At 35.6% G+C, this 576,716-nt stretch overlaps 9 protein-coding genes, 6 long non-coding RNA genes and 20 other non-coding genes across 44 annotated transcripts; 25 read left to right on the top strand and 10 right to left on the bottom strand.

Annotated features, from left to right (window-relative positions):
- Positions 1-70,691: 70,691 nt before the first annotated feature.
- Positions 70,692-82,353, bottom strand: LOC139991571 (glucose dehydrogenase [FAD, quinone]-like). 5 transcript variants are annotated; one of them, XM_072011778.1, is made up of 6 exons: positions 82,229-82,353; positions 81,471-81,725; positions 75,193-75,411; positions 74,721-74,891; positions 71,104-73,381; positions 70,693-71,056 (listed from the first exon to the last, which is right to left on the bottom strand). In XM_072011778.1, the coding sequence occupies exons 3-5, from the start codon at positions 75,374-75,376 to the stop codon at positions 71,886-71,888; spliced, it is 1,851 nt and encodes a 616-aa protein (XP_071867879.1). In that variant the 5' UTR covers positions 75,377-75,411; positions 81,471-81,725; positions 82,229-82,353; the 3' UTR covers positions 70,693-71,056; positions 71,104-71,885. The 5 variants fall into 5 exon arrangements, with proteins under 5 accessions (XP_071867884.1, XP_071867879.1, XP_071867882.1 ...); XM_072011781.1 differs by lacking the exon at positions 81,471-81,725 and having other exon boundaries at positions 82,229-82,328; XM_072011779.1 differs by lacking the exon at positions 81,471-81,725 and having other exon boundaries at positions 82,080-82,324.
- An 18,913-nt stretch (positions 82,354-101,266) lies between these two features.
- On the top strand, positions 101,267-432,577 carry LOC139991573 (uncharacterized). Of its 3 annotated transcripts, XM_072011786.1 has the most exons (5): positions 101,267-101,280; positions 409,669-410,085; positions 420,592-420,851; positions 425,181-425,300; positions 429,989-432,577. In XM_072011786.1, the coding sequence occupies exons 2-5, from the start codon at positions 410,047-410,049 to the stop codon at positions 430,545-430,547; spliced, it is 978 nt and encodes a 325-aa protein (XP_071867887.1). In that variant the 5' UTR covers positions 101,267-101,280; positions 409,669-410,046; the 3' UTR covers positions 430,548-432,577. The 3 variants fall into 3 exon arrangements, with proteins under 3 accessions (XP_071867887.1, XP_071867888.1, XP_071867886.1); XM_072011787.1 differs by lacking the exons at positions 101,267-101,280; positions 409,669-410,085 and adding an exon at positions 404,968-405,123; XM_072011785.1 differs by lacking the exon at positions 101,267-101,280 and having other exon boundaries at positions 409,466-410,085.
- Positions 189,657-338,565, bottom strand: LOC139991572 (uncharacterized). Its single transcript, XM_072011784.1, has 5 exons — positions 338,377-338,565; positions 239,034-239,135; positions 235,907-236,020; positions 208,429-208,622; positions 189,657-191,229 (listed from the first exon to the last, which is right to left on the bottom strand). Exons 3-5 carry the CDS (start codon positions 235,971-235,973, stop codon positions 190,360-190,362), a joined length of 1,131 nt encoding a protein of 376 aa, XP_071867885.1. The 5' UTR covers positions 235,974-236,020; positions 239,034-239,135; positions 338,377-338,565; the 3' UTR covers positions 189,657-190,359.
- LOC139991795 (5S ribosomal RNA) lies at positions 246,147-246,265 on the top strand. Its single transcript, XR_011800918.1, has one exon. It is a non-coding gene; the product is annotated as a 5S ribosomal RNA (ribosomal RNA).
- LOC139991794 (5S ribosomal RNA) lies at positions 246,465-246,583 on the top strand. The gene has a single exon (XR_011800917.1). It is a non-coding gene; the product is annotated as a 5S ribosomal RNA (ribosomal RNA).
- Positions 246,798-246,916, top strand: LOC139991792 (5S ribosomal RNA). Its single transcript, XR_011800915.1, has one exon. It is a non-coding gene; the product is annotated as a 5S ribosomal RNA (ribosomal RNA).
- LOC139991827 (5S ribosomal RNA) lies at positions 247,133-247,251 on the top strand. The gene has a single exon (XR_011800948.1). It is a non-coding gene; the product is annotated as a 5S ribosomal RNA (ribosomal RNA).
- Positions 247,466-247,584, top strand: LOC139991791 (5S ribosomal RNA). The gene has a single exon (XR_011800914.1). It is a non-coding gene; the product is annotated as a 5S ribosomal RNA (ribosomal RNA).
- Positions 247,800-247,918, top strand: LOC139991826 (5S ribosomal RNA). Its single transcript, XR_011800947.1, has one exon. It is a non-coding gene; the product is annotated as a 5S ribosomal RNA (ribosomal RNA).
- Positions 248,133-248,251, top strand: LOC139991790 (5S ribosomal RNA). The gene has a single exon (XR_011800913.1). It is a non-coding gene; the product is annotated as a 5S ribosomal RNA (ribosomal RNA).
- LOC139991789 (5S ribosomal RNA) lies at positions 248,451-248,569 on the top strand. Its single transcript, XR_011800912.1, has one exon. It is a non-coding gene; the product is annotated as a 5S ribosomal RNA (ribosomal RNA).
- LOC139991788 (5S ribosomal RNA) lies at positions 248,769-248,887 on the top strand. The gene has a single exon (XR_011800911.1). It is a non-coding gene; the product is annotated as a 5S ribosomal RNA (ribosomal RNA).
- On the top strand, positions 249,101-249,219 carry LOC139991787 (5S ribosomal RNA). The gene has a single exon (XR_011800910.1). It is a non-coding gene; the product is annotated as a 5S ribosomal RNA (ribosomal RNA).
- On the top strand, positions 249,433-249,551 carry LOC139991786 (5S ribosomal RNA). Its single transcript, XR_011800909.1, has one exon. It is a non-coding gene; the product is annotated as a 5S ribosomal RNA (ribosomal RNA).
- On the top strand, positions 249,767-249,885 carry LOC139991825 (5S ribosomal RNA). Its single transcript, XR_011800946.1, has one exon. It is a non-coding gene; the product is annotated as a 5S ribosomal RNA (ribosomal RNA).
- Positions 250,100-250,218, top strand: LOC139991785 (5S ribosomal RNA). Its single transcript, XR_011800908.1, has one exon. It is a non-coding gene; the product is annotated as a 5S ribosomal RNA (ribosomal RNA).
- LOC139991784 (5S ribosomal RNA) lies at positions 250,418-250,536 on the top strand. Its single transcript, XR_011800907.1, has one exon. It is a non-coding gene; the product is annotated as a 5S ribosomal RNA (ribosomal RNA).
- Positions 250,736-250,854, top strand: LOC139991783 (5S ribosomal RNA). The gene has a single exon (XR_011800906.1). It is a non-coding gene; the product is annotated as a 5S ribosomal RNA (ribosomal RNA).
- Positions 251,054-251,172, top strand: LOC139991828 (5S ribosomal RNA). Its single transcript, XR_011800949.1, has one exon. It is a non-coding gene; the product is annotated as a 5S ribosomal RNA (ribosomal RNA).
- On the top strand, positions 251,386-251,504 carry LOC139991816 (5S ribosomal RNA). The gene has a single exon (XR_011800938.1). It is a non-coding gene; the product is annotated as a 5S ribosomal RNA (ribosomal RNA).
- Positions 251,719-251,837, top strand: LOC139991805 (5S ribosomal RNA). Its single transcript, XR_011800927.1, has one exon. It is a non-coding gene; the product is annotated as a 5S ribosomal RNA (ribosomal RNA).
- LOC139991311 (uncharacterized) lies at positions 273,012-276,080 on the top strand. Its single transcript, XR_011800787.1, has 3 exons — positions 273,012-273,810; positions 273,974-274,294; positions 275,939-276,080. It is a non-coding gene; the product is annotated as an uncharacterized lncRNA (long non-coding RNA).
- On the bottom strand, positions 306,033-306,151 carry LOC139991793 (5S ribosomal RNA). Its single transcript, XR_011800916.1, has one exon. It is a non-coding gene; the product is annotated as a 5S ribosomal RNA (ribosomal RNA).
- Positions 312,424-312,542, top strand: LOC139991780 (5S ribosomal RNA). The gene has a single exon (XR_011800903.1). It is a non-coding gene; the product is annotated as a 5S ribosomal RNA (ribosomal RNA).
- Positions 358,801-362,852, bottom strand: LOC139991575 (uncharacterized). Its single transcript, XR_011800871.1, has 3 exons — positions 362,545-362,852; positions 360,794-361,770; positions 358,801-360,724 (listed from the first exon to the last, which is right to left on the bottom strand). It is a non-coding gene; the product is annotated as an uncharacterized lncRNA (long non-coding RNA).
- Positions 395,890-397,532, bottom strand: LOC139991287 (uncharacterized). Its single transcript, XR_011800779.1, has 4 exons — positions 397,347-397,532; positions 396,558-396,843; positions 396,216-396,435; positions 395,890-396,110 (listed from the first exon to the last, which is right to left on the bottom strand). It is a non-coding gene; the product is annotated as an uncharacterized lncRNA (long non-coding RNA).
- LOC139991421 (uncharacterized) lies at positions 398,483-399,988 on the top strand. 2 transcript variants are annotated; one of them, XR_011800841.1, is made up of 3 exons: positions 398,483-398,565; positions 398,668-399,084; positions 399,825-399,988. It is a non-coding gene; the product is annotated as an uncharacterized lncRNA (long non-coding RNA). The 2 variants fall into 2 exon arrangements; XR_011800840.1 differs by having other exon boundaries at positions 398,650-399,084.
- A 4,312-nt stretch (positions 432,578-436,889) lies between the features above and the next one.
- Positions 436,890-440,505, bottom strand: Cpr49ah (cuticular protein 49Ah). Its single transcript, XM_072011788.1, has 4 exons — positions 440,368-440,505; positions 439,404-439,585; positions 437,851-438,112; positions 436,890-437,101 (listed from the first exon to the last, which is right to left on the bottom strand). Exons 1-4 carry the CDS (start codon positions 440,377-440,379, stop codon positions 437,003-437,005), a joined length of 555 nt encoding a protein of 184 aa, XP_071867889.1. The 5' UTR covers positions 440,380-440,505; the 3' UTR covers positions 436,890-437,002.
- A 10,697-nt stretch (positions 440,506-451,202) lies between these two features.
- LOC139991458 (uncharacterized) lies at positions 451,203-452,543 on the bottom strand. Its single transcript, XR_011800848.1, has 2 exons — positions 452,466-452,543; positions 451,203-452,394 (listed from the first exon to the last, which is right to left on the bottom strand). It is a non-coding gene; the product is annotated as an uncharacterized lncRNA (long non-coding RNA).
- Positions 452,544-475,611: 23,068 nt separating this feature from the next.
- LOC139991347 (putative fatty acyl-CoA reductase CG5065) lies at positions 475,612-502,223 on the top strand. The gene is made up of 8 exons (XM_072011328.1): positions 475,612-475,903; positions 478,772-479,035; positions 479,253-479,569; positions 481,329-481,576; positions 486,981-487,164; positions 501,121-501,306; positions 501,375-501,635; positions 501,725-502,223. The coding sequence occupies exons 2-8, from the start codon at positions 478,814-478,816 to the stop codon at positions 501,801-501,803; spliced, it is 1,497 nt and encodes a 498-aa protein (XP_071867429.1). The 5' UTR covers positions 475,612-475,903; positions 478,772-478,813; the 3' UTR covers positions 501,804-502,223.
- Positions 502,224-510,383: 8,160 nt separating this feature from the next.
- Positions 510,384-516,226, bottom strand: LOC139991317 (uncharacterized). Of its 3 annotated transcripts, XR_011800789.1 has the most exons (7): positions 513,329-513,651; positions 513,073-513,241; positions 511,981-512,171; positions 511,434-511,638; positions 511,133-511,359; positions 510,678-511,025; positions 510,388-510,580 (listed from the first exon to the last, which is right to left on the bottom strand). It is a non-coding gene; the product is annotated as an uncharacterized lncRNA (long non-coding RNA). The 3 variants fall into 3 exon arrangements; XR_011800790.1 differs by lacking the exon at positions 513,329-513,651 and adding an exon at positions 516,087-516,226 and having other exon boundaries at positions 510,384-511,025; XR_011800788.1 differs by having other exon boundaries at positions 510,385-511,025.
- Positions 516,227-526,734: 10,508 nt separating this feature from the next.
- On the top strand, positions 526,735-529,171 carry LOC139991316 (uncharacterized). Its single transcript, XM_072011276.1, has 2 exons — positions 526,735-527,356; positions 527,801-529,171. The coding sequence occupies exons 1-2, from the start codon at positions 527,108-527,110 to the stop codon at positions 529,085-529,087; spliced, it is 1,536 nt and encodes a 511-aa protein (XP_071867377.1). The 5' UTR covers positions 526,735-527,107; the 3' UTR covers positions 529,088-529,171.
- Positions 529,172-529,840: 669 nt separating this feature from the next.
- On the bottom strand, positions 529,841-530,955 carry L(1)10bb (BUD31-like protein). The gene is made up of 3 exons (XM_072011275.1): positions 530,754-530,955; positions 530,257-530,379; positions 529,841-530,180 (listed from the first exon to the last, which is right to left on the bottom strand). Exons 1-3 carry the CDS (start codon positions 530,845-530,847, stop codon positions 529,963-529,965), a joined length of 435 nt encoding a protein of 144 aa, XP_071867376.1. The 5' UTR covers positions 530,848-530,955; the 3' UTR covers positions 529,841-529,962.
- A 3,705-nt stretch (positions 530,956-534,660) lies between these two features.
- LOC139991650 (uncharacterized) lies at positions 534,661-560,206 on the bottom strand. The gene is made up of 6 exons (XM_072011896.1): positions 560,198-560,206; positions 559,741-559,800; positions 543,936-544,029; positions 543,201-543,317; positions 539,100-539,296; positions 534,661-536,276 (listed from the first exon to the last, which is right to left on the bottom strand). Exons 1-6 carry the CDS (start codon positions 560,204-560,206, stop codon positions 535,392-535,394), a joined length of 1,362 nt encoding a protein of 453 aa, XP_071867997.1. The 3' UTR covers positions 534,661-535,391.
- A 13,301-nt stretch (positions 560,207-573,507) lies between these two features.
- Positions 573,508-574,852, top strand: LOC139991379 (larval cuticle protein LCP-17). The gene is made up of 2 exons (XM_072011377.1): positions 573,508-573,654; positions 574,379-574,852. The coding sequence occupies exons 1-2, from the start codon at positions 573,643-573,645 to the stop codon at positions 574,751-574,753; spliced, it is 387 nt and encodes a 128-aa protein (XP_071867478.1). The 5' UTR covers positions 573,508-573,642; the 3' UTR covers positions 574,754-574,852.
- Positions 574,853-576,716: the final 1,864 nt, after the last annotated feature.

Below are 576,716 nucleotides of genomic sequence, written 5' to 3'. Positions count from 1 at the left end.
TAATAAAAAATGTATATCAAATTTTGCAGCGGAAGAAAGCAATTAGGAAAATCATTTCTCTGCAAAAGTAAAATATCGGGAACAAACAAATACAGATTGCGCTATAAAATACTATATAAATAAAGTAAATAAATAAAAGACTACAATGTATATCAACTACGGAGGATTCAGGAATACTGGAAACAAAGTACGCGTTATGATAAAATGCGCAAGAAATAAAATCGAAAAGCAGCAGGTAAGAGAGAAAAGAGAAAAATAGTAGTCATGAACCAGAACTTCGTAAAACACAGTTAACTCTTTGTCCTACCCGCTAACTCTCGGTCATGCGTCGAGCCATTCAGATGTTTAGACGTGTGCTCGAACCTGCGCAAAATATATGCGTCTTATGATATATGTATTTCGGCGAAACGAAAAGAATTGTGAAACAATAAACACGTTTAGGCACAACTAATACTTTTAAGATGTTTGGGAAGTAATTATGATCGGTTAATCAGCGAAGAAGAATGATTTATTATTCGAAAGTGGATAATGCATTAGTAACAATTTATAAATTAATACTTAGTTTAAATTAATAATATGTGGTGGACGGTGAAACGTGTAAATTTAAATAATGGCGAGACAAGTTGATCTCGTCAAATGTATTCACAAGTATTTTTAGATGTAGAATACAGAGCGCTAGTCGTAAGCGTTGCTCGCTCGGTGCTACCATATACGTTACAAGGATACTCGATACCGATACCAATTGCTATACTGATTCGCTCGACCGATGATGTCTGGAGAGTGTCACGTAAACACGAGACTTAGATTGTAAAAAAAGAAGGTTGAGCCGTAACCCAACTCTTAACTTTCTTTTATCAAACTGTATTATAAATTCAATGATTACTTGCTGCTTGCTGAAGTCTCGGCTAATATATGTTTTGTTTTGGTGATGATTGAGGGGCTCGATGTAGGTTATAACGATAAGGTGGTGACGCGTGTGAAAGAGCCCTAAGGTCGGGGAGGAAGTCTTACCTCTTATGTAGATTAAGATGTGGTCGATGTCACAAAAGCATGGCCGTCTATTTATACTGGTCAAGTAGTACCGGAAGGTTTGAACCTGACTCCGGCTGACGGTTGCACGTAGCGGGGATATTGCTTTATCCAGAGTTTGTTTATTACATTTCATGCGTCGTAACTGTGTTAATCCTCCGTGGAAAACAACTACACGAGGCACCCTCGATTCGAATTGTCCTGTAACGCACGTGCCACTACAAATGTTTTGAAACACTCGTAGAAAATTAGTAATCTTCAACTGTGTGATATTCTTCGAAACAATGAAACACAATAGGAAAACACAATATCGCTACCATCACTATCATTACCAGAAGAACGTACCGAATCATTATCCGCAATAACATACTTCTCACTACTATCATCGATATTAGATTTTCTTTTTACTAACGTGATAGGTATAAGGGTTGTTTAATTCTTTTAGGCAATTGTGACCTAAACGTGTGAACGTAACGAAGAATTACACGTAACTAAAGTAAGAAAATATCGAAAACAAGTAAACCAAGAAAGCCTTACAAACGGTGCGTGAGAATTTTATTTTCAAGCAGAATTTTCGATTCTTCGACAACATATAGTCGCTATAATAATTCCTATATTAATAAATATTCAAAAACTGAAAACATTAATTTTAAAGCGCAAAGCATAAGTCTAACAAAATATTACACTAATATAAGAAAATAGTAAATTCCAATTTTTTCATAAAATATTAGAAAGAAATAAAAATGGGACGCCGATCACGGCTTTACGCGTATTTCTAAAGTCAAGATCTTTATCGGCCAAATATTCATAAAGATGTGCTGCTAAAATCATCATTTCCATGAAGAATGATTTCATTTTTGGTCCAAAATATTTCCAGAAAGATATATTCAGACCAAAAATTTTGCAGTTTTAGAAGGCAGCTCAGATATTATACTGAATCCTACATTAATTAATATTAATTTCTTTTCTATAAAAGATAACTTACATAATTTTAAGTAAATTATCACAAAATTTTTTAACCAAACTAATCTTTTCCGAAAATTATAAAATACAACTTCTGATTTCAATTGAATCGTTAATAATCGTTTATTATTATAAATAACCAATTAAAAAACGAATTATGATCGTGTCAGTTAGGTTCTTTTTTATTTGTTATATCAAAATTGGAAGCTTTATACACGTTATAAGATAGGTTGTTAGCTTTGTAAAGTACAACGAATATAACATAGCTGCTGACTTAGCACTAAGTTTAATTTCCAAGGACTCCATAAAGATTATACGCTGAAACGGTCGAGCGTTCTGCGCATCTTTACAGGAAATACTCCCTCGTAAAGAGAAGCTAAAAATGATGTGGCAGAACAAAAGAGACAGAACAAGATAGAGGAAATGACAATGATAAGGAACAAATAGATACGACTACATACATAGGTACGGAATGTTACTTGAACGAAGCATTCTGCAAATAAATGATAACCCTCGGTCGTGAAGTAAAATGAATTTTACGGAGAATAGGCGATTTCTCCTTTTCATTCAAATACACGAACTTAACATTCTCTTATCTAACGAATAATTTCGAATTGTATAAAAAAACATCGTAAGATGTAAACACACATTATATAGATATAAAAAGAGAATAGTATAAATGTTATATTTTGTGAATAAATGTGTTTAGAACACACATAATTTTTATTCTTGTATGTTTTTCATCGTCCTTAGCCCTTTTCTTTAAAAACAAGTATGCCATTTGTTTCATGTCAACAGTTTTCAACTATTAGTGTGCTGAAGGCAGATGAGTAATATGTATATAGATAATTCGTGCAGTATATGCATACTACAAAAATTGTATCATACGAAAATTTGTTTTCAATATTAATTGATGTGCGGTCGCTTAAATTCTGAATAATTCTATTAGGGATTCGTTCAATTGTTCGATTGTTTTATTAGGAACGAAATAGAAACACGTAACAGTAACTTAATTAAATCTTAAATTTAAACTCCTTTTTCCGTGGTGATACTGAAATCTTTAAATTTTGGTTTTAGTGGTACGGACTTTAGTGTACGGAAGAAGTGCTTTTCTCTAATTATATTGCTCAGTGGCTTGATAGTGAGGGCTAAGCGAACATCATATTTTGCGGATTACAGTAGAGCATTTGACACGACTAATCATAATTAATTTTGAGCGGTGACTTTGGCGTGACTAGTTCCATGCTCCTGTGACATCGACTACACCTTAATCCACGTCAGAGATAAGACTTCCTCCCCGACCTTCGGACTCTTTTGCACACGTCATCACCTTGTGGCGGCACTCGACACTAAAAATACCACCACTTGACACTAACTAATATCGGACAACGGCAGCGCAGTGGTTAGCGCCTTAGGTTACTATCGTTTGGAACCTGGGTTCAAATTTCGACGACCGCAGTCCAAGTTTTCTCCCGCGGCATCAAAAATGTTGGAATACAACGATATTATACGCATAGGCACAAATACTCTTACACAGGCACCCACACAGGCATTTGAACAGGACACTTACACAGGTCATACTCATTATTACTGTATAGAGAGTAGGGTTCAAAATATTTAAGGGATCATGGGTCACTACTTACGTCTAGTCTGTGAGAGTAACTGGCCAACTGTCAACAATCTCCATACGTTGTTAATTATATCACATTTGGTTCTGTAGTTCTGTTTAATAAATATCACTGAATATTATTTTAACATAAATATTGTGTCTTCCACAGATTATTATTCTTAACTTTAAAATTAAATTCTAACAAAAAATGAGGAGAAAAAATGCAGCAAACCCCAGCAACAACATTGGCGACCCGCAGCAGAACCTGTCTCACCCTACACACTAGCAGTAGCGCACTATCACTAACTACCACAACTAACACTAGCAAGCGACAACTACACACTACAAATACTACCACCACACCTCAACCTTATCATCCCTAAACCAGTAAGCTCAGGCAGTTATTATACTACCTCTGTAAGACTATTGTAATTGAATTTATAATAAAGTTTAATAAAAGAAAGTTCAGAGTTGGGTTACGGCTCAACCTTCTTTTTTTTTACAATCTAAGTCACAAGTTTACAAGACACTCTCCTGGTTGCCATGTTATCTAAGAGGTGGCCCAGGATCGCGGGTGGTACGAAACACAGCGACTCGCGGAGACCGCCGTGGCATGCGCAGTGCGCGCCATCCGGAGATTGGGCCTGAACGTGTCGCCGACCAAGTCAGAGGCACTGGGGTTCTTCAACCATCGCACTAGAGGAGCCCCCTCTCCTGAACTCTGAAGTCCCGGTGAGATCCCAGATGAGGTATCTCCCATATGGGCCGGAGATCTAATGGCCAACCGCCGCAGCCTGACCTTGCTGCGAAGGCTACACAGGACGACCACTATCCGCATAGCGAGGGGATATAGAACGATATCCCATGCGTCGGCATCCGTGCTAGCTGCGTCACCTCCGTTCGAACTACAAGCCCTCGCATTCCAACAGGTGTATGATCACCTGAGGGATCTGGGCTCGGGCGACGGAGGAACGTAGCCCACCAACTGTGACCGGCCGGTCCAAGACGTCTGGAGGAAGGCAGAGCGAAGGATATGGGAAAGGTGGCGCTCCCAATTGCTGGCATTCTTCCCAATTGGGAAGCCTGGAGGGACCGCGGAGGAGTCCCACTCACATTCAGGATGACGCAAGTACTCACCGGCCACGGCGTGTTCGGGGAGTACCTGCTAAAAATTCAAAGGAAGGTGACGTCCATCTGTCACCACTGCCAAGAGGAGGAAGACACGGCACAGCACACACTGGAGCGCTGCCCAGCGTGGGAAGAACCGCGCCACGTACTACGCCTCACCATCGGCGATAGGCTAGCCCCTGAAGCGGTCATAGAGGACATGACGAGGGGCCAACAGGAGTTAGCCGCCGTCCGCAACTACTGCGAGCAAGTAATGCTAGCGAAGGAGCGGGCGGAGAAGAACAGAAAGAAGAGAGGCGACCCCGTCGGAGTGGTTCACCGAAGAGAACCGATACGACGCCGCGAGACCGCGGCACCACCACCATCGCCGTTATAAGAGCGCGGCGAAGGAGCCGTCAGACTGAGGAGGGTCTGGGCTCCCCCTCAGACTCTCACGACGGCCCAGGCAATGCGGCATTAGGGGGGGAGTGGTCCCCCCCTTGCTGCCAACCTCAACCAGGATGCTTCCCACAACAACAAAGGGAGACGACGACAAAGGAGTATTGCGGTAGCAAATCTAAAGAAAGGAACCGGGACTCTCCTGACAAGCGTCATGAAGACCACCGTGAGGTTTTAGTCGGTAAGAGTCCGACACTACCCGCCGCCCCCCAGAGGGCGGCCAGGCGTCCATGAGGATTTCCCGACGGTACACACAAAAAAAAAAAAAAAATGTTATCTAAGAGGTCGTACTCAAGCAGTTAGATGTGTCAATACATTCTTTAGACAGATAGAAGTTTCCTTCGGAATACTGCAAGACCCTAACATTGGTCCTCTTTTATTCAACTTATTTATCAACGACGTTGAATCCATAATTACACACTGTCATTAAAATCCATAAGCAATATTCCGAAAACTTGCTATAAGCAAGTTTATGATATGATTCTAAGCTCGCTTGGAAAAATTTCATTTTGTTATTAGGTTTTATCCGTTATTCTATCTATCTCCACATCGGACTAACGTTGCTGCTAACAATTGCATTAATGAGCAGGAAGATTCGTACACTCACTATCTCGACTTTTTTGGCTGTTCTTTTCCCTTATTTTTAAGTCGTACAAAGTCTTTGTTACGTAATTTTTCTTAGCTCTGTGTGTATTATATTCACTTGTTTCTTTCTTGATCTTCTCAAAAAGTGTAATAAATAAATAAAAATTCATTAGCATAATTTCAACAACTGTAAGTCTTAGTTCCGCTAAAATGTAGTATTAATCAATATTCTTCGTAATATTGTCAAAATATAATACTAACGTATAGTAAGATCGGTCGGTTAATTTTCCCAAAAACGAAGCAGCGAATTGAAGATCGTTATATATTTTATATTTTCGTATCGAAATGGTGTTTGGCGTACGGTGTACAAGAAATACTCTCGGTGTTCCATAATATAATTTATTTAACAATCAACAATCCTCGATTATTTTCTCGCTTCTCGACTATATTTGACTCTTTGCACTTCGCTGTTCAAAAACCTATGAATTTTTAAACAGATTGTATTTTTCATAAGGAATTCACCCATAGTCGCTTGCAAATTGTAGTTCATATTTTAACATTTATACATTGCCTTGAATCTCATAAGTACCATAACACTGCAATTAGTGGATGAAAATTTTGATTGGAAATTTTTAATGTTGCGCATTATACCAACGCATTTGATAAAAATGTAAAGCCCATCTCGTACTCGCGGTTTCAAAGTGCACTGGAAGTGGTGTCTTTGATATTGTGGAAAATCTCCCAAAAGAAAAATTCCAAGTGATCGCGATTCCCTTTCCGATTTTCGACTTACGAACTCTCGTTTCCGTTTTACCGTTTTCTGCGGTGATCGCAACACGGCTTTCCCGATGAAGCCCAGTCCTTTCGTATGAAACGCCCTTTAACTTCTACCGCTTCGAGCGTAAAACTCGAATATCGTTACTCACGATACATCCTAATACCAGCAGCTCACAGTTCTACTTCGAGGAAACTTTATGCACGCTCACAGACACGCCGACACATATGCGCATCGAGAGAAGAACTCGGCTAGCTGCAGCCCCGGCGCGATTGTATTCGTATTGGATGGCGTTCTACCAACTGCCAAGCTTTTACGACTTACGTGCTACGTTGCTCGCTTTACGTTTATGTTCTATACGTAACGTTATGTCCTCGTAACTTCGTCCAAGCGTGTCGATTGCACCGTCGAAACTTCCAGTTTCGAAGCATCGACGATATCCAGAGGGAATGGGAGAGCGGCTTACACAATAGACAAAAGCAAGGGACAATGACCGGAAAGAAATAAGAATTAAGGGACCGGTAAAGACATCGATGAAAATACACTGATGGCAATGTAGATTCGGATACTTGTAATATGAAAGCCATAAATGAAAAATATGATCTGCCACATGTTCCATTTATGATGAAAAAGCACTTTTTAAATTTCATATGCACCTGAGTCTTTTATTACGCGGCACATTTTTTATACCATACAATTTTACACGGTTTTATTTACTTCTACACAGTTTTCTCACAGTGTTTATTTATTATTTACCTTTTACATGATTTATTTAACACGTTTTGGTTACAGATACTTTTTTTAACACGTTCGTATTTGCACGATTTTCTTAATATGTTTTACTCAATTTTCTCTTCAAATCCAGGAAATCAAGATCCTTAATAGATGCAGCTTGGTACGTTACCAACGAAACAATACATCGCGACCTTAAGATACCCACAGTTAAAGAAGAAATATCCAAGTTCAGAAACAGATATAACATAAGAGTTAACAACCACCAAAACCCATTAGTTACCCAATTACTTGACACGATGACTAAAGACTAAAAAGACAATACCCCTTAGATTCAACTAGAATCAAACATACTACAAACTTTTATAATCCAAATTACAATACCACGCCAAAAAAATTTATTTAAAATTCTGTATGAAAATTGATTGTGAGTAATCTACTAAAAAAAAAAAAAAAAAAAAAAAAAGAAATCCAGGAAATCGACAAACGCTTTCGTCAAGATACAAATCATATTTTGTTATCGCTGTGATATAGACAAACAGGTGTTTTAGAATTAGAGTAGGAGTATACGTTCGATAAGCATCAGTTTGAACGTTCAGTACTTGAACAAGTAAAGCGCATTTGATTTGATTTGATTTGAAGACAATTGAGATTATATTCTTTTAAATTTCTTAAATCTGTATAAGATACAAAATATAGTAAGGAGCGACGATGAATAAAATTTCGACTTTTGGAAAAAAATATCTTTCTTATTTACCTGAACACGCTGCCATTTCTCTCGTGTATTTATCGAATAAAATGTTATCGAATGCATTTCTGTATGTTAAATTGCTTTTTTCACTGTTTGCTATAGTTTAGCACGAGTTTTATGCTTTGTTACAAATCAATTGTTTCACGACCTTTTCTACACGATTTTTCTTACACGATACACGTCCATCCTGTAAAAAGAGTCCTTGGTTTTTGGAACATTAAAAAGATGTTAATAATAATTGCACTAAAAGTAATTAATAATAGTAATAATTGTAAAGCTAAACTAATATAACAACTGAAATAATGATAATTAATATAGCTTTATTACAAAACATGGCAAATGTATCATTTGTTCTCAAAAAATGTATATTTCATATTAAAATATACATAGTACTTTCTTTTAGCCACCAAGCGACATAAAAGGAATTCAATAAAAATGGTCTTTTCATATATTTCTGGTATGGCCTTCGTGTGGTGGAAATATGGTGCGTGAAAATAAGATTTTAAGAACAATTCAAATAATGTTTCTGATAAAATTCCAATAATTATTGTAGTTGTAAGTTCCAATAATTCAACATATAAAATAAACGTTGTGAATTGTTTTAAGTTGGTTTCCATAACCATTTAATTTATTAGAATTGCAAAATGAAACTTGGAACTTAAAAGAAAGAATTGTAAACTGATGAATTATCAAAAATATTCCAATGATACAAAAAATAATTTATTCATTTAATATAGTACGAATATTTGATTACTCTGATAAATGAAAATCTAAAAATCTAAAAATCAATAAATATCTGCAAAAAATAAATTTCTTCGAATACTATGAATACTCAATACTATGAATAATATAAATGTTATATTACAGAAACTTTACGGAAATTTGATAGAAGAAAGGAATTAGATATAAAAAAGATTCTGAAAATTCAAAAAGACTCAATGATAGAATACTTACCATTGTTCCATAATACAATAGTATATAAGCTTTTAATATAATTGACAATATCTAAGAGCAAGCTTTGAATGTTTTAACACTAGAACTACCCGTTCGACCTGAGATGAGTGACAGTCCCTGCAGGCCTAATACAGGTAACAAGGTACTGGGTACCTTGCGCGCTGGTTGGGCGCAACCACAACCCCTATGGTCCTAGGGGACTCGGGTTCAGTATGGCGAAAAATTAAACAGCCCATAAAACATAAGACACACTAGTTTTTTGCCTAATATTATGAGGTTAAGTATCTCGTCTAACTGAAAGTGTAAAATTTGCATTGCGGTGTCGAGTTTCATGAACATTTTAAGCATAAATCTATCGATATTTACCTGCTGTTGTTATTTTAACACTAGAACTACCGACGTTTGAGAGGTAACCATCTCTACCAAAACCAGCCAAAATGACCGATCTCTAAAAAATACGTAATAATGGAACATTTTTATACTTATTGATTTATTATTATCTTAGAAAAGGAACTATATGTTCTGAGATCATAAAAACTATATAATAACAACTATAATAATAACAATAAGTACAATATTGAAGAATATTTAGTACCCAAATCTTTGGTAACAAGAATATTAAAATAAATTTCCATTGGTAAATATAAGAAGTATAATATAATAATATAATAATATAATAATATAATAATATAATAATAAACGTAATAAGCATAATAAAATAAATAAAATACAAATATAACTTAAAGTATTAGGTACAAAAGTTAGCATTCGTAACATTTCTCACAAACGTTAACTTTCTTCTGCGTGCATTTTCCGCATACATATTTTTTACAAACATTGCAAATGATGGTGGTCCTATTATTATTACAATACCCTATCTGACAACATTTGCGTGAATAAGGTGAGTTCTTTGACGTACATTGGATCTCATATGCTCTTTGTTCTAGTCGTGATTTTTCATTGTCAGCGTCGAGCTTATAAACATAAACTCTTTTCTGGATATCTGCTCACCTGTGATTTCCTTATATAAAATCCAGGCATTTATGCCAGCTAAATCTAAAATATTAAAAAATACTTGAAGTGGCCATCTTCTTGATCCCGATTTCACGCTATATTTTTTAGCCATTTGGTCTGCTATATCTACTCCAAATTTTGTCTTGTTATAAAATTCGACCGTTTCAGGTAGGCCCTTTTAGCTTTTTCCTAAATAAGGAAATCCATTTACAACATACTTTGTTTGAACATCAGATGCCAGCCAAAATTTAATTCCGACTTTGTCGGGTTTATTCGGTAAATATTGCGTAAACCTGCATCTGGCTTTGGTTGGGAAAAGTAACTCGTCTATCGTAATGTTTGCGCCAGGTTTATAGCAATTCTGGCTGTTTTCAATAAACTTGTCCCATACGGATGATATTAGTGCGAATCTGTCATTTTTCAAACGTTGACTTCTATCATCTTTTTTGTCAAATCGAATAAACTTCAATATTTCAAGAAACTCATTCCGACTCATTGTGCTGGAAAAGAAGCTTGGTCCCCATTTTGTATTCCACAAATATGAAAGTTTCAAATCTTTCGCTTCGTATGCCCCCCGTGCGTACAATATTCCAAAGAATGCTTTCAATTTTGTTTCTGTAACTGTCCGTTTTTTACCCAAAACTCGAGAGGCTTCTGATTCGGTGCAAGATATTATACGTTGCAACATATGGCTGTCAATTAGTAGGGGAAATGTGTTAACTACTTTATCTTTCATGATTTTTTTTTTTTGCATATCCTGTGAGGCCGAATGTGTCTTTGAATATATTGTGCAAGGGTAATCTCCCAGAAACTGACCCTTCTTGAATTCTTTCCCACTTGGTTCCGTTTACGGCAATTTCATTTGTACTAGCCTGTACATTTTCAGTTTCACTTTCAGAACTTGAAAGTACTCGAGCGCGTCTTCTTTTGCGTATATTCAAAATGTTCTCTGACTCACTTTCTGAGGACTCATTTTCTTTGTCACGAATGTCACTATTTCTGTTATCACTACAAATTTCAATTTCTTTTTCCTCTGGTTCACTTCCTTAACACTCAGAGAATTCACTATCCTCGATATCAAAGCATTCCATTGGTATCCTTCTCAGTTTTTGCAACAATTTGGATGCTTCCAATTGTTTACATGTTCAAGGCTTGTAAAATATTGCTTTATAAAACGAGAAATCAGGTCTTATACCAGCGACTGTGCTTTACAGAATGATCAGTCATTTGACCGGTACTGGTATAAGTAGTCATGATGCAAAATTACTTTCATTCTAAATGAATAAAACAAAATTAAAGTTTATTATATTATTCCTTTAGTTATCCCCGAAAAAGTCATTACATCATTGCGGAGAAAAAATGTAACATGAAGTAGGAATTTTAAAATAAAATTGTCAAGCCAATCATTTTGACTGGCGTGGTAGTTCTAGTGTTAAACATGTATATACAAGGATATAAAAACGCATCAAGGATCAAATAAAAATACGACGAAGTAGAATTGGATGATAAAATTGAGTAATAAAAAAGGAATTGGCACTAGACCAAAAGCAATAAAATGTACAATGATGCTAAAGAAAGTAAAAACAGCCCAAGAAACTATTTGAAACAGTTAGGAAATTTAAAGTATAAAGAAATATAGGAAACAAACTTTCAAAAAGGAGAGTTATTTATAATTAGGCAAAGTCACATTGTCGATGTTATGTCACGTCTGTCTTCGTTAATTATTTGATATACAGTGGTTGTAGAAAATATTCGTACACTCTCTAAAATAGGATAACATTTTTAAAATTAGGCCAAACAACTTGAGTTATTTTAGATGTTAGAGCAATTTGATTATTAGATGACGTGTAATATTGGAAGAATTGCAATTGGTCGGAATGGTAAAGAAAATAGTGAAGGTCAGTTTCTACAATTTCTTTATCTCAGTATGTAATGAAAAATTAAAAAGTACATTTCGTAGATTTATGTTAAATATACATCAGGATGGCAATTTCATCAAAATCTGTTAACGTTGCTATGAGCTATAAACGATTAAAAATGGTAAAAATCGCAGTTTTTCGTTTATAACTTTTGGCTTATATTCGTAACAAACCTAAAGACGCTTACATCTTTCGACACCTATCGCTTGTTTCCGCATCAACCGATTTCGATAAAATTCTCAGCATATAGTATACAGTATGTTCGTTTTATCTAGAAACATACAAACATCTCGAAAATTATGGATGACACGAAAAAATGTTTGAAACAAGTGTTACACGATTTTGGGAGCGACGTATCATTCTGATATCGATTTTACTTTGTACTGGCCTTGAAAAGGGATGTAATATTTAAAATATTCTCGCTCCATATTCAAGATTTATTTATCGGTTATATTCAAAGTGCCCTAACTGTCAATTTTCATACAATTTTTACAATTGTAAGAAATTGAAGCGCTCTGATCATCAATGACCACCGTGGCGTCACAGGAGAAACCGTGGCTGGTCATATATGACCAACGTGGCAGTCAAAGTGCTTTTTTTTTATTTAGTAGATTATTTACAATCAATTCTTATACAGGATTTTAAGTAAATTATTTTGGCGTGGTACTATAATTTAGATTATAAAAGTTTATAGTATGTGTTACGCCGTATGAAGCGGCCAACAAGTCAGCCCTTATTACCTGACTGTCAACGGCCCTCATACCGTTATTTTGACTTTCTACAGACCCAAGGACCCACCATATACTCTAACGATAGTTTAATGTGTAACTTATATAGATGGGTCAATCGGTCTACACTAAAATTACGGGACGTAGAGTCCCAAAAAAGTACTTTATGTTTACAGCGGGCTATTCACCACTACCTAAAATTTATTACGTGCTGGTAACAATCGCGAATAAAACAGGTATCTGCCATACGGAAAGAGCGGATGTGTATACAAAGAAAAAAGGGACTTCATCCCAAAAGACAATATCATCCACTATCTAAGATGGTAGAAAGTCTCCTACTCCTGAGATGGCGAAAGAACGAACTGTGAGTCGAGTCTAGGCCAGTCTGTGCCACACATCTCCTGGGTTCCTTTGGCTTTTCAAGCCCTCGCGACAGTCAAGTCAACTGTTCGTACGACAATCGGGCATTCATACTAACTCCACGTTCCGTGTTAATAATCGAATTCACCGACTTCGCTTGTGTATGAGAGTGTGTATCCGTGCAAAATAGAAATAAATATATATATTAATAAAACTGTAGACTACAGTTTTATTCCAACTGAACTACCCCTATTATCTCAAAAGAAATACAGGGATCGACCTGCTCGTGGTGTCGATTGATACAATCGTAACGGGAATTTACGACTCCCGTTGACGCGCCTCCTCGCGAACGCGTTTCCCCGCGACTGGCCGAATTTACAGTATGTTTGATTCTAGTTGACTCTAATGCTTCGATCTAAAGGATATTGTCTTTTCAGTCTGCGTATCTGATCCGTCGTGTCAAGTAATTGGGTAACTAACGGGTTTTGGTGGTTGTTAACTCTTGTATTATATCTGTTACTGAACTTGGATTCTTCTTCTTTGACTGTGGATATCTTAAAGTCGCGGTGTATCGTTTCGTTGGTAACGTACCAAGGTGCATCTATTAAGGATCTTAGAGTTTTTGATTAGAATCGTTGGAGAATTTCTATGTTGGAATTATTCTCCGCAGGGAGGGCTCACTTATGTGAGTCTATGGGGGCTGGCAAACCCACGTTCCCGCAGCCAGTGAGGACCATCAGGACAAGCGTCTGGCTTACATGATTCCTCTATGTACACCGCAGGGAAGATCGCCGGGAGTGAAATGCGCTTGACCGCGGTTATAATCTCTTTACGTGGCCTTGGGTAGTAGCGCACCCACGATCCTGATGACCGTCGAGATAAATCCCGGGTACAAAAGTACTTTCAGACCCCCGCTTACGTGAGTCCTATCTGGGTCTGCCGAGCAAGGCTAGCAGGTCACCGAGCCGGCAGTGGCGTGGCCGTACATCCACACGATAGTCCGACCAATGACTTAGAATGGTACCACGGGGGCCGAGTGTGATCCCGGAGGGAGTAGCGACCCCTCTGCTCGACCAGTTCGAGTTTGGATTCGTGATGGCAGTGGTTGATGCCAAGATGCTGGCAGGACGACCCCCGGCCACTCCTGAACGGTTCGACGGCGAGTGAGCTGCGTACCAACTGGTCCGGAACCATCCTGGAGAGATGGTGGGGCTTAGAAAACGCCCCGTTTGACCTAAGATGAGTGACAGCCCCTGCAGGCCTAACTAATACAGATAGCAAGGTACTGGGTACCTTGTGCGCTGTTTGGGCGTAACCCCAACCCATATGGTCCTAGGGGACTCGGGTTCAGTATAGCAAAAAGTTAACGCTGAGGAATGAGCCGGTAAAACACAAGACACATTAGTTGGAATGTTCCCTATAGTTGGATTCCATAGGTCCAAACAGGTTTTAATATGGCTTTGTATAGCATTATTTTACTCTGCATGTTTAAGTTGGAGCGTTTGCCAATGAGCCAGTAGAATTTTTTTAGTTTTGTTTTCAGTTCTTTGGATTTATCTACGATGTACCGCTTCCATGTCATTCTTCTGTCTAGAATCATGCCAAGATATCTGACTGAATCTTTGTTTGATATTGGAATATTATTTATGGTCACCTGTGGGCAGGATTGTTTTCGCAGTGTGAAAATTATATGACTGGATTTATTTTCACTTATTTTGAAGCGCCATTTGTGGAACCATTCTTCCATAGAGTCGAGACCTCGCTGGAGAGTTGAGGAAGCAATTATCGGGTCTGAGTGAAAGTCAAAGTGTTAATCGATGTGTTAATCAATCTGTCATCACGTTCTCTATAAAATGTTATTAATATATGTATTTTTGTCGAGAATCTATTAGTACCAAACACACAAACTTTTTGGTAAAGTTGGAAAACGTAAATAAAGTCGTTAAGTTCCGTTAACAGGTTTCCATTGAATATCAACAGCCAAACATACAGGTAGTATTTCATAGTAGAAATTTTTTTCATCGTTTTAATATCAATTATTTATATTTATATGATATTCGATTCTAGTAGTGCACGTATGTATTTATTATTTAAAAGTCGGAATTTGAAAAGTTTAAAGTATTCTTCTTTATACTTGAGAAGGTTCATTATATCGGTTTGGTGATGGTCACATTTCTGCAAAGACAGATTTCAACAATCTGTTCCATCTCGAACAAGTCCTCAACTCATCGACGCTGAGATATAACTGAGTACATTTGTAGTAAACGACATTGCTTAAAACAATGTAGATACGTCTTTGGCGAGTGTCGATGAACGATGTATACATACAATATCCGTCAATATAGACGAGGCTTTGGTGAACTGTTTTCAAATTCTAGTGCGGATAGGTTGCAACTTCTATCAATGAACAATTTACGAACAGCTTACGAATTATTCACAAACAATTCGCAAACGATTCTGACCAGTATGAATGCAGCATAACACTATGTCGAAAGCCATTTGCAGTTGCTAGAAAATAGATATGTGTACATGTGTATTGTACGAGCGTGGAATGAAAGAGAGGAAGACAAAAGGAAAACGCCATGAGACAAGCGCATCGCGTATGTGTTGAATGGATGAATGTGCAATAAAACAAATTCATTCTTATTTGAGATCATTGATCATTGAGATCAATGAGTATCAGAGAATAGGACTGTGTTTGTTAATACTTTAAGTTATTATGTTATATATAAAATAGTTATTTTGTTTTAAGTAAATTTTGTATTTAATAAAACGTTATATATTTTAGTATTACTTTAATAGTAATAGAAATCTTAACTTTGTCACAATGTTGTTTCTTAAAACTACTGATGAACATAATGAATTTTTAAGAAATCGGTGCCCATATACACAGGATGTTACAAAATACGTACATATTTGCAGAGTCGGGGAGGTAAATTCATGTATAAAAATTGTTGAAGTGGTCATCACTTCTAAGAAAACTCTACATCTGGTCTTTAGTTTTCTCAAGCACTGAAGCCATCGACAGCGTATAGACAAAAGACTGGATCGAAGGCAAACCATAAACAGTACACAGGCAACGTTGGTTTTGTAACATCAACCACACCTCAGTCCGGATCGGGGACTAGGCTGCGCTTCGGAATCGATGGGCTAATGATGGAAATAAAGATATGGCGGCACTCGGCTACAATGTATGTCGCCGAAGCGAGATGCCTAACGAATATGAGATGCCTCAATATCCCAACGGTCATTTTGCCGAATGTTCGAGAACGCCTAACAAACGCATGGATAGTGGGGATATAGAGGGATAACAAAGGAAAAGAATCGGATTCCGCCGAAAGTCGTAAGAGCTTCAGTCTTGAAAAGTCGCGTCTGGAGTTCAGAAGTGAATTTCTTTATTTTTATCTTTTATTTTTCGTCTTCGATATCTCTTTTTTATTTTACGTGACAGCTTCAGGGTTTTCAGTCATAGGGTAACACTGCTAGCGTGCGAATCTGGATCAGCTCAATTATATTCCGATTTGTATTTAGACTTCTGCATTTAAAATATATTTTCTACCTTACAATTTATCCGCGCGTTTCTTTGTATTCACATACATCTGATAACCTCAAGAAAAATTATTCAGGCTCATTTTTCGAGTTATAAACGATTACATTTTACGCTAAACATTTACTAGCGTCAGCTGACAATCTCCTTTTCATGTTTCTTACTTTAAGACTCACAAACTAACAAACAAATGACACAAGACACAGGAGATTTCGATTGTTATATTGCGGCTCCTCCTTCTGCATTCCTGATAAGTTCACCGCCTATTCCTATCCTTTCCTCAAAGACGTTCTCTAGGGAACCTACTCTATCTCTTTGAAACGCGTATCTGAATTACGAAAGTGTGCGAATCTTTGACTGTCTTGTGGCAAATACCTGGGGAAATCGACACAGATAAGATGACGAAGTAGCGATGGCTACGTGTGAAAGAACAGAATATACACAAATTTTTTTCAAACTATACCCGGTATTTGAGGATAAGTTTTAACGAAAACTGATACGCCCGCGTATTTCATTCACGATAGCAATGTTTGTAAAAGCAAAAACTTTTATATCAATACGAAAGATCGAGTGATTAAAATACTTTGTAGCGACACTAGACAGTAAGCTTTCCAACGGTTTCTGTCCTGTGGCTCGCTACACAAAAACCCTCACAGTATATTTTCAACTAACCTAAGGATAAATCTTAGGATTTATTTAGCTAAGGTTTTTCTAACGAACAAAAGGTCTTTGCCCTAAATCCGTGATTTCCTACGGGAAGATACGAGAAATCTGCTTTTCTCACGTACAATGCTTCCCGCTAGTAACTCTCTCTCAAGGGAGGTTAGCATCCTTCTTCGACACCAACATAGAAATTAACCAGTTAACAGCAACGTCTATTTCCCTCACTTTCCGAACGTAGGCTTTCCTCAACGAATCCAATGATCTCGTGCCCTTAGACACACCCCATCATAGTTTTCCTCTGCAGCATCATCGTGACGGAAAGTCAATCGTTAGACGTCAGTCCGAGTCGATAGTTGGTAGTTAGCAGTAATAACTGATCCGAGTTTCTCGACATCTTAAGCAATCATCATTTGAACTTGTAATCGGGAATCGCGAACCGCTAATAGTAATCGCGAGTTCTACGCAAAGTGTGCTTATAGAGTATATATTAATAAATATATATTGTTAAATACACTCAAGTGTTTCTTCCGCACCTATCACGACCTATTCACCTCAACTTCTTTGTCATAAAACCTTAAATAGGATCTGAAAAATACGATCAATGAATACAATTAATTGATAAAGAATATATTTAGTTACTGACGGGGCATTAAAATTATAAAAAAAAAATGTTTAACAAAAGTTGTTTCGCTTAAAGGGAACATCATATAGCGTAAGTGACTTTTCTGCAGATCCAGCAGTGGGAGAGATTTAAACGTCAACTTCACTTTTTTAAATCGAACCTGTTGAAATGGTCATCACTTCTGGTCTTTAGTTTTCTCAAACACTGAAGCCATCGACAGCGTATAGACAAAAGACCGCGTCGAAGGCAAACTATAAACAGTAGATAAGCGACGATGGTGTAACGCCAACCACATGAGAGATTAAGCCGCGCTTCGGAACCGATGGGGTGATGACGGAAATAAACATGTGTCGCCGAAGCGAAGTGCCTAATGAAACCTCGATATCCCAACGGTCCTTTCGCCGAATGTTCGAGAACGCCTAACAAACGCGTGGATAGTGAGGATATCGAGGGATGACAAAGAAAAAGAATCAGATTTTGCCGAAAGTCAAGTTATAAGAGCTTCAGTCTTGAAAAGTCGCGCCTAGAGTTCAGAAATAAATTGTAGCTAGTGAAAAGCAAGTGTTAAGAAATAAATTCTCTTTTTTTATTTTTTTATTTTTATCTTTTATTTACATTTTCGATTTCCCTTTTTTATTTTACGTGACAATGGCTTCAGAGTTTTTCAGTCATAAGGTAACACTACTAGCGTGCACTTTACACATTAGTTTTAAAATATATATTTTCTACCTTACAATTTATCCACGCGTTCCTTTGTATTCACATACATCTGATAACCTCAACAGAACCATATATTTTTTAATACATTAACCTATGCATTTTGGCATTTCCTATAAAAAAAGTATTAATCTATTCAAGTCAGGAAACTATTATTAGTTTATATAGATATTTTAATTTTAATTTGTGAAATTTAATGTATTAAAGAATATATGGTTCCATACAAAAAGACCTTAAAATCTCCCTCGTTACTAGTAGCAAAAAAATAATTTACACCATATGATGTCCTAAAGATAAAGAAATATTTTTGATAACTTTAATCGTTCCTACTTAAGCACTTTGTATATTCATCATCTTATTTTTTAAAGTTCAAGTAATTATGCTAAAAGTTGTCTCGACAACTGTAAGGTAATTCTCTAAAATTATTCCTCAAAATGTCACATAATTATCTAGTAAATAGATACATACACTATCTTTAATTCACATTATTTTTAATCACTAGAAACAAAAATTTACACATATAAAGTGTTTGAAAGAAGAACGTTTAGCTGCACACCCATTGCTTCTTTAGAAAATATTAAACGCAGTAAAACATATAAAAACGATTGGGGAAAGCATGTAGATTCCGTGGAAATTAATTATTAATATAACGACTTCATTCTTTAGATATATTAAAGATATATTATGTAGCGAACCTACATAATATTACTATCGATATTTACAACAGCTATTAAAACTGTCAGACATTATTCAATAAATTAATATTATAACTATAAAAGATCTGATAAACTGATATTTGACAGTGATTTGACAATTAATGATCGTTAAACATATGATGAATTTTACTTTACAATTTCTTATATATCGTTTCGATTCTGCCAACTAATCGATTTATTTTTGACGAAAGGACACGATTGCGCAACACAAATCAACAAAGAGAGTTATTTAGTGGAAACCTCCGTCAATGTTGTTATCCTGTGAAATGGGCGCGCAATTCCGCGTCACCTTGCTCGACGAGAGTATCCCACCTCCACAGAGGATCCCGAGGGAATCAGAAGGACTCCGATCGTTAAAGAGACACTGTGAATCCCCTCCTGGCCGCCTGATACGGTAGCTCCGGATTTTCGGGCAAAACGGAAGTTTTTCTAGCTTCTAGTTAAGCCGAACAGGCGTATTTTCCGATATCTTCGAATAGCAGCGTCGACAGTCGATTCGGATTTAAGATTCTGTAAGATGCAAGAATTTCTTAGAGAAGGATGATATCTTATCGATGAAAAACCGTTTCGTATTCAGAAACGATTTAAAGGGGTCGTCGAGTGATCGCGCGAGCGAGTCCGTCGATTTCCAACGTCAATTTCCCTTTACCTTTCTACCGAATTGTCCTTCCATATTCTTGTCTTTCACAGTATCAATTATGCTAGTCCGTTGGGTCAAAAGCATTTTCATCGGTCTCCGCATACGTCGTTATAAACAGGAAGACATGTAACGAGTGGAGCACCCTTAACCCACATCGATACTGCACTAACACAGAAACATTCATCGACGCCGCGCCACCGCGACACAATTTCACTGCGCATTGGTACTAACATCCTTTTCCTAATAACGACACGAATTCGCTTTGAACAAGACTTTCCACATTTTCTTTTTTTCTTTTTTTTTATTTAGTAGATTATTTACGTTCTATGTTTCAGACTTACTCCTATATCTTAAGATTTTATAACTGTATTTAACATAAATCATATTTATTTTTACAAAATTTCGTCACTTTTAATGAAATCCGAAATATTTAACCGAAATCACACACATATAAAACTAAATGTCGGTTCAAAAAGTTTGCAATAACTGGGTTAAACAGGAAAAAACTTATTACATGTTCCTTACAATTGTTATGTCTCTGCAAGACGATTGTGATTTGTATGTAATTCATAAATTACAAAGAAATTGATCTCTGCGAACAATAAGATAGAAAGTAAATTTGTAGCATGTACGTACATTGCAAATATTTATTTCCCTAAATATAAAGTGACATTGAAAAAGACATCTAGATGATGGTATTCAAGAAAGATATTAATTTAAGAGTAAGAAGTATTAATATCCATAAATCGTTTTCAAATATTTGGACGTAATTAGAAACATTTAAACTTGCTATGATCTTCGGATTTTTATATATTAATCTTGTTCTCATTTTAGCAAACAAAATAGATTTCTGATATTTTAGGATGTTTAATGCAAAATTGGAACGAAAAATCCTACATTCATATTTTGTTCAAACTCCAGATACTTTTTAGTGTTGACAAGAGAAATAGAAATTGGATCGAAAATAATTAAAAGAATATAGCAGAATTAAAACTGTAACTAGACATTATACAATCACAATTCATATGTGGCAAATTCCTTTTAGTTCCTCGGCTTTTGTGTTAAATGACAAGACGTAGAAAGAGAACAGGAATTTAAACTAATTGTGAATCGACAAGATAATTACAATACCAAATGCAAGTACCATACTGTTGAATATAAAGGTTTCTGATTTGTGGTTAGTTCCGAATTGTATTTGTACTTACGTGGAAAAATCACATCAAGATTGAAATGAAAATACTGTGTTGGGTTTTAGGATATAAATCTCCTCTCTCGTTACAAAACAAATGGCTGCTATATAAAGTTACGATCACCCCAATATGAATGTATGGTATCTAATTGGACTGTGTTAAGAAAAAATAATTTGAATCTTATACAGAGATTTTAAAAACAAAGCCTTAAAGTATAATAATAGCCACCTTATGGTATGTCAGCGGAGAAATTCTCCATAAAGATCCAAGAATAAAATACGTAAAAAAAGAGATTTAAAAATTTGTAGCAACACACAATAACAAATATACGTCCTAACGAACTGGCTAAAAACTTAACACAAACTTCAAGAGTCAAAAGACTGAAAAACTAAGTCGTACGATTTATTGCAATGGAAGATAAGAGTGGAAAACCATTGAGTGTTATCCACACGCACACGACATCCACACTATCAATTCGCAGAGCCACTCGTAAATGCAATATAAATATTAAAAGAAAAAAATTGTATTTGTAACATTTATTTCAAAGCTTCTTTATTTTTTCGCATACATTTATTACGTGCATATTTATTTTCAATTATTTGATTTCAAGAAATTTAAAATATTTCATAAATCGAAGATACTGATAAAAATGTACAATATATAAAATGATACAATAAATTTAAAAATATTTAAAAAATTAAAAATTTAGTTTGACAAAATGTTTAATTTCCTTGTTTCACCGTAAAAATTTTTCCTATGGATATAATATAAAAGAAAATAAAAATGTCTCATAAACTGAAATGCGACGATTAATTCCTAGAAATACCTATGCGATTGAAGCATGGAGAAAGAGTCGATACTTTTACAAAGATTAGGGGAGTATGAACACAGGGAACGAGGATATGTTTTCCCACGGGAAAGTTACTCGACGAAATAAAGTAAATGGAAAAGGATAAAAAGTGTGAAGGGAAATGTTCGGCCGGTCTGAAGTAATGAAAAGCGTTTGCCAAGGTTCCAAATGCAGTTTATTCTATCGATTTGAAAGTTTCTCCAAACGGGTTGCTGCCATTTGTGTTATATCTAATGGTAATTAAGTATTGCTTAATAATAAACATGGAACAGTTACTTGACATTATCTCATTTTATTTCATTCGCACGTAAATTCGCGTTCTAATTCCATTGTTGACATAGTGTAAGTAGCGTAGTCTAACATAGTAGCGTATAGAGTATACGTTAAGGTGGTTCTTACTTTTTGACTTTTAATTTCTTTTTCTCGTAGCTTCTAAAATTATGACACTTGGTGAGAAAGTGATATACTATACTGATAAACTGTGTCGTAATTGGATTAAAATTACATTAATTTTGGGCAAAACACGATATTGTTCGATAAATTTGGTACATCTGCGATTTTTCTAAAAAAAAAAGACCCGTTGGTCTGGGCAAATGAAACATCACAGATAGCAGAATTACAAATAACAACTAATTTTCAAGTAATAAATGATACTGCAGAACGAAGTACAAAGTTAACGACCGACTACAATCATTTATTAATAACTAATTGAAGTGAAAGCAACATTTTATTAGAAGAGTATAACGCTATTCTAGTGCAACCAAATCTGATTTCATAGAATAACATTGTTCACTCATATATTAAGAACTATTCCCATTTTTTCGAATCTTTCTATCCTACTTTATTTATAAGTCAAATCTTTACAGTCTATTTATTACTATGTAAATAGCTATGCATTTTGCTAAAGAATGATAAACGATATTTTTCTAGAATATTAATAATAATATATAAATGTAATATAGTAGTCCCTGATTCTCATAATCACATACTGTGACTAAAAGACCTCATTATTTACTTTTGACGATTTTGCACGAATAAGCCCGAAATCAACGTGAGTTTCCTTTGCCCAATCACTCTGAAATCGTGCACGTATCATGTTCTCAAGTACCATAATTTTAAAGGGAACGATAAAGAAAGATGACAAAAGCTTAACTCCTATAGCTAAGGACGCAAGTACCTATATATATATTTTTCTTTGATTCTAGTTATGTATAGTATATTGAAAAAAGATTGCAGAGATTTCGAATCAGTGGCATAACTTTTTAATATGTCCTTCAATGAAAAGGTAGAGATTGATAAGAAGAAGCAATGATTTCAAGCAAAGAGGAGTATTTCAATTCACATTTGTATAAATTTTCGATTTGATGTAGAACAAGTTGGAAGGCGCTGAATCATAGTATTAATTTCTGGATCAAACTAAAAGAAAATCTCGTTACGTAGAAAATATCCCACAGGCAAAGTTCCTCCTGTGAACATGGCCTCCTAATCGCGAGGGAAATTCACCGCTCTGGTAGCAGGAATTTTCTCGTTTGCAAGCAGCTTTGCTCTCTACATCGCTAGGTTACTTTAAGTTAGGGAAAGCAGATATAGAACTCTGTTCTTTACTTTCCGAGATGTTAACTTTTCGTCCGAAAGATGTTTCCCGTGCGGAAAACCTACACTCATCTAAATACGTATCCTTCGGTATTACCTGTAACGAAACCTCCTAACCTACCTACTTTCCTGACACTGGCGTGTTTGAGTTTTTCGACAAAAGTCGGATTTTGAAAAAATTATTATCACGAGCCTACTACAAAATAAATCATCTACTATCTCATCATCGAGCTCGTCAACACAAAGCGTGTTATCTCAACTTAGAGAGAAACATATTTTGTGATAATAAATGAAATTAAACATACGAATGTGTGTATAAAAGATATTTAAACTCTAGCAAATGAATGGTGGTCATTGATTTTTATTAAAATTCGTCTACAACTATTTTGGAAAAGGATTAATTTTGCCCAATTTGATGTCTTGATACGATGTCGGAGTCACGATTCTGAATATTTTTTAGAATAACTTTTCCGTACATATAATCCTCGCACGGTCCTAGTGTCCAAGATATTTGCAACAACTGACGATACCACCACAGTGAATCTACCTACAATTGTGTGTCCATAACAGCATACGCGTCAGTATCATATACGGGCATGATTGTATTATATCCTCGTGCTACAATGTGTTTATATTGTAATATCGTGGACAAAAAGGCCTAAAAATATCGGGTAAACCATAAACGTTGTCGCGAGCCGAGGTGCTGACAGGCTCATCAATATGTCGTCAGTCCTTCGATTGAAGAGTTTCGTAAAAAAGGCCTGCGTTACCCTGGCCACGAGCGGTTGCGACACACGTGCGTAGTGAGACTAAGACAAAGGGACAAAAGGGATGCTAAGGCAGAGAGACAAATTCACAGTCAGTGTCAGTGGAGAAGTCAGAGAGTGTGAATCGAGAAGCTAGAGAGTGCGAGTTGCATTATCGAGAGAGTATGGTCCGTGTGAGAGAGGGAGAGAGCGTTCGATCCGTTGTGACGAGAGTTGCAAATTAATTATCGAGTTGTCTAAAGTATAGTACGTTATTGTGATTAGTTCGTGTTAAATAACCATCGTTTCCCGTCTAATCAACATCTGTATCAATCCATATGTTCTTAAATAAACCATCAATTTAATTAATTAATAATTAAGTAGTATATTCCCGATACTACAATATAAACCATTTATTCCTATCTTGTTTAATCACATCTCAAAAGCGTAAGTTGTTTTATGCAGAAGCTGTGTAAGTATATCTTTATTAATGTCCTGGTGGATAGCGGAATAAGTAGCAATCGTTCACTCGATTCCTTATAAGATTTTTACTTTATCCCCCATTATCAAGTAAGTTAACTTTTTTGATTTACACTACTTTTGTATTAAGCGGCTCATATGTCTAACGTTTCAATCTGGAAACACAAGGGGATGAAGAAGAAATGCAGCTGCTTTGTAAGTGATACAATGTTTGCTTACCCTACGAGACGTACGACTTGGTGATGCAAACCTGGACACTGTCGATTTTTCAGCTACTACGTTAAACTACCGTCCATCCTTCAGCAATCGTCAATGGACACCCCGTATATATTATGAACAAAATGTAAGAGTTCCGGCTGCTCCGTGCTCATAAGGCGCCCAGCAACTAATATTGCACTCATGTTGCCGCGGACACACTCTATAGTGGTATCAACGATTTTCTGCTAATATCTCGGAAGTTAGGACCGTCCATGGATTGTATGTAAGAAAGAAGTTGTTCGGGACTCGTCCAACAATATATTAAAAAATCAGCAAAATCATTATATGTTGGTATATCACATATCACCCTTAATTTTATTATACGTTATAGTTATACCTTTAACATGTGTTACAATTTATAATTATTGTATATTCTCTTGTGCTTTAGCTTCATCAGCTTGATATTCGACTAAAATAAACGCTTAATGAAGTAATTTCTGGGAAAAAGGTTGTATAAGAAGAGGCACTCTTTTAATCAGTATTTCATAATAATAAAATTACTTAATAAAAAATAGTGTAGTATAATTAAAAATAGCTTGTATAGTCGTAAATATTAATATAAAAAATTACTATAATGCTTAGGTGTAACATAATTTCCTAGAAAACATAATTGCTATAAACAAATGTGAAATAACATTCACGCGATACTAAAATTTATACTGAATAAAATGACTTAAATGATTGAAGTACGATATATTAATAATTTTAAATAAGATATTATAACTAAATTAACAAATACGTATTGAATTGTGTATCATTATCATTCGCAAAAAATAATTCATCTTTCTTAGGTTAGTATTTTCTGCCAAACATACATATGTATATAGAAGGACTTTAAAACGTCAAGGTCAAAGAAAAGGGAGTTAATAAAGACATCAATAAATATTAGAGACTTGTTAAGATATATCTCAATGTTCTTATTGATATCTCATATATTAATAAAATATGTTTTAAAAATGTTTATTTGTATAATATTTACTAGTACGTTATTGTTTCGTTATATCACAATATTTTCATATTATTTATTACAATTGATGTATTGTGTCTGTATAATTTATTGCCTATTGTTTAGATAAAATAAGAAGAAATTATTAATAATAGTACAATCCAGAGATATAAAAAGTATATTACATAGTTTCAATAAAATAGCGTTAATAAATTGATAGATGAAAGTAGGCGCAAGAAGAAGCCAATGGGCTTCCTAAACGTACGAATATGATGAAACTACCATAGCTTGATTTAATAAAAATAATTAAATAAAATAAGATGATCAATATCAACTCGTGTTTAAACCTATATTTTTGTGCTGGATACTATACGTAACGTCGGTGTAGGTTGTAGGTTACAACACAGCTATGCATGTTACAACGTACGCTTCTAATCGTCCTGAAATCCTGATAACATTGCTATAGAATTTTGAACTTTATTTTCTTATTTTCTAGCTTTTTCGATTTTTCCAGAAGCTACACTTTTCCTTTCACTGCAAATCAAGTACACTACAAACTCCAACATTACAGATTATCTTATTTCCTGTCACCTGATGTAACCTCACCGGGCATGTAACGTAAGTATTTATCAACAGTTCGTATTATGATAAATACCAACCGTGTATCATTTATCACTATACCGCAGGTCTTTGCAAATTAAATGCAAGCGTGACGTAGTGAGGTCGTACAAGGCAAGCAATCTCGCTGACACACATACTTCTTCGTGAAGGAAGGATATATGTATATTAATTGCAGCAACAAACTAATGAAATTTTTCGCTGTGTTCACTAGTAAAAATAATTAAATATTTTTACAATAAAAATGGACACTATATGGTGAGTATACAGGGTGTGAAATGTGGGAACTGCTTACAGGATTGATTCTAGATTGCAAGGTAATAGTAAGAGTTCACGATATACTTATATACATGATATCTTGGATTATGCTCACCTAAAATGCAATTACAACGTAATATTTTTTTAATTTACTTTTGTACTTTTTTTCCAATTGAAAATCTCATTCAACAATCAGAGTTATTAGCGAATTGCAGTGTAATTATTCGCATTCTAACAAACATTGTGGACTTTTTTCCTTTGCTAATTTTCATTTTTAAGGTACATCTTTGCACTTCACGGTTTAACCCTTTCGCTCAAAAACGAATTGCTCTGTGGGCAGCCGGCGTGATAGTGGGAGATCGGTCGTACGGATGGCACAATGCCCGTGTCACGTAGCAGACATAAGAAATCACGAAAATGATAGATCGCCGGTGATCTCCTCGCGTCGCAATTCGAATGTATCACAAATAAGGTGAAGAAATTAAACTTTGTATATGGTAATAGAATTTATTATGAAAATCAAACAAAGTGATGGTTCGAAGTGTTACAACGGAAAAAAGTGTTGTGGGCTAATTTGAGAGGGTTTTTATACTGAAATTTTATATAGTATTACGTTACAACGTATAACGTTATTATAGTATTACGTTATAACGTATAACTTTATATAGTATTGCGGTATAACGTATTACGTTATATAGTATTACGTTGAGTAGTATTACGTTATAACGTGTAACGCTATATACTATTACGTTATAACGTATAACAATACGTAGTATTATGTTATAACGTATAACGTTATATAGTATTGCGGTATAACGTATAACGTTATATAGTATTACGGTATAACCCGAAGGTCATGGTGTTGAGCCGATAGGTTTCGATCTCGCCTTTGGAATTGCTCCACAGAATGTGCTGATACTTTCGATCCTCTGGTCTCACTAGGATTTGACGATACATTTTTTCAATATCGCCAGTTAGGACATACTGATGAGAGCGAAATCTCAACAGAATGCTAACTAGATCTTCTTGTAGCTTTGGACCGATATGAAGAGTGTCGTTGAGTGAAACTCCGGTAGTGCTGGATGCAGATCCGTCGAACACAACCCGAAGTTTAGTGGTATCGCTCGATTCCTTGACCACGCCGTGATGCGGTAAATAATATACGTTATCTGAGGGATAAGTGGATGTGATTTTGTTCATGTGTTCCAGGTCCAGATACCCTTGAATTACCGCACGATATGCTGTTTCGAATTGCTTATCGCGTTGGAATCGACGATGAAGTGAGGTGAGCCTATTCATGGCTACGGCCTTCGACGTTCCCAGTGAAGGAAGTCTCTCATTGAATGGTAGGGCGACAATGTATCGTCCTTCTTTCGTGCGTCGAACATGGTCTCGGAAATGCTCCTCACATGTTCTTTCTGATTCCGACAAATGTGTGGTGGAGGGTCCTTCATCGAGTTCCCAGAAACGCGCTAGATCGGCTTGCAAATCAGTTGTGTTTACGTGAAAAGAACGTGTAGCTATTTGTGCGTTTGGACTCCCCCCGATGACCCAACCGAATCGAGTCTTTTGTAAGCATAACTCGGAATGGTTTCCTTGATTTAACTTGATTTGCCCGATGCATAATGATGCTAAAGTTGGTCCTGCGCTTAATAATACTTCGATCGGGCGTGACTGGTGGAATTCTGGATCAGCTAATCGTAGATTCTTAGGTAGCTTGATTAGCGATCGATCGATGGGTTGGTCTGGAACTGCCGGCGATATCGTGGGTATTATCAAAAAGGTTACCGTACGTGTATATGTGCCATCTATAGAAGTAAGGGTGGCCGTGATTTGTCGCTTAGCAGTGGTGGTCAAGTTGTCTAGAGCTCCGATCGGCACCGAACATCTCCTTTGTTTGAGGTACAGTGAGGGGGCGAATTTTTCAATCATGAAATTCATGCTAGATCCGGTGTCTAGCAACGCTCTAGCTCGGATAGGCTGTGCCCTGTTATTTAAAATGTTTATCTGCGTGGTGACTAACAGATCGTGATTTAGTGGAGCCTGTGGAGATATATCTGGTGCCTCGGTCACCTTTTCTATTGTCGTGTTCAGTCATTTCTTCTTGGATCGCTGTTCTTTGGCTGATCCGTGCGATTCGATCGAGTTAGGTCGCGGTGAACGTGGTTCGTGGCGATGAGTAGATGTTCGTTTAGATTCGGTAGTACGTCTTGATCGGTGGGTATAACGAGGTGTCGGTGATCCAGTTGGAGATCGGCTTTTATTGAAACGGCCGTTCGATGAATGACTTCTAGAGGATCGATCGCTCGACGACCGACCGCTTGATGATCGTTTGCTTAATGATCGATTGCTCGGTGACCTACTGCAGGATGATCGCGAGTTCAAAACCTTATCACTGACCTTAATGTCATCTCGATGAAGAAGAGTATGGTGTCGTCGTCGACATATGCGACATGATCCGACGGAGCATTGGGTAATGGTGTATCCCTTGCCTAGGCAATTTGTGCATAATGATGCCTCCTTTATTAATTCAACGCGTGTCTCTGCGGGCTTTGTTCTGAAGAATTGGCAATTCTTTATGTCATGAGGTCCTCGGCATATGTGACATTTCCACGTCCTCTTTGTGGTAGTGAAAGTTTGTCCTCGTGACGAGTTATGTCAATGACTGGGACGTTGATAAGACGACTCTTTTGTCTCCTTCGATCTAGTATTGGGTTGGTCGCCGTTTGCCCGTGCCGTCAGAAAATCTATTAGATGCGTATACGAGGGCATCCTTTTATCGGGCAATGTATGATGCCACTTGCGTATAGTTGATGAGGGTAACTTAGATGTGAATAAATCGATCAAGATGACATTCGACGTGACCGGCTCCCCTAATTTCTCTAATGCTTTAAGATTCAATTTTATCGTCTCAAGAAAATCATCTATGGCATCTGGTGTTTCTTTCGATATCTTGGGATAGTCACGTATCAGATGCCAATGGCGCATGCATACTTGACGATGACAATCAAATTTTTCTCTTAGCACATTAATTGCGATGGAATAATTGGACTCGGTGATATCTAACGACTGTATGCTTCTCGCGGCTTTGCCAGTCACGGACGATCGCAGGTAGTGATATTTTTGAACCGGCGTCAGTTTCTTATTGCGATCGATGGTGGACACAAATGTATCGTAGAAGGAATTCCATTCTTCAATAGTGCCGTCGAAAGTGGGCAAATGGATTTCTGGAAGTTTAATGGCGATCACTTCGGAATTGGTTTCTGATTCGGATTTTGATGGTGTCGGAAGGGTTGATGACCGATTTCTATCCGCGAGGGTCGTGAGTCGCGCGTTCAGGGAACTGTAATTCTTCAGGGCCTCCGTTTCCTGCACGAGATCCTCATCGTCGAGATCATCTAACTCGTCTTGGAGGAGTTTAAATCGTTTCCACCCATCCTGAAGCTGGGATTGATATGAACTCAAAAGCGCGATTTGTGGTGCGGTGGACTGCTCATATTCGTCAATGCTCTCCCTTAGGTACTTGAGGGTATTTTCAAATAATTTATCGCATTTTTTTCTTATGAGATTTCTCTTTGCCGTAGTCGGCATGATTAGCGACATAGTCGATATTCACGTTATTTAAACTTTCAATTGGTTCATTCTCTAGTTATGTCGGGACGCTGTCTGGTTGCGTTCCTCGATCAACGAGTTCTATTTATTTTATAATGACGATGCTGAAGTTACTTACTTTTGCTGTTTTCCGACGTCCACGCGTGTTATTGAATGGCGGTGTTTTCACGTGGCACTGTGTGGTCACTGTTAGGTACACTTTTCACTGGCACGTGAATCCGGCTCGAAGGACCATGTATTTTCGTCTAGTCGCGGGGAGACGCGGTCGCGTTGTAGCGCGTCAACGGGAGTCGTAAATTCCCGTTACGATTGCACGAATCGACACCACGAGCAGGGCGATCCCCTTATTTCTTTTGGGATAATAGGGGTGATTGGTTTTTAATATAACTGGAATACACAGTTATGTAATGTATATCTATTTATTTTAACCAGCCTACAATACTTATTGCGTCGACCGATAGTGTTGGACTTCGTCATGTCGGAAAGTACAATAATTGATTAATCCGAAGATTGATCGAGTTGATAAATAGAGCACCGAGAACTTGACTTTTGATATTTTTCGATATTCTAAGCGATTTTGTTCGTCAGGGTTTAAGATGTATGCGGTATGATTTCTGAAGAAAGACTAACTGCCCTAGCATAAATTTCTTGTCCTCTCGGGGAGACGACCCCCTCCGCGCTCGGATCACGCCACCGATCCATATCAAGCCTCGCGACGTAACATAACGGAAAAATTTTATTTTACATTTTTGACTTGTTCTCGCGTGTCTATAATAACCTCCTGCTGACTGTTAACATTCTTATTAAATCGATACCTAGACAAATTTTCAAACTGGAATTTGTCAGAAACGGAACATCGTATGAAAAAATCGTGTTCTATATTTCCTACTTGTTTTTTCACACAGGATCATCCTCTGTTCGGTTATACTACGATTATTGCATCACCCTGTATATGCAAGTGATACTATATTCAGTTGAATACTTTTCCATCTTTTCTATTAGTTGTTTAATATATAAGTTATTTGTTTTTTAATTTTGTACGTCTGTAGCAAACACGTTATTGAATATTTTGATAGTTAAATGACAGTATGTGTTGTCTGATTAGTGGTTTAAGATAAGCTAGAAATATAAAAAATTAGTTTCTCAAAGAGCGAAAAATTATGCACCAATGCATAAAAATTCATAGAATTAATATTATAACAGAAAGTGTTACGTCGCGAAGCTTGATATGGATCGTGTTTCTAACCGTCTCTCGCGGTCCTCTAGCGTCATACACGAATCGTCTCATCTTCCCGACGGGGCATACAATGTATCGACGAGCGTGTAACATCAACTACACCTCGATCTACATCAGACACCGGGCCGCGCTTCGGAACCGATAGGCTGATGATAGAAATAAAGATGCGGCCGCACTCGGCGACAGTGTATGTCGGCGAGGCGAAGTGCTCAATGAACCCTCAATATCCCAACGGTCCTTTCGCCGAATGTTCGAGAACGGCTAACAAACGCGTGGATAGTGGGGATATTGAGGGGGAAAAAGTCGCTCCTAGAGTTCGGAAGTCAAGTGTAAACCAAGTGTGAAGAAATAAATTCTGTCTTTGTATTTCTTTATTTTCGTTTTTTATCTTTTATTTTACGTCTTCGATTTTTCCTTCCTTTTTTTAATTATTTTACGTGACAAGCACATGGTTGCTGCCCGGCCGCGAGTTCCAGAAACGTCGATTCGATCCGTTCTTTAATTACACAAAGAAGTCGGCATACGTGATTATCGGCGCGAGTGGTGGCGTGATCCGAACGCGTAGGGGGTCGTCTCCCCGAGAGGACAAGAAATTTATCCTAGGGCAGTTAGTCTTTCTTCAGAAATCCTACCGCATACATCTTAAATAAACTCTAACGGATAAAATCGCGAATTCAACGAACATCGATACATATCAAAAGTCAAGCTCTCGGCGTTCTATCCATCAAATCGATCAATCTTCGGATTAATCAATTACTGTGCTTTCCGACACGACGAAGTCAAACAATTTCTGTCGACGCAATAATTATTGTAGGCTAGTGTAAATAAATAAATAAATAAATAAATAAATAAATAAATAAATATATATATATATATATATATGTCGGAGATGAAAGGACAACGGGGCCACCCGTTGGAATTGCTTGGAAAAGCCTCAATAGCATTCACGAAATAACCCAGACACAGTCATTCGAAACTTGAGACAATGAGCTTGGGATCGAGGCGACGTCCGGTCGCCGAGTGTAGCCACGGTCACGGGATGAACGTTACACCTAACAGAGATACGAAGTTACATAGCTTTCCTTTAAAGAATTGGCCGTAACGGCACTTGACAATGAGACATTCCAGCAGCCACGCACAGACCCCATTCTTTGGGTGAGATGGTCGCCAGATGCCGACGCATAACTAAAGTCCTTTAGATTGGCAAACAGTCTTTGTTATATCAGCCCATGTGTCTGTCGCCTGTTGCGGCAGGATACGTGAGGTCTGCTTTCCTTAAGTACGACGTTTCCCGCTAGGAACTCTCTCTCTCGAGAGCGGCTAGCATCCTTTTCTAATCGCCAACATGGAGATTAACCAATTAACAGCAACGTCTATTTCCCTCACCCTCCGGGCGGAGGTTTTCTTTGACGAATCCTATGACCTCGTGCCCTTAGGCACATCCCACCATAGTTTTCCTCTGCAGCGTCGTCGCGACGGAGAGGCATTCCTTTTCTTACAGTTGCACTGGTTAGATACCTATTGTGTTTGTACGATCAGTGAATACTCTACGTCTTAGTAAAGAGTTAATCAAGCGATCCTTGCATTACAAGGAGTAAGTCGAGTTCGACTTAGAAGTAAAGTAGATCAGTTATCCCGTGGGCCGTGGATTCGCTATATCGAATCTAAGGTCATTGTCATCAGCGTCTAGTTACCATTGTTATTGTTCAGACTTATTTCTTCTGTATTTGTGTTAATAAACGTTATCTTGATTGTGAAATTACAATGAACAATCCAGGCGAAGATTCTTTACACGCCCATAATCAAAACTCAAACAATTCTACTCCGACATATATATATATATATATATATATATATATATTATATAACTGTGGATTCCAGTTATATTAAAAACTAATCACCCCTATTATCCCAAAAGAAATAAGGGCATCGCCCTGCTCGTGGTGTCGATTCGTGCAATCGTAACGGGAATTTACTCCCGTTGACGCGCTACATCAAACGATCGCATATCCCCGCGACTGGATGAAATTACAGAAAGCATCCTACTTTCTTTTCTTTTATGACATTTTTTCCACCTCTAATTGTCTGATATAGTATTAATTACATAGATGCAGCCTGATCATGCTAATTAAGAAATACATACACATGTATGCATAACTGACAATGAGATTATTCCTTATAAAAGACTAAGAAAGTGTTATGGCATAAGATTTTTGCGTTCAAGGCATAGTTTTAGGAAATATCGGGTTTTAACATACAAACATATACAAACGTACATATATACGTATGCATATATTCTACATGCGCATTTTTATGTGACTTCAATTTGTAACTGTTAAAATGTTAATGTACATACGTAAATAAAATATTTGTGAAGCTATATAATTTATAATATTAAAACAATGTTAAATTATATTTCCTGTATAGGGTGTACCAAATGTACGGATGTAACTTCAGGAATCTGAATTCAATGCATATCTCTGTATAAACTGGTTTATGATTTCACTCGAGTGTTAGTTATGTCTACAGTCTCCTTTTCTAACCCTCCATTATCCATATAACGTTCTTACGGTCCTGTTTAACGCATTACAGTGGAAGAATATCTGGTCTCGCATACCCGGAAAGCGATCAAAGTTATTCCTATATTTTAGATTCTAGATTGCGAATGTTTGCTCATTTATAGAAAATTTAAATACATGTACATCTATTATAATATTTAGAGCATAAAGAACAAATCTCCATATAAATTCCATTTCTTTAGTTCTATTCATAAAAATATGAATGTATATAAGCATTCACAGTTTATTTATGTTCATACATTTTAGAACATCCTGTGTATTTCATTCTGGCATTCTCTTATATTCTTGTATTATGTAACATTTATTGCGAACAGGAAATAACATAACAAAAGTAGTTTATATTATATTATATTATATTATATTATATTATATTATATTTGTGGCGGCACTCGACAGTAAAATACCACCACTCGACACTAACTAGTAGTGGACGACGGCAGCGCAGTGCTTAGCGCCTTACGTTACGAACGTTCGAAACCCGGGTTCTCAAATCTCGGCGACCGGATTCCGATTTTTCTTCCACAACCCAAGAAATTTTTTTTTTTTTTTTTTATTTGTTTTATTGAATTTTTACAATTTGTCCAGAAGGACATTTGGTAAAATGTTATAGCTTAGAGAATAAAAGAATAAAAAATAAAAAAATAAAAATAAATAGAAATAAATAAAATATAGCATGTGGATGGTTACCCCCAGCGGGGTTCCATCTTCTAGGTTTCCTATTGCATCTCTATTTCGAGGTCTGCGGGATGCTTCCTCTTCAGTCTTCTTTCTATTTTGGTTTTATTTGTTTCAGCAGCCAGCTGGTTTGGGTGTGCTGCAAGTCTTTCTTTGTACTTTTTTGCGTGTCTAGCGATTTCCTCTTTGACTGTTGGAATTTTTAGATCTTTTCGTAGGTCTTCATTTCTGACGTACCATGGAGCGTTAACTATTGTCCTTAAGATTTTTGCTTGCTCTATTTCTATTTTGCTTATGTGACTCATTTAGTTTATTCATTCATAAAATTCATTTATATATTTAGTTTATTCATTGTGCTTAATTTAGATTTTCTATTGATTAACCAGTACATCTGCTTCCTTTTTGCACTTATTCTGTTTATTATTGATTTTATATGGTGCTTCCATGTAAGGCGTGTGTCTAAATTTATTCCCAGATATTTGACTTGCTTTGTTTGTGCTATGTGGGCGCCGTTCAGTTGAATATCTGGTGTTTTTCCTTTTCTAAGTGTAAATGTTATGTGGTTGCACTTGCTGGTGTTCACTTTTATTTGTTTGTTTTGCAGCCATTTTTCTATTTTTGTAGTGTGTTCTTGTAGTAGTGCGGCGGCCGTTTCTAGATTTGCATGCCTCACTAGTATGGCCGTATCGTCCGCAAACGTCAGTGTTTTACTGTTGACAGTTGTTGGTATATCTGCCGTGTATAGTGTGTATAATATTGGTCCTAAGACACTTCCTTGCGGTACTCCTGCCTTGATGTCCTTAATTTCAGAGTATGCATCATTTATTTTTACTACAAAGGTTCTGTTGTTTAAGTAGGATTTGAGTAGTTTGTAGATTTGTTCTGGAAATTGCTTTTTGATTGTTTGAAGAAGTTTTTCATGGTTAACTTTGTCGAATGCTTTTTCGATATCCATAAAGAGTGCTGTGCAGTATTGTTTTGTTTCAAGCGACTGTAAGATTTCATTGACGAGTCTATGCATTTGTTCTATTGTGGAGTGTTTATTCCTGAATCCAAATTGATGGTTCGGTATTAGTTTTTCTTTTTCTATTGTTGGTTTTAAGCGGTTATATATTATTTTCTCTAATAATTTGGAAAACGCAGGTAGTAATGATATCGGCCTGTAGGATGCAGTTAAATGTGGGTTTTTGTTTGGTTTGGGTAACATCACTATCTGTGCTATTTTCCATAGTGTAGGAAAGTACTGTATTCTTAGAATTGCGTTAAATATTATCGTTGTTAGTCTTATTGCCTTTGGGGGAAGGTTTTTTAAGATTTTCCCATTGATCAAGTCAAATCCTGGTGCTTTACTTGTCTTTGTTGCCTCAATTAAGTTTGTAACTTCTTGCGCTGTTGTGCTGAGTATGGTACAGCGTTTATCAGTTGTGTTGCTGGCATTTTCCACTTCTTCATTTGTTTGCCATCCAGGGATGCTGTTATTAATTTCATACGGCGAAAATATATTTTGTAGGTGCTTTGAGAATTCTTCTGCCTGTTCTTCGTTGGTTCTGGCCCATGTGTTGTCCATTTTTCTGATTGCTGAGATTGTTTTTACTGTTTTCTTAATTTTGTTAGTGACTTTCCATAGGGAGTAGTCGGTATTCTCATGCGCGGATAGTGATTCGATGAATTTTGAGAATTCGTTATTATGATGTTCCCTTATTTTATTCTTTAGTTCCTTTGCAAGTTTATTTAGGTTTTTCTTGTTTTCTCGTGTTCTCTGTTTTTGCCATTTTGCTTTCGCTTTTCTTTTTTCCCTGATTTTGTCTAGGATGTCCTGCGGAATAATTTTTGTTTGCCTGCTATTTGTTTCATAGGTGGTGGTTGCCCACGCTGCTTCCTGTATTATTTCTGTCAAAGTTGCTACTGCCTGCTCAATGTGTTCAGGTGTTTTCAACGGAATATTGCAGTTGATTTTGTTTTCGATCAGCTCTTTGAAAGTTTGCCAGTTGGTGGTTTTATTGCAAAGCGACTCTGACTTGTTATAGAGTAGTGGTTTGCTTGTATATTCTATTATAATTGGTGTATGGTCGGAGTTAAGCTCGAGGCTGGTTGCTATTTTTAATTTGCTTACATTTAGCCCTTTTGTTACTGCAAAATCCAACAGGTCAGGTATTTTATTGGGGTCTGTCGGCCAGTACGTTGGTTTTCCCGTAGATAGTACGTTGAGGTTGCTGCTTCTGATGTATTTTTCCAATGTTCTACCTTTCGGCGTGCTAATTCTCGAACCCCATAATGTGTGCTTTGCATTAAAGTCTCCTGCCGCTATATATTTGTCGCCTAAGGATTGGAAGTACTCTTCCCATTTTTTAAATGTCATTTTGTGTCTCGGAGGTACATATACTGCTGACATCTGGAAGTAATTGTCATTGGTTTGTATCGTGACAGTGGTTGCTTGTAGGTGTTCTTGATTTGTTTGACTATGTAAGTGATGCTTGATGTCATTTTTTATTATTACTGCAGTTCCTCCATGTGCTTTACCTGAGGGATGTTTGGTATCGTATATGGTGTAGTACGGTATTTTCATGTAGTTTTTTAGGGTGAAATGTGTTTCTGAGACAAGTAGTATATCAATATTATTTTTATACAAAAATATTTTAGTTTCGTGGGCTCGCTGTTGCAAGCCATTGGAGTTCCAGACTGCTATTTTCAAAATGTCCATCTCTATTTTTTACTTAGCAAGTTAGTGAGTAGTTGTAACATGATTGTTGTTTGTTGTGCTTGTTGTCTTAGTATTGTGTTTAGATCACTTACCATTTTTCCTAACATTTCCATACCTTTAATGGATTGTTTGAGCATTTCTTTGATGTCTGTAACGTCTTCGATGTTATTGTTTTCATTCTGATTGTTTCGTTTACCTTGGGGATCTATGTTTCTGCTTATAGCGTTTAGTTCGTGTTGTGCTTTCAATGTTGTTTCGTTATCCGTTATACTTTGTTGTGGTTGATGGTCATTGTGTGATCTGTTGCAAAGTGGAGGAAACAGTTTACGTTGTATTTGTTTCCTTATTTCACATCCTTTGTAGCTGGCTGGGTGGTTTCCGTTACAATTATAGCATTTAACTTGTTCTATTTTTCCTGTGTATGGGCAGTGTATTGTTAGGTGATTTTTTGCACATTTAACACATGCCGGGCTTCTGTTGCAATAATTTTTTGTGTGTCCGTATTGTTGACACCGCATGCATTGTGGTATATCTTTTTTGTAGCGTGGTGGTTCCACTGTTACAATTGTATTTAGTATTTTTTTGATTTCATAGATTTCCTTGTTATTGGTTCTGGGTTCCAGTTCTATTAAGAATAGTGGCAATGGTTGCTTCGTATCGTATCTTGTCATATTGTTTATTGCTCTTGTTTCATGGCCAATTTTTCCTAATTCTTCACTTAATTTTTTTGTGTTAGTTTTTGGATGTAAACCTCTTATAACTATTTTATAGCTCCTTTCTGTTTTGAGTTGGTACGTGTGGTATATAGCATTTTTTTCCTTTAGTTCATTTATCACTTTCCTATAAACTTCTGGGGTGTTTGTTTGAATTTTTACTTGTTCTAATTTTGTTTGTTTTATTGTGTAGTTATCCTTCCCGACTACATTGTTTAGTCGATCAATAAGCGGGTCTATTATTTGGGCCTCAACAAATATTGAAGGTGGTTTTGATATGTAAGGTGTTTTAGTTGTGGTTTTGCTTGTCGGGTCATTGTCTATTTCTTCCGTTAGTGAGCTGAAGGAGTTTCTTAAAGGTAATTCTTGCAGCCATCGCTGCTTTCCTGTATCTGGGTTTCCTGCAGCATTTGTGCCTGGAATTATTTTACGTTTTTTGCTAGTCTTTGCTAGCTTCCAGTTTTCGTCCTGGTAACTTATTTTGTTGTCGTGTCTGCACTCCTCCTGTCTCCGCTGCTCTTCCATTTCTTCTATTTCCATATCATTTTGGTTGTTATTATTTTGCTGTTGTTGCTGTAAGCCTGGTAAATCTGATGACCCTTTTATGTAATATTTTTCTCCATTGGTTGCAATCTTGATCGTTGATATCTGCTGTTGCATTGTTTGTCACTATCACTATTCGTAGCACTTCTCTGAATCACTTGACTGGAGCACACGTTTGCTTACGCACATCTGTTCGCCTCGGTTGCCCGAGCGAGACTGCGAACCCAAGAAATGAGAAGAAAAATACAGCAGCAACACCCCGGGACTCTCGCAGCAGAACCTGTTGTCTCACTACTACTTATGCACCTCTCATATTTATATTACGTCTTCATATGGTATAGGTTACAGTAAGCATGACAAAAATGAAAGTAATAAAACGTAATCCGTTGTTTCTTAATCGTACTATGAACGATCGAAGCGATTTACCGCAAAGAGCATAGTTAACATATATATACATTCTTATCTTTCTCTTCTAAGACCTGATCCTTGTGAGAAAAAAAAACAGTGTACAGGTTGAAATGCCAACATATTCGCATTTATAAACTCTGCATGAATAGGTGGCCCACGGTTTACCCCTGTGCCACATAATGTGGCGCAATTGTATATGAATATACAAATACCTTTTTTTTTTTTTTATTTAGTAGATAATTTACAATCAATTCTCAAATAGAATTTTAAGTAAATTTTTTGATGTGGTACTGTAACTTGGCTTATAAGAGTTTATAGTATGTTTGATTCTAGTTGAATCTAGTGCAAGTAATTCGGTAACTAATGGGTTTTGGTGATTGTTAACTCTTATATTATATCTGTTTCTGAACTTGGCTATTTCTTCTTGAACTGTGGGTATCTTAAGGTTGCGATGTATTGTATTCAAATATTTGCAGTTATTCACGTCACTGTATCTGTAAATTCGACCAGTCGCGGGGAGACGCGTTCGCGAGGAGGCGCGTCAACGGGAGTCGTAAATTCCCGTTACGATTGTATCAATCGACACCACGAGCAGGTCGATCCCCGTATTTCTTTTGGGATAATAGGGGTAGTTCAGTTGGAGTAAAACTGTAGTCTACAGTTTTATTAATATATATATTTATTTCAATTTTATACGAATACACACTCACACACAAGCGAAGTCGGTGAATTCGATTATTAACACGGAACGTAGAGTTAGTATGAATGCCCGATTGTCGTACGAACAGTTGACTTGACTGTCGCGAGGGCTTGAAGAGCCAAAGGAACCCGGGAGATGTGTGGCACAGACTGGCCTAGACTCGACTCCCAGTTCGTTCTTTCGCCATCACAGGAGTAGGAGACTTTCTACCGTCTTAGGTAGTTGACGATATTGTTTTTTGGGATGAAGTCCCCTTTTTCTTTGTATGCACATCCGCTCTTTCCGTATGGCAGATACCTGTTTTATTCGCGATTGTTACCAGCACGTAATAAATTCCAGGTAGTGGTGAATAGCCCGCTGTAAACATAAAGTACTTTTTTGGGACTCTACGTCCCGTAATTTTAGTGTAGACCGATTGACCCATCTATATAAGTTAGACATTAAACTATCGTTAGAGTATATGGTGAGTCCTTGGGTCTGTAGAAGGTCAGAATAACGGTATGAGGGCCGTTGACAGTCAGGTGATAAGGGCTGACTTGTTGGCCGCTTCATACGGCGTAACAGTATCTATGCTATACTTTGTGGCTTCTACTTTCATTTTAATAGAAGATACATAGACTCCACGCCGAGCCGCGCATATACGCACTCTGTATTTTGCTTCTATGAAAAGTGATTCTTATAAATGGTCGATTGAGCTTTCTTCAAAATTGAAAGAGGTACGAGAAAATCGGACGAAAAGTGCTCTCTTTCAAGAAGGAAATCTGTAGAGGATTGTTGGTTGAGTTGTTTTTAAATGGCGAGGTAACTCGCTGTTGCAATCGTCAAATATATTTTAAAATGCTAAATAAATTAATACAGACAATAATCGCTCGTACTAACGGATTCGTTAGAGACAGTGTATTATCGCTAATATAATCGCTGATAACTCGTTGTTAACTGACATATTGATTCGCGCGACTAACTGATAACTGAAAGATAACTGAAATCCTTACGATCGCGTCCGTAGATTATCTCGGGTACATTGTTGAAAGTGGACAATTCGACCGTCGCGGCAGAAGACATTAGCAGTATCAAGATTCCCGGAACCCACGACGATCAAACAGAGTTTTCAGGGTTTAACGGGATATTTCCGTAAATTCACAGAATCGTGTACCGTGATTGCGCAATCGTTATCGCAATTGTTGAGAAACGACGTTGAATTTGAGTTTGGATCGTCAGAGAAAGAATCATTCGGAAAATTAAAGGAGCCTTTAATTGAGAATCCGGTACTTAAATTACATCAAGTGGAAGCCGAGACCGAGCTCCATACTGATGCTTGCAAAGAAGGGTAGAGCGCTGTACTGCGCTGCATTTGCAAAAAAATGCCAGTGACGAGAAGTTTTACTCCATATACTATGCTAGCTGAAATACGTCTCCTACAGAGGAAAAATATACCAACTACAAAAGCATTAAAAAGATTCCCTGTCTACTTACTGAATATACCGTTTAAAATAGTGCCCGACTGCAGTGCGTTTATTTAGACATCGAAAAAGAAAGATTTATGTTTGCGAGTGTTACATTGGGCACTTTTAATTGAACAGTTTGACTACACAATTGAACATAGGCCAGGCACGGTGATGCGACATGCGGATGCTCTCAGTCGGAGTGCAGTAAAAGTGTTGTTAGCGCAGGAAGGCCGAATCGGCTTGATCTATCGAGTGCGCAAGACCCAAGAAGAAGATCAGGAGGTAAAAAGGATAATCGATGCAGTGTATGCCGAGAAGAAAATGAACTTTACATTAACGAAAAGTGGGTGTTATATCGCGAAGTCGATGCAGTGAGACATGACTGCGTAGTGTAGTGGTACTAGGAATCTTCAGAAAAATATAAAATCACGAACCAATAAAGATAATGACGAATAATGAAAATATAGAAAATATAGTTTGCCTGTCTTATAAAATACGTAAGAAACTTTTTATATGTAGGAACAGTGCGAAACAGCTCTTCATTCAGGCGAATGTTATTATTCATACAATTTAAAAACGAAATATTGACTTTATTCCGTAATACATATAGTTTTACTTTTTGTCCAATTAAGTACTGTTATTGTTAAGTACTATACATGTTTGTATTTGTGGAAACACGTAAAAAGATGTAGAATAACTGTTTCGTTCGTGCTTGAATTGTCTATATTTACAACACAAGATATCGAGAATTACTGATAATTAGGTACGGTTTAAAAAGAACAAATTAATTAACAGATTACCAACTGATTATATAATCACGACGCTTTTTGTCAAACATAATTTTTTCCCATAATTCATTAATATAATAAATTTCATTTCAAATTAATTATATATTTCAAATATTGTGCGTTTCTACCTGAAAAATAAATTTTGCAAGACTAATACTATAATTGCATTCATATAAGAAATTTTAACGGTTAGAATTTCTTATCATATGTATCATGTGAAAAGATTTGATATATTTTTCTATTGTGTATATTTTTAATACCGGACTTGGATCTTCTAATAGTAGCTTGAAATATTTTTAATCAGAAAAATTTAGCTTTATTTCGCAACAATCAGTTTCGTTTGTGTCAGTATGTATGTGTGTCCTTGAAGCTGTAAGATGAGTTTCAAGAGATCTCTTGAAAAGTATGTTACGAAAATAGTTTTCTATATGCTTAGAAATAAAGTATTAATCGTTCAAATTGGTATACGCATCCGACTTATAAATTGCATTTCTATTTAACTTGCGTTTTGTTTCACTCGTATTTGTCTTGTCGTATTTCACTTGGTTGCATTCTTTTTTTCATTGTTTATTATTATCAGTTATATCTCGTTCACTCCTTTCCTTCTTCTTTGACATTTTTCTGTCTACCTGCATACATACACACATCTTTCGTCTTCAATTTGTCCCTTCTTTCTGTCTACAACTTAATTTTCTCTCTCTGGTATCATTCATTAATTCGCTTAGTCTTTATCCTTCGTCTTTGTTACTTTCTGTTTCTCTCTCTTTCTTACTTTCCTTCTATCATTTATTTACGTACATAATGCTTTTAGCGAGAGATTAGAAACGTGTGCGATGAAGCGAATAAAAAATTTTAAATAAATTTAAAGCTAAGCTGTCACGTCCCACGCCCCGCGCGATCCGTAGCGCGAAAGTAAAATTGGTAATTTCTTTCGAATCAAGGTAATTTAAAACGTTTATTTGAAACCGTGTTTACAGTATTTGAAGTAAAAAGCATTTAAAGCCACTAAAAGCTATATCTTGCGAAAACTCATCTAACTATGTTTTTATATTTACCTAATTATGTTTCTATAACGATATGAAGACAATTTAAATTGTAAACAAAGTTGGCAGTTTGAACAAACATTGGGAATCTTCCCAAAAACATTTTCAAAAAAAAGACCCCGACGTTTTTTCATCTCCGACAGATATAAATAAATGTAACGACTCAGAGAAGTCAGTAACAATAATTACCATTCGTCTATCGAATTAATTAATTATTACCATTCGTCAACCGAATAATTACCATTGTCTATCGAACAGTTAGTTATCATTTTGTCTATCGAAGAATCATCATTTTGTCAACCGAATAATTTTATATCCGTCAGTCTGTCAGTCAATTGTCAATATCAAAATTGAGTAAGATTTGAATAAATCATTACATATTGTTAATTTACTTTCGAACAACTTTAATCCTTTGCCGTGCCAGTATTCCCGCACATAGCAGGTTAACCAAAAGTGGAGCTTATTGCCAGTTGCATTAAACGTCAGTTAACGCTACCGAACGCGGCAATTAAATAGAACGTAACAGAAGCTGCTGTCACACACTCAAGGAATCATCTGATTAGTAAATAAATAGACCGAACACTCTGAAGGCCACACCCGTTGAAACAATGGATTAACGAGACCCCCTCCAAAGGGACTAGATCCTCGGTAGAGCGACCTTCCTAAACGAGCGCAAATACAGTCTATTGTGATACTTCGAATCTATCCGTTGTAACCGTTACTCAGTTGGATTTTCTATAATAAATTTGATCTTTGCGTATCAAATTCTATTTTCTTCACCCTGTTTGTGAAAGAATCGTTTCATTCGTGCCGCGGCGCGAGGATATCACCTGCGATTTGTTAATTTCGCGATCTTTTGTGCCTCCGACGTGACACTGCATAAGAAATCGTTTGTTATTAATATATCTAGTATAATTAATTCGTTGAAGCGAATAATTAAAATATTTAACGTTATTCGTCTCGTATCAGTTACCGTTTGCTAGTTGTCTTAAACGACAGAAATTTCTATAAATAAATCACAAATTAATTATTGTGACACTAAAATCATATTGGTTGCGTAGTACATATTCAAAAATATTTTAGAATTTATATATTATTTACATATTAATGTATGTATATTAATAATAATTGTAAGCATAAAAGAAGACAGTAATTGTAAATAATATTGAGACATTCACATAACCTATAAAAATAATAAAATATCCATATAAAAATAATGCATCACAGAGATAATAAGATTTTAAGTAAAAATAAAAACAATGCATAAAACATTTTGATAGCAACCACGTATTTTGATAGCATGAATACAATTTAAATTTACGACGGTAATCCATTGGGAGAAGACCATACGCGCATAGTTGCTGCACAAGTTATTCCCTTTCCCCAATTTGAAGTTCTTCTTAGCTCATTCTCTTAATAGTTCGAGCCACGTTCATAGAGACGGGTCTCGATACTCGCAGGGAAAAACCGTCCGAAAATTGAATCGTGAAAAATCAAAATAGAAGACAACAAAGTTTTCGTTCTTGCGAGACAGATAGAGATGAGTAGACCGACTCTGTCTCTGTCTGCAACATTCATAGCATATCACGCATACGCAGGACGAGAAGCTTCTTCTCTTTCATGTTGATTTTTCACGACTTAATCTTCAGACGGTTTCTTCTATGCTTTCGGTATATAACTGTATATTCGATATATAAATCTTTGTGATAGTTATGCGTTTGTCAAGTACGAAGTATTACTTAATTCTTCAATGCTTCGGAAATGCAATATTTACTATCAATTACTGCCGATATTTACTATCAATTAATTCTATAAACCTTACATTCATTCATTTTTATATTTACACAATATTGAAAATAATTATATCTCTCATCAACGAGCCAAGTTTAAATTGGACCATATAAAAATGCGACCGCCTCTCGACAATGAAGTGTAATCGTAATATAAATTGTACTGAAGCTTCTGCATATATCTCGGAAGACCCAGTAGCGGTAACATGTATAGGAAAAAATGCCGATTGACAAGTTAATGAAGTTAATTATACAAGATATTCGATTATAGGCGTAAATAAATTTAAGGGGTGAATCTTCAAGCTAAAATAAAATGAAAATCAAGAACAAAATATTGCATTTTCGGCTTTGCTTTTTAGTTATTTACAATTCAAAATCAGCCGAAATACCACTGTACGCGAGCAAATCTCCTTACACGAACGAAAGTAGATCTGCCTAAGCAGCGGTATGCATAGGGATTCTCAAATCGTACGGTACATGGGCAGCAGCTTACCTCGTAAAAGTTGTAGAGAAGAAGATTGACATTTGAAGACGTAAACCATCCTGTGCGACGTTTTGTAAGAAAAATCGTAGATTAAACATTATACCTGCCTATTAGATAAACTCCATAACAGCATATCGAAAACCACTTCATAGAATTTCCAAGTAAAAAGGTTAATGTTTTTTCTAATCCTTTGCCTCCATAAATAATCAATAAGTAATAGCACATATAAACAATGTTTATACAGATTTCATACACTCACTGCGACCGTCCCGTTCGCGAGTGTCCAGACTGTTAACAGAAAAATCGTAACGAAAATAGCAATCGTTTTATATTACAGCAAATGTTCAGCATAGCCTCTGTTTTTTTGTAAACAAAGTACATAATAATCAAGATAAATACAACGCGCACTATACACACTATACACGCTACATACCCAAATCACTTGCGTTGGAACTAAATAAAAAAGATTTAGAAAATAACAGAAAATGCAAAAATACAGGAAATAATTTGTATATACTAGAGTTGAACCAGAGCAACAGTTGGCCGCTAGAGGCAGCACTTTGACGGAGACCAATGCAATATACAGGCGTGAGCATTCTCATATACTCTTTGATATAAGTTGTATATACTCCTTGATCATGTACAGGATAGATCTATTGTATCACCACAGGCAAGGAACAGGATAAACCTATCACCCAATGTCTTTTTATGTTCTAGGATAACTGGAATATAGAGTCCCTTACCATTGCAGTGTCATTCCAAACGTTATCGGTTGAGCATAGAATAAGATTACAGGGTTTGTAATGGTCGGAATTAGAATTAAATTTTAATATGAAATTACAATTGAAGTATAGGTCAGAACATCGTATTATTGATTAAGGATAGAATAAACCGTACATGCACTGCGAAAAAGGTGCCCCACGGCTCAGCAGCTACTTAATCTCCCATACAATTTTAGTATTGCATGCGACATTATCGATTCAGTATAGAATAAAATACCAGCGTTGTTGGAATGGTAGGAATTATAATTAAGTCAGTGATCGATCTTTTAGGTTGTTTCAAAAGTTTCTTTTGTTTTATAAGGAAATTGTGGCGGATGATGAGAGGAGATTGAATTAAAATTATAACACCGAAAAGATTGCTATTGCAACCGTCAAGTGTATTTAGAATAGATATTATCATAAATGTTATAAGTACCGTCGATAGACGTTCGTACAATTGTAGTCACTAAGATAGACAACGAAATGCTCGAGGATAACTCGTATACTCAGCTAATTCGTAAATAATGATTCGGTAAAATTCGATGATACTAATTGTCCGCTCGTGATCGTGTCTGTTTATTTATTCTGGTCGAGGGGGAGTCGGAAGATTCAAATTAGTCTTGGAACGACGGTTGCCCTCCCGGCGACATTGCTTTTGCCTTTTCTTTTTTTTTTTTTTTTTTTGTGGAGGAAATCCGCACGGACACCCGTGGCATCTAGAGGGGAAAGCGGCGTGGTAGTGTCGGACTCCAACCGACTAAAACCTCCACGATGACCGTCCCTCTTGCGATCGAGGGGTGCCCGGGAACCGCTAGGGCGATACACCAGGCTACCCCACGCACGATAACTTGTCCGCAAATGGCGCGGTGTGCTGCCATGTCACATAGCGTTCCATCCGCGGGGGCCATCCGGATCCTAATCGGACTACTTGGTGGCTCCCGGACGCTGGATAGTCTAGCACCTAAGTTTAACCCCCATCGGAGGTCGCGGTAGTCCTAGTGCGCCCCGTGTAGACGCGTCCACGGGCACCGCTGCGCCCTCGTCGGCCGATCCTCTCGGGATGGGAGTCCCGCTCCCTCACTCGTTCCGTTGCCACCTTCCGCAGCATAACTAATTCGCAGAAGGAGGTTACGGCCTTCCTGCCCCACATTGTTTTTGCCTTTTCTTTTTTTTTTTTACGTGGAGAAATCCTCATGGACACTCGGTGTTGCTTTCGCAACAGCCGAATAGTGTCGGACTCTTACCGACTAAAACTCCACGGTGGTCATCCTCACGTTTGGTAGAGGAGCCCGGGCTCTCTTGCGAATTACTACCAGGGGGCACCCCTCGTCGTATTCTCCCTGCAGTTCTTGATTGAGGGAGGCGTCCTTATATATGTTGGACGCTAGGGGGGACCACACCCCCTAGCGCCGAGATCCTTGTCACGTCGCTCTTGCTGGATCGCGTGATCTTTCCCTGTCTCTCTCCGCTCGTTCTTTCGCGAGCATCAAGTGCTCGCAGAAGGTGCGGACGGCGGTGTATTGCTGACGCCCTCCGAGTGTGGCCTTCACGACTGCTTCCGGGGCTACGCTCTCGCCGATGACAAGCTGTAGGACGCGTCCCGGTTCCGCCCACGCCCGACAAAACTCCAACGTGTGCTGCGCCGTGTCTTCCTCTTCCTCGCAGTACATTGTTTTTGCCTAGAGGTAGTCTAACGCTATTTTCGTGTGTCGAGGTGGTGTCCTTGTTGCGAGGCACAAAAACAATATGAGACGCCCTCGCTTAGCCTCGTCCTATGACTCATATGTCGCTGCATCACACCCCCCCCCCGCCCATATCAGTAATAACGTTATGATTAGGTCGTATTTGATAAAAGAAAAAGTATTTATGTCGTTTGTTGCCGCGTTTTGTACCGGTGGCTCAGTAACAGTAGTTATCTTGTTAGCGCGCTGGCTATTCTGAGAAAACGCATCCTCTATCTTATCAGCTGCCCGCGTTAGCTTTTCTACATTAGTATCATCAACCACAGCCAGGACTTCCCTGAGGCGATACAGCAGACGATTCCTCCACAGGGTGAGGATGAACTCATTGGACACGAATGAACTGGCGAGTTTCTTTAAATCATGGTAGAATTGGGATGGCTTCCAGTCGCTCATCACCTCGCCTTCTACCAACCTCTGTATTCGGTCGCTGTCTGATTCGGCCAGGTTGCGAATTAGCTCGCCCTTCAGTTTACCATATCGACCCGTGGCCGGAGGATTCATCACTATGTCTTCAATTCGCTACAGGTACTGAGGCTCGAGGCATGCTATAAGAGCCGCGGATTTTTCTTCATCGTCCTGTCTCTCTAGTATTTTTTTTTTTATTATTTATTTATTTGAATTTTACAATTTGTCCGGAAGGACATTTGGTAAAATTTTATAACTTAGTGAATAAGAAAAAAATAATAAAAAAAAAAAAATAAAATATAGCATGTAGGTGGCTACCCCCAAAGGGGTACCATCTTCGCGTTTGTTATATCCTTTATGAGATCTGTTGGGTGTTTCCTATTTAGTCTTCTTTCAATGCTTGTTGTGTTGATCGTTTCCGCTGCCAGCCGGTTCGGGTGCGCTGCTATTCTTTCTCTGTACCTACTTGCAAGTCTGTTAATCTCTTCCTTGACCGTTGGTATTCCCAGATTTTTCCGAATGTTCTCGTTTCTAACATACCATGGGGCGTTTACTATGGTTCTGAGTATTTTTGCTTGCATTGTTTCAATTTTTGTTATATGGCTCATTGCTGCTGTTCCCCATAGCGGGATTCCGTAGGTTCAGATTGGTTTTCGTCCGCGAATATCAGTATTTTGCTATTTGTAGTTGTTGGTATGTTGGCCGTGTAGAGTGTGTATAGTATTGGTCCTAAGACGCTTCCTTGCGGGACCCCTGCCTTGATGTCTTTGACTTCTGAGTATGCGTCTTTGATTTTTATTACGAAGGTTCTGCTGCTTAGATATGATTTTATTAATTGGTATATTGGCTTCGGGAATTGTTTCTTGATTGTTTGTAGTAGTCTTTCGTAGTTTACTTTATCGAAAGCTTTTTCTATGTCCATGAAGAGGGCTGTGCAATATTGTTTGTTTTCAAGTGTTGTTATTATTTCATTGACAAGCCTGTGCATTTGCTCTATAGTGGAATGTTTGTTTCTCAATCCGAATTGGTGGTCTGGTATTAGTTTTTCCTTATCTATTATTGTTTTAAGTCGGGCGTATATTACTTTTTCTAGTATTTTGGAGAGCACGGGAAATAGTGAAATTGATTTATAGGATGATGTTTGGTGTGGGTCTTTGCCTGGTTTAGGTAACATTATGATCTGGACTATTTTCCATGGTTTAGGAAAGTAGCCGATTCTTATTATTGCGTTGTAAATTATTGTTATAAGTCCTATCGCTTTTGGAGGAAGGTTTTTCAAGATTTTACCATTGATTAGATCAATTCCTGGTGTTTTGTTGTTTTTTGTTTTTTCGATTATGTTTCTAATTTCTTGTGCTGTTGTTTTAGGTATGGTGTATTGCTTGTCAGTTGCGGAACTAGTGGTTGGCGCATACTCGTCCGTGTGACAATTGAGGTTGCTGTTATTGATGTTATGTGGTGTAAATGTGTTGCATAGGTGGTTGGAAAATTCTTCAGCTCGCTCTTCGTTGCTTCTTGCCCATGTGTTGTCTGCTTTTTTGATTTCTGGGACTAGTTTTATTGTCTTCTTTATTTTTTTTGTGACTTTCCATAGTGAGTAGTTGTAGTTTTCGTGTGCAGATAGTGACTCTATGAACTTTGTGAACTCGTTGCTGTTGTGTTCTTTTACTTTGTTTTTTATTTCCTTTGCAAGTTTGTTTAGGTATTTTTCGTTTTCTCTTGTTCTATGTTTTTGCCATTTTGTTTTCGCTTTCCTTTTTTCCCTAATTTTTTCGAGGATGTCTGGTGGAATTATTTTTGTTTATCTAATGGTTGATTCAGGTAAAGTGGTTGCCCTTGCTGTTTCTTGTCTAGTTTCTGTGAGTGTTGTTACTGCTTGTTCGATGTGTTCAGATGTTTTCAGTGGAATGTTGCAGTTGATTTTGCTCTCGATTATTTCTTTGAATGTTTGCCATTTGGTGGATTTATTGTCCATTTTTTATTTTTTGCTTAACATGTTTGTAAGAAGTTGTAACATGGTTCTGATTTGTTGCGTTTGCTGCCTGAGGACTGCATTTTGTTCGCTTATCATTTTTGTTAGCATTTCAGTGTTTTTGATGGATTGCCTTAATAGTTCCTTGATTTCTGTAGCGTCGTTGGTGTTATTGTTCTGGTTTTGGGTGTCTAGGGATGTTGTTTGTTTGGTTACTTGCGCGTAGCTTCGGCTATCGGAGGTATTGGTATTATTGTGGTTGATATTCATTACGCGCTGTACGTTTGTTGATGTCTCGGTTTCTGCGCTATCCTGTTGTGTGTGATAGTTATTGTATGTCCTGCTTCGAAGTGGTGGGAAGAGTTTGCGTTGAAGTTGTTTTCTGACTGTACAGCCTTTATAGCTAGCTGGGTGGTTTTCATTGCAGTTGTAGCACTTTACGTCGTTTATTTTTCCTATGTATGGGCAGTTCATTGTTAAATGCTTTTCTGCGCATTTAACGCACGCCGGGTTTCTGTTGCAGTAGTTCTTTGTATGTCCGTATTGTTGGCACCGCATGCATTGCGGTGCGTCTTTTTTGTGTCTGGGTGGTTCGACTGTGATTATTGTGCTTAGTATTTTTTTGATATCAAATATTTCCTTGTTGTTGCTTTTAGGTTCTAGCTCTACTAGAAATAGCGGTAGTGGTTGTTTAGTGTCGTGTCTAGGTATATTATTTATCACTTTTACTTGATGTCCGATTTTGGCTAGTTCCTCGCATACATTTTTTGTGTTTGTCATTGGGCGTAATCCTCTGATTACTGCTTTGTAACTTTTATCAGTTTTAAGCTGGTAAGTATGGTACCCGGCTTTTTTTTCTTTTAGCACTTTTACCACCCTTCTGTAGGTTTCTGGGGTGTTGGTTTGCACTATGACTTGGTCAAGCTTTAGTTGTTTAATGCTGTAGTTCTCATTGCCTGCCGTGATGTTTAGCAGTTCGATGAGGGGGTCTATTATGTGTGCATCTATGTGGATTGGTGGTGGTTTGGCGTTGTGTATTTTTGGTATTACTGTTTGGTCTGATTCCTTTTCCTGTGGCAGTACGCTGAAGGAGTTTTGGAGTGGAATTCCTTGGAGCCATTGTTGCCTTTCTGTTTCCGCAGCCCTCCTAGCATTTGTGTTTGTTGTTATCTTTTGTTTTTTATTGGGAGTTACGACCTTCCAGCTTTCGTTCTGGTGTGATAGGTCGATGTTGGTGTTATTCCTCACGTCATTCGTTTCTGTGAATTCCATTTCTGATTCGTTTATATCTGAGCAATCATGCTATTCGTTTGTTGGTAGGATTGGGTTTGTTGTATCTACAGCTCTGTTTATAACATATGTTTCGCCGTTGTTTAGTATCTTAATTGGTGGTATTTGCATTATTTCCTCACTTGTCGCACTTGTGGAGGCACTGCTTCACACGTCCGCTCAGCTCGGCTGCTCGGGCAGAACTGTCTCTCTTGTATGGAGAACCATAGCCCGATCTTCATGGGCATTAAGGACGGTATGCGAAGTGCTTGTGACCGGCTGTACTTCTTTTGTTGTTGTAATTAGTACATATTAATCACGTATAATTGGTACATATTATATGTAGCTATGCAATTAGTGCATATAATTATATTTACTAGTGTAATGTACTAGTGCAATGTACTAATTGCCTAGCTACATATAATATGTACTAATTATACCTGATTATATTGTGCATTCGAAGAACGGAAGAAAAGTTTTCTAAGTAATCAATATTGACGCGCGATGTCATTAGAAATGTAATTCTTTCTTCTTTTAAATCGTTGCACAGTTGCAGAATTAATTTCCATCCTAATCCTACATTAGTTTAATTGCCACCTAAGAAGATGTTTTATTTATAAAACAGTTCTAATAATAGAAATTGTATGCTTGATGACGATGCGGCATTAGCAGCGTAAGATAAGAAGCAAACAAGCGTCATTATGTCATTAGTGTAGTATCGTGAAATAATTGTGTAGGTTGACGATTAACTTGTACGAAGTACGAACTACATAGTGAAAGTACAAGTGAAAATGCCGGCGGGCCAAAAGGTATGGCATATCCCCATAACACATCGGGCCCAGCGACGCGTCCGTGGCCCTTCCGGAAGAGGGAGTGCCTGAGAAGGCGAACATAACCATATTTGATCATGGGCGAGTACAAAAAAAATACTTAACACTTAGCCGACCGAATATAGAGATCTCCCTTTTTTACTTTAGCAGCGTCTTTTCTTTTCTTTTTTTTTTTTTTTTTATTTTCAGTTATTGTTTACCTGGAATTGTTCCCAATTAATTGCGCCACGTTTTCTGCTTTTATAAAGTACAATATATAATAAAATACTTCAATTTAGTGATGTTAAAATTAATTAAGATGTTACATTATCAGTTATGATTAAATAAAGTTATAATCAAACGATACCACACTGTAAAAAAATATTAAAATGCATTATGAATTTTTAATTTATATATTTTTTATATACTTATATTAATTATACTTTTAATATGTACTTTTAATTTCATGTTTTGTATAAACAATATGTGAAGTCGTTTAATAAAATCATTACCGCAAAATATAATTGACTTATATTTTATAAAGATAACTGTATGAATAATTTTTAGACTTCTTTGTGTTTTAAGTCGCGAATATTAGTCCTCGATACTTGGAAAAATGAGCGATGGTCAGCGTATAGGTAGCTTAAGTGTTAAAAAGGGACGCCTTGGGGAAACAGGAGGGAGGGGAGAATCGTTAGTTGTCACGAGATTTTTTTTTTTTTTTTATTTGTTTTATTACATTTTCACAATTTGTCCAGAAGGACATTTGGTAAAATGTTATAGCTTAGAGAATAAAAGAATAAAAAAAATAAAAAATAAAAATAAATAGAAATAAATAAAATATAGCATGTGGATGGTTACCCCCAGCGGGGTTCCATCTTCTAGGTTTCCTATTGTATCTCTATTTCGAGGTCTGCGGGATGCTTCCTCTTCAGTCTTCTTTCTATTTTGGTTTTATTTGTTTCAGCAGCCAGCTGGTTTGGGTGTGCTGCAAGTCTTTCTTTGTACTTTTTTGCGTATCTAACGATTTCCTCTTTGACTGTTGGAATTTTTAGATCTTTTCGTAGGTCTTCATTTCTGACGTACCATGGAGCGTTAACTATTGTCCTTAAAATTTTTGCTTGCTCTATTTCTATTTTGCTTATGTGACTCATTGCTGCCGTCCCCCATAATGGGACTCCGTATGTCCAGATTGGTTTGATTATTGTTTTGTATATATTTAGTTTATTCATTGTGCTTAATTTAGATTTTCTATTGATTAACCAGTACATCTGCTTCCTTTTTGCACTTATTCTGTTTATTATTGATTTTATATGGTGCTTCCATGTAAGGCGTGTGTCTAAATTTATTCCTAGATATTTGACTTGCTTTGTTTGTGCTATGTGGGCGCCGTTCAGTTGAATATCTGGTGTTTTTCCTTTTCTAAGTGTAAATGTTATGTGGTTGCACTTGCTGGTGTTCACTTTTATTTGTTTGTTTTGCAGCCATTTTTCTATTTTTGTAGTGTGTTCTTGTAGTAGTGCGGCGGCCGTTTCTAGATTTGCATGCCTCACTAGTATGGCCGTATCGTCCGCAAACGTCAGTGTTTTACTGTTGACAGTTGTTGGTATATCTGCCGTGTATAGTGTGTATAATATTGGTCCTAAGACACTTCCTTGCGGTACTCCTGCCTTGATGTCCTTAATTTCAGAGTATGCATCATTTATTTTTACTACAAAGGTTCTGTTGTTTAAGTAGGATTTGAGTAGTTTGTAGATTTGTTCTGGAAATTGCTTTTTGATTGTTTGAAGAAGTTTTTCATGGTTAACTTTGTCGAATGCTTTTTCGATATCCATAAAGAGTGCTGTGCAGTATTGTTTTGTTTCAAGCGACTGTAAGATTTCATTGACGAGTCTATGCATTTGTTCTATTGTGGAGTGTTTATTCCTGAATCCAAATTGATGGTTCGGTATTAGTTTTTCTTTTTCTATTGTTGGTTTTAAGCGGTTATATATTATTTTCTCTAATAATTTGGAAAACGCAGGTAGTAATGATATCGGCCTGTAGGATGCAGTTAGATGTGGGTTTTTGTTTGGTTTGGGTAACATCACTATCTGTGCTATTTTCCATAGTGTAGGAAAGTACTGTATTCTTAGAATTGCGTTAAATATTATCGTTGTTAGTCTTATTGCCTTTGGGGGAAGGTTTTTTAAGATTTTCCCATTGATCGAGTCAAATCCTGGTGCTTTACTTGTCTTTGTTGCCTCAATTAATTTTGTAACTTCTTGCGCTGTTGTGCTGAGTATGGTGCAGCGTTTATCAGTTGTGTTGCTGGCATTTTCCACTTCTTCATTTGTTTGCCATCCAGGGATGCTGTTATTAATTTCATACGGCGAAAATATATTTTGTAGGTGCTTTGAGAATTCTTCTGCCTGTTCTTCGTTGGTTCTGGCCCATGTGTTGTCCATTTTTCTGATTGCTGGGATTGTTTTTACTGTTTTCTTAATTTTGTTAGTGACTTTCCATAGGGAGTAGTCGGTATTCTCATGCGCGGATAGTGATTCGATGAATTTTGAGATTTCGTTATTATGATGTTCCCTTATTTTATTCTTTAGTTCCTTTGCAAGTTTATTTAGGTTTTTCTTGTTTTCTCGTGTTCTCTGTTTTTGCCATTTTGCTTTCGCTTTTCTTTTTTCCCTGATTTTGTCTAGGATGTCCTGCGGAATAATTTTTGTTTGCCTGCTATTTGTTTCATAGGTGGTGGTTGCCCACGCTGCTTCCTGTATTATTTCTGTCAAAGTTGCTACTGCCTGCTCAATGTGTTCAGGTGTTTTCAACGGAATATTGCAGTTGATTTTGTTTTCGATCAGCTCTTTGAAAGTTTGCCAGTTGGTGGTTTTATTGCAAAGCGACTCTGACTTGTTATAGAGTAGTGGTTTGCTTGTATATTCTATTATAATTGGTGTATGGTCGGAGTTAAGCTCGAGGCTGGTTGCTATTTTTAATTTGCTTACATTTAGCCCTTTTGTTACTGCAAAATCCAACAGGTCAGGTATTTTATTGGGGTCTGTCGGCCAGTACGTTGGTTTTCCCGTAGATAGTACGTTGAGGTTGCTGCTTCTGATGTATTTTTCCAATGTTCTACCTTTCGGCGTGCTAATTCTCGAACCCCATAATGTGTGCTTTGCATTAAAGTCTCCTGCCGCTATATATTTGTCGCCTAAGGATTGGAAGTACTCTTCCCATTTTTTAAATGTCATTTTGTGTCTCGGAGGTACATATACTGCTGACATCTGGAAGTAATTGTCATTGGTTTGTATCGTGACAGTGGTTGCTTGTAGGTGTTCTTGATTTGTTTGACTATGTAAGTGATGCTTGATGTCATTTTTTATTATTACTGCAGTTCCTCCATGTGCTTTACCTGAGGGATGTTTGGTATCGTATATGGTGTAGTACGGTATTTTCATGTAGTTTTTTAGGGTGAAATGTGTTTCTGAGACAAGTAGTATATCAATATTATTTTTATACAAAAATATTTTAGTTTCGTGGGCTCGCTGTTGCAAGCCATTGGAGTTCCAGACTGCTATTTTCAAAATGTCCATCTCTATTTTTTACTTAGCAAGTTAGTGAGTAGTTGTAACATGATTGTTGTTTGTTGTGCTTGTTGTCTTAGTATTGTGTTTAGATCACTTACCATTTTTCCTAACATTTCCATACCTTTAATGGATTGTTTGAGCATTTCTTTGATGTCTGTAACGTCTTCGATGTTATTGTTTTCATTCTGATTGTTTCGTTTACCTTGGGGATCTATGTTTCTGCTTATAGCGTTTAGTTCGTGTTGTGCTTTCAATGTTGTTTCGTTATCCGTTATACTTTGTTGTGGTTGATGGTCATTGTGTGATCTGTTGCAAAGTGGAGGAAACAGTTTACGTTGTATTTGTTTCCTTATTTCACATCCTTTGTAGCTGGCTGGGTGGTTTCCGTTACAATTATAGCATTTAACTTCTTCTATTTTTCCTGTGTATGGGCAGTGTATTGTTAGGTGATTTTTTGCACATTTAACACATGCCGGGCTTCTGTTGCAATAATTTTTTGTGTGTCCGTATTGTTGACACCGCATGCATTGTGGTATATCTTTTTTGTAGCGTGGTGGTTCCACTGTTACAATTGTATTTAGTATTTTTTTGATTTCATAAATTTCCTTGTTATTGGTTCTGGGTTCAAGTTCTATTAAGAATAGTGGCAATGGTTGCTTCGTATCGTATCTTGTCATATTGTTTATTGCTCTTGTTTCATGGCCAACTTTTCCTAATTCTTCACTTAATTTTTTTGTGTTAGTTTTTGGATGTAAACCTCTTATAACTATTTTATAGCTCCTTTCTGTTTTGAGTTGGTACGTGTGGTATATAGCATTTTTTTCCTTTAGTTCATTTATCACTTTCCTATAAACTTCTGGGGTGTTTGTTTGAATTTTTACTTGTTCTAATTTTGTTTGTTTTATTGTGCAGTTATCCTTCCCGACTATATTGTTTAGTAGATCAATAAGCGGGTCTATTATTTGGGCCTCAACAAATATTGGTGGTGGTTTTGATATGTAAGGTGATTTAGTTGTGGTTTTGCTTGTCGGGTCATTGTCTATTTCTTCCGTTAATGAGCTGAAGGAGTTTCTTAAAGGTAATTCTTGCAGCCATCGCCGCTTTTCTGTATCTAGGTTTTCTGCAGCACTTGTGCCTGGAATTATTTTACGTTTTTTGCTAGTCTTTGCTAGCTTCCAGTTTTCGTCCTGGTAACTTATTTTGTTGTCGTGTCTGCACTCCTGTCTCCGCTGCTCTTCCATTTCTTCTATTTCCATATCATTTTGGTTGTTATTATTTTGCTGTTGTTGCTGTAAGCCTGGTAAATCTGACGACCCTTTTATGTAATATTTTTCTCCATTGGTTGCAATCTTGATCGTTGATATCTGCTGTTGCATTGTTTGTCACTATCACTATTCGTAGCACTTCTCTGAATCACTTGACTGGAGCACACGTTTGCTTACACACATCTGTTCGCCTCGGTTGCCCGAGCGAGACTGGAAAAAAAAAAAAAAAAATTAAGTGAAGAATTAGGAAAAGTTGGCCATGAAACAAGAGCAATAAACAATATGACAAGATACGATACGAAGCAACCATTGCCACTATTCTTAATAGAACTTGAACCCAGAACCAATAACAAGGAAATTTATGAAATCAAAAAAATACTAAATACAATTGTAACAGTGGAACCACCACGCTACAAAAAAGATATACCACAATGCATGCGGTGTCAACAATACGGACACACAAAAAATTATTGCAACAGAAGCCCGGCATGTGTTAAATGTGCAAAAAATCACCTAACAATACACTGCCCATACACAGGAAAAATAGAAGAAGTTAAATGCTATAATTGTAACGGAAACCACCCAGCCAGCTACAAAGGATGTGAAATAAGGAAACAAATACAACGTAAACTGTTTCCTCCACTTTGCAACAGATCACACAATGACCATCAACCACAACAAAGTATAACGGATAACGAAACAACATTGAAAGCACAACACGAACTAAACGCTATAAGCAGAAACATAGATCCCCAAGGTAAACGAAACAATCAGAATGAAAACAATAACATCGAAGACGTTACAGACATCAAAGAAATGCTCAAACAATCCATTAAAGGTATGGAAATGTTAGGAAAAATGGTAAGTGATCTAAACACAATACTAAGACAACAAGCACAACAAACAACAATCATGTTACAACTACTCACTAACTTGCTAAGTAAAAAATAGAGATGGACATTTTGAAAATAGCAGTCTGGAACTCCAATGGCTTGCAACAGCGAGCCCACGAAACTAAAATATTTTTGTATAAAAATAATATTGATATACTACTTGTCTCAGAAACACATTTCACCCTAAAAAACTACATGAAAATACCGTACTACACCATATACGATACCAAACATCCCTCAGGTAAAGCACATGGAGGAACTGCAGTAATAATAAAAAATGACATCAAGCATCACTTACATAGTCAAACAAATCAAGAACACCTACAAGCAACCACTGTCACGATACAAACCAATGACAATTACTTCCAGATGTCAGCAGTATATGTACCTCCGAGACACAAAATGACATTTAAAAAATGGGAAGAGTACTTCCAATCCTTAGGCGACAAATATATAGCGGCAGGAGACTTTAATGCAAAGCACACATTATGGGGTTCGAGAATTAGCACGCCGAAAGGTAGAACATTGGAAAAATACATCAGAAGCAGCAACCTCAACGTACTATCTACGGGAAAACCAACGTACTGGCCGACAGACCCCAATAAAATACCTGACCTGTTGGATTTTGCAGTAACAAAAGGGCTAAATGTAAGCAAATTAAAAATAGCAACCAGCCTCGAGCTTAACTCCGACCATACACCAATTATAATAGAATATACAAGCAAACCACTACTCTATAACAAGTCAGAGTCGCTTTGCAATAAAACCACCAACTGGCAAACTTTCAAAGAGCTGATCGAAAACAAAATCAACTGCAATATTCCGTTGAAAACACCTGAACACATTGAGCAGGCAGTAGCAACTTTGACAGAAATAATACAGGAAGCAGCGTGGGCAACCACCACCTATGAAACAAATAGCAGGCAAACAAAAATTATTCCGCAGGACATCCTAGACAAAATCAGGGAAAAAAGAAAAGCGAAAGCAAAATGGCAAAAACAGAGAACACGAGAAAACAAGAAAAACCTAAATAAACTTGCAAAGGAACTAAAGAATAAAATAAGGGAACATCATAATAACGAAATCTCAAAATTCATCGAATCACTATCCGCGCATGAGAATACCGACTACTCCCTATGGAAAGTCACTAACAAAATTAAGAAAACAGTAAAAACAATCCCAGCAATCAGAAAAATGGACAACACATGGGCCAGAACCAACGAAGAACAGGCAGAAGAATTCTCAAAGCACCTACAAAATATATTTTCGCCGTATGAAATTAATAACAGCATCCCTGGATGGCAAACAAATGAAGAAGTGGAAAATGCCAGCAACACAACTGATAAACGCTGCACCATACTCAGCACAACAGCGCAAGAAGTTACAAAATTAATTGAGGCAACAAAGACAAGTAAAGCACCAGGATTTGACTCGATCAATGGGAAAATCTTAAAAAACCTTCCCCCAAAGGCAATAAGACTAACAACGATAATATTTAACGCAATTCTAAGAATACAGTACTTTCCTACACTATGGAAAATAGCACAGATAGTGATGTTACCCAAACCAAACAAAAACCCACATCTAACTGCATCCTACAGGCCGATATCATTACTACCTGCGTTTTCCAAATTATTAGAGAAAATAATATATAACCGCTTAAAACCAACAATAGAAAAAGAAAAACTAATACCGAACCATCAATTTGGATTCAGGAATAAACACTCCACAATAGAACAAATGCATAGACTCGTCAATGAAATCTTACAGTCGCTTGAAACAAAACAATACTGCACAGCACTCTTTATGGATATCGAAAAAGCATTCGACAAAGTTAACCATGAAAAACTTCTTCAAACAATCAAAAAGCAATTTCCAGAACAAATCTACAAACTACTCAAATCCTACTTAAACAACAGAACCTTTGTAGTAAAAATAAATGATGCATACTCTGAAATTAAGGACATCAAGGCAGGAGTACCGCAAGGAAGTGTCTTAGGACCAATATTATACACACTATACACGGCAGATATACCAACAACTGTCAACAGTAAAACACTGACGTTTGCGGACGATACGGCCATACTAGTGAGGCATGCAAATCTAGAAACGGCCGCCGCACTACTACAAGAACACACTACAAAAATAGAAAAATGGCTGCAAAACAAACAAATAAAAGTGAACACCAGCAAGTGCAACCACATAACATTTACACTTAGAAAAGGAAAAACACCAGATATTCAACTGAACGGCGCCCACATAGCACAAACAAAGCAAGTCAAATATCTAGGAATAAATTTAGACACACGCCTTACATGGAAGCACCATATAAAATCAATAATAAACAGAATAAGTGCAAAAAGGAAGCAGATGTACTGGTTAATCAATAGAAAATCTAAATTAAGCACAATGAATAAACTAAATATATACAAAACAATAATCAAACCAATCTGGACATACGGAGTCCCATTATGGGGGACGGCAGCAATGAGTCACATAAGCAAAATAGAAATAGAGCAAGCAAAAATTTTAAGGACAATAGTTAACGCTCCATGGTACGTCAGAAATGAAGACCTACGAAAAGATCTAAAAATTCCAACAGTCAAAGAGGAAATCGTTAGATACGCAAAAAAGTACAAAGAAAGACTTGCAGCACACCCAAACCAGCTGGCTGCTGAAACAAATAAAACCAAAATAGAAAGAAGACTGAAGAGGAAGCATCCCGCAGACCTCGAAATAGAGATACAATAGGAAACCTAGAAGATGGAACCCCGCTGGGGGTAACCATCCACATGCTATATTTTATTTATTTCTATTTATTTTTATTTTTTATTTTTTTTATTCTTTTATTCTCTAAGCTATAACATTTTACCAAATGTCCTTCTGGACAAATTGTGAAAATGTAATAAAACAAATAAAAAAAAAAAAAAAATCTCGTGACAACTAACGATTCTCCCCTCCCTCCTGTTTCCCCAAGGCGTCCCTTTTTAACACTTAAGCTACCTATACGCTGACCATCGCTCATTTTTCCAAGTATCGAGGACTAATATTCGCGACTTAAAACACAAAGAAGTCTAAAAATTATTCATACAGTTATCTTTATAAAATATAAGTCAATTATATTTTGCGGTAATGATTTTATTAAACGACTTCACATATTGTTTATACAAAACATGAAATTAAAAGTACATATTAAAAGTATAATTAATATAAGTATATAAAAAATATATAAATTAAAAATTCATAATGCATTTTAATATTTTTTTACAGTGTGGTATCGTTTGATTATAACTTTATTTAATCATAACTGATAATGTAACATCTTAATTAATTTTAACATCACTAAATTGAAGTATTTTATTATATATTGTACTTTATAAAAGCAGAAAACGTGGCGCAATTAATTGGGAACAATTCCAGGTAAACAATAACTGAAAATAAAAAAAAAAAAAAAAAGAAAAGAAAAGACGCTGCTAAAGTAAAAAAGGGAGATCTCTATATTCGGTCGGCTAAGTGTTAAGTATTTTTTTTGTACTCGCCCATGATCAAATATGGTTATGTTCGCCTTCTCAGGCACTCCCTCTTCCGGAAGGGCCACGGACGCGTCGCTGGGCCCGATGTGTTATGGGGATATGCCATACCTTTTGGCCCGCCGGCATTTTCACTTGTACTTTCACTATGTAGTTCGTACTTCGTACAAGTTAATCGTCAACCTACACAATTATTTCACGATACTACACTAATGACATAATGACGCTTGTTTGCTTCTTATCTTACGCTGCTAATGCCGCATCGTCATCAAGCATACAATTTCTATTATTAGAACTGTTTTATAAATAAAACATCTTCTTAGGTGGCAATTAAACTAATGTAGGATTAGGATGGAAATTAATTCTGCAACTGTGCAACGATTTAAAAGAAGAAAGAATTACATTTCTAATGACATCGCGCGTCAATATTGATTACTTAGAAAACTTTTCTTCCGTTCTTCGAATGCACAATATAATCAGGTATAATTAGTACATATTATATGTAGCTAGGCAATTAGTACATTGCACTAGTACATTACACTAGTAAATATAATTATATGCACTAATTGCATAGCTACATATAATATGTACCAATTATACGTGATTAATATGTACTAATTACAACAACAAAAGAAGTACAGCCGGTCACAAGCACTTCGCATACCGTCCTTAATGCCCATGAAGATCGGGCTATGGTTCTCCATACAAGAGAGACAGTTCTGCCCGAGCAGCCGAGCTGAGCGGACGTGTGAAGCAGTGCCTCCACAAGTGCGACAAGTGAGGAAATAATGCAAATACCACCAATTAAGATACTAAACAACGGCGAAACATATGTTATAAACAGAGCTGTAGATACAACAAACCCAATCCTACCAACAAACGAATAGCATGATTGCTCAGATATAAACGAATCAGAAATGGAATTCACAGAAACGAATGACGTGAGGAATAACACCAACATCGACCTATCACACCAGAACGAAAGCTGGAAGGTCGTAACTCCCAATAAAAAACAAAAGATAACAACAAACACAAATGCTAGGAGGGCTGCGGAAACAGAAAGGCAACAATGGCTCCAAGGAATTCCACTCCAAAACTCCTTCAGCGTACTGCCACAGGAAAAGGAATCAGACCAAACAGTAATACCAAAAATACACAACGCCAAACCACCACCAATCCACATAGATGCACACATAATAGACCCCCTCATCGAACTGCTAAACATCACGGCAGGCAATGAGAACTACAGCATTAAACAACTAAAGCTTGACCAAGTCATAGTGCAAACCAACACCCCAGAAACCTACAGAAGGGTGGTAAAAGTGCTAAAAGAAAAAAAAGCCGGGTACCATACTTACCAGCTTAAAACTGATAAAAGTTACAAAGCAGTAATCAGAGGATTACGCCCAATGACAAACACAAAAAATGTATGCGAGGAACTAGCCAAAATCGGACATCAAGTAAAAGTGATAAATAATATACCTAGACACGACACTAAACAACCACTACCGCTATTTCTAGTAGAGCTAGAACCTAAAAGCAACAACAAGGAAATATTTGATATCAAAAAAATACTAAGCACAATAATCACAGTCGAACCACCCAGACACAAAAAAGACGCACCGCAATGCATGCGGTGCCAACAATACGGACATACAAAGAACTACTGCAACAGAAACCCGGCGTGCGTTAAATGCGCAGAAAAGCATTTAACAATGAACTGCCCATACATAGGAAAAATAAACGACGTAAAGTGCTACAACTGCAATGAAAACCACCCAGCTAGCTATAAAGGCTGTACAGTCAGAAAACAACTTCAACGCAAACTCTTCCCACCACTTCGAAGCAGGACATACAATAACTATCACACACAACAGGATAGCGCAGAAACCGAGACATCAACAAACGTACAGCGCGTAATGAATATCAACCACAATAATACCAATACCTCCGATAGCCGAAGCTACGCGCAAGTAACCAAACAAACAACATCCCTAGACACCCAAAACCAGAACAATAACACCAACGACGCTACAGAAATCAAGGAACTATTAAGGCAATCCATCAAAAACACTGAAATGCTAACAAAAATGATAAGCGAACAAAATGCAGTCCTCAGGCAGCAAACGCAACAAATCAGAACCATGTTACAACTTCTTACAAACATGTTAAGCAAAAAATAAAAAATGGACAATAAATCCACCAAATGGCAAACATTCAAAGAAATAATCGAGAGCAAAATCAACTGCAACATTCCACTGAAAACATCTGAACACATCGAACAAGCAGTAACAACACTCACAGAAACTAGACAAGAAACAGCAAGGGCAACCACTTTACCTGAATCAACCATTAGATAAACAAAAATAATTCCACCAGACATCCTCGAAAAAATTAGGGAAAAAAGGAAAGCGAAAACAAAATGGCAAAAACATAGAACAAGAGAAAACGAAAAATACCTAAACAAACTTGCAAAGGAAATAAAAAACAAAGTAAAAGAACACAACAGCAACGAGTTCACAAAGTTCATAGAGTCACTATCTGCACACGAAAACTACAACTACTCACTATGGAAAGTCACAAAAAAAATAAAGAAGACAATAAAACTAGTCCCAGAAATCAAAAAAGCAGACAACACATGGGCAAGAAGCAACGAAGAGCGAGCTGAAGAATTTTCCAACCACCTATGCAACACATTTACACCACATAACATCAATAACAGCAACCTCAATTGTCACACGGACGAGTATGCGCCAACCACTAGTTCCGCAACTGACAAGCAATACACCATACCTAAAACAACAGCACAAGAAATTAGAAACATAATCGAAAAAACAAAAAACAACAAAACACCAGGAATTGATCTAATCAATGGTAAAATCTTGAAAAACCTTCCTCCAAAAGCGATAGGACTTATAACAATAATTTACAACGCAATAATAAGAATCGGCTACTTTCCTAAACCATGGAAAATAGTCCAGATCATAATGTTACCTAAACCAGGCAAAGACCCACACCAAACATCATCCTATAAATCAATTTCACTATTTCCCGTGCTCTCCAAAATACTAGAAAAAGTAATATACGCCCGACTTAAAACAATAATAGATAAGGAAAAACTAATACCAGACCACCAATTCGGATTGAGAAACAAACATTCCACTATAGAGCAAATGCACAGGCTTGTCAATGAAATAATAACAACACTTGAAAACAAACAATATTGCACAGCCCTCTTCATGGACATAGAAAAAGCTTTCGATAAAGTAAACTACGAAAGACTACTACAAACAATCAAGAAACAATTCCCGAAGCCAATATACCAATTAATAAAATCATATCTAAGCAGCAGAACCTTCGTAATAAAAATCAAAGACGCATACTCAGAAGTCAAAGACATCAAGGCAGGGGTCCCGCAAGGAAGCGTCTTAGGACCAATACTATACACACTCTACACGGCCAACATACCAACAACTACAAATAGCAAAATACTGATATTCGCGGACGAAAACCAATCTGAACCTACGGAATCCCGCTATGGGGAACAGCAGCAATGAGCCATATAACAAAAATTGAAACAATGCAAGCAAAAATACTCAGAACCATAGTAAACGCCCCATGGTATGTTAGAAACGAGAACATTCGGAAAAATCTGGGAATACCAACGGTCAAGGAAGAGATTAACAGACTTGCAAGTAGGTACAGAGAAAGAATAGCAGCGCACCCGAACCGGCTGGCAGCGGAAACGATCAACACAACAAGCATTGAAAGAAGACTAAATAGGAAACACCCAACAGATCTCATAAAGGATATAACAAACGCGAAGATGGTACCCCTTTGGGGGTAGCCACCTACATGCTATATTTTATTTTTTTTTTTTTATTATTTTTTTCTTATTCACTAAGTTATAAAATTTTACCAAATGTCCTTCCGGACAAATTGTAAAATTCAAATAAATAAATAATAAAAAAAAAAATACTAGAGAGACAGGACGATGAAGAAAAATCCGCGGCTCTTATAGCATGCCTCGAGCCTCAGTACCTGTAGCGAATTGAATACATAGTGATGAATCCTCCGGCCACGGGTCGATATGGTAAACTGAAGGGCGAGCTAATTCGCAACCTGGCCGAATCAGACAGCGACCGAATACAGAGGTTGGTAGAAGGCGAGGTGATGAGCGACTGGAAGCCATCCCAATTCTACCATGATTTAAAGAAACTCGCCAGTTCATTCGTGTCCAATGAGTTCATCCTCACCCTGTGGAGGAATCGTCTGCTGTATCGCTTCAGGGAAGTCCTGGCTGTGGTTGATGACACTAATGTAGAAAAGCTAACGCGGGCAGCTGATAAGATAGAGGATGCGTTTTCTCGAGAATCGATTTTCAACGTCCTGAGCTACCGATCTTTCTCCGTCAATCTTCAATATTTTAAATAATTATTCTGTGATCTTGTCTATCTCTGATGTTGCTCTCTGTCCATCCGTTTGGAAAATGAGTGTCTCTCAAAATGGTTGTCCGTATATTCGACTATATGACTCGCTATAATAACTCGCTATACTGATTCGCTATACTGATTCCCTATACTAACTCGCTATAACGATTGTCTATTTGTATCGACCGGTGGTATTACAAAACGTTCAAGGTTGACGATTACAAATGACGGCGATAATATTTTATCCTGAGTTCGTTTATCCTTGAACTTAGCAAGCCAAAAGAACGTTGACACTGCAAGGTCACAACGTACACGTGTGTAGCGGCACATGAGTCACCGGACGATTCGAATGGAGAATGGTTCATGTTCTTGTTTTGCCTCGAAATATCAACGCCGTTTCGATGTACGAGATTTAAAAATAAACGAACTCCGGACAAAACAATATTGCTGCCACGTGTAACCGTCAACCGGAGTCGAATTCAAAGGCCTTCTTTCACGCCTTCACGAGCCCCATTCTGTTGATGCTATTACTCTGCTAACCAAAACTTTTCCAAAATTTAATGAATTGATTACAAAGGTAACAGTGGAACTAAGGTAAAGGAAAGTTATATACAACCGCATGTACAAAAAGTACATTAAAGTACGTTAAAAATATTAGTAAAAATTAATTCTCATATCCTAACGTATGGAGATATTCAATACAAATTTTTTTTCTTTACCTTTTTCTCATTTAACATCATGTTGCATGTACAGGTTCGTATGGGAGCACATAGGAGTATGCAAATCAAGAAAGGAGAAAATCAAAACTGCACAAAATGAAAAAATGTATTTTTGTTATGCATTATATATTAGTTTACAATAAATAAGTAGATAATTAAGTTTCTCATTTCGGATAATTTTTAGCAACGCATTTAAACAAACCCAGTTGAAGAATTATTAAAACTTCAACCTTTCCTTCCGGGAAATGAGTCCGTTTTCGATCCAAAGTTACCTGGCAACTTTTGTTCCTCGTGATGAGTGACATAAGTTGCAAAAAAGAAAAAAAAGGAATTGGCCTTGAAAATCATGCTCAAGATCAATTTTGCCTGAACTTCTTTTTACATATCTTTGCTAATTCAGTGGTGTAGAATCATAGTGGTTTTCAAACACACTTTTTATGTACTCGTGTACATATGTACAGGGTGTTAAGAAATGTTTTGTAATGGATATCGTAGATGTGCTCTATATCTTTGGATCGGAGGAGATTTGTTAAAAAAGTTGATCGCAAAATTGACTTTGAGCATGATCTGTAGAATCAGATTGTTTTTAATCGAATCGTATAGTGTCCATCACGAAAAACAAAAATTATCTTCCTTTTTTTACCTTGTAATTTATTTATAATATAAATATAAATATATGTCGGAAATGAAAGGACACCGGGAACCCCCCTCCCCTACCCGTTGGAATTCTTCAGAAAACCCCTAATACTTTACAAAATAACCCAAACACAATTGTTCAAGACTTGAGATAATGAGCTTGGGCTCGAGGCGACAACTAGTCGCCGAACGTAGCCGCGGTCACGGGATGAACGTTTCACCTAACACAGGTATAGAATTGCATAGGTCTCCTTTAAAGATATAGCTGTACCGACACTTAACAGTAAACATTCCAACGGCCTTTGCCACGTGGCTCACCACACACAGACCCTATTCTTCGGGCAAGATGATCACCAGATGTCGATGCATCATTCACAGTATATGTTCAGTTAGCTTGCGGACCCGCTATAAATCTTAGGATTTAGTTAACTAAGGTCCTTCAAATTGACAAACAGTCTTTATTCTATCAGCCTGTAAATCTGTCACCTGCTACGGGAAGATACGGGAGATCTGCTTTCCTCACGTGCGACGCTTTCCGCTAGGAACTCTCTCTCAAGGGCGGCTAGCATCCTTCTCTAACCACTAACATAGAAATTAACCAATTAACAGCAACGTCCATTTCCCTCACCTTCTGAGCGGAGGCTTTCCTCGACGAATCCGATGATCTCGTGCCCTTAGGCACACCCCATCATAGTTTTCCTCTGCAGCGTCATCGTGACGGAATGTCATTCCCTTTCTTGCAGTCTCATTAGCCAATTATCTAGTGTATGTGCGATCGGTGAATAATCCACGTTTCAATAAAGAGTTAGTCAAGTAATTCTTGTATCGCGAGAAGCAAGTCGAGTCCGACTTAGACTTTGGAGCAAAGTACATCTGTTATCCCGTTGACCGGTTCGTTATCGAACCTAAGGTCATTGTCATTAGTGTCTAATTACCGTGGCCACTTGCCAATCTTGTAACATCCATACTTGTGTTAATAAACGTTACCTCGATTGTGTGACAACGATGAATAATTCCGGTGAATATTCATTACATGCCCCTAACCCTAATCTTAACGATAACCCGACATATAATTCTTCTTATATAACGACGTAACGTTACTTTGTAACGATACTTCGTTAGCGTCCATGCTGTTGCACTGCAACTAGCTGTTGCTCGGAATGTTCATATCGAGTCTTGATAATATTGCAAGAATATATAAATATGTAGCAAGTGCTTCGTGCAATTATGCTCTGGCATAAAGTGACACGTATAAAGCGTGGCTTATACGACGCCGAGATCATCCAAGAGAACTTCCAGATCAGCGATATTTTCTATGCTTGGACGAACGCTTTGGAGAAAGAGGATCTGTGTTGAATGTTATCAGCAGTTATCGTGAAGCAGTTTGAGAACGCGATAGTATACATTGGAGTGTGGAAGAACAAATAATTGCTCTAGCAATTGCTAGTGCCCCCTCTTGTTAACCCATTAATGAGTCTAGGTTACGTAATTACGTATTACACATAATGGTATGTCACATGTGACAACGCATTATATGTTTCGTGAGGAGGGACTCCGGTCGTGCCGTAATCAACAGGTGCAGATACTCGTAAACAGTAATTACGTTCACAGAGGAAGTTATCGTCGCTGGATGCTTAGGAAGTTGCGATGGAATCGAACTTTTTCAAAAAAATGTCCTGTTTACTGACGAGAGCAATTTCTCAAGTCTTGCGTTAAAAAAACAGATAAAATACTAGAATTTGGTAATGCAACATGTTAATCATGGACGCTTGTCATATTACGGCAGACAATATAATTGAACTTTTTCGTTGATCAAATTGTCTAGCTAGTTCCATCTATCTTTGATTTTTACGTTGACGCGTATGGAACGAACTGCGACTTATTATACCTACATAGGGTGATACAATATTTACTTTATAGACGGTGGTGCTCCACCACATTTTGGTTTATTGGTTCGATGGTTCTGAAATTTTATGTTCGGGTAACGATGGATAGGTCGGAAGCTCATTTTTTTTTTGTAGCGAGCTAATAAGATAATAACTGAAAGCACGAACGGAAGAAGAAGCTCTCGGCTACTTGCAAAATCTTCGAAATCTACTGCAACGAATTCGAAATATATAGAAACCAGATTGCGAGTGTGTCTATAAAATAATGGTAATAAAGATGGTACTATTCATTGGCTCGGAAAAAGGAGCACATTTTGCTCATCAGGAGTATGAAACGCACCGAAATGCTTGATACTGTTATAATTGTAGCATCAGTGTACGTCAAAAAACAAACAAATAAAAAACTCGTTACATACTTCGGAGAAAATGTAAAACTTACGTAATTAAAATCGTTTTAATCCTGTGCCACACCATTTAACTCGGAAGAATCCGGGCCGAAATGTTGCGCCCGAATGGTCAAGAAAAGAGCCGAAGCGCGACTGAGTGCGTAGATAGCCGCGCCCGTGTTTAAGAAAAAGATACCATTCGATACAATCGTACTTGGCCCGAGATTAAGACCACGAACGAGACTCATGATATTCATGTTTGACATGAAACTAGACCACGAGCCTGATTCGTGATATTCAAGTTTGGCTCAAAATTCTCATCACGACTCAGATTCGTCAAAGTATGATAAGGGGTTAATGACCACGAAGACCATGAAAATCGATTCTAAGTGTTTTTTCTTGTTGTTACTATCGGTTATTGTTTACCTAAAATTGTTCCCAATTAATTGCGCCGCTTTTTCTTCTTTTATAAAGTACAGTACACGAACCTAATGATGTTAAAATTAATTCAAAAGTTACACTTTCAGTTATGACTAAATAAAGTTATAATCGAACGATACCACATTGTATAAAGATATTAAAATGCATTATGAATTTTTAATTTCACGTTCAAGTCGTGTTATTTATCTTTAGCCATCTTTGATGTTTTTAATTTTACCTATATATTTTTATACTTTTAATATATACTTTTAATTTCATGTTTTGCATAAACTGTTTAATTGACCATTCACGGAGAGACGCGATCGCGAGAAAGCACGTCAACGGGAGTCGTAAATTCCCGTAACGATTAGACAATCGACGCCACGAACTGATCGATCCCTTTATTTCTATTAGGATAATAAGGGTGGTTCAATTGAGTTTATACTGAATTAACACGTATAAAATAACATTTATTTCAACAACTTTGTAACGATGGATAGTTACGCTGATGCGTATGTACAAGTTAAGTAAGTGATTGATTTAAGGGTAGAGACCCGTTACAGATATGTCTTGACTATTCTAACGATGAAGAATAAGTGAAGTTTAGTGACGATGCTGTGTCGGAGAAAAGCTAGTGATGGGTGTGTCTAGCGCACGGGACCATCGGATTTGTTGATGACATTTTTGGTTAGGAAAGTGAGGGCAATAAACATTATTTCTGATTGGACAATAAGAAGGTTGGTGGACTAGGAAGGGTCTTAACCGCCCTCGATAGAAAGTTGATAATGAGAAGCATCGTACGTGAGAAAAACTAACTTTTCCGTGTCTTCTCGTAATAAACAATAAACCTTAGAAAACGCTTTAGTAAAAAGATCTTTGTTCGGTCTGAAGGACTTTAGCTAGAAAATTCCTGAGATTTATGATCGGTCCTTAAGATTATCGAGGGTACGTAATAAGGATGTGTGGACATCTGGATGCCATTTTGCCCGCGGTGAGTGACCTGAGTTAGGTAGAGAGTCAGCCGACTCTCATAACATAAACAATGTGTGAAATCGTTAAATAAAGTCATTACCGCAAAATATGATTAATCACTTAAATAATTTCTAGGCTTCTTTGTGTTTTAAGTAGTGAATATTAGTCCTTGATACTTAGAAAATTGCGCGTTGGAAACGTATAGCTCGCTGTTGCACGCGCGGTTGGCTAAGTGTTAAAAAACATGAAGGCACTTTTTGTACTATTTTCTATGACAGTGATTCATTTGCGATTCATATTTCCATTCAAGCTTATTCCTCGTAATAAATTCTACAAGATGCAATAAGAATACTTTTTCTTGGAAATCACGGTCAAGATCAATGTTGCGGTCAACTTTTTTGCTGGGTCAAAGCTGTAGACTGCACTTATGATAGCCGCGTCAAAACATTTCTTAACAGCCTATAGCATAACGATATGTTTAACATTTACATCATGTAATATTTATTTTATAAAAAAGTTGCCTACGTCCTGGTTTGTATGTTAAGCACTGTATTACGTAATAGAAATTAGTAATGAAAACTTATGTTGTATTGAAGACTATAAGATTCTAGTATTTAATGCACTACCAGTACTCGCTTCAAATTAATTTACGAAAAGAACTATTGATATCAGACCTTATTCTTCAACCATTCCTCTTTTATCATATCCGAACCTTTCTCTGCGATCATTATAATCGGTGCATTGGTATTACCACTAATTATATTTGGCATAATTGAGCCATCTATGACTCGGAGTCGAGCAACTCCGTAAACTCGAAGCCGGGGATCCACCACAGCTTCTGGGTCCCAATTGGGCCCCATTTTACAGGTACCCGTGGGATGATATAGAGTCATGGAGTACTCTCTAATCATGCATTCCCAGTATGGGTCGGTATACATGGAAATATTTTTGCAACCAGGGAATGGTTTAGGATTCATTTTGCTGCCGTAACGTTGAAACGCGCTAGTTTTACTCATTTCGACCACAAATTTGACTCCTTCGACCAGCGTCGCCATATCTTCCGGTTGCTCGAAGTAGTTTGGATAAATCAACGGATAATCGAAAGGATTGCTGCTTCGAAGTGCGATAAAACCTTTACTCTTTGGTCTTAGAAGTATAGGAAGCACGGTCCATAAGTCTTTATTATTAATTTCCCCATACACGGCATCGTAGAATTTATTGGTGAGGCCATGAGCCTTCCAAATACCTCTACCGCCATCGGAGCTCGTCGCTCCTGCCGCCAAAATCAGTTCTATGTCTGGGAAATCGTCAGAAACGTTCACGAATTTGCTATTGATAAAAGCTACTCCTTCGATACCTCCTGGCAATGTCAAAGGACCGTCTCCGAAAATCGCATATCCTAACATATCCTGAATATTATATATCCTGCTCTCCACCAACGCAATTTCTTTGTCCACCAAGAACGAAACACCTCCCACACTTATGTGATCTTGAAGATTATGACCCACTCTTAAATCCTGAATCACTGGTATGCCGTGTTTCGATAATTGTTTTTTAGGTCCGATTCCCGACAGCATCAGCAATTGAGGGCTATTGATAGATCCCGCGGAAACGATCACCTCCTTTTCCGCACGAACGCGCAACGCTTTTCCGTCTCTAACAAACTCTACGCCATAAGCACTTTTCGACGACGGATCTATTAAAATTTTCGTAACATGTGCTTCCATGGCGACGTGTAAATTTTTCCGCGTCCTGATTGGTTGTAGAAAAGCCTTCGCCGTGGAATACCGACTGCCACGCTTGAGCGTCCCTTGAGCAACCATGAATCCAGTGTGTCGTTTTCCATTAATATCTGTGTTTTCGTAACCCATTTCTAGACCTGCCTCGAGCCACGCAGTGACCAAGGGAGTGTGCCATGGCGTTTCTTCAACGGATAGGTAACCTCCGGACGAATGATACGGCGTCTCGGCGTGGAGAGGATTTTGATTGTCTTCAGATTTTTTGAAATATTGTAACACATCGTCGTAGGACCATCCGGTATTGCCTAGCTGTTCCCACATGTCGTAGTCTTTTTTGTTACCACGAACGTAGAGCATGTAGTTTAGCATGCTGGTCCCCCCGATGACTTTGCCACGTGGCCAGTTGCATTGACCTCCTTCCATCGCTGTGGGCATAATTTAAGGTGAAATAGAGCGAAGACATTGCCACTAGATTTATTTTCCGATTGGAATCGATTTACTTGCATTCTACATATACACTTATTTCAGTTAAAACGCGCATATTCTGGCAGAGAAAAGAAAAAAGCAGGATGAGAAAGAAACGCCCGCAGGAAGGCAATCGTGCGAAGACATTTTCTTCGAACCTACAAAAGAATTACGGCAAGATGTTTGAAAAATGAGCAGACTCGCCACCAGCGAGCGCAGCAAATACCACCACTTGACACTAACTAGAGTCGGACATTTCTTCCACGACCCAAGAAATGAGAAGAAAAATCCAGCAGTACCAAAGCAGCGACATATACACTAGCAACTACAACTAACACGGCCCATATCACCTCAAATCAAAGTCCAGTACCCAAAAGATTTCGAAAAGACAAAAAGGGGGGAGTATGAGCGAACAGATATATAGGCAATTTGTGAATGGTAACTGACAAAAGGGGAACCCAAAAATAGAAAGCAACTTTTGTGTCGACAAGATACAAGGAAATGGACGAGGAAATAGATTGCATATTGAATAATGAGAGAAATCCTGAGTTGTAGAAGAGGAGGAGGAAGGAAGCGAAAAGAGTTGCTCGATATTTCAAGAGAGCAACAAATGGAAAATAATTACATGGACGATAAAATGAAACCTCGACGTTAATTGGATTTGTAGACGTAGAATGAACAGAGGACAAAAACAATAGAAAATCTAATAGTGGATATGTTTTGCAGTTTTTCATAGGTTCCGTGATCTGGAGCTTTAGAAGACAACTTTATATTGTCTTGTCATTACCAACGATCATGTACGAGAACAATCAGAGTTGTTTAAAAATGATTTGCAGTAAAACGTTCATTCACCGCACGAAACATACAGAGTATCGCTAATGTCTATCATATCAGTGTTATCGTTCAGCAGGGATGTCAAATAGTTTCAGCGATTCCACGCCTATGGTTTTTGTGTGTGTCGCGTCCGTCTCAATGTTCGTCCTTTGTTTTTTTCTCTTATCGTCAGTCTAACTGAAACTTTATACATTTACTGTAAAAATTAATTACCTCCTCGTTGAATGTATTAATTTATATAATTGGGACAGTCGCTTAATCGGATCAAAGGATGCTAGTTCCAGTGTGTCCCAAATAATCGAAATCCACTATAATGCGTTCCAAGCGTGACAACATTATGTATCTCGTGTCATTTTAATTTACTTACTTCGACATAAAATGTAAAACATTGTTTTTAACTATTTCTTCTATAGTTAGATAAATGCTTATTATCGTGATAACAAGGCATTATTAAATGTTATTTACCTCGACAGAAATTCTTATTAGGTTCCGTCTTGTATTTCCAATCGATTTGGGTTAACTGCAGATTAGCAGCAAGAACAGGAATGTCATAGATTTCTGATCCATCACCACCTGCTTCCAGAAGGAGCACGTTCCAATCTTCTATCTCGGACAAGCGATTCGCTAGGACGGATCCTATAGCCGTGTAAATTGCCATTATTAATACGCGTAGCACACAAAAACTTACAAATACTTTGAAATCAAAAATTTGAAGATTTATTTCGAAAAGGTCAAGGAAGAGATGAAATTTGTTGAAATTACATAATTTGTCACAAACCTAATATACGTTTCATCGACAGATTTGTCGAAAGAAAGAAATTGTCAAATTTTTGTGATAATCGATCATACGAGCAACAACACGCTCATTCTCGTTCGTAAATAACGCACAGATACACTCGTCTTCGTTATATTTTTATTAGATTTATCGAAAACGTACCTGCAGAACCACCGCCCACAATTATGAAATCGTAAGACGATATTAGTACTTCGGAAGGAACATTCGTCGCAGCGTAATTGTCAACCGTATACTTGATATATAGAAACGTAGTTAGAATTATCCAGAACACCGATCGGATCAGTCCTGATGTCATCCCCCCCAAAGCAATGCTTGCTATATCCATTTTACTTCTATTCTTGCGATTTCTTTTTCATCGATCTGTAATAACATGTTTTACCATCTTATTTTATATGATATCTTAGTTTGCAATCTTATTCGCAAGATAAAATCAAGTAACAAACAGTTTTTAATAAACATATTTATCTGACGCTAATGTAACTGTAATCGTCTTTTGTCTACATTTAATATATATATGTAAACTCCCTAGAGTTCACGTGGGATAGGGACTCTTTTTGTTTTACGGGTAGTACGACGTTCTTTGTTTCACGAACAGAGCGACCCTCTTATGTTTTACGGACAACCATTTTTGAGAAGCACGCATTTTCCCAAACGGACGAACAGAAACATTAGAGGCAGACAAGATCACAGAATAGTTATTTAAAATTTTGAAGACTGACGGAGAAAGATCGGTAGCTCAGGACGTTGAAAATCGAGAATCGATTTTCAGGTAAGCATTGTACAAAACTTGTTATTTCTCGTTTATGTAATTTATTGTTATTTATTGTTATAGACGAATATCAATTGTTGTTTATTTTTGTATTTTATCTAATTACGTTCATAATAAAAAAAACTCGATTTTCAGACTTCAGAATCGATCCCTGAATTATCCCAAGATTAACGATATTACATATATATCCAAAATCGATGTTGTGAACAACTTTCTCCGTACATATAAACGCAGTCTTTAACTGCTGGCTTTAGTTTCCGAGATATTTGCAAAAATATATTCGACACTCTACATGTGGTATTTTGCTGTTTATAACATGTACGTTATTAGTCTGAGGTATTCTACAGTACGCACCATACAGCTCTAACATTGTTTAATAACGATAATATAATATAGAGTTTAACATTGTCTTATTATTTATCATCTACATTTATTTCACGCTGGCGTTATCAACATATGTGGTAATTATGACAAGTTGTTAAATTTCTTTGTTCGATTCTGGCATATACGGCTGCTTTACGGAAGTCGCAATTTCAACACTTAACGCTCCAAGTGTATAACCACCGATGTCCGGCGATCTACTCCCAGTGTGCCTCTCAAATACTGTAGATAAAGCCGATCAATATGCATCAACATATTGTTTCCTGAGAAAATCGTTGAAATGGTGGCGGAAATTGTTCTTTTGAAGACTAGAAACAAGCGTAATAAATGCTTATATACTTTACAAGATTTCTCAGGAAAGGAAAGGAGAAGGCGCTTTGTCACACTAGAAGTTTGTCAAATTATTAGTAAGTTAGCTCGTAACTTTCGGAACAACAATATGTATGGCAGGCCTTCCGGAACAGATAAGGAAAGACGTTTAGATGGGAAACTCTATATAATAAATCATTTTCCAAAAGGGCAAAAAAGAAAGTGTCTTGTTTGTTCACCAAAAGGAACTAACGCGGTAAAAAAACAGTTTTCTACTGTGAGACCTGTGAATGCAACAAAAAAATTCAACACATTACACAATTATAATTAATATAAATATTGTAATCAAAATTATATTACTTCTCGGATGAATGAAGATTGTTTTGAATCACTTTAATAATATTATTTGCATTGTAGCATTTAAAATTTGATACTTAAAAACTTGCAAGTCGAAGTACGGCGAGAATAAGTTGGAGTTGTCGATCGATATTCACAATTAAAAGCGGGAGCGTTAAGGGTTGATCTACCCTAACCAACACCGATTTACTAAAAAGATGATCCAAGATCTAGATTGAAATTTTCTGTTTCGCCTTTGCATAGATTAGTGTTGGTTAGGTAGCTGATGCTACAGACAAACAAAGAAATCTAATAATTTGTTATAATGTACATACAACAACACGGGCGTAAATAACTCTGTGTGTGTGTATTGCGTAATACCTTCTGTCAGTAGTAGAAAACAGTATATTATGGGATATATTTTCGCTGATATATATTTCGGAAACTTAAACCGAGTGGTGATTATACAGGGTAGAGCGGTAAATGTAGTAGAACCGAACAGGTGATGATTTGACAGGAAAAAATAAGAAAAAGAATCGTATGCAAAGATTAAAAGCGAAAGCAATTTGGTAGAAATTCAAAACACTGGCAAATAAAAAAGTACTGAACAAAATAACAAAAGACGTGAAAAAAAATGCTATGAAAGATAACAATGATATGGAATTTTCGAAATATTTAGCCCTTTCAGTTCTACCCGAGCAGCCGAGCTGAGCGGACGTGTGAATCAATGCCTCCACAAGTGCGACAAGTAAGGAAATAATGCAAATACCATCAATTAAGCTGTTAAACAACGGCGAAACATACGTTATAAACAGAGCTGTAAATACAGCAAACCCAACACAACAAACAAACGAAGAGCATGATTGCTCAGATATAAACGAATCAGAAATGGAATTCACAGAAACGAATGACGTGAGGAATAACACCAACATCGACCTATCACACCAGAACGAAAGCTGGAAGGTCGTAACTCCCAATAAAAAACGAAAGATAACAACAAACACAAATGCTAGGAGGGCTGCGGAAACAGAAAGGCAACAATGGCTCCAAGGAATTCCACTCCAAAACTCCTTCAGCGTACTGCCACAGGAAAAGGAATCAGACCAAACAGTAATACCAAAAATACACAACGCCAAACCACCACCAATCCACATAGATGCACACATAATAGACCCCCTCATCGAACTGCTAAACATCACGGCAGGCAATGAGAACTACAGCATTAAACAACTAAAGCTTGACCAAGTCATAGTGCAAACCAACACCCCAGAAACCTACAGAAGGGTGGTAAAAGTGTTAAAAGAAAAAAACGCCGGGTACCATACTTACCAGCTTAAAACTGATAAAAGTTACAAAGCAGTAATCAGAGGATTACGCCCAATGACAAACACAAAAAATGTATGCGAGGAACTAGCCAAAATCGGACATCAAGTAAAAGTGATAAATAATATACCTAGACACGGCACTAAACAACCACTACCGCTATTTCTAGTAGAGCTAGAACCTAAAAGCAACAACAAGGAAATATTTGATATCAAAAAAATACTAAGCACAATAATCACAGTCGAACCACCCAGACACAAAAAAGACACACCGCAATGCATGCGGTGCCAACAATACGGACATACAAAGAACTACTGCAACAGAAACCCGGCGTGCGTTAAATGCGCAGAAAAGCATTTAACAATGAACTGCCCATACACAGGAAAAATAAACGACGTAAAGTGCTACAACTGCAATGGAAACCACCCAGCTAGCTACAAAGGCTGTACAGTCAGAAAACAACTTCAATGCAAACTCTTTCCGCCACTCCGAAGTAGGACATACAATAACTATCACACACTACAGGATAGCGCAGAAACTGAGACACCAACAAACGTACAGCACGTAATGAATATCAACCACAATAATACCAATACCTCTGGTAGCCGAAGCTACGCGCAAGTAACCAAACAACATCCCTAGACACCCAAAACCAGAACAATAACACCAACGACACTACAGAAATCAAAGAACTACTAAAGCAATCCATCACAAAACACTGAAATGCTAACAAAAATGATAAGCGAACAAAATGCAGTCCTCAGGCAGCAAACGCAACAAATCAGAACCATGTTACAACTTCTTACAAACATGTTAAGCAAAAAATAAAAAATGGACAATAAATCCACCAAATGGCAAACATTCAAAGAAATAATCGAGAGCAAAATCAACTGCAACATTCCACTGAAAACATCTGAACACATCGAACAAGCAGTAACAACACTCACAGAAACTATACAAGAAACAGCAAGGGCAACCACTTTACCTGAATCAACCATTAGATAAACAAAAATAATTCCGCCAGACATCCTCGAAAAAATTAGGGAAAAAAGGAAAGCGAAAACAAAATGGCAAAAACATAGAACAAGAGAAAACAAAAAATACCTAAACAAACTTGCAAAGGAAATAAAAAACAAAATAAAAGAACACAACAGCAACGAGTTCACAAAGTTCATAGAGTCACTATCTGCACACGAGAACTACAACTACTCACTATGGAAAGTCACAAAAAAAATAAAGAAGACAATAAAACTAGTCCCAGAAATCAAAAAAGCAGACAACACATGGGCAAGAAGCAACGAAGAGCGAGCTGAAGAATTTTCCAACCACCTATGCAACACATTTACACCACATAACATCAATAACAGCAACCTCAATTGTCACACGGACGAGTATGCGCCAACCACTAGTTCAGCAACTGACAAGCAATACACCATACCTAAAACAACAGCACAAGAAATTAGAAACATAATCGAAAAAACAAAAAACAACAAAACACCAGGAATTGATCTAATCAATGGTAAAATCTTGAAAAACCTTCCTCCGATAGGACTTATAACAATAATTTACAACGCAATAATAAGAATCGGTTAGTTTCCTAAACCATGGAAAATAGTCCAGATCATAATGTTACCTAAACCAGGCAAAGACCCACACCAAACATCATCCTATAAACCAATTTCACTATTTCCCGTGCTCTCCAAAATACTAGAAAAAGTAATATACGCCCGACTTAAAACAATAATAGATAAGGAAAAACTAATACCAGACCACCAATTCGGATTGAGAAACAAACATTCCACTATAGAGCAAATGCACAGGCTTGTCAATGAAATAATAACAACACTTGAAAACAAACAATATTGCACAGCCCTCTTCATGGACATAGAAAAAGCTTTCGATAAAGTAAACCACGAAAGACTACTACAAACAATCAAGAAACAATTCCCGGAGCAAATATACCAATTAATAAAATCATATCTAAGCAGCAGAACCTTCGTAATAAAAATCAAAGACGCATACTCAGAAGTCAAAGACATCAAGGCAGGGGTACCGCAAGGAAGCGTCTTAGGACCAATACTATACACACTCTGCACGGCCAACATACCAACAACTACAAATAGCAAAATACTGATATTCGCGGACGAAAACCAATCTGGACCTACGGAATCCCGCTATGGAGAACAGCAGCAATGAGCCATATAACAAAAATTGAAACAATGCAAGCAACAATTCTCAGAACCATAGTAAACGCCCCGTGGTACGTTAGAAACGAGGACATTCGGAAAGACCTGGAAATACCAACGGTCAAGGACGAGATCAACAGACTCGCAAGTAGATACAGAGAAAGAATAGCAACTCACCCAAACCGGCTGGCAGCAGAAACGATCAACGCAACAAACATTGAAAGAATGCTAAAAAGGAAACACCCAACAGACCTCACAAAGGATATAACCTAGCAAACACGACGATGGTACCCCGCTGGGTAGACCCACATGCTATATTTTATTTTTTTTTTTTTTCTATTCACTTCCACCTAGATATAATACTTTACCAAATGTCCTTCTGGACAAATTGTAGAAAATCCAAATAAATAAATAAAAAATCACTCATACGGAATATTCTTCTCATATAGAGATAATAAACATGATTCAGAGAGACAATCAAACGAACACAGATAACACTGTCACAGCCGATAATAGTTATTCTGTGCTACGTACAGTCACAAAAGTAGTTAGAGGTATTATCCCTATATGTAAAAAGATCACATGGTGTTCACCTTATTAATGGGAAAATCCTAAAAGTATTATAAACAAAAGTGATCATAGAACGCAGTGCTAATATCCAAGCAGGGTAACGATCTGCAGGCAACGTCTTACAGATCAAACTCGCTTCTTCCAGTAATAGCAAAAATCATGAAGAAAGTAATTTACAATCGTCTGAAATCTATCATGGAAGATAAGAAACTAATAGTATAATAACAGATAATTAATAGTAATAATAACAGATCATCAGTATGGATTGAAGAACGAACATGTAAGCATTGGACAAACACACAGAATAATCAATGAAATATATATAAATATATAGAAAATAAATTGTTTACGAATATAGAAAAAGCCTTTGACAAAGTGTACTATATTGGACAGTTACAAACTATTAAGGCTCAATTCTTCGCAACCTGCGCTCACGAAAATGGAAATATTCTAACATAAACACTTGCTACTACATAACTCATGTTTTAACTCTTTTGTTTTTTTTTCTTTTTTTTTTAATAACTAATATCTTGGATTATTCTTACCTGAAATTTAATTAGTAATGCAATTCTTCTTTATTGAGAATACAGTCAACTGCCAGAATTATTAGCGAATTGCAGTGAAATTGTTCACGTTCTTCCAAACATGGAGGCCTCTTTTTCTATTCCATTCGATAATTTTCATTTTTAACGTATTGAACGTTTCTTCTATGTCATACTACAAAATCTATTAACAAACACTTTCTGCAAATTGATCGCTATTGTCTGATTTTGGATCGCTCTGTTGTGAATATGTCGAATCTAAGAACAAGGAGAGCAATTGAGATATAACAAGACACTTCACAAAATTCATTTAGATAGACCAGTTTACAAAATAGAAATTAATATGACCCTCGCAGCAATGCTTGTATATGTGAACATATGTTATAGCATTCTAGAGAATAGCCACATATCATAGATGAAGTCACGACAAGTGAGACGATATAGGTGAAACTATAAACAGAAACGAAGAAATTCGGGAAACCTGGAAGTTGCAACAATGTAGACGTGCAGAAGACGTGCAACGTTATAGAAAGATACGGAAATAGAAGATCGGAAAGATTAGAATCGCAATACGATTCAGCTAGCAGCAAAAGAAAAAGAACCAAAAGTTACTTGAAATAGTAACATGTAGATTAACTTTTTATTTATGTAATAGACTACATGGTCACAATAATTTCGTCTCAAGATGAAAACGATTGAAACTGATGAAAATTCAAATATTAGCGAAAATATGACAATTTAAAGAATACAAGACTACACACGCGTAAACGATGATATGATCACGCGCGATAACATTAAATGCGGTGTAAAGTAAAGCGGTAGATGCTTCTTTGGCGATAATCGTTTGAATACTGAATTAGAACTAGCTAGTTGTAACAGAGTATTAAATACGTAAAACACACTTATATATATATATATTTGTCTATGATTCAAGTTCGCTACGTAAAATTCCTCCATGTTGTGTTTATATAATCATTTACGTCGCTAAGGACGTTACTTATGCATTTTGATCTAATTGCTGACTAATTAGTCAATGTAATTACATATTTTGTGAAGAAGCTTCTCTCCAGCTATGACACCTCTGTTATTCAGAACGGGAGAAGAAGACAGAAGACTTTGTACAGAAATTATTTCGACACATTTGGTGTAGAGTATGAATTTTGCGTACCACAGATACGTTTAAAAAAAAAACTCTAATTGAAAAAGTGGCGAAGGTGAACGACAACAGCAAAGATATAACTTGTTATTCACGGAAATGTGATTTTGTAACAACAAATGTAGTTTTGACAATAACGATAAGTGAAGAAGAAGACCAACAAGATTTTGTGTTTATTCTCAGCCTCTAAATTTTCTCGAACAAGAAAGTAGATTTTGCCAATCGTTTCCGTGTTTTTTTCATGTAGTCCCAAATTACAAATAAAAGAGTTTTTTTTAAGTGCTATTTTAATTAAATACGTTACATAAGTTTTATCGCGCGGTCGAGCCTACACGCTGTCTGCATGCGAATGCGCTGAATGCAAAAATTGTACAATTCTGTAATCGTTCTTCCATCTTACATGAGCATCCACACATAACACAGGTGATAAACTGTAAAACGACGACTGTTGAACCTCTGAATATTTAATAGTTTATCGTTGGCAATTTTTGACGAAGAAATCCATCTTAGAGTGAATTGGTTCTAGAGAAGCATTTTCTCTTTTTAAATTTCCTGATTGATTCCTGAAATTAATTGAAACTTAAGTTCCACTTTTGCATTTCATTGCATTTTATAGAATTTTGCATTTTACAGTTAAGCAAAATGATTACTGCTGTATTTCAACCAAGCGTCTAAATGAATAATTTTTTTCACTTCAAGATCAAAATCTAGATCTTTCAAAAATCGTACAAGTTCGGAGGATAAGTTGAGATATTCATAAGTTGATAAATTGATCGTGCGAAAATTAAGCGGATTAATTCAAGATTGGCACATTATTTTGGGATGTATAACCAAAGTTATACACAAAAAACGGACTTTTTTGCACTTTTTACTAATTCGCAATCTAACAATTGGGCTTATCGTAACATCTTAGGGACGGTACATAATTATTATGTATAATTTCTTACGTATCTTCTAAAAATCAATTCTAGACGTACAAAGTCCAATAAAGGCATTCTCGTAGACGCTTCTGTAAATACAAATAATGTTTCGTATGTGGAACTCGTAAAAACATGAATTAGAAATATATGCAAAGATAGGAATAACGAGGAGTGTATACGTCATAAAACAAGATGTTAATTTACTACCGACACTTGCAACTTTTTTTTCACACTGAATCACCTTTTACGCTTATCACTGCTTATATTTTAACTACCTGGGTGCATCCTAGATGATAATACTGTGTATTCAATCTTTAAACTTGAGCAAATATGGATAATAAATGTTGCACTTAACAGAGACTTAATATTCTTGAAAAAGAATGTACATAAGTATAACATTCTTTTATTTATTTTCACAATATTGTGTTACATAATATTGTTATGTAACTAATCCCTATAGCGCAGACACTGCTTGAAATATCGCAAGAACTCGATTATTCGAACTGCGAGTTACAAACATGAATTTAAATATTACTCATTTGAATGTATTAACATTTTGATTAGTCGACTATGACATTATGTATTAATATATCTTCTGTTGAGGTTATTAAATGTATGTGAATATAAAGGAACACGTGGATAAATTGTAAGTTAGAAAAAATATATTTTAAATACTAAAGTGTAAATACAGATCCGCACGTTAGCAGTGTTATCCTATGACTGAAAACTCTGAAGCCAACATCGCCTATCTACTGTTCATGGTTTGCCTTCGATCCAGTCTTTTGTCTATACGCTGTCGATGGCTTCAGTGCTTGAGAAAACTAAAAAACTAAAAGTAGAATTTTCTTACAAGTGGTGACCACTTCAACATCTTCAAATCGTAACATATAGCCTTATCTATTCGAATAAAACGTGGAATAATTAATCAATTAGAAAATGATGAAACCGTAACTGAAGTACCAATATCTTAGGCTATTGGAAAATCAACTGTTTGTGATACAAAGAAAAGAAAGTGCGAAATTGTGAATCATAGCGAGAGTTCATGTAAGATGTACACAAAAACGTATGAAAACTGCTAATAATAAAATTCTTGATATGGCAATGTATGAATGGTTTTGTTAAAAGCGTGACAATGGAAAGCCTATATCTGGCCCTACATCAAGCGAGGAGGTTTTATAGTGTAATGCAAGATTAAATGGCGATTCTAACTTTAAAGTATCGTCGGGCTGAATTTTAAAACACGTAACGGTGTTGGTTGGATCGAATAAATTGAGCGAAAAATTATCGTCAAATAAATTTGCGGCTGAAATTTGAAAAAAATGATTTACAGAATTATCAAAAATTATTTCTGCGAAAGACTTTACTTTGTCAATATGAACACTCAGCACAGGCTCAATAAAGTCAGTAAAGATAGAATTACGACTGTTGTATGTGCGAATGCCTCCGGAAGTCACGAGCTTCCTATATTGGTAATTGGAAAGAATAATAAACCTCGGTGCTTGAAACATATGAATTTAAATGCTATGCCTGTTGTGTATTTATCTCAGAGAAATTCTTGGATGGATACGAACATTTTTATGAAATGCTTTTTAACGATATTTGTACCAGCAGTCAAAGTACGACAATTAAGTACAAGCAGGCTAGAGAAAACGCGGAAAACATGAATTCAGAAAATGTCATCATTGAGTGCTTTTAACGATGCTATAAAAAGCACTTATTACGTAAGTTCATTCCGAGATGTTATAAAACTGAGAAGAATGTTTTAATGACATGCATACAGTTAAATACGAAAGAATGCGTATATCTTGTTGCCAATACGCGGAATGACATATCAAGTTTTACTTTGAAAAACGTTTGGAATCAGTTATCAAACATTGAAGATAACGACGAAATGTCTCAAATATCGTTAGTAACGTTAATGATGATGTTATCGCGTCGCTTCGAGATTATTTCACAATTATGATAGTTATTTCAAAATTTATTATAAAACTGACAGAGTAACGATACAGAATGTCACATTAACAGAACAGAATAGGAATGGAATGTCGAGTACTGACTTGGAAGGATTTTTATATCAAGGGTTTGGTTCCTGTGGAGAGGTTATCGCTGGATGCCATCACACAGGTATGCTGTTACTGCTTAATTGTAGTTTTGATGGTTATGGTATGCGAACTGGTATGTAAAATATGTTTATCCTATATTCCGAGATCACTGTGACATATCCCCCCTCCTTAGCTTCGCTTTGCTCCGCTAAAGCGTAAGGCTCTGGTGGGGCTTTTAAGTTGAATGATCCCGTTATCTTCATTTTCTGTAATGTTTTGGAAAGTGACCTTTCCATGGGCTGATGGAAGAATTGGTGCTGCTGGTACTTGATGCATATTATTTACGTGAGCAGTAGGGCAAAGTATTCTGATACATACATTTTCAGGAATTACTCGACTTACAATGATTTTCAGTCTGTAAAGGTACGAACGTCAATTCTTCCAATTTGAATACAGCAGTTGGGCAAGTTTTGACTGACTGTTGATTATTAATTAATTTGATTTTACATTCAGGTGAATTGATTCTATTCTGACTTGGTTGTGTTCTTTTACAAATATGGATGATTGCCGTTCGTTTACAATATTTGTTTAAGTAGTGGCTATCGACAAAGGTGTATTTTTCTGAGTTAGTTAGTAGTCCGCGTTTACTTCTATAATGTAATAACAATTTCAGTCGATGCGTTAGGTTTTGGGGGTTTCTATACTTGATTTTTAGATTGTTTATCTCTGGTATGTAAGCGCAAGGTGGTTTGCGTTGGCGTATTAGCTCGATTACATGTTGTAATTTAATGGTTTGATCGATTGGGTCGCTAAGGTCTACTATAAGAGTGATATCTACTTGTTCGTTGTACAAATAGCAATCATCTATGTGTTCTAAGAAAACGTTGACATAATTCAGTGGTCTTACTACTAGATCGCTTTGAATGTGTTCGAAAGTTAGAATTATTCAGGTTATGGTCGCCTTCCTGAAAAATAAGGTTTTAATCTGTTACCGTGGATTCTATGCGTTTGACCGTTGGAATATTCAATAAGTGGGTGAATTGGATGAGAGGATTTCAGCCGGTCCTAGCCATTCGTGGTCTAGTGTTTTGGTTTTGTGATCGTTATGTACCCATACTTTATCTTTTACTTGGAATATAGTTTGCGTTTTGATAATTTTTCGAATCTGATCTCTTTGATATTGCCTTTCGTTTGATTCAGTGATTTCTCTTGTTTTTGCTATGTAGGCGTTATGTCGATTTTTCCAGAGTTTATTTGGTGAAATCCTGACGAGAGGTCCAGGGCTGAGAAAAATTTAGCTTTGCCTAAGTGGTCGAGTATTTCGTCCGAATTCGGTAAAGGATACGCGTCTTGATCTGTTTGCTCGTTTAATTTTCTAAAGTCTATAACAATCCATTTTTGTTTACCTGATGCGGCTAATTTCTTTGGAACTACCCAAATTGGTGCGTTATATGGACTGTCCGATGGTTCTATGATGCGTTTGTCTAGCATGTCGTTGATTCGAAACTCAATTTCTTTTTTATGACATTCGGGCGGTCTATAAGATTTGATTTTTATAGGTTTGTCTGTTTTGAGTGTGATCGTATGTTCGGTTAAGTTAGTGCATGGTAGTTAGTCTGTTTCCATGTTAAAAACGTCTAGGTAGTTGATAAGGATTTTCCCAAGAGGTTCTCGAAGTTCTGGATCAATATGTTTAGTACGTATTACTCGTGCAAATTTATTAATTTGTCTTAGTCTATCGGGTTTTTCTATTTCGTTTGTAATATGACAGATTTGCTTACCAGTGTTGGTAAAGCATACTGTGGTGGACTTTCCTTCGATGTATTGGGTTGAAGTTAAAGTTTCGCCTGGTCCTATCTCGTTATCGGTGTTCTGGAATGGTAATATAATTTCGTCTAAAGTTAGTTTATTGTTAGTGACGTTATATCGGTACTTTGTAAGAAATGGGAGGCCGATTATTCCGTCTTCGATTAGGGGGATGTTGTTAGGAACTACGTAGAATTGATGATTTTTCTTGAGCATGGATAAATTGCAAATTTTGTTAGTGGTATGTTTATCACTTCCCATTAGGAAGGTCTTTGGATTAGAGGTTTGAACGTTTAGTGAGGCTTTTTCTTTTATAAGGTTGATTCCTGCTCCGGTATCGATGAGGAATCTGGCTCTTCCTTCGTCTCTTCGTTGCACTACGATTGATAGTAATCTTCCTGTGATGGTGCAGTTGACTCTAGGTAACCTTCCTCTTGGATTCTCCGTTGTTTGGTTTACTCGGGGTGGAATCTTCCCTTGGTTGGCGAATGCAAAATTTCGAGAGTAGCAGTTTTCACACTTGGGACACTTCGGTTTCATGCGGTCGTCTAATGATCGGCTAGGTGACTGAGCAAAAGTTTGTGGTCGTGAATCGGTAATATTTCGCTTGGATACTAATATAGTGTTGTGAGATAGGTTCTTTGGGCGGTTGGCAACACGATTTACTCCTCGTCACCATTGCTCTCTATTAGCTGCTAGTTGTTGGGCAAGGTTCAGGTTCTTCGGATCGCTAGCTACTACCATCCGTCCTATTTCGTATCGTAAGTTAAGCAAATATGTTTTAAGTGCTTCGCGTTCTTCAATATCTATAGCTACGCGTCGTTCAATTGGTATGCAGTTTTCGTTTTGAACTGCGTAATTTAATTCGTTGAGCTGTTGTCGGAACCTAGAATTGAAAGATTGTACACTTTCTGTTGCCCCTTGTTTTAAATTCTTTAATTTGTCCTTACAATTGCTGATAGTCGTTGGTGTTAATACGTGTTGTCTCAAGCATGAATACAAGTTGTTACGTCGCGAAGCTTGATATGGATCGTGTTTCTAACCGTCTCTCGCGGTCTTCTAGCGTCATACACGAATCGTCTCATCTTCCCGACGGGGCATAAAATGTATCGACGAGCGTGTAACATCAACTACACCTCGATCTACATCAGACACCGGGCCGCGCTTCGGAACCGATGGGCTGATGATAGAAATAAAGATGCGGCCGCACTCGGCGACAGTGTATGTCGGCGAGGCGAAGTGCTCAATGAACCCTCAATATCCCAACGGTCCTTTCGCCGAATGTTCGAGAACGGCTAACAAACGCGTGGATAGTGGGGATATTGAGGGGGAAAAAGTCGCTCCTAGAGTTCGGAAGTCAAGTGTAAACCAAGTGTGAAGAAATAAATTCTGTCTTTGTATTTCTTTATTTTCGTTTTTTATCTTTTATTTTACGTCTTCGATTTTTCCTTCCTTTTTTTTATTATTTTACGTGACAAGCACATGGTTGCCGCCCGGCCGCGAGTTCTAGAAACGTCGATTCGATCCGTTCTTTAATTACACAAAGAAGTCGGCATACGTGATTATCGGCGCGAGCGGTGGCGTGATCCGAGCGCGTAGGGGGTCGTCTCCCCGAGAGGATAAGAAATTTATCCTAGGGCAGTTAGTCTTTCTTCAGAAATCCTACCGCATGCATCTTAAACCCTAACGGATATAATCGCGAATTCATATATATATATATTTATTTATTTACACTAGTATATATATATATATATATATACTGTGGATTCCAGTTATATTAAAAACCAATCACCCCTATTATCCCAAAAGAAATAAGGGGATCGCCCTGCTCGTAGTGTCGATTCGTGCAATCGTAACGGGAATTTACGACTCCCGTTGACGTGCTACATCAAGCGATCGCGTCTCCCCGCGACTGTACGAAAATACACAAGTCTTCGAACGAATTAATTTTTAGATATCGTATGTTTCGTTTCGCGTTGTCGGTAATCTTTTCGATCAGTATGAGATCTAATAGTAGCTCTCTGTCACTTGACTTCAGTCTCGCTCGGGCAATCGAGGCGAACAGATATGTGTAAGCGAACGTGTGCTCCAGTCAAGTGATTCAGAGAAGTGCTACGAATAGTGATAGTGACAAACAATGCAACAGCAGATATCAACGATCAAGATTGCAACCAATGGAGAAAAATATTACATAAAAGGGTCGTCAGATTTACCAGGCTTACAGCAACAACAGCAAAATAATAACAACCAAAATGATATGGAAATAGAAGAAATGGAAGAGCAGCGGAGACAGGAGGAGTGCAGACACGACAACAAAATAAGTTACCAGGACGAAAACTGGAAGCTAGCAAAGACTAGCAAAAAACGTAAAATAATTCCAGGCACAAATGCTGCAGGAAACCCAGATACAGGAAAGCAGCGATGGCTGCAAGAATTACCTTTAAGAAACTCCTTCAGCTCACTAACGGAAGAAATAGACAATGACCCGACAAGCAAAACCACAACTAAAACACCTTACATATCAAAACCACCACCAATATTTGTTGAGGCCCAAATAATAGACCCGCTTATTGATCGACTAAACAATGTAGTCGGGAAGGATAACTACACAATAAAACAAACAAAATTAGAACAAGTAAAAATTCAAACAAACACCCCAGAAGTTTATAGGAAAGTGATAAATGAACTAAAGGAAAAAAATGCTATATACCACACGTACCAACTCAAAACAGAAAGGAGCTATAAAATAGTTATAAGAGGTTTACATCCAAAAACTAACACAAAAAAATTAAGTGAAGAATTAGGAAAAATTGGCCATCAAACAAGAGCAATAAACAATATGACAAGATACGATACGAAGCAACCATTGCCACTATTCTTAATAGAACTGGAACCCAGAACCAATAACAAGGAAATCTATGAAATCAAAAAAATACTAAATACAATTGTAACAGTGGAACCACCACGCTACAAAAAAGATATACCACAATGCATGCGGTGTCAACAATACGGACACACAAAAAATTATTGCAACAGAAGCCCGGCATGTGTTAAATGTGCAAAAAATCACCTAACAATACACTGCCCATACACAGGAAAAATAGAAGAAGTTAAATGCTATAATTGTAACGGAAACCACCCAGCCAGCTACAAAGGATGTGAAATAAGGAAACAAATACAACGTAAACTGTTTCCTCCACTTCGCAACAGATCATACAATAACCACCAACCGCAACAAAGTATAACGGATAATGAAACAACATTGAAAGCACAATACGAACTAAACACTAGAAACAGAAACATAGATCCCCAAGGTAACCGAAGCTACGCACAAGTAACCAAAAACATTAGCAAAGCAACGCTTGCAAACAATCAGAATCAAAACAATAACATCGAAGACGTTACAGACATCAAAGAAATGCTCAAACAATCCATTAAAGGTATGGAAATGTTAGGAAAAATGGTAAGTGAGCTAAACACAATACTAAGACAACAAGCACAACAAACAACAATCATGTTACAACTACTCACTAAGTAAAAAATAGAGATGGACATTTTGAAAATAGCAGTCTGGAACTCCAATGGCTTGCAACAGCGAGCCCACGAAACTAAAATATTTTTGTATAAAAATAATATTGATATACTACTTGTCTCAGAAACACATTTCACCCTGAAAAACTACATGAAAATACCGTACTACACCATATACGATACCAAACATCCCTCAGGTAAAGCACATGGAGGAACTGCAATAATAATAAAAAATGACATCAAGCATCACTTACATAGTCAAACAAATCAAGAACACCTACAAGCAACCACTGTCACAATACAAACCAATGACAATTACTTCCAGATGTCAGCAGTATATGTACCTCCGAGACACAAAATGACACTAAAAAAATGGGAAGAGTACTTCCAATCCTTAGGCGACAAATATATAGCGGCAGGAGACTTTAATGCAAAGCACACATTATGGGGTTCGAGAATTAACACGCCGAGAGGTAGAACATTAGAAAAATACATTAGAAGCAGCAACCTCAACGTACTATCTACGGGAAAACCAACGTACTGGCCGACAGACCCCAATAAAATACCTGACCTGTTGGATTTTGCAGTAACAAAAGGGCTAAATGTAAGCAAATTAAAAATAGCAACCAGCCTCGAGCTTAACTCCGACCATACACCAATTATAATAGAATATACAAGCAAACCACTACTCTATAACAAGTTAGAGTCGCTTTGCAATAAAACCACCAACTGGCAAACTTTCAAAGAGCTGATCGAAAACAAAATCAACTGCAATATCCCGTTGAAAACACCTGAACACATTGAGCAGGCAGTAGCAACTTTGACAGAAATAATACAGGAAGCAGCGTGGGCAACCACCACCTATGAAACAAATAGCAGGCAAACAAAAATTATTCCGCAGGACATCCTAGACAAAATCAGGGAAAAAAGAAAAGCGAAAGCAAAATGGCAAAAACAGAGAACACGAGAAAACAAGAAAAACCTAAATAAACTTGCAAAGGAACTAAAGAATAAAATAAGGGAACATCATAATAACGAAATCTCAAAATTCATCGAATCACTATCCGCGCATGAGAATACCGACTACTCCCTATGGAAAGTCACTAACAAAATTAAGAAAACAGTAAAAACAATCCCAGCAATCAGAAAAATGGACAACACATGGGCCAGAACCAACGAAGAACAGGCAGAAGAATTCTCAAAGCACCTACAAAATATATTTTCGCCGTATGAAATTAATAACAGCATCCCTGGATGGCAAACAAATGAAGAAGTGGAAAATGCCAGCAACACAACTGATAAACGCTGCACCATACTCAGCACAACAGCGCAAGAAGTTACAAAATTAATTGAGGCAACAAAGACAAGTAAAGCACCAGGATTTGACTCGATCAATGGGAAAATCTTAAAAAACCTTCCCCCAAAGGCAATAAGACTAACAACGATAATATTTAACGCAATTCTAAGAATACAGTACTTTCCTACACTATGGAAAATAGCACAGATAGTGATGTTACCCAAACCAAACAAAAACCCACATCTAACTGCATCCTACAGGCCGATATCATTACTACCTGCGTTTTCCAAATTATTAGAGAAAATAATATATAACCGCTTAAAACCAACAATAGAAAAAGAAAAACTAATACCGAACCATCAATTTGGATTCAGGAATAAACACTCCACAATAGAACAAATGCATAGACTCGTCAATGAAATCTTACAGTCGCTTGAAACAAAACAATACTGCACAGCACTCTTTATGGATATCGAAAAAGCATTCGACAAAGTTAACCATGAAAAACTTCTTCAAACAATCAAAAAGCAATTTCCAGAACAAATCTACAAACTACTCAAATCTTACTTAAACAACAGAACCTTTGTAGTAAAAATAAATGATGCATACTCTGAAATTAAGGACATCAAGGCAGGAGTACCGCAAGGAAGTGTCTTAGGACCAATATTATACACACTATACACGGCAGATATACCAACAACTGTCAACAGTAAAACACTGACGTTTGCGGACGATACGGCCATACTAGTGAGGCATGCAAATCTAGAAACGGCCGCCGCACTACTACAAGAACACACTACAAAAATAGAAAAATGGCTGCAAAACAAACAAATAAAAGTGAACACCAGCAAGTGCAACCACATAACATTTACACTTAGAAAAGGAAAAACACCAGATATTCAACTGAACGGCGCCCACATAGCACAAACAAAGCAAGTCAAATATCTAGGAATAAATTTAGACACACGCCTTACATGGAAGCACCATATAAAATCAATAATAAACAGAATAAGTGCAAAAAGGAAGCAGATGTACTGGTTAATCAATAGATAATCTAAATTAAGCATAACGAATAAACTAAATATATACAAAACAATAATCAAACCAATCTGGACATACGGAGTCCCACTATAGGGGACGGCAGCAATGAGTCACATAAGCAAAATAGAAATAGAGCAAGCAAAAATTTTAAGGACAATAGTTAATGCTTCATGGTACGTCAGAAATGAAGACCTACGAAAAGATCTAAAAATTCCAACAGTCAAAGAGGAAATCGCTAGATACGCAAAAAAGTACAAAGAAAGATTTGCAGCACACCCAAACCAGCTGGTTGCTGAAACAAATAAAACCAAAATAGAAAGAAGACAGAAGAGGAAGCATCCCGCAGACCTCGCAATAGAGATGCAATAGGAAACCTAGAAGATGGAACCGCGCTGGGGGTAACCATCCACATGCTATATTTTTATTCTTTAAGCTATAATATTGTACCAAATGTGCTTCTGGACAAATTGTAAAAATTTTAACAAATAATCAATAAAAAAAAAAAAACTTTAAAAATTACGTGACACAGTCAACGTGCTAAGAAAACTCTACATCTGGTCTTTTAGTTTTCTCAAGCACTGAAGCCTTCGACAGCGTATAGACAAAAGACTGGGACGAAAGCAGACTATAAACAGTAGACAGGTGACGATGGCTTCAGGACTTTCAGCTCAATTATATTCCGATTTGTATTTACACTTCTGTATTAAAATATATTTTCTACCTTACAATTTATCCACGCGTTTCTTTGTTCATAGGTCAAATAACCTCAACATATACGATAACTAAAACAATTTATGAAAGATGTTTATCACCCTTAACGATGCTCGATACAACTGAAAACTTTATGAACAAGAAGGGTGAATTCACGTTTCCTAAACAAAAGACGATGATTTATACTTCTTGTTGACACTTCATAACAAAAAGACGACGATTCACAACCGCGGACATTCACGTTTGGTAAACACAAGCGGACATTCAGGTCTTTTGTCCAAAAAATGATAATGCGTTAATGATTAATCGATGCGGCTCGACGTCCTCTATAAATAATGATTAGTCTACTTCTGTATGTCGGAAAACTATTAGTTTGATAGGCACTTTAACTTTTATTTCATTCAGCTTATCGCATGAAAGACAGGGAAAGATGTAAGGCACTACCTGTGTATCTGTTTTAGCGTAAACGAACATTAATTTGGATTTGGTAACTTGTAATAGTATACAACATTTAGTCTAAATTTATCGTGTTTGATACGTAGTAGGAGATTGCTGATTTCACGACTCTCATTATTAAAGTCATTATTTTTAATACTACTTTATTGTTGCAATAATTTAAGTTATTATTTACATATATAATTGTAAAATAAAAAAGATGGTATCCCGCTGGGGATAGCTATCCACATGTTATTTAGCAATTAAACTAGAAAAATTTACCGAATGTCCAGCTGGACAAATTGTAAAGTACAAATTAAATAATAATAAATGTATATTAAGAAAAATGGGACAGATTGGATTGCTGCAACGTTTGAATCGTTTTTAGCATAATCATCCTCGCTTTACAATTATTATAATTTCAGGACAAAGAAACAAAAGATGGAAGAGGAAAAAAAGACAATTTTTGAGATTTTGAAGCAATTTAATCCGAAACCTTCTTTAAAAAAACAGAATTATTTTTCATCTTATTTAACTAATTAATTTTGAAGAAAAAAATTAAATATGTACTTTGATTTTCCGACTCTTTTGTTATATAGTACATTTTATTGTTTTTGATTACTTGATTTATCGAATGATTAATAAAATGTAATTTCCTATGAATGGAATGTTGCAACAAACTAAGCATTAAACATTTGTTTTATTATATTCTAACACAAGTTTCTAACTCAAGTACCTTTATATTTCACAGCACGTGTAGAGCTTAAAATATCTGAGACATAGATTAATAAGCCTGAATTCGTGTTTCTGACAGATAAGATTGAACGGGCGATTCTTCTCTTTCTTTATTCCTCCCTTGTTTTAGCGCATAGGTACATTTCTCTTTTATTCAAACTTAATCCAAGCTGTATCCATTGCAAGATTACGAAGGAAATTGTAACAAACATTCTTAATGTTTAAAATTTGTAAAAATTTAACAAACCAAAAAAAAAAAAAAAAAAAAAAAAAACTTGACTTGCACCCGGCTCTTGCTTTGCGGACCGAAAAGATGAAATCTTCAACGCCTACGTCATCTTGACCCCGTAGTTTCTAGACTGTTCGTATGGCCTTATCTGCTTCGAGGCCTTGATCTTTGTTGTAGTTGTTCCCTTGTCTAGTCGCAACGTGACTAATTCGTTGTATATGTGAAGTGTTTGGTCCGTCGGTTTCGTCATCTGTCGCGTTATCAGCACCAGTGTCTAAATGGGTGCTCGTGTGTGATTGGTCAGTTTCAATGTCGTATTTCACTTCTATAGCTTTCGTAAGGTCCGGTATTTCTTTGACCCAATTTCTATCACTAGTTGCCATGAATTCTTTTATATTTTTAATGTTTTGATCGGTGCTATTTTTAAAGTTTTAAACTCGTGAGTTAGGCTTTGAAATTGTTCAATCAGGGTAGCGATTAGCTCGTTTTGTTTAGCGGTACTCTTGTCAGTTGGGTTCATGCTGAGAAATATGACACTTTCAGCTGAGGAAGAGTCACTATCTTCAGGTCATATTTCGGTTTTACTGTTTGGATAATGTAAGAAAGCCAGCTTACCGAAGTTCTTTGTGGATCCTTCTTTTGATCAAGGAGCTGACCGTGGTCCTTCGCCGTGGTCCTTTCCCCCTGATGCGATGAATGGATCCTGGCAAGAATCGCCAATTTTGTCGCGTCGGTTCGAGATTATTTCACGTTCCACACGTAAGGTGAGAGATTCGTACTTCAATTATGATAGTTATTTTAAAATTTATTATAAAACTGACAGAGTAACGATGCAGAATGTCACATTAACAGAACAGAATAGGAATGGAATGTCGAGTGCTGACTTGGTTTTGGATTTGGTTCCTGTGGAGGGGTTAGCGCTGGATGTCGTCACACAGATATGATGTAACTGCTTAATTGTAGGTTTGATGGCTATGGTATGCGAACTGATATGTAAAATATGATTATCCTATATTCCGAGATCACCGTGACAATGTCAATGCAGGTCTAGTAGCTTTAAATAACGTATAATCATGTAGAAATTGTACAGGAAACGATGTAATAGAATGGTTCGAAAATAATAATATGAATAACATAAATTATTTAAATTATTGGAAGGATTCAAAAGATTTCTAACGAAGGGAGCAATAAAAACAAAGATAGCTTCATTCTGAAGCTTTTACGGCGTCGGAGAAAGTCCTGAGATGGTATGAATCACAAGAAGAAAGTACCCCAGCGGAATTATTAACTTTGAAAGAAATATGAAATTTGGCAGCACAGGAAGACTGGCAGCACAAAGATGAGTAAACAATATTTATATAATGCATATAATGTATAACTAGTTATAACTTTTCCTGTGTAATATGTTACTATATATGCATACTTGTCCAGGTCGTTATTAAAGCCGTATATTGATAAAATGTAGACGAAAATGTGAAACCTGAATAGACTTTTATCATTAAAAGATCTTGAAAACGTGTTTCGTACTGTACATAAATTCTACATTGCATATATTTTGCTCATTCATGTTACAAAATATGTACAAACATATTGCATATTTCATGCATATGTAACTTAATTCTTATCTTCCGCAATTATATCAAAAGTCTCATTCGAAGAAATTACACATGTAATATTTCTTCGCTTACTAAAAATCAAAGTGCTTGAGAGCGACACAAAACAAGAATATTTGCTGATGACACAACTTTATTAGCATCCCACTCAGGTTTCACAAATGACGCTTCAAAGTAAATGAAAATAAATCCAGTTGTATAACCTTCGCGCTGCGAAATCAACTCTGCCCACAGGTGACCATCAATAATATTCCAATTCCAAGTAAAGATACAATCAAATATCTGAGCGTGATCCTGAACAGAAGAATGATATGGAAATGGCACATCGTAAATAAATCCAAACAACTGAAATCAAAACTAAAAAAAATTCTACTGGCTCATTGGCAGACGCTCTAACTTGAACATGCAAAGTAAAATAATGCTATATAAAGCCATATTAAAACCTGTTTGGACCTATGGGATTCAACTATGGAGAACAGCGAGTAATTTCAACATAGAAATTCTCCAACGATTCCAATCAAAAACTCTAATAGACTCATCTTGGTATGTTATTAACGAAACGATGAACGACTTTGAGATAACCACAGTCAAAGAAGAAATATCAAAGTTCAGAAACAAATATAATACAAGAGTTAAGAACCAAAATCCATTAGTGTTACCCAATTACTTAACACGATGGATCAGATCCGCATACTAAAAAGGCAATACCTCTTAAATTGAAGCACTAGATTTAACTAGAATCAAACATACTATAAACTTTTATAATCCAAGTTACAGTACCACGCCAAAATAATTTACCTAAAATTCTGTATGAGAATTGATTGTAAATAATCTACTAAATAAAAAAAAAAATATATATATTTTACAATTGCAGTAGATTAATTTATAAAGTAGAGGGATACCGTTGTTTGGAAGGGCTGTAATCTCTTCGAACGAGGTTCTACATATAATTGCGATCGTATTTCAGTTACAGGTAAGTTCGTTTGATCGTTCAATCAATTTCGCGCCCTTTGTCCGAGATTGCACGCTTATTTGTATGAAACGCAGGATTTTTAACACGCGTTGGTTTAGAACGAGTTAACTATTTTATTCTGAGTGACAAATAATAATAATGAAAATAAGATACTTAATGAACATCGTTATGAGTGAATACTGATTAAAACTAATAGCCTAGATAGCTGCACCTTTAAGTAAATTTAAATCTGCTTTTTCAGCCAAAGTTAATGACGTAGAGTCTGGTTTGTAAAAAAACACGGATATATTACGGTTATTACGAACTGACCATTTACATATTTTAAATTTTTTGTTGCCTAATTACAATAACATTCGATATTTGCATGTATGTATTGCATAATCGTAATCCGAAGAACAGAGGTTTCTCTGACGTAACACGGAAGTTGATAATTTGCCGCAATCGAGTCGAAGATAATGTATCGAGGTACTATATTAATCCTCTGTGCTCAAGGACTTTTCAGTCGGCCGAAGAAGCAACTTGAGATGATTTAGCGCATATGTGTCTTAAATTAACTTACCCCCGCTGGGGGTAGCCACCCACATGCTATATTTTATTTTTGTTTTTTTTTCTTTTACCATCTAGATATAATACTTTACCAAATGTCCCTCTGGACAAATTGTAAAAATTCAAATAAATAAATTAAAAAAAAAAAAAAAAAGTACAGAATACAGAGTTAGTATATTACATCGTAATCGTCGCTCGCTCAATGCTACTCGCTATAATAATACTGGTTAATAATCGTCCTAGAGAGCATGTTCGTCTATTTATACTGGTCGAAGGTATCGGAAAGTTTGAATTCGATACCTGTTGATAGTTACACGTAGCAGCGATATTGTTTTATCCGATGTTTGTTTACTTTTAAATCTCGTACATCGAAACGGCGTTGATACTCCGAGGCTAAACAACAATCGTCCTATGACTTATTTTCAACAAAAATCTTGAACAAAATTACAATTTTCAAGTCAAATAATTTATATTTGACGCGTATGTTGGAAAGTAACACTCTTTTATGTTTCCTCTGATCCCTTAAAAAATTGAGTAACTATTAACACTATCTATAATGTATATAAATAACATCATATCCAAAGTATTATTCATGATTGAAACATTTCAGTGTTATTAAATTTTTTATTGGAAAAGTAAAATAGTAGGATAATTTTAGAGTTTACAAAGCTTCTTAATAATGAAAAAATTATTTATATTATATAACATTTATTAGACATCAGTTACATACAAAATAATAATAATAATAATAATAATATGATCGTAATAATCATATAAGTAAAACAAAAATTGGTCTATCGCGTCCTGAGTTAAGTAAGAAGAGAAAGAAGCAGAGACAAATGGTTTTGGTTATTTTTACACGATGGCGCTATACAAGGAATCCTAACTTTCCAATTGAAGCGTGTTACTACGAACAAATTGACCAACATCGTTAGGTCATTAAGTCCTTACCCCCACTATAGAAATTTGCAAACCTGTATATACTAGCGTGCGATAACTGAAGCTTTGTTTACGGTTATACAATGTTTTGTCCTATACTCTGTAATTATATTAATCTCATTGTACGCTGCATCGGTAACATTGAGAATGGCACTTACATGATAAAGAGCCTTAGAACTTCCCACCTGTGACAAACTAAGTTCTTGTCTGCGCTACGGTGAAACTAGGTTCTTGTCTATGCTAGGATGGAACTAGGTTTTTGTCTATGCTAGTGTGGTACAAAACAGGGTAAATTTCCTTCTTTTGCAACACGGAGCCGCTTGGTGCAGCTCTTGTACCATAGTACAACTCAACCTACGAACGTGAGTATTGTCGTTTCTTCTCTGGTATTGCCATTCGCGAAAAGGCATTTCTGCAGCGCCACACCGGAAAAGCCGTTTGCCGGGTTAAACAGTGAAACAGACAAATTTTCGTGCTAGGTGAGAGATAAAGCGGTGGCAGAAAGAGTTGGGGTGGATATTAAGCGTGTTATTTTAAATGACGAAACAAGTGAATACTTGTGATAGTCAGATATATTTAAAATCGTTCTAAGTACAAAATACCGAGTTAGTATAATACGTCGCTCGTTCAATGCTACTCAATATAAGGATACTATAGATAGTGATTATCCTAGAGAGCGTATTCGTTTATTTATACTGGTCGGGGGAGTACTAGAAAGTTTGAATTTGACACCGACTGACGGTTGCACGTAACGGTGATATTGTTTTGTCCGGAGTTTGTTTACTTTCAAATCTCGTACATCGTAACGGTGTCAATACTACGAGGCAAAACAATAACATGAATCATTCTCGATTCGAATCGTCCTATAACTCATATGCCGCTACAGAGTGAAAACTCCGGATGCTAAAATTTGGTTTACATATTGTTTAAATATTTAGAAATAAATATGCAATATAGCAATCATGAAGCGGCGAATAGAAGCTTGACAGAAGTGGATAGAGAACTAATAAATGAGCGGCCATAGTGTTTAATGCCGCTGTGTTAATTTATTAATTCGAATTGATCGGATACGTATAAGTGAAAAACAAATTTTTCCATTACTTCAGATACTGCATTTTTATCGCTTGGCACATCTTCTAGATCTGAAAATGCTTTTTAGAATTCTTGAGATTCCAATAACAGTTTTAATGGGTGCTTCTTCTCCTTTTCGATAAAATGCTGGATTGTAATGTCGCCAGCAAAGGGGTGCAATCCTTTACAGAGCAGATCTTCTTGTGATTCATAGAGTTTATTCACATTAATAAATCTTTGATCATTTCGATTCAAATTTTACATTTACTTTTGAGATTGGTCATGCTGTTCAACATTATAACAAAAATGCCAGTATCTAAGCACTTAATGATAGTGCATTGTAATCCATGTTGCTGGTATGATACACAATTTTCATATCAGCTTCTTCGTAATTTTGACAAGTAAATTCCGTATTGATTGTACATGTAACATTTCGATTTTCAATTTTACATTCATAAATTGATCAGTTATTTCGATAATCAAGTGATTAATTATTTAATTAATGTAATTAAGAATTATTTTAAAAAATTAAATAATAATAATAATAATAATTAAAGAATAAGTATTATTCTTCAAGTTAAGTATTTATATAATTAATAGTTTTAATCAATTAAAATAAATAAATATAATTAATTAATTCCGATACTTTAACAATTAATAATAATTATAAATTTAAAATATTCCCAGTTTCTTTTTTTACAGTTCCTGCATACCATCGTATTGTTGAAAATCGGATGATAAACAAAAAATAGCGATTTAAAGTATAAAGTATATTTCCACTATTTAGAATTTACAACGCCGGATACATTTTACAGTTTAATAAGGTTTAACTTCGCAAGAGGTAGTTACAAATCGTATCACGAATGATAGCGACACTCACTACGGCCTCTTGTCAAAAAGCTCTGAATTCCGCCTAGTTGCAAAAATTCTGGGCAAATATATATGTAGCGGCACATGAGTCATAGGACGAGGCGAAGCGAAAGCGATTCATGTCGTTGTTGTGCCTCGGAACACACCATCCGGGCAAAAACAATGTCACCGTTGAGGGTGTCACGGATCGAGTTCTGCTTGCCACGTATTACGCCAAATGCAATGGTCCTTGCGAGGTTCCTCACGGTCTGGCCACCAAGACCTACACATTGTTACACTGACCCGCAACAAACCTAAGGAAATACCATAAACCGAATCTGTTTAGTTTCATTTCTATTTATATAAGTATTTTCGGTTTACGGATGGTCCTTATGTTTTTGCACGCTCTTACCAATTACGGAGAAAGCGGGTGTCTAGCGAAATAGCAGGCTTTCCCCATGAACAAGGATGCCCATGAGCCACGTCTGCTTTTCTTTGTCTTCATAGTTTCATTTATTAACCAATGGGCATCGCGGATCGTTACCCTCACTTTTCTACCGAAAAGTGTGAACAACGAATCCGCGTTCTTAGTTCAAAAGGGCACACCCACACCGAGCTTTTCTCCTTAATGGTACGAGTCTGCGACAGTTCATGTAATCTTTTTTGTACGAAAAACTTAACTGTGTTACCAATAAAGGCAGCCATTTACCGAATTAATTGGTTATCATTTAAAATTACGCGACACTATCGCATAAATTAATTGCTTGCAGACTAGCGTGGTTTGGTCGTAACGTATTCGGGTTCGAACGGACCCAAACATTGCAGTACGAGGAATAAATCAATTTCTATAATTTTCAACTGGCCTTCCTAAATATGAACTCTGTGTGGTGGTGTCTTGCTGCTTCTCAATTTTTTTCCGTGCTCGTTATTTTTATATTTAACGCATTCACGACAAAGCGATCCGGAATCAGACAACAGCGGTCAATTCGTAGAAAGCAAACGTTAACAAATTTGAAATTGCGACGTCGAAGGAAATGTTTAATACGTTCAAAGTGAAAATTACCGAACGAAATAGAAAGAGGAGACGATGTTTATAAAAATGCGAATAATTACATGGTAATTACATTTGATGTAAGCACTCCAATAATCGATTAATAACAAAAAGATTAAGCTACACGAGGGAGTGCACAGAAGCGGGCGCTCTTGCTTGCTTCGAAACTGCGTGAGGATGCAGTATTATGAAATCGTCGGATGGAATATCATACAGGAAACAGTGCTCATCTTCTCTTTAAAGCCATATTAAAACCTGTTTGGAATCTATGGGATCCAACTATGGGGAACAGCGAGTAATTCCAACATAGAAATCCTCCAACAATTCCAATCAAAAACTCTAAGATCCTTAATAGATGCACCTTGGTACGTTACCAACGAAACGATACACCGCGACCTTAAGGTACCCACCACAGTTAAAGAAGTAATATCCAAATTCAGTAACAGATATAATATAAGGAGTTAACAACCATCAAAACTCATTTTTTAGTTACCCAATTACTTGATACGACGGATCAGATCCGCAAACTAAAAAGACCCTTTAGATTGAAGCATGGGATTCAACTAGAATCAAGCATACTGAGGTGGATAGTAGGTAGTGATAGTTGTCGCTTGCCGGTATTAGTTGTGGTGATAGTACGTTCTACTGCTCGTGTGTAGAGTGCGCTGCTGGGGTTCTGCTGGATTTTTCTTCTAATTTAGATGCGTGGAAGAAAAATTGGACTCCGGTCGCCGAGATTTGAATCCGGGGTTCCGAAGAACGTTCGTAACCTAAGGCGCTAACCACTACGCTGCTGTCACGTAATAAATGACGAGGTGTTATAAAAAGGCGAATGAGCAATAGCCTATTCGTATGCTTTATTAACTGCAGAATACAGACTGACTTACTGACTAAAGGACTGGTGTTTTTATCTCTTCATTATGATTCACATATCTTATGGGTGGGAGTCCGGCTATTGTCTTTTCTTATCGCTATCGCATGACTAAGTGATATTGACATATCCGACGTCCCCAGATGCCTGGCTTTTGGGTGGCGTCACACTGCCATCGTCCGACACTAGTTAGTGTCGAGTAGTGGTATTTTGCTGTCGAATGCCGCCACAATACCATAAATTCTTATAATCCAAGTTACAGTACCACGCCAAAATAATTTACTTATAATTCTCTATGAGAATTGATTATAAATAGTCTACCAAAGAAAATAAAAAATCTCTTTATTATGACGCCAAAAAGCTCTTTGGCGACAACCAAGCCGCTCTGTGTTCTTGTCTAATTATACTTCTATCAAGAATATGCAATTGCCGAAAATCACGGGACTCCCTAATTTCGGTTCCTGTCGATATAAACCAAGCAGGATCTGGCGGGCCTCCGGAAATGTAACATGTGTCGGGATCCCGAAAGTGTCGTAGTGTATACGGCCGAATGTATCGAGTTGCATACTATCTAAGCATTTTTCTAGCAATAGTTATCGTGAAGAGCGATGTGTCATTGTCTCTTTCGCTCGTTTGCCTGGTACATCGCGATCGGTATTGGCGGCGAAGATACCTCGTTTGTCATCCTTATCATACACGATACAGGGAAAATTGGTTGTAAATTTTATAAAGTATAATTTTAATTTTATAAGAGTATATATACACTGACCGATTTGTTACCATTGGCTAGGTAACAGATTGCGGTAACGAGGCAAGCTGTGGTAACAACTTTGTTCTCGGCTTAAGTAAATTGTCTCTGCATAGAACTGCGTTACCAGGAACTACTACGTACTAAAGACAGTGCCACGTCAGAGACACAGGAAATCACAAAACCGATAGATCGCTGGTGATCTCCTCGCGTCACAGTTCGAATGTTTCACGAATAAGATGAAGAAATTGAACTTTGTATATGATAATAGAATTTATTATGCAAATCTAACCGAGTGACAGTTCAAAGTGTTACAGAATGATTCAAAGTATTACAAGAGACTGATTCAAGATTGTTGCAGTGGTCACCACTTCTAAGAAAACTCTACATCTGATCTTTTTAGTTTTCTCAAGCACTGAAACCATTGACAGCGTATAGACAAAAGACTGGGACGAAGGCAGACCATAAACAGTACACAGGCGACTATGGCTTTGTCGCGTAATTTTAAATGATAACCAATTAATTCAGTAAATGGCTGCCTTTATTGGTAACACAGTTAAGTTTTTCGTACAAAAAGATTACATGAACTGTCGCAGACCCGTCTCGTACCATTAAGGAGAAAAGCTCGGTGTGGGTGTGCCCTTTTGAACTAAGAACGCGGATTCGTTGTTCACACTTTTCGGTAGAAAAGTGAGGGTAACGATCCGCGATGCCCATTGGTTAATAAATGAAACTATGAAGACAAAGAAAAGCAGACGTGGCTCATGGGCATCCTTGTTCATGGGAAAAGCCTGCTATTTCGCTAGACACCCGCTTTCTCCGTAATTGGTAAGAGCGTGCAAAAACATAAGGACCATCCGTAAACCGAAAATACTTATATAAATAGAAATGAAACTAAACAGATTCGGTTTATGGTATTTTCTTAGGTTTGTTGCGGGTTAGTGTAACAATGTGTAGATCTTGGCGGCCAGACCGTGAGGAACCTCGCAAGGAGCATCGCATTTGGCGTAACACGTGGCAAGCAGAACTCGATCCATGACAGCTTCAGGGCTTTCAGCTCAATTATATTCCGATTTGTATTTACACTTCTGTATTAAAATATATTTTCTACCTTACAATTTATCCACGCATTCCTTTGTTCACACATCTAATAACCTCAACAAAGATGTTTTAACAGACTAGGGCGAGCGCTTATTTTGGAGGGTTTTTATACTGAGGTTTTAGTCCCACTGGAGGAGTTGTCATCTGGTGTATCTCAGAGGCGCCTATTCCGTTACTATTTGGTTATTGTTTCGATGGCTGTGGTATACAGGATGTCTAGTCTATCCTATTACTGTTTCTGAGTGGGTGATCTTCTTGAGCGTGTGACAAGAGCAGCGAGTGTCCGTAACAAGATTAAGTAACAAGTGTGTACCCGGCTTAAGAATGGCAACAGTGTAACATGAACGCTTACTGCTAGAACCAAATGTTGCGAGTCATCTATGAGCTGAATACTGATTACTCATGTTAAATCCGTCGTTTAGTTTGGAAATACGTTCGGCTTCTTATCGTTCTAGCATAAATAACATCCGCTGTTTGCCAAGTAGTACGAACGAACCCAAACATTGCAGTACAAGAGTTAAATTTTGTTTTCTTTTTTTTTTTATTATTTAATTTGTACTTTACAATTTGTCCAGCTGGACATTTGGTAAATTTTTCTAACTCAATTGCTAAATAACATGTGGGTAATTACCCCCAGCGGGATACCATCTTCGAGTTTGACTATTTTATTTCTTTAGTGAGGTCAGTGGGGTGTTTTCTTTTTAGTCTTCCTTCTATGAGAGTTTAGCTCGTGTGACGCCACCCAAAATCCAGACATCTGGAGACATCGGACATGTCAATAACACTTAGTCATGCGATAGTGATAAGAAAAGACAATAGCCGGACTCCCACCCAAAAGATATGTGAATCGTAATGAATAGATAAAAACCCCAGTCCTTTAGTCAGTAGGTCAGTCTGTATTCTGCAGTTAATAAAGTATACGAATGGGCTATTGCTCATTCGCCTTTTTATAGCACTTCGTTATTTATTACGTGACACTCGCTTCAGCAGCCAGCTGGTTTGGTCTAAATATAAATTTTGTTAAGTACCTTCTTGTTTTTTAATTGCTTTCTTTGCTCCTTATTCTTATATTCGACGTGTTCACAGCAGAACGATCTAAAATCAGATACTAGCTAACAACAACTACAATTTCTAGAAAGTGATCGTTAGCAAATTTTAAAGTACGGCGTGGAAGAAAGTATTTAAAAAGAGCCTCGATGTGTGTAAAAACCTGAACAATTTCATTATAATTCGCTGATAACTTTGGTAGTTGAATGCGATTTTAAATATAAAAAAGTTTCTTTGTAATTACATTTCAGGTAAGTATAATCCAAGATACGAGTTATTAAAACAAAAAAAAAAAAAAAAAAAAAAAAAAATTGAGCTACATGTGAGACCAGAATCGGGAGCGTTTGCTTGCTTCGAAGTTTCAGGAACACGCAGCGACATGAAGTCGTCGGATGAAAACACGAGGTTCGCTGTCTCAGGGATCCTCGATTGTGGTGTCAAATTTAAAGTGTTTCGGCGACAATCAAACCGTTCTGAGGTATAGAACGTTCTTTTTTTTATTTAGTAGATTATTTACAATCAATTCTCATACAGAATTTTAAGTAAATTTCTTTGGCGTGGTACTGTAACTTGGATTATAAAGGTTTATAGTATGTTTGATTCTAGTTGAATCTAATGCATCAATCCAAGGGGTATTGCCTTTTTAGTCTGCGGATTTGATCCGTCGTGTCAAGTAATTGGGTGACTAATGGATTTTGGTGGTTGTTAACTCTTGTATTATATCTGTTTCTGAACTTGGATATTTCTTCTTTGACTGTGGGTATCTTCAGGTCACGATGTATTGTTTCATTGGTAACATACCAAGGTGCATCTATTAAGGATCTTAGAGTTTTTGATTGGAATCGTTGGAGAATTTCTACGTTGGAGTTGCTCACTGTTCCCCATAGTTGAATCCCATAAGTCCAAACAGGTTTTAATATGGCTTTGTATAGCATTATTTTACTCTGCAAGTTTAAGTTGTAAGTAGAATTTTTTTAATTTTGTTTTCAGTTCTTTGGATTTATCTACGATGTGTCGTTTCTATGTCATTCTTCCGTCTAGAATCATGCCCAGATATCTGACTGAATCTTTGTTTGGTATTGGAATATTATTTATTAGGTATAGAACGTGAAAGGTGCCAAATGAATACTCGGTGTTTTATTCAACAGTTTGTTTATTAACTTGTGATTCCTACTGACGACTGCTTGCTGACAAATCACCTGTTAATCCACTTTCTTCCCTTTGTCAGTTTTCGATATCCCCACTCGCACGTGTTCGTTACCATCTGCGATCGTAGTCACGTACGCCTTCTTTCGAGTATTTGATGGAAGGACGAAAGGGATATCGATGACCCATTAGGCCTGTCGACATATACGCTTTATCACGACATTGTATATGTTCCGTCAATCTTTCATAAACAGTCTTCCAGCGATGGTATACTGTGTACCGAAGAAACCGTTGAAAAGAGAATTGCTTCTTGCGGCCTAGTGCCGCTATAGCTCTATGTTCTCGCTTAATTATACTTCTATCAACGATTCATATATGGTTTGCAACATTTGACTGCAATAGCAAACATATATGTTACATTGTTGCCATTCCCAATGTTGGTGCGAGCACAGTTCCAAGTTAACACTAAACCTACCAGCGGGGGTCAAATTCGAACTTATATACAAATTTAACCATATTTAAACTTTATCATATCGCTTCATAATTTCTGACTTTTACTATTTACTTTTTACTTTTAGTTTGCTCTTTTATTTTCTAAGAAATATTTGTATTCTGCCTTACCTACCGCGAGCTGCTAATTTAACCGCCCGACAAAATATTTTCGTTATTCTTAAAATAAATGCAATCAGTACAAAGAACAGGATATCTCAAAGTCAGATGATAAACAAAATAATAATAGCTGTTACATTCGTGATCTAGTCATAAAACATAACCCATCCCTCGATCAAGATCAAGCTGTCAAGACATATCAACTCAGGCCCATAATAACCCTAAGGAACCACCATAAAATTTAGCATTTTTTACAGCCCATTGTTGCAAACATTTTAAAAATCGAGAAGTTTCTTAGGGTTATTGCTCATTGCGATAAAATACAGGGAAAGCTTTCCCAACTCCACCCTCGAATAATCGTTGGTGGAGAACGGCCAATACTCATCAATATTTTCGTGTAAACATCGCCGTCACAGGCCATATTCTTACTTGCTATTGTCCTTTCGACTAGAATACATCACAGTTTGTTAGTCATTCAGTCGACATCTAAACTTGTTATCTCTAAAACTCAGGTAGAAAGCATCTCAGAGCGTTTTGTATAAAGTTGTTATAAAAGGAAAAGTAAAACATCAAATTTGATAATAATTTTGTATTCCGTACATGGTATTATTCTGTGATAAATATTTATAAGATGGTTGGTGAAGGTGCCCACAAGAAATATTCTTGATGTTCAATAAAAGAGATTTATTAAACTATTAACAATCAACAATCAACAGTCAACAATTTATGATCAACAATTAACGATTAACGATTAACTATCAACGATCAACGATTAACAATCAAGAGTTAATAATCATTTAGTTATAAATTAACCATTATCTAAGTTAAATCGTAAATCGTTTAAAAAACGTCTTTTAACCTCTTCATTAGAATCAGAAGAGTAATGCAGAGTATTGCACGAAAGCTACACAGAAGCAAAAGAATGTAAAAATAAATTTTCCAGGACACAAGGAGATTTCCAACCTATAAATCACGAATTTGATGACGAGAATAGTGGAATCAAAGTAAGTGGAAAGAGCAATCATCTATTCTCGATATATTTTAAATTCTCTTTTTGGAAGAACTCGTAGAATTCATTATTGAGCAAATTAACAAATATTCTGAAAATAATGCAAGAGATGTACATAATTCTAATGCAACTACTGTTCCCGAAATGTATAATTTTTTAGCCATTACCATGCTCGTGGCACAAATACATAAGATATCTGTATCAGAATATTGGTGTAAGGATAAACTGATAAGAACAGTATCGTTTGGAGAAATAATGTCAAGGGTTCGATATACATTATTACGAAACAACCTACATTTTTGTGATAGCAACATTAAAAATCACGATCCAATTATGAAAATACGCTATATTCCTGAACAATTAAGAACATCCTTTAAAACTGCATTTTATCCATATAAAAAATTATGTATAGACGAAAGTTTCTTATTTTTCAAACAATATATACCGTAAGAAAAAGCAGGTTTGGGATTAGATCCTTCGTCTTGTGTGATAGCGTGACAGGCTATATTCAAGATTTAATTGTATATTCCGGGGCAAACATGATAATATCTGAAGATATACCACCAAAATCGATAGGAAAGTCTAGACAAATAGTAATGAGACTTTTTGAACCATCTCTTGGAAAAGGTCACACACTCGTGACCGATAATTGATACAGCAGTCCCAGTTTATTCCTCGAGTTACATAAAAACTTAACCAACGCGTATGGAACGATAAGAAGAAACAGATTGGATATACCGGAATTGAATAAAAACATACACAAAGAAGAATGTGTATTTCGTTCAACAAAAAATATATTAGCGTTGAAATGGAAGACAAAAAGAAAGTGTGGATGATTTCCACCTATCATTGTTCCAATATGATTGATATAAACAAAATACATTACCCAACAGAAGAAAACATAATCAAACTACAATGTATAATTAATTAAAATAACACAATGGGTGCGGTTGACAAAGTTGATCAGATTTTTTATAGTCTGAATTCTAGCAGAAAAAGTTTAAAATGACACATAGTACATTTATATTATTATAAATTTCATTTATATTTAATAAAACGAGTTTTACAAAAATACAGCTCAAGTATAACACCAATTACTTGATACGACGGGTCAGAAGCATTAGATTCAACTAGAATTAAACATACTATAAACTCTTATAATCCAAGTTACAGTACCACGACAAAATAATTTACTTAAAATTTTCTATGAGAATTGATTGTAAATAGTCTACGAAAGAAAAAAAAAAAGAAGTAGAATGTAAATCAAACGGTAGAAGTGCTGATAATGTGTCTTTTCGTTCGACACAAAGGCATTTTACGTCTGCATACGTAAAACATGCAGCAATTCGGAAAAACGCACGGCGCAAATGTGTAGTGTGCAGAAAACATAACAGAAGAAGTGAGACACGTTACGAATGTTTCAAATTGTACCACACTTAACTAGATTATTAAACATATCGTGAAAAAAGCTTAATGTTAGCGTTAAATTTTTCGTATATACACCAACAATTGAACGCAAAATGCAAATAAGTAAATAATATTGTTTTAATGTAGTGGAATTCTGTATTTTGATTATTTGAATATACTTGTTTAAAAATGCACGCCTTGCGACTGATTCGTAGTCAAAGTTTAAGGCTTCATCATACTGCTTGATTGAAGAATCACTCAAAGAAGATATAATTTCTAATGTTTTTTCGAAGCACTGCTTAAACCGAATAAATAACATTGTGGAAATCAGAGAAAGTTTTCGCCATGATGAATGGAGATTCCTACTCGAAAAGATTAATTTACTGTTTGGCGTAAAAATTAACGGTTCTTTCATGCCAGCCCGAGATTACTATAATTCCCGTCGCCCTTAAAATCATAAGAAATGGAGAAAACGCGTAAAAAAGTTACTTCAATTTAATACGAGTGCGTTTATCGCACAACCATTCGAACCTTTAAACCACGAGATACAGCGCTTACATTTTGTGTTTGTACGATTAGTAAATAGATTTATTAAAACTTTATCTGGTTTATGAGATTCTCTATCAACTTCTGTGTCTTCTCCGGATCTTATATATGAAGCGTAAATGCAAATATCTCTCTCTTCATACCAAGATTAAATTAAACGCGATAAATTATTGACATTCTGAAAATGAACTCGCCCCATTCTATTAACATAGTAATGTAATGATGACTACCATATTACCAAGTCGTAATACAGTATCGCAGTTTCTCAAGTCATTAATAAAACATTGTGACCCAAAACAGGCTGCCTTTAACTCGAGATCACTTGTTGGAAATTCACGCCCCTCTTCCGTCCAAAAACTATGAGATCTCTCATATCTCTATAAATTTTTGAAAATTCTGCAAATTTCGAGGATCTATATGCACAAGAAATATTTCGAAACCAGCATCGTAAGTCCGAATTCAAATCTGACAATTTCATATTTCTATCATAGTTATTATCGATCAAATCTAGAGTTAAATATTTTTCTCGTTCCAACCTTTTTGTGTGCACGTGACTGTATTTCTCAGTGGGTCAACACGATACCAAATATCCAATAAATTCCGCAAACTCCCGAATCTTGTAGGTTTTAATATTTAAAAATCTCTTTACTAATTTTTGCATATATACACTTTTCTCTAAATTTATGGTCAAACCTAGTCGCTTTGAATTATTACACGCCAACTCAACAAATCTTTTACATTGCTCGAAAGAATCGACTAGAATTAAAAATTCGTCTAAATATATCACGAAACGAATTTTCTTAAGTACGACCGGAAATATTTCAGTATTTTCGTAAAAACGAAAGATGCCATGCTTAATCGAAACGGTAGACGGTTGAACTCATAACATGTTATTAAAATTAAATCTGAAGAATTTAGTTTTTTAGTAGAACTTTGTTATGGGAATTGTGGTGGCACTAGACAGCAAAATACCACCACTTGACACTAGTGTCGGATGACGGCAGGTTCCGTGTTGGTCGTAGCGGTGTAGGTCCAGCTTGCCGCAGTCGTAGGACTCGCGATGATGGAAAAGTCTCTGTAGCGCTATCACGGTCACACACCTCTTTTCGCTGTCGATCACGTCGGGGTTACCAATTTGAGGTGTAGTATTCTTTGTTTGTAGTAGCCGCTCTCGTGATTAATTGTGGTGATAGTGCGCTACTGCTAGTGTGTAGAGTGAGACAGGTTCTGCTGCCGGTCGCCGGTGCTGAGGTACTGCTGCATTTTTCTTCTCATTTTTGATGTTGCAGAAGAAAGATCGGACTCCGGTCGACGGCAGCGCAGTAGTTAGTGCCTTAGGTTACGAACGTTCGGAACCCGGACTCTCAAATCCTGGCGACCGGAGTCCGATTTTTCTTCTGCGACATCAAAAATGAAAAGAAAAATGCAGCAGTACCCTAGCAGCGACACCGGCGACCCGTAGCAGAACCTGTCTCACCCTACACACAGGCTAACGCGCACTAAGGAGACTACAACAAACACATCAGCAACTACAACTATCACGGTCTATTCACCTCAGAATTAATATTAATAGACGTGTTTAAGGCCAACTGTACTCATAAAATACTCAGCACCTTTGATGAGAATTTTGATGCTACTCGCTGGACCTCTAATTCGATATTAATGAACTCGTTTAACTTTTTTTGATTTAAAATTAATCGGCAACCTCCCGCAGATTTAGGTGTTAAAAATATATCCGAAATAAATTGACTCTGGAAAATAGTACGTTCAAAAATAGCACCTTGGCTTGCTAATTGACTAATAATATCTATACGTATATTAAATTCTTTGTTTCAACAATTTCTATTTGGCTATCTGTAATTTTGAAGAACTTGAGAACGAAAAGATATTTCGTAACCGCTTAATCGTCTGAACCACTGAAATTGTCGGATTTTGTGCCAATTTTTTCCACTCATGAATATAGTTTTTAAGTCAACCGGATGCAGAATTTACTGGAGTTATGTGCAACCCTTTTTTAATGCTCACACGTTCGCGAAAAGACGGTACCAAGGGGATGTCGAATCAGCGAGGGGCGTAAATCTTCTAGATTTATGTCGATATCGAAAGGTAGCGTGGTTGCCTAGAACATCTTATGGCGATACGAGGGATGGCTACGTTGAAATGTACATGATTACAGCGAAAACGGGATATGTGCACTAAAATATAGTATATATAAATATATGAAAATAATGATAACTATAATTTGAGAAAAAATAGATAACGCGTGACGGACGTGAGTTACGTGTGAATGTAAAAGTACGTGTAAAATGCAAAATATTGAGTGAACGTTTGTATGAAGTCGAAATTTTTTGATGGGTGATGGGTTTGTTTGCGAAATAACTTCGAAGTGAGTCATCTTCAAATTGCAAAAATCTATCAATTTGGAAGTAATAATGGAGACAACCGCCTTATTCTTATTTTACTGAATTTTGTTAGGAAGAGAATTACACTGTAATCAATACTTAATTAACGTCGCGTAATAAATTCTAATAAGCTTGGAAATCATGCCGATTCTAATAATATGTACATACATACATGTTGACAGTAAAGGAACAGAGTCTAGAAACGTACTAATCCTTGGTAGTGTATAAAGGCAAACTCGATGAGAATATTAATTTTCGAAAATGACAGTGACAGCGTCCGATAGATTCATAAACTTAATATTAGTGCTACTGACCGACTTACATTTATGGCCAGAGGGAGTGTATTGTTGTTCGATATCAATATATCAATAGAAAAACAGGAAGCAGATAAGTCGATCAAATGTGATCGATGTGACTGAACGTAAAAGTAATGAAAAATATTATATAATCGAATTATAACAGATTTTTATTGATCGAAATGGTCGAGGTACATTTTAACGTGATCTAGGATAATTTATCGTTATTCATAGTAATTTATCTCCTTAGAAATTTGTTGCGAGCGCAATTCTAGCGACCCCATTTTTTTATTAAACATTGCCGTTCAAAAGTTGAATTCCGTAACGAGCTGTCGACCACTCGCTAATTCAAACAGCAAATTGTTGTCGAACGTTGCGTAAACCATAAGCTGTTTTAACAGTAGAATCTGTTCGACCTTTCATTTGTTAAGAGTATTATAAAAAATTTATCGGAAATTTTTCCGGAACGAAACTGTTGAATTACATACAGTCTAAAGGTGTAGATCATTTGTTGAGAATTCTATCATCCCATCCTCCGGCGTATCGCGAAAAGTCAATAACGTTACATAGGAGGTTTTTATTAATTATGAGATTGTGTATACTAGCAGCATCTGCTTCCGTCAGGAGAATTTTTTTATTTACTACAATGATAAACTTACCACGATATAGATGTCTCTCTGACGAAATTTTTAAAGCAGAAACAATTTTGGGAGCGAGCATGATTGCATTATAAAAATTCACGAATTTCAAGTTTAAAAATTTATTATGCCCAAATAGAAGTATAATTAAATTAAATAACAAATTATTTGAAAATGATTTATTTGTATTTCTCACATAAATGTTAATATAATATATCGTATATTGATATAGTATAATGATATAATATAACACACTATAGTACACTTAATATATATGTCAGGTCGTCCTTGGAAAATGGGGCATGTAATGATTCTTGCTGCGAGCTGTCCATCGTTGTTGTATACCAGATGATATTTATTGAAGTGAATGTATTGCAAAGATTAACAAGCGATATTGGTGAGTGAATAATTGAGATGTCGATGATGATGAGTTTAGGTTCGATAACGAATACACGGTCAACGGGATGACGATTGCGACTAGGAACTCGAAGTACGTGTTCATTGTGCTAGTCGAACTTATCGGATTGAAACTCAGTCCAAGTGGAACTGAACTCAGATCAATCTTTGTTTTTAAGAAGTTATCTAATTACTTTATACGTCTGTTAGATACACGTCCCTTCCGTGACCGTGGCTACGTTCAGTGACCCGTTATGTCACTTCGAGCCCAAGCCCACTGTCATAAATTTCGGATAATCATAATTGACTTAACTCATAAACAGCTATTTCTCAGTTTTATTGCTTAAGTACGACTATAATAAAAAGTCCGGACTAAAGTATTGAGGACCTTCCCAAACATTCCCTTCCCAAACAAGGACCCCGGTGTCCTTTCATCTCCGACATATATTTAATACTATCGTACACTTAATAATATAGTAGTATAATAATAATCTAATAATTATAGTAATTTTGGTCATTTCCTAATCAGTATTCCAATTTTTTTAAGTTTTTATAAGTACCCTCATGAGTGTAGGTACATGTAGTACGGTATCACGATTTGTCCTCGAACATAGAATTGGGAAAATGTCTACTAAACGTGACAAAGAGACACATATGGAGATTCCAAAGAAAACTGCCAGTAAATATAAAAAGCAAGTACATTGTATTATGCGAAAGCAATGACCTTCCCGTGAAGAAACTCCATATGAGACATCTACGAGTTTAAATCGAAATATTTTCTATACTATTAACTATATCGAAAAATGTTTCAAAGAAAATTTGAACGGCTTCAAGGGAAGCATATTCTGATGCTATTAGGTTTTCTGTGGGTGCACGCGTAAATGTCGTGCGAAGGTCGACTTTGCTTATTTGAATTTTTTGAAAATCATGTACCCTTAACACGTTTTGGGCCGCACGTACGTGACCGCGTTTCCCGCGGAAATTATTTCAGGAAGTAAACACATTGTGGATTCGCATGATTCTGCATACGTGTAGCCTCGATTCTGAAACTGCATCGGAAAGTACTTCATAAGTATAACGAGTATCTTTAGGAATATTATTGTTATATACTGTTGAAGTGGTCACCACTTCTAACACGTTTACTCCAGTCAAGTGATTCAGAGAAGTGCTACGAATAGTGATAGTGACAAACAATGCAATAGCAGATATCAACGATCAAGATTGCAACCAATGGAGAAAAATATTACATAAAAGGGTCGTCAGATTTACCAGGCTTACAGCAACAACAGCAAAATAATAACAACCAAAATGATATGGAAATAGAAGAAATGGAAGAGCAGCGGAGACAGGAGGAGTGCAGACACGACAACAAAATAAGTTACCAGGACGAAAACTGGAAGCTAGCAAAGACTAGCAAAAAACGTAAAATAATTCCAGGCACAAATGCTGCAGGAAACCCAGATACAGGAAAGCAGCGATGGCTGCAAGAATTACCTTTAAGAAACTCCTTCAGCTCACTAACGGAAGAAATAGACAATGACCCGACAAGCAAAACCACAACTAAAACACCTTACATATCAAAACCACCACCAATATTTGTTGAGGCCCAAATAATAGACCCGCTTATTGATCTACTAAACAATATAGTCGGGAAGGATAACTACACAATAAAACAAACAAAATTAGAACAAGTAAAAATTCAAACAAACACCCCAGAAGTTTATAGGAAAGTGATAAATGAACTAAAGGAAAAAAATGCTATATACCACACGTACCAACTCAAAACAGAAAGGAGCTATAAAATAGTTATAAGAGGTTTACATCCAAAAACTAACACAAAAAAATTAAGTGAAGAATTAGGAAAAATTGGCCATGAAACAAGAGCAATAAACAATATGACAAGATACGATACGAAGCAACCATTGCCACTATTCTTAATAGAACTGGAACCCAGAACCAATAACAAGGAAATCTATGAAATCAAAAAAATACTAAATACAATTGTAACAGTGGAACCACCACGCTACAAAAAAGATATACCACAATGCATGCGATGTCAACAATACGGACACACAAAAAATTATTGCAACAGAAGCCCGGCATGTGTTAAATGTGCAAAAAATCACCTAACAATACACTGCCCATACACAGGAAAAATAGAAGAAGTTAAATGCTATAATTGCAACGGAAACCACCCAGCCAGCTACAAAGGATGTGAAATAAGGAAACAAATACAACGTAAACTGTTTCCTCCACTTCGCAACAGATCACACAATGACCATCAACCACAACAAAGTATAACGGATAACGAAACAACATTGAAAGCACAACAGGAACTAAACGCTATAAGCAGAAACATAGATCCCCAAGGTAAACGAAGCTACGCACAAGTAACTAAAAACATTAGCAAACCAACGCTTGCAATCAATCAGAATGAAAACAATAACATCGAAGACGTTACAGACATCAAAGAAATGCTCAAACAATCCATTAAAGGTATGGAAATGTTAGGAAAAATGGTAAGTGATCTAAACACAATACTAAGACAACAAGCACAACAAACAACAATCATGTTACAACTACTCACTAACTTGCTAAGTAAAAAATAGAGATGGACATTTTGAAAATAGCAGTCTGGAACTCCAATGGCTTGCAACAGCGAGCCCACGAAACTAAAATATTTTTGTATAAAAATAATATTGATATACTACTTGTCTCAGAAACACATTTCACCCTGAAAAACTACATGAAAATACCGTACTACACCATATACGATACCAAACATCCCTCAGGTAAAGCACATGGAGGAACTGCAGTAATAATAAAAAATGACATCAAGCATCACTTACATAGTCAAACAAATCAAGAACACCTACAAGCAACCACTGTCACAATACAAACCAATGACAATTACTTCCAGATGTCAGCAGTATATGTACCTCCGAGACACAAAATGACACTTAAAAAATGGGAAGAGTACTTCCAATCCTTAGGCGACAAATATATAGCGGCAGGAGACTTTAATGCAAAGCACACATTATGGGGTTCGAGAATTAGCACGCCGAGAGGTAGAACATTGGAAAAATACATTAGAAGCAGCAACCTCAACGTACTATCTACAGGAAAACCAACGTACTGGCCGACAGACCCCAATAAAATACCTGACCTGTTGGATTTTGCAGTAACAAAAGGGCTAAATGTAAGCAAATTAAAAATAGCAACCAGCCTCGAGCTTAACTCCGACCATACACCAATTATAATAGAATATACAAGCAAACCACTACTTTATAACAAGTCAGAGTCACTTTGCAATAAAACCACCAACTGGCAAACTTTCAAAGAGCTGATCGAAAACAAAATCAACTGCAATATCCCGTTGAAAACACCTGAACACATTGAGCAGGCAGTAGCAACTTTGACGGAAATAATACAGGAAGCAGCGTGGGCAACCACCACCTATGAAACAAATAGCAGGCAATCAAAAATTATTCCGCAGGACATCCTAGACAAAATCAGGGAAAAAAGAGAAGCGAAAGCAAAATGGCAAAAACAGAGAACACGAGAAAACAAGAAAAACCTAAATAAACTTGCAAAGGAATTAAAGAATAAAATAAGGGAACATCATAATAACGAATTCTCAAAATTCATCGAATCACTATCCGCGCATGAGAATACCAACTACTCCCTATGGAAAGTCACTAACAAAATTAAGAAAAAGATAAAAACAATCCCAGCAATCAGAAAAATGGACAACACATGGGCCAGAACCAACGAAGAACAGGCAGAAGAATTCTCAAAGTATCTACAAAATATATTTTCGCCGTATGAAATTAATAACAGCATCCCTGGATGGCAAACGAATGAAGAAGTGGAAAATGCCAGCAACACAACTGATAAACGCTGCACCATACTCAGCACAACAGCGCAAGAAGTTACAAACTTAATTGAGGCAACAAAGACAAGTAAAGCACCAGGATTTGACTTGATAAATGGGAAAATCTTAAAAAACCTTCCCCCTAAGAATACAGTACTTTCCTACACTATGGAAAATAGCACAGATAGTAATGTTACCCAAACCAAACAAAAACCCACATCTAACTGCATCCTACAGGCCGATATCATTACTACCTGCGTTTTCCAAATTATTAGAGAAAATAATATATAACCGCTTAAAACCAACAATAGAAAAAGAAAAACTAATACCGAACCATCAATTTGGATTCAGGAATAAACACTCCACAATAGAACAAATGCATAGACTCGTCAATGAAATCTTACAGTCGCTTGAAACAAAACAATACTGCACAGCACTCTTTATGGATATCGAAAAAGCATTCGACAAAGTTAACCATGAAAAACTTCTTCAAACAATCAAAAAGCAATTTCCAGAACAAATCTACAAACTACTCAAATCTTACTTAAACAACAGAACCTTTGTAGTAAAAATAAATGATGCATACTCTGAAATTAAGGACATCAAGGCAGGAGTACCACAAGGAAGTGTCTTAGGACCAATATTATACACACTATACACGGCAGATATACCAACAACTGTCAACAGTAAAACACTGACGTTTGCGGACGATACGGCCATACTAGTGAGGCATGCAAATCTAGAAACGGCCGCCGCACTACTACAAGAACACACTACAAAAATAGAAAAATGGCTGCAAAACAAACAAATAAAAGTGAACACCAGCAAGTGCAACCACATAACATTTACACTTAGAAAAGGAAAAACACCAGATATTCAACTGAACGGCGCCCACATAGCACAAACAAAGCAAGTCAAATATCTAGGAATAAATTTAGACACACGCCTTACATGGAAGCACCATATAAAATCAATAATAAACAGAATAAGTGCAAAAAGGAAGCAGATGTACTGGTTAATCAATAGATAATCTAAATTAAGCATAACGAATAAACTAAATATATACAAAACAATAATCAAACCAATCTGGACATACGGAGTCCCACTATGGGGGACGGCAGCAATGAGTCACATAAGCAAAATAGAAATAGAGCAAGCAAAAATTTTAAGGACAATAGTTAATGCTTCATGGTACGTCAGAAATGAAGACCTACGAAAAGATCTAAAAATTCCAACAGTCAAAGAGGAAATCGCTAGATACGCAAAAAAGTACAAAGAAAGATTTGCAGCACACCCAAACCAGCTGGTTGCTGAAACAAATAAATTGTACCAAATGTGCTTCTGGACAAATTGTAAAAATTTTAACAAATAATCAATAAAAAAAAAAAAACTTTAAAAATTACGTGACACAGTCAACGTGCTAAGAAAACTCTACATCTGGTCTTTTAGTTTTCTCAAGCACTGAAGCCATCGACAGCGTATAGACAAAAGACTGGGACGAAAGCAGACTATAAACAGTAGACAGGTGACGATGGCTTCAGGACTTTCAGCTCAATTATATTCCGATTTGTATTTACACTTCTGTATTAAAATATATTTTCTACCTTACAATTTATCCACGCGTTTCTTTGTTCATAGGTCAAATAACCTCAACATATACGATAACTAAAACAATTTATGAAAGATGTTTATCACCCTTAACGATGCTCGATACAACTGAAAACTTTATGAACAAGAAGGGTGAATTCACGTTTCCTAAACAAAAGACGATGATTTATACTTCTTGTTGACACTTCATAACAAAAAGACGACGATTCACAACCGCGGACATTCACGTTTGGTAAACACAAGCGGACATTCAGGTCTTTTGTCCAAAAAATGATAATGCGTTAATGATTAATCGATGCGGCTCGACGTCCTCTATAAATAATGATTAGTCTACTTCTGTATGTCGGAAAACTATTAGTTTGATAGGCACTTTAACTTTTATTTCATTCAGCTTATCGCATGAAAGACAGGGAAAGATGTAAGGCACTACCTGTGTATCTGTTTTAGCGTAAACGAACATTAATTTGGATTTGGTAACTTGTAATAGTATACAACATTTAGTCTAAATTTATCGTGTTTGATACGTAGTAGGAGATTGCTGATTTCACGACTCTCATTATTAAAGTCATTATTTTTAATACTACTTTATTGTTGCAATAATTTAAGTTATTATTTACATATATAATTGTAAAATAAAAAAGATGGTATCCCGCTGGGGATAGCTATCCACATGTTATTTAGTAATTAAACTAGAAAAATTTACCGAATGTCCAGCTGGACAAATTGTAAAGTACAAATTAAATAATAATAAATGTATATTAAGAAAAATGAGACAGATTGGATTGCTGCAGCGTTTGAATCGTTTTTAGCATAATCATCCTCGCTTTACAATTATTATAATTTCAGGACAAAGAAACAAAAGATGGAAAAGGAAAAAAAAGACAATTTTTGAGATTTTGAAGCAATTTAATCCGAAACCTTCTTTAAAAAAACAGAATTATTTTTCATCTTATTTAACTAATTAATTTTGAAGAAAAAAATTAAATATGTACTTTGATTTTCCGATTCGTTTGTTATATAGTACGTTTTATTGTTTTTGATTACTTGATTTATCGAATGATTAATAAAATGTAATTTCCTATGAATGGAATGTTGCAACAAACTAAGCATTAAACATTTGTTTTATTATATTCTAACACAAGTTTCTAACTCAAGTACCTTTATATTTCACAGCACGTGTAGAGCTTAAAATATCTGAGACATAGATTAATAAGCCTGAATTCGTGTTTCTGACAGATAAGATTGAACGGGCGATTCTTCTCTTTCTTTATTCCTCCCTTGTTTTAGCGCATAGGTACATTTCTCTTTTATTCAAACTTAATCCAAGCTGTATCCATTGCAAGATTACGAAGGAAATTGTAACAAACATTCTTAATGTTTAAAATTTCTTATTAATATTAAAGATGATATTCTTATTTCTATAAAATGGTATAGATAAATTTTATATGGAAATTATAAATTGAAACAACATATGTATAAATATTGTAGAACACATATAAAACTCTTTTTCATTTATATAAGTATCTGTTATTAAGATATTATTTACACAGGGCAAGCATAGCAAATAGTATTAAACTGAAGGAAATAAGGAAATAAGAAGGAAATATTTCCACATTATTATTCCCTAATTTTTGCTAACCATATTCGTGATTTACTATATTTTCATATATAATACATATCGTATTTATATAGAGAAATTAAAATAGAAGAGAAAATCTTGATCTTATTTTCACTCACCTAAGAAATAATGGAAGCTAATAGAAAATACTTGTTTCATTCATGAAGTAAGGATAAATTATTCAATGTTACATTAACCTAAATCACAAATTACATTTAACAATTATATTTTGAAATATGAATATTTACATTACGGTAGCTTGTATCCATGTCAACTTACTGCTACAATAAAAATAACGATGTAATTACCATGTGGAAAATAACTATAACCGAAACGCTATAAATAGTGTTACACTTCTGGATCGATTATAGCTAAATTTTTATAATGAATATTTTCGATTAACTGGTTGCACGTGATATACTTGTGCATACTCTGAGAAGCTTTGAAGATTAAAGACCAAGAAAAGTATTGCTGATAATGAACAAGAGAGAATGATAACTCAAGTTCATACTCGAGTATATTTATAAAATATTAGATTGTGCGTTATATACGAAACAAAGAAAGTGTGCTTACTCAACACAGTTTGCATGTTATGAAATTACATTGTTATAATAAACATTTTGTTTATTGGATAGACCGATGCTTATCATATTCTATAAATATAATTTGCAATCGGTTTAGAATTCGTTTTGGATACATGCATTATACAGAGTGATTCAGAAATGCAGGTTCCATACTTCCGGGGTTAAATTTACTGAATCCGTTCTTACTACATTGAGGAAACAGAGCAAGAACTTTGAACATTTTCTTTAATCATCCACAATTTGGAAACTAAGGTATGTAAAACATATGTTTATGTTGGAATACAACGATATTTCACGCATAGGCACAAATACTCTTACACAGTCACCCATACAGGCATTTGAACAGGACACTTACACAGGTCATACTCATTACTGTATAGAGAGTGGAGCTCAAAGTATTTAAGGGATCATGGATCACTACCTAAGTCTAGTCTGAGAGTAAGTGGCCAACAATCAACAATCTCCATACGTTGCTAATTATATCACTCGCTTATATACATCAGGCTCTGTAGTTCTGTTTAATAAACATCACTGAATATTATTTCAACATAAACATTGTGTCTTCCACAGATTACTAATCTTAACTTCAAGATTAAATTCTAACAGTTCATATGTCATTTTTTATTTGTTTTAGTATGTAGGTACGATGAATTATTTATGACTCAGTTTTATATATTGCTATGTAAATTTGTTATAGAACAGAAATTTCAAGAACATACTGAGAATAAATTTTCATCATTTCTTACTTTTAGACATTCATGAATGCATTACATACTCTTTTTTTTATAAAATTAGGATATGATTTTTACGCAGGTAATTTTCTCACTCGAACACTCTACTGTAGTCATTTATGCAAAATTGAATTTTATGGAGAAATTAGTCAGGCGAACCTCGAATTATTACTCGAAACCTTTGCATTATTCAATACATTAAATCACAATATTCGATAAAATCATCTTTGACACTAATGATATGTTTAGATCACTATGCATGTCTTATAGTATTTTTTCACTATGCTTGCAACAAATATCTTGTAATTTCGACAACGATTACAAAACGTATTTGCACGCTACTGTTTTCATTTTAATTTGCATATCTATTAATCAAGTCCATGTGCACCAAATTTCGCATCATTTTGTAGTACTTTTATATGAGTATAAAAATTTGACAATATGGAAACGAAAATACACATACACATTATACACTACCGTACATCAATATTTAAAAACTTGGCGCAATATAATCAAAGCACTGATATTTTTATTATACTTTTAACGCTATGATAGAAGATTTTTTGCCATAACTGGGGTCCAGTGTTCTGCTAAACTGAAGTTGGAACAAGGAATATAAATAGCTTTTTTTACACGAGGAAAGGAAAATGGTTTTATGCATATCCACTAGCCACACTGCCACGTTGTATGGAATTCAAAATGGTAATGCTCATATGATGAATATTCGTCACTCCACGGTACGGCAAACGTAATACTTTGGGAATCTAATAAATAGCTGGTACTACATAAGATCAATAGAAACTTTAAGAATGAGATCGAGAACACACTTTAATCAGTCTAAAATCTTAACATTTAACACGTTACATTTGACATTTAAATCAGATATTTGTGGATGCAATTTTCATCCACTTTCAATTGTGGCTCTTTTATTTATACTAAATATCAATTATTGTTTTTATCGATATCCACTAACTATATATAGTTGCTTAAGATAGGATCAGAAGCGAAAATTATATTAAAGAGTTGTCTTAATGAAATTTCAAAAAGTTTTGTATAATCCACAAAAATATACTTATACAAATTTTCTACGCTTAGAGTGCGGATACCCTCGTAGGCCACTATTACATATAGTAAAATGCTATGACGCGATTACGTTGATTTTTAAAAGCCAATATGCAAGATATGAATGAATTTATAGTGAATTTGTCAAGCCTTGTAAGGCTATTATGTTTTCCTGCAGGCTATATACTTTTAGATTCATTGATGTCGAAATTATAAACTACTAACCTGCATGTTTATTTCTCCTGCCTTGAGAATTCTACGCATGTTTACATAAACAATACGAATATTTTTGGACGACGGAAATAGCTAACGTTACGGCAACATCTATATTTAATGATCAACATCTTCACGTCACTACATGGATTAAATACAATACAGTAGCGGACAAAAGTTTAAGACGATGATTTGTAAACCGGATTACAAGCATCTTATACGCACATTCTTCTTCTATTCGGTTTGTCTCTTTCGAATAACAAAGCTGTATATTTGACCTTCGTAACCGTAGACCGTCAGTTATTGAATACAAACAATATAAAAGTTACAACAGTTAGTTACCGCTTAGCACTTGTAAACGGTGGACATTAGTTTAAGACGATCTGTGTAAAACGTGAGTGTGAGTACAATTTTTGAACATTTTTGATTCTGGAATGTCAAAATTATTGTTTAGCGTACCTTTTATTGCTTAAAATTCATTTAGGTAGGAACAGACAATGGGTAAATCAAAGAATTTACTTGAAAATGAAAGGGAACAAATCGTAAGGCTGCGAAAGCAAAGTGAAACCTTCACCGAAATAGCAAATATAGTGAACAGGTCAGAAACGGCTTGTAAGCAAGCTTGGTATAAATTTTTAAAAGCAAACATGTATTGAGGTCAACCGAAAAACGGAAGACTACGGAAAACAACGCTGAAAATGGATCGCCGGATTCATCGATCGAGCTAAAAGGATCGTTTTCATAGTGCAAATAATATCGCTGTGGGTATAAACTACAAAAACGATACACAAATTAGTGCTAAAACTGTTAGGAGAAGATTAGAAGACCTTAATCTAAGAGGACGAAAACCCCAAAAGAAACCATTGCTGAGTTCTAGGAATCGAAAAAAACGACTTGCATTTGCTAAAGCTCATAAGCATTGAATAAGTGAAGATTGGCAAAATTCAATCGCGTCTCTTCTGACAGGATACGGTACGTTAGACGTCGAAGTGGCGAAAGTTTGAAAACACAGTGCGTTTTAAAAACTCTTAAACACGGTGGTGGAAACGTTGTGGTGTGTGTGTGTTTTTCTCGAGGCGGCTGTCGCGTAATTTGAAATGATAACCAATTAATTCAGTAAATGGCTGCCTTTATTGGTAACACAGTTAAGTTTTTCGTACAAAAAGATTACAAGAACTGTCGCAGACCCGTCTCGTACCATCAAAGAGGAAAGCTCGGTGTGGGTGTACCCTTTTGAACTAAGAACGCGGATTCGTCGTCCACACTTTTCGATAGAAAAGTGAGGGTAACGATCCGCGATGTCTATTGGTAAATAAATGAAACTATGAAGACAAAGAAAAGCAGATGTGGCTCATGGGCATCCTTGTTCATGGAAAAAGCCTGCCATTTTGCTAGACACCCGCTTTCTCCGTAATTGGTAAGAGCATGCAAAAACATAAGGATCATCCGTAAACCGAAAATACTTACATGAATAGAAATGAAACTAAACAGATTCGGTTTATGGTATTTCCTTAGGTTTGTTGCTGGTCAGTGTAACAATGTGTAGGACTTGGCAGCCAGACCGTGAGGAACCTCGCAAGGACCATCGCATTTGGTGTAACACCTGGCAAGCAGAACTCGATCCGTGACACGGTCCTGGTCCGATATGTCGTATCAATGAAATTATGGACCGTTTTCAATACAATATATACAATATTCAAGAATACAATGTTGCCTTTTGCACGCAACAATATGAGTGGTGATTTTATTTTTCAAAATGATAATGATCCGAAGCACACGGCTCCGGTTGTGAAACAGTGCTTCGAAGAAGAATATACTATAGTACTGCCGTGGCCGTCGCGACCACCAGACATTAATCCAATCGAGAATTTGTAGAGCATCATAACAAAGACAGTACAAGGTTATAAACCGAAAAATTTGAATGAACTTTACTCTACCATTGAAACAACTTGGAGTAACATTACGGTAAATCAATGTAAAAAATTAATAGATTCTATGCCAAGGAGATGCACCGAAGTGATAAGAAATAACGGATATTGAGCAAAATATTGAATTGAAACAAAAATTGTGTATATTTTCTTACCAAAAATTAATATTTTTTGTGTAGTCTTAAACTTGTGACCGACGAAATATTATACAGATTTCGTTCCTTTTTTATAACTTAGCTACTGAGCAAAATATCAAAATGAAATTTTTTTTGTAAATGTACAAACAAATGTCTAATTAGTTAATACCAAAAGTAGAACACTGTATTTTTTATGGGAAGTAAATCAATTATTTATTTCTTCCATTTTGGTCTTAAACTTTTGTCCGCTGTTTGTCTACTGTATATAAAACGAATCATGCATAACTATAATAAGAACAATATGCAATCTGAAGAGACTATAAATACGTACAAATTACGTAAAATCAGTAGCGTAAGAAGAATATGTTGGATCTTGAAATTAATATGAAATTGGGTGTTGAATATCAAACAAATTGGTTAAATGAAATTTTATGTTTAATCGGTTGTTAATAGCCGTATCAGCTACTATGATATATTAATGGCGACTTAATAATTATATTTTATTAAAATTTCTTCAGTTATGTTTTATAGAAGAAGAATTAATATAACTCAGTGTATGAATGAAATTTATTTGTACTATTACAAGGGGGTTGTTACATTTTTATTTCTAGTTTCTTACACTTTATTTCTTACACTTATATATATTCTCACATTGATTTCTTAATTTCTATATTACATTGCTATGAAGAGAAATTAATATTAAAGTATGATCTAGTAACAAAACATTTGTTTCAGATAAGATGAAGTGATGCACAATTTTAATTACGTTAATAAACGTAGGACATTTATCGTTACAATAATCCTTTCAAATTGCTTTTTTTTAACTGGCAAATTTCATATCTAGTTATCCTACATTTTGATACATTTATTTGAAACATCGATACTTACAATCATGATTAAATCAATCGTTTCAAATTTATCAGAAATTTACAAAATACATAGTATTGACACCGTAAATCATAACTACACTTCTATACCTATCACGTACGTTAGCCTGGTAACAAACATTGATTTACGCTCTAGAATGCTAAAGGGAGACTATTGTTTAAATTTATTGTATTGAAAACTCGAAACAATAGAAATAAAATAGATATATATATGTCGGAGATGAAAGGACAACGGGGCCACCCGATGCAATTGCTTGGAAAAGCCTCAATAGCATTCACGAAATAACCCAGACACAGTCATTCGAAACTTGAGACAATGAGCTTGGGATCGAGGCGACGACCGGTCGCCGAGTGTAGCCACGGTCACGGGATGAACGTTCCACCTAACAGAGATACGAAGTTACATAGCTTTCCTTTAAAGAATTGGCCGTACCGGCACTTGACAATGAGACATTCCAGCAGCCACGCACAGACCCCATTCTTTGGGTGAGATGGTCGCCAGATGCCGACGCATAACTAAAGTCCTTTAGATTGGCAAACAGTCTTTGTTATATCAGCCCGTGTGTCTGTCGCCTGTTGCGGCAGGATACGTGAGGTCTGCTTTCCTTAAGTGCGACGTTTCCCGCTAGGAACTCTCTCTCGAGAGCGGCTAGCATCCTTTTCTAACCACCAACATGGAGATTAACCAATTAACAGCAACGTCTATTTCCCTCACCCTCCGAGCGGAGGTTTTCTTTGACGAATCCTATGACCTCGTGCCCTTAGGCACATCCCACCATAGTTTTCCTCTGCAGCGTCGTCGCGACGGAGAGGCATTCCTTTTCTTACAGTTGCACTGGTTAGATACCTATTGTGTTTGTACGATCAGTGAATACTCTACGTCTTAGTAAAGAGTTAATCAAGCGATCCTTGCATCACAAGGAGTAAGTCGAGTTCGACTTAGAAGTAAAGTAGATCAGTTATCCCGTGGGCCGTGGATTCGCTATACCGACCCTGCGATCATTGTCATTATCGTTCGAGTATCGACACCGGTAGTTTATCTTGTATTTGCGACAATAAAAGATATCATCGATTGTACACCGAAGATGAGCGACCCTGGCGCAGATTCTTTACACGCCCCAAATCCAATTGTTAACCTGAACCCGACATCAGAAGTGGGATCGTCGCCGTTTGTAACGTTGGACCAGCTCATAGCCATCGTGAACCAATGGAGAGAACCAAGGGTGAGCGAGGAACCGAAAGGAGTACCCTTACCAGAATTCAATCCCGAAAACGAAGGCGCCGATCCAGCTGCATGGTGCTCAACCGCCAACCGTTTCATGAAGAGAAGGCCCATTCAAGGCGACGAATTATTTCTCACCGTAAGCCGTGCACTAAAGGGTACTGCCTCGCAGTGGCTCACGCAGATACCTGTCGACGAAAACTACACTTGGCCAAGGTTTCAAGAACTTTTTCTTGCACGTTTCGGTGTAAAAGAGACGGCAACCTCAGCGTTGATGAAGATGCTGGCCGAACCTCAGCTGGAGGGTGAATCTACGGGAGCCTATGGTATGCGTCTCCGCTCTCTCCTTGGAGCAAGGTGGGAACATTTGACAATAACCGAAGCAGTCAACGCCGCCGTTCTTTATCACCTGAGTCTACGCGACGAGCGTGTCGAGAAAATAGCGCTCACGAGCGACGTTAAGACTCGGGACCAATTTATTACGGAGATGAACGCTTTCCACTACGCGAAGAAGAGGCTGACACCTTCCTCAGGAACTTCATCGGCAGGCCGCGAAGCAAAACGACGAAAGCCGTCCGACCCCCGGATTAAGTGTCATCATTGCGGCGTCCCCGGGCATAAAATAGCGGAGTGCCGTACGAGAATGAAGACCGAGGGACGAGAGACTACACGACGTTCGGAGAAAAGCCGACCAGCTGCATCATCCAAGGTGTCCTGCTTCAAGTGCCGCGAAGAGGGCCATATCGCGCCTCACTGCCCGTTAGTGCGGAAAAACAAACCGCGACTCCAATAACGAACGTCGAGTCAATCCCTGCGTGGTGGAATCTACAACGGATAAATTAAGCCATCTGGGTGAGTCGTTTTCATTTTGTTTCGATTCTGGAGCCGAATGTTCGCTAATTAGAGAATCTATGGCTTCGAAATTTTCCGGCAAAAGAACGACCGATGTAATGGTAATGCGAGGGATGGGAAACAATCGTATTAATTGCACATCACAAGTTTCATCCGTAGTGCGCATCAACGATTTTGCGTTGGAGATAACTTTTCATATCCTCGATGACAGCTATCTAGAGTGCGACATCATGAGATCCTAAGCCAAGGTTTTAACATAAATATTTCTCGAAATAGTGTCACTATCAGCAGGGAAAAGGCCGTCAATAGTTGTAATAAAACCGTCGAAAACGAAATCAATATTAACAAACTCGACACCGAGGTGCTCGGCGAAGATAGAGGCCGATTAATTTCTATTCTCGAAAAATTTAAGAGTTCGTTTATTACGGGGTTCCCGCGTACACGCATAAAGACGGGACAGTTGAAAATACGTTTGATCGATCCGAATTACCCGATAGCATTGCATACTGACGCTAGTTCGGATGGATATGGGGCTATTTTAATGCATAAGATTGACGGCAAAAACCGGGTAATAGAGTATTATAGTAAGAAAACTAGCCCCGCGGAATCCAGGTATCATTCTTATGAATTAGAGATGCTGGCAATTGTAAACGCCATTAAATACTTTCGCCACTATCTGTACGGACGGAAATTTCATGTTGTCACTGACTGCAATTCGTTGGGGGCAGCCCGCAATAAAGTGAAATTGACCGACCGGGTTTATAGGTGGTGGGCCTATCTACAGACTTTTACGTTTGACATCATGTACCGAGAAGGTAAACGCATGACTCACGTAGATTTCTTTTCGCGTAACCCTGTCGACATCGACCCTACCCCTATTAGCGAGATCAAGGAAAAGAGGATTAATCTCACCGAAATTTCAAAGGATTGGCTTCTAGCGGAACAGCGTCGCGATTCCCAAATCTCTGAAATCGTCAATAAATTGAAAAACGACGAGCTCGCGAATACGTACGAGCTACGATCCGGTACCCTCTACCGTAAGATACAAAGGAGGGGCAGGACCCTCTGCCTGCCCATTGTACCAAGAGGCTTTAGGTGGTCCGTCATTAATCACGTACACCAGGCGATTATGCACTTAGGTTGGGATAAAACGCTCAAGAAACTGTACGAGTATTACTGGTTCGAAGGAATGGCGAAATACGTTCGCAAATTCGTAGAGAACTGTCATGCTTGTCAGATTTCTAAGGCAAATTCAGGCAAAATACAAGCCGAATTACATCCCATACCTAAGATCAGCATACCCTGGCATACGATTCACATAGATCTAACGGGAAAACTGAGCGGCAAGAATGATTCGAAAGAATACGTCATTGTCTTAATCGATGCCTTTACTAAATTTGTATACTTACACCATACCCGTAAGATAGATTCACTCAGCACCGTTAAGGCACTCAAATCTGCCATATTCCTATTCGGCAGCCCCTCTCGGGTAATAGCGGACCAAGGGCGATGTTTTACCGGTAAGGAATTTCACCTAATAGCCACCGGTGCTAGTAGAGCTAACAGACAGGTAGAGCGTACTATGGGGACGTTGAAAAATATGTTTACGACAGTAGAGACGACCGGACGATCCTGGCAAGACGTGATCGGAGAAATTCAATTAGCCTTAAATTGTACAACCAATCGTGTAACTAAATCGAGTCCGTTAGAACTATTAATTGGTAAAACGGCAAGACCCTATGGGTTATTACTATCTGAAAATATCGAGGAAAAGGAAGTAGACATCTCCAACGTAAGACAAAAGGCCGTACAAAGTATAGAGAACAGCGCTAAGTACGATAAAGAAAGATTCGATAAAACGAAAGCCGAAGTAGTTAAATTCAATGTCGGTGATTTTGTATTAAAGAAAAATGAGGAAAGGAATCAAACGAAATTAGATCCCAAATTTAGGGGTCCATTTGTGATATCAGAAATTTTGGAAGGAGATAGATACATTTTAAAAACGTTAGACGGCAAACGGTCGTATAAATACAGCCATGATAGGCTGAAGAAAATGCCTGATAGTTGCGTTCCTACTGAATTGGACGTCTGCGGTGAGGGTGAGAGCAGTGGCCATGGCGATGCGAGTGCCCCGGCCTCAGAGGAGGATTATTTTGACCACAGCGCTTGATACGATGAGTTCAATGGTTTTCGTGGCACTATGGTATAGTGTTCGCACAAGTGCCCAGTAGGGCGATATGATGAGTTTGCGAGTGCCCAATGGGGCGATACTATGAGTTCAATGTTTTCGTGGCACTATGGTATAGTGTTCGCACGAGTGCCCAGTAGGGCGATACGATGAGTTTGAGAGTGCCCAGTAGGGCGATACAATGAGTTTGCGAGTGCCCAGTGAGGCGATACGATGAGTTTTCACAAATGCTCAGTGTGGTATTATGATCCAGAGAAGTGAGAGCCGTTGAGGTACGAGATCGAGAATGGTCCATCATGCCCTTACGCTCGGACAGATAATTCGCAGAACGCAACTAGTACTTCGAATATCAATCATAACGTTTCGAATTTCCTCTCTCTTTTAACTTTCTCTTTATCAAACATCTGACCAAAATTTTTGTTGTCAAACTGGACCCCTGACCTATTTTAATACTTAGTTAAATTGTAAATAACATCAATGATATCGAGTCTAACATGGGGAAAACCCAATATTCTAGATACACCCAAGGACGTGTGACAGTCAGGATGGCCGTGTCGGAGATGAAAGGACAACGGGGCCACCCGTTGGAATTGCTTGGAAAAGCCTCAATAGCATTCACGAAATAACCCAGACACAGTCATTCGAAACTTGAGACAATGAGCTTGGGATCGAGGCGACGACCGGTCGCCGAGTGTAGCCACGGTCACGGGATGAACGTTCCACCTAACAGAGATACGAAGTTACATAGCTTTCCTTTAAAGAATTGGCCGTACCGGCACTTGACAATGAGACATTCCAGCAGCCACGCACAGACCCCATTCTTTGGGTGAGATGGTCGCCAGATGCCGACGCATAACTAAAGTCCTTTAGATTGGCAAACAGTCTTTGTTATATCAGCCCGTGTGTCTGTCGCCTGTTGCGGCAGGATACGTGAGGTCTGCTTTCCTTAAGTGCGACGTTTCCCGCTAGGAACTCTCTCTCGAGAGCGGCTAGCATCCTTTTCTAACCACCAACATGGAGATTAACCAATTAACAGCAACGTCTATTTCCCTCACCCTCCGAGCGGAGGTTTTCTTTGACGAATCCTATGACCTCGTGCCCTTAGGCACATCCCACCATAGTTTTCCTCTGCAGCGTCGTCGCGACGGAGAGGCATTCCTTTTCTTACAGTTGCACTGGTTAGATACCTATTGTGTTTGTACGATCAGTGAATACTCTACGTCTTAGTAAAGAGTTAATCAAGCGATCCTTGCATCACAAGGAGTAAGTCGAGTTCGACTTAGAAGTAAAGTAGATCAGTTATCCCGTGGGCCGTGGATTCGCTATATCGAATCTAAGGTCATTGCCATCAGCGTCTAGTTACCATTGTTATTGTTCAGACTTATTTCTTCTGTATTTGTGTTAATAAACGTTATCTTGATTGTGAAACTACAATGAACAATCCAGGCGAAGATTCTTTACACGCCCCAAATCCAATTGTTAACCTGAACCCGACATATATATACATATATATTTAAAAAAACGGACACGGTTCAGTTTTATTCCGTTCTAAGCAAACAAAATCGTATATTTTTACCTTTCAAAAATTAGTATTTTTACAGTATGAATAAAGAAAATATTAACAAAAAATATATTTATAATATTTATGGCAAATACAAACTTAAAAAAATGAATAGTGGTTAAATGTACAATTAATGTCAATAAATACTAAGACTTATTAGTATAACGAATAATTGATTGTTTAAATGGTATAATGACCTTTGCAATACTATTGCAACGCTATTGAAGTTTCAAAATATTTTGTATTACTTATGTACATAATATCGGTGGCTTGCTGTACAAATATTGTGTGTCCAATGTAATGTTTTCGCGATACAAACAATTCTAAAAATTCAATGATACTACATAATTAAATAAATACTTCTTGCATTGTATTTATTTTTATCAATGCTATTATAAAATTAATTGGAATTCATTAATTATTATAAAATTAGGAACATAAAATGTCAAAGGTGGACGATTCTTGAAAATGTTTCTATACATACACATTAAATGCAGTAAACTGAAATATTATTTTTGACAAATTTATGAAATAGACATACATAAGTATAATTTTTATACATCATAAAGAAGCCGTCAAGAATTATTTGCTACATAGTAAAACTGAAATTTTACAAAAACTGGATATACAACATTTGTGCCATAAACCATCGATATTACGTAATATATATTCATCGTTCGAGTGTACTTTCGTGAATCACTATAAGTTTGGATATTATTTATTCGTTTTATCAACTTTATCTATGTAATGTTTCTAACGAATTATTTCCATCATTTCATCAATGTCCTGCATTTCATGTGCCAATACAATCAAATACTCCTTTTGGAAAGCTGCCACAGGCTGAAAACATCTATCTTACTACTACCATCTGTAAGGAAAACTGGCGGCTTTTGGGCAAAAAGTTCACGGGAAGAAGCCATTACCTTCGCCGAATATCTACATAAAATATTTCAAACCAAGGAATCAAATACACTCGCAAATAGCATAATTATGACCCTACTCGCAGAAACAACCCCGAAAGATTCACAAGACATAAAAAGTACTACAGTAAAAGAATCTCCGCTTGGACTTAATTAACGATAAAATTATTAAAGAACTTTCTTCGAAAGCAATTAGGATGCTTATAATATAATCAAATTTAATGCTATACTTGAAATTGAGTACTTTCCTACCTACCCTACGTTGCCCTATGCTATATACTCAACATAAGAATTACTTCCAATAATGTCAAAAGTGCTTGAGAGGATAATATTATCTAGAATACTGGATATCATTTCATGAATAGGTCTTTTTACGCACCAATTTGGCTTCTAAAGAAATCATTCTAAGATCAAACAAGGTAGGTAATAGAAACAAGATTACTGAAGCTACAGAACAGAAACAATATTCCACCGCTACATTTCTCGACATCGAAAAAGCGTTTGATAAAGTATGACATGGAGGCCTGCTATATAAAATAAAACTAAACCTTCTTATCGCCTTTTATCATGTAATAAAGTCTTATCTCAAGACCAGAACATTTTTGGTGAAAATACAAGGCAGTATCTCTGACATTCACAAAATCAGACCTGGCGTTCCCCAGGGTAGCGTCTTAGGTTTATTCTGTATACCTCCCTATACCAGCCGATAACTCTAGTGGTCCAGATATCGCACTATTCACATTTGCAAACGACACAGCCATAATAACCACTCACGATAATCCCGTGGCAGCTTCTCATTTACTTCACAAACACATCGAAACTTTGAACTTTGGCTAAACCAACGGAGAATAACATTAATCCTGAACAAATGCAATCATATTACTTTTACGTTAAAGAAAGTCAGTATATTTCCCATTATGCTCAATCATACTACGTACCATACTACAAACTAAAATAGTCATTTAGGTCCACATCTGAACTCCAAATTTACCTGGAAAAAACACATTCACGAAAAGATAGGACAAACTCAGACTAAAAAGGAAAGTATGCGCTGGTTCACTAGTAAACATTTCAAATTCGATTAAGCATTCCACACACGAAAACACACTGTTGCTATACAAATCAATCGGTGCTTACTATAGGCCGTATTCCTAACTGTCGCTCGCGGTACTAGTGTCGCAGACAGATCGTCTTATTTGCCCGACGGAAAATATACAATGCAGCGACAAGCGCACAGTTGTCACCAAGCAATGAGATCCAGAAACGTCGATTTCGGTCCGTTATTTTATCCACACAAAGAAGGTGGCATACGTAATCATAGGCGCGAACGGTGGCATGACCCGAGCGTAGTGGGGGTCGTCACCCGAGAAGACAAAGAAAAGATCGAAAGGCAATCAGTCTCACTTGAAGATTCTAACAGCATACATCGAGAGGCCTGACGAATAAAATTAAAATCGCTAAGTCTAACGAATATATCGAGAGATATCACAAAATCGAGTCGAATTTCTGTAACACATTAACTGTATTTATCGCTAAATAATTTGTGACGTTTTTATTATTATATTCATTATTGTTAAGTATACAAGCTATATTAACCTGTTAATACAGCGTTAAATTCATTGAACTACCTCTGTTATCTTAACCGAAACAGGGGAACGACTAATTCGCGGCGTCGATTATACGAATCGTAGCGAGAATTTACACCTCTCCCTGACGCGTTTCCTCGCGATCACGTCTCTCCGCGAACAGTCGCAACAATCATAAAGCCTTCAATCTGTAATTCTTAAAACAGTAGTCAATGCTCCATGGTATATTCGCAAAGACCTACATAATAAAATCTGTTTTCGAAAAAATAAGGCGACTATGTAGTCATACAAGAATCAGTCTGAAAAATCACCACAATACGATAACCAAGGAACTTCATGTATCTGGTTAACCCAGGTGATTATAGAAAAGACACTCGATGGATCTTTTCCGATTACGCACTAAATCTTTACAAATTCCACAGTGTTTAATTACAACAATGCGCTAACACAATTGATATTGACTTTTTTTAAATGGGATAACGTGTCCGTCTACGTGTTAAATGAACCTACGCCAATAAGCCAATTTACCGAATGTCTGAAACAAGTTATAAAACTTTTACGGGGAAAAGGAAAGAAAAATATACCAACGTTGGTTCATTAAACTGTACGATTCTCATTTTTTTAATGGCTAACAATTCCGTAGAAATACTATCTCCATTTGTCAAGTGTACACGATAGATCGAAATTCTGAAAGCAGACTGGAATTTATCGGTGCGAAACGTAACTCGATCCACTAATTCCTGGAAACACAAACACGATCTCTTATATACCGTTTACGTAATTAAATTGCTTGAAAATCCGTTAACTCGTAAAGTACGAGAGAGTTTAGTTTAGCAAAACAATACGTAAACATTCGTTTCCTATAAATCGAGAATTAAACAGATTTATAAATTATAACATGAACTTTTGTTTGTAACAACACATGTATATGTATGTATATCGAGTAGATGTGATCAAATTTTATAAAAATATAAAAGTTTATTTACAGATACTTCATATAACACGTTTTTATATATATTTATATATTTAATAAATATTATATGAATACATATGAGAATCATACGAGAAAATTATAAGATCACTTTTGTTGATTTCCTAACTTCTTATGAAATAGCTGAAGAGAATTATGCGATAGATAAAAAGATATATATATGTAAACCTTTTGAAAATATGTGATACGAATAGAAATTTTGGAACAATGTTTTTGTTTGTAACAGAAATAGTTATTAGAGTATATGTTCGGTTGCATTAGTTGAATATTTGCGACAGACTAGAAAAATCAAAGCATTCGTAAGTTTTATATTTTTTTATAGAACATAAATAAATTCTCCTCGGACTTCCATCGGTCAAATAGGTATGTATTCCAGTAATGTTTTATGTATTTGTTTACTATTTTCTATTGGAAAATCTTTCTCCTTATGTTTATTTTATATAAGACCGATTTCAATTTTCCATGTTATTTACAAATATGTATATTGTTGCGTCGGTGCCATTCAATGCACGACGTGGTTTTTATACATTATATATTTATTTACAGACTTTAATATGGTACAGTAATGAAATCAACAACACGATCTATACGCTTTTAAAAATATACATTTATGTATAGAACGAGACGGGATCCTTGAAGCTCGGGGATCAATTCTCTTTTTTGAATATTCACAATCGTTAGCGAAACGACCGCTTGATCGAACAATCGATCTATTTCGCTTCCAAAGACATCTTCAGTACGACTGAAGTTGTACGCAGCAACTTCGTACCGGTGTAACAGTATCATAGCATTTTATATCTCAAAATTTTATATTTCAAAAACTGTAATATCTTTAGTTAACTTATAATACTATTGCGTTTGGTTATAAACTCTTTATCGGAGGTGAAATCTACCTGTGAAAATCTTGGTGTTTCTTTCATACCTGCAGCTTCGACATAAGCATAACAAGGCCTACTCTATGTAAGTACATCATTCTTTAAGATCATGATATCTAAGGGAGCTGTGAAAATGACATTCTTACTACTAAAATTGCTACTACCTACTTAGGAAAATAGGAATGTTTTTAAAACCAGTGATATACATTGATACACCAGTGATACAGCGATACACGAGTACATATGTAGTTAGGCAGATATGGAATCCCTTTCACACTTCATTCCTTCCATAGCGATGGAATCTTTTCATATCGCGATGCTTTCATATAACGATTATTCTGTTATTCAAACGCATAATTCTCAATCGCTGTTACTAAGTGAAAAAGTAAACGCTTTTAATTTTAGACAAGTCGATTTTCAAATTGATGCTCTATAGATAAGTTAATAAATTGGAAACTGTCTATGTTTAACACTAGGTTTACGGAACCCGCCAATCTGACGGATTTCAAACTTCGAAATGAAATACCCTAAAAAACCATAGCATTAATTTTAACCATTTTGCATCGTAAACTAATCATTTCATCCAAAGAATTTATACACACAATTATTTTTTTCTAAGCTTTCTTAGGCTTAAGAGCTAAAGCTTTCTAAGCTTCTAAGCTATCTCTACGAACCCCATCAAATCGACGGCCTAGCTGATTTCATAAACAATCCTATATGTTTGCTTTGTTCGTAAAATCATTCACACACACACAGTGTATAAAACTGAAAGCAGGCGGTTCTAGGAGTAGAACGCCCGTTCGTATAATATTCAAGGATATCGCAGGGCCTAAGAGAAATATTATGTCGGGTTGTGTAACTAGTGCTTTCGAATTGATAATTGACAGACACATAATGGAACACATAAAAGATTGCACTGAAACCGAGGCACATCGAGTTTTGAAAAAAGATTGGACAATCACAGTTGCTGAGTTACGTAGTTTTCTAGGAATTCCATATGCCCGGGGCGCATATGAAGCGAAATCATTGAAAGCTTCTTATCTATGGTCGAAAAAATGAGGACCCGCTTTCTTCGCAAACACAATGCTCAGAGAAAAATCTACAGACATTCTGAGATTCATACGCTTTGACAAAAAAGACCAACGATCCGAAAGATTATAAACAGATAAATTTGCGCTGATATCCGAAATATGGAACAGATTTATAAGTAGTAGCCAGGCTTTTTATAAGTCATATGAGAATATCTCAATAGATGAACAATTATTTCCAACGAAAGCCCGATGCAGGTTTACGCAATATATGCCAAATAAGCCTCACAAGTTTGGCATTAAGTTTTGGTTAGCAATTGACGTTCAAACAGAATATATTTTGAATGGTTTCCCTTATATGGGGAAAGATGAAACTCGATGCTCAAAATCGTTGGACGAGTTTGTAATATTAAAATTAGCCGAACCATATTTACAACGAGAAAAAACAACCTTGGTTGGGACCATCCGGTCGAACAAAAGAGAACTGCCAAAACCAGCGAAAGAAAAAAGGGACAAAGTCAAAACAAAGTTTGGTGTGGACATCGTTGACCAGATGGCACGCAAATATAGTGTGAAAGCAGGGAGTTTCCGATGGCCCCTTCAAGTTTTTTTCAATATTCTAGATTTAGCAGCGATAAACGCGTGGATATTATATAAAGAGTGCACCGGATCGAAAATATCCAGAAAAGAGTTTACATCTTGTTTAGCCGAGGTATTAGTTTGAGAAAACAAGGAGAACATTTGCCAAAGATCAGACGCTTCCTTTCTGTCACCTTCAACGTTTGGATTGCGAAAAAGATGCCAAGTGGGCTTCTGCAAAAAAAATAGAAACAAAAATTGTTGTATATATTGCAAAAAGATCGTATGCAGAAAATGCACAACCAAAATTCAATATATTTGCAAAAAATGTGCTTAATAAATATGATTACCCTCTACCGTTAATATTATTGTTATCATTTCCGTGATAATTTTGAAAAAAAGACTTTTTACTTATTAATAATTTATTTAAACGTGAAGCTTAATATTGTTCAATTCAGACTTAATTTGAATAAATCGATTTTTTAAAGAAAATGCGTATTTTCGCTTACCCGTCAATTTGACGGGTCCTCGTAGAGATATAAGTAACGCTTGTAAACCTAGTGTTAATAAAAAGGTTAAATATACACAAACTTACAATAGTTACGATATGGACGGCTACAATTAGGTATATAGCGGTTCATAAAAGAGTTTTATCGTGTATTATATAACAACAGCAACAATGATAATAAAATATTTTACTATTTATTATATATGCTACTTTATACGTTTACTATTTTTGGTAAACGTTCATAAAAAAAAGTCACGTGCAAAGCTCAATATTTTGAATAATTGCTTCCTGTACATATAATCAGCGATCGGCCTTGGTTATCGGGTTATATCCAAAATTATCCTGCTGCTTGGCCCCAAGTTTTCAGGCTGGGTTTGGTTAGTAATAATCTTAATCCAGCGTTTTGTGCATCTTATCGATATTATTGATATTAATTATAATAAGTTGATGTTACTGGCAAAGGGTTAATATAAAAACGATCGCATAAACAGGTCTCGATACTTGCTAAGAAAAATCGTTCGAAAATTGGGTCGTGTAAGATCAACATAGAGATCAATAAAGTTCTCATTCTGCGAGACAGACAGAGATGAATAGAGTATCTCTGTCTGTATCTGAGACATTCATAACACATCACGTATACGCAGACCGAGTCCCTTGTCTTCTATGCAGATCTTTTACGATCCATCTTTCTGACTGTTTCTTCTATGCTTTCGATATAAGTCTCAAGATCTGTTTATATGATCATGAATATAAATAATGTTGGCTGGATTAACATTACTACTGACCCAAATCAGCTTGGAAACTAACGCCGAGCGATATTTCTGCATATAACTCGAAATCGAAGAAGAGTCTTCTCTTATCAGCTTGCAAGAAAAGGTTATAATTTAGAATTATCTTAAGTTATAATTTAGAAAATGATTTATAATTTAGAAATTAGTAAATCTGAAAATATAGAAGTTGTTAAATAAAACAGTTTTATAAAGTTTGACAATTCTATTGTCGATTCATTATTGTTTCATATTTACTTCTAAGAGTCAATTCAATTGCGTCTACTCTACGTACTGTGGTCCGCGATTGGTTTTGTTGCGTATGAGCTTTCAATCAATGTCACTGATCATTAAGCATAACAAGAAAGAAAGGAATGCTATATTCTGCAATGATGCAGATATCCATACACAGTAAAACACTTTCTTCATTCTTCCTTTGCCTCTTTCATTCCATTCAAACTTCCAGATTGTGCTATAAAAATAGAAGAAGATAAATGCTTCCACAATTTTATACTCTGATCATCACTCATCTTTTATGTAATCAACACATATTTTTAATTTTAATCCATTAAAACATAATGAGTGCAGGTTGAATAATACATTGAAACAGTGCGCTATAAATTGAAGATAGAAAAGAAGTATTGTAATTTGAAAAAATTTTCAATATTTTCAAACTTTATAAGGTTATAGCATCTAAATGAAAGAAGCGATAGTAACGAAAAAAGGATCAGATTTTCTTTTTATAATCACAATATAAATTCAATAGAATTCAATTATGTGATTTAATTAAAAAGAAATTGCAAATAAAATGTTTATCCTAAAAGTCTTTGTTACCTTGAACAGATCCTTATTCCTAATTATAATTGAGACAGTATTAAACAATAAGGCACCTATTAACTTTCTTTTTAATGACTCATATTATATCTCATTCCGGCTGAACTATAGTATACTATAGTATATATATACTTTCCAATGTGATAATTATCACTATCTCAAAATAACTAAAACATTTTCTTCGTCCTTTCTCTACCTGTTCGATTCAATTCGAATTCTGTTACGAATATAAAAGATTTTTTTTTTATTATTTAATTTGTACTTTACAATTTGTCCAGCTGGGCATTTGGTAAATTTTTCTAACTTAAGTGCTAAATAACATGTGGATGGCTACACCCTCAGCGGGATACCATCTTCGAGTTTGACTATTTTACTTCTTTAGTGATGATCAGTGGGCTGTTTTCTCTTTAGTCTTCTTTTTATGAGTGAGGTGTACATGTTTGTTTGATGCTGTTTAGCTGGTATAGTTGTCGTGAAAGTGCGCTACTGCTCGTGTGTAGAGTGAAACAGGTTCTGCTGCGGGTCGCCGGTGTCGCTGCTGGGGTACTGCTGCATTTTCTTCTCATTTTTGATGCCGCGGAAGAAAAATCGGACTACGGTCGCCGGGATTTGAAAGCCCGGGTTCCGAACGTTCGTAACCTAAGGCGCTAACCACTGCGCTGCCGTCGTCCGACACTAGTTAGTGTCGAGTGGTGGTATTTTGCTGTCGAGTGCCGCCACATGAGTTTTGCTCGCTTCAGCAGCCAGCTGGTTTGTATGTGTTGCCGTTCTTCCCTTGTATTTTTCTGAATACCTGCCGACTTCTTCTTTGACCGTTGATATTTTTAAGTTTTTGCGTATATCCTCGTTTCTGACATAACATGGAGCGTTGGCTATTGTTCTCAGTATCGATTCGATTGTAGCAACTTTACTTTATTTATGTGGCTCATTGCTGCTGACCCCCAAAGCGGTATTCCGTACGTCCAAATTGGTTTTATTACCGTTGTATTTTCCTCCAGTCGCGGGGAGACGCGATCGCTTGATTTAGCGCGTCAATGGGAGTCGTAAATTCCCGTTACGATTGCACGAATCGACACCACGAGCAGGGCGATCCCCTTATTTCTTTTAGGATAATAGGGGTGATTGGTTTTTAATATAACTGGAATCCACAGTTATATTATATATATATATATATATATATATATTTATTTATTTATTTATTTATTTATTTATTTACACTAGCCTACAATAATTATTGCGTCGACAGAAATTGTTTGACTTCGTCGTGTCGGAAAGCACAGTAATTGATTAATTCGAAGATTGATCGATTTGATGGATAGAACGCCGAGAACTTGACTTTTGATATGTATCGATGTTCGTTGAATTCGCAATTTTATCCGTTAGGGTTTAAGATGTATGCGGTATGATTTCTGAAGAAAGACTAACTGCCCTAGGATAAATTTCTTGTCTTCTCGGGGAGATGACCCCCACCGCGCTCGGATCGCACCACCGCTCGCGCCGATGATCACGTATGCCGACTTTTTTGTGAAATTCAAGAACGGATCGAATCGACGTTTCTGGAACTAGCGGCCGGGCGGCAACCATGCGCTCGTCGATACATTGTATGCCCCGTCGGAAAGATGAGACGATTCGTGTATGACGCTAGAGGATCGCGAAAGACGGTTAGAAACACGATCCATATCAAGCTTCGCGACGTAACAACCGTTTTGTAGATTTTTAGTTTATTTTCGATGCTGAGTTTAGAGTTTCGACTAATTAGCCAGTACATCTGTCTTCTTTTTATCCGCTATAAAAGATGAGTACTTCCATCTCTTTTTTCATATTCATTCACTTTCAATGCGATTTATCAACTGATATTGGATCTTTAATTATTGAATCCTAGTGTGCGGGACTTCCTGTGTCAAGTTTGATAACTTTGGTACAATAGGACACTCTACCCTACAATGTGAGAGTTCCGTATTATATCAATTCAGTGTTATACATAAAGTAAATTGTGCAAACTATTTTGAAATTTCATTAACACTGTAACGAGACGTGATTATCGTGATTATATTGGTGAAATTTGAAACGAACCTATCACTGTATATACAAGGAAAGTACAAGATACATATTCGAAATATCGCAGACTTCGCAAACATCATCGAAGTGTTTGAACAATCAACTATTACATATTATGCATATATGGTTTGCACATGTGAAGAAACTATGTACGTAAAGAACGTTTACCTACAATTATCGCCGATCTCGTGGTATTGTTTAACTATGATGTTGATTTACGTGCACGAAATAATGTCATTAATCTTTCTTCTTTTTCTTGTAATATTAGGTCATTCGTTAAATTCTGCGGATCACTCATAAATGGTTCTGGCTTACCTTTTATTTATATTTTTCTGCAATTGTCTTTCGTTTTTCATAGCTCAGCCATTCTGTAACAACGAAATGTTCTGACATTCGCCGTTTTTCAGTATAAACTATTTGATTGTTCTGATTTAAAAGGATACTTCAAAATTAGCATATCCGGCATATGCCAATTGGCAACAGAGGCGTTTGAGGGTATTGATAATCACGCACACCAAACTTCGGAGATTTATTAATTTTCAAGAATATTCCACTCTAAAAAGTATCTTTTTATAAGAAACGCCGAGGAAGACTTTTTAAGGATAAGTCAACGCTTTTAAGAGGTAACAAGAACTGAATGCTACTGCTGCTAAGAGTAATTATTAACGTAATACATTGGAGATTAAAGTATACCATACTATACCATAACATTTTCCTCGAGGCGAGCTGGTTTCTCATGAGAACTACTTATAAGAGGTAGTATGGACGTCTTTTAAGCAATGAAATACATTTGAATACGAAAAGAGATGCAATTTTTTAAGTATAACAGTAAATATGTATGTTGGAAAGCAAAAGATACTGATTACTAATATAATAATATCGTGTTTCGTCTCATTTCAATCAAGAAAATTTTAACAATTAATGGAATGTTTATTAACGTAGAAATTTTAAATAAAAAAATTTCGTCGTTGTATTAGTTTTTTATTTCACTGATACAAGGGCGAAATGTACGACTCTGCCGTGTGACCCTTTCAAGTGACCGAGATAAAGTCACGGGAACAGGGATGATACAATGACACAATGGTACAATGGTGAAGACTGATGATATTCACAAAACAGTCTTATCGTATCCTGTCGGAGACGGGAGACCGAAAGTATCCACGAGGCCAGATAGTATCTCGCCGACAAATAAACAAAAGATAGCCGACCTGTCGCAACGCAACCTGCCGCTCTAATCCAGCAATGTTCGACCCGCTTTCACGGGTTTATACGAGATTTGTGCGAGAAATAATGAGAATGAAATAACTACACTCCTCTGGGTTAAATAGGGGAGCGGATGAACAATTCTTAGGTGTGCTCTGATCTTTACCCAATCCATATGGGTGTTTTTGTGTCTCTTTTTTTAGTACTTCGTCGCGAATTCCACGATAATGCATCAAGCCCTTCATGCATAGTTATAATATAAGAGATTTCCTTGTTAAAAAATCCATTGCAATCCTTCAACGCCTTGCGACTCTTCTTTATCCCCAAAATTAAAATTTGAATTAAGAGATCGCCATTTCGGCACCGTGGTTAACGTCTAAAGAGCTGTGACGAAAGATCTGAACATGATAACACGGGAGGACTTCAAGCATTGTTACGAAGAATGACAGAACATTGTGTGCGTTCTCAAGGAACATACTTAGAAGGGAATAACGTAGCTTTGTGAATATTTTTAATAAATATTGTTTTGTGGTAGATTATTTAACGTATTGATTTAAATAATGACGAGACAAGTTGATATTTGATATCGTCAAATGTATTTAAAATTAGTTTAAGTACGGAGTTAATCGTCGCTCGCTCAATGACGCTCCATATACGTATATTAGATAACGCTTACGTTCGCTCGATACTGACTGTCCTAGAGAGCATGTTCGTTTATTTATACTGGTCGGGAGAGTACCGGAAAGTTTAAAATCGACTTCGGTTGACGATTGCAGGTAGCGGCGATATTGTTTTGTCCGGAGTTTGTTTATCGTTACGTTTCGTACGTCAAGACGGCGTCAATGACCCGAGGCAAAACAATACGAGTCACTCTCGATTCGCCTCGTCTTATGACTCATGTGCCGCTACAATTTTATAAAATAATCCTTATTGCTTTCCAGACAGACCTTGTATCCATAATTAGTATTAAGAAATCTATCTCGATCTGCTCGACGTCATTCAGCTATGACTTCCCGAGAGACCATAAGCAAACTGACATTTTACGGGCAGCTATCTACATCGTCGAGTACAAGGTCATAATTTAGGTTTAAATTAGAATTTATGATTCTCATTTTTCGAGTGAAAAGCTCTGCTTTACCTCCGACTGCCGCAAACACGTGACAGACCAGTTTAAGGTGGGTTTTAGAGTAAGGTGCCCAAGAAATACTCGGCGTTGTTCAACAATATAATTTATTTAACAATCAATTGGTTTCGTACAATCATCGATTACCACTTACTTTCTCGCTTCTCTACTACTCTTGCTTCGCTGTTAAAACTCGATTCTCCTCACTTCGTTGTTCAAACTCGAATGAATCTTTGAACAGATTTTGTTGCCTGTTGGAATACAACGATATTACACGCATAGGCACAAATATTCTTACACAGACACCCACACAGGCATTTGAACAGGACACTTACACAGGTCATACTCATTACTGTATAGAGAGTGAGGTTCAAAATATTTAAGGGATCATGGGTCACTACATACGTCTAGTCTGAGAGTAACTGGCCAACAATCAACAATTCTTGCGTACGTTGTTAATTATATCACTCGCTTATATACATTTGGTTCTGTAGTTCTGTTTAATAAATATCACTAGATATTATTTTAACATAAACACAGATTATTAATCTTAACTTTAAGATTAAATTCTAACATTGCCCCTCGATATCCCCACTACGCACGCGTTTGTTACACGTTCGCGACCATTGCCGTGTCACGTAAAATAATAAAACAAAGGAAATCGAAGATGAAACATAATAATAAAAAAAGAGAATTTATTTCTTAACGCTTTGTTTACACCGATTACAATTCACTTTCGAACTCCAGCCGCGACTCTTCAAGACTGAAGCTCTTACAATTTGACTTTCGGTGGAATCCGATTCTTTTTCTTTGTCACCCCTCAATATCCCGACTATCCACGCGTTTGTTAGGCGTTAGGCGTTGGAATATTAAGGGTTCATTAGGCACCTCGACATACATTGTCGCCGAGTGCCGCCACATCTTTATTTCCGTCATCAGCCTGTAACATCAACTACACCTCGATCTACATCAAAGACTGGGCCGCGCTTCGGAACCGCTGATGATAGAAATAAAGATGCGGCCGCACTCGGCGACAGTGTATGTCGGCGAGGCAAAGTGCTCAATGAACCCTCAATATCCCAACGGTCCTTTTGCCGAATATTCGAGAACGGCTAACAAACGCGTGGATAGTGGGGATATTAAGGGATGACAAAGAAAGAAACAAATCAGTTTTTAAAGGTGGAATTGTAAGAGCTTCAGTCTTAAAAAGTCGCTCCTAGAGTTCGGAAGTCAAGTGTAAATCAAGTGTGAAGAAATAAATTCTGTCTTTTTTTATTATTTTTTGTGTTTTTTTTATTATTTTACGTGACAAGCCCATCGGTTCCGAAGTGCGGCCTTGTCTCTGACGTGGATTGAGATGTGGTTGATGTTACAGCCGCGTACGCTTTCTTCCAAATATTCGGTGGAAGGACCATAGGGATATCGATGGCTCATTAGGCATGTCGGCCTTACGCTTCGGTGATGCTTTGTGTCGCGCAGCCGTCGGCAAGTTTCGTCGTCGAGTGACGCCACAAGTTCTTCAATATGCACGAAACTTTGCCTATTTGCATACTTTAACTAAAAATGATCGTTAATGTATTTTACACTATTATAAACATATTATATGTATATATACATATATTTCTTTTTATTAATGGTGATGTGTATTAATATCTCTTTTGAATCAATTTTAGAATTTGCATTCAAAATCCGCCAAAATATCTGTACATTTTCTAAAATGCGCTGTGACTAAAAATAATTTAGAAACTATTGCTACAGATTCAGTGCCCGCAATTTGTCAGAGAAGCCTGGAACACCCTGTATAAAAACATTATATTTTTCCTACTCTTGTAGTTCATTTCCAGTTGAAGAACTTGATTCTTCGAGTTCCTGGTTGATGGTGCGTTATTAACCTCTTGGCCTACATTCTATTTGCCGATCGTGCGAGTCATAGCAAGCAAGTTCGGTCGCGCGCCGTGCCATTCATCTGTTCAGCCGTGTGCCCGAACTGGCGCAAAATGTATACTTCTTATGACACGTATATTTAGGGGCTACAAAAGGAATTGTGAAATAATAAAGAACGTTTGAGGACAAATACTGTTTATAAGACGTTTAGGGCGTAATCATGATCAATTGGTCAGTTAACAAAAACAATTTATTATTTCAAAGTGCATAATGAATCACTAGCTATTTGTAAATTACCACGAGTCAGACTCGTGAGTTCTCTTTATGGCACAAAAACTAATTATTCCAATAACTGTGCCGATATGCAGAGGAAAGTTTCAGTTTTCGTAATTTTGTCTAGTAACTAAATACCCCAGTGTAATTAACAAGCGTTCTTCAGCACTTACACCTTTTCTATTCGGACATAATTGAAAACTCTTTTGGCTCGTTTTGTCCAAGTTCTTTTAATAATGCTACGTACGAAAATGTATCTATTGCCATCAGTTTTTCGACCAGTTCCTCTTCTTACATAGAACTTAGTTTCCTTTAATGTACGTAGCTACCGCTATATCAATCGCAATCATTTTTTTTTTTTTTTCAGAAACTAATTTTCTAACGCCATTTCATTTCGAAGTCAGAACAGATACTGGCTGTGAGTAAGTTTCGTGAGGTTTCAATAGGTATCGTGAGAATTGGCTCGCTTCGTATAAAATCTTGTCTCGAGGCACGTCTAAAGAAAAATCTCACCGTGTAGGGACCGCTTTAGTAGTAGCAATAATAAAAGAAAAAAGTACTGGAAGAAATGCATAAAATTTCTGTGTTTTGAGTATATTTTATACGTGTTTTGCATTCTTTGATACATTAAAAATTTACTGAATCTGATTATACGGAGTCGTTTATGTAAGCTTAGTTTATACTTGGATGGTATCCCATTTAAAACGGTCCCAGAAAACATCTTCGAAACTGTTTATGATACTGGAAAATCTTTCGAACGAAAGTTAAACGATTTGAAATGGAACATAATTTGATGTCAATAGCTTCTTCGTAGGTAGGTATCAACTTACCTTTTCTTCTGATGCAACCATACATGCATTTGCGTACATTTATTAAGATATTAATCAATTAATCTTGGCATTTCTTATAAAAAATTAATTACGTTGCAAAACCGTTAGTTTACAGCGGATATTTTAACTGTTATTTTATAAAATCTATTCTATCGAAGATAAGGAAAACGAATATGAAAGCAGTCCCTTTCGTGTCTTCTTGTGATTTCCATATATGTACATACATATTGCATAGTAACTCCTGTTAATATTCAGATTAGTTTGCTAGATGAAACGTAAAAAAATGTGCAAAAATTGCAATTTTACTTTCTTCTTCGCAATTCTTTCAAAACTGTTTTTATGCGTCATCTAATAAATTAATTTTTCTATTATAATTTTTAAGAAGCTCAACAAGTCAAACAAGTCGTTTGATTCAAGTTTAAAAATATCATCCGTTTTAAAGGGTCATAACGTGAATCTACACCTCTGGATCGGTAAACATTTGCTTAAAAAAGGTACTGCAAAATTGATCTCGGCCCCGAAATTCAAGGACCAATTTTTTTGCTTACATCGCATTCTATTCGCCACGAAGACCAACTTTCTCAAAGGAACCGTGGGTCGGAACTCAACCGTTCTCTTGACAAATGATAAAGTTTCAATAATTTTTGCAGTTATTTTATTTACAATACAAATATATTTATGAACAAGATATACAATGTATATAGTGTGTTATTGACGAAGTAACAAAATGGTAGGCATTAGATCTGCAAATTCATGGCAATTCAATGAGGAGAAATGGCCCGATGGAAGGCCATTATTAAATAGAAATTCCAAATTCCGAATTGATTTTCAGCGGCGAAACCAACAATTTGGTGATCAAGTATTAATATTGTGTACGTAATTTCATTGCATGACGGGTGCACATCGACCTCGCGTCCATTAGCGTAAACGAAAACGTGTTATCGTTCTCGCTCTTGCTGTTCCATCAATGGGCACGCATAATACAATTCGATGAGTAGGCAGACTAGTGCAATTACATTATTCCTTACTGAATTTCTATAGATTGTAGAGGTTTATGTGTAGAGGATGGTTGGTCGGTGAGGTTTAATGGACGAGATTGCTCGTTGTTGAAATCATCGAATATATTTAAAATGATAAATTAGTATACAGACAATGTTCGCAAAGACGCTCGTACTAACCGATTCGCTAAGACAGTGTATAAGTCGTAAAATAGGATCGCTAATGACTCGTTAATTAGATCGTTGATAATTCGTTGACAACTGATCGACAACTGACTGTAACTCATTTCCTTGCGATCGCGTCCGCTTATTTATACTATTATTATTATTATTTATACTATAATTCAAATTCGTCTTTGTTCGACGGTTGCACGTAGCGGCGACATTGTTTTACTCGGAGTTTATTTATTCTTACATTACGTGTATCCTAACGATCTTGATACTCCAAGGCAAAACAACAACATTATTTGAATTGTTCTCTAAATCATGTGCCGCTACAAGATTACCCGAAATAATGTGTAATTTCCTGCTGTTTTATAGCACGAAACATGTGACAAATGTTCTTATATTTCACCATGTTGTCAGCTGCTCGCGTATCGACGAGGAACAAAAATTTCACTACCGCGTGTGACAGCGAACCGAGAAGGAAGCTATTAGCTATTTGCGTCACTTCGTTTAAATGTAAACAATTTGCATTACAACATTAGGCGGTTGATAGCGCGGTTATCAGCAACAGAACAACATATGACTACTGAGGTATTATCTATGAGCTGCTATAAGTTATCAGAGAAACGACGCGGCTATTTACCTTGCATTTGGCTATGAAAGAAGGCACACTGTAAATAAAATAGCCGCAAGAAATATTGAAAATTTAACATCATTTGTCAAGAGAATGGTTGAGTTCCGACCCACGGTTTCTCTGATAAAGTCGGTCCTCGTGCGAGTAGAATACGACGTAAGCAAAAGAATTTTACCTTGAATTTCAGAGCTGAGATCAATTTTGTAGTATCTTTTTTAAACAAATCCTCACCGACCCACGCTATGATAGCCGCGACGTATAATTTTCTTCCACGTCCAATTTGATGGACGAAAATTGTATTGTATATATACATAAATATTCAATTCTACTAATTTTACTGTGTTACAAAATATTTATCATATAAATTGAATTCATTAAATTGTATATTTATGATATTTTAAAATTGTTTTACGCCTTTTGGTAATTGTGCAGAATAGAGGGCCTCAATTCCAATTTTTAAAAATTTTGAACATGTTGCAGAGAGAAGGGTCTTGAGTAACATGTACTTTGCCCGAGGCGCGGGATGTCCGTGGTTCAAAAGTTACGAAACGATGTCACTGAAAACCTTCCCCTGTATAACACACCTCAAGGCGACCTGACCCCTTTTCCGTATGATTATCCGACTTTTGATGGAATTCATATAAAATATACCGAAATCTAATCCTTCGTTTCATTTACTGTTCCTTCGGAAGAAATGAAAACGTAAGGATTCTCCTACGTAATTTTATGATATACGCTTTCGAAGACAAGAAGCTATTTTTTAATCAACACATTAGCATTCAGAACCATTTCTTTTCAATAATTGTAATCATGCTCTTTATTTCCTATCCATTGTTTCTACCCATCTGTCCATCGTGTGCTCAATAACGGAGCGTGTCACGAACGCGAGCACTTCCGGAGAATCGACTTCCCTCTTTTAGTGTTGTTGGACGCTCGGTAGAGTTCAGCAAAGCCACTTCCATTTGAATTCTGGAATAGAACGCATCTCTCAGCAGTCGGAGAGTAAAGTCCTGTTTGAACCTCTCATTCGATAATATTTTTCAACATTTGGAAAGAATAAACGTTTGAAAATTGCTTATCTTTCGGAGGAGAACACTCCTTTGTATAGTTGATTGTTCATCAGTCGGAACATCCGCTATTCTCACTCGTGAATCAGTTAGTTGAGGTAAATCCGGCAGCTAACGAGTTCAATGTTAGTTCAACGTGCAGAGATGGAAAGAAGTTCTCTGGAAAAAGTACCGGTTGCATATTTTTAACAAACCTAATACGATTATAAAGTTAAGCACGCGTATTGGTTGAAAGTCCAATATAGATACCACACAAAATGTAGCAGTGCATGTCAGTGAGAGAAAGAGAATACAACTTGGTCATAACTTTCCATCTGCAGATAGTTAGCTTTCGCATGAGACATTTCTTTCATAGAACTGATATAACTAAATAAATAAATAATGATATAAATAAATAATGAAAACACTAACCGAAAAGGAACTTTATTCCATTTATTTATTACATTATTTATTCGCTTATTTTCGCGCTTACCTTGAAAAGCTTTGCTTTTGACCTCAAATGTTCACTTTGTTTATTCTCTTACGATTTGCTTCCTGAGATTCCTTCAAATGTATCGTGTTAATTATTTCTAATAGTACGCAGAATCGTAAGTTCCAGATTCCTTATCTAAAACCATCGTTGAATCAATCATTAATGATGTTGCAAACCCCAGAGATTTCTGTTGAGGAGAATTGTTTCCTCCAATTCACGCAAAAGGTAGCATTTGGTTCTTTTATTTCCACAATTTGACTCTGTACGTTTCACGAGATTAGAAAAATAATTTTTATTGTCATCATCGTAGCGTTTTGATATAGAAATATTATTTTCGATATTAGCGAACTATTCAATTTTTCTTATAATTAATTGAAATACTGTATCTACAGTAGCGGACAAAAGTTTAAGACGATGATTTGTAAACCGGATTACAAGCATCTTATACGCATATTCTTCTTCTATTCGGTTTGTCTCTTTCGAATAACAAAGCTGTATGTTTGACCTTCGTAACCGTAGACCGTCAGTTGTTAAATACAAACAATATAAAAGTTACAACAGTTAGTTACCGCTTAGCACTTGTAAACGGTGGACATTAGTTTAAGACGATCTGTGTAAAACGTGAGTGTGAGTACAATTTTTGAACATTTTTGATTCTGGAATGTCAAAATTATTGTTTAGCGTACCTTTTATTGCTTAAAATTCATTTAGGTAGGAACAGACAATGGGTAAATCAAAGAATTTACTTGAAAATGAAAGGGAACAAATATAGTGAACAGGTCAGAAACGGCTTGTAAGCAAGCTTGGTATAAATTTTTAAAGGCAAGCATGTATTGAAGTCAACCGAAAAACGGAAGACCACGGAAAACAACGCTGAAAATGGATCGCCGGATTCATCGATCGAGCTAAAAGGATCGTTTTCGTAGTGCAAATAATATCGCTGTGGGTATAAACTACAAAAACGATACACAAATTAGTGCTAAAACTGTTAGGAGAAGATTAGAAGACCTTAATCTAAGAGGACGAAAACCCCAAAAGAAACCATTGCTGAGTTCTAGGAATCGAAAAAAACGACTTGCATTTGCTAAAGCTCATAAGCATTGAATAAGTGAAGATTGGCAAAATTCAATCGCGTCTCTCCTGACAGGATACGGTACGTTAGACGTCGAAGTGGCGAAAGTTTGAAAACACAGTGCGTTTTAAAAACTCTTAAACACGGTGGTGGAAACGTTGTGGTGTGTGTGTGTTTTTCTCGAGGCGGCCCTGGTCTGATATGTCGTATCAATGGAATTATACAATGTTGCCTTTTGCACGCAACAATATGAGTGGTGATTTTATTTTCCAAAATGATAATGATCCGGAGCACACGGCTCGGGTTGTGAAACAGTGTTTTAAAGAAGAAAATATTATCGTGCTGTCGTGGCCGTCGCAATTACCAGACATTAATCCAATCGAGAATTTGTAGAGCATCATAAAAAAGACAGTAAAAGCTTATAAACCGAAAAATTTAAATGAACTTTACTCTACAATTGAAATAGTTTGGAGTAATATTACGGTAGATCAGTGTGAAAAATTAATAGGTTCTATGCTAAGAACATGTACCGAAGTGATAAGAAATAACGGATATTGGACAAAGTATTGAATTGAAACAAAAATTGTGTATATTTTCTTACCAAAAATTAATATTTTTTTGTGTAGTATTTCTTGTGTAGTCTAACTTGTGACCGACGAAATATTATACAGATTTCGTTCCTTCTTTATAACTTAGCTACTGAGCAAAATATCAAAATGAAATTTTTTTGTAAGTGTACAAACAAATGTCTAATTAGTTAATACCAAACGTAGAACACTGTATTTATATATATATTTTTTTTTATGGGAAGTAAATCAATTATTTATTTCTTCCATTTCGTCTTAAACTTTTGTCCGTTACTGTATCATTTCTATTCATTTTTCAAAATATGTTGAAATATTTGAAGTTCCGCTTTATCTCTCAAAAATTATAATAACGAATTTTTCGAACGTTTACTTTTATTCTTTCGCTATTTCTCTCTCACTTTTTCGTAAGTCTGCTTGAACATTCTTCGAATAGGAAAGCCAAGGTGTTTGATTTGAATGTTTTTGAATTTACTGTTCAAGAGAAGTGCAAAATACACATTTGTGAAATGAATATTAACTTATATACGATTATACTTCTCAATGTAAATTTTAATAAAGTTCTCCTAGACCTATCTTTATGATTTTGTGTTTGAATTTGTATCTAAGGATTAGTCTCTAAGGATGCAAAAAAATCCCAAAATATAAAAATAATTGTTCTACTGATTATAAAGGATTAAATTTTTTTAATGGAGATGTATTTAAAGATCAATTACCAAAAGCAATGAATTTCAATGGAGAAAAGAGAAAACATAACTACGAAATTGAAGTAAATCATCTTGTCTCATGAGAATCATTAAAAGTGTCTAATAAATAATAAATTATTACGTTTATAAATTGTCTGAAATTGTTATATAATTATACAATTAGGTTTTTGTAATAAGAAAAGATATGTCTCATCTATCACGTTGGTATTGCTACGAAAATAAGCTGTTTTCGACATTTTTATTATCATCATTTATTGTGCACTCGCTAGCGGAAAATTTAGGCTCAAATCCTTTTTTCGTTACGCCACCACAAGTGGTTTGAAAACTGCTTCGCATTAGACGGAACACCCTGTATATTAATCGTTGTAAGACTAATACCAGAATAAGTGTCAAAATAACTATAGAAAAGGTTACTGAACTGCTATAACTTTTCTGACACCATGTCCCATTTTCTTTCTCCCGATTCTTGATTATATCTTTTTAAACATGAGTATTATAATTTGATATATAATGTTATTAAGATTTCTGAGAGTATCAGGTATGTGCCAATGTAGCTATAGCGTAACGCTTCATGCGTTTATAGTTTCATTTACGTGTTCTATTATTTATTTTATATTATTATTACGTGTTCCTTTTCCTTTGCTTCTACATGAGTCAATAATAAACTCGTTTTTTACTAAGTTTATTGTTAATAAAAGAATTCAGCGCCAAAGCATCGAACAAATTCGTCATAAGAATTTATATTTGAAATCGTTTGAATGTTTGTAAAAATGTTAGGCGGAAGAATAAAATGGATATTGCTGATACACAGATTTCCAAAGTTTATAGTACAATATTTATTTGCAATTGAATGTAAGACACTTTGAAAAATTTTTTACAACATTAACAAATTGTTCCATTGTTTTCTGGCGAACAAAGGCAACTGCTCGTACTTCACACAGTCAACATTTAGCAACCTTCGAGAGATGAGAATTTAGTGGAATTATAGTACAGCACAAAGCAAACCAGTTTTATTATGCTATCTCATAGGGTTACGTTGAACATGTTCATATATTGTACATACAGCCATTACATGGTTTATGCCATATAGAGATTATGATTTTGATGGCCTCATAAATATTGGAAAGACAAGGAACAAAATGTAAAATGAACCAATTTATTTATAAAATTAAAGAAAAGACTGCTATTACGAAACAAAGTGTTTAATTGCTTCTTAAGATGTCATAAATGACGATAATAGGAGAAAAACATAATAACTACATTTTTGTTGATTTCTTAATTTTAATGTCGCTTTATGATTAAACAGGATTAATATGATATAATTGAAAATGAAAGTAACTTGATAGATATAACGACGTAACTCTTAAAAATAGCTGGTGAGTCGATGAAATTTTATGGAATTTAAGATCACAATTTTTAAGAGAAGAAATATTTTACCATTTTCGATATCGTAATATTATGCCTGGCAATATTTTTAAAAGTAGATAAAAAAACATGTTTAGTGTCAAAATTAAATATTAAGATAATATGGGATTAATTGTCGACATAGTGAATTCTAAAACTGCTTATAAAATGTAGAAAATGTGACTTATCATGTTTGTCCGTTCAAAGGAACAAAAATTTGATTATATCCATCGTAGTTTCAATTGCTGAGAAACGGCTATTGCTATTTATAAATAATGGCTACTTAGTTGATTGAACGGCACCCGGATGAAGCACCGCGACCCAATAACATCGAAGCCTTACGCTCTTTCAGCTATCGTTAACGCTCATCCCGCCTAGGATCTGTGGCGGATGATGGATGAATCGGAATAACGAAATGACGAGAATGATTGCTGTTGCAACCGTCAAACGTATTTAGAATAAATAATTAAATAGGTTGATACCGTCGATAGACGTTCGTACAAAGTGTTTAACAAAATAGAATAGGCCGCTCGCGGAGAACTTGATAATGACTCGTAGATACTCCGTGTGTCTCGATAATCGCTCACAATTGATTACTGGTAATTGCTTCGCTCGCGATCGTGTCCGCTTATTTATACTGGTCGGGGGGAGTCGAAAGATTCAAATTCGACTTAGAACGACGGTTGCCCTCAACGGCGACATTGTTTTTGCCTGGAGATAATCTCGCGCTAATTTCGTATATCGAGGCGGTATCCGTAATCCGAGGCACAACAACAACATGAGTCGCTCTCGTCGTATGACTGATGTGTCGCCACAGATCTTCAGCGTTTCTAGCGCACAAAAGTGCAGTGACTAGCACTTTGAGGGCAAGCATGCAGATTGGCCATTTTTTTGCGTTCGGTAAAAAGCAATCAGCGATCAGCAGAATTTCGGGCCTTGTTGGACGCTCGATCGAATCCCACGTGGCGTCGGACAGTCTGGTACGATTCGCTCAACCCTGAACATCAATCAGAGAATTAGTGTCGCATGAATTATTCAATACGACTAGCTCCGCCTCGTCCGTGCCTTCGAATCGCTAACATCTCCTCCATCAGATGCGAAACGAAGAAACATTACGATCTTTCGGTATTTGGAAGGAGTAGATCCATCTGTATTCCTTGACTCCTGGAGATATAATTGTCCTATCAACCGACACTTCTATGCGAGTTCTTCAATTGTAAACATTATCTCCAAGCATTTGTGAAACGAAGCATCGCTTTAAAGTGAACGATCTCGTGCGAGTCATCGATACGCGTTCACGGCAGAGTATCGTTAACCATTCGCAACGTTATATCGCATCGCAGCATCTTATCGTACAATCATTCGTAGTAAACATTCGTAGATCTCGTCTCGGTAGTCAACGATAATTTGAAACCTTCTGATCGGTCGGAGACGTACAACGCTTGATTGTTCATCGCGCATTCAATCACTACTCTCTCTCGTGAATCAGTCATTCAGGGTTATTAATTTGACGGATGACAAGTTACAGCGCACTGTTGTCATCGATATCAGACACACGCGCACGTAATACGCACACGAAACATGTTCTTTCCTTGTAATCTTCAGATATATTAGCAATTTACGTGACACCTGCAAAATACAGGTAGATGAAAATGAAAAAAAGTTATGTCTGTAAAGTTTTTAACACTAGAATTACCGATAGTTAACACGAAGCTATTTCTACCAAAACCAGTCAAAATGACTGGACTTTAAAAAATACGTAATAATTTTTATATTTATTGATTTATTATTTTCTTACAGAAGGAATTCCATATTATGTAATATATTTTTGGTACTATTAATCCATCTGAGACCATAATCGACCTAAACAAGGGTTGATGCGTTTATAAAATTATAGAAACAGTCATTTTGACTGCTGTGATATTTCTAGTGTTAGCGTCTAGCGATCTAGCGATCGATTCGGAATTTCCTGGTAACTGATATCGTCATATTGAATAATAAGCAGGAAAAATTTTAAAAACGTGCGGGATGTTGTACAAAACGAGGAAACTGGATAATTGGGGTTCGATAAACAGATTGTAGGACCCTTTTACACTTTGACAAGTATCAGTCATTTTAACTGGTATTGGTATAAGTAGCCTTGATACAAAGTTATTTTCAGTTTGAATACATAAAAAATGAAATAAAATTCGTTATATTATTCTTTTAGTTATCGTTGCCAAAGTCATTACATCATTGTGGAAAAAAATATAACCAAGTAGGAATTTTAAAATAAAAATGTAAAACCAGCCAATTTGACTACTGTGGTAATTCTAGTATTTTCAAATCAATTTTTACGAAAGTTTGGATCAAAGATTTTATTCCACGCTTTTGATGTATTCTTGTATAAGATATCAACTCCTATATGCTGCTTACAGAACAATTCCAGTAATCCCCTATCTAATATTAATAATTTTATACAAGATCTGATCAAATAGCATGTATTATTTGTTGGCTTTTAGAGGAGATTCTACACTTTCTTTGGGTTGGTGGAAATCTGTCTAAAAAATGAATCGCAAGATTTTCAATGTCAATATTTTTTATCGCATATCATAGCACTCATCACAAGAAACAAAAATTTCAAAGGATCCATGGATCACAAATCAATCACTCTTCTGGAGAAAGAGTATTGAAATTCTATTAGTTTTCGAATTCACTTTATTTGTAATATGCCTACAGTTTGCAGTCAGATGGATGAAAAATAGCATCTGTTGCTGCACGTAGTTAGCCTAGATTCACACTATAAAATCCCCTTTCTTTCTTTCAGTCTTTCTTCTTTGCTATTTAAGCAATTCCGGCTATGTTTCTCCATAAGATTGCGCGTTGACTTTAGATGATGGAGAGATTGGTAGACCGGTCGATGATGGTGCTCCAGCTTACAGTAGTTGATCAATTGCAGATCTGCTCCTTACTTGTGGTCTCCTTGTTCAGTAGTTTCGACACCAGCGGAATTCTTTCTTTGGACATAAAAGCAATTATTTGTAAGTCGGATAGATACATTACATCCGTATAGCTATTAAAAGATCGAATTGAATATGGTTTTTATGGTCTAAAATCAACATGTAATTTTTTTTTTATTTAGAGTAGAAATCTCCATTCATTATGGCGGAAACTTTCTCTGGTTCTACAATGTTATTTATTCAATCTAAGCAGTGCTTCGAAAAAACATTAGAAATTATATCTTCTTTGAGTGATTCTTCAATCAAGCAGTATGATGAAGCCTTAAACTTTGACTACGAATCAGTCGCAATGCGTGCATTTTTAAGCAAGTATATTCAAATAATCAAAATACAGAATTCTACTACACTAAAACAATATTATTTATTTGTTTGCATTTTGCGTTCAATTGTTGGTGTATATACGAAAAATTTAACGCTAACATTAAGCTTTTTTCACGATATGTTTAATAATCTAGTAAAGTGTGGTACAATTTGAAACATTCGTAACGTGTCTCACTTCTTCTGTTATGTTTTCTGCACACTACACATTTGCGCCGTGCGTTTTTCCGAATTGCTGCATGTTTTACGTATGCAGACGTAAAATGCCTTTGTGTCGAACGAAAAGACACATTATCAGCACTTCTACCGTTTGATTTACATTCATGTATTCTACTTCTTTTTTTTTTTTTTTTTTTTCTTTCGTAGACTATTTACAATCAATTCTCATAGAAAATTTTAAGTAAATTATTTTGTCGTGGTACTGTAACTTGGATTATAAGAGTTTATAGTATGTTTGATTCTAGTTGAATCTCATGCTAAATCTAAAGGGTATTGTCTGTCTTTTTAGTCTGCGGATCTGATCCGTCGTGTCAAGTAATTGGGTAAGTAATGGGTTTTGGCGGTTGTCAACTCTCATATTATATCTGTTACTGAACAATATGTAATCTTGGCGAGAAGCTTGACTAGAACTTATTGTAGTAATGCGAGTCCGGGGCTGCTTAAATAGTGAAAACGAAAGGAAGGAAGATATGGGTTATAATGGTGCTATTTTCAAGCATCTGACTGCAAAATCTAAGCACACTACAGGTAGAACGAGTTTGAAAATTATTAGAATGTAAAGATGTTTTTTTAAGAGAACGTTAAATTGCGACGCATGGCTCCTTTGAAACTTTTGATTCTCACAATAGGTAGAATAGAACGCAATAAAAAATTGAATCTTGACGTGCAAGGTAAAGGTCAATTTTGCAGCTAGTTTTTTGGTAGATCTTCAGCGCTCCAAAGGTGCAAAATCACCTCCCAAACCATGACAAATAATTTTTTGACAGCCTGTACAAGCGGGCATGAGATTTCTTATGAAAAATTAGTGAAAATGTAGAATAATATTTGTTCATATGATAATTCGTTCGCAAAAAATCACGAGTATGTCATCTATCCATCTATACATATTCATAAAGTGAAAGAGTAAAATCTGAAATATTATAATTTTCTAAAGTATCACTCAATAACAAAATTTTACTGTTGTGTTTAATTTCCTAGAATCCCCTTCGTTCCAGAATAAATATAAATTCGATTGCCTTGTGATAGAGAACTTGCGTGACTTTATTCTCGATGTTGCAAAATTGAACATCACGCGATAAGTAGATTATGTAACCTTTAAACTGAAAAGGAGCTTCAATTTTCTCGACAATCCCATCGCTTTTTGGTATGACCAGTGAAAGAGTTCCATTAGATAAATCTTGAATGTATGAAAGGCTAGATGTGAATCGATTATTATCACTTTCGGAGATTTAAAGCCGTGAACGTAAATACAAGTATGGAAGAGAGATGAGAAATTGGCCACCGGACCACCATGCATTGCTATATTGATTCATTTACATATGTGACATTCTCAGCCAATATGTGTGCTTATCTTTATGATTGTATTAGATCTATTAGAAATAACCAACAAAACCCACATTCCTTTGCTTCATCTCCTTCTTATCTTTACAAACATTATACATGCACGATATATCTATATCTATATATGTGCCGTTAGGATCGTCTTCTAATTAGTGAATCGATATATATATGTCGGGTTCTCATTATGATTAGGGTTAGGGGCGTGTAATGAATTTTCGCTGGAGAATTTTCGCTGGAACTAGCCATCGTTTTTATACAATCGAGGTAATGTTTATTAGCACAAGTGTGGATATTACAGAGTTCACAAGTAACCGCGGTGATTAGACACTAATGGCAATGGTCTCAGGTTCGATAACGAATCCGCGATTAACGGGATAGCAAATGCATTTTCCTCCAAAATCTAAGTCGGACTCTTTGTTAAAAGAAACATGAAGTATTCACTGATTGTAAAGACGTTGTTTTACTCGCTGATGAGGTCGCACGAGAGTGTGTTTTCCATCGCGATGATGCTGCAGAGGAAAACTATGATGGGGTGTGTCTAAGGGTCTAAGGGTACGAGATCATCGGATTCGTCGAGGAAAACCTTCGTTCGGAAAGTGAGGGAAATGGACGTTGCTGTTAATTGGTTAATTTCTATGTTGGTGGTTAGAGAAGGATGTTAACCGCCCTTGAGAGAAAGTCGGTAGCGGGAAGCGCCGTTCGTGAAAAAAGCAGATTTCCCGTATCTTCCGTAATAAGTGACAGATTTAGGGACTGTTAGAATAAAGACTGTTTGTCCGTTTGAAGGTCCTTAGTTAACTAATTCCTAAGATTTATAGCGGGTCCTTAGGCTAGCTGGAAATATACTGTGGAGATACATCGACATCTGATAATCATCTTGCCCTAAGAATGGGGTCTGTGTGTGGCGAGCCACGGGGCAGAAACCATTGGAATGTTTACTGTCGAGTGTCGCTACAACTATTCCTTTTTAATGAGAGCTATACAATTACTCTATACCTTTATTAGGTACAAACGTTCATCCCGTGACCGTGGCTACGTTCAGCGACCAGTTGTGTCACCTCACATATATGTCGGAGATGAAGGGACGCCGGTGCCTTTCTTTCGGAATATTTGGGAAGGTCCCCAATACTTTAGTCCAGACTTTTTATCATAGTCGTACTTAAACAATAAAACTGAGAAATAGCTGTTTATGAGTTAAGTCAATTATGATTATCCGAGATTTATGACAGTGGGCTTGGGCTCGAAGTGACATAATGGGTCACTGAACGTAGCCACGGTCACGGGAGGGACGTGTAACTAACAGAGGTATAAATTAAACAACTCTCCTTAAAAACAAAGATTTACCTGAGGAATACGGAGAGGAGTATATAAGGGCAGTTTCACTTGGACCGAGGTGCAATCCGATAAGTTCGACTAGCCCAGTGAACACGTACATCGAGTTCCTAATCGCAATGGTCATCCCGTTGACCGTGTATTCGTTATCAAACCTAAATTCATCGTCATAGACATCTCGATCACTCAATCATCGATATCATTTGTTAACTTTTGTAATACATTCCCATAAACAAACATCATCAGGTATAAGACAACTATAGACAACTCGCAGCAAGACTCGTCATACGCCCCGTTTTCGAAAGATGATCCGACATATATATAGGGTATTCCACGTATTTGGGACAAGCTATGGTCCTAAAGCTGTAGCAAATGGAAAAGAATTTCATTAGACAAAATTAAGCGGTTCTGAGTGATCCAGCATGTTAAATGCGTTTAAATGCCCATTGAGAAAGTGGTGTTGTTTCGAATATTATAAAACCTGGATCTTCGTATTCTTTATAAGAAAAAAGTATTAAGATACTTATTGAAAATTGATTAGTTTACAAGATTTTTTAATCTTGTAAATCTTTCTATACGAGTTGTATATAAAACGTATAAAGAGACGTTAATTTTATTAAAGACATATTTTATTAAAGACAATGTTCTGAATAATTTCACTTATAAATTAATCGCTGCTTGATTTTAGTATAGAACACATTTCTGACAAAATAGATGCTCGGAAATTCGATACAAAAGACGGAGTCCGATTTGGAGCACTTCTCGTGCGCTAGTCGACATTAATTAATATGTGAACATCGTGGTATATCTATATTTGTATATTACTGGTACGTTATGAAAGCTAGTTTTTACACAATATCAGTAAATAAGTAAATAAATAGATATATTAAAATTAAAAAATTTTTAATAAACTTTTTAAAAGTTAGTTTGCTAATAAATTAAAGAGAAGATTATAGAGTATCAGTTGTGACATAAATTATTACAAAGAATTGTCGAGCAAATTGCTAGAAGAATATCAAAAACTCTACAATTTTTTAATTAAATTAAAGGTACAAAAGAGAACGGTATAATTACTGATAGCCAATGAGGCAAACCAGTATTAATATTAAATAGGATAATGCATAAAGTGGATTCCATGGTCAAATAAAAAGTCGAGAAATGAAAAGTAGTCGGGAAAAGTACGTTGGCAAAAGCAAGGAAGAACCTGAAAGGAAGAATTAAACTATTAAAAGGGATAGAATACGGAAAGAGGAGAAGGGAAAAATAATGTAACGTCATTATCAAAGGTATTGTTACGTTCCGAATAAAATTCTTCCTTCATCCGTAATTGTTCAAACTTACGAATACGATTCGAGGATGTAATTTCGTCGGAAGCTTTCTTATCGATCGTAAACTTTGCCTGTAACATTTAAGACAGTCTCTTCGTATAAGATCCCTCAATTATCGTTTATATAAAGTGTTCCGTAATGCGTGGAGCTCGCTTTAAGAACTGACCGGACATTTGAAGAACGCCGAAGAAAGTTTACATAAATATATTTTCTGGTCGGTGGGCAAAAGAGTGTAAGTCATATTTTGGGCAAAACCGAATAGGTACGTTGCTATATCCTACACTGGCATTTTTTGCTTGTTGCTTGTATAGTACAAGTCAATTTTACTTCCTCTCCGCTTTTTTATCTGTGATTCTAATAATATATACCAGAAACAAATTTACAAATTTTGAGAAAAGTATGTCATCGTTTTCGAAAAAAGAAATATTCTTTTAAATCGAGTACGATGTACATTTTGTAAATCTAATGGGATATATATGTCGGAGATGAAAGGACATCCTTTTGGAATGTTTCTTTTGGAACGTTTAAGAAGGTTCCCAATACTTTAGTCCAGACTTTTTATTATACTTAAATAATGAAATTGAGAAATAGCTGTTTATGATTTAATCCAATTATGTTTGCCCGAGATTTATGACAGTGGGCTTGTGCTCGAAGTGACACAACGGGTCGCTGAACATAGCCACGGTCACGGGAGGGACGTGTACCTAACAGAGGTATGAAGTAATTAAATAACTCTCCTTAAAAACAAAGATTGATCCGAGGGCTACAGAGAGGCACGGAGAGGAGTATATAAGGACAGTTCCACTTGAACTGTTCTACTTGTACGGTGGACAAGTACGTTGAGTGACACCAGAATCGTGTATCAAATCGCATTCGTCATCCCGTTGACTGTGGATTCGTTATCGAACCTAAATTCATTATCATCGACATCTCGATTATTCAGTCGCCACTATGACTTGTTAAACTCTGTAATAATTACATTTGTATCAATAATCATCATCGATAGTACATAACAACGATGGCCAATTCACGTGAAGATTCATTATACGCCCCGAACTCCAACGATAACCCAACATATAAATATGTTTTCAACTTTCAACTAAAGTCTAACATCTGATCTCTTACATCGCGTTTTAAATATTATAAGTGCTTCTTTGCAAAGCTAATAATAATCCCGGCTTATGCTCTTTTCCCTGCCCGTCAAAGATAAGATATTTTCTATTTGTTTTTGTTCGTGACGTAATGAGTTCCATGAGTTCCATGTACAGAAAATTTTTATGAATACATTGTTTGCATTATACGGAACTTTTTCACATTTCATTAGCGTTGTAACGGAACGCGACTACCGTGAAAATGTTTATGAAAGGTATAAGACATTTATTTTAAATATATACTTTTTTAAAACCGTTTCAAATTTTTCTAACACAGATATAATATAAGAGTTAACAACCGCCAAAATCCATTAGTTACCCAATTACTTAACACGGCGGAGCAGATCCGCAGACTAAAAAGACAATACCCTTTAGATTGAAGCATTAGATTCAACTAGAATCAAACATACTATAAACTCTTATAATCCAAGTTACAGTACCACGCCAAAATAATTTACTTATAATTGTCTATGAGAATTGATTGTAAATAGTCTACCAAATAAAAAAGACAAAAATTTACTGATGGAGTCGCGTCTCGTTACAGTATTAATGAGGTTTCAAAATGTTTTGTATAACATATACAAAATTTCCAATAGTGTTTGAATACTTTTGTGAGCCACTGTATATTGTATAATCGTCGTTCGACCTTATGTTCGAGTTATACAGTCGGGAACGAAAATAAATGGACACGTAGTGGAAATATGTGTCACTGAAATTTCATTAAGTACGGCCCATTTATGCATAAATGAAAGTATTAATTTCAAATACTTATTAAATAATCCATGTATTCTAAGGATATATAATAAATAAAAATATATAAAACCAATATTAGTTTGATTATATTTCTACTTCCATTATCTGCCCACATATCTTTGTCCCAACTGTACATTTTTTTTCTTTTTTTTTTTATTTGCGTTTGATTTACAATCAATTCTCGTAGAGAATTTTAAGTAAATTTATCTGGCGTGGTACTATGACACGATTAATAAGTGTTTATAGTATGTTTGATTCTACTTGAATCTAGTGCTTAGGTCTAAGGTGTAATGCCTTTTTAGCCTGCGGATCTGTTCCGAGCAACTGTACATGAAAGTATTTTTGACACGCACATACTATGGTAAAAACGTAGGATGGTAACTTCGGAGGTAACTTCAGCTAGTCGAGCAAAATTCGTGTGCAAAAAACTACTTGAACTCGATTCGTTGGAGGAGTTTTTCAGTACGGTGATCATCTCTGTCGGAGTCGATAAAACGTAATGGTTTCCGACCCATCTGACCGCGTATATGCATCATCCATCACTCATTGTCAGCCACGCGCTACCACATATATACAAATATATCAAACGGACTAAGGATTCGCACTAAGACCCATGGGCAAAGTCCTGATAAATTATCTCGACGACTTGGGAATTTACCTTTGACCGGTGCTATCTATCTTGAGATTTTGTCAGATGTTTAAGGCTGGAGTTTTATCTTTCGAAGAAATCTTGTGCCATTATAAGCTACAGACTTGTCTTTGGAAGATTATCCATTAAGTTTTTTATGTCACATAATTTGGCCATTAACAGATTTTATGCGTATAATAAATTTACCGTGTCGTTGTTGTATCTGATGGTTACGTAAAGTAACAGATATAAATCTGTTATTTCCTACGGTTATTCCACCACTTTGGAAACTTTTCTATTACACCTTTATATGAAAAGACAGGTTTTGATTGAAAAAAGAGAACTAAACTGTTTACGTTCTTTCCATTCAAGTAATTTTACAACGACCGAAAAATGCAGGAATTAGGTACTGTAACTTTATCTTCATTGTCTCTTCAACATGAAAGTAAATATTCGCTTAAACCATAAAGGAAATAGTGGGTTAAACTATGTAGTAAACATTTGTTATCAAGTTCGGTATATGTTGATAAATTTACCATGTCATCATCTACGGAATACAAATTGGAATAAAAATGATAAATTATTTTTTGCGTAAACTTTGACTAGAAAATGTTGAAAGTTAAAATTACCGCAGCAGGCAATAGACAAGTAGATGAACGACGCGTTAAATCTGTTGTGGAATTCATGAATTATAGCGCAGAACACGGTATTCAATATACACGCAATCATGCTCGTATACTAGACGACGATTTATGAGAAGTATGTAATTCAGCAATACACGAGTGGAATTCAAATAAGCATAATCAAAAGCGCGAAGAAGGCGGCGAATGACCATTAAATTAAAAATGACCATTAACATTGAAAATAAATTTTTAATGCGATATATATGACCACAAATTCTGAACAAAAGTAAAAAAGTACTGAAAAAAAGAAAAGAAAAGATCACCATCACACAGAATTCCCAAGTGGCACCATCTTAGTATTATCCGCGCCCAGCGTTGCTTAACTTTCGTGAAAGAACGAGAACGAGTACTTTTTTTTATCTATATATATAACGTTTATTGTTCAAAAAAGTATATATTACATATGTATATTCTCAATAAACAAGGAATTTCTATTAGAAAGTGGTTTTGGTAGAAGTACCGTTACGCGACGGTACAACGTAGCCATACAATATTTTCTGTCGGATTTACATTTTCAACATTACAGTTTATAATTGAATTCAAGCCGCTCAAAAGCGGTACTTTTATACGATATTGTCTTTCCATTCTTCTTCTATCCTGAAAACTTGATCGCAAAGCAGGACAGATTGGTAGCCTACTTTTGGTTCCTGTGGAACTGAGGCACTGAGGGAAGGGTGGCGGAGGAGGAGTAGGGAGGGTAAGGGGATACCATTTAGATTTATTTATAATATTTACACTTATTTTACAAGGAGAAAGATTGAGTGTTGCTGACGTTTTGCGGTTCTCTCATTTCTTTTCCTTTTTATGATTTCGATATCCACCAATACTTTTTTATGTTTTTTTCTGTGTTTTTGTGCCCTTGTGCGGGAGAGCCGTATTGTACCACCTAGTATCTATGGTCTGTCCATTTAAATTTTTTTCGTAAAGTATTGTTTTAATTCCCATTTTTCTTTTTATGTGGTAAATTATGGGTATATTGTTTTGATCTCGGAGGTAATTTTTCTCATCTAGGTATAAGAACGCTTCTGGGGGGATATAGCCTGTTAGAGCGTACCTTTGTGCTATAGTTCGTTTGGAAATAGACAACTGAAAATTACGCTATTTTTTTTTTTATCTTTGCAGTTTGAACGAAATGATTTTTTACCAGTTTTAGCATGTGACGATCGATGCGGTGTATGTTGGCTAAATCCCAGATCTTTTTATTTTTAACGTATTTTTTGAAATCATTATGTTCGGATCTATATGTACTCAGACAAGCCCTGATGCGTTTTCTTTCAAATATTCGGATTTGTTCCATTAACGACGCTATTCTGTTATACCAGATCGGACAGCCGTAGATTATGATCGGTCTAATTCGTGTTTGGTAACAAAGGATTTTTACACTGTTATTCAAATGTTTGGATACGAGAACGAGTGCTCCAAACGTGATACGAGCGTTGTTTTATTATTTAATGTTATAATACAGAATATTTTTAGTAAATAATGATGATGATCTAAAATAAAATATACTATTTATTATTTGAAATACGTAATAATTTATCCAGTCGATACTAACAGTTGATACTAACCTGTTGACGATGACATTCCTTGCTCCACTTATCAAAATCTTATCTTACAACTAAAATACGTCTGGATGTTTTTCAGGTATAGCTTAACACGTTGACTGTAGCAATACTCACAAATATCCGGTTCTTTCTGACCGGAACTGCTTTTTTTTCGATAGAATAGTGATGAGATCGTTTACGTATTAATGAATATATTCTTTCTGCAAAAGTGCATTTTTTCGCACCGTATTTTGCTGAAAAGCATTATATTATACACACAGTATTATTCATACTTGCGGCTATTGTGGATTCTCCGTCCATCACGTTGTGTATCACATGGCGAGCAGTGTATTAACTATAAAGACAGATCGCAGAATTAGGTCAACAGGGATCATATCTTACACATCCAGTCGTAGCCGTCTTCCGTTGTAGCCTGCAAGAAAGATGCCACATTTTTTTATAATGAATTTGCGACCAGAAACTGGCCGACAACATACAGTTGTAATCGAGAACATGTTCAAAATTGAAACTTGCATATTATTATTAATTTTATATTAAATACTTTCCAGCATGTTAGTAACAATAATCTATTTTGAGACATATAGTAAAGTAAAATTCCGTTTTCTAAAATATAATAAAATTATAATAAAATAATGAAACTTTCTTTCATCCGTTAATTTTCGAGAGCAATGTATAATATAATTATACTTACAATAAATGTTGTAATGATCATATTTCAACTATCATGAATTTACCGCCAGTACTTACGTTTCTGATGGACGGAACTCTATGCCATAAATTCCTGCATTTGATAAGGAGAAGTCAGAATACAATGGAGCTTCCATTAACCGGAATCCGATTATCAACGATTTTAATTAACTGCTACCTTGGTTATCCCGCCTTTCAATTATCCGACGTAGAAGTGATACAAGCTATAATTGTATTTTCAGTTTGTTCATCTTCTTCTGAATCATTCTGAAGCCAAAATTTATCATTGCACTTTATGGGTGTAGTCGAGAGTTTATACTCTCGTCAGTATCATCACTGACGATGAAGCTAGTTGTAATGTTGGCGCAACATCTAACTGTAATATCAAATATGATAATCCAAGCCGCTAAAACAGCATGAAAACTCTTCAGATCATTTCTATTTTTTAAAATGAGGGTATATAGTAATGTAAAGTTATTTATATAGTGACTTATTTAATAGATTTATTTACAATGATTGATACAGAAAACTATGACTTTTAACTTAGAGCTATTTCTTAATGTAGTAGTGTAATACAACTAAAACAATTAAATTGGTACAACTAGTCAATTTCTGAGTGGCAACTAACAACTTACAACTCGCAACTAACAACTCACAACTCGCAATTAACAACTCACAACTCGCAACTAACAACTCACGACTCATAACCAACTCCCAAGTAACTCGCAACTAACTTTCTTCGCCAAAACGTACCTTTGTCACAGTTTTCGTTCCACAAATGGCGCTTCAAAGTCAACGAAAACAAATCTAGCCACATAACTTTCACGCTGCGAAAACAAACTTGCCCACAGGTGACGATAAACAACATATCTGTTCCAGATAAAGAGTCAGTCAGATATCTGGGCATGACTCTGGACAGAAGATTGACATGGAAACAACATATCTTAGATAAAACCAAACAACTCGAAGCAAAATTTAAAAAATTCTACTGGCTCATCGGCTGACGTTCCAACTTAAATACGCAAAGTAAAATTACACTATACAAAACCATATTCAAACCTGTTTGGACCTACGGAATCCAATTATGGGGAACAGCAAGTAATTTCAACATAAAAATTCTTCAACGACTCCAATCGAAAACCTTAAGATTCTTAATAGACGCACCTTGGTACGTCACCAACGAAACGATACATCACGACCTCAAGATAACCACAGTCAAAGAAGAAATATCAAAATTCAGCAATAGACATAGCATAAGAGTTAACAACCACCAAACCCTCTAATTACTCAACTACTCGACACGTCGGAACAGATCCGCAGGCTAAAAAGACATTACACCTTAGACCTAAGCACTAGATTCAAGCAGAATCAAACATACTATAAACACTTATTAATCATGTCATAGTACCACGCCAGACATATTTACTTAAAATTCTCTAACGAGAATTGATTGTAAAATAAACGCAAAAAAAAGAGTTCTGAAGGACTACAGACATATAGGTGAGCCACATGGCCCATTGGAATTTCCCATTCTTTCTGGCTCGTCAGTATTTTCACTTTCTATTTGCATTTACCGAATGTCCAGCTGGATAAATTGTAAAGTACAAATTACATAATAAAAAAAAAACTTTCTATCTGCACTATAGTTCGTGCTCCTAACAAATGATTTTTTTTTTATAATTATGTCACGATACTAGATTTGTGTCGCGTAACATTTTCAAATTCGAAACAGCATTAATATTTAACGTAACAACGAACGAATAAAAAAATATTATGTAATTTAAGCCAAGAGAAAGAGAAAGAGAGTGAGAGAGAGAAAGAGAGAGTGTTAAGAAAGAATATGAAAAGCGAGAAAATGATTCTAGTAACTTTATGGTGAAGAGAATGAGAAGAGAATATACAGAATGTGTCACCCAATTGGGACGGATTATATTTGGTGAGAAATATAAATGAAAAACAATTGTCCAGAGAAAAATTGAACGATACCGTAATGTCCATTTTCATACGACCCGGTGCTCCACAAAAATATAAATCTAGTTTTTTTTAAACAGAATTGCATACTTTTTTACCCGCATCAATTCGTCGTTCCGCGTGTTAAAATATTATAGTACAATTTTTAAAAAACAATATTTCGTTAGATGTCTCCATTTTGATAAAGCATGTACCGTATTAAAGATGTTCCAACGTTCCACTTTCGCATAGTAAACATATCATACATCGTTTCTTTATATTTTTCTTAACGAAATTGAATTAATATGGTCACTATTTGCATTTGAATAATGTAGTTAGTTTAATTCATTTCTTCCAGTCTTTGTTACGTTCGACATGAGCGCGTTTGCCAGGAATGTTGGCTACGTGTTAAAATGATTAGATGTGATATGTAGTGTCTAGCAGTTGACACACCTAAGCCCTAACCGACTTATCAATACGATATACCGACATATCAAACAAACATCGCATCTTAACCCATTTGCATCCAAGCATTTGCGACTGTCTTCTATCACCAAGCGCGGATTATTACGCGCGCTGTGACAGCTTTATTTATTTCCATTTTAATCTAAATAATTTTTTTTAAATAAATAATTTTTACTTTTATCCTCTATTGTAAAGAATGTAAGATGCGATGTTTGCGAAGTAACGTTGTCTACCAGTCGTTTTGAACAGTAAATTTTCGATAAACTCCATGAAGAATTCGGATGTCTTTTACCGCACCTACGACCGACTGCGCGCGGTGATAGGGACCAGTCCTCTTAAGTAGGGCCATGATGCAAATGGGTTAAATTGGTGAGTTCTAATAATGTCACTTGTGCGATGTAACAAGATCGTATTTATCGTCCGGAATGTTTGAAATTTGATTTTTCTTGCATCACACGCATACTACACATTGAACAGATCCCCGGTCACTCGAGCGCATCGCATTTTCCTCTTTGTATCGGCGAGACTAATACTAATACAATAATGAAACTCTTTTATTTTGAATTTTTTGTTAATAAAAATGTCACTAACACGTTGATGAGGTTTTCATGATTAATACGAGACCAAACACGACACTGTCATAAAATTGGGCAATGCCTGTGCATAATTGTACGGTCCTTATCCACACTACGGGATAATTTTCGAGGGAAGGTTTTCCTGACAGACTGCGAATCTCGACAGCCCGCCGCGATCAAGTAGTGTAACATGATCCAATGTTAGATATCGCGGAGACAATGTATCTAGGCACTAATTTGGAAGTAAAACTTTTTTATTTTTGACATTTTTAAAATTAAACTTTTACTAACGTATGATCTTACTGACTAAAATGAGGCCGGACACGACATAATTTATATTATATTTATTTATTGCTATATATCATTAGAATTATATCACTTATTGATATAATTCTCATGTATTAAGTATTAACCAAATATGCTGAAAATTATATCGTGTTTGATGTCACTTTCGTCAGAAAAATTTAAGAAAAATTTTGTTGATAAAAGTTTCATTGTTCACAAATTAAGAATAAAAATGTTTGGTTTTCGATTTAAAAGTATCAGCTTATCGCGTGCCTTTAAATTTGCTGAACACTGATTTTACGTGCCTCTTTCTCATTCACTCGTATTGTCGTTTACTTCGTTCGGCATGCCTGAGGTGTCAGTTTCAAGGAATAGAATCGTTTCTACCTCTGCACAATTGTAATACTTGGGTTCCGATTTTTGTGTAATTATCGAATGTTTCCTGTATTTATGTATAAAATTTGCTATAAAATATTATAACAATATCAAGTTTGGTCTCATTTCAATCAGAAAATTTTATGGAGACGAAAGCAATCTTCTCGAGTGTCTGATTAATGTCTGAAACGGTCACTCGGCCCATGCGATCGATAAAAATGAAACCAGTCAAGTCGATACCGGTGACAATGCTGCGATAGTAACGATTACTGCACAAGTAATGATTTTAACGAAAGATGTTTCAAATAAAAGTTGAATGGTATTGTCACGTAGGAGATACAAGAAATCATGAAATTGACAAATTTGCTTACCCGTGTTGATAAAACATATTAGTGTGGGCTTTCCTTTAATGTATCAAGTTGAAGTTAGAGTTTGATCTGGTCCTATCTTGTTAATGTTCTGGAATAGTAATATAATTTCGGCTAGGGTTAGTTTATCGTTAGTGACGTTGTATTGATATTTTGTAAGGAATAGGAGTCCGATTATTCCACCTTCGATTAGGGGAAAGTCGTTAGGGACTACGTGGAATCGGTGATTTTTCTTGAGCATGGTTAAATTGCAAATTTTGTCGGTGGTATATTTGTCATTTCTCATTAGGAAAATCTTTGGGCTGGAGGTTTGGACGTTCAGTGACTCCTGCTCCGGTATCAATGAGAAATCTGGCTCTTCCTCCGGCTCTTCGTTGCAATACGTTTGATAATAATCTTCCGGTGGTGGTGCAATTGACTCTCGGTACGTTTCTTTTGGATTCTCCGTTGTTTGATTTACTCGAGGTGGGGTCTTTCGTTGGTTGGCGAATGAAAGATTTCGAGAGTAACAGATCTCGACTGTGTGTCCGATTCGTGAACACTTGAAATATTTTAGTTTAATGCGGTCACCCGATGGTTAGCTAAAAGCTCGTGGTTGTGGATCGGTAGCATTTCGTTTGGATACGGGCGTAGTGTTACCAAATTAATTTTTTGGGCGGTTAGCAATACGATTTAGATCTCGTAACCATTGTTCTCTGTCGGTTGCTAGTTGTTGGGCGAGGTTCAGGTTTTTCGGATCGCTAGCTAGTAACATCTGTCCTATTTCATATCGTAAATTAAACAAATATGTCTTTACTGCTTCGCGTTCTTCAATATCCAAAACTACGCGTCGTTCAGTCGGCACGCGGTTTTCGTGTTGAACTGCATAATTTGAAACTTATTGAACTGTCGTCGAAATCTGGAATTGAAAGATCAACACTTTCTGTTGTCCCTTGTTTCAAATTTTTCAATTTGTTCCTGCAATAACTGATAGTGGTTGGTGCTGGTACGTGTTGTCTTAGACATGAATATAAGTCTTCGAACAGGTTAATCTTCAGGTATCGTATATTTCTCTTCGCGTTGTCGGTTATCTTTTCGACGAGTATAAGGTCTAATAGTATATCCCTCTCACTTGCCTTGCACCTGGCTCGTGCTTTGCGAACTGATAGGATAAAGTCTTCTACGCCTACGTCGTCTCGACCCCGTAGTGTCTCAACAGTACGTATGACTTTTTCTGCTTGGTGGCCTCGTTCTTCGTCGCAGTCATTTCTTGGTCTAATTGTAACGTGATTAGTTGGGGTTCGTGGTCTATGTAAAGCGTCTGGTCCGTCAGTTATGTTATCTGTTATGTTATCGCCACTGCTTTCTATATGGGTGTTTATCTGTGGCTGGTTGATTTCGGTGTCGTATTTCAGTTCCATAATTTTTGCAAGATTACGTATTTCTTTGGCGCAGTTTCTATAGTTAGTTTCCATAACTTCTTTTATATTTGCAATGTTTTGATCGTTACTATCTCTAAAGCTTCTAAACTCGTGAGTTAGGTTTTGAAATTGTTCGATCAAAGTAGCAATTAGTTCGTTTTGCTTTGCGATACTCTTGTCAGTTGGATTCATGTTGAGAGATATGACACTTTCAGCAGGACAAGAGTCGTTATCTTCAGAACGTATTTCGGCTCCACTATTTCGATAATGTACGACAGCCAGCTTACCGAGATTCTTTGTGGATCCTTCTTTTGATCAAGGAGCTGACCGTGGTCCTTCGCTGTAGAATCCGTCGAGTTCCCGTTGAAGTTTCCTCTTGATGCGTTGAATGGATCCTGGCAGGAATCGCCAATTTTGTCACGTATAAGATACAAAAAATCACGAAATTGACAGATCACCGGTGATCTCCTCGCGCCGTAGTTCCGGCGTTTAACAAATAAGGTAATGTAGGATCTTTACTACAATTAATTTATTCACAATAAATGGATTAAACAGATGTTGGTTAAACAGGAAACGATGGTCGTTTAACGTGAACTATATACAATAACGTACTATAATCTCGTTACCACGGACCTAACGGCTCTCTCTCAACACTATCTCCCTGATTTCTCCATTCACACTCTCTGGTTTCTTAATTCACACTCTCCGACTTCTCAACTAACACTGACTTTGTCCCTTTGTCTTTTGCTTAGCAAAACTACGCACGTATTCCGTAATCGTATGTCGTCAGGGTCACGCAGGCCTTTTCCACGAAACTATTCGATCAAAGGACCGACGATACATTGTTGGGCCTGTCGGCACTTTGGCTTTCTCGCGATATTGTTTATAGTTCGCCCGATATCTCGTAGGCCTTTCGTCCACGATACTGTCACGTAAAATAATAAAAAAGAAAGGAAGGAAAAATCGAAGACGTAAAATAAAAGATAAAAAACGAAAATAAAGAAATACAAAGACAGAATTTATTTCTTCACACTTGGTTTACACTTGACTTCCGAACTCTAGGAGCGACTTTTTAAGACTGAAGCTTTTACAATTCCACCTTCAAAACTGATTTGTTTCTTTCTTTGCCATCCCTCAATATCCCCACTATTCACGCGTTTGTTAGCCGTTCTCGAATATTCGGCGAAAGGACCGTTGGGATATTGAGGAGGGTTCATTGAGCACTTCGCCTCGCCGACATACACTGTCGCCGAGTGCGGCCGCATCTTTATTTCTATCATCAGCCCATCGGTTCCGAAGCGCGGCCCGGTCTCTGATGTAGATCGAGGTGTTGTTGATGTTACAATACTATAGTAAAAATTCGGACTTTAGATATAATAGTAAAATTTATTGTACGAATCCAACAGAGTAACGGTTCAGAGTGTTATAACAAAGAAGATGCTGAGTGCTGACTTGGAAGGGTTCTTATACCAGAGTTTGAGTCCCTCTGGAGGGGTTATCGTCGGGTGTATATCAGACGCGTCTATTCCGTTACTATCTGGTTATTGTTTCGATAGCTGTGGCATGCAGAATGTTTTGTCTACCCTATTACTGCTTCTGAGCGTATGACAGTATCGAAGGAGACAATTTTATGTGATCATACGTTTTGTTACAGTACCACGCCAAAATAATTTACTTAAAATTCTGTATGAGAATTGATTGCAAATAGTCTACCAAATAAAAAAAAAAAAGAAAATCACGTTTTGTAGGATGCAGCATGTAGGATAGAGGACATATGGAGATCAACTTTTGCTTATTTAAATGACATTATATATATTTTTTTTACATGTGTGGATTCTTTGAAAATATTCTGCGTCAACAGGTTTAAGGAACGATATTAAAGAAATTAACAATTCGTAAGACATTTTAAATTGGTACTTTCTTTCTCCTCCACTGAATTATTGAATAATTTCTAGTTTATTTCTATTCTATTTAGACGTACATGCAACAACGGTTAGGATGATTCATTCATCATCTTACTAAACGGCATATTAAATATATTGCAGCTTTTTCAAGGGCGGCGCAAAATTAAAAATACTGCTAAACTGTGATTTATTTCCATTTCTAATTGTATAACATCAGTAAGTGTAACGACTATACCTTCAATTTGTGACAAGTTTTATGTACGCATAATTCCATTAATGTACGCGCTATTAATATATTGAGCGTAATTTGTATCCGCACGAATACAAACAACGTTTTTTAATTTGATCGCTACTAAAACACGTACTTGCAATGTAATGCGATCAAATATCAAATGGTTGAGTGATATGTTGAAAAGGTTGCAATATATTTAATATGCTGTTTAGTAAGCGAATGAATGTTGAAAATGACAACGTGAGTTCGTGCTCGCTATTCATACGCAGATGCGCTAGTTACACTAAATAATAGTTAGAAGATTGTTCTAGATACAATCGATAGATGTAATCGATAGGTTTAAGATGTTCTATTGTTTTTTATCGCTAATCCATGTAAGAATGTGCAATAAAGATTTTTCGGCTCAGAACGGTGTGATAGATTTATCCAAAGAATAAAATACTAGTTATTGTGATCCTACTTCTGAATATAAAAATAACAACAATGAATTATTCTAACCGTTGTTGTATATATGTCTAGATAAGATATAAATAAAATACAAAATATTTTAACATATTTCTGAGTCGGAAATAGTTTTTATTTCACATTTTTTAGCGTAGCGATCAAAAAGCGGCAATTTATTTCGATTTATTTCTTATTTATTTCAATTCTTAATTCTTATCAATAAATAAAAGATTGTTTGGGCTGTGCAACCTCGCATGTGTCACGTCGGTTCGCGATTATTTCACGTTCCGCACGTAAGGTGAGAGATTCGTACTCCAATTATGATAGTTATTTCAAAATTTATTATAGACTGACAGAGTAACGATACAGGGTGTTACGTTAACAGAACAGAATAGGAATGGAATGTCGAGTGCTGACTTGGGAGAGTTTTTTATATCAAAGGTTTGGTTCCTGTGGAAGGGTTATCGCTGGATGCCGTCACACAGGTATGCTGTTACTGCTTAGTTATAGTTTTGATGGCTATGGTATTCGAACTGGTATGCAAAATATGATTATCCTATCGCTATATTTCAAGATCACCGTGATACATGCACGCAAGAAACAAACCTCTTGCATTGGACCACCGACATTATGCTTTGAACAGTAATACAGAAGGATATTTCTATAACTTAATAGCATGTTACATTCGCAATAAAAGTAGATGTCCGAATTCGCAGAACAAAGTTTCCTGTGACGGAATCGCTAGTTGAATCTTATATTGAGAAATACAACCGTCGAACAGTTTGCTTATGCAAATTATTCAAGCAACACTTGCTCAGGCTGTTGATTTGAATGTAATATACAAAGAAGCAATTAATAACGAATGTTCGAAAGGTCCAGTTATGATTTATGCCGATGAAAGTATAATACGATGACCAAGTAGATTCATACGAAGACTTGCGTTGCCGTCCGTCGAACATTGCGGACAATTTTGCGTTCGGCGTTTTCCTTGTCCGTTGAGAAAAGCTCTACGTGACCCATCAGCCAATGAGAGAAAAAAGGAATTGAAGGGGAGACGAAAGTGGCGTCATGTAAGCTGGTTGATTATCGATGGTATCCCACGAGAATTTGCGAATAATTTATTTAAGAACCCAAAATTTATTTGGTGGCATAAATGTATTTCTTTTTAGTAACATCATGCAACTACACTCAGTGTTCAACGTCAAAAGGACATTGGTGTTTCGTGTAATCACAGTGATGTGCTATAGAAATTAATTTACGACATCAATTTTTACGCTGCAAACTCATCATTAACATGAGGCAAACGGACGATACAAAGTTTATCAACCTATTAAATAATTCACGTTTTTGTGACGTTACAACTTCTCAACTAGGAATACTATACGAGCGAAGGCGAGTTGCCCTAATCGTAAAGTTTGAGGATAGTACAACAGTAAGTACATTCCCGACAGAAAAATTAGTGGACAAATATAACGCGAAAATATTCGATGAATTAACGAAATCACGTCGTATGTACATTATTAATTCAGTAAACTGGCTACTATGGCAGCAGATGGCTACGTTCCAGTATCTCTGGTAGTAGCAACATTTCAGGCAACGAAAGGTTACCCATTATCCTAAGTTGGGCGGTAACCGCATATGCATTACAAGGGACTACGCTAAACAGGGCTATAATTGATCTTGGTAAAAAGAATTTTGCATAGGACCAGTGTGAAAAGTTTAGATATGCGAATATACTTTATCTTTGAAGTAACCGCAAAAAAAGGAGATTTAATTGAAAGAGCGTGATACGATTGTAGGATTACAACATACTGCTATTAGGAATACTACTTATGGATTACATTTATACAACACAAATCAAGTGTTGTTGGGAGTGTATGTAGGTACGTAATTAACACTGAAACTTTTTAATATTCTTTATTTTTCCATACAACCATTCGTAGTTTCTTCGAAAAACGTATGAACGCAATACAACAGTACTACGAAACCTTGACTACCAAATATTTGAATAATCCCTGAGCACGCGTTCTCTCCTCCTTTTTTTTTATTTCCTTCGTGAATTCATATCTCAATATCGATAAAGCTTACAATCGAGGTCAAACAAATAAATGTGTCCATAAATTATCTCGGTTAATATCATATTAACATTACGCTTTTGCATAACTTTCCATTCGAATGAACGTGGACTATATTGATAATGCACGCTATCATCTCTGTCGTTAAATACAGTGGCTGCAAAAGGTATATTTACATTGCCGTATTTTCGGATTCCATTTCCACAACATCAGATTTTTGTAATCATATAAGTGCTACTAAATGATATGAAATTTATTACAATTGGATATAATTAATAAATATATAAAAGCAATAACAAAAGCAGTGGTGTACAAACACATTTAATCACTATACGTTGAAAATATCGACGATTTGAATAGAGAGCTCTGTATTCAGTGCATTTCATCGAAATATGTTGTCAAGGAAAAAGTTTTGAACAATTTTCCCTATACGCGTTAGTGTCGTTTGACCATATTTTTCAAGATACTCGCAAGAAACTTCTGTCCAATTTACGTTACTTTTATATTCCCCAACCTAAGTCATTTTCAATGATCATGTCTACTCACGTAAAATAGAGAAATCAATGAGTTTGATTTGGTTTACATAATTATTCGCTAACCTTATCGATTAGATAACGCTACTGTGAAATAAAATAAGGTATTAAATGATATAATTCATATTAAGCTTTATATTACATTATCATTATTCAAAATTGGAAACACTCCAGCCACGATATTCAAAAATGCAACTATTCGATTATCAAAATCATACCTCTGTCGAAACAGAAACTTTGCGAATATCTCGAAAATTTAAGCCGAGCGATGGTAATATGTTGATCTTGACAATACATTCCAAGATCATTGAAATCGGCGAGGTTGTCACACGCTCAAGAAGGCTACTCACTCGGAAACAGTAACCAGGTAGACGAAACGTGCTGCATGACACAGCTATCGAAATAGTAGCCGAACGGTAACGGAGTAGCCACCTCTGAGACATATCCGACTAAAATCTAAAACTAAAACCTCGATATAAAAACTCTCCAAACTAGCGTTTGACACATTATTCTGTTGTAACACTTTTGAACCGTCACTCTGTTGGATTTATATAATAAAAATCCCATTATCATACACGAAGTTCAATTTCTTCGCCTTATTCGTGAAACGTTCGAACTACGACGCGAGGAGATCACCGGCGATCTATCGGATTCGTGATTTCTTGTGTTTCCGACGTGACAAGATCGCCCGCTTCATAAATAATGATATTTGATTCAATCACAATGCGACATCTTGTGGAGTATTTGAGCTACTCCTAAATTTACAGGAATATATCATCTATACTACCAAGTGGTCGTTTTGGAAGAATAAAACTGTTTGTAAAGTTCACTTATAAGGGCGCGGCCGAATAACATATACGAGGAGTGGCCAAAAAATAAGAATAAAACATAGAATAACATTTTTTCATTCGAGCCTGAGTTTTCGAGAAGATTGAGTTGGAAAATTTATCAAGTATATTTTAATTATGGTTAATTTCGAACTGGACAGGGTTAAATAATCGGCAGGAGAATATTCTACGCGTGAAGATAATTTTAAAATGTAGAATAACATTTTTTCAAAAGACGCTTTGTCTCCGATGAAAATTGAAGTCAAAGCTGCTAAAAGCTATATCTTGCGAAAAATTATCTAACCATGTTTTTATACTTACGTAATTATTTTTTTATAACGATATTAAGACAATTTAAATTGCAAACAAAGTCGGCAGTTTGAACAAACGTTGGGAGTCTTCCCAAAAATTTTTAAAAGAAAGATTCCGACGTTTTTTCATCCCCGACAGATATAAATAAATGTAGCGACTCAGAGAAATCAGTATGAGAATAATTACCTTTCGTCTGTGGAGTAATAATAATTATTATCGTTCGTTCGTCTATCGAATATTATTAATTACCGTTCGTCAACCGAATAGTTATCGTTTTGTCTATCGAAGAGTTAGTTATCATTTTGTCTATCAAAGAATCATCATTTTGTCAATCGAAGAATTTTATATCCGTCAGTCTGTCAGTCAATTGTCAATATCGAAATCGAGTAAGATTTGAATAAATCATTACATATTGTTAATTTATTTTCGAACGACTTTAATCTTCTCCCGTGTCAGTATTCCCGCGAATAGCAGGTTAGTGGAGCTTATTGCCAATTGCATTAAATGTCAGTTGACGCTACCTTCTCTAACTAAATAGAACGTAACATCTAAATTTTCTACTTATTTTCGTACCTAGAATAACATCCTCTTAATTGTTTCCTCATATCCAGTTGGTAATTAGCCCAGTTTAAGTACACTCAACAAATTTTTAAACGACTTTCTTGAAAACTAAGCGATGTACGAAAACATCTTATTTTATATTTTCTTTTTACTTTTTTATAAGGAATCATCTCATGCCCGTTTCTAGAAGAAAGGGATGAAATAGCTAAACACGCCTACAATTTGCTATACACATATAACCCTGTATAAGGTTAAAAAGTAGAAGGGGCGATAAAAGTTGGCTAAGATGATAGACGAAATAGACATTATCCAAGGGAGAATTAGGTATTGTTCGAATTTTTCGAATAAATATTTATCCAACATAATTATCCGAATCAGTTTCCTTTGATCGAGCAATTCATCCGAACAATATTTACGTATTATTTTTTAGAGGCCTGAAAATCATAATAGTGTAAGTTAGTCTATTACTAGTCTTCACCAAATAATGGTTTGGATCTACTATTACAACAAATTCGTTTTATTCTTTCAAATTATGAAAACATATTGTGCAAGAGAATAAAGTTATTTAATCGTAAAACATAGTTACTTGCGACGTATAATAATAAGCGGACGATACATTTACAGGTTGAAATACATGACTAAATTCAAATTCTGGTAATCTTAATTTATACAGCGAGTAACAGAAGTATTCATCGTGTTAAAATTATACAAGTAATGATTGTACAAATAATCATTTGTTATGTTACAAAAATGAAGATGGAACTTAACATTTTAAGAATTTTATTTTATACAAAATATCCATCATAGATTAAAAGTATTTTTATAACAGAAATCATAATAATTTCTTGGTTTCTATATTTTTATCAATGAGATCTTAAATGTCGTTCTTTTTATCTTCGTATAATGGAAATTTTTTGGAAGTAGCATAAATGGCATCATTATCAAAAATATATCGTCTAAAATGGCACAACTTAAAATATGAACAAAAAGTTAACAATCGTGACACACCTTGCATCATCACCTAGAGTGTGCTCCTTATTTTTTTTAATATTCTTTTTATCACTCGTTTTTAGCCACAAAAATTGAATGCATATTTAGATTTATTTACCAAAGGTAGCATACCCAAAATATACTAAAATCATTTTTCAAAAGTGGCATAATTCCAAATATATCGATAGCTTGTACTTGCGTTTACATTCAACTGAAGTGACAATAGACGAAATAGAGTTGCTTCATCTATATCTAACTGAAATCGAAGGAAACGACGTAATGCTAGATAATATAATTTTTAAAGTAAAAAATTATATGAACGCGGACGCGTTAGACCGTGCAATAAGTTTATACCTTGAATAGACATTTATTTAGATCTTTAAATTCTACAAAAAGTGGAATCATCCCTCGCTCCGTAATATTTTTCTATTCTTTTAGCAACGACATGCCATCATTACAAAATCTCTTTGTTTTTTCATGAAAATTTCTTTTAATCTTGTCTTTGTCTTAAATGTAACTAATTTTTAAGACCAAATCATTATCTTTTTAAAACCGATCAAGTCACAAGAAGCAATAATCAAAATGTATCTCAAACGCGGTACGATGCTTTCAATTTTATATATCGTTAATAATAATTTGTTCGTTCAGAAAAATCGAAGAGAATTTACAATATTATTATCAATATCATTGCGTATATTTCAGCTATTTCTATAAACTAGAAACTAAAAATCTGATCGTAAAAAAATTATTCATTCCAACTACTTATTTTTGTCTTCTAAAGTCTAAAGTCTTATTTAAAGTTGGAAAAACAGCATCATAATCACTTCTTATAGCGATAACACAAAACATGCGATTTTTTAGTTTTGTCACTTCTGAGGCAAGTTTGCGATATGTATATTGGTACTTTGTTCATTCACGATCTGATAAATATAAACATTTGTCCGAATGAATTATTACAGAAATACGTTTTTATGTGGTGATAAATACTTATACGAATAAATTCTTATTCGATTGGGTATTTATTTCATAGTTGCAAATAGAATTTTATTCTTTATTCTTATCCGTTATCTATTATCGGAATAAAACTTTACCTAATACTGATTTAAAGATAAGCTTTTCTTTTCTACAAGTATGTTGAGCGTTTCTTTCAAAAACGACGTATATTGGATAGGATTTTATGCATTATCCAGGGTTTATAATAATGCAATGTCAATTTTTCATATTCTTTACTGTTCGTGATAATAGGTAATGATTTATACTATTAACTTGTAGCTTTTCTTTATTGTTAAGTTTTTTAAGAGTCTGCTGGTTCCATAAGAAAAATATGAAATATTGCTTTCAATTATTAACTTATCATTAGTTTATAAGCTTTAATCAAATGAAATATAAGATCATCCTACGTAGTCGTTGTTTTTCATATATCAGATGAAAATAAAAATTACTTGCTCTTCCGTAATCTTTCCGTATTTTCCTATTAAGATTTTGATTCTAATTTTTTAAAACTTCGATAATAAGAACTCCCATTGTCTCAATCTGCTCTAGTAATGATACTGTACTTTGATAATAATGTAAATGGTACTAAATAAAACATGTGTGTAATCGCATTTTTGTCGATATACTGCTATTAACTTATAATGCTATATAATGTTATATAATAATATATAATAGTATAACACTTTAATAATACATAATGTTATAATTTATAAATGATTTTGATATAAATAATTAATATTATAATGGGGGAAATTTTTCTATCGTAATACTACACGTATGTTTGGGTGTTAATATTTGACAGAAATACAAAATTTAACGATTTTATTTATATTCTTCAGCTTTTCCAAAATTTGTTTGTTCGGCACTAATACATTTTAGGCATAAATAAGTTCATAGATTGTTGTAGGAAATGCTATAACAGATCGATTACTGTGTTAAGAAATGTATGATTCCACTCAAAAGAATAAAATTGATGCTTGTTCGGTTTCGCTAATTCACGAAAATTCAAACTGACACGAGATTTACGACACGGTCGGAGATGATTGTTTATTTTTGAGAGAAAGCTTTAACTTTTTACCACTCAAATGGCACTAAACCTTAAAGTAATTTCGACAAACAGCATATATTTTCAAATTTTGTATTTTCGCCTTTCTTTGCTTGAATAGAAAATTAGGAAATACCGCGACAAATCTCACCACTGATAAAAATCCATTTGCAACAGTATTTCATGATCAAAGAATTTGTCTCTCAGAAGCTGCAGAGTCGCGCGCGACTGCCAGTCGCAAATGGAAAAGACTCTATGAGGTGTCAATATGCGAGATAGTTCACTAATGGCAAACGACCCTGCGTTGCATTGCCAAAGAAAGAGACTTCGTTTAAAGTGACTGGCCACGTACCGAATGACTGCGTGGCACTTAGCCCAGAGCCTCGAAACAGCAAAGTTATCTCGCATGTGTCGGAAAAGACAAGTAGTAAATAGTAATCTGTCAACATCACAGAAGTTATAATTTCTTAAGATTTTCATATTTTTGGAACAGTTTTAATGATTATTAAACAATAATTTCATGAACAGTAGAAAACATTATTTGAAAAATAAAATTTTCCGCTTAAAGAGTGTCATAAGTCGTTGAAACATGTGTATCGTCCATTTTGCAGCTTCGAATGGTCGATAAATTTATAATGCATTGTTAACGAAGCGTTGCCGAGAATAGAATGGAGACGAAATCAAGCACCGATTTGTATTCACCGTAAAAAGCACATGTATCATTCATGAAGGGACATTAAGCTAACCGAATATGTAAAATGAATGTACAAAATGCATTCGATGTAAGCAAAGAAACTTTTATATCAAACTTTTGCACAGATTTCTGTTAATACTCAAGTGTTTAAACGATGCTGCAGTTCACTGTGTTTGTAATACATGTTATTGTATACGTATAGCATGATAGCATTTAGGTATGCAAACTCATATTTTTATGGATATAGTTAAAAGATTTATTTTATATATTTGTGCATGTCATGTACGTTTTGTATATTTTCCAGTCTTTGAATATAAATGCATAAAAATTTGCAGTGTACTAATGAATATTTGAGACTTTTGATGTATAAATCATCAAATTTCATTGCGAATGATGATCTTTATTGCGAAAAGAAGCTGTAATTAAACCGTGAACATTGCACATAATATATACAAATATATAATATATTCAAAGTATAGTATCCATTATAATATTTGACGGATGATATAAATCTCTTGTTAGATTCTACTTTTTAAGTTGCGTTCATAAAAATATACATTTACATGAACATTCACATTTTTTTTTTTTATTTGCGTTTAATTTACAATCAATTCTCGTAGAGAATTTTAAGTAAATTTATTTGGCGTGGTACTATGACATGATTAATAAGTGTTTATAGTATGTTTGATTCTACTTGAATCTAGTGCTTAGGTCTAAGGTGTAATGTCTTTTTAGCCTGCGAATCTGTTCCGACGTGTCGAGTAGTTTTTGGATAATTCTTCTTTGACTGTGGATATGTTGCGGTCGTGATGTATCGTTTCGTTGGTGACGTACCAAGGTGCATCTATTAGGGATCTTAAGGTTTTCGATTGGAATCGTTGGAGAATTTCTATGTTGGAATTACTTGCTGTTCCCCATAGTTGGATTCGCATTTTGACTAGCTATGATATGACCAATAACTGAAATATATTCAAACTGAATGATGTTATAATTATTTATATTAAATAGTTAGTAAATAGTTTATAAATTACAATACTGTATATGCGTTTATCTTTGAATTAGTTGAAATTTTCTCATTATAAAAAGATATAAAACGTGTGTTACAAAAAAAAGATATAAAACGTGTATTCAAATTAATAAAGTAATTTTATAAGTGTCGCAGAACTATACATATAATGAATAATCTTCAAATAATTACTCTTACAAGGAAAGCTTGTTAGAATGATAAGTTCTTGAGTTTCTTTCGTCACAAATTCCCATAACAATAATCACGGAAAACGTACTTAATGCACTTATTTAATTTTTTTAACAGATTTCTTTTTTATTCGCTTACAATTTGACACACAAAAGCAATAAACGACTAAACAATTTTATTTTCATTTTTTCAATATGAAATGTCATACCAATATATATTGTTCAGTCTACATAAATTTCTCCTGTGTTCATCAGAGAAAACAATGGATTACAAATGGATTGTAGGTGTATCATTACTCAAAAGTAGGTGGATGCTTGTTTATTCTTGACGAAACGTAATTTAGTTACGAGACTACAAATAGAAAAATCAAGAATGAATTTACTGTTTATTAGAAGATAGTGGAATATTATGATACGATAAAATTTATGTTTAAGAGTTAAATACGTAAGAAAAATATTGACATGTGTAAGTGTCAAGTGTTATGCATACAATAGTTTTGTTATTTATTTATTATTCATTTTATTATTCTCAGGTTTTCTGAGTTATAAATAAGGTAGAGAAGATTTTTCCAAGTTGACAGAAAGATTATTCTGATTAATTCGAGTAATAATATTCAAAACTGATTGACATTTCAACGAATCCTACATTTAATTTTCATATACTACTGATAAGGTTTTAAATAAACAATTAAAATTTTATATAATATATATCTCTTGATTCCACGAAAAGATAGTATTACAAATAATAATATTCTTGTATTGTTAATACAAATCGATCAAATTCTTCATATGTTACTTAAGACCGGCGGTGTACATGTAAATTTTTTTATAATTATTATTTAAACTATTGTTTTTCAATTTAAAAGGAACGAGAAATTTGTAAACTTTACGTAAAACGAAATTTTCAAATCCAAATATAGTTTACTTGGCGCAGAGAGTCATTGCATGACAGAATGGCTCAGACGCTAACACTAAAGGGTGATAGATGTCATCATTTGTCTGAATTATTTGTCTCATTATTTTTCCTGTACTGTGTTGTCTCTGATTATGATTTCAAATAAACAAAGTGAAAATTGTAAGAAATACTACAGTGTATCAAACGTCTAATTATAGTACAAAAATATTAGGTTGTCCGAAACGTTTCTTTCGTTTCATAAGATGATAATAGACTATTGAAGTGGTCACCACTTCTAAGAAAACTTTACATCTGGTCTTTTTAGTTTTCTCAAGCACTGAAGCCATCGACAGCGTATAGACAAAAGACTGGGACGAAGACAGACCATAAACAGTAGACAGACGAGACGATGGCTTCGGGGCTTTCAGTCATAGGGTTAACATTGCTAGTGTTACACATTCAAGAAGACTACCCGCTCAGTAATCAGATAGACGAAACATCCTGCATACCACAGCTATCGAAACAATAACCAAATAGTAACGAAATAGGCGCCTCTGATACACACCCGACGATAACCCCTTCAAAGGGGCTAAAACCTCGATATAAAAATTAGCGCTCGACACATTATTCTGTTATAACACTTTGAACCGTCACTTTGTTGGATTTATATAATAAATTCCATTATCATATACGAAGTTCAATTTCTTCACCTTATTCGTGAAACGTTCGAACTGCGACGCGAGATTACCGGCGATCTATCGATTTCATGATTTCTTATGTCTCCGACGTGACACTAGCGTGACACTAGCTCAAATTATATTCCTACTTGTACTTACTTCTATATTAAAATATATTTTCCACTTTACAATTTATCCACGCGTTCCTCTGTTCATACATCTAATAACCTCAACATAGATGAACAGCAATTTCTGTTTTATATTATTTTATTGAATTAGATATGTTCCATTTCGTTCTATTTTTATTACTATGTTCGGGCATAATTCAATAAAGTAATATAAAATAAAAAACATTGTGCGTCTATTATTTCCTTATAGAACGAAAGAAACTTCTCGGACAACCTAATAGAAATTAGGTTACACGTTGAATGTTACGAAGATTTAAAGTATTAATAGAATATTTATTGAAAACAATTTGAAAACATAATCTAAAAAAGAGTAGCTAACAATATGTGCAAGTGTAAACCTTCCTTTTACAGTTCAACTTTTCTCCCGAGTGTTATGATTTTCATAATAATACAGTACTTTCTAGACAAATGATGGCATTTTCCTCCGACTCATATGTCATGGAAGTGTTCTCTGACATTGTCATTTGATAACGGAGATTTCAATTTGTATATTTTCCGGTAGAAATTCATAGTACATTTGATTTATATATGCATAATTTTCGCAACTCATTTAGGAAGAGTTATACGTTTAATTTAAATTGACGTTAACTTAAAGCGAATAATAATTTATCTCGACGATAATTGTAAATTTTAAGCGAATAAGTAATAATCGTTTTAGCAAAAACAGATAACCGAATAAATTGCGATTGGGTATATTGACGATACGAATCGTAATTACACAGAATGTCGTTTATGAATACATTTTGGAACGATAGAGGATGTAAATATCTGTTCTTATGGGACACAAAACACAGTTGACATGAAAATTGCATTGACTTCTCTGAACATTTAATGCATTCTCGTAATCCGCGATCGTGATACTGGATACATAACAACTAAATTGGCAATGAATTTTCAAAAGTATTTACGGCAACCAGTTTATATTGTCGGCGAATATTGCACAGGCGCGCGTAGTCTGCAGAACTGAAATACGTCTGTTCTCTTGGCACGTGCAGTTAAACTGGAATATATTTTCCTTTTAAGATTTCATTTATTTGCAACAGTACACAATAATAAACTATATACGTTTTAACGAACTAACTAAAAACCTGACACAAACTTCAAGAGTCAGAAGAGAACGAAGCCATATGAGTTACTGGAATGAAAAATAAGGAAATGGAGTGGAAACGCTATTGAACATTATTTACACGCACATGATATCCACGCTATCAAATCTGCTGGTTGGTTCAACAGAGCCAGTTGTAAATGTAGTGTAGTCATTAAAAGAAAAGATTTCATTTATACACGTAGCTAATCTAAATGGAGTTGACCGTAAGCTTTTATATTCATAACCGAAATAACAGAAAGTTTAAAACTTACTGGCAATTCTCCATTAACTAAAACAGTTTGTTTGGATATCATTCTTAACCTTGGTACGTCCGTTTCGGTCATTTTCGATCCAATTGTAATTTTCTAATGCTAGAAAATGTGCCAAGTCTGAACAAAATATTGGTATACACGATTTTCTGTTTCAATTTTATGTTGGAAATCTTCTTTAAACATTACAAAACCTTAGAAATGAAAGCAAAATGAAATATTCACACGTTTAAATATTAAAATAAAATTTTACAGGAATTAATCTAATTAAATCTAATTAAATCAATTAAACAGGAATCCTGTTTATCGTCTACAATTCTGTAAAATCTTCCTCGCATTATTATAGAAATTCAGTTAAGTGGAACTGCTTTCTTGACTCTCATAATTCTATTAAGTGAGTGCGAATGTTTTTTCCGAGATTCGAAATCAGTTTGCAAAGACCTTACTTGGTGAATACATATTTAACAAGTAGCATGAATGAACGATTAAATATGTATTGTAGTATTCAAACCCTACGAAGTGGACGTTGGGTAGTGGATTTAACTTGGGATTCCAAGTATATATCGAACGTTATATCCCATCACAAGGTGGCACAAACCTTGCAACGGAGATAATTGTCCCTGTTTCGGGTTCTCTTCAACGCCGTTTTTGCCAGAATGCTTGGTAAATTCTAATATCATAATAAGTCCAAAATTGTAATACGTGTTAATAAATTTATATCTTTTCAACAGTCGTCTAAAAAATTACAATTCCTGAAAAAATAGTTTGCATCTTCCTTTATAAATTTCTTTTACTACTTTCTTAGATTATTACAACTTCAACTCTTTCGGTGTTTGAATGTGAAAATCGTTGTTTTCAGCCCGAAAAGTATGTGAAATTATTCATTTCTAAAATTCTCGTGGCGTTGACAACGTGTACACTTTCAAATTCTGTTGTGGTTATTTTGTTACACGGTGTAAATTTATTCGGACGATTCCTTCACTCAGAATAACATGACCGAAAGAGCCAAGTATAACATTAATAAAATATATTTTTCGTCGTAGAATTATTCTCGGAATCGGACGCCTTTGAATCATTATGTACACAGAGTTTGGTTCTTTCGGAACTTTACGAGTCGTACGTTTAAAAGGAAGGAGTATTTTTTAATTTCATTTCTGGAACATTATACAGTCGATATAAGTGTTACACTTAGATACGATTTTATATAAGAATTTCTATTTATTACCATATTGTGATTGAATATATGTCATATGCATTCAAGTAGCCTTCGATACCTTGAAATTGAAACGATGATTAACTCATAAATTTCAAGTATAGCATACATATTCTCCCTTGATAAGTCATACGTTTATCCTTCTCACACTACACGCAAGTAGCCTTGTATCCGAACACAACGTCAGGAGTTTTGCTGCAAGACGGTTGGTCCAATTGATAGGAAGCATTTTTATTTCCTTTGGGTGTGCATTTGGGAAATATCTGCTGCATCGCCGTTTCACACTCTGCTTCTTCGACGGACACCTCCTCCTTCACGATTTTCTCAATGTTGTTGCTGCTTAAACGCCGTAACATTTGACTACCTTTTGCTGCTTCCTCGTCTTTCTCCAGAAAGTTACACATGCTGACGCGCCTCTCCCTCGACAAGGATTTGCCAAAAGGACAATTTGGCCTGGCCAAAACGTCCATTCTGTCAAAATGGTAGGCGCTGCCTGTGCGATCTCTCTGCAGCGGATTGGCCAACACGTCCATTCTGTCGAACTGCCAGATTCTTCCGCCACGGTCTCTTTGCAACGGTCTGGCAAGTACCTCCATCCTGTCAAAGTGGCAGACACTCATTCCACGATCTCGTTGCCACAATTTCGAGGAAGCATCGAATTGACAGACACTCATTCCTCTGTCTCGAAAAACAGGCTTGGACGTTTCGATTCTGTCTAACTGACAGATACTGGTCTTTCGTTCGCGTTGCAACAATTTCGTGGACTCGTTGGCTGTTTTCAAGTTTTTTAACGTATCCTGTTCACTGCACGAGTTGTTCTCCGAAAACATCAAGAATTGAAGATCGAACGCGCTTCTCGTGCGACGTGGAATACCTTGAGCGCCAGGGAGCAAGGACGTATTAGATCCAATGAACACACTGTTTTGCCTTGGTCGTACTTGACCCGAAGCGTAATTTAATTCGTGTCCCGCCGGATAGTCCCCACAGGGTATGTTACATTTCGAGAACGTGCGTCGATTCTGCGAACAAACGAACCAATGATTTACAAATCGCTTTAATTAACCATCGGAGCAGACAAATTTCGCTCGATCGAACGTATTTGTGTATTCTGCGTTTGCTCAGATTTTGGGATACCTTGAAATATGTTGTCAAGGTCATCACTCTGAACAACGTTTCCCTGTGCATGTTACCACCGCTCAACCTCCGTTTCCGAGATATTCACAGAAAGCTTCAATTAAATTTACTCCCCACTACGCTATGGTCCCATTTTTATATAGCACAACCTAAACTTGATTCATTGATGCTAATCATCTCTAATATAAATAAAAAAATATAGATTTATATTTGGGTTACATGGTTATAGGTTGGGTTAGTTTAATATCTAGCTAGCATCATTTTATTTTTATTTCATTCGATTTTATCATAAATTCGATTACTACAATTTATTATTGCTTATATGTATTAACTAACTATATCTTTGTATATAATTCAAAAACTGAGATCGTGCGTGGTAATCACTAGGGTGCGTATGTGATTCGTGTACATGCTTCGTACGCATTACTTTGGTCAATTGATGATGAAAATAAAGTGTCCTATTCTATATATCAATAAATTCATCGAAAATTATTTCACGCTACGCATAACCCATTACTTTTCTGTTCTTATTTATACAATATTAAAAATGGTTATCTCTCTCATCAATGAATTAAATTTAGGTTGGATTATGAGTATAGGGATAAGCTGTTCAGAATGATGACCTTGATAACATATTTCAAGATCATCAAACTTGGTGTCGTGTGTCCTGGTGAAAATAATTACCAATTACCAATTTTGTAGCAAGATTTTGTCGATATATTCTATGAGCATAATCAAGCAAAAGTATTATACGATCGTAGGTCATGTACAACTTTATTGAAAAGTCGTATATTGTCTACAGACACTATTTTAACAGAATAATTCTTGCACAATAATGTGTAATCGTTACTGTTTTCAAAAATGTCGTTTCACGGTTCACATTTCTCGTTGACATTGACATTAACGTTTAATGATTGTGCGTTTAATGGAGTTTTTATTTTTCCATAGCTTTTTATCTTTAAATATTTTTCATGTTTTGTGTAAATAAAATTGCAGACTTTCCAAGTGTTTATTCGAGTTTTGAATAAACGAACTCAAAAGTAACTCATTTTTTACTGCAGTTGTTCACTACCAAATTTTAGTTTGAGTTCGATTCAATTTTTACCACCTTTTTCGTAATGTAACTTTGAAGTTAATGGACAGTCTAGAAATCTAGCGGACCGCCAAGAAATAAATATCGCCTATCTGTAGTGTAGATACGTCGTACGTATGTGGACTGTACAGGATGAGATGTTCGGCCCTCCTTGGAAGAATTGTTGTTAATTTTAATTGATTTTCATTTCATTATAAATAAATTGATGGTGAGAGAGTATCCCATCCCTATAAGAACCTTACAATTGCACAGGCCGCCTTATTTTAGCGTCTCAAATCAATTTATTTTCCATTCTAGTTTATGACCTTGTAAATATTGAAAAGAAATGAAAGATACTTGGAAAGCTAAAAAAGAAGCGTGAAAGTGTTTGCAAAAGTGGAAAAACTTGCAACGTTTGAAGATGTACGACTAATAACATTAAAACACAGAAACATTTAATTGAAAATTATTCAGGTGTTTCGAGAAGTAGAAAAACTTTAATGAAATTGAAAGATAAATATCTAGGTTCTGATGTTGTATAGTAGTGGTTTCCATAAATCAGCAATAAACCGATAATATTATCTATGTGTGGTATTATATTCATATTACGTGACATAAAGTTTTGAAACTTCAATGAATATCGTTATCGATATTTTAAGTTCTCATGCTGGAAGGAAAGATTAGAGTGAAAGTAACGATGCCTTCTTATTTTGAAGCGTTTGTGATATTACAAAGATGACTTAGGCGGTTTGATGTCAGACAGAATACAATTCAACGCAGCTCAATGTATTAACAAATTTGGATAAAGTATAGTATCTGGACTGCAAATCTGATTTGAATGTATCTTTCCGGCTGTATCTTAAGTCAAAAATGAGAGTTATTTTTTTCGCGGAAATAAACGCTTTTGAAAATTCAGCTGTATGAACATTTGCTCGACGAAGATCTTAATTGTAGAAATCTGCGTAGGAACGTGATCGTACAGAGAGGTAAACGGTATGCGGTTAAAACAAGTAGCCAATTTTTTCGCTTACCCTTTTCTACTTTCTGTGCGCTCACGGAAGATAAAAAATACCCCAAAACTAATCCAATACTCATGATTCAAATGCATTCAAAGTAAGCCACACCGTAAGTTAGGAGAACGAAATTTTAAAAAAGATAACGTAAGAACTCACGAGAAGGTCACACGATAACAGGTTGATCGAAATTTTGTATGCCTTATTTTCGTGAAAAACAACCTTCGTTTTCGGCTTCAGCCACCTCAAAACACCTAAAAAGTGTCATTCCAGCCGAACATTTTGCAATCTGGACACTATACCACAGCTACAAATGTATTTAATTTAGCAATAAAAAAGATATAAAATCCCTAAATAATTAAAACAAAAAGTACATTTGTATTATATTACAGTGTTCTTTGTAATTGTTCTTATATGATACATGGAATATTAATTATACGAGAAGACGCCTGTCCTACTGTCCAGAAATTCCCTCAACGATCATATTTCCCTATTAAATCTGATACTGGAGATTCTATTGTAATCAAAATTATAGCATACCTTATTACACGAGTATAACATAGAGTATCGTAAGAAAGCATAATATGCTTTCATACGAATTGATAGTATCTGGGGCATCTCGTAAGATATTCTTGCTGCAAAAAGTGAAAAACCAGCGCTGACAAATCTGGAGCATCAGCTACGCTAGGATATCATTTGAACGTACTATTCAACTGAGAAGAGGATGTATGCTACGTAACTCAGTTGATGCTACTTGCTCATAGGAGTAATATACCGTACAAGCTTCACGGAACACGAATAGGGCATATAATATGGAAATTTCTTCGGACGTGTCGAACGAACCTTCCATTGAAACTAGATACCAATAATTTACATTCCACCATATCGATTGAAAAAAAAAGACCAATGTTCTTGCTCTATCGCAACTCGGATACATCAAGTCCAAGTTAAAGATAGCCCGTAAAAAACCTTGTTCAGTATTTAAAATAATATTGCTTTGAAAAAAAAAATTGTATTTTTAATTGTGAATTATTTATGTAAAATAGAGCAAAACCTCCCACATCCGAATCAGTAGGAAGAAAACAATTTTTGAATAATGAGACTTTCGAATAATAGAACAATCGCTTTCCTGGTGCTTTCAGATCAAGAAAATTGTCAGCTCGTTTTAATATCTAAGGGGTTCATATTTTTTGGCTAGTAAACTATATAAATTTTCATCGTGAACAGGTACATCATCATTTATACAAATTCATGTTTTTATTAATGTAATTAAAAAAATGTATCCCAGGTAGACATTTGTCTCACTTATCAAATATTGCAAGGAGTATTACACTTTGAATATTTTATATATTCTCGCATACTAAGTACAGACATTTTATTTCTCCGTGCCTTCGAATTTCCCATAAACGCATAAAAATCTACAGTCTACTAATAATATGTGTAGTATCGGAGGAAAACCCTGAGTAATTAGAAAGGTCTATTTAAAAATTATAAAAATTATAAAAGGTAGCCGTTAGTGAATTGAAGAGCTTTAATTTTGCCGGCGTTGTCAGGCTTTAGTGTTGCCGGCGTGATCAGAGAGTGTTGTTAGCGTTGTCAAGGAGTGTGGTCGGCGTGAAAGAGAGTTGTTGTGATGATTAGTGACGAATGATGACTGCGTGCATACAAACTGACGGAGCACCGTGCTTGATTTTGGGTTGGCGTGAGCGATATTGAAATAAATCATACCGTTACCAAACCTATTAGTACACTAATTCTTATTTCCTATATATGTGTCGGATTATAGTTAGATTTAGGGGCGTGTAACGAATCTTCATTCGGACTAGCCATCGTTGTTGTACAATAAAGATTATATTTACTGGTATAAATATGATTTTTACAAAGTTTGACAAATAACCATGGTGATTAGACATTCGAGATGTTAACGACAATGTTCTTAGGTTCAATAACGAATCCATGGTCAACGGGGTAACTCTTCGTTAAACGTAGAATATATTTTTAAGCACAAAGTAACGTTCGCTGTGACGCTCGGTATATACTGCACGTAAAGACGATGTGAAAACCCTCCAAGGTGATCGCAAGAATGAAAGACTGATGAAAACTTTCCCCTCCTTACGATCATGTTCATTTTGTTGTAAATTGGTCGGAGATACCAACAAAATTCCAGTCGCCGTTGTTAGGCAGACCCGCGTAGCGGCGACATTGCTCCTGCCCGGCGTTTGATTGTTGATACAACGTGTGTCTCATAATATTGGCACTTCTCTGTTAGGTAAAAACGTTTATCCCGTGACCGTAACTACGTTCGGCGACCAGTTGTGTCACCTCGAGCCCAAGCCCACCGTCACGAATCTCGGGCAGACATAATCGGATTGAATCGTAACAACTACTTCTAAGTTTTATTATTTAAGTGCAGCTATAATAAATAGTCTAGACTATAGTATTGGGGATCTTCCCAAAATCTCCGAAAGAAAGGCCCCGATGTCCTTTCATCTCCGACATATATAATAATATATTATTTGTAATAGTTTATTTCTGATACTCTCAGGGTTGCAACTGGCATTGACACCTTACTGCCAATTGAAGTTTTATCAACGCAGTCGTCTGATTCGTCTTTCACTCGCCGCTTTATTAAAACGACTCTTAAAATATTATTTCTCTCTAATTTCTATAGACAAAACTATTTACATTATCAATAATATATCGTCTAAACAGGAGTACTTGTGACAGAAGGAAACATCTTTTACCATTCGTTAAGATAACAGAGAATGAAGGTTCGGATATGGCAAGTTCTATTGTATCTTCAAGCTGTTTTGTTTAAAGATTAATCACAATAACGTGCTATACTTTAAACAACTCAATTTGCAACTCTCGTCACAACGGATCCAACGCTCTCTCTCTCTCTTTCTCACGCTGACCACACTCTCTCGACAACGCTAGTGTCACGTCGGAGACACAAGAAATCGTGAAATTAACAGATCATCGGTGATCTCGCGTCGCAGTTCGAACGTTTCACGAATAAGGTGAAGAAATTGAACTTCGTATATGGTAATGGAATTTATTATATAAATCCAATAGAGTGACGGTTCAAAATGTTACAACAGAATAATATGTCGAGCGCTAATTTTTATATCGAGGTTTTAGTCCCTTTGGAGGGGTTATCGTCGGGTGTGGATCAAAGGCGGCCATTTCGTTACTGTCTCGTTATTGTTTCGATAGCTGTGGTATGCAGAATATTTCATCTACCTGATTACTGAGCGGGTAGCCTTCTTGAGCGTGTGACACTAGCAACACTATCTCGACAACGCAACTCGCACTCTCTGACTTCTCTCTTAACACTGCCTGCTAATTTGTCTTTCTGCCTTAGCATCCCTTTTGTCCCTTTGTCTTAACTGCACCACGCACGTGTTCCGCAACCGCTCGTGGCCAGGGTAACGTAGGCCTTTTCTACAAAACTTTTCAACCGAAGGACCGACGACACATTGATGGGCCTGTCGGCACCTCGGCCCTTTCGCGACGATGTTTATGGTTTACCCGATATCTTTTAGGCCTTTTGTCCACGATACTACAATATATGATCATCTAAAGAAATATGAAATGGAATATGAAGAAAGCAATTATCAGAAATATTATGCAATATGAATTTACATATTATATGGGGACTGATGAATCGTGAAATTCCATCATTTTATTCATGTATGAGTTCTATAGCTTCAGCATCTAGTATTTTATGATTCTTGTTATATGATTTTAGTCTTAATGCTGACATATACGGATCAGAAGCTAAGAATATTGCATAAAACATATCTTTATTAGCAGCGATTCTTGAAACTTTTCTGCTGTTCTTATTCCTACAGTTCTTGAAATCCTCGTGTCTCGCTGTTTGCGCCTCTTCTGAAAATTAGCCGATCGAAAGTAAAGCATGTTGTATTATATCTGTCCCATGTATAAGAATAAGGATAACTGAATTAGGATCACTGAAATCTAATTCCAAACATTCTTCACTACGCTTAAAGAGTAACGATTCTGTATAGTGGGATTGAATCAACTTGCAAGAAAATTTTTTCAAATTTATTCTCAACAATTCAAAATTTTCAGACAAAATATCCATTTTTCTTTTTTCTTTTTCCGCGTATTTTGTTCGACTTTTCCCAATATCGAAGAATCTTAAATTTTTACTGTCAAGTATAGTTTACCTTACCGTATTCTTGCAATGACCACTCCAAAAATCGAGAAGCAGAACAGTTCCATTGCGGACCCAGTATTGGAAAAATAAATTTCCCGTAGCCACGTTTTCAGTCTTTTTAATACAATTTTTTAAGGTAATTGGTAATTTGAAAAATTTATACAGAAATGTACTACACGCACACGAATAATAACTCCGATAGTAAAATGTAGGGCAGTTCTTGAGTTTAAATAGGCATTTTCTTTTTGTTGAATACCATTTTTTTAGAAAACTCACTAAAAATATCATAATAAATAACTAAATAAATTTTAATACCGCATAAGTTCATGAGCATTACGAATCTTCTTACAAAAAAATGTTGACAAAAAACAAAAATTTGTTATGTTAGAAATGTGAGCGTAATGAAGATTTATATATAGACAACTCTCACGAGAAATATCAACAAGATTAATAATGAATTAAAGAAAATATACAAATAAGCTGAGTTTATCGATGTATTGATTGATGGATTTGTACTGTCTTAGAATTTCATCATTTCCCACAATTTAAAAACACTTTATATTATTATTATTGTATTATATATATGTATAATATATTATACAATTTTAGTCCTATTCTTCAATTAGGCAATACATTTCAATTGAAAATTGCCACAATTTGTAGTAGTATCCAATATTTTTTACTTTTTTCAACTTGTGTTTAAATTAACTAAAAAGTATAGATACAATGTGAAATAAGCATGTTTTCAAATTTATTTAAAACTGTTCAATCCAATAAATTAAAAAAGGGATTGTTAATCATAAAATATACTATTTACATCGTATTCAATTTACTGCGGATTATTTTTCAACACTTTTTAAATGAAATTTTATTTCAATATCTTGTATGGTTTGAAAGTTATACGAAAATGTCCCATAATTTTCCGGTCCAGTTCACCGTGCGCTAGGAAAATTACAATCCCTTGTTCATAAACAGTTTTCATACTAGGTTCCAAGATTTCATCGAGTACTGGTGATACGAAAGCGGATGCGTAAACAAAAGATGAGGTGCATTGAAAATCCTGTAGGGTTCGCTTCTTATACCATGTCATTTTATATTATTGTTATATTATTTATACCGCTACTATTATCCTGTCAAAACAGCTACAATTAAATGTGGATGGTGCAAGAAATCTTTACGTCTTAAACATTTCTTTGCTAAGTACTACTATTCCAGCGATTATGCACGGTATATACACTCTATTATACATGTGCTTTTACGAATTCTAAATTTATAAAAAATACAAAATGTATCTAATATATATATACAAAATATCGAAATTAAATATACATATATTCTTGACTGTCCTAACTTTATTTTAGAAAAGGATATAATTAAATAATCATATAGAATAGAAATTCATGATAATGATGAAAATCACTCGCAAAGCAACAAATATTCAAACCTTTTAAGTCGTAACTACGCAAACTTCATAAACTTTAAACTCAGTTTTTGACGATATGTTACAATATTTAGAAATTAAAAGGATCTCTATTTAACATTTGTTTGGTCTAGTTATGCTTCTGAAAATATGAACGTGTAGAAATCGTGAAGCATGCTAGTTTTAACTGGACTATTACGCACGATAACGCCGACGCGATTACTGCAAGCCGGCTTGACGCAAGCCCATCGTCAGGAGAAATCGTCTGATAAAAAAATAGAATATTTGTGTTAACTGATTACATAACTATAGCAGACTAAAAAGTCCTTCCAAATTTATAGAGAGACTTTGGATGTTTTAGATGACTTTAGATGTATAAATTAGTAGCTCCATAGGAAACATAGAAAATTGAAGCTATGGTTTTAAACGTGTATTAAGAATATACCCATAATCAATAAAACCATGTTTTAATTCGAGAAATTCCTAACATATTTATATTTTATGTATTTCGTGTGATTATTACTGCACAACGAAATACTCGTATATTTAAATAGATTTACGCAAGTAGCAATACATAAGAAACGAATATTTATATGATGTAATATAAGGTTGTAGATAATAGTAAAAAATATATCATTTCGGTTAAAAAAAGACTAATGTAAACGTATACTATACAAAACATTTTGGAATTTCATTAGCACTGTAACAGGACACGTATATCGTCACTGTATTGGTAAAATTTGAAACGAATCTGAAAATAAATATAGAATTTGCAAAATATTGCAAAGATGACCAAAGTATTTGGACATTCAATTATTCGCTACATTAATAAGCCACAATGTATAGTAGTGACAGGACTTTTTGTTGGAATACAACGATATTACAAATGCTCTTATACAACACTTGCACAGGCATTTGAACAGGACACTTACACAGGGGTCATATTCATTACTGTGTAAAGAGTGGGGTTCAAAATATTTAAGGGATCATGAGTCACTACCTACAGTTAGTCTGAGAGTAACTGGCCAACTGTCAACAATCCATAAATTCTTTACCTGCATACTTTGTTAATTATACCATATCACTCACTTATATTTTAAATACATTTGGTTCTATAGTTCTGTTTAATAAATATCACTTAATATTATTTTAACATGAACATTGTGTCTTCCACAGATTATTAATCTTAACTTTAAGATTAAATTCTAACACTTTTAGTATCAATTGAATGTTTAAAACTAATATTCATGCCGTATATTAACATTTTATTGCGAGTGACTGTTTACAAATGTCAGTCCTGTAATTCCAATATACATTTTCTGATTGATTTCAAATTTTATTATTATAATAACGATCATCGTGTTTCGTTACAGTGCTAATGAAATATCGGAAAGTTTCGTATAATGCACATAATGTATTGATAAAAGAATTCTATAGCAAATGTTCGAATATTATCGTGAACCGCTGTGTATTTGTTTCGCAAATTATTATACTTTCTTAAATATTCGGGAATTTTGTTACATATTAATAATCACTCGAAATGAAATATGAATATGTTAATACACGTGTACCTGTGTATTAAGAACACGGATATATTAATCACTTTATATCCCCTATATAATACAACATAATTTAATATCATTATACATAATCGTATTTACAATTCCGATATACGTAAAATAGAGATCTTCAACAGAGAGGTACAATTGCTGTTTTTTAATATTTAATTCGCCATTAATTTATACACATTGGTAATATTCACATATTATTTACTTTGATTGATCGAAGCTTTCGAATGCTCGTGAGCGGTTATCGATCGTATGATCGAAAACACATACCAAAAGCAAAGCGTAGACTGAAGAAAGAAAATGCGATGGTGCTATCGCAGGTTTCCGTTACTTCGACGTGCGTTATTGACGAAATCTGTAGAATCCAGTTTCTTGGAGCCGCCAATTTCAGAAATAGCCCACTAGTCTTTTCTATCTGAGGTTATATTGGATAAAGCTACCACTGCCACGTACACCTGATTGGAGATTGCAGAGGTTGCGAGGAACTGACCTTCTTATATAAGGTGTCTCCGCAATCGTGATGCTACCGGCAAGAAGTGATTTCTCGCGAAAAAATAAATCGAAGATGTCGAGTAAAGCTTTTGAGAAAAATGTCTTTGAAAACCTAGCACGATATACGTGTGTTGACCTTAAGTTTCAACTTGAAGGACCTCTGTTTACAGGATTCTATTAAATCAAGGGCGTATTTTAGAGTTGACAGGAATATCGAGGAATATCGTTTTCCTCTTCAAAAAATTAGAAAATGCAAATAATACGCTGCGACGACTTAGTACAATTTAACAATTTAGTTGGAGCAACTGTGCATGCAATAGCATGATCCATATTTCCTATATTATTGATTTTATTTATGAAAAGAGCCTAATGGTATAGATCAACTGAAAGTATGACAGTAATAACGGCAAGAAGAAATAATAATTGGCCATGTTTTTGAGTACAAGCACAATCAGAAACAAAGGTCGTCTAATCGAAACTTGCAATTAATATACAGAGGCTCGCAAAAGTATTCGCAGATATTTCGTAGGAAACATTTATGTGTATGTATTGTACGTGTTACGTAAAACATTTTGAAATCTCACTAGCACCATAACGAATGCGATTGCAACAACTATATTAGCAAAAATCTGAAGATATATGTATAAAAAATAAAAAATTAAAATATAGTATGAATAGTCACCTTAAGCATACGATAAGTGTTGAAGATGGTCCTACTGAGCACCGAAAATTATTAATTTTCTGTTTAAGCATTTTTATTCTCTTTCTAAAATATATACTTCTACTAAATATTTTGTAACTTTTATAGTTAAATAGGTGTATTATATCAATTAACAATATATATTATTATTTTATCTATATATATATATATATTGCAAAACATTTTGGAATCACATTAACACTGTAACGAAACGCAACTGTAATTGCGATTAGTAAAATTTGAAATGGACATAGAAATATAATAGAAGTTACAAGATATTATTTATTGAATATTATACGAATAACCGATTATTTACTATATTAATAAGCCACAATTTGTAGCGAGACGGTCGTTAGCACTAATTCTATGTTTAAGACTATTATTCATGCTGTATATTAATTTTTTACTCAGTGTATGTTCGCAATAAACGTTTTGTCACTTCCACATACATTTACTGAATGGCCACAAATTTTAATATTATAGTCAGGATAGTCGTATTTCATTATAGTACTAAGAAAATTTTAAAAAGTTTCGTATATTGCATGTCATATGTTCATGAAAAATTTTCTGCCAAGCGTTCCTATACTTTCGCGAACCACTGAACGTGTATAAAGCAAAATGATTTTTTTAGAAAATAGAGCAACATGTACAAAAATTTTATTCTGCGATATTCCCGATTTATTTTTCACGAGGGATCACTCTTTGCCCAGCTGTATCATTGCAGCCTATGATGCCTCAATGTAGCTATATGATGTCTCAATTCTTTCGGGATTGTCTAAAATGATCCTGCCTTTTCTAGCGTGAAATGGAATGAGGTGACCGTCCCTATGTTACTGCGTAATACTTCTTGCTTGCACTTTTTGGTGGTTGTATCGAAGATAGTAGCAACAAAAATATTCCGGAAGCATGCATCTATTGAAAATGAAACACTTAAAAAAAGAAGACGACAAATCTAAAGAACAATCTATACGATAAAATATACCATTGCCAGATTCAAAGACTGAGAATGTATCAATTCCTATTTGCGCTGAATTTGAGCGAAGATTTTGACTTACTTTTTTTTATCGGCATATAATATAATATAGCGAGGAAGCTAATTAATTAATGAGATACGAGTATAAAGCATAGATAATATCCAAAATTAAATAAGTTAAATAAATCATCGTATTAGGTGATAGTTCTGTTCTTGTTTGTAGTCTAAATTCATATATACATATGCATATTTCAAATACTTTGGAAAAGAAATATGTAAGAGCGACTGTTATACGTACATATGTGTAGGAAAAAAATTGTTCACTTTGATAACATAATCCAAGGCCATTGAAACCGACGAGGTCGCCCCTTTCCCCAACAATTATCAATTTCACAAATTCGCACGTCCGATACTTTGTTGCAAGCTTGCCCCATTCGTAACATGCAAATGTATGAGTTCCTCAATTAATCCGGAAATCATAGTTATGCATTATCTTATGTATGATACACAGAATTAATTGTATTGCTTCGAAAAGGAATTTATTTTAATTTCTTCATCGTCAGTCTTGATGACACGGAATTCATATAACGCGAGGCGTATCTCCTGCGTAATAAGAAGTCCTATTGTATTTAAAGATGTGATCTCTGATCTCTTGCTTGAATAAACGTGAATCTGGCTATGATTTCTATTAGTTACTTGCCCATTTACAAAACATCGATCATTCAAGCTTTAAATTGATATTTAATAAATATTGAAATAATATAAATATTTAACAAATATATAACAAATATAAATATCTCACCAATTAGGCACAACTAATCACCAAATCGCTTGCATAATTTAATATAACTGATTGATTTAGCTTTACTTCTGCCTATAACGAATAAGAGATCGTAATCTCGGATATAATTCAAGCTGTATGAACTGTATCAAGTTAATTGATTAATTATAAATGCCAATATGGTAACACGCACACAAGGGCTTCATAAAGGATTCATCGTTTAATCCTAACCCGACATAGCTGGTACATTGTTATTACGGACATGGAATGTTTCATTTTGTAGCGATCAAAGAGGCTAATGATAAGTTGTTAATGATAAGTGGATTTTTATGCATTTATGAGAAATTCGAAGACGTAAAGATCAACGCAATGTACACAGTCTGCGAAAATACATAAAATATTTCGAGAAGAGTATTTATTGCGATATTTAGTAGATGAAACCAATTTTTATTCAGATTCCATCTCGTTAGCTATATTCGTAAAAATATAAAAATGCACAAAAGCCCCTAGTTTAGTGATAAAGTAAGAATAAAACGAATTAATTTATATTTACGCAGAAATGTAATCTTTTCCTCGTGTTACACGTTGACTGCCACGGTGATCATCGGCGATCCACGGCGATCTATGCTAAATTTTGTAGAATTATTAAAATAAGATAAATTTTATGGATTAAAAAATTGTTAAGAATGTGAATGATTCAGATAACGTAGACAAAAAAAAGTGAGCAAATACAATATATCTTCTTCAAGTATTAAATGATATTCTTTCTCTTTCTTCTTTGGATAAAATAAAATTTGTATGGTAGCCAAAGTGTTAAACTGAACGGAATATTTGCAAGAACGCTCATTTGCAATCATTCGCTTACTCTTTCCAATGTTACAAGAAAGAGGCAGAGCATACTTTAAGCGTTCTCAAAGCATTCGAATATTCGATTTTAGATTCGACGAGCAATCGTCAAACGGCGAAAGAATGCTTGTTCATACCTTTATTTTGCTAAATTTTATTAAAATAGGGAGAAGCATTTGCTTGCCTGGTCTAAAGTCTAAAGTGCTCCAAACGCACTTTAAAAGCAGCGCACTCTGAACTTTGACATATTCTTTCAGCAAAACATTTTGTTTCTTCGAAAATCACTTTGCCACGGGAAGCCGTTGCTTTCTTACGCTTATTCAAATCTTTATTCTATTGACGTTTATTGGACAATTCTGACTTTATAGTAAACATGATAAATGACCCAGAATCTCAAGGAACCGACGAATAAGTTAAAATTATATAATCATACAAAATAACTATTCAAAATACTGCTATAGGAAAATAATGGATTAGCAATTGCACGTATATTAATGTTCATAATTGTTTGCACTTAACGCCATGAAACGTAGTGTTGTTATTAGGAATTAGTGATGTTATTGAGAAAACGTTAGTATTGTTGTGGTTAATATTGACGGGTTGAACATTTAGATACCCGGAAATGAGCCGTGTTCAAGAGGAAAAAATTCTCGACATTTCGCTGAAATTGCAGTTATGTCTACCGAAGGCCGAAGGTCGTATTGATACATGTTAGTGTTAGATGTGACAATCCGAGCCATGAAAACCTAAAGATCTTCACAGTCCTTTGATTTACATATCACTGAGGAAGTTTTAGATGAGTTAGATGGAATGGTAGTAGATTCGTAAGTTCATTTATGAAATATCAAAAAATAACAAGTACAGTGAGAGATCTAACAATACAGCTATCAAAATGTATCACCAATAGACAGAGGGGAAAGCAGATACGAAAAAAATTTAATTGTCTTATTTATAATTGATGAAATGCGATTTTTATTGTAATACAAAATATGCTATATATTTTTTATATTATAATGTTTTAAATAAGATAATAATTACAGAGGCTCTAATGAATTTCTAATGACTTTTTCAGTGTGCCTTGTTTTCTATAAGTGCCCTAATACTTGTGAATGCAAATGTACGTAAGACAATATCAACGATAAAAGAGTCGCCATTGGAATAATAAACGGATAGAAAGAAAGATATCGTAATGCTTTTGAATCAATTTTGAAGCAATTAGTCACTATGCCAAGTTATCCGAGCAGCATCTTCGGAATAAAGTTTCATCGTGTACAATTAAATAAATTGATGTTCTTGAATTTCTGAAACATGTACGGCAGCTCTACACGCAACACGTGCAACATTTTTATCTTATGCTATTCTTTATGCTTGATTCATTACATCCAATGAGAATAAACTACATATATATATATGTCGGAGATGAAAGGACATCGGGGCATTTCTTTCGGAGTTTTTGGGAAGATCCCCAACACTATAGTCTAGACTATTTATTATAGCTGCACTTAAATAATAAAACTTAGAAGTAGTTGTTATGATTCAATCCCATTATATTTGCCCGAGATTTGTGACAACTGGTCGCCGAACGTAGCTACGGTCACGGGATAAACGTTTTTACCTAACAGAGAAGTGCCAATATTATGAGACACACGTTGTATCAACAATCAAACGCCGGGCAGGAGCAATGTCGCCGCTACGCGGGTCTGCCTAACAACGGCGACTGGAATTTTGTTGGTATCTCCGACCAATTTACAACAAAACGAACGTGATCGTAAGGAGAGGAAAGTTTTCATCAGTCTTTCATTCTTGCGATCACCTTGGAGGGTTTTCACATCGTCTTTACGTGCAGTATATACCGAGCGTCACAGCGAACGTTACTTTGTGCTTAAAAATATATTCTACGTTTAACGAAGAGTTATCCCATTGACCATGGATTCGTTATTGAACCTAAGAACATTGTCGTTAACATCTCGAGTGTCTAATCACCATGGTTATTTGTCAAACTTTGTAAAAATCATATTTATACCAGTAAATATAATCTTTATTGTACGACAACGATGGCTAGTCCGAATGAAGATTCGTTATACGCCTCTAAATCTAACTATAACCCGACATATAATATATTGAGCACTTTATATAGATAAAAATAGAAGTGGCTAGAAATGAAACAAAATTCAAAAGGATAAAATTAGATATGATATAATACCTATATTTTATATTTCTACAATTAATTTATCTTTTATTGATGCTGTTACAATGGGTAATTGTAATATTCCTTTTAAGGAGAACTGTAAAATCGTGCGTAAGATTTCGGTCAAGGGATTTAACTAATCGTATTCGCTTTCGCGATTTTCAAATAGAGAAGATGGATGCAATAGATTGACTGATAACAATTTTTCAAGTAATTTTAATTTTACGTTAAAGCTATGATTGTTTCCATGACTCGTAAATGGTTTGTGACAGCTTTACGATATTTGGCGTTTTTTTAAAACGATTTATGCAGTGCAACGAGTGTTTATACGACTCTTATTGATCCTAGTCATTTCTGACGCGATCTTAATGATTCTACCGACCAAAGTTCACATTAATATATTTATTAACCCCTTGGCCTACACGCTATCTGCCGATCGCGCGAGCCATAGTAAGGAAAAAGATTGGTCGCGCGCCGTGCCATTCATCTGTTCAGCCGTGTGCCCGAACTGGCGCAAAATATATACTTCTTATGACACGTATATTCAGGTGCTACAAAAGGAATTATGAAATAATAAAGAACGTTTGAGGACAAATACTGTTTTTAAGACGTCTAGGGCGTAATCATGATCAATTGACCAGTTAACAAAAACAATTTATTATTTCAAAGTGGATAATGAATCACTAGCAATTTATAAATTACCACGAGTCAGACTCGTGGTTTTCGGTTATGGCACAAATCCCTTACCACGAGTCTCGCTCGTGGTTATAGGCCAAGGGGTTAAACAGGAGAAACATTTGTTATCCTTCATCTTCTCCTATTATTTGAAATAATGAAATATTTGACAAACAAATTATTTGATAATAAACTGTTTCTCAAATAAGTTTTTGGAATTTATTAATAACTTTAGTTTCGTGTTACTATTTGATCCTTTTATTTATTACATTTTTTCAAATAAGAAGTACTCAAACCCGGATGAAATCAGTATTTTTCCCGAGAGTTAAAATAAAATTTGGGTATTATTCAAATAATATATCTGAACAATTATTATTTGAATAATGGATATATCATCTTATTTGGTTAGTTGTTATTTTCAAATAATTGTGCGTTAGTTTATTTGAATATGAAGTAATTTCCCTAGATTATTTCATCACTTGGCTATCAAATGAAATAATTATCTTTTTTTAATTTTGTACTTGAATACATTTTTAACTAAATACTTTTCTAAATATTTTCTGATCCTTTTATATATGAATATTTCGGACTGTGTTACAAATACAAATTTCGTTGCAACAACTCACACAAATTATTTAATATTTAAACAATTTAAAGAATTACAAATAGAAAGTAGGTAAATAGAAATGCTGCAAAAGTATCGAAATTTTTGTTAAATGTAACATTATGCTACTCTGTGCGAGTCGTATAAGGAGATTCTACGTATAAGGATTTATTGTGACCAAGTAAAAGATAGTTCGTTCAAATAAAATACGAGGAGACGTCATGACAATCTCTTATGTCAAGTTATTTATTACTTTATTTAAATGATTTAATTATCTCAAAAAAGGAATTATTTGAAAGCGATTTATTGGAATTTTACACAAAACAAAATTGCTTCTTCTATGTTATTTCTAAGATAGAAATAATAAATTGGTTGAAATTATTCATAATAATTACTGCTTTTTATTTTATTTCAAATAAAATACTTTTCACGTAGATAATTTCCAAGAGTACGTCGCAACAAAATTCGAATAAACCTAAATTTTGGTAATATGTAATTGGTTAATAAGATAATGATAAGCTGTAACTTATAATACCCTTCCCTTATAGTCTACAAGTAAAATATGTTACCTGGAGTTGATTTTGTTCAATCGTAGTGCAACTTTGTCTGTGTTGCTGAAATTTCGGTTGATACGGCTCCAACATTCTAATCTTGCCCCATCGATTGAAAAATAGCGCAATCGCCGCAGCCCAAAGGAGGAGGACCAAAACAACAATCAAAGCCTCTTCAGCTCTGACTATAACAGCGTTTGCTTCCGGAATGCCTGTTGCAACATTATATAGTATTATTTTAAGTTTATCATTGTTTTTATATACTGTTTATTTAAACAAAATGTATTCAAGTTATAAATGTACAATGCGTTATGAAAATATTCGAACATTTATCACAGAAAATTTGTATGAATATATTATGAAACTTTTTGAAATTTCGTTAGCATTCTGACGAGACACTACCATCGTGACTATAATAGTAAAATTTTAAACCAATCTGAAGATGTATACAGAAATTACAAGACAACGTTTATTGCAAACATACGATTAGTGAATTTACGAGTAATGAAGAATGAGTATAATTTGACTTCGCAATATATTGTGGCTTTCTAGTATAACTAATATAACTGACTGTTCAAATACATTGGTAATCTTTGCGAAAAATATGCTCCGAATAAATATTTTGTACATTATCCATTTTTAGGTCCATTTCGAATTTTACTAATGTAATCACGATAATCCTATCTTAATATACGTAATACTAATAAAACATTTTGTGTAATATGTAAGGGTGTAAAGAAAGTAGTGTGATTCTAAACATTCAGTCCGATAGAGATTTGTAAGAAAGTCTGTGCAAGGACAACTTGACATGGAAATTCAAGGTCAAATTCTTGGGAAAAATGTTAAGATTTTAATCATTCTTAAACTGGCTTTATTCACTTTATTCATAATGTGTTTACATTCTGTCGATGCAGGATAATAGCCCAAATCGGATGTTCTCTTTTCTTCTTTGTTTTCTCTTTGACATTTTCTTTCTTTTTCTTTCTCGCTATGTAAACAATCCCGAACTCGCACTTCTCGCTTCAGTCTAGTTTCTTTCCAAAGTTACGTTCTATGTAAGCTCGTTAGTAAACATACATGACAAGGGCAATAATTAAGGGCTGTTTGTCTCTAGGAACACGAGATCCGTTTCATCTTCAACGTGGATTTAAATGTTGCAATATTAATTCCTGATTACCAATAAAATTTATCGCTGAGAATTGTATTCCCGCGAAACTTTTTCCGAACGTAATTATTGTTTTATTACATTCTTTTGATCGTCCTTTCTTTAAATGAAATGGATAGATAAATATATATTTCAGTATTCGCAATCGCACTCCACTATCACTCGCAGCTAGAAGACGCTTATCACGCACATACACACACGCGCCTTATACTATCTCTAAACACCAGTTCTTTTACTCGTCGATTGTAAAGCAGTTTTGTGTGTTGTCTTACTTGACTACTTATCTTGTCTTCCATCATGTAAGACGTTGGAGTCTGCAACATTTTTACAATTTTTCCCAAACTTTCCGCTCGTATAAAGGTAAAACTTAAAAATGACACTTGTCTGCGCTCTTATTATAATATTGTTTTACAATTTTGTTTCGCTCTTGTAGTCTTTTATAAATATCAACAAGTATCCCTGGTGTCAGATGTTTCGTAACTACAGAAATTGTTGTTTTCGTTTCTCGATTCATTAATATTTGTGCTAGACTATAGGCTAATTCTTCGATTGGCGCGTTTCTACATGCTAATAATTTCAATTCTATTTTTGCATAAAACTCTGCATTTCACATGACGAGAATGGCATGTCGTCCGCAATTAAATCTTCTGGTATTCTATGTATCGCAAATATAGGTTTTAATATATTCATAACACTATTCATAGTTTTAGACTTTAATCGCTCAATGTCAATTTACTTAGAGAAGTATAGGTAAATTTTCCCTCTCTAGCGTAAAATATCTGTGACTACCTTTTTACACGATAGCTGAGGAAGAGAGTGAAGTATCGATGTTTCTTGGTTTTCTCATTTGCATATTTCTACATGCTTCACATATCGCCCCAGTATTTTCAATATCTTTATTTATAGCCGGCCAGTATAATAGCTTACTGGTTCTTATTTTCATTTCGCTTATTCCTAAATGATTTCCATGTAATCTGTTTAACACCTCTTTTCTTAAATTATTTGATACGACTACTTTGGCTCCATTCAATATTAAATCATTGACTGCATATAGATTGTCTTTTCTCTTATCTTTTTCCAACATTTTGTCATTATTAATGCTTTGTTTTATTCTATTTGTCTTCCACTTCTCGCCATGTGTTTGTAAATGCTACATACACTATGAGTCAGGTCTATCTGATCTTGTTTCTCCTGAGGTAAATAGCCTGTTGACGATTTATCAGCTATTAACATATAAGTTGTAGTTTGTAAGTTTAAGTCTAAGTCACTGTGACCTAGTTGAATCTATTTTTGCAATCCCTTTCTTAAACACTGTAACGGTTTATGTATATTAGGATCTGTGTGAATTCTTCCTTTCCTGGCGTAGACATCATAATGGAATTTTCTAGTTGCAAAGACTATGTAAAGTAGTTTCTTCTCTACCTGTGCTTAGTTTTTCTCTATCTCTGTCAGACTTTTAGATACGAATGCTATTTATTTTTCTGTAACAAGCAACACTCTAATCCTGTGAATGATGCATCTCTCAGTATTGTAGTTTGTTTCTCGTCATTAGATGTTTGCAATAAGGAAGATTTACTTATTTCTTCTTTTATATTATTAAACTTTGTCTGATGTACTCTCTTAGATAATTAACTGCGATTAATATAACTTTGCAATTCTTTTTTATTATCTGCGATCTTAAGCGCTTTTGTCGCCTGTATTTTATCCTTAGCAATGGTTTTACTTTTCTTTAAAGATATATAACCTACATAAGCTACTACATCTTTTCCATATTGGACTTTTGTTTTATCGAATTTTATATTACTCCTTTGCACTGCTTCAATTACCCGTTGCAAACTTTTGTCATGTTCTTCTACAACTGTGTCTACCATCAGTACATCATCAAAATATATTACGATACCAGGTATGTGACCAAATGTATTTCTTCATTTTTTCCTTGAAATACTTCTGGTGCACGGTTCAGCTCAAATAGAAGTTTATCGAATCTGTAGCAACCCATTGGCGTTGAAAAAGCGCATATTTGACTTTTTGGCTCTTTTCTGATAACTTGATTTGTCAAAACCCACTTTTGATACCAGGTATAGCACAATAGTTCTTCCTAGTTAACTTTTCATCTACTGCTTCTGTTGTGGTTATTTCATAATATGGACGGTGTATTTCTTCATTTAAATTCTTGGAATCTCTTGTCAAATTTTCAGACTTCCATCTGATTTTTTTCTAATAATTAGATTGCTTCCCTTGCTACTTCCATTGTCGTATGCGCGTAGTACTTTCTTATTTTCTAGCTCTTTTAAATGCTGTCGAAGTTTGTCTTTTATAACTTCTGATACCTTTGCTGGTAGTTTTAAGATACGCTCCCTGCCTTGCGTTAAAATAGGTCCGTGGAAATTCTCCTATGTCTATGAAAACGTGTTCGTTTTTTTAAATAAATTGCTCTATATCACTGTTTCTTCCCTTTATGTTATGTACTGTATTTAGTATACGTAGCTGTTTGTATGTTTCTAATCCTAACAAGTGTTCTACTTTCTCTTTTGTTACTGTAAATTCCAATGTGTACTTATTTCTTTGGTATCTATACTAAATGTAATCTGCCTGTCTTTTATTTGTATTTCTTCTAATCAGTCTTCTACTTTACATTATTTATGTTTAAACTGCTTATGGTAAAGTTACTTTCGTTGTCACTGCTCGCTTGACTCCTATTGTTTATCTTTACTGTTGTCACGCTTGTTCTGCATGCCTGCGCGGAATGGTTGTATTTTCCACATTTTCCACTTTTTCTCCATATGCTGGACACTGCCGCGGCCATGTATCCCATTGCATCTATTTTATCACGAACTCGTGTCTCTAACCTGCTGCTTACTCGTTGCTCTCTAAAGCTTCCTCTTCTCTAACTGATCTCTTCCTCTTTTCTTTTTTTATTATATCTCTCATTTGTGTAGTGATCTTTTTGTGTTGTGTATATATTCTGCGAGTTACCTCTTTTTTTTTACATTTCAATGTACTTAATTAAGGTTCCCAGTTTTATTATATTACCCTGACATTTTAATACCGGCTGTTGCAGCGCTGTCTGCCGTGTGATAAATTATATTGTCTCTTATCATCGAGTTTATTAGCATGCCATAATTATAGTTATCCCCATCTTCATTGGTTAAGTCACATAGTGTTGCAGTGACTGTCCTTTTTCTCTTTCTTCGTTATTAAAGAGAAATCTCTTATTAGAGAAAGCTTTTATTTTCTCAGGTTCTTCTTTGTCACTTCCTTCTAGGTTAAAGATTTCAAATACTCCATTTGCTCACACTCTATTAGGTAGAGCAATGTTACTGCCTGTGTCGTTATGGCTTTTGTTCGTCTCCCTCTCACTATCCTGAATAAGTCAAAATCTCTTTCAAATTTTCCCCAGCTTTCTGCTATATTTCCTCCTTAGAGGAGTGTTTCAGGTTTATTTATACCATCCACGGCTACTTCTATGACGAGTACACCCTCTTATTCCTTAATGGTCACTATGCTTTCTATGTTTCCTATTTTGCGATTAGGTTTGCTTTATTTCGGCTTTTCTTTGCTTTTTCCGGCAGCAGTATTCATTTATTTATTTTCTCTTCCTTTTCCATCTTTTTTATTTACTTTTTCCTTTTTATTATTTCTCTCTTCTTCTATATTACTGTTTGTTTTCTTATTAGCACACGTTTATTCACGTATTTTTTTATGCATTTATTATGTTGCAATTATTTTTCTGAAATACGTTAATTTCTGCCTTTCATCGACTGCTCCATATTTCACCATGTCCTTTTGCTCGCTTTTTGCTCGCTTTTTGCAGATGGATTGCAGAAATAAACATAGATTTTGATATTTCCAGTTACGCTCTTTATTACTCGTTCTAGACGCACGCTTCACGATCATTTCACTCGCAATTCATCACGCACGCATGCACGCACGCACGAACACATCTACTACATTTACGACAAAGATATCCTATGGCGTAAGAGGAGTGAAACATCTTTCAAAGGTGTAGAATCACGTTACGATGTTCTTTATATCCTGTGCATAAAAAGTTTTCACAAGTGTCTGAACATTTTTGCGATCATAGTGACGTAAAAATTTTTCAAGTATATTCGAATACAATGTATACACAAGATCATCCACCATTCCAAAAGTTTTCTTCATAAGCTTTAAGCTTCTCTAAACATTATTAAGAAAATTATTAACGAGTCAGAAAACTCGGTAAAGTCTTAAAAATGTCGAATCTCACTTGCAAACTTATTTCTAAATCTCATGCATGACAAATAGAATGGAAAATCTTCCAAAATTAGATGTACTAGTGGTGAAAGAGATGTAGTGGTTCACGAAAGTATTCAAACACCCTTTGAGAATAACTTTTTTAAAATTGAACCAAAAGGCTAGTTTTTTTTTTTTTTTTTTTTGAGAAGTTAGAAAGATTAGTTTACTGGATGACGTGTAAGAAATTTTGAGAAAATTGCAATTGTTCGTAATTGCGAAAGAAATAGTTAAGGTAGCTTTTTACAATATTTCTATCTAACTGTTTAATGAAAATTTAAACAATATCAAATTTCACTAAATTTAAACAAAATTTTATTCAGTGTATTATCATAAGGTTTTTGTGTATCAAGAACCGTGATGTATGACAAAATGATATAATGTATGATAATTATCGTGTAATACTAAAAATATATTTCTGATTCGATGTATATGACCATAGATCATTAAGAAAAGTAAAAGAAATGAAAAAGATAAAAGAGAAGCCAAGCGGTCAGTCATCTAAGTAATTTTATTATTTCATATTGCTGATATTACAGACAAATATTTAAGAAACACGAATTCATGCCAAGATGAACAATATCTGTATGCGCGTATCCAAATGTATGCAACTGTATCAGGATGAAAAAACAAAAGAAGGATGAACGAAACTATAGAAAACATATGTCTTCTTCGGTCTTGATGATTTTTAAATGTGTCGTAAAGATCAACATTCTGGAATATCTTTTTCCTGTACATCCAACTATCTAAACTATCGATAAATATAGATAAAACTGTCGATACCACTAAAATGAATTCTGCCTATAGTTGTGCAACTGTGCCAGGGTGTGCATAAGGCTATCGGCTGCTGATTTTCTGTTTACAAACGAGAATTGGGCGAACTTAAAGGCCTCGTGCACAATGCGAGGGTGCAAGAAACGTCTGTTACAACTTATAATTCAACGGAGAGCGAATATCGCCAATGTATTGCGTTTGGGTTTATGTTAGCTTCCTCAAATCCGGTCGACAACGCATCCGTGAAGTGATAAACTGTGTTCTTCAGTCACGGCGACTGGGTTTGAAGAGTCTCACCCAAACCCAAGGCCAATCTATTGACGATATCCACTTTTAATTGAGTTATAACAAACATTTCTTACAGTCTCGCACGTTGTGCCTTGCTTGTTTGATCCTTGTTTATAAACAAAAGATGAGCGGCCAGCAATTGGCAAGCAATACCGACACATGCGTTTTCACAGATACACAACTATAGGCAAAAATACATTGTAGTTTTTTGCAAATATGTCGGAAACTACGCGAGACCGGTCGTATGTCTGAGAAAAAGTTTGAAATAATGCCCTTGAGCAGATATTAAAAGATCATAAAAATCGGACAGATTGAGAGTTGGATCTGTACATTTACCAAAATATTTCTTACAAATTAAGCGAGTTTTAGTGCTGTGCGTGGAATATATTTGATAAAAGGTACGTAGAATCGATATACACAAGTGCGATCACTTAATTTTTCATATTTTCAAAAATACAGTTAAAGTGTTTGAGACTACGCGTGTTGATATATTGCCTCTAGCCATAACAGAGGACAATATTGCTATCGGAAGCCATATTGTCGTTATATTAACGTTATTTCAGTTTTTATGTTATAATCGTATAGACATGCCTCGGAGAAATATTTATCCGAGATCAAAGAAAATTATGGTTTTACAACCTGAGAGAAGAAAATGGAAAGAAGGTCGTAAGGCGACGTCAGTTTGCCTCACAGGGAGCTCATAGTGAGTGCACAAAGTGCGAAAAGGAAGAATGTGTGTCATTTTTGTGTATAAACAGAAGAATTTGTTTTATCTGTTTACTTTCAATCTGAAAATGTTACTAAAAAACGATTTTTTATGATTCTCGTCAGCAGACCATATCACCCTTACTTTTGTACAAGTTCCAAAAATAATTTTATTTTCATAAAATATGTGAAACTCAATTAAATTGTTTTTCTTTTGTTTTCGCCTTTCATCGCAGATACCCTTATTAGTTTACGAATATATTTTCTTTTTTTTTATTTGGTAGACTTTTTATTACAATCAATTCTCATTGAGAATTACAAGTAAATTATTTTGGGGTGGTACTGTAACTTGGGTTATGAGAGTTTATAGTATGTTTGATTCTAGTTGAATATAATGCTTCAATCTAAAGGATAACGAATATGTTAGGAAAGAATTTGGAGCGATTTAACTTACGAATCAGATTTTAAGAAGAAATGTAGAACTGGAAAACCATGCTACTACCCTTTTTTCTAATAAATTAATCTCTTAGGAACGGCTGAATTTTGCACGGGGCTGTTTCTCTGTACGGCAGAGTTTGACGCGAATTACGCGTGAACGATATAGCACTGCATTCCTGTTCTCTACGCAAGTGTCACGGATCAAATTTCTGTTTGGCACGTGTTACGCCAGATGCGATGGTCCTTGCGAGATTCCTCATGGTCTGGGCGCCAAGACCTACCCATTGTTACACTGACCCGCAACAGGCTAAGGAGATACCATAAACCGAATCTATTCAGTTTCATTTCTCTTCACATAAACATTTTCGGTTTACAGATGGTCCTTATGTTTGTTGCACACTCTTACCTATTACGGAGAAGGCGGGTGTCTGGCGAGATAACAGACTTTTCCCATGAACAAGGATGCCCACGAGCCATATCTGGTTTTCTTTGCTTTACAACTTCATTTATTAACCAATGGGCATCGCGGATCATTACCCTCACTTTTCTACCGAAAAGTGTGGACGACGAATCCGCGTTCTGAGTTCAAAAGGGCACACCCACACCGAGCTTTCTTCCTTGATGGTACGAGACAGGTTCGAACAGTTCTTCTTGTGATCCTTTGTAATAAGAAACCTATCTGTGACAAGTAAACTCAATTTTCTACTGAATCTTTTCTAATCACTTAAAAATTACGCGACATTTTTGGCGATCCTACCAGGATCTATTCGCTTCAGTGTAAACGAAATCACGATTTCGGCGTACGCGCATCATTGAAGATCGAAGGATTAGCGGACCATTGTGAATCTTCACTACCACAAAGCCCTGCAGCAACTTTCAACGTTCCACTACGGTGAAACTAGACGAGAGGACTACGGTCAGCGCAGAGCAAGCCTACAAATAAGATTCGGAATCCAGAACCAGCCAGAGAGGAAACATCCCAGAGACTCCTTGACGGGCATAGCTACTACGGTAAGCTACAAAACTCAATTCATTTTCGCGTTACCGTGCGAGAAAACCAAGTTTCCCAAGCGTTTCGAATTCAAACGACGATAATTCCGATTCGATAAGCTTGATTGGAATCATGTCCATGCCACAAAAGGACAAAAAGGAAACCGTTTCTGCAACCGGAGTTATGGATAAATCGACTCGTGCCATACTCGACGCGATACAGAAACAAAACGAGATCCTCACCAAACAAAACGAGAAATTCACCAAACAAAACGAGGACCTCGTCAAACAAGTCGAACTTCTTGCGCGACGTATAGAAGAAACGCGACAGATAACCGACGGTGAAAATAAGAAGCATACAGCAGAGATAGAGCTATTAAACAAAAACATTTCGAGAATTACAATAGGACACGACGTTAATACGGAACCAAGCTCCCTGATTACTATGGACGAAGTTGTTACCGCGAGAGACAGAACTCCCCCACCATCCGCTCCAATTCAAACAGAAGCAGAAAACTATCTTTCCTACGAAGACCGTTCGCCGCGATTCGCCTCTCCGAGGTTACGAGCCAAAGACGCGATAGCATGTCTACCACAGCTAAACGGCGAAGACGATATCGGAGTAGAAGAATTCATACGCGAAGTGCGTGAAGTGCGAGCCTTGTGTTGTGAACAAACAATATTGCTCAAAATGATCAAGTTCGGGAAAATTACGGGTAAAGCCGCAATGGCCATCCGCAATATACCAATCCACGAATACGGACATCTGTACGATGCCCTACGACGAAACGTAGCAACCGAAACCTTCATTAGGGAACAACAAGACCAGCTACGCGAAACAAGACAGGGACACGACGAAAGCGTTCAGAGTTACATTATCAGATTCCGCAGAGTGCTCAATAAATTACAGTACAGTATAACAAACGAGTACTATGATGAAATCATTAGACGAACAATGAACGATAGAATCCTAACAGACTCCATAACCGATTTCATCCGAGGGTTAAAACCCGAAATAGGAAGAATATTACTCGGCAATCCACCATACAATATCATCGAAGCCGAAAAGAGAGCCTCCGACGTCGAACGATACTTCAGGGAAGATCAAAATCGACGACCAAGACCAATGGAACGATCACGATTCCTCGAGCAGCAACGACCGATGACCAATTATCCTAACCCAACCATTAAAAAACCAACTCCAACACCTTATTCAATGCCAAGAAACTTCCAGCAACCTGAACGAATGCCACTCGCCCAAAGGACTCAATTGAAATGTTTAAAGTGTAGCCAAATCGGACATGTGTCGAGTCAGTATAGAAATTTTCAGACACCCGGGCAGCTTCCGGGACCACCAGCAGTCCACAGTCTCGAGACACGCAAGGAAGAAACAGAGGAACCAATAGACCAGACCTTCGAATTAACGCCACAACAGGAAGACTACGCACAGTGGTTCTACGATTCGACGGACGACGACATAAATTCCTCGTTGATTGCGGAACAGGAATTAATATACTCAAACGACGATGTGTATTACGAATAACAACAGTGAAAGAACAAAAATTCTCGATGGGACACTCTAGATTTAAGACTAACGAACACGCGTTGATAAGATTATTTGGTAAGGTTGTAGAATTCTTTGTAGTAGACAATAACTTTCCGATTATAGAGGACGGCATACTTGATTTTCCAGCCCTATCTAAATTTAAATTTGAACTATCAAACCAATAACTCAAACTAGACAATAACATTCTCTTGTTGCAATAGGAAAACGACGTACCCCCAAAACAAACAGTGTCAAAAACAGTCTATCAGAAAAAAAACTGTATTCAAAAAAAAAAAAAAAAAGAGAGAGAAAAGAATATTTGTATAGCAATTTATGTATTAATCTATTTTTTCTGCCGAAATGAAATCTTAGTCAACAGCTCCACCAGCACCAAACGCCCTGGCCGCAACACCCGACACCTATACCTCAACCAATACATGCCACCCCGAAGGAGAAGAGGAATCAGCTGTAATTATCAAACCACATCGAGTGCGATTTCACAAAAGCCTCCTGAAGAAAGCTTGAGGGACCAAGTTTAATCTAAGAAGGGGGGAATGTCACGGATCAAATTTCTGTTTGGCACGTGTTACGCCAGATGCGATGGTCCTTGCGAGATTCCTCATGGTCTGGACGCCAAAACCTACACATTGTTACACTGACCCGCAACAAACCTGAGGAAATACCATAAACCAAATCTGTTCAGTTTCATTTCTCTTCACATAAACATTTTCGGTTTAGAGATGGTCCTTACGTTTGTTGCACGCTCTTACCTATTACGGAGAAAGCGGGTGTCTGGCGAGATAACAGACTTTTCCCATGAACAAGGATGCCCACGAGCCATATCTGGTTTTCTTTGTCTTTACAACTTCATTTATTAACTAATGGGCATCGCGGATCATTACCCTCACTTTTCTACCGAAAAGTGTGGACGACGAATCCGCGTTCTGAGTTCAAAAGGGCACACCCACACCGAGCTTTCCTCCTTGATGGTACGAGACAAGTCCGAACAGTTCTTTTTGTGATCTTTTGTAATAAAAAACCTAACTGTGACAAATAAACTCAATTTTCTACTGAATCTTTTGTAATCACTTAAAAATTATGCGACACAAGCACATTGGAATGAAGTTTTTGATAACTAAATTATAATTTTTCTTAAAAATATGATTAATAATTTACTTTAATAATTAATAATGCAATTGAGTAGGATATATTTTAAAGCACGGTACGACATAGACCCACGTTACAATTTTCACACCCATAGCGCATTAGTGTCTGTCAAATTGCTCTTTGTTTTCTATTTTGAAGCGACATTTTGAGTTTGAGGATTCTAAGAAATTATGAGGATACGGATCGGCATGTTAAAAGAAGCATCGAATAATGATATATTTATTTTAATGAAAAGCCGACACTGGCGTATCAAAAACAAGGACTATATGTTCTGTCTGTATATTGTTAACAATGTTATAAAACGTAGTGAGGGCAAAAAGAGCCTGGAGCAAGACAAATTTTTTTTTTATTTAGTAGATTATTTACAATCAATTCTCATATAGAATTTTAAGTAAATTTCTTTCGCGTGGTACTGTAACTTGGATTATAAAAGTTTATAGTATGTTTGATTCTAATTGACTCTAATGTTTCGATCTAAAGGGTATTGTCTTTTTAGTCTGCGGATCGGATCCGTCGTGTCAAGTAATTGGGTAACTAGTAAAAGTAATTGGATACTGCTGGTTGTTAATTCTTATATTATATCTGTTTCTGAACTTGGATATTTCTTCTTTGACTGTGGTTATCTTAAGGTCGCGGTGTATCGTTTCGTTGGTAACGTACTAAGGTACATCTATTAAGGACCTTGGAGTTTTTGATTGGAGTCGTTGGAGAATTTCTACGTTGGAGTTGTTCGCTGTTCACCATAGTTGGATCCCATAGGTCCAAACAGGTTTTAATATGGCTTTGCATAGCATTATTTTACTCTGCTTGTTTAAGTTGGAGCGTCTGCCATTGAGCCAGTAGAATTTTTTTAGTTTTGTTTTCAGTTCTTTGGATTTATCTACGATGTGTCGTTTCCATGTCATTCTTCTGTCTAGTATCATGCCCAGATATCTGATTGTATCTTTGTTTGGAATTGGAATATTATTTATGGTCACTTATGGACAGGATTGTTTTCGCAGTGTTAAAGTTATACGACTGGATTTATTTTCATTTATTTTGAAGCGCCATTTGTGGAATCATTCTTCCATAGAGTCGAGACCTCGCTAGAGAGTTGAGGTGGCATTTATCGGGTCTGAGTGGGATGCTAATAAAGTTGTGTTATCAGCCAATGTCTCTGTGGTTATCTCATTAAGGTTGGTGCAAGACAAATGAAGAAGATCATTTAGTTCAAACGGTGAGCGAATGAGTTAGTAGAATTAGCCACTATAGTGGCGCATCGTGTCTAAGAGGTTAATTACGAAAATAATAGGCGAATGAATAATTGGTATTATTTTACGAAAAGAATAATTGTGCATCGATGATATTCATTTTTAATTAAATTATAATAGATATTTGTTAAATATAATCTTGCGTATGCTATTATGTACGGAGCTTTACCCAATCTCGCCCGAGTTTCGTTCATATGTACCGCAAACAAAAGATAAGACAACTGCAAAGCTGCTGGTAACCAAACTAACGCATATCGTAGTTATGTAGTTAGTTTGTTGCAAATATTTGGAAAACTATGGCCGACAGGCAGTTCCATATCTAGGAAGAAGTTGTTCAAAATGTTAATTGCTACATTATATCCAACGATCGTCGATATCCAAATCGACGAGGTTGTGCCTTTTTTACAGTTTCACCGAAGGGTGTACTATAATCTATGTACTTACTATATACTATATACTGTCGTTTGCTCGATACATTACACCTGTTATCTGCAAAATTAATATTTGCCAACAGATTAAAAGAAGTGGATTAGCCCCAAAGCGATGGATTATCTAAGGAGATCGTGCGATGTGTCCGATTGAAAGCGATGTCGCTCCGAAAAAGCTCTTGACTCGAGCGTCGTAACAAAGAAACAGAAGCACGAATCGATTGCTTTTGTTGATGATACTCAAATATAATATAAGCGTTGCTGAATACTGCATTTAATCTTCTTCGAATGATAAAGCGATGTTAACAAGTTGACTGTCGAAGCGATTCTAAATTTTCTCCAAAAACTGAGAGATGCGAACGGCTCAGGAACCCGAGCGATCCTGCGTTGCTCGATTCGACCGATAGTTCGGCAAGGCTCGAGTGAAGTCCAAAAAAACATGTATGTTGATTGATTGGTTACACGAGAAAGGTCCAATGGGCATACTCGTTAAATGCTGATGTCTATGCGTCCGAAGCGTGAACAGCTGTTGGCGGGAAGCTCACAGCGGGAAGCTCACGGCGGGAAGCGGATAATCGATACCTGGACGAACGTGAGGCTTCAATTCGAAACAATTAGGTAAGTGTCACGGAAATTCCTGCGAATGGCCCTCGACGAATCAGGCCATTACAATACGCTAACGACCTTTCGAAAATAACCGCATTTATGACACGTTCGGCTGTTGGGAACACTGTGGCGATGGAAAATTGCAAGCTTTGTTACGATTCCCGAAAGAAATTGTTTTAAGTGCTAACGTCCTGACTCAAAAATTGCCTCGTGTCTTCAAAAGCGTGTGTCGTAAAATTGCCTACGAAAATCTTCATGTTTTTTGTTCTTTTAGACGGAACAATAGCAAAACACAGAAGGAAAGTGTATTTCCTTTGCTTGATAGAATTTCCTTTGTTTGTATAATAGAACATTCCGATAGTAAATCTATGTATATTGAAAGTTCCATTATATTTCTAAGACGAAACACTGCAGCACTACGATTAAGGAAAGGATTTACTTCTATCAACAGAGACTTAATAAAGTCCAATATTAGTTTCGCAAGTGTCGTAGTGATAAATCAATGACGTGTGGTATACGTAAAAGACTTTTTCGTATGTTTATTATTATTAACAATTATAGTAAAACGTCATTATAACCTAACCATATCACTTTTTCTTATAAATTTTGTCAACGACTCAAAATGCGAATGTCAAAATGCAGTTCAAGATACAAATAATATTATTTGACTCGCTCATATAACTCACAGTGATCAAAGTTAATTAGGCAACCCTTTGAAATTAAATATTACTTACCTCTAAATATAGTGGTGTAAGAAATAGACAGTGGTGAAACCATTTTGTAATGAAAAGTGAATATTTACCGAAAAACTTATAGCCTGTTTTTCAACGATTTCTACAAAATGTCAAATCAATATTTTATATTATTCCACGAATATAGTCAAAGTGTGTGCTTCAAAATAAATAATAAATGCAATAATTATGCTTCTTTTTTCCATGTTAGAGTTTTCTTAAAGCATTCTTCTAATCTTTTTCTTTTCACGCTTAAAACACGTTTCGGTCACAAAAGTGAAGACAATAAGGCTTGAAGAATTGAGATATTTCCGAAATCCATCTGGTAAACAGAAAGTCCATTTTTTAAATAACCATCTCTAATAAATATCTAGCTATATAAAGTTCGAAGGTTGTGCAAAATAGTTTTGGGCTTTTTTAAACATATCTGGTGCACAGCATGCTCGCTTCTTCAATACCATACCCTTGTATCGTAAATTTTTCTTTCGGGACGAACTATCCAACCCTACATTGCCATGTTTTAGACATTTTGAAGCAACAGGCTAGAACAGTTTTGGAAGAACAGAATAATTCCGATGATCGACGAGGAACTTTCAAAGAACTGAAAATATTAAATTAATGTTACTTGGGTGTATTGTGTGTGCAGTGTGCGTAGCGAGTGTTGTATGCAGCGCAGCAGTATTTATTTTGTAGTCATATTTATTACAATAAGTATACATTTGGAGAACTTTCGAACAAGCGCCTTTGCTACGATGCGGCGGATGGCAGTAGCATAAAAGCGCAAAGTTTATACGCCAAAAAATATCCCAATAGGACTATACCCAGCGCAAAGATATTTTGCAAACTGGACCAACGATCACGGGATACCAGTGCATTAAAACCTGCGAAATTTGACAGACGATTTCAGCACGACGATCCTGGGAGATAGAATACTGCATCGTATTCAAGAAAATGTGCACCACCACATTCTATCAACGCGGTGCAAAAGCACTTAACCAATTTGACTTTTTTGGAAACAGGTGGACACTCGCGGTCGGGACAATTGCGGTACGTGTGTGATTTTGCTGTGGACATTCGCAGAGACAAAGGATTAAAGGAAACATTAATCCTCTCTACTCGGAAATTTCACAGGGCGGTTTTCCATATGCTCTTATGGATTTCCACGAATAAGCAGGTTTAATCTTCAATCTACCATTTGTTTTGCAAAACAATGCTCGGGGTAGTTTACGTCTCTGAATACCATGGTTTTTTTCTCTACGACTTGTACGAGGTAAGCTGCCACCCATGTGTCGTTCGAATTGAGGATCGCTGTGCGCCCCGCTGCTTAGGCTGACCTCCTTATGTTCGTAAGGAGGTTTGCTCGCGTGGCGGGGTACTTTGGCCGATGTTTAATTGCCAATAACTAAAAAACGAAGCTAAAAATGCAATTTCTTTTATTCTTAATTTTCGTCTTATTTCGGCGTCAAGAACCGCTTTTTAAATTGTGGAAAATCCGTAGCTAAATATCCTGTATAGACCCTTTAATCGTCCGATCAAATACATTACCATGTTTATGTATTTATAATTGTTTCAAAAACTGCAATCTCCCCAACTATTGAAGATGTTATAGACAAAATTTATCTACTTTTCATCTATACAACTATGAAACTGTAATCATCCAACCAAATATATTGCTTTAACTTTATCCAAATATTTACAAATTTCTAAAAAGTTGCAAACTTTAAAAATTTAATATACTAACGGAAAAGCACCAACGACGATAGCCGTGTCTCAATACGGGCCGTGTTACAATACCCATTGCAATGAATTTTAAAATGTTTTCTGTAATATACGGAGTGACACAGAAGAAGGGTTTATAACTTTTAGGGTAGATAGTACTTGCCAAATGATGAAAATATGTCCTTACTAACATAAGTCAAAAAATTAATAACTGCAAAATTATAAATAGTTTTTCGTTTCAGTTGAAGCGAGTAAATTTCTCGCTTCGGAAACTATCAGAAATGGAATATGGAAACAATGGACTACCTTCTATTGTCATTTTTTTTTCCTGGTTGCAGAAGGTTTTCTACACGTCCTCCTTTCATTTCCACGCACGCTTGGCGCTCTCATATCAGAGAATTGTATAGACTTGCACTAACTATTTCACTCGCATTTTATATTAAGACAGAAAATCCAGCGTTTCCATATGATAGCTTCCGAGGCGAGAAATTTACCCGCCCAAGTCGAAACAAAATATTGTTCATAACTTTGGAACTATTAATTTCTCGATCCATGTTTATTTATTTATTTTTATTTGGTAGACTGTTTACAATCAATTCTCATACAGAATTTTAAATAAATTATTTTGGCGTGGTACTGTAACTTGGATTATAAAAGTTTATAGTATGTTTGATTCTAGTTGAATTTAATGCTTCAATTTAAGGAGTATTGTCTTTTTAGTCTGCGGATCTGATCCGTCGTGTCAAGTAATTGGGTAACTAATGGATTTTGGTAGTTGTTAACTTTTATATTATATCTGTTTCTGAACTTGGATATTTCTTCTTTGACTGTGGGTATCTTAAGGTCGCGGTGTATCGTTTCGTTGGTAACGTACTAAGGTACATCTATTAAGGACCTTGGAGTTTTTGATTGGAGTCGTTGGAGAATTTCTACGTTGGAGTTGTTCGCTGTTCACCATAGTTGGATCCCATAAGTCCAAACAGGTTTTAATATGGCTTTGTATAGCATTATTTTACTCTGCATGTTTAAGTTGGAGCGTCTGCCATTGAGCCAGTAGAATTTTTTTAGTTTTGTTTTCAGTTCTTTGGATTTATCTACGATGTGTCGTTTCCATGTCATTCTTCTGTCTAGTATCATGCCCAGATATCTGATTGTATCTTTGTTTGGAATTGGAATATTATTTATGGTCACTTATGGACAGGATTGTTTTCGTAGCGTGAAAGTTATACGACTGGATTTATTTTCATTTATTTTGAAGCGCCATTTATGGAACCATTTTTCCACAGAGTCGAGACCTCGCTGGAGGCAATTATCGGGTCTGAGTGGGATACTAATAAAGCTGTGTCATCAGCAAATGTCCCTGTGGTTATCTCTGTTAAGGTTGGTAAATTAGGCAGTGTAGATGGTGAACAGCAGAGGTCCGAAAACACAGCCTTGGGGTATGCCGGCTTCTATCGGGAATGTTGCGCTTATAGCTTCTAAGTAACCCATGTTTATTAAGACTTTTTTCATCATTTAGCAAGTATTATGTAACGTGAAGTCAATCTTCCTTTATTTCACCCTGTGTATATAAGGCAGTATTTTTCTCAAGCACAGAAACAAGGTTATGACAAAACGTAATATGTACAGCTCTCTTTCTTCGATCAAAAGATATTACGAGTGAGATGCCTTTACGCCAGTGGCGTCTCTCCTGAGTTTATCCTATTGTAAACATTTATATAACTGAAAGGGGAATTGAGAAAAGGAATTTTCTCTGGGTTTTAAAAGAGTTCTGTTCGAATTTATATGTTTCAATTAAAAAAATATCGTTTATCTTTAGGGATTTCTTTAAAAAGTGTTCTCATGGAACAGAATTTTTAGAATCTGTATAATAAAAGTTGCATGAAAATAAGGTACTTCGGAACGTGTAAAAAGGATTTCATAAGATAAATAAATGAACCAAATGCAGCGTCGCTGCGGATGAAATGTACTGGCACGCGTAGTTGAGAAAATATACACGTTGAACGTTTGCGTTATTCATCGTCGAGACTTGCATTATTTTCATCGATATTCAGTTCATAATCACTATCACTATCGCTAGAAATATTGAAACGTCTGAGCCGATTCCTTGTTGAACGGAGTTCGCTTCCACTGTTGGAAGCACTGTCGTTGTCTTCTATCTTGTCAGGTTCAAAATAATATTCGTCACTATTACTATCACTATCGAACATGTCCGTTCTGGACTTTTTAGGCATCGTGTATAAGGTATTATAAAAAATATATAAAATATGTAAAAAGCTTGCTGATTCATTTGACAATATCATTGAAAGACTGGATTTTTTGAACCGTCGTCATCTAAGCTTACTCAACATTGTAACTTTGTCTAGTAATCGAAACTTAACTGTGCTTTATCAATTTATATATCTCTAGTCAATAAGTTGTTGAATAAACTTTAATTTATGCTGTTAATTCAGTGTATACTCTATTGAACCACCCTTATTATCCTAATAGAAATAAGGGGATCGATCAGTTCGTGGCGTCGATTGTTTAATCGTAACGGGAATTTACGACTCTCGTTGATGTGCTACCTCGTGATCGCGTCTTTTCGGGAACGGTCGAAACACCTATTAAAAAGTTCCATAATTCTTTCGATGCTTAAACTGAAACAAACCCCACACGAGGTTTATTCACAAATACTTGATACCAAAAGAAATAAATATTTCTTCTCATCATGAAAAATACTATCGAATTATATGCAGTGGTTTGAAATGGTATATCTTCATATATATTGTAGTATGTACCGTGGTGCGCCGTGATGCTTCTGTTAACAAAGACCTTGCTAAATCAGCATGTAATTTCATGGCACAGGAGATAACAAAGGTGTACTGTATAGAACATCTGTGCTTCCCTGCACATAATTCAACTTCCAATGGTAAACTAATTTATCGTTAGACGATCTATATAAATTAAAGATAACAATGATATTTAGTTGATTACAATAGGTAATAAAAACCTTATATGGAAAGGTTATTACATTTATTTCACAATGATTTATTATAGTTTTGCAGTTTTCATTTATATAAGATTCAAACGATAAAGTTATTAGACTGTTTATGCATTTATAGAAAATTTAAAGAATGCACTAAATATGCAAAAATGTATAAAATATCCAAAGTATAATATTTATAACAAGATTTAATAGATAAGAGAAATTTTTGCTTAGGTTCTATTGTTTACATTTAGTCATGTTCATAGAGATATGAGTTTGCGTAAACATTTGCAATCTGGTTATCATATACATACATATATTTAAATACGTATTAGTATAGATAATATTCCAGTCAAGCAGCAATCAGTATGCAGCTTCATGTTACAGTATAAACTATGCTACACACACAACGTTTCTGCTGCGAATTTAAAATTATTGTAAACAAATTTTAGAGAAAGGATAGATCTTTAGCACATAATTATAGTTAACTTTTCTAAATGAGATCATATGATCTTATCTGCTGTTAAAGGCAGTAACGAGACAAATTTAAGCATATCACACAAAGTTGTATTTCTTCAATAGCTTCTTAAGAAAATCAGTCTAAAATGTAACAAGCTTCGGGAGATACGCAAAATACGATAAACAATATACCTACTCCAAATAAAGAGTCAGTCAGATATCTGGGCATGATACTAGACAGAAGAATGACATGGAAACGGCACTTCGTAGATAAATCCAAAGAACTGAAAACAAAACTAAAAATATTCTACTGGCTCATCGGCCGACGTTCCAATTTAAATACGCAAAGTAAAATTACACTATACAAAGCCATATTAAAACCTGTTTGGACCTATGAAATCCAACTATGGGGAACATCAAGTAATTCCAACATAGAAATTCTTCAACGATTCCAATCGAAAGTTTTAAGATCCCTAATAGATGTACCTTGGTACGTCACCAACGAAACGATACATCACGACCTCAACATACCCACAGTCAAAGAAGAATTATCCAAATTCAGCAATAGACACAGCATAAGAGTTAACAACCACCAAAACCCTCTAATTATTCAACTACTCGACACGTCGGAACAGATCCGCAGGCTAAAAAGACATTACATTTTAGACCTAAGCACTAGATTCAAATATAATCAAACATACTATAAACACTTATTAACAATGTCATAGTAGCACGCCAGATAAATTTACTTAAAATTCTCTAATGAGAATTGATTGTAAAATAAACGCAAATAAAAAAAAAAATAATAATAATAATAAGGAAAGAATGGCAACACATCTAAACCAACTTGCTGCTGAAAAGAGCAAAACTCTCATAAAAAGAAGACTAAAGAGAAAACACCCCACTGACCTCGCTAAAGGAATACAATAGACAAACTCTGGACAAATTATAGAGTACAAATTAAATAAAAAAGAAGAATACTGAAAGGTTTTCCTTTAGCTGTTTGATATTGTTACGTCCCGTGACTCTCTATATAAACCAGATTCCATCCCTTGGGTAAGATGGCCACCAGATGTCTAAACAGCCTTATTACGGTTTCTCAATAATCTTAAAAACCCATTATAAATTTTAACATTTTTTATAGTTGATGCCCTTAAGGGTAACACTGCCAGCGTGCGAATTTGGACCAGCTCAAATTATATTCCTACCTGTATTTACACTTCTGTATTAAAATATATTTTCTACTTTACAATTTATCTGCGCGTTTCTCTGTTCATACATCTAATAACCTCAACAAAAATGTTTTGTGTAATATATATAAAAAGTTTCTAGGAGTGTTCAAATACTTTCATGTACAACTACATGCTGAATATAACATTGATTTGAGTTACGCTTTGTTTTATGTTGCAATACACTTGCAATTTTTGGCAAAAAGACACGTCGTGCAGGCTCCATGTAATAATAATTCCTGGGCCATTGGTATATATTCATAGAACGATTAAAAACATAAGAAAAGCTATTTTGTTTATGAAAATAAATGACAGTATTTTAGGATGTGATTACGTTAACCGATCTATAAACTTTAAATTTCTAATTTCATTTAAAAAGCACTTATTTATGTTATAACCTTCTCTTGCTAGTCTCAATTCCCATCTGGTCTCTGCATCACAGAACCAGATAGTGCATTACTAAACTGGTCAGCATAGTTTTGCACCTTAGAAGAGCATCCCCAAAGCTTTGCATGTTCATTAATGTATCAGTCACGATACGATCTAGTTTACGAACTTACATTAACACTTAACCTACCATTAAGTATATATACTGCTGCTTGCAAGTATGTGGAAACCTTGGTCGGTTTATAATAACAATATCATCATTTATAATGAATATCATTAAGATATATAAATTAATAGCACTACTTTTTATCTTCTTCTGGAGTCAATGTAAATGTCATATGAAATATAAACTGTTTAGTTAAAATCTTATCGATGGTATATTAAAGTGAAATACATAATTCGTTGAAATGCTAACTAATTTCAGATATAAATTGCCGGAATCACGATAGACTCTTGACTAATTTGGAAAGATTTTCTTCATCGTACTTATATATATATAATTTGACACTTAAACAGACGCCGATATTAAGATGGCGATATTTTTATCGCGTATTAACCTTTAAAAGGAAATTGAATCGAATATCGTGCCATTTGGATAAGAAATCCCAACAATAGGTTTTCCTATTTTTAATATTGAAATAATAATATGTCCACATATTTTTGATCAGTAACGCGTACGTATAATGTATAAGGTACAGTTGAACCTTAGTAAATTGAACCTCTATAACTCGAGAATTTTTGTAAGATTGCAATTTTGTACATTCCCACCTTCTCCAGCATACGAAAACGAGTTTCAAAATGTATGAAATAATACCCTTTCGTTTCATAGCAATAAGCTTTAATAAATCAAGTTATAGCCGAAAATATCATCTTCGTGCTTATTATTATTACTGGACTTATCGTTTTCCATATTTTCTGTAAATAAATAAAGATATTTCATAAACACGTCATATATCCGATGAAAGCCATCCCAAGTTATCAGAAACAGTAACGTTTCTCATTAAAAAATAGTATGAAACGAGGAAGACAATAAGCTTATAATTCGCTAAAAATAGGGATGTTTTTAAAGTCTTCAAAGTGCCTCCTCTTTCAGAATGATTCAAACTCATCTAATTTTGGCTAATAAATTCTTTCTTATCTTCTACCGTTTGAAAGATATAGCTTAGTCCAAATACATGCAGTATTCTAGCGGCAATATTGTGAATTACTTAAAATAAATCGTAAATTTCGATGTTGCTGACTCTATTGGCAGACTATCTAATTTGACCAATGCATACAGCTGCTGTGCCTTGAGAGGTAAATAAGTAGAGTTAGAGCGAGTGCTATGTTTGAAATTGCGCGTTTGTGAGAATAATCCGAGCGGCGCGACGATGGTCACACGTAGAAATCAAACACTAACATCGACACCAAATATCGAGAATCTATGCGGTTCTCAGAGATTTGTGTTCTCAGAGAAAATACATTTAGTTGACAAATGTTATAGTTTCTGCGTGCGTTTTAATCCTTTTTAACTGTGGTTCGCTCTAACAGAAGATCGTATCGATGACTAAATGTACAAATATTGTGTGTCCACTTGCAGTGTTCTCGAGAAAAACAGTTTTAAAAATTCAGTGAATTGTTAATAGATCGAGGAACATACAATAAATAAAAATATTAGTTTGAACAAATTTATGTGACTTTTATATACCATAAAAAGTCAGTCAAAAACTATTTGCTGCATATGAAAGCTCAAATTTTACAAAAAGTGAACATACGATATTTGTGCGGTAAGTTATCGATATTTGGTCACGCTATTTACACGTTACATAGCAACCAATAAATAACTGTACATGGAAAACTATTTTAACACTTGTCAACGCGATTTGAGTCTCAATTTCGCTGCTGCTACGATCGTACAGTGAGTTTAAAATTGACATTTTGTCGACATGTTACTTTATCGCACACGTATAACGTATAACGCGTAGATAAATTGTAAAGTAGAAAATATATTTGAATATAGAAGTGTAAGTACACATAGGAATATAATTTGAGCTGGTCCAGATCCGCATGCTGGCAGTGTTACCCTATGACTGAAAGCCCCGAAGCCATTGTCACGGATCGAGTTCTGCTTGCCGCGTGTTACGCCAAATGCGATGGTCCTTGCGAGGTTCCTCACGGTCTGGCCGCCAAGACCTACACATTGTTACACTGACCCGCAACAAACCTGAGGAAATACCATAAACCGAATCTGTTTAATTTCATTTCTATTCATATAAGTATTTTCGGTTTACGGATGGTCTTTATGTTTTTGCATGCTATTACCAATTACGGAGAAAGCGGGTGTCTAGCGAAATAGCAGGCTTTTCCCATGAACAAGGATGCCCATGAGTCACATCTGCTTTTCTTTGTCTTCATAGTTTCATTTATTAACAAATGGGCATCGCGGATCGTTACCCTCACTTTTCTACCGAAAAGTGTGAACGACGAATCCGCGTTCTTAGTTCAAAAGGGCACACCCACACCGAGCTTTCCTCCTTGATGGTACGAGACGGATCTGCGACGGTTTTTGTGACCTTTTTGTACGAAAAACATAACTGTGACCAATAAAGGCAGCCATTTACTGAATTAATTGGGTATCATTTAAAATTACGCGACACCATCGTCGCCTGTCTACTGTTTATAGTACTGTATATATACTGTTTTACACTGTCGATGGCTTCAGTGCTTGAGAAAACTAAAAAGACCAGTTGTAGAATTTTCTTAGAAGTGGTAACCACTTCAACAGTTATTATAGTTACTACAATAGAAAACACCCAGAAATTTTTGTCCCACCTTGTATCAATGTAGTAAAACAGTTAATGTGTTTTTGTCAGCAAAATTTCGCATATGCTAATGTTGTGTGAGAAGGTATCTATATGTGCATATATAATGCTCCTCGTACAAGTAAGTATATTAATGGACAGTCTAAGGGAAGTGTCTATATACATGTATACGTCTTAATATTATTATTTCTGTACTCAATTTATTTTTATTTTCAAGGAATAAAATATATTTTAAATACTTAGTCAGAATATAATAAAATATTCAAATATTTTATCTTATTCTTTAACTCGTCAAAATGAATATACTTTATTTGTCAATATCTCACTTTCTATTTAAAATACTATTTTCTTCGAATCATAGAATAACTTCTACTTAAAACACTATTGAAAATATTTTTTCTCGAAATTTTAACCAGCTCTGTAAAACTCCTTCTTCTAACCACAAAGGTAATGAAAGCACGGAGAGTGTCTACGAAGGGAGACTATGCAAAAGTGAATCGTAGTGTGCGAATCCACACGAAAGGTGCAAGAGACAGCAATAAAAATCTACTTGCTAAATCACTCAAAATCCAGTAAGCTTCGGTTCTTTGTACGCTCCTGAGCCTTACTTATTTCCTGTAATTCCAACAATACTCGTGCTCGAATATAGCGTGCACGATATAACGCTACTTGACAAATGTACTAACTTTGTCTTTATCTTTGTTCATTTGTACCACTTCCTACCTTTTTTCTTTTAATATTTCATCTTTCTTTCGAAAAGTATATTTAAAGAATTTCCACGCGTAAAAAAAGATAGATATTGTAGAATGATTATCAGAACATTCGTATTTTCATTTTTTCTACCATTTTTTACCCTTTTCGAATTTACATTTCAAGTTTCTTTCTTCCTATTATCCTGCGATCGTGAAAACAGTTTAGTTACAAATATCGAATTATGCAAAATATGGATAAATCGAAATCCTGATTTTTGGCGTTCTAACAAAAATTATTGTTTTCGTTATTTACGTCCACTTTATACGGGTTATTTCATACTTTAGTCAATACTTCAGGAAGTAAGTCTACACACGAAAATAACTAAGAAACATCTTATGAATATACATATGTCTTGCATGCTTCACTCTTCAAGTTATGAATGTTTAAAGAAAACGTTCAACGTGTTTATCTCGTACCTCAACACACGCTGCTCTATGTCTTAGTTTCGTATTCATGCACGTATTTCGTATTCGCTCGAAAATACCAGGTGTTCTTCGAATAATCTCAAATCCATTTTGCATCTTTTCTCACCGTCGTGTACATTGTTCGCTTACGTTAAGTTCACGACAGATTTTAAGTGACCCCAAAAACAAAAACTTGGATTTAGATCATAGTGATCATACAATGGATCCATCCTAGCGATTTACGATGGTGCTTTAAGGAACAGGCTTCCTTTAAGGAAACGAGGCGAAAACTCGAAACATTTTCTTTAATTTGCTTCTATAACTCGAAAGCTAAGGTACGTAACTTGACGCTTTTCATTTGTTTTCTTATGTGGAATATTTAATTGAGTTAATTAAATTTCAATTCTAACGAAGCAAGATCTAAGATTCTAACGAATGCCTGACAGTAATGCGACGTACTGGTTACTCAAGCGAACACGACAGGAATTTCGACCTTGCAGAGATTTTCTCATGGCAAAACCGGCGGATAGGAAGAGCCTGTGCCCTGCGCGAAGTTTTCGTGCCGAATTTTCCATAATCTACGCTGAGAAAGAAAATTATGTGATGCGAACGTAATGTAGCCAAACAGAAGGACCAATCTTTGAAGAATTAAAGGGATATTCCAGTCTAGAAATTTGATAAAATCGAAAATTTGTTCTTTTTATATTTCCAAAGTTTAGACATTCAAGAGTATGTCCTTAAAGGGATTTTTCAAAATTCCCATTATTTACCGAGTTACAGCGATTTTGGTGACGCGGCAACTAAACTGGTCCGACCGGAACAAATCGACTAAAAAGCAAAAAGCTGTGGCTGAGGGCACTATCGATGAATTTGTCCATGAAAATCCTCCTCTAAATGACGATGTATTGAAAGTTATAAAGCCAATCTACGAAAGTTGTTAGAACGATGTTTCGGTTCTGAAACTCAGAATAATAACGAATCGTTAAATTCCTTGATATAGACTTTTGCTCCGAAACACATTCATGCAGGAATGCGGACCATTGAAATTGCTACCTTTCTCGCTGTTAGTATATTTAATGAAGGTTTTATACCCATTTTAAAAGTACTGAACGTTATGGGAATCACGATTGGTCGAGAAGCCCACGCGTTCGCTGTCAAACGGGATGAAACTCGGATCGAACGCTCTAAAATCCAAGCTTCGGATGCTACAAAGGAAGCGAGGACTGCTCGTCTACACGAACGAACTTCAGAGAATGAACATTTTGAAGTGGAGGAAGGTCCATTGTATGGAGCAAGAATCGCCGATTGCAATAATCTAAGTATACCGCACCATTATGTGAGTAAAACTGCGTGAAACTTTACTCAAAACTTTAAACGCGTTTTTCTCGAAACTACTTTTTTCAAGCTGGCGTGCACGATATTTCAAGTTCTACCGAACCGATTTATTTGAAATTTTGCGTGAACCTTCTCTATACATCCCTCTGTCGCTTACTAGATTAAAGACAAAAATTTTAATTTTTAACTATTTTTTAAAAATGTGGAACTGTTAAAAAAGACAGCCACCATTTTGTGAAAAAAATTTTTTTTGACTTCTCCGACGTAAGGGCGATAGCGACATCTTTACTGATTAAGAATCCGTTGGATTCCTTGTTTCAGATGACCAGAAGGGTTGGAAACATGCACGCCAGGACATCTCTTTCCTTGGATGTTATTTAAATTATCCAGTGTTGAACATTTTTTAGCCCATGAAATTTATTTCACGGTAACAAATCTAAAAAAATTACTTGAGTTACCGATAATCATCGTGGCTGTCAAGAGTGTTGGGAATCGATGCACACGAGTGACATTGCACGATTAGAAACGTATATCTGCCGAATCGCACAGCGATTCATTACACACATGCTGATTATCGGTGAAAACGATGGCACGTATTTTTCTTCGTAGTAAACTGAAATCTGCTAGTCGTCGCAAGACAAATGAAACGTGCCACTTTTCCTAACACACGTCGACATGTCTTTTCTGTAATTTCATATTTTTCCTATTTTATTTATTTATTTTAGCATGAAAACAATATTGTGCGCATTAGTGTTTGGTATAGAATGAGACGAAAGAGGACACGCGCATCAAGCGTTAAAAAGAAACAAAAGATACTTCAATTGCTAGGATTTTCTGTACAATAGATACAAACCTGTCTACACATTCACGTATAGGGACACATTCGCTTACTTAAACGTGCTGGTTCAATAAAACGTGAAAAAGTCGATTTCCCCACGGTAAAATTTAAAGATATGTACGCTTGTCTCTTCGATCTTCTGCAATTTCTCAATTTGGAATAGCCAAGCGAATCGAGGACCAAGCGTGATTTTCGAATTATGTACAAATAACAAGGGTTTGTCTCTTGGGTTTTTGAACTCACCATCTGGATAGGTCGAATTGATTTCACCGGTCACGTCCAATTTGAATGGTGTCGATCCGACGATCATGTCGTCCGGAGCTTCCTTCAGCTCTAGTTCGATTTTTATCACGTGCCCTAAACAAACCAACACGATAAGATATGTGTACGGTCGTTAACGAAGTAAGCTTTTAGATCAAACTTTTACGATACTTGGGTGACATTTCTCAGGTTGTCCGGATTTCAATTATGTTTTTATTAGTATGTTGCGCTTTGGCCCGAACATTGCACATTGGTTTCATGAACATTCCAACTTACTTTATTATCTGACTAGCGAACTGCATACAGTGACCCGCAAAATTATTCGTATACTTACCGCAAGAAACTTCAATGTGCATATTGCGCGTGTTATATAAAACACTTTGAAATTATATCAGCGCTACAATTTGGCGCGACTGTCATGATTATATTGGAAAAATCTGCACCCTATTCAGTCATATTGTCATGTTATTGCTTTTACGGGAACAGTCGTGTCAATATTACACTTGCACTTTGCGCCAACGTTTCGTAAACATTGCAGTCTACTTCTTTGGTGCAGACCTGAAACTGGTTTCAATACATGACATCCTACCATCGTAAAAGCTTGAAATCTAATATTCAATTATATTATTTTTATAAAAAAGTTCTTCCGATAAATGTAGCGTGCTTCATTAATAAAAACACATCGTGCTATATTAAAAAAACTGAACAGAGAGAAAATGCATTAAAATCTGAACGTGTAAAAATACTAAAATATACATATGAAAGTATGTTGTAAGTAATCATAAAATAGTTGACATCGAAGGTTAATAGCTTCGCATTAAAATTAATTATATTATTAACTTAACGACTGGTGCGATGTATGTGTACAACGTGACATTCGTGAAGATGGGACGGTAGTGGTACACAGTGAGTTAATATTTTTGTACATGAATTTTACTATCGTAGAATACGTTTGCAATAAACGTAGGTTTTCAGTATTTCCCGAAGAAGACCGTTAAGCAAACAAAATAGTCTCTAAACTTGTCACCTATATTTATTTTATTGATGATGCAACAAGAATGAAATATTCAAAGAGTTATACATATTCAGAATGTTAACTTAAATTTCTTCTTTAGATGTGCAGAGTGTCTCACACAATTGTGACCATGCGATTCTGGAACGATAAAAGATGGAAAAAGGTTTCATAAAACAAAATCAAATGTGTTGACGAAGTGTTTATGCCAAAGATGTAGTGTTTTAAATATTTGTACGTCGCTTATACCTTTCTAAATAGAATTCTAAAGTTTTTTATAGGTAAATCGATGGATTTTTTGATTCTCCGCAGTTGGCGCTTAGTTCAAAAAAATATTGCAATTTTAATTTTGTCAAATTTAGTGTACGAAAGACAAGGAAAACATGAACACAAGAGTATTTCTCCGTAACCATCATAGTGCAAAGTCTTACAAAATTTATATTGAGATATTTTTTAAACTAATCGCCCTTCATTCTTTTCTTATGGAGAATAAAAGATCGATTGGTGTATAAAAATTTAACAATTCTATTTGAAGAATGTAGATAATCTGAAGGTATTCGAAAGGCACTTACGGAATGATCACGCACACTAAACCATATATTACATGATACTGTTTAATTTCGTCTAATGAAATTCTTTTTTATCTTTTCTTCTGTTTCAAAGTGATAGTGAATTGTTCAAATTACGTGCAACACTCTGTATATATAGGTATAATTATTAATTCATTTAATTTATTGTTCTCTAGCTTGTATTCTTGCCTTTTATCATATTTAGTTCGTCGCGGTATTATACTTTGTATCATGACCCCATTGAAGCACGTAACTGCCCCCCCCCCCCCATAAATAAGGTTCTATCTAAATGTCCTCATCAATCATTTTCTCATTTTTCAAAATACGTTGAAATATTTGAAATGTCGTTTACGTTTAGAGTAATGTTATAATGTGCAGTATATTATGAAATTATAACTAAATATTTTTAATTGAACGAAGGAAGACGGTTCCAGTTTCGAGATGACACGTTAAAAGAAAGAACTTACTAACTAATTTGAAAACTGGAATATTTTTCAAGCATCGTTCATTTACTTTCGTTGTTCCTCTTCTAAATTTTGTTCTTAAACCGATTAAATGTTAATAATGCTGTGAGAAAATGTAGAAGATCGCTATACTTGAATAAAAGTAAACAATCAGTATTGTAAACTCTATAAATAATAGTATTAAATTTTATAAGCATAATATAAATATTTGTTGAACAATATTTTATGACTCTTATTATTTACATTTTCGACCCCTCTCACGAGTTTTTGCATAAAAGTATTTAAGAAATTCTCCTATGATTAGGTATTTCTAATGAACTGATATTTCTCCTTTTCCTTATTATATTTTATATGTCCTGTCGTGTCTTAAATATTTTCTTAAATACCTGACTAAAATTTTCATTGGTGGAAACTACTACAAAGTAAGTGTATTCTATTTCACTGCATTGAACTTTTCGTGTTGCTACAATGTAAACTTGCAGTTAAGATACTTTTGACCACTATGTTATTCATTTTTAAATTTGCATTTCTATCTTTTTCAAATTCATTTAAATGGAAACGAAGATATAAATAGCAGTACAAAAGACAATTTTATTATGTTATACAATTGTTAGAGTTTTCGTGATAACTGTTCGTTTCATAAAGATTTAGTAGAAACCATAAAATGATATTACATAAATTTAAAAATGAAGTTGATAATTTTGTTGAAATAATTATTGACATAGGAATATCTTAATGCGTAGAAAAATACTGATAATTATTGTCAAGTGTGTTGATTAAATTTATTGCAGAAGTAGTAGTAAGGGTGTGTGTGTGCGCGCATCATGAATGCTTTCTAATTGGTTAAACTATGATTGTGAAGCGTGCGAGAAACGCAATTGAATAAAGAGGGTGATTGTTAATGTTAATGTTTAAATTTATTCATCTAACTACTATACAAAGAATGATATAAAGAGTGTGATAAAACAAAATTCAACAGGTTGTTAAAATTATAATTAAATTTATTAAAAACTTCAATTTCATTTCTTTATATTTATAAGTTTTAATTGTATGTGTATACATACCACTGCGATTAACATCCAGATTCGTGTCAGATGATACTGTGTCATGTTCTTCAGATCGATTTCTTCCCTCCACACTGACGATTGAAAGATTTCTACGTTTCTCTGTAACCGCAAAAAAAGACATAATGAATGTAAGGAGCTTATACAAAAGTTTAGTGAACTAAATAATGTGACCGAACAATGTGTTTAATAATTTGTTTATTTTTTCAACAAAATCTAGCAACTGTCCTTGACATTAAAAAATAGCATAAAATATAAAGAAAATGTTTTTCCATATTTTTATAATTTTCTATGAATTTTAATGTTTCTATGAATTCTGATACTAACGATCGTTGTTAAGTGTATTTCGAATATAATGCAATACACGAGTACGTAGAATAAAACATTTTTATGAAATAAATGAAAAATAGTAAACATATGTTCATACTCATCTACTAGGATTGTTGAAAAGAGTTACAAGGAAAAATATAGAAAAATGAAAATAAAAATAAAGTATCATTACTGTAGAATATGAATATATATGATGTAAAAACCGTGTATTTGCATTATACATGTGTATCGTATATGATATTAAAAAGGTACTGAATTAACTTGAATCGATATTATAAATTAAAAATGTACGATATTTTCTAGAATAACGTGGAAAAATGTTTCTGTATTATATTTTTTACACAGTTCTCTTTTATTTATTATACATTTATATATAGTAAAATTCAAGTGGCGTTAAGTTAGGATTAGGGTTAGGTTTAATAAATTTATAATTTATTTATTTTGCCAAACATGATCTGTTTTGGTCGAAAACAGCTAAAAGAATTATAGTCGTAATTTGAATTTATCGTTCTCAGCGTATTTATTACATATGCACCAAAATACAATAAATTAGGTAGCCACTAAAAGATATCAAGGGATTAATGTAATATTTTATATGGTTAAAAAGATTCGGGTGTTGTTATATCGAAAAAAGTTTTCACTAAAAAAAGTAATTTGAAATTCATAATATATATCAAGTATTAGAAACATATTAAAAGTATAATGTTTCTTATACAACTTTTGAATAGAAGTACAACTATTGATCGATAAGTATTATTAATGACATAAAAATCTACAAAAGAATCAAAAACTCTTACGAGTTCTTCAGAAATTATATAAATGATTATATGATTGATTATTATACACAATTTTCGTAAGTAGCTTTCAGTTACTAAACTTCTCTTGAAAAATTCGACGAGATAAAATCTCCACAACCCTCTCAGAGGATTTTAGCTCTCGTTTTAAAATTCCGAATAACCGAGGTTGAATTGTATTAATTATCTACCCACTTTTAATTTAAAATTTACAAAATTCTGACATATAACGATTTCAAATAATGCTTCAGTATAATGATTTCATCTAATTAAACATACTTCCAATCGTCTTTCCGTTAAAGAAAATTCTTATTTATACCACGAACGATTACTTTCTCTATATATTTTCAAGGATATAAATAAAGATCGTAGGAGAAAAACATGACAAGTACCGTGTTGTAGTTTTTTATAATTTTACTGCTACTTCATGCTTAAACAGAAAGATTTTAATAATAACCGGTACAATTCTAAACAAAAACAACCAATTAAATTCAAGGATGTAAGTTTTTGAAAAATAGATGATATCAAAATTCAGCGCATCAATAAAGTTTTGTAAAAATCAAAGCTATAATTATTAAGCAACATTTATATTATATTAATTAAGCGATATTTTGATGTCTTTAAAATTTTGTTGTATTTTTAATGATAAATTAATTATAAAATTTGTAAAAGATAAAAGATTTCTAAAGACAATTAGCAACGACTGAATGTTAAAACTGCTCCCTATGGAAAATAGCACGTTGGATTTCTTGTGTTTTTCCCTGTAGTCTTCGAATACAGTAGCTCGTGAAAGTTGACTCAATACTTTTTATGAACATTGTAAAACATTTTGTAATTTCATTAGTATTATAATGACACGCAACTGCCATGGGTATATTGATAAAATTCGAAACGATTCTAGAAATATACACAAAAGTTACAAGATACATTTACTACAAGTACATATCTTGCAGAAATCACAAAAATAAACGAGCTATACTTATCGTATGCTGTGGCTATCACAGTGTATTTCACTTTCACGCTATATGTATATCACAGCAATTTTTTACTAGTCGTAAGTTTGCAGTAAACATCTTGCAACTGGTATATATATTTGTTGAGGTTATTTGATGTGTGAACAAAGGAACGCATGGATAAATTGTAAGGTAGAAAATATATTTTAAATACAGAAGTGTAAATACAAATCGGAATATAATTGAGCTGAAAGCCCCGAAGCCATCGTCGCCTGTCTACTGTCTATGGTCTGCCTTCGTCCCAGTCTATTGTCTATACGCTGTCGATGGCTTCAGTGCTTGAGAAAACTAAAAAGACCAGATGTAGAGTTTTCCTAGAAGTGATGACCACTTCAACAATATTGTCAGATCGGGTTCGCATTTTGCCAGTATAACCATCGCAATCGCGTGTCATTATAATGTAAATGAAATTTCAAAATATTTATTAAAGATTTTTACGGTAAGCGCACGAGTACCTTTCCGAGCCATCGTAAACATATAATTCACCGTAATTGTTCTTACTGAATCGAAATCTGCAGCCTGTTTGCTTGGAGAGAAAGAAAAAGAAAAATACACTCTTTTCAAATATCTTATAACAGCTTCTTTGTTAGAATCTTTGTCTCTATAATAATCGTACTCGTTTCTTTATTTCGACAAGAGTTTAGACAACCCACTTAACCGTGAGAAAGGAAACGTCTAGTGAATCACAGTCTCGTATTTCTGGAACGGGGGCTCGCTTACCACTAAAAGCTCGATAGACAGTGGATAAAAGGCTGGAAATCTGTGTAGAAGAAGGATAAAACGAAGATAATTAACATCAAGGCATCGTCAGCTTCTTCCATCTCTCCTATATCCTTCTTTATCCACCAGAATGGGAACGTTTCTTTTTTACTTGATATCTTTTCTTGCGAAAAGTGGTGAAGTCAATTTAGAAAATTATATTGTGTCCTTGGGCATTTTAAACAGGCTTAAACTGAACTACACGTTGAGTGCAAATTTTGTTACATAAAACTACCTTTTTCCATTTTAAATGAAAACATTCGCAAAACATTTTTCCTTAGGAGTTTATGCTTAAATAATATATATGCACATGCAATAAGAAGTGAATTTGAAACAGTAAATTATCCTTAGCGGGCAACAATTTTTTTAAGTATAACAATTAACTAAAAAGTTCCAAACTGCTGTGAATGCAATTATAATTATAATAAAAGTATAATTAATTTATAATTCTTACGCTATTTTATATTTATTTAACATGCAATAATGATTATTGGTTCATAGTTAATCTTACTGCAAAAATTATAAATTTGTGAAATTAACTAACGGGTAGAGAAAATATTACGTCTACCCGGACTTGAAACTTTTTCACAAGACGCTTCGTTTCTGAGAGAAATAGATTTGAAAATTGTGTACTGAGCCAATTTAAATACGATCAGGCATTATTTTCTTGAAAATAAAGTTTCCAACGGAAAAATTGTATACTACTAATTGTATACTGCTAATTGTCTGCTCGTATTTGGTCGGTAATTGGCCAAGTATACTTGACCAATTTTCAAACTCGATTTTCTCGAGAATTAAGCCTCGCGTGAACAAATATTATTCCGTGTTTTCTTCTTATTTTTTCATAAGCTATCGCGTTATGCTGGCCCGTACGTGTTATTCGGTTGAACTCTACGTGCATAACGTAGCGTCTGACTCAGCTACCTGAAATGAATATTTTTTATAATATTAGTCGATCCAGCTGGATATTCTCTACAAACAAGTATTAACCTATCTGTATCGAAAACCTGTTAATTTAGCAGACATTTTAATTTTAATTTGTTGAATTTAATGTATGAAAGATGAAGACAATGTAAACATACTGCCGCTTTTGAAAAATACAAAATTTAACAAATTTTAAAGTGTGAAACAGTAGAAAAGCTAACTACGCTCCTATTTCGGTGATTTTTCTATGTACTATAAATAAACATTTTGAATAATATTTTCCTATACTAATAGGTAGGTAGAGATATTCGCAAACAAATGCTGATACCGAACAGTGAATCGTGTCTATAGCTTTGCGGTTATGGCAGGGTATGCGTCAGTATCGGCTACCGACTGCCGGCCGCTTATTTTCCGTTTATAAACGAAGATTCGGGCGAACTTAAAGGTCCATGCACAACGTGCATATTCGAGATTTTAAGCAATGTCTGTTATAATTCAATTAAAAGTGGATATTGTCGATGTATCAGGCTTGTGTTTGGGATAGTCTTTCCAATCCAACCGCCGTGAGGTGGTCAATGTCACACGCTCAGAAGCAATAATAGGGTAGACAAAACATACTGCATGTCACAGCTATCGAAACAATAACCAGATATTAACGGAATAACCGCCTCTGATATACACTCGACGATAACACCTGCAGAGGGACTAAAACCTCAGTATAAGAACCTTCCCAAATCCAAATCCTTTTTGTTTTTTCGTCCAGTCGCGGGGAGACGCGGTAGCGTTGAAGCGCGTCAACGGGAGTTGTAAATCCTAACACATATTATTATTAAAATTCAGTTTATTGTGAATTACTCAAATGTATTAAAGAAAACTCTTGGTATAATAAACGTAATTAAAAAGAAAAAAAAAGCACTCATTCTCGTCCGATCACGAAAGTTAAGCAACACTGGGCACGGACAGTACTTAGATGGGTGACCGCTTGGGAACTCCGTGTGGTGTTGGCTTTTTTTTTATTTTCGTTCCATATTTTTCATTTTCTTTTTTTTTTTTTTTTAATGATGTATAATCGTCGAAAAAAATATTAGGTTTGGATCAGTACCAATTTTTCGGCGGGCGTGAGACGGCCGGTCAAACTAGTACATACTAATTTTTGACGAATTTAACTATAGCTCCTGATGATAAGCATGCGCAAAATATAGAATCCAATTGACGGTCAGCTAAGGAACTGGATGAGAGGTAGAAATCGTATTCATGACTATGATTTTGCCGACGCCTGTGCGAATTTTTGTGCCGCTGTTTTTATCGTCATAATTACATCGATTAGATGGCATTGTCACGTAAAATTATAAGAATAATAATAAAAAAAAAAAGGAAATCGAAGATGAAAAATAATAATAAAAAAAAAAGAGATTTTATTTCTTAACTCTTTGTTTACACTGATTACAATTCACTTGCGAACTCCAGCCGCGACATTTCAAGGCTTTTTTCTTTTTTTTTTTTCGGGGAGGAAATCCGCACGGACATCCACCGCTTCTAGGGGGAAGAGTGGCGTAGTGTCGGATTCCAACCGACTAAAACCTCCACGATGACCGTCCCTCTTGCGATCGAGGGATGCCCGGGAACCGCTGAGGCGACACATCAGCACCCCCCCCCCCCCCCCGCTGCACAACATTCTGTCAGCAAATGGCACGGCGTGCTGCCATGTCACGTCGCGTTCTCTCCCAGGGGTCGTCCGGATCCCCAACCGGACTGCTTGGCGGCTGGCTCCCGGGTGCTGGAGGGTCCAGCACCTAAACTTTTCAAGGCTGCAGCTCCTACTACTTGACCTTCAGTGGGATTCGACTCTTTTCTTTGTCAGCCCTCAATTTCTCCACTATCCACGCGTTTGTTAGGATTCCGCGAGCTTTGCCACGCACGCCTTTTTCTCGAACATTCGGCGAAATGACCGAATAGAATAATTAGAATATTGATGGTTCATTAGGCACCTCGCTTTGGCGACATACATTGTCGCCGAGAGTGCCGCTATATCTTTATTTCCGTCATCAGTTCATCGGTCCCGAAGCCTGGTCTCTGATGGTGATTGAGATGTGGTTGGCGTCACAATAGCGTGTAATTTGTAAGTAAGCGAGATTGGTTTTGGTTTGGGTCGGTATCTATTTTCCCAGAAACCTTTTCGGAATATACAGAATGTTTTATAATAAGTGAGCAATATTAAAAAAATGAATTCAGTATCCAAAAACTATAAAAAGTGTTTACATCAATGTATATTCTGTTTTCTCTCGTTTACGAGATGTAGCGAATTCTGTGTTTTACCATCTCGTCCCTGACTATTTCCATAAATGATGCTGAAAATGGTTTCCTTGTATTTCAATGCATGCATCCATTAGATTTTTTCTGGTAGAATTACTTGAAATTTTTTGTATAGAAGACACCTACCGATTATAGGAATACTTGGTCAGAAAATTGAATAAGCGCTTTAACAAGTTCGAGAAACATGAGAAAGTATTGAAAGAGTCATTACATCCATAGCAGGATGTCTCCATGTATGTATCGAGATACAAAAAAGTCATTTTGAGCATCTCGTGTGGAGGTAATCAGACACGTAATGATATGGTGTAGAAGCCGCTAAACCTCCTAAACGAGATCAAATAGCATATATATCGGTATCAACATTTTTTATTTTTTTTTTTTTTTTTTAGGAGTTAGGTTCGTTTCCTTAAATATTTTCTGCTTATCATGAAACAACCTGTATAATATACAATATACAGAGTGTATCGAAAATCGTGATAAAATTCGAACTGGAGTGATTCCCCATGTAAAACGAGATTAGAAATGTTGTATCGGTATTCAACAGCAAAGAACTTTCCAATGGTTTCGTCGATACATAGAGTACCACCGTTGATAGACTGTTTACGAGAGACCGACGATACATACGCAAGACTGCATCGAAACGTAAGTGCCGACAGACCTAATGAGTCAACCATATGCATACGGTCTTTCTGCCAAATACTCGGAAGAAGGAGTACGTGACCACGGTAGGGGATGTGTACCGAACGTGTGCGTAGTGGGGATATTGAGAGGTGACAAAAATAACGAAAACAATTCTCTGAATAGAGATCAGTTGTGAACTAGAAGCGTGTTTTGTTTTTGACAAAACCTAGTATTTGAAAACGGAGATAGATAAAATTTTACACATCTGGATTCAAATACGTCCATCTCCACACACATTCGTATGTTCTTCTAAATAGTTTTCTGCAAGTTAATATCGACTAGCAAAACTACTTTTTTCAGCCAACGCTCATACCGCGTTGAGAGCACTCGTTCTCGTCCGATCACGAAAGTTAAGCAACGCTGGGCACGGATAGTACTTAGATGGGTGACCGCTTGGGAACTCCGTGTGGTGTTGGCATTTTTTTATTTTCTTTCCATATTTTGCATTTGTTTTTTTTTTTTCCAATCACTGAATGACTGTATAAATTGACGCCCTCTCTGGCGGGACCTGCGCCTGGTATCCCTTTTGGGCTGAGACGCCTGTCCTGTTCAGAGATTCACGGTCAACTGAATAGTTCTCTGCACGTTAATATCGACTAGCAAAGCTACTTTTTTCAGCCAACGCTCATACCGCGTTGAGAGCACTCGTTCTCGTCCGATCACGAAAGTTAAGCAACGCTGGGCACGGATAGTACTTAGATGGGTGACCGCTTGGGAACTCCGTGTGGTGTTGGCATTGTTTTATTTTCTTTCCATATTTTGCATTTGTTTTTTTTTTTTTTTTTGTTTCTTTTTCCAATCACTGAATGACTGTATGAATTGACGCCCTCTCTGGCGGGATCTACGCCTGGTATCCCTTTTGGGCTGAGACGTCTGTCCTGTTCAGAGATTCACGGTCAACTGAATAGTTCTCTGCACGTCAATATCGACTAGCAAAACTACTTCTTTCAGCCAACGCTCATACCGCGTTGAGAGCACTCGTTCTCGTCCGATCACGAAAGTTAAGCAACGCTGGGCACGGATAGTACTTAGATGGGTGACCGCTTGGGAACTCCGTGTGGTGTTGGCATTTTTTTATTTTCTTTCCATATTTTGCATTTGTTTTTTTTTTTTTTTTTTTGTTTCTTTTTCCAATTACTGAATGACTGTATGAATTGACGCCCTCTCTGGCGGGACCTACGCCTAGTATCCCTTTTGGGCTGACACGCCTGTCCTGTTCAGAGATTCACGGTCAACTGAATAGTTCTATGCACATTAATATCGACTAGCAAAGCTACTTTTTTTAGCCAACGCTCATACCGCGTTGAGAGCACTCGTACTCGTCCGATCACGAAAGTTAAGCAACGCTGGGCACGGATAGTACTTAGATGGGTGACCGCTTGGGAACTCCGTGTGGTGTTGGCATTTTTTTATTTTCTTTCCATATTTTGCATTTGTTTTTTTTTTTTTTTTTGTTTCTTTTTCCAATTACTGAATGACTGTATGAATTGACGCCCTCTCTGGCGGGACCTACGCCTAGTATCCCTTTTGGGCTGACACGCCTGTCCTGTTCAGAGATTCACGGTCAACTGAATAGTTCTATGCACATTAATATCGACTAGCAAAACTACTTTTTTCAGCCAACGCTCATACCGCGTTGAGAGCACTCGTTCTCGTCCGATCACGAAAGTTAAGCAACGCTGGGCACGGATAGTACTTAGATGGGTGACCGCTTGGGAACTCCGTGTGGTGTTGGCATTTTTTTATTTTCTTTCCATATTTTGCATTTGTTATTTTTTTTCTTTTCTGTTTTTTTTTCCAATCACTGAATGACTGTATGAATTGACGCCCTCTCTGGCGGGACCTGCGCCTGGTATCCCTTTTGGGCTGAGACGCCTGTCCTGTTCAGAGATTCACGGTCAACTGAATAGTTCTCTGCACGTTAATATCGACTAGCAAAGCTACTTTTTTTAGCCAACGCTCATACCGCGTTGAGAGCACTCGTACTCGTCCGATCACGAAAGTTAAGCAACGCTGGGCACGGATAGTACTTAGATGGGTGACCGCTTGGGAACTCCGTGTGGTGTTGGCATTTTTTTATTTTCTTTCCATATTTTGCATTTGTTTTTTTTTTTTTTTTTGTTTCTTTTTCCAATTACTGAATGACTGTATGAATTGACGCCCTCTCTGGCGGGACCTACGCCTAGTATCCCTTTTGGGCTGACACGCCTGTCCTGTTCAGAGATTCACGGTCAACTGAATAGTTCTATGCACATTAATATCGACTAGCAAAACTACTTTTTTCAGCCAACGCTCATACCGCGTTGAGAGCACTCGTTCTCGTCCGATCACGAAAGTTAAGCAACGCTGGGCACGGATAGTACTTAGATGGGTGACCGCTTGGGAACTCCGTGTGGTGTTGGCATTTTTTTATTTTCTTTCCATATTTTGCATTTGTTTTTTTTTTTCCAATCACTGAATGACTGTATAAATTGACGCCCTCTCTGGCGGGACCTGCGCCTGGTATCCCTTTTGGGCTGAGACGCCTGTCCTGTTCAGAGATTCACGGTCAACTGAATAGTTCTCTGCACGTTAATATCGACTAGCAAAGCTACTTTTTTTCAGCCAACGCTCATACCGCGTTGAGAGCACTCGTTCTCGTCCGATCACGAAAGTTAAGCAACGCTGGGCACGGATAGTACTTAGATGGGTGACCGCTTGGGAACTCCGTGTGGTGTTGGCATTTTTTTATTTTCTTTCCATATTTTGCATTTGTTTTTTTTTTTCCAATCACTGAATGACTGTATAAATTGACGCCCTCTCTGGCGGGACCTGCGCCTGGTATCCCTTTTGGGCTGAGACGCCTGTCCTGTTCAGAGATTCACGGTCAACTGAATAGTTCTCTGCACGTTAATATCGACTAGCAAAGCTACTTTTTTTCAGCCAACGCTCATACCGCGTTGAGAGCACTCGTTCTCGTCCGATCACGAAAGTTAAGCAACGCTGGGCACGGATAGTACTTAGATGGGTGACCGCTTGGGAACTCCGTGTGGTGTTGGCATTTTTTTATTTTCTTTCCATATTTTGCATTTGTTTTTTTTTTTTTTTTGTTTCTTTTTCCAATCACTGAATGACTGTATGAATTGACGCCCTCTCTGGCGGGATCTACGCCTGGTATCCCTTTTGGGCTGAGACGTCTGTCCTGTTCAGAGATTCACGGTCAACTGAATAGTTCTCTGCACGTCAATATCGACTAGCAAAACTACTTCTTTCAGCCAACGCTCATACCGCGTTGAGAGCACTCGTTCTCGTCCGATCACGAAAGTTAAGCAACGCTGGGCACGGATAGTACTTAGATGGGTGACCGCTTGGGAACTCCGTGTGGTGTTGGCATTTTTTTATTTTCTTTCCATATTTTGCATTTGTTTTTTTTTTTTTTTTGTTTCTTTTTCCAATCACTGAATGACTGTATGAATTGACGCCCTCTCTGGCGGGATCTACGCCTGGTATCCCTTTTGGGCTGAGACGTCTGTCCTGTTCAGAGATTCACGGTCAACTGAATAGTTCTCTGCACGTCAATATCGACTAGCAAAACTACTTCTTTCAGCCAACGCTCATACCGCGTTGAGAGCACTCGTTCTCGTCCGATCACGAAAGTTAAGCAACGCTGGGCACGGATAGTACTTAGATGGGTGACCGCTTGGGAACTCCGTGTGGTGTTGGCATTTTTTTATTTTCTTTCCATATTTTGCATTTGTTATTTTTTTTCTTTTCTGTTTTTTTTTCCAATCACTGAATGACTGTATGAATTGACGCCCTCTCTGGCGGGACCTGCGCCTGGTATCCCTTTTGGGCTGAGACGCCTGTCCTGTTCAGAGATTCACGGTCAACTGAATAGTTCTCTGCACGTTAATATCGACTAGCAAAGCTACTTTTTTTAGCCAACGCTCATACCGCGTTGAGAGCACTCGTACTCGTCCGATCACGAAAGTTAAGCAACGCTGGGCACGGATAGTACTTAGATGGGTGACCGCTTGGGAACTCCGTGTGGTGTTGGCATTTTTTTATTTTCTTTCCATATTTTGCATTTGTTTTTTTTTTTTTTTTTGTTTCTTTTTCCAATTACTGAATGACTGTATGAATTGACGCCCTCTCTGGCGGGACCTACGCCTAGTATCCCTTTTGGGCTGACACGCCTGTCCTGTTCAGAGATTCACGGTCAACTGAATAGTTCTATGCACATTAATATCGACTAGCAAAACTACTTTTTTCAGCCAACGCTCATACCGCGTTGAGAGCACTCGTTCTCGTCCGATCACGAAAGTTAAGCAACGCTGGGCACGGATAGTACTTAGATGGGTGACCGCTTGGGAACTCCGTGTGGTGTTGGCATTTTTTTATTTTCTTTCCATATTTTGCATTTGTTTTTTTTTTTCCAATCACTGAATGACTGTATAAATTGACGCCCTCTCTGGCGGGACCTGCGCCTGGTATCCCTTTTGGGCTGAGACGCCTGTCCTGTTCAGAGATTCACGGTCAACTGAATAGTTCTCTGCACGTTAATATCGACTAGCAAAGCTACTTTTTTTCAGCCAACGCTCATACCGCGTTGAGAGCACTCGTTCTCGTCCGATCACGAAAGTTAAGCAACGCTGGGCACGGATAGTACTTAGATGGGTGACCGCTTGGGAACTCCGTGTGGTGTTGGCATTTTTTTATTTTCTTTCCATATTTTGCATTTGTTTTTTTTTTTCCAATCACTGAATGACTGTATAAATTGACGCCCTCTCTGGCGGGACCTGCGCCTGGTATCCCTTTTGGGCTGAGACGCCTGTCCTGTTCAGAGATTCACGGTCAACTGAATAGTTCTCTGCACGTTAATATCGACTAGCAAAGCTACTTTTTTTCAGCCAACGCTCATACCGCGTTGAGAGCACTCGTTCTCGTCCGATCACGAAAGTTAAGCAACGCTGGGCACGGATAGTACTTAGATGGGTGACCGCTTGGGAACTCCGTGTGGTGTTGGCATTTTTTTATTTTCTTTCCATATTTTGCATTTGTTTTTTTTTTTCCAATCACTGAATGACTGTATAAATTGACGCCCTCTCTGGCGGGACCTGCGCCTGGTATCCCTTTTGGGCTGAGACGCCTGTCCTGTTCAGAGATTCACGGTCAACTGAATAGTTCTCTGCACGTTAATATCGACTAGCAAAGCTACTTTTTTTCAGCCAACGCTCATACCGCGTTGAGAGCACTCGTTCTCGTCCGATCACGAAAGTTAAGCAACGCTGGGCACGGATAGTACTTAGATGGGTGACCGCTTGGGAACTCCGTGTGGTGTTGGCATTTTTTTATTTTCTTTCCATATTTTGCATTTGTTTTTTTTTTTTTTTTGTTTCTTTTTCCAATCACTGAATGACTGTATGAATTGACGCCCTCTCTGGCGGGATCTACGCCTGGTATCCCTTTTGGGCTGAGACGTCTGTCCTGTTCAGAGATTCACGGTCAACTGAATAGTTCTCTGCACGTCAATATCGACTAGCAAAACTACTTCTTTCAGCCAACGCTCATACCGCGTTGAGAGCACTCGTTCTCGTCCGATCACGAAAGTTAAGCAACGCTGGGCACGGATAGTACTTAGATGGGTGACCGCTTGGGAACTCCGTGTGGTGTTGGCATTTTTTTATTTTCTTTCCATATTTTGCATTTGTTTTTTTTTTTTTTTTTGTTTCTTTTTCCAATCACTGAATGACTGTATGAATTGACGCCCTCTCTGGCGGGATCTACGCCTGGTATCCCTTTTGGGCTGAGACGTCTGTCCTGTTCAGAGATTCACGGTCAACTGAATAGTTCTCTGCACGTCAATATCGACTAGCAAAACTACTTCTTTCAGCCAACGCTCATACCGCGTTGAGAGCACTCGTTCTCGTCCGATCACGAAAGTTAAGCAACGCTGGGCACGGATAGTACTTAGATGGGTGACCGCTTGGGAACTCCGTGTGGTGTTGGCATTTTTTTATTTTCTTTCCATATTCTGCGTTTTTTTTTTTTTTTTTTAATCATCTATGATCATGTACACCGAGAAATAGGTATTAGGTTGGGATCAGTATCTATTTTTCGGCCGTCTCACGCCGGCCAGTCAAACTAGTACATACTAATTTTTGACGAATTTAACTATAGCTCCTGATGATAAGCATGCGCAAAATATAGAATCCAATTGGCGAAGTTTTGTGCCGCTGTTTTTATCGTCATAACAACATCGATTAGATGGCATTGTCACGTAAAATAATAATAACAATAAAAAAAAAAGGAAATTGAAGATTAATAATAATAATGAAGAAATGAATGTAGTTCTTAACGCGCTTTGTTCACACTGATTACAATTCACTTCCGAACTCCAGCCGTGATCTTTCAAGACTGAAGCTGTTACAACTTGACTTTCGGTGGAATCCGATTCTTTTCTTTTTCACCCCTGAATATCTCCACTATCCACGCTTTTGTTTGGCGTTCGCGATTTTTGTCACGCACGTCTTCTTCTCGAACATTCGGCGAAATGGCCGTTGGGATATTGATGATTCATTAGACACCATCACGCTTCGGCGACATGCATTGTCGCCGAGTGCCGCCACTTCTTTATTTCCGTCATAAGCCCCATCGGTCCCGAAGCGCGGTCTGGTCTCTGATGTGGATTGTAATGTGGTTGGCGTCACATAACCCCCTCCGTAAATTGATTTTAGTGCTTAAAAATCTCAGTGTTTCTGCAATACGGAGCGGTGGAATTAGACTCTGGCTGGCTCGATATATACTTGTTCTTCTTCGTCGTGGTATCATGCTTTTGAGTTTTGTTGATATCTGTAGTACTTCTGTATAATTATTTGGGGGTGTAGGGATTGTCGCAATGTTTTGAATGTTATTTTTTGTTTTACAGCATAGTAGGTGGATACATAATTTCTTCGGTAAACATTTCTTCGATAGATCGAATATCCCTATTTTGTTAAGAAGGTAGATCCCTGTCAATCCTAAGGCAACGTAACCTGCTATTTGCCGAAATGAAAGTCCCCATGATTTAATTGATTGTATTCGATGAGAACACGTTTGTTTTTTCGTCCAGTCGCGGGGAGACGCCGTCGCGTGGAAGCGCGTCAACGGGAGTCGTAAATTTCCGTTACGATTGCACGAATCGACACCACGAGCAGGGCGATCCCCTTATTTCTTTTGGAATAATAGGGGTGTTTGGTTTTGAATATAACTGGAATCTACAGTTATATAATATATATACATTTGTTTACACTGGATTACAATAATTATTACGTGGACCGTTTGATATGTATCGATGTTCGTTGAATTTGCAATTTTATCCGTTAGGGTTTAAGATGTATGCGGTATGATTTCTGAAGAAAGACTAACTGCCCTAGGATAAATTTCTTGTCCTCTCGGGGAGACGACCCCCACCGCGCTCGGATCACACCACCGCTCGCGCCGATGATCACGTATGCCGACTTCTTTGTGAAAATAAAGAACGGACCGAAATCGACGTTTCTGGAACTCGCGGCCGGGTGGCAACCATGCGCTCGTCGATACATTGTATGTTCCGTCGGGAAGATGAGACGATTCGTATATGACGCTGAAGGACCGCGAGAGACGGTTAGAAACACGATCCATACCAAACCTCGAGATGCAACACTTTTCTTACAATACTCTGAACCGTCACTTTGTTGGATTCGTACAATAAATTTTACTACTATATCTAAAGCATCCTGCCCACAGGTGACCATAAATAATATTCCAATTTCAAACAAAGATACAGTTAGATATCTGGGCATGATTCTAGACAGAAGAATGACATGGAAACGGCACATCTTAGATAAATTCAAAGAGCTGAAAACAAAACTAAAAAAATTCAACTGGCTCATTGGCAGACGCTACAACTTAAACATGCAGAGTAAAATAATGCTATGCAAAGCCATATTAAAACCTGTTTGGACCTATGGGATATAACTATGGGGAACAGCGAGCAACTCCAACGTAGAAATTCTCCAACGATTTCAATCAAAAACTCTAAGATCCTATATAGATGCACCTTGGTAAGTTACCAACGAAACGATACACCGCGACCTTAAGATAGCCACAGTCAAAGAAGAAATATCCAAGTTCAGAAACAGATACAATATAAGAATTAACAACCATCAGTATCCAATTACTTTTACTAGTTACCCAATTACTTGACACGACGGATCCGATCCGCAGACTAAAAAGACAATACCCTTTAGATCGAAGCATTAGATTCAACTAGAATCAAACATACTGTAAACTCTTATAATCCAAGTTACAATACCACGCCAAAATAATTTACTTAAAATTTTCTATGAGAATTGATTGTCTACTAAATAAAAAAAACATATCAAGTTCAATTTTTTACTTTATTTGTAAAACGTTTAAACTGCGATGCGAGGAAATCGCCGGTGATCTGTCAATTTCGTGATTTTTTGTGTCTCCTATGTGACACCAGCAACGCTTTGGTAAAATAAGAACGTAACTTCGAAAGTAATGGTTTTTCGACCCACGTTTATTCAGATCTTTTTGCTTGTTTTGATGAGTATTACCTACTCCCAAAGTTTGTGCCAAACATTTCAAGGCATCCTATGGAATATATTTTTCTGTTCGACGCTTAGTTATCAAAACAATCGAGTCTGAAAACTTGTCAAGTATACTTGAACCTGACTAATTATTGACTGAAGGTGAATAAACAATCAGCAAAAGGTTAGTTTACATGCAAAAATAAGTAAAAAATGTGGAATAAAATTTGTCCGTTTAAGGCTTCATTTAAAGAAGATTGGCCGTGAACAAAATTTGAACATGTTTTTATTAAGAATAAAACTAGTACACGTATGTGATAAATTTTTAAACATGATTTTCTTGGTAACAAAGCTTGTGAACAAATTTTATTCGACATTTTCGATTTATTTTCGTATATAATATAATTTCCTGTTGATTATTTACTTCTATTTACTTCTATCTAGTCTGGAATTAGATATATTCAAATATACCTACTTAACAAATTTTTGAACTCGATTTTCTCGAAATCGAAGCGTTGTATGAGACAATTTTATTGTATATCTTCTTCTTATTTTTTCATAAGAAATTACGTCATACCCGCTTGTATATGTTATTCAACCGGATCTTGCATATTTATATCTCTGAGCTTGTTTTAACGTATCGTAGATTTGAGATAAATTTTGATCTTGTATTACAGAATTAGAACAACTTTAGTCAACTTTCTCTAAACCAAAAAGTTCTGCTACTTTCGCAGGTTCTATTGGAGATGAGTTTGATCTTCTTAACAAACCAGACCGAGAAACAAAGGGCAAAATAAAAAAGCATTAACTATGACCAATCATGGGAACAGGAAAACACTTCAACTCTTAATTGGCAAAGATTTCATCGTGGTTAGTGATTTTAGAATGACATTAACATTTTTCCAATTACTTAAAAATTCAGGTTAGTTAAACAAGATTTAAATAATATCCTAAATGAAAATTTTAGTTTGCTCCTCTGGCAACGATATTAAAAAAACGATATTAATATTCTAAAATTAACGCACCATCTTTTTCTTAGTGAGTGTTTCAAATTTCAAGTGGATCCAAAATAACATTCTACGATTAAACGATTTAATTACTTTCTTAGAAAATAATTTAAATTTTATAATTTATTAATAATTCCCCAAATATAAAAAACATTGCAATTATAAGTGATCACAAATTTTTCATTCCCAATTCGTTAATCAAGAATCTAAAAATACTCAAATTTTTTCATCATTGATAATGAATTTTTGTCTAGCATTTTTCATCTTTTCCATGAGAAACTGGCATCTAAAAAGTTTATTTTTGTATCATACTTCAAAGGTAATCTACAATATCTGAAGAAATAAAAACTTATGTTGTTACGATAAACAACATGTTATTTATCCGCGCTATTATCTGCGATTAACAGAGTCTTACGAGTTATCGAGCGTTCTTACTTTATCTATGCGAATACGTTGTACAAATGTCTATCGACGGTATTTATTACGTTTATATTTATATTATTTATTCTAAATATACTTGACGGTTGCAGCAGCAATCTTTTTCATTGTTTAGTAACATCGATCCTCTCATTATCCGCCACATTGGTGACCCCGACGTGATCTGAAACGAAATGGCAACCGATAGCAAACGAAGTACGGCCAATCAAGCGCTTTGCGTACCGCCCTTAATGCCCATGAAGATCAGGCTGTGGTTCTCCATACTGGAGAGACAATTCGCGATCGCTGACATCACCGACGATGAAGAAAAATCCACGGCTCTCATATCGTGCCTCGAGCCTCAGTATCTGGAGCGAATTGAGGACATAGTGATGAACCCTCTGGCCACGGGTCAATACGAAAAACTGAAGGCCGAGCTAATTCACATCCTGGAAGAATCAGACAGCGATCGAGTGCAGAGATGGGCGACCGGAAGCCGTCCCAATTCTACCATGATCTAAAAATACTCGCCAGTCCATTCGCGTCCGAGCAGTTCATCCTCATCCTGTGGAGGAATCGTCTGCCGGATCGCCTCAGGGAAATCCTGTCCGTGGTGGATGACACGAACGTAAAAAAGTTAACGCGGGTCGCGAACAGGATACAGGAGGCGTTTTCGCAGAATAGACAGCGCGCAAACAGAATGACTGCCGTTATCAAGTCGCCGGTACAAAACTCGGCAACGAGCGACCCGGTGGCCGCCGCCATCAACAGCTTGAGCGAACAGTTTAACCGTTTGGAGATGCGAATAGACGCATGGCAAGCGACAAACAGCGTCGACCACGCTCACGCTCGCGTACACAATTCCGCCGCCGTTCGCGCTCGAGAGATTCGCCACGGCGAGACGGACTATGTTTTTACGACGCGCAGTTTCGCGAACGCGCGCTAAAGTGTCGTTCTTCGTGCAAGTGGAAGCAGGGAAACGGGACCAGTCGTGCAATTTTCTTTCTTGCGTCGACTCAATGACGTTACATGTGATAACAAGTGCTGAGTAAAGCTAAGTCCACACTGAAAGACAAAAGTCGACAGACATACGTCATTCGAAGAAAAGTCCGTGAACACACTTATTTAGTTTTTCATTCCAATGGAAAACACGAGACAACGTCTGCGGGTGGAATGTAAATGGAATGTGCTTTTTATCCCGTTTGGAAAGCAAAAATTTCGTTGTACGGTGGTGAGATCTATGATACAGTATTTGTTATCGAGACAAGGAAAAGCGAAAGTAAAAAGTTTGAAAATGCATGTCGTTCGTCGAAATCACTGCAAAATACAAAGATCAACTTCGTTTCTTTTTAATAGAATTATTTTTTAATACATTAATCAGTCATGACATTCCCTGTAAAAAGTTACGAACCTATGTATTTATGTCGAAAAACTGTTACCTTTGAGATGGTTGAAAAACATAAATAAAAGCCATTAAATCCTGGGCTAGTATTTCATGGTAAAAGATTATTTTCGTCATTACAATGTTAATTATTTATATGATATGTGAGTCCGCAAACGAATGTATGTATTTATTCTTTAAAAATCAGGATTTAAAAAGTTTAAGGTATGTACCCTACAAAGATTCCTGAATTTCAACATTCATAAATTTCATCTCCAGCACATCCCTAACTCAATAACACGCCTGGTACTCAGCCTACTCCTGCTGGACAAACGACATTACTTGCAGACAGTCTCCTAGAACATCTTCTGGCGACTATTGGCGGACAATATCTGCAGACAATGTCTATCAGTGTAGCCGAGGCTTAAGACAGCAGGAAAGTACATGTGCACATAATAGGAAGGTATCTACTTAAGAAATATTTACTAGCACATGCATATGTTGCGGCTTAAAAATTAAAGAGCGAAATTAAATATTGTAATAATTGAGACTTTTTAAATTGTGTTAAATATTATACAAGTGCACAGAAATAGCTCCTTTCATATATCATTCATTTTATATTGTAAATTTAAAAAATCAGTAATTGCAGTTTCATCATTTCTATAATCTAAAAGTAAAATTAAGATTAGTTTTAAAAAAATGCAATATTATAATGTATTTCTGTAAAATAAAGCACATCGAATGTGATTACACGATTTTTGTCACACGGAACATTTACATTGATTCATACGTATTTTTCGATGATGCAATCAGATTTGTTCAATCACTCATATCTTCTATGTAATAATGCTTTGTATTACTTGTCAACAGTAGTATAAATATATAGGGTGAATCTAATTTGTGCTTAATATATTCAGAAGAATGAAATCCTAATAATCCAAATAATAATTTTATTTAATTGCCCAGGGCTGATCTTGCGACCGTTCGAGAGATGTCTGCACGCGTATAATATGAGAGTGTAAAACCCAAGAGGGCATTCCGTGTTCACATGTCCTTAAAAATCCATTTCCCGGACTCTTGTCTGGGTTTTTCCCGGAAAATCTTGGTGTTGTAACTGACAAACATGTTGAGCGATTTCATCAGAACATTTCATATATGAAGAAACAATACCACACTAAGTGGAATGCTGTTATGCTCGTTGATTGTAGCTGGATACTCAAATGGGATGTCTTTCGAGCAACATATTTCAGGAAATCAGCAATTCCGACATTTTACGCAATGTTCCACGATTTTCAAATGTGTAGAATTATACGAGTTACTAAATAATGATCCTGTATGGCACACAAAAATCAGGCGTGATAGAAACAGACAGATTCCATATATGAGTTCAGCATACAACATGCTACTCGAAACACATATTAAATTTTACGTGATAAAAGGAAGTAAAATTTTGTAGACCAGTGTTATTATCAAGTGTACTGTTATGTTATTGCTTATTAACAGAAATAGCGGAAGATGTGAAGATCCCTTATCTTAACCCATTTGCATCCAAACGCGGATTATTACGCGTGCTGCGACTGCTCTTTTTATTTCCATTTTAATCTAAATAATTTTTTTTTAAATAAATAATTTTTACTTTTTTCCTCTGTTGTAAAGAACGTAAGATGTGATGTTTGACATTATCGAAGTGACATTATCTACCAATCGTTTTGAACAGTAAATTTTCGATGAACTCCATGAAGAATTCGGATGTCATTTACTGCACCTACGACCGATTGCGCGCGGTGATAGGGACCAGTCCTCTTAAGTAGGGCCATGATGCAAATGGGTTAAGAGTAACGAAAACAATGGTTGAGAATTTCCGATCTCAGTTCTTAACCTCTTAGGTACGACGCGCCACTATAGTGGCTGACTCTACCGACTCATTCGCTCACCGTTTGAACTAAATGATTTTTTTTCATTTGTCTTGTTTCAGACTTTTTCTGTAACAACATTTTATAACTGTGTTAACAATATGCAGACAGAATATATAGACTCTGTTTTGATATTCCAGTTTCAGGTATCAATTGTTGCTTTTCATTAATATATTATTGTTACATGCTCTTTTTAACATGCTGATCCGTATTCTTATAATTTTTTAGAATCTTCAGCCTCAAAATGTCGCTTCAAAATAGAAAATAAAGAGCAATTTGAAAAATACTATCGCACTATGAGTGTGAAAATTGTGACGTAGGTGTACGTGTCGTATTGTGCTTTAAAATATACCTCAATTCTATTATTAATTATTAAAGTAAATTATTAAAGTTTAAGTATATGCATCATATATTTAAGAACAATTATAATTTAATTATCAAAAACTTTATTTCAGTGTGCTTGCGCAGGAAACAGCATTATCCGTCACACATTTCAGTGCTGTATCGTTTACGCGTAATTCGCGTCAAACTCTGTCGTAAGAGATTAAACGTATATTCTTAACAAATTTGGTACTTAACAAACAATATACAAGTTATATGTATACTCTACTATGTTTGATGAGTATGAATTACACGATGTTCGATGGTTCGTGAATGAACGAACTTCTCCCGGCGGTCACGCGATAGTTTTATGTCAGTCTTTAATATATGTTTCGAAGCGGTGGCCAGCAATAGAAGCGAGGTTTTGCTAAGCTTGCGGAATGCTACTTAACGCAGCTTTGAAACGAGGTTAGAAGCGTTCCGATGCTGATACCGAGGTATCTAGTGTTTTTGAGCTTTTGGATCAGTGAACATTCCAGGTTGTAGATCACAGAACATTTTACTAATGTTTTTCTTGCGGTAAGTAATAACTTACATTTAATAATTAATAAAAGATTAATCAAACATATCGTATTCATGAAGTATTTTTTAAAAGCTATTGCAGATGTGCATTATTGCGAAAATAATACAAGATAAGTAATTAAATTAAATTAAAATGGCAAATTCTACTTTCAAGTATTTAAATTTAAGATATAAAACTTATAAAATATGTACGAGCTTCACATAAAAATAGCTTTCATATGCAAAACGTTTTGTATGTTGTTAATTAAAATAATAAATTTTCATACATTTAATGCCTTTGCAATACCACTTTATTTATTCATTATCCAACTAAAATTTACGTCATTTATTCTGCCAGCTGTAAATTAAAAGTTTCCGTAATCCACGTATAATCTTTAATCATCCTTATTTTGCTTAAAGGTTAGTGATAAGTACTAACTACTTACTTTAATTGAAAAAGAAAACCGATCGATCGGCTTTTCATTAAAACGATTGGAGAGTTGACTTCGTGCCAATACAATTAAAGAAATTACACAGTAGATACTATACAGCAAGATTGTATGAAAAGTATTTAAAGTATTTTACTGTTTTAAAAAAGTATTTTGAACGGAAAAAGTAACTATAAAAGGAAGATATTTTTAAGAAGATTTTTTATTATTGTTCTTGTTGAGGTTATTAGATGTGTGAACAAAGAAACGTGTGGATAGATTGTAAGGTAGAAAATATAATTTAATATAGAAGTGTAAATACAAGTAGGAATATATATGTAAGCTGGTCCAGATCCGCACGCTAGTGTCACGTAAAATAATAAAAAAACACAAAAAATAATAAAAAAACATAAAAAAAAGACAGAATTTATTTCTTCACACTTGATTTACACTTGACTTCCGAACTCTAGGAGCGACTTTTTAAGACTGAAGCTCTTACAATTCCGCCTTTAAAAACTGATTTGTTTCTTTCTTTGTCATCCCTCAATATCCCCACTATCCACGCGTTTGTTAGCCGTTCTCGAATATTCGGCAAAAGGACCGTTGGGATATTGAGGGTTCATTGAGCACTTCGCCTCGCCGACATACACTGTCGCCGAGTGCGGCCGCATCTTTATTTCTATCATCAGCGGTTCCGAAGCGCGGCCCGGTCTTTGATGTAGATCGAGGTGTAGTTGATGTTACACTAGCAGTGTTACCCTATGACTAAAGGAACGCCGAAAAAAACGTCGCACGTGTGCCGCTTATCGTCTGTCGTCGACGCATTCTTTTGTCTATGCGCTATAGACGACATCGGCGCCTTGTGAAAGCTGAAGACCAGATGTAGAGTTTTCTCAGAAGTATCGATCACTTCAACACCCTCCCTAAAACTCTACATCCTCACATACAATTATCTCTTTGTGAATATTTGAAGCTTAATTTCGACAATGCCTTTCTCTTTACCATTCAAATTAATTTATTACTAAAAATACTACGAGAAGACTTAGTAGATCATGTAGAGTTTTTCTTTTTCTTTTACAAGTAATAACCACTTCGATACCCTCCCTAAAAACTCTACATTTCTACAAACAATTACCTCTTAATATCCCTTTTATTTTTCAGGCCTAATTTCTGTCTCAAATATTCAAATCTTGGTTTTGGCAACGCCTTTGTACATATATCTGCCAGTTGGTCTTCGCTTGTTACATACGTTACATCAATTTCGCCTCTATTGTATAAATCTCGCAAGAAATGATATCTTACATCAATATGCTTACTTCTTTGATGGAATTCTGGATTTTTAATTAACTTCACAGCACTAGTATTGTCTACATATAGCATATACTTAAGGATGTCTATTTTACATTCAGGAAATATTTTTTTCAACCACATAATTTCTTTCGCTCCTGAGGCTGCACTGACATACTCAGCTTCGGTCGTAGATAAAGCTATACATTGTTGTCGCTTACATTGCCATGAAATGGCTGCATTCGCATACTTACATACAACACCTGATGTTGACTTTCTTGTTTCTTTGTCGCCTGCATAGTCAGCATCGCTGAAGGTTTCGAGACTGCCTGCTTTTGTATATAAGAGTCCCATGTCTACGGTCCCTTTTATGTAGCGTAAAATTCGTTTGACTAATTGCCACTGATGCTTATTTGAATTTTCTAAATGTCTCGACGCTATATTTATTGCAAAGCTAATATCTGGCCTACTTACGGTTTGTAAAAACATTAAGTTTCCTACAGCTTCTCTGTATGGTGCGTTACAATCATTATCGCCTATGTTACTTTCATTCCAATTAGTCTCGATAGGTGTAGAAACACTGTTTGCCTCATTCATATTAAATTTTTCTAATATGCTTTCGATGTACCTGCTCTGATGAATGAATATTGAACCATCTTCTAGTCTATCAATTTCAAGTCCAAGAAACCTCTTTACTACTTTCGAACTCGTAATTTTGAATTCCTTATTTAAATTGTTGAAAAATTTATCGATTAGAGATTCGTCTGAAGCTGCTACCAGTCCATCGTCTACGTATATGGTCATCAACATTAATTTGTCATCTTCTGTATAAATATAAAAGCAAGGATCTGCGTTACTCTGATAAAATTTTAAACCTGAAATAAATTTTGTGAAACGTTCCGTCCAACATCTTGGAGACTGCTTTAAGCCATATAGGCCTTTTAGCAATTTACAAACGCGATTTGTACCATCATCAAAACCTTTAGGTTGTTTCATATAGATGTCTTCTTTCAGACTTCCATATAAAAATGCGGTTTTAATGTCAAACTGTCCAAGGTATAAATTATTTTTGGCAGCAATACTGAGCATTAATCTAATTGTGTCAAACCGAGCAACGGGACTATAGGTTTCCTTATAATCTATGCCTTCTTTCTGTGAACACCCTTTAATCACAAGTCGCGCTTTGTATCGTTCCGAATTGTCCGGATTTTGCTTTACCGTTAAAACCCACCTATTACTAAGTGTCTTTTGATCTTTTGGTTTTTCTACAAGGATCCACGTCTTATTTTCCTGGTGCGATTTCATTTCATCATGCATAGCCGCTTTCCATAATTCTTTCTTTTCGGATCTCACCGCTTCGTTAAAATCTACCGGTAGTTTTTCCGCTACATACATTGTTGGACTACCATAAAAATCGGTTCGTTTGATCTTATCTCTATCTCTCAATTGTCTCACATTCTCGTTGGTTACATGAAGTTGTTTTTCATGTTCACTCTCTGCGCTTTCATACGTACATGTTCCATCGCTCTGCGTACACACATCTTCGCGCTCGACAATTTTCGGTAAACTTATATTAACGAATTTTGCAGTTTCTAGTTCGGGCATAAATATTACATCACGGCTTAATATTACATTTCTTACGGTCGGCACGTATACTCGATACCCTCGTCCGTCATCTAGATAGCCTACCAAATATCCTTTGTTAGCCTTTTTGTCAAGTTTACTTCTCTTTTCTTCAGGTATGTGTGCAAAGCACTCAGTACCGAAAACTCTAAACTTTTCTACATCTGGCGATTTCCCGTACCACAATTCATATGGTGTTTTATTGTCCTGTCCTGTTGGCCCTGTCTTATTTATGACATGCACTGCTGTGTTCATGGCTTCGGCCCATAAAAACAGCGGTAGATTTGGTTTCGAATGTAGCATTGACCGGCCTGCCTCTACTATTGTCCTATTTCCTCTTTCTGCGACGCCATTCTGTTCAGGAGTGTATGGGACGTTAACCGTGTGCCTAATTCCCTGGTTTCTTAAAAATTCTTTAACCTCTTTATTTTTGAATTCTTTCCCTCCATCACTATGAATTTCTTTGATCTTACTGTTGAATTGGTTTTCGACTTCTAAACAAAAAATTTTTAGCTTTTCGATTACTTCTGACTTACGTCGTAAGAAGTAAATCTTCGTGAATTTCGAAAAATCGTCTTTAAATATAAGAAAGTATAATTTCTTTCCTAATGACTCGACTTCCATAGGTCCACATACATCCGTATAAATAATCTCGCGAGGTTTAGTCGCACGCTTGATTTTCTCGTGAAAACTCGATCTATGATGTTTCCCGTATGCGCAACCTTCACAGAAAAAGCTACTATTCTCTACCACTTTTATATTTGAATTCCTTAAAAATTCCTTAACGTGTCTGATGTTTTGATGACATAGTCGTTCGTGCCATAATTGCAACGTATCCGCGTTTGACTCCGCTCTATTGCTAAGATTGCAAACTGACGGTATGATAACTCGCATATCGACCTTATATAAATTTCCGATAACCGAACCTCTTGCTATTACTTTCCGGTTTTGTAAAAATATACAATTTTGCCCTTCCTTTGAAATACAGAAGTCTATACCCCTCCTTGCGACAGATCTTATGGAAAACAAATTTCTTTTCATACCTGGTACGTATAATACATCGTTCATTGTACATGCTACCCATTTTCCGTCCACAAAAGTCTCTACTTCGATTTTTCCTTTGCCGCATGCATCCATGAACGTACCATCGCCGATCTCTATCTTCACCGTGTTGTCGAATTTTTCGAGGACACTGAACCATTCTTGTCGTCCTGTCATGTGATCTGTAGCTCCTGAGTCGATTATCCAAAGATCATGGTTTGCCGCGATCAGTTCCAACTTCGACAAATTGTGGGACACATTTTCAGATTCTTCCCATTTAAAATTGAAGAACTGCTTCTGGACCATATTTAAATTTTCATTTGATTTCATATCATATACAGAATTTAATTTTTTCCACATTTCATGTGCTGTTGTGCAGCATAAAAGAAGATCCAACGGTTTCCTTCCTACCGAGGTCACAATTAATTTCCTCGCTAATCGATCTGCCTTCGAAAATCTTTCACGGGCGATTCCCTTTTCCGCACTGTTACCTGGATAACACAGATTCCCTTCACACACGTTGATCAGGTCGTCATTTTCCTCCAAAAGTGTACGCATAATAAAACGCCACTGGAGCCAGTTTTCTTCGCCACGTAACATCTCGATTTTCGCACTTGCTGATTCCATTTTAGTACTATCTCTTACTTTACCAAGCACAATACTTTAACACTTTATTCACTTCGCGTTGCTACCTTACAATCTACAGCCCTGGGCCCATAACCTGTTGTGGTTATTAGATGTGTGAACAAAGAAACGTGTGGATAGATTGTAAGGTAGAAAATATAATTTAATATAGAAGTGTAAATACAAGTAGGAATATATATGTAAGCTGGTCCAGATCCGCACGCTAGCAGTGTTACCCTATGACTAAAGGAACGCCGAAAAAAACGTCGCACGTGTGCCGCTTATCGTCTGTCGTCGACGCATTCTTTTGTCTATGCGCTATAGACGACATCGGCGCCTTGTGAAAGCCGAAGACCAGATGTAGAGTTTTCTCAGAAGTATCGATCACTTCAACAGTTCTAAAAAATATTCAGTACGGAATTTTTGTAAACTTTTCTTGAAAAAACCGTGTATAGTAATGTCAATAAAAATTTAACGAAATTAACATGAAAATATTGGTCCCCCAGTAGCGCAAAAGGCTCACATTTCATTCCGCCTAACCTTTCTCCTATTCTTCTCCAAAAATTAATCGACATTATAATCTGAAAATTGTATGCATGTATGATATTATAACTAATTTTTCGTAAAAGTTTATACAAACGCATAAAACGTATTAAAAAAAATAAAAACGTGGGAAAGTTTTCCGCGTTTTCCGTTTGCCAAGAAAAAGGTATTCTTAATTTCAAGTTACATTATTTGAATTATTACTTCAAATAATTAAAACGTGTTGTTTTATTTCATACTTCTTCTTCTTCTTTCTTTACGTTTTACGTCGCATCAACTACGAGGCGAGGCATTAGCAACGATGCTGGGTCAACTATTTGAAATAATTATGAAATAACTTGTTCTTTGAAAGTATATTTCAAGTAATATCATTTCAGAGATGCTCCGGTCTGACGTATATTCGCATTTTTACTGTTTATACCATAAAATATTACAGTTTCTCCTTCATGATTTTGACGATTATTTCTTGTGCCACATTTGAAATAAAAAGAAAAAAAATAATTTCTTATTTTAAATTGGTGTTGTTTCAAACGAATCGGTATTATTTATATTTTCAAATAACAATATTAAAGATGCTATGATACGGGACAAGATGAAACATTTCAGATAGTAATTTCTTATTTTAATTCCAAATACAATTTGCCAAGTCTGATTCATACTCGCGTATCGGTATATGACTTAATAATTGTATAGAAACCTGGAGTCAGAGTCTCCATTGATATACCAGATTGCTCGATAGTCGTTGTCCTACAGAAATGCTAAACTTTGCCGTTATCTGCGGCCTCCATGATCGAATCGTGCAAATTGCTTCCTTCTCAAGGTTGTAAATCTGGAGCTGACCTTGCTACTACACAATTCTATCACGAATGTTGCCCGCCAAACTAATATTGGGCAGCTGGTTGTAAACGGAGAGTAAGTGAATAATGGTCGGTAGTCAGCTGTGTGTGTTTGGTCCCCAACAATGGAGTAGATGCATCGTTGTCGCTGTCCAAATACTAGTTATTGGCGCTTTGGTACGCGTCAAAAGATTAGTGATAATTATCGAAAGTGTGACGATATTCCACACGAATCTCTGTCGTAAAAATACAGTTACTTACGAATAATAGAAACTAAAGTATTAAGTTTCGAATTACCTTTTGTCTGTGTCGATGAAAAGCCCTGAAGAAGATGGGACATTCTCACGTCGATGATCCAGATTACAAAAAAAATTGAGGACGAAACGCTTGGCTCCTTAGCGTACAATTTTTTCCCGTCCTAACTTAAACGCACAATTTTGCTTTTAGTATAATTGGTTCTCGGCTATATAACAATATATTTTTCGTAATTTTAAAGCTGTATATTCGTTTTTAATACAATAAGACGCAAAACGCGAAGTGAGAGAAAGCAAGTATTTTTGTAGATACGCAAACGTGATATATATTATACGTGAATTTATTAGTACAACAAATGGATTGTTGACTGCTCACGTGTCTCACAGAGACACGAGTGTTAAGGTGTTAATTGTAAAAGTTTTCCTGAACATAGCAACAGTAACAATGGCAATAACGTTATCAACAATAACATGGCGTTACGATGACGACATTTTTAGAGTATTAATCAAGAAAGAGCAATTCATAGTAGCATTACTTCGTGAGTTGGTAATTAATGGTAACTAATGATACTACAATGTAAAACTATCTGATATATCGACAGGTCAGGATCGAGCATTATAGAAATCAATTTTTATTTAAATTTTTATTTATTTGTTATTTGCTTTGTTACTTGATTTTAAATGATGACGTAAATAATAATATACGGCTATGGTACGGCCTATAACGAGATCGAAAAGTTGTTACCGCTTCCTCGTATAACTCGATTGCAAAATTGTTTAGAAATATATTGTTAGATTGGTTTCAAATTTTACCATTGTGATCATAATAACCGTGTCTCATTATAATGCTAATGAAATTCCAAAATGTTTTATATATAACATATAATATGGACATAAAAGTTCTCTATCTCAAAAGCATATCATTGCCTTGAATATGTAAGGTAAACGAACAAGAGCAATATTTGTAATTGTGTTGCCGCGTTCGCTTCCTATGTTTTGTTGCAGGCTGGACTCATTCATGACTTGCAAATGTATGTAAACGTTTCTGAACTGTTTCGACCATTACAGTTATGCATTAACTTGTGTACGATAACAAGAATTTTATGTATTATGTGATAGTTATTTTATATATATATGAAATATATATGAAAGGACATCGGGGCCTTTCTTTTGGGATTTTTGGGAGGATACCCAATACTATAGTCTAGACTATTTATGACGTAGCCACGGTCACGGGATGGACGTTTTTATTTAACAGAGAAGTGCCAATATTATGAGACATACGTTGTATTAACAATCAAACCCCCGGCAGGAGCAATGTCGCTGCTACGCGGGTCTGCCTAGCAACGGTGGCTGCAATTTTGTTGGTACTTTGTGCTTAAAAATATATTCTACGTTTAATAAAGAGTTACCCCGTTGACCGTGGATTCGTTATTGAACCTAAGAACATTGTCGTTAACATCTCGAGTGTCTAATCACCACGGTTATTTGTCAAACTTTGTAAAAATCATATTTATACCAGTAAATATAATCTCTATTGTACAACAACGATGGCTAGTCCGAATGAAGATTCGTTACACGCCCCTAAACCTAACTATAACCCGACATATATATATTGTAGAATCTTTACTACAATTAGTTTATTTACAATAAATGGATTAAACAGATGTTGGTTAAACAGGGAACGATGGTTGTTTAACGTGAACTAATCACAATAACGTATTATAATTAAGACAACTAGATAGTTAATTTGCAACTCCCGTCACCACAGATCCAACGCTCTCTTTCACGCGGGCCACACTCTCTCGATAACGCAATTCGCACTCTCTGACTTTTCAACTCACAATCTCGGGCTTCTCAACTCACACTGACTGTTAATTCGTTTTTGTCCCTTAGCAACCTCTTGTCTTTTGTCTTAGCCCCACGTCTTCTGTCTTACCCCACCACGCACGTGTTCCGCAACCGCTCGTGGCCAGGGTCACACAGACCTTTTCCGCGAAATTATTCGATTGAAGGATCAACGATACATTGTTGGGCCTGTCGGCACTTCGGCTTCCTCGCGATATTGTTTATTGTTCGCTCGATATCTCTTAGACCTTTCGTCTACGATACTACAACATATATATGTCGGAGATAAAAGGACATCAAGGCCTTTCTTTTAGAATATTTGGGAAGGTCCCCAATACTTTAATCCAGACTTTTTATTATAGCTGTACTCAAATAATAAAACAGAGAAATAGTTGTTTATGATTTAATTTAGCCGCGGTCATGGGAGGGATGTGTACCCAACAGAGGTATGGAGTAATTAAATAGCTCTCCTTAAAAACAAAGATTGATCCGAGAGGTACAGGGAGGTACGAAGAGGAGTATATAAAGGGCAGTTCCACTTGGACTGAGATTCAGTCCGAAAAGTTCTACTTGTATGGCGAACAAATACGTTGAGTGACACCAGAATCGTCTATCAAATCGTATTCGTCATCCCGTTGACCGTGAATTCGTTGTCGAACCTAAACTCATTGTCATCGACTTCTCGATTATCCAATCGCCGCTATTACTTGTTACACCCTGTAATACTTACATTCGTATCAATAAATATCATCTATAATATACAACAACGATGGCCAACTCGCATGAAGATTCGTTACGCGCCCCGAATTCCAACGATATCCCGACATATATGTCGGAGATGAAAGGACAACGGGGTCACCCGTTGGAATTGCTTGGAAAAGCCTCAATATCATTCACGAAATAACCCAGACACAGTCATTCGAAACTTGAGACAATGAGCTTAGGCTCGAGGCGACAACCGGTCGCCGAGCGTAGCCGCGGTCACGGGATGAATGTTTCACTTAACAGAAAAGTACCAATATTGTGAGACACACGTTGTATTAACAATCAAACCCTGGGCAAGAGCAATGTCGCAGTTATGCGAGTCTGCCTAGCAACGGTAACAGTTTGTTGGTATCCCAGGCCAACGTTAAACAAAGCCAACGCAACCGTAAGGAAAAGAAAGTTTCCTTTACTCAATTATTCTTGAGATCTCCTTGGTGAGTGACACATCGTCTAGAGAGCAATATAAAGAGCGTCATTGTGAGCGATACTTTTGTGTGTAGAAATTCTATTCTGAGTTTAATAAAAGTGAGCCCGTGGACCGTGGATTCGCTATATCGAATCTAAGATCATTGCCATCAGCGTTTAGTTACTATTGTTATTGTTCAAACTTATTTCTTCTGTATTTGTGTTAATAAACGTTATCTTGATTGTGAAACTACAATGAACAATCCAGGCGAAGATTCTTTACACGCCCATAATCAAAACTCAAACAATTCTACTCCGACATATATATATATATATATACACAGAGTTAGTTGCGTTACTTCAAAAAAGTATTTATTTTAGTCTTTGCTTTGTTATATGAGGTTCTATATTTACATTATTTTAATATTTTATTGTAAAATATAAAGATACTTATATATATATCTATGGTACAATCACATTCCCAACAATTTTTATTTACTTTAATTTTATTGAGAAGTGATATTTAAGCTTAGGCATAAGGATAATACACATAATAAAGACTGTTTAGTTTTAAAAATTATGAAAACGTTTTATTATTCAATTTTATATCTTTTTGAACATACAGTACCTTAGTCTGTCCCTCCACATAATTACCCCTTAAATTTAAACATTTATCATAGTTCGCAAGTTTTAAAACCCCCTTGCTGTAGTCGTTCACTGCCAGACCATTTAACACAATAAGTATTACGCGAATATTATATGTTTTGCCATTGAAACCACAAGAAATAAACATTTAATTTTTTCACAACATTATGTTATATTTGCATACTTTTTCAGTAAAAAAAGCTTTAATCAGTAAGAAAAATGTAGCAAGCGGTGGATCACCGATGACTATCTCAACAGTCAACACATTAACCAATTATTGACTGCAGACTGTCAAGCTACAATTGGTCCTTTGCAAAATGCTTTTCACCTAGGAACTTTTCAAGCTCAGGGTGGCTATAGACGGAAATGCTGGCCAAAACAGAACATATTTTTTTCTTAATTTTAAAGATCTTTGCATTGCGTTTCATTTATGAATTATCAAAGCATGATTTTTCCTTAGTATCAGCTTTCTTTGTACAATCCTCGGATATGCGGTAAATCAAAGTTGATATTATAACGTGAAATTTTTAAAGCAAAATTGAAAAGAACTTTTTGTTTCAGTATCGATTTGTAATCCTTTTCCTTCAATGTTGGTAACTGTCTGCCGTGCTCTAAATTTATATATATTCTGATCTCATTTATCTTCTTTATTTCACTATCTACACTTGAGATAAAGGAGAATACAAGATCCATATATTTTTTCCTTTGTCCCAAGGAAATAGTTATGTATAAAGCGAGATCAGGAGCCATTTTTTAAAAAATAAACTTTAAAGATTCCTGAAAAAAGATCCGTTGCATTTTCCTGCGATAAATTACGATATTATGAGCTGTTATTTCTTTGCCGTCAGCATCGTTTATGCCAATACATCGCGACCTGAAGATACCCACAGTCAAAGAAGAAATATCCAAGTTCAGAAACAGATATAATATAAGAGTTAACAACCAACTAGTTGTTAACTAAAAAGACAATACCCTTTAGATCGAAGTATCAGATTCAACTAGAATCAAACCTACTATAAACTCCTATAATCCAAGTTACAGTACCACGCCAAAATAATTTACTTATAATTCTGTATGAGAATTTATTGTAAATAGTCTACCAAAAAAAAAAAAAAAAAAAAAAAAAAAACAATAAAGAGAAAAGCATCGTTTATGCGATGCACATTTATGGCATAGGATTGGAATATTGTGTTTTGCTTGATTAATATGCCTATTTCTATATCTAACGTTTCTATATCTATATAGTTCTATATCTTAACATTTGTTAACCATTATAAACCGGGGATTCGTTGAAGAAGAAGAATACATTCTGGTCAGTATTAGGTATGTAATTGCAAATTTTTGAATTCCTTTTTTCTCTTTCCATCGAAATTTTTAGTGACATAACGCAAGATTAGACACACCCCACATTTACACATTGTTAGAACCAATTAACCAAATTTTATTAAATCCAAGCTCATATTAAATATGAACTTGGCCAATAAAAACGGGCCAAAGTCATTCTATGAATCAAAGGGTCACTAAAACGATAGACATCTCTCAAACTTTATATTTACATATATCTTCAAAACAATTTTATAAAGCATTTCCGTGGTGCAGCTCGTTCGTGCAACTTGTACGATTTGATTGTGCAGTTTGTGTAGTTGCGACATTTTATACTTTATTTATCGAATGATAGTGCATTGAAAAACATTTGAAGTCAGCACTTGGAACTTCTCAAGCAACGTACATTTCATTATCTAGAAATGAGCTTGTAGAGTCTCTCAAAAATTGCCCCTCAATCGGTTTTAAAGGCAAGAGTAACTGTTTTGTAAAAAGGTTATTGGCTGTCAAAGGAAAGCACGCAATGTTGTTGCAACAAGCACGCAGACTGAAGAACTATGTACGAGCAAGTATTAATTTCGGGGAACTCTCTTACGCTGTTCAAACGCAGTTCAAAAAACACCATAAATTAGATATTGTCAACGTTATAAAAGACGTAATTCCCCCGTCAGAGCGTGTTGCCGAATATAAGAATGCATAGAGAAAAATTAGTTTCCTTATAAAGCTATACTCACGCAATAACGAAGACAAAATTAACGAAACATCGATATAATATTGTAAGAGATCTAGCGAAAATGCACAACAGTACCCGCATTATAGATCTTGAAACTTAAAATCATAGTGGAAGCTTGAAAGGGCTGTTATGCCAAAAATATCATTATCACTGAAGCGTAACAAAACTTATTGGATCACACGGTTCTGAGGATAGTTCGATTTCAAGAGGAAATCAGTACCATGAACGCTAATAATTTAAATAATCTTAATTCAATAGTTAAATGGAGACGCGACGGAGCATCCGGAATAAGCGAGTTTGAGCGAGGATTTGTAAACTCCGCTATTTGCGACTCAAGCATATTTGTTTCATTGCAGTTTATATTAGACGATCCAAATAGTGCAGAGCAAATCCTGTTATGGTGGAATTTCCAAACATCCTCGCCAAGATTTTGCAGACGTATTCGAATTCATTACGTACACGAGACAGCAAATTTGATAATACAGGAGGTATAAAAGATTGAAAATTATGTAAAACTTTGAAGTTCGACAACAGTGAAAATTGAGGATACACAATGTACCACCAGTTACGCATTGCTGCATGTTTACGATGATCGATGGGAAGGTACGTAATACGATATGAAAAATTCCGCGACATGTTGAAGATGTTACCTTTGCCGAGTGACCTGCAAGGACTTCGATAATATCGATTTGACCATGAAACAAAATATCGAGGACGAATCAAAATTGAGATTTGGAATATCGCCATTACACGAGCAGATAAAATGTTTCGAATGCTTACTGCGTCTATCTTACAGCCAGTGGCTAGTTCGAGGTAACACACCAAGAGGAAAGTTGCGGAGAATAAGTAAAAAAGACAAAAATCTTTCGGAATTGAGATGGGTTTGCTTGTAGATAAATCTGAATGCAGGATTCAGTATAATGATGGAAATATTGCTCGCTGATTTTTCACGTAATCTTCATGATGAGCATCCACCTAATAAAAATAGATCTTTTTCTCACACACACTGCTTAGAGACTGCGAAGAAATTTATGAAGCTATATAGGTGATATAACCTGCCAACGGCTGTACATAAAATATTGATTCATTTCTTCCAATTGGATAACTGGGAGAAGAAGCAGAAGAAAAGCACAAGAAAATCGCAAAAAAGATAAAGAAAACAATAGAAGATATTTTCCATAATTTGCTTGTATCCTTGAATCGATATAATGCAAGCAGTATAAGAGGAATATATCCCACAAAGGCAAAAAAATATCCCAAAGATGACATTCAGTTTTTTGATATAATACTTGGCATCCTCGATTTGCCAAATTTGCCAAAAATCATCGAAAATTGATTTTGCAGGAGGGGGATGAGAACAAGAAGAAGAAGAAAAAGAATTAACATTATATAGTAAACATTGAGAAACTATTAAATATACATCAGAATGTATTTTACATTTTTATACTTGTAGGTAATTATCAACGTTTCTATTTTTTATATTTTATCAAAATTATTTTTATACCTATCTTTTTTTTTTTATTTAGTAGACTATTTACAATCAATTCTCATACAGAATTTTAAGTAAATTAGCCTAATATTTAACATTAAAAAGTATATTATTATTGTTATTTTAGAATCATATCTGCAATTTATTCCAACAATCTATCTTAGATTTAAAGATACTACTTTCGACCAGGATTTTGACAAAATTTCCCACTGTGAAACGGGTCGACTAAAGGGCCGATGTAGCAAGATATTTTAGTAAGTCGCTCAGTGTGTGAAGGCGAAAATATGGTTGACTAGGTTTGTCGACGGTCGACTAGTCGGCTCGACCAATTCTAGACGACCGATTTAGTCGACCCGCCTGTAACCGCTCTTATGGAAAAGATGAAGATCGTTCGGAGCAAGGCCCGCATTATAGGGTGGATGATTTCACCCAAAACTACCCAACAGAGGTCGGTCTTTATTTACTGAATTATTTTCATATCTTCCTCTCCGTACCTCTTAAGTTTTTTGCTTCCCGACCTGATAAATTGTTTCTAAGGCTAATAGATCTACGATTTTTTATAAAAAAAAAAAAACAATTACTTGATATCCCGTTATCTTTCTGTTACTGTTTGAAATAATCAAATATTTGACAAACAAATTATCTTCAAATTATCAAATAAGGTTTTGGAATTTATTTTCAAATAAAAATTAATTTGCTTCTTAGATTTGAAACTTTTCGAAGATTAGATTATTTGTGATTCTTCAGTGTGTGATTCTCTCAATTTATTCGTTGTTTCATTTGATGCAATTATTTATCTTTTTTGTGCGTCACTTTCGCTTTAAACAGGAAAAGCACATCCTCGCGAAACCTCGCGAAACATTGCAGAGGAAAAGTGGACATCACTTAAATAAAGTATTTGAAGAAATGGTTATTTCAGTAATATATCGCTTTAAGTAGATCTCGTGATCATTTTAATTTTGTAATAGTACTCTATGAACGAGAAAATGTTTTTTTCTTAGTTGTTTCTTAATTGTGGAATAATTTTTCATTTTATGGAATTAAGAATTTGATATAAGAATCTAACATAGTGTACAAAACTAGAAATGAAAATACAATTCTTATAATCGATAACTCGTATAATACGGAAAGGTCTAAATCATAAGAAACATTTTGATAATGTACTGTATATATTTCTAGGTTTAATTCATTATTTAATCGGCTGAAAATTTGATTAATTGCCTTCACAGTACCTAACGATTTACGCTTCCGAGAAAAATTTCGAAAAAAACGAAGTTATGATAAAGTTCAAAGCACCTCGGATTATATGGAACTTTGGTTAAACGGGACTCCGAGAACCGAGACTCCACCGTAATAATACATTTTTCATTTTATTTGTTTTTTGAATAAATATTCTCCGAAATAACTTCTATTTCGGCTACGTCAATTGCGTCTACAGTAGAGATTTTCTCAGATTGCTTCATGTATACACAGCCTTGCACATTTATTATTCAAGCGTAATTGAAGTGGGGACCATTCAGTAAGCAAATAGTATTCTCCTGTAACAAATATTGGCTAATTTTGTTTGAAATAAAAATGAACTAACAATAACTTGAACTAATTTCTTATTTTTATTTTAAGAACAACTTATAAACTGTATGTGCAACTTGTGTAATTTTATTTTATATTAAGGACGAATAAATTCCCCAATAATATTCTATTTTAGCTAAATTTCAGATAAAAATACTTTTATTAATATCAATTTTAAATGCTATATTTTGCAAATACCTGTAAGTATATGTATTCTAATCGTGAACAATAAAACCACATTATTTAACAATCTAACGGCATTTATTCTCATGCCTGAATGTTGGAAAGAAATGGACTTGGGGATGGGAGGAGGAAAGAGAACGAAGGGCATGAATTACGAAGAGCATACGCGTAAGAGAATTCAGGACATCGGGTACGGAAGATCAACTTGACAAAAGCCCTAGTACAGATAGGCAGAGTAGAGACAAGCACAATATGAAAGAATAATAAAAGAAAGATGTAATAGGAAAAACAGAGAATCAAGGGAGGGAAGCAGTGCAGAGTATCTAAAGAAAAAATACAGAAAAAGTGAACAAGCTACGATAGCGAGATTCAAATGCGGTAATGAGGAAAGAGTCAATAAATTCAGGGTAAAATCAGAGGAGAAGAACTGTAGATTACGTGGACCAGGAGAAGAGACAATGGAAATTTTTATTGAAGAGTGCAGATAAAGAGAGATGGATGAGGAAAATAACAGAAAAAAGAAGAAAGTTTGCTAAAGTACCAAAAGTATTCGAAGTTTTTTAAATATTTCAAGTACAGCAACTATAATGATTAAATAAGTAAGTTATAATAATATGTATATGAACCCTGACTCTATAGACCTTTTCAAGACCGAACAGTAAAAAAATAAAGTTACCTATCAAACATTTATTCTCAAAATTGTTCTCATTTCAGTTATCTTTGAACATGTAATAAACGCATGAAACTGTATTGAAAATTAGGAGAGCATCTCAATTTTCAAGGAAACAAAGAATTCCGAGATTTTTCCTGTGTCTCAATAGTAATTGACGTATCATAAACCCACGGAGTCTCAATTTCTACGATTAGTTTTACACAGAGATACAATGGCTACAAAAGATATTTTCATTCCATTATATTTATTGTAGCGTTTACAGTAGCTCACGAAAGCAATTGTCGACACATTTTATGAATATATTACGTGTATTATATGAAACATTTAAAAATTTTATCAACGCTGTAACGACATTCGACTATCACGATTATAGTGGTAAAATTTTGAACAATTTCGAAAGTGTATGCAATAGTTGCAAGATATTTAATACAAGTATTTAAGACATATAATACTTTGCAGAGACCATAAAAATATCTAAACGAGCAATTATAAAAAAATCACAAAAGACTATTTTTAACATTTATTATATGCTTAAGATGCCTGCTCATACCGTACATTAATTTTTTTGTTAAATATAAGTTTGCACTATCCTGCAGCTTGTATTATATTGTCAGTTTGAGTTTTAATTTTGCAAATATGCTCATTTCAGTTTAAAATATTTTATATGCTATGCATCATATAAAGGAAAAGTTTTCTGTGGCAAATGCATCTAGGAATATTTTTACGAGCCACTGCACATACTAATCAATTAGGTCCAAGTATATTAAATTCGGTATCGCTCAATAGTATTTTCATATGAGTTAACAAATTTCTATGAAAATGAAATATGGAAACTGACAAAAAACGCTTCACTGAAATATAAAGCTATGAGCAAATATTTTTTCTAGCCACTCTATAGACATAAGTACATATATCATGATACGCGTCCTAACACACAGATACTCGTGCGAGCAGAGTCCATCAGACTAATTCGTCACGCGGATACGTGTATCGCGATACGTGGATAATGATTGCACATTAGGATGAGGTGAGATACGATTCCCGTAACATATATCTAGTATCGCGACGCTATATGTTTATTTTCTGTACTCCAATAACTTACAATCAGAGATAAATAATTTTCCGTATTTATGTAATTTAACGCGTGATTATTTCAAAATAATGGGATAATAAATATGAGCCAAATATTTTATTCAACTATTCTCGTACGATTTTTGTTTTGCGATTAAAATTTATACAAAATATAGTATCCAAAACCCAAAAAATATCCATTATTTTATCAATAACGTAAGGTATTACTTGAAAATGGTTAATCTGATTTTTATATAAAATACAATTTACTTTGCACATAAATTATTTCGAAAATAGAAATAATAAATTAGTTTACGTATCTGCTTATTCTCCACCTTCAAGCACGCTTGAAGCGGGCTTGACCAGATTTAATTTACAAAAAGAAGAGTTTTATTGTTTTATCTGTTTGAATATTAATTTCATTATTATCAATGTCTTGTCATTTTTGGCATAGCAGCATAACATTCTTATTCAGCATAGCAACCGCGATCACACAGTATCAATTCAGACCATATTTTGTCACAAGAGCTCGATATTCATGATTAGTGTGGTAACTGCCCAAATCCAATCGATTGATTCCCTGACATAGCAACTGCCCGATACACCATATGTATAAAAGCGCCAAAGAAATCAATAGAGAGTTTCACTTCTCATTCAACATTCAATCAAGCGTGTAATTATTATCTCTTTGCGCTTTGCTATTCTGGAAATAAGTTACAAGTTACAAATTTTTAAGTTTTCATTTGTTTCTTAAAAGGATGGGACTTTGTAACAATCTTGTCCGCGTTTCAACACGTAATATAACATGAGCACAACAAACTATCATATTCGAACTATTATCTGTAATTAATAAAAAAAATAACCTACACACAAACATGACCTAAAATTATTCTCAATAATCATATTATTCGTTCATGAATCTTTTCGTGTATTTTTTCGCAAATCTACTTCACTTTTGTTGGTACACAGAGTACATTGCAAGTGGCACAGGAATTAGAACTATTACTTACATTAATAAGAATCTCGAATATTTTTTATCGTTTGATTCTCTTTCATTATTTTGAATTGCGTCAAGTGCCGACGTTATTGGCGATTGCTATTGGTACAATTAGTTTTTATGACTATGAACGTAAGAGAGAATGACTGATCTACAATTTTAGCATTATGAATTACTAGAAATCGCGTTGAGATAAGCACTATACAACTACGAATAAATCTCGTTGCAGAGGTGTCGGTCGAAAATCGGCTGGGAGGATTCAAATCCCAATCGATATTTTATCGAGTAAAGCAGCGTAAAACGCAGAAGAGGAAGAAACTGACAGCGTAAAGTTAAATATATCCAGAACTATTTCTTGGTATTTCTGGTAAGAGTCAGTTCGAAGTTGATAAATATATAAAAGAAGAAATTCATTATTATTATACTTTAAAGTTACTCGATAGTTTTAAAAGTGATTTTGCATTATTGAACTAGGCTTTTAAAAATTAAAATAAGAAACAGATATTCCTCTAATGGCTCGTGTTTGAAAAAATGCATTGATTTTTGCATTAAATTTCACTGATCAGTTTTGACAACATATTGGTAAATTCAATGAAAGTTGTAATATTAAAAACTCAAATGCACAATAAATGTAACAATGAAATTTTTTAGACCTTACGCTCAAGTGTTTCATTTTTGTCCATTGAGTGTTTGAGAAAGTGCATTGATTTTTGCATTAAATTTCACTGATCAGTTTTGACAACATATTGGTAGATTCAGTGAAAGTTGTAATATTAAAAACTCCAAAGCACAATAAAAGTAATAATGAATTATAATTTGTAATATTACAAATATTATTAATACAGCACGATATAAAATCTTTTAAATCTTACGCTCTAGTGTTTAATTTTTGCCCACTGAGTGAAAAACAGTGGTGTCGCCAGGAACCAGGTTGTCAGTGACCATTGGATTCCTGAGAATATATGAGCTCTCACGTACGTGGTCATGGCAACCAGTGAGTTGTCAACGACCATGAAAGCACGAGAAACTGGCCGCAGCGAGCAGTTGGACGCTACGACCAATGAAGTACATTAAATCAAGTGCATGTGCCCACTAATACCTCCAAACAAGTTTATGGAGCTGTTTCTAAAGCAAAGTCCGGGTAATTATTCGCATAATTATTGTCAAACTATCAGAGCCGGCTCAAATATCGTGGCAGCCAATTCATGGGCCGTATAACATAAAACATTTCATCAGTCTCGTGTCTTTGATAGATTCTATTCTTATAAACCATGCATATATATGGTTTATAAAAAGACATATACATAATCATCATTATTAATACATTAATCATTAATTCTTAATTTTAATTCCATTATTAATATTAATATTGTTGCATGGGCGCTGCTCTTCTTCCATAACTTTCGTCTGTTTACACTAATAATAGGCTATTTTAAAGTAAACAATATGGCGAACACGTTCGCATATGTTAACAATAAGTTGTAATATACAGAGTGTCACATCTAAGTCAACTCCTGCGAAGATTTTCGAAACTATTCGTGATATCGAAAGATGTTTCCAAGAAAAATTAAATGGATCTAAGAAGGACGTAAATTGATGTCACTAGCTTTTAGTCAGCTTAGCTTTAATCAGAAAGGATTTAATTTAATGGAATTGTCTACTTAGTGTAAATTTAATCATTCAATTATCGAGAAATTCATTGTCAGCTTTAATTTATTTAGTTTGTATCATTCAAGAAAATCTCATTACCAAACTCAATCAAGGTACTTGGATCAAGGCAGTCCAATCTCGGATCAATTTCTAGAACTTAGTTTCTGGTTATCTACAACAATCCGGGGATGATCAGAATATTCTATTTTGACCATCCGCTTCTCAGCAAAGGTGCTCATACTAATTATGAAACGAGGTCGGAAGTGTTGACTTATTCGTTGTCCTGTTCTTCTTAAACTTCTCTCTTGAAAAGAAGGAATCAATATCCAGTTTGGATATTTATTTTAAAGCGATCTATGAATTTGTATCTCGTGTACTTTCACCCGTTCGTTTGTCCTCCGGCTTTTGCCGCTGAAATCTACATTCGCGAACTGGCTCCAGCGTTATCTTGCAACATGGTACAATCGAGGAGATTCTACGTGAAGATATACGTCGAAAATATAGAATAAGCTTGTTGAAAATGACAACGTGAGTTCGTGCTCGCCCTCCATATGCAGATGCGCTAGTTGAAAAAAACAGTAACTAGAAGATTGTTCTAGATACAATCGATAGTTTTAAGATGTTCTTTTGTTTCTCTTTTTTTTCCCTAGTCCATGTAAGTGTGTGCAATAAAGGTTTTTTGGCTCAGAACGGTGTGATAGATTTATCCGTACAATATAGTAATAACTATTGTGATTCTACCTCTGAATATAGAAATAACAACAAAGCTTTTATCAGTTGGGTCGCTATCTTCGAAGAAAACCGATTTTTCTTCGGTATATGTGAATTTGACGAGTTTTCCATTGGGTATAAGTAAATCGCCAGCAGAAAGTTATTCTATGTACTCTATGTGCGAAAATAAGTGAAAAGTGTAGAATAATATTTTTCCTTTTAAGATCACGTTTTCAAGAAAACAAGGTTTAGTTAAGAATTGGCTCGGTACGCGTGTACGTTGATCAATTTTGAAATTTCATTTTCTCAGAAACGAAACATTCTACGACAAAAGTTTATTCTATATTTCTAATTTATTTTTACACGTAAAATAATCTGCTATCGACTATTCGCTTGGTTTTCGATTTGTTTTATCACGTATATTTATCACTGTATATTTATACTAAATATATTGTAATTTCTATATATATTTTCAGATTCGTTCCAAAGCAATACAATCACTATAGTCGACTCCCATAACAATGCCGATGAAATTTCAAAATGTTTCGTACGACACACGCAATATGTTACATACAAGTGTAGTGTTTGAGTACTTTGGTGAGTCTGTGTATACCGTAAAATTTTATATCTCAAAAATTCCATTATATTTAGTTAACTCGACTTTACTGCGTTTAATTGAAAATATATTGTCAGTGATAGTATGGTATATGACCTTGCAGCTACAGTGTAGAAGGGTTAATTTGAGCCCTGTAGGTTCAATACTTGCCTACACCTTTGAAACAGAGTCTCTAACGAAATTTCATATAAAATTCCTTTTTAGATTATGTTCTCATGGTAGTTGATCGGCATAAAATGGAAACACCTTGTGTATAGAACATATACAGTTACTCCCATTAATATTCGGACACCTTTTATAGTAGAACTTTCTGAAAATTCAACGAAACGATTTGATCCTTTCTAAGAAGTTACGTAGAAGGATTAATTTACTAGGTGGCGTGTGAGAAACATTTTGAAAAGATTGCAATTGGTCAGAATCGTGAAAGAAGCGAAAATCGAAAGAGTTATGGAACTTTTTAATGAGTTCTACTTAAAACATGGGAAGTGCAATTTTTTTAGAAAACGTTCTCACATTATAACTTTCGATGAGAAGGAAAGTTCTCGAAAATAAAAATTTTAGTTTGAATAGAACTCATAAAATATAAAAATAAAAACTTTTCTATAACGAGAACAGGTATTTTGTACATCGATATTAAAAGAGTTCTCAATTATTGTAGCAAATACCGAATAGTATTTAATGAATAGTACTACTACTAGTATTAAATAATTATTGCAGTTAAATTGATATTCTGAATATCTTGTTTATTTGTCTTTGAAATGATTAGTTAGGAAGGTAAGGGCGTTACTGAATACACATATGATATTTATGTGTCTATATTATTCTACATATTATATTGTAGAATTGGTACGTATATCAGTTAATTTAAATTATAAAAAAAGTTATTTAGATATTATTCTTGATAAATTTTTCTTTCTACTCAATATTTCTTACAAAACAATTAATTATTTATGGTTTTTATACCTTTTGATCAATAAACGTAAGAACAATATGACGTTATATTGTTAAATAAAATTACTACTTGATACGTTTATTCATTCTGTGAAACCTTTTTTAATACATGTTCTAAAATAACTTATTTCCATGGAGCATTTATTATAGAAATTCTAGAATATCTGTTCCACGAGAACACTTTTCAAAGAAGTTCCTAAAGGTAACATTCCTTTCCATAACAATCCCAAAGGAAGAAATATTTTTTTAAACGAAACGTATAAGTTCGAGCAGAAATTTAAAAAAAAAAACCGAGGACAACTATTTATTTCGATCCCTAGAAAAGAGTAAAAGTCACTTTCTGTAACCTTTTATCTGGGTCCGTAATAAAAATTTAAACATCTTTTGAAGACTTATGCCAGTCATATGCTGAAAATTTCATCGAAATTGGTTAACTTTGCTATGATACTACAAACGATCAAACTTTAATAACAATCATTTTTCCACACGTTTTACAACATTATATATTATATTATATTATGTATATAATTATTATAATTAAAAGCCAGAATTAATTTTGATATGTGCTGCACAACTAATTTACAATATTATATATTATAATATAATATCTCGACCATGATTTCCATAATGCTTCCCTTGTTGTACATATACATATATCGTAGAAAGCGAACAAAGTAAATGAATTTCATTGCATTATGATGAAATTAATCTTATGGTGATGTACGTGTTACGTAAAACGTATGGAAAAATGATAGTTATTACAGTTTGATCGTTTGCACTATCATAGCAACGTTAACCAATTTCGATGAAATTTCCAGCATATGATTGACATAAGCCTTCAAAATGTGCTTCAATTTTCATTACATACTCAGATTAAAAAGTTGCAGAAGGTGAAATTTAATCTTTTCCTATATACCATATACTATACATATACATAATATCAGAAAAGAGTCGTGAAGCAGTGACCAAAATTAATCCTAGCTCTTTCTACCAGATATTAGCGCTTTATTTAAATAAAAAAAATGAATATAACAGTTCTATGTAACATATTTCGGATCCACATTGTTTATTTCACTGACACGTTAAACCTACAGGTTGATATTCCAAGTGTCAAAGGTTATTTTCTAAAGCTGATATTTGGTTTTTCAGCAAAGTAAATGATTTTCTTCTATTATGTATACTATATATAGTCTATTGAGAGTAATTACCAATTCTGCAATTTTTTTATATACCAGACATCCAGTAGCGATCAAGCTGATTAGCCGTCGACCAGTACAGATCAAATTTTTTTATCTGTAAGTTCAATTTGTCGGCAACTGAAATTAAGTTAGAAAATGTTCATTTAATCTACCCTCTACCTTTTCCCACAAAGAAACCTGTGAAATTCCAACGCAGAAGAAGAGAAAATGGACACAGGAGAGCACGAATGCGGCTTTGAAGCCTACTCCTTGAAAATAAAATGTCTCAGAGACAGGCCTGAGGCATTCCAATGTTCCAAAAACGACGAATCGAAGGCCGGGCACACGTCGATTGCACAGACCAAGATAATATTAATTATTTTCTATGTGATATGTGTAAAAATAAAATTTGAATAAAAAAGTGTGTTATAACATTTAAATCCTTTTTTTACGTTATTAATCATTTACATCGAACTAGCTACTAATTAAATAATTGATCGGTGCTGGACAGCAACTTTTTGTTACTAAAAATTACAGCATTTTTATCCTTGCAAATTATCAATTGTTATTATTGAATTTCACAAAAGTGATTTCTCTCCTTTTATCAAGTTTCATTTGTACTGCGAACTCAGTTCTTAAATTTCGATGTCTACTGACACTGGCCCAATATATTATTAGGTTGTCCGAAATGTTTTTTTCGTTTTATGAGGAAATAATAGGCGCACAACGTTTATTGTTTTATGTTATTTTATAGAATTACGATCCATTTTGTTCTGTTGAGATAAACATCGCGTCATTTCACAGACTTAGTTTCACGTTTGTATGAAGGTGCACTGTTGTAAAAAGCACGTTTGCGAAAAAAAGACACTTTTCGGACAACCTAATATAATAAAAAGACTTGGAGCGGTCGGCACTGCGCGATTCTCCCCTATAATATCACCTTCCGGACTGGAGACGCTTTTCGGATGTCTTTCATTTTTCGATTGGTGGTGACTTACATACTTCGCCCGCTATCCTATGAAAATGTTAACCATTGTTAAATAAAACAGTGAAAAGAGCAATGGATGCTATAAACAAAATGTTATGTATGTGTTTTAACATTACATGCTTGAATAGTACGAAACCCTTATTGTTGAGGTTATTAGATGTGTGAACAGAGGAACGCGTGGATAAATTGTAAAGTAGAAAATGTATTTTAATACAGAAGTGTAAATACAAGAAGGAATATAATTTGAGCTGGTCCAGATCCACACGCTAGCAGTGTTACCCTATGACTGAAAGCCCCGAAGCCATTGTCACGGATCGAGTTCTACTTGCCGCGTGTTACGCCAAATGCGATAGTCCTTGCGAGGTTCCTCACGGTCTGGCCGCCAAGACCTACACATTGTTACAGTGACCCGCAACAAATCTAAGGAAATACCATAAACCGAATCTGTTTAGTTTCATTTCTATTCATATAAGTATTTTCGGTTTACGGACGGTCCTTATGTTTTTCGCACGCTCTTACCAATTACGGAGAAAGCGGGTGCCTAGCGAAATAGCAGGCTTTTCCCATGAACAAGGATGCCCATGAGTCACATCTGGTTTCTTTGTTTTCATAGTTTCATTTATTAACTAGTGGGCATCGCGGATCGTTACCCTCACTTTTCTACCGAAAAGTGTGAACGACGAATCCGCGTTCTTAGTTCAAAAGGGCACACTCACACCGAGCTTTCCTCCTTGATGGTACGAGACGGATCTGCGACGGTTTTTGTGATCTTTTTGTAATAAAAACATAACTGTGACCAATAAAGGCAGTCATTTACTGAATCTTTTGATTATCACTTAAAATTACGCGACACCGTCGTCGCCTGTCTACTATGGTCTGCCTTCGTCCTAGTCTTTTGTCTATACGCTGTCAATGGTTTCAGTGTTTGAGAGAACTAAAGACCAGATGTAGAGTTTTCTTAGAAGTGGTGACCACTTCAACAGTTATCAATATATCAGATATAATATTGGTCGCTCGGAAAGTTAATTCCGCTTTTTAAAGAATTTAATGAAATAATACCGAGAACCTCTCTATCCTGGGAATTGTTTTCGAGCATATCACGCTAAAAAACGTTACCAGAAATATATTTAAATATACTCTTACACTATACACTCGTTAAAAGCTGATCGGGAAGTTCGTTGCAATTTTTAAGAAATTTGGTCGACATGAAAATCATATTGGAATGTTCTTCGCCGAAAAACCTGAGGTTCTGGAAGGATGGAATATTCAAATTGCGTGAAAAATGAAGAAAGGTTGTGGAACAAAATGGTACATGTAACAAAATTGAATAAATGTATATCGAATCGAAATGTAGATGGGAACACACTTTCCGAGCGACCTTTTGAATTTTTTCAATCGCTCCAGAAATATACGAAAATTCTGACTATATGCTTGTTAGAGCATACGTGTTTGATTTATTGTCATAATTAATATTATATATAATATTGGGTATAGAAGTTTCGTAACTGCAGGTTAAATTAACAACCAATGCAGGAAATACACAAAATTTAAGGCGACATTCTACATGGAATAATTACGATAATTATAGACTATAGTATATTGTCGGATCCAAAAAGAATAGATGCCTTTATACGAGGTCTGTCCGGAATGTAACGAGTATCAAATAACTACGTTTCTTTGTGTTACCTGGCGCAGATGGCCATTCAAGGTAACCTATGTTGCATGGAATATATGAAAGAACTCTTCTTAGGTGCGTTTCGATCTTCACCAGATCCACATGAGTGTTTTTGTGTGTCTTCTTCCCTATACTTTGTCGTGAATATCACGATAATACACCAAGCCAATCATCCATAACTCTGAGGAAGTTTCCGATTAAAAAATTCACTGCAGTCCTTCCACACCCACTCTACAGCCTCGTCCTGGCATTTTGCGACTACATTTTGTCCCCCAAATTAAAAACTAAATTAAGAGGTCGCCATTTCGGTTCCGTGGAAAACGTCCAAAAATTTGTGACGTAAGTGCTGCACATGACAACCAAGGGAGACTTTAAGCGTTGCTACGAAGAATATTTCTTTTTATTTTTTTTTTTTTAGTAGACTATTTAGAATCAATTCTCATACAGAATTTTAAGTAAATTATTTTGGCGTGGTACTGTAACTTGGATTATAAAAGTTTATAGTATGTTTGATTTTGGTTGAATCTAATGCTTCGATCTAAGGGGTATTTCCTTTCTAGTCTGTGGATCGGATCCGTCGTGTCAAGTAATTGGGTAACTAATGGATTTTGGTGGTTGTTAACTCTTGTATTATATCTGTTTCCGAACTTGAATATTTCTTCTTTGACTGTGGGTATCTTAAGGTCGCGGCTACGAAAAATGGCAGAGAATCGCGTGTGTCCTTAAGGAACATACTTTGAAGGAGATAACATAACTTTGTGAATATTTTCAATAAATATTATTTTATGAAATAATTCTCATTACCTTCCAGATAGACGTCGTACATCAGAATAAGATAAAATTTCTGGAAAAAAGAAGGAAGGCAATTTGATTCTCGTAAAAAAGTGATTTTTTAAAAAAATGTCTCGCACATTTTTGATATCTTTTGTTATTTACGATTTATAAACAACTACATAGAGGATTTGACACACTTGGATGAAAGGGTTGATTTCTCCCTTAAAATAAATAACGGGCTCGAACGAATTAGGTAGCTCTAACGAATACTTGTGCAAAGTTTTATCAAAATCAGCGTGGATCAGTCACCGGATCACCGGATCAGTTCCCTTGTGAGTGAAAAGACGTTGAAATAAATTTTATCTGATATAAGGTCAAAATTCGATATAAATGAAAGATGAATGAAAAATAAATTACTAAAGGTTAATATTAAACAATTTTTCGTATATCGCAGTAAAGTTTAAGCAAACAAATAATTTTGGAAGATCTTAAAAAGACTAGGTAAAAATTTTGATATAAATCGTACGAAGAAAACGAGAAGATTTTCTATATATGTAAACTGAACGTTACATGTGTGCTAAGGAAAAATTGTGCAGTAATTTATCAAACATATTTCAATGCACCGACATTATATTTCAAAGCCATCGAAAGAAATATTCTCTATTCCAAATAGTTGCCTGTTGTAACAATTAAAAAACTCCATTAATTATACTTTTACGCCTAACAATTTCTTTCTATTTTTAGCTAGTATACTTTATATTACAATATTCCCTTTTAGTTATAATGTAACATTGAAATAAAAAGGTCAACAAAATTTAACATATCGTGTTCTTTCCCTGTGATCTTCATATTCATCCAAGTCAAAATGAAAAGCTAATAACCTTTTTACTAATCCTCGGAGATCATGTACTCTTTAAATAAAGTAAAAAGTAATTAAGTAAATAAAATACTCATAGTGCAAACTTTTACTAAAAATTTTACGAATTTATTGTTCGTGTTACATATATGTGTATAATATTATTCTCCCAGAGAGATTTTGTTCGCACTGTAATAAAGTACGACTGTCATGATTACATCGCAAACATTTGAAATCAATTTGAATATATATATATACATATCGTAGCTACAAAATTTAGTGCAAATATTTATTACACAATTAGTACACGGTATGAATAGTCATCTTAAACATATAGTAAGTGTTAAAAATGGTTTTACACAGTATCGATGCTTATTAAATGTCGGAGATGAAAGGATATCGGGGCCTTTCTTTTGGAATGTTTGGGAAGGTCCCCAATACTTTGATCCAGACTTTTTATTTTAGCCGTACTCAAATAATAAAATTGAGAAATAGCTGTTTATGATTTAATCCAATTATGTTTGCCCGAGACTTATGACAGTGGACTTGGGTTCGATGTGACATAACGGGTCGCTGAACGTAGCCGCGGTCATGGGAGGGACGTGTACCCAACAGAGGTATGGAGTAATTAAATAGCTCTCCTTAAAAACAAAGATTGAGCCGAGGGATGCAGAAAGGTACAGAGAGGAGTATATAAGGGCAGTTCCACTTGGACCGAGGGTTAGTCAGATAAGTTCTACTTGCACCGTGGACAAGTACGTTGAGTCATACCCGAATCGTGGATCAGTAAGTTGAGTCTACTTAGACTGTGAAAGAAATCGCATTCGTCATCTCGTTGACCGTGGATTCTTTATCGAACCTAAATCCACTGTCATCAACATCTCGATTATCTAATCGCCGCTATTACTTGTTAAACTCTGTAATAATCACATTTGTATCAATAACTATCATCATATGTACTTGCATTAAATACATTATAACTTCTATGTACATTCATTCTTAGATTTATTTCAAACTTTATCATGTTAGTCATGATAGTCGTAACTCGCTACAGTGATAATGAAATTTTTAAACATTTCATATAATACACATAACATAGCGGCTCACGAAAATATTCAAACAGCCTTGGAAACTTTTTATCCACATATTATATAAAACATTTTGAAATTTCATTAGTACTGTAACGAGACACGACTATCATGATTACATTGGCAAGCTTTGAATTTGGAGATGTATATAGAAGTTACAGAATATTTATTGGAATTATATTGGCAAAGATCACCAAAGATTAAATTAATAAGTCACAATATTTGTGGGAACATCTTTAACATTAATTGTGCATATAATTAGCATTAATTAGCAAAATGTTTAGCTTTTCACTAAATGTTTACAATATGTTTACAATATATTTTTACAATAAACATATTGTAACTTTTACATTTTTCAATCGGTTTCAAATTTTGCGATAGTCGTGTTCCATTACAATGTTAACGAAATTCCAAAAAGTTTTGTGTACTTCGCTTAATATATTCATAAAAATTTTCCGTGGCAAGTGCTAGAATAATTTCAATAATTTTGTGAACTGCAAGTAACGTCAAAAGTCTGCAGGTACTTGGTTCTGCGAGCGTTGCATGTAAATGGATTTTCAATTGTCTCATTTATCACCCATAAATCGTTTAGTCTGTTTGAAATAAAAGACTTTCAAACTGATTGTCTAGCTTGCTCATCTCTGCGAGTGTACTCGATTCAGGAAGTAGCTACAAAATGTCAACGAGCCTGCTTTATCGATAGATCTCCCCTGCAGTCAGCAACAACAAGTAGCTATCGCCTCACACAATAAAATCGATAGCACACAACTTCTACGGACGAATAGTGGCGCGTTGAAGCTTATATAAATCAAGTAATCTCTCTTCAAAGTGTTATATGTACGCCACAAACTAACACGCACTTTATATTTATGTATGTTGCGACAACTCCTTCCGTTTATTGTTAAACATTAATAAGAAATGGTGTCATACTTCCTCTAAACAAACGTGTACGATGCAAAGCAAGTACGAGAAGACTTTCAGAATGTTGAAGCTTTAATGACCGAGAACGTCTTAAGACGTCTGTTGTAAATTGAACGTTATTAACCGGCGACGTGTTTACACGTTATTAGAAGCTGATGTAATCAAAATCACCGTATGATATTTTCAGAGCGTTACATCGATAATATATTCATTATGAAAAGTACATATTTACATTCTATTTCGTTACATTTATTTTACTTTTTACATTTTGCCTCTTCCCAAAGGGAATTTTCTGGCGCATGAGGGTATTCCGGTGAGAGACCCATCAACTTGCTAAGTTAACTAAATTATAAACAGAGGAAACTAAAGTAATTATAACAAGCCGCACAACAGTAACAATCAACTATACTGTAATGTACGTAACTTGGAAAAATATAGGAAAGTTGTTGGAACTGTAAAAGTTTCGCTTTGTCCCTTCGGCCATTCAATGCTAATGTAGCCACGAAAAGATATGCTGTAAAAAATAAAGGTCTACCTACAAAGGAGAAGGAAATTTTTTTTTTATTTAGTAGATTATTTACAATCAATTCTCATACAGAATTTTAAGTAAATTATTTTGGCATGGTACTGTAACTTGAATTATAAAAGTTTATAGTATGTTTGATTTTGGTTGAATCTAATGCTTCGATCTAAGGGGTATTTCCTTTCTAGTCTGTGGATCGGATCCGTCGTGTCAAGTAATTGGGTAACTAATGGATTTTGGTGGTTGTTAACTCTTGTATTATATCTGTTTCCGAACTTGAATATTTCTTCTTTGACTGTGGGTATCTTAAAGTCGCGTTGTATCGTTTCGTTGGTAACGTACCAAGGTGCATCTATTAAGGATCTTAGAGTTTTTGATTGGAATCGTTGGACAATTTCTATGTTGGAGTTGCTCGCTGTTCCCCATAGTTGGATCCCATAGGTCCAAACAGGTTTTAAAATGGCTTTATAGGAGAAGAAAATAAGATAAAACTCGTAAACCGAAGACAGACTAATAGAAAATGCGCAGCTTTAAAAAACTTCGGGTGGTCGTATGTCACAGCCCATCCAGAACAGAAATAACGGAGACTCGCGTCACTTTAAAAATGGAGCATCGCGAATTTTTTAGTGAATAAGAACTGTCCCATGAATTTTACGCAGATATTTTGTCTGATTGTCCGCCCGATATATGTGCTAAAGATTCAGGAGACGGTAGTTTTTCAGAACGTAGCTGTGGTTCAGACGATGGCAAAGACCATGAAGAGGACGGAAAGCTTTTTGAAAATCGCCGGCCACGTTAAAGTACTTTAACGCGAATAATAATCACAAACAAAATCTAACATACACAAAGGGAAAAACATTGACTAGTATTTGATATACCAATAAATCACATCAAATTTACGTTAAACTTCTTCAGGTTAGATTAAAAAAATTATTTTCATAGCCACCCAAGGACCCAGTTTTGGGTTCCACTTTACGCTCTGAAATAATTATACAAAACATTTAAATTGCTTTCTCTAACGTTTTAAAAATTTTACTTAAAGATACTGTTCGCGTATTTTCATTTAATGTTTAATCTATCAAAACATTTAGATTTATTTAATTCTTTATTAAAATCGCTAAAAACACAAACACTTTGATTTATTCTACCGATTCGATGTTATACTTGAAGTAGATACATCGCGTTACTTAAAGAATATATCTGACGAATGCTATTCATAGATATTCACACATCAAACGCGAGAGGCAGAACATTCATAATTCGCTAATAAATATGTCAACTTCATTAAAAAAACATAGTAAACATATTATAGAATAGAAATATTAGATTATAAATTTTACATATACATACATATATATAATACATTTTAAGCAATAAGACACATCAACCAATTATATGTGATTTTTAATAAAACTTTGAAGATTCATAACCCTGCTAAAAATATTCTACTTTTATTTTTTTTACCAACCATCATTTTCGTTCAGGAAGAGAACAGCTCTTAAAATTGCAATGAAACATTTTCTTTTTTACAAAGATCTATATATTTCATTTTCGTAATATTAAACTTTTATAGTCAGTCAAGTTAAATTATTATACAGGATCTAATTAATTAGTATGTAAATTCTACAATAAACACAACGATACGCATACAGTAACCACTGTATATTTCTAAAAGTTGCGAAAATTATTCACAAGAATTTTAAAACATTGTAATTATATGTTGGCAACTATTGAATTCTTTGAATTTGAGGTGTGTTAAAATTGAAAGAAGAGTAAAAGGGAACATAGCTCGTCAATTTCATTGAAATCGATACACTGTGCAACAAAATGATAGTCCACTCAACATCCTTCCCGGTTTCGTAGAAGACGAAAGTTTTTGGTTTACAAGAATTATAGAAAGAAATACAGACGCAAGCTAAAATCGGCGAGGCAAAATAATAACACACTTGAAACCTTTGTGTGTAATGTAATTTCGCTCGTAGCGGCAAATGAGTCAGAGGACGATGCGAATCGAGAACGACTCATGTTGTTATTTTGCCTCGAGACATTGACACCGCCTTGACGCATGAAACGTAACGATAAATAAACTCCGGGCAAAACAATGTCGCCGCTACGTGCAACCGTCGAACAAAGACGAATTTGAATTTTCCGACTCTCCTCCGACCAGTATAAATAAGCGGACGCTCAGTTGTCGATCAGTTATCAACCAGTTATCAACGAATTATCAGCGATCTAATTAACGAGTCATTAGCGATCCTATTTTACGATTTATACACTGTACGAGCGTCTCAGCGAATATAGCCTGTATACTAATTTATTATTTTAAATATATTCGACGATTTCAATAACAAGCAATAACATTTAATAAATCTCATGATCAAACATCCTACACAAGTCCTCTACACACTTATACGTTATATAACTGATGCTACTTCCCGAGATGTACACATTAGTATTTTTCAGACTTTGGCTTGAATTTATATGAAATTTTGCTCAGGTAATAAATTAAAAAAATAAGACGTCGATAGAAAATTACTTTACCTGCCAAATGCTATAAAAGGTACTATAATTTGGATTTTTTATATATTTTTTCAACCGTTTATTTCGAAAGTGGTACAAGTACATCTTTGGATGTTTTGAAATTGAGAAAACGTTAAATTTACATATACTTTAGTGTTATCTTTTCATCTGCAAATAATTTCTAATTAAAATTTTAAAATATTTGTCTGTTTTAATCAATTGAAATTTCATTAATTAATGATATTGCATAATCATTTATTTTGAAAGTGATGTAGATACATTTCCTGTAATCTGTAGTCGGGTTACTAATAACGAAAAACAAATGATAACAAATGTAATGCTATTCTCTCTATTAAATATAATATTGCATGTGCGGCTATGAACAAGTTGTTTAAATCCCTCTCAATAATATACCCGTAAATTATTATTACGTTTAAAGTACATTATTACAATTATTAGTAATAATATTAATATTATTAAATTAATATTAGGTTTACATTAATATCGGATTGTTATAAAAGTGTAAACTTAAGATTGAAGATTTATTTATTTTACGCTTTAACGCGAATCTAAACTTTGCAGTAAATTTTATGTACTTTAGATTCTTGATCTTGACGAAAAGAATTACGTTAATATTGTTACAATATTTACGCGTTACAATAATTGAAATATATATGTACTATGTGATAAAATATGATGCGATTATGGCGTAACATACCTTCCGTGTATCATGAGTATTTCAAAACACTTGCAAACAACAATCCAAAAAGAAATGAAATAGTAGTATACTGTTTTCTCTGTTCTTACTTGTAAAGAAAAGTGGATTAAAACATAAAACGTAAGCTTTAAATAATTAAAATTTAATAAATTGTATGATTTATAATTTTGAAATTGATACAAGTCCATTCATGACGCTGAAAAAAGATATTGGTCTAATTGATTCTTAAAAAACACTATTGTATAACGAATTTACATCTACTCAAACACATAGCAACATGGACAAATCAAAGCTTTATCAGGATTTTTTAATCGGTGCAAACACTTCAATATCTCAAATCAAACTAAAATAGACCATTTTCAAGATAAACAGTCCATATCATGTACATTTTGAACAATTTTGCGCTTTCAAATTTCCTATAAATACATAAAGATTCGTAATCTGGTTATTAATTTTCAATTAATTTTGATTTTTTCGTTTCACCGTAGTACGTACTTACGCCAAGATAATCTTTATTCCCAAAAATTAGAAATTGGTTTGACTTACTTTCAATGTAAATCATACAAAGATCACTATTCTTTCGTTTACAATGAGTGCACAGAAGAGAATGTAGATAATCAGCTGAAATTGAAGTCAAACACGTACTATGTAGCAAGTAAATACATATGTATATATCTTACGCTAAGTGTAAACACGAAGCTTTGGCAGAACTGCGTACAATCTTGTAAGCTCCAATCTAGACTGTTTAACTTTACACTTTGAAATGCACTTACCTTCGCTAAGTGCATTTCAGATTTCAAAATTGCAAGCAAAGCAATTCCGACTAATTATGCTAAAAATACTATTCCTCCTTCTGATTCTACCTGCTAGAAAAACATTTTTAGATCCTTTTTTCCACTTAATCTTTTGAGTACGTAGTTCTTATACTCTTGATCTATGTAATTTTTCACGTACCACGTACTCTATGAATATTTACTATACAACATGTTAATAAGTTACAAATTTCATTCTTTACTTGTTATATTTAATAAAATATTTCCATTTTTTTCAGGCATATATTATTTATTTAAAAACATTAATTAATTGAAAACGCCATAACGCAAAAATTATGATGTAATTATTCCGTATATGGCATATTTCGTGTTTTGTTGTTCAGATAGATATAAGAACAGAAATATATGTTTTTTTTTTTTTTTTTTTTGGTAGACTACTTACAATCAATTCTCATAGAGAATCATAAGTAAATTATTTTGGCGTGGTACTGTAACTTGGATTATAAGAGTTTATAGTATGTTTGATTCTAGTTGAATCTAATGCTTCAATCTAAAGGGAGAAATATATGTGTCCACATATGTGAAATAGAAGTTGAAAACGGTTATGATATCATCTTCACTCCTTAAAACAGATATGAAATTCCGTTCTTGTAAGGAACCGAAGTTTACCAAAGTTTCTATATCGCTCTCAGATCATTTATTTGCAAAACATTATCAATTTCAAAACAGTTCTAGAATCGATTTTTGTATCAGTTTTACACTAATTGAAATTTTATATTCGGTAGAAACTGTTCATATATACATATTTTTTATTATTTAGTTTTATGCTAAGTAGCAATATGCAGTAAGATTTTGTTTTTGAAATGTCATTCTTAAAGAATCAATCGAAATAAATAAAGGTTTTTATGGATATATGATCATATATTTATGCACAATTTAACGGCAGTCTTAAACGTATTTCTAACGGTATGAATAATTTTCAATATTCAACTGACATTAAAGACACTCTACCTAATATGCAATGTGCAAATGTAGTTAAATATGGCACTTTAGTTATAAAATCACATTTTTAAAAAATAGCTAATTGCAACAATTACACATCGAAATGTTGAGCTCTGCACCAAAACATTCGCAACGTGCCTAGAATTCGCACATTAGCCACTTGATTCATATTTTTTTTACTAAATGTTTTATCAGATGTTATTGCAAAAAAATTCTGGGTGAAATAAATGCTCTAGATTTTTTATAATTGCGCTATTTCACGCTGGGTATACTGTCCCATACTTTCTCATTTTTATCTAATAATCAAGCCTCCTCTTGTACTGAACCATTTTATACCGTAGAACGTCGATATTAATAGGAAGACAAACTGGTTTCGATAACCAATTTTTCGAATAATCGGACTAGAGAAACAAAATTTGCAGGTATGTCGTAAGACGACTGAAAATAAAACGCAATGATAAACGTAAACTTATACTAACCTTAAGTTAAAGAAAAAATTAGAAAAAGCATAATATAAAAACTAAATTTATCATGTTTTGATATTGCCATTTAGATCGTGTCATATTCCTCCTAAGATAAATATTTGCACCGTATCTGTTATTTTCCGTTCTATTGCCCATCTTGATAGAATACCTAGTGCACTGTTAGCTGCGCAATGCAGTGGACGACACAGAGTCCTGCTGAGTCATCATCTATGTCGTCATGTTTTTTATCAAGATTGGATGAAATAATTTCTTCATCTCTCGGATTTTTGTTATTTATCCCAACCATTCTTGAATATCGTTCTGGTCACAATTCTCAAATCCAGATAATATCGTCTGCCAAATTATGTAATTCAACATGCTCGGTTTCAGACGGGATGACGTTGTCGTCTACATCGTTGCGTAACTTATTCCAAGCTCGTCTGAGGGCAGTTGCAAATAACAGACGCCATTCTGCAACTTCTTTTGAAACTTTGAATGATTACCGACTGGATATGAGTAAACGATCAATAGAATGTTATCGTAGAGGCGAAAGTAAGTAAAAAATGTAAAATAAAATTTTTCATTTTTAAGGCTTTATTAAAAAAAAAAAAAAAAAAAAAATAGAATAGAGTTCAAACATGTTTAGTTAAGAATCGATTTTATACTTACATGCGTATGATTTTCAAATTTACTTTTTCGGAAACAAAACATCTTGAGAAAAAAATTTTATTCCGCATTTTCGATTTATTTTCACACGTAGAATGACCTCCTGTCGATTATTTAGTCCTGTCTAGTCCAGAATTGGTCACGTTCGAGTATATTCGATACATTTTCAAACTTGATTTTCTCGTTAACTAAGCCTTGAATGAAAAAAATTTTATTCCATATTTTGTCCTTATTTTTCACAAGGAATCACCTCGTGCCCGTTTGTACATGTTATTCCGTTATTACATATACATGTATATGTAGCGGCACTCGACAGTAAACTTTCCAACGGTTTCTGTCCAATGGCTCGCCACACAAAGACCCCATTCTGCGGACAAGATGATTGCCAGATGTCGATACATCCTCACAATATATTATCAGCTAGCTTAAGGACCCGCTATAAATCTTAGTATTTATTTAGCTAAGGTTCTTCTAACGAACAAATTGTCTTTGCTTCTGCTGAAATCTGCTTTTCTCACGTGCGATGCTTCCCGCTAGCAACTTTCTCTCAAGGGCCGTTAGCATCCTTCTCCAACATAAAAATTAACCAATTAACAGCAACGTCCATTTCCCTCACTTTCCGAACGAAGGCTTTCCTCGACGAATCCGATTATCTGGTGTCCTTAGACACACCCCATCATAGTTTTCCTCTGCCGCATCATCGTGACGGAAAGTCAGTCGTTAGACGCCTGTCCGAGTCGATAGTTGCTAGTCAGTAGTAATAATTTATCCGAGTTTCTCGACATCTTAAGCAATCATCATCCTATCTCGTATCGTGAATCGCAACGCGTCGACCAGAAGTCGAACTTATAACCTCGAATCGCGAAGCGCTAATAGTAATCGCGAGTTCTACGCATAGTGTACATGTAGTGCATATGTTAATAAATATTTATTGTTAAATATATTGAAGTGTTTCTTCCACCTATCCACCGAACGTGATTTACAGTAAAAGAGGTCATCGTGATAGTGCCACTGAGATTTCAATCACCGCGATTAAAAGTGTGTTTGTGAGTACGAAAATAATAACCAAGGAAGTTCAGCCAGTCAGATGGTCAGCATGCCTCTACTGCTGCCCACGAACATCACGGCATGATTCGCCCTGTTGGAGAGGCAATTCAAGGTAGCGCGGATCACGGACGACCAAATAAAGTTCGTGTCTAGCTAAATGCTTCGACGGTCGGCACGTACAGGATGTCGAAAACGTATTGACGATTCCCCCAGCCACGGGGCGCTACGAGAGACTGAAATGCGAGTTCATTCGCATATTAATCGATACAGACAGTGCTCGGATAAAGAAGTTGGTGGAAAGTGAGGAGATGGGCGATAGGATGCCATCTCAGTTTTATCAGCACCTTAAAGAACTCGCTAGCCCCTCCATGCTCGATGATTTCATCCTCACGCAGTGGAGGAACCGACTACCCTCCCGCATCAGGCGCATCCTTGCCGCAATCGACGAAGCTAACCCGGAAAAGGTAATGTGGCAAGCGGACCTTTTTGCAAAGGAATTTGGATAGGATCATCAGTGTACTGCCCGAATAACGACGATAATTGATCCACCAGCTCAAAACGTTGGAACGAACGAGTGGCTCGCCTCTCTCAACGCGTTAAAAGACGATATGAACCAAATAAAAGCCAAGATTAGTTCGCTGAGTTTCAATCATCGTCCTCGTCGGCGAACGAGAACGAGAAGACATAGTAGATCAAGATCGAGAGAAGGATCGCAGGACCCCGACCTTTGTTATTACCACCGAACATACCGGAACCGCGCACGAAAATGCCAGTCCCCTTGCAAATGGTGGACGCAGGGAAACTGAACCAACCGTCTATAAAGGTGGCAGACGACGACTGCCTGGGATCCCGCCGGATCACGGACAAAAGAACGAATATTTCCTTCCTTGTAGACACCGGCGCCGATATAAGTGTACATCCCCGCAGCAAAATACATGGACCCGCGAACAAAACCGAGTACGAACTGTTTGCGGCCAACGGGACGCGGATCGCAACATCCGGTGCCATTGCGATTAACCTCAACTTGTCCCTAAGTAGCTGACGTTCAAACGCCCATCGTTGGCGTGGACTTTTTGAGCCATTATGGGTTGCTCGTGGACCCGCGAAATAAACAACTCCTCGACACGACAATCCAATTGTCATCAAGGGGATACGCTGCCACGACCGACAATGTATCCATAAAAACCATAATCGGTCAATCGGTCTATCATCGATTTTTGGCGGAGTTTCCGGACCTAACTCATCCACCGGTTTTCGGACGAGAGAAAACTCAACACCGTGTGATACACCACATCGAAACCATATCCGGCCCACCCGTCTACATGAAACCCCGCCGCTCGCACCTGATCGACTCAAACAGGTTAAGGCGGAGTTTGGAATGACGATCGAGCAAGGAGCGATGTGGCCATCGAAAGGTCTATGGGCATCACTCCTGCACGGCGTACCGAAGAAGAACGAAAGCCTGCAACCATGTGGTGACTATCGTGCGTTGAATGCCCGCACCGTACCCGACAGGTACTTCCAACCACATGTCGAAAACTTACAACATCTGTACGGTAAGCGAATCTTTTCAAAAATCGATCTCGTTTGCGCTTACCACCAAATTCCGATCGCGCCCGAAGACAAGAAAACCGGGATCACGACACCTTTCGGACTTTTCGAAGCAGCCAATATGATGTTTGGGCTTCGAAACGCCGTCCAAACGTGTCAAAGATTCGTCGACGAAATCACGCGTTGTTTAGATTTCGTTTACGTATATATAGAAGACTTTTTAATAGCCTCTGAAACCGAAGAACAACACTGCGGGCACTTGCGGATTTTGTTTGAACGCTTAAACGAATACGGTGTAGTCATCAACCCCGTAAAGTGTGAATTTGGTGTGAACGAAATCACATTTTTCAGATACACCGTAAACGCGAACGGAATAAAGCCGCTAGCCGAACGCGTTGATGCCATTGTGGAAGTACCGCTTCCCGCGACCGTTAAAGCACTACGTTTCATACCGGGGGCCGCAAAAAATTTTCAACCTCTTAATGACTTGTTAAAAGGAGCGAAAAAGGGCAACTAGGGCGAAACTAGTTTCCGCGAATCGAAACGTGCCCTCGCTAACGCCACGATGTTAGCGCATCCGATAGCTGGTGCGCCCGTTATCCTCGTGGTAGACGCATCCGACTATGCATTAGGGGAGCGATCGTGCAGCAATGCGTCGACACTTGGCAGCCGCGTTGGCTTTCTTAATAAACCTTTGAACTGCGCGCAGCGAAAGTATAGCGCGTACGATCGCAAACTACTCGCTATGTACACCGCGGTCAAGCGATTTCGACATGCCATAGAAGGGAGAAATTTCATGATCTTTACGGACCATAAACCATACGCGTTCAATCAAAACCCCCACAAGTGTTCGCCGCGACAATCCCGACACCTTGATTACATCGAACAATTCACCACCGACATCCGGTACATAAAAGGGCTAGATAATAACGTAGCCGACGCTCTATCACGCATCGATGCGATAGGGAAGTCTGTGGATCATCAAACTCTCGCCGCCGCGCAAGATAACAACGAACTACGCGACATCGTCAACTCCGGTACACGCGCGTTACGGTTAAAACAGATACGTTTCTCTGATCACGACGTAGAAATGTACGACCGTACGTACCAAAATCCTTGCGACTCAAAAACTGGTGACGACGCGGTTCGTCTGGCCGTCTAATTGAGAATTATAAGTAAATTAATATTTTGGCGTGGTACTGTAACTTGGATTATAAGAGTTTATAGTATGTAAAGTCACCAGGCACGTATCCTCACCCGTCGGAACATACGGACAGTTAGCAGGCCGATTCGAATACGCGTATATATAGACATTATCGTGATGCAATATTAAGCAATCATCATCCGAACTTGTATCGTGCATCGCAACGCATCGACCAAAAGTCGAACTTGTAATCTCGAATCGCGAACCGCTAATAGTAATCGCGAGTTCTACGTAAAGTGTACAGATAAAGTATATGTTAATAAATATACATTGTTAAATATAGTCAAGTATTTCTTCCGCGCCTATCACGACCTATCCACCTCATATGCGTATCTATAATACTGACAGAGTTTGACTCTTAAATCCAGGCAAACTCTGTACAATATTAAGTTGGTTTTTTTTTTTTTTTTTTTTTATTTGTTTTATTAAATTTTTACAATTTGTCCAGAAGGACATTTGGTAAAATGTTATAGCTTAGAGAATAAAAGAATAAAAAATAAAAAATAAAAATAAATAGAAATAAATAAAGTATAGCATGTGGATGGTTACCCCCAGCGGGGTTCCATCTTCTAGGTTTCCTATTGCATCTCTATTTCGAGGTCTGCGGGATGCTTCCTCTTCAGTCTTCTTTCTATTTTGGTTTTATTTGTTTCAGCAGCCAGCTGGTTTGGGTGTGCTGCAAGTCTTTCTTTGTACTTTTTTGCGTATCTAGCGATTTCCTCTTTGACTGTTGGAATTTTTAGATCTTTTCGTAGGTCTTCATTTCTGACGTACCATGGAGCGTTAACTATTGTCCTTAAGATTTTTGCTTGCTCTATTTCTATTTTGCTTATGTGACTCATTGCTGCCGTCCCCCATAATGGGACTCCGTATGTCCAGATTGGTTTGATTATTGTTTTGTATATATTTAGTTTATTCATTGTGCTTAATTTAGATTTTCTATTGATTAACCAGTACATCTGCTTCCTTTTTGCACTTATTCTGTTTATTATTGATTTTATATGGTGCTTCCATGTAAGGCGTGTGTCTAAATTTATTCCCAGATATTTGACTTGCTTTGATTGTGCTATGTGGGCGCCGTTCAGTTGAATATCTGGTGTTTTTCCTTTTCTAAGTGTAAATGTTATGTGGTTGCACTTGCTGGTGTTCACTTTTATTTGTTTGTTTTGCAGCCATTTTTCTATTTTTGTAGTGTGTTCTTGTAGTAGTGCGGCGGCCGTTTCTAGATTTGCATGCCTCACTAGTATGGCCGTATCGTCCGCAAACGTCAGTGTTTTACTGTTGACAGTTGTTGGTATATCTGCCGTGTATAGTGTGTATAATATTGGTCCTAAGACACTTCCTTGCGGTACTCCTGCCTTGATGTCCTTAATTTCAGAGTATGCATCATTTATTTTTACTACAAAGGTTCTGTTGTTTAAGTAGGATTTGAGTAGTTTGTAGATTTGTTCTGGAAATTGCTTTTTGATTGTTTGAAGAAGTTTTTCATGGTTAACTTTGTCGAATGCTTTTTCGATATCCATAAAGAGTGCTGTGCAGTATTGTTTTGTTTCAAGCGACTGTAAGATTTCATTGACGAGTCTATGCATTTGTTCTATTGTGGAGTGTTTATTCCTGAATCCAAATTGATGGTTCGGTATTAGTTTTTCTTTTTCTATTGTTGGTTTTAAGCGGTTATATATTATTTTCTCTAGTAATTTGGAAAACGCAGGTAGTAATGATATCGGCCTGTAGGATGCAGTTAAATGTGGGTTTTTGTTTGGTTTGGGTAACATCACTATCTGTGCTATTTTCCATAGTGTAGGAAAGTACTGTATTCTTAGAATTGCGTTAAATATTATCGTTGTTAGTCTTATTGCCTTTGGGGGAAGGTTTTTTAAGATTTTCCCATTGATCAAGTCAAATCCTGGTGCTTTACTTGTCTTTGTTGCCTCAATTAAGTTTGTAACTTCTTGCGCTGTTGTGCTGAGTATGGTGCAGCGTTTATCAGTTGTGTTGCTGGCATTTTCCACTTCTTCATTTGTTTGCCATCCAGGGATGCTGTTATCAATTTCATACGGCGAAAATATATTTTGTAGGTGCTTTGAGAATTCTTCTGCCTGTTCTTCGTTGGTTCTAGCCCATGTGTTGTCCATTTTTCTGATTGCTGGGATTGTTTTTACTGTTTTCTTAATTTTGTTAGTGACTTTCCATAGGGAGTAGTCGGTATTCTCATGCGCGGATAGTGATTCGATGAATTTTGAGAATTCGTTATTATGATGTTCCCTTATTTTATTCTTTAGTTCCTTTGCAAGTTTATTTAGGTTTTTCTTGTTTTCTCGTGTTCTCTGTTTTTGCCATTTTGCTTTCGCTTTTCTTTTTTCCCTGATTTTGTCTAGGATGTCCTGCGGAATAATTTTTGATTGCCTGCTATTTGTTTCATAGGTGGTGGTTGCCCACGCTGCTTCCTGTATTATTTCTGTCAAAGTTGCTACTGCCTGCTCAATGTGTTCAGGTGTTTTCAACGGGATATTGCAGTTGATTTTGTTTTCGATCAGTTCTTTGAAAGTTTGCCAGTTGGTGGTTTTATTGCAAAGCGACTCTGACTTGTTATAAAGTAGTGGTTTGCTTGTATATTCTATTATAATTGGTGTATGGTCGGAGTTAAGCTCGAGGCTGGTTGTTATTTTTAATTTGCTTACATTTAGCCCTTTTGTTACTGCAAAATCCAACAGGTCAGGTATTTTATTGGGGTCTGTCGGCCAGTACGTTGGTTTTCCTGTAGATAGTACATTGAGGTTGCTGCTTCTAATGTATTTTTCCAATGTTCTACCTCTCGGTGTGCTAATTCTCGAACCCCATAATGTGTGCTTTGCATTAAAGTCTCCTGCCGCTATATATTTGTCGCCTAAGGATTGGAAGTACTCTTCCCATTTTTTAAGTGTCATTTTGTGTCTCGGAGGTGCATATACTGCTGACATCTGGAAGTAATTGTCATTGGTTTGTATTGTGACAGTGGTTGCTTGTAGGTGTTCTTGATTTGTTTGACTATGTAAGTGATGCTTGATGTCATTTTTTATTATTACTGCAGTTCCTCCATGTGCTTTACCTGAGGGATGTTTGGTATCGTATATGGTGTAGTACGGTATTTTCATGTAGTTTTTTAGGGTGAAATGTGTTTCTGAGACAAGTAGTATATCAATATTATTTTTATACAAAAATATTTTAGTTTCGTGGGCTCGCTGTTGCAAGCCATTGGAGTTCCAGACTGCTATTTTCAAAATGTCCATCTCTATTTTTTACTTAGCAAGTTAGTAAGTAGTTGTAACATGATTGTTGTTTGTTGTGCTTGTTGTCTTAGTATTGTGTTTAGATCACTTACCATTTTTCCTAACATTTCCGTACCTTTAATGGATTGTTTGAGCATTTCTTTGATGTCTGTAACGTCTTCGATGTTATTGTTTTCATTCTGATTGATTGCAAGCGTTGGTTTGCTAATGTTTTTAGTTACTTGTGCGTAGCTTCGTTTACCTTGGGGATCTATGTTTCTGCTTATAGCGTTTAGTTCCTGTTGTGCTTTCAATGTTGTTTCGTTATCCGTTATACTTTGTTGTGGTTGATGGTCATTGTGTGATCTGTTGCGAAGTGGAGGAAACAGTTTACGTTGTATTTGTTTCCTTATTTCACATCCTTTGTAGCTGGCTGGGTGGTTTCCGTTACAATTATAGCATTTAACTTGTTCTATTTTTCCTGTGTATGGGCAGTGTATTGTTAGGTGATTTTTTGCACATTTAACACATACCGGGCTTCTGTTGCAATAATTTTTTGTGTGTCCGTATTGTTGACACCGCATGCATTGTGGTATATCTTTTTTGTAGCGTGGTGGTTCCACTGTTACAATTGTATTTAGTATTTTTTTGATTTCATAGATTTCCTTGTTATTGGTTCTGGGTTCCAGTTCTATTAAGAATAGTGGCAATGGTTGCTTCGTATCGTATCTTGTCATATTGTTTATTGCTCTTGTTTCATGGCCAATTTTTCCTAATTCTTCACTTAATTTTTTTGTGTTAGTTTTTGGATGTAAACCTCTTATAACTATTTTATAGCTCCTTTCTGTTTTGAGTTGGTACGTGTGGTATATAGCATTTTTTTCCTTTAGTTCATTTATCACTTTCCTATAAACTTCTGGGGTGTTTGTTTGAATTTTTATTTGTTCTAATTTTGTTTGTTTTATTGTGTAGTTATCCTTCCCGACTACATTGTTTAGTCGATCAATAAGCGGGTCTATTATTTGGGCCTCAACAAATATTGGTGGTGGTTTTGATATGTAAGGTGTTTTAGTTGTGGTTTTGCTTGTCGGGTCATTGTCTATTTCTTCCGTTAGTGAGCTGAAGGAGTTTCTTAAAGGTAATTCTTGCAGCCATCGCTGCTTTCCTGTATCTGGGTTTCCTGCAGCATTTGTGTCTGGAATTATTTTACGTTTTTTGCTAGTCTTTGCTAGCTTCCAGTTTTCGTCCTGGTAACTTATTTTGTTATCGTGTCTGCACTCCTCCTGTCTCCGCTGCTCTTCCATTTCTTCTATTTCCATATCATTTTGGTTGTTATTATTTTGCTGTTGTTGCTGTAAGCCTGGTAAATCTGATGACCCTTTTATGTAATATTTTTCTCCATTGGTTGCAATCTTGATCGTTGATATCTGCTGTTGCATTGTTTGTCACTAACACTATTCGTGGCACTTCTCTGAATCACTTGACTGGAGCACACGTTTGCCTACGCACATCTGTTCGCCTCGGTTGCCCGAGCGAGACTCTGATATTAAGTTGGTGTGTCTAAAATATTATTTTTCTAGAATTTAACTTTAGGAAATTTGTAAACATTGTTTTGATCTGGCAAAAAGTTCGATTTCTTCGCTGTTTCTTTTCTGAGTACCGCAATCATATAAAACATAGACAGTCTACAGTCTTAGAATTTCAAACTTTTGTTTCCTTCGCTGTTGTAGCGTACCGACGCGTCACAGACTCCAGAGTTTTTGCGCAGAAATAAGTTTTTAACGTTTCTTTAGAATGGATGTGAGATCTTGCGACTGAAAGGAAGCTTTGCTGCTGTGCCAAATTCCATCTGTGCATAAACTATAAATATAAGGAAAAACGAAAAGCAGTTATGTTTCCACTCCACTTCTGACGATTACGCGTTGGAAGCATATTGGGAAGAAAACTTTAAATCTTCAGAATGCGGAACATTTTGGAATGAGAAAAATTAGTCGAAAATAGCGACTCAATCGAATCAAAAGTGAGAATGTTCGATCAAATTCTTGCAGAAAGGAGTTTTAACTCCGTTCTAAATCACATTGCATAAATTTCTCACCGTTTCTACTTTTTATAAGCCTCTGAACCATCTTTTAATATAAAATCGAAACGAGAAAACGCAAGGTGTATAGATAATCTTGGTACAAGTCGAAAATGTAGAATGATAATTTTTGATGCAAGACATGGTTCTCAAGAAACTCGACGATGAAGTTTCGTCAAGTACGCGTGCAATTGAAAGGTAACGACAATCGACTTTTTTTTTCTTCGCACTTAGGTACTGCGATCGGTGGTACAAGTAGAGTGGGGGTAATTCCCCATGCAACGAAAATCGAAAATGTAGAATAATTGTTGACATTAGCCTGTTATTATAAATTCTCTGCATGTCAAGGAACATGACTTCTTTTAGTTTTAAAACATGTGCTAACTTATCTTTGATACAACGTGTAGTACGTGTAATACTAAAAATATATTTTCTCGGTCTATACTATCATAAATTATTAAAAAAAAGTATAGAAAGTTAGAAAAATAAAAAAGCTAACACCACACGGAGTTCCCAAGCGGTCACCCATCTAAGTACTATCCGTGCCCAGCGTTGCTTAACTTTCGTGATCGGACGAGAACGAGTGCTCTCAACGCGGTATGAGCGTTAGCTGATGTTGGTAGTTTTGTTATTTAATATCAAGTGTAGAAAAATATTTAAAGAAGCATACAAATGTGTGTGAAAATAGACGATATTTGTATACGTACATTCAGATGCATAAACTTTTGCCTGGCTTCGTTTTCAAGAAAATCAATTATGAAGCTCCGTCCATTTGACTCTCGTTACTTTTCAAGTGCACGCGTACATAAATGACGGAATTCACAATTCATTTTCTTGGAAACGAAGCTAGGCAAAAGTTCACGCATCTGGATGTACGTATGCAAATATCGTCTACCTTCACACACATTTATATGCTTTTTTAAATATTTTTCTATAAATTAATATTAACACATTGACTGCCACGACACCCGTATTCGGCTGTCAGTAAAGTTTCTGGTAGGGTCGCGTAACCCGTATTCAGGTGTCGCTTATTTGACTATTTGCGAAGGATCGTCGTAGGAATTTGAAAAGATATTCCAGAGGAAATAATAAAACTACTGATTTGTTATAAAAGTAATACGAAAATGGTTTATTAAAAAAATTATTTGGAAGGTAAAATTTTAAAGCATTCTATACATAGCTGAGGTTGGTCGGGACAATTTGGATAATCAGTTGCTGTTTTCTTTAAATTCTTTTGTGTCTTTGTTCGGTCCATTCGACGTCTTTTATTTGTATGTGCGTGTAATGCTTCTTCCGGAATCATTTTTCCGAACACCGATATTATGCTGACTCCGTCGAAGACAAGAATTTTTTTTTAGACAACGCTAATAATTTTGCAGCTAATAACTCTCTAAATATTCTAATATTTATATCCTTCCTTGTTACAATTTTGTAAACCGTCAAAGCGTTTACAACAGAAATTTCCAGAAAGAGTTGGACGCCAAGTTTTCTGTACCATTTGATTCCTTTTCTAATTTTGGTGGTATAAGAAACCATTTGGTCGGAATAATCTATACCTCACTTTCCTTCATTATATTCACCAACAGCTAGTGGTTTGAATATTGCGAACAAACGAAACGAGAGATCATTCTTGAGATCACCACTTGAGCGACTCGTATTACGAAAATATCGATGGGAGTATCTAGCTGAGAACGCTTGGTACTGCGGCACGCGTGGCCTGACGGAGATTTCCTTTTTTTTTTTTTTTTTAATAACGTTTATTATACCAAGATTTTTTTTTAAATATATTTGAATAATTTACAATAAACTATGAATTTTAATAAGATGAGTTAGGCAAAGGAACCGATACGCGACGGTACAATGTAGCCATGCTATATTATGTGTCGGAGTTTTTACAATTTTTTGTGTTTTAATTCTTTGTGTTAAATTCATTGGATTTAAGCCGCTGGAGAGCGGAGCTTTTGTGTGATCTTCTTTTTAGTTGTTATTTCTGTCCTGAAAACTTGGCCGCAAAACAGGACGCTTCGGTAGTCTACTTTTTGGGTGTTGCGGAACTTTGGGAGGAGCGGGATGAGTGGGAGGGGGAGGGGGATGTTAAATAGGTTATTTACAAAATTTACAATATTTACAATGTGTACACCTAAGTTACACGGAGGCAGAATTGAATTCTGTCGATTTAATGGTTTTCTCTCTTACTTTATTATGGATTCGGTATCCACCAATATTTTTTTGTGTTTTTTCTGTGCTTGGCTTTAGTGTCTTTCAGAGGGAGGGCCATGTTGTATCTCCACCTAGTGTCTGCGATCTGTCCGTTTAAGTTTTCCTCGTAGAGTATAGAGTTTTGATCCCTATTTTTCTTTTTATGTGATAAATTATTGGGATATTATTTTGGTCTTGGAGATAATTTTTTTCGTCTAGGTATAGGAATGCTTCTGGGGGGATGTAGCCTGTTGTCAGTGTGTTTTTGTAATATGATTCGTTTGGGAATAAGCAACAGAAGATTAAGCTGTTTTCTTTTATTTTTGCCGCTTGCGCTAAGTGGTTTCTTATTAGTTTTAAGATGTGACAGTCTATGCGGTGAATGTTGCCTAGGTCGTAGATTTTTTTGTTTTTTACATATTCTTTGAATCCGCTATGTTCGGATCTGTAAGTACTCAAGCAAGCTCTGATACATTTTCTTTCGAATATGCGAATTCTTTCCATTAGAGAGGCTGATATGTTGTACCAGATTGGGCAGCCGTAGGATGTGATCGGTCTGATTAGAGTTTGGTAGCATAGTATTTTTACGTTGCTCTTGAGATGTTTGGAGTAGAATAGTCTTTCTACTTTCCAGAATGCTTTATTGTTCTTGGAGAGTTGAATTTCGATGTGTTGCTTGAAGTTTAATTTGTCGTCTATATTCGCTCCCAGGTATTTTACGCAGTTTTTGTGTGGTATGAGTGCCCCTTCGTTTGATTTTTCTCTTAGTTGGAATTTTTTGCAGTATTCTCTTTCTATTCAGCCGATTTCACTTGACTTGGATCTAAACAGTATGGTTTCGCATTTGCTTGCGTTGATTGTTAGTTTCCATGTGTGGTAGTTCGTTTTGTGTGTGTATTTTGGAGAAGTGGGTGCCGATGATGTCTAGTTTTTCTGTTGTTTTAGTTATTATGAAGTTATTCTCGGTGTCTTTGTTGGTGTTGTGTATAGCTATACCTGCTTCTTGGATGAGGGGGCTTTCTCTGGAGGCAATTTGAGAGGTGGCATGGGGTTTTGTTCTTTTGGTCTGAAGATTTGATTTATTTGTGGGAACATGTTGGCTGAGTCGTTTTTGGAGATGTTTTTTATTTTGTTTGTCCAGTAGTGGTTTATCTCGTTGTAGTTTATTTTATTGTCGATATAGAGCTCACAAGAATTTTTTTGTTTTAAGATTGGAACGGATTTTTGGAGTGCGATTTGTGTGTTTTTCTATTTCGTCTATGTATGTGTCGATTTGTCTGTTACGTTGACGTTGTTGTAGATCTTTAGGTCGCATTTCTGTTCCAGTAGGTTTTGGAACTTTTTCCAGTCTGTCTTTTTGTAGTAGAACTTGGGAGTTTCGGTCTGTGTTTCAAGTGTTAGGAAGTCGGATGTATTCTTGTTTATCTGAAAAACTATAGCGTTATGGTCGCTGTCATAGTCTAGGGTTTTGAGAGTGTTATTTGGTCGTAGATTTTAGAATTTTAGTCGCGCATCTGCTAGGCATATGTCCAGGTATGAGCCTCCTTTTGGGTAAGAGGGTAGCTCGGAGCTGTAAAGGTTTGTTTTGTAGTGTATGCTTTTATTGTCTAGCCAGTTTCTAATGAAGTTTCCTCTCGTATTGTTTAGTACGTTTTTCCAGCTTGTATGTTTTGCGTTAAGGTCGTCAGTTATTTTATAGTAGTTTTCCTGTTTGTCGATCTGTAAAAGTTCGAAGAGTTTATTGAATTCATCGTTAAATTCTTTTTGGTTTCCGTAGGTTGCGCAGGCTGCAGTGATAAGTAAGTTTTCCTTATTGCTTATTTTTATTTTTATGATCGTCGTTTCTAGGATTTTGAAACTTGTTATTTTGTCGTTATGGATTTTTTTGAACTTCAGAGCGTTTTTTATGAGGATTGCCGTTCCTCCTCCTTGGCTAGCGTTTGGTCTGTCGTGTCTTATCATAGAGTAGTTTTTGAAGAATACTTTGTGTCTTTTGTTGAATTTTGTTTCTGAGATAAATACGATGTCGGGGATTTCTTTATTTATTAGGGTTAGCATACTGTATCTTTTTTGGTTTGAAATTAGAGAGTTGGCATTTATTGCAATTATTTTCAGATGTTTTAAGTTTAATTTATATGTTTTTTGCTGTAGTTGTTGGTTTGGTGGGTTTTGGTTATTTGCCCTCTGTGCTATCTAAAGAGTTTAAGATGATGTTGAACCTTTCTTCGTGCGATGATAATGTTTTTTTTATTTCATATAATTGTTTTTGTTGTTCTTTTAACGCTTGGAGGATACTTTTTTTAAAGTCTTCAAAGGCGTTTAAAATGGTTAGTTGGGGGATGTTATCGGTTGTAATTGAGCTTTGGTTTGCGCGCGGGTCTAAGTTTATTGTTTGCGGTGTATTTTTGATTACTTGATTTAGTTTTGTTTGTTGCTTTACTACGTCAGAGAACTTCAATTCTGGGATGTATTTTCGGCTTATCTGGTCAATTCGTTTTATCTTTGCTTCTTTGTCTTTTTTAATTTTATCGGCTAGCCTTTTGCGCAGCTCTATGATTTTGGGGCACCCCTTGTATGACGCAGTATGTCCGTAGTTTTTGCAGTTAACGCAGAATATTTTGTCCTCGGTTACTGCGTCTTCTTTTTTTATTTTGCACTCGCCTGGACCACGAGGCTCAGTGTATTTTACACAGCGGTAATTTAGGTTACAGTTTTGCGCTGTGTGACCTATTCGTTGGTTTTTGTGGCATTTTTCTTATTTTTTCCCATGATACTTTAAAATAATTTAGTCTATTGATTTTTAGTAATTTTCCTATGTTGCTATTGGGGGATACTCGTACTATGTAGATTAGGAGCAATATGTTATTCTCCCTTGATTTTCTTGTCGAGAAACGCGACACTTTCGTGAAATGTATGTCGTCTAGTATTTCTGTCTCTGTGAAGCTATTGTCTAGTCCTTTTAGCAAATATGTGTGTTGTTTTTATGATTTGGGTGTGTATGTGTAAAATGCTGTGTCGGTTGTGATCAGTATTTCTTTTGCTTTGTTATAGTCGTTTAAACTTTGTAGGTATAGCACGTGTTTACCTGCGTGTATTCTTTTGATATGGAAATTTCTGATTTTCAGAGTATCTTGTATGAGTGCTTCGGTGTCTTTTGGGTCCTGGAGGGTTATGTTGATTGGTGAGGGCCTGTTACCTTTTGCAAGTGAGGGGGCGTCCGCTTGCTCCTGTGTACGGTGGCTGGTGGGCTGTCCACGATGTGCTTGTTCCCTCGGTGACTTTGTCGATGGGGGTAGGTCTTTTAATTTGACCGGTTGAATAGGTTGTTCTTGAGGTATCGTCGGCTTCCTCGGTGGGGCGAGGGGGATGTTTATCCGTATGTCCTTTGTTTTGCCTCGGATGTGTAGTGTTCCCACCAGGGACGTGGTCTGCTTGCTTATTTTGTTTCGCATTTTTTCGTTCTTTTTTCTTATGTTTTCCAAGATCGTATTTTATATTCCTGGTTCTTTTGGTGTAATTTATTGTAGGTGATCCTGCCGTTGTGATAAATTGGTTTCCTGTGGTTATAGTACTTCAAGTCTGTTTTTTGTTGAAATTGCTGATGGGGGAGAGCTTCTCGTTTTTTTTCATATTTTCGTTCTTTTCGACGGTGGCGTCTTGTGTGTTATTTTCTTCTTGGTTTAGTGAGAGATCTTCTTCTGTGTTTTCCAGGTTGCCTGCTAGTCCTTTGGTCCTGGTCACCAGGTTTGTTTGTGGGTTGAGTTTCCGTGTCTTTTGTGCGGAAAGTTTTACGCTATTGTTGATTTCTTTGATCGTTTTTTGCGTGATTATTTTTCGTTTAATGGCTTTTTTTGTTGAGTTTAAGGAGGGTTCCGTTTTCTTGCTTTCGGCTTCGTTATCAATGTCTCCTATTTTTTTTTTTATTTATTTTGTTTTATTTTATTTATTTTTTTTATTTTTACTTATAGTGATGGTGTCACTGGTATATTTTCCACTTTTTGTCACTTTTTCTTTCTCTTTCAGTGAATGATTGTCTAGTTTGACGCGCGCACTGTTCGGACCTAAGCCTGATGTCCCTCTTTGGGCTGAGGGGTCCGTCTTGTTCGGAGGTTCACGGTCAACTGACGTGACGGAGATTTCCTTTTTTTTTTTTTAACGTTTATTTTTGCCAAGACTTGTTTTTTAATACATTTTAGTAATTCACAATAAACTATGAATTTTAATAAGATGTATTAGGCAAAAGTACCGATACGCAACAGTACGACGTAGCCATACTGTATTGTGCATCGGAGTTTTTACAATTTTTTGAGTTTTCATTCTTGTGTTGGGTTCCAGGATTTAAGCCGCTGGGGAGCGGAGCTTTTGTGCGTTCTTGTTTTTGGTTGTTGTCTCTGTCCTGAAAACTTGTCCGCAAAAACAGGACGCTTCGGTAGTCTACATTTGTGTGCTGCGGGACTTGTGGGGGGGGGATGAGGGGGAGGGGGTGTTAAATAGTTTTATTTACAATATTTACAAATTTTGCACCTTGGTTGTACGGTGGCAGTGTTGAGTTTTGTTGATTTATTGGTTTTCTCTCTTGTTTTATTATGGATTTGGTATCCACCAGTATTTTTTTGTGAGACGGAGATTTCCTTGAAAATACGCGTGACAGTCAACGTGTTAAAGAACAAAACTATCAATTTCAGCTAACGCTCATACCGCGTTGAGAGCACTCGTTCTCGTCCGATCACGAAAGTTAAGCAACGCTGGGCACGGATAGTACTTAGATGGGTGACCGCTTGGGAACTCCGTGTGGTGTTAGCTTTTTTATTTTTCCAACTTTCTATACTTTTTTTTAATAATCTATGATCGTATACACCGAGAAAAAAATATATGAATTGAAAATGAATTGTGAAGTTTCATCATCTAGGTACGCGTATACTTGAAAAGTAACGAGAGCCAAATGGACGGAGCTTCATAATTGATTTTCTGAAAAAACTTTTATTAAAAATTACTTTGTGCAGGTAATCACATCCTTTCGGCTTGTCCCACCAAACAGGCTTTCAAGCGCACGCGAACTTAACTAAACTATATAGTAGATTTTTTTGGAAAACAGAGCCTAATATCGAAAATTGTTACGTTACATTTTTGACTTGATCTTGCATGGCGTATCAAACCCGTGTAAGATATGTCCTGTGTATTGAGAACAGTTTCTTTATATTTTTATCTAAATTAGAAGAATTTGTAAAGAAAAGAGGACATGAAAAAGAAAAGACAACGACCAAAGGGTCACAGAGGAAGTAGAGTGACAGATAGCTAACATAGATACTTGTGATTCTTCGAGTTTCAATCGTGTTTATATTTTTATTGGTAAGTTTTCGTGAACATAGCAGTTTACTTCTTCAGAGAGGTTTGAAAAAGTTCAGTGCAACAACGTACTAATAAAAACACAATTGAAACCCGAAGAAATGTATGTCATTCAATCAACGTGAAAGTTTCAAATTTAAAAATTAAATTAATTGTGTTGGAAGGTACGAGTGATGTCGCCATTAAAATTTTGTACCTCGAATTTTAGTAAAGAAGTCGTCGCAGCAACCGAATAGACGAAACTAAAAGAGTTTCTCTCATGATGAAGTTAGAGCAGTCACGTAATTTCCTTTCTATTCGTTCCCCGTATTTTAAACCACTATTTTTCAAGCTTCGCGAGTTTGAATTTACGAACAAAGTTCTTTTCAAGAAAGTCTTATTAATTTAATAATAAAAACCCTATTTAATTTAATCTAATTTGACTTAATCGTATGAGATTCAGTGAAGAACATAATTCAACCAATACATATACAAACTACAGTATATACAAAATAAATAGCAGAAACATTTTGCATGATTGGGTCTAATCTAAACAACTTTTTAATGTTGTGTATGTTTTTTTAATTGTTTGCAATAACTAAAGGAATAATAAGTATTTATTGATTTACTTTTGTTCAATGTTGTATGACCTTTAACTCGTTGAATCGAATAGACTGTATATCGTAGACAAAAGTAATAGACAAAAGGAAGGTTAAAAGTTATTTTATTATAATTTTAATAAACAAAATAGATAATCATTATTAATATCGTGAAAAATATTTAATATGATATTACTAATACTACTATCCAGATTCTAATTTTAAACTTTCTTCTGACCATCATTGTATAATAGACTGAACTACTACCTATAATATATATATATGTCGGATTATAGTTAGATTTAGGGGCGTGTAACGAATCTTGATTCGGACTAGCCATCGTTGTTGTACAATAGAGATTATATTTACTGGTATAAATATGATTTTTACAAAGTTTGACAAATAACCATGGTGATTAGACACTCGAGATGTTAATGACAGTGTTCTTAGTTTCAATAACCAATCCACGGTCAACGGAGTAACTCTTTGTTAAACGTAGAATATATTTTTAAGCACAAAGTACCAACAAAATTGCAGCCGCCGTTGCTAGGCATACCCGCGTAGCAGCGACATTGCTCCTGCCGGGGGTTTGATTGTTAATACAACGTGTGTCTCATAATATTGGCACTTCTCTGTTAGGTAAAAACGTCCATCCCGTGACCGTGGCTGCGTTCAGCGACCAATTGTGTCACCTTGAGCCCAAGCCCACTGTTACAAATCTCGGGTAAACTGATATCTTATTGAATCATAATAACTACTGTAGCATTTACAAAATAACTCAAACACAGTCGTTCGAAACTTGACACAATGAGCTTAGGCTCGAAGCGACAACTGGTCGCCGAGCGTAGCCGCGGTCACGGGATGAACGTTCCACCTAACAGAGATGTGGAGTTACATAGCTCTCCTTTAAAGAATTGGCCGTACCGACATTTGACAATAAACATTTCAACGGCCCCGTGGCTCACCACACACAGACCCCATTCTTTGGGTAAGATGATCGCCAGATGTCGATGCATCATTCACAGTTTATGTTCAGCTAGCCTGAGGATCCGCTACAAATCTTAGGATTTAGTTAACTAAGGTCCTTCAGATTGACAAACAGTCTTTATTCTATCAACCCGTAAATCTGTCACCTATTGCGGGAAGATACGGGAGATCTGCTTTACTCACGTAGGACGCTTCCCGCTAGGAACTCTCTCTCAAGGGCGGCTAACATCCTTTTTTAACCGCCAACATAGAAATTAACCAATTAACAGTAACGTCCATTTCCCTCACCCTCCGAGAGGACGCTTTCCTCGACGAATCCGATGATTCCGTGCCCTTAGGCACACCCTATCATAGTCTTCCTCTGTAATGTTAGTCGAGCGATCCTTGTATCGCGAGGAGTAAGTCGAGTCCGACTTAGACTTTGAAGCAAAGTATATCCGTTATCCCGTGGATCGTGGATTCGTCATATCGAACCTAAGGTCATTGTCATTAGCATCTAGTTACCGCGGCCACTTATCAATCATGTAACATCAATACCTGTGTTAGTAAACGCTACCTCGATCGTGCGACAACGATGAATAATCCAGGTGAAGATTCATTACACGCCTCTAACCCAAGTCCTAACGCCAACCCGACATATATATTAATATATTACAGAAAAACTTATTAGATACAGTTGAAACTACAAAATGCTTTTTCGATTATATTTCGATACGGAGCTCTAGATACAACATAGCAAAAAATACAAAAAAGTGGATGAAAAATTAGATTCGATCCGAAATGTTCACAAAAATGTTTTTTAAGTAAGGTTCCCGCATAACGTTCCGATTTCAATCCTACTGAGAACCTGTCGAGATTTTAAAAATGAGAAATACGAGACTCTTATGAATCCGTCTTGATACAGATTCATGAATTGCAAAAAAGCATCGAACAACAGTGGGATGGAATTCATCCTATTGATATTAATACAATTTTGGCTGTAACATACGTTAGAAAAGAAAGAAGATCAAGATTTTGTATATTTTTATACTTGCAGTAAAGCAAGAAAAGACATACAGCTTAATCCAAATAGGTCATCTAACACTTTGACTGCTATGTCGAAATTACATGTTTCACTGAAAACGCCACGGGAGTATTTTTATTATTCAAAGCATATAATGGCAAAATAATAATAAATTGATGATATAAGGCAACATTCTTCCCCAATGGACCGTTTATCTTATTAGCGGTGACGGATGACCACCGTGGCTCCTTGGTAACAGTTGATAACGACATATTATAACGAGGCTTCGTTTATTTCAAGAAACCATGCGCAATTGGTTATTTCGTCGGAAGCAAAACGTGCAGAATATATTGCTGAAACGTGTAGAAGATATTAGTAAGTAGTATTTGTTCATTCTATATATAATAGTAAGGTATATGCATACTTTTAACTGTGCGACATGAAAATTTTGCAGAGAATGCTATAAAAAAATGTTAAACAGTGAAGGTCAAAAATAAGAATCGGACCAAAAAGGTGACCACCTATTGTCTACATTGTATCGATGAGCCATATTTATGTTTAAAGTGTTTTAACATAGTGCACCGTTAGATGCAAAATTTGAACTCATTTTTTTTATTGTTATTCTAATAAAAATGTTTAATTGTTCAATGGGGCACTTCTTATTTCAAAGTACTTCTATTTATCGGTTATATTCAAAATGTCCTAACTATCAATTTTCATTCAATTTTTACAATTGTAAGAAGTTGAAGCGCTTCGGTCACCAATGACCACCGTGGTGTCACAGGAGAAACAGTGGCTGGTCATATATGACCAACGTGGCAATCAAAATGCTAATTTTTACGGTACATAGAAATATGTTGTAAAAATCTATGAAGATATTTCCTGTTTCGAGCAAAATGAAAATGACGAAAGAGAATCGCGTGTCACAAAACATTAAAGTTGAATATAGACAAGCGAATGTTTCTGGCACATTATGTTGTAATGTACTTGTAGTGATAAAATGATCTCCATCGCTATACAATATATGTACATATAAATATACGTATACAAGACGATTCAACCATCGTTACAAGGTTTGTGAAATTATTTGAGATTAGTATGACAGAACGAATGACCAACTCGTCAACGTACGAACTTTTCGGCCTAACCGGTGAAAAAATGCACAATACTTTCAGCGAAATTATTTGTTAGCTATTTGTTAACTCTCTATAAATACGAAAACGTGATTAGAGAAAGGAGATGCTGTGGCTTTCGCGGTTAGGATTGTCACACTTTAAATTGTTAGACGTGGCATTGTTTTGGTTAACCTTGTTGCGTTCAACATTGTTTGAGGTTTCAGTGAGTAAAACGCGTTTCACAGGAACAAATTCCTAACATTTCCCGGAAGTCTCAAGCAACGTGGAACGCAGCAGGATTAACCGGAACAACATTACGATTACACTTAACAGTGTTAAGTGGGAAAACGTGATCGTCTATTAGTACAAAAAATATCTTAAAAACGGCCGATTGGTTCATTGTATTTCTCATAAATGCATTAGCGATAAGGGGTTAGATGACATTGAGTATAATTTTTTAATAGAATACAATATCCTTTACAATAGGTGCTGAAAATGTCAACCGTCAGCATCAATGCAAGTGGAAACTTTTTTCACCACGTTGGACGACACTTTGCGCAGAAATGTATCAATGGATTGGATGGATACATTGAAGAATGCAGTCTCGCGCATAACATTGCGTTTAAGTTCATCCAAAGCGCGTTTAAATATAATTTAAAATTATACATTCATTGCTATTTCTTTCGTTCATTTAACTTTATGTAAATTCTCATGTCGACAAAATTTGAGAAACTGATTAATCGGACAATATAAGAATTATTTAAACACCTTTTGAATACTTCTGGACTCTGGCAAAACCAAATGAATGATCGATGACGAATGATTGTACGATGTCTATAACTAGAATGCCTAATGTGTGTGATGATTCTGTAGCATGAAAACATTTTATCCTACATTTTTTGATTTAGTTTCGCGCGTAGAATAATCTCCTGTCAATTCCAATCGACTGTTCGCTCTTGTCCAAACTTTGAGCTCGATTTTCCCGAAAACGGAGCGTAATATGAAAAAATGTTGATGTATATTTTTGATTTTTTTCAACATAGAGTCGCTTGCTTGTATCATCGCTCCGATTGTATTATAATTATAATATCTCGAATATCTTGCACAAGCATCCGCGAACGGATGTGACTGTTCATTCGCCACGAACATGCGTGATATCGGTCGCCACGATATCTAAAATGGATCCAACATTTAAACGGATAAATGTTTCCAATAAAAGTTCATTGATATCAAACGAAGAATTTTCCTATGTAAAAGTATTCGTACTATCATTTTTTCAGTAGAAACAAAAGTGTTTTGTGTTTTTTGAAGTACATTAGTATTTAAAGCACATATTAGCATTTATAGTACTATATATTTTTATTATCATATTCTTATACTTCGTTGAAAGACAAATTTAGCGATGTATGCTGATTCACTCCACATATTAAAATGCAAAAATCATGTCAATTGCAGACACTATTTTTCAAACTATATCATGAAACTTATGATTATTTATATTATTTCCGTGTGGTAGATAAATTCTCGAAAACAAATTCTATGGTTTCTGAAACCTATGGTTTATGAATCCTATTATGTAAAAGTGAAGGTAATCAGTTGGGTTTCTGTCATTTCAATTATCTGATTCTATAATAATTTAATTTGCTTCTGAATATTCACTTACGATTTCATCGTCGGTCTGTGATATCGAAGTTAGCAAAACAAACTAATATACCACTTTTTGGTTGAATCCAGACATGCAAATTTATTAAAATAAATACAACTCTACACTGTAGAAGATGAGATGCAATTTATGTATGTATTATGATTAGTCTGATGTTACAAGCATACGTTATTATGGAAATTTATTTGTTTGCTGATTGTTAGCGTTATAATTTAGAATTATGTATGTATTAGATATGTAATTGTATCTGTATGTTACCATATCATTGAATTCGTCCCTTTTCACTTTGAGAATATGACAAGAAAAATAGATGACGCTTTTCAAAAAATACAAAATGAGTTCTACTTTTCATAAAAACATGATAGTTTTGAAAGTACTCCTCGCATGAGTAAATTTTTCATTTGATGTGAATTTTTGCTCGAAATACTTTTTTATTCGGTTACAGAATCAGTTCAAGTACCCTATATATCTATACACGGTATAACAACGGTACAAGCTTTTTTATTTATTTCTTTTAAAATAATTTGCGAAAGATTTAATACAGCGTTCACGGTGCACAGTATTCGTATAATCATATAAAAGACCGAAAATGACTCTCATTTAATTATATATGTAACATTTGATTTCTTCGTAACATTTCATTGAATACGCCACTTCATTTTGAAAACTTCATTTTGGAAAAGAAGTTATTTAGAGCGCATTCAAGAAAACGAAGACCATGAGAGTAATTCGTAAATACAAGAAGAATTCCATTCTAAGTTAAAAACAACGGTAACTAACTTGCGTGCAAATGTAACATTACGATATAGCGAGGACGTACTCTCACAAGGAAAATTAGAGTAACCCAGGAATAAAAAAGATGATGAAACTTTGCGTACGAGTAAAATAAACAAATAAAGTCATCCATAATAAAACTCTATCCTTCTTTGGTAACATAATTCTGTCTTAAGGTGTGAATCGCGCGTTAACAGAAATTTAGAATTTTAATTAACAAATAGACTGCATAAAAAATATTTTTGGAGAATTACCTTTCCCTCCCACGACTACCCACAAAATTCTTTTGCTATTCGTGTAAAAATATACAAAAAGAGGATGCAAATGTTAAAACATTCATTTTTGTTAGTAAAAACTGCTATGCTGTAGTAATTGAATTCAATATTAACAATTTTCATATAAATAAATTTAAAATAGATATAAATTATTTAAGTAAATCTGGCGTAATAAAACCAGTTTATTAAAGAAAACTGCTAAAACGGACTTTAAATTTGATAATAATGGTTTATATTTATTTATTTACCAAAAATGTTGATACAAAGTCATTTACAGATATGGAAAGAAGGTCTCCAGAGGTATTTCAGCATGTATAATAAAAGGAAATATTTTTAGGTGGAAACGAGAGGAAAGGGTAACTCGAAAACGATGAATTTTTCAATTTTTTAAATACCGGTTACCAACTATTACCGAATATTGCGACATTCACCGAATTATGACACTAATGGAAAATAGGATTATATGACAGATGGCATACTTGTACACAAAGTTTCGTAGTTTTTTAATTTCTGGTCGTGAAATCTTCCTTGTCAGCAACAAATAAGCAAGACTTTTATCTCGAATGTTAAAAACCTGCCATTTATTAGGAAATCAAGAATCATATTGATGTAAGGTAGTTCATCGCTATTTTACATAAAATAGCATATTCTGCATTTATTGTTATAAAAAAATTATTGTATTTTTCCAAGTAATAAAAATTGCTTTATAACTGAATTTAGAATTAAAATATTAAATCCAAATTCTCAAGATTTTGTCTTACTCCCTTATGATTTCCAATCAGTTATTTAATGTGCATGAAAGCATCTGTATGGCCATTTACAGAAAAATGACTATTACATATAGATTCGTAAGTAAATACGTATTATTTTTATGGTATCGATAATCTAACTTCGATTTTGCCATATTGAATTTGAGTTAGATATATTTGGGTTAGGAATGCCAGAAAGAAAATAATTACGAGAGATAAAAATAGCGATGTTCAGATTAAAATCATTTTGAAGGAAATAAATGAAATTCTAACTAGTTTATATCACTTCAACCATTAAGATATAATACAGAACATCAATTATACTTGATTCAACTATTTCCTGCAACGGTCACTGATTTATCAATGCTTGCAAATATTACATAAATTCTTTCTCAATAAATTCACGTTCTCCTTTTGATACGTCTTCGTTCCTCTTTAAATGTTTGATATTGTGATAGGTAGACCATATTATTTACCTATCTTTTCGTAGAAATAGGAATTATGGGAATTGTTTCCAAGAAGCATTTACGTAATAATTATCAGAATAAATTCATTTTACATTATTCGCAATAAACTACTCTGTTTATTTATCCGAATAATTTAATAGAATAATAAGTGCAATCTTCGAATACGAATATAATACTATTAATTTATCAACCAACTAGCTTACCAAAGAGCAATAAACTTGCTGACAATTGAAAAAGGTTAATTACAAAAGTATAATGATATAAAAGTATAACAACAATTAGATAATAAAATTTAAAAATATATTTCATATTTGATATAGTTTGTATATTTTTACTTTGTTCATCTGCGATATTATATAACATAAATAAATATCTATACAAACAAATTTTTATATGAATAAATAATTCGAATAAATTCTTATTCAGATAATATTTTTACACGGATATTTGTTCGTATACGAATAACGTTTTATTCGAGTAAATCTTTGTTTGATCCTGGATATAACATATTGCATATGATTTGATTGTAACAAATAATATTATATTCCTCATATATATCCGTTATCTGCTATCCAAATGAAATGTTGCTGAATTCTGCTTTGTTACTATTGATGTCGCTCATAGCTCATTCCTGAAATCGCTCTTTATTGTAACTAGAGAACATAAACGTTATTTGATGCGATACTAAATCAATACCAATAACATATGTTTTTCACTGGACCTGTTTTCATTAACCAGAAAAAAAATCCTTTGCGTTTACACGACATAATACATTGGTGCATATTGGCATTTGTGTTACACATACAGAATCGGAGAAACGTCCACTGAACTTGACAAATGAATTCGAATCAAACTGGAAAAACTCAATTGCACTCGACGAATGAACATTTATACAGCACTGAAAGAGGTATAGAGATATTCCACAAAAGAACATTGTCAGTAAGCACGAAAAGTGAATCGATGCTGTAAAATAAGTCGAGAAGAAGGCAATGAGCTGTTAAAGGATATTATGCTGTCATATTCAAGGTGAAGACATCGTTGAAAAAAATAGTTAAATAGAAATTAGATCGAATAAAATTAGAAATCTACAACTAACAATTAGATGAATTCTATACGATTTATCTATTACGTTTTTGTTTTTTAAGACCATTTAAAATCTATTGTGCATTCAACATAAGTGAACAATGCACGCGATCTGTGAGGAAGGACACAAAGGGCAGGTTAGAGACGTATCCAATAAATTGCGAGGTCAGTTTCTAGCACTTTATTTTTATCAAAAATGGTTAGGTCTATACGCGATGGATACTCTACCCTCTCCGACTATTTTTTCCGTGGAAACTTTGGGTATTTTCGGCAGCGCATTTGATGGGGGATTCATGCCTCGTAGAAAGTTGTTTATTGAAAATAACTCTCAAAAATAGTTTTGCTGTTTTCACGTCATAGACCATGCTAGCCGTTTGCACGACAGCTTTTCCTTCGCTAACGCAGCTAACCGCTACAGCTTTAAGATGGTTTCGAGATTATTTGAAGAATGCCTGGTACGTGTAGTAAATTGAGACCGAAGCGGTCACTTCAGATTTGAAATTTGTATTCTTCTTTACTCATCCATACCTCGAAAACTAAAGTATAGAAGACACATACGTCAATAAGAGAATTATTACTCTTTCAGGATACAAATTCATTCCCTAAAGTACGAACATGCATTTATAACTCACTCTGTATAAAATCGCAAATTTTAATTGCGTGCTCTAGGAAAACAAATACACGTGACTATTTTTTTTATACCTTTTAAGGCAACATTCATTAATTATTTTCTGTCTTCGAATGTAAACATATTTTTCCAAATCTTTTCATTCAGCGTATTCGGTAATTTCTTAGGATTCTTCGCCAAAACTTTTATTAAATTTACTTCTTTAAATCGCAAAAAAATGAACGAAGAGAATAATCTTACAGAAAATATGTTTTTCCAAGTATCAACTATAATTCATTACTTAGTTGACATTTTGTTAATCGAACTAATTTACATATTCCACTCTTGTGGTCTCGACGAAAAACGGAATTGGATACGTTTCAAGATATTCTTCAAAAATAAGAAGCAGATAAGCTTGCTTTATCAATCGAAGATTAGTTGATCAATATTTACTTACGTCCATTAGCTTGCATTCCACCTCCCTTTACATCTTCTTTTTTTATAACTCGCTAATTATGTAGAATAACGCTTTGAAAAAATGCTTAAATGTTATCCAGGTTCGTAAAAAACATCTAAATAAACAGACATTAATATGGCATTCCATCTAAAGAAAAGTGAAAAGAGCTTCCCTTGCCCCCTTGTTCCTCAAATAATCAATCCGCTTGTGCCATTGAGTAAAATGGTACGAGATTAATTCATTAGTCCATATCTGCTTTGCATATTTTATGTGAATCAGCCTGTATACACATGTATACAATATATATATAATATGGATGGATATGTACATTTGTATATGTCTATTCATCTATATAAATACGTTATGCTGACTGCTGAAAATATTTGAAAATATTTATCAAACAGCAGAGCGGAAGAATACTAGGACAAGGATTTGATAACAGTGACTGAGGAAATCAATGCATATCGGAAGTTTCGAAAATACCACGGACCGTTAAGGATAGCTCTTAGCCACCTATGTTAGTCAAATTGGAGTTTGTTAATAAATGATAACTATGAAGATAGTATGATATTATGGGAATAGCAATTGTTGAGGTTATTAGATGTATGTGAACAAAGGAATGCGTGGATAAATTGTAAGGTAGAAAATATATTTTAATAATGAAGTGTGAACACAAGAAGGAATATAATTGAGCTGGTCCAGATCCGCACGCTGGCAGTGTTACCCTACTGAAAACTGAAAACCCTGAAGCCAACATTGCCCGTGTACTGTTTATGCTCTGCCTTCGACCCACTCTTTTGTCTATACGCTGTCGATGGCTTTAGAGCTTGAGAAAACTAAAAGACTAGATGTAGAGTTTTCTTAGAAGTGATGACCACTTCAACAGTAATAATAATTTTTTATATTTATTTTAAAAAGTTAAATGGCAATATAAATAATTGCAATACGAAGGTAGAATATTAAGCTGACTGGCGGAGATAATTGAGGCAGCAGGACATCATCGCCGCTATTCGTAGCGCTTTGTTTAATGTCAGATAATTAATACGACTCAGACCTAATATGAACTTAAAACAGTTGTACATTACATCTCGTATTTAATTAGAGAAATTGGCGTATGTCAATGAATCGTTGCCCGTTATTCAACTCTCTAAACAAATTTATAGCGGGAGGTTGTCACGGGTCGGCTGCTCTACGTAGTTTCTTAAAAATTTGTACATAATCCTATGCTTTCGTTAGCATTTAAAAAGGAACTATGTGGCCAGTTTTAGAAAAATTAATAAATTCACTTTATGACATTTCGATATCACTTTGTATCTATTTCGGTACGATCCTTGAACGTAGTTTTCCTGTAAGTTTCTGAAAAAGAGTACAGTAACAACTGTCATTTTGCAAATTCGCCACACGCCACTGTGTTGAAATACACCCACTTTCATTAACAATTCCTTCATAACGATGCGATAAATCGATTCCAAATATTACGGAAAGGTTTCCTGTACTCCAAAATAGTTTTTTTCGAAATTTGAGAGTAGTCTTGAATTTTAAGGTTTGTCTAGAAACTACCTAAAGGATACAAGAAATGCAACAATATCTGTAGATCCATGTGGACCATCGATGTATGAAAGTAAAATACGACGGACGTGATGCATGTGATATAAAGTCAGGTGTCCATTTGAGAGTAAAATTCGTGAGTAACAGTTACTTTCGAGAGTATTTCTCACAAGGGGATACTGTCTTGAGGGCGACTATCTAACAGCATCGTTCAATTGTCAGAGAACGATAGCTTTCCATATTGCCTTCAAGTGGAAACAAAATAATACCCTTCTGGGAATACGCACGAATTTCGTATTCTGAAAGTAGCCACCGCGAAGGAAACATCAAAATGTTGTCAAGGAAGGAATGGTCGAAGGTTGACATCTTTGTTTTTGTTACGTCCGGTGACTTTTACGTAACCCAAAATCCATCCTTCGGTCGAGGCGGTCGCTAGATGTGGAAATATAATTAGTCGGACTGCGATAATCCTAAGGAACTGTCATAAAACTAAATATTTTTACTTTATCGTCAAGGCCCTTAATTGCTACAAAACATCTCTCAAATCGAGACATTCCTTAGGGTTATTATTCAATCGGGTAAAAAATGGGGTCAAGTTTTTTCCATGTTCGACAGTCACTTCCAGCCGTAAGCGACCGGTGGCGGGGCGACCAACACCCAGCAATAGTTTTCCTCTGCGACAGCATCGTCACCGAACTTTACTTTATCATCTGAGGATCAATCAACATCCCTTCACTGATTTTCCATCTTTAGATCAGTCAACATTTCTTCACTGGTTTTCCACATTTAGATCAGTCACCTATTTAACTTATATCTATACGCACCGAGCGTAACTGTCTATGTCTATAAAGTTGTTGGACTAAAGTGTATATCGTAACTTCAGTGTTATAATCAGTCTAACCATCTCTATTATCCTAAACGGAATAGGGGATCGATGATTTCGTGGCGTCGATTATCTAATCGTAACGGGAATTTACGACTCCTGTTAACGCGATCTACCGCGAACGGTTTAATGCAAGTTTATGAAAAACAATCAATGTTATGAGATACGAAGGACGAAGAAGACATAAAACTGCAAAGGATTTTCTATGTTCCGTTAAAGAAATTCAGCGGAAAATTTATAATATAAGAAATCAGGTAAAGTACATATTATAAAGTAAATAAAGTTAAATACATAGACATGTTATTTGAATATTAAAATTGCAGATGTGACAAAAACTAAAAATGTGTAAAAGAAGGAAAAGATGACAACGGAATAGGTTTCCAACTGGCCTTACTTTGGTGCCTTGAAATTTTTAATATTAAATATAAATTTAACTGAATTGTCGTACATAGAGACATCGATGACTGTTGTAAGTAAAAAAAGTTCATACATTATTTTTTCACTCGTTTGTTGGATGCATTATAAAGAAATGTCAATTACATATGTATATATTGCCATATGATGTCATAAAAAATTCTTTGAATTATCTCTTACCTCTTTTTAAGAACATGTGTAATTATTCCGGTTTCCACGATTCAACAGAAGAGAAACATTTTCAGAAATGCTTTCGTTTCGCAAAAGCCTGGTATTATTTCATGATAATGTTGATCTTCAGAATCGATCAATGTTGGATTCAAGTAATGTGTATGCAAGGAACTTGAGTTCAATAAAAAGTTGTGAAACGTACATATCGCTAGATCAATATTTGTTACAATTTCTGGCTCGACGTTCATATTCATATTCGTTCATTTTCGTAAAACCCAATATTTGTTAGCAATTATTTCAAAGGAATTTTCGCTATACGACGTACTATAGATAATCTGTAGTTAAAAATACGGTTTAGTACGGGTTCGTTTCAAAATGGACAAGGTTTTATTATATACGACTTCGTTGTAAACGCGATGTCAATGACAAAACAATACGAAACAGTAAGAATTCTGCATTAGGGAGATGTACAGTGCTTTGTTCCAATCCATCGCTTAATGAGCAATTCTGGAAAACTCTCCCGTAAAATATAAATAAATTTATTTTCCGCATCAACCATAGCTAACACTTATAGTTGTTCCAATGACTTTCAGAATGTTTTAGGTACTTCTTTACAATATGTTTACCATTTATAGCACCTAAACAACGATTCCATCGACGAAAGGAAGATTCCATCGACGATAGAAAGCTTCAGAATATTGAAACCAGTCATTTTGTTGTAGTTGGAAGTTGACAAAACATTTCTAGAGTGCTTTTATACTAAGAACAGTCAACTATTCAAATAAATTAACTTTTCAAAATTAACAATTATGTTTAACCATAAATTATCTATATAAAAACATTACTTTTTAGGACGAAAATACAGAAAATGTAATCGAATGTATAAACGACTCTGTGGACGGTACGTGACATTGAAATGAAAATCCTTAAAATTAGATTTTAATAGAGCAAAGCTGAAGAGCGAGATACGTAGAATAATTTTTTAAATACTTAGCTCGGAAATTAATTGATTTGAAAGATATTTTGAATTCAAATTTATGGAACTTATCGTCTGGAAGGCAGAGACTCGACGCACTATCCTTGTCTTTATGTATATCTAGCTTAAAAAAGTAGAGACGCTTTTGAAGTGGATATGTGTTAGAGTCCTTTTGCACAATTAAGCTAATATTATTAGTCAGAACAAGTCACGAGTCACAAATTAGCAATGGTAGTAAATTTTCCTGCGGAATAGTAATAGAATCAGCAATAAATTAAATGTAAAATTAAACAAAGTAATTAAAAAAAGTCTCGTTCTAATTCGTGATCAAGCAGCTTTTCGACAAATTCATCTAAAATTATAAGAGGCAAATCTATGTATAACTTGTAACTTACCAACTAATTAATTATTAATAAACAAACTGTTAGTTGATAAATTACGACGCAAAAAAAACCGGATCAGATCATGCATTATTCGAAAGCGTTTGATTTCCTCCAATGAAATTCCTTTCCATTTTTTACCATTCCGAAATTATAATTAAGACGAATTTCCTATGGGATACCTTGTACATGTGTTTAAATATCCATTACATCTTACACCTCATCACGCAACCGAATACTGCGTTTCAATGTTACATCAAAAACTTGATAAAATATACAATTCCACGATTCCTAATATTTTCTTCACTTCTGCATATGAGGATGTTACGCATCAGATGTCGTCAAATGTAACAGGAAGCGCGTTGTGCGTGTCTAAATTACATTGAGTTCTTATTGGAAGCACGTACAAAGCGGAACATATTAAATCTTTTTCATGTTTGCAAATACAGGGTGCGTTACATAAAAATATGTGGGACGAGTTACGTCTCGAATTTGGTAAAAGATAGAGAAAAATTGTTAAGAGGAAAGTTGAATATAGTAACGTTTATTTTTTTGCAATTTCACTTTCTTTATAAGTGCGACGATACATCCAAAAAATGCAGATGCACTCTTTTTTAATAGAATCGCATACTTTTTTATTCGTATCAATTCTTTGGAACGTTCTGCGTGGAAAATTATTAGCGTCCTATGTTTAAAAAACCAATACTTCGTCAAGTGCCTCTCGTTTCTGATAAATCATATATTTATTATATAATAATTTTTTACTAACTGTACATTTGCAATAAACCTGGTAATTTGTATATACATTTTCGAATGTCTTTCAAATTTTACAATCACGATAGTCGTGTCTTATTTCAATGTCAACGAAATTTCAAGAAATTCAAAAGAATTCAACAAATTTCAAAAAATTTTTTAATAATGCTCATAATATATCCATAAAAAAATTCTATGGTAAATGTTCGAATATTTTCATAAACTACTGTATGTCTATGTGTCTAGTCTAAGAGGAATAGTATTGCAATACCAATCAACAAAGATATTTGTCAAATACATGTTTATATGATGAAGCTATAAATGAAAGAACACATCACAGATGCTCTATTTGCTTTTCTCCTGAGAATATTCGTTTGACAATCCATCACAAGTAATCGAACATTTATTATGTTTGTCGGCAACGGCATCACGAGTTTGAAATCTTTGTATCATGTGATTGCTATTGAGCGAAGCAGTCCTCGTTTGATTCAATCGCAAATAATCCTGTAAATCTCTCGTACGAAAATAACCTATTCCCGAGTTACCAATTTCCGCTGGAATAAGTTTGAAGCGTTATTCGTAAAAGTAATTGCACTTGTATCGTTCGTTGTATCGTAAAACAATCGTGTTCGTTCTTTATTTATTTATTTTTTTTTTTCTTTCTTTTCTATACGTGGTGAAATTCTCATGGACACTCCCGCCCACCCCGCTTGAAAGCGGCGGGGTAGTGTTGAACTATATCGACTAAAACCCCACGGTGGACCGTCCGACGCTCAGCTGGGATGTCCGCGATCCATTATCTTTATTTATTTATTGTGCGGTATCTATTTCGAACACAATTGAATAAAAAGTCTCTTTACCTTCTGTTACGTCTGGCGATATTCTACCTACACCAGGCCACACACCGCGGGCAAAATGGCAACCAGATGTCCGCACATCTTTACTGCGTATCCTCGATAGCCTTAAGGACCTACCATAAATCTCAGGAATTTCTAGCTAAGGTACTTCAGACCGAACAAACATCTCTTTGGTAATTCGTTTTCTAAAAGCTTATTGTTTACTACGGGAAGATACGGGAAAGTTAGTTTTCTCACGTATGATACTTCCCACTCGCCACTTTCTCTCGGGGATGGTTAGAGCACCCTTCCTCACCCACCAACCTAGAAAATTAGCCAATTGACAACGAAGTCTATTTCCCTCACTCTCCCAACGAAAACTTATCCTTAACAAATCAGCTCTTCTCGTGTCCTTAGATCCACCCATCGCAAGCTTTCCTCCGCAGCATCGTCTTCACAGAAAGTTAGTCTTTACACATTTTTTGAACCGTTGTCATCTGAGCTTACGTCGCGTATTCTACACTGTAACTTTGTCTAGCAATCGAAACTTAACTGTACTTTATCAATATATATATTTTTAGTTAATAAGTTGTTCGAATAAACTTTAATTTATGCTGGTATCTCAGTGTATGCTCAATCGAACCACCTCTATTATCATAACAGAAATCAGGGGATCGATCAGTTAGTAGCGTCGATTATTTAATCGTAACGGGAATTTACGACTCTCGTTGACGTGCTATCTCGTGCTATCGCGTCTCTCCGCGAACGGTCGAAACACCTTCCGTCGCATGGAATCGTGGTCGTCTTTTTCCTAACTCCAGATCATCCAGAATCCGGCAAACGGATAGATCCGTGGTTATCGTAATTTCGTTCGCGTTGGATTCTCCACCAGAAGATGTAAAATATCAATATGAAAGTCTCGTACAATTATTTAAATGGGTCATATATAGTCACGGAGATTAAATGAAAATATTTTAAAAACTTGTTTTCTTCTATTACGTAAAACTGATAGAACTTTTTATTTTTTTCGCCTATTATCTTCACACTTTGAGAATCTTTCGACGTAAGAAACAAAGAATTGTGTTTATTTGTTTACAAAACACTATTGAGATACTAACGTCCTTCGCTCTATTTTTCAAACTTAAAAGCTACGATACTTATTATCCTTTCTAGCAATGCGATCTTTTCAAAATTTACATCTGTTCCTATATGCGTGTTCATAAGACACACAGTGACGTCATCCGTGATTTTCCAGATTTTTATTTTTCAAATGTCGCAGCCCTATTCTCTTACAGTATAGAACAGGCACAAAAATTTCATAAAACAGCGTATATTACGATTGTACAGGGCATATAAAAAGTAAATGTAAAAACCATCATCACGTGATTCTACACCTCTGGATCGGTGGAAATTTTCAAAAAGTTCATGTAAAATTAACTTTGAAGAGGCCAAAATTTTCTTATCTCTACCTATTCTACTCATCATGTGAGTAAAAAAATCTCTAAGGAATCATGGACAACTCAACCGTTCTCTTCGAACAAAATATTAAAGTTGGTTAAAGTTCCACTAGTTTTTGAACTCACTTTGTTTGTAATGAGCTTACATTCTGCAATTAGATGCAGGGAAAATAGCATTTGTTGTTGCACGTACATATCCCAGATCTAGCATTATATATCCTTTATCTTCTTTTTTTCTTTTTCTCTTCTGTCTATTTAAACAACCTCGAACTCGCATTTCTACATTTTCATCAAGTTTTTCTCCAAGATTATACATTGGCTTTGTATGATAAAAGTCACATTCAATCGGATGTGCTAATCGTTCTAAAGAAAAATCCACTGCAAGTTGGCGAACCGGCTGACTATGCTGAGATGGAATACCATCACGTATGAAATAGGTAGCATTACACGTCATCGGTGAAGACAAACAGATGAGACTAATAATATGATTCCCAATAATTATTCATTGAATCTTTCGACCATTTTATATGGATTTTTCTGAGCCCATCTTGGCATTTTGTTCATTAAGGACGATACTACTTAAGGAACTGTTCTCATTTCTAAATAACACGCGTTTCGAAAAGCGCAGTTCACGATACAGCTTGTGCAGCACCCAACGTAAAAAGAATTGTCGTGTGACTGGAGTGTTTGACCGCGGCAAATTTTATGAAATTGCATATATACTCATCGTATTCGTCGGATTGTTATACGACTGATTTCCACTTGACGAATTATTTTAGTTTTATTTTATTTTATTTAAAGAATTATTTTAAGCCCAACACTGAATAAACAGGACCAAAGCGATAATTAATCTGCTCTTCTTCGCGCCAATTCATGCAGGGTTGACCTGCTTTCGGATAACGCAATATTAATTCTCGATCACCGAATTGTTAACATAGTCGCTGAAAATTATTTTACGGAATGTCTTTTGCACGTAGAAATCTTCCATTATTCTTGTATTCTGACATATTTCGCGAGCTAATCTGTAATTTCCTGCTGTTTCGCAAATAGCGCACTACTATCCCATTAAATGTGAATATATGTATATGTAAACACACAATGAGTAAATTATATTTAAGAATAATTAAAATTTTAACGGTTAAATTGCGATCCTTAGATGATTCCTCAGAGACTTGTTATTCTCACGATGAACAGAACACGGTGCAATAAAAGAAAGTTTAACCTTAAAAATCATGCTCAAGGTTAATTTTGCATAAATTTTTTTTACAAATCTCCACCAATCCAGAAGTGCAGAATCAAGCAACGGTAGTTTTCACATATACTGTTTATTACACACAGCCTGTCACAAAAATATTCGATCAACGCAATAAATAGATTTGACTGTAGGATTCTGTATTTTAAATATACAAAGGATACAATGGTCTGTTATGCTGTGCTACAACATAGTTTCTAAGTGACTAAAATACAAAAAGATTTTATATTTTCTGCTTGTGTAGATAATAAAAGAGAAACGAAAGAATAGCGCATTTTTGTGGTCAAACATGTTCGAACACGATATATAATTAAACGCATAAAACTGAAATAATATTTTTTAATCTCTCTAATAAATGTTGTGGCATATTAAAAATAATTACTTTCAAATAATCAGTATTGTTGCATTGTAATTTTTCTATAGAATATTCTTTAATTCTTCCTATAAATTTTGAATAATTTTACAAACTTTTTCCCAAACATTCGGCACGTACGATTTACAGCTTCTAACAATTGTAAATTCAGAACGTCGAGGATTATTCTCACAAAATACTAGGTCGCTTTCACACTGTTTAAGTCTTACTTATTGGCTTATTGCCGTGAAAACGGTAATGAAAATTGGCCAGTCTGTCGTTGGCACTCAAACTCATTCTTATCTATACATATATTTTCGCCGCGGCAGCTCAGCCATTATCGCTGAAGTACTGGCATTTAGATCATCTTTCTGTAATTAGTATCGATTAGATGAGCCCAATTTCTTCCGTTTTCTACCATCTTTCGTTGTTTTTCAACCAATTTCATATCCCTTTCCCCTTCCAGCTATGATGATGATGATGATGATGAACCTTGGTAACTCCAACTTCAAGGGAAGCGCTATAATCTCCTAGAGTGGAGATTGTATCTCATTGAATTTTTCGACTACACACCGAAAGCTTTTATTTGTATATCATGCGTGTTACACAAAACATTTTGAAATTTTGTTAACACTGTAATAAGACGCGATTACCATGATTACATTGGCAAAATTTGGATCCAATTTAAAAAGATATACAGTCCAGCGTATAATATAATTGGATACTAACAAGGAAATGACGAGAATTGCGAAATCTTGAATAAGTTGGCTGTATGTGCATTTGATGCTTTAAGTTGATGATGAAACAGTTCCAAAGGATTTGAGTACGTGGCCCTTTGCTTTCGAAGAATTAATTGAGAAATTTTCTTCTTGATGCAGCAATTTCTTTGCTTTTACACGTCTCTATTACAATTTCTGTCTGCAAAATTGTAAAAATATGCCGGAGCACTATAACAAATAAAACTAAACGAAAATTTATCAAAATAAATCGTAAAAATAAAAAAATACATAATATTAATATTATGAGAATTTATAAAGTAGGATATAGACAAACTCATCAAGTTCTCCAAAACAAATCACTATACACTCAAATACTTACGGCTGTTTTATCTAAATCTAGATCAACCTAAAGTATCATTGTCATCTCCTCGTAAGATCTATTAATATTATAAACGATAATCTTGTAATCTCTGCAAAATATATACTTGCACTAAATATCTTGTAGCTTGTGTACACATTTTCAGAATCGTTAAAAATTTTATCACTATAATCGTGGTAGTTGCGTGTCAGTAGCGCTAATGAAATTTTAAAATGTTTCCTACAATACACGTAATATGTTCGTAAAAGGAGTATAAATATTTTCGTGAGTCACTGTATATATTCCATTAAATTTGATATATTCTATTACATCTCCAGTTTCTTCTTTAATATATTCCATTAGATTACCCAAATAGGACTCACATTTTTAAATGAAATCCGAGCCAGTAAAAGTGCGTTGAAATAAGCACAATATAGTTAGAAATAAATCGAGTTACGGAAATGCATGTAATAATTAATTAGTCATCTTCTTTAAAATATCGATCTTACTTTGATGTTTCTTTAAACTTTAAAGTGTAAAACTGATTGTTAATTATTAATTTTCGTTTACCTTACTTTTTTACTAGCTGCCTTCTTACAACACGGCTCATAATTATACAAATAAACAATACGTGTATGATCAAAATAGATTTATAAATATTATTGATATACATTTTATCGATATACAACGTATTGATATACAAATATTATTGTATCGTATATTATATATTAGTATACGCTAGTGCCTGATGTATCTACACAATAATTTATATTTATATCATTATACCATTGTTTTATGTTTAAAAGTGTAAAACGTAAAGAATATTCGATATTAGAAGCTAAAATAATTAATCCTAAATTTGAAATGGATACAAATATTTATGAATTATGTATGTAAAACGAGAAAACCGAAAGTTAGATTTTGCAATAAAGATAACTTATTGTTAGTGTAAAGTTAAATTTTGAATAATAGTACGTATATTCGAGCTAGAGGAAGTTGTTTATCGCAAAAATGTTTTTGAAAACTAATTTACGACTTCTGTTACATTATAAAGCATTCATAAAAGACTAACACAATTGCGACCAACTTGTCCAATTGATTCTTTCTAGTTTATACTTTACACTTTTCACAGTAGAATATACACTACAAATCATAACTGCACCTTTGTGCCTGTCATGTGCGTTAGCCCGATATCCAATACTGATTTACGTTAGAATGCTAGAGAGACTATTTTTTAACGGTATTGAAAATTCAAAACAATAAAATAGCAATACACGTACATGTCTCGGGGGAAATGAATGCCATTCAGTTTTATTTTGTTTTAAACCATATTATTAAAATCGTATATCTTTACCTTCCTGAAAGTTACATAGTATATTTCTTATACTTCCTACAAATAAAAAGATATTAATAATAAGTGAAAGAAAAGAAAAAAAAAAAGGGTCAAATTTCTACTGCGAATGGTATTCTTTTATTTCTCAACAATAAACATTGTTCTTGACGTACAATGTATTGTGTGAAATTCTCTATAACACACAAAATACGGTAATAGTGGAAAATGAGTATACTCGAAGGCTATCTGTATTCGAGAACTCTTACACACATGTTGCATAAATTGAAAATTGATGGAAAAGATATAAAGTATGTAAGAAAACAAATTGATAATAAAAAGAAGTTAGTAAATCTGTAAGTAAGTCAATAGTATACGATCCCTTTGTTTGCGAAGTGCATGCTCAGTTGACTCTTACTACACGTTCTGCGTTAGATGGGATCCATAGCGCAAGAACTAAAACACATTTTTTCTACACTAGTTCTACATAGAAATAATTGTCACATAATATATAAAATTCTCCTTATCATACCAAGGATAATGCGAAACTATCATTTTCGAGTCAATTCAAAAACTTAAACATTTGTCGATATGTCACAAATAAGACAATTAATGAACAGGAAACAACCGTAGCAAATCAGTTACATACAAATATGTACCGATCGTGTTGTTATATTTCGGACAGTAATATGCTTTTGCATCTCTAAAATTTACTCTCATACATATTCGTAAAGTGGCGTGAACCCTATTCTTTGATTTGTTCATAATATTAAAACAAAAATCGACAAAATTGTTTATATAATTTATGTAATACAATAATATAAAAAATCATAATATAAAAAATGGAGGATACAACAAACAAAAATTTTCTTCTTTTAAGGTCTGGAGAAAATTAAAATTTCCTTAAAAATTGTGTTTTTAGCTGTGAAAAGATAAATTCAATGTTAATTTTGTTACCTTTTCATTCGATATTTACTGGATTTTTCATTATATTTGATTACTTTTATTAATCTGTTTTATTAATCTGCACTATCCACCAACGTATAAAAGTTTTATTTTGAATATTCAACCACACGGAGTTTATTCCTTCTTCAAGTTCAGCCACGTTTTCCGCTGGTGGCCTTCTAGCAATCGTAAACTTTTCTCGATTCTCGATCGGACTCAGATCAGAACGTAATGCTGACCATGGTAAAATAATTCTATTCCAAAATGCTGAAACCACTTTTTCCTAGTGAAGACTGCATGAATAGCAGCGTTGTCTTGTTGAATTCTTCTTCTGTCTTCTATTTCACGTTATGATAGGCAATAATTCGTCATCTCACATCTCCTGATATCCTATAGCGTTCAATGTATCTTTTACGAGAACAATTTCACTTAGCATATCCAGATACGATCAGCGGTTTCTAGCAAATATTGAACGAATAATAGAGAAAATGTGTGTGAGCTTATAATTATTCGTAGCACTGTACACGTGTAGAGTCTCTTTAAGCAATTTTATAATCGCGTTATAAGAGTATCGCGTTACGATACGGAAATCGTATAACGCGGAACGTATTTCCCGCGTTATAGGGCATCTAATATTGTACGTACATAGGATAAATTGCATGTAATATAATGAAACCAACTAATCTGACTTTTATTCAAGCGGCTTGCAACGCATCTCAACGAAGCCATTGGATTTTGGTTTATGATAAGCAGTAACAGTGAATTTACGCAGACCTCGCCGACCATGGAACACTTAATCAAACGAAACCCATAAAAACGCAAAAATAAAAAAATTTTAAACGAGATTTAAAATGATTATCTCGAAATTTAATCGAAAAAATTATTACTTTCTAAGGTGATATTGCGATAAAATGTAATTTTATTTAGAATTTATTATTACGACTGCTCACATTCGTACAAAGTGCACAATAACTGTGCGAAATATAATATAAATGTACAAAAACTACTGTATTCCTTCCATTAAAATGACAAAATTCTGTTAAACTATATTTCGAGAATCTATTTTTTGAATCTTACTTAAACTGTTGCAAAATTTTCTTGCTCATTCGGAAATGAGTAAAAAACATAAAACAGGATAGTTAAGGATAAAGCATCGTGTGAGTTTAAGTCACAAACTCTTTTTGGTATAAAATTATTCCCGCTTGCCCCTCAACAAAGATGATCTCTTGTATGAAACCTTTCCATTATCACATCTTCACCGATGATCGTACTTACGAAAAATTTCATGATAATGTTTCTTTCGTTACAACAGATGTGTAACAGCACGATTCATATGCAAATATAAGAAAACATTCTCGAAACCCGAAGATTAGAATATTCGAATATAGAGGTATCGCGAATATAAAGCTCATTCCCTAAGGAAATAAAAACTTTTTCAGCATCAGTGAAATACAAAACCGTGCTTACACCTTCTTTTCCCTAATGCGACTTTGTACCCTGAAGCTCAAACCCTGAATCGCTGATAAAAGCTGCGAAACTAAATGTTCTTCGCGTTGAATAAATTAGTTTCAAATTGATGTCTTGTAATATTTATAAATAATTTAGTGATATTCTTCTTCTATGAAAGATAAATAATGCGATGGCTAGAATTTTTAAGGGAAACCAATCTTTTTCAAAATCTATAAAGATCAACCTATGATGTCAGTTGAGCTATAATTTATTATACTACGCGATTGCAAACAATTAATTCAAAACGAAAATGTGCTTTTCATTATGTTCAACAAGAAAACTAATAGGAATATCAAATATAGGAATTTACAATACCTATGGTACACACAACACTAATTTTATACAAAATGTTTCTAATAACACTTATTTGGATGAAAAGAAAAAGAGAACGATATATCGAAGCTTAATAATTTAAAAATTTTTCAACAATTTCTTTATTTCAATTTTATAATAATTTTAAATGAGTAATTTCAAATATTTATAGACACACGCGAGCCATTGCAATTTCATTGTCCAATTCTTTGTATTATTTCTATCCTCTAAAACATGTGTTTTGCTTCCAAGATTGATAAAAAGCTCAATAAAAAAAAAAGCGTTTTCAGAAGAAACTCTATGTCTACATCTCATAAGTAAAGAAATAACAGCATTTCATGCAAACCCTGTGACAAATGTTTTAACCCGTTAATACGAATAAATATTTTCTAACGCTTCCGTCTGTCTACCCAAGATATCATTTTCATTACAATTTCTATTATAGTTACGTTTGCTACTACGAATCTTTAAAAAATACTTCATGTCTAGAATGTAGATTTCAATTTACGTATCGAAACAGTCATTCGATTCAATTTATTCTACAATACTTCGATCAAAACGTACAAATTCAGTGCGTAACTCTTGCAACGATATTTAAAGAAAATAAAAGTATCCAACTATAGATGGATATCAACAGACGAATGCGTTTCTTGCAAGTTGTATTCCTTCCCTGTTAAACTCTCCTTTCCCTCTTCTTTCAAAGGTTTCTTTGACTTTCGTCGCTCGCATAGGTAATCATGCAGACGTGTATCAAGATACAAATTGCACGTTTGCATACAAACAAAGGCATATAAAATGACATATAAAAATATTTTGTGTTACTCTTATTATTTCAGTTGCGGTAGTTCTTCAAATAGTTTATTAGTATGGCAAAGCACTCTTATCGCGTCAAACTTTACGCCACTGCACTTTAAAATTGCAGAAATGAAGCAAATACTTCTTTGAACTACGCGACAAATGACGTTAAAAATGCGCAATATCGATGATGAGATGCGACTTTTGTAAAAATAAGAAGAGATTCTAGTTGGCAGGAGGAAAGCTCACAATATGATGAAATCCATCCATTTATTATCGAATGTAAATTAATTTGTTCTGTATATAAAAACAACTATTGTCACAAAATCCACAACTTTGTAATTTAATTGAACATAGTTTCTCTGCAATACAAATAATTACACTTGTAGCGATAGCGTAATATGTATGGCGAATATTTGATTAAAAATATCAAAGAACGTGTATCAAACGAAGAAATTCAAGATATTGGAGTATTCTCTTGTTTTCTTGAAAAAATACAAACGTGGACGTGTTACGAGCCGTGGAATTTGAATCGTCTCTTACCTTTGTCAGATTCTGCCAGTCGTTAGATACCGCAACTTCTTCTTTTCTTGAATCAATCGATGTTACTTGCCGCCAAACATAACACGAAAGAACGCGAACCGACAGAATCAGAAGAAAAGAAGGAACCAGGAAAACGAAGCGAAGCCGCGGAAGTTCTCCACGTGACTGATGGAACTAGGTGTACTTCGCCGACGAGGAAGCTAAACAGAATACCAGCCAATGCGCAAGTCCTATCCTCTCCAATGATATAGATATCTACGCTACCTTACACTCATCAAACACCTTCGTTCTGTGTTTGCTTCTTTCATTCGGCTTGAACTTTCAAACTGCGTTACAAAAATACAAGAGGATAATTGCACCCACAATAAGGTTGGACATTTCCAATTTGAAACGAAAATAACGAGTAAAGAAGTCAAATAGTTAATATTTATTTAAAATAAAATAGCAAACTTTTAGCAAAAGTTTATTAGAAAACAAAGTTCTTGCAAATAAACAAACTCCTACGTGAGAAATAAATTATTTCTAAAATAGATTCTCTTAGATAATATCAGAGGGTAAAGCGCAACAAATTATCTTTAACGCTTAAGAGAAATACCATTCGAAGGTATTCGGACATTTGCTTATTTTTGTCAAGACGTTTCAGGTGCGAAACTAAAATTAAATTAACCTGCAACGATTTTGTTTGCCATAATCACTATAGCTACGTATAATAATATGTTATAACCCGATTAAATTGATTCGCGCAAGTCAATATTAATAACAAAACTGGCGTTTGTAATTGCCATACTTTATACAATTATCTTATTTCTTTATCTTCAGATTCTTTAATTTTTTAAATATAAAACAGTTATGTATTATACATGGTGAGGTAGATAAAGTGTTACAAGCTACTGCAGATATCAACTTAAAATTTTAAACTGTTAAATAGTAGAGGAGCTATCAATTTAGGATGTACGATATTGCGGGGTGAATTTTTGAGGGTGAAAAGGCTGCTATCTCCATTTTTTAAGAATAGGAAATGTTATCAAACCTAACAATTTTTACCTAAAACACCTTTTTTATTTCGCATAGTTAAAGAATTATAGCGGAAATTACTCTACGAAATGGGAGCTCCACGAAGATGCCAGAGATATGAAAAGAAATGTATTCTACTTTGAAAATAATTTTTCAAATAGGTCACCTGATTTAACACCACATAATTTTTTATGGGGCTACGTAAAGTAAAAAGTGATGGCAACATCACCAACTACGAAGAGGACTATGAAAGGAAAGATTCACACCGCCTATAAATCCGTAACTCCAACAATGTCATCATGTTCGTACAGCTATTATCACGAGAATAAATGCATATTCGGAAGATGATGGACAACTCTTCGACAACATAAATTTCAAAGTAAAATATATTTGTTTGGATATCTTTCGACGCCTTCGCGGAGTTACTTCGTGTAAGTTATTTTCTCTTATAACTCCTTAACTATGCAAAATAAAAAAAAAAGAAAAAAAAATACCGAAATAAAAAAGGTAAAAATTGTTAGCTTTGCTTTTAGTGACAAATATAGCGCAAACAAGTCGTTTTGCGCTACAATACACGCGTAATTTTGTAAAATAATATTGAAGTATTCAAACTATCGCATTTCTGCCGATATTGAAGATATAGAGATAATTAAAAGCGCGTTAAGCTCCGCTTCTAGTGACAAATACAGCGTATATAGGTCACCTCCTCTTAGATCTACACTGAATCTCAAGTGTTACAATGCTCAATTTTGTAAAAAATGATTTAAATACTCAAATTAACGTATCTCCATTGTTACTACAGATCTGTCCAAATATTGAATAAATGATACGCCTGCTACTAGTAAATTAATATATATTAATATTAATATCATTCTGAAAAAATAGGGGTGGCACAGTTTCCGCCTCTAAGAAATTTGCGCACACAATATCTCACATCCTAAAATGTTAGGGTTATTTATCATTATATTTATCATTATATTTATCATTATTTACCATTTAACTCACCATTTTACAGCTGAAAATTTCAGTGTTGATATCAGCAGTAGCTGTGGAGAAGACAGCTTGTAACATTTTATCAGCCATGCCTTGTACATGCTGGAAATATGTATACATAAAATATATATACTGAAAGTCGTGAAAGACTGCATTTTTGGCATTTGTATCCGTTTGTAGTTTATAGCGGCGTCAATAGATTTCGATCAAATTTTCAGCGTTTACATAACTGGCATAAATCTTTAAAATGTGTTGTTTAAATTTCCATTACCAGCGTAGATAAAAAAAATTGTGAAACATGACCTTTGCTTTTCTCTTCGCTATTCCGATTAAGAGGGTATTATAATCTAGAAATTTGAAAAAATCGAAAACGTTTTTTATATTTCCAAAGTTTAGACATTCAAAAGTATGTCATCAAAGGGATTTTTCAAAATTCCCATTATTTACCGAGTTACAGCGATTTTGGTGACGCGGCAACTAATGTCCGACCGGAACAAATCGACCAAAAAGCAAAAAGCTGTGGCTGAGGGCACTATCGATGAATTTGTCCGTGAAAATCCTCCTTCAAATGACCATGTATTGAAAATTATACAGCCAATCTACGAAAGTTTGTCTGCAAATACCTTGTTAGAACGATGTTTGGGTTCTGAAACTCAGAATAGTAACGAATCGTTAAATTCTTTGATATGGACCTTTGCTCCGAAACACATTCATCCAGGAACGTGGACCATTGAAATTGCTATTTTTCTCGCTGTTAGTATATTTAATGAAGGTTTTATACCCATTTTAAAAGTACTGAACGTTATGGGAATCACGATTGGTCGAGAAGCCCACGCGTTCACTGTCAAACAGGATGAAACTCGGATCGAACGCTCTAAAATCCGAGCTTCGGATGCTACAAAGGAAGCGAGGACTGCTCGTCTACACGAACGAACTTCAGAGAATGAACATTTTGAAGTGGAGGAAGGTCTATTGTGTGGAGCGGGAATCGCCGATTGAAATAATCTAAGTATACCGTACCATTATGTGAGTAAAACTGCGTGAAACTTTACTCAAAACTTTAAACGCGTTTCTCTAGAAACTACTTTTTTCAAGCTGGCGTGCACGATATCTCAAGTTCTACCGAACCGATTTATTTGAAATTTTGCGTGAACCTTCTCTATACATCCCTCTGTTGCTTAACTATTTTTTTTTATCTATTTTTAAAAAATTTGGAACTGTTAAAAAAAAAGTGGAAAAAATTTTTTCCCAAACGGCTGCCATTTTGCGAAAAATATTTTTTTTGACTTCTACGACGTAGGGGCGATAGCGACATTTTTACTGATTAAGGATCCGTTGGATTTTTTGTTTCAGATGACCAGAAGGGTTGGAACCATGCACTCCAGGACATCACTTTTTTGGACCGCCCACTTTACCAGCCGATAAATTTTCGAGTTTTGAATTTTTTTAAATTTTTTATGTATTCTTAAAATATAAATAAACGAATGATAATTATTATATGATAATTATTATATTAATTAACGAATGATAAAAAATGGATAGTAAAAATATTCTTTGTTTTTATTTTGTTACAGAGCTCGAAAAGCGCCCAAAATTCGTGCCTCTAGACTAGAATACCCCCTTAATTGCAGTTCTTTCAAAAAAAATTTTTGCGTCATCTAATAAACAAATCCTACTAACTTCTCAAAACGATTCAAGTCGTTTGGTCCAATATTAAAAAAGATATTCTCATTTAAAAGGCGCAAAAATACTTTCTTCACCCACTGCATATATATATATATAGCTAATAATAATAATATATTTTTTTCTATCACTATAACGTTTAAGGAAACATATCTCGAAGCTTGTCTTTGAAACAATTTCACCGAAATTGTACATGTCAAATGAGATAACAAATATTAAGGGGCTATGCAACCATGTCGGCTTCAAAATGTCGAAATTCTGTCCTTCTGCATCTTTTGAAAGTTCGATATCTGTAGAATACTATGGTAGAATGGTATTTCGAAATTTTTAAGAATGGCAAAGTTATAATACTGAATACAACAGCATTCTTTTATTTTAGCGAAAGCTTCACTTTAAGCTTTAAACGCGTTTTTTCGAAACTTTGCTTTTCGATCTTGCAGATCCCCGAACTTTTCATCCGATTAACTTGATATTTTTACACATTATTCTGCGTAACATTATCTGTAATGTAGCGTACAATTTTTTTGATATCTTAATCAGTTGAATTTTTAACAACAGAAAATAAAATATTTTTCTTAACAAGCCGCGACTTTATTACTTTTCACAATTATAAAAAACTCACACGCTACATTGGAGACAATCTATTTTTGTGTAAGTTTGCACATTTTTTTACTTTTTACAATCCACTCATTACATCATTACATCATTACATCCAGTTGCCGCTGGATGTACGCAAACAAGGATATGGGATATGGAGTCAGATAATGTTGTGCTACTGTGCCATTTTGTGATTTTGCGTAATAGAAAAAATATAAACGTAGAGTTAAGATGCCACTTGGAGATTTCTTTAAAAATCTTGATCCTTTACCAAATACTTGAAAGCGAAAAAGATGTTAGATTTACTAGACTACTTTTTTAAGCTTCCAAGATTGTATATCCCTTTACTAAAATTTATTTTTTAAACATATTATTATTTAAATAATGGCAAATAGCAAATAAACTAAAACTTATTATTCTCTTAAGATACAAAAGATGCTTCAAATTAATGAATATTATACGCTGCTAAACCCCACCACACTTTTGAAGGCTTAAAAGGACGTGCTGTAATTTAAAAAGTACCATAATATTAATACTATAGTACAAAAATACTAGCCTATAAAATACTTCTATCTTAATAGGAGGACCTACTTACACAGGAATTTTTAGAAATATGCCTTTTTGGCAAAAAATTTTGTTATGAAAATGTCTATAAAAAATATTTTCAACCAATCGAAAAATCTCTATGTACTTCAATAGCTTTTGTCATGTAGGAAATGAAAATTGTTGTTCATACGAGTTCGGAAATACAGGGAAAACCGATTTACAGCTCAATTTCAGGAAACTCATTGTGTAGCTACTTCGACATCGTTATTTTGTTGAAAATAAATAAAAAACGGTACCTTTTTCTACACGTTGACATTTACGTGATAAATTTCACAAAAATATTTTCTATCGAATTATTTAAAAGAAAAAAGTTGCAAGGAAAATTTACTGATTTTCATACGTCCAAAATGCTAAACATCCTTAATATAGATTTCTTAAAGTTGTATTAATATTACTAAGAGACGACGTACTGGAATTCGATATCGATTTATATTCACTTTGATATACATTATATTAAATGCCATCTTATATTAAGATTGTTGATAAAATTCCAACGGTGTTATATTCTGGTAACTTCAAAGCCTTTTTTGCTTCTAATAAGTGAAAACCAAACGGCAACCATACGAAAAAAATAAAATTACAAATCCACTTTCGTCAATTTTTGTGGCTTTTCTGTCAGTTGGTAGTTACAAAGAAGTATTTTAATATGAATATATGCAGTTGGAGAGGGAGTAATCTGATAGCAGCCACAAGCAGATACGTCAATGCGTCAATGCGGACATGGGCCGATATAGGCAAAGCGAAAGAATATTTCGTATAATGGGTTTTTAAAATAAATGTATGGGAAGAAAAATAGAGAACTATTTGAAGTTGACGTATTAGAAAAGTGTGATCTTTAATCTGAAATTCAAATTAGCTTTAAAAGTCAGAGATATGTCTTACGAAAACTCATGGTGCATTAAAAATTATATATAAAATTTACTAAATTTCTTGTTCGAAATATTTTCCTAACTAATAATTTAGAACTGTATTGCTAACATAAAACTGTGCATGTACTGTTTGAAAAATAATGATCGTAATCGTTAATTTTATTAGACTACTAAAAAACCTAAAAATTGACCACTTGATTCTTTTTCTTCTTCGAACTAAGAAATGCTTAGGCCCTAGCTAAAACTTATGTAATACAATTTCTATTTTATTAGTTATTAATTTATTTATTTATCTGTTACGTATGTATCAAAAGAATTAAAATGATAACTATAGGAAATTACTATAAAAGAAGCGTATTAATATAACCAAATATTTTGTTTCGTATTTCAAAAATTATATGTCCGTTTATTAAATAAATCAATAATTAAGTAAATAAGAAATAAAAGTGAACTTGTAAAAAAGCCACTTTCTCTTCGATTTCAATGATTTTGAAATATATTGCGAAGCTCTACATTTTGAATAATTATTTCCTGCGCACATAAACGGCAGTCAATTTTATTTACCGAGATACTGGTAAAAGCCTGCTACACATTAAATCCTGCCCATGTGTGTGTATCCGTGACAGACTCGCAAGCATAGTCAACACGTTCGTCGCTTCGTTCGCAGTTTGACGATCTGTTATCATCCATCAACCATCGATCTCCTTATCTAAATATTATACTTTTCGAATCTAAATAAACAGCTTCTACGAAAATCCCGTTCACAACTGCACATGCAAGTGTTCCGACTGGTGACGCAATGCAAGGTAAATAGTATATGGCTAATATACATTTTATGTTTTTATACATATAGAAACACATAGTGTTACTATCGCTACTAACAGTCTTCGTGTGTGCATAATTGCGACGACAGTTGTCATTATTCATTATTACATTTGTAATTACTTTTACAATTAATCTGTTACCATTTTATACAAGCGTTGGCCGAATCGACAAAGGTAACTCAAACCCAAATCCAAAGCATTGATGATATTCATTTTTCATTGGCTGATAACAAATATTTTTTGCAGACTGTAATGAACCGAGTCTTCGTCAGAAGGATCGGCGGTATACTCAAGCTCGCTCAACTCTCATTTATACATATATACTATAAACAAGAGATGAGAATTAGGTTCGGCTTACCTTTTATTTTATGCAGCCAGTAAATTAATACTGATGCATATGGCGCCACTGTAATGGTACCGACAATTGTTTGCTAATATCTCGAAAACTGAGAGTCCGGTGATTACATGCATAGGAAAAAGTTGTTCAGAATCATATCGGCAACAAAATATTCAAAAATCATGGAAATCAATGAGGAGGGCAAACTTCTTACCATAATTACCGTTGGTTGACGGAGGACACAGAAATGATCGTGATGCTGCGATGTATCAGATAAATCATTATAAAGTTTATTAAAAAATCGAGAATTGAATTAACACATAGCGTAAAATTTAGTATACGGATGTATAGTTAATTGTAATGTTAGATTCCAAGTAAATTGCAGGCGAAAGCTTAATAAGGCATAAAATATATTCTTAATTTTCAAAAATGTTTAGTTGGAAAATTTTGCAATAAAATTTGACTTGTAGTATTCTAATAGCAAAAAGAAGGGTTTGCATTTAAAAAATTACTGTTTAACAAGCTTATACTTTCACTTATAGAATCGAGTGAAAAACGAGCAATTGTTGCAATTGGGAGATCAAAATAAAAATTGGAGCATTAAAATTGGAGTTTTAAACAGTTATACCATAATACGGTTGAATATAGTACAAAGTACGTACATGTTGCGGAAGTATAGAATTCTATACTTCATTTGCTAGATGTCCTATTCTGTAGTTTATTTGTAATTCCATAGGAAAATTTAGTTTAGTCAATTCAAACCACTACTGTACTGAATCAATAACGTCGCATGTGATACAAAAATGGTATCGGAGGTTGGATGGCCTCGAAAACGTGGGACACGAAAAAGCACCGAATGTCACGTTTATCCTGTCGGAGCAACTACGGTCGAGTCGACTATAATTGGTCGACTAGACCTGGTCGAGACGTGATACTGATATCAGTGGGTCGTTCAATCACGTCCATTTAGTAGATTGGCGACTCGTGCAGGTACCCGTGATACCTAGCACTGTTTGCTATTGTAAGCGGCGCGTAAAGTGGTCTCCTACTCCAATTGGTTTTCGGTTTATACGAACACGCTAAAATGCAATTAACTAAATAATGGAATTTTTATATGGAACATTCCTTTTATCAGACTTGGTCTTAAAAGATATTTAATAAAATACAAATTTATTACAGCTTTGCTACACGCGAGAAAGACTTGAGCTACAAATGAGATTTCTTTAATTTTTCTGCTCGCTATTAGATAATAAGGTAAAACCAATAACAATTCCATTTTTACGTTACTTTTTTATTGCGCAAAAAATTGCGATAGTTTTGCACGATCTTCATAACATGTTTACGAAATGTCCTCCGTTTTGTGCGAGACAATAATACCATCTGTTTTCCTATTGAAGAATTTTTTGTTCGGATTTAGAAAGTCGAAAACATTTGTTTTCCTGTGATTTCGCATACATACACACTGACTCGCGGAAATATTCAAGCACTCGCGTAAAAACAGATTTGAAGCTTTTTGAAAAGTTTAAAGAATTACTTTGCTAGATAATGCATAAAAATTTTTTTTTAAATTGCAGTTAATTAATTTTATTTGAGCATACAATGGAAATTTATTTAATTATTTTTGAAGGCGATATTATACTTCAGATTGATTTTCCTAATAAGTTGCTATGGAAAGATAACTATGCATTATTTCTCAATGCCGCCTTCAAAAAATGGCTCAACACCTTTGTAAATCAAAATCCACACGTTAATATTTCTACGAATCAATAAAGTCAAGATTTCTGAACTCGACTTCATTTACAGGCCACAGTATCAGCTACAATGCTATGATATCAAAAATATATTGTGCTACTTAAAAAAGTCAAGATGACCTTGGCTTTTTATCAAAAGAAACATTTTTTTGCCAATTTTAAATATCGCAATTTACAGCCAACTCAAAGCTGACTAATTTATGTTGGAAATATTTTTTTCTTACATTATTGGAAGTGCTTCAAAAATGATGTACACCATTTCACAGAATATCGTGTATATGATTTTCCCGCTGCGTGGCTGTCCAAATAATCCTGGCATTTCACGCCTACTTTTATTGATATCCGAGGGTTGTTGCAAAATACCAATAAACTCGAACAAGTTCGGTAGGTTTGGTTGGTTAGTAGCGATTGGTGGGAAATCCCAGTCAAGTAGAAAACAGAAAACCTAAAAAATTGGGTTCATTAGTCGACCAAACACAACTACATTTTCACTAGCTTATACTGTTGAAACACATTGCTTTTACTTTGACAACTAGTTGCATTTACTTGCTGCTTACTTTTGCATACCACGGTTAGCTTTACTCATAGTTATTTTCTTCGTTCCACGTTCACACTGCCTTTGTCGTCATTCTTTTTCTGTCCTTGAAAAGTAGAGCAACCAGCACGTACACAGACTGCAATACCAAGATAATCTTCAGGTTATAATAAACTCGTTTGTCGCTAAACCGCAACGAAACTAATCTTCATCTGCATATGCATGCATATGGTTAAGGGTCCAATTAGATTATGCGACTAGTATTTTCGCGTGACTTGACTTTGTTGGAGCGGAAAACTTTGATGAAAAACCAAGGTTGTAACCGACTTGTGCAATAGCGTAAAGGTAACTTCAAGGTGCAACGGAGACCGAGTTTTCGATTATTACTGAATTTGGCGGCATGGATAACTGGGGTGTTTTTAAGTTCCAAATCCGTATGATCTTAAATGCTCAGAAAGCTTGAGAAGTCGCGTGCGGGAGACAAGAAAACCGGAACGAGCCAGTGGATGGCGCGGACGAGACGGTGCGTAGACAGCACGAAAGAGATCTGGTCACGTGGCAAAAGGCAGATACCTTTCGCGGTGGTGTACGGCGCGAAAGTTTATCGCGACTACAGTCGCAAGGCAATTGATTCTCTACATAATTAATTGTGACACGACAAAGGCAACGTGGGACAGGTTGTAGGCTATCTACGAATAAAAAGCTGATTTCGCGATACTTGCTACAATACAAATGGCACGCCACGGAGGAGCAAGAGTGCAGTGATGTGGCAACCCGCATAGCGAAAATCAAAGATGTAGTACACACGTTCGATTATATCGGAGATAACGAAGATGATTACGTTACGAAATGCTACGTGTTAGTTACCGCCACTTCAGAAGTGCCTAGAAATCGTACCCGAAGAAGGCAAGACAATATCAGATCTAACCACGCGGCTTATCATCGAAGAAGCAAGAATTCTAAAGAATTTCAGAAACTGTGTTGCAGGAAGGCCTCAACGAGAGAAAAATAAACAAAGCAAGTATTATAAATGTCATGAGTACCGTCATTGGGTTAAACATCCGAAACGAAGAACAAAAGGTAGCGGGAGACCCCAAGGTGAAAGGTATATCAGCGAGGCTCTTGCATTCATCAAGGTCGCCGAGACAGACAGCAGATCGTGGTTCTTGGATTCGGGCGTGAATGATCACATGTCAGGTCCAGGGAAGTGGTTCGTCACGCACCAGAAGTCTAACGAGCCAAAGCACATTCGCATTGGAGACAGGAGCTCTCTGGAAATGCGTGGTTAAGGCTGCATAAACGTGGGATTGTTCAAATCGTCCAGCGATGAATGCAGTTTCACCAAGGATGACCGTATTGTGGCAGAGACAGAGCGTCGAGCCGGGGTGTGTTGTGCAGTTTGAAGATTCCAAAGATTCCCCATCGACTTGACAACGAAACCCAGAGAGGCATCAGTCAGTTTTAAAGGCTGGCACAAGAAGACGGCTCGCTACAACTATAGGCGCGTGAGACAAATAAATGCGCCATGGGAAAAATGCACCAACTCTCACTGCAGCACCACCGAGCTAGAGCGCGTCGAAGAGCTGATGATCCATGCTGACTTCTCTGGACCAATTCAAGCCAAGAACTTTAAAAAATTCAAGCTAAAGCCCACGAGCGTAGACTCGTGCGTGTTCGTGAGCGGCACGCACAGACAGGCTAGTCCATATACATCGACGATGACTTGTTGGTGTCAATAGGCAAGGAGTCAATTCAGCATCCACTCCGAAATTTGCGCAAAGAACTCGAGGTAGCCGACAATAAGGCAAAACTGTTTCCAATATTGCAGATTCTACGTGAGAAGGGCGGATCCATCGCCTTGCATCAGACAGATGTTCCGTACCGAAAGTGCGAATCCAGTGGCAATACTTGCTGATCGACACGAGGACATAGGGAGCCATCTCTCGGTAGTCACGAAACCTGCAAAACCCTCAAAAGATTCACTGGACTGCGGTGAAACGGATTCTCAGGTACCTCGAAGATGCGGTAAACTACGGCCTGCGACTCAGTAATGGCTGGTATAGGCGCTTGATGAGTTATATAATCAAGTTTGGATTCAGGTTGGTATCCTGAAATCCGCAGAGACACCAAACCACCGCGCTCACCACCGCCGTCAAACCACGAAAGAGATCGTGTGGTTCAGGAGGCTGCTAAGCGAGCACCTGAGCCTCGTTGAGATTCTGGAAACTCTGTATATGGGCAACGAGAGTACAATTAAATAGATCAAGCACTGCTTGTGCCATAGAAGAACCAAACGCATGGAAGTCCTCTATCAATACATGAGACAAGCATACGAGAAGGGGATCTTTAAACTGCAGTAATACCCTAAAACAACCTCAACAGCTACCGGACACACTTACCAAATACTTGGCGCACATGATCTTTCAAAAGCACAGACAGACTCTGGGAATCATCCATTTACAGCGTAAAACAGAAATGAAATGGTTGAAATTTACTTTAACATCTAGTTGTATTCGCTCGCTAGTTAGTTAGTTAATTAGTTAGTCTTTGTCGAGATTCCTTCCTTTTCTCGAAAAGCAGAGCAGCGAGCACGCATGTACGTCATGATAAATCATTCGTTTTGTCGCAAATCTATCTTTTCGCCAGTCGACGACCCCGCGTCAACTCCTTTGTAGCTGTCCTCAGAGTTGAACAGGGAGACCATCAATGCTTATGTGCAAAATTCAGCCAAAAAATGAACACTGAGAATAAAAGCCTCCGATGATCAACGGCTGCACTATCCGCCGATGAGCCCTTAACACGTTCGTCGCCACGTCGCACATATCTATGGTATGCGACGGGTATACTTCCGTGGGGACCCCGTCGCCAAAGTATGGTGACGCTCTTCTTGTTCGAGTTAATTAAATATACGATATTATATATAGGATATACAACATAAAAATATTAAAAACACATTATACCATACTTTTTATTAATTTATATTCTGGATAATATATTACATTATTCTATATCGCATGGTATTCGTTAAAACATTCCAAACACATTTGGTGTGATTTTGGGCACTTCGAACAATAGTTATAGACTCCGCCATCACTACTCTCCTCACTTTCTGACTCACGCTACTGATTCACGCTGTTTACTGAACATTTTGAGGATGAAAAAATCACTGATGTACGTCTCACAAGTATGCTTCTCGACTAAATGAAAGAACTGAGATATCTGCCATGAAATCCCTCGGAATACTCCAACTGGAAAGCTTATCGCTTTCTCCATTTCAGAAATAAATAATCTTTTCTTTACAATGAATCGAAGGCGATAAACAATGAATCGAAGGTAATAAACGATGAATTCCTGCTTGTCGCTCTATTTACATTCTGCGTACCGGCGGTCGGATTTGGGCCTCAGGAAACTTAGCCGAATCACGCTGGGCGACGAACGTGTTAAAGGGAGAAACGATTGAATACACGGTGAGAGAAGAAATGCGCGATAGTGTGAACCTAGCTCGTACCGATGAGCTGTGGAGAAGTGTGCGCACGGCATGGATCATTGCCAGAGTAAACAACATACACTGCTAGCCATAAGTATTGTGTCACTCATTCATATTTAGTACTGTAATTTATTCTTCGCTGCTTTCATTTCCTAGTTATTTTATTACAAATCTATTACTATTATTCTATTTGTATCATATATGCTTTGTAAAGAATCTGCTGAACGTGAGTTCGTGCTCGCCATCCATATGCAGATGCGTTAGTTACAATAAACAATAACTAGAAGATTGTTCCAGATACAATCGATAGGTTTAAGATGTTCTTTTGTTTTTATCCCAAGCCCATGTAATACAGGTTTTTCGGCTCAAAACGGTGTGATAGATTTATCCAAAGAATAAAATAATAGCTATTGTGATCCTACCTCTGTGTATAGAAATAACAACAGAATCACGGCAAATAAATTGTTAGAATTATCTAATAAATATGACAAATGTATATAGTAATACCTATATCCGGCAGTATATATAATGTTTTTGTTTATCTTTTTACAATGTAACGTTAAGAATAAGAAACGCACAAATTTGTACTTTTAGAATTTTTTGGCACTAAGACGCGGACCGCAATTTTTGCCGCGTTTCTTTTGTCCCGGCCGATTAGCTCGTCGCGTCTGTTTTTCTAACACCTAAAAGTCATTTAACAGCGTTATAGTACCTTTCGTGCTCGTCTTTATTCAGCCTAAATACTTTACTTTTCTTGGCGTATCGTTGGTGCCCCGGCGATGTAACACGTAGCAATTCTTGACGAATTAAAGAAGGAATTAAAAGAAGGAACATGGTTTTGTTTCGTCGATCCGAACAAGACTGATTCGAATCTTAGCAGAGACTCTATTTTTATAATGAATATATTTATAAATTAAAAACATATGTTAAATTGTACTTTATATTTTCAAACGAAATTTTACTGGTGAATCTAAATTATTTTCATTTATCAGTTACATAAACATTAAGGTAACTTCACAACGAAAGAACTTCTCGCATTTCCTTTAATCGAAAAACGATTGCACAAAATATAAATAATACTACCATTGATTCGAAGTTCGTCGGTGTCGACGGCCGTGCTGGTAGTGCGCTACCTATGAGATGTTTTACCCAATTACCATATCATAATGCCAGTTCGTTGTATCGTGTTCCATCTCGTCTAGAGAGTGCAAGTATTCCGTTATTTCGGCGGCAATTGTGGAGGAATATAGTTTGAAAACATTAATTGGGTGGTTTGCAAACAAGTTGGCTTTTTGTATAGAGCTACGCGCCCATCCACCTTGCGGACAGCGAATACTTTTCACTTGACACATAATCCGGCTCGAAGGATCAAAGACATTTACGGGACTTGAGAGTCCTGATTGTTAAAATACTAAGATTTATCCTCCTTAGATTTATTGAGTGGCTGAGTAAGGGTAGGTGGACATCTGGCAACCAGACAACGAGAGACGGCGTACAGTTTATGTCACGCGACGTAACAAACATCAACGTCTTTCTTCAAACACAAATCTCAAACAATTTTTATGCATTTAATGCTTTTTATACAAACGTTGTTTCGATCTTAATTATCATCCACGCGAATTCTAGAATAAAGTATAATGCGCAACAAGTGCAGCGCGTTTATTCTATGTCTGTTAGATTTTCTTAATCAAACCAATCAGGATACTCTTCATGAGTATATACTTTCTATCATGTCGGCAGCTTCGGCAATTTCCACGAGCTTTCATAATTCGCTGGAGAAATATTCACAATCAAATAATTGAATATCAACTATTGCGTTAGAGTTTGTGAATTTGGTGGAAGGCGACTCATTAATTTCACATTCAACCGATGGGCGAGTTTCTCAACACGTGATATTGCTTCCTTTGCTCGTACATGTATATAAAATTCGTTAATAAAATATGTCGAAAAGCTAAACGGTACATCGTACGTGTAGGATTTAAATCGAAACGCTGTTTTTCACGAAGCTTGGAATAATCATTCTCCATAGAATCCTGATTACTTATTTAAAACCAGGAAATTCATCACTAAGCTTATCATACAACTGAAATACACCTCGTAGTTAAGGGAGATCCGAAAAAACAAGAGGACTTCTTGATTTGACTTTTACTGCAATGAACAAATTTACATCGCCAATCATAAAAATCGTAATGTATCGTACAACTGTAACTTGTTGTTACAACAACTAGCTCCCGGTCGAGGTAAAATGTTGAGAATTGGTTTACGATGTTTTCTTTCGGTAAGCTATCGAGTAATCCATTGTCTGGTAAAATCGGTTCAAGGGCGCTTTTGAGTTTCTTATCCTGCTACACTCTTTGTTAACGTCGTTATTATTACAATTATTAGAAAAATACATAAAGTATGAAAAGAGGCATGAAAAGAAGGGTTTTCGTGTGTAAAAGGAAGCGATCGGTAATAATCGGAGAATTCATGATGATTTTACAGAAAAAAGTAGAATGAAAAACGTAGATACTGAGAAAGGTAAAAATTCGTGGCTCCAAATAAATTAATAAATAAATAAATAAGAAGAAAAAATTTATGCCGATCCGCTAGCATAAAAATGAAAAGAATATTCCATATTCTTTTGAAAGTTAACATATGGGCAGATTTTAACTTTACAGATCTCACTTTGTAGGTCTTTTCAACACCTACATATTTCATTCTAAACTTTTTCCTGTAAAATCATTAGGTTCCTTTCTACCTGGCTCGGCTACAAACTTTATCACAGAGTAAACGGGGATTGTCCGTTTTATATTTTGAAAATATTTTCTCCATTACTTTATCAATGAAACTTTTATTCAGGACTCGGATACCTCCTACTTCCTTGTTCCTATTGATTCATGTTTCTCATGCGTTTTATAAATGTTAGGTAAGACGTTTTTTGAATGTACTTATATCTTTATTATTTAAAATCAGATAATCTTTTCTAAGTGGCAGCTGATATTGATTGCCTTCCAAATGATGCCCTTGACAACAAAAATATTTACTAATGTTCATAAGTAATAATAGTTAAATTATAATGAGCGCAAAGTCGTTTTGATGAACAAAATTGCTAAATTCAGAATGCTGAATTTATGCTTCAACATATAAAATATATGTCGGAGATGAAGGGACAACGGGACCCCCGTTGGAATCACTCGGAAAAACCCGAAGGCTGTAGCGATTATGAAATAAAACAAACACAGTTATAAACTTTAGACAATGAGCTTGGGTTCGAGGCGACTACCGATCGCCGAGCGTAGCCACGGTCACGGGATGAACGTTCCACCTAACGGAGACGTGGAATTGCATAACCCGCCGTCAATGAATTGGCCGTACCGATATTTGGCAATAAACGACCCAACGGTCCCGTAGTTAACGACATACGGATGGTCGCCAGAGGGTGACGCATCGTACACAATTGGCAGGTAGCCTTTGTTCTATCAGCCCGTATACCTGTCGCCCGTTATGAGATTGTCTCCGAATAATCCGATGACCTGGTGCCGTGAGGACACCTTATATAGATGTGCTCGACAGCGAGGGGGATTCTCTTGCTTGGAGTCTTACTAGCCAGAGACCTGGTGTGTGAGTAGTACATCGAGGGACAGGTATCACGAGGAGTAAGTGAATTGCGAGTGAGACCTTGAAGCGAAGTAGATCAGTTATCCCGTGGGCCGTGGATTCGCTATACCGACCCCACGATCATTGTCGTTATCGTTCGAGTATTGAGTACAGTAGTTGATCCTGTATTTGTGACAATAAACGATATCATCGATTGTACAACGACGATGAGCGACCTAGGCGCAGATTCTTTACACGCCCCAAACCAAAGTCCCAACAACGCCAATCCGACATGTTAATTGAAAAATATGTTAATCAATACCAATCTCGTAAACAATTATAATAAGAAATAATATACATACTTACGTAACGAATAAATGAAAATTGTTGACGTTAAAATAATAATAATAGATTTATAAGAAGATAACTAGAAAATAAGAGCAATGGAAAACAATTTATACTAAATATAAATAAGTACATCAAACTCATGTCTAGTAGTGTATGTATGTTTCCTCTGACGTTCAATCGTTTCTACCATCAGGAGCACACTGGCGGATAGTGCTATCGTTGATCATCAGAGGCTTTTATCCTCAGTGTCCATTTTTTCGCTGTGTTTCGTCCATAAGCGTTGATCTCTCTATTCATCCTTGATTCTGTACCTTGCCGGTAAGGTTGGGATGAATAAATGCATTGAGTGGTAATACAAACATAATACAGAATAGACCTAGCATACAATGCTTTTTTCATCCCAAGGTTTCCGAGCCATATAATAGATCATGGTTGTATACACAGGTCTGGAAATTAGAGTGGAGGGGATAAATCACTTACCAGTCAGAAAATGTTTCTGAAAGTAAGGTGCTTCAATCGATTTGTCAGTCTGTTAGGCTTCGTCGCGTGACGTACCTTGTGTCTGCAATCTGCAACACGGCCGTGTCTGCAACTGAACTCTATTCTTCTTTATAGATCTATATTTACTGAAACAACATTCTTCTGTATGTTTACTTTGAATATGTTGAGAAAAGTTATAAAAAGTAGTTCAGTTTACATACTTTACCTTCAGTGATAAGAATAGCGAAAGTAGCGTTAAATATAAAAGCTCAACAAATCGATCGAAAACCATCCGAAAATGAAGTCGCGAGAAATGAACATGGAATGTCTTGTCTCTTGTTTTATCAGAGACGTTTATAACATATCACTCATACGCAGAACGAGAATCTTCTTGTGCCAGTTTATATAATCGCGACCTTTCCCTCTGGAATGTCCAGGCCTGTGTATACAATCGTGCTCTAGAGTTCCCTTACTATTTTAGTGTCATTCCCAATGTTACCGATTCAGTACAGAATAAGATTGTAGCGTTCATAGCGGTGGAAATTAAAATTAAACTTTAATATGAAATTACAAATAGAGCACAGGACAGAACACCGTATACGCGTAAACGAAGTTCGGAATTTTATACTTTGATTAATATGTTAATATGTACTTATATGTTCATTCTCAAACGATCTTCTAAGCCAATCATTTTAAATAGAATTCATCATGCTCTTAATTTTTTCGAGCTTTTATGTATTTTGACTGTCAAAACAATTTTTGGTTTCCGAAACTATTAATGGTTTTCTTTTCTTCTTACTCATAAAAATATAAGTTTCTTAAATAATTATGTATTTAATACAAAAAGTTGTTCCTATTCTTCACAAATTATAAATTGCCAAATACAGTCTTATTTTGTAGATTATCAACTGAAAATTTTTTTTAAATCTAGAAATATACTATTATTTTGTTTGATATTTATTTAGCAACATGTTAAATTTCTACACACAAGTTATTTAAAAAACGATGTCAAAAAGAACTAGTAAATTTCACCCTCCGTCTTAAATCGTTATGCAATTTGGATTCAATAAACTTTGTAAGTAATACTACCGAGCCACTAAATTTTAAGCAATAGATTACGTATATTTCTATATCGAAAATGTATTGTTCAAATATTGCACATCCATTTTTAGCGTTTTCGAGAAAAAAGGTTTAAAAAATTCAACGGTACTTTACAATTAAGTAAATACTTCTTGCATTGCATTTATCTTTATCAATGCTATTATAAAATTGGTTACAATTCTAAATCAATATCATCGACATCGGTACGCAAATTATAATACTGTATCATTATAACTCATTAATAGCTACTGATAAACATTATACAATTAGCATGGTCGCAAGATATCACTCGTAGTAAGTGAGAGTAGTATGCGGATCGACGTGATTCATTCCCAACCAGTGTGCTCTCAAGTCCACCGGAGATTGTCCTGGTGGTGCTGGCAGCTTAACAGCCTCGTGGATGTTCCTTGCTTTGGCCAGTCATCGATGTTCATCAGACATCCTTAACGTCCATAACCATTCTCACCCTGCAACTAACCGTAAACAAATTATTACTGGTAATTATCTACGTCAGCGAGTACAAAATCGTAACACTGAAGCTGTAGCGCCTGATATTTCTCATAGACCATTTGTTCGGCCGTTTCGCGGAGAGACGCGATCGCGAAGTACCGCGCCAACGTATATTCCCGTTATGATTTAATAATCAACGTCATGAGTCAGTCGATCGATCCCCTATTTCGGTTAGGATAATTCCAACAACTTTGTAGTAACAGGTTAAATTGATGACTGGTCAATGAACGAGGGAAGCTTCTCGAGAGGGTGATCGCCGCCCGTCTGGAGACCCATATCTCGGGGCGGGTGCCCGGATGGCACGACAGTCAGTACGGCTTTCGCCGGGGTCGCTCCACGGTGGACGCTGTGAAGCGGGTGAGGAGCATGGCGGAGGACATGGTTTCCCGCTACGGGGTGGCGGTAGCGGTCTCCCTGGACGTCAGCAACTCTTCGACTCTATACCCTGGGCGAGGATAATGGAGGCTCTGCGGCACTTCGAGGTGCCGGCGTACCTGGTTGAGGTTATCGGAGCCTACCTGAACGATAGGTGGATCACCTTCGCTGGGAGGAACGGGGAAGAGAGAAGACGCGTGGAGCGCGGCGTCCCGTAGGGTTCGGTGCTAGGACCGATCTTGTGGATCACGGCCTACGACTCCGTCCTTCGATGCCCGACGCCCCCGGGCACGGGCTTGGTTTGCTACGCCGACGATACCTTGGTGCTAGCCGGGGGACGGTGGTGGAGCGAGACCGTAATTCTCACGGAAGACGCTGTGGCGTGCGCGGTGCACGCTATTCAGCGACTGTGATTGAGCGTGTCGCCGGCCAAGTCGGAGGCCCTGTGGTTCTTCGACCACCGCCGCAGGGGATTCCCTCCCGATGGTTTGTCCGTGGCCATAAATGGCGCAGCGGTGCCGGTGAAGCGTCGTATGAGGTACCTGGGTCTCACCATCGACAGTCGGTGGACGTTCGGACCACATTTCGAGCTCCTGGTCCCGAGGGTGACGGCCGCAGCCAACGCCTTGTGCGGCCTTCTTCCGAATATCGGCGGAGCAGGGTCGGAAGTCCGCCGACTCTACTAGGGAGTGATCCGGTCCCGGGTCCTCTATGGGGCACCGGTGTGGGTCCAAGACCTGATGGCCAACCGTCGCAGTCGTATCCTGGTGAGGAGACTGCAGAGGACGACCGTTATCCGAATAGCCAGAGGATATCGGACAATATCCTACGAGTCGGCGACAGTGCTGGTGGCGTCGCCCCCGTTTGAGTTGCGGGCCCTCGAGCTCTGTCGGTTGTACGAACACCCGAGGGCACCGCCTTTGACGACGACGCTGCCGCCAGACGGCCTCTCGGCCTCGAACGTCCGGGGAGAGGCAAAGCTGGAGATCTGGGAGCGGTGGCGCTCCCAGCTGACGGAGGAGGACGCCAGGCGGCCACACCGAGCCGTCCGCGCCGTGCTTCCCAATTGGGAGGCTTGGAGAGATCAAGGCGGGGTTCCGCTCACCTTCAGGACGACACAGATGCTCACCGGACACGGGGTCTTCGGTGAGTACCTGCTGAAGATCGGGCGGGAGGTGACGTCCATCTGTCACCACTGCGGGGAAGAGGAGGACACGGCGCAGCACACGCGAGAGTTTTGTCCAGCGTGGGCGGAACCGCGACGCGTCCTGCAGCTCGACATCAGCGAAAGGTTAGCTCCGGAAGCGGTCGTTAAGGCCATGCTCCGAGGGCCCCAGGAGTTTAACGCTGTCCACACCTACTGCGAGGAGGTTATGCAGAGAAAGGAGCGGGCAGAAAGAGACCGGGAGAGAAGAGCCGATCCCAGTAGATCGTCGCATCAACATCGCAGAGGCTCCGTACGACGCAGGGGCGCGGCGCCACCGTCGCTGCCCCGGGTGCGTCAGACTAGGGAACGTGGCGCTAGGGGGAGTGGTCCCCCTTAGTTTTCCAACTCAAGCCGGGACGCCTCCCTAGACAACAACAACGGCAGGGAGATAGACGACGAGGTTGCACTCGGTAGTGTAGAGGAGTGGACTTTTGTCACATCCGCAGTTGATTTAGGTATTCTTGGCTCCATCGCTTCCAAAAGTGTTGTAATTTCTGTCGAACGAATTGCCACCGAGAGTGTCATGGCAGCGTCATCTCGACCAACATTGACTCCGATATGGTGCGACAAGTCCTCGGGATTGTCCGAGAATGCGTAAAGTGGCAGTGAGTTCAGGCAAGCTTGCACTTGCCTCAGGAGCATCGTCATCTGTTCGAAGGTAACCAAAGGGTTATTTAGCACCCAGGAAGATGATGCCTCACCGGTTTGACAGCTGCTTCCCATAGACCGCCAAAACGACGTGCACTCTGTGCAATGAATTCCCATCTTGAAACTGAGACAGTGAGTTCGTGCGCGAAGATTGAACTCTCCTCTTGGAGGAAGCTGAGAAGAGGCATCGCAACTCTACATCCGAGCTGATCAAGTTAGTACCGCAGTCACTTGCAAGCGTAGTATAGAGTCCCCATAGTCCAGTAAACCGCCTGAACATAGCGAGGAAGTCATCGGTCAAGAAATTGGAAGTCGTTTCGAGATAGATGGCACAAGTTTTGCAACATATAAAAACTGCGGTAAACCTTCTCTGTAGTTCGAGGGTATAAGTCTGGCGTAGTCGATACCGCTGTGCAAGAATATGCGCGAGGATGTAAACTCTGCTTACGGGAGCTCAGCCATATCTCGCATTGTCGCCATCACATGCAACGTTATTTTCGACGTCCCAGCGTCATTTAAGCTCCTTCATACAGTGCGCGTTGATGACGATGCTCGATCTACAGTCCCTGAAGTAGCACTCTGGGCAGAATGATCCAAAGCTTACTTAACCGTCTTAACTTAGCAGTGAGTGTTCCAAGCGGCCGCCCACTCGCAGGATTGCATTGTCGTTAAAGTGCGAAGTCCATGATTTCGCTTTGCTGGAGCTTGGCAACGTCAACGGTCTCGGCTCCAGAGAGGAATGTCGTCGACATAGTCTCTCTTTGAAGAACCTCAACAGCTCGTGGATGCCGGTGCCTCTTCATCCTTCGCTAATTGGTCTCGCTTGAAATTGGAAGAATATGCATCTCCGAGCGGAGAGTGATGCTTCTTGAATGAGGGACGCACTACGTAGTATCCGCTCTCTCGTCGCCCAACAGTAAAATGGTAAAAGTCTTCACGTTGCTGCTTCATCTCGGATAAGAGACGGATATTGATGTTACTTGCTCCTGTTCCTCAACATGTCTTACTACTGAAAAGAAGTCGTTCTTCAAGCATGTGCGGATAGTATAGCCGGTGTGTTGGTCGTGCGTTGTGTATGGCACCCTGGACTGTGTAAGATCCAGGCGAAAATAGTCCACTGTGTCACAGAGACATGTAGCCCTCGCTTATGTACACCGTGCAAGAAGATCGTGGAATATACGCTCGCGCCTAGTAACAACTGAATTCCTTCTGAAGAGGCGAAGTTGTGGACACGACCACATGGTCATAGTGTACCGAAGTCAATTTCGGCACAATGAGCCCTCACTCGGCAACCTGTGGAAGAGTCGATCCAGGAGGAAACTTGCAGTGTCGCCTTACTTCGAGTAGTGACTGTGACCTTATTCACTTGCTCCGACCGTAGTTTGTTTGCACCTTCTGCTGAAACTGAAGAAAGTGGATTAGTACTTCCATGACAAGCGAGACCTGTAAGCAGAGCTTCATAAGGGCACACACCGTGTAAGTGTTCACTCCTTTTACGTTCCAGCCAAGCTATCCAAGAATACCGCGGAGCGCTGAGGATTAAAGCACGGCGTGGTCTGAGTGATATACATACTCAAGGAACCTGATTGCGCGTCGAATTTTCTCATGGTGTCATGAAACAACGTGCGGTGCCTTCCGTTAGTACCACCTCGTGGATTGGTAGCTGGATATTGCATGTTGCCCCAGGCAGCTGATGCATAATTGCTCGGGTCGCGGGTTCGACACCGAGTTCGCCGTAAAGTTCGCAAATACAATTTTTAAAAATTCATCGTTGACGAATTGCCTTCTGACCGCCGATCATTTGATGAGGTTGAGTTGCCTTGATAACGTCAGCGATAAGAGTGAGAAGAGGACAATCTTATCAGAGCATTGGCTGAGGTGACAGTTACCGGTTGCTTTGCGGGTCACCCAAACAGTTGGCTGGTGCGCGAATGCGAGTCCAACGATTTTATCGGAAGTTAAGATCGGATTATAACATATACAATGTATTTAATATATATTGACAATAATTAAAAAATTTGGAATCTAACTAATTTCTAATTTAAAAATTTGCTTTTAATGTAATTCTAAAAATTAGCATTTAATGTTTAACATAGTGTTTGATGTGATTTTTAAAAAGTGTAAAATGCATATAATGATTGTACGTAATGATAACAATTCAAAACTTAGCCTTAACCATGCCATCACTAATCTTTTTGAGACTAATACTTAATGTCATAGTTTTGCTAAATTTCTTAACGCTGTTTTTAACAGAATTTTTGACACCATCAAAAGTAAACATTGGCATACGAAACTAATTAAAAAAATATTACTTCTTAATTGAGACATGAAAATCTAATAAGAACCCAGTCTATCTTTTCTACCATCTTGGGATCTACCCAATATCTTCTGCTGATCCTTTTTCTACGACACTAAGTAGTACTAAAACATACTGAAAAATGTATTTACATCTTGTCTGTTACGTCGCGTGAGTCGGTACCTGCGACGTCCCTCATGGTCAGGCCGCCGAGGCCTGCACATCGTCACACTGACCCGCAATAAACCCAAGGAACCACCATAGCCCACATCTGTTATCCATAAAGTTGCATTCTTTTGAACATTTTCGGTTTATGAGTGGTCCCTTAAAAGGGTCCTTAGGTTTATTGCACGCTCTCACTCATTACGGAGAAAGCAGATGTGCCCAGCGAAATAGCGGGTTTTTCCCCAGGTACAAAGGCACCCAGGAGCAACAAATGCAGGAGACTTTCTCCTTGTATTTTGTTTCTTGACATTGGCTAGAACCAATGGTCATCGCGGATCGTTACCCTCACTTTTCTACCGAAAAGTGTGAACTACGAATCCGCGTTCTTAGTTCAACAAGGATACACCCACATCGAGCTTTCTTCCCAAATAGTACGAGACGGGTCAATCACTGTTCTAACACCCCTCGGACAGTCAAGTTCACTGTTCTAACACTCATCGGGCCGTCAAGTTCTAACATAACTCAGTCAAGTTCTCGCTGCTCTAACTATCAAATCGAACAACCTTCGGGTCCATCACAACGCTTTCCGACACGACGAATTCAAACACGTTCGGTTCACGTTAACTATTGTAATCCAGTGCAAATAAATAAATATATATATATTATATAACTGTGAAGTCCAGTTATATTCCAACCCAATCACCCTTTATTCTCCCACAAGAAATAATATATAACGCGAACGTCTCCCCGCGACTGGACGAACTAACATTGTCTGACTGCAAATAGCAGAATAAATTTCAGTAAAATAATAGAATCGTATCGTGTGAACCTCTTCCTTCCTCCCTCTCTCTCTCTCTCTCTCATGAGAGTTATGGGGAAAGAAAGAAAGGAAAGAGGGGAAGAACATGTTGTGCCACGACAATCTCCACGGATATACTAAGATATTTAAAGAAATATATGAAAGGTTTTAAAATGGTGAAAGTTTTCTGCATATGTAAATTGCAAAATGGAATAATTTCATTTCCTTTTATACATAAATAGCATAACAACATTCTGTTATACTTTATACAGTAGGATATATATATGTATAAGCGCTTGTGGTTTAGGATTACATGGACATTTCTGAAAGGAATGCAATCCTAGCTTTTTTTTTTAAATAATAGACTGTGAACCTCATGGTAGATCAATAGACTCTGCATGCGCATAATTGCAATTAAATTTAAGCTACAAATTATCTACATGTATAGGTTACTTTGGTTTAAACACACAGCCTCAGTAAGGTATACTTTAGATTGCATATTTATACATAAATGCTATCTTGCATTAACACTTCACTAATTATGTTAGTGGTTTTTGTGTCTAGACTCTGAATGAATGGTTCAACTTTGTAGAATGTTGTCCGTCCTTATTCTCGGAGTTTCTCGAAGAGCTTTTGTCTTGTTCTCTACCAGCTGAGAAGATGGAAAATTTCCAGCTTCGGTAGTTCTGAACGCCCTTTGAACCAAACTCTGAACGGCCTTTGTAATATCCTCCAAAAGGATTTTTCTTATAAGATCATTTGTTCGGGTTCGGATATAGAAAACTTGCATTGGACATGTTGACTACTTTAACCGTAATCCCCCCTCCAAAAATTACTGGGTGATTGTAGCTTGTGAATAATCGTGACTAGAAGTAGCGCGAACAAGCGACGAAGAAACCGAATCTTTGGTGAAGAGGGTTCCTTAGAAAGAATCGGTACGTAGTAACTTTAAAACAAGAGATAGCATTCTTTATAGAAGCGCCCGATAGGACCCAGAAATGACACCGGCCGCATGATGTTTCAATGACATGTGGCCGTAAATGAACAAATGCCGCCCAATATCGTCCTATTTTTAATTGTCAATTATCCATATAAACTTGAGTACACAAAGTTAAAAGTACGTGAGATTGTAGTTTTCTACTCTTAAGAAGCGTAAAATTCATCCCCAAATATTTATTAGTTTTCGCAAAAAGTATTTAGCAACTAAGACTATGTGTCTTAATTTCTACAATTTTCGGAATTCATATAGCAATTAGCGATGGCTTCATCTATTCTTGAAGAATTGCACTATCATGTACAACTCGAAACGAACCAATTTTGTAATTGTAAACTTTTAAAAAATGATGGCAAAATTTGCATACCATTTTTTGTCATAAATAAATGTAATAGTTTCTGCAATTTTAATCGGTTTGAATTTCCACATGCACCATTGGAAAGTTAACGTTTTTCTATGAATTGAAAGAAAATTTTTCCTTCTACACCAATTAGGAATCAAAATAAATTTTTTTGGAAAAATCGCTACTGCCTCAATTTTCAATAGCAATAACTATAAATAGCTATAAATTAGATAATTACTTTAGAACTAAATGTATACAAAAAATGCTTTTGACGAGCGTACTCATCATGCGCAAAAAGTAGTTTGCTGTTTTAATCGCAATTTTAGTGAAAACTGAAACATATTCGTAAATTTTAAGATGTTTCGAATATTTGGAAGCCAAGATGAAATAAAACGAACAAAAAAATATAAATAATTATTATGGAAGAACTTTATATAGTGTGCACAAAGTAGTTTTCTTCTTGTGGTCATCATTGAAGCCATGACGAATTTACATAAATATCGGACTGCGGTATTGCGACCCACCCTGATCGCAACTCGATAATCGCAGCTACTAAACACTGAACAGTTTTCTACCTGTGCCTCCCCCCGCCGAGCAGGCGGCCCGAGACGTACGGGAGAATGTTAGACGAGAAGTGTGGGAGTGGTGGCGCTCCGACCTACTCACCGAAGACCAGATCCGGGGCCACCGAGTCGTTAGATCGATCCTGCCAAATTGGGAGACTTGGAGAGACCGCAGAGGGCTTTCACTGTCCTTCCGAATAACGCAGGTGCTCGCAGGAGTATTCCGGGAATATCTGAAAACTGAGAAGTGGAAGAAAGGTGACAAGCACCTGTCAGCACTGGAGTGAGGGCGAGGATACGGCCCAGTACACGATAGAATTTTCCCCGGTGTGCGAGACCCCAAGTCGTATTCTACGACCAACAATCAGCGAAAGATAAGACCCCTCAACAGTTGTAAAGCAATGCTGAATGGGCGACAAGAGCTCCAGGCAGTACGCTCATATTGCGAAGGCGTAATGCTCGTAAAGCAACGAACAGAGCCAGAGAGGATGAGAACATCACACCCTTGCAGGATTCCTCGCCGAAGGACGGCCCTACGCCATCCTAAGTGATCATACAGGCCAACATGCCGAGGAGGATCTGGATCTCTTCAGACTTGCAAGACGGCCCAGGGGATAGCGTTGAGAAGGGTGGTCCCTCCCAATGCCCTAACTAATCAACTAACGACTCCTTCTGATAAGAGAAGACATTCGGGTATAATCGTTATTGACAAAATGGGTCCTGGACATCCCAGCTAAGCGTCGGTCTGTCCACCGTGGGGTTTTAATCGGTGTAGTCCGACACTACCCAGCCGCGGGGGATGTCCATGAGGATTTCCTCGCGTATAAAAAAAGAGAATAAAATTGCATCGTCATTTATTCTTACCAATAGTAAAATTTCTTTCTTTCTCGAAAACTTCAGTAGGAACAGATTTTCTCAAATTTTTTGGATGCTTCTTTTGAAGAAACCTGCGCGAAGGGATGGCACGATTAGAACTCGTATTCAAAAGGCTAGCGATTATGTGGAATATGTAGATTCTAAATTTAGACAATCTTTCGTACCAAATAAGGCAATTGTTTTAACTGAATCTGTGGTGACATTTAAAGGCAGAATATCGTTTATCACGTAGAATCCTAATAAATCGATGAAATGGGCTATAGACATCTACCTGTCTATATGGTCATAGAGGCCGACGCGCCGAGGAGGGCCTGGACCTCTTCAGACTTGCACGACTGCTCAGTGTATAGCGTTGAGAAGGGTGGTCCCTCCCAATGCCCAAACTAATCAAGGAACGACTCCCTCAGATAGGAGAAGACACAGAAAGGCACCGGCAGTGTTCCGAAATGGGTCTCGGACATCCCAGCTGAGCGTCGGTCTGTCCATCGTGGGGTTTTAGTCGGTGTAGTCCGACACTACCCCGCCGCTACCAACCGGGGTGGGGGGTGTCCATGAGAATTTCCCCAAGCATAAGAATAAAGGTATATTTTATGTCAGACAGCTCTTTTTTTAATTTTTTCAATTCAATAACCTTAGACAAATTTGAAAAACTGTTTCTTTAAACTGTTTATCGTAAAAAAATATTGAATAGCACTAGAAATGACTGAAATAGTACTAGGAAAATGTCTAACTGAAAAGTAATACTGAAATTGTATAAATATGATATTCTTATATCAATATTATATCATATAGTAGAAATCTTACCTCTGGTGTTTGATCTCTACTAAGTTATTTATTATAATATGATTTAAACAGGAAGCAATGGTTACTTAATATGAACTTATTGCAGAGCCGTGATATAATTATCAGATTTAAATCGATTCTTCACAGCTCAACTTACAACTTACAATTAACAATTCGACAACTTACAACTCATGGTTTGCAAAGACTCGGCACAACTTATGAGTGCTTGTGCAATTCTCGAAGACCGTAGTACGATCCTTCTGGGACCCGCTTGTACGACGCCTACCGCGAAGCGCGGAGCTCTCTGTAGCGGGCTATCGGGGGGGGGGGGTGCGAAGAAACGGGCCTGGGACAAACTCCTGGCCACCCTCGATTCCGACTCGTAGGGGCGACCTTATAGGGTGGTGTTGAAAAAACTCTGCCCTCACACGCCTCATGCATCGGAGACGATGGACCCTCAGTTTCTGCAGAGGGTCGTCGATACTGTATCCCAGAATAGGAGAGAAGGCGCGAGCCTTAGGTTCGCCGTGTGTTGCGGAGGACTGGAACCCGGAACTGGGAGTGTCAGAAGAAGATTTGGCGGAGGCCGTAGAGAGGATCGGAACGCGTAAAGCTCCGCGCCCCGACGGAGTCCCAGCCTGTATGTGCAGGCAGGGTCGGACGAACCTTCTTCCGAAGCCAAAGCCATCTCCGGATTCACCCTCGGCCTTTAGGTCTGGTGTGTCTTCTGGATGAGGCGGGCAAGTTGCCCGACAGAGTAATAGCTGTCCGCCTGGAGGAACACCTATTATCTCCTGGAGGAGGGTTGTACCCGGACTGCAGAAGGGCCAATACGGTTTCCGGATGGTGCGGTCTACGACCGATACTATCGTTCGGCTTCGCTCCCTCGTTGAGGAGGCCGAGCGACGGAGAGGCGTGGCGTTGGTGGTGTCACTAGACATCGTGAACGCCTTCAACAGCTTGCCCCGGAGCAAGATGGAGGAGGCCCTGCAGATCCACCACGTGCCTCCCTATGTGGAAGACGTAGTTCGGGCATATCTCCGGGACCGGTGTATCATCTGTACCGGCCAGGGCGGAGGTATGATTAGGAGGGCCGCAGTCTGTCTTAGGTCCACTCCTCTGGTATCTCGCGTACGACGCAGTGCTTTGGACAACAGTACCCCCGGAATCGGCACTGACGTGTTACGCAGATGACACGTTTTGTAGCAGGGCAGATCACGGGTACCACCTGAGACTGGCGGTTACGATGAGAATGAAATATCTGAGTCTCATCCTCTACAGGTACTGGGCCTTCGGTGTTCACTTCGACTGTCCTGCAGCATTTCGTAACGGATTGGCTGTACGCCGGGATTGTGCGGTCGAAGCTCCTTTACGGGACTCCGATCTGAACTTGTGTATCTAAATATGAATTCTGTGAGTTGCCTTGTTGTATTTCCTTGTTTGTTGCATTCGACCTATTCACAGTAGAGCAATACAAACTCAAGTAACATTAGTCAATTTGTAAAAAATAATCTTTAGTAAATTTTGAAGTACGACCTAGAAGAAAATGTTTAATACGCTGAAAATGAGAACTATATCGAAAAAGGGTCATGATATCTGCAACAATGTAAACAATTTCATTTTAATTCGCCAGCAACTCTGGCTGTAGAATGCAATTTTAAATAAAAACAAATACAGTTAAAGTTGTCAAAAAATACAAACTTTGGTGTTTAGGCATGTCACCTTCTTCGAAAAGAGAAAGAAATAAAGCTGCAAGTTTGAATCTTAAGCATTCTTTCGCGTCGTTTTTTTGTTTTTATATTAAAAGAAATCCTTATAATCCAAATATTATAATGGATTAATTGCTACTACCTTTCGAATTTCATTTTTAATCATTTCTGCAAAACCGTGGCCTCCCTTGAAACTCGTGAAATTCTTATATCGACGCGTTGTTTGGAAATTGAATAAGAAACATTAGAAAAATCTTTCAATTCGTTGCAATGAAATAATGGAAATAATCCATTTCGTCGATATGCTTTCTGTTATTCCACGATCGTAAGTTAGGCCACCTTGACTTTTCATTGATTTTATTGACATTTGTTCGACCGCCGTACCTGACCATTTGCCACATCAAGATTTCTCAGAGCGCCACATTGTGAAAAATATTTCGTTCAATAACTGATCATTACACAACGGGTCTTTATGCAAATGTATGTAGCGACACATGAGTCATAGGACGAGGCGAAGCGAAAGCGACTCATGTTGTGCCTCGGAACACGGACACCGCCTCGACACACGAAAATAGCGTTAGACTACCTCTAGGCAAAAGACAATGTCGCCATTGAGGGCAACCATCGTTCTAAGACGAATTTGAATCTTCCGACTGCCCCCCGACCAGTATAAATAAATAGATCGCGAGCGGGCAGGTATTATCATCGAACTATTACCGAGATATTACCGAGTCATTATTTGCGAATTAACGGAGTATACGAGTCTTCGAGTTATCTGCGAGCGTTTTATACTCTATCTTCGTGACTATGTTTGTACGAACGTATATCAACAGTATTTATAAACCTTTATATTAATATCTATTCTAAATACACTTGGCGGTTGCAATAGCAATCATATTCATCGTTATAATTTAAATCCAATCTCCTCACATCATCCGTCACATGTATATTTTCACAGGAAATAGGTAAAGCTGTGGAACCTGAACAAAAATTTGTTTTGCCACTAGGAGGTTCTAAAAATATAATTTTTAGTTTACATATTTTGCATATTGCATATTTATGCATATTGTTTGCATATTTATGTTTAAAAACATATGCAATAATATATCTTCAAAACATTGAATTGATAATTGAACATTCGATGTAGCTGTTAGTATTTCGGATTCGAACAGTTCAGTCTTACTACTGGAACGACAAAGTGAATTTTATGAGAATGCGTTTCAACATTTCTAAAATGTTCGGATTTCGAAAGTTCGGAAGAGTAGAATTTCATTAATGAAGAGCTGGCTCGAAGACGATCCCAATTTCATCATTGATGAAAATAATGGAAAATGTATTTATTGTCAAACGAGCAATAAAAGTATAAGTTGCAATCGAAAATCGCAATTAGTTCAACACGAAAATACTTCTATCCACAAAAGAAAAAGTGATAGAACAGATACTACACTCAAAGCAGGAAATTTAGAACAAGTAACAAGTTCAAAAAAGGTGAATTTTATGCGGATTTAACAAGAGCAATGGGCTGGAGCGGCCATTTTCGGCGTATAGAGTAATTTTTACCCACAAACACCATCAATTAACGTTATCAAATTTAGAAACAATACCTGTATTTTACTGTAATTCTAAATACAACGCATCAGAATAACTGTAAAATGTTTGTTCATACTAAATATTACACCTAATATTTGATACAATATCTACTTAATATCGTACATATTTGCATATTTCTTGTGCATATATGCACATTTTTCGTGCATAAATGTCATATGCTTCTTGTATATTGATTACCGATAACCAATTACTTCAATGGTACTAATAAATATTTGTGGATAAATTTTGAACACTTTCTCAGAATGACAAAAACTATATTCTCACAAAGTTTCAACTTCGTATATTATATTTCAGATCAAAAATATGACAATAAAAGATAGTGCGATTTTGGATTGTTTCCATTTATTTATGATGCCTCGTTTGATACGTATTTTTAATACCCACGATTTTTATTCGAAACTTTTTACAGTTCGCTTATTAGGTTCGTTGTTACATGCAAGAAATTTGGAGATTGTTTACATAGCCCACGCAAGAAAACTTGAGTGACGAACGTGTAGGTTTTGTTGCTGAATATAATTTTCTGTAAACTCGTGCAAACAATTTTCCGAGATACCATTTAACGTTGCGTAAAAGGCTAATTTGACTGGAATATTTCTGTATGCCACGCCACGCGTGGAATAAGTGGCGCGAGACTAATAACTGAGTAGTCGTTAGCGCATTTTGATGTTTATAACTTGACGGGGCGTGGCGGAATCGATGTGAAGAAAGAGATTGGAAGTTAACAGAGCAGATAATATCACGATTGAAAGCAGCAAAAGAGTTAAAATATTGACACAAGATGCAGAAAGCAAAGGTACAGGGACGCGAACGACGAGTCCAGGGTTCGTCGTGGCATGAGATAGCTTAAAGCGGCAACAATTTATGCAGAAAATTTCGATAAAAGTAAAGTGTGATCATCTTTCTCTTCTATGAAAATAGTAAAATTATTAATCATGTATCACTTTTCTCGAGACGTAGAATATCCTTTTCCAGTATAAAACTTGGTAGTAACTGACGAACGTTTTTAATATTTTATTGTAATGCAAATTATGGTTTTTCGAAATAAATGAATCGTTCCTTAAAGCATAACTGGCAAGTATGTATCAGTTTAGATAATGCTATATGCGACAAATCTATATTGAACATTACTCACACATCACCTATTTTTATTATTTATATTTGCATGTTTTTCACGCATATTTACATATGCAGTTTGCATGCTACACATGGAACCCGTATAAACATCCACAGTCTAAATAATGACGACTTATTTAATGAATAATAACATTTCTTTACAAATTTTTGATATTACATACTGTATAATTATTATTTTCAGATGATAATACTGCAATAGAACGTGATGTGGACGGTACAAGTGGCATAGATAATGACAATTTTCAGAAGGAAACGAAGACACAGAAAATGAGAATGACAATGATCAGAGTTCGGTAACATATGTTTATAACGTTATACGTTAATAGGATTATTAAAAATTCTTTAATTAATGTTCGAAACATATTATCGAGACAAGAACGGTACGTCAAGAAATAGGCGTTTAGATGATCGAACGAGACGAATAAACGGTCACGAAAGAACCGCAACAAAGTGTCCCCTCGAAACGGGTGACGTTAAACCTTTTACATCAGAAGGTCTATGCCGTAATATTTCCAATAAAAGCATCAGTACCAATAGGACTAACCATCAAGACTGAGCACCCCACGGAAGGAGCTACAGGGTACGGTAGTTCAATTGCAGCAAGCGATGCAGAGTTCTCCGCGGATTCCGACACTGAGCGTCGATAACGGATAGTCTTGGGATCCCAGTGCCACTGGAGATTGCTGGAAGCACGCAAAAGGACACCTTGAACTCTGTGGCAGAGACAAGGAACACACGTGATCGATCAGATTACGGCCGATATTCAGGTTGAGACTATAAGAAGGATGGAGCAGGTGGAGCGGATGGCCTCCAAGAACCTGAAAGGGGCCTACACTCGCAACCTCCGAAGGTCGATGGAGAAACTAGCTGTGGAAACTGGCACTGACCACAAGAGAAGGAAGCAAATGGAGGCGAAAAAAGGAGAGCCGGGTGAGGAAAGATCTCAAGAGAAGAATCTCCCTCCGAAAGATCGAGCAGTTCGGACCAAACCTTCAGGAGGTGGGTTTAGTTCCACCACCGCCTCTTTAAAAGGTCCAGCAGGGCTGACAGTGGAGATAAGCCATCTTTGGTGGGATAGCTGGAACATTTCCTCAAATTTTCCAAAAGAAGTTTATTGGGTAACCTTGTAACACATGTTTTACCAGAGTCACACGAAATATGCAAACAAAATGGAAGTACAACGCAGCCACTTGGTGTCACACCCTATTCGCTATCAAAATTTGCTTTTCGTCGTGATCGTGTCCCTTTCATGCCAAACTTTTTAATAATGCACATGCAAGGGTAGCTACCATAACCATTTTCCACAAAAATCTGGAGGAGTCTTTTCTACCGAAGAGAAAACGTTATGGACCGTGCGGCTATCAGGCAGATCGTAAAACTTCATAGCAATGTCCATCTTGTTGTGAAGTTTTGGAGCAAATAATTTATTATTATTTATTTATTTATTATCATATTATATATTTCCATATCTAAATGTACATATAAAATATACAAATTTTGTACCTTTGTATTATAAAATTTGTGTGTATGAATAAACTTATTTTTTTCATATAATTGCAACACTACAAAATATGCTTGTCTTCAAATGCGAAATATGTACATTTTTTTAAATGTGCAAAAATGTATACCTTAAGTATATGATATATGGTATATAAATATCGTAAGTTTTTAGCGAAAAATAAGAAAATTATAGCACTTTTTGTTCTTATTCTTTTATTTCTTATTCTTTTATTATGCCTGTAAAATAATGGTAAAACAAAAACAGAAGCTACAATATAAAAAGCAGTGGAGATGATGGTTATACGGATATGCTTAAAAAAAAAAAACAAGTATAGATGATGATAGTGACATCGTGCCATGTAAAAGAAAATGTGTGAATATAATTTCGTTCTTTATTATTTCGCAAGAAATGTGTTCGTATTGCCGGCAGACGATGAGAGAAAAAGTCTCGGAATGCAAAGAATTAAAATTCGATGTGCCACCGGTATTAGCGTTACTCGATGTATATATACCATGATAGAATGATAGTACTACTACTGGTATGACATTGCCAGTACACAGGATCACAGTTTTCTAAAACAATCAGTTAATTCCAGACATCATAATTATTATAAGACAAATTTTTAAAGCCATAGTATAAGAGGTAGTACCTTTAATTTAAAAATGTTGGTTACGAATGTTATGAATAAATAATCTAAATCTTTTTAGTTATTGGTAAACATTATCAATGACAGATATTTTATTTTGCTTACAAATAACTAGTATCGGCGAACCTAATTTTATTTTGATCGCCGACTATCACAAGTATTATCTCGTTTCATCATTTAAAGCAATACGTTAAGTCCACCACACGTTCAAAGTATAAAAGTGCATTTTGTATTAGCCAAGTAAAAGTCTTTGAGAGGCGGAACAAATTTTCGTATACGAAAAAATTAAAAAAAAAAAGAAAAAAAAAAAACAAAGGAAGGGATCTGAATTTTCTTCTGAGCGAGTCAGGCGTGTTTTGCGCTAGTTCTGTTTGTTTTGATTCTGGGTGATCGTACGTGTAGATTGTTATTTTTAAGATCTGAAGCTTCTCAAAATCGTATTTGCTTATTTCTATTTGAAATGTCTAAAGCAATAAAAAATGCTACGTTAATTTTTTGTAAAGGCTGTGGTAAATTAGTGGCAAATCCGACTACGTACCACTTGTGTGAAATTTCATCGCTCACTCGATTCAGATGTTTATCTAGAATCTCACTAATATTACGTCTGCATTTGGTCTTTTGCACATTTTTACCAAAAAGTTTAGAAAACTCGGTGAAACTTTGACTACCAAAATACACGGCAATATTGAACAAATTTATGCTTTCTTGAAACTCAAGGTAACTGAACCTGCCAGCACTGTACTCATATTAGACTAAAATTCACGTATGGAAAAATGGATGAAAATATTTTGCGTCTTTCGCTTGGTATTTATTTGAATGTCACTCTTTAGATAAGTGATCGCGCTTTTGTTTTAGCTTCAAACTTTAGTTTTGTATTCTGTTTCTGTCTTAGTTTTCATGGAGCATTTCGTATGTACAGCGATCATGGTCCGTCGATTAAAAGGCCAACTCATTAAGGATGGTGATAGTAATGCTGGTACAGAAATTTGTATGTCTGACGATGTTGTCCGAGAAATGGAATAACTTTCTTGAAGAAAGGAAGTGGAAAATAACCACAACTACCACACTTGATAGTCTTGTTTGATTTCTAGGTCCGTTTATGAGTCTTTACACCCTCTGTATACAGTCTGTGTTGCGTTGCATAGTATTCGTTACTTTGTGATCCGCGCATCTTTCGGGCATAATCTCTTTTTCGCTTATTTCTACATAATCCACTCTTCTACATTTTTCTTATAACCGCCACTAGCTATATTGATGTGTCATATATCGATTCGTTTGAATGCATTGGGTCTTCAGATGTCTATCAATCATTCAATTTAACAGATTCATTCAGCAGATGTTATTTCTCCCTTGGGACTATGCCAGTTCCAAAGAAACAGATTTGCAAAGGATGCTTTGTACCAACAGCTAATCCGATTACTTGCACGTCCAGTGGGACGGTATCACACCCGAGATTCTCCTGTTTGGATAGACACTCCCATTCATGGTAATCTGATAGACTCCTTATATGGTTCGACATCCACTGGCACTCCGGCGTCTTCAACGACTGATGTACGTACAGACAAAGCGCTGCTTGACAGTGTTCGAGACATGTTTTATTCGAAATTTAGGGAACTGGAACGTCAGCTAGAGGTTAAATCGAATTTCGAATTGTTAAACAATACCTTGATGGATATCAACGGCAAAGTAGTCAAGCTAGAATTAACAAAAGTGTAGAAAGTAATTTGGAATGCGATATCTTAGAGCTAGTGCGTTAAAAAATCTTATCCTTTGGTTTGAGTAAGAGTGATGCAATCTCTGACGCAACGTCGATCAAGAGTATTTTAAGTAGCATCCAACCTGATGCTCGTAACGTCGGTATTATCATCCGTCACCTTGATAGAATCACATGTAGTAATAGACTTAGGCTTATGTGTGTGCCAAATTTCCCGTTATTGTTATTAGGAAACAAAGACAGATATCGGAGTTCTGTCAGAATTGTACAGGGTCAAACTGTCAAACAACAATCATTGCTGAATAATTTGAGAACTGAGTAGCATAAGATTATCGATCCTTCTAATACTTAATTCTTATGTTATGTTCGCGGCATGCGTAAAATTGTAACGACTGTTGTAATGGCTGCTCTACGCTCAAGATTAATTAACGCCCATTAAGCTGCTTTAATATCGTTTGTTAGGGTACTTTTAGAATACGTTTTGTTAATCCGATTTCCGGACGAGGTAACGTACAGACTACTGTTGGAGAGAGAGAGAGAGAGAGAGAGAGAGAGAGAGAGAGAGCAACACAGGTTTCTCGAATTTTCCACTTTCAAATCGACACGCTAGACCACAACTACGCACTGATCTTCTATAGTTTAAATTCGAGATCTCTTGAATCTCGTAGGACTGTGGCGGACTAAATCTGTCTTTTCAAATTGATTAATTGCTTCATACATTATCTGCGACTCTTGAAGTTGATTAATATTTTCGCACCTTCGAGATTTCTGGTTCACTTTAAGCAACTTTGGAAAATAACAACATAAGCTACATGTATATTTGTTACTACAATCAAACATGACATTATGTGTCATTTATGAGTTGCCGCTAGAACTAATCTGTTATAAGCGTGAACACAGAGCGAGTTTCGTCCGACGTATAGTGTTTATCTGAAAAATAATGAAGTATGCGCAATATCATTATACGCATTCTTACAAACATCATGGCCCTTTTTCTACTTCGTTCGGTATATTTTATTAACTGTTTACAAATCTTCTTCCACGTCGTAATTAAAAATTCATTAACAATCATCTTCTACAAAGCATCGAGTGCAAGAATGAAGAATAAAGAAGCAAATGAGATATGTACAGGTTCATGAATTTTGATTTCATGAATATCTTGATAATTTTATTGAAATTCGTTGTAATCATTTTTTGAAATTCTACAAAATTTACAATTCAGCTAACGTATGGTACCAGATAAACAATGGTAGCTGATCGTTACTTGACCGATGGTAATTTCTAAAAACACTATAAAAAACCTCGCTATACAGAGAGTTGTATCAACCATCAGTCCGCTATCTCTACATTATATCTACTCAATTTTGTTAGTATTGCAAGTATTTCATTATTGAGCATTTGTCCAACTCAACGCCTAAGATATTCCACGTCATCGTTTCTCACGTACCGTAGAGGGTGTTGCTGTTAGTAATTTCGATCGTAGCATTTTAATTTTCTCTTGTACTGTACTTTTGATGGCTGCATATCGTTCTTCGATTTCTTATCTTCACTTTGGATTTTTTCTCAATTAATCCATGTAGTAATTTTACCGTTATTACATTAGAGTCATTGTAAACGTGATTTTCGTTTCTTGCCCGATAATCTGCGATAAGGTAAACATAGACAATCCCCATGAAAAATTAGTTTTATTCATTCGAGACAACTTGTCCAAAGTGTCATTCTTCCACTTCGTACATCTTTGGTCGTCCAAACAATAAGTAATTGCCTCTGATCGTAATTCGATGGGAGATATTCAATTTCAAATTATCAAAGAAGCAAAGATCATGGTTGAAATTTCTGCATCATCTAATTTTGGGTGCTCTTGTAGAAAAAAGTACGACACGATTTTATAAATTGTTAATAAATTGTTGTTTCGTACCAGTTATATTCGATAGAAAATATTATGGTGAACACGTACGTTTCGAAGTATCATATCAAGCTTACTTCGTTCCTTGCGCTGTACAGTTTCCACGATAATCTCCAAACGAAATCTCCAAATCTTCTTCTTGGACGTCTATACAAGATTTTGAATTTAATCGACGTTCAATGATAATTTTTGTGACAAGTCACAGTATTTGCGTTACTATATTTATATGTAACGCAATTCGCATAAGTTCCGAACCACAAAAATTGAGTTCCGATTCAGCAATTAAAACCGTGTCAACATCAGTTTCAGTCAGAGATTTGGATTCGCATCAGAATTTTCGCATAGCTAAATTCCCTAAAGACAGTTTAGTGCGTAGAAACCGATACAGAAACCATTTGCAACACGCTAAACCGGCCGAAATTCGACATCATTTGTTATTGTACTCTTTGACAATATCTTCCGACACTGATAATCGAACACAAATATCACGCGAAACTACTCTATAACTTGATCCTTGCAGTCTGGTATTTTCTAGAAAAATTATATTTTTAGCAAAAAAACTCGAACATAGGAAATTTTCCATATACAGATACGCTTTGATCGCTGGTAGCGTTTCGTAATCGGTTGCTATAAATGATTTATTTCGTTTTTATCACATATATGTTAATAGCTCAGTTGCAAGAGAATTGTAAAAAATACTATAGGAAGAAACAAAATTCATTATTCTGCAGTTTGTTAGCTAGGTATAAAATCAAGAACCTGTGGCACATATAAAAGTAATAACATTCAAATGTCACTACAAGATATTCTATTCATTTCACATATAGAGATAGTAATTTGACAATCTTCCGTAGAAATTCCATAACCACATACTTTTTATTACTGGGACATTGAATTTCTTGAAAATATATGTCCATTTAACAATTTTAACAAGTTTAGCAACTGGACCGTGACGATCATTCAGAATGCTTTCGTCAGTCAACAGTAGTTTTTAGCAGAAATCTGTTGTTGCTATTAATTTCCACTATGGAAATTTCGCGACTAAAATCACACAGCGACGTTCATATACCCCTATATGTATTTATTATATGCAATTGCTTATTGACAATCAACTTTCTCACTCTAGGCAGCAGCAATATAGAAATATAAATTTTTCAGTGACTCTGGTTGACTAATGATATTCATTTTGTCATGGTAGTTTATAACAAACTATAGCAAATACACGACTATGATGAACTGAAGATCCATATTCGCCAAACTAGGGCGTTAAATTCACACTTTGCGTAAATTCTTTACACTACTACATTTACTACTTTTTCGTAGTAAAAGGTGCGAAATACTTTTTGACTGTAATTACAAATTTAATACGACATTGTCATCGTTACGTTCTGTACAAAATTATTCTTATTCACAATTATTCGGTGGCAACAGCGCGTTTTAATGATACAGGCATTGCGGGAACTTGTTCGTCCATCGCGAACAAACCTCTGGTGCTTTAAAAAGTTGTTTTCTACGGTTAATTCAAAATCATTTTCGATTATACTTGACACAATGCATTTCTTCTTTGGAATCAACGAAGCCGCAAGTCAAATTTTTACGTATTGCACCTCGCTTCGCGTATCGTTAATATGGCACTGCATGAAATGTGACTGCATATCTGATTTTCTTCAAAGACACTGAAAGAATGCTATGCATAGCGTAGTCTATAACATAGCGTACAATCTCTTCAATATCTCAATTAAAACTTTTTTAATGTCCCACGCTACATCTTACTTGATAGATACTAGTTTGTAAATGAAAAGGAATCTTTTTAAATTTGAAAATGAAGTTAAATATTATCATCGAAAAAGGAAAATGTAACATGACAAATGTAATAAAACGAATTTCCAAATTTTACCTATTTTTAGATGCCTGATACTGAGTGTTGCTATAACGAATTAATTTTGGATTTATTTATATCGATCGTTCTAAAATATTAGCCTAACTCTTCTATAATATGATCTCGCTGGATTTCTTCCATTGAATCTTCTCGACTGAATATTTTTCACATAGCAATTCCACGCAATGACACAATTAGGATATCAGATACCGCACGCACGCACATACTAGCCCTTCTAGTGCCAACCGAAAAAATTGAGTGTATATGAAGAATAGCGAAACAATTTGATGTAGTTCGGTAAGGTTTGAGTAAGTAAAAGAAAAGTAAGAATGATACTTACAATATCCAAGCAGAAATCTATCACGAAATAAAGGCGAAATAAATTAATGGCAATTGCATCTCAATCTGTGGGGTAGAAGTCGGAGTGCGCCGACTGTATGAGGGAGTCGTCCGTTCTCGGGTCCTGTACGGGGCTCACGTGTGGGCAGAGGGTCTGATAAAAAGTCGACGCAGTCTACTCTTGCTGAAGAGGCTTCATAGGACGACCGCTATCAGGATCGTAAGAGAATACCGGACGATATCATATGCGTCGGCGACTATCCTGGCGGCTTTTCCTCCGTTTGAGCTTCAGGCCTTGGCGCTCCGACGAGTGTACGAAGACCAGAGGTGCTGAAGCTCAGGCGGGGACTCTCCCCTCGCCGGGCTGGTGGCCCAAGACGTTCGGAGGGAAGCTGGACGAGAGATGTGGGAGTGGTGGTACTCCGATCTACTCACCGAAAAGCAGGTCCGTGGCCACCGGGCCGTTACAACGATTCTGCTAAATTGGGAGGTTTGGAGGGACCGCGGACGGCTTGCGCTGTCCTCCCGGATGACGCAGGTGCTCGCAGGACATGGAGTATTCGGTGAATACCTGAAGAAAAATCGGAAGAGAGGTGACGAGAGCCTGTAAACACTGGCATGAGGGCGAGGACACGGTCCAGCACACGATAGAACTTTGTCCGGCGTGGGAGGCCACAAGCCGTACTCCTGACCAACAATTAGCGAAAGATTAGACGCCCCATCAGGTGTGAAAGCGATGCTGACAAGAGCTCCTCGCAGTACGCTCATATTGCGAAGGCGCAATGTTCGTAAAGGAACGAATAGAGCGGCAGAGGATGAGAACATCCCACCCTTGCAGGATTCCGCGCCGAAGGACGCCCCTACGCCGTCCTAAGTGGTCATAGAGGCCCACACGCCGAGGAGGATATAGACCGCCTCAGACTTGCACGACGGCCCAGGGCATTGCGTTGAGAGGGCTGGTCGCTCCCAATGCGCGAACTAACCAAGAAATGACTCCCTCAGACAGGAGAAGACAGTGGTGTATGTGCTGTACACAAAATGGGTCCCAGACATCCTAGCTGAGCGTCAGCCTGTCCACGTCGAGAGAAAGACTGTAGCAGCCTGGCCTATGCTACTGCCATAGAACTCTCAGTGACTGCGCGAATAAGTGCTATTACCCCTGCGACGGAAACCAGAACCAGGAAGACGCGACAGAGTCGTCCGTGATCACGACGTACGACGTCGACCATTGGTGGGGCTTTATTTACGTGAAAGACTCTTCTTTGAATTGTTCTTACTTCGTGGACACGAGCGCCGCACGATGCACATTCTCGCGAAGTAAATTACCCAGGTATGCTACGCGAGCCAGAGACGAACATTGTTATATGATTGCGGCCAACGGGACGACGATCGGTACGTACGGACCAATCCCGATATATCTGAATCTGGGTCGTAAATGGCAGTCCCAATGGCAATTTATATTGGCAGACGTCATCTCGCCTGTCATCGCATACCGATGTCCATACGACTTACTACAGTACCACTATGTGTCTTAATTTCTACAATTTTCGGAATTCATAAAGCAATTAGCGATGGCTTCATCTATTCTTGAAGAATTGCACTATCATGTACAACTCGAAACGAACCAATTTTGTAATTGTAAACTTTTAAAAAATGATGGCAAAATTTGCATACCATTTTTTGTCATAAATAAATGTAATAGTTTCTGCAATTTTAATCGGTTTGAATTTCCACGTGCACCATTGGAAAGTTAACGTTTTTCTATGAATTGAAAGAAAATTTTTGCTAAACAGCTAAGAAAATACAGTATACGGAAATATAGTCGAACTGATAGCAGAAATAGTTTCAATCATATCGAACCAAAAATGAGCCAAAAAAAATCTGATAAAGTCAAGATGTGTATGATTCGATCACGTGGTGGAGGGTCACGACCTCAGTCTACAACCGGATCATTGGCCAGCACATTGATCTCCGACAACCTTGTTCTGATACTCGGGAAAAATCATCTTCCGCCAAGTATGCAACGGGCCCTAAACGTAGTAAACGAAGTAAATTACTCAGGTATGCTACGCGAGCCAGAGACGAACATTGTTATATAATTGCGGCCAACGGGACGACGATCGGTACGTACGGACCAATCCCGATATATCTGAATCTGGGTCGTAAATGGCAGTCCCAGTGGCAATTTATATTGGCAGACGTCATCTCGCCTGTCATCGGTATGGACTTACTGCAGTACCACGGATACCTGATGGTTACACAAAACAAATACCTCTTTAAACCAATTGAACCAGACTCCGAAATACTCTACCACGGATGTCACTGGCGACTCGACGTACAACACAAGCCGAATTCATCTACCAACACCTTTGCCGAAATTTCAGACCTAACGCGTCCGTTTGTTTTCGGACGAGGAAGACTTCTACGTGACGCGGAACACAATCCCAGTGCCACGTTCGGACCTCCCGCCCTTATCAAACCTGGATGCGTCGATGTCAACCTTCTGAAACGGCGAAGACAGAATTCAATGTGATGATGGAGCAAGGGCAACTTACCCTATAAATTAGATAATTACTTTAGAACTAAATGTATACAAAAAATGCTTTTGACGAGCGTACTCATCATGCGCAAAAAGTAGTTTGCTGTTTTAATCGCAATTTTAGTGAAAACTGAAACATATTCGTAAACGTTAAGATGTTTCGAATATTTGGAAGCCAAGATGAAATAAAACGAACAAAAAAATATAAATAATTATTATGGAAGAACTTTATATAGTGTGCACAAAGTAGTTTTCTTCTTGTGGTCATCATTGAAGCCATGACGAATTTACATAAATATCGGACTGCGGTATTGCGACCCACCCTGATCGCAACTCGATAATCGCAGCTACTAAACACTGAACAGTTTTCTACCTGTGCCTCCCCCCGCCGAGCAGGCGGCCCGAGACGTACGGGAGAATGTTAGACGAGAAGTGTGGGAGTGGTGGCGCTCCGACCTACTCACCGAAGACCAGATCCGGGGCCACCGAGTCGTTAGATCGATCCTGCCAAATTGGGAGACTTGGAGAGACCGCAGAGGGCTTCCACTGTCCTTCCGAATAACGCAGGTGCTCGCAGGAGTATTCCGGGAATATCTGAAAACTGAGAAGTGGAAGAAAGGTGACAAGCACCTGTCAGCACTGGAGTGAGGGCGAGGATACGGCCCAGTACACGATAGAATTTTCCCCGGTGTGCGAGACCCCAAGTCGTATTCTACGACCAACAATCAGCGAAAGATAAGACCCCTCAACAGTTGTAAAGCAATGCTGAGTAATCAAGGAACGACTCCCTCAGATAGGAGAAGACACAGAAATACGCCGGCAGTATGTCAAAATGGATCCCGGACATCCCAGTTGAGTATCGGGCAGTCCGTCGTGGAGATTTAGTCGGTATAATTCGATACTACCCCGCCGCTTCCAAGCGGGTGATGTCCATGAGGATTTTCCCGCGTATAAAAAAAGAGAATAAAATTGCATCGTCATTTATTGTTACCAATAGTAAAATTTGTTTCTTTCTCGAAAAATTCAGTAGGAACAGATTTCCACAAATTTTTTGGATGCTTCTTTTGAAGAAACTTGCGCGAAGCGATGGCACGATTAGAACTCGTATTCAAAAGGCTAGCGATTATGTGGAATATGTAGATTCTAAATTTAGACAATCTTTCGTACCAGATAAGGCAATTGTTTTTAATGAATCTGTGGTGACATTTAAAGGCAGAATATCGTTTATCACGTAGAATCCTAATAAATCGATGAAATGGGCTATAGACATCTACCTGTCTATATGGTCATAGAGGCTGACGCGCCGAGGAGGACCTGGACCTCTTCAAACTTGCAAGACGGCCCAGGAGACAGCGATGAGGAGGGTGGTCCCTCCCAATGCCCAAACTAATCAAGGAACGACTCCCTCAGATAGGAGAAGACACAGAAATGCGCCGGTCGTAAGTCAAAATGTATCCCGAACATCCCAGTTGAGCATCGGGCAGTCCGTCGTGGAGTTTTAGTCGGTATAGTTCGACACTACCCCGCCGCTTCCAAGCGGGTGATATCCATGAGGATTTCCTCGCGTATAAAAAAAGACAATAAAATTGCATCGCCATTTATTGTTACCAATAGTAAAATTTGTTTCTTTCTCGAAAAATTCAGTAGGAACAGATTTCCACAAATTTTTTGGATGCTTCTTTTGAAGAAACTTGCGCGAAGCGATGGCACGATTAGAACTCGTATTCAAAAGGCTAGCGATTATGTGGAATATGTAGATTCTAAATTTAGACAATCTTTCGTACCAGATAAGGCAATTGTTTTTAATGAATCTGTGGTGACATTTAAAGGCAGAATATCGTTTATCACGTAGAATCCTAATAAATCGATGAAATGGGCTATAGACATCTACCTGTCTATATGGTCATAGAGGCCGACGCGCCGAGGAGGGCCTGGACCTCTTCAGAGTTGCACGACTGCTCAGTGTATAGCGTTGAGAAGGGTGGTCCCTCCCAATGCCCAAACTAATCAAGGAACGACTCCCTCAGATAGGAGAAGACACAGAAATGCGACGGTCGTGTGTCAAAATGGATCCCGGACATCCCAGTTGAGCATCGGGCAGTCCGTCGTGGAGTTTTAGTCGGTATAGTTCGACACTACCCCGCCGCTTCCAAGCGGGTGATGTCCATGAGGATTTCCTGGCGTATAAAAAAAGAGAATAAAATTGCATCGCCATTTATTGTTACCAATAGTATAATTTGTTTCTTTCTCGAAAAATTCAGTAGGAACAGATTTCCACAAATTTTTTGGATGCTTCTTTTGAAGAAACTTGCGCGAAGCGATGGCACGATTAGAACTCGTATTCAAAAGGCTAGCGATTATGTGGAATATGTAGATTCTAAATTTAGACAATCTTTCGTACCAAATAAGGCAATTGTTTTAACTGAATCTGTGGTGACATTTAAAGGCAGAATATCGTTTATCACGTAGAATCCTAATAAATCGATGAAATGGGCTATAGACATCTACCTGTCTATATGGTCATAGAGGCCGACGCGCCGAGGAGGGCCTGGACCTCTTCAGAGTTGCACGACTGCTCAGTGTATAGCGTTGAGAAGGGTGCTCCCTCCCAATGCCCAAACTAATCAAGGAACGACTCCCTCAGATAGGAGAAGACACAGAAATGCGACGGTCGTGTGTCAAAATGGATCCCGGACATCCCAGTTGAGCATCGGGCAGTCCGTCGTGGAGTTTTAGTCGGTATAGTTCGACACTACCCCGCCGCTTCCAAGCGGGTGATATCCATGAGGATTTCCTCGCGTATAAAAAAAGACAATAAAATTGCATCGCCATTTATTGTTACCAATAGTAAAATTTGTTTCTTTCTCGAAAAATTCAGTAGGAACAGATTTCCACAAATTTTTTGGATGCTTCTTTTGAAGAAACTTGCGCGAAGCGATGGCACGATTAGAACTCGTATTCAAAAGGCTAGCGATTATGTGGAATATGTAGATTCTAAATTTAGACAATCTTTCGTACCAGATAAGGCAATTGTTTTTAATGAATCTGTGGTGACATTTAAAGGCAGAATATCGTTTATCACGTAGAATCCTAATAAATCGATGAAATGGGCTATAGACATCTACCTGTCTATATGGTCATAGAGGCCGACGCGCCGAGGAGGGCCTGGACCTCTTCAGAGTTGCACGACTGCTCAGTGTATAGCGTTGAGAAGGGTGGTCCCTCCCAATGCCCAAACTAATCAAGGAACGACTCCCTCAGATAGGAGAAGACACAGAAATGCGACGGTCGTGTGTCAAAATGGATCCCGGACATCCCAGTTGAGCATCGGGCAGTCCGTCGTGGAGTTTTAGTCGGTATAGTTCGACACTACCCCGCCGCTTCCAAGCGGGTGATGTCCATGAGGATTTCCTGGCGTATAAAAAAAGAGAATAAAATTGCATCGCCATTTATTGTTACCAATAGTATAATTTGTTTCTTTCTCGAAAAATTCAGTAGGAACAGATTTCCACAAATTTTTTGGATGCTTCTTTTGAAGAAACTTGCGCGAAGCGATGGCACGATTAGAACTCGTATTCAAAAGGCTAGCGATTATGTGGAATATGTAGATTCTAAATTTAGACAATCTTTCGTACCAAATAAGGCAATTGTTTTTACTGAATCTGTGGTGACATTTAAAGGCAGAATATCGTTTATCACGTAGAATCCTAATAAATCGATGAAATGGGCTATAGACATCTACCTGTCTATATGGTCATAGAGGCCGACGCGCCGAGGAGGGCCTGGACCTCTTCAGACTTGCACGACTGCTCAGTGTATAGCGTTGAGAAGGGTGGTCCCTCCCAATGCCCAAACTAATCAAGGAACGACTCCCTCAGATAGGAGAAGACACAGAAATGCGACGGTCGTGTGTCAAAATGGATCCCGGACATCCCAGTTGAGCATCGGGCAGTCCGTCGTGGAGTTTTAGTCGGTATAGTTCGACACTACCCCGCCGCGTCCAAGCGGGTGATATCTATGAGGATTTCCTCGCGTATAAAAAAAGACAATAAAATTGCATCGCCATTTATTGTTACCAATAGTAAAATTTGTTTCTTTCTCGAAAAATTCAGTAGGAACAGATTTCCACAAATTTTTTGGATGCTTCTTTTGAAGAAACTTGCGCGAAGCGATGGCACGATTAGAACTCGTATTCAAAAGGCTAGCGATTATGTGGAATATGTAGATTCTAAATTTAGACAATCTTTCGTACCAGATAAGGCAATTGTTTTTAATGAATCTGTGGTGACATTTAAAGGCAGAATATCGTTTATCACGTAGAATCCTAATAAATCGATGAAATGGGCTATAGACATCTACCTGTCTATATGGTCATAGAGGCCGACGCGCCGAGGAGGGCCTGGACCTCTTCAGAGTTGCACGACTGCTCAGTGTATAGCGTTGAGAAGGGTGGTCCCTCCCAATGCCCAAACTAATCAAGGAACGACTCCCTTAGATAGGAGAAGACACAGAAATGCGACGGTCGTGTGTCAAAATGGATCCCGGACATCCCAGTTGAGCATCGGGCAGTCCGTCGTGGAGTTTTAGTCGGTATAGTTCGACACTACCCCGCCGCTTCCAAGCGGCGGAGCGTCCTTGTGGATTTCCCCACGTATAAAAAAAAAGTTTTCTACCTGTGCAAGGGGAGTTTTGTGTAAGCTCAATTGCATTGTGTCGGCGGATTTTCTCATGTTTTATAAGTCCTTGTGAGCTGATCTTATCAAGTACAGTATAGCACAATGATAGAATTTCAAATGCGTAAACGTTACAAATTGTGCAAAAAGTTTGTAAAAAATAATTTTCTCCTTTTTAGTTCATTTTATCCCCAAAATGAATGAATACGGCAGTGACATTTTATCTACTAGGAAACAAAACCGTTTGCAAATACTGTCATCGTCCTCTGATGAGTCTAGTAATGAAGAAATCGAGTCTGATGATAGTGACTCCGAAGGTACAAAATCTGATGATAGTGTCTCTGAGAACATTGAAAGTGATACGGAAAATCAAAATATAAATATTGAGTGGAATATTAGAGGGAGTAACAGAGAACCTTTTGAATTCTCTGCCAAACCTGGCCATCAGTTCAATATACGTAGAATATCCAGACATAAGTGTTTATTATATATGGAAATATATTTAGATAATGGACTGATAAACATTATAGTTGAACAGACGAATTTATACACTCAACAATTCATACAATGCCAGCCGAATTTGGAACCGCGATCAAGAATGAGAAAATGGTACCAAATAAATAGTAATGAGATAAGATGTTTTATCGCACTTTACAAGGTATTGTCAGAAAAGCAACTTTATAGATGCATTTTTCTACAAGTGAAAGTATTCTACAAAGTATTCTAGAAAGTATATCTAGAAGAGGAGTAAGTACTTCTTTCTTTAGTAAAGTAATATTTTCAAGTAGATTTTTATTTATATGTAAATTTCTTAATTTCGAAGACAATGAACGTTTTGATTATATAAAGCCAACAGATCAAGTTGCTAAAATTCAAACTGTTTTATAAAATATTTTAGAAAAATGTAAAATCTTATATATTCCTGAAATATATATTTGTATCGTTAAGGAATTATTAACACTAAACCTACCGCCATCGATCAAGAAGAATATGTAGCCTCTTCTCGCCTACTGCGACCGGTTATCTAACCGATCGAACGATTTGTATCTTTTTTGTAATAGCAGTTCCTCGAAAATTCGATTCTGAAACTGTATGCACGTAGTGAATATGTGGCTAACAATGTAGACGTATTACTTTTACGGAACAAAAAATAGGATCCGGCATTTTTCTTAACCACTATGACCAAAGATAACTTTACAGAAATTATAAGGTTTATTCTGTTTGATAACAGAAATGCTATTTCTTACAAACCGATAAATTTGCTGTGATTTCTAAAGTTAATTGTAAATTCCATATATTATTATCGACGAACAATTGTTTCCAACAAAATCATCTACTCAGTACATGATCAATAAACTGGACAAATTTGTATCAAATTCTGATTAGCGTCCGATGTAAATAGCAAATATATTATAAACTGCTTTCCATATTTGGGAAAAGAAGAGAACCTTCAGTTCCGCTTGGGGAGTATATCGCTCTGAAATTAGCATAAACATATAAATAGCTACTAAATAAATAAAGAGCTACCAATATTAATAAAACAGTCAAACGACGATATGACACGCTTGTCGACAAAATTATATCGTTCAAATAATTCTACTCTGACAATTTACAAAACTGAATCAAATAAAAAAGTACTGATTCTTAATTCAATGCATAATACATCGTAGAAAACAAAATGATGCCTGTATACCGAAAACAATTGGATTATATAAGAGTACCAAATTCTGTGTAGGTGTGGCTTACGCTTAATCGAGATAAATGCATGAATTTTATATAAAGAAACCACGGGAGAAGGAATTCCGAGATAAAAATTTTTACTTCGATTGGGAGAAGAACTTGCTACCGAATATCAAAAAGAGTTAGGCAAAGAAGATACAGAAAAGCCAGTCACAAATACAAGTACAGGTTTACAAGAATGAAGAACATACCAGATAAGAAATATCTTTGCGATAGCAAAAACAATAAGATTAACAAAATCTGTTGTAAATGTAAAAAATATGTATGTGGAAAATGTGCAATAGAGAAGCCTATGAAAAAGAGTAAAATATACATTATTTATTTCTAAATAAGGGAAACTATATTTTTACTGTCGAATTGGCTATTATCTTCATTTCCTCAACTTTATACCAACTACACTGCGAAACTCCACTTTGTGTGGTACCTTGCTTTGAAAAATACCACATTGAAATCAACTGAGCTTCTTAAAAATTCTTTTTTGAACTTTTCTTTATGAATTTTATTATTTTTTGGCAATTTTTAAGTTTTTAATAGCAATACCTCTTTCAACAATGAATTGTTAATTTTTCATCGAATAAAAGTGCAATTCTACCTCATTTTGTTTTACTTTTCTCGTAAAATTTATAACAGAAACATTTACCCTGCCATCGATGCGTATACTCGTAATCGTCTGATTTTAATTCGGGATTTTTGAAACTGAATTCCATAATTAACAGTTCAATTAGTTATGTACACTCATCTTTGATTGGTATCTTTGATTTGGTATTTCGGTGTGTAAAGAGCTCTTTCTTCATGGAGACATAAGTCCTACAAATCAAATCTACACCGCAGAATACACTGCGTAAGAAAAAGATAAAAATAAAAATTATTTCTGTTAATCGATACGAACCTAGCTCTACGAATCGACTTAGGAACTGAATCTTCAGAAAGTCGAGTGACTTTTAATCGCTTGATTGCTCCTGGTTCAACCTGGCCAATGATTCTAGGTTCGCTCCAAATTTAACGAAATAGCGAGGAGCAGAGATCCTTAGAAGCAGCCTTCATCACCCAAACCTTAAGACTCAACTAGGTTGGAGCTTTACGGTCGGGGAAAGAGGTGGGGTAGATCGCGCTAGTGAGGGAGTTGGGACGGAGCTGTGAGTGTGGTCGAAATCTTCGGGAAAACTAGAGAATTGGACAAAAAAGCTAGTGCCTGCGTGGGAAAGTGGGTATAAGAACTAGCTGAACTGTGAAAAAGACGTGGTAAACAAACATAAGCACGTGTGAGGTTATGGCAGTGAGGTAGCCATATTGGGACGCAAGATAATAGCGCTGCTGTACGGGCTACCCGGGAACTACACAGACGCAGCCATATTGGCACGCGAGCCAAAAGCGCGCCGCATGGGCCATTTAAAAGTGGTAGTAACGGGGGATAGTGACAAGTGCGAACATAATTGGCCACTCTGCGCGCCCAATGGCAAGGAGAAAAGAAGCTACTGTGGAGGAGAATAAAAAGGCGGATGAGACTATGAGAGCACCAGACATACGAGGAAGATGGTCCCTCTCAAGGAGGGGTTCTTCCGCTCAGCACCGAACACGGGAACTATACAGGCCGGCGTATCTCCCGAGCTCTTCGGCTAGAGCTCGGGAGGCCAAAGGTCATCTACTACGGCGGATATAAGAGCGGAACTGATCCGTCGAGCAACCTTAAAGGCATACACGTGAAGATACTGAGAGAAGCGGCGAGGTCCATCGCCGCTGGCACAACAGAGATGGTGAGAAGAATGGATCCAGCCCATGGCGCCTTTGCGATAATGTTGCCCCTCCCACACACACCGCGAACATCAGTAGTGACTATCACGCTGAAGGATAGATCAGACAAATCCTACGCGGAAGTGTTGGTCGCGGCCAAGCACAACGTCCCTCTGGCAGAGATTGATATCGAAACCATGAAAATGCGAAAAACCATAACCGGAAGAGTCGTTCTGGAGGTCCCCGAGGACCAGAAGAGGGAGAAGGCCGCCGCGCTCGCAGCGCGGCTGACACAGATCCTGGATCCGAGCAAGGTCCACGTGGCGACACCCTTCCGAGTCGCGGAAGGAAGGGTGATCAGGATAGACATCTCGGCCACAAAGGAAGAAATTAGGAACACCCTGGCGAAAGAGGGCGACTGTAAGGCGGAAGACGTCCAACTGGGAGAGATCCGCTTCGCTCGAAACTGTCTCGGATCCGTGTGGATATGAGGCCCGGCCGGGGCAGTGAGGAAACTGGCCCACACTGGCAAGGTCGCCATAGAATGGTCGACAGCGAAGGTCGAAGCCAGCGAGCGAAGACTCTTGAAATGTTACATATGCCTGGAGACGGGACACATAGGGAGAACATGTATTTCTAAGGAGGACAGGGAGCACCTATGTTACAGATGCGGAGGCCTAGGACACCAAGCCAAAGGATGCACGGCCGCGAACCCGAAATGCGAGGCGCTCGCGGCACCATCGACACACAGGATGGGGGGACCAGCCTGCGCGCTCACCCCGCCCCCCTCCCCCGAAGAGGAAAACAAGAGGAACCACCCGCGGATCCGCGGTCGTAAGTGACAACAAAGAAGGCTCGCCGCTGCAGGGAACTCCTGACCCCAAGCTCGCGAGCAAGGACGCTGACGCGGAAGAAGCCATGGAAGCAATTCGCAAAGAACGGGATCACGGAGCATTCCTATAATACGTGTAGGCAGACCATCGTGGAGTTTTAGTCGGTATGAGTCCGACACTGCTCTGCTGCCGCTCGCAGTGGCGGAGCGTCCATGAGGATTTCTCCACGTGAAGAAAAAAAAAAAAAGGTTGGAGCTTTACGCACGAAACTCTCTAGTAATGACCTGGGTTTATCTATTCTATATAGGGCTCTCAAGATCAACTTCATTAGATTAATTATCAAATACATATATATAATAAAAATCTTTTGGCTGAAAGACACACTTATTTATTTTCTGCAGAATTAATAAAAATATAAAGTGTCGAAATGAAATGTGCGTTAGGTCCGAATATTTTTGGAAATCGCTGTATTCCTGAATATTGCTCATCGGTCGCATTCGACACGACATTCCAATTTTATATTATAATTATAACTACAGTTTCCACTTGGCATTCCATGAACGTAGCAATCGTAATTCAACGATTTAATAAGGATCATGCCGTGAATTATTTCATGTACCAGAAAAATAAAATCATTTGTTTATAAAACAAAATATTTTCTTTATTTAACATTACTAATTTCTTTGATATTCTTAAGAGCGATGTCGAGATATTTGCAAAGCTTTACTTAACTTTCTCTGTTTGAGCATGAAGGTGATAGCAAGCGTGTTGATATACTTACAAAAAAGGACATTACAAAAAAGATTAACCTTGGTATGTAACTCTAACTGAAAGTTACAAGAGACAGTAATAAAAATCTACTTATAGCTTTTTATTTTTGGACCTTGTAGTTCAAACAACATTCATATTCAAGGGCACAATAATATTGACTTTTTTATCTTTTACTTCACTAAATTCTATTTCCTTCGTAGCGGCGATGTCCAGGAAAAAAAACATAAACATGCGCTAAACGTAACGGCGCGATCAACCTCCGAACGCAAGGTCGTGATGTGTGATACTAATAATATTAAATCGGTGTCCAGTTGCTACCCGCGACAAATTCACAGCGGGCTTTCCTACAAGCACACGGCGCGTATCAATACAGATCTCGCCCTAATCGTTCTAACTATCTTTTTAATACGGCAATTACCGTATCACGCAATATCACAGCAACTTGTAAATCGTTTGTAAATGCGCGCAGTATCTTAATATATAAAAGGGACTCACCATTTCAGCATAAAAGTAGGTATATAACGATATGCCTTACAGAGGAATAGGTTTAATTGACTCGCTTCAAATCCGCACGTTTCTGGAGACCCAAAAACTTTGGAAGCCCTAAGAAATTATAACAAATTAGATAAATTAAATGAAAATATCAAAATTACAGCATGATTATTTTGTAAGAGTACAACATTGAATTATATATGTATGTAATACGCGCAATTAAGTTAAAATGTTGCAATATATTTTTCAAATGTTAAAATACTGTGTTGTTATTTCTTTGAATTTCATTTATAAATAAGAAAATTTTAATAAAAACAAATAACTAATAGCACTAAAATGAAAAATGGTACTATCTTTATAGTATACTCTATTTACAAGTTACAAATGAACTTATAACTTATAGCTTATTCGAGATTCCACAAAATATTCTCATAATCTATCTTGTTTCACTTGCTAAAACTTTCCAATTGATTTTTTTCTACGGATTTCTACTTCTATTGATGCTTTATCTAATCAATGCTTCAGAGTATATAGAAAAAGATAACTTTAAAGCAGTCCAATTTATATAGAAAAAAACATTTTTATAGTTTGATATTGTAATATTGTAATATTTTTACCCTTACTGTTTATAATTTAACTGTTTATAAATTTAAGGAAAATAATCCATCAGCACACCAAATATATTGAAATGACTAAAATATAATTTCGCTTCATAGTACAACTGTTGACAACTCGAAAGCTTGTAAATTTGACGAAAGTAGACACTATTTTACAAGGTATGACTAAAAAAAGGCACGACAAGGTCTTGAGACAAATGATTTTTAGCATGTAAAGATGATATTTAACATGTATTAAGGCATTGAAAGACTGTGTTCTTAACATATGTTCATAACGTGTATCGAAATTAGAGGTTTTGTGTCTGTTATTTCATGTGTAATCGTAATATATGAACAATAAGGACATGAAGTGCTGCTAAAATGGATTTAAAAATGTATTCGTGTATTCGTTTACTTATTCTGTAACATACGCAAGTTGATACTGCAATTTTACACTTATAATACTTTAGAGGAACACGTATACGTGAAAAAAACATATAAATATATACATATGTACATACATATACGCAATTTATGCAATTTTCATATGCATTTAAGATCTAATGGTACTGATTTGTGGGATTAGAAGTTACTTGAATATATTTGAAATTAGCAGAAATACTAATGTAATATTAATATTGAGATTTTAGCGTGTTGCGAGTTGTACTAATATATTCATTTTTTATATTAAGTAATAAATGTATGTAAATGTATGTAAAAGCAGGATAGTGAAATATGGTAAAAAGTCTATAACTTTTAATAAAAAAGAAGAAAGAAAATATTTTGCATATATTTAAAAATAAACTTTTGAAATATATTGCTTTGTATTGATAAAGATAGAAATTAACAAAATTTCCTATATTGCATCACAAACTGAATTATGAAAAGTTAATCGTTAGCGATAATCGTGCGGACCCATATACAATAGTCACAAACACATATTTTGATACTTAATTTTGTTAATTTTCATTTTTGTACATATTTCTAACAAATTGTGTATTAACCTCTCATCTGCAGCCTTATTCTTACTGGCGTTGTTTGCATGCTGGGTCTTTCGAGGCCATGCAGATTTTGTTTAGATATTTTCTTTTAAAAAAATCCTCAAAAATTTTTGAAACATTCATTTTCAAAATTTCTAGAATATTATCTAATGGTTTTTATCGTTACGTGCTGCTACTTTCATTTCCTTAAGCAAAGCAAAATTTGCATAAAAATATGGATAAAATGAAGAATCACTTAAAATTACTGGAAAACGACCCAGTGTGTAGACGAGGGGGTTAATATTACACAGATAAAAATGTACAGATCCATTAACTTATGCAGTTATCGAGAAACGTAATTAAAGTAAGAACGTAAATTCCGTATTCTTTAATTACCTAATTACACGCGAGTATATTTTTATTACACGTTTAAATCTATATGTATAATCTACATATTACTATTTATATCTTTGATACAGTGTGATAGTATAGGTTAAATCACATAATCCAAATTAGAATAACTTAAACAAGAACAATCCTTAGTTGCATAAACATATATAAAATATTTACCTTAAATAAAGCAACGAACGATTTCTGCATCTTTTCGTATTTGTGCTCAACGAAAATTTAACAAATTAACCGCGTAATTCTTCACTTAGTACTTATTACTAACTGATATACGCGTAGCAGGTACGAAATTATATCTTCTACACGATGCACACCTTACCACATCCGAATCGAAAGGACGAATGTACGATACCGGTCTTCTGTTATTATAGCGTTAGTACTGCTTGTTGATTGGCTACAATTCTAAATACATGGAACCTGCGCGCGATCCTTGCGCAGTCATGTATAACAATACATACATATAAACGTATAATATTCAAATGTTAAACTTGACACCATTTGTTCAAAATCACATTTTAAATCAATTGACAAGGTTTTGCTTTTTTAGCATGAACTATTCCCTTTAAACAAGGTAACCATCCGTACTCCATTTTGCAGTACAGTACTGCTTTCTCGACAATTGTACTGCAAAGTGGTTACGTACTGATTATGTCCTGCATTTAGTACTACTTGGGAAAAATTATTATTAGAATTATCAGTAGAATATCATTATCAATTGTATGTTAGTATTTTGAAAGTCAATCTATTCCTTTAAAAGATACAAAAATAATTATCGAATTTTTAACGAGCCTTTTTGAAACAAATACAGATGTTGAAAAAGTTTTTTTGTTGATCGACGTTTATTGGTCTGCTCAGAAATAGTCTTTAACAATGAACTTAACAATTAATTATATTGTCTACTGTCATGAAAGTAAGAACTAATATGCAATATAGCTGTGAAGAACTTTTAAACACATTATCTGTTACAGATATACAAAACACACATACTTACATCAGAAAAGAAACCATACAAAACATAAGTAAAGAATACGATATCGAAGTAGAAAGCGAACAATATATACTAATAATACAACTAAATAAAGAGCAAATAACTAAGAAAAGAAACTCTTTTTTTCCACATGCGATATCTAACGCAACTGAATCTGAGACAAAAAGACTTTGTTTTTAATGCGTATCATCACTATCATCAGAATCACTATCCTGTGGCTTATCTCGCATATTTATCTTATTTTTAATGTATTTAAACCCTCATATAATGCCTATTATAATGACGAGAAAAATTATTTTTTTCCGTACGGAAAGCTTTATGTTACAAAGGAAATACTAATACCTTGTTCCAACTTTTAATAAAATTAAGACATCGATTCCCTCCATATCGACTTATCATTATCATTTCATTGCTGTTTTTCATTTTTTGTGGCTTATAATCTGCAATCTATCCGAATGTATCAACAGCGAGACAGGCAAGGTAGTGGCAAGCGTTATGTGGGAAAACGTTAATATTAAATACAATGTTGGAATACAACGATATTTCACGCTTAGGGATAAGTACCCATACACAGACACCCACACAGGTCATACTCAGGTATAGAGAGTGGATTTCAAAAGTATTTAAGGGATTATGGGTTATTATCTAGTCTAGTCTGAAAGTAACTGGCCAACAATCAATAATTCTTGCACAGGTTGTTATATCACATACTTGTATACATCAGGTTCTGTAGTTTCTGTTTAATAAACATCACTGAATATTATTTCAACATAAACATTGTGTCTTCCACAGGTTATTAACCTTAACTTCTAGATTAAATTCTAACATACAACAATACTAATACAATAATATACAACAATAATACAACAATAAAAATAGTGACAAAAGTGATTAATTTAATAAAAGGCGGAAATAAAGCATTTGTGCAACGAAAGTAAAAAAAGTCCTTCACAAGATATTGATGCTGATTACGAAGATTGACATTTGCATACTGACGTACTCTAGCTTAATGCAGGGAGAAGCCTTTGCGGACTGAAACTGAGAAATTTAAAAAAAGTGAGGTGAAAGAAACTTGACAGTTTGTCACAAAAAATCAAACGTATTTCTATTTTGAGCGATTTGGCATCTTTTGCGGACAGTACGCAGCACTTAAGTAGTTTAAGGACCAAGGACCTCAAATCTGATGTCTAAATAAAGGAAACATGATCGCCGAGAAAGCGAGCCTCGTGTTTTCACCCGACGATTTCATACCTCTACGTGTTTCTAAAGTCTCGGAACAAACAAGCACACCCGATTCTGATCTCACATATAGCTTCATATTTTCTTTTTTAATAATTGATATCGTGGATTTGGCGACAACCAAACCGCCCATTATTCTCGCTTAATTATACTTCTATCAGCTGTTCATAGATGGCTAGCGACATTTGATAATAATAGCAGAGAGGAAATTTTCTCTCTAGCATTAGTCATCATTTCCGAATAAATATCAGCAAAGATTTAATTTAATTATTTTGATTAATAAGCAAATGTAACGAAAATATGAACTAATTGTTTCTAGTAACCCAAATTTTTGTTTTCAGTAATAGAAGTTTTCATTTCCTTAGTCTTTCTTCATACTAAGGAGCGTGTGTAAATCACTCACGCGCACATAGCAGGTTTCTTCCTTTAATGGCAGTTGGTTTGGTATTGAACTCGACTTTGGTTTTGAAACATTAATTTTGAATATTAGAAAAATTGTTTTATACAATATTTGCCTCTTTTTCTATAATTAATAATCCTCCCTGAAATTTCGTCTCAGGTGGAAGCGAAAACATTGTTGTACGCACAACAATATTAGGAGTAGTATTATGTCATATGCTACATGCCATCAAGGAACAATTCCTTACCTTTGGATAAAAACCTTTTAATAAAATATCAGTCGACAATATTATTGCATTACTAACCTGTATAATGTATTTTTATATTTTCTAGAGACTGGTTCGTTTGTAACCGCTTGTACAAAATATCCAACAATTGCACAATTTATGGCTTGTTACACCAGCTTATTTTCCTAGTAATACTGATTTTAAGTTGTTAAAAAGACATTAAGCTGCAACCTCTGGAAATCTATAAATAAATATTTGTATAATATATATATGTATATATGTATATATAATATATATATGTATATATAGGAATATGTGTAAAATGTATATGGAAATATGTAAAATGTGTAAGCATAAACATACTTTCCACAAACATCATCAAATATGTGTTTCAATGGCATTAATGTGGATCCCACTTTTTATATCATTAAATACCATGTATGATGTAAGATATCTTTATCCACAGTAATTATGTTCAATAATTATGTTAATATTGTCACCATATCTCCATATATAAAGCAGCTATATACTTTGGTAGATTGCAACTGTTACAACAATATAAGCAGTTGTTTCGATAATCAATATTGTATGTACAATCATTGTGCACATACATAAATAAATCTGCTCCTTTCTCATGAAATTTCTGCATCTGTAAAACATATATTTATAAATGTCAAGAATCCACCCAACAAAGATTAAAATTGGTGCAAGTTCCAGGTCAAAATGTATCATTTAACGAAATTATTACATAGTAATATCGCAAAACAGAAGACAAGTTATCTTTAACAAGAGAACGCAAAGTAATGCACATAATATGATTTTCTAGCGATAATGAAATTTTCTAAACAAATTATCAAATAAACTGTCTTGGTCTGAAAACATTTATTCATAACATTCATTTAAATTGAATGTTCTAAAAGCTATCATTATATTTTACATAAATCAACAGTTTTAGATCAAATAACGTAAAGCAACATCCTTCATATAATGTATAAGGGAAAGTTACCAACGCTTTCATAATTTGCGTATATAGCTTTAAAGACAAACAATCTGAGGTTATTTGCTGCTGGCATATTTCCTCGTAATAAACAAAACCTGATGATGGTTGAATTAAAACAATTTACTTGTATCGTGTATTTGACGTATACTTACACAAAAAATAATCATCTCATAATTTTCACAATATAGGTTTCCATCTCCATAATGTTGAAGTAGATAACTGTTTAACACTAATTATATCACCTAATTATATCACCTGCAAGAGATAAGTCAAAAAGACCACAAAGTATTGCGTCCATTCCTTTTAAGTCTATTTTTCATAGGCAGAAAATACTTATCTGAATTTCTTTTCTGGTTCTTAGCTTTCAACTGACATAAATACTATTAAGTATACGGAATTGTTCAGAAGCTGCCACGACAGATGTATATATTCACATGTAATTCCTCAGTACTTCATACGTCTAGACATATTTTAAGTATTGAATTATTCACGGATCGTTGCACAAATATTATATATGTATTGCATGAATTCAAGATACAGCGAACTTCGTTTAATTATAATTGGTGAATGAGATAATGTATTAGTTGTCCGAAAAGTTTCTTTCGTTTCATAAGGTGATAATAGATGGGCAACAATTTCTGTTTTATATTATTTTATTAAATTAGTCCATTTCGTTCTATTTCTATTATTATATTCGTGCATAATTCAACAAACTAATATAAAACAAAAAAACACTGTGCGTCTATTATTTCCTTATAAAACGAAAGAAACATTTCGGACAATCTAATAATAATACTTTAATATGGATATAATTGAATGGCATTAAATGCAGCCTTTAATAATAATTAATTTTATCATGCTAGAAATTAACCGATAAACAGTTTTAATTAATCTAAGCGCATTTGACACTTTCATAACCGGAATCAATAAGGTTATTAAATTATGGACCAATTAGAGATTTCAATAATTAAAATGGAACACGCATAACCTGAAATCGATCATATGTTACACCAGATAATAATGTTCTCGTTATCCCTTAGATAGCAGCACAAACTAGCGAAAATGCATATCGGTAAAACAGTACTTTTAGTTTCTAGCGGGAAAAGAATTTAAATATATTTAAATACATGAATATTAATATTAATATTAATAATATATTTAAATATATTAATATGTAATATTATGCATATGTACTTAAATATATTGATATATTTAAATATATTCAGGTAATCTTAGCGAGGAAGTTTGTCAACTTCCACCCTGACATCTCTTTCCGAATTTCCACTCTTCGCATATGTCTGTTCTCCTTGGTAATTCCTCTCCACTTTATCGCCACCTGCACCAATCTGGCGCCCTCCGTCGTCAGCAAAGGTTCCAGGCTACGCCAGCTTATTTTCCTTTCTCTGAATCGTCGATTATTCTCTATATTTTTAAATTTAAGAGACATATTTTCAGCATGGACTCCTACAAAAGGTTAAGAAGCAGTCTTGCCGTAGCCTTCTAGTATACAGCGGAGAAGGATTTGGGGTTCACTCGCTGTATCAGTTATTTTACAGTCGTCAGATGACCGCCGCAGGGAGATTTGTTCATGCAACATCCCCCCCCCCCCACCCAGTGGATACTACGGGGTCCGAAATTTCCTGTACCGTAACGTTCTTCTCTCTGTCTGGACTTTCTATAATTTCTATATAAAACAATGGGCAAGCCATTTAACGTGCCCTGCCGTCATCGCATTACTACACTCGATTGACCACTTAGTCTTTTGCATCCTGTTCAGAAAGTCAAAGTCATGCGAGCAGGATTCAGGAGGATCCGCACGGAGATGTAGTGAGTGAACCGTTAGACTGAAGAGAGACTGTCAATTTTGCCGAAGTCGCCCATCCAAGACAGGTAAATACTTAGGATCTAAAACAAACTTATCTTTTTTAGAAGATATCAGTACCATCGTGGTTTTTCACTCTATCTGTAGGCAAGTTTGGAGAGTCGAGAAAGCTCTCTTTAGCCTCTTGCTGCCCAAATCTAAACCAAAAAAAACCTAAACTTAAACTTAAACATCAACTTCTTAAACTTAGCTATTTAGAAAGCCGTTACCTGAGTCTTTGCTAGTAATAGCAAGCGTCTGTTTTTCATTCTTAGTTAAGGTTTGGTAAATTTAAAAAAAAATGGAAACTGGAAGTTATGAAAAAATATGTATATTTGTTGCAATATGATGAAAGTCGAGTTATTGGCTCAAAACTTTCTCCTAATAAGTTTTGCGTGTTAATGTCTTACTATTAACGTTATATTAAAATTGATGACGATTACAACGGTTTCAGAAACGTTGAAGTGAAAGTACAAAAAAAGAATAGAGAAGGAGTTTGTTAACTCATTAGACGATCTTTTTAATATCGTTCATAACGATACGTCAACTACAATCAAAATTGAAGAAGATAACTTGATCTCTTAAATAGACCAAGGTCAATAATTGTAATACTTGAAACTATACCTGATACAAGATTATTTTTGCGTATAAAAAAATGTACAGCTGATATTGTGGAAAGTACTCAAGTAGACATTAGGTTTTTAATTCTCAAAAACAATTGTTTTTGATAATATGAAAAACTATGTCTCTATCAAAAATTTCATTTCAGAAGAAAGCTGAAGATTTGAAAACAGTTAATGATACCGCAGAGTGAGGCGTAAATCAGGCCAATATCAGAATGCAATAATTTATTAACAAAAAACCAAGAAGATAAACAATATATTTTACAAATATTAGAACGATATTACCTTGACGAAAGCTTTATGCTCCCCCAACTTTAATATAATTATTCTATATACAACCATAATATAATTAATATAAATATTTAATATAATTATTCGTGGACGTTTACTTAGAGAACAACAACATAGATGATAGCAAATTTTTGGAAGAATAAATAGACAGTGGATCAAAATTGCAACCTAATAAATGTCAATTCTTGCGTGAAAAAACAATTTATCTGGGCCATATATTTACCACAAATGGTATAAAGTCAGACCTGTCAAGATTAGAAACATTTAATAATTTTCTTTCTGGAATTGACATTATCGGAAACTTGTAGAATATTTTTCACATATTGTGGAACCTATTCGGGTTCCAAATCCAAAACCTTTGGGATTCAGATAGCCTGGCGAGGAACAAGAAGCCTTTGACATATTAAAAGAAAAATTGACAACAGCACCACTGTTACAACAAAATGATGTTGCAAAACGATTTATGCTATCAAATAAAAGGGAAACGATTTACCGGTAGTTTTTGCAAGTAGAGAGTTACTAGCAATCGTACGAGCGACTCAACATTTCCTACTTTTAGGAACTTTTACCAAAAACACTGGAAGTTTAAAAAAAAATCATTAAAGATGCATCGCACGTGCTTATAAGGAACGTGCAATCTAAGCGCAAATAATAATATGATACCTGTAGAGTGCAACTATAGTCTTATCTCGTTACTGTCCATAAGCGGAACGTTTATACTTACTGCAATTATAGTAATTAGTTATAAATACGTTTCACAATTAAAATGCGAGATCAAGGAGTCAGCGAATAAATAATTCGTAAATCGAGAGGATGGAACTGAATTCTTCATAGACAATAAACACTAATCGTAATCGTACAGGACTAAGCCGAAAACAAACCATGTAAAAATTATTATTTAAACTTGCCTATGTTATGATTGCGGATTTTATGCAATTTCATACTTTTCTGAACAAAATTAAAAAAATAGAATCTATATAGAAATTTGTTTCATCCACTAAAAATTATAGAAGCTGTTCTGATTTCAAAAATAGTTGATCTAGAGTTGAATCTTTTATAACATTAACCGATTCAACTGGACATTCTCTATGAGAAAGTATCAACCGGTTTGCGTCGAAAACCCATTAGTTCAGCAGATATTTTATCTTCAATTTGTCAAATTTTATGTACGAAAGACCAGGAAAGACGCGAAGCGTGTTTACGTTGTCTTTGTCTTTTATACGTTAAATGTCATAAATTGAAGTTAAAATATCTGCTGAACTATGAGGGTCTTCCAGCATAAACAGGTTAATATTCTTTTGTAGAAGGATGTCCAGCTAGATCGACTAATGTTATAATAAATATACCATCTGATAAACTAGGCAACCCTAATATCTCAAAAGATATAAAGTATTTAAAAAATTGAACGATAAATCACGGTAAATCTCATTTCAAATATTATTCGATAAAGTCAGTAAGTAACGAGTTATTTCGCATGGTCATTCTTACTGACTGATCCTGTGTATTGTGTATATATATAAGCAAAAGAAAAAGAAGAAGAAGAAAGAGAAGAATAAATATTTCATAATAGATTAAATTACAAGTGCATTTTCTCCAGGGCGGCGGGTGGGGGATATGTTGTGCCCGGATGTGCGACATAGGAACGTCCGAATCAGGGACACATGCCGCACGAGATCACCGCAAAGTACAACGCCGAATGACCAAATATGGTCATCCCTACTTTCCAATCAAACTAATGCGATTCGATAAAAACCTTGTAATTCACCATCAAAAATCTTCGGTACGAAATTAACGAAGTGACCACCTTCAAGCACAGTTCAGATAAAATACCACCTCGCTCTCCTTTCGATACGCTTTAGATGTTCTCGAGCCTAGTTACATCCTCAAATCGTTGTTGGATCCTGACGAGCGTAATCAATATAATTACTATTAATTTATATCTAACAGAGATTTAAAAAATTAAAATAGTTTGGATTATCAAATTTTTAACTTTTTCAACGCCAAGGGAGTGGCAGGATATTATAATCCTACTACTTTTGCGATTTCATGTAGACGTAACAGATGTATGTAGTTTTTGCAATATTGTATTTTATATTCTTTCACTTTCTTCTTCGTTTTACTTATAATTCTCAATGAGAATTGATTATAAAATTCAACCAAATAAAAAAAAAACTTTCTTCCTCGTAACAAAAATTGCAGTGAATAAATTGTGTTATATTTTAACAATAAATGTCTGAATAACTGAGGTGTATGTAAATTTTTGTATATACTCCTGCTAAAAATCAAATTTGACTTGATTGATTAAAAAAAATTGATTACATTAAATTGTGTTCTCCTTAAAATCGTTCAATTATTCTCTGGAACATTTCCGCATATAAATAACACGTTCTTGAAAATATTTCACGTTCCAGACATAGATGACTGATATTGTATTATGATGCATGATCTTGTATTATGCATATACATAGAATGTGTACATTTTGCGCGTTTCTCGGTGTATAATACCTACGTAAACATCGGTACTCTATCAATAGAATATTTATATTTTGCATGTTAATGAAACAATTTAGAAGACGTTATATATTCTGAAGACAGTAAGTGGGCATGTGTCTACGCACACAATTATATAATTACTACACACGTGATAGGTTCCTCGATTTACACAGGTCTAGGTAAATGTAAAATGCGAGCAAGGACAAAGTGAAGGCAATGTTCAACGTGGCAATGGAATTCTCACTGTGCTTGGAATAAGAATGACGTAATCTCATTCAGGTTATATGTTACTATTTACTATTATACAATGATAATAAAATGTACTAACAATAGAATGAACTCACGTAGTAAATCTTATATAATATGATGTAACGAAATATGATATAAAATTTTTTTCAGAATAGAAAACTTGAAGTTGTAAGTAAAAATTTTATGTCACACATAGCGAAATAGAAATAGAAATAGTGGCAAACATAAAGTATCCGTCACTATATATATATTATTATAATCGCACACTATATAGATTAATTATAACTTTGAAAAATTAATGTTGTTGTGAAAAGAAAATTGTAGGTATCTATATTTGTAAAATACATTCTGACGCTATAGAAGATACTTATACGTTAGAAACTGGAATCTTAAAGTTACTGCAATCTTTAAAACATCTTACGTTCAGAATAAAGTGAAATCAAAATTGTATGTACATGGTTATTTACAATTATTTTTAATTTCTGTTTCTAATCATATATACTGCATTATTTAACGATGTAGTTAAATTTTTTTGCCTACTAAACAAACGATATTTCAATCGTAAGAAGTAAATATTACAGTGCTGTAAGATAAAGTAACATGATTTTCTCTCGATTAAGGTTTCGTTACACGAAACGATCCACTTTTGGTAGTGAGAGACACCTGAATCCTGCGTGGCAAACCAGTTGCAAAACAAAGTAATATTCTAACGTACGTATTAAATGAATCGTCGATTAATGAAAATCAAAATTTTTGTAATTTTCATTATATCAATATTACTGACATTTGCCAGATTAAGAGAAATTCAAATACAACCTACTTCGAATTACACAAAGAGGAAAGATATTAAATTGAAGTACTATGGTATATAGATATCGTTGAACATTAAACTATATTTGGAGAAATGGTATAGTATCGCTGGATGAAAATGAGAAAATTGGTGTTAAAAAATATGATCAATAAATTGTTCCATAATGAAATGCATCCTAGGCTGCTTTACCAAATTTTTTTTAGCTGGATCAAATTTTTATAAAACTGTTTGACAAATTATAGAGACAGTGAAGGGATACTTTAACGAAAGAACGAGAAATTTAGATGGAATAAATTAATTGACAGATAGGTGGAAATATCGAAGGCAAGTTGATAGATATTTTAATTGAAACGATTGGTTTTTTCTTTCAAAAAAATAACGATGACAAAATTTTCCGGAAAACTTACTAATTTAACTTGTTAATCATTTGAAATTGTAAAAATATGTGCAATACACATGTATCAATATTACTTCAGATTCTAATTCAGATTTGCATATAATTATCTTTCTGCATATAAATTATTCTCCAAATAACAATTATAAAATATAATTATAGAATAAAATATTTATTAAGAACTGGGCTTATAACATTCTTCCTGAACATCGTCGCTTAAATAGGATGTTGTATTTGCACGTTTATAAATTATTATCCGGTTTTCTGCTTCTAATTAAATCGCTTTTGCGTTCGAGTTGTAAATGTGACTCTTAGATTAATGTTATTACGAGTACGTTATTAATTCGTAGAAATCAATCTGGTATTTAACCCCCTAAATGAATTTTTCCATAATCGAGATCCAATTAAATCGCTTTCTCGCACTCGCAAACGATAGATTCGCTGCATTTCTTCGAAATTCTTAGGTCCGATTTGAAAATAAAATTTACATAATTTACAAATAAAATTTCATTTATCGAAGAAAATAATTTCAAAAGTTTGTATAAAAGAAGAGAATAGAAATTTATTTATATACTGTCATTTGTCACATGTTTAATTGCGAGAGTATGAGAATATGGCGTATGAGTTGTGACATTCTCATAGAACGATACTAATAGATCACATTTAATAGAAATAAATTTAGAACTTATACATAAATGTTCTTTCTCCTTACAATATTTTTCTACTAGAAGATTTTGACGTAACGAGCATACCAATTTATAGCGTTATGTAGTGTAATGTACATGTATAATGTAACGTAAAAACGTATAATGTCTCCATAAGCGACGTAACATTGGAATCAACAAAATAAAACAAAATTCTATTGTACAGTACCGTTTGACTACGTGTATGTATTGCGGTGTAATACGAATATATGTGAAACACACAATCATATTGTAATCCGTAAAGGAGAATTGCGAAGGCGTAGGTCCGGTCTGCTCTCCCAAGTACGGATACGTAGGTTTATTTACGTAGGCCTTTAACTGTGATTCAACTTCAACTTGGCTGCGGTGGATCAGTAAGTGGTTGTGATTAGACTCGAGAGGATTGTTTCCTATACTTTTACCAATAACAATTAACACTAGTATTTCATTTTTAATACATATTTCATTGATATCCATTCTATTCAGTGAAAATACAAAGGATGCTGCTGTTATTGCTACTTGTGGTAAGTATTTCCCATATCAAACATTTGTTAAGTATCATAATTTCAATATTAATATAACGCAAATATAGTTTCAGATCTGATATTTTTCTTTCTATCTAATATTTAACATACACTACGCTACTGTAATTAAATTATCCCTATTGATAACGTTAATTCTTATTAAGAAAATTGTATATGTTTATTTATATATTCATTCAAGTTAGATACATTTCTTACTTTAGTAATATCGATTTAAAATCATTCATTTTTCTCGTTTTCCCAATTTAGATTTAAATATCCTTTCCTCAATTTTAATATACGAAAATCATTTCTTCTCGTTTCTTGTAAACTGTAAGTAAAAAGTTATTTCTCGCTTAACGACTGCGACGTGAGTAAGGATTGGATACTTTGCCTTTTTTCCAGTTTTAACTATTTAGTTACGATAAATTAGATATACAAGGTGTCACCGAGCTGGTAGTACAAGCCGAAAGGAATTGAATCTAAAACAAAAGTCGAAAATTTAGAGTGACAAATATGTCACAAAAATATTTGTCCTAGATTTTAGGAACATGGCTAATTATCGAGTAAATATTAGCAAACGATCAGCAGGTTATTCTAAATGCGAAAATAAACGAAGCATGTGGAATAAAATTGTTTCATTTAAAGCATCATTTTCAAGAAAGTAGAATATGACATATTTAGTTAAGAATTAGCTTAGAACTTATTTCACACGTAGAATAACCTCCTATTGACTATTTTACTCTTGTTCAGTCAGGAATTAGCCATATTCAAGTATACCTGATTTCCAAACTCAATTGTCTCGAAAATGGAGTTCTGTACGAATAAATGTCACTCTACAATCTTGTCCTATCTCTTCATGTAGATCTTTTCGACTTGTACCGCCAATTCGGTGACATTTTGTACAGCGCGAGCGATAATCGAAATAACATTCGGTTCTAAGCTGATCATAGCATTTGTATTGTATCTGTGAAAATTATACTATAGTTTAAACCTGATTAAACTGAGTAAAAGCTTATTGACATATTGTTTCACCACGTATCTCTATTAATTTTAAAACATACATATATCGTTGGAATTATGATAAAAAATTTAGAGATTTAGTAATGTGTATCCACTAGGAAGTATACCCATTTATACATGCTTATTTCTTAATATAGAAATTTGCTTTTTCAATCATTTTAAAATATTCCAATCCAGCCAGTATAAAGATAATACTTTTATTGGTTGAGTTAAACGAAATAACGGTATGATACACCTTAAACTCTATACGAGTGAGCGATTCTGATATTACTTTAAACTGTAAACGTTGTATTAAAATCGTCCATTTGTCTATTCGCAAGTATTTTACTTTACATCTGCTTATAATAAAAAATTTCACATTTGCACAATTTTGTAAACTTCATTTCGATTAATACAGATTTTAAAGCGATTTATAATCTATCGTAAAGAATTCCCCTTATTACTCTTAAAATTGTTGATAAAATATAAAATAAATCGAATTAGCAAACAAAAGAAAAAGCTATTATTATAAGAGAGGTTTAATAGAGGTTGTCATAATTTTGATAAAGGGATGCTTACACACTACGTAAAATGAATAAAGTATGTGTCAGGATGTGTGCGTGGTACAACCAGAAAACAGATTTACGTAGAAATAACGAAGAATAAAACAAAAGCGTGGAAGAAAATCTTTTCGTTTAAGGCCTTGTTTTCGAGAGAATCAAATTTGAAAATTCATCGAGTGCGCGTGTATCGGACTAATTCTTGATTAAATATGTTTAAACTCGATTTTCTAGAAAGCGAGATTTTAAATAAAGAAACTTTATTCGATATATTGGATTTATTTTAACTACTATGAAATATTCAAAGTTAACAAACTGAAATTTATCGTGCAGATGGATATTAAAATCTTGGACAATATGTACAATATGTATTTTCGCACAAAGACCGACTGCGAGATTATGTTTCTGATTCTATCTATTTCCTGGCAATTGTTTATTCTTACTGGTAATGAGAAGTTTTCTCAATGTTGTCTTTTGTTTTCTTTATAAATAGACGGCATACAGAATAGAAAGAATACTGATCGCTGATCCTTACACGCCTCGTGAAAAGCTTGACAGGATTATTATGTCGATAATAATAATTTTTATCAAGAATCAAGAATCAAGAAGCGTAAAGATTGCTTATAAAATAAACATTAAATTATACTTTTAACTTGCTATTGTTTTCACTCGTGTAGACAATTTCGCGACGTTACAAGCCAAAAAGAATGCAAAATTCTGTAAATGACAGCTTTTAAAATCACGTAAATTTTATGATTTTTTCGTAAAGATATCATATCCTTTGTTAATGAATATTTATGAATATTTACCGTGGTTATTAGGTAGAACATACACGTTGCACGCATAATGACTTTCATATATGTTATTTGATCAGAGTTATTTCATGTAAGTTATTCGATTATATATTCACCTTTTAAAATATGTTTTATCGTATTGTTATTATTTGTTAATAAATGTGTGCATAATTTAAGAAATATTTTTTTCTATCATTGTTAGTAAATAAATTATTTTAATAAAATATAGGGTAATTTAAAATTTTTTTAATTCCTATTATTTAGTTGATATCGACTAACATTACTCGCTAATAAATATTTGTAAACGAAAAGCAGATTAATTAAAATATTGTACTTTCTATAGAATAATACATCGTCATAAAAAAAAAGAAAAAAAAATAGTAGCAGCAAAAATTCAAATGGAAGAAAAAAAGAGAAAATTAGAACATATGCAACATTAACACGATACACGTATAAAAGTTTCACTGACAAAGATGACGCTTCATATATACGCACACAGTTGCACCAATTCAACGTGTACAAGAGTCTTAACTCGTAAAAGTGAAAGCGATGCAAACGAAGGAGAAAATATGATCGTGAAACTCGACCAATTGATCGCTATAAAAAGATAAATTGGGCTTTCCTGCATGTAGCTCTGATAACCTTGTTCGACTTTCATTATTGGAAATTTTATAAACGAAAGAATCTTTTTCTTTCGTTGTACGTAAATTTAAAAAACTGTACATTATTCGTTTTATTGTCGAAAATTTACAACTTTTTAAATGAAATTTTCTGCAATAAATTCATTCATGCGTTCATTGACAATGAACTTTCTTGAAATAAAGGATCAATAGGAGCTGATTCGTCGCATATGTACCGTATCGTGTAATTACGAGATTGTTTTGTTCATGTACGGCATTGCACTTGACCATAGTGTCATTTTATCTTTCAAATCAAATGTAATATTAGTATAAGTACTATTTACCTATGTCAGGTAGGCTTGTCTATCGATCGATGATTATACACGTCATGATCGATCTTTATTCAGCAGCAATCCGAACTTCCTGCACAGAAATATTTATAGTACTTCATCTGACCCTGACTAAACTAAACGCAGTGCTATTAAAGCAATCATATAATGTAATACCTGGATGCACGTAACTATGTCGTTTCAACATACATAGTTGTACATCGTTTCAATTCTTGTGATATATACTTATCGTCGTCATCAAACACAAAATTATAATCTAAAACTTGAGTTTCTATACAGTTACGATACAGACCGTGTAATAGTATTTTATAATAGCGAATTAAACTTTGATAGACGCTTTATATTATAATGAACATTACAGATGAATATGATAATACAAAGGTAATATAACGCAAGCTACACAATACGATATATAGTTGAACAATATAAATTAACACGTAAGAGAACAAATACATTGCTCGATTTACACTTGTGATACCAACAATGAGTCATTCAGTGTCAGGGTAACAAGTATGTAATATGATCTTCAATTTCCTACATTTAACAACTTACGGATAGAAAATTAGTTATTCAAAAATATGGATTGCGTTACGTGGCCATTACGGTACTTACAAATCTACAATGTAATATGAAAGCGAGGTATTTATTAATTATATTAACTACGAAATTCAAAATTCGAAATATCGAGCATAAGTTATAAAATAGTTATAATTTTAAAAAATCTTAAATTTCATACGGGCAAATATAAAGAAACGATATGAAATATAAAGAAATATAAAAGCACTAAATCAACGTTCGATCGTACGAAACATGACAATATCTTTTTGCTGCTTCATAAAAAGTAACAAGTATATAATGTAAAAAATTAGCTATTGCGCTTAAATAAAAAACGAGATGAAAATGATTTTATGCAGGAAAAACCGCGCCAGTTCCTTGAAAGAGTAGGGGAATGACGGTAAAGGAAAGAGTGGAGATCCATAGAATGGTCGGCGATAGCTTTGAAAATACAAAGCATCCACATCGTCTCAGTCCCCGTATCGCGTCTGCTCCGCTCACTTCGTTCAAATCCGTGCGGATGATTCACTGTGGTACACATATATCGATTTCCTTTTTCTACTTTATTTTCACTTTTATCTATAAATTCATTTACAAATAGTAAAAAAACCATCTGAATAGATCACACAAGCTATTTAAAGTAGAAGATATATTCGACAAAATTCAGATAAAAAATGTATTAAAATTCCATTTTAATCTTTCCACTGCAAGGAAAATGGAAATGTTGTTTAAATTTTAACGCTTTATGTTTGGAATCAAATGTCCGTTTCTTGTAAGTTTTATGTATCAAAGAAAAGATGAGCTATGGAATACTTTATATGATTTGGTCAAATATATTAGTCTTGTGTCATTTCACTTTTCTTTGCTAAACTCTGAGAACGTGTAATCTTTAAAAAGGTATCGTTAGACGACGAAACATCCATTAGCTTTGAACAATTTTATATTTGATTTATAAAAAAGAAGAAGAAACACAGAAAGAAGGGAAAGAAAAAAGAACAGCATGGTGATATAATTCTACTGTAGCTTTATAATCATTGCAACGACTATGCTTTTGTGGATATTGAGCTGCCTGAACCTGTTAACGGTAAGCTGCATTCTGAGACTTTTATAATTAATTGCCTTAGATATAACACGTCTCAAATGCGTCTCTTGACTGCACTCTTCACATTAAAACACGTAGGAAAGACAAGCCTAACAAGCTTTTAGTATAGTTTAATAGAATTAAAACAATTATTCGAAACCTTTATTTCTGACCAACAGAAAATGTTGAAAACTATATTTCATGTACAAATGATTAAGCAGCGTTTCTTTATAAACAGTGTATTTAAAATGCAGAACGAGTTCGGTAACTGAACTGGACTTAACTGTTTTTTTATTGCAGTCAGGGAAAACTGTAAAGGAGAATTTTGCATTGTTTATCAAGCTCTATAGCCGTGCAGTACGATTTTTTACAAAAAGACGCTAGTGCATTTGTATTGATTAATTCCTCGTGCCAGTACTCTTCAAAACATATAACTTTTATCTAATTTTCCAAAATATCTAATCATTGCACTTTAAAGATTTTTTCACTCGTTTCTCTTATATTTTCCCTTATTTTTTAAAAAGTCCCACAAGAATAACCGAAGGAGATTTGAGTTTAAACGTTCAAAGCGTCGAATCTTTTTCTCATTTTGTACCTACAACTAGGCTGTATATAATCTTTTCTTTTTTGCTCAAACGAACCATACTTCCTTCAACTGTGTTCTTTTCTCCTAAAATATGTTCGCCGCGGTTGTACACGACTGGCCTATTCGCGACGATGATCTCTGCTGCAGGATTTGGATTTTTATCGCGCTTGACGAGAACAATAAACACATCCACTTTCTCGTTACTTGCAAAACCTATCTTTGCGACTGTACACTGACGCGATCTGACATAACTTTCAATATTGCACTAGTTAATAACTGAATAAGATGGTAAATCTAGATAAGTCTGAACATGAAGCGTCATAAATGACACGAGAATTCTTATTAATATCACTGTCAGAAAACATAAACAACGCGACGTAACATTTCGATGAACGTTGTATAAAATTTGACATATCTGACAAAATATTAATTTCTTTAAAATTGTATTCTAATACTTGTTTATTCAGATTGCCAATAAGAATCAGTTAAGGCAAAAAAATCACAGGCTTCCATCTAATAAAATGCAATTGCTCTTTGCAACTGCACCGGTGCAGTTCTGAAAGAACACGCTGCAGTAGAACCCGATAAACAATGCAAGATTCTCTTTTACATTTTTTTGTATTTGGGATAGGAACATATATGGCCAGCATATATGCCCAGTTACTAGACTGATCCTGTATCCAAAATACATGCAAAGAAATAGAAACAACCATTGTATAATTAGAACATATCTAATAACAAAAACGGTGAAAATGCGCTGTTTCTAATACGTATACGTACGCTAGAATTCTCATATTTATGTAAATATTCTACTTGAAACAAATTACTTTTCTATATACTTTAACTGGAATTTGATTAATTTTTAAATACCTTAGTTATCTACAAATCTTTATGTGTTTCTTCACATATATACATCGGTTGTTATTCTTGTTTACACAATTGATAAATCTAAGTGCGTTTAAAAATGAAACATCGGCTAATTAATTCCGCGTTCTAATGCATTGTACTATAAACATAGTGCTTCATGTTTATTACTATGGTATATTATCATCGAGCAAATGTTAAGACATCTTACGATTATAATAATCTTATTATAATTATTCTAATTATATTAATACATACTACATATTGTCATGTATGACATAAATGTCCACTCTTAATTACCCAATAATATCTACATAACGCAAGTTTTCACACAACATTCGCTGCCATGTAAACAGAGTTTGGTTGAACATACATGTGTTTATAGACCGTGAAAAACTGGCTAGCAAGGAAGAAAGGACATTATAAATACATATACATATACAGGGGATCTCACCTAACTCTGGTAACCTTAATTACTCTCTTATTTGTCACGATACAGAAAAATATTTCAAGAGAAAGTTATTGTACATGTATTTCAGGAGGAAAATTAGACTATAAGAGTGAATGTCATTTCAAGACCATATTTTCTGAGATTTTACTAGTAGTAAACGATGTCCCATACCATATCACTTGAAATAATTTGGGCCAAAAATTCCGCAAGCAATTAATTGAGGCACAAGTTCAAGGAAGATGAATTACCGAAACAAAATGAAAGAAATTTTCGTCATTTCAATGTTACGGGACATGGTTGCATACGTTTTACTCTGATATTTTTAATGGTAAACGAAAAAATGGGTCGTTCCATTAAAAAAGATATTACTACTAGCAAAATCTCAGGACATACGACTTTCAGATGATTTTTACCTTCAGAGCTTAATTCCTCCCCTGAAATACAATAACTTTCTCTCGAAATAATTTTTTACATCGTAACAAATAGGAGAGTTATTACAAATTAAGTGTGGCAGAGATAAATACGGCCTCTTGTATATGCACGATATATGTATATCTACGTACATATATATCTTCTTTCCTAACGTTTAGGGTTTCGTGTAATTTACAAGTATTATCGTTCATTAATATTACATAACTAAATTTCTCCTGTCTTATATAAATCGCGAATAAGTAAAAGCAATAAATACTTTTGAACTTGAGCCCTTAAATATTATATTACATGCATCAACTATTACCCGTTATTTTAATACACAATAACAATTATAGCGTTTGCAATAATATTTCTTCTCGTATTAGTTCTTAATATATAGTATTTACAATTTGAAAGTCATGAATTTTGGAAAACATGTTCCTCAATGTTTGTTATATTTTATTTTTAATTCCTTATAATTGAGAAGTTTAATATATCGACAGATTTTTTCCTTAATCTTTGATTAAAATTAATATAAAAAAAATATTTATGGCCGGTTGTGTAAGAAAATATATTTATAAAAATTTATATCACGATAGTATTTAATAAAATTAAGTGATACAATAATGTAATTGAAAGCGCAAATAAACGTATAAATATTTGCAATTATACTACCTAATATTCTTTTATTTTCCGATAAAATAAACATAATAGAATATTACTTTGATATTAAAAGTCACACATATTTAATATGTAACGTATAAAAGAGACAACTTGGCGTGCTTATATTCTTAGGACGTATGGTAAAACGTTGTTGAGTAAAATGCACTAATAATTAATGCAACGTGTTATGCATGTCAAGTTGAAATTGCGAAGGTCGTAATTGAATATGGAAAACGAATGGACTCTCGATGAATGTCAATTTTATTAATGAATAGGATTATTGCTTTGACACACATTTGAGTATAGAACTAAAATTGATCCAATTACGTACATACAACGTCCAATAATACACAATGAATACTATTAGCAAGTAATGTATATTCTAACGTAAAGCAAATTCTTAAAAGCAAATTATTAGTCATATTTTTTTTTTTTTTTTTTTTGGAAATTAATCATTAATTCGTTTAATTTAAGTATTAATTTTTATTTGTTTAGATTCTTAAGCAATGCTTGCAAAACGTACAAAGTATATATTATTTATAGAGTTTCATAAATTTACAAATTGCATACAGTAGCTGTAAAAAGTGTTTGGTTATATCATATTGAAAAATTAAGAACTTCGTCAATAAATAGTTGAAATCAAGAGTGCCTTAGATTTTAGCGGCAAAACTTTGTTGGTATACTCCGTGGGGCAAAAGAATTAAAAAAACGTAAAGCGGATTATTTAAAACCTTATGACAAAAACACGAAACACGATGGGAATAGTAACGGACTTGCGGTTTCTGCGATACAATGTAGCAACAAATCAACAATATATATTTTTCTCTAATCTACTTGCATATATGAACCATGTGTATTGTTTAAGATCGTCAAAGATAGCGTAACATTCTTAGCACTTCCAGAGGTAACTGATACGTTGTCCCCAGTATCTCAAAATATTCATTGTCTTTGACGATACAAGATTCACAGCGATTGAAGGTAGAATTTATCACTCTGTGCAACTCATTTATGTTTCGTCTTGTTTCAGAAAACGCGTTACTGATTCTCTTAATAGATTCATGGCGCCAATTCGTATTTCGTATTTTTTCTTAATTAGGCCCATAAAATATACCGTCGATGTTTCACCGATATAACTTAGTCTCAAACTTTTCAAATACTAAACGCGTATAAACTCACAATTTTCCTTACTATAAATGGACGTATATTCCGTTCGACTGAAAGCAAATTACAATTTTAACCAATCATATCTTATAGTGGCACCTAAAGCAAGCGTTGAAACCGCTAAATTACTGTTAGTAAAGCATTGTCTGTACGATCCCTGTCAGTTATTTTCTCCGTCACCTTTCCCTTGCTTCCGTTGTCCCCAATACTGCAGATCTCACTATTCTTTGTACTGCTTTGTTTTATCATTAACGATCTGTGTATACGACATTAAAGATAATTTTGCTGTTAGAAGTACATTTCAACAAAAAGAAACGAATATAATTGCACACGCACATCTTCACATTTGTCTCATAATGTTTACATATTGAAAATATCTTCCATCCCACTGAAAGTAAATTACAATTTTAATCAATCGTATTTTATAGCGACATCTCAGATGAAGCATAAAAATAATTCTTTTAGTGTAAATATATTTTATTATATTTCAGTTTTATAATAATAGAGGTAGGCTTCTTCTAATCTTGTAAGTATACGATAAGGCAAGATACAAAATACGAAAACGAGTTATTCAAATCGACATTATGTGTTTTCAAAGAAGAGAAGAAATGTGCCATAATTTAACTTGTGCATGTCGTCGGAAAAATGAAAATTTATTTCCATCTCTAATAATTCACAACAAATAAATATAAAATATTTTACTTGGTATACAAAGACATGGTCTTTTACTATAAATTATGATTGATATATTATTATATTTATTTTTCGAACGACAGAATATACTGTTCAATCAAAAAAAAAAAAAAAAAAAAAATTGGTATCCCTATAAGCATCTTGTTACCGTCATCACCGAAATAATGTTAGAAATTGATTTGAAATTCTTATTTGAAACATATTCTTTTATTATTGAGAACAAATTATGATTCCCTATTTTATCTCGAATCTCGTAATGGTTAGAGCAATTTTGTAAACTATATATATATAACAATTTCAGCTAGCTTTTGCAATTATTTTACTTTCAATTATATTACACTGCATCTGCAGATCTCATTATGATCCTTTCGCAACATGATATTGCACACTCTAATATCGTATCCTGTTCATAACAGCTCGCAAGCAATAGTGTGAACGCGACATAACGAATAAGAAACGGAGAATAGTTATTCAATCGAGATATAATAGCGCAGTTATAAAAGTATAATTAAATACTGGAATAATACCATGGCTATAATGTCATTTAATTGTTACTTGCAACTTCCATATTTTCTTAATAACAATATATACTGATAAAATTGTAATTTTGAGAATTATGCAGAGCGCTTATTCAGCAAAGTTATATAGTCTGATATTCGAGAAGAGTAAAAAATAATAATAGAGTAAAAGTAACGATAAACATTAGCGTGCCATGAAAATTATCTGAAAGAAACGCTTCTTTTATAGCACAATACGATGTAACAATTATGTCTAATTTATTGGTCTTTTGAATAGAAAATTGCGAAGATTTTATTTCTGAAACAGCCATAGGCTGTCTAAAAAAGCAAATGATTTTAATGCATTGTACATTTATTCTTAGGATAAATATACCAACTTTTATATGATAGCAAAATCAATGCAAAAGATACTTTGTGAATTTTATATTAAAATATGTTACAAACATTTACTTCTTACAAGTGAAATCATGCGTATACGTACTTATTTGTACCAATCTTATAGTGAATTTGAAACAAATCCAACCGTTATACATGTGTCATAAAAAAGAAAGAGGAATACGTTAATTTTGAAATGTTTGTAAATACGTGTTTGTTTTGTGACGAAGCAAATAAAATCCATCATGTTGGGAAGGAATAAAGCAATGATAGCTTTTTAACATAAATGTATGTTACTTTGATTTGACCGACTTCTTTAAAATCTAAGATAGATTATCTAAATACAAAATTTTGAATATGTAGATCATTGCGTCATGTTAGTATAAGTAATACTTCTTCAAATTAAAAATCTTTTCTCAATTATATATTGGTAAACTCACCATTGTCGAATATATTTCTACGTTATTAAAGGCCTCAATATCGATGTATAAAAGTAATTCATAGTTGCCAATTTATACGTACTCAAATATTAGCCTAATCCGTCAAATTTATGTATTATATTTTTGTATCTCTTTTATCTTATACAGAATATTTACGATGAAACATTTCTGTTGACAGTTTTGTCTTATAAGGCAATCGCAATGTCACAAATAACGTACTACAATGTCCCAACAATAACACGTTCTTTATCGGTTATATGTTGTTGTATTTATTTCTGCTATGCATAACGCTTGTCCCTCTCAAATTGTAAGCACAGATAAGCAAAGTAAAAAAGAAAATCGCTGGCCAAAAGATGCATTAAATAAATACGTTATACGTAAAATAAAGTATTTTCTTTCTAAACTGTATTCAATTGATTTTCAATTTTATTTTCGAATATTATTTGAATAAAACTATAAAAGATACAGTGAACCAAGCATGGGAATTTTCGGCTAACTGAGACTTTTATCCTTGTCAACATATATATTAACACCTAAATAATTGACAAGTAAAAAATTGATATGCTATCAAAACAATATCAATACAAGAGATACATGTACATGTATCACATTTTTTAAAAAAGGAGATGTAGTATACGGAAAACTAAAAGTTTATTCGTAACTTTTGAAAAATAAACCATTGGAACATTGAAGATTGCCTTCTATATTAAAAGAAAACTAGAATATAATACAATTATATCAATATAAAATTAGAATATAATTTCCCTAAATCATCCGAAAGAAAAATCATATTGGCCGAGAGCCACAGATTCTTCCTATTTAGTTTCGTGATTGTAAGTATTGCAATTCGTGTGTATTATGTCAAGCTTCCGAAAATCGAAAATCGATCCACTGAATCCATTTGGGATGAAAGAGTAACACTTGTTTTAACATATGTATATCTAGCTATTTTTAATTCTCCACGACACAAAAAATAAATCATACAGAGAAATTACTATCTTTTTAACATAAATAAGCGTAGGTAATAGTATTAAAAGATTAAAACGACCTTGTAGAATGTCTAGATATCTTTATATATATGTAAACTCCCTAGAGTTCACGTGCGATAGGGACTCTCTCTGTTTGCGTATAGCACGACTTTCTTTGTTTCACGGACAGAGCGACTTTCTTTTGTTTTACGGACAACCATTTTGAGAGACACTCATTTCCCAAACGGACGGACAGAGAAAAACATCAGAGATAGACAAGATCACAGAAGAAAGAATCATTATTTAAAATATTGAAGATTGAGGGAGAAAGATCGGTAGCTCAGGACGTTGAAAATCGATTCTCGATCACCTGAATTATCCCGAGATTTACGACATTACATATATATATCTGTCTGAGGATAATGAGTGTATACTCGAACCGGAGCTCCACTTGAACCGAGACTTATTGCTAAACTAAGTGTATCAACGATACACTTACCTATTAAATTCGCAACTACCAAGAGTTGGATGAATTGCAGTATCGTCTTTATAAACGGGTTTTTCTCTGGTACTATTTTTGCCGAATAGACAAAATACCTATAGTAGTGCAACAGTACGAACCCATACCCCGAAAAGAACAACCATACATTTTAGACGTGTATGACAGAAAAAGTATTATAAGAAATATAAAACAAGATCGTACGTTAAGTACATTACAATTATCCGTCGATCTGTTGCAACATCCACTACACGGGTGGCATTAGAAGAAATCAGTTATAGCAAAGTTACAGGAATAAAACTACAAGCGAAACTAATAGAAAGGATAGACATAATATGTCTAAAGTTTAGAAAATTCATCTTAAAAAGTGACATCTGTTAAAATGATGTAATTTTTAATCATAAAAATAAATTTAACATTCTTGGAATCACTGGACAGAAAATGGTGTTGCGAAAGAAAACGAAAGAATCAAAGTTAAAGATGAAAACCATGGACTTGGAAATATTTTTATTCAGAAATCCATTTCAACATTTCGGGTTGAGGATTGATATTAATCACTTATTAATAACGATAGTATGAACATAATGAACTTAAGATCTCCTACATTTATATGGAAGAATTGTCCTCAAACTCGATACGCTTATAGAACGACCTTCCACTTGCAGCATTCGCTTGCGAAATTTTCGACCCAAGTGATTTGAGGGTTGTGGCGTGGGGCATGAGTAGATACGTTTTGATCTTATCTTTTTAACGAGGAGCAAAAAATAAATCATTCTGTTTAAAACAGTTGTATTATCGGTAAAATCTCGGAAGATATGACTTTCAGATAACCTTCGTTTACATAAGCTACTTAGCTACCTATATATCCTATATAATGCCTATATAATATAACAAAGTGGATAAGAGGAGAGATAGATATAGACAAGGAAAAGAGTTTGGAGTTTAGTTAGATAGATATAAAGGAGGAGGCAATAATGTGATAGCTTCATAAGAATGAGAAAATGTAAAAAGCGTGATAGATAAAAAAAAGATGTAAAACCGAAAACTCGTCCAAAGCCGAAAGGCACGGACTAAGTAAAAAAAAATAAAATATAAACACTAACCTCTCTACCTTTTGTTTTACACAAACAAAACATATATACATTATTCATATTCTTCGAATTTGTAATATTTCTTACATATCTCGTATATTCAAGGTAGTAATAATGCGAGAAAGCATATTTAAATTTGCTTTTAAATATGTAGATTTCTACGAACGTGTTTTGTTACAAATACAAACGAGATATAAGTTATGCAACACGAAGAAAGGTGATTAGACCACACCAGCGGATGATTCGCATACTTATTATAGCGTAAACATTGAAATAACTTTGCAAATTTCAAACTACAATAACTTGTAAATTAATAATTTTATCATTATAATCATAACAGTTCCTATAGACAGTTGTACCATCTTTCATTTCATTTATTCTGCTTTATCTGTGTTAGTCTACTATTTATATCAATATATCGACTCGCAATACTGCTTATAGGATTCTTGGATTCTTTTATTTTTCAGTTATTCTTTTCGTATTATGACATTGAACTTCTTTGCTGGTTTAAAGTAATAACATGTAATAAAAAATTTGTAAGCTTTTATATCTCAGACTAAACTCTTGAATACTGTTATTTGTATCGATAGAAATAGATTGAATACAATTTCCCATGTTACATTACGATCAAAACTAGATACAAATAAATATTATAATACCATTTTGTGAAGAACGGAATTATCATCGCTACTGGTTATCGATTAAAACAATCAAAATCTTAGTATCTTTTTGTAGCAAATGACAATTTGAAAAATATCTGATACTCGGATGCATAAAAATGTGTAGAATAAATTCCAGAATATGCTTCTTTTTTCCATTTCTAACCGTTTTAAAGATGATCACACAGTATTGAGAATATTATTAATCACGTGCAATTCATATGGAAGGATTGATTCATATTGGAGGATTGTTAACGATCGTCTACTGGTTTGGTGACTAAGCGCCACAGTTCTGTGCTGAAATACGTTGAAATCCTTTTTTCTGCGACGTGATCAACGCGCCAACAACAATAAAACGCGAATAAAATTCTACTGTGCCAATCTGAACGTTATATCTGTGTCATATATTAATATTACATAAATTAAAATACAATTAAATATTTTATTACTTCGCGTTATCAATTAAGTACCCTACAGGCTCTCGCAATACAGAGTCCTTTAGTTGCAAATTAAATACAAAACGCCAAAGTCAAAATTAAACAGAGTATCAATACCAGTGAATAATAGGAATATTGACAATGATGTTGACTGTATGCAATCGAGGTACCATATTTTTAATCAATATTTATGGTGTTAACTCGAAGAACATTCAAGCTCATGATGAACACTAATTTCCAAACTGTTCAGAATACTATATAAATTACACAGTAAACTAAATGTATCCCAAATGTGACAGAGAAGATTCCAATATTGACAATACTATTGTTGATTGTGTGCGTATCCTTTAAGCACCTTTTGAATTTATTAATCCCGATTCATTGTTGTATTTTGTAGGCTCAAATTACAATTATATCTTAAATTTTTGTTCAAACAGTGCAGCAGGTTGTTCATTGAACGACTAACGATTAAACGATTCATCACTCGCCTTATGATCCCGATGAAGAATAAAACGCTATATTTTTCATTTTCTAATAAAACCTTGAAAATATTGAAATCATCTTATATAGGTTTCTTATATTCTTCATATAAGAGGTGTTACCTTATTGTATTTCTCTGTTTGTTTATCGACATAGCATAAAATAAAATTTACAATTTACGGGAAAACAATTGTTATTTTTTGATCGTTTCAGGTTTCCATCTTGTGTTTGTCTACGAGTGAAATAGAAGCCGAAAAAAGTGGTTGGAACGTTGATCCAAATACGCAATATCATATTCAAACCGACGAAGGACCTGAAAGGTACTTTCGTTTCCAAACATTAAATGGACAATACAGGAAGGAGAAAAGATTATTGGACGGTACAGTTATCGGCACAGAAGGCTGGCTAGACCCTCTTGGATATTTACGACTTAAAGATTACATAGCTGACGATAACGGATTTCGAATTCTCAGGTAACGCAGATAATTATAAAACGTGCGTGTCTAAACATACGTATATTATGTTACATATGTATGTAAATAGTAAATCTCGATAACGATAATGGGCTTAATTTTATATAGAACTAGTCGTTGACACGTTTCATTCACACCTAACCCACAGCCTCTTTATACACTACGTTAATAGTGTTGTCACTCGGAACATGCGAGTACAGGTTGTTATCGGAACTTACATGGGGACAGGATACGTATAATTGCCACCTTTGAATGTTTGACCTTGTGTCTTATTAATAGTCATAGCGTAACAAAGTCTAATAAGGAACTACCACCGTTTACATTAGAATGCTAGATCCGATGAAGTCATTGATATCCGACGTATCATGACTTTGCTCCAGCAGCAATCTGTCAAAACTGTCGTCTCTATTACACTATACTTATTCAGATTGTGTATTTACATCGTGTTCCATCGTATCGTTTTGATAGATTTACTTTGCTATTATCTATTACTATCTTCAACTTCAAAGAATAAATTTACATGCCCGTAGAATTTAATGAATGAAGAGACTTTACGCGATAATCCACTACTATATCGATCGAGATATAAATCTGAGAAGAAACATCAACATTATTTAAAATGAAATCGTTGATACTGTTTACCGATTTATTTTGTTGGAGCTAATATTGCTCGCTCTTGAAACCGGAAAAGAGATGGGTTAAAAGGAGAGTCGGAATAATTCATTGATGCTCTTGACCATATTACAAAAAATATTAGAAAAGTGGGTTATCGAGTGGAACCTTTCCGTTATAGTTTGCAAAACCTTCCATACAGACGTTTATGGTAAGAGAAAGCTCCTCGATCGAGGAGCACGCGTAAGATCTTTTAAGGCATGCGTTGACTCAGCTCACGTACCTTTGAATATTACGGGCAAGGTTTACCAAGTCTTCTAGCACACAGTGACTTTTCCTATCATCTCTCTGTTATTATTACCAATGTCCTTCAAAGTTCAACCAAAAGTTTCTATTCCACTTTTACAGACATTAAACTTTCGTCCCACACAATCACAGAACATGATAAAAGAATCGTCGAGATCTGTATAATTTTATGTGCTAGACTAGATTAGATGCGTAGTAGTATACTTGTATGTGAATATCAGTGTGTGGAAGTATGTGCGTGCGCGGCGTCTCGAAAACAAATGAATGTGAACTGTTCAGTCGATTAACAGTCGGATGAATATCTTTGAAATGAAATTTATTTATCAAATAAATATATAACTGGTGTAATATAAATTCCAAGTGTAAATTTAGTGTTCCTATATCATTATTTCGGCTATTAAGATCCAAAATTCTCAACAAGAATCTTGGATTTAACGCTCTGCTTTGAAATGTGTTTTTCAGCACACGGTGTTTTCATCTGAACATTCGATGATAATTTAGACAGTGCTAACAACGTTGCAACTATCCCAGCTGAGGCAACTGCGAGCGTAATTCGACCTTCGAAGCGTAGATTGTTAAACATTGTAAATTGATCATGAAAGTTTTCCTTGTTCAATCAGGTGCGTCCAAAGAACGTTTCGTTTCGGCCACTGGTAAGAATCGCATTACATGCAATTCTTGATCGTCATTTAGGGTTAATCCAGTCGCAAATATCTCCTGTTTATTATAAGATCGGGTGCACTATTCGATAAAAGAAGGCTTAGGGTTCTCTCGCTCTTCCCTAATATCGATTGTACGATTTTATCAATTTCAGTAAGGGCTGAGGTGAAAATCATATCGTTGAATTCCAAGTCTGGCAATGAATGCTTGGTCCGGATGCTGTGTAGGACATGGCCTGGCACGCTATCTCTGTGCTTCATCGTCAAAAATAGTAGATCAGATATTTGACAAAATGCTAATATCACAGAAAATAAAAATCCAACGTTCGAAGCAAAACTTGTGAGAACCGCTTCTATAGGAGTCTTGTCCTAATGGGAATCGTTTCCTCACAGATCGAATGTTTAACACGCCGGCTGAAGAAATGGGCTCATCACACGATTTACAGCGCATAGATTTTCAAAGGACGTAGGATTTTTAACGACGTGGGGTAACATTCGTGTTATTGGCGTGGGCGGTATACACGCGACTGACTCCGTTTTTCTAGCGAGGAACCTTGCTTACGACGTTAAAACATTATAATTTTAAGTATAATAGGGAGATATCTCGTTGCAGAGTAGCGTTTTGGCAATATTATCAACGACATACAACTTAAAAAATGCCACCAATATAGTATCTCGCGAATGTGCTGCGATATTCCGATTGCGGTAGTCCGTTCTCAAAATAGGCAGTCAAATGCATAATGGTAGGCGACGTCTCGTCGATGCTAAACGATAGTATTCTCCGCTTCATTTTAAGCATTAATGCTGAAAGTGGCTTGATCACTTTCTTTGCTGATGTATTCGCATATACATATGTGATCGATTTAACAGAGTTACAGAGTTCAACATTGATATGAGAGCTAAACATTGTGAAAAGAGCAGTGTTGTATGATCCGACCTAACGGTTGTCGGTAACCTCTTCTCCCCTCGATTCAATCTCAACGTAGGATATTTTTTACTGCATACCTCCATTCCTGAACGAATATTTTGCGCTAAAGTGTCCGTACGATACCTGTACTTACGTGTAGTTCTGAATACGAGAACAGGATCGGGAGTTTCAGCGCTAATCGGAGAATCTATTTTGTCAGACCTGATTTTACTCTGTAGCCAAAGCAAAAGATGTATGTATTTGCTATTCTACGGTGTATAGGAAATATTTAGTAACTCCAAAAATGTTGCCTTTATTTACCAAGTACATTAGTTTTTTCAAGTGAAAAAGTCGTCTATCTATCATATCTATTCTACGTGGCTCTAAGAGAAACGTAATTGACCTTTATATGCCCCCGAAAAGACTAGTAATACGAAATCGTGGCCTCCTCGATGCTATTTAACTCTTGGCATCGTTCTATTCGTGATCGGCTGTTTCACGTGCTAAGAAATAATTTCCTGTTTCCTCGTTAATATCATGTTACTTGCCTTTTATTTGACTGTGAAACGGTTGAGTTTCATGAAGTCCATGGTTTCTTTTGGAAAGTTAATCCTCGCTACGAGTAGAATACGGTAGAATAAAAAAATTTCACCTTTTGATCTTGATTTTGAAATTCAAGGTCAATCTTGCGACATGTTTTTTCTACCAATCTTCAGAAAACCGAGTATGTGGAATCACGCTATCCTCATGGCAACATATAATTTCTTAACGACCGATACACTTGAGAAACGTTTGAGCAAAGGCAATCGTTCGTGCCTCTACAGTTTTACTCCAATCGTTTCAGGGCTAGTTTTTCTGAATCAATTGCCTAAAGTTGACTCGCGGGATGATACGTGAGTGGGTGAGACTTTTACCCTCACTTACACGATGCAACCCACTTTTGTACTTTTTTATATGCAGCACCTCGTAATTTAACTTCCTGCTAAGTTCATAAAATAAAACTCCGTGTATCATCACCTGTTCTGATCTGTAAGAAGTTTTCATGTCCATCATTTTAACAAAGTTTACACACGGTGCAATATGTTGATATTTCTACCAAGAACTCTATAAATGCAGAACAAAGTCAAGATATCATCCGTGGCTGAAAACCTGAAAACCTTGAGATTACATACGCGTAAGAGAAACAAGTATTCTGCATACTTATTCTAACCTCCACCCAATGTTCTTGTAATATTTCTACGTTGTACACGCTGACATTGGATACGAATAGCCGAATAATATATGATCCCCAACTTTATTAAAGATACTTATTCAATCACGATTATTATACTTAACTAATTCTTTTAATTAAGATTAATGAGTCGAATTTAAATGTGTTCATCGAAAGAATCTTACCAAGCTGTGTCTAGTGAACATTTTTTACAATATACGTATTAATAATCAACATTGTGAGTCTACGCTTACGTTAGTGCTTTGAAATTCGCAATGATTTATAGATGTGGTCATTTAGAACAATAAGAAAAAAGAGAAGACGAAGAGAAGACAGTTTTATTCTTCTACAGGCTTCCGAGACTTCCTGGACGACACAGTTATTTACGTACCATTGTATTCATAATAACTTAAAAAATGAAATAAAAATCTTTACACAATTAAACAATATCAGGTTTTTAATAGAAGAGACGAGGAACTCCCAAAATCGAATATATGTATAATTGAATTTATTTAATTCAATTCCATTCTATTCCATCCAATCCTATTCGAGGCCATTCCATACCATTTTTATTATTGCTGCGAATTGATCAAAATATCTAATTAATTATATGAAAATTTTTATGTTTGCATTAGGTCGAAAATGATTTACGTGGGTAAAAACAGACCTATTTACGATGCTGTAACGGAAGCAAAAAGAGTGCCTCCTCAAACTGGAATTCTTGTACAACCAGCACGTCCACCAAATCCTTTCAGGTAATATTACTACTTTATAATATATAGTTCTAGCCAGTCATACAAGTTTAAAAACATAGGATCGCTATGAAAACATACAATTTTACTAGAATTATCGCATACAAGTCTTTATTCATAAAATAATAAAATTGTTAAGTTAAAGGATTATCGTCGCTAAAATGATAAAACTCTGAACAAAAAGAAAAATTTAATGCTTGCAACGGATAATATAAATACCCAAATCGAGTTTGAACATTATGTAAATATATGTATTTAAAGAATTTTATGTTTAATTAAACTAAATCTTTAGTTTGTCTTACAACTATTATAAAATAATTAGGCGTTATTTTATTTCAAGAAGAGAATAATAGACATACTCGCGAATAGAGCCTTTGCTGTAAAAAAAGAGTCAGTCGTATATACAAAAACATGTAAATCCACTAAGTTACTGATATAATCTTCTTTCCCACTATTTCAATTTCCCAAACCACTGTACGTTGCTTTCTTCGATCCTTTTTCTTCTCCCTTTACCGACGTACTGCCGTTTTTGCTTTCGCTCTCTATCTCGCTCGTTCTCGATGTTTCTGTCTCGGGATAATTCGATGTATATCAGCGTCGGTATCACAGATATAAATAAATATATAAAGACTATTTCTCTATTTCTGTAGCTCTGGCGACTTATAGAAGTGACAAACGATGTTACTACTATGGTAGATGATACGCGTCGTAGCTGAATCGTTTGAATAAATACTATCACAGACTTAAACACCGTGCGCCTTTTCTTCCCTTTCTTCTATTTCTTCCTCTTCACTGTCTTCAGAACTATAGGTATACAAATAAATAGTTCTATCGTCTTGCCTATCACTTTCGAACTGATGAAACGTTTTGTCAGCGGGTGAATCTTTTCCGCTGGAACCAAACTCCTCTGCACAACTCCTTCTACAACTTGCTTCTTCTCTTGTAACTTCTTGACTCCCGTCTCCTCGTTCTTCCAAGATTTTCTCCATCATTTTTGCACGCAACAATTCCACTTAGCTTCGATGGTTTAATATCCCAAATAAAAAGGTAAAAGAGGAAAATGTAGTTCTCGTTTGAAATAAAACTTTGTTTTGCTTCTTTTTCCTCTTCTTCGAGTCTCCTTTCTGTTTCGTTTAGCGAACATCAATGAAACTCTTTCTCCTTCTATCTCTTAATCCGATATCAATAATTACAAAAAAGAGTCAGTGAGTCTCTGCTGTATTCGCATCATATCGATACTCGTGATCTCCTTTACGGTGTTCGCTAAAGCTACGTAATCGGTCTTTATTTATTTATTTCGGTGGAAATAGACATCGACTTTTCCTTCATCGATTTTCAAGAAATCGCGTTTTCACCGAAGAACGCTACCATTCTGCTGTAAAAATGCCTATCATCGAGATCGGATGTCCAATTTACCTCATCTCGTCATTTCCTTTTTGTTGTCGTAGCTAAATACTGAAAAACTCTTTTGTCGTATGTTCGATGTATTTTTCCTGAATTTGAAACGAATTGTGGTAATTTAGACGTAACATACAATGCTATGTTCGGTTACGTTGTTAGCACTACACACGTACGTACATCAGAGAACCAATCAACTATAATGTGCTAAAGTATTTTCTATCTCGTTTCCTGATTTAGTTGATGGACCATCACGTTTTGGCTAGTTTATACCTAACTAAACTACAAAGTTCCTCTTCCATGGTTACTTTCCTTTCATCGCGTTCATACGACTCCATTATTAATCGCTCACATACTACAGATTCTATTTTTTTAGTTAGCTTAATCTCAACGTCTTTGGATTTAACCAAATATCCCAATAGATTTCTTATTATTTCCCTGCGTTTCGTTTTGTATAAACTATAGCTTTCTTATGTGTTTCCGCTTCTCATAAATTATATATGTAAGATCGTAAATCTTGGGATAATTCAGGGATCGATTCTGAAGTCTGAAAATCGAGTTTTTTATTATGAAAGTAATTAGATAAAATACAAAAATAAACAACAATTGATATCCGTCTATAACAATAAATAACAATAAATTACATAAACGAGAAATAACAACTTTTGTACAATGTTTACCTGAAAATCAGGAATCGATTTTCAACGTCCTGAGCTACCGATCTTTCTCCGTCAGTCTTCAAAATTTTAAATAACTATTCTGTGATCTTGTCTGCCTCTAATGTTACTCTCTGTCCGTCCGTTTGGGAAAATGCGTGCCTCTCAAAAATGGTTGTCCGTAAAACATAAGAGGGTCGCTCTGTCCGTGAAACAAAGAACATCGTGCTACGCGTAAAACAAAAAGATTCCCTATCCCACGTGAACTCTAGGGAGTTTACATATATATTACTATCTATGTCGTTCTTATGTTCGTTAGAATCTTATGGATTCTAAAAGTATCGGGAACATCGCGAAGCAGAAGTCTCCACACTTTCTTCTACGCCGATACTCCTTTCCCTCTAATTTTTCGATATAAAAAGGCTACCGGTTAAATGAATTCACTTGAAGAAGAGCCTGACGCACACTACGTCATACTAATGTTTTTTTGATACTGCTCTTTGATGTCCGCTTTCATGTTTGCGTAAATGCTTAGAAATCGCAGTCACTATTGATCAATTGCAACAGAATATTACTATATTACTATATTCTGTATACTTACAGAATACAATATATTATTCTTCGGCATATAGCGTTTGTTCAATTGCAATATCTAATCCAGAGAATCCACAACGTACATCTTTGCCACTTGAGACGTGTCGATTTGTTAATAATATTACGAAGCTTACAACTAAGGCTCTCTTTTTACGACTCCCAGCGTTAACTATACAAATGCTGGTCCCGCGTATCATGAGTTCCCTCTGCTCCCTGAGCTCCCGGCGTCAGCCGCACGTCGCACAGTAGCGCGTTTCGCGAGAAGCTGCGAACAAATTATTTTCTCCTTTTTGTACGTACTGCCACCTGCTCATTTGAAATATTTATACTGTTATTTTTTTTTTTAAAGTAAAAAGTGAAGGCGATATTGTACGGTATTGTAGTACAATGGTTTACGTTCTATTTAGTCGTCGACAAGAAGGTAGCGTCAACCGACGTTTAATGCAACTGGCAATAAGCTTCGTTTTCGGCTAACCTGCTATGTGCGGGAATACTGGCACGGGAGAGGATCAAAGTTATGCGAAAGTAGATTATCAATATAAAATGGTTTATTGAAATCTTACTCAATTTCGATATTGACAATTGACTGACGAATATGAAATTCTTCGGTTGACAAGTGATGATTCTTCGATAGACAAAATGATAACTGACTCTTCGATAGACGAATAATTAATCTATAATATTCGATAGACGAACGCTAGTTAATTTACTCGATAACCGAACGGTAAATATTCTCACTCTCATGCTGACTTCTCTGAGTCGCTACATTTATATCCGTCGAAGATGAAGAAACGTCGGGGTCTTTCTTTCAACTGCCGACTTCGTTTACAATTTAAATCGTCATAATATCGTTATAAAGACATAATATAAAAACATAGTTAGATGAGTTTTCGCACTTTAGCTTTTAGTTTTAGCTTTTAGCGGCTTTAACTGCCTTTCACTTCAAATACTATAAACGCGATTTCGAATAAACGTTTTAGGAGAATTTATCGGTTTAGGAGAATTTATCAATTCTACTTTTGCGCTACAGATTGCGCGGGTCGCGAGACGTGACATTCATATTATGAATTTTTATTTAGATAGTCAGCGCATTGAACATCACGTATGGTATATATTTTGTTAACATCTAGTACACTAAATACGACACGTACCCAATTTCAAGACCAACGAAATGATATTAAAAGACGACTTATAGAAATCACATAAAAAGTATGTCATCTTCTTTTTGAAACTGTCTGCATGCCTATAGCTTTCTAAAATTCTGTATCCATATCTGCCTGAAGAGCCCTGTCTGTATCTGCCGTCGTTATTAACAATTGTTTAACTTCTTCTGGGATTTCTTTTCTTCTCTCGTTCTTTGAAATTCCGTATTTAGCTAATAGAATAAAAGTAGAAAAGCGGTAGAAAAGATCCGTATTTGAATGTAACAAAGATTTCTTCTACGCATGTGCCCCCTATATTATCTTGCATTTTTATCGCGGCATTCTAAGGCCTCGTTCGAATACTCGCCTACTTTTGACTACTCGTAACTTTTCCACTATTTGTGGTCCATTAAAATTTTATGCCCAGTTACCGGCATATAGTTATTAACTATAATGTTTTATGTATAGTACGACAGTGTTTCGGCGATAATCAGAAATTGCTATTTCATTGATTAAATAGATACTAATGGCTATTAATATCATATAAAGAATGGAATAATAAGTTCTTTATTAACTCCGGTTATATTTGCCGTTAAATGGGCAACGTTAAATATGTGCCTACCGTCGATTTGTATTCCTATAGGACTGTCTTACGTGGTCAACTTTCAATTCTAAATCCGACCCAACTATAATAGCTTTGTTCAGTTACTTTGTGAACATGTTTCAAATTAAGCTTTCAACTTCTTTGACATGGAAAATGTTGATTTTCATTTGTCACATTAATTTCACTCGGAGATTTCACTTTATAATGTTATTAATAATGTGTGCAATAAAAATTAAAATGTTTAATTGCAAAATTACTCGATCGTAAAAACTAATGTCAGTTAATGTCTTTTTTCAGACAACCAGAAAGAGAACACGTCGTTCCTTTAGTTGGTAACGATATAAATTCAGACTATTATGCCAGCACCACCATTAAACCTAAAGCTGATTATTCTTCTGCTGTATCTAATTCTAACAATTACTACTACAATCCAAATCGAGCAAGTTCTTCGTCCGATCTTGGCAATTTAAACAACTATTCTCGAAATACCTATCAGAGTTTTCCGGTTGCTCGAAATGAACATCTGAAGCCAAGCTTTCAATTACCAACAGCTACATCACGAAGTAATCCAACGGCATTTCCTCAATTCGATGGAACATACAACACCGCTAACGGATTCCAATATTATTTGAAAAGGCAGTATCACGAAGAGGAACGAGATTCAAGTGGAGCAAATGTCGGTTCTTTTGGTTACATCGACCCATTTGGTATTAGAAGGGTAATATATTTCAAAACAGATCCGCAAACTGGTAGATTTCTCCATCAGAAAAATAACAAATACGTAGGATTCGAATCAACTCCGTATGATCTATCCTTACCCAATACGTACAGACGTAACTCAAGATCCACAACGTAATATATTTCTCCAAAGTTCATTTAAAAATAATACGGGTATCTTGGACGACATGTTATTGGGATTTTCTTTCTCTTTGTGCTTTGTTACTAATGTAAAACTGGAAGAAATTGTGCTAACTTTTAGTGAAATTTTAATAGACGTTGAATAATAATAGGCCACGATAATACTTATTTTACGTATAACGCGTATTTCTCACATTTTGCGTGGATAACAAAATTAGCGTGAAAATAGGCTTTTTTAGTACCTAAAAACTTAGTATGCAATATTACAAAGGAATTGTAAGCTGTAAACATTGTGCCATGTTAGATTATTGTAGTACTTATTATCCTCCAACGATACTTTAAACCATGAAAATATAAGGAAACCTATTGCGTCAAATAGTCGAGTTAAAAACTCCATTACTATAAAATAGATAACAAGATACATCGTATACAGGATGCATCACGCAACTGAGACGAATTACATCTTGTATTTGATAAGAGACAGAAAAAGATTGTTTATGCAAAAATAGAAAGGTATGGTAATATCTTCCTACGACCTTGCTTATTTTATAAGTGCAAATACGCGCACGAAAAATTTAGGGCACATTTTTCTAAAATGGATTTACATACTCTTCTTACTCGTATGTAAGTATTATTTATTATAATATTTAACAACAAAGTCACGTACTTACTTTATTTTACTTTATTAAAGATGATGTTTGAGTGTCCTGCCTTTATGCATCTAGTAAACGCTTCTCATAGATCGTCTCTTTATTCGTTCGTAACGAAGTTAAAGTGGTCGCTGTTTATGTTTGAAAAATGTAGTTTAATTTGTTCTTCCGTCTTCCAGTAAACGGATGGACGCGAATATACTTTACGTTTGAGATAATCCTATACAAGGAAGTCGAGAGAATTCAGATCATGGTGTTGCATCTCCCAAAATACGACATCTGCCAATTGATGTACGCTGTATATAAGTGACTTCCAAAATTATACCTAATACGATTAAAATATTCTAATATCGAAGTGATGGGAAAGAAATGTTTATTATCTGTGGACATTACAAAAATTCATAGTATGGATTCAATATAGAATATTTTATGCTAATGAAAAATAAAGGTTTTCTCTCCGTTTTCTTTCGTTGAAGGAATCTAAATCCTACAACAAAGTGTAATCCAGCTGGCTTTAACTTTATACTAAATATATTCTAAAAAATTAGTTAAACATTTATAATAACGCTACGCCGCTAACAATAAAATCTCCCGAATTTCTGTGCAAATTATTCGTTTGTAGTTGACTGTTTGTACTTGAGTTTTCACAATACGCTTTAACATCCGAAACTATGTTTGAGACATGAAACATGAGACTTGAAAGTTTACAGATTAATTTCTCGTAATTATTCTGCAAGTACTGCAAGTCTGAATCAATATATGACAGTATATGACAGTATATGACAGTATATGACAGTGATGGAAGTGCGTAGGTGAAAGTAAAACATGTTCGTTAACTTTTCAGTATGCTTGTTAAAATGAAAAATATTCGTCAATTGACCGTTGACACGTAGACATTTATCATACTGAAAATATTAAAAAAAGAATGGTGTTTTATATATATAGCAACACGAATGTGCGTTCAATGATTTTAATCAACATTAATTCATTGCGTTATCTATTATGAAACTAAATAAAAACACGTTAAACATGTCAACTCATTTCAAAGATTCCGATTACTTTCTAGCAACGAATATTTGTTATGTTATATATTATGATTTATTTATTGGGATGTATAGGATATTTGTCAATGAACGATTATTAAAACTATAGTAGATTTAAAGCAACTACAAAGACGTGTTTTTAACGTGATCTGGCGCTCATTTTCGATAATAATGTTGAAATGTGTTTCCTACTATTACTGAATCTAATTATTTTGTCCGTATAATACTATTCGATACAAATTTTTATTTAATTTATATATTAAATTATTTATAAATTAAGTAACCAAACTTCTATAATTATATATAGCGATAATAGGAATAAAACTTATCACAATATATGATTGTCATAATCCTTTTTCCAATATGCAAGCGCAAATATGTATATGCTATCTTCAGAGTTCAGTAAACACAATTGTACGCAAAACTTCGACTTATACGAATTTAGTGTTCATCGTCATGCAATGTACATTTCATTAAACTTTTTATTACTTTCCATTACACGAACAATATGACGAATAGAGTAGCCTACTATAGTTATGATAAAAAAATGTATGAATTTAAGAGCTAGTTAAATTTAAATATTGCAAATTGCTATTAGTAAATGTTACAATGTGCTGTATGTGTTGAGGCTCGAGCGGCGTGGGAAGCCGATAAGAGTATTTTATGAAATACAGTTACAAATGTACGGTTGTAATGCACGGACGAAGCTAACGCAAAATAGGAACACAAGAGGTTCGTAAATGAACCGAATGCAAGGATGGCGCAGGCGAACCAACTATACCAGATCAAAAATGAAGATTAAAATGTTACTTAAAGCTCTTAACGGTTATTTGGAATCTGAAGTAGTGTTTGAAGAATTAAAGAGAGTACAACCTGGTAGTGTTCAATTCTCCTCTCTGGACCTATGGGATCCAACTATGGGGAACAGCGAGTAATTCCAACATAGAAATTCTCCAACGATTCCAATCAAAAACTCTAAGATCCTTAATTCATGCACCTTGGTACGTTAGCAACGAAACGATACACCGTGACCATAAGATAGCCACATTGAAGAAGAAATATCCAAATTCAGTAACAGATATAATACAAGAGTTAACAACCACCAAAACCCATTAGTTACCCAATTACTTGACAGAACGGATTAGATCCGCAGACTAAAACGGCAATACCCCTTAGATCGAAGCATTAGATTCAACTAGAATCAAACATACTATAAACTTTTATCATCCAAGTTACAGTACCACGCCAAAATAATTTACTTATAATTCTCAATGAGAATTGATTGTAAATGGTCTACTAAATAAGAAAAAAAAAATTCTCCTCTATTCAGCGTTTTTCAACAAAATGGTTAGCACGGGAAAGTAGACTTCTGCCAACATAATATATTGTGCAGTTAGTGTCAAAAGGAAATATTTCTAATCTTCAACATATTAAATTTTGTATGCATTCTATTGTCTCATGGAGATCCCTCAAAAATAAAAATAGCGTACAATGTAAAAATTGTTGAAAAGTCGGTCATTCAATGTCACGCTGCAATCACTGATATAGACATGTGTAATGTGTGAAATGTAGTGTTGTAATGTAATTAAATGTAATTAAGTGAAATGTAATTAAAAATAGCAATAACATCCCAACCAGCATCCTACAGAGGATACGAAAAGTATTTCGAACTAAAGAAATAAATCAAGAGAGACGAGCTTTTATGAAGAAATGACCGCCCAAAATATTAATGCAAAAGGCATTGATATTGGAAGAAATCCTCGTCATTTTGATATCTACTGATAGGAAACGCAGTCCAAATTTTATCTTTTCCAAACTGTCTTCTATAAAGTTCGACTTTTATCTTGATTTCTGACATATTACCTCAATCTGCAATATATTACTTCCTATCGTACCAAACCACTTGTACAAACATTTTCTCAATAACTTTAATGCCTTCTTGCATATTCCACCTGTGTTAATATTATATTTCTGTATTTTAAAAAACCTAAGTACTTAATGAATTTCTTTAATTGCATCTACATATTTCCTACAGCTGGCTAGCTGGCTATTCGAAACAGATTGAAGAGATTTGATTGTGAATCAAAAGCTAAATTAAAATTGCGTGATAAACGTCAGAAGCACGTGTAGAATCATGTGTACATTATGTTTTAATTTGTTAAGAGAAATACTTTCACATCTAACAACGACGCTTCGATCTCATTCGCTAACGCTAACTGTATGGCCCTAAGACGCATTTATCAACTACGAAGGAACGAAAGAAAAGAACATGAGCTTCCGACACTTGCCTAGAGTCACGGGCGCCATCTACCAATCATCGATCGCGGTGGTCGACGATGCAAACATTCAAAACGATCGATAAACGAGTGCATGGAATACATTATTCACTTCCGTCAAATACGCAATACATTTCGTGCAAGTGAGTGTACATGTAAATACTATACTATTTAATGTTTAATATTTAATAATTTGTGTACTGTATGCGTTGTGTGCATAACGTACGTAGTGTTTATTACTTTATCTCTTTGTTATTATGTGAGAAATTTCTTGAATCGACATTAATCTTTTCCATTTGGAAATTGCATAAGGTGGGTTTTAATATTTTTTTATGGATTTATGAATAGACAGATTTAATGTTTCTTCTTATACAAGGTAAACCGGCCCACATGTCTTGTTGGATTGGTTGTGGGTAAGAATTACTGCACCTTCCATCGCTGGGATTGACGTATATGTAAGAAACTTTGCCCAACCTCGAGGGTACTTTAATTGATTTTGAACAAAGTCTCAAATACAGTTTTCGATTCTCATTACTTAAACTTTTTATCGTTTTCATGCAAACACAGGAAAACAAATACGATAAGTTTTACAAAATAAAAATTAATATATCTATTAAACTAACAGTTTTTCGATATAAGTAGGTTAATAATTTTCTTTTAATAAAAAGTATATGAATCCATTCGGAAGAAATAAAGCTCATAACGCATTCGCATAACGTTTACGTGTCCACCTACAGAAAAGCCAATAGCATCGAAATACTTCTTCTTAAAATCACCCAAATTTCATTTCAAACATTTTTCGATATAACTAATAGTATGGAAAATATTTCAGCTTAAATTCTTAAGCGGTTCATCTTGTATATATATGTACTTAATAAAAATTCTATAAGAGTAGAAAACAACGTATCTTAATGTAGACGATATTCAAAATGATGTTTATCGGTTGCAATATAATTGCATAGACGACAAATTAATGACTGTTAAATATTTTTTTTGTCATTATCAGAAAATTGTCATTTCCTTTTAATGTTTCTTTGATTTTGCTGGAAGAAAATATTTTTACAAAATCTTACTATACATAATCATCTTATGGCTCTCTTTCAGCCGTGTTATACCTACCAGACAAAAGAGTTTCCGAGTGATCCACTAACAACAGAATAATCTGAGCTGATCACGTTTCGTGGATCATCCTGTATATTCCATTTGTTAAATGTCACAAATATAACCGTTCGCATATTTTTGTATACCTGTGTAAGTAAGTCTTTGTATTTCTACATTCCGTTACGGAATAATTACATAATTCATAATGTGAAATTCTTAAACAAATAAATTCATTTTCAATAAATATCTACTTTTATACGCATTTTGCACTGGTACACTAGCAGGAAACGTTCAATTTCTACAAAACTACCATTTCCTTAATTAGAAAAAGGAAGATATACAATAATACAAAGATTCAAAGTCGCTTGCCTATGTAGCATTATAAATAAATGGCCACAAATGTAAATACATATCGAGAAACATGTATACATAGCTTGAAATATATCAATAGTTTTGAAAGTAATAAATTTAATAAAAATGTACTCTGACTGACATAGTACATCATTCAATTTCGATTATAACTATCTAACTGTTTACTTCGCTATTTAACATAATAATCAAAAGACTATTACCACGGGCGAGATGGTTCATCATAAACTCATCGTGAGTTTATAGTGTTAATCGGATGTTGATATGTCTATTTTCTTAAAATTCGTTAGATGATCATACTGCCGAATATAATTCGTCTATTTCGACGAAATTTATAACAAAGATCCAAAGAAACAGTTGCTTTAAACATTTTTTGGAAAAAGATCATTCGGTAACAAGTAATTTTTGTTCAAATGGAAGCCAACATTAGCCAAAATCTTTTAACGAAGGATATTAAATCTTATACCACAACTTCAACATTTATCGTGTAATAGTTATGATGTCTGATTTATAGCCTTTGTTCTAACAAGCAAAAAAATAATTTCAACATAGACAATCAGAAATGTCCTTGAAATTTTGCAAAATGTAGATGATAAAAAGAAGTTTACAGAGTCCATCCAAATTCCAACCTAGATCAGAACAAAGTATGATTTAATAAAAGGTATAAAAAATAAAATCTATGTTAAATTAACTTTATGGGTGGAAATAGTATTCCCCATCTGAGATAAATGTCAAACGAACATTTATTATTTTATATGTAGATATTTTTATTACCTTCTTTTAAACATCATCGATCGATGAAGCTTTTAATTGGTTCGCCACTAAACTATTTTACTCTACAATTATTACTTTTTTAATATTTGAGATTGTTAATAACGACAAAGGAAAGCACATTTACATATTTACATATTATTAAATTTATTTTATTAAAATAGTCTTAATTTAAGGACTTAATCGTTTGTTTTTATACTACATGTAGAACAATATTTCAACAATATTTATCTTTTATTTACTTCATTTTCGAAATTTTCTATCATAATTATCTCGCCGCTCGATTTGCTGATTCAAGGGTTGCTGTTGTCCCTTTTGAGCTGCTTCACGCGCATCTGCTTCCTGGAATGTAATAATAACACTATTACTCTCAACTCGTTATATCAACTAATTGCAAGACTATATATATATATATATATATAATTTTACTCTAAATTAGTAATTGAAAAAAATATGTTTGCGTTATGTTTTCTTATTCGCGATGTTTCAATATTATTACGTATGATTACATCCTCTTACACGTACTCGTTACATAGGATATTACGTAATTGGTAGTATTACTGGGAAGAAAGTTCTGCGATTTAGTTCTATGATTTCGTAATTCTACACGAAAAAGTAAATCGAGGATACAGAATAAGATTTTTTTACCTCTCGAAATAATCGACATATCGTACATGCCGTTACTTTCTCATTTCATTTAACACTCAACGTGATAAACTAATTAAGAAAGCTTATATTTGCAAATTACGATATTGAAGATACATAGTCTGGCATGCAGTAACGATATTTAATGTTTATTCAAATGATATTTGTTTCGTGTTTCATGCACTCGAGAAGCGTGTAAACTCGCGCTATAAAAGTATTTCTAAATCTATTTCTATACAATAGGCTTGGATATACGCATATTATCTCATCCGTTAAACTAATAATTCGTATAATTAACATATGCACTCTTGTTAAATATTTCTTTCGAATATGAATGAAAATAAAGAGAAGAAGATATATCGGATATTGGAATACACGGAGACGAGACAGAGTGAACGGAGAAAAGAATCAGAAAGTGAAAAAAGGAAAAATCGTGGGACGTGTACCTCTTGCTGACGAATGCCTGCATAGATGAGGTCGAGGCCTTTCTGAATCTCTTCGCTGACTGGCGGTGGCGTGGGAATGTGATCTCCGGTCGCGTGAAAGCCAGTCTCGTCGGCCGTATAATGGATGGTGATCAGCTTCCCTTCGGGACTCGTGTATGAGAAGCTTCCTTGTTGGACCAACGCTTCTCCTTGTTCCTCGCCTTCGCCTACTTTCTTAATGTAACCGCTCTCCTCAGCGATAATATTGTTTCCCGTTTCATAACTATGAATAATTTATTCACATCAGATTTCAAATCACATTCTTTTGGATTACACCTCCTCTTAAAATGCATACTCGTCGTTATTGTTTTGTGTTGAAATAGAGCTTTCACTTACAAATACATTTTTAAATCTCTATTCTACTATACTGTCAGAAAATAAATAACTAATATTTGTAAAATAAATAACTAAAATTGTTACTTTTGTCGAGAGTGCTACAAACTAACCAACTTTTAATTCATAGAATCTACATCATACACTGCAAGCATAGTTATATTCTATACCTTGAACTCGATTTAATCGTCAAACTATACTATACACATAGATGATTATACGTCATTTAAGCGGTTTTATTTAAAAATTGCAAATATTAGTAGAAATTATCTTCGTATCACGTTGTAAATATGTTATCGTAAAACTTAAACTTACACAAGCTTAAACATTGTGATAAATTTCGATTCTTTATTCTTATTATACACATGTCGTATGTATTTAGTGTATACATATACCATACATGTTATATGCAATAATATATCTCTTTAAATGTAGAATGAAAAATACTTACATAATTAATGAAGAGTGAAAGTGAAAATCTTAATTGAAATAAAACCTTTACCAACTTGTATGTATACGAATGTCACTTCGAACTGTAATTATTTACACATTACTCAAAACTAAACATTTGATTACTATTGCGTATAATGCTTAATCCGAAATTGTCCAATTTCAAATAACTAGTACCGAATACAGGAAAGTAAAAATGAAATATTTCTTCTATAACTATTTTACTAAGCATAATATTCAGTATAATAGAATATAAATAAAATGTACCGCGTAAAAAGGTGTCACACAAGTGTCAAATAAGGTGTCAAATACTTTATCATTTCTATTATCTAACTATATATCTAACTTTCAACGTTTTATTGATTTATAAGTTTCGTAAGCTATTTCAAGTATAATCGTAAATAAAAGAAATAATCGTAAAACGTAAAGTAATAAAAATAATACAAGAAAGTAATAATTTAATAAATCTAAATTATGTAAATTTCATTGTATCTGTGCGTTACTAAACGCCATGATGACGCAATGTTTTATTACTATTAAAATACATTAAACATCAAGAAAAACTATAACGAAATTGAAAGAGATTCTTCTATATCGAACACACACAATCACATATATAAGTATTTTCTATTTTAAACTGCAGACTTAAATGCATATGCTAGGAGTTGTATGCAATAAACGAACAACGTATTAATTCATCGACGCAAGAAGGTAATTAACAATTGCGATACCTAGCTTTATAAGTTCCATCGTGCTCTTGCTGTTTATTCCAATGTAAAATTGGAATAGGCGTGGTCGTCAATGGACCCCTCCTTTCGTCAGTCGGAGGATTCGATCTATCCTCGTGGTAATTGTTACGAGCATTGTAATTTGAATCTTGCGCTGCTGCCAATCCCACAACTATCGCTATTACCTAACGAAGAGAATCTTTAGTTAGTCAACCTAGTCAACGTAACTATACTTAGCACTCTTGTATTTAACAAATGTCATATTGTCTATCGAAAGACGAAGCATTGATAAAAATGGAAGTCTGTGATCGTCACCATCCACGTAGTGTTAGTGAGATGAGTGAAAGTAAGATGCCAATGCGGGTCATTTAACTCCTGACCTACGACGGGTTTGCGGACTCGTCGTCGATTTCGTTTGCTTGGTATTCTTCACAGTTGCTTGTGTCGTAACACGGATTAAAGATCATCCTACTTGTAATTCGAATTTTCAAAAATAAATATACCTTACTTTCGCATGTAAAATGCATACTATAAATATAATAACTTTCTTGAAGAGAAACGACGCGACGACTCAAAATGTATTTGCTTTTTGCTCCTAGTGATTCACGTTTCTAATATAAATTATTATTATTATTATTATTTTCGTCAATTTAAAAAGTACGTGACCGCAACTCGGAAGATCAATAACAGTTTAAAAATCTGGTAATTCAACTAACGAAGGATTCGTATTGATTGATCACCGAACATCGATCATCGATAAATAAGAATTTTAGCACTACAATTTCGTTTAATCTTAACAACAAGATATATTGACAAGACAAATTATGTTGTACGAATACCATTTAAAAAAGAACATTGTTAATAAAAATATTTCAGCCGTATTATATTGGTTTAGAATTATACAGAACGTAAACGAGTGCAAACGTAAAAATTAAAAAAAAAAAAAAAAACGTAAAAAGTTACTTACAATTGTTTTCATCTTGATAAAGGAAACACTTTTGAATGAAGAAGATGAGTACTATTACATCCAATCGTTTATGATCCTAAGGAAATAAGGAATTCACCTTTTATACTCTCACCTCATCCCCACTCAACGAGTGATGGATCTCTAAAGATGTTCCACGTAGTTTGTAACAACGATCTTTACATACATGCTATCTTATGCACGTATAACGATACCATTCAATACCGTTTTACGCACCCCTTTAACCACTCCTTCCTTCTCCCTTTTTCCAAGGAAAATCAGAATAATCGTCAGTACTATTAAAATATTAATTAATTATAAATTTCTATCACTTGGATAAATAAAATTTATGTCTATTATTACAGTTAGATACACGAAAGTTACATCAAATAATGTTTCCCCTTTATCAGTTGTATTTTATTTATATTACATAATCTATCATTTAAATAATTGTCTCGGTACAAAATAAGTATTATGACAATGTTAGCGACGTTAATATCTGCTTTTTGTATCTAATATATATCTTTTTAAGACATAATTACAACGTTAATTTTTAATATTAAACATATATACAAGTTATTATTACTACTCACTGGAAATTTTTTATAATTTAATTACATACAGATAAAGATTTCACTTTTTGAGAAAAATTTGAAGCAAGAATGTTGCGATAACAATAATGTAACAATTTGAGATTATGCGCTTAGTAGTATTTAAATTTCAGCCTATTGCGTCATATGTACAGTCACGACTATCTAAACCATTTCTAAAGCGTAAATCGATAGAAATTGAATTGTTTATCGGTTAAAGCTAGTATCCTAAATAAAATAAATAATTATAGATGAAAATTTTCAAAAAATAATTTTCAATGAATTGCGGCTAATCGTATACGTCGAACATTGTAATTAAGCATCTCGAAAATTTTTCACTTTTATTGTCTCCATGTACTATTAAATTAGTGATGATTCTTGCAATGATATAAAAGTCATTGTACGTACATATATATACTTTAGCATAAATAATGTTTCCAGTTTTGAAACTATAACCGAGTGTCTCGGGAGAAAGATATTTTATTGCATACACTGCGTCGAATGTCTAAAATGAATTTCATCCAAGTTTCACATTTTCTAAAGCTTCAGTGTAAATTTAATTTTTTCAAATAGAATGCGCGATGTTTTTTTAATTATCTTACAATCTCGCAGATGATTCAAATCTTTAAGAAAATTTACACGTAATATATATCATAGGTTATACATATTATATATATATATGATGTATGTATCATCTCACGATTACCTTCCACTAGCTAGCCTTATTTACAGTATTTAAAAAAAATCGGAACAGTGCTTGCCCTGCATAATAAAAATATGTGTTCAAACAAAATACGAATAATAAAATAAAATAGAGTACAATATACAGAAATAGTTACCAATAGGAATCTGCGACTCTACTACTGATAACGGATGTTAAAACAAGGATGTACAAAAAAAAGAAAAAAGAAGTATACTAACACGTCCGTGCAACTAACAATCGACGAACAATCGGGCTCTAATTTCGCGTATGGAAATTGTAATTAAATTTAATAAGAGCTACCTGCTTCAAAGAATATTGAAAATAATATGGCGTAGCAAACACTGACTCTACTGACCACATTGCGCAATTACGAAGATTCTCTAAAACTAAAAAAAGTGTATTGGAAGAAGTGGATGAAGGGAGTAGAAAAAGAATATTTTACATATTCTTCTGCCTTTCTCTATCGAGTGTTTGTTCGAAAATATTGTTTTTAGTAATATATATCAACGTGTGTTATAGAAATAGAAAATGTTTATGGAAGAAAATGTGTCTTAGAATCAATGTCAATGTTATCAAACGGCTCTCTCCGTATCGGCCCACACACCTTACTGAGAATGCCTGGAATGGACGTGTATTATGCCATGTAAAAGCATCCACGTGCAGGATTATATAAACAGGTCTCGACACTCGTATACCGAAGCATAGGGGAAATCGTCTGAAAACCGAGTCGAAACTAGTTGCAAAAAATCAACGTGAAAGAGAAGAAATTTCTTGTTCTTTGCATGCGTGAGATGCTATGAATATCTGATACAGAGACAGAGACACTCTACTTATCCCTGTCGATCTCGTAAGAACGAGAACTTTGTTGTCTTCCATGTTGATTTTTCACAGCTCAATTTTCCGACGGTTTTCCCTAGCGAGTGTCGAGACCTGTTTATATGATCGTGTCTACGCGGAGGATGGCAAGGAGGCCGCTTCCTTCATAGGGATTCACCAGTCCTTCCCGAAACGGCGAGCGAATCGTATCATTTTGTATTCGGCGACTATCGTCGCTGTAATATCACATAGTTACTTTCGATTATATATGTTTCTTACATTTGCAGGTAATTAAAATTCCTAAACATATCCAATTTGTTCATACAAGTTTAATGACGGTATTAATATAAAGAATTCGTGACTGAAATATAACGGAATGTGGAAGTTTATATTCACTATTAATAAACCATATAATTGTTTATAATTTAATCGTAGTACATATTAATTGAATACCTTTTACGTGTAAATCAATAAAAATCTGATATAACTGCATACGTATGTTATTGTCGACTCCTCTATAGAGAAAATGCACGTGTCAAGGCTAACGCATTTTCAAGAGTATTGTACGAGTCAATAGCCGGAACCATAAATGTGTCATCAAGGTTCAGACTTAGGTAGCGACTTTAGATGATAATACTCCAGCAGACTGAATCTTAACTGTACGCCACGGCGGCCAATTTAATGAGATCTAAACTAAACTCTATGAAATACGATATCTAATATTGGTGATATTTTTCAGTATATGTAGGTATATATCAATCATAGATATCATACATATCACATCAAGAATTCATGATTCTCTCCGCAAATTCGTTCAATTTTGCATCCATCAGTTTCTACGATTATTTCAAGACGACCGAACGTATTTCCCCGTCGAGGGCTACACATTTGGTTACAGGTGTAAAAAAATTTAAGAGGTGATCCATCGAGCTAAAATACAATGAAAATCAAAAATGAAGAAATTGCGCTTTTGGCTTCGTTTTTTAGTTATTGACAATTAAATATTGATGCGATTGATCCTTCTTACACGAACGAAAATAGGTCAACCTAAGCGGCAGGATGCACAGGGATCTTCAAATCGAACGTTACACGGGCAGCAGCTTACCTCGTACAAGTCGTAAAGAAGAAGATTATGTCATTTGAAGACTTGAAGACGTAAACCATCCTGCAGATGAAGAGAAACATCGCAGATTAAACCCTCATGGAATTTTTGAGTACAGAGGATTAATGATCTTCTGATCTTTTGCCTTCATAAACAATTAGTAAATAATAGCACATACAAACAATGTTTCTACAAATCTTATATATGCACCACGATCGTTCTGTGCGCGGGTGTCCATAAAAAAAAAATAAAAAGAAAATCGCACACACATTAATTATTCTTAAGATGTTATTAAACGTGGTCAAACGCTATCTAACATTAACAACGTACATTTTCTGATCGCTGTATATTCCGACATTCACATACACACACATGAAATAAAAAATGAAGAAACCAAAAGAAACTACAACAAAGATTGCTGTTGCATAGTACAAACTTCTCTACAAACTGAAACCTGTCCATAATTGTTTCAGAAGAAATTCTTTAGCTATCGATCACGTTTCATTCGTTCAAAGGAAAGCGACATACAAAAGCGTATGTTATTAACCAGTTGGCAACCTATTTTCACATAAAATGCACAATGTGATGTAATATAATAAACTAGATAATAACAACAACAATGTATTGCAATATGATCATATTTCTCACATTTGCGACATCGAAAAGGGCCTAAACCTTCTTTTTCTTCGACACAAATCACTTGTTTTTTGTGTTTCACACACCATTTTTCTCTTGGAATTTATTGAATTTCCTGTCATTCGATTGTCGTCTCGTGATCACTTAATTTCTTAGCAAGGGAAAGTAAGTTTATATGATCCATTTTAATCCTTGAGTAACCTATATATATATTTGTTAAATAAATAATATTGAATAGTCTCTAAATCACGTGACAAATCCTTTAAGCGAATTCAATTTTATGTTGACTAGATTATAATATTTTTATATTTCATAGTTTTATAATATAAAAGTATGAAAGAAGTAGTTAAATAAAGACTCAACTGATGGATATAACCAACAGATTTAAATAACAAATTCAAAAAGTGTATGATAAATATAAACAACGCACTACTACATATAATATATATATACTACATATAATCTCTGAAGGTACAGTTTTAAGTGAATGCACATAAAAGATAGAAAATAGGAAATAGGAATGAAATATAGCATAAACATTTCGAATGTAAGTAACTTAAACAGTTCTTTAGAAGTATCTTAAGTAAGTGTTTACGAAAGCTCTGTTTTCTGTTATTTTAACCAGTATTGTAATCTTATCGTACGCTGTGTCGGTAACACAGGAAGTGACATTACAGTAGTAAAACGTTTTTCGTAATATTTCGAATCGTAAATTTTAAGCCATCAAAAATCCTTCTCGTAAATATTGTTTTTGCTGTCTTGGTTTTAAAAGGTGCCTATTGTCAGAATTTCAAGCAGATCAAAGCATGGAAGTTTTCAAAATTACAGAGAGCAGCGCTAAAATGGTAAAGCATTTTTCACAAAATTTTGGATCTTGACATTCGAATCGCCAAAAATCCTTCTCGCGAACGTTGTTTCGATGTAAAATGAAGCTATTTGCAAAATTTCGGCCAAATCGGACGAAATAGCAGATTTTAAAACGATAACGTTACGTGTGGTAAGTGGGTAACACCCAAAACGTGGGACACAAAAAAGCATCGCATGTCGTGTCTATTCTGTACCGCGTCTACGATACAAGGAAACAATCAGCACAAGGTTGTGCCAGAGAGGAAATCTTCTCTCTGGTTTTTCTTCCGACAGTTTCTTGAGATTACCTTCAAATTGTATGTCAATTTGAAAGTAAGTTCGGTAAGTTTTACTCTCAGGTGGGCAATAAAAATTCGCAGAATCATGTCCATTTGAGATTCGTTTATGCGAGTCATATGAGATTCTTTGCAGTTTACATTGAAATGCAGATGAAGTACTGTGTAATCATGAATGATCAAAAAATAAATGCCCTTATTACTGGTCAAACTGTTACAAAGAAAAGCAAAACTAACGTACAAGGGAAGTTACTGTATAAGGATTTGAATTAATCGCAAGGAAGAATTAGGAGAATATGTATCACTTACAACAAGTTCAAAACAAGAACAAGTTCAAATTCCAAAAAGCTTCAAATTGAAGATACCCAGCAATTTCAGAATTTTATACGCATGAGTGCAGTACTTCAATTTATAATAAACTAAATTTGACTAATAATTACAAGATACGAGACGAAGAAAAGCTTAATTTCTATCGACGAACGCGTCTTGGTGTCATTACGATCTCTAGCTCTTGAAGTTCCATGCATTTTCAAGTGGCGCATCCGATTCATACCCGATTTATTGCACTATAGAGACTTGCATGGCGAAATAAATCCGCTCGTTATTACGTGATTAAACAAATTAATCTAATGATTCTAAAATTTTACAACAATTTAATTAAAAATACCAGTCTCGAAACCATTCGCTACTGTTGCTAAAACGAAAAGAGAAGGAAGAGTTTTTCTCAACTAAAAATCTTGAAAGTTACTGTTTTGATAGAAAAATTAAGTCTCATGAACGTAAGGTAAACTAACTGAATATAAAATGGCTAAGATAATAATTTTTGTAAAAAGAGCTTTAGAAAATGACTTTCTATTTTATGAAGTAAATATTACAAAAGAAAGGCCTGCAAATTTATCGAACATTGTACAGGACATTGTGTATACAGAACATAATCGTAAAAAAAAATTAAAAGAAAACACACGTTGTATTTTATGAAATTCATACGTCCATATTACCAGATTATAGAAATCTGACAACATCAAACAGAATCACCAAATCGAATCGATCAGATCACCAAACATCAAAATCATACAACAAGTAGTACGAAAAATGATGATTCAGATGAGTACATGGATTGATTTGCCAAATTTTCGGTAAACACGTGACATAAGTCAGTATTTAACAAATAAAACCATATTCTTTTTAATCTTAAAATACTAATAGCAATCTTTCGTATAACCAGTTTCTGCATGTATTAAATGTAATAAATGTAATAAATGTAAATATAAATTATTCTTCACGTGTTAATAGTAGTTACTTTCAACATTTCTTTACAGTCCATTCTCTAGACAGTTAATGATCTTCGTTAAGATATTTTGTGATTTACACTGACTGGTTTCCGATCCCTCTATATATTGGATCCTTTATATCAAAACCATTTATATTGTAATCCTTTAATCACAGTAGCACGTTACTATAATAACATGTATTAACTTATAAATAAAAGATGTCACACATTTTCAATAATTTACAACAAAAAATTGAGAACTGTCAATAAATAATATTCTTATTTAAAATTTTTCAAATAAATATTTCAAATAAATCAGAATGTGAGCGCTAAAGGAAATTAAAACTAATAATAAGAGTAGAAAAAATAATTCTTCGTGAGATAATAAAGAATCTTTTTATATCTACACATTGGTACATCGTACAAATTGATATCATTGATTAGAGAGATTGATATCATTGATTAAAGAATTTTATTGAGAAACAATATCTATGTTAAGAAAGAGTCATGCATTAGCAAAAGGAACAGATTACCGTTTGAGTACTTTCGTAATTTATTGCATTATGTATGTATATCCACAGTAAGAGAAGAATCTTTTAAAACTTTCATTTGCCAGATCTCCTTCCTTCCTATTGTTACGCTCTCGGCCCTAGTTAATTATATACAGCAATGGTGTTAGCTTACTTTCTCTTTTTATTTACAAGGCAACCCAAACATCGAAGGATTTGAGACAACATTGGCATTGAGACAATGATCGACGATTAATGCAAAAAATTCTTGAAAATTACTTTTTACCGACACGTTTCGTATATTCTTTTGGAAACTCCATACATACTTTGAACTAGGTCATATTGAGGCTTTCAGAATCAAATTCCTTAGCGTTGTTTCAAGCTTTCGAATCGGATACTTTTCCTGGAGATACTGCTTCCTGATGTTTCGACATTACAGAGGTCTAAAAACGTATCGACATTGATGTGCAGTCATGCGTATATATTCTTCATACATTGTATATCTTCCCTCATAATCCGACAAACAGCTCGTGTTGCGCATCAGTAATCTGGTAACGAGACTTTGAAATTGTTCAGATGAATAATTAAAAGATAGGAAAAGGTAGGAACAAGGTGCTTTAAGCGAAATAGCGTTAAAGGTCTGCATCTCTGTCAACTGTTTATGTGCATATCTAGGTTTTTTAATATTTCTATGGATTCCCTGTATTTTCGCAAAAAATGTCCTCTAGTTTTGGCGCCTATGATTTCGAGATCAAATAAGATCTTCTTGTGTCTGGTATTCTTTTGATGCTCTGCTATGGCCGAATGTATGTGGCTCTCATGTTCTTCGAAGCATGTACTTACGTTTTCACCAGTTTTATCGTTGTATACTTTTCCACAGGAACAGCGTCGTATTTCGTATACCGATATCGTATATCGATTCGTATATCGATAAACTTCAAGCAAAAGTTAATAAACAAGAGTGTTTGCATGAATGGTACTTGTTAAGCATTCCAATTTCCACAAACTAAAGAACAAAATGATCTGAAACTTAATATTTCATAATTTTGGAATAAAATTACTTAAACTAAAAGTTTCCAGTGGGGGAAACAAAGAAGTAAACATTTCCAAATTGACAATTTTGTGTTTGTCTATGCCCGATTCTGATACAAATATGGGAAGATCTTTTTCTTCTCAGTGAACGAAATACAAACGTTACTCCATTGAGCAAAATCCGATTAGATTTCAGAAATGTTATAACTAACTCAATAACTAACGAAATGCTACAACTTTTCAAGAATAGTATGTACAAAAAGGAACCAATACCACAGGAACACGTTCATGTTCTTAAACTCCATGAAACGGATGATAGTGATAATACCGACTGTTAAACTGGCCTTATATTTTATTTGATTTTGCATTTTATTCATTTTCTCTACTTCGTCCATATTATATATTTCATTCTTATTTTGTATTTTTTTCTTTGTATTCTATATTTTATATCTATAAAATTTTAGAAACGTAAAATATTTGTACAATTACCTATACTAATAACTTATGAATAAATGAAATTGTTCACAATATATACAATAATTATATGAATAAATATCCCTCCTAGCTAACTGTTTTGTGCTTTTATTGAAATTTATTTTATTAATTTAATTTTTAAATAATTTTATTGAAAGAAGTTAACTTATATTAAATGATTTATTATTTATTTCGTTAAAAGAAAGTGTTGCGCAAATCTTACCACTGAAATCCATTTGAGTGTGCGTGTAACTGTGAGTTACAGATTGTAATTAATCTACAACCTACGCTGTGTCACTCACGTAACGCATCGCAACACAACGTAACGTAACCGATGTGGCTGTACAATGGTAATGGGTCAACCTTGACAGGACAAGAGTTGGGTATAGGGACTAGGTTCAGAGGCGTAAATACCTCGAGAATTTCAGAAGGCTATGAAACGTCGTGTGCTTGTCTCTTGCCATACCATTTAACTCGGAAGAATCCGGGTTCAAACGATGCGCCCGAATGGTCGGGAAAGGAGCCGAAGCGGCGGAAACAGAGTGTCGGAATTTGAAACATGCGACTGAGTACGAGATAGCCGCGCCAGTATTTAGGAAAAAGACACTATTCGAGACACATACTTAGCTCGAGATTAAGACCACGAGTGAGACTCGTGATATTCAGGTTTGGCTCAAAATTCGCACTCGTCAAAGTATGGCAAAGGCCTAGAGAAGGCTATTCTCGGCCAGAGAGGAGACTCGTCTGCAAGTACACAATTTAGCGAAAGATGAACATTTAGATTAATTTAATGTGTGACCACCACTGTAATTACAATAAAAAATTTTGTATATATAATTGTATATATAAATGTTCTGTTATTTTACTTCTCAATTACGGATGAAATATTTAAATAAATAGACATTTGAATCAGTTTATTTAGAGCGCAAGTAATCAAAGTTATTAAACTATATAATGTTTTAAAAGCATAATTCTGTTACTTACCGATTAACTTTCTGTTCAATTTTTTAGTAAATAAAATGTTGGCTAGCTTACTTTGACATTAAGCTTTAACAGATTAGTAAGAATGTTCCAAATTTAAATCCTCAAAATGTATATTACCACCTGTAATACGATGTATGATATAGTATGTACAGAAATAACTTATATAAATCAATCAGTTTCATATTTTAAGATAAATATTATTAGAAGTAACAACAATACAGGCTTTAATAACTCTTTCAATTTAGATAACTATGCAAGTCTTTATACAAACCTTTATGTGTTTTATAGATAAAAATGAAACGAAAATATCATATAAACATACAACTGCAAATATTTTATCAATCATAATAAAAATATAAAATATGGGAAGAACCATAATGAATTTGCTTTTAATATAATGGAATGTAGCAATAAATAAATAATTTACATATTTTATATTAATTTACTGAATTAACTTGACATTAACTTTGACTTGTTGATTAACTCAACAGAATGGAGTGAATTATATTAAATAATAAATTGTTTTCCTGCAAAACAATTTGATATTATACTAATCCAGTGTTTTTATATTATTTTCGCATTTCAAAATTTCATTTGCTTCCTTGCGATACAAAACTCATTTCAACAATTCCTTCAATTTGCTCTTAAAGGAAATGACCATAGAACCACAAATCTCAGCAACAACTAAAACTGCTAAATCACCTCCTATCTATATGAATGCACAGATAATAGAATTATCTCTTAAAGTCAACCCCTACATGACAACGCAGAAATCAACAGCTAAAATTAAATCAAGTCAAGGTACAGACAAGTATTCCTGACACATTTCACAAAGTGACTCAGGTACTTAAAGATAAATATGCTGGATATAATACATATCAAAGTAAAATTGAAAGGAACCGTAAAATTGTCATTAAAGGCCTTCACTCGAAAACTTATTTCAAAAGCATAGCAGAAGAACTGCAAATGCTGAACCATCAGATAAAAACAATAGCTGATATAACCAAATTTGACACAAAGCAACCATTGCCATTATTACTGGTTGAATGTGAATCTAAAAGCAACAATATGCATGCAACATTTTCTTTGTCGACTTAGCAAGAATTACAGTCTTGCTGGATGAAAGGTAGTTGACTGAGTCGGGTTTGTATGATAGACGCATGTTTGAGGAGGCTGTAGGTGCTGTATGACAGCATTAATTGTAATTAATTAAATTTATGTTTAGTTTATAATACTCTGTGTTTAAGTTTTCTTTGGTTGTTTCTTTTCTTTATGTCTTATTTTCTTTCATTCCAACCTGGAACGCCTGATTCAGGAATAAACATGTAACCATTGAACAAATACACAGAATAATCAATGAAATATATCATGCAATAGAAACTAAACGATATTGTTCAACACTGATTAAGTAAACGTGTAATTTATTTTTGTCATATTTGTACAAGAGATCATTCACAGCAAATGTTAGACACACTCACAAATTATGGATATGGAGAAATAAATAAATATAATAAATACAAGAGTCTTGTGCACAATACATAAAACTAACTATGCCATGGGGTAAATAGATGCTTTCGTGCGAACGTGCAATGGAATCAAGTCCAGTTAAGGAATGCATCCCCCAGTGCAATAATACGTACACATAACGTACATCTTCCTTACATACTATATTTTGCCCATAGGTTCTTTTAATACAAATAATATGTAACGTTGAAGCAACTGGACCATCCATGAGCGTGTAATTTGTAGTTGAGCCACCACTAAGCACCTTAAGGTTGTCTCAGAAAAATTAAAATAAAAAATCTAGATTAGTCAAGGAAAATTCTTGTCAAATTAGGAAGGTCATTAAATAAATAGAATAAACGCATTAAAATCTGATCCATAATAGCTATTCAAGAAGCAGGGAATTCCTTTCTTCTACTTCTTGACAACTAGAGAATACCAAAGAATAACAAAAACCAAAAATGACTCGAAAATATAAGAAATAAAATAAATTGTAACAACGTTTTTAAGAAAATAACTAAAGAAGTGAATTAATACAGTAAGAAGTTAATGAAGATTCGAAATGAATGAAGAAAAATAAATAATTAGTGCTGCTAAAAATCAATGAGCTAACGACTTAGAAGACCGAACAACATTTTATATAGTTGAAAGAACTAAATTGAATATATAACAAGAATTAATAAAATCTTTAATCCAGAGATGAAACAAAATTAATAAATGAATTAAGAGTAACAAATAAATGAATAAATTAATATTTTAATCCGTGACATTTAAAATTCTAACGGCCCAGGTGCCCGCTCAATAGACATGTTTTTTCTCTCACGATAACAAAGGGGGTCGGTGTGGGAGGCACTGACTGAGGTAATGACCGAAGACTCATTAACGAATAAATAAAATACGAAATAATTTTAGAAACAGTTAACGAAATTACTTACGGAAAATTCGATGCACCAAAATTTCTAACATATATTGGACTTCCTAGTGAAGATAAACGTGTCGATGGAAAATGCTATCACAATACGATGTAAACGTGATAAATTATGAATAATGATAAAAAAACGAAAAATGAAGCGGAGTTGCACAACGCACTCAGACACATAACACTACATAAAAATACTCATTTGAAGAACGACACTAATGTCACAAACACGTCTTATTCTGGTAGGAAACGCTAGTATACTGCCCCACAATGGTGGAAAGAATGCTCCTACGCAGAAGATCTTGGAAGCCTCTCCTCCGTGTATCCTGAGATCCGGCCATCTGAAAACACTATCGCAAGATTAGACGAAACATATATTTTACTACAGTCATTTTGTAAACACATACATCTAAGTACTTACGGATTTACGGGTTTTTTGAAATTAGAAGATACGGCACGTAAGACGTCCTATTACTCGACGCCATATTGTTCTCTAGACCATGCCCGTAGGGAATTGGCTGATAGCGGAGCTGTAATGATGCACAGATTGGCTAATGGCAAGTATAGTAATCAATCGTGATTGGTTCACATACTGAGTATTTTTGGCTATTTTCTACCAATCATACAATGTTAGGCTATGGCATACATAATGAATAATTAAGAATCGAGTCGAGCTTAAATTTTATTTATTTTATGATTAGTTAGATCATTCTTTAAAAAAATCATATAAATTAACTTCAACAATTTAATTAATCTATTTAGATAAACAGCCGAATAACCTAACAATATATGAAATCAAATAAATATAAACACAAGTATATTTATATAAGTTAAAATTACTAGTGAAAACGAAAATGAATATTGATATTTTAAACAAATAATTATAGTCAGTTGCGATGATGTTTTAAAAATCGTACTACTTCAGCCGATCAGTAACAAATCATATGTTGCGCACCGAGTCGAGCTGTTACTAAATCACTAATAAAGAAATAATTGAAAGTTGTAGAAACACGAATTGACGTTTCGTCTACGTTATTTTGTATTACCTTATATTACATTACGTTATATTGTATTATGTTATATTATATTACGTTATATTATATAACGTTATATTGTAATACGTTATATAATATTATGTTACATCATATCATAACACGTTATATTACATTACCCTATATCATATTACGTTAGAATTATACCACATTGCAGATTATTATGTTATATTACATTACGTTATATTGTATTACGTTATGTTATATTACGTTATATTATGATATCTTATATTATACTACGTTATATTATATCACGTTATAATATATTATGTAGTATTGTATTACGTTATAATGTATTACGTTATATAGTATTACGTTATATGGTATTACGTTATAATGTATTGGAAAGATATTTTTTTGTTGAGAGAGCTTGTAACGATTATAGAAGGTAGAAACGAAGAGAGAAAGAGTCTAAGTTATCGGTAAAAACAAATCATATAGAAAAAAAGAAGACAAGGTTAACAATATAATAATTTATTTTACAGTAGACGCCTCATGGGTCTGCTACGCATTACTTGTATACAGTCTTAGGACGTAATACTTGTTTCAAACTCTATCATACAAAGAATACATAGATATATATTAATCCCGTGCATATAGTAATGTGTAATAGCAAGATAGTTAATATTTTCTTTGTACATATGTAAAAAGATTGAAGTAATGGAGATAACATTTCTAGAATTTGTCCTTCCAATTTTATGCTGCACGCATAATTTTTTAAATATACAGATAAATATTAAATATTAAATATATAAATATTAAATATACGAAACATACTTAAATATAGCCGGCGTTTGGTACAGTAAAAAGTTTGGGGTGAATGTAGATAATAATTAAGTCAACATGCAAATATGGAAAAAGAAAAATAAACGTAGAAAGATATATAAAATCAAAGAGATTTAAAAATTATAAAGTTCCTCTGTGTTATGTCTAAAATGGTGTCACACGCTTAAGAAGGCCACTCACTCGGAAACAGTAACCAGGTAGACGAAACGTGCTACATACCACAGCTATAGAAATAGCGACCAAACGGTAACGGAATAGCCCCCTCCGACGATAGCGCCTCTCCAAAGGGGCTAAAACCTCGATATAAAAACTCTCCTAAATTAGCGCTCGACACATTCTTCTGTTATAACACTTTTGATCCGTCACTCTGTTGGATTTATATAATAAAAATTCCATTATCATACACGAAGTTCAATTTCTTCACGTTATTCGTGAAACGTTCGAACTGCGACGTGAGGAGATCACCGGCGATCTATCGGAATTGTGATTTCTTGTGTCTCCGACGTGACAATGGAAATAATAAAGTCATTGAAGTGATCCATCATTTCAAATTCATATCGCTTTTCTTTACTTCAGAACAGCTATAAACATTTTAAATGTCATTTATGTCTGGATTCCCTTGTGAAATTCTCAAAGAATTCGTTAAACGATGCCATCAACAAAATAAATAATCATAAAAAATCTATATTTGTGTTTAAAAAATACGCGAATAAAGAGAAATAGGATAATCGAGGCCGGTGAAAAGGAATCAACCTTTTCAGCAATAGCAAGGCACATTCCGGCATCTGATACAAGCGGAAGAGAAATCGATTTTTATCATGTTGCATGGCGAACAAGAACGCAAATACGGAATCTTTCGTACTACTCCAAACTCTGTTGGATCACAGTAATAATAATAATCGGACATTAAATTCTGCTCGTTTTTACTTAAAGTCTGCTCGTTGCTCTTTTGACATTTGGCAGATCGTTTTCTGCCGAAATCCGTTCCATCTGACGTTACAATCAATAACATTAATATTGCGATAAAGACTTTTATCTCCATTGTCGTCGACTTCCGTCAAGTCATTTTCTGCTCGCTGGATATGATACTGATTCCCAAAAACTTTCTTCATATGAAATTTTACTGATATGCATTTGTCAAAGATTACACATTTTAAAATAGGTTACAATTATAAGATTTAAAAGAAATAGCTAAAAGTATGAAGAAAAAGAAGAAACAAATTTTTAGACATTCGAAAAGTTTACATTTATACTAGTCCTAGGGCTAGGTATCCGAATATTTGTAGTGTTAATATGCTATATTCGCTGAGTGAATTTATACGTCGTTCGAATTGTAGGGTATTGACTTGTGTTTGTAACGTATTGAGGTTGGCTTTGTGTTGAAGTTGGCTTTGTGTTGAAGTTGGCTTTGTATTGAGGTTGACTTTGTATTAGTTACAGTTGTGAGTTACCTTTGGAACCGTTTCTAATATTTTCTCTAGTGTTGAGATGTCTATTTCTTTGAAACTATGTGAACTGTTCTTAATTTTTATTTCGAAATATTAAGAAATATTTTTATGTGTTCCTCCTATTTTCATAATATTACGTCGTATGTGATTATACATTCAGTTTTGCTGCTAATTAAACTCGGTTGTTTGATTTCTAAGATTTTATGTGTTTTACATAATACGCCGTGAAAAATTGCGTATAAATTTCCTATAGTACCCAACGAGTCCTAAGAATGATCTTATGTGAGTCGCGGCTTTTGGTATTTCAAAATCTTTTACGGCCTGAATCTTTTTGGGATTGGGTTTTACTCCTTCCTTTGTTACTACGTGTCCTAGATATTCTAACTCTGGTTTCAAAAATTCGCATTTATCCGGTTGTATCTTAATTTTGTAATCTGTCTAATACAAAGGCTAGATTTCGGTTATGCTCTTGGATGGTATTTCCAAATATTACGAAATCGTCTAAGTATGCGAAACAGTTATTTCCTACTAATCCCCGTAGCGCGGTATCCATCATGCGTTGGAACGTTGCCGGTGCGTGTTTGAGTCCGAAGGACATACGATTATAATGGAAATGACCTTGTGGAGCTGAAAATGCAGTATATTGTTTAGATTTTTGTTCCATAGGTATCTGGTGAAATCCCGATGAGAGGTCTAGGGTTAAGAAAAATTTAGCTTTGCCTAAGTGATCGAGTATTTCGTCCGAATTTGGTAAAGGATACGCGTCTTGATCCGTTTGTTCGTTTAATTTTCTAAAATCTACAACAATCCTCCATTTTTGTTTACCTAATGCGTCTAATTTTTTTGGATCTATAGTAGTATAGAGTTTTGGATCAATATGTTTGGTACGTATTACTTGTGCAAATTTATTAATTTGCCTTAGTCTATCGGGTTTTTCTATTTCGTTTGTAATATGACAGATTTGCTTACCAGTGTTGATAAAGCATATTGTTGTGGGCTTTCCTTCGATGTATTGGATTGAAGTTAAAATTTCGCCTGGTCCTATCTCGTTATAGGCGTTCTGGAATGGTAATGTAGCGGCACATGAGTCATAGAACGAGGCGAAGCGAGAGCGACTCATGTTGTTGTTGTGCCTCGGAACACGGCCACCGGTTCTACACACGAAATTAACGGTAAATTATCTCCGGGCAAAAACAATGTCGCCGTTGAGGACAACCGTCGATCTAAGATAAATTCAAATTTTCCGACTCCCCCCGACCAGTATAAATAAACGGACGCGATCGCGAGCGAGCAGTTATTACCGAGATATTACGGAGCTATTATCCGAGTTATCATACGAATATTACCGAGCTATTATTTGCGAATTAACGGAGTATACGAGTCTTCGAGTTATCCGCGAGCATTTTATATTTTATCTTTGCGACTACGTTTTACGAGCGTCTATCGACGGTATTTGTAAACTTTTATATCAATATCTATTCAATTTATTCCAAATATACTTGACGGTTACAACAGCAATCTTTTTCGTTATTATATAAATCCGATCTCCTCTCATCATCCGCTACAGTAACATAATCTCGTCTAAGGTTAGTTTATCGTTAGTGACGTTGTATTGATATTTTGTAAGGAATGGGAGTCCGATTATTCCATCTTCGATTAGGGAAAAGTTGTTAGGGACTATGTGGAATTGGTGATTTTTCTTGAGCATGATTAGATTGCAAATTTTGTCGGTGGTGTGTTTGTCATTTCCCATTAGGAAAGTCTTTGGGCTGGAAGTTTGGACGTTCAGTGAAGCCTTTTCTTTTATAAGGTTTATTCCTGCTCCGATATCAATGAGAAATCTGGCTTTTCCTCCGTTTCTTCGTTGCAATACGATTGATAATAAATTTCCGGCAATGGTGCAGTTGATTCTAGGTACGTTTCTTCTGGATTCTCTGTTGTTTGGTTTACTCGAGGTGGGATCTTTTATTGGTTGGCGAATGGAAAATTTCGAGAGTAGCAGATCTCGGCTGGTATCCGATTCGTGAATACTTGGAACATTTTAGTTTCATGCGGTCACTTGATGGTTGGCTAAAAGCTCATGATTGTGGATCGATAGCATTTCGTTTAGACACGGGCGTAGTGTTATCAAATTGATTCTTTGGGCGGTTGGCAACACGATTTGCTTCTCGTAACCATTGTTCTCTATCGGCTGCTAGTTATTGGGCGAGGTTTAGGTTTTTCGGATCGCTAGCTATTACTATCTATCCTATTTCATATTGTAAATTGAGCAAATATGTTTTTAGTGCTTCGCGTACTTCGATATCCATAGCTACGCATCGTTCAGTTGGTGTGCGGCTTTCGTTTTGAACTGTAATTTAATATGTAGTTTAATTCGTTGAGCTGTTGTCGGAATTTAGAGCTGAAAGATTATACGCTTTCTGTTGTTCCTTGTTTATTTTTTTTCTTTTTTTAATTTTTCAGTTCGTATCTGCAATTGCTAATAGTGGTTAGTGCTGATACGTGTTGTCTTAAACATGAATATAAGTCTTCAAATGAGTTAATCTTCAGGTATCGTACGTTTCTTTTCGCGTTGTTGGTTATCTTTTCGACGAGTATAAGGTCTAATAGTAAGTCTCTAGCACTTGTCTTGCACCTGGCTCTTGCTTTGCGGACTGATAGGATAAAATCTTCAACATCTACGTCGTCTCGACCCCGTAGTGTTTCGACAGTACGTATGGCTTCTCCTGGTGAGAGGCCTTGTTTTTCGCCACAGTCGTTTCTTGGTCTAATTGTGACGTAACTAGTTCATGGTCTTTGTGGGCAAGCTCTTCGAAAGAGTCATTGCCGTCTGCCTGGAGGCCCACATGTCAGGACGAGTGCCCGGTTGACACGAAAACCAGTACGGCTTTCGGTGGGGCTGTTCGACGGTAGATGCGGTGAACTGGGTACGGGAGATGTCACGAGCCATGGTTTCCCGGGGTGGGGTAGCGCTGGCAGTTTCTTTAGACATAGTCAATGCGTTCAACATCATATTCTGGGACGGGATAATGGAGGCCCTTGAATTCTTCGAGATGCCTCCCTACGATATTCGTGTCATACGGGTCTACCCGAGCGACAGGTGGGTCGGGTACACCGGTAAAGATGGAGAGGGACGACGGCCCATCGAGCGCGGGTTTCCGCAGGATTCGGATTTGCGATCGATTCTGTGGATCATCGGTTATGACGCGGTGCTTTGCTGTCCCATGCCCCCAGACACAAGTAAGCAGTTTGTCGTGTTTTATGGGCCCATATCTCGGCGCCGACTTTACACCATACTGAACCCAAGTCGCCTAGGACCATAAGGAGTTGGGATACGCCCAACCAGCGCTCACAGGTACCCAGTACGTTGCTATCTTGAGCAGTTACGCCTGCAGGGGTTTTCACTCGCCTCAGGTCAGACGGGACTGTTTCTAAGCCCTACCATCTCTCCAGGACGATTCCGGAGTAGTTGGTACGCTGCTCACCCGCCGACGTAGCTGTTCCGAAGTAACGGGGAGGGGGGGGGGGGGCACCCGCACTCTGTAAACGGCCGTCTTGCCAGCATCTTGGCATCAACCACTGCCACCACGAGTCCATACCCGAATTTGATGGAGCAGAGGGGTCGCTACTACCTCCGGGCTAACACTCGACCGTCCGTGGTACCATTCTAAGTCATTGGTGGGACTATCGTGTGGATGTACGGCCACGTCACTGCCGGCTCGACGACCTGCTAGCCGAGCTTCGGCAGACCCAGATGAGACTTCACGTAAGCAGGGACCTGATAGTATTTTTGTACCCAGGATTTACCCCAACGGTTCGCGGAGAGACGCGGTCGCGAGGAAAACGCGCCAGCGAGAGGCGTAAACTCTCGCTACGATTCGACAATCGACGCCGCGAAGTAGTGGTTCCCCTTGTTTCGGTTAAGATAACAGGGGTGGTTGAATAAATTTAACACTGTGTTAACAGGTTAATATATAGCGTGTATATTCAACAACAAATCGTAATAACAATAAAAGCATCACAAATTATTTGGCGATGGATACAATTAATGCGTTACAGAATTCGACTCGACTTTTGTTATTTCTCGATATTCAAAGCGACTTTGTTCGTCAAGGCTCTCGATGCGTATCGTATGAATTTGTAAAGGAGACTTTTCAGATGAGACTGTACAGTTACAGTTTTCGAATGAGACTTTTCAGTTAGAGTGTTTGAATGCGACTTTTCAGTTAGAATGTTCGATTGAGACTGAAGTCCTTAGACCGATTCTTTGTCTTTCGGGGAGACGACCCCCCTTACGCTCGGATCACGCCACCGCTCGCACCGATGATCACGTAGGCCGACTTCTTTGTTAGAAATAACGGTCCGAAATCGACGGTTCCAGAACTCGCTGCCTGGTGACAACTATGCGCTCGTCGATACAATGTCTGTTTTTCGTCGGGCAGATAAGAGGATATGTCTGCGACGCTGCAGGTCCGCGAGCGACGGTTAGAAATATGATCTCTACTGAGCCTCGTGGCGTAACACACATATTCTTGGATACAAACGAAAGAATTATACAGAATTTTTAAATAATTTTCCATTGGCAAAAATTCTAACGGAAATAGCTATTCGGTTGAACACAATCTTTTAATTTCGTTAAACTGTAGAAAAGCAATAGACAATATACAATGCGTCTTGCTTGAGGTTTCTAGGATACAATCATATTTTTTTAAATATGTGTATAAATTCCCTAGAGTTCAAGTGTGATAGGGACTTTCTCTGTTTACGGACAGCTCAACTTTCTTTTGTTTTACCGACAACCATTTTGAGAGACACTCATTTCCCAAACGGACGGACAGAGGGCAACATCAGAGATAGACAAGATCACAGAAGAAAAAATAATTATTTAAAATATTGAAGATTGACGGAGAAAGATCGGTAACTGAGGACGTTGAAAATCGAAAATCGATTTTCAGGTAGACATTGTACAGAACTTGTTATTTATTGTTTACTGTTATAGATTGGTGTTAATTGTTATTTACTCCTGTATTTCATTTAAGTATTTTCACAATAATCTCGATTTTCAGACTTCAGAATCTATCACCTGAATTACCCCGAGATTTACGACATTACATATGTATCATGTAATGAAATTAGAATCTAATTCAAGTTTTAATTTATATATTTGGATGTTTACAATTTGTCCAGAAGGACATTTGGTAAAGTATTATATCTAGGTGGAAGTAAATAAAAAAGAAAAACAAAAATAATATAGCATGTGGGTGGCTACCCCCACCTGGGTACCATCGTTGTGTTTGCTAGGTTATATCCTTTGTGAGGTCTGTTGGGTGTTTCCTTTTTAGTCTTCTTTCTATGTTTGTTGTGTTGATCGTTGCCGCTGTCAGCCGGTTCGGGTGCGTTTATATTCTTTCTCTGTACCTTCTTGCGAGTCTGCTAATCTCCTCCTTGACCGTTGGTATTCCCAGGTCTCTCCGAATGTCCTCGTTTCTAACGTACCACGGGGCGTTTACTATCGTTCTAAGAATTTTAGCTTGTATTGTCTCAATTTTGCTTATATGGCTCATTGCTGCTGTTCCCCATAGCGGGATTCCGTAGGTCCAGATTGGTTTTATGATTGATTTGTATATTCTTAATTTGTTTTCAGTGCTTAATTTGGATTTTGGACTTGTTAGCCAGTGCATTTGTCTCCTTGCTGTCTGTATTTTGTCTATTATTGATTTGATGTGCTGTTTCCATGTGAGTTGTGAATCTATGTGTAGCCCTAGGTATTTGACTTGCCTAGTTTGTATTATTTGCGTGTCATTCAGGAAGATGTTTGGTGGTATCGGTTTTCGCAGTGTGAATGTGATGTGGTTGCATTTATTAGGGTTAGCTTTGATTTGTTTAGCTTGTAGCCACTTTTCTATTTTTGTGATATGTTTTTGAAATATTGCGACTGCTGCTACTGGGTTAGTGTGCCTGACTAGTACAACTGTGTCGTCCGCGAATGTCAGTATTTTGCTATTTGTAGTTGTTGGTATGTTGGCCGTGTAGAGTGTGTATAGTATTGGTCCTAAGACGCTTCCTTGCGGGACCCCTGCCTTGATGTCTTTGACTTCTGAATATGCGTCTTTGATTTTTATTACGAAGGTTCTGTTGCTTAGATATGATTTTATTAGTTGGTGTATTTGCTCCGGGAATTGTTTCTTGATTGTTTGTAGTAGTCTTTCGTGGTTTACTTTGTCGAAAGCTTTTTCTATGTCCATGAAGAGGGCTGTGCAATATTGTTTGTTTTCAAGTGTTGTTATTATTTCATTGACAAGCCTGTGCATTTGCTCTATAGTGGAATGTTTGTTTCTGAATCCGAATTCGTGGTCTGGTATTAGTTTTTCTTTATCTATTATTGTTTTTAGTCGGGCGTATATTACTTTTTCTAGTATTTCGGAGAGCACGGGAAGTAGTGAAATAGGTCTATAGGATGATGTTTGGTGTGGGTTTTTGCCTGGTTTAGGTAGCATTATGATCTGGGCTATTTTCCATGGTTTAGGAAAGTAGCCGATTCTTATTATTGCGTTGTAAATTATTGTTATAAGTCTTATCGCTTTTGGAGGAAGGTTTTTCAAGATTTTACCATTGATTAGATCAATTCCTGGTGTTTTGTTGTTTTTTGTTTTTTCAATTATGTTTCTAATTTTTTGAGCTGTTGTTTTAGGTATGGTGTATTGCTTGTCAGTTGCGGAACTTTTTTTTTTATCCTGGAGAAATCCTCATGGACACTCGGCGCTGCGTAGCAGCGACCGTGTAGTGTCGGACTCTCACCGACTAAAACCCCAAGGTGGTCGTCCCGACGTTCAGAGGTGCACCCGGGGTCTCTTGAGAATCACTACCTGGGTGCAATCTCGTCGTCTATCTCCCTGCCGTTGTTGTTGTCTAGGAAGGCGTCCCGGCTTGAGTTGGAAAGCTAAGGGGGACCACTCCCCCTAGCGCCGCGTTCCCTAGTCTGATGCTCCCGGGGCAGCGGCGGCGGCGCCGCGCCCCTGCGTCGTACGGAGCCTCTGCGATGTTAATGCGACGATCTACTGGGATCGGCTCTTCTCTCCCGGTCTTTTTCTGCCCGCTCCTTTCTCTGCATGACCTTCTCGCAGTAGGTGCGGACAGCGTTAAACTCCTGGGGCCCTCGGAGCATGGCCTCAACGACCGCTTCCGGAGCTAACCTTTCGCCGATGTCGAGCTGCAGGACGCGCCGCGGTTCCGCCCACGCTGGACAAAACTCCAGCGTGTGCTGTGCCGTGTCCTCCTCTTCCCCGCAGTGGTGACAGATGGACGTCACCTAGCGCCTGATCTTCAGCAGGTACTCACCGAAGATCACGTGTCCGGTGAGCATCTGTGTCGTCCTGAAGGTGAGCGGAACCCCGCCTTGATATCTCCAATCCTCCCAATTGGGAAGCACGGCGCGGACGGCTCGGTGTGGCCGCCTGGCGTCCTCCTCCGTCAGCTGGGAGCGCCATCGCTCCCAGATCTCCAGCTTCGGCTCTTCCCGGACGTTCGAGGCCGAGAGGCCGTCTGGCGGCAGCGTCGTCGTCGAAGGCGGTGCCCTCATGTGTTCGTACACCCGATAGAGCTCGTGGGCCCGCAACTCAAACGGGGGCGACGCCACCAGCACTGTCGCCGACTCGTAAGATATTGTCCGATATCCTCTGGCTATGCGGATAGCGGTCGTCCTCTGCAGTCTCCTCACCAGGGTACGACTGCGACGGTTGGCCATCAGGTCTTGGGCCCACACCGGTGCCCCATAGAGGACCCGGGACTGGACCACTCCCTCGTAGAGTCGGCGTACTCCCGACCTTGCTCCGCCGATATTCGGAAGAAGGCCGCACAAGGCGTTGGCTGCGGCCGTCACCCTCGGGACCAGGAGCTCGAAATGTGGTCCGAACGTCCACTGACTGTCGATGGTGAGGCCCAGGTACCTCATACGACGCTTCACCGGCACCGCTTCACCATTTATGGCTATGGACAAACAATCGGGAGGGGATCCCCTGCGGCGGTGGTCGAAGTACCACAGGGCCTCCGACTTGGCCGGCGACACGCTCAATCCCAGTCGCTGAATAGCGTGCACCGCGCACGCCACAGCGTCTTCCGTGAGAATCACGGTCTCGCTCCACCACCGTCCCCCGGCTAGCACTAAGGTATCGTCGGCGTAGCAAAACAAGCCCGTGCCTGGGGACATCGGGCACCGAAGGACGGAGTCGTAGGCCGTGATCCACAAGATCGGTCCTAGCACCTATCCCTGCGGGACGCCGCGCTCTACGCGTCTTCTCTCTTCCCCTTTCCTCCCGGCGAAGGTGATCCACCCGTCGTTCAGGTAGACTCCGATGACTTCGACCAGGTACGCCGGCACCTCGAAGTGCCGTAGAGCCTCCATTATCCTCGCCCAGGGGATAGAGTTGAAGACGTTGCTGACGTTCAGGAAGACCGCTACCGCCACCCCGTAGCGGGAAACCATGTCCTCCGCCATGCTCCTCACCCGCTTCACAGCGTCCACCGTGGAGCGACCCCGGCGAAAGCCGTACTGACTGTCATGCCATCCGGGCACTCGCCCCGAGATATGGGCCTCCACACGAGCGGCGATCACCCTCTCGAAAAGCTTCCTGATCTCGTCCAGCAGGCATATCGGCCTGTACGCCGACGGCGAGTTCGGCGGACGACCCTCCTTTCGCAGCAGGACCAATCTCGCCATCCGCCACATCCGCGGGTAGATGCCCTCCCTCAGGCATCGGGTGAACAGATGCCGCACGCGAGGGGCCACCACCTCCATCGTCTCTGCCCAGACTCGGCCCGGAACTCCGTCCGGACCCGGTGCCACGTCACAGGACGCCATCCTCTTAGTCGCCGCGAGAAGCTCCTCCTGCGTGACCCGCAGCTCCTCGCTCCGCTCCGTCGACGTCGTCGCCGCCGTTGCCGTTGATGACGTCTCGTGTCCGCCGGAGGAGAGGGACGATCCCGACTGCCCCGCGTCGCTGTCCTGACGCGGGAACAGCGTCCTGATGACCTTGGCCAGCAGCACCGGATCCATGTTGGCGGTCAGCGGGGCGGCCGCGGGTCGTAACTTCCTCGTTACCACCTTGTACGGCCGCCCCCATGGGTCTGACTCAACCGCCTCAATCAGCTCCTTCCAAGACCGAGCCTTCGCGATCTTGATCTCCCGCTGCAGAGTCCGTCTCGCCTCTCTGTAGATCCCGTAGCAGCGGGAGATCTCTTCCTCGTCGCGCATCCTCCTACGGTGACGGGCTCTCAGAAATCTTCTGCGTGCCCGCACGCAGCTCGCCCGCAACTCCGCGGTCTCCGGCGTTCACCAGTAAACGCCGCGATTGCATCCACCGCCCAGGACGGAGCGCGGCATCGAGGCGTCGCACGCCGCGCTCATGTATCCTTGGAGAATCTCCGCCTCCTCGTCGACGCTTCCCGGACTGGTCGTCCCTCGGGCGTCCCAGCTCCACGCTGGGACGATGGCTGCCGTCCGCAACATCTCCCTGTCCCGCTCCTTCAGGCGCCATCTGGGTGGTGGTGATCGGCCGGAGCGGCTCGCACCCCCTCGGGCGTCGCGGTTGTTGTTCTTATCCACGTCCTCCGGGACCACCTCCACAAATATGTAGAGGTGATCGGACAGGGTCTTGACTCCCTCGGCCACTCTCCAGTCACGGATCCTCGGGTACAGCTCCGAGGTGGCCCACGTGACGTCGACCACGGAGGATCCCCTGCACGCCACGCAGGTGCTCGCCATACCCTTGTTCACCAGCAGGAGTCCGAGTCCCGCGGCCCAGTCGGTCAGCCATCTTCCTCTGGTGTTCGTCGCGGAGTTCCCCCACTGCGTCGAGTGGGCATTGATGTCCCCAAGGACCAGCACCTGGCGGGGAAAGCACCTTTCGACGCATTCGCCGGATCTCTCCGACCTGCACCTTCGCGCTGCCGCATCCTGCCGCCGAGGCCAGCGCCTGCCGCAGCTCCTCCTTAACGACCGAGATGTCTATCCCGGCCACCCTCAACTCCGCCGTCTTGTTCGGGGCCGCTACTCTCACCGCGGCCGGGTCCAGCACCTCGGCCAGACGCGTCGCCAGTCGCGACGCCTTCCCTCTGTCTTTGTCGCCGGGAAGCCGGATAATTATTTCCCCGGTCATCGATTACCTCATTCCGAGGGACTCGACGCCGATCTCCGCGAGCGGGACCTTCTGTCGCGCCGTCGCGAGAACATTGGCGTACGATGTCTTAACCCCCTTGTTGATAGTCAGCGTCACCGCGGACGTACGCGGTACGCGGGGGAGTCCGGCCGTTTTCGTCGCCTGCGCCGTTCCTTTCTTGGTCGCTGGTGCGGCGCCCGTCTTCCGCGCGCCCGTCAATCTTGTCGAAGGAGCGGCAGGCGTTTCCTCCTTCTTCTCCGCCTTCCTTGCGGACCTTTTCTTCCGCGGCCGCCTTTCCACCACCCTCCATTCGCCACCCTCCTGCTCCCTCGGGAGCATTGTGGCTTGGGTGGCGCGTGGGGCGGCGGGTTGACCCGCCTTGCGCCGGGGTTCGGGACTGCGCGGTCTTCGTCCCCCGAACCGTTCCTCGATGGCTTTCATGATGGTGGGACCGAGTTTGTCCATCTTTTTTTCTAGGGCGTCCAGACGCGCGCCCTCTTGATTCCCCTCCCGCGGAGGGTGGCCGGACTCAATAGCCCGACCGTTGCACCTTGGGCACTCGTGGATGCGAGCGGTCAGTCTCGTTATTTCTTTACGCAAGGCCGCGTTTTCCTCCTCCAACGCGGTCAGCCTTGCTTCCGCGAGCCTGGCGGCCGTGGAGCTACCGCTGTGGACCACCTCGGTCCTCTGCAGGTTCAGCTCCCTGCATCAATCCCCGTTCAAGGCCGGTGCAGGGTGTCGTGGAGCCCCACAAGAAGGTGTGGTGAGTGGTCTTGACAGGCATGGGCCCACCAACTTCTCCGAAGCTCTCCGCATCGGATCGGCAAAACTGACGGGCGCCAGAGGCACTGACCAGCCGCCATCCGACTGTAAGAGAGCATCAGATCCATCGGGGTTTCCCGGGAAGTGGTCCTACGACCCGAAAACCCATGCCCGCCTCATGCTGTCAGTTGCGGAACTAGTGGTTGGCGCATACTCGTCCGTGTGACAATTGAGGTTGCTGTTGTTGATGTTGTGTGGTGTAAATGTGTTGCATAGGTGGTTGAAAAATTCTTCAGCTTGCTCTTCGTTGCTTCTTGCCCATGTGTTGTCTGCTTTTCTGATTGCTGGTGCTAATTTTATTGTCTTCTTTATTTTTTTTTTTTTTTTTTTTTTTTTTTTTTTGTGGCTTTCCATAGTGAGTAGTTGTAGTTATCGTGTGCGGATAGTGACTCTATGAACTTTGTGAACTCGTTGTTATTGTATTCTTTTATTTTGTTTTTTATTTCTTTTGCAAGTTTGTTTAGGTGTTTTTTGTTTTCTCTTGTTCTATGTTTTTGCCATTTTGCTTTCGCTTTCCTTTTTTCCTTAATTTTTTCGAGGCTGTCTGGCGGAATTATTTTTGTTTGTCTAATGGTTGATTCAGGTATAGTGGTTGCCCTTGCTGCTTCTTGCATAGTTTCTGTAAGTGTTGCTACTGCTTGTTCGATGTATTCAGGTATTTTCAATGGGATGTTGCAGTTGATTGTGCTCTCGATTATTTCTTTAAATGTTTGCCATTTGGTGGATTTATTGCATAGTGTCTCTGATTTGTTGTAAAGTATTGGCTTGTTTCTGTATGTAATTATTATGGGTGTATGATCGGAGCTAAGTTCGAGGCTGGGTGCTATTTTTATCTTATTTCCATTTGGTCCCTTTGTAACTGCAAAATCAAGTAGATCAGGGATTTTGCTCAGGTCTGTCGGCCAGTATGTCGGTCTTCCTGTGGATAATAAATTTAGGTTGTTTTTTCTAATGTATTTTTCCAGGATTCTACCTCTAGGTGTAGTGATTCTTGATCCACATAGTGTGTGCTTTGAGTTGTAGTCTCCCGCTGCGATATACTTGTCGCCTAATTGTTGAAAGTACTCTTCCCACATTTGTGCTGTAATTTTGTGTCGCGGTGGTACATATAATGCTGACAGCTGTATATGGTTGCTGCTAGTTTGTACAGTAACGGTGGTTGCTTGTAAATATTCCTTACTAACTTGGCTGTGAAGGTGGTGCTTAATATCATTTCTTATTATTACTGCGGACCCTCCATGTGCTTTTCCTGAGGGATGCTTGGTGTCGTATATAGTGTAGTAAGGTATTTTTATGTAGCTTTTTGTGGTGAAGTGCGTTTCTGATACGAGTAATATGTCGATGTTGTTGTGATATAGGAATGTTTTGGTTTCTAGGGCCCTTTGTTGTAGGCCGTTGGAGTTCCAGGCTGCTATTTTGAGCATGTCCGTTTTTTATTTTTTGCATAACATGTTTGTAAGAAGTTATAACATGGTTGTGATTTGTTGCGTTTGCTGTCTGAGGACTGCATTTTGTTCGCTTATCATTTTTGTTAGCATTTCAGTGTTTTTGATGGATTGCTTTAGTAGTTCTTTGATTTCTGTAGCGTCGTTGGTGTTATTGTTCTGGTTTTGGGTGTCTAGGAATGTTGTTTGTTTGGTTACTTGCGCGTAGCTTCGGGTACTAAAGGTATTGGTATTATTGTGGTTGATATTCATTACGTGCTGTACGTTTGTTGGTGTCTCAGTTTCTGCGCTATCCTGTTGTGTGTGATAGTTATTGTATGTCCTGCTTCGGAGTGGCGGAAAGAGTTTGCGTTGAAGTTGTTTTCTGACTGTACAGCCTTTGTAGCTAGCTGGGTGGTTTCCATTGCAGTTGTAGCACTTTACGTTGTTTATTTTTCCTGTGTATGGGCAATTCATTGTTAAATGCTTTTCTGCGCATTTAACGCATGCCGGGTTTCTGTTGCAGTAGTTTTTTGTATGTCCGTATTGTTGACACCGCATACATTGTGGTATGTCTTTTTTGTGTCTGGGTGGTTCGACTGTGATTATTGTGCTTAGTATTTTTTTGATATCAAATATTTCCTTGTTGTTGCTTTTAGGTTCTAGCTCTACTAGAAATAGCAGTAGTGGTTGTTTAGTGTCGTGTCTAGTTATATTATTTATCACTCTTACCTGATGACCGATTTTGGCTAGTTCCTCGCATACATTTTTTGTGTTTGTCATTGGGTGCAGCCCTCTGATTACTGCTTTGTAGGTTCTGACGGTTTTAAGCTGGTAAGTATGGTACCCGGCGTTTTTTTCTTTTAGCACTTTTACCACCCTTCTGTAGGTTTCTAGGGTGTTGGTTTGCACTTTGACTTGGTCAAGCTTTAGTTGTTTTATGCTGTAGTTCTCATTGCCTGCCGTGATGTTTAGCTGTTCGATGAGGGGGTCTATTATGTGTGTATCTATGTAGATTGGTGGTGGTTTGGCGTTGTGTATTTTCGGTATTACTGTTTGGTCTGATTCCTTTTCCTGTGGCAGTGCGCTGAAGGAGTTTTGGAGTGGAATTCCTTGGAGCCATTGTTGCCTTTCTGTTTCCGCAGCCCTCCTAGCATTTGTGTTTGTTGTTATCTTTCGTTTTTTATTGGGAGTTACGACCTTCCAGCTTTCGTTCTGGTGTGATAGATCGATATTGGTGTTATTCCTCACGTTATTTCACGTTTCTGTGATTTCCATTTCCGATTCGCTTGTATCTGTGCAATCATGCTCCTCGCCTGTTTGTTGTGTTGGGTTTGCTGAATTTACAGCTCTGTTTATTACGTATGTTTCGCCGTTGTTTAACAGTCTGATTGGTGGCACTTGCATCACTTGTCGCACTTGTGGAGGCACCACTTCACACGTCCGCTCAGCTCGGCGGCTCGGGTAGGACTCATCTAATTCAAGTGTAAAAAATTTTACTTACGTAGCTCTCACATTCCTGTAAGGGATACATCCTATTAAACTTCTACATGACATAAAATATCGATTTCTACAACATGTTCAAAACTCGATGATCGAAATCGACACTGTAGCTGTACTCGACAACGAAACCTTCCGACGGTTCCGTCGATACAAAGTATATCACCGAAGCATAAGACCGACACGCCTAATGAGCCATCGATATCCCTACGGTCCTTCCGTCGAATATTTGGAAGAAAGCGTACGTGGCAACGGTCGCGGACACCAACGAATGCGTGCATAATAGAGATATCGAGGGGCGACAAAAGAAACGAATCGCATCAAAAAAACATTCGAGTTTTAACAGCGAAGTGAGAATAGTCGAGTTGTAACCGAGAAGCGAAAAATGAGTTAGAATTGTACGCAACGAGTTGAAGGCGAGAATTGTTAAATAAATATATTGTTGAACACCGCCGAGTATCTTTGTGGCAACCTACACCGAACGCCACTTCACACCAGTGGACTATATAAAATGAAATGAACTTACCTGATCTGTCACATTGCTTCCGCAAACAAATGAAAAAATTGTTACATCTTGCTTGATGTTTGTAGGTTTGTAGGATCCGATAATATATTTTCAAGTACATGTATTATGTAATAAAATTATAATACAATTCTACTGTAAAAAGAATATACTTACAAATAGTTCCCATATTTATACAATGAATACAATTTTTAAACTTGTAAGTCATAAATGTTGTACTTTGCTCATCTACGTACAAGGTATATATATGCATATGTATTCCGATTAACACGTTCGTCGCCCAGCGTGATTCAGCTAAGTTTCCTGCGGGGCCCAAATCCGACCGTCGGTACGCAGAACGTAAATAGAGCAACAAGCAGGAATTCATCGTTTATCGCCTTCGATTCATTGTTTATCGTCTTCGACTCATTATAAAGAAAAGATTATTTATTTCTGAAATGGAGAAAGCGATAAGCTATCCAGCTAGAGTATTCCGAGGGATCTCATGGCAGATATCTCAGATCTTTCATTTAGTCGAGAAGCATACTTGTGAGACGTACATCAGTGATTTTTTCATCGTCAAAATGTTCAGTAAACAGCGTGAAAATATATTTGAAAGTGAGGAGAGTAGTGATGTCTATAACTATTTTTCGAAGTGCCCAAAATCAACCCGAAATGTGTTTGGAATGTTTTAACGAATACCATACCGATATAGGATAATATAATATATTATCCAGAATATAAATTAATAAAAAGTATGGTATAATGTGTTTTTAATATTTTTATGTTGTATATCCTATATATAATATCGTATATTTAATTAATTAACTCGAATAAGAAGAGCGTCATCATGATTTGGTGACGGGGTACCCACGGAAGTATAACCGTCGCATAGATATGTGCGATGTGGCGACGAACGTATTAAAGATATATGTATATCAATTTTTTTATTTTTTCTGTTAATGACGCTCAATCGTTAATGAGATAAGAGGAATATAAATCAAGTAGAGAAAAACGAGGTTAAGTTGCAACATATTTCCAAGTACAAGTTGACGTCAACAACATTTATTTATAACATAATTATCGTGCAGTATGTAATAAAATACAATACGAGAATTCTCGTAACAATTAAAGATAGTTTTGTAACTTTATTGAAGTGCAGAAAAAACTGAGTTATAGCTGGAGATATAGCTGAAGGTAAATAAAATCATGTTTTATTTACCTTCGCCGATACGTTTAACTAGACGGAGTGTAGTAAGGTATCTCTCGCATTCTGTAAACCGAGGCTTCTTATAGAATTAAAAGTCAAATGGAGTCGTGAAAATTTTTAGCAACTGTTGCACACCAGTGAAATGAAAAATATCAATCGTATGTTATTATAGAATCATGAAGAATTCAGTGATTATAAGTTATTACTCCACTTAATTATTAAGCACCAGATTTTTAAAAAATCGTTTAGATGAGTTTTTGTTTGCAATTAGAACAAAAATACCAGTAATTTTTTAAATGGTCCTAAACACACCTGTAACCTGTAACCTAGGTATTACATACCTATTGCAAAACGATATCTTGTTTATCAGTTAACTCTAATAAACGTTGAAGATGCTCTGTCATGTTATTCGGTTGCCTGGAAAGTTCGTTCCGATTTTTAAGGAATTTAGGCAACACGAGTGATCATATTAAAAAGTTTTTCGCTGAAAAACCTGAGAAGTTCTGGAAGGATAGAATATTCAAATTGCGTGAAAGGTGGACAAAGGTTGTGGAACAAAATGACACTTATATAATTCAATAAATGTATAACGAATCGAATCGTAAATGGGAACGGACTTGAACGCTTGAAACAGTTTTTCATATTTTTAATAGTTTAAGAACATAATAGTGTGTATACGATAACAAACGGGACTGTTATGCCAGACCGAAATGTTGTATGTGAGGTGGATAGAACGTGCTAAGTGCCAAAGAAACACTCGGAGGTGTTTAAACAGTATATTTATTAGCAATTCTTGCTTTCGACACTTTAAGTAGAGCTCGCGATTACAACTGACGATTTGCACTTTTCGGTTACAACTCGACTATTAGACGATGAGTTAAGATAGCAATTGAACAGAGTGCGCGATATAAGTTAAGATGATGATTGCTCGAGAAACGTCCAGGGACTGCTCTTCCTGTGACGATGATGCTGCGGGGGGAAACTATGATGATTGTGTCTAAGAGTACGAGACGATCGGATTCGTTAAGGAAAGTTTTCGTTAGGAAAGTGAGGGAAATGGACGTCGCTGTTAATTGGTTAATCTACCAGGTTGGCGGGTGAGGAAGGATGCTAACCACCCTCGAGAGAAAATTGCTAGTGGGAAGCATCATACGTGAAACAAATCAATTTCCCGTATCTTTCCAGGATAGATAATAAATTAAAACATATTTGTTCGGTTTGAAGGACCTTAACTAGAGAAATCCTAAAATTTATAGCGGGTCCTTAAGGTATTTCAAGGTATGCAATGAAAATATTTAGACATCTGGCAATCTTGTTCAAGGGATAGTCTGCTTTGTGTAGCAAATCATGGGATCGTTGGAACATTTATTATTGAGTGTCGCTACATATGCATATTAATTTTTTGTTTGGTAACAGCATATAAATATTAACGAGGAGTGAAGAACATTAATCAGTCTAAGACAGAATAATTTATACATATATTTGCAAGTACAAGTTGATGTAAGTAGCTATGATCTAGAATGTCATTATTACGTAGTACGTAATAAAGTGTACGCTTCAAAACATTTTAAGTTTAACGATATATTAAACTATATACGCCAAAATAATTTACTTATAATTCTCAATGAGAATTGATTTTAAATAGTCTACCAAATAAAAAAATATATATATTAAACTATAGAAAGATGTGGAATATAGAAAATAAAAAATTGGCTATGGCATTGCGTAAGCAAACAAATTTGAAAGTATTCGCATCTTCTTTGACGTTTGCAGGTTTCTAGGATACAATGATATTTTTTAAAAAATATGTTATGTAACAAATGCAGAACTCGATTGTACTGTACAAAATGTACTTACGATAGTCCTGAGATTTCTACAAGGAATACTATTAAATTACACTGGGTGATAAATAATATATAATTTATTTACTCATCTACATGATACATATATACGTATAACATAAACATATACGTGTATTAATCTTTTTCGCCAATGATAATGAGTGCAGTGCTATTACATATTATTCGACAAATGATGTCATGATATATGCTTCGACCAATGTTACAAATAGACAAGAGGTCAGATGATACGCGCTAGTGAGAATTCTGAATTTCCATACGTACTTTGAAGTATTTTTCCAAGTGAGACAGTTTGAACTGGAGAACAGCGAGTAAGAATGATAAAACTTTAGCGATGAATTAAAAGGCAGCAATGTACAAGGAACTCTTTCTGATCAAACAGAGGATTGGATACATGCCAAACATCGACTCTACGAGAAACCATTTTGAGTCTCTATTATTATCTTATTATTATCTATAAAACACTTTAATTTGCACTTAGTTACCGTGCCAAATGGAAAATTTGATTAAAAGGAGAGTGATAGCTAAAGGTTACTCGATTCGTCAAACAGTTAGAGATAGAGGGGACATTATATCAGATATTTTAATATTACTATTTAAACAGAAACCCAAGTATTAGCAAAGAATTTAAGAAGGTATATGTATATATTTTTTTTTTTACTAAGTAGACTATTTACAATCAATTCTCATACAGAATTTTAAGTAAATTATTTTGGCGTGGTACTGTAAGTTGGATTATAAAAGTTTATAGTATGTTTGATTCTAGTTGAATCTAATGCTTCGATCTAAGGGTTATTGTCTTTTTAGTCTGCGGATCTGATCCGTCGTGTCAAGTAATTGGATAATTAATGGGTTTTGGTGGTTGTTAACTTTTATATTATATCTGTTTCCGAACTTGGATATTTCTTCTTTAATTGTGGGTATCTCAAGGTCGCGATGTATCGTTTCGTTGATAACATACCAAGGTGCATCTATTAAGGATCTTAGAGTTTTTGGTTGGAATCGTTGGAGAATTTCTATGTTGGAGTTGTTCGCTATTCCCCATAGTTGGATCCCATAGGTCCAAACAGGTTTCAATATGGCTTTATATAGCATTATTTTACTCAAGAAAGTATATCTGCAAGCAATTCTTAAAGCAAGACAAATAATAGAGTAAACATCAAATAGCGCGGACAATAATAAAAATTCTTCGTGTAATACTTGCTTCACCGGTAATGCAGCATACATAATTCGTATCAATTTGCCAAGAATCATCCTTCTGTTCATCCTTTGACGGATCTTACGGTGATTAGTTAAAATTCCACGATACGTTTAAATCCATCATACACGAGCAACTGTCGATAAGTGACATTCAAAAATTCCATTATTTATTAATACAGTCTTCTACAGCGTTATAAATATAAGGACATAAAACGGTGTACGTGTATTTACGCGTTATTACACCGCTCTTGCCAAGCTGGTACGTGACATATCATATCCAGCTATAGTTCAAGTATTTGCAAATACTTCTGCAAAATCTATGATTTTCTTTTTTTCTTTATTTTGCCCAAGTCTCGCCTTGAATTTGTCTACCGTGCTATCTTGATTTCGCTTAATTCCTAATATCTATCTGTCACTAAGTACTTTGGCATTTTTCGCTTTCTCTACGATTCCCAAGTTTTGCTTTCCACGCGAAAGTTATATTATTTTTTCATAGAAGCTAGTCACCGTTATTTTTCACTACACTACGTTAAATACAAGGAAAGAACAGCGACACATCCAAACCAGCTGGCTGCTGAAGCGAATAGAAAACATTGCTAATATTAGTCGATGTGCGTTACCGAGAAGATTACATAACGTAGAACATTTTGTCAGAGTTACCGCTGAAAATACCATTAAACCAATTAGTAAGAAAAATAAAATGATCCGATTAATGTTTGCCGAAAAATATCGTGACTCGACTCTATAAAAATAATACCTGGTATCGAACACCAACTGTTCCACATGGTGGAGAAAGCATTACGCATATGTGAAGCTTTCTTCTCTGAAATAATTGGTCCCTTTATTAATTAACATTGTGGGTATAATGAATCATGTATAGGGAAATTTTGGAAGTTCCTAGGCTACCATACATTGAAAGAAAAATGCCAGAAAATTACAATAGTTCTTTCAGCATGACAACAATTTCAAGCATGTATCGAAAGTCCTAAAACGTGGTCCTTGTCTGCAAATAAAGCGCAAGAGAGAGACAGAGAGAGAGAGAGAGAGAGAGAGAGAGACAGAGAGAGAGTCAGAGAGAGAGACTTACTACCAAATTTAATAGAAGAATGGAATAAAGTACTATACAACTATATTATACGGTCAATTCAATCTATGCCGCATCGCTATGCTACAAAATATTAATTACGATATGTTACATGTATCACATATGTACATAATGTACCACAAAATTGTTACACAATCAGAAATAAGCATTATTTTTCATTGATTAAGTTGACATATGAGGAACATATGAGGAATAAATGCCGTTGACTTCTCTTGTAATATACCTTCGCGTGAATATGTTCTCCTATATCATATTAATAAGAATTTTGTAAGACTCCTCTCTGAGCAAAAAATGGCAAAAACTGTTTGGTTGATAGTTTTTACGCAACATATATCTTTTTTGTCTCTCTTGCTCTTTGCTCCTTTATTCTTCTCCTTATATCTCTATTTCCTTCTCCCTCTTCCTTTCCACGTTTTCCCTCCTGTAAGATGTGATCGTGACGGCGGGGAGCATAAAACTAAGGTCGATGAAGAGAACAGATAAAAAGAACCAGTTACTATCCTTATTTTTGTTTGATCGCGTCTAACAGTGAGAAGCGAACTAAGCTTCCATTCCATTTCGCAATACGATTCACGAAACCGAAAAGAAGAAAAAAACTCCACGAAGATATAACGACGAATTTCGTGCCTTTCCTGCAATTACGGACCGCCATCGTACTTATTTTATGTACCATCGGTGAGGCGAGAAGAAATAGCACGCTGCTGTGTAGCAATTTGGAGAAACGAGGCCGTCAACGGTAATCACGGTGTTGCGAGACAGAATAGAAAAATAACCGAAGAAGAAACAGGGAAGATCAAGTAAGTGGAACTTACTTTGACGTACACAAGGTGGTAGTAAATTTCACATTTCGTATGTTTGAAGCGTGCTGGCGCAGCACGGCTTTTCAGTTAAGGACAGCCGGTTATCGGTACCAAACTTCCTATAGAACGAAACAAGACACCTCGATGTCAATGAACGGTAGTGTTTAAGTTGCGCAGTTATATTTGACATATTAATTCGACAAGAGTAGTATATAAAAAGAACAAAGGTAAATGTGCATCTAGTCCTAGGCAACATTTTATTTAACTATTAAATAATAAGTAACAAACCAATATAATATTTTAGTTGTGAATAAGAATTAAATTTCTTATTTAAACACAAGTCTTTAAAATATTATTCGCAAATAAGAAATAATAATTAAATTATTTTTTGACATCGTTTAAAAGACTTTCCCATTTGGATTTAATTGGGAAACGAATAATAATGTATAAATAGATAGTTTTTGGTTTTATCTTATCTATTTCATTTTCTACAATGAAGAAGTCGTAAAATTAATATCGTTATTTTCCAATAGACAAATCGCAGTTTACATTTGCTTCTCGAACAAGTTGTCCTAAAGCTGATTTGATATTGGCGTATTCGTCGTTAACAGGCAGCATTAAAAATTAAAAATTGTAATTTACAGTAATCTTGCCGATTGAAATGTTATATTTGTGTAAAGATAAATTTGTTCAGCGACCGATAGATATTAATTAAAAATGAGTAAAAATAATAAACGAGAATTATATTTATAAATAACAATTGATTCCGTTATTTTAAATAATGTATTTAGACTTGTTCAAACAACAAATAATTTACTTGTATTTTTTATTTGAACTCTCAAATATCCAATGGCTCTATTTAAATGATTATTTAAATGAAAATTTATACATATGTAATTTATATATATATATAACTTCTATTGCCCAATATATATATATATATATATATATATATATATATGTCGGGTTAACATTATGATTAGCGTTAAGGGCGAGTAATGAATCTTCACTGGAATTAGCCATCGTTGTTATACAATCAAGGTAATGTTGATTAGCACAAGTGTGAGTATTACAGAATCGACAAGTAACCGCGGTGATTAGACACTAACGATAATGGTCTTAGGTACGATAACGAATCCGCGGTCAACGGGATAGCATAATGTACTTTCCTCCAAAGTCTAAGTCTGACTCTTTGTTAAAAACATGAAGTATTCACTGATCATAAAGATGCTGTCTTTCCGGCTGACGAGCTCGCATGAGAATGTGTTTTCCGTCGCGGTGATGCTGCAGAGGAAAACTATGATGGGGTGTGTCTAAGGGCACGAGATCATCGAATTCGTCGAGGAAAACCTTCGCTCGGAAAGTGAGGGAAATGGACGTCGCTGTTAATTGGTTAATTTCTATGTTGGTGGTTAGAGAAAGATGCTAGCCGCCCTTGAGAGAAAGTTGCCAGCGGGAAGCGTCGTTCGTGAGGAGAAGCAGACTTCCCGTATCTTCCCGTATCCTCCCGTAGTAGGTGATAAATTTAAAGACTGTTAGGACAAAGACTGTTTGTCCGTTTGAAGGACCTTAGTTAACTAAATCCTAAGATTTATAGCGGGTCCTCAAGCTAGCTGAACATGTACTGTGATAAAATAATTTACTTAAAATTCTGTATGAGAACTGATTGTAAATAATCTACTAAATAAAAAAAGAAAAAAGAAATGTACTGTGAAGATGCATCGACATCTGGTAATTATCTTGCCCGAAGAATAGGATCACGGGACAGAGACCATTGGAATGTTTACTGTCAAGTGCCGCTACGGCTATTTCTTTTTAAGGAGAGCTATACAATTATTCTATACCTCTATTAGGTAAAAACGTTCATGCCGTGACCGCGGCTACGTTCGGCGGCTAATTGTCGCCTCGAGCCCAAACTCATTATCGCAAATCTCGGACGATTATAATCGGGTTAACTTATAAATATTAAAGTGTTTGGGGATTTTCCAAAGAATTCCAAAGGGAAAGCCCGGTATCGTTTCATCTCCGACATATATATATAAAGATAAAATAAAATAAAAAGTATATATATATAAAAAATATAATATATATTAATATAATATATACTATATAAAAATATATATATATTACATGTGTATATTCTCAATAAACGAGGAATTCCTATTGGAAAGTGGCGACAATGTCTATCGCCGAAGTGCCTAATGAGTCATCAGTATCCGAACGGTCCTTTTACCGAATGTTCGAGACGAAGGCGTGTATGGTAACGGTTGCGGACGCCTAAGAAATGCGTGGTTAGTGGGGATATTGAGAAGTGACAAAGAAAAAAGAAACAGATCCGATGGAATAAGATGGAATAAGATGGGATAAGAAGAAATAGATCTTCAGTCTTAGGAAGTCACGGCTGGAGTACAGAAGTAAATTATAGCTAGTGTAAACCAAGTGCTAAGAAATAAATTCTCTCTTTTTTACTTTTTATTTTATCTTTTATTTCCATCTTCGATTTCTGTTTTTTATTTTACGTGACACTCGCCTGCGCGAGTTCCAACTTATGTAAGTGGACAACCCTGTACAATGAAAACTTTTTCGTATATACGGAGCAATATACTCATCTACTTTATATAACTTCTTTCGAATGTAATGTACTTAGAAATAAGTCATTACATGTCTCACACCGCAGTTCAGATAAAATATAAAGGAGCGAAATTGAGACAAATGTTAATTCCTTGCAAAACTTCAGAAATGCTGCCTACCTTCCGGTTCCGATGATTTTTGCAGAAATCGATATTCTAAACAACTTTGTTCCATACATATAAGGAGTAGACTCGCCTAGTTTCCGAGATATTATTTTTTATTATTCAATTACAGATATCGAGATTAACAGCGTGAGGGTACTGTGGTACTAGCACAATGAATACGGAATTTACAGAAAAGTTAAATAAGATGAATTCCATCGAGGAATTTTATGCCAGAACCGGAATTTTCATAACTGGGGCATCTGGTTTCGTGGGCAAAGGCCTCCTGGAGAAACTAATACGCGTGTGTCCACGCATCGCCGTTATTTTTATTCTGCTTCGTCCAAAAAAACACCAAACGATGGAACAACGGTATAAAGAGATTATAGATGATCCCGTACGTAAATAACATTTTCGTTGCTTTCAATATTTAAGACATTCACAAACCAAACCGATTAATTTCACATTTCATTAATTTCTCAATTTCATATTATATATATATATATATATATATATATATATATATATATATATATAACAATGTGTTGATAGAAAATTAGTATATTCAATAACAATCTATATTGGAAACTGAGCTTGTACCTTTTCTTCTTCAGATTTTCGATGATGTCAAAGCAAAGAATCCCTCAGCATTGAAAAAGGTTCACCCCGTAAAGGGTGACATAAGTCTACCAAAATTAGGTCTTTCGCAAGAAGACAGAAATATGCTGATAGAGAATGTGAACATATTGTTCCACGTTGCGGCCACTTTGAACTTCAAGGAACCCTTGAATGTGGCCATGAATACAAATGTGAAAGGTACTTTTAGTATCATTGAGTTGTGCAATGAACTGAAGCATGTAGTTAGCGTTATCCATGTTAGCACAGCTTATAGTAACGCAAATCTATCAGAGATTGAGGAAAAAGTGTACAGGTAAGGATAAATGATATTTAATATTTAAATTATATTAACAATTAAATTTCCTTAAACATTTTTTTATTATCGTAAATAACTCTACTTCCAAAAATCAATAAACAATGAAAGTAATTGATAACTTTGTATAATTTGTTTATTTATCTAACTAACGCTTACGTGTATCCATTGAAATAAAAAATACTTGTTAAAACAGGCGTAAGTCTAAGAAATCTTATATAGAGGACAATCAATAATAATGCATTTCTAACAATCTGCTAATGATAAAGATTAGGTATTGAAAGAACATTTTGAAATTGTGTGAATTTTTCCATTTTAAAGCTTCCTATAACTTTATCCGCAATTTAATGACAGTTATAGCGTGACAAATACAGGATTACCCACCTAACTGGCTATAACATAGAGATATAAGAATAGAGTGCGCGAGCAAGCTGTAAAGATAATGTAGGGATAGACAGAGAACGCTACATAGAGGCCCCACGTGCTCTTATCTAATAATGCATTTGTGCATTAAATATGTAAACGTAAACAGTAATGTCACGTACCGGTCGGTGACGGATAGTATGAGCGGTTTCACATACACAGTTCTGAGAACTGTTGTTGCTGTAGGGGCAGAGGGACAGAGGCTAAGACTATTACGTATCAAAAAATGTTTCTCAGAAATAAGGCGTTTCAATCAAATTGCTAGGATTCGCCGCGCAACAAGACTTGTGTCTGTGACTGAAATCACTACTATTATGAAATACACGTGAAATACTTTGTTTACCTTAAGTACGTTAAAAAAACTTTAGTTTATAAAGTTTAAACTTATAAAGTTTAGTTTATATTATCTATGTTTAGTGGCAAGTAATTTATAAAGCATACCTTTAGAAATTCATAGCTCTAACTCGTTTTCTAGAGTTTCCAGACCTGATACGCGGCCGTGCATGTGACTTGCGCACTTTGTTTTTGTGTTTATGATGGGAACACTGTAACATGTGATACGTTTAATATGTTAGACTCATATATCATACGCCATCTATGAGCTATTGTCAGAAGTATAATGAGATGAGACCGCAGAACAATTTCATTGTCGCTGATTAAGGAGAAATGAAAAAGCCAATAAGGAGAAAAGGATCGCTGTTCTGTACATATTATAGGATAAAGAGAAGCGAGCCCCGTGTTTTTGTCAAACACAATTTCATGTCCCTGTGTACCCACGAAGCTTCGAAGCAAACATGTGCGTCCACTTCTGCGCATTTTCCCCTGCTCATTTTTCTTCTTTTCTTCGATAACTGAAATCTTGAATTATGTTTACCTCAAACATAATTGTAATATAATTATTTGCATTTTTACAAACTTCGTTATCCTTTATCTACATATTTCGTTCGTTATTTCTTCTTTTTAACTATTGAGTTGATCACACTTTTCTACGTTGTAACATAAAATTTAGTAATTATCTGCTGTAAACAAACAAGAGAAGCTAAATAAATGCAGCGAAATAACTCATAGAATGTAATTATTGTATAGAAAACGGGTATCGCTTTTTACTTACAATGGCATCAAAATTAAACTTCGTCGACGACAATACCGACGACGAAATCGCTCGATATTCTCGCCTTACCATACTTCTGGCAAAAGCTCATAGATGACGCACGATATAGGATCGTAATGGTGTACATGTTGCACTATTGCTATTCTCAATGTTTTCGGGAGTGCGGATTCCAAACTACGTAGATGATACTATATGATATCATTATTATTATTATTCATTTTTCAGCACGAGTATACAACCATCTAACGTAATTGAGGTTTGTGACAGTCACGACGAAGAGTCGATTAAGCTATTAGAAGAAAAAATTTTAAAAATTCATCCAAACACATACACGTTCACCAAGAATCTGGCAGAACAGATTGTATCCAGCAACAGTACAGGTTTCCCAGTTGCGATAGTGCGACCAAGTATAATTAGTGCGTCGCTGAAGGAACCGTGTCCTGGTTGGTTGAGCAATGTCACTGCATATACAGGTATTTCCATAAATATTTATAATGTTAATTCTTCATCATTGCATATTTCATTTACACATATTGCATGTAAGAGCGTTCAATTATACTCGAGTGATTCGGAATAATATAAGTCTTTCGTATCACAAGGTTATAGTTCTCCTTAACTATCATAAGGAAGGAATCAATCAGCAATAGAATAAAGCAGCGTCAAATTTTCACTCACTCATTCGAAAGTATGTGAAAATATATTTCTTGCGCAAGGTGTATAAATGCTGTTGATAAAGACTTTTTTTTATATACGTGGGGAAATCCTCATAGACACCCGCTGCTCTTCTGGGAGGCGGCGGGGTAATGTCGAATTTACCGACTAAAACCCCACGGTGGCCCATCTGACGCTCAACAAAGGTGTTTCGGGATCTCTTTCGAATTGCTGCCGGAGCACTTCAGCGTCCTCTCTCATTCTGAGGGAGCCGTCATTCAGGTCTAGTTCAGGCATTGAGAGGGATCACCCCTCCCAACGCTTTCCCCTGAGCCGTCGTGCAAATTCGAGGAAATCCCAGAACCTCCTCGGTGTGACGACCTCTATGACCACTTAGGGCGGCGCAAGGCCGCCCTTTGGCGCGGAACACTACAAGAGCGAGAAACTCCTTTGCGAGTATTACTTCTTCGCAATAGAAGCGGACTCCGAGGAATTCCTGTTGCCCCTCAGCATCGCTTCCACGACTGACGACGGGTCTACATTCTCGGCAATCGCTAGTCGCAGGACACGGCGGGGGGCTTCCCACGTCGGACAAAACTCCAGCATGTGCTGGACCGTGTCCTCGCCCTCTTCGCAGTGGTGACAGGTGTTGGTCAACTCTCTTCTAATTTTCTACACGCACTCATCGAATACTCTATGCCCGGTGAGTGCTTGCGTCATCCGGAAGGATAACGGGAACCATGGACCTGATGTTCGGCGAGTAGGTCGAAGCACTACCGCTACCATACGTCTCGCCTAGCTTCTCCCCGAACGTCTTGTTCAAGTTTTCGTACACTCGTCGGAGCGCCAAGGCCTGGAGCTCGAACGGAGAAGACGTTGCCAGGACAGACGTCTACGCATAAGATACCGTTCGGTATCTCCTTATGATCCTAAAGGTGGTCGTCCTACGCAGCATCTTCAGCAAAAGCAGACTGCGACGACTCGCTATCAGATCTCCTGCCCACACCGGAGCCTTGTACAGGATCCGGGAACGAATGACTTCCTCATTTAATCGACGCACTTTGACCCCGGTCCCACCGATATTCGGCAATAAGTCACATAGCTGTTGATAAAGACTACCATGGCGTTGTTATGCCTCCTTGGTTTGGAGAAGATTCGTCCAAAAAAGTTTGTGCAATATTGCACTTAAGCTTGTAAATAAAGATGAGAATGTGGCGGCACTCGACAGCAAATATCACCACTCGACGCTAACTAGTGTCGGACGACGGTAGCGCAGTGGTTGGCGCCTTAGGGTACAAACGTTCCGAACCCGGGTTCAAATCCCGGCGACCGGAGTCCGATTTTTCTTCCACGACCCGAGAAATGAGAAGAAAATACAGCAGTACCCCAACAGCGACACCGGTGACCCGCAGCAGAACCTGCCTCACTCTACATACTAACAGTAGCTAGCGCACTATCACCACAACTATACCGGCTAGCGCACTAAACCGGGCCAGACAACTACTACAAATAGTACCACCTCAAGAACGTTAATTTGTCTGCTTGCATCGTATCTCCTACTCTCCGCGAAGACCAACTTTGCGAAAGGAATCATAGGTCGCAACTCGATCGTTCTCTTGGAAGATAATATTAACGTCTCATTGGCTCTTCCATTAATATTATATACTATGTATGTTCATTTTTCAAAGTGAAATAGAAAGTAAATACCGCGGTATTAATGAGGAAACAGGTGTTTCGACCGTTCACAGAGAGAAGCGGTCGCGGTTACAGCGCGACAACGAGAGTCGTGTAAATTCTCGTTACGATACGATAATCGACGCCACAAATCAGTCGATTCCCCATTTCGGTTAAGATAATAAGGATGGTTAAAATGATGATAACACTGAGTTAACAGGTATAAAATATACATACATTTTATTCCAACAACTCTGAAGAGTTAAGTATTTACGCGCGGTGTAGACCTGTTCTCAACGAAGTGTAAATAGCAAGTTTTAAGATGTTGACCGATCAAATACTTAATAGCGAGTTAAGATGTTGACTGATCAAAGGACGTTAAAACCAGTAAAGTTCGATTATGGTGCTGTCGCGGAGGAGAACTAGTGATGGGTGTGCCCCTAAAGCACGGAACAAGCGAATTCGTTGATGGCAATTTTGGTTAGGATAATGAGGGCAACGGTCATTGCTGCTGATTGGATAAAAACAATACTGGTGGATAAGGATGGGTGCTGGCCACTCCCAATCAAAGATCGCTCGTGGGTGGCATTGTACATGGGAAAAACTCGCTTGCTCGTGTTTTCCCGGAATGGACAATAAGTCTTAAGAAATGCTTCAACTTAAAAAGATACTTGTGTGGTCTTACGGGCCTTAACTATAAAAAATGCTAAAATTTATGACTGATCCTTTAAATTATCGAAGGTCCGCAACAAGGGTGTTTAGACATCTGGTGGCCATCTTGCTCGAGGGATAGAGTCTAGTTTATGTAGAGAGTCACAGGAAGTAACAACAGGAAAATATTTCTTAGCGCGTGAAATAATCGACTCTAAATGGAATAAAGAACTTCTTAATGTTCATGATTTCAAAATATTAGAAAGTTCACTACTATATGAAAACAGCGTTTTTCAAGAGTTAAGTGGCATCGAGAAAGCTACGATTTGACGTTAATAGCCTTTTCGCAAATGGATATGTAAAGGACATACGACACATGTGAAACTCATCGAAATGGGCTGCTTTTTGAGAAATCCAATAGGAATAATATTTTTAGGCAATGAAATTGAAATATTCACAAAGAGTGGAGTTAATCAATTTCGGAGAAGATAAATGACTCTAACCTTTACTAGATAACCGTTTTTGAAGCTCGCAGTTCTGCCCGAGCAGCTGAGCTAAACAGATGTGAGAAACTGTGCTTCAGCGAAAGTGCGACGAGCAGTGAATTTGGGTGGACAAATCGACAACGAACACTGCCAAATGGTTAAAGCTTCAAAATGCAAAACAAATACCGCCAATCAAAATAACAAACAAAGGCGAAGTATACTACATAAATAAAGCTACAAATACGTTAAGTAGAAAACAACCAATTAACAAAGAACAGGAAAGCTCAACTATAAAAGAAATGGAAACGCTGGAAAAGCAAGAAGAAAACAGCTACAACGACAAATTATCGTATCAAGATGAACACTGGAAGGTAGCAACAGCAAAAAGCGTAAAATAATACCAGGCATAAGCGCTATAAAAATTTCCGATACAGATACGCATCAGTGGCTACAAAACATCCTATTCCGAAATTTATTCAGTTCACTGATAGAAGAGATACGGACCCAAAAAAAAAAAAGACAGCTTATATCGTTAAACCACTACCGATCTACATTCATGGAAAAATAATAGATCCCCTAATTGAATTATTGAACAACACTGATGGAAAAGAAAACTTCAGCATAAAGGAATTAGAACTGGAACAAGTAAAAGTACAAACAAAAACTCCAGAAATCTTTAGAAAAGTGACGCGAGCATTAAAGAAAGAAAACACTGGGTATCATACATACCAACTCAAAAGAGAAAAAAGCTACAACGGCCATACCGCAATGCATACGATGTCAACAATATGGAAAAACATAAAAATTACTGCAGCAGTAAAACCACTTGACAAGAAATTGCCCACACACAGGGAAAACAGATAAAGTAAAATGTTATAACTGTAATGGAAACCACCCAGTTAGCTAAAACAACTGCAATGTAAACAGTTTCCACCGCTTGGAAGCAGAACATACAGCAACTATCACTCACAACAAGAAATTGTAGAATCATTTTGCAGTTATATAAGGACTGAACTCAAACAAATTAAAAATAACACCTCTTGAGCTTAGCTTTGATCATACACCGATAATAATAGAATACGCAAGCAAACCAATACTTTATAGCATTCCAGAATCGCTTTGCGATAAAACCACCAAATGGCAAACATTTAAACAACTGATTGAGAACAAAACCAACGAAATTGACAGAAATTATACAAGAAGCAGCATGGGCAACTACTACTTACGAACCAAATAATAGACAAACAAAAATAATTCCATTAGACATCCTTGATAAAATCAGAGAAAAAAGGAAAACGAAAGCAAAATGGCAAAAACATAGAACACGTGAAAACATTTAAAGAAAAAACATTTAAAAAAATTTGCAAAGGAAATAAAAAGTAAAATAAGAGATGATAATAATAACGAATTCTCGAAATTCATAGAAACATTTTCCGCGCACGAGGCTGCCAACTTCTCTCTGTGGAAAACCACGAACAAAATAACACGTTCGTCGCCACGTCGCACATATTTATGCGACGGGTATACTTCCGTGGGGGCCCCATCACCAAAGTATGGTGACGCTCTTCTTGTTCGAGTTAATTAAATATACGATATTATATATAGGATATACAACATAAAAATATTAAAAACACATTATACCATACTTTTTATCAATTTATATTCTGGATAATATATTACATTATTCTATATCGCATGGTATTCGTTAAAACATTCCAAACACATTTGTGGTGATTTTGGGCACTTCGAACAATAGTTATAGACTCCGTCATCGCTACTCTCCTCACTTCCAAATATATTTTCACGCTGTTTACTGAACATTTTGAGGAGAAAAAACTCACTGATGTACGTCTCACAAGTATGCTTCTCGACTAAATGAAAGATCTGAGATATCTGCCATGAAATCTCTCGGAATACTCTAGCTGGAAAGCTTATCGCTTTCTCCATTTCAGAAATAAATAATCTTTTCTTTACAATGAATCGAAGGCGATAAACAATGAATCGAAAGCGATAAACAATGAATCGAAAGCGATTAACGTTCGGGACCCGGGTTTCAAATCTCGGCGCCCGTAGTCCGATTTTTCTTCCACGACTTCTAAATGAAAAGAAAAAGCAACAGTACCCCAGCATCCACACCAGCAGCAGCACTATCACCCACAACTATCTACACCTCACACTAAAGAAATAAAATAGACAAACTTGAAGATGGTATCCTGCTGGGGGTAGCCATCCACATGTTAATTAGCAATAAAGCTAGAAAAATTTACCGAATGTCCAGCTGGAGAAATTCCAAAATACAAATTAAATAAGCTCTACTTTTGCTGTCAGTTACAAATATCCTACCTATCTATTTATCAGCCACATTTCGAGACAGTCGAGAAGCATGAATTAGTTTTAACCAAGTTTGTTGTTGCAGCTCTCGGACTGTTTATCAGCAGAGGTTTCGCCAAAGTAGCATTGGCTAATCGAAACACAATAACGGACACAGTACCTCTTGATTATGTGGTCGACACGATATTATGTGCCGCATGGCACATCACGCAGCATCGTGATATGAACGTCAAAGTGTACAACTGTACGAATATCGCACGCCCTCTCAAGTAATACTTATTACGGAATTTTTTCAAGTAATTTAATTGAATTGTTAGAGTATCGTAAAACTTGTGATTTATTTAAGCGACACCATCAATGGGAACACCAATAAATGAAAAGCATTTCATCGTAAATGAAATAATTCAAATGCTAAAGATTATATATAACTGAAAAAACGGCATTGGAAGTAAAAAGGGACTGCACTAAATTTCTTCTGTGTACATATACAGTTAGCTCATTTCCATTTAGCTGCATGAATTATAAAAACGTGCTAACATTTTTTTCGAATCAAATTCGTATAATCAGATCAGATCCTTAAGCGGATCGGACGTGTTTGTAAACTGAGCATCGTTCCCTTCCCTGAGCCTGAATCAATCATTTGGTGCGCGAATGTTTGCCATATAATTTCTTATAGTATTTGCTTATAAATCAACTACGTTTCATCGTGTGTGGATCGTTTGTATCGAAGATGACTTGCAGGTATTTTGCAGCCAGTTCTGTTTATCCTTCGTTCACTTAGTGTCATTTTTCCACGGAGGTGTTCGTTTAATATGCCTTTAAATGTCTTTGATTGTTTTCCATACAGAGTAGTTTATCACTGATGTGTGATGCCTAAGTTCTTCCTAATGCTTTGAATTTTGTATTCTTTTCATCCAGTAGAAGTTGCTTTACTTGCTTTATGGCAATTTATAGTAAGTATGTTTGCCATTCTTTTGCTGTTTTTCTTTTTTCTCTTTCATTTCGTTCAATATAAATAGTTGAACGCTGTTTCACTGATTCTTTTTTTTTAATTTGCATTTATTTTACAATCAATTCTCGTTAGAGAATTTTAAGTAAATTTATCTGACGTGGTACTATAACATGATTAATAGGTGTTTATAGTATGTGTATTTTCGTCCAGTCGCGGGGAGACGGTCGCGTTATAGCGCGTCAACGGGAGTCGTAAATTCCCGCTACGATTGCACGAATCGACACCACGAACAGGACGATCCCCTTATTTCTTGTGGGAGAATAAGGGGTGATTGGGTTGGAATATAACTGGACTTCACAGTTATATTATATATGTATTTATTTATACTGGATTACACTACTAGATGTGAACAGACCGTGTTTGGAAAGCGTGTTGATGAACCCGAAGGTTGCTAGACGTGGTAGTTATAGAGGCGAGAACTTGACTGACATGTTAGAACTTGAAGTTGACTGTCCGAGGACTAGTAGAACAAGGGATCTTAGAGCAGTGGACTTGACTGTCTGAGGGCTAGTAGAACAGTGATTGACCCGTCTCGTACTATTTAGGAAGAAAGCTCGTTGTGGGTGTATCCTTGATGGACTAAGAACGCGGATTCGTAGTTCACACCTTTCGGTAGAAAAGTGAGGGTAACGATCCGCGATGCCCATTGGGTATTCCCAATGTTAATGAATTAAATACGAGGGGACAGTCCTCGGCAAATATGAATCACGTTTGTTTCTGTCCTTGGGAAAAACTCACTACCTCGCTGGGCAAACCTTCGCTTTCTCCGTAATGAGTACGAGCGTGCAATAAACCTAAGGACCCATTTAAGGGACCACTCATAAACCGAATGTGTGCAAAGAATATAACTTTATTGTTAACAGATGTGGGCTATGGTGATTCCTTGGGTTTATTGCGGGTCAGTGTGACGATGTGCAGGCCACGGCGGCCTGACCATGAGGGACGTCGCAGGTACTGACTCACGCGACGTAACAGTATGTTTGATTCTATTTGAATCTAGTGCTTAGGTCTAAGATGTAATGTCTTTTTAGCCTGCGAACCTGTTCCGACGTGTCGAATAGTTGAGTAATTAGAGGGTTTTGGTGGTTGTTAACTCTTGTGCTGTGTCTATTGCTGAATTTGGATAATTCTTCTTTGACTGTGGGTATCTTGAGGTCGTGATGTATTGTTTCGTTGGTGACGTACCAAGGTGTATCTATTAGGTTTTCGATTGGAATCGTTGAAGAATTTCTATGTTGGAATTACTTGCTGTTCCCCATAGTTGGATTCCATAGGTCCAAACAAGTTTTAATAACTTGTATAATGTAATTTTACTTTGCGTGTTTAAGTTGGAACGTCGGCCGATGAGCCAGCAGAATTTTTTAAATTTTACTTCGAGTTGTTGGGTTTTATCTAAGATATGTTGTTTCCATGTCAATTTTCTGTCGAGAATTATGCCCAGATATCTGACTGACTCTTTATCTGGAATAGGTATATTGTTTATCGTCACCTGTGGGCAAGTTTGTTTTTGTAGCGTGAAAGTTATGTGGCTGGATTTGTTTTCGTTGACTTTGATGCGCCATTTGTGGAACCACTCTTCCATAGAGTCGAGACCTCGCTGGAGAGTAGAGGAGGAAATTGTCGGGTCTGAGTGCGAGGCTAATAAGGCTGTGTCGTCAGCAAATGTCGCTGTGGTTATATCTGTCGAAGTTGGTAAGTCTGCAGTGTAGATGTTGAACAGCAGAGGTCCGAGGACACTGCCTTGGGGTATGCCAGCTTCTATTGGAAATGTTGAGGTTATAACGTCTAAGTGTTTTATCCTGAATTGTCTATTGGTTAGGTAGGATTTTAGGATGGAGTAGTAGGTGTGTGGTAGGGTTTTCTTTAGTTTGAACAATAGTCCTTCGTGCCACGCTTTGTCGAACGCCTGCTGAATGTCCAGGAATACCGCAGAGCAGTATTTTCTCTTTCTAAGTCTTGGCTGATTTTATGAACTAACGATGAATTAGAATGTTGCTTCCGAAAGCCGAATCGATGATCCGGCATTGTTTTCAACTCCTCTAACAGTGGAAGGAGTCGTTTCGTTAGCATCTTCTCGAATAGTTTGGACAAGGTGGGCAGAAGACTAATTGAGTGATAAGAGCTGGTTTCATGTATTGGTTTTCCAGGTTTGGGAATGAGAGTAATCAATGATATTTTCCAGGACTTGGGATAGTATTGAAGGCGGAGAATTGCATTAAAAATGGAAGTGATGATTGCAATCCCTTTTATGGGGAGCTCCTTAATGGCTTTGTTGCTTATCAGATCATGCCCAGATGCTTTTTTGGGATTTAAACGCCGGATTAATTCTATGACTTCTAGTGATGAGAAAGGCTCAATAGGAGGAGACAGCTGGAAGGGAGAGTGCAGGTATTCGGTTATTTCATCTGGAGTAGTGGGGGGATGTGGTTTGAAGACGTTAGTTAAATGACTGGCAAACAAGTTAGCTTTTTGTATAGGGCTACACGCTCATCCACCTTGCGGACAGCGAATTGGAGGGATTGTTTGTTAGCGGAGGACGAGAGAGTTTCCTGGATGCCTTCCATAGTGAGTAGTTAGAGTCATCTGTGGGAGATAGGTTGGCAAGGTATTTTTGAAAACAGTCGTTTCTATAGTTTCTAAGGGTTTTAGTGAGTTTTTTGCTCACAAGGAGTGTAAGCAGTGATAGCAAGCTTTTAAATTGCTCTGATTGTTGTTCGATTAATTTTTCGAGCCTATCGAGGTTATTCGTGCTTTGTGGACTGGGAACTGGGACTGGAATATTTTGGGAATGTTCATTATGGATTATCGGTCTGCTTTGTACTCCTTGAACTACCTGAGCATAGGAGATTGAAGGAGTAGATAGTTTTTATGAGCTGAGTGTTGGAATCATGAGGTCGTTTACTCTGGGTTTGGGGTACTTATTGTTATATAGGGTCTTGTAGGCTGAGCAGCCTTTGTAGTTCGCAGGATACTCTCCTTGACAGTGGATACATTTCGCAGGAGTTTCTGCTGATTTAGTGCATTGGTCTGTAGAATGAAGACCTGCACATCTGACGCAGCAGTAATTGCGGTTGCAATATTTTTGCGTGTGGCCGTATCTCTGATACCTTTTACACTGAACTATCTCTTTTTTTCTAAAAGGTGGTTCGAATTTTATTACTGAGTTCATTAATCGGTTGATATTATATATTTCTTTGTTGCTTGACTTTTGCTTTAAATCAACAAAGAATAAGGATAGTGGGTTTTTCGTGATTCTGTGTCTTATATTACTGATATTGGTAACTTCATGGCCAAGATTTTGGAGTTCGTATTTCAGTTCGTCTAAGTTAGCAGAGTGGCGAATGTTGCGTAGTACCACTCGAAAGGGTCTTTCTTGTTTTAATTGATAAGTGTGGAATTTAGCGTTCAGGGTTTTTAGCAGCTTTGTTAGATTTCTATAGGAGTCTGGATTAGTCGGCAGAATTTTGACCTGATTGTTTTTGATTTTTAGTTGGTAATCTTCTTTGTTGATGTCTTTCTCGATGGACTTGATCATTGTTTGAATATCGATGACGTCATCAATGAAGATTGGTGGGGGAGGAGTAGTCTTTTGCTTTTGTTGGCTTGGTGGTGTTTCTATTGCGTCCATAGTGTCGTGTGTGGATTGTGATAGTTCGAATCTGTTGTAAGTGGAGATATTTATATTTTTGTTGGGTGAGTTCAGCTTGCGTTTTTTGTTGTCGTTTGTATGGTTTGGAACGTGGTACAGTTTGTCCTTTTGCCACGGAGGAGAGAGAATAAAGCGGTTATAGCTTTGTTCGAGTGAGCTAGTTAGAGATGTTTGGGCCATCTTCGAGCTAGTTAATTCAAATTGAAATAACTAGTGGAGAGGCTATGATTCGGATTGGAGATTAGAAGAGTCTGATTATTCGTTATTAAGTTTAGAAGCACTTGTTTTATTTTGATTTCACTTCGCTTTCAGTATCGCTCGGGCAAACGAGGCGAACAGATGTGTGTAAGCAAACGTGTGCTCCAGTCAAGTGATTCAGAGAAGTGCTACGAATAGTGATAGTTTTTTTTTTTTTTTTTTTATTTGTTTTATTAAATTTTTACAATTTGTCCAGAAGGACATTTGGTAAAATGTTATAGCTTAGAGAATAAAAGAATAAAAAATAAAAAAATAAAAATAAATAGAAATAAATAAAATATAGCATGTGGATGGTTACCCCCAGCGGGGTTCCATCTTCTAGGTTTCCTATTGCATCTCTATTTCGAGGTCTGCGGGATGCTTCCTCTTCAGTCTTCTTTCTATTTTGGTTTTATTTGTTTCAGCAGCCAGCTGGTTTGGGTGTGCTGCAAGTCTTTCTTTGTACTTTTTTGCGTATCTAGCGATTTCCTCTTTGACTGTTGGAATTTTTAGATCTTTTCGTAGGTCTTCATTTCTGACGTACCATGGAGCGTTAACTATTGTCCTTAAGATTTTTGCTTGCTCTATTTCTATTTTGCTTATGTGACTCATTGCTGCCGTCCCCCATAATGGGACTCCGTATGTCCAGATTGGTTTGATTATTGTTTTGTATATATTTAGTTTATTCATTGTGCTTAATTTAGATTTTCTATTGATTAACCAGTACATCTGCTTCCTTTTTGCACTTATTCTGTTTATTATTGATTTTATATGGTGCTTCCATGTAAGGCGTGTGTCTAAATTTATTCCCAGATATTTGACTTGCTTTGTTTGTGCTATGTGGGCGCCGTTCAGTTGAATATCTGGTGTTTTTCCTTTTCTAAGTGTAAATGTTATGTGGTTGCACTTGCTGGTGTTCACTTTTATTTGTTTGTTTTGCAGCCATTTTTCTATTTTTGTAGTGTGTTCTTGTAGTAGTGCGGCGGCCGTTTCTAGATTTGCATGCCTCACTAGTATGGCCGTATCGTCCGCAAACGTCAGTGTTTTACTGTTGACAGTTGTTGGTATATCTGCCGTGTATAGTGTGTATAATATTGGTCCTAAGACACTTCCTTGCGGTACTCCTGCCTTGATGTCCTTAATTTCAGAGTATGCATCATTTATTTTTACTACAAAGGTTCTGTTGTTTAAGTAGGATTTGAGTAGTTTGTAGATTTGTTCTGGAAATTACTTTTTGATTGTTTGAAGAAGTTTTTCATGGTTAACTTTGTCGAATGCTTTTTCGATATCCATAAAGAGTGCTGTGCAGTATTGTTTTGTTTCAAGCGACTGTAAGATTTCATTGACGAGTCTATGCATTTGTTCTATTGTGGAGTGTTTATTCCTGAATCCAAATTGATGGTTCGGTATTAGTTTTTCTTTTTCTATTGTTGGTTTTAAGCGGTTATATATTATTTTCTCTAATAATTTGGAAAACGCAGGTAGTAATGATATCGGCCTGTAGGATGCAGTTAAATGTGGGTTTTTGTTTGGTTTGGGTAACATCACTATCTGTGCTATTTTCCATAGTGTAGGAAAGTACTGTATTCTTAGAATTGCGTTAAATATTATCGTTGTTAGTCTTATTGCCTTTGGGGGAAGGTTTTTTAAGATTTTCCCATTGATCAAGTCAAATCCTGGTGCTTTACTTGTCTTTGTTGCCTCAATTAAGTTTGTAACTTCTTGCGCTGTTGTGCTGAGTATGGTGCCGCGTTTATCAGTTGTGTTGCTGGCATTTTCCACTTCTTCATTTGTTTGCCATCCAGGGATGCTGTTATTAATTTCATACGGCGAAAATATATTTTGTAGGTGCTTTGAGAATTCTTCTGCCTGTTCTTCGTTGGTTCTAGCCCATGTGTTGTCCATTTTTCTGATTGCTGGGATTGTTTTTACTGTTTTCTTAATTTTGTTAGTGACTTTCCATAGGGAGTAGTCGGTATTCTCATGCGCGGATAGTGATTCGATGAATTTTGAGAATTCGTTATTATGATGTTCCCTTATTTTATTCTTTAGTTCCTTTGCAAGTTTATTTAGGTTTTTCTTGTTTTCTCGTGTTCTCTGTTTTTGCCATTTTGCTTTCGCTTTTCTTTTTTCCCTGATTTTGTCTAGGATGTCCTGCGGAATAATTTTTGATTGCTTGCTATTTGTTTCATAGGTGGTGGTTGCCCACGCTGCTTCCTGTATTATTTCTGTCAAAGTTGCTACTGCCTGCTCAATGTGTTCAGGTGTTTTCAACGGGATATTGCAGTTGATTTTGTTTTCGATCAGCTCTTTGAAAGTTTGCCAGTTGGTGGTTTTATTGCAAAGCGACTCTGACTTGTTATAAAGTAGTGGTTTGCTTGTATATTCTATTATAATTGGTGTATGGTCGGAGTTAAGCTCGAGGCTGGTTGTTATTTTTAATTTGCTTACATTTAGCCCTTTTGTTACTGCAAAATCCAACAGGTCAGGTATTTTATTGGGGTCTGTCGGCCAGTACGTTGATTTTCCTGTAGATAGTACGTTGAGGTTGCTGCTTCTAATGTATTTTTCCTATGTTCTACCTCTCGGTGTGCTAATTCTCGAACCCCATAATGTGTGCTTTGCATTAAAGTCTCCTGCCGCTATATATTTGTCGCCTAAGGATTGGAAGTACTCTTCCCATTTTTTAAGTGTCATTTTGTGTCTCGGAGGTGCATATACTGCTGACATCTGGAAGTAATTGTCATTGGTTTGTATTGTGACAGTGGTTGCTTGTAGGTGTTCTTGATTTGTTTGACTATGTAAGTGATGCTTGATGTCATTTTTTATTATTACTGCAGTTCCTCCATGTGCTTTACCTGAGGGATGTTTGGTATCGTATATGGTGTAGTACAGTATTTTCATGTAGTTTTTTAGGGTGAAATGTGTTTCTGAGACAAGTAGTATATCAATATTATTTTTATACAAAAATATTTTAGTTTCGTGGGCTCGCTGTTGCAAGCCATTGGAGTTCCAGACTGCTATTTTCAAAATGTCCATCTCTATTTTTTACTTAGCAAGTTAGTAAGTAGTTGTAACATGATTGTTGTTTGTTGTGCTTGTTGTCTTAGTATTGTGTTTAGATCACTTACCATTTTTCCTAACATTTCCATACCTTTAATGGATTGTTTGAGCATTTCTTTGATGTCTGTAACGTCTTCGATGTTATTGTTTTCATTCTGATTGATTGCAAGCGTTGGTTTGCTAATGTTTTTAGTTACTTGTGCGTAGCTTCGTTTACCTTGGGGATCTATGTTTCTGCTTATAGCGTTTAGTTCCTCTTGTGCTTTCAATGTTGTTTCGTTATCCGTTATACTTTGTTGTGGTTGATGGTCATTGTGTGATCTGTTGCGAAGTGGAGGAAACAGTTTACGTTGTATTTGTTTCCTTATTTCACATCCTTTGTAGCTGGCTGGGTGGTTTCCGTTACAATTATAGCATTTAACTTGTTCTATTTTTCCTGTGTATGGGCAGTGTATTGTTAGGTGATTTTTTGCACATTTAACACATGCCGGGCTTCTGTTGCAATAATTTTTTGTGTGTCCGTATTGTTGACACCGCATGCATTGTGGTATATCTTTTTTGTAGCGTGGTGGTTCCACTGTTACAATTGTATTTAGTATTTTTTTGATTTCATAGATTTCCTTGTTATTGGTTCTGGGTTCCAGTTCTATTAAGAATAGTGGCAGTGGTTGCTTCGTATCGTATCTTGTCATATTGTTTATTGCTCTTGTTTCATGGCCAATTTTTCCTAATTCTTCACTTAATTTTTTTGTGTTAGTTTTTGGATGTAAACCTCTTATAACTATTTTATAGCTCCTTTCTGTTTTGAGTTGGTACGTGTGGTATATAGCATTTTTTTCCTTTAGTTCATTTATCACTTTCCTATAAACTTCTGGGGTGTTTGTTTGAATTTTTACTTGTTCTAATTTTGTTTGTTTTATTGTGTAGTTATCCTTCCCGACTACATTGTTTAGTCGATCAATAAGCGGGTCTATTATTTGGGCCTCAACAAATATTGGTGGTGGTTTTGATATGTAAGGAGTTTTAGTTGTGGTTTTGCTTGTCGGATCATTGTCTATTTCTTCCGTTAGTGAGCTGAAGGAGTTTCTTAAAGGTAATTCTTGCAGCCATCGCTGCTTTCCTGTATCTGGGTTTCCTGCAGCATTTGTGTCTGGAATTATTTTACGTTTTTTGCTAGTCTTTGCTAGCTTCCAGTTTTCGTCCTGGTAACTTATTTTGTTATCTTGTCTGCACTCCTCCTGTCTCCGCTGCTCTTCCATTTCTTCTATTTCCATATCATTTTGGTTGTTATGATTTTGCTGTTGTTGCTGTAAGCCTGGTAAATCTGATGACCCTTTTATGTAATATTTTTCTCCATTGGTTGCAATCTTGATCGTTGATATCTGTTGTTGCATTGTTTGTCGCTAACACTATTCGTAGCACTTCTCTGAATCACTTGACTGGAGCACACGTTTGCCTACGCACATCTGTTCGCCTCGGTTGCCCGAGCGAGACTGGAAGCACACATTATGGGGTTCGAGAATTAGCACACCGAGAGGTAGAACATTGGAAAAATACATTAGAAGCAGCAACCTCAATGTACTATCTACAGGAAAACCAACGTACTGGCCGACAGACCCCAATAAAATACCTGACCTGTTGGATTTTGCAGTAACAAAAGGGCTAAATGTAAGCAAATTAAAAATAACAACCAGCCTCGAGCTTAACTCCGACCATACACCAATTATAATAGAATATACAAGCAAACCTCTACTTTATAACAAGTCAGAGTCGCTTTGCAATAAAACCACCAACTGGCAAACTTTCAAAGAACTGATCGAAAACAAAATCAACTGCAATATCCCGTTGAAAACACCTGAACACATTGAGCAGGCAGTAGCAACTTTGACAGAAATAATACAGGAAGCAGCGTGGGCAACCACCACCTATGAAACAAATAGCAGGCAATCAAAAATTATTCCGCAGGACATCCTAGACAAAATCAGGGAAAAAAGAAAAGCGAAAGCAAAATGGCAAAAACAGAGAACACGAGAAAACAAGAAAAACCTAAATAAACTTGCAAAGGAACTAAAGAATAAAATAAGGGAACATCATAATAACGAATTCTCAAAATTCATCGAATCACTATCCGCGCATGAGAATACCGACTACTCCCTATGGAAAGTCACTAACAAAATTAAGAAAACAGTAAAAACAATCCCAGCAATCAGAAAAATGGACAACACATGGGCTAGAACCAACGAAGAACAGGCAGAAGAATTCTCAAAGCACCTACAAAATATATTTTCGCCGTATGAAATTGATAACAGCATCCCTGGATGGCAAACAAATGAAGAAGTGGAAAATGCCAGTAACACAACTGATAAACGCTGCACCATACTCAGCACAACAGCGCAAGAAGTTACAAACTTAATTGAGGCAACAAAGACAAGTAAAGCACCAGGATTTGACTTGATCAATGGGAAAATCTTAAAAAACCTCCCCCCAAAGGCAATAAGACTAACAACGATAATATTTAACGCAATTCTAAGAATACAGTACTTTCCTACACTATGGAAAATAGCACAGATAGTGATGTTACCCAAACCAAACAAAAACCCACATTTAACTGCATCCTACAGGCCGATATCATTACTACCTGTGTTTTCCAAATTACTAGAGAAAATAATATATAACCGCTTAAAACCAACAATATAAAAAGAAAAACTAATACCGAACCATCAATTTGGATTCAGGAATAAACACTCCACAATAGAACAAATGCATAGACTCGTCAATGAAATCTTACAGTCGCTTGAAACAAAACAATACTGCACAGCACTCTTTATGGATATCGAAAAAGCATTCGACAAAGTTAACCATGAAAAACTTCTTCAAACAATCAAAAAGCAATTTCCAGAACAAATCTACAAACTACTCAAATCCTACTTAAACAACAGAACCTTTGTAGTAAAAATAAATGATGCATACTCTGAAATTAAGGACATCAAGGCAGGAGTACCGCAAGGAAGTGTCTTAGGACCAATATTATACACACTATACACGGCAGATATACCAACAACTGTCAACAGTAAAACACTGACGTTTGCGGACGATACGGCCATACTAGTGAGGCATGCAAATCTAGAAACGGCCGCCGCACTACTACAAGAACACACTACAAAAATAGAAAAATGGCTGCAAAACAAACAAATAAAAGTGAACACCAGCAAGTGCAACCACATAACATTTACACTTAGAAAAGGAAAAACACCAGATATTCAACTGAACGGCGCCCACATAGCACAATCAAAGCAAGTCAAATATCTGGGAATAAATTTAGACACACGCCTTACATGGAAGCACCATATAAAATCAATAATAAACAGAATAAGTGCAAAAAGGAAGCAGATGTACTGGTTAATCAATAGAAAATCTAAATTAAGCACAATGAATAAACTAAATATATACAAAACAATAATCAAACCAATCTGGACATACGGAGTCCCATTATGGGGGACGGCAGCAATGAGTCACATAAGCAAAATAGAAATAGAGCAAGCAAAAATCTTAAGGACAATAGTTAACGCACCATGGTACGTCAGAAATGAAGACCTACGAAAAGATCTAAAAATTCCAACAGTCAAAGAGGAAATCGCTAGATACGCAAAAAAGTACAAAGAAAGACTTGCAGCACACCCAAACCAGCTGGCTGCTGAAACAAATAAAACCAAAATAGAAAGAAGACTGAAGAGGAAGCATCCCGCAGACCTCGAAATAGAGATGCAATAGGAAACCTAGAAGATGGAACCCCGCTGGGGGTAACCATCCACATGCTATATTTTATTTATTTCTATTTATTTTTATTTTTTATTTTTTATTCTTTTATTCTCTAAGCTATAACATTTTACCAAATGTCCTTCTGGACAAATTGTAAAAATTTAATAAAACAAATAAAAAAAAAAAAAAAAAAAAAAAAAAAAAAATCTGGTCTTTTAGTTTTCTCAAGCACTGAAGCCATCGACAGCGTATAGACAAAAGACTGGGTCGAAGGCAAACCATAAACGGTAGATATGCGGTGTTGACTTCAGGGTTTTCAGTCATAGAATATATTCCGACTTGTATTTATACTTCAATATTTAAAATATATATTTTCTATCATACAATTTATCCACGCGTTCCTTTGTATTCATATATATCTAATAACCTCAACAACTATATCTAGCTTACGTTTTTTTTTACTGTTGTTTGTATGGTTTGAGAAATGGGATAGACCATCCCTTTGCCACAGAGGAGGTAAAACAGTGCGATTATAGTCTTGCTCATCCGAGCAATCCGATCCGTCCCGATCGAATTACTTGGGCCATCTTCGGGCCAGTCAATTCAAATTGAAATAACCAGTCGAGAGGCCTTGATCTGGACCAACGATCAGAGGCGTAGGATTTTCCATGACTAAGTCCAGTAAACACCTGGTTCATTTCTGTTTCAATTCACTTTCGACGGAAGTTCATCACCCATTGCATTGAAAACTTCACTGAGCACCAGACATACGTCCACACGCTTCGGCAGTCGACGACAGAATGAGGTATTTTATTGACTTCTTTATTTTGTTCGTGGCTTTTCATAAAGAGCAGTTGGCATTTTCGTACGCAGAGAGTGTTTCTATGAATTTTCAGAATTCGTTATTATTATGATTTTACTTTTTATTTCCTTTGCAACTTTCTTCATACGTTTTTTATTTTCACCATTCATATGTTTTTCGCTTTCCTTTGTTCTCTGATTTTGTCAAGGATGTCTGTTTGAATTATTTTTGTTTGCCTGTTGTTTGGTTCATAAATAGTAGTTGCCCGTGCTGTTTGTTGTATAATTTCTGTCAATGTTGTTGATTTTGTTCTCAATCAGTTGTTTAAATGTTTGTCATTTGATGGTTTTATCGCAAAGCGGCTCTGGATTGCTACAAAGTATTGGCTCGCTTGCATATTCTATTATTATCGGTGTATGATCTGAGCTAAGCTTTAGACTGGGTGTTATTTTTAATTTGTTTGCGTTTAGTCCTTATATAACTGCAAAATCAAGCAAGTCAGGTGCTTTATTCAAATCTGTCAGCCGGTATGTTGGTCTTTCCGTAGATAATATATTGAGATTACTAGTTCTAATATATTTTTCTAGTGTCCTACCTCAAGGCATGTTAATTCTTGGGCCCCATAGCGTTTGCTTTGCATTGAAGTGTTCCGTTGCGATGTATTTGTCACATAAGTATTGAAAATACTCTTCTTATTTTTGTAATGTTATTTAGTGTCGCGGTGGTGTATATAATTGCTGACATCTGCAAATAATTGCTGTTAGTTTGTATTGTAACGGTGGTCGCTTGGACGTGTTCCTGACTAATTTGACTTTGTAAGTGGTGTTTGATATCGCTTCTTATTATCACTGCAGCCCCTCCGTGTTTCCCCTATTGTGACGTCAAATTTAAAGTTCTTAGGCGATCATCAAACCGCTCTGTGTTCTTGCCTAATTATACTTGCACAGCAATAGGTGATAGGTGGCGAACGACGTTCAACTGTAATAATAAGCGTACGTGTTACGATGTTGTCATTTTCATATGTCCTCGCTAGATCGGATCCCGTGTTAAATGGATAACCCTGTATGCTCGACGTATGCTATTAAGGGCTCTTAAGAGATTAGTTTTGTTGATAAATGTCGCTGCAATTATAATTTAAACACGTCATTAGCTAAATTTAATTTCATTATCGACAATGCTTTTCAACAGTCTCATCCGGCAGTACGAGAGTAAACTAACGATACCTGCCAGACTCTGTCTTCCACTTTGCATTAGCTTCTTCTTATGTGATCCTGATATCGAGGGTCTGAAACATATTTATAATTTTCTTAAACAATGTTCCGTAAGAATTTAATTACATTTAAATAAATAATAACGAATAATTGCAAACCTTGTTGCGTTTACTACGAAATTACAAGTCCGAATTATTAAATTATTAAACGAACGATTCAAACTATACATAAACATACTGTATTTGCTATATGAATGGTATCTGGTCTAAAACAAGTAACAAATAAATAAATAATGTAATTAAGACAGTTGTTCCTTTAAGCATTCTATGCTTACATTCACTTTTGCTCTCAATAGCTTCATTTAATAAATTGGAGACATGGCTGAAATTATATAATATTTCCTGAGATACTCTAATAATGATATTGATTGAATATACGACATTGAAATATAATTCGATTATCTCTATCAGCGTAAACGTTTCAATTTTCAAGTTACGGTGAGCTGAAGGATACATTCGTGAAATATGCCATCGAAACACCGATGGACGGTTTGATGTGGTACCCGGTGTGTGCGATGGTATCTAACAGATATGTTTTCAGTATTCTGACCTTATTTCTGCATACTTTGCCTGCTTTTATCATGGATATCTTTTTAAGGCTTCAAGGTAGTAAACCAAAGTGAGTATTCTATCGTTTGTCAAGCAACGAGCAACCGCACGTTGAAATATTTAAAAATGGTATTTCAGAATGATGAAAATTAGCAAATATTACAATACGATGTCGACAGTGACAAACTACTTTAGCATACGGCAATGGTCCTTCAAAACAGATAACACTATGGATATGATGAAGGAAGTGAAAACGCTAAAAGACAGCGATATCGTTGATCTGGACTTGCAGGATATGGACTGGGACAAGTATATTGCACTTTGCGTTATAGGAATAAAGAAATTTATTTTTAAAGAAGACCTTAAATTTTTAGATGCAGCGCGGCGGCGATTATCGATGTACGTATAGAAATGTCTACGCATAGAAAACTAGTAACTAATATAAACATTTTTCTATATCCGACTAATAATATTTTCTTTTATTTCAGATTTTACTGGATACATCAGACGACTAAAGCATTCGCTATAATTATTTTATTAACGATAATACTGCGTTTTATCTACTGACCTGTCACGTCCGGTGACTCTTTACGTTCAAGGCAGCCATCAGCTGTGTGCATAGAATTAAACGGACCGCAATAATCCTAAGGAACTGTCATAAAACGAGGCTTTTTTATTTACCGTTATGGCCGTCAATTAGCATAAAACATCTTCGAGTGAAGAGATTCCTTATGGTTATTGCTCCATCAGATAAAAATTGGGATCCCACCCGCTAACGACAAGTGGTGGGGCGATCACCACCGAGCAAGTTTTCCTTTGCGACAACATCGTCACCGGACTAGACTGGTTCATCATCTTTAGAACAGTCAACGTCTCTTTACCGGCTTTTTACCCTTCGATCATTCACCTAGTTAACTTATACCTTACGCACCAGCGTAACTATCTTTTCTACAAGGTTGTTGGAAATATATATCTTTGAACTGTTAATCAAGCATTATACTCATTATCCTAATCCAAATAGGGGATCGATCAGTTGGTGGCGTCGATTGTCTAATCGTAACGGGATTTTACGACTCCCGTTGACGCGTTTCCTCGCGATCGCGTCTCTCCGCGACTGGTCGAATTTACAATCTACAGCAATGGCAGCAACACGACAAGTAGCATCGGCGTTTGCGAAACAGAGAATGAAAATTTGACACATTCACGGAAACGGTGTGCATGTTTGTATGTTTGTATGTGTGTACGTGTGTATGTGTACATCGTAACGATTGCGAAATATACAGGGAGTATAAAAAGTAAGTGTAGTTCGTGCAAAGCTTTAAGTACTAGTTTCAAAATTTTTTTATCGCAACCAATTCTACTCGTCAAGAGAAACAAAAGCCTCAAAGTTTCAATAATATTTAAACTGACTTTATTCACAATGCGTTTAGATTCTGCAATCGGGAGCAGGAGAAACAGCATCTATCGTTGTACGTTCATGTCCCAGGTCCATCATTATATACCCCATACATTCTATACATTATACATTATGTATGTATATGTCGGAGATGAAACGATACCGGGCTTTCCCTTTGGAATTCTTTGGAAAATCCCCAAACACTTTAATATTTATAAGTTAACCCGATTATAATCGTCCGAGATTTGCGATAATGAGCTTGGGCTCGAGGCGACAATTAGCCGCCGAACGTAGCCGCGGTCACGGGATGAACGTTTTTACCTAATAGAAGTATAGAATAATTGTATAGCTCTCCTTAAAAAGAAATAGCCGTAGCGGCACTTGACAGTAAACATTCCAATGGTCTCTGTCCCGTGATCCTATTCTTCGGGCAAGATAATTACCAGATGTCGATGCATCTTCACAGTACATTTCTTTTTTCTTTTTTTATTTAGTAGATTATTTACAATCAATTCTCATACAGAATTTTAAGTAAATTATTTTATCACAGTACATGTTCAGCTAGCTTGAGGACCCGCTATAAATCTTAGGATTTAGTTAACTAAGGTCCTTCAAACGGACAAACAGTCTTTGTCCTAACAGTCTTTAAATTTATCACCTACTACGGGAGGATACGGGAAGATACGGGAAGTCTGCTTCTCCTCCCCGCTAGCAACTTTCTCTCAAGGGCGGCTAGCAGCCTTCTCCAACCACCAACATAGAAATTAACCAATTAACAGCGACGTCCATTTCCCTCACTTTCCAAGCGAAGGTTTTCCTCGACGAATCCGATGATCTCGTGCCCTTAGACACATCCCATCATAGTTTTCCTCTGCAGCACCACCGCGACGGAAAACACATTCTCTCGTGCGATCTCGTCAGCGAGTAAAACAACGTCTTTACGATAAGATACAGATCATTTACAGTATTACTAATGTAATATTTACACCTGTGCTAATCAACATTACCTCGATTGTATAACAACGATGACCAATTCCAGCGAAGGTTCATTACACGCCTCTACCCTTAATCATAACTTTAACCCGACATATATATTATGTGTGATTATCTATGCACGATTATACGGTTGGAAGAAACATTTTCTTAATTTTAACTGTGCTTGCATTGTTCTTTTGAGGTCTTTGGTTGATTCGTGGATTAAACTCACCTTTGTAATCACATTATTTGATATACGTTACTACTTCACACGCAACTGTTATTCAGGCACATGCATCAAGGCTTTCGGCAATCACTAGGTTATACGTATGAAGCTATCTGTTTCAAAACTAAACTCGAGCTCAACACGAAACGAACACAGAAGCCATCAAAAAATCTTTTCACGCAAATCTACGTGTGCGTGGCCGATTTACACAATTCGATCCATGTGCGTCAGAGGTCGAATACCCAACTTCCAATTAGAAAATGAAGCTACTCATTGCAGAGTGGTAAAGAAAGTATCGATCTGTTTTCACATAGAGTTCGAACTTTTCGGGTTTTATCATCTGTTTAGGACGTGCTATATAAACTTCAACGCATCACCAACGTAAAATATATCCCTAGAAATCGTTGTTTACAAATATTTGTTGTGAAGTCTACGTCAAGGGATCGCTTGAGTGCGGCCGAGCATTTGCACCTGCGTCCGGGATTTCGCTTCTAATCTGGCGGCTTGTAAATACGCGACAACTGGCAATTCCTCTTGTCCAAATTGCGAAGCCTCTTTGCTAAATGCATCTCAAGCATCAAAGCAGACGAGATTATTGGCTTTTGCCAAGCCATCTGTTTATCAATTGATTATTAATTGCATTTCTTTGACAACTGCTATAACAGTACGGTCACAGGTAGAAGTAATGCTCCCGGCTGAAATCAGCGGCATTCCTACGAATCCGTTCTACTTTATTTTTAACAACATGTCATATTTATCACTAGGTTTATGAGAGCCGTCAATTTGACGGATTTCAAACTTTGAAATGAAATATCCCAAGAACTATAGCATTAATTTTAATCATTTTGCATCGCAAATTAATCATTTCATCCAAAGAATTTATACACACAATTATTTTTTCCTAGACTTTCCAATTTTTGAAATCTGTATGTAGTATTCCTATCTCTACGAAACTTGTCAAATTGACGGGCTAGCTGATTTCATAAACAAACGTTTTTCAAAGACAGTGTGCAAAAGTTTCAGTTATTGGAGACATTTTCCGTTATTGTCTCCGTTTCTTGTAAGTATTTACAATAGGATAATTGAATTTGGGCACAGTATTTTCTTTTTTTGACCAACTCCCATTTTCTAACAATCATGAGTAAATCTAGGAGATATAATAAGATATTGAACAAAATTGTCAACATCAATGAAGATTGTTCCGAGGATACATCCGAAGGAGATCAATATGAATTAGGCCAAAGCGAAGCTGACAGTCAAAGTTCTGAATACACTGAAAGTGGAGAGATAGAAGGATCTTTGGATAGTGATTTGGATAGTGGTTTGCGCTGATATCCGAAATATGGAACAGATCTATAAGTCAGTATCGCTCGGGTAACCGAGGCGAACAGATGTGTGTAAGCAAACGTGTGTTCCAGTCAAGTGATTCAGAGAAGTGCTACGAATAGTGGTAGTGACAAACAATGCAGCAGCAGATATCAACAATCAAGATTGCAACCAAAGGAGAAAAATATTATATAAAAGGGTCGTCAGATTTACCAGGCTTAACAACAACAGCAAAATAATAACAACCAAAATGATATGGAAACAGAAGAAATGGAAAAGCAGTGGAGACAGGAGGAGTGCAGACACGACAACGAAATGAGTTACCAGGACGAAAACTGGAAGCTAGCAAAGACTAGTAAAAAACGTAAAATAATTCCAAGCACAAATGCTGCAGAAAACCCAGATACAGAAAAGCAGCGATGGCTGCAAGAACTACCTTTAAGAAACTCCTTCAGCTCATTAACGGAAGAAATAGACAATGACCCGACAAGCAAAACTACAACTAAATCACCTTACATATCAAAACCACCACCAATATTTGTTGAGGCCCAAATAATAGACCCGCTTATTAATCTACTAAACAATGTAGTCGGGAAGGATAACTACACAATAAAACAAACAAAATTAGAACAAGTAAAAATTCAAACAAACACCCCAGAAGTTTATAGGAAAGTGATAAAAGAACTAAAGGGAAAAAATGCTATATACCACACGTACCAACTCAAAACGGAAAGGAGCTATAAAATAGTTATAAGAGGTTTACATCCAAAAACTAACACAAAAAAATTAAGTGAAGAATTAGGAAAAATTGGCCATGAAACAAGAGCAATAAACGATATGACAAGATACGATACGAAGCAACCATTGCCATTATTCTTAATAGAACCTGAACCCAGAACCAATAACAAGGAAATTTATGAAATCAAAAAAATACTAAATACAATTGCAACAGTGGAACCACCACGCTACAAAAAAAGATATACCACAATGCATGCGGTGTCAACAATACGGACACACAAAAAATTATTGCAACAGAAGCCCGGCATGTGTTAAATGTGCAAAAAATCACCTAACAATACACTGCCCATACACAGGAAAAATAGAAGAAGTTAAATGCTATAATTGTAACGGAAACCACCCAACCAGCTACAAAGGATGTGACATAAGGAAACAAATACAACGTAAACTGTTTCCTCCACTTCGCAACAGATCATACAATAACCACCAACCGCAACAAAGTATAACGGATAATGAAACAACATTGAAAGCACAATACACAATAATCAAAAGCACAATAATCAATAAAAAAAAAAAAAAATTTATAAGTGTTGAAGTAGTCACCACTTCTAAGAAAACTCTACATCTGGTCTTTTAGTTTTCTCAAGCACTGAAGCCATCAGTTTTCTTTCGACTGCCGAAGCGTGCACACGTAGTGCCCAGTGAAGTTCACAATAAGTGACCACCCTTCATCGAAAGTGAGTTGAAACAGAAACAAACCAAGTGTTTTCTAAACTTACTCGTGGAAAATCCAACACTTCGAATCTCTAATTCAAATCATAGCCTCCTGACTAGTTATTTCTATTTGAATTAACTAGCTGGAAGATGGCCCAAGTAACCAGATTAGGCCCTCACGAACAAAACTACAACTGCACCTTTCTACGTGACAAAAGGATAATATCACCCACCTTTCAAACCACACCAACAGCATCAAAAAACGTAAGCTTGATTCAGTAAAAAAATCAATCTTCATTGATGATGTTATCGACATTCAAACAATGATAAAGTCCATCGAGAAAGATATTAACAAAGAGGATTACATACTAAAAATTAAAAACAATCAGGTTAAAATCCTGCCGGCCAATCCAGACTCCTACAGGACAAAATAACAAAGTTACTAAAAACTCTGAACGCAAACTTCCACACATATCAACTGAAACAAGGAAAACCTTTTTGTGTGGTACTACGCAACATCCACCACTCAGCTAACTCAGATGAACTGAAACTTGAACTCTTAAATCATGGTCATGAAGTAACCAACATTAGCAAGAAGACACAGAATCACAAAAAACCCGCTATCCTTATTCTTTATCGACCTTAAGCAAAAACCAAATAACAAGGAAGCCTATAGTATCAATCGTTTAATAATCTCGGTAGTAAACATTGAACCACCTTTTATAAAAAAAAGAAATAGTTCAATGCAAAAAGTGCCAAAGGTACGACCACACGCAAAAATATTGCAACCACAACCACCGCTGCGTTAAATGTGCAGGTATTCACCCTACAGATCAGTGCACTAAGAAACCGCAGCGAAGTGCATCCTCTGTCAAGGAGAGCATCCTGCAAACTATAAAGGTTGCACAGTCTACAAGACCTTGTATAACAATAAGTACCCGAAACCCAGAGTTAAGGACCTAATCAACCAAGCACTTAATCCACGAAAGTTCACTGCCCCTTCAATCTCTTACGCACAGGCAGTTCAAGGAAATCAAAGCAGACCGAAAATCCATAGTGCTCAACCATAAATTAGTGTTCCCAGTTCACAAGACACGGATAACTTCGATAGACTTGAAAAATTAATCGCGAAACAAACAGAGCAAATTAATAACTTGCCGTCATTACTTACAATCATCGTTGACAAATTAACACGCTCCGACGTAAAATAAAACCAATACGCATAGCTCTTTGGAATGCTAACGGTCTAGCTCAGCATAAATACGAGCTAGAACTCTTCCCAAAACAACAAGAAATTGACATAATGCTCATATCTGAAACTCACTTCACCGATAAAAATTATCTGGAAATAAATGGTTATAACTTTTACCATACCCAACATCCCAGTGGAAAGGCCCATGGCGACATCGAAATTATCATCAAGACCAGCATAAAACACTATGAGCTTCCATCATTCCAGGACTACCTCCAAGCCACAAACGTAGCGATAGAAGATTGGCATGATCCAATTACCACGCCAGCAGTATACTGTCCTGAGAGACATTGTATTTCCAAAGAAGATTTCGAGAATTTCCTCGAAGACCTGGGCAATAGATTCATAGCTGGAGGAGATTATAACGCTAAACATACGCAATGGGGTAGCAGACTTATCACAGTAAAAGACAAAAACCTTTTGAAATCCATAAACGCCAACAGCCTTAACTACCTCAATACAAACGAACCCACTTACTGACCCACTGACACTAACAAACTACCTGACTTATTAGACTTCTTTATAATTAAAAACATCTCACCAAGATACATCCAAATCAACTATTCTGTGGAACTTCCTTCAGCTCATTCACCCGTCATAGCAACAATTAACTCAACAATTATCGAAAACCAACTTAATGGCTTTATTCATAACCAACTTCTAAACTGGCAGCTCTTTAGGAAAGATTCAATCATTCAACATCAGCCTCAATATCCTTAAAAACAAACGAAGATATAGAAGCAGCCACGGAATATTTAAACATCAACATAATAAACGCGATCCGTTCTTCTACCCCTACTAAATATTTTGTCGACAAACATGAATACCCCCATTACATAATAATAAAAATCGCAGAAAAACGTAGACTTAGAGGAGTACAGCAAAATCATAGAACACCTGAAGACAAGCGTAAGCTAAATAACGCAACAAGAAAACTGACCAAAATCATTAAAAATTACAAAAATGACTGTTTTGAAAAATATCTTGCTAATCTGTCTCCCAAAGATGACTCCAATTACTCACTATGGAAGGCATCCAGGAAACTCATTTAGGTTCTCCGCAAATAATCCCCTCAATTCGCTGTCCGCAAGGTGGATAGGCGCGTAGCCCTATACAAAAAGCCAACTTGTTTGCAAACCACCTAACTAATGTCTTCAAACTGTATTCCTCCACTATTGCCGCCGAAATAACGGAATACTTGCAGGCTCCCTTCCAGATGTCTCCTCCTATCGAACCTTTCTCATTACTAGAAGTCATAGAATTAATCCGACGTCTAAATCCCAGGAAAGCATCGGGACATGATCAGATAAGTGGCAAAGCTATAAAGAAGCTTCCTAAAAAAGAGATTGCTCTCATTACCTCTATTTTTAATGCAATTCTTCGCCTTGAATACTATCCTAAATCTTGAAAAATATCATTAATTACTCTTATCCCTAAACCTGGAAAATCAATACATGAAATTAGCTTTTATCGCCCAATTAGTCTCCTACCCACTTTGTCCAAACTATTTGAGAAGATGCTAACGAAACGACTCCTTCCACTGTTAGAGGAGTTGAAAACAATGCCGGATCATCGATTCGGCTTTCGGAAGCAACATTCTAATTCATCGTTTAACTCATAAAATCAGCCAAGACTTAGAAAGAGAAAATACTGCTCTGCGGTATTCCTGAACATTCAGCAGGCGTTCGACAAAGTGTGGCACGAAAGACTATTGTTCAAACTAAAGAAAACCCTACCTCACACCTACTACTCCATCCTAAAATCCTATCTAACCAATAGAAAATTCATGGTAAAACACTTAGACGCTATAACCTCAACATTTCCAATAGAAGCTGGCATACCCCAAGGCAGTGTTCTCGGACCCCTGCTGTTCAACATCTACACTGCCGATTCACCAACCTTAACAGAGATAACCACAGCGACATTTGCTGATGACACAGCTTTATTAGCATCCTACTCAGACTCGATAATTGCCTCCTCAACTCTGCAGCGAGGTCTCGACTCTATGGGAGAATGGTTCCACAAATGGCGCTTCAAAATAAATGAAAACAAATCCAGTCGTATAACTTTCACACTGCGAAAACAATGCTGCCCACAGGTGACCATAAATAATATTCCAATTCCAAACAAAGATACAGTCAGATATCTGAGCATGATTCTAGACAGAAGAATGACATGGAAACGGCACATCGTAGATAAATCCAAAGAACTGAAAACAAAACTAAAAAAATTCTACTGGCTCGTTGGCAGACGCTCCAACTAAAACATGCAGAGTAAAATAATGCTATATAAAGCCATATTAATTACCCAATTACTTGACACGACGGATCAGATCCGCAGACTAAAAAGACAATACCCCTTAGATCGAAGCATTAGATTCAACTAGAATCAAACATACTATAAACTCTTATAATCCAAGTTACAGTACCACGCCAAAATAATTTACTTAAAATCCTGTATGAGAATTGATTGTAAATAATTTACCAAATAAAAAAAAAAAAAAAAAATACGAAGGGTCAAGTGTATCAGCGAAGCAAACATAGTCGAGAAGCGAAGATTGTTGATCGTTGATTGTTAAATAAATTATATTGTTGAACATCGAGAGTATTTCTTGGGCACCTTACATCAAACACCTCACCTCAAAATAAAAAGATATTTTACACCAACAACATTAGACGCATTGTCCAAACCCAAATCGCATCACTTTTGAAGAACAGCTTGAACGAATAATGAAAATTTAACTTTCCATGTTTCAATGACAAATTACATATCGCAATTACGTGATAACATATAACTTGAAATAATACCACAAACCTGATAATAATGGGATCAGCGGTCATGTATATTTGCATTATGGAATAATTTATTTAGAGTTAATTTAACAGCTGCTACTTCCTAATCGCTCGTTATAAATTTTATTTTACTTTGCAAACTTGATACCAAATCAAATATTTTTTGCCACATAGTTACAGCGTGGCCTTTCGTTCCTAGCACAAAATAATAATAGTCGTAACACCTCGAAGAAATGTAATCCTGCTTGTGTGAAAGTACATTGCACGTAATTTAATGAAAAATAAATCTAACACGAATCATATTTCACGTTGTCCATATAGCGCAAATGGATGGTAAACGGTTGTCCTGTGTGAGATTTTGTTGATAAAACTGCAAATTATAAATAGATATTATTATGCGATTTATGATTATTTGTACAGATTTGAACAATTTCACGATACTTACTGCAAATGTGCAATCAAAGAACAATTGCTTACCTTTGAATAAGAACCTTTTAATAAAATATCAGTTGGCAGCATTATTGCACTTTCTCCTATTTCTCACTTTAAATAACGTATTTTAATATTTTCTAGAGGCTGATAAGTTTGTAACTGCTTGTACAAAAGACAATGATTGCAGGATTCATGGCTTGTTACTGGCTTGTCTTTCTTGTAATGTCGATCTTAAGATATTACAAGGGCAATAAACTGCAACATCGGGACATCTATAAACATTTGTACAATATTTTTGAAAGAAGACTGATTAGAAGATATGTAAAACGTATAAGCATAAACATACTTTCTACAAACGTTGTCAAATATTTGTTTCAATGGCATTAAGGTATCCATTCGTTTCTTGTATCGTTAAATGCCATGTACTAAGATGTTTTTGATCATGATGATTACGTTAACATTGATGTAGTAACATTGTATGTATAAAGAAGCTTTGTTACTTTGTTAGTTGTTTCGATGATCAATGTTTCATGGAAAGGAAATTTCTGCATCTGTGGAACATACAATGGAACATATATTTATAAATGTCGAGAGTCCATTCAACGAAGAATAAAATTAGTGCAGGTGCGAGGTAAAAATGTATGATTTAACGAAATTATTACATAGTAATATCGCGATACTAGATATAATGAACTAGAACAACTAGAGATAATGAAACATTTTGAATAAATTATCAAACGAGCTATATCTTGGTCTGCATAATTAACATTCATTTAAATTGAACGTTCTAAAAGCTGTTCTAAAAACCGGCCATATAAAATGAAAGCTTTATTTGTCTGGGAATTTTCAATCAATGAAGGGATTTTTCTTAACTTCTCTGATAATTCATCGACCTTGACGAACAGCTGTCTTCTTTTTTCTACAATTTTATCGAATTCGTATCGAATTTCCAAGATTTTAGCTGGTATCTTCTGGTAACTTGTCAGTCCTTCTTTGGATATGTCAAACTCCGTTACTATTTGTTGCAAACTTTTTCCTCCAATTCCTCTTCGATAAACTTACATTCTCTCAAGTATATGTAATTCTGTAATTTTAGGCATATTATATAGTATATATAGGTAACAATTGTTTATCATTATGAATATTATATGTTGAAAACATTTTATCAGGTACCAAGTATATCGATAGGTTCTTGTGCTACAAAATAACTATAGCTATTCGAGTAGCTGTATTTTAAAAAGTAAACTTAATTCCACTAATTCCTAACCGTGAGCATCTGCGATTACATGTTAACGTATATGTACGGAAATCTTAGTCTACGCAGTAAACATTGTTTAATCGATGATCATAGATATACACTTTTCCAACTTTTTCTCTTAATTTCTACAATCTACAATGAAGTTCTTGATATTGAAACTGTCATAATTGGAAAAGGCTGAAAAACAATTACTACTGTTAACGGTTGTAAAAAGGAAAATTTCAATTCCACTTTTACACCAAAACCTATTTATACAATTTCATTTATATAACTTTCAGCAGATACAAATATCATTGATTAAAATATTAATTAATTAAATGTTAATTCTTTCATCTCCAATAATAAATCATATCATTCTCATTACAATAATCAATTTAAACAATATCTAAGTCTATTTCAAAATATGTTATTAATGCAAATATTAATATTGTAATTCTTCAATTAAATTAATCAAATATAACTTTTCAATTCTAATCGAATTTTGAACTGACGTCGCTAAACAAATCGAACCAATGAAGAAACATGAGTCGAAGATATAGATATTTGACGATAGGAAAAAATATTTGTAGCAAAATTGCAATTAAAAAGGAGATTCTGACGTTTGCAGTAGGTCGGATCGGGGAGGATCGTTTGATTATTTTCTTAATTTCTCTGATAATTCATCTGCTATTCCCTCAATAGTTTTCTTATTATTCTTTGACAATTTTTACGTTTTTAATAACAATACCTTTTTCAACGATTTATCGTTAATTTTTTATCGAATAAAAATGTAGTTGCTGCTCGTTTTGCTCTACTTTTCTTCGTCTTTTTCGTGAAATTTCTGCTTGCGTCTCCGTAGGAGTTGACGTGCCCGGATTTTTGCTGATTGAGTTATGACCTCCATAGGAAATAGTGACCTAAACGAAAAAAGAAACATTAGAATCTTGACAACAACGACATTCTATTGTAGTATTCTTTATACCAAGTATTATCTGTATACGTACGAGGATAATATTATTCTCTTGTTTTCTCTACCGATCATCTCCGACTCATATTCTAAACCACTAAATATTTAGTAACTTGGAGAAAGTTTTTAATAACTGACGATTGTCGAGACTTATAATCGATTTATAGTTAGTTCGTTTAAAGTCTAAATAATTAGAAATTACTATTGGATATTCAAATATTGCAAATAATCCTTGAGAAAACTAATCATCTTTTCGCAAAAAATTTTTAATTCTCGCTTGTGTAAAACCTTTACCTTTAACAATAACCAATCATAATCGATCACGTTATCTATGGTCAATGAACGTAACGAATGAGTACAAGCGCGGCACAGTACTTTCTTTTTTTTTTTTTTTTTATCGTGGGGAAATCCTCATGGACGCTGCGTAGCAACGACCGTGTAGTGTCGGACTCTTACCGACTAAAACCCCACGGTGGTCATCCCGACGTTCAGAGGTGCACCCGGGGTCTCTTGCGAATCACTACCGAGTGCAACCTCGTCGTCTATCTCCCTGCCGTTGTAGTTGTCTAGGGAGGCGTCCCGGCTTGAGTTGGAAAGCTAGGGGGAACCACTCCTCCTAGCGCCACGTCCCCTAATCTGACACACCCGGGGCAGCGACGGCGGCGCCGCGCCCCTGCGTCGTACGGAGCCCCTGCGACGTTGATGCGACGATCTACTGGGATCGGCTCTTCTCTTCCGGTCCCTCTCTGCCCGCTCCTTTCTCTGCATAACCTCCTCGCAGTAGGCGCGGACAGCGTTAAACTCCCGGGGCCCTCGGAGCATGGCCTCAACGACCGCTTCCGGAGCCAACCTCTCGCCGATGTCGAGCTGCAGGACGCGCCGCGGTTCCGCCCACGCTGGACAGAACTCCAGCGTGTGCTGTGCCGTGTCCTCCTCTTCCCCGCAGTGGTGACAGGTGGACGTCACCTCCCGCCCGATCTTCAGCAGGTACTCACCGAAGACCCCGTGTCCGGCGAGCATCTGTGTCGTCCTGAAGGTGAGCAGAACCCCGCCTTGATCTCTCCAAGCCTCCCAATTGGGAAGCACGGCGCGGACGGCTCGGTGTGGCCGCCTGGAGTCCTCCTCCATCAGCGAGCGCGGCACAGTGCTGCCAGAAGAATCTTCTGTGTCGCATCGACACACGACGTCACTGAAAGATAGATTTGATTAAGTTAGTAAAAATGAGTGCAAACAAATTATCAAAAACGTGGGGATTATCATTTAGATTATATATAAACTGCCGGCTTCGATTAAAATACAAGCCAGATTTGGAATCTAAACCAAAAGATAATCATATCCAGACATTGACATATGGATTTCGTAAGAATTATTCTTTCTCCACGAAACGTCATTAAGTACGACGAGGCAGAGAGGTTAATCAGGTAAGTTTAACACTAAACCTTCTAACGCTTCGTCTATATCTATTCCTACCGTGTACGATCAAATGGATAATGGTTAATTTATAACTGAATGTATATAAAATGTAAACCTTTAATAATCGCAAAATCTAGTAAATCCGGGGTTTTTTCTTACACCGATGGCCAGTACGTTGGTTCACCAGTTAATATTCTATCCAAAGAAAGTTTTCGTGTAATTTCTTCGAAAACTTTACCTCGCGATGTCTTAGTTTTTGATTTCTACAAGTTATCTTTGGCATTATAATAACCACCAACAATAAATTGATTTCCTAATGATTTCAAGCCTATTTTATATAGGCACACTATGCCAAAGGTTGCTTTCTAGTTAAAAATAAACTACCATTTTTTGTGTGCCACGATTTCCACATATTTCCTATTACAGTATGTACTAGTAGCTATTACTAGTATAGTATGTATACGTAAATATACAACGTGAAAAATTTCATCTGATAACGATGCGAAACATGAAAATTACCACTGTTACAAAGTAACTTTTTTTTCACCTGAAAACAGTATTCAAGTGAAATCATCGGGAAGATTTCATCATCGTCTCAGAATTTTCAGATTTTTCAGATCTCAGTGGATGGTCATTTGTTTTCGAGAAATTAATAAGTATTTTTTGTATCTTACTTTTTGTAAATTCTTTTAGTATTAAATTCGTACAATTTGACCGCCTCGTTACGTTTTAAAAGCTCATAGTGCATACCATTACCTTATGGCAGTGGGTGTTCCGTTTTCAGATCAACGTTTACAATTATCCAAATAAAACCATTTCTCGTTACATCGTTAGAACTTGATATAAAAATCTCTTTTTTCCTATGACTAGGAGTAGCATTCTAACGAACAAAAGTAATCAAAAATTTACCAAAATAGAGATTTTTATATCAAATTCTAACGATGTAACGAGAAATGGTTTTATTTGGATAATTGTAAACGTTGATTGGAAAACGGAACACCCACTGCCATAAGGTAATGGTATGCACTATGAGCTCTAAAAACGTAACAAGGCGGTCAAATTGTACGAATTTAATATTAAAAGAATGCAATGCGATTACATGATATTTGATATGAAAAATTGGTTTGCTGTTTCGGTCGCCACGAATCAGACAATGTTGAATTTAATTCGTTGATTTATGGCAGAGGATTATTGACTTTTGTCGCGCCATTTAATAGTTTTCCAGGCGAAAAATTCGAAAATGTAGCGCCTCGAACGTTATGTCTAAAGTTGTAAAGTCGAGCGTTCTCAAGGTGTTTCGCACGTCACTTTGACGCCATGTTGGCTCCTAACCGTCCAATGAGTAAATACCATTTCCTGCCCCACCACTCTGCTCTACATACGTGTACGTCGATGGCGGCCATTTTGAGGCAGTATCTTGAATCAGCATGCGATTTGGTTTCGGTCGTCATCGCTAAAAACTCGTCCTATAACGTGATTGTCGCGTGCTAGGCAAACCCGTTCGAAACCCGGCTCATGAAATGTCAACTTAAGGCGTAAGAAAATTATATTTATATGATATTCATATTCAATTATATATATAATAATTATATGAATATAATCGCAGAATGAGAATTTTGTTATGCTTATACAATTTCTCTTATATAATTATATAATTGCAATAATTCCGTTTATTTGCACATTTTTCATTAACTGAATGCATAATTGAATTCAGGAAACAACAAAAAATTTCTTTTTTTTCCCCGAAATTATTAGTAACGAGACAGAGAGAGCTATAAGCAATTAGAAACTTCGGGAAACAAGCACGTGCACACCAGAGCGCCTCCGTGTATGTAGAACGGGCTCGCTAAAGTATTCGAACGCAGTCTTCGAAACACGATAACTTTAAAATTGCTTTAAAATTAAATCGGACGACTTGAATGTTTTTCTGAGAGGTTAGAAGGATTAGTCACCTGGATAACGTGTAAGACAAATTTTAAATAGGCTATTTAAATTTAAACGACATTTTTATCTCGAACATTTTGAACAAGTCTTCAAAAGTAAAAGTTGACTTTAATTTTTTTCTTCGTGATTCAGATCGATTCCCAAAACATTTTTACGCGTCGATTAATCGTTCTAATTTCTCTAAAAAGCTTAAAAGTGTTATTCCGTTTCGGCGACTGCGTTCCAATACGTTCATGCGTCATATCGTACATGTGTATAAGTCATATGACATTTGATATAACGTATAGGTCATATCAAAAAGATAACGACTGTGAAACGCAATACTGCGAAAATTCTAACAGATACAGTAGTGGACAAAAGTTTAAGACGAAATGAAAGAAATAAATAATTGATTTACTTCCCATAAAAAAAAAATATAAATACAGTGTTCTACTTTTCGTATTAACTAATTAGACATTTGTTTGTATACTTACAAAAAAAGTTTCATTTTGATATTTTGCTCAGTAGCTAAGTTATAAGAAAGGAACGAAATCTGTATAATATTTCGTCGGTCAAAAGTTTAAGACTAGACAAAAAATATTAATTTTTGGTAAGAAAATATACACAATTTTTGTTTCAATTCAATATTTTGTCCAATATCCGTCATTTCTTATCACTTCGGTGCATCTTCTTGGCATAGAATCTATTAATTTTTTACATTGATCTACCGTAATATTACTCCAAGCTGTTTCAATTGTAAATTTCATTTAAATTTTTCGGTTTATAACCTTGTACTGTCTTTTTTATGATGCTCTACAAATTCTCGATTAATTTAATGTCTGATGATTGCGACGACCACGACAGCACGGTAATATTTTTTTCTTCAAAAAACTGTTTCACAACCCAAGCCGTGTGCTTTGGATCATTATCATTTTGAAAAATAAAATCATCACTCATATTGTTGCGTGCAAAAGGCAACATTGTATTCTTGAATATTGTGTATATTGTATTGAAAACGGTCCATAATTTCATTGATGCGACATATCGGACCAGGGCCGCTTCGAGAAAAACACACACACACACCACAACGTTTTCACCACCGTGTTTAAGAGTTTTTAAAACGCACTGTGTTTTCAAACTTTCGCCACTTCGACGTCTATCGAATTTTGCCAATCTTCGTTTGTCCAATGCTTATGAGCTTTAGCAAATGCAAGTCGTCTTTTTCGATTCCTAGAACTCAGCAATGGTTTCTTTTGGGGTTTGCGTCCTCTTAGGTTAAATTCTTCTAATCTTCTCCTAACAGTTTTAGCACTAATTTGTGTATCGTTTTTGTAGTTTATCTGCGCGGCGATATTATTTGCACTACGAAAACGATCCTTTTCGCTCGATCGATCAATCCGGCGATCCATTTTCGGCGTTGTTTTCCGTGGTTTTCCGTTTTTCGGTTGATCGCAATGCAAGCCTGCCTTTAAAAATTTATACCAAGCTTGCTTATAAGCCGTTTCTCACCTGTTCTTTATATTTGCTATTTTGGTGAAGGTTTCACTTTGCTTTCGCAGCGTTTACGATTTCCTCCCTTTCGTTTTCAAGTAAATTCTTTGATTTACCCATTGTCTGTTCCTATCTAAATGAATTTTAAGCAATAAAAGTTACACCGAACAATGATTTTGACATTCCAGAATCAAAAATGTTCAAAAACTATACTCACACTCACGTTTTACACAGATCGTCTTAAACTAGTGTCCACCGTTTACAAGTGCTAAGCGGTAAGCGACTACATTGTTTGTTTCAAACATACAGCTATGTTATTCGAAAGAGACAAACCGAATAGAAGAAGGATATGCGTATAAGATGCTTGTAATCCGGTTTACAAATCATCGTCTTAAGCTTTTGTCCGCTACTGTATGCGATTTTCGAAAACTCTAATATCCAGCACAGCGAATCCACGACGATGAAAGCGTAATCATAATCGTAAGTAGAATCGGTGCTATATGTAATTAAAGTGGATAGAAAATCTCACTGTTGTGTCGTAAAAATGTTGAACGAACGAAAAAAAAGCGAAAAGAAAAAGAAGAAAAAAGATTTTCTCGCGTTACACTCACGTCGTTATATTCTCGCAAATGGATAATATATGTTTCCCAACGAGAAAAGCAGATTTTACAAGCATCCGTTAACAATTTAATGTTATTTCATGTAAAGAACATGTGAACGGTAAAAATGAACCAAAACTAATCTATTTCATCTTTGTACATAATAACGCGTAATCGCAATTTAAGGAAAGATATATCGTAATAAACCAATATACAATACAAAACAGAAGCTAAGAAGATAGAAAAATTCGATGTATGTATAAACTTACCAATAACGCGAAGCTACTTTAGAAAGATCTGCTAACAGAATGACTGTTTTGTGAGTCGGATATCTCATAAAGAGATAAATATAGAGAGAATATTACACGTATATGTATAATAATACATATGTGTGTATATTGATATTTCATTCGCTGCTAATGTTGTTGTTCATGAATTACGAGATATATGACAAAGTATCAAAAACTTGTTAAAGTTATCAAAGAAATGTTCCGGCAAAAATTATTTAATTAAAAGGAGGACATGACGCAATTTATTTTTTTGCAAATCCAGTGATGGCGGAGATTTCAAGGTCAACTTAATTTCTTTAAAAGGAAGGAACATATTTTTTAATAAATGAAATTAATTATCGAAACAGGTAAATGAGTTACGTTAAATAGGAATGTAAAAAGCGATATTTTAGCTAGTGATAATATTGCTTGAAAAAAGAACAGCGCGATTTTACAAATTTTGCAGCCGACGACTTCACGTCGCTACGTTCCCGAAGAGTCTGTATTCCTACTGTATATGACAAGGTGAAATGGCGAATGATACGAAGGTGTAACTCTCTTGTTCGTAAGACGAAGCAATTTTTCGCCACGAAGTCACAGTTTCTAAAGAGTCAATTCCTCCCATGATTCTATAAGCACCCGAAAGAGAAGTGGAAGATACGCGCCAGAAAAGATATCAAGGAAAAGAAACGGAAATCTCAATCAAAGGTCAAGAGGCAGACCAAAAAGCAGTTGAGATATTCCCAGATTTATTTATTTTGTTCTGATTATATTCTGATCGGTTTGTACTATTTCTGCATCGAAATCTGCTTAAGGGGTATCATGTCTGTAAGCATGAAACCGGAATTTGCCTATAGATGACCCTAGCTGATAATGTAGTTATCACTAAACTGCGTCATTGATGCTAAAAGTCTTTGTTGACATCTCACACACATTTTCGACTCAGAACGATACAAGTTTCATACAACAGCATAGTTTGTAATAGCGTTGAACATATCGAATTTTGTGCCTGGAAACTACGATTTGCGGACAGCATTGATTTTCTGTTACCATTTGAAGAAAACTGCTGCAGAATCGCATCGAATGCTTGTCGAAGCTTACGGTGAGCATGCTCTTGGTAAATCACAGTGCTTTGAGTGGTTTAAAAAATTCAGAAGTGGCAATTTTGACGCGAGGAACGAAGAACGTGGAAGACCACCGAAAAAGTTTCAAGACAGAGAATTGCAAGCATCGTTGGATGAGGATGACGCTCAAACGCAACAACAACTCGCTGATCAATTAAACGTGACACGAGAAGCCGTCTCCATACGTTTGGAAGCCATGGGAAAGATCCAGAAGGTGGGAAAATGGCCAGATACAAAAGAAAGTCATTTCTCCACCGAATTGTGACTGGCGATGAAAAGTAGATATATTTTGAGAATCCTAAGCGTAAAAGCTCATGGGCGAACCACCGACATCGACTACAAGACCAAATCGCTATGGACGGAAGACAATGCTCTGTGTTTGGTGGGATCAGAAGGGTATGATCTATTATGAGCTGTTAAAACCTGGCGAAACCGTTAATACTGAGCGCTACCGACAACAAATGATCGATTTGAATCAAGCTTTGCGTGAAAAACGACCAGAATATCAAAAAAGGCAACACAAAGTAATTTTGCTTCATGATAATGCACCATCAGTCTCGCTCGGGCAACCGAGGCGAACAGATGTGCGTAAGCAAACGTGTGCTCCAGTCAAGTGATTCAGAGAAGTGCTACGAATAGTGATAGTGACAAACAATGCAACAGCAGATATCAACGATCAAGATTGCAACCAATGGAGACAAATATTACATAAAAGGGTCGTCAGATTTACCAGGCTTACAGCAACAACAACAAAATAATAACAACCAAAATGATATGGAAATAGAAGAAATGGAAGAGCAGCGGAGACAGGAGGAGTGCAGACACGACAACAAAATAAGTTACCAGGACGAAAACTGGAAGCTAGCAAAGACTAGCAAAAAACGTAAAATAATTCCAGGCACAAATGCTGCAGGAAACCCAGATACAGGAAAGCAGCGATGGCTGCAAGAATTACCTTTAAGAAACTCCTTCAGCTCACTAACGGAAGAAATAGACAATGACCCGACAAGCAAAACCACAACTAAAACACCTTACATATCAAAACCACCACCAATATTTGTTGAGGCCCAAATAATAGACCCGCTTATTGATCGACTAAACAATGTAGTCGGGAAGGATAACTACACAATAAAACAAACAAAATTAGAAGAAGTAAAAATTCAAACAAACACCCCAGAAGTTTATAGGAAAGTGATAAATGAACTAAAGGAAAAAAATGCTATATACCACACGTACCAACTCAAAACAGAAAGGAGCTATAAAATAGTTATAAGAGGTTTACATCCAAAAACTAACACAAAAAAATTAAGTGAAGAATTAGGAAAAATTGGCCATGAAACAAGAGCAATAAACAATATGACAAGATACGATACGAAGCAACCATTGCCACTATTCTTAATAGAACTGGAACCCAGAACCAATAACAAGGAAATCTATGAAATCAAAAAAATACTAAATACAATTGTAACAGTGGAACTACCACGCTACAAAAAAGATATACCACAATGCATGCGGTGTCAACAATACGGACACACAAAAAATTATTGCAACAGAAGCCCGGCATGTGTTAAATGTGCAAAAAATCACCTAACAATACACTGCCCATACACAGGAAAAATAGAAGAAGTTAAATGCTATAATTGTAACGGAAACCACCCAGCCAGCTACAAAGGATGTGAAATAAGGAAACAAATACAACGTAAACTGTTTCCTCCACTTCGCAACAGATCACACAATGACCATCAACCACAACAAAGTATAACGGATAACGAAACAACATTGAAAGCACAACAGGAACTAAACGCTATAAGCAGAAACATAGATCCCCAAGGTAAACGAAGCTACGCACAAGTAACCAAAAACATTAGCAAACCAACGCTTGCAATCAATCAGAATGAAAACAATAACATCGAAGACGTTACAGACATCAAAGAAATGCTCAAACAATCCATTAAAGGTATGGAAATGTTAGGAAAAATGGTAAGTGATCTAAACACAATACTAAGACAACAAGCACAACAAACAACAATCATGTTACAACTACTCACTAACTTGCTAAGTAAAAAATAGAGATGGACATTTTGAAAATAGCAGTCTGGAACTCCAATGGCTTGCAACAGCGAGCCCACGAAACTAAAATATTTTTGTATAAAAATAATATTGATATACTACTTGTCTCAGAAACACATTTCACCCTAAAAAACTACATGAAAATACTGTACTACACCATATACGATACCAAACATCCCTCAGGTAAAGCACATGGAGGAACTGCAGTAATAATAAAAAATGACATCAAGCATCACTTACATAGTCAAACAAATCAAGAACACCTACAAGCAACCACTGTGAGTTTCAGAATAATAACGAATCGTTAAATTCTTTGATATGGACTTTTACTCCGAAACACATTCATACAGGAACGCGGACCATTGAAATTGAATACTTTTCTTGTTGTTAGTATTTTTAATGAAGCTTTTATACCTATTTTAAAAATACTGAACGTTATGGGAATCATGGTTGATCGCGTTCGCTGTCAAACGGGACGAAACTCGGATCGAACGCTCTGAAATCCGAGCTTCGGATGCTTCAAAGGAAGCGAGGACTACACGAACGAACTTCAGAGAATGTACATTTTGAAGTGGAGGAAGGTCCATTGTATGGGGCAGGAATCGCCGATTGAAAATATCTAAGTATACCGTACCATTATGTGAATAAAACTGCATGAAACTTTACTCAAAACTTTAAACGCGTTTTTCTCGAAACTACTTTTTTCAAGCTGGCGTGCATGATATCTCAAGTTCTACCGAACCGATTTATTTGAAATTTTGCGTGAACCTTCTCTATACATCCCTCTGTCGCTTAGCAGATTAAAGTCAAAAATTTTAATTTTTAACTATTTTTAAAAAATTTGGAACTGTTAAAAAAAACGGCCACCATTTTGTGAAAAATTTTTTTTGACTTCTCCGAGGTAAAGGCGATAGCGACATCTTTACTGATTAAGAATCCGTTGGATTCCTTGTTTCAGATGACCAGAAGGGTTGGAACCATGCAAGCCAGGACATCCCTTTTTTGGACCGCCCACTTTACCAGCGGATAAATTTTCGAGTTTCGAATTTTTTTTTAATTTTTTATATATTTTTAAAATATAAATAAACGAATGATAGAAAAATGGATAGTAAAAATATTCTTTTTTTCTACAGAGCTCGAAAAAAAAAAAAAAAAAGCGGACGAAATTCGTCTAGACTAGAATACCCCCTTAATATTTGTCATCGTTCAAAAATATAGTAAACGATTAATTTCTTGTTTTCTTTTTTTTTAGACAATTTACAATTAGCTTCTTTATCGCACGATTTTCTCATTCTCATACTTGTCTATCTCGGATAGAAAAAGTAGATATAAACTTTTCCGTAAAACCGTACTATTAAATAAGTTCTTGTCTGTAATAGTGTGCAACCAAGCAGAGCAGATCCTTAATTTTATAGGCCCTTGTATATTATTCTGATATATAAAGAGAATGTGAATATGTAAAGAGAAATATATTATACATATTATATATATATATATATATATTAGGGTGATGAAAAAATGGGTACATAACTTCTAAAAGATAGTTAGTACCAGAAATGAAATAATACTGTTCACGCACTCTTCCATTGAATTCTGATTGTTTCACGGTACAGGTGCTGCGTCACCCGGCCAAGTACCGAGTTTAACTAAAACTAGCATTGACAAGAACCTATTTAATTGTACGGTTCTATGGAAAAGTTCATGTCTACTTTTCTATCCGAGATAGACAAGTAAAAAAAAGAAATTAATCGTTTACTATATTTTGTTTAGAGAGGAAAAGAGAATATTCTCTTTCAGACGATAATGAGTCAATGGATTGACGCAATAATTTTAATATTTTTCTATATTTTTTTATACACCGTTCAAGTTTAAACGATAACATCATTGTGAAAGTTAAAATAAAGTTAAATACTTTTTTTTGCCATTACTTTCTTCAAACACGCATGATTAATGCAGCCGAGGCGGTGTAGTGTCCAACTTTACCGACCAGAACCCCACGATGGTTCGCTTAACGCTCAACAGGGATGCGCCTGGACTTCTTTCGAATTACTGCCGGAGCACTCCTGTCCGTCTTCTCCCATTTTGGGGAAGTCGTTCCTAGGTTAGTCCGGGCATTTGGAGGGACCATCCCTTTCAACGCTATCCCCTAGGCCGTCGTGCAAAAAAGCCACACAGAGTTTTCCCAAGCGGTACCCATTTAAGTACTATCCATGGCCAGCGCTGCTTAACACTAAACCTACCGAGCTCGGTTTCATCATTAATGCAGCCTGAAGAAAGCTTATTCTTCAACCGATTCATTGCCTTACACTTTGCTCGTAATTATAAGCGAAGGATATTACATTTCTTCTTCTACTTTATTTGTTCTTCAGTTTCCATCAACCGGCTATCCTGCACATTGCGTTCTTTCGTTATTCATACGCTTTGAATGTTACAATTTTCATCGCTCATATCCATATTTTCAAGAAGAAAAATTTTAGATACGACACTTTTTCGTTATGCATCCGATATTGTAGAAACTACTTTTTAAAAAATATGCCAACTACGTCTGTATCTTTTTGGTAGTTTTATGGTATTCGTTATGCATCTATCACTATCAATTACAGGTAAACAATGAGAACTGGTGGTATCCATTGAATTACGGTTTGTTAAACCGCAATTTGGATACAGGCACTTTTTATAACGATTATTACTTGGAAATTTCTGACATCCTATTTTACATGATTAAATAAAACAAGCTAGCAAAACTATATAGAATTATGCGTTACACATTTGGACAACACGATTACGAAATTTCATATGCGCGATGTAAACACTTAATATACGCAAAAAGCAAGCAATATCTGGCAAATTAATTTTAACCGATACCTAATTATCTTCGATGTCCATCGTATGGTGAAGCATCGTGTCGTAATTCCCGCGAAAACTGACAATTTTCTCTTACTCGCTATTCTCATTAAGTCCAAGTGGTTTATATAGAATATAGATCGATCCCGATTATAAATATATCGATCATTGAATTAATTATAATTCCTACCGTTCCAATAACGTTGATATCTTATTCTGTACTGAATCGATAATATCGCAAGTGATATTAAGATGGTACGAGGGGCTACATAATCCAATTTTTAGTCAAAGGTAAAACATTTTTGACGGATAGCCAACTAACGTTCTTTCCTGTTTAAAAATGTTTTACCTTCGGAGCAGACTCGGCGAAGTAATCGGTAACGCAGTTTTAATCCTCATAATGTAGAATTTTGTAATTATGAACAAACTTATCGTTATATATATAAAAGATATACATTTTGTGATGAAAAGTGAATATTTACCGAAAAACTTATAGTTGGTTTTTCAACAGTTCCTACACAATGTTGAATTAATATTTTATATTATTCCACGAATATAGTCACAGTGTTTGCTTCAAATTAAATAACAAATAATAAATGCGAGAGTTGTGCTTCTTTATTATGTTATTTTTTTCTTTCCATGCTTAAAATACGTTACGGTTATAAAAGCTAAAGACAATAAGGCTTGAAGAATTGAGATGTTTCCAAAACCCATCTTATAAACAGAAAGTCCATTTCCCAATGACCATCGCTAATAAATCCCTAGCTATATAAAGTTTTAAGATTGTGCAAAATAGGTTTGCGCTTATTTTTAAACGTATCTGGTGCACAGCCTGTTCGCCTTCTCAGTACCATACCCTTGTATCGTAAATTTCTTTTCGGAATAAACTCTCCATCGTTACATTGCCACGTTTTAGTCATTTTGAAGCAAGAGGGTAGAACAATTTTCGAAGAACAGAATCATTCCGACGGTCGACGAGGAACTTTCAAAGAACCGAAAATATCAATTTAGGGTGTTACTTGGGTGTATTGTGTATGCAGTGCGCGTAGTGCGTGTATTGTACGCGTAGCGAGTGTTGTATGCAGTGTAATTGTATTTATAGCCACATTTCTAGCCATATTTATTACAATATGTATACATTTAGAGAACTTTCGGACATTTGTTCCGGTGCGGCAGACAGTAATAGCATAAAAGCGCCAAGTTTATACGCCGAAAAATATCTCAATAGGACTATACCCAGCGCAAAGATATTTCAAAGATAAAACGAATTCAGCACGACGATCCGGATCTGGCAGATAGAACATTGCATCGTATTCGAGAAAATTCGAGAAGAAATAATCTTTGCAAATGACGACAAATCGGAAAATTTAACGCAACTCCAGTTTCCCCGTGAGGATATTATTTGCTGATGAGACAACATTTAATAAATCTGGAATAACAAATATACGTAACGAACATTTCTGGGCACGTGAAACTCTATACGCAGTAAGAGATGGTTCGTGTAGAATGGTGTACCATCGCATTCTACCAACGCAATGCAAGAGCACTTGACCAGCTGTTTTGGAAACAGCTGGAATTACTAGAATTAATGAAGATCTAATGAAAATTTTTCATATGAAATAAGAGAATTACGATAAAATGTATGCGACTTCTCTCTTTTCTTTCCTATTTTTCTTTTTTTTTTTTCTAACTTTAACCTTCGTTTCCACTTACTTACTTAAAGCTGGTCTTTAATTTTACCTATTTTTGAGATGTGACAAATTGAAAAGTAAATTGCATAAGTGAAATAAACACACGGAAATCATATATCCTTTTTTCACATTTGATGTTATGTATACGCAACATTGTGTTTTAGTAAAATATCAATTAACAATTAAAGTAAGTTATCGACGATAAATGTATTCATCTTTAGTAAATTTTAGTGGATCGTAGTCTTCTCTACAATGCTATGCGACAAATTCCGTTTCTACAAATAATAATTTATAAAAAGTAATTTTTCTTATTACATCCTAATATACATTACAGGCTAAAAAATTATTTAGTTCTGGGAAGGTTAGTATGTAACATTCGATTAGGAAAGGCAATGGAGTTAAAAGGTAGCGCAAAAAGCAACCGTATACGGAGTTCGTTAAAATCGAAAAAATTGATTGCACCAAAAGTGGAAGTGATTACGGAAAATGTTTTTGTACCGATAACAAAGACCATATTTACGAAGAAACGTGGTGATGCAATGCAGTGCAATTTTTCCGTACCAAAAGTGGAATTCGTTAAGTTATACCGAAGTAACAACGGCGCAACGATGCCATTATTAAAGAAACCATGTAGCCTTCTAGTAAAAAGCTGTACAGATCCAATACCTTATCCGAAACAGGTTATTTATCTAAGCTGAGTTATTGTTTTTCTCGTCTTTTCATTTTTGATTTCTCTTACGCGCATATAGATACAAGATTTCTAAAATTAAAGACAACATTTTTGAAAGCAAACCTCTATCATCAAAGAAAATTATATTTACGCTATCATAAGTGAAATTTCTATTTGTTTTTTTTTTTCTTATATATATATATATATCAATAAAATCAAACAAACGCAATTAAATGTTTTACCGCTATCTAATATTAAATAAAAGGCAAAATAGTTATTGTTTGTAACGGTTGCAAGAACTGTATTCTCGATATTACTATTTCAGACGATAATATTAAAACAAAGTTCTCATAGGGTGAAATTTCATCCATAATAGCCTTTTATAGCCTAATATGCAACGTTAATGTGTTTTCAGACTAATATAATAAGTAAACACAAAGTAGAAACCTCAGGAAAACGGTTGCGTTCGATTAATAAAAGTTACAGTTTTGTAAACGATAAGAAAGTAAATTTCTCTCAACAACCAGAAATTAAAAAGCAACAAATATTGATATTTCCTTCATCGATTTCTGATCTGCCTTTGACTTCGTTCAAACGTCACTCTCCTGCAATGGATGAAAATGTAATTAAAACAAGTAAACGGAAGAAAATGGATAAAATTAATGAGAAAACAAGAATTGGCAGTATTAATCGCATCTCATTGAATCTTCCAAGAACAAACGGTAATGATAAAAAATTGAAATTACACAATTCAGAAAATGTTATTCGTCGATCGCAGAATGATACTACTCGGACTAGATGTTTGTCATCGAGTTCTAAGGAAAAGATACATCTGATGGAAAACAATATCTTAAATAATTCAATTATGCCAAGGAATACCTCGAATGTTTCAATTACATTAAGTTCAGCAATACCAACAGCGACCACGAAGAGAGAAGACGTTGAAAAACAATGTATTTTTGATCCTTATTGCGAATCTGTCTTAGAAAATATCGACGTAGCCATAAGAGGAACAATTTCTAATAGTATCATTAATCACGGGGAAGGATTAAAGTATCCAATTACGCATATCGAATCGGAAGCCTTTAATCAACTTCGATGTACCATGTTTGATGTTTCGACATCAGACAATTTTTTAAAAACGAACGGACCCGATACGATAGACACTATGCATAGTAAAATGTTGGCTACGCGTAATTTTCGGCATCATTCTCGAGAAAACATTGGCCATTCGATTCTATCCTTTCTTACGAACAATCGATCTCAATATCAGGATAGTACAAACTCGAACAACAACGGCCGTACGTGCAAGATAAAATATTCTTGGCAGGTCATTGGTACAAGTTCGCAAACATCACAGACACTTTTGGACAATTTAGTTAAGGAAAGCAATCTTCTCGATGACGAATCAGTCTGCAAATGTAGCGTTAAATATTCTTGGCAAATTATTGGAATCGCTACACAAACTTCTCAAAGAGATTTCACCGTTTCAGAATGTCGATCGGCTATTTCATTTTTATCTGCAAGAACAAATACGATTTGTCATCCTATTAAAGAAATGATATGTGACTCACCACCAACTGCTACAGTTTGGCGAAAGGGTAAAAGATTTATTATATTAAATAACCAATACACACAAACGTTTACTCATAAAGAATGTCAGACGGTTTTTACGGAACTTTACAAAAAATACCAGAATTAAAAGTTATCGTTCACTTCATATTGAAAGTATTGAAATCAGTGGTAAAAGTAAAACAAAAACATTGTTATGTTCAGTATTATACTATACGAAAAACCTATATATTATCCATATGATACATATCTTGCATTAGCTTCTAGTTTAGTTTTATTTTTTCAAATCGAACAAAGATTTATTTATTTTATTAGAAAATAATCAAAAAATTTTCAATCTTTATACATACGTAGAATATCTTATATTAACTTTTATCTGGAATTGTTAGAACACAAGTAATCAATTTAAATTTCGATTTTTGGTACTTTACGATACAATACCATTAACAAAAACATAAACACACCTTTATTATCATCGCTACATGTTATTTGGAATGTGCTTTATATTTGAAGTTATATTATTTAATTCTAAAACATAAATAAAGTGTACGTATTAAGTTTACAAATGAATAGTAATTTACAGAATACAAATTAAATTGGATTACCCAAAAATTCAAAGTTTCACTTCATTTCATTCATGCGAATTACTTATGATCTAATAATACCAACCAAAGATTATTTTCTATTTCAATTCAGATGAAAAGTTTTTAATTCATCCATACATGTCACTTACTTATACGATAAATTCAAATGTAAGAAACCTGCAATTATATAAAAACAACAATGTTGTTTTAGACCATTTAAAAATACTTGGAAATAGTCGGTAGAGATGGAAAATTGTACAATTAGAGAGAATTATAAGGTATAATAAAGGTACATACACTTTTAATTTATAACTTGATACTTTCATAGGTCATCGATATTATGCGATACAGTTTTTAGTAATATACAATGCAATACCATTAACAGAAACATAAATACGTATCTTGTAGTCATCGCTAAATGTTATCCGGAACATCCTCTGCACCCGCAGTGAATGCATTCCACTATTCTGCCTTCTTCGAGTTTGCCTTTAGGTACTCTACAAATACAATTTGTACCAAAGTTAGTATCCCTGTGTTGTATACAACGTAGACAACACAAGTTTTCGTATCCCACTTTCTTCCACTTGGCTATCAAATTTCTATCTGCTATATTTTCGTTCAGGCAATAATCATACAATTCTGAAAACATAGAACATATAAAAGAGTAAATAACAGCGAGGAAAGTAAGGAAATGAAACAATCAATGATACTTTACCGCGGCTTATCGCTTTCCGTCTATAATATAAGTCATATATGTATCGTGATTTCTGATGGTGAATTTTAAATATGGGCCATAAAGATTCTTGTTTTCGCTTGCCCTCGTGAGGTTCCGTTTCAGCTACGATTCAAACATCGACAGATTTGAATTATTTCAAAAAATACACTGCTCTGAATAATTTTGGACTCAAACACATTTAGATTCCCCATTATCTCTTCGATATTTCCAAAAAACAAAATTAGCATTAAGTTTATATTTTTTCTGGACTTCGAAAGAAAAAAATATTATTTGTTTTGTATCTTCAATTTTGTTTTATACTATAATATGAAATTATATAAACGATTTTGTCAATTTTTATTTTAATATTATGAGAAGTCTAGAAATAGAGTTGAGTTTATAATTATTCGCAACATTATATTTCGTATAAAAAATAGAAACATTTCGTTATCAACATAACCTTCTAGTCATAACCTGCATTTTCTTTTTCTTCTTACCTTCTCGCATTTTCTGTTCTAATTCTTCTAGCGTCGGTTCAATTAATTCCCAACCATCTGGCGGAGGTTTCTTACTTCTACGTACTTTGGGCATTTTTAATTCGCATCAGCGTTACCACGAAAAGTATACAATATACAGTTTACAGTAATGTCAAGTCGTAGAGTTATACTTCCGTTACTTGCGCACTTGTGTATCTGTGTTGATTATGCATAGCTATAGCTACGTTACTGCCGTGACGAACAAAGCAACCGAATAATGGCGGCATGGCGGCAAACTACAAATGAAACACCGTTCTCATATTTTTTTTAAACAGTTTCTTTTTTCAGAAATATCAAGATAATTCAATATTGTATAGAATAAATATAGAAGAAGAGCGGAAGAAGAATTAAAGAATAAGAATGGATGAAATTCTAAAGCAAGATGAAATAAGTTATCATTATCATTTAAAAGATATTTGGATATATTAAACAATTATTTCTATACACGAGCATTCTCAACCTATAGAATATATTATCTTTGATTCTTATAAGGAACAATACATATATTATGCACCGATGAGTAGATTAATCTCCTATAAACCATATGTCTAATGATATTGTACACTCACCTACAAAAGAAGTGAACAATTTTTCGTTTTCCTGTTTACAATTTTTTCCGATTTTGAGTAGTTTGAAGGCAAATTCGACTGGTCTAGAAGGTTTACTGAACGGGATTGGATTTAGTTATATAGTCAACACTAATTTTTCAAAAGTTCACCATTTTATTTCAAAGTGATACGAAGTGTGTAGTTTATAAAACAATAGGAAGACTCGAAGAGGATTTTACAAGACGCAAAAAATCGCAATCGATTGCAAACGCCATCGTGTTTGAAGAAGAAGAAAGCACGCGCGCTCGATAGTTTATTATCGACATTCAGAAAGATATTCACAAAGAATGCCACGAAACATTCTCATTCTGTGTCAGCAACTTCTTTTTTCTACCATTGAGCTTTTTTTATTATTTGAGAGAATGGAGGAGTCGAAGAAGAAAAAGTCAATAGATGATCTGGAAATCGCTGTGTTACGTTCTCACGAAACGTTCTAGACTGACTGTCGGTTAAGAAGAGCATCGACGATCCTGAGGGCTTGATTGATTCCTAGTAGCGCGACCAGTAAGAAATCGGTTGGTATATACTGCTCGTTCCATGGTTGATGTTTGGTGAAAAGAAAAAAAAATTTGCTTTCCTTTCGGACACGGTTCATCCGACCTCTAGTTCTCTGAATTATCGGCCGATGTCGTTAACCTCGTTCCCAGAGACTTGTTGATGGTTTTTCAGGTTTATACGTGTATTTTATTTTCTGTAACTTATAACGACACGTACAGACTCTGGTCACTGAACTACAATCAAGTCTAACATTTTCAGTATTTCTAATTTTTTTATTAAAATTAAGCGACGTGGAACAAGGAGATAATAAATTAAATAGTTGCTATACGTATATATGTGCATAATCGTCTATAAACAGTTTAAACAACCAATGATAATTTGTCCTTTATCCGACATAATATACATACGAATATGCGTCTCTGACACATTACAAGTAGAAAGATGAAATTTCTGCCTGTGGTTGAATTAATTCGGTAACCAGGAACTGAATATATTTTTTTAACAGTAGTCGTGATTTCGTTCACTTTTTTTACTAATGCCCAAATAACAGTGTATAAAGAAACGTGTAAAATACATTACTATTATACACAATTGTAATAAATTCTGTTAATGTTTCAACCGCTGGATTATATAACGTATAGCATACGTCGGAAAGTCTTGTACAAATACAAAACTGTATATAGTGCAGTAGCCTGAAGGAGCGTTCCAGCTTGATCTCTAAGATTTACATGAAATAGATTATGGTTTCATTTCATTTTACTGCACTCGATAGGATCCAAGTTTATAACATTTTTCTTCGCATCTGGAATCGTTTAAAATGTAAGAGCCGAACGACCTTGTTCTGTCCAAAACAAGACCTTTCTTGGTGTTGGCAGATATAAAAAGCGATGGAAGAGAAGGAGAAGCAGCAACAAAAGGTACACAGGCAGAGAGCATATGGAATTACCCCGAAATCGCGGCAGCTCTGACATAACGAGGCTTCGATCTCCAGGACGAAAAACGAAGAAGAAGCGCACAGAAAAAGCGAGCTGATTGTTCTTACACGACGCTGCGACGATTCCTCCTCTCTGAGCAGAGCCACGATGAAGAGAGTGTCAGAGAGGATGGCGATCTAAGTTCAGAAACAAAAGGATCGAAACAAGATTTCAGTTTGACCGCTGAAAATTCCTTAAGAGGGTCGCTCGGTGATGTCGCGAAGAAGAAATTGCGTTAAAGGATGTGGAGATGGCGAGATTCCGCGAAATCCAACATTGTATAAAATTCGCACAAAGTCTGGGATAAAATTTCGAGCGAGCAAAACGAATCAAGGAAGACACGGGCGCCCGTGACTCGGAGATAAAAGCGAAAGCCTTTCGGTGGAAATTCCGTGAAATTAGTTAAAAATTGAAAGCGGCAAACTGGGGACATTATATAAGTGCAACGAAAGAATTACAGAGGAAATTTGCATCAGTGTACATATCAGTGTACGCTGACTTTTTAACGAGATAATGTGTAATATACAGTCCTGTGTGCTACTGGATGTTATAGCTTTCTTCATTACGATACGAGGTAAATTAGCGGACACATTATTGAACTTGAGACTCGTTGTGGCTCTCGTGCATAGGATGCTCCTTAAGTTCGTGTAGAGAAGTTTGCTGGACCCGAGGAATATTTTTGTTGAGTTCTAATTTGACTTTTGATTTTAATAAAGAAAACCTGAAATATGCCACTATATTATTATTATTTATATATTATTATCGCTTATTATTATATATTAAACTTTGAAATTTTGCATAAATGTGATAAATTCTGATATAACGATATGATGAAAAAAACTTAATAATACATATTGCGCTTAAAAATACTCACAAATATATATTTCATATAGATACAATTAGCGGTAAAGATTATTTCATGATTCGTTTAGTAATTTTGTCTGAATTGATCTATCGCAAACGAACTTTTCAAATTCAAAAACATATTTCATAGAAAATGGAGGTTTTAGGCGATCGAAGAACGTTAAAGTTCCAGGTTTTTCTACAATTGGAGAGATGAAACTTTATTACACCTAGACTGTCGGAAATTAAATGCTATAAATTATATAAATAGCTAATTATATATGGTGATACAAGTTTATCAAGGTTCTTTTCGCAGAAGTAGACTCAAATTATACATAAATTACATAGTAAAAAGTAAATAATAACTTAAATCAATGATATTTTCGATAGTTACACTTGCTTAACAGTAGTTTGCATTAAAAAATATATTGCAACTCTTTAATATGCAGATGTTGCTTTTTGTGAGATATAAAACACGGTTGACTTGGAAATATAAAACGACTTTCCCGTACAACATTTAATAGCTACTCTTTCAATAGATGACAGTTATAAATGGATACATTGTAGCTAAATAATAAATTTAATGTAATAAATTTATATGGAAGACGGCAGAATATTTAGTATATTCAATTTCTCTTTTCAACAATACCTTTACTATATGATTTTGAATATGATTAGTCGCTTTATTCGCGATTCGCTGTAGTTTTTGAAATCGAATATTTTTTGAATATTTTTCACTTTAATAGCAGAAGACTAAAACTATGGTAGATTTTAGTAAATATATTTCGTTTGCGAAATGAAGTGTAAATTGCAATGCTTAAAAGAATATCTTTCTTTATAAATCCCGTCAACTACTTATTTACAACGTTGCAACTGCTATCATTTAGTACTCGCACTTCAAATTATTACATTATAGTATAGTATAATATATTATAGTAAGGTATAGTAAGGTATAGTAAAAAAGTTATCTGAATACTGAGAATTCGAACAAAAATGATAAATTTTATTCATCACTAATGGATAAATATACAATAGGATAAGAATGAATTCGAATAACTTAATAAAAATTCGAAAGAATAATCAAAATACGAGATATTTTTATTTTTCCTCGATATTTGAAAGACAGATTATCACGTTGTTTATTATCATGTATTTTTAATCCCTTGGATGTTATCGCAATTTGTAGTTTTCATCTATTTCCATGATATTCTTTTATCCTAACAAAATATTTTTTGGCTGTTAGCTGTACAGATTATATAATTTTTTCATATACATTTAGTACGATAGTTCGGTAACGAGTCGTTCCTCCTTATAAATTTTAAAATACGTGTAAGATATTTGTTTCTTAATAATTCGGTAAAATACTGACCTTGCACATTCTATACAATGCATATTTAATTTCACGTTTCTCTTAGAAATTTGTCCAACATTTCATTTACAGGGAACACTATAAGCGAACTGAAAATGTTCATATCAAAAGCAATATACATACCTAATATGTAAATACAATGTTAATTCTGTTCAAAACGAGTAATTAATTCGTTATATATACATACATATGTATGATATATTCGCAAGAACGTCAATCTTGAGATCGTTTCCGAACAAAACCATCATCTTGGAAATTGTGTCACACAATTGTAGCTCTTCCTTGACGAATTGTACAAGTTTTCACGCTATACGCAAGTACCTTTATATCCAAATACAGCATCAGAAGTTTGGCTGCAAGATGATTGGTTCGATCGACGAAAGCTATTTTTCTCCTCTTTGGGTATGTGCTTAATAAATGTCTTTTGTTCCTCCGCCATAATCCTGCCTCTCTCTTCCTCGATCGATGTATCTTCTTCTCCGATTTTCCCAACGTTGCTGTTGCTTAAATGCCGTTCCATCTGAATTCCTTCTGTCGTTTTCTCATTTTTCCCCAAAAGGTTGCACATACTAACGCGTTTTTCTCTCAACAAGGATTTGTCAAGAGTTACATTAGGTCTGGCCAAGACATCCATTCTGTCAAAATGGTAAGCACTGCCTGTGCGATCTCTCTGCAGTGGTCTGGCTAATACGTCCATTCTGTCGAATTGACAGATACTTGCACCGCGATCTCTCTGCAATGGCCTGGCGAGAACCTCCGTCCTATCGAAATGGCAGATGCTCATTCCACGATCTCGTTGCCATAATTTTGGTGAAGCATCGAATTGACAAACACTTATTTCTCTGTTTCGACAGAAAGATTTGGTTGTCCCGGTTTTGTCCAACTGATAGACGCTTGTCTTTCGTTCGTCTAGCAATAATTTCGTGGAATCGCAGGCCGGCTTAAAATTCTTTAACGTATCCTGTTCACTGGAGGAGTCGAGCGTGTTATTTTCCGTAAACACGGAAAATTGAAGGTCGAACGCGCTTTTCGTGCGACGCGCTGTACCTCCGCCACCTGGGAGAAAAGACACGCTGGAGCCAATGAACGCACTGTTTTGCCTCGGTCTCATTTGTCCCAAAGCGTAGTTCGAGTCCTGCCTTATTGGACACTCTTCGCAAAGAATATTACATTTCGAGAATGTACGTCGGTTCTGCGAACAAATCGAACAGATCATTTGTAAGTTAATTTTGATCGTCACTTTTAAACAGTTCAATTGATCTTTGTAATCTACATTCGTGTTTGGAGGTACGATGCTTTGTTTAGAGAAAGTCGCGATGAACAGGGTAAAATATGATACAGATTTGAAAAGTATTACCTACGCGTTATAAATAAATAAAATTAAGATGAATAGATCATTATTCTAGGTATAATTAATGATTATGATGTATACATGTCTATATCTACATATATGATCATTTTGTTTACATATAAATCAAGCCTTTATCAAAAACGGTATTCCATTTGGAAACGTTAATATCTCAAAAATCTTTTTGATTTCTATCGAAAATAAATTGACCATTAATTTTTAATTTATTTAATGGTAATTCAGATTTTTGCAACATCCTTCTATTGAAATGAATTGAATATGTAAAAGATTCGGTCTTTCAGTATAGAATATTTCCCAATATATTGAGAAATATAAAAAATCAGAAATATAAAAATTCCCTAGCTGGATGAAAATTTCGATTTCTTCTTTTCTCTTAATTATTAATTATTTAATACATAATTAATAAGAATTTGTCGTATATAATATATTATTCATATTTTAAACATTAATGCGTAATATTTCTCTCGTGTTTGTTACATCTACGTTATATGTTGTTGCGTTTCTCCTTTCCGTTATGAATTTATGCATACGTATGTATGTATGCAGGATAGTGGATGTAAAAAACATTTACTCAATCCATGTTTTTCAATGAAACATTTTCCCCTAAATTTTACGTTTCATGTCCGAGATGTTAAGTCTCTAATTGCATATAAGATTGTTTATGTGGTAGGAAATTTGAATCTAGTAAATGATAAAGTCAAAATGTCAAAATAAATACGTAATGATTATTTGAAATCACGACGAAGAAATCAGAAACGAATCGGTGGACGGTAAAAGTAAAATAGCATTTCAAAAGTGCAAAGTTTGAAAACAATCCATATTGTGATCTGCGCGCGCGTGTTTGTGCGTGTTCAAGTCCGTGTCAAGCAAGTATAAGTTGATAGAAATACAGCGATTTATTGTGATACCAATAACAAAGTATTTTTTGTCTTTTTTTCTGATAAGGAACTAGAAGTTTGAAAGCAACTAATTTTAGCAATAAATAGTATGCGGTCCTGCAACAAAAGTTATAAATGTACAATATTTCGCATAGGATAATTACGGGGAGTATGCGGCACATTTTTTAAGGATAAATGTTGTTGGTAGTGGATTATGTATTGGGTATTAAGAAATTGTATGTTATTTTTATAGTCGCATTGTACAACCTCGATTTGGTGGAAAATGACGTAAGATAGCTGCGTTCGGGTCAAGCATCTCTGAAATAATAATGAATGATTTGAAAGATTGATAAAAATTGACTAAGATTTTTCGACATTCTTGTCTTTAAATTTGAATTTGATCTTTATATTTTTCTTTCTATGTTTTTATATAAGGTTTCCTGGAATTTGTCCTGGCGGACGTTCAGAAAGCTGTTATATCTTGATTAAGGGTAACGTAAGGATGTTATTCTCATTGCATTCGATCGTTAAAAATTCGTTAAGTAAGTTTCAACCAGAAGGCTTACAGCAATTAAATTCTGTTAGTTGAGTGGAACGCCAATCAGGACGCGGCCATTAATGTCTAATTGAGTTGGGAAATTTCGATTAGTCCGTCTCAATTAGAAGATGCCATCAATAATTCAGTCAGTCTCAAGTAGAAGATTTTTTACTACTGTGGCGGCACTCGACGGCAAAATACCACCACTCGACACTAACTAGTGTCGGACGACGGCAGCGCAGTGGTTAGCGCCTTAGGTTACGAACGTTCGGAACCCGGGTTCTTCAAATCCCGATTTTTCTTCTACGACACAAGAAAAGAGAAGAAAAATGCAGCAGCAGCGACACCAGCAGAACACCTGTCTCACCCTACACACGACCATATGCACAACAAACTACAATTATCACGGCCTATTCACCTCACTACTATATAATTAATTAATTCGTCTTACGTTAGGTCCACACTGTTGTTTACAAATTACGTTCGTCAACAGCGTTGGACACTTCTGAACTTGTCTGTGAACAACGAGTAGTGAACAGAGAACACTCCTTATTCAAGAGACGTTACACCAAAGGTACCAATTATAATGCAGGATCCAGACGTATTCGTGGCTGCAGTAGAGCTCGCGAGTTATTTGCAAATAACTTACGAACAGATGTAAAGTAGCTTGCAAACTTCTGATGTTACTGCCTTCTGAACAATCAGCGTGAGAATCATTCGTTGATAGAAAATTTAACGTAATCAACATTCCTTCTTTGACTAAAATTGATACTCGAAAATGTATACTTGTTTCCAATATTTATTGGATTATGATAAGTAATTCCTTATAGTCTCGAGTAATTTGTCATATAACATTTCGATAGAATTTTTCATTTTATCTTCGTTTTTTAATAAATTATTTGTTTCTTGTATCAAAATTTTTTCTCTTCTAGCATCGATACTCTCGATCATTTCTCCTTCTAACATTATTTGCTTTTACTATGAAACATGCAGTTGATACGAGCAGCAAGTCTTTACATATATTGAGATTTACAGACGAACAAAATCAACAAGTGGCTGCGTGTATCAACACTAAACGAATAACAACACTGCAACTACAAACAGTTTGCAAGCAATTTTAGCCAGTCCGAACTTCTACGTTAGACAGCACGAAGGTCAATACACAGTACACAGTACTAAAGTATAGTCATAAAGTGTCAATTATAAATAAAATATATATTTATGCATTACCTGAAGTTGATTTTGTTCAATCGTGGTACAATTTTGTTCGTCCTGCGGCAGGAATTTCGGTTGAGATGGTTCCAACATTCTTATCTTGCCCCATCGATTGAAGAATAACGCAATTGCCGCAGCCCATAGAAAGAGTACGAAAATAACTATCAAGGCCTCTTCAGCTCTGAGTATAACTGCACCTAGTTCTGGATTGCCTATTACAACATCATTCGAGTTACTATTTAAAGTTTATTGTCTAAATAAATATAACACTCTTGTGAACAAAACTGTTTGATGGTTTTGGGTAAGAGCCGTGTCCGAAAGGAATTTCCTCCTGACGTTTCCCTACTACTGCAGCTACCTTGTTCAGGTGTCGAACGATCCACTGAAATCGATGAACATCGTGGAGATCTCTTTGTTTTTATATAGGTGAGACTTCAAACAGTGTAGTTCACAACAGAGTTATGTATGACAATCCGTGGCATGAAACTTTCAAATCTGTTGTACAGTAATTAATTCTTTAAATATTTACGATTTAAACAGTGGGTATCTTATATGCCGTTTAGTTTCCGACTGAACGCATAAAGGCTAATGAGTCTTCTGGGTGGCCAAAATGATTTTCTTGGCTAACCGCTAAAGGCTCTAGGGCAAACACATCTGCGATATACCATGTTCCTCGAGTATCCTCAATGATTCCTGAATGTCGATGGTAATAATATTGCAATGTCTTCAGGCAACAATTTACTCACTGCTGCGTTCTTTCCGTTACTAATGCTACAAACCTTATTTCCTTAAAAGCCAAAGTGAAAGAGAAAGTAGAATTGTTCGAGTTCGTCCAGAACGCACTTAAACTAGTCACTTGCAACAGCTAGTTGCAATTGTAACATATTCAACGCTCGTAAGAAACATACTACACCTACATTGCTCAAACGCAACAACCGTTCGAGATGCACGAGCAAGTGCAAACAGATAGTTGAAAACATCCAACCATATTTATCCATGACGAATAGCACGAAAACGTTGCATGATTTTCGGATTCCATCGATGTTTTACTTACGGGTACGATCATTTTTTACAATTACATCGAAAATGAGTGTCAAGGCCAAACTACGAACTGAATAGATATATGATATGTGTACGACTTCGTGTCTCATATTCTGAAATACCGATTTCGATAAAAGTCACAGTGTTTTTCACATCCACGCAATTTACTACAACATATACCCTCGTATTACTTATTTCATCAAATATACCTCATTTTCCAATTATTAAAAATTCGCCAAATTTCCCATATGAGAATTTTTTGGTTCGATTTGAATCTTTATTTTACAATTTTTAAATAATCTACCTCGTTATCTGCGAAGTTTCGCAAAAACAATGTTTAAAAGTCTTTACATATACTTTATCTGTAACTAAACTTTAGCCTCGTTTATCTGGAAACGTGTAAACATCTCGAAAACTCAAGCCGATACGAGAAAATATTTGAAACAAATGTTGTACGGTGTCGAGAGGAACAAGTTACACCGATATTAATTATATCTTGTAACGAACTTGAAAAGGTCACCGCGAAGGTCACATTTATATGTCTAAATGGGAATTATATTTTTTAGTGAACAAACAAAACATCAGTCACTCGTATCTTTCGTATAAACCAATATCAAGATATTAAATTTCAAATGAATTTCAATTTGATGTAAATTTTGTTCCCTTGACAAATAATAAACCGAGGGGCCGATAGATCGACGGCCGGCATGCTTCTATTTGTTTGATCCACAGATACGTAGCAAAAGTAATCTTTATAATCTTTATTTCAATTTTCATATTTTATTTTTGAAATGTAAATGAAAAGATAAAACATAAGATAGGCAAATACGTATATCGCGTAATATACAGGTGTTTAAAAATATGTGGTTTCGTTTAAAAAATGGAGGTGGCCTTCGAAATTCGTAAACTCGTTCACCTGAGAAAAATTTTTCCAATTTAATAGAAACCAAACAACTTTTCTTTCAAACATTTCTTTGTATCTGAAAAATTGAAAAAATTATTTAGGTGGCCTATTTTTGGTGGCTCCTTTATCCTATTTTTGGTTTTGTCATGTGTATCACTGTTGCTTTATTTTCTCGCTTGTGGTGGTCTCATTCTAAAAATCGAAAAATTCGTTCTAACAGTTTGATCGAGATTGAAATTTCCGAGGGCGATGCAAAGTCTGTGTAGTTATGCGCATTCGAAAATCCATATAGATGACTAGGAGGCGGGAAATACTTCATTAACCGCCCGCTGTCCGTATACCATCTTTCATAAAATGGAGAAAATCGTGTGGATTTTGGGTGGTAAAGCCGATTCAACTTTGCTCGCTTATCTCTTACTCTACTCGCTCCCATCCGAGAGTTATACGCGTAAAATTAATTTATCTTCCTCTTCAAAATGTTTTCAAAACGTCGTAATTTTGACAGAATGCAATATTTATCTTTATGCAGCTATATAATTTGTAACTTTATCATACATTATCCAGCTTTATTATGTTGATCAATATTTATTAGCAGATTTATTTGACAACACTAATCGAATAGCAAACATTCTCGAGGTTCGCTGAAATTTTACTAGAACTGTTGCACGTCAAATCACTGATACTCCTTTGGTTTGGTTTTATCAAACTCCTACTCCAAACAACGTCCAATGCTGTCAAGAATCCTACGAACAAATTTTTTTAATAATCTCAACTCGAACTTTTGCTAATCGCACTTATGAGGTTTGAGTTTTGCAAGAAGCAAGATAATCTTCTCGGAAGCATTGCGTCCCTAAGACGGTGAAATACAGATATCCTACTCTGTCGGCGGCAGCGTCTTTTGAATTTTTAAAACATTGGTAGAACTTATTGCGTCACAGGCACAGTTTAACCTGTTCAAAAAATTGTTTGTTTGTTCGTCTATTCTTTCATCGCTTTTTCAGATCATAATATTTTACTCTTGCTGTTGTTTTCTTCGTTCAATTTGTTTAGCGGAACGTTTGCGCTGAAAACAACTGTTCGAAACAGGATTCGACGTTCGACGGATCGCGAAGCAGTTGGCTAGACACGTGTGATAAATCGTATACAGTGTTACATCCAATCGCGTGTATTTTTTACTGAGCGCTAAACGTAAAAATTCGGTTGCGAAGTCGAATCGTTCAATGGCCTGAACATTGCTTGGGACTTTAAAAACCAGCAGTGATTGATGATGCTTCATGCGTCGAATGATGAATCGCTCTGATACTCTGCGTAAGAAGATTTATATCTCACAGGAAGAATGAAATTAAAAACGGCTACCTCGAGACGCCACTGTACCAGACGAAATTCTGACGAAAGCAAAAAGAAAGCGAAATTAAGAAAATTCCACAGGTTGTGCTCGAAACCTGTGGGCTCAATTATCGTGTGTCTGGCAGCATGCGTCGGTTTCGTTATACGATTCTAGACATCGGAAGGCGTTGTTCCTACTCTCTTGCCTGGGTACGTTATGCTTACCCTTTCCATTGGTTGATCTAGATCATTGCCGGCGAGTGCGTCGGCGGTCCTATATTGGATTTCCTATGCGTGAACAGAAACGATTTCAGGGCGTGCATCGTAGTCTTTTATAGGAAAATGTTAAGGAGCAAGATGAAAAGCAGTTTCAACGATGTTCAGAGAACAAGTCCGTACTTGACTAGTTTCACTGCGTCTAATCGCAAATTACATGCGAGTGTAACAAGTCCGATATTTATTATTGGGTTCGTTCGTTGTTGTAAATTTCGCAATTAAATACATCGTGCCAGCTACGTACTGCTACCATGCTAACATGCACTTGCCATTTTCTGTTCTTCCAACGACTTTTTTCACCTTCTCTATCATTCTCTGTCTACTATTTCTCAAGATTAAATTTCTATCCTTATGAATTCCTACGCCAGATTTTGCATTGAAGGGAGAAGACAAATTGAAATATCCATTTAATCAAACGTAATAGCACAAAAGGATCGATTTCTCTGTGATAAACTTTAAATCTTTAGATGTATCTCGGATCTTTTGGGATCCTATCGATATCCATCGATATCCTATCCATATCTAATAAGAGCTACTATTGTCTGGGTATTGTGGAATTTTTAACTCACCATCCGAATAAGTCGAATTAATTTCACCGGTGATATTCAATTCAGATGGTATCGGTCCGACGAGGATCGTGTCATCCGGAGCTTCCATCAATTCCAGTTCAATTTTTGTCACGTGTCCTAGACGAACAAAAATAAAACATATAATCACAAATGGTGTAAGTAAATCTTAAAAACTTTAAAATAGTAATAAATAATATTACATTAATATTTTTTTCGTTTACACAAATTTATTGGCACGTAGTATATTTTCTTCTACCTTTTAATGTACTAGGCAAAATAAATTAATCTACTTAATAATTGTAAGTTAGTTAGACGCATTCCTTTCATAGAAAAAGTTCTTTAAATAAATGTAACGTTCTTTTATTCAGAGGATCGTGTCGCGTTGTAATCGAGCGCTATGCTTATGGTCTGCTAATAGTAACGTTTTTAAGCTTGTTATGTCTAAAAATTAGTTTTAATCTACGAACACTCTACAATCTGCTTTTATTCAACTATATTTCTACAGAATTCTATAAAATTTTTTTAAATATTCTTCATGCGAGAATTTCCAAACTTAGCAAATTTTGTAATTATTATCATAGAAAATCTTTGAATATAGTTTGTATAAGATGTTCACAAAAACAATAATCGGTTTGAAATTAATGAAGATATTAATGAGCAAAAATAGCGTTCTTATTATAAATATATATTATATTATTATATATATACAATATTAGCGACTTTTAATATACCTACCACTGCGATTGACATCCTGATGTTTGTGCAGTGACACTGTGACATGTCCTCTAGATCGATTTCTTCCCTCCACTCTTACAACTTCTACGATTCTCTGAAACCATGAAAACGAAATAGAAATTATTCTTTAGAAAAGATATTCGCTTTCATATTGATATAAAAAACAGAATGTAGGGTATTTTACATAAAAATAGTGCAAATTGAATAAGATAATTTATTACATAATTTTATCACATAATTTATATTTGGCATTTTAGACAAATATTAGTAAGCCTTTCTTACGTTTGCTTTTCATTCACCGCACTATTTACGTCGCGTAAATGTAATGGCTCGATAAAGTTAACCAAATTGAACTGTCGTAATTCCAAAGATAGACTATACCTAACGTTTAATCAGCAATTTGGAATTGTAAATATGGAGTTTAAAGTAGTTTATAGGTAACATTGACAATATATTATTGTCATTGGTGTGTTAGGCAATTATGTGAGACACATTTGAAGTGTTGATTCTAAACAGCAAAATAAATACGAAAGTCAGTTAGTACATATATAAAAGTATCGGCTGTGAGGCTTACTTTTCAAATTCTAGCCAATGTAATTTTCGTTAGATATTCCTACACAAATGCAACCTGCTTTACACATATGGATCGTATGGATTCTGCTAAGGGCGGAGAATGTAAAAATTTTCAAATTTTTCGGCGTACTTGTATCGTTTTACATTATATATAAATGTAAATGTAACGCAATATATAAAAAACATGTATCATTGTAGAAGAGACTTTCTGTTTTACAAAGTAATATTCGTATTCAACCTTTTATTTAACAAAAGCTTAGATCATACATGCCGCAGGAGACATCTACAATGTACAGCGCTGTAAGATGATCGTTTAAAACAGTAAATGAATCGCTGAACTACAGTCATTATTTCTATACACTGATATCTAAAAATTAGCTGAGTACGGCAGTAACACTGCGCTACAATTGACGAATATTTTTTTCTCGTTCGGATTTGATATTTCTTATTCTGATTTCCGCACACAGTAGGCCTAGTAGATTTTTATCCTATTTCACACCCACTTTTTGTTTCTCGTCTCGATTTCCAACGAACTGAATGTTAAGGAAATAGTGGGTTGGTATGATCGCTAGTTCCTACAAGCTAAGTTGGTACGACTCCTAACGACGCTCTTTTGTCTTAGGCGTCGGCCACGTGTTAATTATCTGAGTGTATCCGGTGTGTTCGCATGTTTATACTTGGTGGTGAAATATAGAATATACAAATCTAATCTGAGTGAATCAATAAATACCAAACTCTAAAAACTTATGGATTAACACTGAATGGAAGTAAATTCATTGAAAAGAAGAATTTGTGCTGTAATTGTTCGATAGAAAAATGTTTCAAATTTCACAAAATGTCATAAAAGTCTACGTACATCTTCCCTCATATATTGACCTGCATTATAGTAATTGTCCAATTAATTCTTCCGTAGCGTCGATTATTTTGGAATATTCTGACCTATAGATTTGATTAAAGAAATTGTTTTCTAAAGCACGCCAAGGAATATTAGCAGCGACCATTGCTCATGTTAAATCTATGTAAAATTCACTGTTTTTTGAACTCGTTGTTTGGTGCATTAAATTTCCCTTTCTGTACAAAATAGTCTTTTTTTCAATATACAATATATAGGGTACATATATAGAGCATAGTAGTAGTAACAGACCTAGGTATTAGGTATCATCTATAGAGACACTCTCACAAAAGCGGCTCTTATAAGTTCTGCTTCAAACATTGGATCTTTATTCTCTGTGATGTTAGCAGCTTGTCAAATATCTGACACGCTATCTTCGTGGATGAAATATAGAGATAGTATATCAGGATATCTTATACCGCATCCAGACTCGGCAGTCATGCTAGACTTGGAATTTTATGATGTGATCTTCTGCCCTTAATAAAATTGATCATATCGTACGATCTCTCGCAACAGACAAAAATTACATGATAATACTATGAGAAATGAATTAATCCTAAATAACGATCATACAATTGTATATGATGCAATACTCAGACTGGATGTCCCAGTGGAACCAGAAAAATTACGCTCCGAATCTCCAATTGTACTTGCAGTTATCTTTTCTAGGATAGGTGCAACGGTGTTGTATTGTGGTAGAATATGTAATGTTTCAATTACCATTAAATATACCATATGTATACATTATATATATCGTAAATACGCGATAGAAGTTTTAAACTCTAGCTAGAAGTTTCAGGGATCTTCGTAATAACTTCATATAATAACTTCATGAAGACAGTAATGTAAACGTATTCTCCGAGTTGTTTCTAAAGCTGGGTAACGGAGACTTTACGAATACGTGGAAATGTTTCACTCGATAACTTCTCTGTGATATGACCGAGGTCACCAATTAATCAGTTGATTACATTTATTTTGACGTTACTCTTTTTAATAACATAGCCATTTGCTGGCTCCAACAAATAAATCGATAAACAGTATTAATAGTTTCATTTTAGATAAAGTTGATGCTCTTTCTCAAACTTATTTCTCAGCCGAGGCCGTAGCGGACGAGCAGCATATTGATCATTACCTTGTAAAGTTGCTTGATTCGTTAAGAGTTATCAATTCATTCTTTAAAGTTAAAGATAAGAATATTTTTACTTCGTAATCTAAATCCTCCAAGATTGTACACAATTTGCATTAGTGTATAGTAGAGACAGCTGTTTTGATAACTTGTGCTGCTGGAGAAGAAGTCATAATACTTTCGATTCGAGTAATTTCACTGGATCCATCATTCCAATTTAAACGATTGATGTACCCTATTGGACTTTGTTAGATTATCGCTATTCAAACATTCAAACATTTACCAAGCTCGATCTTTACTTCCTTTCTTCTAACGATAACACTTGCTACTAATGTACTGTATAAAGCTCTGAAATAACTAAAGAGATACACTTGACTAGACATCTATAATATGCATGACCATCGCGCAATCTTGGGTAAGAACGGCAACACTTCCAAACCAGCTGGCTGCTGAAGCGAGCAAAACTCTCATAGAAAGAAGACTAAAAAGAAAACACCCCGCTGACCTCGCTAAAGAAATAAAATAGTCAAACTCGAAGATGGTATCCCGCTGGGGGTAGCCATCCACATGTTATTTAGCAAATTGTATAATACAAATTAAATAATAATAAAAAAAAATTCTTGGGTACATAAAACAAAATAATGTCAATTGCTTGCTAGAATCATTATAGAAGATATATTAAATCGCGTGGAATCAGATCGAATCACGTCATGTAAATAAACTACAAGACGTAGTACTTATTACTTTAAAACCACCGGTGATCCATCGATTGGAATTCGGTGCCGTTATAGAAGTACACGATGAAAGCGCTTCGATAGCGTAAAAGAAATACCGAAATATCAATTTCAATGATATTTCATTTTGAATGAAAACAGAAAAAATACTTATATACTTGTATATTTTTTGCTTCGGTAACACTCTCATATTTTACAAAATAGAAATTTATGTTAATTTGCTTATCGATTGATTTAAATTATTAAATTAGATACTATTGGTTCTTTGCTGCAATTAAATAAACAGGGTTAGTATAGTTTATGAATACCAGCGAAGAAAAGTTCGAATTAACTTGTAATTAACGGTGGTTGCCTTCACAAAGACAGTTGTAGATACAATATACGATTTGAAAATATTCGTACAATTTATGCCACGTAACATGGTATCGATGGTAATTGATGTAATGATAATATTTGCCGCTAATGCGACTTGTATTATTTTATTTAAAGCCATCTGGCAAATTGAAAAACAATACTGATACGTGTTTTCGAATTTAGCAATTTTTTTTATTACCAAAGTAGCTGTGTAGAAATATTATATGTCAGGGGTTAGACATATAACACGTTGAATACCAATGCACTGAGATCCAAAGAATAATTGGATAAAGAGTCAACGATCGATTGTCAAGATGTAGGAGCTACTTTCGGCAGCGGTCAGAATGATTTGTCAAAATTACTTCATTTCCGCTGTTACGTGGCAAATATTTATTCGAGATATTATAACTGGAGTGTACTGTATGATTGTTTTTAAATATACGATTGTGATACGAGATGCAAATACAAGGATTGGACTACTTAAAAATCTTAAATCTAAGAATGGTGAAATCATGTTCGCATCATAAACCCAGCTTACAACTATATAGTTATTGCTATTCGGTTCAATTATACGGTTCAACAGCTATTTCGGAAAGAGTCCCGAGGTCTCGAAAAGATACTGACCGATGCTGATCGATAGAATTGATTAGACGTGTTGATTAAAAAGCAGACTAATCGAAAATCTCGAGGACAATCGATCAGAACGCTAAGTCCTTGAGTGGCGAAGAATTAAAGATCAACTTAAATCAAGAGACTAACAAACATAATGCTACTTAAGTGTATAATTTTTCCAAATAGAATAAAACCATAGAAAAATAACTAATTGTAAGAAGTCTGCCTGATTATTTTAGGTTATTTTATTTGGAAATAAGTTTTCGTAAGATATACAGGCCTGTGCATGAGGCCTGACGGGTGGTACAAGCGGGTAGGAAGTGATTCTACATGAAAAAATAAGTCAAAAATGTATATATAATGTATTTTCATATGACGTTTCGTTTCCGAGAAAGTGGAGTCTGAAAACTTGTCAAGTAATTTAAATTTAAAGAGAGGTTATCAAACGAAGAATTTACGATACGTCGTAATCAAACATATATTTTTTGTCGAAGAGGAATTTTGATATACGTTGTCTCAGTTCAGTCGTTGAAGTTTATGGTACGGACATCTACTATTTTTAATTACTATTTTTGAAAATATTTATATATTTAAAAATATTTTAGCACATAGAGTCGCAAACTCTGTAAAGCTCACTGACTATTTCTTTACAAGAGTAGAGCAGGCTTCTAAACCATTTGTCAATAGCACTTTTTACAAATATTTTCTGTGTTTTGTAGAGTACATTTATAAAATAAAAAATTGTGAGCGATTCTGTTATCAACCGAATAGCGGTTTTTTTTTTTTAATAACTCAAGATTGGACGATCTTACTGACCTTGAACAGCGCATCATATACTATAGGCAAAGTTTGCCAATCGAAGTTTCGACCATGCCATAACATGCAATATTTGTAACGTACGAGAATTCGTGACACATTGCATCTATTGATCCCAAACTGACGTTCAATCTGCTATATATATGTGTATTGATATATGTAATATACTATACATATACTTTTCTATGTGTACACTGCTCCAATACGTAGCTACCGAAAACTTAATTCCAATTTTGTTTAACGTTTGCGCTGTGTCTGATCGAACATTGTCATGATGAAAAAAGAGAATAAAATTTCTTTCTTTATAATAATTAAAGCTAAAAATGAAACGATTGCACAAGCTATATATTACATTTGGGACTAATCATTTTCAGCGTCTTCTATCTACAGATTTTAGACAGATAGTAGAAAAAATGGTAGTTGAGTAAATAGAAAATTTTAATACGGGGTTTGAAATGGCGGTAAAGTTGTACGTATTACATTTCATTTTTAAATCTGCAAACTTTTATGACACGTTTTATCATTATTCTCTATGTGTTCGGATACAGAAAACATATACAATTACAATTACAATACATATACAATTCTAGTATATAATCTTCGCACAATGTTTGCCTATTTTTTATATTTCAGATAGCAAACGCAAACATAGTTTGCTTGAGTATATGTAAAGCTTGTACAAGCTAGAGTATACGTAATTTTAACTAAAAGCTATGAACTTTAATTTGGAAACCCACTTGATGCACCCACGGCGCTCGAAAATCTGTTTAGAGAGATCCGGAGGGACACCACTGTCTTTCTTGGTGTTTGAGAATTGTGCGTCAACTTGTTACATCGCATGGCGGTCGATCTTTGGATGGAAAAGATCGACCGGCGGCTGTGACATATTCGCGAACAATTCGACAACTGTTCGTTATTGGAGACGCATCTTTACTAGCCGGTACGGTGCTTCGACCAACGCGAAAGTCACTTGTGGACGAATTTGGTGCAAAGTTAAGGAGCCGCAATGGCTCGAAACTGCATGAACGAATAATATGGGAAGTTGGGGAGTCATTGGAAAAGACAGCGCAGATGAACTCGATGTAAAATCGAAGAGCTGCCAGGAGGTTGGAACGTGGCACAAACGAACTGAAAGTCGAAGAGTCGTTAAAGAAAATACAGAGAAATCTGATGCAAAATCAGAGAGCCACTGGATTGAAAAGATATTCTTTGAATCGAAACGTGCCAACGAACCTGATGTAAAAGCGGAGAAGGCAACAAAAAACACAGAAAATGTTAATAGAGGCCCCGTAACTTGATTAATAAAAGTCAACACGTCTTATTAATTGTTAATAAAAGTCGTATCATGTCGGTAACTTCAACTACATTGTAGAGGATATACTATACTGTGTGTGTATATATGTATATATTGTAGTATCGTGGACAAAAAGGCCTAAAAATATCGGGTAAACCATAAATATTGTCGCGAGAGAGCCGAGGTGCCGACAGGCCCATCAATGTGTCGTCGGTCCTTCGGTTGAAGAGTTTCGTAGAAAAAAGGCCTACGTGACTGGCCACGAGCGGTTGCGTAACACATGCGTGGTGAGACTAAGACAAAGGGACAGAAGGGATGCTAAGGCAGAAAGACGAATTCACAGTCAATGTCAGTGGAGAAGTCAAAGGGTGTGAATCGAGAAGTTAGAGAGTGTGAGTTGTGTTGTCGAGAGAGTGTGATCCGCGTGAGAGAGAGAGAGAGAGCGTTGGATCAGTTGTGACGAGAGTTGCAAATTAATTATTGAGTTGTCTAAAGTATAATACGTTATTGCGATTAGTTCATGTTAAACAATCATCGTTCTTCTGTTTAATCAACATCTATACAATCCATTCATTCGTAAATAAATCACCAAATTATTTATTATTTCCCGATACTACAATATAGTATATATATACGGGATTACGGACTTGAATGTTATGTTCCAAATTGTTGAGGTTATTAGATGTATGTGAATACAAAGGAACGCGTGGATAAATTGTAAGGTGGAAAATATATATTTTAAATACTGAAGTGTAAATACAAATGTGAATATAATTGAGCTGATCCAGATCCGCACGCTAGCAGTGTTACCCTATGACTGAAAACTCTGAAACCAATGTACTGTTGCCAATGTACTGTTTATGGTTTGCCTTCGACCCAGTCTTTTGTCTATACGCTGTCGATGGCTTCAGTGCTTGAGAAAACTAAAGACCAGATGTAGAGCTTTCTTAGAAGTGATGACCACTTCAACACAAATAATCCGACTGAAATTTACGCGACAATACATGTACGTCATACGTGTAATCAAAACGTACTTACATGTGTGTGCGTGTGTGTTGCGTATAAGTAAGAGTGGTTGTGTTACTATAGTGTTTTTGGTGGGCGCTTATGACGCACTGTCAGTGCGAAAACTAAGAGCAGCTTCAAAATATTTCCAAACAGAATTTCAATCGCCTTAAAGATTCCAAAGGATTGACCATTGATCGGAAGAGTGCATTAGTACGATCTTACTATAGTATTTCCGAACGAACGCGACCCAAAGTTACACAATCTGTTTTGTCCAAGGAGCGTAATTTTTCAACTCCTTGTATGTATATTATGAAAAATCTCGAAATTCTATGATTGGGATAGATCAGGCGTTTATTGTACGCATATGGAAGATGTAATCCTTCAAGATTTTCGAGGATAGTGCACTCTAGATGTTTATCGCAACTCATATTCCAGCACAACCATGTGCCTCATTGTTTAGATAAATGTTTTAAAATAAAGATGTTTCTATTTCAAAGAACTGAAAAAGTACAGGACAAGCTGAATGTTCTCTATCACTAACATGTTTTAAATAAATGCAATTAGATAATTTTAATAATACGATGTACACATACAGGTATTTAAGATTCTAAAAGGTTTGAATTTATAATGAATCATCTAAATTAACGTGTAACGTTGATTTGTATTCTATATTGATTGATGATATTCTATGTATGGTTATAAAAGCACCTCTGTACTAATCTTGAGAAATTTGTTGATTTAACGCAAATTTGTATGTAAATGCATACACATTACGTTAAAATTGTATGATTTTTATAAGTTTTTGTCACAGTAATTGTCACAGTAATTTAAATTCATTTATTCAACCAAAGACAATTACAAGAACTGTAGGAATATATTTCATGCTTTTCCTAGTTAATATTTGCATTTAGAATCGTTTGGAGAAAAATAACTGATGTTCTGGTTCTTTTACTTGAACGAATCATTTATTATATATCGTTTCAATCGATAACAAGGTATTATAGAGAGCATCGATTATTCTTGATTCGCCTACTTTCTGCAGAAATATAGATAGAATACCATATTCGAAAAGAAGAACTCGTACTTGAAAAGCCAACAAAATGACTTAAACATGATGTTCTTTTCAGCTAAAACATCCTTGATTTTATCTTCGGACGAGAGAAAGCTAAGCGACTATTATATTATAACTATGAGAGAGAGAGAGAGAGAGAGAGAGAGAGAGAGAGAGAGAGAGAGAGAGAGAGAGAGAGAGAGAGAGAGAGAGAGAGAGAGAGAGAGAGAGAGAGAGATACGTAATTAAACAAATGTGGGAAATGTGTGTATGAAGTGTGATTTATCCAACATGTTACGTACCCTCGTAACTATTTGTCTTTTTTGTTGTGGTTAGACTATCGAAGTAATTTATCCGAGATGTAGGGACTTCGACAGGGTTATAGAACGAATTCATTTCATTTGATACAGGTTTGTGAACAAAATGTAAGAAAGATTATTTCCGTGTTCGTCCGAATTGAAGGTTTGCAAATGATACTTTTAGAAACGACACTTGCACAGTCGCTTTCGCTGGCCATCCACGAGGTCCTCAAAAAATCTTCGCTTTGACATTAAAAAAGTTAACGTTAACCAACGAGGTATCTTCAAGTTCTATCCAAAACATATAAATTAACCTCGTGGTTTTGAATTCTTTCTTCAATGCCAAAAGTCTCAGCGCGGCGTATGATATACGTTTCCTGGCATTTTATAATTAGTGCGATTAAATGTATAATATATTCTCTAGTCTACGCAACGCATACTTCTCTATTTCTTCACTATTCCTTTATCGACAGTCTCAGCGCGACATACGGTATATCTTAACAACTTTCGTTAACTTGCAGTTCGTGTGCGACGTTAAATTAGCGATTCAATCTCATCTAGTCTGTTCTTGTAGATAATTCAACTACGATTTAGTGCGATACTTCTCCAATCATGAGCAAGTATCTGTCGATCAGAGCAAGTATTTGCTGACAGTAACTCAACGAGCTGATCCAATTTAAAAAACTAATTAGCCTACGTCAACTTCAAGTCCGATCTAATCTTGGAGTATCGACAATTACTGCTTATATTCCAAGATTTTCAAATCGTTGTCTATAAATTATAAATAACTACGATGAAAAACCTTTTTTGAACGAATATAAGAGATTAGAATTCTATGAAAAAAATGTTCAAGCTAACTTTTATAATAATGCATTGACTGAATATATGTATTATAAATATCGAATTATAAATCCACCAAATATAGAATCGGTTATAAAGCATAGAGAAAGAAGCCTAACGGATTTAGCGTGTATTGCTTATGCAGCAATATAAAAATTAGCAATTAGAAACACATTTGTTCCGTTCTTACATACAGCAATATGTGTACGTGTAGAAATACCCAGATTACCTTTGAAAGTATTTCTGGCAAGTGGACACTATGCGAGAGAGACTGGCAGCTAACGAAGATAGCGTTGCAGGTTCCTCTCAAGCAGATACGAACTAATCTTATTATCGGTGAGCTGCTTCTAGAATATTGAATAGATGCTGCAGTTTTATGACACGATTACATTCACTGCACGCACGCACACACGCACGCACACCTATCTTTTTATAAGTTCATTAGACAAATATCCGGATATCAATACATAATTATAATAATTTTTATGATCTATTTATAAGAGTAATGGGAGGCGTTTCAAAATCAGATTAATTTTTCAGAATGGGATGCTGTATCATTTTATCCAAAATAAAATAAATTAACATTCAGTAAAACAATTTCAACAAGATCCATTACTATTATTTCCACGTTGTGAAAAGTTGTGGAAACCGTAGAAAATCGGTACATGTTCTTATACATCTTCGACCAGTTTAATTCAGTCTTTAACTGCATTTGTGCACGTATGTATTTTTAATACACGTTCAAAACCAATTTGTTGGTAAATGAGCAGAAAGATCAACGATTAAGTTAGCTAATTAGAATCGAAGAATTGAAGTTGAAGGTTTTGACTCTTGCGATTTTGCGAATCCAGCAACGACATGTTATATAACACAGTTTCAAACGCAAACCACAGAAATTGGACATACATGAATCTCAAATGGATACAGTTCTGAGAATTATTCTGAGAATTGAGGATAACAAACTATTGGTTAACGTTTTCCGTCTATCTAAAAGTAAATACGCAGTTTGAGAGATCAAATGTCGTATCGTACAAAGCCTTCAAACGGACATCTATTTTAAAGGTGAAAGTCAGTCACAATCTCAAGGAAAATTTCAAGGAAAACTAACTACAATCAAATGTCGCCCGTTATCTATGAACTGTTGTTAGAAGTAACGACATTAAACTTGATGTTCTCCGTTTGTTTGTCTATTTTGTTATTTATAATTTGCAAAAATAAACATGAATATATTTTTAATTATGTCCTAGTATTGCCTCTGTTATAAAGATCAACAAAAGAATTGGGTACATTCTATTGCAAAAAAGCAAAAAATAGGTAACAATTGGGATTCTATTATACTGAGGTCCCGGAGCACTTCTATTAAGCGTTAGGTAGGCCACCGCGGGGTTTTAGTTGGTAAGTTCTGCTTCCCAGAAGAGTGACGGGGTATCCATGAGGAGTTCTCCACGTATAAAAAAAAACAGATTCTCGTGTCTGAAGAACACGACATACAACACAATGAAACAACAGGAAAACAAAATAAAACCAAATAAAACTACAGAAAACTGTCACACACGTCCTTACTACTCCAATTCGGAAGACGGTTGCAATGTTTGATCATTTGAGAAGCACAACTTTGATACAGCACGAGGCTTTTATCCAAAGGATCGGCGAAATACCCAAATGCGCCCAACCCTCGTTTTTTATATACCATATACAAAAGATAGGAGTTAGATTTGTGTTAGACCATTGTATTTGGTCGCAGCGTCGTAAGGCTGATTATACGCTGCTACGGACGCATAATTATAGACAGAATCCATTGGGACCGATAGCTTTTTGCAAATATCTCGGAAACTATAGTCGACCGCCATTCTATGTATAGAAAAATGTTGTACAAAACATTGAACTTGACAACATATTTCAAAATCATCGAAATTAGAAAAGGGGTAGCTTTGGTACAACTTTTGCACAAACCTTTATAATTCATAATATAATTACTTGTAAGCGTTGAGTTGAACACAACGATTTTGCATGTGGATCGATCGTCCTAGGATATTTTAATGTGGAAATAAAACATTTATTCGAATAAATAATATGCGAACGAGAACCAAAGTATATAGACTAATTAGAAATAAATTACGATTGATTAGAAATTATTTGTTGATAAAAATTATCTATATTGAAGGTCGTGCGTTATAATCATTCATTAGAACGAACGAATTTTCCAATTGTTGCTTAGAATCGGAATGCGCAAGTTTTAAAAGGAATAGGCAATTATTTCATAAGGAAAAAGAAATTGTTTACAGTTGGGGTGAATGGATTACATTTGAACCGTTGGATACCTTTGAACGATTAAAACATCGGGTTCAATATGGCTTTCATCGATTGAAGTCAATACGTGATCTTGAGAAGAAACTTGGCCGTAATGTAGAATACGAGCACTGGCCTGTTTACAATAAATAGGTAGGAAGAAAGAAAGAAAGAGAAAAGGATATAGGATATCTAATGATGGATGTGAAATTTTTACGATACTAAATGCTATTTTCCCTGCATCTGACTGCGGAATATAAGCACATTATAAGTAGAGTGAGTTGGAAAACTAATGGAACTTTAATATCCTTTTCCAGGAGAACGGTTGACTTGCGATCCATGTATCCTGCGAGACTTTTGTTTCTTGTGACGAGTAATATACGACGCAATAAAAAAGATTGATCTTACAAATCATACTCAAGGTCAAAATTACGATTCACTTTTTTAATTGATTTCCACCGATCCGATGGTGTAGAAATCTTTCACCGATACATAATAAATAATTTTTGATACTGTGTACGTATAAACTAAACGTCATAAAGACTATGGCTTCGAAGAATTGATCAGCCGATCAAAAGATTCAGAGTCTTACTAACAAAGCCTTAATACGTCCGAAAATAGGTTATTGCACCATATGCGGTAAGCTGCATCGTATATAATTCGACATCATCAACTTCATATTCTAAACCGTATTCATAACGTAGGAGCCAGAATAGCAACACGGGCATATCGAACTAGCACAGTCTATAGCGTCTTTGCCATCAGAATCCCGAAGAAAATTAATCACCCTCTCTTAAGCGATCATAATGTCTACAACATGCAACAATCAGGTGTACAAAATATAACAGAGAATCCCCAATTACATCAGAAAAACCTCGAGCTGTTAATCAATAAATTTTTAGAGTTTGGTATTTATTGATTCACTCAGATTAGATTTGTATATTCTATATTTCACCACCAAGTATAAACATGCGAACACACCGGATACACTCAGATAATTAACACGTGGACAACGTCTAAGACAAAAGAGCGTCGTTAGAAGTCGTACCAACTTAGCTTGTAGGAACTAGTGATTATACCAACCCACTATTTCCTCAACACGAGCAATCAAAGCATTTCTCATACGAGTCCAAGAATAACTAAACGAAAGTAACATTACGCTACCATGGAAATAACCAATCCAATGCACACAATAAAGACATAAAAGAGAAACGACTTGTAACGAAAAAGATTAAAATATGAATCAAACAACTTATGTCTAAATCAACACAGGTCTTTACATAAAATCGGAAGAGATATACACGAAGTAAATTCGACTGTAACTATCACAAGAAAAAAACAAGTGCAAATCACCTCTATGTATAACACATTCACACTTTATCAAAAAACAAAACCCCGAATTTTGTTATTACTATAACGCCAACATCACCCTAAAATGTCTAATTTGCTACTGTCTCAAATTTGAAAGCACAATATATAACTTAAAGACACCCAACGATATACAACATATACGTATAAACATAACTGGTAAAGCGCAATGTAAGGGATTCCAAGTTTCTTAAAAAAAAATTGATCTCTTGCATCAACTATAAAGTTATACAAAACCGTACTAATCTACTCATTTTAGTGCATATAAACAGTACTACAAACATAGATGTATCTCCGTATAAATAATATTGTAGTACCGGGAATACTACTAATAATTAATGATGGTTTATTTACAAAGAATGGATTGATGCAGATGTTGATTAGACAGGAACCGATGGTTATTTAACATGAACTAATCGCAATAACGTACTATACTTTAGACAACTCAATAATTAATTTGCAACTCTCGTCACAACGGATCCAACGCTCACTCTCTCACGCGGACCAAACTCTCTCGACAACGCAACTCGCACTCTCTAACTTCTCGATTCACACCCTTTGACTTCTCCACTGACACTGACTGTGAATTCGTCTTTCTGCCTTAGCATCCCTTCTGTCTCTTTGTCTTAGTCTCACCACGCACGTGTTATGCAACCGCTCGTGGTCAGAGTCACGTAGGCCTTTTTTCTACGAAACTCTTCAACCGAAGGACCGACGACACATTGATGGGCCTGTCGGCACCTCGCCTCGCGACAATGTTTATGGTTTACCCGATATTTTTAGGCCTTTTTGTCCACGATATTACAATATTATTGTCGCTTAATTATTTACGAGGTACATGTAAATGTAGTCACTAATATATTAACAGGAGATGTGATGTTAAGACGTTAAACAATAAATAAAAAAAAGATTTGATCAAACTAAAATGACAAAAACGAAAAGAAAAAGAATCGTACGAAACTGTGACTTTACTTAAAGTTGTTTATTATGGCTTAATTATTATTTATTTATAGAATAAATATTCTTAAGATTCATAACGTATACGTTTAGAACACGTAAATTGTATTACAGTTGATCGTTAAATTTCTTAATAAAGTAAATGTTTATGTGTAAAATTTTTGGATTTCTTTTATGAAAATTATGTAGTTAAAGATCGTATAATTTTAAACTTCGTGCACTCTTTTGCATAAAATTATTTTCTTTCAACGAAGACGATCTCGAATGAGAGTCTTGATGCTTTCTCGTTACGCTTGGTACTGTTTACACTTGACACAACTTCGTCAAACACCGTTTGAGGCTTCCGTGAAAGAGCCGTATCGAGGAGAAAAAGATTTCCGACATATACGTAATATAAAAAATTCATACAATTGCAGAGAAACTCTGCTAATAAAATGTTGGCATGATTATGTGAAAAAAGGGGCGCTATATCGAGGTCTATATTAAGGCTTACATGGGAAAGCATTGCAATTGAATGAGACATTAAGAGAAGATTACAGCTTTAAAGCAACATTACTTATCGAAATTTAAGTCAAAATGGCATTCGTGGACTCAATATGTCAGGTAAAAGTACTATCGTCAAATCGATCTGCTACTGAAATTAGTAAAACAGGATTTATAGAACTAATAACGAAATAAAATTATCTGTTCAGATAATGTATACAAATAATATAGATGAAACCAGTTTATTATGCAAATAATTTTTCTAGAGACAGATGAGAAAACGCTTAAGAAAATGATTGAAACGTATATGATAATGCGCAATAAATTATTATTTTTCATATGAAACGAAGTCACAATTTCATTTGTTTGGAAAACTCGATGTTACTCAAGTTTTCTATAGCTCTGTTCCAATTAGTTCGAATAGTCTTCATGTTTTTATTATACTTATTGAGAAAAACGAATAATGTACTTATTTGTATCTATTATGATTTATCAATACTTAATAATTGAATATGTAATTTTTAATATCTATGTTCACACGTCAATCTTTGCAATGCCGTCGTTTCATTAAGTTTCCTTGCTGTTCTCTTCCTTCGAGATAAAAGGTTCAATCGAATGGAACTGTTTTGAGAAAGAATTCGAAGAAATCATGTTTTTCTTATTTCGTATTAGGATGAAACCATCTATTTCAAAAGCTTCCTAGTTTGCACAATGGGTCACAAACCACGATATAACTTATAGAACTGTATAACTATATGAGTTTAGTAAACACATAGAAAGTATTCGACTTTGACCAAGTACTACTAATTACTATTGACAAATTACTTCTAATTAACTTTTGTTTCTGCATCATTCAATCGTATATTTTTCCAAAATATACAATTTTTAAGGTAGTAAATGATAAATGTGTTAGAGTCATAGTATTTCTTAGAATAATTTGCTGCAAAATACCTTTATGCTATAAAATTTTATGCTAATGAACGCAAATACTTTCTTCAACGATACGAGAAATAAAATTAGAGCTATATAATATTAAGAAAATTGAGAAGCCATGAAATTCGCGCAAAGGCAAACTTAAGGAATATTGAAAAATTGAAATCGTTTCTTACCTTCAGCAGAATTTGCCGGTTGTTACGTACCACAGTTTTTAACTTTTCTTGAATCGACCACTGTCGGTATTAGTGCCACTAAACATATGTAACTCGAAAAAAAGCAAACCGAAGAAGTCGAAAGAAAAGAAAGAACAAGAGGAACAAACTGAAACCACGCAAGTTCTCCACGTGACTGACGAAACTACGTACGTATACTTGGTCGACAGGCAAAGCCAAACAGAACGCCAGCCAACGCGCAAGTCTTACAGACTTGTAGGTCATAGAAGAACTTATTCTCGTCTATTTTTGCAACAGACTTCGAATCGAATCGAAGAAATAAAAAATAAACGAAGAAAATGTTTCTATGAATTAGGGGTGAATATAGATACTTATCCGATTGGAGAATATAATCAGAGATCTATTGACGTTAACCCAAGCTGTGATCAAACCAATTCAAACGCTTCTTGACACATACCCTTCGCATTTATTTCAAAAGACAATGTTTAACAAATGGCATTTCAGGCGCGAATAAAACCACCGTCCCGTGTTTCCTACTCCAATGAAGTTTCTTCCCAAAAAGTTAATAAATTCATAGGCTCGATATTTGGAAGATTAATTGAAATCGATCGTACACATGAAAGGTTAACGAATTCGTCTACGGAAACGCTAACAACTGATCTCAAGAGAAATGTATAGTTCCGTAGAAAAAAAAAAAGATAAAAAAATAAAAACAATTCGGTTTTCGTATCTCGGAAAGTAATAATATAAAGAAATTCTGTTAAGAAATGAAAGGCTGCTCGGGGAGCAGAGTTATACTAATATAAATAATTGATATAACGACGGAAAATTTTCTATCGTAATACTACACATATTTCCAGTTGTTAATATTTGACAGACGCCCAAAATTTAATGATTTCGTTTATCGTTAAGAAAAGAAATCCATAAAATGCGTATAAAATATTTACAGTGTGCAGCTGATCGGGAGCGGTGTGCTTTCGTTTGTGGGCAGGCGAAGATTACCACATTGCCGAAAAAAGAACCTTCGTAAAGATGCGGCCCGGGAAAACTCCTTGAGGATTCAACGCAAATTTATGATGCTATGGCGCGCCGAGATCATCAGATTTGTCACACATGTCCCGTTATAGTAGGAACAACTTGGGTTCGATAGAAACAGTTGCATATATTTGTACAAAATCGACTTTTCAACTGGCCCGACCACTTTAACTTGCCCGCGGAAACGGTTCCGTATACATGAATAGAAGCACATGTTCTCGGATTGACTTAGTTTGCCAATGGATCTCTTATGCTCTCCGGTGGGACAAGTATCTATATACACCTTCAGCTCACCAAAACACTTTCTTTATCTATTCTTTATATCTTAGATTCGAATCGGACTCTGTTACAAGAATAGCCGAAAATAAGTTCTTGTATGACCAACAGTTAATCATAAAAGGCTACGTATGTCCCTTAAATTTGAAATATTATAACAAACACGTTAGCTGCAACGATGTCTTTAATATCAAATTTTGTATTAATTAAACTTAAATATCTATTTAAAGAATGATATATATGACAAAGAAACAGTAAAAATACAGAATACAATTTCCATGAAGAGGCGTTTATCATAAAAGACGTAGATTTAACAAACAGCATTAACAACTTAACAGATATCTTGCAGGCTTAAAATACTTTTTTAAAATTATTTTTTGAGTTTATTTAGAGATACGTCAACATACTGAGCAAACTCAAAGTTATTTTACCCTGATATACAGAGTGTTCGCCTACAGGCGTAACAAAATTTAAAGGGTGATTGCTGACGTTGAAATAAGACGAAAATCAAGAGTAAAAGCGTTGTGTTTTCGGCTTTATTTTTAGTTATTGACAATTAAAAATTAACCAAAACATACGCGTGTGCGAGCAAACCTTACACGAACGAAAGTAAGTCAGCTTAAGCAGCGAGATGCACGGAGATCCTCAAATCGAACGATACATGGGCAACAGCTTATCTCGTACAAATTTTGGAGGAGAAGATTATGACATTTGGAGACATTAACCATCCTACGCGACGTTTTATAAGAGAAATCGTAGATTAAACACTATACTTGTCTACTCGTTAAAGTCTATAACGGCATATCGAAAACCGCCTAATGGAATTTTCGAGTAGAGAGATCCTTTGGCTTCATAAATAATTAATAAATAATAGCACATATAAACAATGTTTATACAAATTTCACGCGCGCACTATAATCTTCCTGTCCGTGGGTGTCCACAGAGAAATCAAATACGCATAAAGTATCTTGAAGTGATATTAAATGTGGTCGAACGCTGTTCTTGTTTGTTCTTGCATGAACCACACACATTTTTCACACGTATTACTGATCACTGCATATCGCATTATTCAATACACATGAAATAAAAAACGAAGAAACCAAAAGAAACTCTACGAAGAAAATTATTTAATTTTATACTCGAAGAATTAATTGAGGTATCGCTTTATGGAGTAATATGGAATAATACAAATTAATGTACAGCCAAATGAAAAATTATATTTATCGCGTTGAATAGCTCTTTTAAGTTTTGGAATATTGAGAATGCTAAAGACAGATATTAAATGTCTAACTCTTCAACTATAAACGAGTAAACATCAGTATGTATGATTTAAATTATAATTACTTGTTATTTTCGAGTAGATACATTTAAATAGCAAATGTGGTTTTGAAAATAATAGCCTATTTCTTATATTACTACCTTTGTCTTTCAAGTTGAAGGAATCGGATCAAACAGAATCGATCGAATGAAATGTTAATGTACTTGTCGTAGTTTAGGCTGCGTTCCATTAGTCCATGTTAACAGTTCTGGTTATCAATTTCATTAACTTGAAGCGATCCATGAGCGTTCAATTTGGAGAGGTTTAAACGGTCCCGGCAAATACACGTTATTATATCTCTTGGTAATTGCAATTTTTCGAGCCAAGCCCCAGTCTATTTCTGGTAGTATATCGTAGAGTAAATTTGATCTGCAGGTTTCCACATTTGCTGTTTATAAGTGGTCACAAGATTTTGGTATGGTATCTGCCAATAAATATGGTTGGATTTGTGGTTGGTGTACTTTGCAATTTTGTCTACTTCGTTGGCAACCAATTCTCTGCGTGATGATACCCAGATAAATTTAGATTTGTAAGATGTAACTGGTTTCGTTGTACTCTTTTATCTTTTCTACGATGATCAATGCAGCTGGAATTCGTACAAACGAGGAAGAGTCTATTGGGGTGGAGTTTGACGATATCCAAGGCTCTGTCGAACTAGTTCGTATAACAGAAATGCTGAAATTTTTACTATTTCAAGCGAACCAATAAATAACAAAAAAGATAAAAAACAAGAATTTTATTTATTGTTATCAAGAGAAATATATTAATTATCACCTTGATAAAAGAAAGTGGAATAGACTTACCGTAGTGTCTTATCTGTGGAAATGTATTGCTCCAATTCTCCATTTGCAATTAATGAAACTATAAGGACATTTGGAGACAAATCATAGCCAATATAAAGATAAACCTACGGATTTCTTTTAAGAAAATGCAATGAATTAAGAACAAATGGATCCAATGCGACAAAATTGATTTCCACAGACAAAAAGTTGTTGAAATGTACTTATTTGGCAGCTTTCCATATAGCTAAATGGAAGAAAGCGTATATCATTGGAGAAATGTTATTAAAGTTTTGCATGAAAGACATTTGCAGCGAATTATTTGGCAAAGAATACGAAGCGAAAATAAATTGCGTTTCTGTGTCAAATTATGGTATAAGTCAACTAATAATCGATTTGTCTGACGATATTAAATTATTTAATTGGCGGGTAAAATATAAAAATCCCGGTATTATGTAATTCAATCAGACGAATCGATAGACGTATCGGATGATGAAATAATACTGGTATATATCAAATATATTGATCCTTTATGTAAAGATATACAGGGAGAATTACTATGTTGCTTAAAATTAAATACTTAGAGTTAAATATTTAGGAATGGTTATATAGAGATTTAGTATCACGCATAAATAAAGTGGTTCATCCAGATTTAATAACAAGTCACTGTTTTCTTAATCGGATCTTCTTCGGATACAAATTACTCTGCGTTAAACAAGTGCTCGTGCTTGAGCAGAATTCACAGTCACGCTCGGCTTACCTCAATCGTAAGACTAGTAAAATTAAGTTTCCTTTGTTTAAATAAAGTTTGACATGGTTACAATACGTGTCATGGTTATTCTTTGTTTAATTTAAACTCTTCTCTTGGCGTATCGTTGGTGCCATATCGAACATATGAGTATCACAACCTGTTTATAGCATTATATCTAGACCTACTTGCATGATATCTGTTCCTTTCACAAGTGAAGTAAGATTTCACTAGTTCGACGTGCGGCGTGATGCTTTCGATTAGACGATATAATTTTACCTTTTAGGCACCACTGAGCCCTCAAAGCTGAGAACACGGTCTCTGATGGTTCCCATACGATCTGCTTCTAATCTAGTGCTGTCTTCCTTCTGTTGAAGCGTTTTGCAAATATAAGTTTACATTTGACGCAAAAGCCGTTACGTTTGTCATCTGGAACCCTGCTGCATTCAAATATTGATCTCCATACTGTTGCAAAAAATGATTTCTGAAGCCTCTAGCTTGCATGTTACCGTCGCCAATTCTCAGGTGGCTGATAGATTTAACAATGGCTATCATATTGACAGACTTGCTCCGTTTGCTTCGTCTTGTAGCGTAACAATAACGAAACTGGTCTTTCGTGTTCTTCGGTATACTTCAATAGTATTTACTAGATTTTCAGGTAATTACTTCAAATGCGTATAACTTAATACATAGCACTTACTGAGAACTTCAAGTATTCGTATATTTCGGAAGATTTGAAGCTCTCTCCGTTAAAACAAAGCAAACAGTTTGAATCATTGAGTAAATAGTATTAATATTTATGTAAGATTTTCTATCATTTACTCCTATAAGTAGAAGATTCTACGTAAGAAATCTAATATTAAGAGCAAACATTCTTTTATATATAATTGTATAATTTTGTATATAATACTTAGAAATATTTGCTTATTCTTATATCGCAGAATTAGTTCCTTCTTTCTATCTAAATAAATTCTGAAAATTCCAATTTCGTGACTCATCGTTGAACTAATAACGATGATAGAAATTGATCTCAAATGTTGCCTATGCGCGTATATAATACGTACAATCTTTCCTATCCCATTCAAATCTCATGTATGTTTGAATATTTATCAACCGTATGTTAATTTTTACTAATAAATTTTCCATTATCAAGCAAGAAACGATAGAAACTTAATACGATATAGGTTTACTGAAAGGTTGCAAGCAAAATATTAACTTATGGCTAATATTCTCACTGTAAGATTTAAATTGCTCCTAAAAAACGCTTACGGTTCTGCATGCGACTGTATTAATGGATAGGCATTTTCATCTATTACACGCATCTAAGAAATAATTTTTATGAATGGTTGAGCTAAGTCGACACACCCTAAAAATCTGTTTCTACTACTTCAAGCTTAGATAAAATATTACAAATAATTTTGCTACGTATAAAATAGAAATATGTTATGAAATATGAAAATGGAAGAATGGCAAAAATATTATTACGATGTAGTGTTATATTGTAAATTGTTCGAAATTGTATAGAATCGTTAATGCATGTATGCAATATTTTCAAAAAATGTGAAATTTCTATTAAATACCTAATATATCTTTCTTTTTATTTCTCTTGATATCGTTTAAAATTCTTGTAACATATCATTTTCATTGGTAATTAAACTGACTGAATAATACATATCGCATATCTTTAGTGTAAATTGTCCTCAAGGATTGTATATATTTTTAAGCAAATGTAATTATGTATTGCAACACCTTTCAAAAACTGTTCAGTACAAGGTCATTGAATATATTACAAGTTATTTCGTAAGAGAGCAGAAGTTATGCAAACATGCGGCAAATATCGATGCGGCCTTACATTATTCCAATTCCTTTAACCTTCAAATATTTCTAAATATCATCAACGGAGTATTGAAATACAATTATATATAATACAATTCAATAAGAAACTGAATTTCTAAAATAAACGTGCAACTTTCTCTACGATCGATTTTTGTCAATATTTGAAAAATTAGTGACAATATTGAAATATCCTTTAGGAAAAATATAATTGGTTTCTACGTAACAAGCGTAATTCACGATTCTGTACGCCGTTAAATTTGTTTAATTCTAGTTATATAATTTTTTAGTACATTTAATATAAGTAGGTTTTTAAGACTTGGGTAGCCGTTGTCTTTTCTTTTTACAATGGTTGGATATTTAATTGGCTTTTTATTGTCGCAATAAACAGATTGGAAATAATGTAGCGAAATAGAAGAAAAACGTTTTTAGATATTTCTGTCCGTTGAACAGATACATATGTATAAATGTACTTACATACGAATACGTTCTTACACGTACGTAGGATATTAATCTTGATGTTAGAAGAATTGTATTTTAAAACAATACAATTTTGCTTAGATTATAGAACTTTGAAACTATGACTATAACTACAAATATCATTATATTCGTTATAAACAATTAATATCATTTTTAAGCGTCATATATCAATTCCAATTAAAACGATTTAAAAGTAATAACTAAATTAACTACCTTTTTATACCGAATGAAGGTTTACATATAAAATTTACTAGTTCGTTAAGCTTATTTCTTCTTTACATTTCTATTAAATGAACAAATTCTATATTTACACAATAAGATTTGCGTATATAGTTTGAAAAATGAACGTTAAAGACACGACAATGGGTGAGTTTTGTTCTACGGAAATGAGTTCTCTTTTTCTTTTGCCATTATTTGGTATCTTACAAAGATTCCCTTCTTCGTCTACCTTTTTCGGTAATATCTATTCTTAACAAGCCATACAGCAAACTTACAAATACTCCAGATATCCTAAGAACAGTGATGGATGGTATTTCAGAAATGAGAATACACGAAGAGACTTAAAAATATCAACTGTGTCCGAACAAATAGTACTAAAAGATAGAAAGAAAAGATAGAAAAGGACAACAATCAGCTAATAGCCGAAGGTTATAATAAAATTAATAGAAGATGACTAAACACGAAGTATTCCATGGATTTAATTGTATCGGTATAGCGAAGATAAGCATAGTGAAAGAACAATCTTTGAATGTCACCCTATTGGGATTAGCTGAATTAGCGCGGTATCAAATTTTCAACCGATAAAAAAGGATTTACTAAACGTCAAATAAGACAAATTTGTTCTTGTTGGCACGGTAGCAGACTTTTTTCGTTCTTTCTACCTAATTCGTAAGCCTCTTTCTTTCTATAGTAATAGTGTATAAAACTAAAATGTGGCGCCAGAGGAAAAAGTAGACGGCCTTGACCGGCAATACATTTGACTCCATACATATACTTTGATATGTCAAAACTCTCCTATCCGAGCCTTATTATCATATCCTTTCTCATCCTGTTTGAGAAGGAAAGAGGAAGAGAGAGAATTTTCACTGTTACTTACATATGTGGGTCTGTTTTGATTTTTTCCAAACGTCCTCCGTCTTACAGCGACGAAACATAGAAGAAGAAAAGTCTCAACAAATGCGTAAACATTATTAAAAACTTATGATGTTAATTAAAGAGATAAGATTTGACGTTCGTACTTTCTTTATGTATTTGCGTACAAAGCGACTATTGACGTCAGATTCCATTCTCCTTGAAACCACTCAGCTTTTAACGGAAACATTATTTTTGATATTGTTAGTAGCTTTAAAGATATTCACGTAATATCGATTTAGACGAAATAATTATTAATGACTACTATATTAAAATAGAGGCTAGTTTATAGACAAGAATAATAAAGAATAGAGAAAGAATAGGAACGATAAATATAATCGACTCTGACAAGCTTTATTTATCCGTAAAGACGCGACGAGATCGTAGGCGAGGAAACGTATCCACAAGCACGGTAGTGTGTAGATCATGAAATCAATATATTTTATATAACAAATACATTATAAAATATTTTATATCGAAAACATTTTGAATTTTTCATTTAATCAGCATCGACTCTTTGGATCTTACACTGAAAAATATCTGCTTTTTAAAGAAGAACGTTTATTACTTTTATAGAAATAATTTATTATACAAAAGTACTAAAATATAATGCCACTAATAAAAATGTTAAGAAATACATTTATTTAAGAAAGCATACAGCTAGTAGCAATAAATATGTAAATATAATGGGAGATGAGTAATAGAGTAATATTTTCAGTAAGAGTACACATCGACATGTCCACATATATCGGTTTCTACCTTTGGCTAAAATTGTTAATTACAGCGTATGAAGCGTCATCCTTTCATTTATTACATCAATTCTTGTAGAAAATGTTTCACTTTTACTTCGAAGGATTATAATCGTAATCAGAGTCACCAAAGCTGAGTTTGTATTTGTAAATTTACATAATTGCATCCTTCGGGAAGCTCTGCATCAGGAGGAATTGACTCATAATTATTTAAGATTAAATATACGAACGAAAAAATTATAACTCAGAGCTTTAGGGTATCTTCTCTCTTCTATCCTCTGATGGCTGAACGAGATAAAATTTGCTGGATGTTATAGGACGAGATATAAAATTTTAGTTTCGGGAAATCATCAACATATACAACGGTACATATGCGTGCAATGCTCGCCAATTAATATAATAATATGAGTATGCACGATGTATGTATATGACTGAGAGATAAATATATTTACGTACAAGAGAACTCTGTTTATATGAACCTGTCAGGGGACAAGCTGGTTCATATAACGAAATCGTTCGTGTAATAGGAGTCCAGCTCTTTATATAGCTATTTATAGAAGTCAGCTATTTCTTCCCACCATCTATGATTGTTGTTTTACACAATAGCATCACGTTCATATAAAACCGAGTCCACGAAATATTTACTTTTAAATATATAATGTATGGGAATGTGTCACATAACGCGTGTTCCTGTTGTTTACAGCTTATTGTTAGACGTTCGACGATAGTTCATATAATAAGAAAATAAGAAAATATATGGGCGAAAAAGACAACCAGCTTCTTTTAAAGAAAAGTATCGGTATTGGTTTGGGTTTGATAGATCACGGCCGACCGAAAATAGTGCAACGTCAACGTAACTGGCAACATAGCATATAGCAGCGAAGATTAGCGACGTTGTATAAAGATCGCATTTCTTCGGAACGCGTGAAACGATACTCACCAAATTTCTTGCCGATCGGCCGGCTGCTGATGCCATTCAGAACCTAATCCGTGTTTTATAGTAAAGTAAACGTTAGGGACAAAGAGTTTTGATTTCAGTAATGGACAACAAATAATTTAGTTTTGAATCTATGCTAGTTATTAGAAAAAAGCTCATTTCACAATAAAATCACTAGTTTACAAATGATTGAAATGACCTTAAATTAACATCGAATCTTAAAATATGACAAAATAGGAATAATTGTACCACAACCTAATAATTTACTCTCTGATATGTTTTCACTTGTCTGAAACACGAAATATATCCAACGCACCTACTTTAAAAAATGTTAGTGGGCAGTATTGGATTTCTAGATTACGTTGCATTAAGCAAATTAGTATAAATTCATATATTAACTGTAGACGATCGCTTACATGTATTTTGGGACAAAAATAGGATATTAATCATAGATGCACAAAGAAACCAATAACAATATATTCTGTGCAAAAATTGCAATAACAAATCCAAGATTAACTTTCAAACACCGGATTATTAAGGAGAAGAAGTAGATTATTACGTGTGAGAGAGATTAGCCGCAGTAACGAAGCAATTATAGAAGTTCAACAGTAAGAGGAAATAAAAAAGAAAACAATAAAAAAAGCGGATTGTGAATTAATTAATTACATGAAACACCTATTACACACGAGAATCTTAATATAAAAGAAGCCAGGTCTTGCAAATCAAGAAAATCAGACAGAGTGTCAATAACAAAGTGTTCTGGTAGACAGAACGAAGGAATGGTAGAACGATCGAAAGAAATGTGTCTGTCGTAAATCTTTCATGCGAATTTTTCTAATCGCACCAACACGTGTTTACAAATTGTAATAGATGCTATAAATGCCTGAAATACCTATAAAACTTACATCTTCAGGAAGATAGTGTATGCTAGAGATGGAACTTGTAGAGTTCCAAAATTTTCTCTTATACATGTACCTCTAACCAGTGATTTTCCATCATTTCACAACTACCAGAGAGTGGCGAGTAGGACAAATTTTGATTAATCATCAGTTCTATCAACTTTGACGCCGAAAACACAGTCTCTTGACCTTGGGTTTGCTGTTGACACGTACATGGACTATCCGATCGACAGAAAGAATCTCATCCCTTTTGCACAGTATATACCACTCATCCTTTCGCATTACAGAATTATTCTCACGGATCCGGGCTAACGCTGTATGAATGTTAGGCTGAAATAAACTCTTTGTTTTGCTGAGTTACCTGCGCTAGTTAGTACCACGAAAAGCAGGAACACCTATTCTTACTGTATCTGTATCTTACTGTAGAAAATGGTAAATGTTTGAGTTTAAACCAAACAGGAAAAAATCCAATTCAAGGAACTAATCACTTTTCTGGGCAAAGCGTGTGAAAACTTATTCCACAAATTTTTTACGTGACATTAGAAAATCGCTTGACAATTCATCGATCGTTTCGAGCCACAATATACGTATGTACATCACGATAGAAGCTAATCAACTAGCGGTCAGCGGAGAATGTTTGGTAGCGTATCAAAGCGTCACATGTCTAGCCTTGAAAAAGAACTTTCCAGTATTGTTTCAGATGTGCGATTGATTACATCCGAACGTAAATATAATGTAAATTAATGTCTATCATTATATAAAATAAATTGTTTATTTTACAAAGCAATACCCAAGCAATTTGTTATTCAATGAAAGCTTATTTGGCACAATGCTGAGTAAAACGTTATTTCAATTTTATTTTAGATCATACGTGTAATTTTGCAAGTGAAATGTTTTATTTATTGGAAAACATTTCTAAAATAGTATTTAAAGATAACATTTTATTTGACCAATACTAAATACAGTAGAGTTCTATTTTATTGGGAAATATTTTATTTGTTTTAGTTTATTTTATTAGTTTATTTGATTATTTCCGAAAATATTAATGCAATGTGTGCATATCGTCCTAATTTTTTATTTAACACTGAAATTTGTAGCACAATTACTCCGATTTAACTATTCTTCTGTGGCTAACTCATGTAATGCGATAAATAGTTCTGTAAATGTTTATTTATATAAAAGTTAATGAAATAAATACAACAATAAAGTAAGTTTTAGAAATAAGGTAATAGTATATACAATGAGTATATCTAAAATAGTATATCTAGAATAGTCAATCTAAAATAACTGATTACCATATGTTGCGTTTCAAGGAACTCATCGGATAGATGCTATTTTATTTTTTTGCATCTTATATTTTCTGGTGATCTTTGGTTTCTTAAATGGCATGATGTATTTTTTATTACATTAGCCTATCGAACTGGACATTCTCTGCGAAAAAGTATTAACCTATTTATACCGACAAACCATTAGTTTGACATATGTCTTAACTATAATCTGTCAAATTTAATGTGTAAACGACAGAACAAGACGTAGAGCGCTATTCTTCGACTTTATCTTACATATTTTAACTTTAATAAATTAAGGTTAAAATATCTGTCAAAGTAATCATTTTTCGGCATAAATATGTTAACACTTTTTTGTAGAGACTAATGGACCAACTGGACCGATCGGTGTTACAAAATATATGCAGTGCCATTCAGAAAATTCCAAGTCACCTTGATATCACAGAAAGTAAAATAGCATCCACCCGATGAGTCCCTTGCAATCAACACAATTCATTTTAATTCATCAAATTCATTAAAGTCATTTAAAACAGTAAAACCAATAGATAACGAGTTACTTTAGACAGTAATTCTTATTGACACACACTCTGTATGTACACGCAACCGAATTATAGTAATTATAACTAAAAATATTAACTTTGGTAGGAGAAACTTCTTAGTTTCAATACGTAAAAATAAACATCCTCGTAGTAAACTATGCTCGTTGAGTTGTTATGTTCACGATGCACAATGGCGAGCATATAAATAGGGATATTGGTCCGTCAATACATACTACATTGTTCTGAAGTTGCAGTTATTATGTCTGTTTTTCTCCTTGCACATATTAAGAATCCTTAAACTCACCGTGGCATAAAGTTTTGATAATTGACTCAGTTTAATTGTTAAATTGTTGTAAAAAATACGAAACTTAAAATAAGGAAATATTTGGGGAACATATAAATAAATGAGTGTTCTAGTGTTCATTACTTGATATTACTATAGTTCTCGTATAATAATATGGAAAACAGCGCATGATTTCATTTAGAAAACTTAATAGATTTCTTTCCCTTTTTATGAAAACCTCGATTTACGTTGCCTTACATTGCCCAACGTTTAGTGCAGATTAGTTTTATCGACATTCTTTTTTCGACATATTATCAGAAATTATTTACTAAACTGTATTCTTCGATTGCATTGAACAACAAATTAATATGATTTAGATAACAAATTAATAACTATTATTAACCAATTAACTGCGGAATTTAGCGTTAGAAATCTCTCGTGGGGTGAATAAATGAAAACACGCGATGACGAGTACACACGTAAAACGCAGGGTAAATGCTGCTATTATAAATTTTACAACAAAATTAAAGCAAAATGGTAATGACTTGTTGCGTGAAAGCTGCTTGAATTTTTTACACTTTTTTAAGCCACGAGGTTATTTTTACTCAAACTAAAAAAAGGTATACGGTCATCTATACTAGAGATGAAAGAGGTATTCAAGAATGGGAAGGCTGTTACATAACATTTCCAAGCATGACATCTGATATTTTTACGATCCCCGATCAATATTAAACATGTATATGTATATAGTAATTTTTTCGGTATATACATAGCAATAAAAATCTAATAGCATTCCAATATATGTTTTATAATCATATCTTATTATAATTGTATTCTATTCATCTTGTTCACTCACTCACACACACAAATGTATATATGTACATTATTGTATAATGTTAATAAAAATAATTAAATTAGAAATTTAAATTATTGAGAATATGCTTTACTTAACATTTTTGTTGTCATTACGTGAAAATATTTATCCGTAGCTATTGCATTTTTCGAAATATGTATTTGATTAAAACGAGACGCTCTATATAAATATAAATTTGTATGCGCGAGTCAGTGAACAAAATGACAAGATTGAAAAAGACATAATCCTATTCTACTTGATCAATCATTTTGTCTTATATCAATAATTATGGAGAGTATATGTCTACATTGCTCTAAAATACATAACAATGCAAACCCATACGATTTTAAAACGTACTATGCTATATATACGGTAGAGCTAATAATAGTCAAAAGTTACATTAATATATGTATGTATTTGGTTATACAAGCAATCGATTTAAGCAACATGGAAATGTCAAACCAACGAATAAATTTTGCAGAGTTCTCTGCTTGTCATCTTTTTTTATTCCTTTTTATATTCCTGTCTCTCTCTTTCTTTTCCGCTCTTTCTCTCTCTCTTTCCCTCTCTCCTTCTCTCTCCCCTTCATTCATCCTCATCAACTGTAGCTTCTTCTTTTTCGAATAATATAATATTCGGCGAAAGCGATGTCCAAAGTTTCGTATAAAAGGGCATTCGTGTTACACAGAAACCACATTCGAAATCTCAGTCTCTTCCACTGGATTCGCATCTGGTAACAACCAGCTATCTTTCAAAATGAAATTTCTCGTGAGTCTTCTTTTTCACATTTTTCTGACTGTATTAACTTTATTGCCTTTATTTTTATTCTATCAATTATTAAAACTTCTTACATTTGTATAACTTTAGAAACACGCTATATTCTTCGTTGCATTTTCTATAAAAATGATTTCACAAACAAAATAATATATATTATAGAATATGTAATATGTATATATGCAATAGAATGTATATTTTATATAAATTTATATTAAACACCACCGAAAAATACAAAAGTATATATGATAGTAATTTTTGCGAAATTGATATTTTCTCTCTAATAGAACTTTTGTCCATTGATCAAATGTTTACTTACTATGCTTCTGGCTTTTAGCAAATGTCAAGCGTCTTTGTTCAAGCCTTTACGGTGTTCTTGTTGTTTAACCCTATCGTCATCCAGAGTTATTCGTCTTATTAAAATCGTTTTACAATGTTTATTATCACAGAACGATTTGCTATAAACGCTTAAACATTGTTAACTTTTCTTTGTCCCATTTTAAATATTAAATAATTTATGCATAATTTAATTTAAAAATACAGTAAACAGTTAACGTAAATGTGTAGATGATTTTTTGTATTAAATTGGATCTAAATATCCATCTAAATATGTATTAATATTTAAGTACATAATATAATATCGTATCCACAACTTCATGAGAATAATATTATGTTTAAAATGGACATATTAATAAAAGATATGAAACTTTTGTTTTAGGTAATGATCTCTGTTGCTATGTTGGCTATGGCTTCGGCTGATGTGTCTGAGCATCAACCAGTCATCGTCAAACAATCTCAAGATATTTCGCCTGACGGATCCTACTCTTATTCCTACGAAACAGATAATGGAATTCATCATTCTGAAAGTGGAACTCCAGTGGTGACAGATGCAAGGAGCGCACCCGTTGTTGTTACCCAAGGACAGTATCAATATGTATCCCCCGATGGTACACCAATTAAGGTGACATATGTTGCCGATCATAACGGATTCCAACCACAGGGCGAACATATTCCAGCTATTTCTCCATTGATTCAAAAGGCTCTTGAATACATCAGAACGCATCCACCACAATCCGACCAGCCTAATCTATAAATTCACGTTCCACTTTCTTTACCTACTTCTCCCTCGTCGCCAAATGAGATTACATTTTGTACATAACAAGTGCGCAATAATAAACATTTATTGAAATTTCTTATGACAAAGTCGTTACTCCTTATCGTTCTCTGCTTTAAATACATATACGTATAACAAGAATTACGTGTATAACGTACATATAACTAGAACAGATATACGATTTTAAATTAATGTGGAGAAACACTTGATAACACAAGTGCGAGTTGTTACACACTTTTGCATAATTGGGCTCCAAATGAAATTAGCCGTCATTGTGCTAGAACAACACTTGTTAATGTAGAATGAATAATAAAAAAAATATCTTGAATTTGAAATTGCTATAGATAAAATACCTTTCCAACAATTACGTTTCACGTTCATACGTTACCTACGTATTCTATATTTATAAAAGTTCATTTTTATCTATTCATACGTCATCGTTATAAAACGAAAAATGGATTTTATAAAACTCAACAGATCTAGTATAATTTCCTTCTTTTTCTATTTTACTCTTAATCGCTTCATTATAAAGTAGATGTTACTATAGTTGCACAACGTCGAACACTTGCTATATTCTAAAGCTTAACATTCCGGCAATTGTTTCACATTGTCTGACTACTGTTCACTGTGCCTTGCGTGCATCAAAAATAAAGGCGACAAGTAGACAATCCCAGTGAAACAGAATAGATAGAGTGTAGTAAGATACTGTAACGTGTACTGTTACATATTACATATTTGTTAGTTCAAAATTGTTGGCAAACTCTCGCCAATGACGACGCGCAAGGGGTAACGCAGCACTCCTGCTGCGCGGTGTCCTTGCCTTCGCCGCAGTGGTGGCAGAGTCCCGTCACCTGCGTCATCCGAAAGGTGAACGGGTTCCCACCAGTTCACCCAACTCAAAAGTATCGTCCCCACCACCCGGTGGCCCGTGCCACCCGCTTCGCCAATTAGCTCGGATCGCCACTGCTCCCAGGCTTTCCGGACGTTCTGGACCGCCCGCCTGGCAGGATCAACTCCCGATCCTGGGCCCTTCGGACGCTCGTAGACCTGAGTACCAGAGTCTGAAGCTCGAACGGGAACAACACCGCCAGATCAGTCGCCGCTGCATAGGACACCGTCCGGTATCCCCTCGTAACCCCGTTGTGTGCACGCTTCTCAGCAAGAAGAAGAGACTGCGACGGCACGCCACCGGATCACCAGTTCACACCGGGACCGGACGATACTCCCGTTCCAAGCTCAAAAGGCGGCGCGAACGTTCATTGACTGTTGTTCATCGCCTTCACTTAGTCCAGACCTAGGACCACGTTAAAGGAAGCAATGCTGGTCGCATCGTAGAGTTCCCTCTCCGAGACCCGTCTACAACTAGCAAGGAAACATCCTCAACCCGAAAATTCAGAAAATTATGAAATTTCAGAGATATCTATAGCGCAATTTCGTTTGCCGCCCAAATCCTTTCCAAGGGAATAAAATTGATAGCTGCAAATTCAACTATTTAGTAGTAGATAGAAAAAGAGTTTCAAAGCAAAAGTTACTTCCTTTAACGTGGACTGTTGGTTGGCAAAGGAATTATTAAGCGTTTATATAATTAGAACAAAAATTTATGAACGAAAATATAAATAATCTTTCTTAATTCATCTTTTCACGTGAAATCTTAACCGATGGTTTTAATAATTATGAAACGACATACTTCTTTTTAACACAAATACAGGCTTTGTCGATTGATGAACTATGCTCCTCGGAAATTGAAAAACTTTTGAATCTTGTGTATTATATAAATATTGCTTTTTATAGCTTTTCCTAATTATGTAAACAATTCATAAATCTTTTATCAAATTACAGCCCTAATTAAGAGAAGTAATTTTTGCCTGAAAACCTTTTTTTTCTGTCTCTCATATTTTGCGCTTTATAAAAAAATCGAAATGTAGCTAAATTTTCAGAGACC

The sequence above is a fragment of the Bombus fervidus genome, chromosome 10, assembly GCF_041682495.2.
Source record: "Bombus fervidus isolate BK054 chromosome 10, iyBomFerv1, whole genome shotgun sequence".
In the NCBI taxonomy this organism is placed as follows: Eukaryota; Metazoa; Arthropoda; class Insecta; order Hymenoptera; family Apidae; genus Bombus; species Bombus fervidus.
Note: the sequence above shows the minus strand (reverse complement) of the source record. Positions and strands in the feature narration are given on the sequence as shown.

Bases quoted from the DNA above. Each gene is read 5' to 3' on its own strand.
- LOC139991650 (XM_072011896.1), bottom strand. The intron at 544,030-559,740 runs GTAAGAAACGAT...TCATGGTTTCAG, and splicing joins ACCGGCAAATTCTGCTGAAG to AGAATCGTAGAAGTTGTAAG. The intron at 543,318-543,935 runs GTAGGTATATTA...TTGTTCGTCTAG, and splicing joins TCAGGATGTCAATCGCAGTG to GACACGTGACAAAAATTGAA.
- LOC139991316 (XM_072011276.1), top strand. From the start codon at position 527,108: ATGGAGTTAAAAGGTAGCGCAAAAAGCAACCGTATACGGAGTTCGTTA. The intron at 527,357-527,800 runs GTAAAAAGCTGT...ATGTGTTTTCAG, and splicing joins AGAAACCATGTAGCCTTCTA to ACTAATATAATAAGTAAACA.
- LOC139991571 (XM_072011778.1), bottom strand. From the start codon at position 75,376: ATGGATATAGCAAGCATTGCTTTGGGGGGGATGACATCAGGACTGATC. The intron at 74,892-75,192 runs GTACGTTTTCGA...ACACGGCTATAG, and splicing joins TGTGGGCGGTGGTTCTGCAG to GATCCGTCCTAGCGAATCGC. The intron at 73,382-74,720 runs GTAAATAACATT...TTATGCCCACAG, and splicing joins TAATAAGAATTTCTGTCGAG to CGATGGAAGGAGGTCAATGC.
- LOC139991573 (XM_072011786.1), top strand. From the start codon at position 410,047: ATGCTTTTGTGGATATTGAGCTGCCTGAACCTGTTAACG. The intron at 410,086-420,591 runs GTAAGCTGCATT...TGATCGTTTCAG, and splicing joins GCTGCCTGAACCTGTTAACG to GTTTCCATCTTGTGTTTGTC. The intron at 425,301-429,988 runs GTAATATTACTA...GTCTTTTTTCAG, and splicing joins CGTCCACCAAATCCTTTCAG to ACAACCAGAAAGAGAACACG.
- Cpr49ah (XM_072011788.1), bottom strand. The intron at 438,113-439,403 runs GTATCGCAATTG...AATTATTCATAG, and splicing joins GATGGAACTTATAAAGCTAG to TTATGAAACGGGAAACAATA. The intron at 437,102-437,850 runs GTACACGTCCCA...ATTACATTCCAG, and splicing joins CAGGCATTCGTCAGCAAGAG to GAAGCAGATGCGCGTGAAGC.
- LOC139991347 (XM_072011328.1), top strand. From the start codon at position 478,814: ATGAATACGGAATTTACAGAAAAGTTAAATAAGATGAATTCCATCGAG. The intron at 479,036-479,252 runs GTACGTAAATAA...TTTCTTCTTCAG, and splicing joins AAGAGATTATAGATGATCCC to ATTTTCGATGATGTCAAAGC. The intron at 479,570-481,328 runs GTAAGGATAAAT...TTCATTTTTCAG, and splicing joins ATTGAGGAAAAAGTGTACAG to CACGAGTATACAACCATCTA.
- LOC139991572 (XM_072011784.1), bottom strand. From the start codon at position 235,973: ATGATCGTCGGATCGACACCATTCAAATTGGACGTGACCGGTGAAATC. The intron at 208,623-235,906 runs GTGAGTTCAAAA...ATGTTGCAACAG, and splicing joins CAATTCGACCTATCCAGATG to GCATTCCGGAAGCAAACGCT. The intron at 191,230-208,428 runs GTAACATATTTT...GTTTGTTCGCAG, and splicing joins TTGAACAAAATCAACTCCAG to AATCGACGCACGTTCTCGAA.